Below are 533332 nucleotides of genomic sequence, written 5' to 3'. Positions count from 1 at the left end.
GTTCCGCGAGTACTTGAACCACTACCTTCCGACAGTTTCCCTACTCCTGCACCTCCAGCATCCTGGGGGTGGGGCTCTTGGTAGGAAGAAAAGAAGGTGCTAGACGGGGACTAACCACAGCAAAGAATAATAAGGACAAACACAAATGAAAAACAGAAGGAGGCTGCAAACAAGGAAGCCAGACCTAGGATACGACCCTGAACCCACCACAAGCTCTTACAATGGGCATGAAATTCTCATGACTTCGGGTAACTGAAACACCCTCTAGGAGTCGGAACAAAAAGAAGATATGCTAGCGGGAAACCAGATAGGCTAGCAACAAACCAGATAGTCTAGCATCAAACCAGATAGGCTAGCGCAGCAAACAAGATATTCTAACATCAAACCAGATAAGCTAGCAGCAAACAAGATATTCTAACATCAAACCAGATAAGCTAGCAGCAAACCAGATGGTCTAACAACAAACCAGATAGTCCAGCATGAAACCAGATAAGCTAGCATCACACCAGATAAGCTAGCATCAAACCAGATAAGCTAGCAGCAGACCACATAGGCTAGCAGCAAACCAGATAGGCTAGCAGCAAACCAGATAGGCTAGCATCAAACCAGATGGTCTAGCATAAAACCAGATAGGCTAGCATAATACCAGATAGGCTAGCAGCAAACTATGCCATGGGATTTAATGAAATAACCTTTACTAAAGACTGGTCAAGACCAACTCGATGAGGGAAATCAAGTGCGGGATGTTGAACAAACAGAGGAAACCAAAGACTACGAGGTTGGAATTTAAATACCCAAAGGAATGTCTGGTGGAGGTTCTTAGCTTAGCTGTAGAGTAACCAATAAATACTCCTTTCAATGAACTACATATTTTAATATTATTTTTGAAGTAGACATAAGTGGCTTCTTTATAAAAAGGTAATAGAAATGTTTTGTGGATTATCTAAGCATCGTCAACAGTTTTAAAATGTGTTTTACAGGTTATGACAAACTGTTAATATTGAATCATGACCATAATATACTGTTCCTAAAATAAATATCACTATGTAGTAATTATTATTGTTTATAATATCATCATTATCATTTTTGCTCCCCAAAGATGCTGTCTAGTAGAGAACAGTGTTTAAAATTGTTCTTGAAAGTGAAAGAACTTGTGTATTGACTGTTAAACAACTCATTCCCAAACACAGACTAATAGTCTACTTGGGAATCATTTTTGCTGTATAGGCTACACGCTTTTGTATTTACGTAAAAAATTATTCAGGAATAATGATATTTTGATTTCATTTGTACATATAACTGTGGACACTTTAGAGGACTCCATTCTCGGTATATTTACTCTACTATAGACTATTCTACTGATCGTCACTCGTACAAGAAAAAATAATTTAAAATTGAATATTGATAACATTTTGGAGAAATAGTTATTTACTATATTACGTTGGGAACTTTATATTATACAAACTCTTGTTACCCACGGTCTTCACCCAGTTTGACTTCATAATTGTTAATAAAACGATGGAATGCCATACCGGTTTGGTTAGAATTTCAAAAGGCTTTTCATGGTTACTTTGCAGAACAACATTGGACCGAATAAGCTGTCAGAGCAGAGTCCCAGTAGAGTATTATAATAAAAGATGACTATGTCCTTTAAGCCTGTGGTTATATTGACTCATGGACAAAAATCAGCTCAATTGGTCAAGTAGTTTTCACGTTATTGACATACTCAAAACATTCATATCTATAATATTAGTTCCTTCCAAGTCATTGACTCGATCAGTAATGCGCTAAAGTTATTAACACACGAATACGTTTCCCGGAATTTTCTTTGGGGGAAAACAAACACAATACTTTTTTATACAAATTTTGGACAAAAGAAAGCCAACAAGTTGATGAATTATGCACTTCAAAGGTAAAATCGCCCTATTCCCACAATACCACAAATTGTTTATTAAATTTAAAACATAATTATAACTTTGAACAATCCTAATTTGACAGTTCTCATTGTGTATCACAGGTCATTGCTGCTTCCTTCAAACACTGTCTGTGTATAGTCAATGCTTCAAATTAGCTGTTGTCATACATTCAAACAAAAAATATAATAGTGCTGCACCCTGTTACCTTGTAACTTTATAATGCTATTGAACATCATAGAACCAACTTGTTTAACTGAAACAGTTGTGATGATTAATTATTTCATTCCCTTTAAATATGAATACTTATAAGGTTAACATGGAAACTACAGAGCCCCTGGGGCGGAGCCCGACAGTCCAATCAGAATACAAACTTTTTAGTTTTCCTATTTAATCCCTAAAGAATCAGTGTACCAAATTTCAGCCTCCTAGATAAATGGAAAGTAGGAGAATTAGTGAAGAGTGAGTCAGTCAGTGAAGGCTTTGCATTTTATAGGTAAAGATAAAGTTATCGATACAAAAACACATGTTATAAGGTTCACATTTTCAATTCGTAAAGGGGGGAAATAATAGAAAGCAGCAAAGCGTATAACTGACCTATATCAAAGCGTCTGGAATTGACAAAGAACCGATGAAGAAAAAGAGAGAAGAGTCGGGCGAACGAGAAAGAGGCAAAGTTTTAATGGCTGTCTCTATCAACACACTAGTCAACCTAAGACAATTTCACTTAAAACTTTCAACCTGGCCTGAAAGTGGAGCAAGGATTTTTAACCGTCAACATGTTTGTCGTATATTAGGTGTTTTAGTATGTTATAACCCACTGGTCAAAATGTGTATGACAAGTGGTGTGTTTATTTATCTTATCGTTAGGTTAAACCGTTGAATCAGTGCATAGATTCAACATATCATAAGGAAGTATGTTTTATCTATGCTAATAATCAATCGATAAATAATTTCGATCGATACAATTGCCACAATCGAAATTTACAACTGTTTACATCAGCTGATTTTTACTCCCAAGAGACTAAAAATTATTTTTACTCCCCAGAGAATAAAAATGCTGCTTTAGACCCGCAACGCATGCATTAAAACGTATGTTTTTGCTGTAGTGTAACGAAACATATTTGTTATTACAGTCACCCGACAAGGTTAACTTCCTTGCACTAATTATAGTACACAAAGCTGCTTATTGCTGCATTTACTTACTTTGTCGCACGGTTTATACTTTGGCGCACACCAGTATGCCAATCAAAAAACACAAAACAGCGTGGTTTTATTATGCACGTAATCCATGTACACTTCGAAATAGGTTGGCAACACTTAAAGATACTTCTAATATGATCAGCTGATTGACTATTGATACTACGATTTAACCCAACTTGGATTTAACCTGTCATTTCGTGTTTATATTATATCTTCGTACTACGCTTAGTTTGAACATAACCTAAAGTGTAGTATTTGAAATTATAAGCGGGCCTAACATGTTTGTGAATAATAAACTCAGTGATTGTGAATATGTGTACACCAGAAGAAATATGCAGCAGAAACTGCAAAACATGTTTAATTAAACCTGTTTCCTGAAAAATCAAGTAAGAAGTATGAACGAGCATACGAACTGTTTTCTTCTTGGCACGTAAGTAAGAAAGTAACAAAATTAGTTCTGTTTATACTGATTATTACTGTTTATAAGTGTACTCTTGAAAATAAGTAACACCAAAAGATACTACGACTACAATCAAATGGTGATGGTGCAGTGTTTCCCAATCCGTTCAACGCTTGGGTTTATCCTAACCTAAAAGTGTTTGAAAGACTATGTAGGAAAAATATAATATGTAACACTAGCGCAAATGGCCTTTGCTGCACTCGAGAAACATTCCTCTAAACATCCATCTCGTGTGCAGCAAAGTGCCACTTTGCTCACTAGTTACACAAATAACTGTAGAATACACTATGTGACTTGGAGTTTTTATTTATTTTACGGGCAAGCCACTCATTATATATTGTTGTGTAAAACATGTACGAGTATATTTCTATAATCATACATTAGCTGTTTTCGCATCAGACACGAAATACTGTTTTATTATAGGCTCATTCATAATCTTGAGGCACGTTAGATAGGACGCAAGTATTAACAACAAATTAAACAATGAATATTTTCTACACCTAAGGTGAATGACCGAACTGAAACGCACCAATGATAAAACACGGCGGATAGCGGGCGACCAGCCAGACTTGGCTAACTTATTTGTCCGATACGAGGCTGGTGACACAATCCAACAATTTGTTGCCATCGATTTAGCGGCGAGAGTGAAAGTTTCGTAAATTCCGCCGAAGTTTAAATCCCCCAAAATATTTATCCAACTTCCGAAAACACTGAAAGTTTGTCTAGAGGCGAGGTAAGCCGTGTTGATGTATTTATTGGTGTAATCTAGTAATTACTACTATACAAAAGAATTCACGATAGATTTTTTACAATTTTACAAGATAACCAATTTTCATCGGCGTAGCTTTAATTGATTGCTGAATTTCATATTGGCTCAAATGTTTAGCCATTGTTTTTAATATTAGTTAGAAACAATTACGATTTGAGATTGAGTCCATTATTATTACGGCCTAGACAGTAGACAATTCTCTTATGTACCAAATTTTTGTGGAATCAGAGTGAATGTAGTTGATTGTGATATAATGCAAGATGTAATTTTCTCCAGATGCTATGCTTAATAACTAATTTAATATTTTACATGTTTTCCTTTTAGCTGGATAAGGTTCAGAATTGTGTAACATAGAAGTTTACATTGTCATTTGATATTAGCTATATAGACAATCATTATACATTAGGCCATTTTTATTGTAAAACTTTTTTTCAACGCTCTGTAGTGTAAGGTTAGCTGTGCAGTTCTAAATACATAAAAAACTTAACAAATAAATTTCTGAATGAACGTACATCAACAAGTTATTTCTGTAGCTTAAACCACTTTAAGGAATAAAAAAATAACCAGCACACCATCATTGCATCAATATAAGGTAGGCCTAAATCCACAGTAAGTTTAAAATATTAACTGAAGTACACTAACAGCAAATGGCAATGACAAATACAGATAGTTTGGGGAATTCAACATTTGCGAAAGGGAACACAGTTGAAATCACTTCGTCTAGAAAGAAATCATTTTCGCAATTTATTTTTGTATACAACACAAAAAGAGTGTGGCTAAATAGATTTGATTTTCGATGGTTTAAAAGTAATAACTTCCAACATCACACAATTTAAACTACTACTGAAACTACTACTAAAACATGAAGAAACCTTTCAGCACATTTGCGTCTGGTATATAAATCCTGGAGACATGTAATTGCTTTGAACAACGCAGTAACCAACCGTACAGCAAAGTGAATCATTAAGGCTATTCGTTATAAACTAAAACAGCTGATACACTTATTTGCAACCTAGAACATAAAGCTATCACCGAGGCAAACATCTCATTGCAGTCCTGCAGTCGCATCCGTGGTATTTCTGTGCGGGTCAACCACCGTTTCCCTCCAAAATACACCGAACACCCGCGGAAATGTCGCCTGCACTCACGGATGTTGATGGTTTAGTTTAGTTTAATCCTTCACTGAGGATTTAAGCTCGATAGACCTTGCCTATTCTGGTAAGTTTTGTTATTATGAGCCAAGTTTGCTCATAGAAGTATATTTAAGAAGTTAGTGTCGTTGAGAAATGAATGTCTGTTCCCAACCCATAGGAATGTATACGAGGATGGCAAAAAAATGCAAGATACGATTTTTTCTTGAAATATAATCCTGTTTTTTTAACATCATCAGAGAAAACTAACTATGAGAAGACATTGTATACGGGAAAACAATATTAGAAAACACAATATATGAGAAGTGTCTTAATTTTACTACAACAGAATGTAAGAGGTCATAGATGATTCACGCCCTTACGAGTGTGTGTGTGTGTGTGTGTGTGTGTGTGTGTGTGTGTGTGTGTGTGTGTGTGTCCTGCAGGATGAGATTACAAAGCAATCTGTCACTGTGGCACTGACGACGAGGACAAGGTTTCATTGGGAAAAACTTGCAATGCTTTTATTGCATTTAGCTCGTGTGAATTTACGAGAGAGCACAGAACCGAATTGTAAAGTTATGCAATGCAAATGACTGTATTTCGTTTGTGTTCATTCTAACACAAACATTTATTTTGCAACATTTTATTTTCATTTATACTTTGACTCCAAGACGGATTTTATTTCCAACCACATGGTTAACCAGAGGTTTTATGGTTAGCCAAATGTTTGGAGATTTAAATAACAATATATTACTCAGTGACCGGGGAGACGGTAGTTCTAGTGGTATAGTGTGGGGCTTCGGAACCTGAGGTCCTAGGCTAAATCCAGCCAATCACCAATGGATTTTTCCATGTGATAATGCCGTGACCCTCTAGGGACCTAGGATGTGAAGGTAAAAATTACACTGTGACGAAAAAGTGCACAAAAGACAGGATTTGAACAAAGCCTTCATATCCAAGTTCCTACTTTCCAATAAGTGTACTGTAAACCCATGTAAGGTCTTACAATCTTGATATATACTCCAAAGTGTAATAAATTGATCGATGTATCGATTGCCCAATTATTTGAGTGTGAAAGTATTATAAACGTACCCCCTTACCGTTCAACTATTATATACATTCAATGAATATAAGATAACACAGTATAAGTATCAACCGTGATATACTTTTACTAGAGCACAATTAATAGTAAACAATAGCAAGTGTTCTTTTGGGCCTTGCCCTCTTAAGCCGGGTTTACATGTAGCAAAACCTGCTATATAGATTTTGCTATAACATTGCTATATTGCTATAGAGATTTTCCACCTGTCCGTGTGATAAAAACTCAGTTGTGCAACTCATAGAGCAGAGAATTATAATGTTTTTCTCTGCTCTGCGGTGCTACTCCGCGCCGTGCATGCTGCGGTAGGCAAAGTATCGGCAGTATCAATATTGCCATGTGTAAAATGCAGGCGTTGCTCATTGTTTTCGGTCTTATTGTAGCCACAGCAAAACCGGGTGTTTTCAATACATGCCTTGCAGGGCTAAAGGAGTTACATTCATTTCCTATGGTTAAAAGTCAATCAGACGGGGTCGTTGACATAAGCTGTACATTTTTCTGAGTTTGAAGCTGGTACACTGATTTTGTGGAAGAAAATTGTCCAATTACATTTACATCGAAAATCTTTTGTGTTCAACACGTTGTTTACCATTGAATTCCGTTGACATTTTGCTTCATCAAATTTTGGACAAATTTGATGAATATGAATTAACTAGTGTACATGTTGCTCGAAATCGAGCAATTGCAAAGAAGTACAGGAGTTATTTACAAACAAATTACTTGGTTTAACACTTATAACAGTCATAATTTCCAATGATTTTAAAAGAGCAAAATAGCCAACTAAAAGATTATCAACCAACGGAAATAATTACAATTTACATAACAGTCCTTTTCCATTTTAAAGGGTGAATTTTTAACAATCAAACTACCCATGGACGTGAAAAGGTAAGCTTACAATTTAAGGTCAACGTAAAAAGGCTGTCAGCTTTTATTAAGTACCGTACCTAAGTTATTTAGCCAATTTGTAGACAATAAGGTGTATGCTACTCTACAGGACAGAGTTAGGCAAAAACTGGCAGAAATCTGAAATGCTGTTATTTATCATAGGCTTAGTCATATACCAAATCCTTAAAATAAAAATTTAATAACTAACTTATATCATTAAACACAAACCAACATCCAAAACTATACACATTTTTAATACAACTTTTCGATAATTTACACATTGACTGTTTACAACATATCTTTTTCTTCTCACTATTAATTTTTGCTTTGCAACGGGAACGATTTGTTTCATAATTATTGAAATAGATTTATAATAATCTATCATACAGTTTAAGATTAAATAAACCTACCACATAGTTCTTTTATTTTTTCTATCAGCTGTCTAAAATTGTGAAATAGGCATTTGACAGTTCTGGTTGTTTACATTTAAATGTCAAAGCAAATGTAAACATTGTGAATTTTCTCATGCTACCATGGAGACCAAATATTAATATTTAATTTCTGACAACAGCTGGAGTTTCAAAACAGTTTCTGTTTCCCATGTTAATCTTATGGAGAAATACGAAACTTTAAAGGACCCCAGGGCCTCACTCTCTAATTGTTTCCCTAAAAAGAAAGTTTCCTGCACAACTTCACGTTACGCTCTTTCCAATGACACCAAAAACATGTCAATCGGTTCAGTAGTTTCGGAGGAGTAATTGTCACAAAATTCCTGCTTGCGTATTAAATAAGTACTAGTGGTCGTCCAGTGGTCGAAACTCGACCAAAAATAATTAATGTACAGACTTTTCTATTTTCTCCCCACACTTTTTAAATAAAACATGTGATTGGAATTTCTTCCATTTGTTTTGATTTTCTGTTTACATTTTGTTGTTATTTCGTCACCATCATGGCAACCCATATGGTCCATGTTAATTTTTTGAAGTTTTCAAATTAATGTTTTGTGCTTATTTTTTAGCCTATTTTAGTTTATAAAGGGATTCTGCACACCTACAGGAAAATAGCTTTCTAACGGTATGCGTAGATTTTCCGTACGATACACACGAGCTGAGAAAAAAGGTTTTAAAGAAACATGCTTGCCTATTAATATATAGATAGATAGATTATCGTGTTGCAGAATAATAAGTTTTGGCTCTAAACATCGCTAACAGCTGTTCGTATGTCAATAGCTAAACAAGATGAAAATAATTTTGGGAGCCAACACAGGAAAAAAATAGTTCAAATTGTAAATTTTGTGTAGTTGTTAATTTAAAGAAATTGCAGGATGACAAAAAATATAGTTGAGGCAAAAGTTCCTTTTGGTTTTTAACCTTGGCGTCATCTCGATTGTTACACTTATAATCTCGTGTGGAAAGAGTCACTTAACACCCTAGTGACTCATTGTTTACATGAGTTAAATAACATTTACCAGCATTATGAAATACATGAATCGGTCTCTATTTTAAAATTTCATCTTTTAAAACATCAGATAATATTCTAATTATTCCCTGCTTGGTTTCATAACCTAAAATATATTGTGACTATTTATTTTACTTGATTTGTAGTGGATATAATAAATGAAATACCTTTGTAGAAATATATTTTATTGATCAAATTATAACATTTTTAGATTTTTCTAATTTTGGGTATGCATATTCGGTTAAAAAAAACTACGGCAATTCACAAAGTGATTAGTATCAGTCACAGTATTTAATGATTTAAAGTAACATTTAGTTTACGTAACTTTCGTGGATAGGGGTAAAACGGTTTATTTTTAAATTATTGCATTTAGGTTAAAACGAGAGGGATTAGTAACTTAATCTAAGTTTCTTGCCTGATTAACCTCGTAAAAGAAAAACTCGGTTAAGTTTTGAAGTTTACTCAAGTTTTCCCTTTCGTTTTCTTGTTCTCTGTGACCTAAATACTGCAGAAAGTCGTTCTAAGTCTTACAAACACACCGGAGAGAGTCAATTTACTAGATTTGTCAATGTATCAAAGCTAAGTACATCAATGATAGTTGTTTGTTAGTTTATGTAAATGGAAAAACTAACATTAATAGATATACATATTTGTAGAGTACATTTTCGGGTGTTTTAACTTTTATGACTTTCAAACTAACTTTATGTACCCTGTATTTAGGGTTTGAAAAAATAAACTTTCTTAGAAATATAATTGGCATTTTATACATTGTAAACAAATGTTTGAATAGTATTGTCTAACTAAATTACCAACGATGGTATTAAATGTTCTGTTATAATTTAGTGTTTTTTTTTTTAAATTAAGTAAATTTATGAATCGGTATAAACAAGAATATTTATAACCAAGAAACGAACTTGTGTACATTTTGTGTAAATTTTGATGACGTCATTTGAGGTTTGAACGAGAGGGAGACATACAACATTCCCCACTACTCTTCCCTACTCCTATATAATTAGATCAAACGCCAATTTTTGTAATGACTATAGAAAATAACAAAATCAATGTTTGTGGAGGTAGGGTTGTATAGCTTATGCACATTCTCCTAGTTACTCTAAATGATTGTATCATTGTATCTATCTCATGTATAACATTTTTTGTCAGATGAAAACGTGGTCCTAAAAAATATGTATTAACTTGACATATTTTTCAGGGCCATGTTTTGACCTGAGACAAATTTGTAAACATGAGATTTTTAATAATAATTTAAATACAATGTGTAAATACCAGTTTAAGTGCATGACGTGTATGAAGGATCCCCAAGGTGCCTGCTATGCTCCTAAACAGACGAGCTAATTTTATTGAATAAAATCATTCAAGACACATGTATAATAGTGCAAACTAAACTTGTGGGATGTGTACTCGTGGGTAAATTACTGTTGGTCTTTGATTACAGGGAGAAAATTATGTAAATTTTTGCGTGGTTAGCTTTCCCAGATATTAAATAAATTTCATACTCGCAATGTTTGAAATCAAATGAATCCTTCAAATAACGTGGGAAAGTTTTAAGGGGCTATGCTTCAATTACAACACCTCCTGTGGTTGATAAATCCTTAAAAGCAATTTTTTTACATTTGCTTATGGTAACTTAAGTCTCTTTTTTACACGAATTCATTTGTTATTGTAATTTATTGAAAGAATAATATGATAAAAAGTAAGAAGGCACACCCAAATGTGTACTTGTGTGCGATGTTAAACCCTTAAATAATATTACAAATACATATCGTGTTCGTTATTATATTATAAATATTTACGTGTATATTTTGGCAGTTTGAGAATTCTACAATTCATTCAACAATTCAGCTACCAGACACCAAAAATAATCATATTATACATTTATCATAAATGTTTCAAATTAAAGCCGTCTATTCTTAAAGAGTGTACCAAAGCAATTACATTAACAAAACAAAATTAGAACTACTAAATCGGACCAAACAAGTCACTTTCCAACAATAAAGTTACACACCGAACTTAGATTAAACCAACCAATTAGAGGGGAAAGAAAACAAATCAATTGAAACGAAAGCGAAACTGTCAATGACAAAGCTACCTTGATCGTTTAGGCTTGCTCGTCGCCCCTTGGAAGTGTCGTTGCCCCTGCGTTTGACCTCCTCCCCTCAAAAAACCCTCCACACTTCAACGGATTCTGTTATAAACCGTCCGATATTTCTGCGTTGTTTGCCAATCCATAATAGAAATGCCCCGGAATAAATGTCGGTAATACCTGGATCAGGTTTGTTTGGGTTTTGTGTGGGTTAGGTATTCGGATTTGAATTGCATTATCTTTAGTGTTTTAATGTCAAAGACGTTGTTATTTTTGGTTGGATTTAATTTAGTTTTGATGTATTTATTAGAATATATTTACGATATAGGTACTACACAGATAGATTATGTTTTAATTAAAATCCATGTAAGTACTAACAACAGTATGAAGAGTGTTGGATATTATGATGTGGCTGTAAATGGTTTTCTGTAAGTTAATAATTAGATTTATGAATTACATTATTATTTTTCAATTGAAAATTTTTATGGTTTAAAATCGTACAGGTGCTATACATTTTTTTGGGGGTACTGGATCCTCAAGTATTTGAATTCATTATAATATTTAACAGTAAATTTAACAGTAAATTCTATGGTACCCCGTATAAGACGAGGACAGCTCTGAAATACGTATTGTAATAGTTTCATTGATCAGCATGGATCAAATATGAAACTATATGTTACTAAAATTAAATCATGGTTTTGGCTTTAAGAAGTGTAATACTAATATAATTACCTGTGAAAATGAAATGACAATTTTTGTATATAAGTTCAATGTTTATAATTTTTATTTAATTTTAACTGAACAAAAAACATAGTGGTCTTTTACAAATATTAACTTATAAACGAGTACAGGTATGGGTTTCAAATCAACAAACGTAAAGACTTACTATAACCATTAGCAGTAAAACAAATTCACTTCAGTCACCTTACATTTCTCCATTTCTTCTTCAAACCATATTTAAATCCTGGTTTCGTACTACAGTACTATACAGTATGTATATCTTTTGCATGACAAACTTCCTATTTATTAAACCGTTTAATTGCTCAGCAAACGATAAACAATGGATCACGACAATCTACACGTGAACGTATAAACACGTGAGTAGACACGTCATTCACAGCTGATGTAAACACACACTCAAACCTACAACACATGCACACACCTACACTAACTCACATACAGTAGTTTGTTTATAAAATTATATGGAGTAAAGAGAACCTTTTATTTCACTGAGTTTACGTGTTTTGAAACAATAGTAAAATTTGACGGCTGCAATATTTTGTTGTGTGGTTTGATAACAGCTGGAGAACTGATTCCTCACATCTTTAAACATTTCCGTAAGAAAATACGTGTGAGAAAATATTGAATAATTTCTTCAAACCTGATCGGGGCCTGTTTAAATAACCAAATGTTATTACTACATTCAAACCTCGCTATTACAAACATCAGTAAAACACATTCCTCGATAAGATGAATTTTCTAAAATCCCCTTGAAACTAACTAAAGGTCAATGCAAAAGAAATCTCTGCACAACGTAGTAATTAAGTTAAAAACCTCGATAAGACGAATTTGTTTGTGACATGGGCTGGAACTGATTAACCTCTATGCAACAAATATTCTGTACACAAAACCTCTACAAGACGAGTTCGACCTCTATAAGACGAATTTCTCATTTTCTTTACCTCAATACTACGTAGTTTTCAAAACAAACAGTAGCTTGTCTCAACATGAGATTCCCACCCATCCCTCTTTCTTTCTCAATCGTCTCAGAGCGAGAAGAAACCTCTATAAGACGAATAACGGTAGTATTAAACCTCGATAAAACTAACCTTTTTTATTAAGAATACATCGATGTTAAAATTTTGTACCCTACCCCTTGAAATTCGTCTTATAGAGGTTCGTATTTAGAAATCTTCTTAAGAGTACAAACTATTCACTAGTAACTATTTATAGCTTCATGCTTTGGGTGAAGAATAAAAAGAGAAAGGTGTTTGTACAGTATTTGTACAGTAAGATGGGGCACGCAGCGTTCTCAAATGTAAATATTACAGCTTCGTCATCGTTGCCATGACAACCACAACACGTGGCATTGCAGGCAATCAACAAACTTGCAATGTGCAATCCCGGCCTTTGTGTGGATTATTTCCTATGGGCGATATAACCACAGGTCTACTGCTTTCTCCAGTTTGATTTAATGTGACATATGATGTGGATTTGAGTGAAAACTCTATTAGAACATCCATACAAAACACATTGAATAGCACTCGAGTTCTATTGGAGAATCCAACTATTCTTCTATCTAAAGGCGTAAAGATTCATGAGGTGTCCCTAATCAACACGATTGATTAATAGAAGTCGTAGAAAAGTACTTATCTAAACTAGCTGTTACCCACGGGCTTCACCCTTATTGACTTCATAAGTATTAATAAAACGATTGATCGGTTAAGTTAAGGAAATAAAAACAGAAATAAACCGAGCAGAATGCATTAATACAAAAAAATAATCACACCTGATTTTAATAAGGTAATAAATTAAAAGAATAACATACATACAAATAAGTACAGCTGAAGTATTTTTAACATTAGGTGTATGGAAAGTTCACTTTAGAAAGAAATTACGATCTTAAAGAATTAATGAAATAATGGATAGTTTTGAGCAAGGTAATGACGAACATTTTAAGTATTTTAATTCTTGGGGTGTGACTTGTAGTTTTCTCAAAAGTTCATGGGTACTTTGGATATATGGATGAACAACACCTTAGTCAAAACTCATTTAAATTATCAATTTATCTTTGTTACAAATTTTCTAAAATTTAATTTGTTTAGGATTTCTATTTTCTTTTTATTGATTAATTTATTATTTTTTTATTATTGTGTGTACAAAGAATATCCTTTATTTCTTCAAAAGGTTGATATTAATATAGATGTTTGGCATTTAATCTTCACACACATTTAACAGCTTGCCCAATGGTAATAATCTTTCAAATGGATGGACCTTTTGTAATTTTTTATGTAGCCTTTCTTTATGCATTGCACTTAGATGAAATGGTAGTTTTATCACTAGAAGCAAAAGTGGATCTTTTTGGTACGCAATTTATAAAAACGATTAAGTATCAAAAACACTTTCGCTCCGTGTGATGAACAATAATTTTCAAAGTAGGCTACTGTGAAAATACCTTTTTAATCGTTACAAAACTACACCAAATAATTTTAGTTTAGATGTTTAAATTTCTGTTGTTTACAAACATAACTTAATATCGTTTGGTTAGTAGCGTTTTCATAATCTGATGCAAGATCTATCACTGGAGAGATTATTGCTCAAGTCATTTATTTATAGTATGCATTTTACTAATTACAATTCTGAATAGATTTTAAAATAAAATAAAGTAATGTGCTGATACAATTTTGATGTTTGCTAACCGAAAGATTTACCGTATGTTACATGAAAACTATGATTTTTGCAGGCGATTTAGGGAACGAAAACGGCTATTTTGGAAAGTATGATTTTGGCTACTCGTAATAAACTTACGTTGTTATGTCCAGAACAGTTTTAAATAGGCTAAAATAAAACTAATAAATACATTTTTTATTTAGGTACTGGTATGGGAAACACTGATTACCACTGATTATTTCTTATTCTGTGTGATCAAAGTGCAAGACCGTTAAAAAATGTAAGAAAATTTATCCTGGAGTAGTTTTAGAACATGTATTATTGCTTTGTGAAATAATTTGTTATACATTCTACTAGATAAAAAGATTAAGTCAAATCAAGTGCATCGCAAAACTCAACTACGCCTGTCAATTATACTTTTTAGGGCTACCCTTATATAAAATCAACATTAAAAAAGCTCTCTTTTGTACAGACTTTCACCAACATTGTTACGTGCAAAAATCTTATTAGAAGCCGTCGTCGTTATTTTTACGTAAGCTAACTCAAAGAATGTGCCCGAGTGGTGCATAACGATTTCATTACTGAGTTCTTAAAAGGCAATTAAAAAGATTGTCTGCACAAAGAAAGTCTCTTATGAAACTGCATTGGATCAACGTGAAAGAGAAGCAGTTTGTCTTCAAAGGAACGTTACATAAACGAAGCTAAAATTGTGGTTTTAAACCAGTTCTATAAGTAGTTTGTAGTAAACCGAATTAAATAGTTTACAATGTTTTGTAGTATTCACCTATTTGGATGAGCTGGAGTTATTTTTAATCTAAAACTCATTTGACCTTGTTTTATGGAACAAGATTGTCTATGAAGTTGACAATGGAAAGGATTATAAATGAATGATAGTTATAGATTGATAATTTTACTAAACATTACACTAATGCTTTTAATATTTACCTTATGATTTTATTTTTTCTTAACTTATTTGTTGTAGCCTACTGTATTATATTATTCATACTCTTAGTTACACATCAAACCCATCCTATGAAATGGTCTATTTGGCCAATCCGAAACAGTTTCTAAATCTAAACCAACTTAAAAAAATACACAAAAATAACACCGCCATTTTAGTTTAATACAACACTGGCGAACCTTGGAAATTAACCGATGACCATATATACAGGGTGTAGAGAGACATACACATTAGATATACTTAGTAACTTGTTAAAACTATACTTACCTCATCAAAATTGTTTGAAACTCATAATCTTTTTTCTTTCTTCTGTGAACACGAATGCGTTGTATAAATATCAAGGTGAAAATCCTATACATCAATAGGCAAGCATGTTTCTTAAAACATTTTTTCTCAGCTCGTGTGCATCACAGCTCTACGCACAATTTTATAAATATATTTTCCTGTAGACGTGCAGGAATTTAAATAGGCTAAAAAATAAACACAAAAATTAATTTAAAATTCTAAAAAGTTTACATGGGTCTTATGCGTTGCCATGTTGGTGACGGAATAACAACGAAATATAAACAGAAAACAAAAAAAAAATGGAAGAAATTCCTATCACATCTTTTATTTACAGCCTGGGATGAAAATAGTGAAGTCTGTACATTTTTTGGTAGAGTTTTCGCCCACTGGATGACCTCTAGTAAGCATAATGTATTAGAGGAGAAAATGGTAGGTGGTAATTAAGAACTTTAGTTTATTTTCAATCTAACATTTTATTAATCTTAGTAAAATAGTTTATAATATATACATTAAAGAAGACTAACACGTACAGGTGCAGTACGATTTAACATGTAAGTATTAAAAGAAAATTAATTGATGCTGAGTAATTATAATACTACAGTATTGCATTCTATTTGCAAATAGTGTGTCCAGAGGATTCGATATATGACAATTATAACTTTAATTCTTTTAACATCTGTAACCTTAAGGGTACTTTAAAATATATAGTTTCCTTTTTTCCTCTCTGTACCATGTGCCATTGTAATTCAATGCACATTTGTATAAATTTTAATCAAATATTTGTCTGTACATACAATTTGCCAGTAATATGTGCTTTGCTTAAGGTGAATATGAATGTTCAAAAGTGACAAATTTTAGTTTATAAACAAATCAGACAAATTTAAAATGCTTTTAACGTTTGAGTATATAATTTCGTCCTATCCAAAAAAGATTGATAATATACCTACTTGACTTTAAAAGTAGCTTTCTAACAAAAATATTGAGTTGTATGCTAAATTACTAGACTAGTGGTCACAAACCCCCCGAAACCCCATAAAAACCCCTTATAAAAGGACAGCAAGCACGTGCCTTCTCATGGTTATGATTCAAAACCCAGTGGTTTACTTGTAGCTTTTAACGAGGGATGTAAAAACATGTAGTTAGCGTAAGTCACATGTTGCGACAGAGGTGGGTTTTTGTAGCGACCCTCTGTCACGGGGTATCCACCCTATAGCACGTGAATCTCTCCCACCCCTCCCCTCTAACCGGCATAATCACCCCCTGTTATGATTAACCAAAACGTGGTCCCTGATTATCACAATAACACGTGTTAACGGATGTAACCGTGGAAAGTTCCGCTAACGACGATTTTTAGCCCTTATTAGGTTGTTTATAATTGAAACAATTTAGAGGTTATAGCAATATTCATCAGCGTATAAATTCTTGGACGAATACGTAGTGTTTGTTAAAAATCTTCAAGGTTTAAATTTTCTTTAAACGAAATATTAAAATGAGCATTTTACTCAACAGTGCATTCTGTGACTAGCTCACACATCTAAATATATTCTTAAAAGATCCTATTATACTAATAGGCAAGCATGTTTCTTCAAGACCTTTTTCACAGCTCGTGTGCATCGCAGGGAAAATCCACACATACTGTTAGAAAGATATTTTCATGGAGATTTGCAGAATCTCTTTATAAATTAAAATAGGCTCAAAATAATAATAAAAACATTTGTTATTAAAAAATAACAAGGGGCCTCATGGGTTGCCATGATGGTGACGAAATAACGATGAAATATAAAGGGGAAATCAAACAAAACTGAAGAAATTTCAATCATATGTTTTATTTATAGCGTGGGGTAAAAATAGAAAAGTCTGTACATTACATGTTTTTGGTGGAGTTCTTTTTAACACTGGACGACCTCTAGTAATAATAAACTGTCGACAGCTGGTCCATAGATGGGATGTCTGCTTCAGTATCTAATAGTCAATGGTAATACAAAATTATTTGCGTTTCACAAAAAAAAAAAAAAAAAAAACACTTTGTTTACCTTCCTTAGAAAACCTATTTACTCGCTAAACTTAAGTTTTGTTAGGAATAAATTTGAAATTTAAGGAAACATTATAGTACAAATCCAATCAAGCAAATGAAAGGTTTGCTGAAGGTTTGCTACGACGGGTTCATTTATACTCTTGTATCAATTTGATTTATTTTAAAGGAATTTCCCTGCTTCGGGTTTACTAAATATTTCGAAATACGAACCAAAGATGTGTCCAGTATTTAATTTTGTACGAATCCCCAAAAAGTCATATATGAAAAACAAACCCAAGATGGACAAACAATAAACATGTATATGCACTATACAGGTATAACTTATTTTCACAAATAGTTCCCTAAATATCTACCACGGTTACAAAAGCAAACTAAGTTATATTTTTCCAAGGCAGTTACAATGCATTTACGTCCGGACAGTTGGTTACCTGTGGGCGGTGAGGTGGAGTCGGTTTGTGATTGGTTGGGTATAATTTAGTTACCTTGTCCACATTTAGCTTAGCAGTAAATTTAGCACCTACTTTTATTTTTGCGAACTTCCCTATAGGGAAGTAGCTCCCTAAGGAAACTAATAAAGTATGGTTAAAAAAAAATTAATAGCTTAGTATGAAATAAATAAATTTGCCAAGTTTGATCAAAATATATCCGTAAACAAGCGAACTACAACATTTTACAATATTCTTCATAAGAATAACTTGGGAATTTTTAATTTACTATTTTTCTTTAGAAATTTTTAAAGAGCTTAAAAATCAAACTATTTAGTATATCAAAATGTTTTTGTACGGTTAGTGGTAAGGGAGAAAGTTCAAAACATTGTAAATTAAAAATTCCCATGTTATTCTTATGAAGATTATTGTAAAATGTTGTAGTTTGCTCGTTTATGGGTATATTTTGATCAAACTTGGCAAATTTATTTATTTTATAGTAAACTATTAATATTTTATAAAAAACACACTTTATTAGTTTCCTTGTAGCAGCAAACCTAGGTACTCGTTAAACCTAATGTTATTTTAATAGTAAATGAAAATCAATTAAGACAAGTGAAAATTCGCTTAGTCGGTAAGTTTGCTGCCACGGGGGTATTTTTAGTCACTACATTAGTCTAATATTATATCATCGCTAAATAAATCAAATGGTTACGATCAGTAACAAAATATATTAGGTAAGTTTAAATTACTCTAACACATTATTTTTTATCTAAAAGGAGGAACAAACTTGATCCCACATTGTACATTGCAACCGATTATGATCATGTATCAGCGTTTCCCGCTATTATAAGGAACACATTTTATAATATTAGTAAGATTATCACAACTAATTTAAAAAGCTACGGCGCAAATGTCAATATAGCTACAACGAAGCGTTGCGGGAATTGCATATTGTTACGCCTGGAGCTCTGAAACCTTATAGTACAGTATTATTTAAAATCGAACCCCTATACGGTTGTTTTATTGTGTGTTTGTTTATCGTCACTTTAAAAAGAGTCAATGTCCTCGCTGTGGCCTCATGGGAGTTTCCATTTATTTAGTTACTTTTTCACGTTATCAGGTCATAAGGCGATTTCCACCCAGAATTCCTAACGAATACCTAGCCTACTTCTGGACAAGTATTTACTAAAACTACATAGCAACTCGTTACCATCCTTATTAAGACAATGGTATTAAAGAGAATAGTTGGAATTTATAATAGCTGTTAGCATAATTTACCTAAAGCCTAGTTTGTAATTAAAGCTAAATTTAGCTTATTGAGAAAGGAATAAATGAAATTTAAAATCAATTGTTGTGATCAGATGGGTCAACAAATACAGTTTTACAAAATGATTTTTTCTACAACCTCAAAAAACCTGAAAAATCGGCCTTCCTTGCACTGATTATAGCACAGAAAGTTGCTAATTACTGCATCTACTTACTTTTGCCGCACAATTTTTGTTTTTTTGCCGCACGCCAGTATTCCAACCAAACAACACAAAACAGCGGCTTTTATTACGCAATTTGAAAATAAGTTGGCAACACGTAAAGATTTTACGACAACGATCAGCTGGTGCAGCGCTTCCCATTTCGTTCAATGTTTGGATTTAACCTAAAAACGAGTTGTACAGTGTTTAAAAGACTAATTATTTATACGCTTTATAGTAACTGTAGGAAAATATAATGTGTAACGCGAGTGCAAACTGCCTTTGCTGCATTCGAGAAGTTAGACAATAACAAATAACTATTTCCTGCAGTCACCAGACAAGATCTTCCTCGCACTGATTAAAGTACGGTACAGAAAATTGCTAATTCCTGCATATACTTACTTTTGCCGCACGCTATTTTGCTGCACACCAGTATTACAACCAAACAACGTAATCCGTCTACGCTTGGAAATCGGCTGGCAACACTTAAAGATACTACGACTACGATCAGCTGGGACAGTTGTTTCCAATTTCGTTCAACGCTGGATTTAACCATGGATAAAACATACTCCCTTAGTAGATTTCTCATCCTTATGGAACATCTTAAACCAATTTTATTGTTAGTTTTGTCAGTGCACTGTAGAGTGTAGAGGTCGTGTTTTGTTTAAATTTGTTTCTTTTTATTTCATTCATTTAAAACCTCGTTTACCAAATAATACGATCTAGTCATAAACAATAACTCATCCCCTAGTTATATAACCAAACAGTAAAGCACAAATCATGAAACTAACTCTAAAATAAAACCAAAATTTCGTCGACACTAGCGATCAGTGTCACCGGACATGAGCTAGACACGAAAAAGGAACTTCAAAATGTACAATGGGATGAGAAGTCTACTTTTGTTGGTTAGTCTATGGTTTGATATACATCCGGGATCATATTTGTTCCAACATATGTAAGCCACTAACTAGAACATGTAGCTCTGCCAGTTAGACATCAGATGTCTAAGATGTGGGTCAAGTGATGACCTGGAAAGTTTAGGAGTTGTTGCCAATTGTGTAAATAAAACAACAGTCTGTCATTACATAGATGGTTTTATTGTTTGCACACTAACAGCAAGATAGTCTACGACCTTTGAGTGAAATGTAAATTACTTGGTCACACTGAATTTTCTGAAATTTGTCTTCGATTATTTTTTATTGACGTTTTGAAGTTTTTAACAGATTCAAAGTCCTACGATCTGTACTCCGTTCACAATATTTGGGCGATTGTAACCCCCTACACTGGCCCTTCTTTAAAATAATAGCTAAACAGCTGATAAATCAACATACCTAAAGCACACAAAAGTTGTAGGGAACTACCCCTTGAACCGCCTAAATTTTATGAACAGATTTCATATAATAATAGTGTATTCAAAGATGTGTCAGGACTTCCTAGCAAGGCATTTCAAAAAAGTAAATAAATTAATAAAAAAAATTAAAGTACATTATTTTGAAAATAAGGTTTCCTTCCTATCATTTGTGACTTTTAAAATTTAAATAGCAGCTGGTTTGTATTTTATTTCCTCTTTTAATCTAAAACATTTACAAATGTCAATACAAACACTTAGTAAAACGTTAAAACCTATTTTGAGTTTGGAAAATTTCATCTTTCACTCTATTCATTTTTGGACAGTTTTTAATCCCGAAGTGAAAAGTCATTGAACATGTCAATCGTTGATAAGTTTAGAATGTTGGGGACATTCCACCCATCACCGGTAGCAGGGGGAGAGGGAAAGAGAGTGAGAGAGAGATAGTGAGAGAGAGAGAGAGATTGGGGAGTATGGCAAAAGGGGTGAAGCTTGGGTGATTTATTTGAACGTATCAGGTCAAATGTATCAGATCTGTGACCTACTTGAACAAGCAGGTGAAAATAAATGTTTGTTGACCTGTTCCTAGTTAAACCCCACTTTCAACCAGTGTATGCATCAGATGAGAGGTCAGTGGATCAGCGTTTGATTCGGTCAACACGGAGAAGTAATCTATTTAATACAATGAGGTTTTCCCTATAAAATCCTTTTCCCACTTGTCCTACTTAACCAATTTTTACGAATTTGGTGCCATTTTAAAGCTTATGCAGGAGGGGTGAATGTCTAGTAAAAAGGTAACTTCCTTTAGGGTTTCTACTCCCCTAGCCTTTGATTTATGTCTTACAAAAGTGAACAACTATTTAACAGCTGATTGACTTTAGTTGCATTTATAACCATTGTTAAATTGTATATTGTGACTTCATTGAGGTAGGTAAATCTTTACCAAAACAATAATTTTTCCTGGTCAAGATGTATTCTTTGATTTAAAATTATCTTTTCATTTACGAAGTAATCTTTGAAAGGTAAAAGGATATTGCACTCACTATTCGTGTTACCTCCGAGCAAGTTTGAAACCTACAAATGCACAATTTGCACACGATTCTCCTAGTTTCAATATTTTATGGTTTATACAGAATCCACAATACAATACATCATAAAACTTTGACCTGATGTAAGTGTTGGAAATTTTAGTACAAGGAAAACATTTAAATAAATTACGCCGGAAAATACAGCTCAAGTTTGTATATGTATTTCCATACTACTTACAGTACATACATGCTATTAACAAAATACACAATCCAGTTTTCTCTGTGTATCTACTCCAAACCACATGTTTACGGTTCTTGACCAGCTTACGTCGATAGTATCGATTCATTCTTCACACCGAATCTCGACTTGGTTTCCAAAAACACGATGCTTAAAGAGTCAGCACTTTGTACAAGAACATCTACTGTAATTCATTGTTAACTCTTACACACCCGGCGTCTAAAAGCGTCTACAACGAGGAAAACTGCAAGTGTATACGAGATAAAACAAAAGCAAGAAGGAAACCGCAATTCGTCAGTTTATGTAGCGCGAATACAACAAACCGTTGACATTGGTAAACATAGAGCGGACTATTGCGGTGTAAACATTGCTAAACATTTATCAAGTTTCACAGTGGATACTTCCAGCTGAATGAGGCGTCGGTTTCTTCAGTTAGAACGCACTTGTGGTTGAAGTCTGTGAAGAATATTACAGAAACGTTAGTGTAATTTTTAAGGTTATCATTAGGTTTAAGGTTATTATTGTGTACTAAGATTTTCGTGTCGCGATTTTTGTACAAATATGATTTTTAGGTTGAGTTCACAGTGTAATGGCTTTAATTTTGTCTAACAAGCTTTAGATTTCCTACATCTTTATTTTACACAAATTGGAGAGCTGGTCTATTGGTAGAGAGTGGGACTTCAGTCCCTGGGGTCTCGAGTTCAAATCCCGCCAAACCACCAATGTATTTCATCTGAGTGAAAATGCCACGACCACAAAATATACCATTACCAAATCCTTGGTTGCAGCCCATTTCTGGATGATCGCTTCAATTGCATTTTCACATACATATTAAATATGTACATCATTTACATTGAAGTTAAACGAACGAAATCTTTGTTCGATTAAATTTAATTTGGAAGCGATTATTCAGTTTTGTCTTCTTACTAGTTTCCATCATCCAAAAAACAAGCAAGAGACTATTGATTTTTATTCTGAACTAGCTGTAACCCGCGGGCTTTGCCCCGTTTAACTTCTTAATTTTCAAAATTATCTCGTTCGCATGGCTCAATCACGTCCTGGTTGAAGTTTGTTCGCTACGCTCACTCACCTTTAGGTTGGAGCTCGTTCGCTGCGCTCACTTGCCTTCAGGTTAGCTCGTTCGCTACGCTAACTCGCCTCCAGGTTGAAGTTCGTTCGCTACGCTCACTCATCTTTTGATTGCGAATTAGCTGTTGTCATAAATGTAAAAGAAATAATAGTGCTGCACCCTGTTGGTAATCCTTGTAACTTTAATGCTATTGAACATCATAGAACGGAACCAACTTGTTTAATTGAAACAGCTGTTAAGAATCAATAATTCCATTTCTCATAAGGTTAACATGGGAAACTCCAGAGCCACTGGGGCGGAGCCCGAAAGGATTTTTGAAATAAGAATATGCCTATATGTTAATCGGGAATGTGAGCTAGCATCATGCCAAATTTCAGTCCAATCCGACCAGTATTTTTCGCGTTCACTTGTCACAAACATACATCCATACATCCATACATCCATACATCCAAACTTTCTCATTTATAATATTAGTAGGATATTACTTAGCAGCCTGTTTGTAATATACAAGTTACACTCTGCAATAACTGTTGTCAAAAAAAGCAATTCTGCTTTTCGGGTTACTACTCTGACTCAAAGAGTAATTTGCAAGTTATCTTCGGTACACCCTGTAGAGTACGTAACACTAGTCGTAACAGCGTGGTCCAAGGTCCTCACAGTCAAGGCCGATTATTCCAGTAGGCTTGGCAGGCATGTCGAAACATGTCATATTGCTCAGATAAACAACGATGAAAATAATTTAATCATCTCCAAAAATTACGCCGTTGTTATTACTCAGAGCAAAAAATTTGTCATAGTAATCTAATAGTGGCATATGAGTATATCAGTTCAACTTGAACTTTCTGACCTACGAGATCAGGAAAATTAGAAAAACGTATAGCATAATTTAGCAACGTCAGTTTAAAATTAAATAATAATTATTGGTTATATTTACCATTGAATCTAGAATGTTTTCTTGCATTCAGTTGTTCGGCACAGCCGTGGATGACGTTGAATAAAATGAATTAATAACTATAAAAATCATGTAATTATGTTCAATACTTACATAAAATCTTAAATTTATGTAAAAAAAATAAAACAGTAAGGGTGGTTTTATTCGGTTATTGGAATTCGAATACCCTCAAAAAACCCATGGTTGGTTAATTATTTGAATAGAAATGTTATACGAAATAAAAACTTTGGCTATCCTAGAAAATTTAGCTAATAAACTTTAAAGTAATAACAACGGTAATAGCTCTCTTCGTAATTTTCATGTACAAAACTTAAATATTTCAATAGTTTATTTTTTACTAAAAAAGACTTATCAATAATTGCAATTCGTTTCAATAATACTGAAATTTCTATGGGAATCCTAGGAAGTTGGTAGTAGAATCACTTAACGATCAACAACAATCGTCTGGTAGGCACATCTCGCATGAGTCGCACAATGTGTTGCGATATATTTAGTCTGTTGTCTGATGAAACGGTGCTGGACTGTTTCCCAAAAGTGGGACATTCCTTGTGTAAGGGCATGAAACAGGTCAAAGGGACCTTGCTCGGGATTGTCGGCCAAATTGTGAAACGGGCGCCGAAGAAGCTTTCATACCGGGACAGCAAATGGATGACAGTTTTGTGGCAAGATTTTAACATTAAGATTACATTTGAATGGTTACATTATAAGATGAATGGTAGATCAACGAATTGTGTGAAATTTGGATATAAAGAGTTTTTAAATAAGTGGATTCGTTTGTATAATCCAGGTTTATGGTAAACCCCCAATTTCTTTCCAAGTCCTGGCTTTGAATAAAAAACATACGCCTTATTAAATCAGGTAGTATAGTTAGATATAATATCCCAATGTTGATTTTCTGGGTGGCCGAATGATTATTAGGCTTGCCTTCAAACATGAGGGCCGCTGGTTCGATTACTATTGGGATCGTTACTAGACCCTGATGAAATTTGTTTGGGCTATCAATTAATTATGCTATCCAACCAGAAGATCGATGATAGCTATTAACAAGACCAGGATTTGGACACTCCCTTTCAAAACGTCAAACATTACTAATGGTGTAGATAGAAACATGCAAAAAAGTTTAAGCCAATAAAACATATTGTTAGGTAGCACCGACAGAGTGATCTTCAAAAACTATGTTTATTTCATACATCAATTTTTGATGATACCAAACAAAATTGTGACAATTTGTAGACTATAGAATTTTTATAGATTAACAGGACACAGATAAAACTTAAAGAGGATATAATTTTAGTTCAACCTAAGTTAGCTGCGAGTATATAACTGTGATCTCTTTGAATACATTCCTAGTTGTAGTGGCACATATTATGTCTACTTTTAAAGTGCTAAGACAATATCATTGTTAATCTAAACCGTTTACCTGGGTAAAGATGTACTTCTTTTGGCTTACTGCTAAGTTTTTAATGGTTAACTTGTTTGTACTGCGAACCACCTCGTCACTAAAGTAATCAAAGTAATGTTGGCGATGTATCAATCAAATCAGAAGTCCAAAACCACACTTATTTTCCAGCAATACTAATGTTGGTAAAACTATATACTCGATTATAATTTTAAACAAGTGGAAGAACACATAAAAGAAGACAGCGTAGTAACGATCGTCAGGAACGCATGTATCTGCACGTGCAGCATTGTTATACAACCGTGAACCTGTTAGACAATCAGCTGTGTTTAAAAGAAATAATTGGATATCTGATTGTTTTGTAGCAAGTGCGAATAAAAACACTCCTATAAATACTACGTGTTTCAGGAAACAAAACAGTTTCAGACTATAAATAAGTTAAAAACTGTATGCTAGAATTGTAATTTGGTGTATGTAATGTTTCGTTACATATGTTTAAGACTCTATGTCTATGTTTAAAAATTGCATAGTTAATTCCGTTTTTCATTTTACAACGTAGCCCTTGAACTGTATTGTGTGTTATCACTCATTTCATCTTATTATTCTTATGCAGTTTTTACTTTTACTGAAAAAAAGTTGTGAATAAAATATAAATATTCAACACCATTGATCACTTTTTATGAAACAAATTCCCTTTTACATCCGGGAAGATGAGAGATCAATAGTTTTTAAATTACATTCTACCACTAGTTTGCGTTTGGTCTCTTTCGGAGCGTTTTGCCATTGACTATACACAGCATAGACTTGCCATGTAATGTAAAAATTGAAGCCAAAAACATGGTGCAATCTGTTGAGATGGTCTACCAACTAAAAAAAATTTCTGTGTTGTGATAAATCAATCAGCTGTTTGCTATGATAATGCCGTGATTTTAATTTAATATTTAACGTAATAAACTAGTACCCTCTGCTAAGATGGTCTTGAACTTCATCTTTTTTCTTGGCTTCAAATGATTACGTTACATCGGAAGTCTAGTTTTTGTATCCAAATAATACTTTAGTTTATACATTCTGATAGTTATTTTCATTGTAGAGTTTTATTAGTTGCAAATTCAACAACCTAGCTCTGCCTATTTCTGTTTACATTCAGAGTGTTCAGTAAAAACAGATGGTTTTCAATCATAAAACTAGGAAAAGAAACATTGGTGCGTGAAGTGATCAAAGAACTGAAAGGTAGTAAATATTGAACAAGAGGAAATCAGCTGATCGTTGTTCCCGTGCTCTAAATCAGAGCTTGGAGAACATTAATTTTCGTTGATATCACCTGTTATCGAAAATAGCTACTTCGAGTTACAGGAGTAATGAAAAGAAACATCATTTGACAACAGCAAACTTCCCAAAGCTCTGCTCAGTTTTATTAATTTTATTTTAAACTAAGTTACAATTTGAACACAATAATAGCATCTCTAATTTGGGTGTAATTTCCACACGGTTGTATCTACACGAACTTCACGGTAGACTACATTATGTTGAACAGTGAAATCCTATCTAACAAATTTTAACAGCCTATAAACCGAAGTGTAAAACTGTACAAAGTGAACGCCCATGCTAGAATGTGTCGGCCGGAATGTTCCCATAAATCGACGTTATGGCGGCAGATTAGCCCGTGTGAGTGATGGGTCTCTACAGTTTTGTTGGGTAACCGTGTCTCTAACCGGGCCAGTCGCGGCTGGCCATAGGCCAACTATGCGTTGCTCAAGTCCAAGCCTTCGGCCGGCGCCTGTGTTTTGACTGTCTCCAAGAGATCTCTATTTTCTCGCAACTTCCATCTCACATTTGTAAAACCTGTTAGGTGATAGAGAGAAATTTGATTTTGGAAGTTTCCGTGGAGTTATAGTTTGTGGTAGAAGAGTGTTGGATTTAAACCGTGTGGTATCTTTACAGTTAGAATCTATATTGATGATACAGAATGTGCCTAATATAAACATTTAAACTTCTAATAGTACATTTTTAGATGAGCTATAATGTCGATATTGTTAATATCAAACGTAATTGTGTTTTAATTGCGTTCTTGTGTGGATAAAGACGAAAATGTGTGTGGATACATTTAAAAGTTTTTATCACTATGAGGTTGACTACAGGTAGTTTGAAGCCTTGAAGTGGTTAGAGCGTGGGACTCCAGTTCCTGGGGTCCCGGGTTCAAATCCCGCCAAATCACCCATGGATTTTATTTGATAAGGCCGTAACCCCTAGGTCTAGCCTGAAGTAATGTGAAAAACAATTACGGGCTCGTGCCTAGCGTCCTAGGACAAAAAAGTTTGAAGCCTAAATTTTGTTCAGATTTTGTAGTCTCTATCTGTATACATATTGTTGTATTAATTGTAGTATAAACCAGTTTTACTATAAACGATAGAGTATGTTCTGCAAACTTGTTATATGAAAGTAAAATACATACTAGTTTTCATTTTAATATATTTAAATTTTGGCTAAAGATTCGACTATGATGTTCCATCAATACTGAGCCGTGACTATTTCCACCGGGCGAATGTCACGACTCATATTCAATGGTTCAAGTGTTTTTTTATAGTAGGCTAGTTTAGTGTGTCGTTTTGTTACTTCCACGACCCCGAACAAGGCTGTGGGGTTTTGTTCTTTTTACTTTTTCCGCCAGCAACTCATAGGATCAGCGACGTCAGAGCCGTTTGCCTCGCAGAGGATTTTCTGAACAAAGTATTCTTTTACATCTGTCCCTATGCTTTACCTTTTGCAAAGCAGTTTTGTTCATTGTTCATTCCTCTTGTTCTGCTACGCAATGGAGTAAATTTTAGTACGCCCTGCGCGCCTTTTGGGTGAGTTTTTCACATTTTTCTAAAGTTAGGTTAGACACATGTTGCACTAGGTTTGGAACCTAGTCTTGGGGTCGTGGAACCCTTTTGTTAGTTAGTTTCCCTGTTATCTGTTGTTTTTATAGAATTCAGGGCTTTGTCCGAAATGCTAGGCCTAGAATTGACTGAGAAATGTTTGTTGGAAGCCCGCTATTTGAGAGAGACTGCCAAGTCAGTTTTTGTCCTTTTGACTGTTTGTGGTAGGCCTAGGCTTACTATTTTGCTCTTTAAATGTAAATGTCTTAGGCTACTACCTTTGGTAGCCCTTTGCTCTGTGTCCCGTAAAAATTTTAGTGTTGTTTTGTCTTGTAAAATGTTCAGTTTGTGTTACCCAGTCAAGTAAGGTTAAAGTCTTTTATTTTGCTTTGTTCTTGCCAAACTAGTTAAATTAAGTTATTTTAACTGCTCTTAAAGCTCCCCAGAAAGTTTGAGTCATTTTAATCAAGTTTTAAGAAAGTTACAGTAATTTTTAGTTTGGCAACTCTCCATTCAGGTTTGAACTGGGTAACCTGGAAGGCCACTGGTTCCTGCCTTTGAGTTAAGGTTTGGAATGGTCTGGAAAAGCTGCTGGAACATTTCCCCTAGCTTTTAAGACCATTCCGAACAAATTCGGATCACAACTTTTGGAGAAATTAGCAAAAATACATGAGTTGTAGCGTTAGGCCTAAATTTTTGTATGGAACGTTTTTTGTCAATTTTAAAGTATTTTTCTGTGTTTAAGTGTCAATTGTTCTCTGTTAACTTGTTCTTCTGGCCACTTTGGACCAGACAATTTAAATTTTTTCTCTCTATTGGTGAAATTTACCACTGTCACATACCCGTCTGGTCTGCTGACACTTTTACCGCAAATATTAATGTTACCGAGCTTGTACTGTTTCACCTGTTGATTGTTTGTTTAAATTTTTGTTACTGTTTAAAATGTTTTATATTGTTAAAGAGCTGTTAAAGAGAGATAAACCTTTTAAAAATTCATAATTTTTTTTTTAAATATTATGTTAGGCCTAATCTGTGGATTTTGGAAGTCAGTGAAAAACAAAACAAATGTGTGACAGTGAACCTTGCGGTAATGAACTTAGACTGTGACTACTGTGTTTTCTGGGTCTTGCCACTCAGGGCCCGTGAGGAGGACATCAGATGGACCCGAGCTATTTTGGCGGAGCTATATCGTTGGGATGCCTGACTACCTCGTGGATTATGGTCTCCCTCTCCGTCCTACTGGTTTTCCCCTCCGGTGCTGCTCGCCTGGGAGATGGACCTTCAACCGGTAGCAGAGAAACTTGTCCAACTTGGGGCCAATCCCTTGGACCCTGGGATGCCCCCTCTCTGCTCAGTGTCATAGCCCTTCCACCTAGTGACTGAGATGCCCTAGACAGTTACCGCAAGTTACCACTGTTATTTATTGTCATTTATTGTTAATTAATGTTTAGATTTTTATGTGACTGTTAAAGATTTAAAGCCTATTTATTGTTATTCCTTTTAAATTTTAAATTTCTTTAGCCTACTTGTTGATATTTTAAAATTTTATTACTTTTTTATTAAATTCAATTTTTGGGGCCCCTAATTTATACAAGATACCAAACACTAGATGAAAAGATTATATTTTTATTGTTACTATTTTATTACTCAATATTTATCCTATATTTTCCTGAAGGATGAAAATTAAATTAACTTTGACTGAAATTAGACTATTTAAATTTTTCTAAATTAATGTTTGTAAGTTGGTAGGTCAGAGTGGTATCTAAATTTATTTAAAGTTTAATTGAGAGTATTTAATTCATGTATTGTTGTTGATTTTGTTGTTGTGTTCATTTAAATGATTAATTACAGCTCGTTTCTCTCAAATGGCGTGTTGTTCTTGAACCTCCATCCATGGTTCTCATTTTGTTAAGTAAAGTTTTGTGGGCCGCTCCTCGGGCCTGCGCATGGATCACGCTTCCATTTCGTTAGTCTGGGTGCAGGCACGAGGGCATGGTTTATACAAATACATAATTGCACTGGCATTTGTTTATTTTAATTTACAATACTTAATAAACACGTAGCTCTATGGTAAAAATGCTACGAACAGTTCAAACGACTCTAGTAAAACCCATTGTTTTAGAAAGTAAAAGTGTGTGTTTTTCCAAAACTCTTTATTTACTAGTTCCACGAACTGTATCATCAAACAAGCAGACTATTACATCTAATGTTAATTGAATAGGTCATATGTGTTAATTGAGTCATATAAAAACTGTTGCCTTGTGGGTGCTATTGCAGTTATTCATTATGAAAACTCTGTCTGCCAACGCAGTGTCCTAATTATTTCACCATGTGTTCTCATTCACTTTGAACGCTTTAAGGTAAAAGTTCTGATACTACTTAATTAGCCCTGTTCCATTAAACCTAAACTAATTTTTCCTGTTGACTCATTTCATAGCTTAAAATAGTTGTTATTAGTTTAGTGAATAATCCAATATTCTAAAAATCTAATTTGATTTTATGCAGCTTTATCGTTATTGGAAAATACTATTTATTTCATGCCTGAAAATTAATGTGTTGATTTAAATACAGTAGCTTGTTCGAATCTTAGGAATAGCATCGATGCATTTTAAAGCCTTTAAAAATACGAAACTGGACATAAATAAAAAAAAAATAGTTCGTATTAAGTAAACCTTCTAGACGTTATTTTAGTTTAGTAATATTAGCATCCCTTACTACGGTTTATTTTTTATGAATATTTAGTTGGTAAAAAAGTTGTTTGAGAAAATATGATTTCTTAAAATCGCAGCATAAGTGAAAAGTTTTGGCTTTTGAGGTTATTTACTATAAAAAAAGACGAAACTTTAAAAATATCTAATCCATTTTGACTAAAAATTACGTTAAATTTTTACTTACTTGACTTATATAGTGTTATTTCAGATACAAAACTTCATGGAATTTTTCTAAACTACACGTAGTTAAAAAATTAAACTAACAAATAAATATTTTAGTCACAGGGTAGCTAATTCTGTTCAAAAAGTTAGATCGAAACATAATTTATACCAAAAATATATAAAACAAATTTCAATAATTTTATTATTGTCTTTAAAATGTATTTGTTGCACATCAATTAAAGACAAGGCGTTGGCGGCATTCTATGTACAGGCACTTTCAGTTTGTACCTATATTGCTGCTTGTAGATTGTAGGCGCAGTGTGAGTTTGAGGCAATTTAGGACTAAGTACAAGGTTATACCAATATTCTAACATAACTTCTTTAAAATAGTTTAAAATATGCAAATTTTTAAAACGATTTATTTATTTTATTGTACTGATAAACAACGATAAATTGACTTATTTGTAGAAAGTACAATACTTTCAATTAATTTGCCGTTTATATTAAGAGATATAATAATTCATCCCAAATAATGACAACCGGTTTCTTATTGTTTTCTTATGGTTTTCTTATGGATGGCAGTTTTGGAAAATTTGAAATTCCATGTCACATTTATTTATCTTTATTGCTAGCCTATATAAAAGTGTTCACTTTGACAGCCCATAATCAATAGGGTGGATAATAAATTGTCGAATTAAAGAAATTACCAAATTACTACCACGAATGTCAGGGGTAAAATTGAATTCTTCTTAGAGTTCAATACAGTTTACTTGGAAACAGACCACGCCAGTGAGTCGAAACCACCAATATCAGAACAGAAAGCGTTATGGGTCATAAACATTAACAAATTATGTGGCCCGAATACTATACTAATAACACTAACGTTTGTTTTAAACATTTCCATTTAAACAATGTAAAATAATGTTTACTTTTGGGCCAGTAACATTTGTTTATGTGTATGATCCATACCGTGTCTGCTCTAGTATTCGTGGTTGAAACCAGGTCTAGTTCTTGATTACACCCATCTAAATAAAAATAATTCTTTTAAAATAATTAGAACTTTTATTGTGTTTTATAATACTAGTTTTTAGAGCTGGTATATACCCATACTTTTACTTTCTCTGACAAATTTACCTTGAATGTTTGAATGTTTTACTGGTTTGAAAAAGCACGAAAGATACTTTGAAATTTCCTAAATTGTCACTTTAAAACTCATTCCCTGCTACCCTCTCTCTGTTACACGTCGGATTTCCGACGCATTTAGCAAGCGTTCACTTAAATGCTCACCGTTTGCATGATTTTAATAATTAATTTCGACATGATTTTTCACTATTTTAAAGTAGAAATCACAAGTTTTCTTATAGTACCACTTTGAATATTTGGCGACGAATGTTTTTATTATTTAGGTAGCTGTGGATATGCGATGTATTCAGCTGTCAGACCGGCAATGTAGGTTAGTAAGGTTAGTTGTGTGTTGTTGCCTGTGATAAACGTAAGTTTTTTGTACAATTTGTTAATATTTTAGAGTTAGACCATAAAGATTGTATGTTTTTGAAAACTATATTTTATTTCCTACAGTTTGGCTATATTAAAACTTTTTCTTGGTGAAGTGGGTTGATGTGGTGACAAATGAAAACTTCCATAAATGAAAATAATTTATAAACGACTTAGGATTTCTATGCTGAAAATTTTTTTAGTGCCAGGTTAGTGTTATTATTATTATATATTAGTATATCAATAAATTTGATGAACAAAATTATATACAATAGTTCATACTTATTCCTAATAATAAGCTGCACAATTGTAAGTAAATGAACCCTGCAAAATTGCTAAAATCCGTGTGACATTTTTAAGGAACTTTTAAGCGACAGAGAGAGAGAGGTGTAACCTAACAGCATATTTTTCATTATTAAACCATACAATGTACCGTAACTGGGTAAAATACCACTTACGCACAGACATAAGCCGCGATAATAAAACTGGAAGAACAAGACAGGAGTTAAGTGTTCGGTTGAAACTCGGGCTTCGAGCCAAACACAGTTGCTAGGTTTGATGACTAATATGACACGGGGAAGTGTTTCTTTGACACACACACACACACACACACAGCGTGGCCCAGTGAGGCGTCCTCTCGCCAAGGGTAAAAGTCACGACCTAACATTGTCTTCGAGGGCGAACTCGACAGTGTCAATAACTGATCTTTAACAGCTCGCAAACTGAGCTATTTCTACAATGGAGGTTTAGAACGGTCGTAAATGTGGATGTTATTTTTAAATATGAGTTTTTCAGCATTAGTGACAGTGATTATTGATCTACTTGGTGACAGTCACAAGGGTATTTGGGAAAGCGTAGGAAAAAAGGTTTGTGTGAAATTCACTATCACGAACTATTTTTTTTTATTAAATTTTTAGTTAGACAGTTTAAGTAGTATCATAAATCTTTATATTCTGTACCCTTTAAGTTAATTGTTTGTAATGATATCCACACAATAACTTCCTTATAAGCTATTTTACGTTTAATAATAGAACGATATACAACTAACAAAATCCAAATAAAATCAACAGTCAGCATAATAATTATTAATTATTACTTATTTTTTTAAATGGCTATAATAAGAGGGACGGACACTAAAATGTAGGACTACAGGAAAGTGAAGGATTAATTTGAAAATTTAAAGTATAACGAGCTGGTGGCCCGTCCTACGTACGGGAATCGAATCGTCAACTAAAACGGAATAATTCAGAACATCTAGTTTACACGCATAGACACAAATTCTGGCAGTTTTAATGGGGAAGATCACCTTATAATGTAACGTGACCACCTATTGATTCCATTCGAATATAGACCTAAAATATGGCGATATGTATTTTAAATCCGATAATTTTACCATAAAACAACATTTGTGTCGATTTGAAAAATCTTGAATTGAGATTGGCGACAGATTCACACTGGTTTTGAGTAGAGTAGCTATATGCCACCTCCAATTGCATACTGTACTACTTATGTACTTACCGTACCTTATCTTACCTCCGTGACCACTGAAACTTTTATGAGGATTCTCTTCTATCACCTGCCTCTTCAAAATTTAGATCCCAGTCTAAGGATGCATTTCATAACTTGATATTTCCCGTCTATCATGTGGTACTCCTTGGAATATACTTTTTTAAAGTTTATGCACAGCCTGTCCATCCAAGCTTTACCTACCTCTGGAAAGCATCCCTATATTTGGGTGTTAACACACCATCTCTCTTAGCTCTCTGTTCTTTTTTATTTCGACCTCCGGGCCGTTATCTTTGAACTGGTCTGTATATTTTCTCTGCACTTTATTATCTAACCCATCATTAAGGTTTTTCGGTTCTTTGGTCAGTGCCAAAGTTTCTGAATCATCAGTACTAAGGGGATAGTTGGTATGGTATGAGTCGACTTTGGTTTCTGCTGCACCCTGCAGTTTATTTGGCAGTTTTATAGAGACCTACCACACCGATTGACGCTTTCATTACTAACCAACATTTTAGTATGCCGACATACTCACATTCAAACATACAGAAAAAGAAGTATCAACACGTAAACCACTTATATCTTAAACGATTAAGCGATAAACTGCTGAAAAAATATTTCCAAAATTTGAGTTGAAATTTGCAATGCATAAACTAAATACTTACACAGACTGCATTTACGACAAAACTTGACTAAACGCAAGTGTTTGAGATGTTTAGTTCAAAATAACACATTTCCTGATAACGCAGATCCGTCACGGTGGGAAAACTACCTACATTTTAAAGTGAAATAGTATGCAAGCAAACACCAACGAACAATATTTTTGTAAACAAACAACTCGTAACATAAACATTTCAATGACAGTTGTAAACCAGCTGTTGGTTAAACCAGCTTTGAAAATACTTTAAATTGCTAGCGTCGGCTGCTAGACTTTTTAAAAATCTATATATTAATTTGAAACTGTTTTTCTTTGTCATAGCTATTTTGAGAGAACGGCTGGGCGTAGAAACTCGGTAGGGGTGTCTAAAGAAAGGTCTTGGTCTGTAGATGAGCCATCAAAAGAGAAACGTGGTAAATTCCCTCGGGGCTCTGCCCCAGTGGCCTTTAAAGTCCCATCCCATGTTATTCTTATGGAGGAAAACAGAGTTTTTGTCACAGCTAATTTGAGAGAACGGCTGGGTGTAGAAACTTGGTAGGGGTGTCTAAAGACAGGTATTGGTCTGTAGGTGAGCCCTCAAAATAGAAAAGAGGTAAATTTCCTTGGGGCTCTGCCCCAGAGGCCTTTAAAGTTCACTCTGCAATTTTGTTTACATTATGATCATATGGATAATTTTACACTACTTTTAATGAACCAGCTGTTAATATTAAAATTGTATTCAAAGGTCTACTGAAACTGTCAAAATTAAATGTTTACATTATTATTTATGATTTTAAAATGATTCTCCACTGCATGGTAAGTTTTTTATAGTTTCAACAAAATGATGAATTTATGATACGTTTTAAATGTTTTGTTCAAAAATCTATGCTTTATTGCTCTTAGAAAATGTTAAATTATGAAATAAGTGTGACATATCATTTTCAAAGGAACATATAACTATTCCTTATCGGGTTAGCTTATGTATTGTAAGGTTGGCACTTGCCTTTTTTTCCTACTTTCAATCACCATTTATTTTTCAATTCAAGAGAGAACACCACAAATTCATTTATTGGTATGAAAGTTTTCGATAATCGGGTGGAAAATTGTGTCATAGATGAGTAACTTGCATTGAGGATGAGAGCTGTGTTCAAGTTTTGGAATAGACTAACTACGGAGTATGTTTCATCTATGGTTTTGGTGAAGTAGGTGAACTAATGTCAACTCAGGTATTTTTAGAAAAATGTGCAGGCCTACAGGGTTTTTACTTTGATGTACACATGTAGCTAGGTCGAACAACGCATCTGAACCTCACTACATACAACACATTCGGAAACACAACAGTGTCATCACATCTCATCGCATTTGCATAATTTGTTACCAAGGCTGGACTAGGTTATGCATTTGGTTCCACAAATGTTCAAGATTTGTGATCAAATTTCCTACAATTATGGTTCATTCCATCCACGAAAAACATGCTTTATGTGGTCGATATGGCCAGGCAAAACTACCCCCTAAGTTAATGAATTATCAAGTAAGAACAGGATGATTAAATACATGGGTCGATGTGGCAAGAGAAGGAATTAAAATTGCTTGGATTGAAGTACATGGAGAATCAGATATTTTTATCAAATACAGAAAAAACTTATTTAAATGATGATAAAATTCTGTATTTTTATGACTAAAGATGAAGATTTACTTATAAATCTGGATACAATCTGAATGATTTTTCTAAAGCAGTTGGAATTAGTTGTTAGTAATAAATATTGACTCTTTCCGTAACATGATAGACTAATTATATGAACTCATTCTCCCAGATAGTGAAAGTGGCTTTGACATGAAACAAACTCATGAACAAACAATTATAACGACTCCTAAAAAACCTTTTGGGCAACATAAAGCCGATAAAAAGGTAGGAAATATTGTGTTAAACGAATTCAACAATCACGTTTTTTAGGGAACACAATCGTCATACTTATTATTATGCTTATCCTCCCTTCATTTTTACTAAGATTTTAATGACTTCACTCTATCTATCGCAGTTAGCTGAATTTACATAAAACCTCAAGATTAACCGTCGATTTCGACGGGGTTCCACTAGTAAAAACTTAATTTCTAAAAAACTGAAACCCTAAACTAAAATTATGGCTTCGACATTCCCTAGTTCTCAAAATGATCTTTCTTTCAACACAAAAATCATGAAAATCCGTCAAGTGGTTGATTCAGAATCGTGAAATAAAAAAAACCCTGTTTCGTTTTAATATTATAGATTTTAATAGTCTCTATCTCAGGGTAGGGTGTCGTGCTTACTTGAATGCAACGATTAAATGAGTACCTACAATTATGTCCAAATATGAAGGATGTAACAATATTCCAACAATGAAATCAAATTTTGATGTCAAAAAGGCAAGTCCAAAATGTGCACTGAATTTACTAATAAGTGAGTTCATAATAAAAGGGTTATACTTATATTTTAAAGGTGAAGTTGAAATTAAGTCCTCTAGTGGTTAACTTGAATCAATAATCAATTAGATTTTCTTTATGGAATTGGTTTAAGTTGGATTAAATATGCCTTCTTTTTGGGAAATTTCAGTTATGGCTTCCTCATCTCTTGAGAGTCACTATGTGAATGTTCGCAGGAAATAAGTTAAATCAATATTAGGCCTGTCCTCTAATTATAGATCAAGGATGACTTTCTGAGGAGTGATTAATGACAAAGAATTTATAAGTAAGTAGGAACAAAATTAACATATTTGAAGAAACTTAGCACTAAATAATGCACGTATTAAATGAAATATTACATGTTGATATAACTGTTCATTACGTTTTGTCAAGTCTACACAACATAAACCACTTGCTCAGTGACATTAAATTACCCTATAATGGGTTGAAACACATTTGGAGATTCTGATATCTCTTTAAAGATAATAGAGACAATATACTGTACACAGCACTCCTGTATGAATCATGAACTTTTTGTCATACTGCGAAAATAAAACAATATGTTTACAAAGTTAAGGTTATGAAAAACCAAATCCTGAAATATAATTTTGAAAACAATAGAAGGCAACAGTTTTCCTCATTCAATCTAGTATCAACAAAGAAAATCTTTGAATTCGGTTAATCTAGTTGATGTTTTTTTCTTGTTTGCTAACATAAGGCTGAAATTACATGATTCACTGGTTCGTGGAATTTCTGTTGATGCAAAATGCTTTGTTTTTCTGTTATTTTTTTCGTATACTTCACTTAATTTAAGTTAAATTTTACTGTCATTTGTATTGAATTTTAGCTATTCTAAAATAAGTACCTGGGGACCAATTGCTCAATTGTGGTTGATTGGGTTAACATCGATTTAAAATGTTTGATTTAATTCTAAAAAAACATAAAATAAATAGAATATTTTTAAATATTTATTTCTCTGCTAATCTTAGTTCTACTGGCTAACAATAAATTGCCTCAGTAGGCCTACTTCGGGGATTAAGTATTGGTGGGAAAAGGTTAAGTAAAATAACCAGTATTTTGATCTGAAAACCCTATCCTGTATCGAGTAATTTACAGTGTAGTCTTTGCTCAATAGTTACAACTAATGTTTTTTTCCCTTTGTACTGTATTCTGTAATTCTCTAGTATACTGTGGATGGCTTGTAATAAACGCATGTGACAAGTCCTTTGTTTACTTTTTCCTTGTTATTTTGTTCAACTAACATAGTTACTAGGCAATCCATAAGACCAATGTTAAATTTTCAATGAGTTGTGTAGCGAAATACGAATTTTCCTGAGGTAGTGGCTGTCACCAATCACGATTTTAGGGGTAAGTCCCTGACTAAAAAATTTAGTCAAAATGCTTACAATTGATTTCGAGATACATATTACAGACAGACAAAATACAATCACAGATCGTGTATAAGATAGGATAATGGGTTAAAGTAGGATTAAAGTAATGTTTTGCTGTTTTAACTTTTGTTTACAAGTTATCATCTACAAACGGAAATTCGACTAGGTCTTAGATTGAATTGAAAAAAAAAAAAAAAAATGGTTTTATTTAGTTAGGCTACCATTTTAATAATCCATTTAAATCATATGTTCGAAATGAACAAATGGGGGAATGATTTGTCTATGCTAAATCCAAGGTAGTTGTAGATTGCCATTCCATAAAAAAATCATAAATTTAAAATGAAGAATCACACTCAAAATTTAAGAATAAATAAAAGAACTTCTTTCCAAACTCCAACCATAACATTCAACAGGAACAAATTAGAACACAGGGTGCATTAACAGTATAGAGTTGCTAGTGTTTTGCCAAGGATCCACGGATCGCCGAAGTTACAGGCTAGGTGATGTGTCAAGTCTAGGCCTGTCAGCCTTAGGCCTAGCAGACTGGACCACCAAAACAAACACCCTTGGCCGACGGCCAGCTCTGCCACCAGGCCTGTGGAATGTCGGGTCGATGACATCTCCTCCCACTAACATATATGGAGATACAAAATATGATTGGAGACAACACTATGATTACACACTGGTAGTGTTGAGTTGTTTAGACGTTTGTATGTTTGGAGTTGCTCAATTACAAAATACTGGACTGAGCTGATAGAAATGTTGTTACAATAGGAATGTCATCGATTGGCCTCAATTGTTTTCAAAGGATAAGGCTTTAATGTGCGTTATTGATTTGTTCAAATGGCAAAGTAGTAAGAAAAGTAAAGTTTTTATTACATTATAAACTGTTGTACCAAAAATGGCTGTACAACTGACGAAATGAAATATTGTTTATACCTTGTCGCACAAATAAATAGTGAAATAGCCAAAACTAACATGCTTTACATGTTTTACTTCTTATTTGTATTAATATTGGTCTACCACTGAAAATAATCACAATGCAATTTGTTTACCAGAGGGTCAAGTAGTTCATGCTGAAATAAATACGTATCGATGGTTAGGAGAAGTGGTACTGTACTTTAATAACTGCGGTCAAAATCCCGTTACGTGTCCACAACTCGTTTTTTCCAATTACACTTCTATAACTTTTTGAAACATTTTATAGTTAATAAATAATTAAAAAAATATTTAGAAAAGGGTTTTTATCACATGCTACAGTATATGAATTTACAGAAACACACAAAATAGTAGGATAACTAGTGCAAGTTTAAAGTTGTTCGAGAAGTTTGGTTGGTTAGGTCAGGTTAGATGACATTTTTGTAACATAACCTAACCTAACCAAACTTATCGAACTCAAAAACCTTTTCTAAATATTGTATCACTATTTATTGTCTATAGAATGTTTCAATACTTTATACAAGTGTAATTGAAAAAAAGAGCTGTGGGCACGTAACGGATTTTGACCAAAACTTTACCAAGATACAAATACGTTTTGGGTTTGTACCCATTAACCACTTTTTCATAATATAAACATGCTCAATATTGCACAATAGAACTTAAGTGAAAGAAATTAGTACTTTGAAATAACCAATTACGTTTGTAACACAATGTTAGTCTATCAATAAATTATTTTGTAAACATGTGCATGTCCATAAGTTCAAATAATACTTCTTTAATTAATTATTACGGTTTCATTGATTTGTTTCTTGTTATTTGATCATAAAGGAGATCAAATATGTACCTTATCTAAGAACAGATACAATTGGAACACCATTTAACATTAAAGTGTTTGATTTGATGTAAATGAGACAAACGAAATGTTATCTGCGCCAACAGCTTGGCAGGACATCTAAAATAGACAAGGTTTGACTGACATTGGGTAGATTAGTCTACGAATACGATCGTTTAAAATGATTGGCAGATTCTTAGTTGACTGCAATGCAAAATTATCAACAACTGTAAATTATACATTAAATTCAATAAATAAACCAACAGCATAATATTATGTTAAAATGGTTAACTTTATTGGTCAACTTTTATTGGTTAATCACATTGGTAAACAGTTTATGATTTACTAGATTCATTTTAAGTTTTGACAAATTGTGATTTGTTTATCACCGTGTTATGGTCAAGATTATTACTGTGAAAATTATCTTTGCATCCTTTATTTTAAAATTTTACCAATATATGTTAATGCACATAATTTAAAAGATAGTATGAAGCAACAAAAAATACAAAATATTAGTCCTGCTTGAAATAAAGGTATCAAATTACAGGTAAGACCCATAACTGACTGTTTGTAAAACCCCTCTAATTGCCAACCACGCTATATAATAGGATTCACACCCTCTACTATTGGTGAAAGGGCACCTTTGATATGACGTTGCCTTTAGGTGGGGGTGTTTGTTTGCCCCCTTACACATATTATTTGTTTGATAAAATCCTTAACTACTGAAATATTTATCATACTATGATATTTAGAACCTAAAATTAACACTATTGAAGAGCATTTCCAAAAATGTTAGTTTCTTCACTTGCCTTTATTAGAATCAGCATTTTAAATAGTAATCAAAATAGTAGGCCATAAATTCTGACTTTTTCATACTTCTCCTACCAATAAAAATACATTTCGACTCAGTCTTTTGGCGGTATGACACGATATGATGTATGCAAATTTTTGTATTGTAAAATAATATTCTTTTAATTTAATAAATCTAGAAAAAAACTTAGAAGATTGTGAGAACATTTTTTACAGAACACATGATTAGGCAAAAAATCCTAGCAAATACAAATCAAGTAAATCTTTATACAGTAAGCCAAATGAGCAGTCGTAGCTTTTAAGTATTTGCACTGTTTCAGTTTATTTAGTTTGCGATGACAAAAGTATAGTGTTTTACCATGCACGTGTTAATAAAATAAAATACAGAAATTGACGTATTCTTTTTTACATAATTTTCAAATCATTGTTTAATGATAAAATGTAACAAAGTTTGTAGTTGGAATGGTTTATGCTTCAATGGCTTAGTTGTTGTAAAACACATTAAAAGTCAACCACGAAGGAAGATCGTATGACAGCTTCCTCTTCCGTGTGTTCCGAATAATATTTGGGGTCAAACTTGTAAGAAGCATCTCACCGTGAATTTTCTCTTTCTTGCTTGATTGATTTAACAAAAGTTGTCTTACATTATTTTGTTCATTCGTTTACACATTTTTAAATGGATTTATTGTGGCCACTTGGATTTTAAATATAAAATTTTTAAATACTTAAGTCATTCATGGTGGTAAAGGTTAACCATGAAAATAAACTAGACAATAGTATACCTTGTCATTGTAATTCGTTGGCGTTCTAATTCCCCCCCCCCCTACCAAAGTCTTAGTCAATGAGCTTTAGTTCTAAAATGAACACACAATTATTCGAGACAATAGGATACAACGAGAGCTCGCCCCGTGGTAGAAAACTCTACCAAAAGTATGTATTGTGCAAACTTTTTTATTTTCACCCCACGCTGAAAATAGAACATGTGATTGGAATTTCTTCCATTTGTTTTGATTTTCTGCTAATATTTTGTTGTTATTTCGTCACCAACATGGCAACCTATAAGACCCATGTTAATTTTTTAAAATTTTAAATCAATTTCTTGTGTTTAATTTTGAGCCTATTTCAATTATTTATAAAGGGATTCTGTACAACTACAGGGAAATATCTTTCATTTGGTACCAACCGTATGTAATTCGGTCCAGTAGTAACCAGGCAAGCTGTTACAAATATTGCAAAAGTTTTTTTAGTATATATTATATATTATATTATATATTCAATAAATAAACAGTATAACGTTTATTCATTCCATGATACTTTAAAAGGAACAATTTTGTATGTGATCTCCCAATTTTAAAGGTTTTTCGATTGCAATTCTTTGCTTGAAGATCACTTATCATTTCACAGGGACTTCAATAGTATTCCAACTTTTATTGTGAGCTGTAAACTGATACTCAATGTCTGGTTGGTTACGTGATCAGGTTCAATCCAAGGCCATGGCAAGGTTTTGCGTCATTCGTACAGAAAGTGTCAATGACAGGCTCACTGCGGGGTTCTGTGGTATGGTAAAAACTATTACACAATCGTTGTCCAATAACTTCAATAGCATAATTTTCTATTTTGACAAGAACTTTGCTAACATAACTCATTTGAACATTTAATTCCTTATACGTTTTTTTTCACTACGTATAAACAATCATAGCCAATGTTATATCATTTCATGTAACTTGGGTATTTAAGTGGTTAAACAATTTTTTTGGAAATAAAACATACATAATGTTGACTTACTATATTATATATTAGTTGCTGTACCCACGCCTCACCACGGGAAGATGTACTATACCACCTAATCCAAACACTTGCAAAGTAGTTCGAATGTATAAACAAAGCTACCAAATTTATACAAAAAAGTATAACCTACATTGCAATTGTCCTACTGTTTACATGAAAATATATCAATAACATATTTTCATAACTTTAACACTTAAATCGATAGAAGAACCTGGGTTGATACAGCAATGGTTATTGAATCTTTTTTATTTCTAGTATCAATGACAAATATTTTGAATAAATAGTTGTAGAATAGATAATCGATGGCAACGTTTTAGAATAAATAAACCTACCACATAGTTGTGTGAAACATTAGCCTATATTTAATTTGCTTAAATCAGCTGTCTGAAATTGTAAAATAAGCATTTAGCAGTTCTGATTGTTTACATTGATATGTCAACGTAAATGTAAACATTGTGAATTTTCTCATACTTCCATGGAGAACAATTAATATTTACTTTTGAAAACCTCACCTCAAAACTTTAGACATCCACGGGGCGTAGCCTGAGAGGAACTCAGGAAGGTGAGTAGGCCTAAGATATTCCTAGATTTAGACCATCTTTGTGCTTATTTTGGCTGTATTGGTTTAGTATTTTAGTCGCGACAGCTATCCAGACAGACAGACAATTATATCAACTAGCTGTTACACTCGGGCATGACGAACATTTTAAGTATATGGTTTATGGGGGTGTGACCTTTATTTTTCTCAAAAGTTCACGGGTACTTTGGGCTTTATATATGGATTTATTTAAGATGGGGACGCGACAGTCAGACACAACCCCTATTTCACAATAGTATAGATACTTCAAAAGTTCTAATCCAAAATGTTTTTTCAAGGTTCATTTTTAATTTTCAATGTATTAAAATGTTAATGTAAAGGATTTATGTTACTTATATAGCATAACAAAAAACGTCCAATGTTTTAATATTGGGTACGGTATATCAAAACTTAAATAAAACAAAAATATAGTAAAGATCAACACGTTAATACAATGGATCTAAATTTAATTATCGTATGTTTACAGTTCTCTAAATAATAAAATCACATCCAATCATTGTTAAAGTATCAAGTTGTTGGCAAATACCACTTGACCAATGTAATATTCATGATTAAAATCTGTCAGTCATTCTATTTTTTTTCATTGGCCATATTTTTATCCATTCCAAAGGTTTAACAGATACGAAACACTAACTGTAGACTTGGAAACTAGCCAACTCATGGAATCCAGCAATATTTCTGGAGACTATTTCTACTAACTAATGTGTTTATCATCCTCGCTCTAAAAGAAAAGGTGATAAAATTGATAAACAGATACATCATATGTAATTTATTGGACCATGTGTTGCAATTTGTTTGGGTTTTGTAATGAAATCGATGTAATTTCAACGCGTTCTCTTCCATAAATTTTTAACACCATTAAACCCTGTTAATATATTGTAGAACTAGAGTTTTTTTACAAAAGTTTTTTTCTTAGTATTACTATTGACTATTGGATACACCATCAATAGTCAAAGGTGTTACTAAGTTTAATGCCAACCGAATTGAAGTTTTAATGCACAGTTTACTCGCAAAAGATGTTATTTCATTACTGTTATTGGCTGTAATAGATCAGTGATTATAGTGCTAATCTGGAAATCAACAGGGAGCTAGTTCGTAAAAGTTTGTAGCTTTTTAATGGCTTGAAACTGGACCCAGCTGTCCTTTATCATTGGGCTTTTTATAAATGGTCATGACTAATGAATCAGCTGATCTTAGTCAGTAACAAAGCTACACAACCATCGATGTCTATTATTACTACAGCTCTATGCACACTACACAGGTCATCTCCCCGTTCTATTACCATCCTTCAATCTTATTTGGGTTTAAATACGCATCAGGGTGGTGCCCCCAATCTCAGTTGATAAACTTTAATTATATAAAAATAATATTTTAATAAATACTAACTAAGAAGGGTGTTTTAAAGGTATCAATTCAAGTGTATTTTGAAGTTGAGTAAACTCAACTCCTGCGATTTGAAATCAATTCAAAAAGACAAAGGCAAAGTGCGCAGTGATTTTTATTCCTTTGTATCTTACATCATTAAAATACCACCAAACATGCTGTAACGCTGCCAATTCTCAATGTTGTCTTTTAAAATTAAACTCAAGACATTATAGATGTAAAATATGCCAACTTTGTCAACTTCATTTCACCACAACTTTTCCACACGTCAGTCAGCATGTTGATTCATAAAAATACACGTCATCGGTTCTGATTGGACGACGTCAGGTGGAAAGAGTTGACCGTGGTGTCTTGGCCGACATCCACGTCAGATAACGTCACTGTGTGCAACAGTTTACTTGATATTTGTATTGAAATCTAAAAGAAACTGCTATGATGTTACAGAGTAGTTGAGAAAACATCATTTAAGTGTAGTAACTAAATCTGCGTGAACTCAACGTGCTATCTTACAATCATAATCCTTTTGTTTATTTCATACTAAGCTATCAACATTTCAATAAAAAAAAACACACCTCAATACCTTCCCTGTATAGTTTGGCCGCTTAGAAAACGACCTGCGCGCTAATGCTAAACCAATGTTGGAGGAGGTCGCTTTCTAAGCGGCCGAACTATAGCAGCAAACCTATGTACTCATAAAAATTAATGTTATTTATATAGGAAATAAATCTGACAATTTTCAGGGTATATTTTAGTAGAAATCCAGCCAGGTAAAGGAAATTCGCTTAGTATGCAGGGTTGCTGCGGCGGGGGTATTTTTATAACTATTGAGGGTTTGATTGAATTAAGAAATAGTGTAGATTTTAGTACCTATGCTTGTCTTACAATTTATAGGTAAAGTTTCACATGTTAATGTACTTTGTATATGGTTTATTACTGCTCTATAAATACTGCTATGTTCTTGTATTGTCTTCAATTCTTCAAGAAACAAAGGTATGTGATGGATATTTCGTATGAATATTAATTTGTGTGTGCTTAGTTTCGTGCAAGTTCAATTAGTTCAAGCTTCATGTTTTTAATTGATTATATCCCTCCGTCTTTTTTAAAATTTGTTTCGTCTAAATAAGTAACATTTAGGAGTAAACCTTTGCATGTGTGTACAATAAGTAAATTTAAAAATAAAAACCGGTTGGTATATAAGTAGACAGGTGCGATTAAAAATTCAGGATAGGATTTCATCAAACAACCTACGATCAAAGTACAACGTCGGTTGGATCAAAGTTGGATCAAAGTCAGTTGTTGGACTTTGATCGAAGGTTGTTTGATGAAAACATATCGAAAATTGTTAATCGTACCTGTCTACTTATATAACGACCAGTTTCTATGAAATTGTACTTATTGTGCACTATCTGACGACAGATTGGCCGAAACAGATCCAGCTATATTATACAGCAATATAGTACTGTAACGGATAATTTCAATCAAATAAAAAAATTTTATGAATCCTGATTATTTGTACACTTAAGATAAGTAGTCAATGGCAGAAATATTTTTCTGCCACTGGAGAAACAGACTGCAACTCAGAAAGGGGAAGTTTTATTTTTCCCATGGAGCTTACAGAATGTTTAAACAATTTGTGTCTAATTTTTTGAATACTGTATTTTCTTTTTAGAAGGAGCCATCGATGTGTCGATGATATACATAAATTGGTGGAGCAAATCAAACTATCCACAGCTACTTGATAACTTCTGAATATTTTACTCAAGACTAATATTCCTACATAAAAGTGGTTGTAAGTTAGAAATCGTTTACGTAAAGACAATAAGCAAATTGCAGACGTCCTACAAAACTGTCACTTGTCTCTGGCCATAACAGCTGTCTGATCTTGTCTCATTGGCTGTCACATTAAACTTGTAGAATTCTCTTTATATGAGTGAATTCTCGATCACGTAATACCATAGACCAACGAACACGAGGGCCTATGTTATATATATGGTAATACCCAGAGCTTAAAGTTTGATATTAGCTCCATTTTGATATTGCGGAAACGTATCTAATGTTTTGATGTATCGACATGTGTTGTGAGAGATGATCGTTGCGTATTATAGAGTGAATCAGGGAACAATTTACTAGTGTTTGTTACATACAGTTTTAAGCAGTTCTTTTTACAATATTTGGAAAATTACATGGTAACTTTACATCTATATATTTCGTATTATCTTAAACCAGTATCTGCTACAATGTTTAATACTTCAATGAATATGCAAACTAGATCTTATTTTGAAGTGACACTTGACCACATACTAAATTAAATGCTTGTAAACACTTCATAAAAATCTTTTGAAAAGGGTCAAAGTTCTCTAGATCCAAAATCCTCCCGGCAGCTATTACACCCCTTTCCCTCGTGCATTCACAAATCCCTTCCCTTCGTACATAATCGTACATCTCTTTTATCACAGAAATCTGCTTAGAACTTATTTTGTGACATTAAATATAGGAAAATGAAATATCAATATTACACAAACAAACCAACAAAAATAACCAAGTTTTCATTGACTCCTAATAACTCAATGTACGTTTTCTATATACTTTGGGCTATGTACTTGATATTCACGTAAGGAGCTTAACTTATTTTTAAATTAAATGGTTGTGTTTCTGGAAAACGTCTATAACATGATTGTAGACCTCGACTTGTTTTACAAAGATTTAGAAGAGATAAATGGTTACAAGATTACAACTAAAACGTCCCATGTTCAAAATTCCCATTGATGTTTAAAAATCCCTCAACATGACATTATGTGTATGGGAAATAACTTGTGAAAGAGGTAAATATTAATAAAATACGTACTTGCAACTAGATCAGAATTAGTATAATTTATTCTCGAACAACCAATTAGCTAACAATAAAAGATTGTGAATGTATTACACATGTGAGTTTTAGAACTGTAATTCAATATTTGCATGTCATATCACAACATCTTCAATATCACAGCATTGTTCAGCGTTGAAACCGTTTGTATTGAATCCTAAACAATTTTCTCGCACAAGAAGCAGCTCTCTCATGTTTGGTTTCGCTCAATTGTCAACAACGTTACGTTTTGATAAGGTGTAAATTGATTTGAAATAGATCCTGGAAGCGATGCATGGATATGGCAACTTTCCATTTAGTGTTTGCGTATGATATCTCCAATTTCCATAGTACATAGTAAGTCAGCCGTAAAATCAATATGTATATAGGCAGGAAATATATACATATGGTTTGGTGTTCTCACGCAAATTAGGACAAACGGTATGGATCATAAACATAAACATATAACGTCATTGGCCTAAATCTTATACTAATAAACGTAACTGCTGGTTTGGACGTGTTTTGCCAGTTCAGTTCAAATACAGTAAAAATAAATATATTTTTACTTTTAGACAAGCGACATAATTTCTTTATGTTACCTTTTGTCTCTTCTCGAGGATTTAAATCAGTAAATACTAAATAATTACCATTTATACAATCTAGTGTACTTGAATAACCACACAATTTTACTTTGTAAATATACTCATGACTAAGTATATACATTCTAATTATATTAACACCAAGATACTATGGGTTAAATGATTAAACATGAATCCTTAGTGGACACTAGTAAGTTCATGATGGAATTGCCTCTGGATCGTCTGATAATACTAGAGGTTTAAATTACCTGGTTTCATTCAAAACAACCACCAAAGTTTTGAGAGTTACAGGTAATTTAAACCTCTATTAGACCCTAGTAAGGTATAACAACCTTTTAGTGCGAAATTATTTTAGTATTATAAACATTTTCATACAATCGGAGCGACTATAATTGTCATAATTAGAAATATATTTAAAACCAAAGACTTTATTATGAAACTTTGTATGAAACTGATACAAAACCTAAAATTAACTTTAAAATCTCATCGGCAACTCTTTTAAAGGCTGTTAATAGCTTAAGGTATTTAGAACAATTTTAATATAGAAAAAGGCTCGACACTATGTCGCAAATCACTTTGACATGTTGCAGACCCAAGACCAACAAGTAACAGTTTGTAAACGTTGAGTCCCTCTTGATGTGAAGAGACAGTTTACAAATCGTTGGCAGAATTTATCGTCAAGTGCAAATCTGCTCGCCAATTTTTGCAAACTGGGTCGCGATATTCTGGGGATGTTAATGAGCTAGGAGCTGATTAAAGGTAGCAAATGTGACCCACTTAGCAGACCTCGCTCGTCGGAACAATGTTGTTAATTGTTCGGTAACAAGGTACAACAGAGCTGTCGTAGGTGGAGAGTGCTGTGACCTGAATATCTGCAGGTGGGCCGTCGATCTTACTCGAAATCGAGCAACATTTTGGAACTTATCTAGTGTTAAGTTAGCGTCTGTTAACTTTATCATACAATGCCAGTGATTAGACTACTATCCACTAAGTATGTTGGTGTTACAAATTGCATTTTTGGAAGGTGGGTATTTTGAAAGAACACTCTTTTTTAGATATTTTATTTTTAAGAAATTATTTAATTTACATTTTGACGAAATTAAATGCGTTCAGATTTGCAAGATGGTAGCTTAACAACCTTACTTGCTTTATACCGTTGACTATTGGATACAATTGTTGTTGTAATAATAATCAAAGTTTATACTTACTACTCGCGAGTATTTTCAAGTGAATGCCAAATTTACTGAATTTTGCCCACTAAGCTAGAAATACAACTTGAGGTATAGCACTGACAAGGCAACTCTGATAGAAATGAAGCGTAATTTTGTTAAGTTGGTACCAACAAGGGGAATCAGCCAAGGACCCACTAGAAAAACCGGCCATGCTGCAGGATCCATGACGTCACACTTGTGGATAGATTCACTGCCATATCCACAATAACCATAACCATAGGGTTGCGCTGCCCGCGCTGCAGCATGGCATGGTTTTATAGTGGGGCCTTGAATCACCTCATTGGCTCAGGGCTTTATGTTTGTAGAATCTCATAATCCCCTAGTTAAAATGAACTAAGTACTTTGTACTATATACCCTAGTACAAATGGTAGCCTATCGCAATCCTCTCATTCAGGGCTACCAACAGTTGTATCTCTAGCTCAGTGAATTTGCCCTATGCAATAATGAAGATAATGTAAAGCTAGGCTAGGTTAAGTTATATGTTACTTCAACTCCATTTGCATCGGTAAAATTTTAAGTATCGGCACTCTTATCAAAATACCATAATAATAAGTATACTATTTGCTATTTACTCCTATTGTAGGTTAAGTTAGCTTGGATTTGCGCCCAATCACCACGGTGCGTAATTTCAGACATACTCGTATATGAAGGAAGAATGTATGTTGAGCGTTGTTACTACAGTATTGCCTGTATGATGGAACCTGTCTCCTGACCGGGTCTACCTAGGACTCCCAATGTAGACGGAGGGAAGGAGATAGGTTTTACCGTACAGAGTATATAGCTAATCTCGAACGTTTTTAAGCTGATGAAATCCCTAGTCTATACTGCACCACCCAAATGGTATTATTTACCATTCCATATCACCAGGTGTCTTGTCTCCCGCGTATTGTGACAACTCCCGCCAAAACAGAACTGTTGTCTCTGGCAGCCGCGCCAACCCAATTAGACGGCGACCCCTCAATGGAGGTCCCTGTTTGGACCGATCCCTGTCAAAACCATGTGGTTGGCGGTCAAAACTTTATACACGGAAATGTGAACGACCATCAACTTAGAATGGAGGACGTTGTACGTCCTTCTGCTACATTTCAACACCCAGTGCCTTAAATAATTGAACAAATTTGAATTTATTTGTGATTATTCAATTCATCATTTATCTGAAGGTTGATCATTAGTAATAGTACTAAACGATCTTCGCGAGATTCGTTGATAGTATGATAGGTTTTTTAAACTCTCTACTGCCTGTCAACATAAACTACTTTTTCCTACTGTCACCTGAAAAAGTGTACAAAGTACAAATACAGACAAAGTACAGATAGTTGCTAATCGCTGCATTTACTTACTTTTACCGCACGCCAGTATTCCAACGAAACAACACAAAACCGCGTGATTTTATTATGCACGTAATCCACGCACGCTTGGAAATAGGTCGGCAACACTTTAGAACTATAACGAGGTGCGGCAACGATATTGTCCATAACACAATCCCTAACCTAAAATTGAGGTTTTTAAACCAGTATCTACAATCTGTTATTATTTCTAGAACAGCAAATTAGAACCAATTTACAATTTGAGAGAGAAAATTTGTACAATTTGACATGATTTAGATAGACTCCAACGAGTGCACTATAAAAATATACAAATTGAGGTTATGTTGACGTAAAAAGTAGTATCACGTCGACAAAAATAAACACCTTTAGAACAGCTGATTTTGTGAAACAGCCTAGAAGGAGGTAGGTAACAGCTGATTGTAGTAGCCCTATCAGCTGATCGCACAATGGTGTGGTTAACTTTTCATGCGTCCCTAGGGAACCGTTACAACCCCTAGTTCCAGGAAACGTTAGTCATTTGTAATTTCCTCATTGGTTCGTCACGTGATAGTTGTTTACAGTTCTGTTTCATAGAGTAAATGTAAGTATTGCGATTTGGATCAATATTGTTAAATAAGAGAATATTATTGTGGTTTATTAAAGTACAATGGAGTTAGTTACAGTTTTTAATCAGTTACGGTCAATTTATTAATACATGTTTTACAGCTGAAAAAGTAATGTATGAATATACTTGATAACCGAATAATCATTGTAATTAAAATTGTTCAAAACATAGCATAATAATTACACAAAATTAAATGGATTAAATGGTTGTTGTACCTCATGTGTAAAACAGTTGTAATTGTTCGTCAAATTGATCACGTATAGAAAACACTGGCGTAGTATTTGATACATTTCAACCTTCAAAAAACTATTTTATCGGATAGCATTATACACTTATTTCATTTCATAAATAATTTACTGGAAGCTATGTATTACGTTTTATGAACTACACAACAGATTGTAAATAGTTCGATTCAATCCTAACTCTCGATTTACGATTTTCGGTGCAAAAATGGGAGATTTTGTCATACAAAAAGACACGTGTTTTATATTCTTGTTTAATAACCTAATATTAAGCTTTAACTACCCTTATACGTTACGTAAATACCTTGCTCCGTCTGTTTCCATATTCATTTTCATTAGGGGTTACTTTCGTCTGCCACCCGATGTATCTTTTTTTCCAACCTGATTTTTATCTTCTCCCCCTATACATAATATATGGAGAGAGCATTGTTTTCGACAAAACTTTTGAATTTGAGCTTTGAGTGGAAATATTCGCTTTGGGCCACTAAACCCAAAAAAGAGGTCTTTTAAGTGATGTCTGTGTGTGTGTATATGTACAGTGCGTGCTAATCTGTAATATTGCGTGTTTTATTTTTTTATTTTTTTTTGTTTGGGGCTTTAATAATTTTTCCATAAAAAATAGAAAAACAAAATTGCCAAAAATCTAGTTGAGAAGCTAATGGGATAAGTATAAGTCAGTTTGCTCATACCTTCTATTAACTCATGTATGTAACTCATTGGTAAACCAGTAGTAAAAATAAATAACCAATATACATAATACATTGTTTTGGTTTAAGTTGTTCTACCAAAAGCTAAAAAGAGGGAAACGAGAGTTCAAGCACTGTTTTTGTACATTAAATGACGGCCATTTCTATCACAGATCGTAAAAACAATTTGTTGATACGCACCCCCCTTACATACAATGAATGCGCCCGTCCGCTCAGAATAGGCCTGAGGGAGCAGCGCCCGAATAATACTTCGGCCTAGCCAAGCCTCAGGCCAAGGCTGTCGTTTAAACGGCCATCGATGACGATGGCCGTTTAACAAACTGGTGAACACCCTCATGAGAGGGTGTTCACCAGTTTGTTTAACTATATTATATAAATTTTTTTTATGAACACATTAGGCTGAAAAACGTTAATTATCGAGTAAGTTTTGCATATTTTAAGTGGATACAATGTGTGGAGACTATAATCTTCCTAAGTGGTTGATTTAAAGTAAAAATCATACAAAACATCTGAATAGGAAATCCAAGCGGGTACTATTTTGAAATTGTAACAAAATATTTTTTTTTTTTACTTTCCAAAAATTAGACTAACATTTTTAGAAAAAGCTCTTATGTATTACAAAAAGATAAAGGCCAAACAAAAATAATCGAAATAAATAATGAAAAGAATAGAGAAATTAGCAAATCACAATATAATTTGTGTATTTTTTAAAGGGCACATTAGGCTGTATATATTTGATCCTAGTGAGATATGCTTATTTCCTGTGGTTACACAGTTTTTAGACTGCACCAAACTCTCTACCTATACAGTAGTAGAAAACTGGGATGAATTTCTTAATAATCTTTACAAATGTGCTGTATGACATTTCATATTGTACCCAAACAAAAAGTATATAGAGTAACGTACAAAGAGGTTTTTGTAAAAAATGTAAAGATATGGAAAATAATCACTGTCATTTAGGCAGTGATTATTTGTCATATTTTTACATAAAAAAAAACTGTTTATGTCTAAAGAAAGAAACAAATTTAATAAAATAAAAAACAATTAACTGGGAAATAATCGTCTATTCTATGTGAGTCCAGTTATTAAAAATATTCAAGTATTCTGTTACCACAAGATTAAACAACTTTAAACATAGTTCAAACCAAAGTTTACTGTTTGTTCGCATTTCGAACAAATTCAAATACAGTACAGGGTCGTCAAACTTTCAAGGATGGGGTTTCAATTTGGGTCGTTTAAAGCAAACTCTGACTTGTGTATCTTTGAATGTTGAGTTTATATGTGGAGTATTTGTGGTGGCAAGCCTTAATCGTATAGTTCTATTATATTATATGTCTCCTATATTAAATATTATGATCAAGTGTTTATGTGGAGTAGCTTGTATGTTGTTGTATTAATAGTCAAAGCTTGTATGTATGGCTTCATATCAGCCAAAGCTACAGAAATAAATATTTGGAGTTTGCTTAAAAATATATCCATACGCTTAAGAAAATCAAAACTACTTTCTTGTTCAAATATTGTAATATAAAAGGCATTAAAACCGAATAAAGAATTTTGTTAAATGGCTGTTCTACATGGTACTAATATGAAACTTCACAAGTTTTACAGTTAATGTATTACTTTCCTCAAATGAAATGTACCATCAACTGCTAATTGTAAGTAATTTGAGAGGATATTGTTTTAGCCAAGTTATACTTTTATTTTTCAACGGTGACGTCATTGGTTTATAAATTCCCATTGTTCTGTAATTGTTTGTGATACTTCGCGTTTTATAAGGGTTTCAAGGATTTTTACTTTTGGGTTCATGCCTGTTGCCAAGCTTGGGTAATCCACAATTGTAATACAATTAATTCATTTGATTTTTTGTTGAACGTGAATTGATCACTAAGCTTATAATGAATGAAGATTTTTATATACAAATAAGTTGTTTTTAGATTTTAGACATTTAATTGTGCTAAATATACGACTGCAATTTTTTGATCTGCAATCTTTTTTTAAATTCCTAGAGATGTTATTATGTGAAGACTGCACTGTTGGTAGCCTGTCAAGTGCAAGTGCAAGATGCGTTGTAACAGTTGGAGGTAGTCTCATAAGTCTATGGCTTCTGTAAGATAACAAACCTCGCAAAAATACCGTACTATTATTTTTACAATAAAAAATTGAAAGTTTTTTAAGATTACTCGCTTTAAAAGAAAGTCATTTGAATTAGAAATTTAACAATTTGTTAACTAAACGACTTGTTACCAACTGCAGGACTTAAAACTTAAAATAAGGACTTAATTAAAATAAAATATGTTGTAAAAATATAATTACGCTACTTAAGTAAACATGGATTTTCAAAAAATTACAAATTTAGTACTGTATTTTTTCATTCGTTGAGTATTCCCTTGGGTGAAATACTTATTTTTAGTGGTTAAGTGGAAGAAGATATTTTCTAGAATCACTGGTTATAATCCAGCTAATTACCATAGGGGTTAAGGTATGTGTAATGTTTGGTTATAACCCCACAATTTAGGTACTACGCCCAACGTAAATAAAATTTCTTAGGCAAAAATGCTCTGTATTAAAACCAACAAAACCCTCCTCGTATAAAGCTCAGAAACAACAAATTGCTTTAAAACATTCTAAATTTATAATAATTTGTTAATTGCTTGTTAGGCCAGTAATTTTACATCAAAACCTTGCAATAATGATTCTGGTTTTGTTTTAAATTCTCAGAAACGTTTTTGTATTCATCAATAACGGATTTTCTGTGGAAATAAGGATATACTGAATCTCTAAATATATATGCGATTTTCCAAGTAGAATCGATTAAAAACTGCTTCAATATTCGTACAAACCCAAAGATTTACCAAACTTACATAACTGATTTTCCACCTAAACTCTTATCAGATAATCGTTTTGAATTATTAATCCGATCTTCCGACAATCTGCTGACGACGAGATTAGATACAAGGTTTAAGTTTGGGTTTGAGTAATCATTAATCACTTTCTGGTACTAAGACCACCACTTCATGCTTTAAGTCGGAATAAGGTTTATAAATTTTATAATACTAGTGTACCTGTTGCTCGAATTCGAGCAATTGCAAAGCATTACAGGCGACTCAAAGATTATGGAAATACTCACGATCTACACAACAGTTAGATATAATCAAAATCTTTTGTAAATATCTTACCTTTTTTCAAAAAGCTGATCTGGTTTTTTTTGTGTTTTTAGTGTAAAAAAAAACATTATTTCTATTTCTTCTACTTGGTTGTGTTCTATGACTTTTTCTATGTTTCTATTGTTTGCAAATCGGTTATTTCAATGATTGCTCAAGAAATGTAGCACAGTGTTAATTCAGTTTTATTTTTGGCCTATATCAAATTGTCCAGGATTTCCATTGTAATAATTACACCAACCCAAGTTTCGTCTACAGATGCAATATGCCAAAGAATATCACCTACGTACAATCTCCAAGAAGTGGTAAAAACGGCAGAAACCAACCAATACAATAGATATAAGTTAACTCCATAAGAAATAATTTCAAAAGTTACTGTGATATTAGGATTTTCCACTGATTTGGTAATAGAACATTATATTGCAAAACATGATACGATGCAGAAGAAAATCTATTTTAAAATCTGAAAAATCCATTGCAAATACTGTACTTCATTTTGACAAATTCAATAAATCACAATTTAAATATTAACAGCTGTTGTTGCATTAGAAAGTAGTGTAGAATTATGCATATGGTCGTAATGTAAACAAATCTGAAGAGGCAATTTTAAAGGCTTCTGGGGCAGAGCCCCAAGGGTATTTACCTCTTTCCTCTTTTGATGGCTCATCTACAGACCAAGACCTTTCTTTAGAGACCCCTACCGAGTTTCTACGCCCAGCCGTTCTCTCAAAATAGCTGTGACAAAGAAAAACAGTTTCAAATTAATCTATATATATAAAAGGCAAAGCCCTCACTGACTGACTGACTGACTGACTGACTCACTCACTCATCACTAATTCTCCCACTTCCCATTTACCTAGGAGGCTGAAATTTGGTACACTGATTCTTTAGGCATTAAATAGGAAAACTAAGTTGTTTTTATTCTGATCGGACTCTCGGGCTCCGCCCCAGTGGCTCTGGAGTTTCCCATGTTAACCTTATGAGTACTCATATTTAAATGGAATTAATGAATCTTAACAGCTGTTTCAATTAAACAAAATGGTTCTGTTCTATGAAGTGCAATAGCATTGAAGTTACAAGGATTACCAACAGGGTGCAGCACTATTATTTTTTTTTATTTATGACAACAGCTAATTTGCAACCAAAAGGTGAGTGAGCGTAGCGAACGAACTTCAACCGTTAAGGTGAGTGAGCGTAGCGAACGAACTTCAACCAGGACGTGATTGAGCCATGCGAACGAGCTCACATATGAAGCTAAACGGGGCAAAGCCCGCGGGTACAGCTAGTATATAGATAAAAAGTGTTGCAGTTAGTTATTTAAAATAATAACTTGTTGTGTTTGATGGATAGTTTTAATCGACCTTTCCACGTTTGTTTTAGGCTACAGCATAGTTTAAAGAGTAGAACGCCTACTATGTAATCTGTGGTTACAGGTATGTAGCTCAAACTTTTAAATTTTTTCTAACGAACTGCACTATTATAAACGTTCAACTTTCACAATAGTATATTTCATCACTAGGACGTAAAGTGCCTCTTTTCGACCCGAGCTCAAGTTTTTCGAGAGAAAATGAGAGAAGGGTGAAAAACACTTTTGACCCGTGTGATGAGCCATATTTTTCGTCATAGACAACAATTTGTGTAACTAGTGGGCAAAGTGGCACTTTGCTGCACACGAGAGAAATGTTTACGCACGAGCCGTAGGTGAGTGTAGAAAGTTTTTTAAGTACAGCAAAGGCAGTTTGCACTCGTGTTACACATTATATTTTTCATAAGGTTACTATAAATCATAAAAATAATGAGTCTTTGAAACACCGTACAACACGTTTTTAGGTTAGGTTAAATCCAAACCTTGAACGAAATGGGAAACGCTGCACCAGCTGATCGTTGTTTTTACTCCCTAGGAAGAAAGCTACTTTAGACCCACGTAATAGCTATTTACCTTAGAAGTGTAGTAAGAGCTTTTTTACATCACGCAGGTAAATGTTGTGCAACGAGCGTAAGCGAGTTTAATTCATTTACCTAAGTGATGTAAAAACGCTCTTGCGTAACGTGTAACGTGCAAGATTTTACCTGACCCGATAATATACAGGAGGTTACGAACAATATTTTTCATTATCCATTTCACTCATCTTCTAATATAACAGTAACGTTCATTTACAAACAAAAGCTAGGTTAGGAAATTGCTAAAACATAACAATAAAATTCAAGCGCACAGCTGATTTCTAGCGTTGAACGTCGTTGGCTCCATAGAGGTATATATTTTTTTAAGTTAAGCACTCAATGTTATTTAAATGGGTTTCATTGCCTCACCGAGTGAGTTTTTTTCAACTTTACATCACTCGAGAAGTAAAGAAGTTGTATACATCACGCTTGGGATAGGGAAGTTTAACATGGCGGGTTAGGTAAAAGAAATTAATACGACTGTTTATGCCGCATAATGACGAAAAAAATTCCGACATTAGAAAAACAACAAATTCTGATCAAAAAGTTTCAAGTTCGTTCCTTAAGTGAAAATGCACATAAGACCTGAGATACATTCAGCCAGCTCTACAAACATTGTCATGGACCATTGGTAGTACGGAAGATCTGTTCCCACCGTCCAATCCGTGGATTTGTGAACAGTAATGTTGTGCTTGGCAAGGTTTACAGCATTGTACTGGGCCAGACTAAGTCAGGGTCAAGTCGTTAAACTCACAATCAAAGGAATGTTTCATCGGGTTCTGGGTCTGCCCCAAACTTACATTTATCAAGTTCATTGGTTCAAAACAGAATTGTGTTCAAAGCTATGCTGACCGCCATAAAACTATGAAATAGCGTGTGTGAAGCAATTTTTAGTAATTTCCAAGTTTTCAACTGTTCTAAAGATTAAGCCTGTGTGCTGTGGTAAATTTTGGTTTCAAATAAAATATGGGCTGCGTTTTGATGTATTAATGTTAGATGAAAGTCAGACCCTGTTAACATTTTATGCCTCTACCTATCAACAAATTTTATTTCCTGATATTTAATTTTTTTATGTTTTGCTGTAACTTACCCTAAAATAGAAAGCTATCATAACATATACAAATTCTAATAACATAATGGTTTTCTATGCATTTTAAGTTTAAAGTATACAGTTTAAGATCACACAGATTTCATTCTGTTTGTATAGCGTTATTTGTTTAGCTACATTAAGTTAGGTCGTAACATAATAATTAGGTTGAGCAAAACAATTTTGAACAATGTGATACACATTGTGTGACACATACACATGTGATATAAAACCACTGAATAATGGGTAAAGAATTGTTATGCATAGAACTTGGTTCAGGGGTTTGTAGGTCTATCCTTATTATTCTTTTAAATATTGAATTGTCCCGGAGCCTTTTTTGCCACCCGAATACCATTTTTTTACATATCTATATATTAGTAGGCAAGCATGTCTATTTTAAAACTTTTTTCTCAGCGCGTGTGCATCACAGGGAGATCTACGCATACAATATATTTACCTGTAGATGTGCAGAATCCCTTTATAAATGAAAATAGAATAAAAAATAAGCACAAAGAATTAAATTGAAATAAAAAAATAACATGGGCCTTAGGTCACCTTATCGATTACCTTATTGGTGACGAAATAACAACAAATATGAACAGAAAATGAAAATAAACTAGTGTACATGTTGCTCGAATTCGAGCAATTGAAAAGTATTACAGGAATTATTTCAAAACAAATAACAGTCATATTTACAATGAGTTTAAAAGAGTCAACTCAAAGATTACCGGTGTGTAACTCAGACCATGTTTATATTCGTTATTGATAAACCTAAAGCATTCCGGCCGAGTTTCTCCTTCTCAAAATGCCACGCTGTACAGGCAACACAGGTCATTGATAGAGGGCCAATTGAGAACGAAAAATCGTTTTGGGGAAGGTTAGGGCGCATTTGTAACCGAATAGTTGAGATTGTCCAGGGTCAGGTGCTGACTGTGATGAGTTAAGCCTATGATTATTACGCGCCTCTGTTCTGTAGCTGCGGTCGTTATCACGATTACGCCTCCTGTCTATGTTTCGTTGTCGTCGCGTCGGAGGCATTTAAAAGAAAAAACAACAAATAAACAAATTATAGCTACACAAAACAACGATAACGCACAAATTTAAGTTACAACCATGCTAACACGATCCGTCATAGCGACACAAAACAACGAAAATACACAAATTTAAGATACAACCAAACTAACACGATCCGTCTTAGGGGTTATGTTTACGCAAACTCAAATAGTAAATAAATGTACTCAATGCGTTTCATTGAATTGAAAAATAATATTTTTTTATCAGAATTTATTTTACAATCTGTTCAAATATGAGAACAATAAGTAAAACATACATCAAAACAATGTCAGGAAGCAAGCACTTGTTCATAAATAAATAAATAAATAAATAAAAATGCCTTTATTTAGCAAGCGTTCCTCAGTACATACTGCTTTACAGGATAACTCTTGTCAATTTAATTACTAATCTTACTAATATTATAAATGTGAAAGTTTGTGTGTTTGTTTGTTTGTTTGTTTGTTTGTTTGTTTGTTTGAAGTTCAATCACGCATAAACCACTGGACGGATTGGGCTGAAATTTGGCATGATGATAGCTTACATTCCCGATTAACATATAGGCATATTCTTATCTCAAAAATCCTTTCGGGCTCCGCCCCAGTGGCTCTGTAGTTCCCCATGTTAACCTTATGAGTATTCATATTTAAAGGGAATTAAAGAATTTAGTCAGCTGTTTCAACTAAAATAGTTGGTTCTATGATATGGAAAAGCATTAAAAAGTTATAAGATTTACCAACAGGGTGCAGCACTATATTTTTTTTGCATTTATGAAGCAGCTAATTTGGACTAAGCAGCAACAAAAAACTGTGATTCGCAATGAGAACTGTCAAAGTAGGATTGTTTACAGTTATGTATATGTTTTTCATTTCATGAATAATTTGTGATATTTTGCGAATTGATAATTTATTTTTCTCTATTGTTTAGGTAAAATGGTAGAACATTATGGCTATGGTAGATGTGTAATACTATAGAATACTGTAAATTTAAAAAAGCAAATTTTATCAAACTGTGTCCTCCACCCATTGCAATCGCAAAGCTTGAGTATAACTGCAATAAGCATTTTATACTTATATTCCAACCCCGTACGAAGGACGGGTACTCTGCTAGTACTAAATAAAACTAATAACAAAAAGTACATAATCTATTTACAAAATTTGAGGTCCTTTCTATACATTTCTTTTAGCTTATTTCTAAAAGCTGGAACACAAAGCAATTTAAGATCACAGGGGAGGTCATTATACAACTTTGGCCCAAAGTATGAAAAGCCTCTCCTGCCAATCTCCAGTCTCACTCTCGGGAAATGAAACAGCTTTTCCTGTCGGGTATTGCACCGAGACACCCGATCGCGGGAGACCAGTCTTTCCATCAGGTAAGCTGGTTCTTTTTTGACCAGTACCCGATGAACCAGAGTGCAGGTTTGCATCCTGCATACGGCTGCTGAGGGCAAAAGACCGGCAGTTTTTTCAAATTCAGATATATGATCGCGTTTCCGCAGACCATATATAAATCTTACTGCGGTGTTCTGAAGTTTTTGAATTTTGAATCCTTTCCATGCCCTCATTTGTGATGCTGTTGCCATATGCAGGAAAACAGTAGTAGAGCACTGACAAGACAATTGATTGAATCAGCTGAATCTTGGCTGACTCAGGTAGGATGGTTCGGCATTTGTACAGACCCCGCAATCTACCCAACGCCAGCTGGGAAACATGGGTGATATGATCAGAGAAGGTAAGAACACTGTCCAGTATTACGCCCAAAGTCCTGGCAGTGTGGCTCACCTTCATCAACAAGTCTTGCCAAAAATTGGATCAGTCATTTATATATTTACAGATATCTTTAGCTTAGGTCCAGCACATGCACAACACTTTTTAATCTGGTAATAGTACAGGTAAAATTATACTAAAATACCCCCACCGCAGCAAACCTGCCGTCTAAGCGAATTTCCATTTGGCCAAATTGATTTTCAATTGATCTATTTAAATAACATTAGGTTTAACGAGTACCTAGGTTTGCTGCTACAAGGAAACTAATAAAGTAGTGTGTTTTTAGTAAAATATTGATAGCTTACTATAAAATAAATAAATTTGCCAAGTTTGATCAAAATATATAAATAAACAAGCAAACTACAACATTTTACAATATTCTCCATAAGAATAACATGGGAATTTTAAATTTACCATTTTTTTTAGTTTTCTCCGTAACCAATAACCGTACAAAAACACTTTGATATACTGAATTGTTTGTTTTTTTAAGCTCTTTAAGAAGGTTTAGAGAAAGATTGGGAAATTTTGTGTTTTGAGGGTAAAAAGTGAGAAAAACCAATTTTTACCCCATAAAACCCTGTTCCCATGGTCCGATCATGCTGGATCGCGAACTCATTCAAGTTTATCCCGACTTACACCTTCAAACCAAATTTCATCAAAATCGGATAAAAATTACTCAAGTTATCGTGTTCACGGACACATATCTAATATATAAAATTCTCGTGTCACAGTGTTTGTCTGCAAACTCCTCCGGAACGACTTCACCGATCGTTATCCAATTTGGTGTGTAAATTCTGTAGGTATGCGAATCGGACGTAAACTATTTCCCGTTTCGAAATTCTTAAAAGGGCTCCGCCCCAGTGGCTCTGGAGTTTCCCATGTTAACCTTATGAGAAATGGAATTAATGAATCTTAACAGCTGTTTCAATTAAACAAGTTGGTTCTGTTCTATGATGTCCAATAGCATTAAAGTTACAAGGATTACCAACAGGGTGCAGCACTATTATTTCTTTTACATTTATGACAACAGCTAATTTGCAACCAAAAGGTGAGTGAGCGTAGCCAACGAACTTCAACCTGGAGGCGAGTGAGCGTAGCGAACGAGCTAACCTGAAGGCAAGTGAGCGCAGCGAACGAGCTCCAACCCAAAGGTGAGTGAGCGTAGCGAACGAGCTCCAACCCAAAGGTGAGTGAGCGTAGCGAACGTACTTCAACCAGGACGTGATTGAGCGATGCGAACGAGATCATCTTGAAAATTAAACGTAACGGTACTTTCTTTCCATCGGTCTGTCTTAGGGGAAACCTATAACTTAGGCGATACGAAGTTCGCCGGGTCAGCTAGTATATATATATAAATCTATATATATATATATATATATATATATTTATATATATATATACACATACATATATAAAACTTTAAACGAATGGTGTTTTTGGCCTCCTCTGGGGACATTAAAATGAAAAAGTAAATCGGTCCTGGGCCTTAGTCTTACCATGAGACCTACGGTAATAGCTACTTCCTTATAGGGAAATTCGCTAAAACCAGTAGAAAACATAAAAATTAGTCCATTCATGAAACTTTCAGGAAACGTAGTAATTACCATTAGGTATTGGAATCTGAAGAGTCCCTAGTGATTGTGGGGGTGGAAGTACCATTTTATGGGGTTTTAAGTTTATGGGGGTAGTGATTTTGAGAAAATTTTTATTTATGGGATCCAAGCAAGTGGGGTGTCGTTTTCTATGTTTCTTAGGATGCAGAATCGAAAAAGAACATAATAAAAGAAATAAAACCGACAGTTTATCAGAAAAAGACTAATTTATTATAGAAAAACTAAATATGACAAATTAGTTAAGGTAAAATAATCCAGTTAATTAATATCAATCACCTATTACAAAATTGATCATGAGTCTGTGTCACATGTTAAAGTTGAGAGGAAAATTAACCAAGAAACTGGTAGTTACGACCCTTTAACCACCACGTGTCATATTGTTCATCAGCTACTGATGTATCATCACCTTCCATGGAATCGTCAGGGTCTCTAACTCGTTTGTTCTCCATCATCGTTTTGACTTAACACTGACAGCTTAGTAGTGGGGATGGGTAGCAGAAACATATTTCAGTTCTGGCGATGATCCTGCAACTAAGAAGATAATATATAAGACCAAGTATGTAAAACCGCCCAGACCCGAATTTTTAAGGACCTTGGTTTAATGACGTCATCAATATGGTGCTCGTAAGAGGATGCTGGGTCGCTATGAATTGGTTACCATACCAAAATGCCTGAACCGATTTTAATGAAATTTGAAATACAAGTGCTTGAATACTATATCTAATCCCAGTTTGTCAATGGTCGAGTTTGGTTAGGTCATTTCAAAATGGCGGTCGTTAATAATTAAAATAATTAAACATTTTTTAATGTTTTGTTTTTTTAACTCTCTCCAGAAATCTTTCATTTTCCTTGCAATCACAGGTTGTGATGCCATCTCTGCATTTCATGGAATAGGCAAAATACCCCCACCGCAGCAAACCTGCAGATTAAGTGAGTTTCCGTTTGCCTGATTTGATTTTCAATTAAATCCATTTCAATAACATTATTGTTAGTGTTAACTAGATTTGCTGCTACGGGGAGGGTAATTAAGTGTGTTTTTTATTAAAATATGAATAAGTTAAATAAATTTTCCAAGTTTTATCAAAATATAACCATAAACTAGCAAAATAACTAATCAGGGTATTCAAAATAGTTTAGAGAGAAATTCGAAAATTTTACGTTTCTGCAAACATGAGAAAACCCAATTATTACCCCATAAATACCCCAGGACACCCCGTTCTCATGGTCCGAACATGCTGGTTCGCGAACTCGTTCGAGTAAACGTAGATTTACTCGTTTTTACCAAATTTCGTCAACATTGGGTAATTTTTGCTTGAGTTATTACTTGAGTTGTGAGTTGTGTGTTCTTTAAAAAATACACGTCTACAGTCATTAACGCCGTTAAAGTTTGATGTTATATCATATAGAAAAGTACAACAAATCTTTGGATTGATTCTAACGAGTTCGCAATCCAGCATTATCAGGCCATGGGAACGGGGTTTTAGGGGGGATTTATGTGGTCAAAATTGGGTTTTGTCATGTTTAACCCTCTATAACATTTTCCAATTTCTCTCTAAGCCATTTTGGATACCATGATGAATTTGAATACCTTAAAAACCAAATAATTTTGTTTATTGAAGTGTTTTTGTACGGATATTGGTTACCTACCGAGAAAATTCAAAAATTGTAAATTTATCATTCACATTTTATTCTTATGGAGAATAAGTAAACTGTTGTAGTTTACTCGTTTATGGATATATTTTGATAAAACTTGGCAAATTTATTTATTTTGACCTAAGCTATAATGTTTTAATATAAAAAAAACACACTTTATTATCCTCTCCGTAGCAGTAAACATAGGTACTAATTAAACTTAATGTTATTGAAATATATTTAATTGAAAATCAAATCAGGCAAATGGAAACTCACTTAATCTGCAGGTTTGCTGCGGTGGGGGTATTTTGCCTATTCCAAGAAATGCAGAGATGGCATCACAACCTGTGATTGCAATGAAAATGAAAGATCGCTGCAGATTTCTGGAGAGAGTTGAAAAAAAAACACTAAACAATTTTTAATTATTTTAATTATTAACGGCCGCCATTTTGAAATGACCTAACCAAACTCGACCATTGACAAACTGGGATTAGATATACAGTAGTATTCAAGCACTTGTATTTCAAATTTCATTAAAATCGGTTCAGGCATTTTGGTATAGTAACCAATTCATAGCGACCCAGCATCCTCTTCCGAGCACCATATTGATGACGTCATTACGGGCGACCAAGGTCCTTAAAAATTCGGGTCTGGGCGGTTTTACATACTTGGTCTTATATATTATCTTCTTAGCTGCAGGATCATCGCCAGAACTGAAATATGTTTCTGCTACCCATCCCCAATAGTAGCTGTCAGTGACAAGTCAAGACGATGATGGAAGTGGTGGTTAAAGAGCCGTAACTACCAGTTTCTTGGTTAATTTTCCTCACAACTTTAACATGTGACACAGACTCATGATCAATTTTGTAAATAGGTGATTGATATTAATTAACTGGATTATTTTACATTAATTAATTTGTTATATTTAGTTTGTCATTAATAAGTTAGTCTTTTTCTGATAAACTGTTGGTTTTATTGCTTTTATTATGTTCTTTTTCGATTCTGCATCCTAAGAAACATAGAAAACGACACCCCACTTGCTTGGATCCCATAAATAAAAATTTTCTCAAAATCACTACCCCCATAAACTTAAAACCCCATAAAATGGTACTTCCACCCCCACAATCACTAGGGACTCTTTGGATTCCAATACCTAATGGTAATTACTACGTTTCTTGAAAGTTTCATGAATGGACTAATTTTTATGTTTTATAAAGTGAGTTTTACCTGTACTATAATGCACTGACTATTGTCAACAGATTAACAGCAAGACTGTTCGGATGATATTCTAATTTTTCTTGATAATTTTTGCTAAGATCTGTAATTTCTTCTTTCACTGATTTAATTTTGAAGTCATTCCTAATTGTAGTGTTGGATACGAACTAGGGTGCGCCAATAATTCTTCTCAGTGCTTAGCCTGAAATCGTTCAAGAATTTCAATGTTGGATTTGCTCGAGGTCCCCCAAAGTTGAATTTCGTATGTCCAAATTGGTTTGATCATAACTTTATACAGTAACATTTTGTTAGCCAATGATAATTTTGAATTCGTACCTAGTAGCCAATTGAGTTTACAAAGTTTTAATTCCATTTGCTGTCTCTTGCACCAGATATGAGATTTCCAATTTAATTTTTTGTCAAGAGTTGGACCTAAATATTTTACACTGTCTGCCTCCGTTAAGGCTACATTATTAATGGTTACTGGAGGATTGTACCCTGTTCTCAGAGTAAAAACAATATGTTTGGGCTTGTTTTCGTTGACTTTTATCCTCCACTTTTTAAGCCAATATTTGAGCTCAGTCAAGGCAGCTTGTAGATTTATGTAAGCGACTTGAGGGTCCACATGACTCGACAACGGTGCGGTGTCATCAGCAAACGTAGCAACTGTGACGTTGGGGACCATAGGGATGTCTGACGTATATATCAAATATAGCAAGGGACCAAGAACACTCCCCTGAGGTACTCCAGACTCGTTATCAGATCAGATAACGAATTATCGAATTTTATTTGAAAATATCGATTGGTCAGATATGATTTCAGAAGATTATACAAAGAGTGAGGGAGAGAGGTTTTGAGTTTAAACAGAAGTCCGACATACCAAACCTTGTCAAACGCCTGTTGGACATCCAAAAATGCAGCAGAACAGTACTGTTTTTTCTCAAATGTGTTTTTTATAATATCCACTAATCGGTGAGTTTGTTGAATGGTGGAATGTTGTTTGCGGAAGCCGAACTGATGATCTGGTATTAAGTTTAACTAGCGTACATGTTGCTCGAATTCGAGCAATTGCAATGTATTTTACAGGAGTTATTTCAAAACGAATAACAGTCATATTTACAATGAGTTTAAAAGAGTCAACTCAAAGATTTTTATCTTCGTTAAAGAGTTAGACCATTTTTATCTTCGTTATTGATAAACCTAAAACATTCCGGCCGGTTTTCTCCTTCTCTAAATGCCTCGCTGTACAGACAACACAGGTCATTGATTGAGGGCCAATTGAGAACGAAAAGTCGTTTTGGGGTAGTAAAGTGTTATTATAGTGTTAGGGCTCATTTGTAACCTAATAGTTGAGATTGTCCAGGGTCAGGTGCTGACTAAGCCTGATACGCGCCACTGTTCTGTAGCTGCGGTGGTTTTCACAATTACGCCTCCTGTCTATGTTTCGTTTTCGTCGCGTCGGAGGCGTTTAAAAGGAAAAAAACAACGAATACACAAATTATAGGTACACAAAACAACGATAAATGCACAAATCTAAGTTAGAATCGTGCTAACACGATCCGTCATAGCGACACATAACAACGATAAATACACAAATTTAAGATACAACCATACTAACACGATCCGTCTTGGGGGTTATGTTTACACAAACTCAAATAGTAAACAAATGTACTCAATGCGTTTCATTGAATTGAAAAATAAATAACAGCAATTAAATTATACAGCTGATCAAAACGTAAACAATTATGTTCTTCACAAGGATAACATGGGAACTTTCAAAGCCACTGGGACAGAACCCAAGGGACTTTTTCAAAAATGTAAGGCCAGTTTGCAAATCTACGTGAGACGCTCTTTCCAATGAGACGTCAATGGATAAAATCGGTTAAGAAATGGCGGAGGAGTTCAACCGACAAAGTTTCATGTAGCGTATTAATTATATAGATGGAAGAAATTTCACATGTTTTATTTACAGGGTGGGGTGAAATTAAAAAAGCCTGTGACTGTACATTACATATTTTTGGTCGAGTTTTCGACCACTGGATGACAATAGGTTCAATTTAAATAGTAACATTACGTGTAAATAAATTTCACAGCGCGTATATCAATTACACAAATGATTATTGTATTTTTAATATTAATGCGACTTACGTTTTTTGCCACTCTGTATGGATAAAAAGGAATGTATTTTACAACCCATAATGAAGTAAAAAATTTACTAGCAAATTTAAGGTTTTCGGCAAAAACATAAAGCCCAATTACTTTACAAGCTAGTATTACAAGCTAGTAAAGTTACGAAGAACAATCCTCCTTACACTTCATCAGTTCAATTACAGTACAACGTCTTCTAACGAACCAGTTTATTGGATGCGTGGGAAATACTTGACGTAAACAATTATTATGAAAATAGGTCCAAACAATAAAGGGTGCAGAAAGGCTTACTGGAGTGGAAGATTGTTGCTGTTATTGGAAATGAACTACGTCTTAACCAACGATTGGAGAAAACTGTCAAGATAAATTACCATTCTCCGATATCGTGTCTGTAACAAAACATTATATCATCTGCATGTGTAAATGAATTATTAGCAAACTCGATTTCATTCTTACTTAGCATTTCTGACTATTTTTAGCTCTGATGGCTTGTTATCGGCTTTTGGCACTTATATCGTCGTGTTTGGCCTTAATGTTTGTATACCTATTATTATAATATTTTAGAATGTGGCTGAAAGATAGTACAGGAAAATATAAAATTATACATACTGTATTTACAGCATTGCTTTAAGTATGTGTTAGAGAAGAACGTTTAAAGGCAGTTCGATAATCACATACCATTGATTTATTTACATTTCAATTGGAAATAGTTCTTGTAGATGTTTTTATTCTAGTATAGCGCTATATTTCGCCACGGAGTATGGTATTCTTAGGGAAATTGGAATGATCTTTTAACACTTGAATAAGAAGCTTAGCAAGAAATAAGGATACTAAATACATAACTTAAAATATGTAAAGCTCTTACCATTAAGAAAATAAAATCAAATATTATTGAACATCATAGCAGTAATGGCATAGAACATCAACTAGATGATTATTATAATGCATAATGACGTAAGCTCACGTAATGCTGTAGGCCAACCCATCAATGAAACAGGTTCAAAACCATTTCTCTTTGGCAATAATCCATATAATAATTTTGGTTATTTAACTTATATTTCTACCTGTTATTCTAGTGCTTCTGATCCAATAATTTCGCCACAAAGAATAAACTCAAAAGGTAGTTGACAAGAATTATTATTGTCCATGGATGTATTATCAACTACAAAAAACTATTTAAACAGATAAAAATAACTTTTTAAACTAGTTTGGGGTTGAATTAACAATTTTAATGAAAGCCTAGGACTAGGTAATTGCATCTGAAGTGGCTTAGCTCTAATTTTGGGAATGTTGACATTGGTAAGAAGTAGGTCAGTAGATTTAATTAAGTTTGGCAAGGACGACTAAGCCCATCTTACTTGCTGACAATAACATGTGCTTATTGAAAGCCACTGAGTCCTTTGCCATGTTAATGCATATTAGCATTGTAATAACTGCATAGTTTCCTGTACTTAAAAATGTTTGATGACACTGAAATCTAAATTTGTTCGACTAAGTAGGAGAATATTCATTTAGACAAACATAGTTTTATTTGACTTAAATATCATTACAATTTAATTAATGAAATATTATAAAACGCTTACTGGAAATAAAAATTATATATTCCAGGAATCTAATAGTACAGTGTGGAAAATACGTTTTCATGCCTTAACACATTTTTATCAGGGCATTTTTACACTCAAACCATGTTTACAAACCAACGTTTACACTCAAGCCTTTTAAGTTCAACTAACTAAATCGTAAGCAGCCTTTTCCAATTGAGAGGTCAGAGGATAAAGTATAAAAGAGTAGGAACTACTTGTGAATGCAAGATGGGTAGCGAAGAGGATACGGCTGTCAATATCATCAGTTTATGAGAACTTTGACCCTTTCTACCATTTTCTGAAGAACGTATTATGTGTTATTACTGTATATCAAGATAGGGAAAACATTTTCTCACAATTTATTGTGTGGTTTTCAAGTATAGTATTGGTTAAGATTTTAGTTACATTTACATCCTTCATATAAAACAGTACTTACATTTAAGTTACCAATCATGATTTTTTATATACTTACACCGTGAAGTCCTTTCACATCTTTCATTATTTTTAGTTTCCTAATAAATTTTATCCAGCTTATCTTGATATGTTGATATTCAATTATTAAGCGGTAAAAAGATAACTGTTAAAAAATATCAAAGTATTGACATTTCAAAATTTCCACACCTATGGTATGGATTCAAAATAACTCTGGTTGTTTTCTCATCTCAAAAGCAGAATCATCATTTTGCCACTATTTTAAGAGGTTGGTAGCCTCTTTTAACCTCAATAAAACCGGCCATTTTAGACTCAAAAGCCCATGCATGGAACGTATCAAGCAGACAAATTATTAACCGGTTCAGAGCAAGATTTAACCTTAACTATACGTTTCAAGTGTCAGCGTTAGGACTTGAAGGACTTTAGGAGCTTGGTGTTACAGTCAAACTCACATTTAATGTAGTTGCAACCCCGTCATCACAGTTTTCTCGTGGTCTGAGAACCATAATAATCGTCTTTCAAGTCTAGACGCCAATACAAATATCAAGTAACTGCTGCACACAGTGACGTCATCTGACGTGGATGTCGGCCAAGACACCACGGTCAACGCTTTCCACCTGACGTCGTCCAATCAGAGCCGAGGATTTTATGTCATAAAAGTTTCATGGAAGCATTTCTTTATGAATGGAAAAGTTGTATCATAGATAAAACATACTCCCTTAGTAGATTTCTCATCCTTATGGAACAGCTGAAGACAATTTTATTGTTAGTTCATGTACGGTTTATGTAGAGGTCGTGTTTTGTTTACAATTTGTTTCCCGATATTACAGCCATTTAAAACCTCGTTTAACCAAATAATACGATCTAATCATAAAAAATAACTTGTACCCTAGTTATATAACCAAACAGTAAAGCACAAATCAAGAAATTAACCCTAAAATAATGGAAACAAAGTTTCTTCGACACTAGCGCCTTTGTGTCACGTACATGAACTAGACACGAAAAACGTGCTTCAAAATTTACAATGGGATGAGAAGTCTACTTGTGTTGGTTAGTCTATGGTTGTATCTAGCCTGCTATCAACTACAATCGGATGTTTAGGAGCTGTATCGTTCTTTAAATATAGTAAACATCTGTTAAATATAGTGCTACATCTTTCACCCAGTGTAATAAATGATTATTTGATATGGCTGTTTAAAATGCATACCAAATACTAACTTCACCTAGAGTGAAATGTAGGTTTAATGGAGTAGGTTGCAAAAATTAATACTTAAGAAAACTTTTTACGCACGAGCCGCAGGCGAGTGTGGTCAGGTTTCTAGAGCGCAGCAAAGGCAATTTGCGCTCGTGTTACATATTATATATATTTTACAGTTAATATAAAGCATAGAAATACTTAATTCCCAAACACTATACAACATGTTTTTAGGTTATGTTAAATCCAAGCTTTGAACGAAATGAGAAACACTGTATCAGCTGATCGTAGTCGTAGCATAGAATAAATAAACCCCATATTACTCCATCTATGGTCGTAGTATCTTATAGTGCTGCCATCTTATTTTCAAGCGTACACGTATTACGTGCCTGATACAAGTTAACTGTTTTCAGTTGTTTGGTATACTGGAGTGAAGCAAAAAAGAGTGTGGCAAAATATAGTGTGTAAAAGTAAGTAAATACAGCAATTAGCAAGTTTCTGTACTATAATCAGTACAAGGAAGCTCACTTTGTCGGGTTATTGTAGGAAAAAGTAATTCTTACTCTTTAAGAATAAACGAAGAGGTAGCTTTCAAAAATGGCGATCCTAGGGGGAACTGCCAAACTTTCAAGAGCAGAAATATTGGTATTAGATTATACAGCTAGTGTTTTTTGCGTAATCAGGTGGTCAAAAAACGGTTGGTTTGTCAGTTAAATCTTCTCACCGAGGAAGTAATTTTTTCTGCAGTTATTCGAACCAGTGAACTTCAGATTTGGAGGCGAGCACTATAACCACTCTCCTATCCAGACAATTAAGTGTCTGAAATTATTGGATATATAAAAACTAATATACAAAAAAAATACCAAAATTATTATGCTCTTTACACCTAAAATTTCATATAAAATGCTTTTATTTACTTACAACATTTACATCTACTGTCTGCATTTTTTATCAATATAGACCACTTCTCCTACATACTACAAGAAACCAGTTAGTATACAATAGTAAAATGCATTTTGTAGTTTATATGAAAACAACCCGTTGTCCAAAGTAGGACGGGGTTAAATCCTCTGAAAAGGTGGAGCAGTTCGTAAGAGTGTTATTGCCGTGTCCTAGATCCTTAAGGATTGTTTCGCAGTTTAATTAACTAGTTTGGACTGCGAATTAACACTCCTGCGAAGTCTTAGCGAGTTAGACAGCAAACATTTATTTGTAGGTCAAGAGGTGTTTAGCAAGAGTTCTTGCAAAGTACTCTCAAAATCATCCCAAACTAATTAATATCATAAGCGTTACATGATCGTAAAATGTTAACAATAAATATATTAAAAGTTTAAATCTACCGTTGTTTAGTATGCTACATTAATATTGTGATTTTATAATTTCGAAGATGCTCTAGCTAAGCCATTAATTATAAAACCAATCATGTTTCAAGAAGATCTTGAACAATTAATAAGCTTTTACGAGTAGGAATTTCCAGAGATGTTGAATTTTTTTGTTTTATTTCTTTAAACTAGGTTAGCCTATGAACTTCAACTAACAGCTCTCTGTAATCTTTTAACACCCATAACGATTCTTAGATCCATAACTCCAAGGGAATTAATTAGAGGTAAATTGTGTAAGTACTTAAAGTACTTAAGTAGTTATAGCCACACTGCAGTGGAATAATGAAAGCAGTATAATAATATGATTGAAATAAAAGTGTAATTCATAAATTTATTTTATAGCATTTCTTGTTTCTTGAGGTTGCCAAGGTCTGTGGACATGACTGTCTGCTTCTCTTGCAGGGAAATATGTAAAGTAAACATCTCGAAATCTTCTATTCAGTTTGGATCCGTAATCGTAATGATTCAGCATGGTTGGGAAAAATGCTCTCGCATTGTCCACCTTTTCCTGTTTGATTGTCGTGTGGTATTTGTTTGTTTCTTTCTTCACCTCAGATTCCAACCATTTTTTCCGATCCCATGTGAGTTTCCTCTCTTCTCGTTTTGAAATCTGGACTTTAGGACCTTTAGTCGATGAACTTAAGTCTACAGATTTCCACATCCCTCTACTAAGGTTCAGTAGCTCATCCTTGGTTTTTTGGGACAATATTCGGTTCTTTCCACGGCGAATCTCTAACCATCTTTGTATTGCTGGGAGTTTATCAATTTTGGGAAGTTGTGCTACAGGATCTCCCATTTCCGATAAGATCTCAATCGCTTTCTTCAGATGTTCCTTTTCATGCAGATCTTGAATGTCTTTCAAAACGCCTTGTAGTGTATCCAGTGACACGCGTGGCTCTTGGCTCATTTTGAGAGACGAGCCTTCAAAGCCTGTGCGAGAAGGTAGGGTTAACTTTGAATTGTTCGACGCTTCAGTGGCTACCGTTCTTCGTGATAAAGTCCTCTTCTCCTCTCTTCCACCATAGTAGTATTCTGGATAAATATTCTCGTAGTCTTCACTATAAATTGGTTCCGGTATAAGATAATCATTTCCCTGTCCTGGTACTTGCTTGGCAGCGTCTGGTGGCGTTTGGATTGTGTATGTAGACCCATCTTTTTTGGAGGGTGTTAGTGGCTTTGCACTATCTTTGTTCGCCATGGAAGTTTTGTTTTCTTCATCCGCCTTCGTCAATGTAGTCTCTGACAAAGTCTTGAATTGCTCTTGTTTATCAAACAAAGAAAAATTATCGAACATTTTTTTCTTGCTCTTCCTCTTTCCGATCATAGTCAAACGACGTCCAAATGTTCTTCCCCGAAGGGACTTTTTATCCACATTTACCTTTAAAGAATCCGTTAACCTCCTCTTTGATAAACAATAGCTTAGTAAAATCGGAATAGTTGAAGAATTGGCGGATACACGAGCGTTTTGATGTTCAAGAAGAGAAGATTTCAATTCTGACGTAACTTGTTCCGAAATTTCTGATTTCTTTTTACCCACCTTATTATCTAATAATATTATAGGGAGTAAAGCGCTACAAATCTTCCCGAAGGCCCAGTCGTCGAAATCCACTTTGTTGCGAAAAGGCAAAGGCTCCATGTAGGGTGAGGAATATCTTACGGTCTCGTCATCTAGGTCTCCAAAGAGTAGTTCTTGGAAATACTTGTCCACCGGGTAAGGCTTGGGAGGAGGAAGCACGTAGTGCAACATTGTGAAGAGCGTTGGTAGCTGAAGCACACAGACAGCGGACAATAAGAGGCGTTCGTCAACAGAGAAAGGTCTTTGCAGGTCTCCCTTCTTCTTAACAGTCGCTTGGGCTTTGACTAATTGTGTGTGTGTTTCAAGCAAAAAGTCAACCGGCTCCAGTAGAGACAGCTTCATACACCGCCGTACCTGCTGGGGAGACAGTCGTGTTGTAACTCCCAAATCCAGGAGCCACTGACGAGTTCTCCCAGTCACCTCTTCTTCAAAGTCTGCCACAATCACGTCCCTCAATGTTGTAGCCAAGACAATTTGCTTTGTAGAAGGTTCTTGCCACCACTCTGGCCCACTGCTTTTCAACAACGCACGTCTTTTATCCTTCAGAATCTCCTTCTGAAAGCTTTTCCACAACTTTCTCATTTTCAACGCCTGCTTCTTTTCCTTCTCATATTGTATATTTCGGAGTCTGCGGATTTCCTCTTCAAAATACGTGTTTCCTGACCATTTCTTTGTAGAAAGAGCGTTCATGTGGCGCGTATGAGACGCTCGAATGTCTGAACTGGACTTTCTTACCTCTTTAAACGATATTGAAGTTGCAGTTGGATATATTGAATGTGCTGGCTCAAGACTCTTAGGATATTCTTCATTCGCGTCATTGGGGGTTTCACTGTATTCTGTTGGTCTGGTTATATTGTCAATGGATACCTCTCGAACTATCAATGTTGTGTCATTCCCACAGAGGGAAAATTCTAGATAATCTTCCTTATTATCACTATTATCAACCATGATAATTTACACACCTAAATAACGATGTGTACAAATTAATTACACTACACAGTTATGACAATTTACTAGTGTTTATATGCAAGTTACTATTGATTTTAAAATATTTTAAAACTGGATTTGTTGTAAAAAAAAGTACCACAACAAAAACATAGATTTTATTAGTAAGCATGTATAAATTCAGCTGATCCAAACGAATAAGTACAACTGGTTCTAGTATTGGCCCTAATTACAGAACAACAGGATTTTGTAGCTAAAAAACTTATAATTAGATTCATATAGTATTATGAGTAAGCTAAGGCTCGCTTCACCGTGGATTAAATTCCCCTAACCTGGTAGACCCTAACCTAGTCTTATTTTTCATTAATCGTCTAGAGATTATTGTTGTATTTACTCGTCATTATTTTTCGTATCCGAACAAACAGATTCGCGAAATTCACACAGATTTTAAAAGAAGACTTAAAAATGTTATATTTTAAACATATTTAGTTTGGAAATAAAACCCCGGATATACCGACCAGTGTTCTATTTCGAGCAATTGAAAGCTTTAATAATACTGCAATAACATTGAACTATTTTTAGATACGCAATCTAAACTTTGTGTTTTTTGTAGGGCTTTTCTAATTAGAGCTGCAATCAAAGTAAATTCACTGAAGTTATGATCCAAGATTTTAATTCTCTACAATGGACCATAACTGAAGGGTTTCTTTTCACTGAAACTAATTTGTTTACTTTGTTAGCGACACAGCTTTATCAGTTGAAAGGTTCAGCTATTTATGTGGTTAATGTAATGAATCATGGTGGTTGTTTGGCGTTTCTACTCCAGCCACAGCCGCAGAGCCAGTATTGATTACATCTAGTTACAACTATAAAGTTAATCTGTGTGTTATGTTGAAGTCAGTTATGTTAGTAGGTAAAACATTGTGTGTTTTACGAGCACAAACAGTCATTGCCGCTCTCGAAATTTCTATTCTACATGTTGATGTATGATCATCAACTAAGAGCACAAAGTACCTTATTGTCACTCGAACACTGTAGAATCTACAGTTTTCGTGCGGCAATAAGGTACTTTGTCCTCTTAACACACAAATAGCTATTTCGGATACAAAAAAACCTTCCTAAGTTTGTAGTCAAGTTGGTAAGTGAACACTTTCAAATATTTAGTGGGCTTACTAAATTGTAACTACAATCGGAGGGTTCGGTGTTTTCATAAAAACTTCTGCAACAACTCTAAATTACCAATCACACCCCCACACTTCCCTACTTGATTCCATTGTTGATTTTTGTTCACTTCCCCATAACAAACAAGCTCTGACACACATACGCGTCGGCGTCCAAGCAGAATTAATAAATGAATGGTGCTGTTTGACTTGAATCTACGATCTGTAAGAATAAATTATTTCTAACTAGACAGATTTGACGTTTGTTCTACGCATCTGTCTTCTAGATCGTTGCCAAACGGTCCGGCGATTTCCTGCATTTCGAAACTATAGTGTTCTTTATCGAGCTAAGAATCTAAAAATGTATATGATTGTTGTGAGAATTTTGTGTGTCAAAATAAGTTGTTGATACACACAACAATGGGATTTAGACATACACCTAACAGTAAAAATTAAACTATTGTAGTTCTAGTTCTAGTATATTGGAAATCATAGATCTGGAAATTAATTATGGAGTAATTTCTCTACTAATAAATATTGATAAAATAGAGCATCCATATTGTTTTATTCATATGAAAGTCATGCTGCCAATGTGCTATACTGTATTACTGAAGGTATAAAACGTCGATGACTTAGATGCAAACTTGATATGAAACCGAATACCGTTACCTGACATTTTATTTAATAATCTATCCGTTTAAATACTTAACACAATAAGGAGTTCCTCCGTAACATCAGTTTTTCAGTTGTCTTATTTTGTCGAGCGGTTGAGGTGTCTTTTTAAAGCTTATGATTCAGCGCACCAACGATTGGTAAGGAAAAAGGTGCGATGAATCTATATATATAATTCCGTAAGTCAAATTTTTGTAAAGAAATTGTGAGTGACTGGATGGCCGTAGAAGGATGGGAGGGGTCTTATTTTAAAGGTCTTGACGTGAATTTTGAGGGAAAACTATTCATTTTTCTTATTTTTTTACCATAAATTCGCAACAGAATAAAACTTTTCCCATTAAAACAACATGGGGTTTAATTTGTTTACATCTTTTGAAATTAAAACAGCTGTGCCACAGATTTGAAAACAGTGATCAGTACACACATTTGGTTTACTTTTAGCCAGTCAAATACTATAATAAAACTGAAATATTGAAGATTAGTCGGAAAAACGTCTGCATTCTTTGTTTATATTTAAATCATATACTCAAGTTTCATTTTTTCATGCTTTTACGTTATTGTCGTTTTAAAGGAATAAACGACATAGAATAAATATTCTGTATAAATAATCAAAGAGTCGAAATTAAATCTAAATCCTGTTTTGTTTTTATTTTTAAATCATATGTTCAAGTTTATTTTAAATGATGTTGTTTTCTTTATATTTCTACACATTTGAAGGTTAAGGTTGTGTTAATATATACAACTAAAATAACCTACAAATGTTATTGGTTCTAAAATGGTGTATTTGCATTCCTTCGTAAGTAAATATTTTTTTAGTGCAGTGAATATACAACGTAGAGTAATCATATTCGATCATACTTTTATAAAATCACCAGGGATTCAAGATGTTTTGGTATGTAGGCTGCTGGATATATATTCTTTTCATAATAAGTACTGTAATTAATATGAACGCCAGGGGAAGACCACAAAGGCGGGGAGCTGTTCATAGGAATGACAGTGCGCGTAGAAGAGCAAGAGTAGATAATGACAAACTTAATCAAGATATGTTACAACCCCTTTTTAGGAGACCCATGGTCACAGACAATATAATACTTTAATGCAGACGGTCAGCTGGATCTGCGCTAGGCGCTGTTTCATGATGCGGCTGTATTGCCGCGCCACTGTAGCGGAAGACGCGAAGCGTTTCCTCCTCGAGTGGCGCCGTGGGATTCTATTTAAATTTGAATGAACGCGCTTTTAATGAGATATTTCTCGAAAACTATTTAAGATATCTTAATGAAACTTGGTGTACAGTTTTAATACGTCATAATGTATTTAAGGAAAAATAATCATTAAAAAATATGATCCTGTTTCAAAATTGCTGTGTTTTAGCGAATTTCCCATACATAGAATAAGCTATTACCGTAGTACTTATCGTAACACCTGGACCTGGGACCGATTTATTTTTCGTTTTGAGGTCCCTAGAGTCAAAAATCACCAACCGTTCAAATTCATATAAAGTGTGTAAATAAAGTCTTGAAATAGATCTGTATTTTTTAAACCGAAATAGATTAAAATATTATGTTTGTGGCATTGAATGTTAACAAAGGTTCCGTTTTTTTGCATCAAAAATATTGTTAACCCCCCTAACAGGGTAGGTGGGGGTAGGGGTGACTTATTGTTTTCAAATAGCAACCCCTATTGAGTGACCCCTCATTTTGAAGGATTTATCAAAAGAAACATAATGACGCAAACCCTTGGTGGATATCTCACCCCTAGCCAAAATGACAGGTATTTCAAAATGCGATTTAATGTATGTGAAAAAGCACCAATTTCAAAAATATAAAAACAAATCTGTATTTGTAAAACCGAAATGATAGAAATATACTGTTTGCCGATTTAATTGTTAACATAGGTTCCGCAATTTTTTTTACATCAACAATATTATTTAACCCCTTTAACAGGGTAGGGGTGGGGGATCGAAAACTATTTAAGATATAAATTTGAAATAAAAACTTCACCAATATTTCTGAATTTATTGGTGAAGTTTTTATTTCAAATTTATATTAATTCCAATATTACCAGTTCTTCTTGAAGATATTTAAATGTTTATGAAACTTGGTATACAGTTTTAATACGTTATAATGTATTTAAGAAAAAATAATCATTGAAAATATGTTTCTGTTTCAAAATACGGGTATTTTAAACTTTATATCTTGAATTACAAAAAAACCTGCTGATTTTATGAAAAAAAGCCATGGAAACTTTTATTTAGCATTTAAAATAGGTACCCTATCAAACGCCACCAAGTTTTAAACGATCCCATGACAAACAGCTGAGAAATTAGGATATTTAGTTGAACAGGTCAGGTACCTGTTTTATAATAAACACCACACTACAAGACTACAGGTTAAAAGTCGTGACTTGTAATTTCCATTATATTTGCAATTTTGAGGTGTGAAAAAGTGTCAACAAGTCTGGACTTTAAAAATTTTCTTGGTAACTGTTATTTGTACCGATATAAAATAAATTTATTTTTTTAATTTTTTGATTATTTTATGTTGTAATATTGTTCATAATCAAAAGTTGATACCCACGTAGTGTGCCAGAATTTAGACAGTGTTGCCATATCTCAAGCCGTTTTCGAAATATAAGTGTTTTTAAACAGTTTAATGGGCTCAGAAAATTTTGAGGTGTGGAAAATATATGTTATTGGAAAAATGTTATCTGTCTGTCTATAATACTCAAGATGGATTTTTACGCCATCTTATCCAGGAAAACGAGAGTACCTATCAAGATCCACGTCATTTTAATGTATTCACTGGATTGGCGAGAGTGTCTTTAGCCATTAAAATATGGCCTCACTACTTTGTAAATAAAATTACGGACGATCATATTTTAATCGCTAAAGACAATCTCGCCAATCCAGTGAACACATTAAAATGACTTGGATTTTGATAGGTACTCTCGTTTTCCTGGAGAATATTGCGTAAAATGCCATCCTGAGTGTTACAGACAGACAGGAGACAGGCAGACAGACAGAAATAGAGATAAGACTTGTTTCAGCTTCTTAAATGTATAAAACGTAAAAATAACCTAAAAATATATAATTCTGAGCAATGTACAGACAAAACTCTAATTTTATGTATATAGAAGATTAATCATCTATGAAATAACAAACAGCTGTTCAGAACAAGATTATTTTTTCTAGCTGTAAGTGATATGTTTAAAAATATGATGTTTACAAATACCGCAACCATTTTCGATCACGTTTTGAAAGCAAATCCCAACCAAGTGAGATTAAAAACGTTTTACTTACATAACGGATTTAATTAATCGCAAGTGCAATGTAAATGAAATTAAATAACTAGGCACCATCCAGGTGAGGAATCAGAGATTCTTTGTGTATAAAATTGTTCTTGAGTTTTGGTAACCAGAAAGAAGACCTTGAATCAGTGTTGTATACGGCTGGGAAACTTAAATTTATTAATGATCATCACCAATAGCTTAGAAACAAGGTTTCCAGTCATTGACGGCGCTTCAATGGCGGTTGTGTAAAGTGTTAAGTAAAAAATCACCACTGCAGTGTGTGATTGTAACAGATGTTTACGGATGATGCTAAACTCGCTTTTCCAATGTGTCACTTTCTGTTCCTACCATTGACTATATGTACAGGGTTAGTAAAACGTCTGGAGACCCCCTGTTAATTTTTTAACGGCCCATACTAGAAAAACCAAACTCGGCACGCCTTTATGGCATGTTATGAAGTACTTTTTGGGCATAACCACTACTTGGTGTACACCCTAAAAATGGGGGATTTTGGGGGAAACTCGGAAATTTCAAAAGGTAAGACCCATCAATTGACCAATTTTAAACATATGCTATAATTCTTTGTTTTGTTTACATATACGTCGTTATTTTATAACCATCATGGCAACCTATTAGGCCAATGTTAAAATTTAAAAACGTTGAGTTTCTTTAAAACTATACAGGCACTAGCTGTGTGCCCGTTCTACGTACGGGGATCTTTTAGTAAGTTGAAACCTTCAACCTTTACATTCAGAACAGGAGTTGGTTTGCATATTTAGTGTGCATTTTCCAGATATGCTGGCAAAACTATTACCACAGACAATATAATACTGTAATAGGTTTCCGTGGTCTGTGCTATTACTTTATAGGAATACATATAAACCTTCGCAAATACAATATCTGACGGTTTACAATGTTTACAAAACGAATGCTTCGCAATTAAATGTCACCCTATCGTGTTAGTCTATATTTTATATCCAATGATAAAAAATTGCCTCAAGGTAGGCCTATAATAATACATTCCACACTGTTTAAAATTAGTTAAAATACTACCCCAACCTCACCATACACACTTTATTCCGGTTGAAATTTTCATTAACAAAGGTGCTCTTGTCTTTTCCACGAAACACTGAGATATAAGGACATTAATGCGATACCAACAGACATACACACACACAAACACAGAATTGAATTAGGGGATTTGCTACGCTTTAACCAACCAAAGCAAAGTATTTACAAAATAATTATTTGAAATGTTTGATAGTGTCGTCAAATTTTATGATAATCGTATTTAGGCCTACTTATAGTGCAGTGAAAATGCCGTATGGAATGACAATTTATATTTGCTTTGCTTAGTCCGAAAATGACTTGAAATGTTCTTGAAATTACGGCATAAATTATGAAACGAAGTACAAAAGAAGATTTAGATGGGTAATAATGTACAATAATTATTCACTTCAAATATTTATCATTGCCATATTATTTTTGTTTTCACGAAAATATTCATCATGGTTATTGTTATCTTTATTATTTACTAGCTGTTATACCCGTGCTTTGCAACGGGAAGAGGACACAAAAGAAACATTTTAATCTTTACATCTGTTGCATATAATAGTTACACATCTGCCAACCCTTTTAGAAACAAAATTCAACTTTTATAGCCTTAATAGAAACGTTTAAGTTATGACTTTTAAATCTGGTAAGTAGTGAATACCACCATTTTGGTTTTGATTAATTTTAAATCTTGTCTAGGCTGATGTGAGAAAAAACTTACCAAATCTTCAAATAAAACTTTTACATACATGATTTACCTTCATCCCCCTTAATTACATATCTTTTAATTTATTATTGACATTTTAAATTTCAATTTTGAAGTTGCAAAAACACTAATTATTAAATTTAAATGAACATTTTTTTAAATTTCACTCTTCTTTAAAAAAAAAACACAAATCCTTCCATCTTCAGTTTCTTCACTCACAATAAATCATTAGCAAAACTAAGTCAGCTGTTATAAACCTTAGAAATATTGCTGTTCCTTATCAATACAGTCTTTTGAAATATTAAAGAAACTATATCTATAGGTACCTACTATAAAAAATTGTAAACAAATTATTTAGCATTAAAGACAGGAGACAAATCTAATATGGTTATCAAGGTATCAAGAACTAAAAAATGTAATAGCAAATACAGTATATGTTGCATTGCATCTCTGATTCTACTACAGTATACAAAAATATCAACAAACAACTTAATATACAAAACAGTTCTTTTAAGACCTTCTTCCATAGACCATATTGCCTTTACATTTTCACACTTACCATTAAGTAAACATACTAACAGATATTTCATTGATTTTAAAAACAAAAGAACACTGTGTACTGCCTTTGACTATTAATACAACAACTGTATCAACTTATGTATCTAATAGTCAATGGTACTGATTAGTTTTATGATATTTTCCTTGGTTTAATTTAATCAGTGGTGTGGCAAAACACAAATAATAAATGTATCAAATAAAGTAAATGTTAACCGAAAGCTATGTTAAGATAAAATAACAGTATTTTGTACTACCATTTGATAATTAAATATAGTTACACATATACAACATATTTTAGAAAACAAAAATCAACGTACAATTTAGTTATTGGTGATATTCTTTAGTTTAATTTAAGCGTGGGTTTAGCAAAACACAATAGCTTAATGTACCGCACCTAAATATTGTACATATAAAAAACAATGTGATGTGCAAGTTATGTTAAGTTAATCAAACACATGTTAAGCAGTAAGAATTTGTTTAAAGTAGCCTCCAAATTCACACAAAACATCTATACATTGTAATTTTCATACTGGTTCCATAAAAACATTTCAATGACATTATTTTCATAACTTAGACGCTTTAAAAAATCCAAAGCAGAGCCAGAGTTGATACAGCAACGGTTATAGAAAATTTTTTCCTATAATGATTGACATAGTTTTAGAATAAATAATCCATGATAAAAGGTTAAATTAAAATAAGCCTACCTCATTAGTTATGGAAAAATATATATTTAATTTCTTTGAATCAGCTTTCTGAAATTGTGAAATATGCAGTTTAGCAGTTCTTTTTGTTTACATTTAAATGTCAAAGCAAATGTAAACAAACATTGTTAGAGTTATCATCGCAGCCATTGAGACCAATCAATATTTACTTTTAAAATGTTCACCTCAGAACTTTTAAAGCCAAAGGGGCAAAGCCTACGGTCAGTATCGAAATGTGAATAGTCCTATAATGGTTCTTGGTATGATCTATATTTTTGTAAAATTTAAGCCCAGTTGGTTCAGTAGTTTTTGCACCTATTAGTAATACACATACAGACAGACACCATTAGATTTTTATATAATAGTATAGATTATTTCCTAGATTGGTCAATGTGACATTTATTGTATACATATTTTCATTATTATTGTTATTCAACCAACTTGTGTATTTACTTCTCGTTACTCTTAGTTCTTTCTTTGTCCAAGTATTAGCATGTACTGTATTCTTATTATTGTTACTTTTGATATTCGTTTTATTTATAGGCTATTTAGTCATATTGAGCAATTCACAACTTGTAATCCAACTGTAAAATTCGTGTGATTCCGTTGGCAAATATAAATAAATACAAAGGCCACAAAACATTGATACGTTAACAACGTAAAGCTTTAAAAATTCATGATGGCTTGTTAAAAAAAATCTTTCAATGTTTTATCTTATTCATAGTAAAAACTAACATTTTGGAGTCCATACAGAATGACACAATGACAGACAAACAGACAGACAGACAGAAATTGAGAAGACTCGTTTCGCTTTCTTAGGCTATGGAACGTAAAATTAACCAAACACTGCATGATTCTACGCAATGTACAGACAAAGCTGTAATTTTATTTATATAGATTATCAAAAATTTAAATTGTTTGGTCTTAAATCTTCCGAATTCCTATTTGTGGAAACAAAGCATCTTGGAAAGTTTGGCTAAAATAAGTTAAGCCATTTTGAGTGATTTGTGTTTTTGTTTTGTGTCTATGGAAGTTTGTATTGAAGCCGATCCCAACGAGCTTCGCTTCGCTCCACTCTATTACAGTACTACAGACTGAATAAAATTTATTGCTAAAACTTTTATTGCTGAAATGGGGTAGAATATATGCATAAGATAGTCAGGTTTGCCCCTTTTACAACTAAAAATTATAATATTTCAGCTATTTTTTATTTGATCTTTTTGAACTTGGTATCGTTTGATAGATAATTAAAAATGCTAAAGGATCATTTAAATAATAGTAATTAAAATAATAGATAATTAAAATTGTACTTGGAAGATTTTCAAAAAAACAGCCAGTTTTGACTAATTTAAGCTTAAATGTTTTAATGGCCATCATTTTGAAATTGTAGGTTGAATCTAGATGAACTTTTTTTCTAACACGGGTCTTTTCTACCTTAACATGCATACTAAGTTTCATAAAAATCAGTAAAAAACATTAAAATATAAAAAAGTGTATGTCAAAAATACAAAATGGCGGATATTTGGGTAACGAAGCAATTTTAGAAAAAATTATTCTTGATTTTCTCCTTATTTTTACCCAAGGAATCACTAGGTAAAATATGTCCCCCACCTTTTTTGTACACCATGTTTAATTTATTGCTAAACTTCGTCACAAATGTGATTAAAATAATCACACAATGAAAAATAAATGCTGTCCGCAGGCAGATGGATGCACGGGTAGTCGTAGGGAGTATGGTATCGGTGAACCGCGCGAGTTGTGGAGGAGGAATGATAGACGAGAATTTGGCGTTGAGTTGAACTGATAGTGCTGCAATTAATTGCAAGCCAGCGACCGCCGACCATGCCGGCGACTGGCGACTGGCGAGGCGAGCGCGAGACTGCGTGTTTCCTCGATTCTCCGCTAGAGGCAGGATGTGACGGGGCCCTACGCATCGCGCAGTGATACGTCTGGGTTTCCATTGTCTGTGCCCATGGTAGACGAAAGAAATGTAAATATCCATGATGCAGGATTACTGGACCAAGAGTGCATTCAATGTAGTGCTCTTCATTTTAGAGAAGAACTAACGAATAATCATTTTATGACATGTTGCCATAACGGACTTATTAACCTTCCTCAGCCAAAAACTAATGTAGAACTTAAAAATTTGTTTGAAGAGAGCCCACAACTGTATAAATTCATTCCTCAATACAACAGTGCGATGGCTTTTGCTTATTTTTCAGCCAGTAAGAAAGATATTCCAGGAAAAGGACCATACTGTTTCAAAATTCAAGGACAGATTTATCGTTCAATCTCAGATTTGCTGCCTCAACATGATGAAGACCCCGTGTATGGCCAATTGTACATTATTGACACATCAACAGCAACAGAAATTCGTCAAAGGCGTCGAGAAAATAGTGACTTAAAACCTGAAATATTGTCAAAACTAGCTTAATTCTATTAGAAAATCCATTTGCACAAATTTACAAAAGAGCTTCGGAAGAAATGGTTGTACAAGGTGACAGTGAATTAGAACTTAGGTTTGTAGACAGGATAAATATGGATCGTCGTAGGTATAATAAGCCTACTGCAGATGAAATTGCAGGCGTCTTCAATTCATCTGAATTCGAACCTCCAATGAATTTTTAAAATTCCAAACAGGGAAGCTTTTATTTATCCTCATTAACCACAAGACCAAAGCTACCTTAGTAAACCAGTACAGGCTCTTCGAGTAACCAATGATTTACGGATATTCACAAACAATGATATGTTTGCTGCCTTTTCATGTTAAACCACTGGAGTGATTCAAATTATTTATTGAAAATGACATCAACAAAAGCAAACAAAGAAGAACAACAAACTGGTTTTTACACAAAAGATATGGTGTAGGGATGCCTATTCTGACACATAGATAATGTTATTCTGAGTTTGTTTCAATACCGGTATTGCAAAAAGTTGTTTTACATTTGAGCTTTTTAGGGACTTATGTCCCTACAAGCCACTAGTTATTTCTAGAATTCAGTTTCAAAGATCCAGTGTTGCTGACAAACTTTCTTTATAACGGTTTGAATGAATTGTAATCTAACAGCTGATTCTTCAGTTGATTGTTTAGACACAGTCAGATTGTAAACAAGAGACAGACAAAATTTAAATATGCTACATTTATTTTCGATCATTGCAACCTGGTTGATGTAGGTAATTCACTCTACTGTCTTCATGGAGTAGATCCAGATATTTGAATATAAAGGGGTACTGTATTACATTATTATTTTTAACTAGGATCTACATTTTCGATCTTATTATGATGCGCAATTTTTGCATGGGTCCGATCGTATAGTGTTTTTTTATTCAGGTATTTGCTTGTACTTAAAGACGATAGCTAAAATCCCACACCAACAAAAACTAAAACGATAGCTTGATTAAGAATTTCCCAAATGTATGCTTGATTCACTAAATTAATCTCTAAAATACGTCTGACATCATTTTACTCGATGAATCATAAACACTCAACGAAAATATTGTGCTCAATACCCAAACACACAAACCTCAGCAACCAATAACAACCCGCACACAAACCACCCATTTAAGGCTGTCACATTCTAAAATCGGCCAGCAATCATACAGTAACAGTGGGCCGCTTCCTCGAACGCTGTTTGCGCGGCTAAGAATAACTGGATATGTGGCAAAATAGACACTTATTTTCGCAAATGATGAGTTTCCACCTAATTATATCTCGGACTGAAACCGACGCTCGGTAGACGACGTGACGTCACGGTGACGGGTTTACGGTGCGATCTAGCGGTGAACTCAAGTACTGCGTTTGAAGTCAACGCCGGAAGTGAGAACAACTACGCAATACTGGTAGTCGTGAAGAAAGCACAAGATGAAAGAAGTTTACTTCGCAGATGTTAGAGGGCCTTGGGAAATTTAAAATGTGCTAAAGAAGGGTGATGGTTGTCATTGAATACTTTTTTTTTTTATTTAAATAACCTTTTTGAAGATAAAGCTGCATTACGGTTATAGACGTGTTTTGTGTTATGTGTTTATTTATACTTATGAGCCCTTGACAAAACTAAAAAAAATTGGCAATTCTATCCACCATCAACTTCGGTTGAAAAAGTAGTTGCGACAATCGTGTTCAAGTGTGTCCTCTTCGGATTTACAAGAAATGATCGGCAAGATCCAATTGATACTCAGAAAATAGTCAATACAATTAAGACCCTAAAATGTGACCGTATGTGACAGGAGCACTTGTAAACGATATGATCAAACATTGCAATTATTTGATACCTCAAAATACAATAGACATGTTTGTATAAAAACGTAATTTCATAGACGATTCTTTGATAACAGTGTAAAAGAATTTATTAGGATCAAGGAAATAAAACAGTATTGTGGACATTATTAAAATAAATTACCAGATGAATTTAACTTAAGGGGTTTTAATTACATATTTTCTTGTATTATAAAACAAAATAAATTTTAAAAATTTCTAATTAGTCCCAAAATAATTTTAAATTGATGTCAGGTAGCTAAACTCTCAAATATCAGTTAACCCGTATTGTAACGTTAATGTTCATTATCAAAGCTAAAAATATATCTGTAATATATGTAAGATCGGCTTTGACATCAAAACTAAGGTTAATATTATGATTATGAACGTTAAATCTTCTTAGGTTTACTGAAAATGTATGTTATTTATTTCTTTTTGTTATTTTTTTAGATAAAAAATAGCTTTGTTTTAAGACACGTTTTTTCCTTGTTGAATGAGGTGGTAAGGTTTTGAGGTGTAAATACTAGTTTGTTCATCCTGAAAGTACTATCAAGGCGCGTTTTACTACTTTGGCAGTTATAAACAGAAACTGCACCACAGTAGGCGATGGTTACTTATTTACAACAGTTGGTCGTCGAACCTTGTTGACGGAACTTTGATATTCGCACAACACAATCAAACATCTTTATTGACGTGGAATTCCTCCAATGACGAGATACAGGCACCGGATGTCATACAAAGTCCTGACTGGAAGTGTTTACAGGAATACCAACTTTGACATAGTAAATCTCCGGGGTCTGCATCGGATAAGGAAACGAATTTCACACCAAACATGACGAGAAAATTTGGAGATTGAAAAATATCATGTCAATCAAAATTTTAAAGTACTTAGGTACCGATTTGTATTTATGAAATTGTGACGTAACCGTACAGGTAATTTGACATGTAATATGTACATGAAACTATACCTATCCTATGTTTCACCTTGAATTTACATACATACAATCGAAACTGAATTGGTGAAATCGACAAACTAATCTAGTCATGCGATGCAATTACTTCTCTTGGGACTACCGTGGCTTCGAACTCTATCTGTTTATGTTTACATATAAATGTAAATATAACCACGTGTCACACCATAGGGTCATTCACCTCAAATAATTTAATTTATGTAACAAATTATGTAACAAGTAATATTAGGCAAAATTGTATATTTGATATTGCTAGAGGTAATGTAATGTACATACTTCTCTTTTTACCCCACGCTGTAAATTAACATATGACCACAGATTGTCTGTGATATGACGATTGGGTAGCAGTCTTGATTTTCTGTTTACGTATTGTTTACATATGTTTACATATACGTTGTTAATTATTGTTAATTATTATTAATTATTTATTAATTAATTTTAATTAATTAATTATTATTAATTATTAATTACTATAACGTTGTTAATTATTATGGTTGTAATAATCACCAGTATGGCAGCCCATAAGGCCCGTGTGTTTTTTTAAGATTTTAAGTTCATTTTTGATTTGATTTTTGAGCCTATTTTAATTTATAATGGGATTCTGCCCATCTACAAGAAAATATCTTTCTAACAGTATGCGTAGATTTTACCTACGTTGTACACGAGATGAGAAAGAAGGGTTTAAAGAAATATGCTTGCCTATATAGATAGTCTTGTCTATATAGATACCCGCCAAAAGTCTCACTACTAACCTTGCCCGCCAATCGCCAATGGATTTTATCATAGCCACCTCTAATTCATTTTTAATGCCTCAAACCTCTAGGACAAGCTGGAAGTAATGTGTACAACAGTTTCAGCTAGAACTTAGAGTCCTAGGATGTGAGGGTGGGAAAAATAGAAATGTCATGGATAAAATAAAGATGGTAATTAGGTGACAAATTGACTATTCTATCAGGATTTACGACTGTAAACACAAAGAATTTGAAACAAATCTTTTTACAAGTGATGGTAGAAACGGCCGTGCATGAATATCGCCAAAGAGTTCCTTAATTGCGCCAAGCCCTCAAATGGTCCCAAAAAATGCTCCTTAGATGCGCTAAGCCAAAGCCAGGTATTGGTGAATTGCCGGCAGAAATAATGCCATTGTTTACATGTCGTCTTAGCCTAACCTAACCCATCCTAACTTAGTATAATCCAACCTAACCTTACCTAACCTACTCAATCCAAGAGGGCCGCCACTTGGTGCAGTTAAGGAACTTATCGGGTGGCTCCCTGGATTATTTGGCGCAGTTCAGGAATACTCGACTTCCTGACACAGGTCAGTTGGCGCAATTAATGCCCAACCTTCGAAATCTACAAAATAAGCCTAATGTACTAATTCCATGTAGTTAGTGAACACCGATAAGTCAGGGTAAATTGTGTATTGTAACGTCTGCATAAAACTAATAACAAAAGACATTGAGCGTTGAAAGTTTTTCAATTCCAATTAAACTCTGCTGACAAAGTATCAATATCATCACCTTCTACTGATAGAAGTTAAACTGAAGTGTGTTATTAATGCATTCTGCTCGAAATTGCATTTTATTACCTTTATCTTTACTGTTTATTAATCATATAAAATAATTAGTAACTTAAATGAAATCTAGTTTTTCCAACTACTTTCATTAAGATACAATAGTCGATTTCATTACACATTTATTTTGAATCCTTATAGTGATGAACACAACATTTTAGTTAGTTGATTAATGGATGTTATATAAATGTAACCAATGAAATATTACCTAGACTAATCAACTCATTGATTGGTTGGTTCGATTTTTGTTCATTGTGTTCTTCATCTTAAACCACTCTCATATTATTCCGAGCTGCAATGATAAACATAATATAATTCTAAACGAGTATGTTTGATGCGTTGAGAAAAATCTTTATGTTTTTATAACTACTGTATATAGTTCTGTTTAATAGGCTACAATAGGGGATTATTTTCTCTCTGGGTACTGTTGTATGTTTCTTTTTAGTCCTAAATTATTATTTACAGCTGATTCTGAATGTGGTATATTTCATAACAAGAGTAGAAAGTGAGTCATTACCATCGATCTATAATACTCTACGTCATTATACATCGAAGAATTCAGGAACACCAAAAACAGTTTCTCAAACTCTACTATAGCTTCTTCATCAAACTGATTTCATTTAATTGTTTGATACAATTTAAAAGTTCACAACCTTTCTAAAAGCTATTCCACCAAGTAAATAAGCTACACGAACTAATAAGGTGTCGTCCGGTTTCAAAATAAATAGAAAAACACTCCGGGCGGACAGTTCCACGGAATTTGATGAATATATTAGTAAAACACCGTAGTGCTTAAAAGGTCTTATTGAAGTATTTGCATTAACTTCTCTATGAGTTTCAGTAATGTAGGAATGTTGTTGTAACCTTTCTTCAGCACAAGTTACCAATTGTTTTATCATAGACTATTTTTATTGCTTGTTACTGCAAAAAGGTGAGTCTTGTGCTCTCTTTTAAAACGCTCTCTTTTATTGTGATGCAAACTTCAAGTTTAATAAAAATCTTGATTCAAAGGTTTTCTCAAGCGTTAATTTTTCTTAAATTATTGTTTTGTTAAAATTTTGTTAAATGTTAAATGAAGACTGGCTAGCTCTAGCTTCAGTTCAAGTAAAATGATTTTTGATTTAATTTTTAACCAAAACTTGATAAAAGAGGCCATATTTCGAAATTCTATTTAGAAAATTCACTAATAGAATTCCAAGCCATTTATATTATTGCACCAGATAGTCGCTTGGGAGTGTTTTGGCTTTTCTTCAAGGTTTTTTAAGCTTGAACCAATAAATTTTTGCAGTTTTGTAATTCTGGTCCGAAGCCAACGTTACTCATCTTTGTTTATTTGATTGTGCACGTAGCCACTATACGCTGGAACCATGTCTTTTGATTGTGTATGTATGTTTTTTATGAATTATTAATAAAAATGGTCGATTTGTTTATGTAGTTTTAGATCAAGTATGTAGAAATTTGAGAGGAAAATTGATAAACTGTGGTCTGTAGTTGAAAATTTACGAATAAGGATCGTGTCAATTCACTGGTTTGAAGCGGTTATTTGATGGCTTCCAGGAAACCAACAACCTTTCGACCATCAAGTCACGCGATCGAGCGATCAGCTGGCAAATGTTGGTAATATTTCAGGAAAACAATAATCCTTTGGCGGAAATTATAATCCAAATTGTTCCACTGTGTCTACCTCAAGGATCTTTAATCCTTTAGTTCAACAAGTTCAATGAACTTCTCGAACTCTAGTATAGTGACTCTACCTAATTTATATATTTTTTTTCAACAAAGAAATCTTCTGTGACTTATATGTTAATAGCTATTTGTGTATTGAGAGCGCAAAGTACGTCATTGCCTGACGGTGATGACTTTTTGTGCTCGTAATACACACAAGATTTTTCCTACAACCAAGGAAAAATCTTGGTTATTATAAGTTGTATGTTAACTTATAATAAAACACAATAAACTTTCTAGATGTACGTAAAATGTCATTTAGGTTATGTTTGCTTTTTTAGGTTATATTATTTTGCTATTTGTTAAGATACCGGATCCGCAGCTGTGGTTGGTGTAAAAATTATAACTGTGAAATCAGCTGATTTAGAGCAATGAGCTATTTTGCGTACCTACTGTTTAGATCTGTGACAATGTGATCATTTACATACAGTGGTAGGAAAAAGTTAATTTTTTTTTATTACAGTTAACAAGCGACAATAATTTGAAGTACTTGTTGTTAATATTAGTAACACTCTGAATGGAATTGCAAAAATCTCCAATAAACTTTGGAAAGTCTTATTCTTCTTTCTATATTTTTGAATTTACAAATCAGTACAAAGGAAGTAATTGAACATTTATGATTCACAGATTTTGTAGTTTTTATTATAGGCACCCAATCGTTAAGTGTGTACGTTCAAATTATAGATGTGTGGTTCCAAATTTCACCAATCTTAAAGTTACGGAAACCCAATATGGCGGGGTTTTACCTTGATAAACTGGTTGAGGAGTGCCACTGCCACTGCCACTGATATAGCAACTGTAACTGTAGTAGTCGCGAAAACGTGATCAAACAGGCTGTGGTAACTTTAGACGCTACTTCACTGGTCACCCAAGACGAGTGTCATTGAATCCAGGACATCTATAGTAAAAATATTATAGTCACAGATGAAGTAAGGAACAATTGTAAGTAGACCTCTTCATTGAACCAATTATATGCACCGTCGGAATTCACATAATATGTCATCGATTAATTCATCGGTTGTTCATTATCATTTTTACTTGATTATTCATTTTAACAGTAGTTAGTCTACAGTCAAACAAAGTACAATTTTATCCTAGAATTATTTTTCAATAAAACTGATTTCTTAAATCTTTACTTCGCCTACTATTTTGCTCAATACTTACCTCACTTCGAATGACAACTGAAAAAATACTACACACCAAGTGAGCAAAGTAACAAACAGGTTTACGAATTAGCTTTTTTTGAAAATTGAGTCTAGTAGAAAATTATACAATTTTGTTTATTTCTTGTCTTACCCAGTTTTATCACTGGATAATAAACTTGTGCTTAGACGTTTTCTCCGTTTTGTCATTTGTATTAAAAAATTATTTTCAATTTTGTTGTGATTTTACGTTTTGAGTTCAAATTTTAAAGAAATAGATCAGTGTGTAAGACATAAATTTAAAAAATATTCAAAAACTATATCAATAGGATTATAATATAGGATCAATGTACTATGAATTAGTTTACTCTATCATTTCGCAGAATTGTAAATTTCTTTAACATAGCTAAACAAGTTAGTTTTTAGACTAATACAAATGTGAGTAAGACTATTATGGTACAGTTATATTTGTATACCGCTGTGTATTTTATCTTACAAAATGAATCAATTTTCACTTTTGGTTATTGGTAGTCATAAGTTTTAAGTATTCACTTGGGAAAACCATCGAAACCCGTTGCAATATGCTTATATTTGTATTCTAAATATAGTTTATATCAAACGTTAGACACAAGCAATTTAAATTGTACAAAATATAATCAATCGATCAACTTAGTTTCATTAAACTGGAAATTTCCACTGATACAGTTGTTGTTTTGACCTTAATCGATACTGTTTGTCATTTTAGTGTAACATACTGCCATGTGCTATTGTAGGTCAGGGTGCCAAGTCTTCATAATCCATATTGCAAACAGGGATCAGATTGAAAAGGCCTTCAGAAAAATATAGTAACCAATTGTCTAAAAGATAGTTAATGTTGACGTATGTTTATTTAAATTATATCTTGAGAATGTTTTTACGTTTTTTGCAAGAGTCTTATATTGATATAGATGTCTTATATTATATTATATATTACGGTGTAGTAGAACAGGCTTGATTTTTGTAAGCAAATAATGGAGAACACGTAGAGGTTAGGTGAACCCATGGTAGTAAACACTTATATAAAGGCGAGAAAATATGTTATCTTTATTAATAAATTGTTTATGAAAGATTACTTTTGATCCATTCTCTTTGGGATACCCGGTATTTTAAGGTTTATGAGACGCATGTGGCAACCACAATTATAACACGATACATATTCGTGCTATTAAAATACCTATTTGTGCTATTTAAACTATGTTACTGTGATCAAAAGTAAATTGATATTACCTATAAGACAGGGCCAGTTTCTATTGTTTTGTATTTATTTAGCTGTGTGTCTTTGCAAGAGTGCATGCAAGAGTTTCCAAATCCTTAAAAGCTTTTAAATATTTTAAGCTATAAGTAATATAGTGAATGAAATAGTAAAGTAACAAAAATGAGCCTCGAGTAAAAAACGTTTAATGGTAACAATGAAAATAAATGCTTTTTGAAAATGTTTTAAAATCTATTTACGAAGACTTAACTAATGTTCATCACACAAATATGTCTTAGTAAAAAGGTAAAAAAAATACAAACATACCACAAATAAATATACTGAAAAGTTCAGCTTACAATATCAAGCGGTTAGGGTTTGTAGAAATTGTGTCATTTCGCTAAAATGCTTTGTGGAATACTGGGTAGAGGTCAGATGATCGATGGAATTCCATGAAGCTATAAAGAGTAGTTTGTAGGCTACATGTTGAAGTAAATTATATCTCACACTTCTCACACACGCAAACCCCAACACAAGTTTACCATGTGATCATTGGGCGTGGCACAGCCTTACCATGACAGCTTACCGTGAAACTTTGATCATAAGGGTAAAATTACGGTTTTAGTTTTCGCAGAGACTGCTTACATATCTGCCACGAAGTTCTTTTTTTAGTAAACATCGCAATTAAATTTCATCCAATCAATTATCAATTAACTGAGATGAAATCGCAAACTTGGAGCGTATTTTAACCCAAATATGAGTGAAGGTGAGTGTAGAATGGAAGATGATCTGTGTAGCTTTGTTACTTACTACGATCAGCTGTTTCATTAGCCAGGATCATTCATTTAAAGCCCAATGATCAGGGACAGCTGGGGACAGCTTCGAACCATAAAAAAGCGACATACCTTTCTCAGAATCGAACCGATGACCTTTAGATTGTCAGGCCAGCACTATAACAACTCAGCTACCTAGTCAGTTATTACCCAGCCAACCCTACTATCTACTTAGTACTGTAAACGGTTTTGAGGTTATTATGCACTACACATATCATATCACGCCATTCAACACATATTCACTTATATTTGGGTTAAAATTGTCAGTGGCATCCCCATCTCAATTCATAATGATAATGATATTTTTGTATTAATTTGCTCAACCGTTCTGAAATAATTAGTGTTCTATTTTAAACACCGTATGTATAATCCATACGGGAAGTGATTCATCTACGTATTAATTTAAATGTTTCTTATTTGTTAAATTTTAATAGGTAACACAATCTTATAATGAATGTATTCCATAGCAAAATTCCTGTAAGTAGGCCTAAAATCATGAAAACAATCCGTTTTCAAGAATAGAAGAAAATGTTATAGAGATGTCCTGTTGTTGAAATTAATTTTGGTTCTTTATTGAATCCCCTAGCACAACACAGAACAGAATATATATTTATGCTAAATGCCTTTTTTTTAATCAATTATTTCCTCAATTTTACTCATAAACAATAATAGATTGCACTTTTGAGAGTGGGTGATGTCATGCATTTGGTTATGTTTACTTTTATCAATGCGGATGGATTTAAAATGATACAGCACAAACAAATTGTCAGATATTACAGTTAAGTATTCTTTTTGTCAGGTCCATTAAGGTTGATTCATTTAGCTACTTTAAATAGTAAACAGATTAAGGGTTTAATGGTTATTTAGCACAAATATATTTTACAACATAATTGTTTGAGCACGTATTGGTTTAATCCCCTCTTAAACTAACTTAAAAAGCTTAATGTTTCCAATTGTATCCATAGTCTTATGGCTGAGTGACAAATAATAAGAACTTTGCAAAACTCGAAATAATTTATACGTTCAACCAAATTGTCTGTAGTATTTTTGTTTCCAAATTGTACGAGTTTAACTCAAAAACTTAATCAATTGTATCTTAATGCAAATATTTCTTGTTGCATAAAATGTTGTGAGACATTTGATGTGCAAAGAAAATTCATCGCATTTGTGTCATATATTATTTCTTCATGGATTCCAAACTGCAAAACTAAGACATTATCCCGTAAAAAATTTGCATTAGTGACTGGCAGGACTTGAACGTGAACCACCAGAGCAAGATGCCGCACTCTTTCAACTTCAGCGGGGCCTTCCAATTCACATCAAGGTATATGTGATAATTAACAAGGTTTACATTCCGTCCTACGGTTGTAATTTGCGTTATTGTATTTACTTTGCCTACGGTTTGTACCAATTATCAAAGGCTACAGCCAATTAGACCAATAACATTCATACTCCAACTATTCAGAACACGTGTTAGTACGTTAGGGGATTCCTTTTGGTTATTAAACATTATTAGTCCACCCACACTGAACCGTATAACATGCGCAGTTTCTTTCAGCCTATGATAGTTTATTCAATTCACAGCCAATTTAGTTAAACAAGTGTATCTTTTGCTCGAAATCGAGCAATCATCAAGAAACGGTATTATACAGGAATTAGTCATAATTATCGATGAGTGTTATAAATCGAGCAATTGCCAAGTTCCGGTATTATACATAAGCTATTTTAAAACAGTCTTAAATTTTGATGAGTTTAAAAGACTCAGCTAAAATTTTAAGTAACTAATGGAAATAATCACGCTGTTAATAACAGTTTGATATAACAAACTTCGTGTACTAAATATTTGTTATTTTTTCAGAAGCTGGTCTTTTTTAGTATTTTCTACAAATAAATGTTTCTCGACTTACCCATAGCTGTTACAAGTAAACATTTCTTCGGACTGGCAAATATTAATTCATCTCTCCAAGTCATGTCTATGTATGTGAATTCCCTTGTGTTAGACCAAACCACTCTTCTTTTCCACAACTCTTCTCATTCGCATAAGATTTCTGATTAAATGTCTTCTCCTCCTGTTTTCAATTTCTTCTTTGAACTCGTGGCATTTTCTGTTCTTCCATCAAAACTGAATAACTGTTTACAATATGGTCTATAACCTCATGAAAATTACAAACATCAATATTTACTCCCAAAAGATCTGCCGAGTTTCATTTTATAAACAGCTGATTTTTCTTAATTTTGTTCTATGTAATTGTAATTATTATCATGAGAAAAATCGATCTTTGAGAGCACCTCGCGCCTTTAAGCGTGAGAACTTTTAAATTCTAAAACCTTATTGCAAAACTAAAATTTGAGACGTTCTTTTTGACACCTCAGACCTTGAAATTTGTCCACAAATGTTCTTGCAAACCTTTTTTCTCAGCTCGTGTGCATCGCAGGGAAATTAAAACCCAACCCACTTTTTCGTCCCGTTTATAAATCTAAATCTGAACTAAATACAACTCTGTGGTATTACGTTTCCAGAAAGTACTATCACTATCACAGCCACATTTTCTATCGTTAGTGGAATGCACTATTGCATAAGCCAAGACCTGAGCTAAATTAAGCTGGGTTTTCCTAGACGCGGAGTCGGCCAGCGGAGAGCGGACAACGGAGAGCGGACTCAGCTTGTCTTAGGTAATTTAATGTTACTGTTTTCCTAGCAGCGGAGCGGAATGCCATGTTAATTTCAATTCCGCTCTCCGTTGTCCGCTCTCCGCTGGCCGACTCCGCTTCTAGGAAAACCCAGCTTTAGTCGTGACAGTGGTAAGATCAACCATGTAGTAGCGGATATTATCAATTAACGTTTACCTGCGCAGCTTCAATTGTTGTTGCATCACCCACCCCACGTGACCAGCACCACGTGATATCACTATAGGGGATGGAAATGTACCTACAGAATAATTGCAATTATCGAATATAGCTTTCATAGAACGGGTTCATATAGAGGACTATTTTTTGCGCGATCTGATACGTGATAGGTTTAAAGTCCTGGAGTAATTTCAGAGGTTGTTTGAGGGGCAACATTTCATCTAATCTATCTGGGCTAGGTCTACTGTTTTTAATAGAGGTAGCTTTGCATCATAATGGGTCGATACCCTATCAGAAATAATTTCTTCTCTGATTTTCTTCAATCATTGTTGAGGGGTTTGGAAGAGTCCGTTAAAGGATACAAGGAATTTATTAGTCATAACAATAAGCTAAGTCGTCCTTATTTTTTATGGAGGTGACAAATCTTAAAATCACAAATGCTAACACAATAATGTTACAACTTTACTGTTTGCTGCTTATTAAAGACCAATAGAACGATAGACTATTAAAGAACAACATAGTCTATATCCGCTATAGACCATAGACTGTGTGGGTTATATGTGGTTATATCCCACACTACCTTTTCCAGGCTTATCGATTGACGACCAAACTGATGACCGTTAAAGGTTAGCAACCCCGACAACAAACTTGCTTTAAGTGCAAAGCCAATTCTGATTCTGTACAACAGTTTCCCTGTTATTGAATTTAATTGATAAAACTCAAATTGGCTTCCTGTGGTCAGTGAACTTTGTTGACTGGATAGCTTCAATGTTCAATGATGCAGTTGTGATTCGAAGAATTTGTTTCATAACATCTTTATAACATAAAACCGTTAATTGCAAACAATACTGAAGCTGAAAAAATGTATACTTATATTCTGAAAATTAATACAGTTTTTATCCTCTAATATGTTTAAATTGGGAAAATAGTATACATCATGCTCAAACCATACACATTTTTGTCTTTAAATTATTTATCAATAAGACTGATAATCGTATGAAAAACTAAATGTTTTTAAATTCTATTTTTATTTACGGATCAATTGATGTGATATTAACAGATTTAATCTTTCACCATATCCTAACTCACCAAATTAATGGTACGGAATTACAGTAATTTAAAAACCAACAATTGAACAGTAACATTATTATAATTATACATCTCTTGGTTTATACATTATTATTGCACATAAAGTCTTTGATTGGTACAGTATGGTAGCTTAGGGTTATCATACATTCTCCAGATGCAACAATTGCCCATTAATGTAATAAAATTCCTTCTGTCTTATCCACAACGATCATAATATAACCGTTAAGCTAATACCTATCTCCGATCGTTTGCCATCGTTTCATGCCTAGAAATTAATACATACTGTATTCCATTAATTATTAATATACACCAGCTAACCATAAGCTATGTAAAATGTAACCATAAATTCTCCCAAAGTGTGTAGTTATTTAAAACTAGGTGGCGTTCGCAGATGCATCCACAAAATTGAGCGGAGTCATCAAGGGTTCATATTATATTGTTTTGTCATACTGCAGTAAAAACAGTCGTCATTGATGCATGCGTTGCGGGTCTAAAGTAGCATTTTAATCTTTAGGGAATAAAATTCGTTTTTAGCCTCTATGGAGTAAAAATCAGCTGTTGTCAACTCAGTTGTAAATTTCTATTGTAAACGATTGAATACGTATCGAAATATGTAACGATTCGTGCTTCACAATCATTTTAACCTACAGTCTACAGTCTCTATCCATAGCATTTTAGCATTGCAGTAATCCATTCCCACACTCAACACTGCCCACCTTTACTACTTCCTTCACCACCCCCTACGTCGTGGACCTGTTTCCCTCTCTTCCAGTAGCATTTAAGTATTAGATACATTTATCTAACTGCCCTAACGGTTCCCTCACTCTGCACTGCCAGCCTTTACTACTTCCTTCACCACTTCCTACGTCGTCCTACGTCGCCTGTTTCCTTCCCAACTTCTCATAGCATTTTAGGATTGAAGATACATTTATCTAACTGCCACAGACGGTTCTCGCACTATGCTCATACTCTACTACTTCCTAAGCCACTTCCTACATCGTGGACCTGTTTTCATCACTTTCCATAGAATTTTAGAATTTTAGATACGTTAATCTAACTGCCACAAACATTGCCCACACTCCGCACTGCTAGCCTTTACTACTTCTTTCGCCATTTTTTATGTCGTGGGCATGCTTCCATCACTTCTCATAGCATTTCAGCATTGCAGATACATTAATCCAACTGCTACAAACGGTTTCCAGTTCCCAAACTCCACACTGCTCACCTTACTACTTCCTTCACCTCTTCTTACGTCGCAGACCTGTTTCCCTCTCTTCCAATAGAATTTTAAGATTGTAGATACCAAGATACCTTAATCTAATCGTCATAAACAGTTCCAACATTCCAAAAAACTCGCCTTTACTACTTCCTTCATCTCTTCCTACGCCACGGACCTGTTTCCCTCCCTTCCCTTAGCATTATTGGAATGCAAATACGTTTATCTATTGGAAATAAACAGATCCCACTCTCCGGACAGCTCGCCTTGACTACTTCCTTCACCACCTCGTACATCGCGGACCTGTTTTCCTCCCGTCCCGTAGCTTTTTAGGATTGTAGATACCTTAATCTCATAGTCATAAATAGTTTCCACACTCCGGACAGCTCGCCTTGACTATTTCCTATACCACTTCCTACGTCGCGGACCTGTTTTCCTCCCTTCCCATAGCATTTTAGGATTGCAAATACCTTAATCTAATCGTCATGAACAGTTCCCACACTCCGAAAAACTCGCCTTTACTGCTTTCTTCATCACTTCCTACGTCACGGACCTGTTTATCTCCCTTCCCTTAGCATTATTGGAATGCAAATACCTTAATCTATTGGTCATAAACAGATCCCATACCCCGAAGCACTCGCCTTTACTACTTCCTTCACCACTTCCTACGTCGCGGACCTGTTTCCCTCTCTTTCCATAGCATTTTAGGAATGCAGAAACCTTAATCTAATCGTCATAAACAGTTCCCACACTCCGGACAGCTCGCCTTGACTACTTCCTTCACCACTTCCTACGTCACGGACCCGTTTTCATCCCTTCCCATAGAATTTTAGGAATGCAGATACCTACCTAAATCTAATCGATTTAAACAGTTTCCACACTCCGGACAGCTCACCTTGACTACTTCCTTCACCACTTCCTACGTCACGGACCTGATTCTCTCCCTCTCCATAGCATTTTAGGATTGCAGATACCTTAATGTAATCGTCATAAACAGTTCCCACACTCCGAAAAACCCGCCTTTACTGCTTCCTTCATCACTTCCTACGTCACGGACCTGTTTACCTCCCTTCCCATAGCATTATTGGAATGCAAATACCTTAATCTATTGGTCATAAACAGATCCCACACTCCGGACAGCTCGCCTTGACTACTTCCTTCACCACTTCGTACATCGCGGACCTGTTTTCCTCCCGTCCCGTAGCTTTTTAGGATTGTAGATACCTTAATCTCATAGTCATAAATAGTTTCCACACTCCGGACAGCTCGCCTTGACTATTTCCTATACCACTTCCTACGTCGCGGACCTGTTTTCCTCCCTTCCCATAGCATTTTAGGATTGCAAATACCTTAATCTAATCGTCATGAACAGTTCCCACACTCCGAAAAACTCGCCTTTACTGCTTCCTTCATCACTTCCTACGTCACGGACCTGTTTACCTCCCTTCCCTTAGCATTATTGGAATGCAAATACCTTAATCTATTGGTCATAAACAGATCCCATACCCCGAAGCACTCGCCTTTACTACTTCCTTCACCACTTCCTACGTCGCGGACCTGTTTCCCTCTCTTTCCATAGCATTTTAGGAATGCAGAAACCTTAATCTAATCGTCATAAACAGTTCCCACACTCCGGACAGCTCGCCTTGACTACTTCCTTCACCACTTCCTACGTCACGGACCCGTTTTCATCCCTTCCCATAGAATTTTAGGAATGCAGATACCTACCTAAATCTAATCGATTTAAACAGTTTCCACACTCCGGACAGCTCACCTTGACTACTTCCTTCACCACTTCCTACGTCACGGACCTGATTCTCTCCCTCTCCATAGCATTTTAGGATTGCAGATACCTTAATGTAATCGTCATAAACAGTTCCCACACTCCGAAAAACCCGCCTTTACTGCTTCCTTCATCACTTCCTACGTCACGGACCTGTTTACCTCCCTTCCCATAGCATTATTGGAATGCAAATACCTTAATCTATTGGTCATAAACAGATCCCACACTCCGGACAGCTCGCCTTGACTACTTCCTTCACCACTTCGTACATCGCGGACCTGTTTTCCTCCCGTCCCATAGCTTTTTAGGATTGTAGATACCTTAATCTCATAGTCATAAATAGTTTCCACACTCCGGACAGCTCGCCTTGACTATTTCCTTTGCCACTTCCTACGTCGCGGACCTGTTTTCCTCCCTTCCCATAGCATTTTATGATTGCAAATACCTTAATCTAATCATCATGAACAGTTCCCACACTCCGAAAAACTCGCCTTTACTGCTTCCTTTATCACTTCCTACGTCACGGACCTGTTTACCTCCCTTCCCCATCGAGCCTTCCCTTAGCATTATTGGAATGCAAATACCTTATCTATTGGTCATAAACAGATCCCACACTCCGGACAGCTCGCCTTGACTACTTCCTTCACCACATCGTACATCGTGGACCTGTTTCCTTCCCTTCCAATAGCATTTTAAGATTGCAGATACCTTAATCTAATTGTCATAAACAGTTCCCACACTCCGGACAGCTCGCCTTGACTACTTCCTTCACCACTTCCTACGTCGCGGACCCGTTTTCCTCCCTCCCATAGAATTTTAGGAATGCAGATACCTAAATCTAATCGTCATAAACAGTTTCCACACTCCGGACAGCTCACCTTGACTACTTCCTTCACCACTTCCTACGTCGCGGACCCGTTTTTCTCCCTTCCCATAGAATTTTAGGAATGCAGAAAACTTAATCTAATCGTCATAAACAGTTCCCACACTCCGGACAGCTCGCCTTGACTACTTCCTTCACCACTTCCTACGTCACGGACCCGTTTTCCTCCCTTCCCATAGAATTTTAGGAATGCAGATACCTACCTAAATCTAATCGTCTTAAACAGTTTCCACATTCCAGACTGCTCACCTTCACCACTTTCTACGTCACGGACCTCAAGCTAGTGTCGTCATTTGATTCTATTTATGATCCATACCACCGTTTATGTTCTAATATCTGTGGAATAATGCTATCAGCTATTTATTTATCTACTGCATTCATAAGTCAACAGCTGATCATATGTCTTTGTTTATGTGTCAAATACTGCTTCCATAAGGATTACATTGAAACTTTAAGACCCAGTGGGGCGGATTCCTGAGAGACTTTTTTAACGCCATATAGATGTTGGCACTCACCGATATGGTCTTTATCACCATACAAAATTTGAAAACGATTGATTCAGCCGTCTAGGAGGGGTTTGCGTATTACGAAATGCATAAAAGTCGACGTATAAGAGCTTCGCTCGCTCCGCTCAATAAGTTTTCATGGTAAGTTTCATTGTGAGAGAGAGTTTTTATTCATGAAATAACTAATGGATCGGGTTTGACATCAAGAAGAAGAAGAAGAAGAAATTGATTCTACGAAGAATGTATCTCAAGTTCAGTATTGTGCAGCTTATAAAACATCTTAATGTCTTTGTCAGATTATTCTTTAAAGCGGAACCTTTTATAATGCTTTTATGTTAGTCAAGTATAAATTTTGCGCCTTGATTTCATATTGTTTGTAAAATTCATCCTAAACCTTTGATATTTCTTGTACTTCTGAGAGTCTTAAAACTCTCTTCTGTTACATGTACCGTGTAATAGTATAAGAAATAGTTAAGACAGTTATGTTAGATTATTATGTAAAAAAACATTTACTCTTCTTGTTAAAAACCGCCAATATGATAATAAAAAATCGAACGTAACAAGTTTATCAAGTATTACTTTGTTTATTTTTTTGTCACACCCGCTCCTCCTTATATCCTATCAATATCCCATCAGCAAATTGAATATATATTTATTATAAGATTATTGCCAACCATAATCACAAGCTTTATCATATAAGACTAAAATTACTAGTAAATTTTTCTCGAACCCACCAACTTGACCATTGTGTTGTAGCTTGGGGGGAGGGAGTTGGAAATACAAATAATAAGTTTTAGCAAAATTTTTTTATTTTAAAATTTGCTTAAAAAAACTGACACATAATTTCTCCCATTGGCTTGTCGACAACCTTTACAATGGGTGAGCGGTGGGATAGTATTTTAAAATGGGGAATCACACAGGTTTCAATAACTTTTGAACTGCAATTTTTACAGCGTTGGGGGGTAATCAAATTTTTTTTAGTTAAAAAGACCACAACGTACTAAATATTATTCAAAATCATTTGATTAGTTTTTTTATCAAAATTTCAAATCAAGAAAAACCCTGGAGATACCATAGACTAGTACCGTACCTTGGCACCCTACACCAAAATTCACCACACATCACTTCGAACACTTTTGGGTCAGGTTGGCACTCAAAACGGATCTCTCCACCCAAACCTTATTGTGGACAATTTTTACGAAAACAATACTTTCTCCATATACAGCACAGTACTATGTATATGTGGAGAAAGTAATAGTTGGCAATATAGCCAGGTTACAGGCCTAGTGTCACAAGCTACCAACGCAATATGTTTTAATGATTTTTTTAGGAGCAATAAAATTAGGAAACAATAAAACGTGTTCCTCGAAGAGCAAACCTACGAAATAATTGAGGTAATAATTATGTAAACTTGCGTTAATCTACTTAAATATTTCCTATTGTAAACCTGTATAATTACAATTTTAAAATACCAACTGGAAATACGGTTCACAGGTTTGCTGTCACGGGAGTATAAATTTTACTTTTCTAGCAGTTATGTACCAGTAGGTCTACATGGATTCCTGAGCGTGTTAGATAACGCTTGCTGATTGAATCACTGATTGCATTCCTTTACTGGGCCATGACCTAGAAGATAAGACACGGAAAGCAGAAGATGAAGAGGTCAAGAAAACAGACAACTACCTTGAATTACGTGTGTAAGGTCATTTGTTATCTCAAGTCATGATTCATCTCAATGAAACTCCTAGAACAGTAAATGCTTACTGTAAACATTGATGAGTTTTGAAATTGTTTGGCAATTTGTTACTGTTGTAGATGTTTATGTAAAATTTTCATTAATTAAGAGTACCGGGGGACCGAGCCGTAGCTCGGTATGGTTTGTTTCGAATTAAAAGCAATATAAAGGAAACCCACGTTTTATGTACAACTAGTTTTGGCTTTTATTATTTACGTGGAATTTCAATTTATTATGATGGATATTTTGCTAAAAACAGCTTTCCAAATTATGTAAACTATAAAAAATAGTGCATACAAATTATAAACATTGAGTTGATGCCAGTGCAGTCAAACGTAATCAACACTGACTTACTCTATTTTCCCCTATATCGAGTAAATCGTCTGTGTAATCTTTGCTCAACTATCTTTTACAACTGATATTTTCCCCTTTGTACTGTATTATGTAGTTGGCTATGCTGTGGATGTCTTGTTATAAACACATGTTACCAAGTCTTTTGTTTACTTTTCCCTTGTTATTTTGTTCAACCATCATAGTAACTTAGCAGCCCATCAATGTTTAATTTTGAAATGAGTTGTGTAGTAAAATACGAATTTTTCCAAGGTAGTGCCTGTCGCCAATCACGTTTTTAGGAATAAAAGTCCCTAATTCCAAAATGTATCAAAACCCTTCCGCAGGACAAACAAACAGACATAGCTCGTATTAAAATATAGGATAGGATAACCATTAAGCTCTTTTTGGCTCTAAGGGAGCAAAATATTTGATGAATACTTTACTAATAAATAAATTTATTAATCATCTCCTGTAAAGAGAGTGAAACTACAATTGGCAATATTGCAAAAGAAAAGCATGAATGGGGAAGGATCAAGAGACTGCGTGTAAATGCAATAAACATGTTTTACACAAAAGAAGCAATAAGACCGATTTCATGTGACACATACTTAATTTAGATCGACTAAAATATTAAATTTGGTCATAACGTGAAATTTTAGGAATGGTTTTTTTTATTTGCTTTAACTACTTTGGAATATTTGGGAAACAATCCCTAATTTACTATTAAAAACACACATTTTTTTATTTTATGTGAAAATTATTCAGATGAGTACCGTAATAAATAAAACATTCAAAGGTCAAATAATGAGACTATCTCTAGCAAACAAGTCGACAAGCACTTTCCACATCGTGCTAAAACCAAAATACTTCCAGTAGGCTAAATACTTCCGTTCGTCCTACTGACGATTGTAAATCTATATTTTCCTCTAGATCTTTTGTACCCAATCAACTTCATAACTCTTTTGAACGCCTACGAAACATGGACCGGCAGAGTTGCCGAGTTTATAGATACTTAGCTTTGTTTATTTTAATGAACTAAGCTGCTATTTTCATGACTTTGACGTCGGCCCTAAGAAACTGCGTTGGTCACAATGTTCTTATTCGGGATGCAGCGGGAAATAACTAACAAGTTACGGAAACGATGTGTTTAATGCAGCATGCATGCTTCCCGCCCACCAACTCACTTCTCCTTGGATAGAAATATGAATATCCGTGATGTTGTAGGGGTACAGGTCAATTTGTATAAAGATGAAAATAAATATTAACTGTGAAATCCTATACTCTAAAACAAGCGCGTATATGGGCAAACTTTTTTTCGTCTGAGGATATTTGATTTTTTTATGGGGTGTTCGGCCACGTAAATCAATTGGAGTTGGTCACAAGGCTGGGAAAAATCCAATTTCCGTCCTACCATGAAAGTGCCCATGTTATTGGCAATACCTTTTTACCTGTAGCTTTAGTCAATGCATTTAGTTAACTCAAACAGCTGACACAGACTATTTTTATTGTTATAATTTTATTTGACGTGTAAACAAAAATAACTGTATTGGTTAGTTTGAACTAAAAGTTTTAAGAATGGTTATATTTAATTGGTTTTAGTATGTAATTATCAGTGTCCGAACATTAATTCGGAATATGCAAGTAAGAGAAGCTTAAATCGATCGTCAGGGAACAAATTTTACCACTTCGTCTACGACCACAACCAACCCAGTTCCACTTGGTTCCAACCAGCTCATACAGCTACACAAATGTCTCAGAACCTCGGCATAGTCGCGCATCGAAGAATGGAAGTAGAGAAATAATTTCAAATCTTATGACCGAGCAATATGATGGACAATAGGCCGATCATCTAGAGCAGGAGCGTCGACGAATCGCTGGCTTAACGTTTGACATTGACCAAAGACTGCTCTCAGAGTATACTTATGATTTTCTCCAAGCAAAGCTCGGTCCCCAGGTACTTTTACTTTAAAATACTAGTATATAAAAGTAAATATTTGAAGATATGGTGAAGACTTGAATGATCAAAACATAATTGCATTTTTTTTAACTCAGGATAGCATTAAGTTTATCTTAACTGTTTTGGGTTCCTCATCAAACTTTTCATCAGCGAATCCAGTTTTACTTTGGCTGCACTTTACTTTAGGTCCTACACTCATTCGAATGAAAATATCGATCGATATATCGATTAATCTATTGTTTCATTCGATATATAGTTTGGTTAGTTAGGTAAGGTTAACCTAACCTAACTAACCAAACGATATATGGAATGAAACAATCGAATAACCGATATTTTCATTTGAATGAGTGTAGGACCTAAAGTAAAGTGCAGCCCCTTTCTGCGATTAGCATAGTTTCTGGTGTCCACCGCTGGGAGTGCCGTGTAGTTACGTAGCTCGTACACCGTAACTACACGGCTCCCAGCGTTGGACGCCATCAGAACCTATGGTAACCATAGCACGGCTGACAGTCTATAGGTAATTCTTTTTGTCTATGGTAACATGTAATACCCTTAGGGTATGCAATCTTCTTTATTTTCTCCTTCTCAGGTATTTTAAGGTACCTAAGAGATTTTTGAAACGCGTTTGAGAAAGCCAATTCAAATCCTGCTAAGTTATCAAGTTCAACCGGGATTAAAACCGTCAGTCCTACCGAAGTCTAAGACGGTAACATAACCAGAATAGTAACACATTCAGGTTAGTAGTTACAATTTTCTGGCTATTTTCATAACCAGGTTAGTAAAAAACATTTACAGGCCAGCAATATACCCAGACTAGTAACATGTGTTTACAAATTTTGCCTTTCGCTACGGTGTGTATACATATAGTGAATCACGTGATCATCTGGAACATTCCACCATTGAGTGGAACACACTTGATCACGTGCCCCACTCATTGTATCACGTGATCATCTGGAACATTCCACCATTGAGTGGAACACACGTGATCACGTGCCCCATTCATTGTATCACGTGATCATCTGGAACATTCCACCATTGAGTGGAACACACTTGATCACGTGCCCCATTCATTGTATCACGTGATCATCTGGAACATTCCACCATTGAGTGGAACACACTTGATCACGTGCCCCATTCATTGTATCACGTGATCATCTGGAACATTCTACCATTGAGTGGAACACACTTGATCACGTGCCCCATTCATTGTATCACGTGATCATCTGGAACATTCCACCATTGAGTGGAACACACTTGATCACGTGCCCCATTCATTGTATCACGTGATCATCTGGAACATTCCACCATTGAGTGGAACACACTTGATCACGTGCCCCATTCATTGTATCACGTGATCATCTGGAACATTCCACCATTGAGTGGAACACACTTGATCACGTGCCCCATTCATTGTATCACGTGATCATCTGGAACATTCCACCATTGAGTGGAACACACTTGATCACGTGCCCCATTCATTGTATCACGTGATCATCTGGAACATTCCACCATTGAGTGGAACACACTTGATCACGTGCCCCATTCATTGTGTCACGTGATCATATAAGCTCACATAGTCCATCAGCTGACTGCTGTTTAACCTACTAACAAACATGTTAGATACTTCAATAATCTATATATATATAAAAGGCAAAGCCCTCACTGACTGACTCACTCACTCACTCACTCACTCATCACTAATTCTCCCACTTCCCATTTACCTAGGAGGCTGAAATTTGGTACACTGATTCTTTAGGCATTAAATAGGAAAACTAAATTGTTTTTATTCTGATCGGACTCTCGGGCTCCGCCCCAGTGGCTCTGGAGTTTCCCATGTTAAACTTATGAGTACTCATATTTAAATGGAATTAATGAATCTTAACAGCTGTTTCAATTAAGCAAGTTGGTTCTGTTCTATGATGTTCAATAGCATTAAAGTTACAAGGATTACCAACAGGGTGCAGCACTTTTTTTTTATTTATGACAACAGCTAATTTGCAACCAAAAGGTGAGTGAGCGTAGCGAACGAACTTCAACCTGGAGGCGAGTTAGCGTAGCGAACGAACTTCAACCAGGACGTGATTGAGCCATGCGAACGAGCTCACTTATGAAGTAAAACGGGGCAAAGCCCGCGGGTACAGCTAGTCTATATATATATATAAAAGGCAAAGCCCTCACTGACTGACTGACTCACTCAATCACTCATGTATTTGGTAAAACATTATTTAAAAAAAAGCTATTTATTGGGAGAAAAAAGCCATTTGGACGTTTTTGATATTTTATATTGTCTGTCCACATCCAAGGGTACATAATTTGTGCTTTTAAAAATGTTTTAACATTTGTTTAACTTCATACCAAACTGTTGAGATGGGAAATTTTAAAACTTTCCAAAACATTAAAAAATATTTAAAAAAATAAACAATTTTGTATATTGAAGAATTAGTTTTCAATCAAATGCTACGGAGAAAACTTTAATAAAAACTGTAACTACAAATATATACGCTATCAAACTAGTCAATTATGATAATGATGACGTTGTTGTTTTCACATTAGTTAAAACATTATTTCAAAACAGGAAGTTTTTCATCTTTGGTAAAACGTATCGTCCCTGACATGAAGTTGTGGTTTCCATGGCAACTCGATATAGGAAACTTTCCTGTAGCAAGTCAATCAGCTGATAGAGCGATCTATTGGTTTACATAATTACTGAAACCCCTGTAGTCAGCTTCTAGACATTTCTGCTGTAACTTATTATGTAACTTTAGATTCTGTCTTCTCTGGGATCGATGAAAATACACGATGAGTTGTTCGGATTAAATAGCAATGCTTTTTATAAGCAATTAAAATATGAATGATCAAAATTCTTTTGAATACGGTACACATTAAAGTCACAGACACCCACTAAGCAAATTTAATAATACAAATTATAATGTTTGTAGCATTTTAAATTTTAGTTCATAACGAATCAATATTTAAGTTACACTATGCGTAAAGTGATTAAAATCTAACCATTTAATAAGCAATACAAGTGTAAAAGTGTAACGAGAATTTTTTTTAATTTTCTTTCTATTCTTTTAGTTATCACCCTTCAAATAATATATATTTTTTAAGTCAATAACTGATAGACATACTAGCAATGTATATTTTATTAGAGTAAAGAACAGTAGAATTGATTTATTGATAGTTCAATTAGTACAATGATCTGCGGTGAGGGATTTTATAAAGTAAGTCAAACAATTGACCTCGTTCATCAAACTTGGCTCATAAGTAAGGTTGTGTTCAAAGAGTTGTTTATTAGGAATGTTCCATTCGTCGTCTGTCAGTTTGCCATCTTATCAGACAGTCGATTCAAAGTCAAGTGCTGAAAGCTGCTATGATACATGTCTGGCCACAGAAAACATACTACTATAACCTTAGTTATAGTAGGTTATAGTAGTATGTTTTCTGTGGTATGGCGGAGACCGTTTGGAATGTCAATCTTTTCCTGTATAAGACCGCAGAATATTCTATGACACAACTACCATTAAATAAGCATATGTAACCATAGATTTTAAAGAGTATACTTTTTTACTACTGTCTACTATTTATGATGTAAAACAAACATTTGAAGTTGTAGGTTATGCCTTGGTGTCAGCCTAACCTAACCTAACCTAAAAACCTACCCTAAACAGGATTTAAGATTTTATAACAATTCAACCTTGAGATAACATTGTTAAAGCTATACAACGGAATAAGTCCGTTTCAGTCTATCGGCTGAAATTAACAAATAAATTAATAAGGTGATGATCAAACAAACAAACAAAATCTTTCTAGTTTATACACACTGTAAACAATTCAAATTCTAAAATACCCCCCCTGAAGTATCTCAACAAATTATTGTCCACATATAGAACATTATGTTAAAAGTAATGACATTATGTGTTTTCGAAACAACTAAACAAAAGCAAGGAAAACAGGATTTTCCAGAAAGGCAAGTTGCTGAGCTCTAATTACCAAGGTACAACTACAAAGCGTGTTAAGCAGGGTCGGGCTTGTTTCAGCTGGGGTCAATGACCTGGGAGTTTCCCTGACAATCTCGCTGTCTCTGTTATCAGTTATCAACTTTATTTCATCGGACAAAATGCACTTCTGGTTTCCAACTTTAGTTTATGACCATTGTCCTATCGCGGAAATGTTTTAGTACCTCAAGTTTATACAGACAGCTTATTGTTCAGCTCAAAGTTGTATAATTATGGTTTTATGGAATTTTGGGTAATACCATAGATAAAATATACTCCCTTGTGTTGCTTAGTCTATGGTAATACTATGTTGATTTATTGATAGTATTGTGCTATGTTATATAAACTATGATCTGATTGGAGGTAATTTAACTGGTAATTTAAGTGGTCAAATTATAATCAAAATTTGAATTTACGTGTTCGTAAAAGTCATCATATAAAATTTATAAGTATATGTATACTTTTTTATGTATTTATCACATATCATCACAGGCGTTAATGTCAACAGTTAGCCAGGTTTGAAAAGGCTTAACAGTTCTGCACTGTATTAAGGAAATACTTACTTTCATACCGTTTCTTATCCCACAAAATAAGTGGTAAGACAAGTTTGAAGATAGGAATATTTGTTTCAGCACTGTTTCTAACCGTTAAGTTTAAAAGTACTTTTATAAAAACGCTGTTAACGATTTTAGGTGCAAGGTTAAATTTATACTGGTTTATTAATAAATGCTTCTCAACTAATAAAAAACTCAGCAAGAACAGAAATTTGTTTTAGCCTTTTTCAATGGTTTGTCACAAGCTACAAACTATATTTTTCACCATAATTTTTTTTCTGTTAAATTGGACTTAAAGGTTTTTTTTTCAAAAACTGTCGCATTGCCAACCCATTACTATGAATGTTTTGATTGAACTTTATAGCAGTTCAAAATAAATCCTTTCGAATTTGAATTTGATTTTCGTACCAGTAACCGCTAACGTTTCAATCAAACCCCAACACAAGAAATAACCCCGACGCTCACCTACAGAATTGATATCTTCATACGTGAGTCGAGCTTTGTGGAACGATTACACTTGTCGATACAACAGGTATATTGGCGCCATAAATATGTCACATCCATATAGAGCAATGAAGGTTTTAGCTGACGTCACGCGTGGAGTGGGAGAGGGTTGACACTTGGATTTTACACCTTCAATTTATATCAACGCGTGCTAAACGCCCTGTTTGACGTGTTTGGGTTTCCAATTAATACATACAGTATTTCAATAAGTCGAAACAATAGAATGTTTGTATTTAAATAAAATATAAATGTAGGTCAAATTTAGTGATGGGTCGGTACCACTTTTTCAATGTCGTTACCGGTACCGGTTCCTACCCTTAATCGATTTCCGGTTCTCGGTTCCGGTACCATCGGTACCTCATTTTAAATTAGGCCACTTAATTGTTTTTTTTTTAACAAAACAATGAGGCCTAAATGTTGGCTTTATGTGCAGTTTAAGACTACAACTTCACCCTTTAATAGTTTTCTTTATTGGTTCATCCATTACGGTAGTTAATTACTGTAAGAGAAAAGTAAAAAAATTGGAGTGTGTATAAAAACGTGTTACATTAAAATTCCACTTCATTCCAAATTTCCAGGAGCATTTTGATGCTATTTAGACTATCGTGTCAATAAATATATTATTAGATTTATGATGCCATTATTAAGTTCTTATCAGTTTAAAGTGTCGTTCAAATTAGAATACACATAACATGGTACTGCCTTCAGTGAATTACCCCTGTTTTGGACCTCAATATGTAAAATAAGATTTTTGTTGTCCAAGGTCGCACGAGCCCGGGATTGTTTTTCACATTACTTCAGGCTAGACCTAGGGATTGCGACATTATCACTTAGATAAAATCCATTGGTGATTTGGCGGGATTTGAACCAGGGACCTCGGGCACCCAAGTCCTGCGCTCTATCCACTAGACCAGCTCACTTCACCAATGTAAAATAATTAGCCTAGTTTTAACTGTTACGATAGTCTAGGATTTAGATTATTTTTACAACAGATAAGTTGAAGTAGTACTCAAAATTTAGAGTGTAACCAGATTCACGTAAAGTGTATTCACCTCTTAACTGCATTAATTTGATTTAACCTCGCAATAAACTGTTTTACAGTCCTGTAATGTCTTCGCCGTCCTACTTATGTAATGCAGATGCTTAAGAGGAAACGTAAATCTTGATCCAAAGGAGCGTAAGTATAATTTACTACCAACTGCTCTCTCCAATTAATACCAACTCTCACTATAAAATGCAATAAATCCTATTTAGAACCTTTACAATAATTGCGTTTCCGTCGAAACGTTGCTAAACGGTTGTATTAGAATGCGTTGCAATGTTTAATGACTTCTTCTAGTCCAAGGACCAAAGAATAGTTAGTTGGTGTCAAGCACAAAAACTGTTTAGCTATTTATTGAACATACATAAATTTTGGTCGAGCCTCTACCATTGACTATTGGATGCTGGAGTAGACATTCCATCAATATGGACTTACTGCCATTTTTTTACAAAAAAGTTACATAATGCGCTAGTGTGTAAAATTCTATAATCTGCATTAATTTTTGTTGCTAGTGGTAGTAGGATACTATATTTTCCCTAGACATTCAGGCAAAGCTGTTGCCTAATATTGTCTCTGGCCTTAAGAAACTAGGAAACTGGAATACGGTTGATGGTGAATGAGATAAATACAAATCTTGTCATCATCATCGGGACCTTTCACTGATTTTTGTGGATATCTTTTCCGACGTATGGATTGAGTTTCCTATTCGTAAAATAAATCTATTTTTTCTAAATCTGACTTTTGTGAGCCTTATACAATACACCCTGAACGCTTAATTCCATTGTCTCCTATTACTGTAATGAAAGTTTATTTTCGATTTCAAAAATGTTATTGCATTATATTGTGTTGAAGTTGTTGTATGTTGCCAAATATGCAGCAGAATAAAAAATAAGACCACTTTTCAAAAAATAAATACCAAATAGCCAATGAATTATGATTTTTTTATCTACATTTTGACTCTTTAACACTTACATAATGAAAACAATGAAACATGTGTAACAATGTTCAATCAGCATAATATGCTTATAATTATTCAATTATTGAGGTACAGTGTAATACATCTTGAATTGTGTGTAAACCTTTAATTTGCATGAAACTAAACATACCAAACTAATCAACTTAAGTGCAGTTTAATCATTGATAAGTCTCTAAAGAACAACATAAAAAGAACTACAAGACCTCTCATTAGTCTATTGAATGGTTGAGGCACGTGGATTCATTTTCCGTCTCAGGCTCTGTCATTTAAGAAGTTAATCATCAAACTCGATAAAACACAAAAGTAATTACGTAAATATTTTGTTCTACGTATACTCTGCAAGTACATGTTTACTGTGCGTATATCCTACGCATACTTTACGTACATCCTACGTATACTCTACACATATCTTACGTATACTCTACATATATCCTACATATACTTTACAAATATTCAACATATACTCTACGTATATCCTACGTATACTCTACTTATATCCTACGTATACTCTAAATATATCCTACATATACTTCACAAATATTCAACTTATACCCTACATATGTCATACATCCTACGTATACTCTACATACATCCTCCGTATACTCTACATATATCCTACGTATACTTTACACATATTCTACATATACTTTACATGTATCCTACGTATATACTACATATATCCTACATATATGTGGTTACGGTGTTTAGATTTAATTTAGAACTGTGTATACTGCTAAAGTAAGTCAACCTCAAAAGATTGATTATTTCGCTAAACACAGATTTTTTTTAAGTTTGAATAAAATTCAGTAAATATTCCGCAAATTTAAATATAGAAGATTCTATAAGACCACGTGCGGATTTTACCATTTTTCACCCGCGTTTGCTTTTACCTAATCAAATACTCACCATACTTTTCCTTATATCCTAAGTGTTGGAGGGAAAACATCTTGAAGGTTCGAGGAAAATAGCATTTTAAATGTTACGAGTGTTTTACAAACCATACTGTATAAGATGTCGACTCGTACTGTTGGGGTGAATGAATATGACTAAAAAAGGGATATTGTTCGGGTGATTAATGTATTGAATTTTGTATCGTGTTTATGGTTCGTTGTATGTTTTGAGAATTTAAAATAATAACAAATCTAGTGTTTAGGTTTGCTTTTCAAAATAGAATAGAATTAGTTTCACCATAGCCTACATTTGGCTACTACCATAGATTAAAGCAGTAGACACTCTAATCTAATAATGTCTAAACCTTTCTAAACTACAGTACTTATTTCTGACGAGCTCATTGAGAGAGAACCACAGTCATCAATAAATAAACCCAAATATGAGTGAAGGATAAGTGTAAAATGTCAGATGTAGCTTTAGCAGGGTGTAGCTTTGTTACTAACTAAGATCAGCTGTTTCATTAGTCAGGCTCATCTCAAACCTTCGATCAGGGTTTCAAACATGGTTCACATCATCAAAAAGTTACTTACTTTTCAGGGTCGATCCTGCAGCCTTTTGATTGTTAAGTGAGCACTGTAACCACTCAGTAACCTAGAGAACGAGTACTTATGTGCAAAGAACAAAAGATTATTAATTGTTTAGTTTTAAACCTGATCAATTTTACGGGATATGAAAGTAATATGGTTTCACCACCGTATTAATGAGATGTTTAATAATCAAGAAAATGCCTATTATAATCGTAAACAAACCCAACACATTGTAATCACCAATCGGATGCTCAGCTACATGAACATGATACCAGAGCTAAATCCGTCCCTAGTCTATTAGTCATGGCTGATTACAGCACAGTTTGTAATAATACGGTACATGAAACTTTATATTAACTGATATATGAAATTTGATTTCTTATGTGTCAATAATTGATATATTGTGTGTTAGAATTTTTACTACTAGGTTTATACAATATTAGTTCTTTTAAATCGTTTGAAATATTTGGATAGACATTTCACTAGGATTTATTATTGACTGATAAATTTCTAGTAATTTTATCTTTTTTAAGTTTAGAAAAAACTATAGGATCTTTCATAAAAATTGTTACTAAATAGAATAATTTTGTTTCTAGTCTATTTTATTAATGGTGAGTATTTAGGGTTTAAAGTATTGATGTTTTTGTGAGTGGGTGGCTCCAATAGCACCACGGACTTCGGGCCCAAGGCAGCCATGTTGTGGGTTCGGATACTGGTCACTGCGACTACCAGTACAGTTCAGTATCAGTACAGTTCACCCCTTGCTTTGCTGCATACGATACGTTCAACCGTTCACCGCACAGGTCTGTAGGCTATTTGGACGGGAAAATGCAAGGTTAAAATAGGCAACCAACCTTTAAAAAATGTGTATGCTCTTTGGAGAAATATCTACTTATTTTTAAATTTTATGTACACATCCACCTATGCTTACTATCTACATTTTCCACTTACTCCTCATGGGCCATCCCCCTTTAAGAGACCATAAAAATAATGGATTTTCATGAGCATAATCTGTATACCAATTTATACTGTTTTAAAAATATATCAAACTATGCAGGGATTTTTATAACACACCAAACAGTGGTATCATTTTATAATTTGAACATTTTCACATTATTTACCAGACTCGCATTATACAACTGCAGCTACTGAGACCGAAACTTTGAAACTTAGCCAATGTTTACATTCCATTAGTTGTCGACGCCGCCGCCGCGGCGCTAGCGACGCCACCCTCTATCGCGCCGCGCGCCGCGCCGACAATGATATACCCGCGCTACTACTCGCCACTACTACAACAGTGTGGCACGAGCTGTAGAGAGTGAGTGTTCGTGTTGTGCGTATACTGCCGTGTCGTGCGTCGTGCCGAGTGCTGAGTGCTACAGTGAGTAATGCAATTTCATTTTGTTGTAAAAGGTAATTTAGGTAGATTAATTTTGAAATCTTAAAAAAAATATTTTTAAATTGTGAATTTAATTTTAGTATGTTAGTCGGATGAAAAAATTTACAACTTTTTTTTATTAACTTTGAGTGAAAAAAAACCAAAAACGCATAATTGTTAAAATATTGCTTAAACAAACAATTACGTAAACTGTATTCTTAGTTAGTTTACATTATACTTTTTTCAGAGTAAGTTCACGTTACTGAATTAAACCCTTTTTTTAATAAAACTTAACTTTAACAAAACTTGTTTGAAGAATTGTTAGATAATATTTTTATAGTCCGAGTAGATAGACAGTGAGAGCTTAAATCTCTGGCTTATGTACTAAAAATAATGTATCAGCTATATATTTAAAGTTCGTTGAAATTTTAGGGCTTGGTGTTTTAAAATAATTTTAGTCCTAATAGAAAATTATAATGTCAATTCTAGTTATTTGGTAGATAGGATTAAAATAAGTTGCACCCTTTATGTAACGTATATTTAACCACACAAGCAATTTGAAACCAATAATTAGGATAATTTTGTCTTCACTAAGATTAAATCTATACACTAGTTAAAAATTAATTTGATTTGTCAAATTCATGTAGTCAAATTTAGGGTTGTTTCCACGATAGTAAGGTGTATACAAAATTAACAGAATAGAATAATATTGTTTAATATAAAATCCATGACACATAATATGTTTACCAATGTTTACTTTCTGTATTTTTAATTTTAATTTTATCATAAATATATTTAGCAAAAAATATTTTACTTAAGTAACTACAAACATTGTTTATTATTTTAGAATAAATTTTAAACTGGTTTACTTTGTTTTTGGTTAATTTTCAACTTACTCACCATTACTTAACACAGACACAAAAACTCGTCAATTTTTTTTTACTTTTAATACTTTTTATTGAAATGGTATAAGATCAATAAGTCTTAAATAATTACCACGCAGGTAATGATGATAGTAAATATTTATAATTAATACACCTCATGAATGTAAATAAACACCTAAACAGCAATAACAATGGATATATTGACTAGAGATTCCAAGCAAACTACTCAATCTATATGCTAATGATAACTTTGATGCTTCAATAGTGTCATTGTTTATTACATGCCCCATTGTTATTGAAGTCATAGGAATTGTTTACTAATAAATTGTCCTTGTTTGCTACCTATAATATTCAATCTATTGTAGATTATTTAATTTAGTCCAATATATTTGTAGGTGTTTCTAAATCACTCGAATCAATGGTTTTGCTTGTTTTTTTAGGGGCTAAAGGATGTTTTTGGTACATTTATCTTGTATGCAGCGTAGTTATATATATTTGATAGAAGTATTTACCTGTTCTTGTAAGTAGAATACTTTTCTGTCTGTAGTAGTTTTATCAACAGTCGTCAGACTGTGCCACTGTACAAGCACACTTCTTGAGGGGGTTGGGGTGGGTTAAGATTCGCTCGTGCAACTGTTGTTCAATTTTGACTTTACTGTTCATCACACAGCTTTGTTCAATTGAAACAATATTTCAGCCACTTAAAATATAAAATTTGTTCTATCATGAATTCTGAGAATATTTTATGTTTGCAAAATTAATTAATTTAACTTTAGTTAGTTATTAGTTGTCTGATTTATTGAGACTACTTAGAAAACTGCTAATATAAGAAACTTCTGTCACAATGTTTTGCAGCTTCATTTTACATGCCAGTTAGCACTCGAAATTTTTAAAAAAGTTGTATCAAAACATATTTGGTCAGCAACCATTGTACTGTATTTACAAATTCTTATCGTGGGTTTTATCGTAAGATGTGTGCTTTGTATTATCTTAAAATTTGACAAAACTTCCAGTACAAGAACTGTATTCTAGTATCCCTTTTTATGTCATTATTTACAGTGTTTTTCACTTTTACCATTTACAAGATGCAAACTTACACCAAGGTAGTTTCAGAATCTCCTAATATTCCAGCATGTTCGCGTCTTGACACACATATCACCCATACAGATGTTCTAGTTCTCATTCACGTTTATTTTGAGCTGTGAAGTTGTAAATACAGCAGGAAAGTGACAATATACGACAGTGTTTGTTTACTCGGTATAATTACAACGCACGTCATTGCTAGTGTCGCTTGACAATTTTGGCGGGGCGGCCAAAAACGCGGGAACCTCTATCAAGGTTCCCTGGCGTCGAGCTGAAACTCCCACAACACTAGTTGAGTTTCCGAAGTGTTTTCCTGTAAATAACCTAAATTGTGAGCTCACGTAAGATTGTGTTGGTGATTGGGGACCAAGTTACTTGTTTGTTTGTATATTGTTCATTCACACTTCTTTTCTGTCGTGTAATATTAAGAAAGAAAGTAGGGTAAAATGCCAAACTTGGTAAAGGGTATAACTTGGTATACCAAAAGTTGGTTAAGGTATTGAAAAATTTTGAAAATAGTTAAATTTGGTCACAGATTGTTGGATATAAACTTAAACGTGAGTTGTAAATTACAGACCAATCTCTCCAATAAAGTTTTTACTGGAGAACATAGCTCACGGAAAAATGTTCTGAGTTGATTAAATTATTTACCATCTAAATAAACGGTATCAGCATACTGACACATACTTTCTCCCATTAGCTAGTCAACAACGCTTATGGGTAACTAAGGTGGGAGTAACTAAGGGGGGAAATCACAAAAATTGCAATGATTTTTGAACTGTTATTTTTACAGCATTAAAGATTATACGATTTTGTTTGGAGTTGAAAATACTATATCATACTAAATGTTGTTCAAAATGTTTTGTGAAAATACGTTTTTCGTTTTTTATGGGTTTTATGGAAAAATTTTCATTAACAATAAAAATTTCAAAACAAATTTTAAAATCAAGATATGCCGTGGATCTCCACATACTAAACTTCATCAAAATCGGACCACAGGTGTAGTATGTAGCTCTGTACCCACACACACACATACAGACATCACTTAAAACACTTTTTGGCTCACGGGGCTAAACGGATATTTCCCAAAACTCAAAATAAAAAATTCAAGATTGACCAAAACAAAAGATAGACATATTAAACTCATCTTACTATCTCAGGGAACTTTTCAAACTATTAGGTCTACTATAATTTCTTAATGACTGTCAATTTAAGTAAACACAAAAGGCAAGTACGTAATGTTGTTTGACGTAATTTCCACACGAGTTGTTATAAATGAACAAACAGTGTCAACGTATCTTGTATCACGTTACCGAAACCTTACAATGTGCTACAGACACTGCCTCAATTTGGTAGATATTACCCTGTACTTCGATGAAACCCGATATTTTACGCGGCCCTGAAGCTATTGACGTATAATAACAGTTTATTGTTCACCAGTCTTGTTAAATGGAGCAATGGACCATTCTATTTTATTTACGATTTTCCTTAAAGCTGCTGTACTCGTGCTTCGGGAAGAAAAGTCAGTTTAATAATTATTGACATAGATTTAGAATAAATAATCTATGATAAAGTTTTACATTAAATAAAGCTACCACATAGTTGTGTAAAATCTAATTTATTTGGATCAGCTGTCTAAAATTCTGAAATGAGCATTTGCATAGACAAAAAGATGGCATTTGGCAGTTCTTCTTGTTTACATTGGAATGTGCAAAGATAAACATGATAAGTTTTCTCATTCTGGCATGGAGACCAATCAATATTTTCTTTTGAAAACCTCACCTCAAAACCTTGGACATCCACGGGGCGAATCGAAGTTAATAGATCTATGAAGTTCCTAGATATGTGAACCATCTTTGTTGATAGTTTTGGCTATATTGGTTTAGTATTTTAGTCGCGACAGCCGCCCAGACCAGACAGACACCACCTCAATTTTAGAAGTATGGATAGATGAATTGAATTGGTTTCTGCACTGAATGGGATAAACTAATTAATTAAAAGTGGGATTTAATCGTGAAACTCATAATTCAAATTCATAAGTCGCCTAAAAACCTAGATTCTGAAAAATGTTTACATTTACGGATTCACATGTTTCCATCTTCGATTAAGTTGCTTTAGGACTTAACTAAATAAATTATCTAGGTCAATTGATCTGATGGGTTTAAAATCGCATTTTCTAAGACACGGTCGCATTAAAGATCTTTATGAAAATGTCTATCTATAAGTAGTATAAAAGAGGAAGGATGTATGTATGTACCCTATGGACTCCGAAACCGCTCGACAGATTGTAATAAAACTTTCAGGCATTATTGAGCACTATTCAAGGATGGTTTGTGTGAAGTTTGGTTTTTCTTTGCCAATAGATACTCGATACTGTACTTTGTTGTTAACGAGAGTTTTTAATGTTACAGGTATGAAGACGGAAGACCGCAACTCCGCAAATTTACCCAAAGTCCGCATCGCTGTTCTAGGCAGGATCAACGTAGGAAAATCTGGTAAGTCAACTCCTGTATTGTTTAAATTGAAACTATTTATAGATTAGGATATTTGTACAAACGCAAAACAATCAGCAAGATTATTACAACCTTTCTGCGTCACACATCTTTAGCTAGGACTTGCAAAGCTGATAAAGATAATATGAATGCAAAGATATTGTATTAGGCCGTAGTTTTACTTAAAACATTTTGTCTCCCTTTTTCAATCTTTTATCAGAAAATGTTAACTGAAATGAAAATCCTTCTTTATTGAGGCAAACATAGGACTTCATGGTCATTTATAGTTAACCTCTAAAAAACTAATAATCACAACAAAACATGCAATAGGTACAATTTGTAACATAAAATACCATAAATTTCTTCATCTTCCCTTCTCATTTTCTTCGTGTGGACATACTATTTGAAGTTGTTCTTCCAAACTTCAAAGCACTGAAATTAAAAATTCCTCAACAAAAATATAAAATATCTCAGATACTTCGTTAATGAGTTAGATCGAGATAAGTGATAAAAAGTTTCAGTGTTTAACAGAAGATTGGAATTCCCAATGTGGGAGGAATGTTAAAAATAGAAGCACTTCAATGAGGATTACAGGCATGGACCCTTCCACTCAACTCTGTCTTGGGCTTTTTATACATTTTATCCACAAATGGAACAAATCTCTCCACCATCCTACACTGCGAGAACATTTTAAATGGGAAGTTTTAAATTATTTTGACTCGAGCTGAAGAACTTTTTCTCGGCGCGTTTTAGTATAAAGCCTTTTAAAGTGTTAAGTCTTCGCACGGTTCGCCAATTTTATCATTGAATAAGTTAAATGTATAAATAGATTTTCTGTTATCCCTGTAGGCCTATACGGACAACACATACAAAAATATTGTTTTTTTTAATACTGTAATTGGTTGCTAGTTCAAGTATTTTGAAAAGTAATTAATTTTTTGACTGATTACAATTACATTGATTTCGTACACAACGTATTTTTGTTTGTAAACAAATTCAATAGTAGACTGTTCAGTGTTTTGTCATAAGCAATTAAATTAGCAACTTTGAAATTAGTTTTTCTTGTCTTTCAAATCAAAGCAGAGGTTCAGGAGAGTCCGGCCAACGACCTTAACCTTTTATGTGTTTTTGTTAATTTAATTTAAGTTTATTCACAATTTAAATATAGTTTCAATATTGTCATTGCAAATGAACAAACAATATGAATGAAGTGATATTTATCAAAAGGTTTGTAGAGGTCATTACCGTCTAAAGAAAACGGCAAAACTTTGTTATGGATACAAAGAGTTTATTTTCGTCTACACAATGATGTCTATTGTTTTGTTCTTAATCAGTGCTATTTTTACTCCTCACATATTTTTATAGAATCTAGTTAAGTTACGTTTATGAGATTTATGGTGTATAAAAGAATGTGTGATACATAATATACTCATCTTCATTCTTGCTTGGCTTAAAATACCTACTTTGTATGGTCGCCGTTTCATTGAAGTGTATTCTTAGCTAAACAGTGAATTTAACCAATTTTTAAAGCTTCAGTATTAGCAATCTTACACTTACGAATCATAAAATAGCGACTAAGAAATAAATAATACGTGTGATCCATTTCTATTTCACCCTATCGTCAACAGACCCAATATTCAATTGGATATCACAAGTTAACACTTACTAACTAACAAGTGTAAAGTCAATAACATTTTACATGCTCAATTCACTTCAACGTGACCAACCATGGCAGCTTTCTATAACAGTTACCCACTTCACTGCCGGACGTGGCCTATCGCATTGTAGTTTAAACGTGTTTGCTTTATATATGAATGTCACTCGAATCTTATCGTCCATATTCGAGGTCTTTGATCATCAATGTTCATTGCTCTCGTCTCGGTCCCATTCCGTGCTGACGCCGTCGCTGAGGCGCCTAGGACGTGTCGGGTTCCGAGAAACACCGGATGTTGCTCAGCAGCTGAGGAAGTCTCAGAACACCGGATCAGCTGACCAGCTGACTTGTCGTTGACCTTTCCAGCGATTGTTGCTACTTTTGTGAATCGAAAGGGTCGCGGGAATTGTGCACGATTGAATGACAGGTTTCTTCTTATTGAATTCGCATATGCTTAGTTGGTACTGATGCAATACTTCTTGCGATTGTTAAAATTTTTGATGAGGGTACTTTTGGGTCTCAAAATTAATTGTTTGTTAATTGTGTATTGATTATTATATAAATAAATATTTTTTTTTAATGATTTAGAAAGTAAACCGTCAAGTACCTGGTTTAGTTTCCACCCAAAGGACACAGTGAATATTGGAAATACTCTTTAGCTTTAATCTGATTGATATTCATTAAATACAAACCTACATCAGCAACATACGCACGATGTCAATAATTGATCATGTAATAATCAGCTGTTTACATTGTTGATATTTTTAAAGATTCAACTAGTAACCTAGCTATAGTCCTAAAGATTAGTTTGTTTCCTAAATCACTCAATCATAAAAGAATATATTAGCAATATTTAAAAAATACTATAAATCTAGGATTTCTAATACCTATATCGGTTGGTTAAAGTTTCTAATCCAGGTTCAACTCTTTCTAAATGTGTTCATAACTAGGTGGCGTTTGCAGAGGCATCCACAAAATTGAGCGGAGTCATCAGGGGTTCATACTATATTGTTTTTGTCATACTGCAGTAAAAACAGTTGTTTTTAATGCATGCGTTGCGGGTCTAAGGTAGCATTTTTACTCTTTAGGGAGTAAAGATCGTTTTTAGCCTCTATGGAGTAAAAATCAGTTGTTGACAACTCAGTTGTAAATTTCTATTGTAAACGATTGCATGTTTCGAAATATGTATCGATTTGTGCTTTGTAATTATTTTAACCTACAGTCTACAGTCTCTTCCCATAGCATTTTAGCATTGCAGATACATTAATCCATTCCCACACTCAACACTGCTCACCTTTACTACTTCCTTCATCACCCCCTACGTCGTGGACCTGTTTCCCTCTCTTCCCATAGCATTTTAGGATTGCAGATACATTAATGTAATTGCCAAAGGCAGTTCCCACACTCTGAACTGCAAGCCTTACTACTCCCTTCACCATTTCCTAGACCTGTTTCCTTCCCTTCTCGTAGCATTTAAGTATTAGAATTGACTATATATTGGTATATTGACTATATAATGGTATTAGATACATTTATCTAACTGCCCAAACGGTTCCCCCACTCTCCACTGCCAGCCTTTAAAACTTCCTTCACCACTTCCTACGTCGTGGGGCCTGTTTCCTTATCTTCTCTTAGCATTTTAGGATTGAAGATACATTAATCTAACTGCCACAGACGGTTCTCACATTATGCTCATACTTTACTACTTCCTAAGCTACTTCCTACATCGTGGACCTGTTTTCATCACTTTCCATAGCATTTTTGTGTTTTAGATACGTTAATATAATTGCCACAAACATTGCCCACACTTCACACCGCTAGCCTTTACTACTTCTTTCGCCATTTTCTATGTCGTGGGCATGCTTCCATCCCTTCTTTATAGCGTTTCAGCATTGCAGATACATTAATCTAACTGCTACAAAGGGTTCCCAGTTCCCACACTCCACACTGCTCACCTTACTACTTCCTTCACCTCTTCTTACGTCGCGGGCCTGTTTCTCTTTATTCCCATAGAATTTTAAGATTGTAGATACCTTATTCTAATCGTCATAAACAGTTCCCACACTCCGAAAAGCTCGCCTTGACTACTTCCTTCACCACTTCCTACGTCTCGGACCTGTTTCCCTCCCTACCCTTAGCATTATTGGATTGCAAATACCTTAATCTATTGGTTATAAACATATCCCACACTCTGAGCAACATTTCCTTTACTACTTCCTTCGCAACTTCCTACGTCACCGACCTGATTCCCTCCCTTTCCATAGCATTTTAGGATTGCATATACCTTAATCTAATCGTCATAAATAGTTCCCTCACTCCGGACAGCTCGCATTTACTGCTTCCTTCACCACCTCCTACGTCACGGACCTGTTTCCCTCCCTTTCCATAGCATTTTAGGATTGCAGATACCTTAATCTAATCGTCATAAACAGTTGCCACACTCCAAAAAACTCGCCTTTACTACTTCCTTCGTCACTTCCTACGTCACAGACCTGTTTACCTCCCTTCCCATAGCATTTTAGGTTTGTAGATACCTTAATCTAATTGTCATAAAGAGTTTTCACACTCCGGACAGCTCGCCTTGAATACTTCCTTCACCACTTCATACGTCGCGGACCTGTTTTCCTCCCTTCCCATAGCATTCTAGGTTTTTAGATACCTTAATCTATTGGTCATAAACAGATCCATCACTCCGGACAACTCGCCTATACTACTTCCTTCACCACTTCCTTCGTCACGGACCTGTTTTCCTCCCTTCCCATAGCATTTTAGGTTTGTAGATACCTTAATCTAATCGTCATAAACAGTTTCCACACTCCGGACAGCTTGCCTTGACTACTTCATTCATCACTTCCTACGTCGCGGACCTGTTTTCCACCCTTCCCATAGCATTTTAGGATTGCAAATACCTTAATGTAATCGTCATAAACAGTTTCCACGCTCCGGACAGCTCGCCTTGATTACTTCATTCATCACTTCCTACGTCGCGGACCTGTTTCCACCCTTCCCATAGCATTTTAGGATTGCAGGTACCTTTATCTAAGGGTCATAAACAGATTCTATATCCCGAACAGCTCGCCTTTACTACTTCCTTCACCACTTCCTACGTCGCGGACCTGTTTCCTTCCCTTCCAATAGCATTTTAGGATTGCAGATACCTTAATATAATCGTCATAAACAGTTCCACACTCCCTACAGCTCGCCTTGACTATTTCCTTCACCAATTCCTACGTCGCGGACCCCTTTTCCTCCCTTCCCATAGAATTTTAGGAATGCCTTTAATATTACCTTTATCTAATCGTTATAAACAGTCCCCACACTCTGGACAGCTCGCCTTGACTACTTCCTTTAGCACTTCCTACGTCGCGGACCAGTTTTCCTCCCTTCCTATAAAGTTTTAGGAATGCAGATACCTAAATCTAATCGTCATAAACAGTTTCCACACTCCAGACTGCTCTCCTTTACTACTTCCTTCACCACTTCCTACGTCACGGACCTCAAGCTAGTGTCGTCATTTGATTATATTTATGATCCATACCGTTTCTGTTCTAATATCTGTGGATTAATGCTATCAGCTATTTCTTTATCTACTGCATTCAAAAGTCAACAGCTGATCATATGTTTTTGTTTATGTGACAAATTCTGCTTCCATAAGGATTACATTGAAACTTTGAGACCCAGTGGGGCGGATTCCTGAGAGACTTTTTTAACGCCATATAGATGTTGGCACTCACCGATATGGTCTCTATCACCATGCAAAATTTGAAAACGATTGATTCAGCCGTCTAGGAGGAGTTTGCGTATTACGAAATGCATAAGAGTCGACGTATAAGAGCTTCGCTCAATTATTGTTCAGTAAAGTAGTTCAAGTTCAGTAGATATTAGCAAGATTGTACGTAATAATGAGCTGGCCTAGTGGGGAAGCGCAAGACTTCAGTTCCTGAAGTCCCAGGTTCAAATCCCGCCAATCGCCAACGGATTTTATCCGGAAATGATAATGCCACAACACCTAAGAATATTCTGAAGTTATGTGAAAAAAATATCCCGGGCAAGAGTTAAGCGTCCAAGGGAAATAATTATGTAAATATTTTATTATCAACAATCAACAATGACCCTAATTTAGTGTGTTTGTTTCAGCTGTGACAGTCAGATACCTCACCAGAAGATACATTGGCGAATACCGCTCCAATACTGGTAAGTTTCCACCATAAGTTACCAGTTTGTTACCGTCACTATTCACTGTTTATACGACCTTTATAGCTACCGTTATACTTGGCAGTAGGTCAAGGCTAAAATATCAGTTCTGAGGCGTTTTATAGTTGTTTATGTAACTTGAAAGCTCTCACGATGTTCAGGGGTCTAAATAGCATCGCAATGTATATTCGTAGTTTGGTTGTTCTGAGACCGAAATTTTATCTAAAATACACCCGCAGCAAACCTGCCGAACAATTTCCGTTTGTCTGAATTGATTTTCAATTAAATCTATTTAAATAACATTAGGTTTAACAAGTATCTAGGTTTGCTACTACAAGGAAACAAAGTATGGTTTTTAGTAAAATATGAATAGCTTAGTATAAAATAAATAAATTTACCAAGTTTGATCAAAATACACCCATTAACAAGTAAATTACAAAATTTTACAATATTCTCTATAAGAATTAAATGGGAATTTTAAATGAACAATTTTTAATTTTCTCCGTAACCAATAACAGTACAAAAACACTTTAATATACATAAAATTATTTGTTTTTAAGCTCTTTAAAAAGGTCTGGAGATAAAGTGGGAAATGTTGTGTTTTTAGGGTCAAAAATGAGAAAAACCAATTTTTACCCCATAAAACCCCCCGTAAAACCCCGTTCCCATAGTCCGATCATGCTGGTTCGCGAACTCATTCAAGTTTATCCTACCTTACACCTTTAAACCAAATTTAATCAAAATCGGTATCGGTTTGTCACCTACGGTTATAGCTACTTACCCACTTACCCATAGGGAAATTCGGTAAAAAAAACTGCATTTGACACCTTCTCGTATTTAACACATATATGTTGTTAATCCAAACAAACATACTGTAACAAATTTAACAAACCAATAATGTACAATTTAAAAATTCCACTTCTATAATGTGTTTGCGTCCCACTTGTTACGATACATACAATCATTCCCTCCAATTAGTGGAACGTACTGAGTAGGCTGTACTTTGGTGGCGCATATTATGACCTGACTGACCTTTGCTTGGGCGTAAACCTCATAGAATGTGATTCAATATTCAATGCTATTGTTTCCAACATGAATAGCATTTTCGTCCACATCAAAACTTTTAGTTTTCGTGTCTCTTTATGGCATTTAAGGATCTAGGCTGTTACTTTTATTTCATTGGACCGTCGACTTTGAATTTCCATTCAGTCCCATTTCTATCACTTCAACCAGACCATGTACGGTGCAGAGCGCAAAGGAATGCGTAGTTGGTAGTTATTTAGTAATGAATGAGTAGTTAATTACGTCACAGCCAGCTGGTGATCTGTAAACACTCCTACCACAACACAAAACACATCCAGCACGAATACCAGCCTCGCAGATGAAAAAACAAACACCACCACCACGCGTGTTGAAATACATTTAGTATTATACTGTTGTAGTGGTACACTGGTACACGCCTTCTGTTACAGAAACACAAATTTTTTGTCATCTTTTAAAATAAACCTTGTCGTTTTAGTCAATGATTATGGGAGACTCTTTATTTTATTGAGGATTGAATTTGATTTGAAAAATATAGTATTTCGTATCTGTGGAACAACAATAAAATGTTCTGTAAGATTGTATAATATATTTTAAAAGGGTTAGTACTGCATTTACTTCCCACTGTTTGAGGAAAATAAATAGGCATACTTATTCAGTTTTCAGTACGATGGTGACGAGTTTAGAGAAAAAATTGACTTTTGACTCTTAAACACGTTTCGCCCTTTTTAAAATATTACTTACTTCACTCAAGCATATTAATAAAGGAAGCTGTCATATAAGAGGCTTACAACAAAACAATTCAAATCATATTATATAATTTCGAAATCCCACTTCAAAGAAAACAGCGCCACGTGTTTGCTTATGAACGGATGCATTCATTCATTCCCGCCAATTAGCGAAAAGTAAGACGTAGAGCTGTACTTTTGGCGGTTGTGTCTGACCTTTACTTGTGCGCAAATCTGTTAATTGACACCCGGGGCTGCCCGTTCGAAAACAGCGGAATGCGCACTGCTGCCAACGCTGCGGCGGTTATTTTCAGCCGCTCGTGCCTTTCGTTATTTTCAGTTTGCGACAAAAATGTTGGCAATCCGCTTCCAGGAACTGTATATTCAAAGTGGGGAAAACGTGGTGGACGAATCATAGGGAAATAAATAGTTTATAAATAATACCGTGTGAAATTGGTTTGAATTTGAATAGGAATGACAATAGGTTATGGAAGGCAGAGTAAATCGTGTTTTCCGGAAGCGAATTAATTCAAGATAGTAAATATTATTCATATTTTATTAATTAATGAGGTTGACTGTTCATTCATACCCACGCAGGATCGTTATTGAGATCAGTTACCAGTTAGTTTAATGAATATTGATATCGTCATTAGCAATGGGAATCGAATCCGTGGTGAGTTTGGTGTCGGGTTAACATATATTAAGCAAATGTGAATATCATGACGTCATATAAAACTGAAAGATAAAAATTGAAACTAAAACTCAATTATTCACAATGAACTAAACCTTCAATCTTTCATTCATTCCTCGTCAGGCATATTCGATCTAACGTACGCACGCCCATGTACCATACCATGACGGTCATCATTCCGGTGACCGTCATAGTTCTATGATCGAAATGAAAGCTTTAAAATCTCACTGTATTGTTGTACAGTTTTACGTAGAACAAAAACTTTAAACTCCCAGTACAGGTATTTTGCATAATCAATTTGATATTCTACTTAGTGGTTTTTATATTAATCGGTACACACGCATACATCCAAGAATAAATCTTCGTGTACTATACACAGCTGATTGCAGTGTATCAGGTGCACCAACTGCACGTGGGATACAAAAATATCCCTCTATCTAGGTGAAGGCCGGTGCAGAATGGCCAATCGATCAGGTGGGTGATTTATTGGCCTAGGTTGTCCCCTTGGTCCCTTGTCGATTGGTCAATGCCTTCACTTAACTGACCCGAAAAAAATAAATTTGTCATTGCATAAGGTACTTGAAACTATTCTCACATTCAATAAGTAGTAAACCCATGTGGAAAATGTATAGAAATGGAAATAAATTAATTTAAAATCTTCCCCCCGATATACATTTTTTTCACAAATGAACACTGTCACTTTTCTTTTTGATTTAGCGTTCTTTTAGGGTTTTTTGGCGAAAAAAACACACCTAATCATAGAGCGTGGTTTAAAATTCTGAAGATAAATTTACCTAGAAGTAAGTTAATGCCAAACCAAAGGTTCAAAACCCAGTCGATGTATAAAAAAATTAACACAAAATCAACAAAATGAAAAATTATATGCTTTTCAAGAATGAACGACTCTACAGAACATGAATCAGCAACCCCAACTAACTTACATTGCGAACAAAAATAACCCAAAATATAAAAATTCACAATTTTTCACCCATTTCACATCCTAAGTTTTAACGTACGGTGAGAAAATATATTTCTGTCACACAAACAAAAACACCCTTTGAAATACGTTTACACACGAAAACATGCCCACGCGCTTGTACAATTTTCCCTGTACATTCGGAGCTAGTCCACGTGTGTGATTGGGGTTGTAAGGGGGGGTAATTACCCCCGGGGGGCTGCTCTGCCCCAGGGGGTCCCACGGGTCTAAGCTACACATGCCCGGCTGAGGCCATCTATTTTCAGATAGGGATATGCAATTTTATCCACGCGTAGTGTATTGTCTATGAATATTCAGTTGTACATTTCGTTTGGAGGTTGTCTATGTGTGCTTTTAGTTCAATCAAGGTTTATTGTTTTTTTTAGGTATTTGCAGTTCCGAGATAATTTAATTATTCGAATACTCTATTTTTGGGGACTTCAGTTTTAATTAAATGTCTAAGCATGTGTTTAGGTAGTTTTGTGTAAAATATTAGGAAGCACCGGGTCAATTTACATTAATGCTAGTTATGGTAATTAATTTTGCAAAAAATTTTTTTTTAATAATAATCTTTTTTAATTGCACAAATGTTGGAAAACGTAAATTAATTGGGTAATGGATTTGTATAAGTAAATTTTATAGATCTTAAAAATACATACATAAAATACATAACATACACACATTTGAGTTAACAGAATAAAAGAATACTAGTGTCCCTGTTGCTCGAATTCGAGCAATTGCTAAGTGTTACAGACGTTATTTTAAACCGAATAACATCCATAATTCCTGATGACTTTAAAAGATTCGACTCAAAGATTATGGAAATACTCAAGATGTACATAACAGATCGATATAATCAACATTTCTTGTAAATATCTTATCATTTTTCCAAAGCTGATCTTGTTTTTTAGTGTTTTCTACAAATAGCCTTATTCATAGCCGCATTAGATTGTCCATAATAACGATTATAAATTCAAACAAATTTCTATTTCTTTTCCTTGGTGGTGTTCTATGACTTTTCTATGTTTCCATAGTTTGCAAATCGGCTCTTTCAATGATTAATACGAAATGCAGCACAGTGTTAATTCAGTTTTCTTTTTAGTATATCAATTTATCCAGGCTCTCTCGCTTTTTTCTATTGTAATATTTACGCCAACCCAAATGAAAAAGGGATTTCATTTAAACCAAGTCAGTTAATGTTTGTAGCAAACTGTTAAATTAGCAATCTTGTTGACTGTTTACAATTAACATATGTTCTTCTTCTCACTTTTAATTTCTGACAACAGCTGGAGTTTCATAACCATTTTTGTTTTCCATGTTAATCTTATGGAGAAATACGAAAATTAAAAGGGCCTCACTCTCTAATTATTTGCCTAAAAAGAAAGTTTCCTGCACAACTACACGTTACGCTCTTTCCAATGACACCAAAAACATGACAATCGGTTCAGTAGTTTCGGAGGAGTAATTGTCACAAAAAACCTGCTTGCGTATTAAATAAGTACTAGTGTCCCTGTTGCTCGAATTCGAGCGATTGCTAAGTATAACAGGCGTTATTTTAAAACGAATATCAACCAAGTCAGCAAATATTTGTAGCAAACTGTTAAATTAACAAACTTATTGACTGTTTACAATTAACATATGCTATTCTTCTCACTTTTGATTTCTGACAACAGCTGGAGTTTCATAACAATTTTTGTTTCCAATGTTAATCTTATGGAGAAATACGAAGCTTTAAAGGGCTCCAGGGCCTCACTCTCATTATTTCCCTAAAAAGAAAGTTTCCTGCACAACTTCACGTTACGCTCTTTCCAATGAGACCAAAAACATGTCAATCGGTTCAGTAGTTTCGGAGGAGTAATTGTCACAAAAAATCTGCTTGCGTATTAAATAAGTACTAGTATACATGTTGCTCGAAACCGAGCAATTGCAAAGAAGCACAGGAGTTATTTATAAACAAATAACTTGTTTAAAAACTAACAGTCATAATTTCCAATGATTTTAAAAAAGTCAACTAAAAGATTATTAACTAATGGAATTACTCACCCATTTACATAACAGTTCTATTCCAGTTTAAAGGGTTAATTTTTAACAATCAAACTGCCCATGGACGGGAAAAGGTAAGCTTACAATTTAAGTCAACGTAAAAAGGCTGCCAGCTTTTATAAAGTACCGTACCTAAGTTATGTAGCCAATTTGTAGACAATAAGGTGTAGGCTACTTTAAACTCTACAGGACAGAGTTAGGCAAAATCTGGCAGAACTCTGAAATGGTGTTATTTATCATAGGCTTACTCATATGCCAAATCCTTAAAATAAAAATTCAATAACTAATAACTTATAACATTAAACACAAACCAACATCCAAAACTATACACATTTTTAATACAACATAGATAATTTACACATTGACTGTTTACAATTATATGTTCTTCTCACTATTTATGTTTGCTTCGCAACGGCAAAAATCTGTTTCAGAAGCATTGAAATAGATTTATAATAAATAATCTATCATAAAGCTTAAGATTAAGTAAACCTACCACATAGTTGTTTGATTTTTTTTGGATCAGCTGTCTGAAATTGTGAAATAGGCATTTGACAGTTCTGGTTGTTTACATTTAAATGTCAAAGCAAATGTAAACATTGTGAATTTTCTCATGCTTCCATGGAGACCAACTATTAATATTAAATTTCTGACAACAGCTGAGTTTAAAAACAATGTTTGTTTCCCTTGTTAATCTTATGGAGAAATACGAAACTCTAAAGGGTCCCAGGGCCTCTCCCTCTAATTATTTCCCTAAAAAGAATGTTTCCTGCACAACTTCACGTTACGCTCTTTCCAATGACACCAAAAACATGTTAATCGGTTCAGTAGTTTCGGAGGAGTAATTGTCACAAAAATCCTGCTTGCGTATTAAATAAGTATATAGATAGATAAATAGATTTGTAAAAAATAATTGTTTTTCTTCTATGTTTCTCAATGATTGGTTCGATTTGTATTTAGCCTAGTAAAACTGCCAATTTTTAATTTTTTAATTTTTAATTTAAATTTTTTTAATGCTGTTTGCATAATATGGGACTCATACTCTCATGTTTTGTTCATAACAGTTTTTCTTATAGAATATAGTTTTTGACAACTTGTTGGAAACTTGCTGACGTCACTGTTTTGTTGCAGATTTGTTGTACCGCCAGACAGTCACCATCAACAACACACCTGTGGAAGTGGAGATCATAGACGTCTCTGGAGATTCGGTAAGTTTCTTTGTAGATTAACTACAACAGGGTTTACTAAAAGAAATACTAATGTATATAGTACTATGACATTCATATTCCTTGAACATAATTTATTCTAAACTCATATGCTAATCTAAGTGGTATGATAAATATAAGTTTAATTAAAAATTGGTTTAGAGATTTAATTTAATTTTCTTGCAACCTTACATATTCATTATGTTATCAGTGACTAAGACAATTTTATTAGGATTTCTGTTTTCATCCATACCAATCTAATGGGTAGGCTACTATACACAGAATAGACTTACCACGTAATTCAAAAATTTGAAGCAAAAAACGTGGTGCAATCTGTTGAGATGGTCTACCAACTAATGCCAATATTCTATCTCAAGCGATGAATCAATGAGCTGTTTGCTATGATACTGCATTGGTTTTAATTAATATCCAACCCAATACACTACCCATAGATGTATCTTCTTACAAAATATATTAAAATCAAACTGCCACCTCCTTGGACATCCATCAGATCATCACAATCATATATGCTTGAACAATCCAGCGTAGGTCAATATATTTTTCCCGCCACAATTTAACTGATACCTCATACATTTTCTTGCGGATTCACCACCATCCTGACGAGTATTTTCCTTGTTCACAGCGAGACGCTAGCTTCCCCACAGAGCAGGTGCAATGGGCTGATGGCTGCCTGATTGTATACTCCATCACAGACAAGAAGTCCTTCAACTACGCGATGGACACGCTGGACAACCTTCAGAAGCTGCGACCAAACAGTCTTCCAGTCACGCTGATGGCTAACAAGGCAGACCTGGAACATCTTAGAGAGGTCAGTGTCTTCTCGGAATAAGAAATCCACAACATGTGACATCGGTGCAATTTAGAATGTGTCGAATAGGTAGAGTGGTTTGTGCTCAAAGGTTCAATAGGATAGAAAGAGCAGATTTGGGAACTTTATGTAATCGAGAATTCAAATTTGAAATAAGAAATCTACATTATGTGACATCGCTGCAATTTAGAATTTTTGTGTCAAATAGGTAGAGTGGTTGGTGCTCAAAGATTCAATAGGATAGGAAGTGCAGATTTGGGAACTTTATATAATCACTTTATAGAATTCAAATCTGGATTAAGAAATTTTTTCGTGACAATCTTGCGTAGTTTGACCATTAAAACAAAACACCAAATACACGTTGATTCCCTAAGAAACTTAAACCAATTGTGGCAACTAGGTCAAACTCGCTACCCCAGAAACCGATATCTCACTGGTTTAAATTATCAAACCCTTCAAACGAACATTAAACAGACTCCCTAAGAATGTAACTTAACTGGGTCAAACATTAAGGAGGCATGCGGTTAAAATTAGTTCATCTGAAGTGCCCATTGAAGTGTTGCTGGAATAACTCTTCCTTTTACAAATTGTACTTTCTATAGGCTAAATGAATTTCTAATGTGAGTTTGAATCGTTTATTAAAATACTTAATTACAGTACTATAACTTTAATTACAGCCAAAAACTTAAATTTATTTTACGATGTTTGCAAAAAATATACAATGATTTGTGAAGGATTGAAAAATAAATACTGATTAAGTTTATAATTTGTTTAAGACTATTCCAGACTTTCCATTGTCCTACAAATACTTTCTTTTGTGGCAATTCAAATCTTTAAATTAACTTAAGTAATGATATGTGTATTATAATTAGGGCATTTGATGTAGAGAATAAACTAAAAATATGTCAATTTAATATTTTGTTGTAATAACTGTTCAATTGACAACAGTTCGTTAACAAAACATATTTGTCTGCAGGTAATGAAGGATGAAGGGAGATCTGCAGCTCTGCAAAATGGCTGTTCGTTCTTCGAAGTCTCCGTGGCTGAGAACAGTGAAGACTTGTACACCGCCTTCGAGATGCTGCTGAACGAGTCACGGTGTCAGCAAGGCAACAACAAGACCAGGAAGTTCTCTGTGTCCAAGATGTTCGGTACTCTGATCGGTGGAGGGAACAGCAAGGAGCAGAAGATGTCCCAGGGAGGAACTGTCGTTGTGTGCCACAAATCTGACCTCCACAAGACCCGGGTCCTCAAGAGGCGCCAGAACTTCACCGCCACGGCCTCCTTGTGACTTCCTGGGACCCTGGGGGGAGAGACGACAGCCACGTGAACTTGAAAGAGTCGTCCGGAAAACGACCTTGCTTTTAGTGCCTCAGGAATGAAATTCCCAGGGAGGTTTCGAGCGCCTTCTGAGTCCTTCAAAGACCTACTCTCTAAAAGGAACAGATCTTGAGAACAACTTGATTCAGCTCTTGGAATACCATTATCGGTAACTTTGAATTGAATCTGCGGGAGAACTCCCTAATGATTCGAAAAAAGGATGTTCTTTTGAAATATTTAACAGGAACGATGATGAGCGATTTAGATTGTTTCAGAGAACAACTTACGTTGGAGTTTGTGTCTAACTGTCTAAAATTGTGCCAATACTGCAGCCACCAACTAGAGTTCTGCGGCAAAGGCTAATACCGGGCTAAATAGTTGGCTGATGTGTTCTATGATCTCTATTACAGTACTATCGAGTATACATAGTAAATGTTTTTTAACAGTAGAGTCAATAGACCTGAACATATCACCGTTGACTATATATTTTATGGTATATTAAAAGTACCTTATACACTTGAAATCCATAAGCACATTCAGAAAAATACAGTTTTTAGATCACAAGTAACTAAACCAAATAATTCATTGTTTACAGAAAAATACTTTCGTTTCCTGAAAATTTAGCGTTGCCCATTCTGATACATAAAAATCATGACTGAATTGTAGACAATACAAGCCTTTATTGTGTTGAATGGTCATAATTTTAGATTGGTAATAAAGTTTAAGTCACTTAGTAATACGTACTACAGTACATACTTGTATAATGTGTAATATATTTTTTGAATAATAACTTAATACATAACCAAATGTAATTATTTGATTTGGATGGACATTATGTTCTCCACATGAATCGTGTTTTATATTGATGTTTGTGTGTAAGTATGTAATACAGAAATGCATTTAGGTTAGGGTTACCAATAGTCTCAAGATGAAATACCATACCTGGGGATTTACATTTGCAAAAAAAAACAGCTTTAACACCATAGTCGCTGTCAATTAATTATTTTGCCACTAAATACAATTCAAATAAACAGGAACACAAGATTCCATTTTAGTATGGGTCATGGCAGTCATGGACCTGAAATTTGTTAAAGTGTATTAGGGATTATTCAAAATGGTTATGTGTAAAATCTGTTTTTTAATAATTTAAAACTCTTAGTTGGATAAATATGAACAATGTTAGCCAGAAATGGTTAATATTTGAAATCAGGCTTCTAGTTTAAGAATACACTACCAAGTTGTACACTTATATAGTCCTGAACCCATCTTTGGCATCTGATACAATACAATTGGCGATTTTAACCATATACATAAACTTCTGTATTGGGACATTTTTAAACCTTGATGTAATACAAATCCTCTATTTAATCTGTAAGTTACCAAAACTTATTTTTTGTATCATTGTGGAGATGAAATGACGTCAATAAGGCTGTGAATAGATTTATCTTAGATGTAATACGATTTGTAAATTTTATATGGGTGTCAAAATATGACCATGTATGTTTTTATTATGTATAGAAATAAATATTTTATACAAAACACCTATTTCCTTTACTTTAGCCTTACCATCTCTATCAGTAACAGTAAGTAGAATTGTGGGCTTTACATGAAGTAAATCTGTAACTTATCAACTATTTATAAAAAGATAAGTGATAGTTATTTTCATAAAAAAATCCATCTCACAGAAAATCCAGTCATATATATTATTACCTAGTGATTTTTCTGTTTGGGAAGCTGAATCCAGAGTAAAAAGAAATTTTGAGAAACCTACTCTTGAGGCTATACCAATATTTTTTTTATTTCAACTTAAAGAAAAGAGGTGCATATAATCAAATTCAGCACAAGTTTCTGTGGATGGTTATTAATTTAGTTTTAATAAAACTTACAAAAATCCTTTAAACGAGTAAAAATAGATATTTGAATCGTCCATTGTAGCTGGTGCAGTTGGTGTGATTTGAGTAATAATTTAACAATTTCTTGAAACATGCAGAATTATTTTTATCAAATTTCAATTTACATAGTTTACAATCTGCTAAACTCTTCGAACACGTAAAATACATAACAACAAAATTTGCTGAGATCAAGCATTAATTAAAAGAAATTTGTATTTTGGGTCCAACACATGAAACAACTATTTGATCGTTTTTTACACACTCAAGTCCAGCAGGAACAGCCAGACTGTTTGGATGTTCTTCAAGATGGTTTTACTTGATGTTTGTAATTTCCTCTTTCACTGTAATTTTGAAATCTTTTCGAATTGCAACATGGACCAAGATGTCCCAAAAATACAAAATATGAATGAAAAGGGTTTGATATTGTAGAATGGTGTGGGTGAAATACATTGTAAAAGCTGAGCTGCTAGTTTAAACGGCTGATTCTTTTGCCAAGTTAGAAAGAAGACATAAGTAGGCGGGAGTGAGTGAGAGCCGATGAGGAGTCAAATGGCGGTCTTGAAACAGGTCTCCGGTGATGACTTTTCGCCACCAGGAGAGCAGAAGTTTGCAGCAAGCTTGAGCAAATCTACACACTTGAACAAATAACTTCCAGTGACATCTTCTTCATAAACAGTGTGGATAAATTATAAGTCTACATTTTGTTGATTTTTATAAAGTAATTGATAATGTTAAGAAATTTAAATGCCCTATAGATTGATTTTTAAATAATTTACAATCCAAACTGTTCAAGTGGAGTGATTAATATTGTTGAAAATCGTATATAGCTTCAGAAGAATGAATATTTTAATGTAGAAACAACTACTATAATTCTTGTTTTTGAGCAATTTTCCCTATAGAGAATAATCTATTACCACAGGTCTTATGGTTCGCCATGGACCTGGGACAGATTTCATTTTTCGTTTGTATGCCTAACGGCCAAAAAGACGACCCGTTGAAATGCATAAACATGTAAATTTAATTATTTTACCGTATGTGTATATATTTCTTTGTGAGCATGATAACTCGAGTAACTATCCAATTTTAAATAAACGTGTAAACCTACGATTATTCGCGAAACAGCATGATCATACTATGGGAACAGGGTTTTATAGGATGAAAATTGGTTTTCACATTCAACCGTCAAAACATAGAATCCTTCCAGTCATAGTGTAGGAAAAGACAAATAATTTGTTATCTGGGAGTGTTTTTGTGTGGTTATTGGTCACAAATAAAATTAAAAAGGTTGTAAGTTATAAGGAGTAAACCATTGTAGCTTATTTGTTAATGGATATTATTTGATCAAACTTGAAACTTGGGTCCTTGGGATATTTATTTATTTCATACTAAGCTATTATTATTTGACAAAAATACACTTAATTGACAAGATTTGGATTGTTTGATATGATCGATATATTTTTATTCCTTTTACGCCACACTATACACTGGTTAAACAAACTTCCCACGCAAGGATTTAGTCCAGAAAACAGCTGTTTGCCGCCAATTTAATCAAAAGGGGTTTCACGTATACTGTAATGAGTTTTTACCGGACACCAACCAGCTGATTATATTTAACAATGAGTGGTTATAAACAAACACATAACCTCTTCTAGAGGTTATGACTATTGATTGTTAGTTCTTTTGTCGGTGAAAATATATAAGGATTTGTACAGATTTTTTATTGTTAAGTTATCTTAGAGTAGTATGGCGTAAAATATCGTACGTCACTCGTCCAAAATGTGTTTACCGGACTCGTATGGTAATCCCGCACTCGACTTCGTCTCGCACGGGGAGTGTAGGGGCCCCGCCCCGGCCACCGTTCGTAGATTAAGGGGCCATATTTATTTAATCTAACCTAACCTAATCAAACTTGTATATGCAGATTAGGGTCATAGGTGGCCGGTTCTCTGTTTTCCTCCACGGGAACGACCATACTCGTCCGGTAAACACCTATTTTCGGGACTATTGAAGCATCGACTTTATATCTTAAAGTAATACTATTACAAATAAAAGCTAATGACTTATTACATTGGGCACTTATTTTACGTGTAGAGTAAAAATTACTCTGTTTTTAAAAATATAAGCAATAATCAGGGGACACTAAGAAATCAAATTCAAATATGCGTTAGGCCTACATTATGAAGAAAAAATATTATATTCTCAAAGCGAATGAATTTATTTCTCCCACAACAGATACTGATTCAAACAAGAAAAAAATCATAGTTAAAGTAAAAACTGTTGAAGATACCAAACAAAAGTTGATTTACCTATTGTTTTATTTATTGTAATAAATGCTAACATTAGACCGGGAATGTTGCTGGAAGTCAACAGTCCCGGAAGATCAAATAATTTATACCTGTGCCGCTAGGTCAAAAACTACAATGTTTGCAGTGTCTGTAGATCAAAAGTCCCAGTAAGTCAAATAATACAGTCCGAGCTAAAAACGTGGTCTACGTTAAAGCAATTGACTTATCGGGAATTTGACCTAATGCAACAGCAGTTTTAATATAACGAAATACGGTAAAATACAAGTTCAGTTTCGCTGAGTCAACAGTGCCGGAAGATCAAAAGCAATAAAAGTGAACGTCGATTCAGTGTAAAGTAGACCTCCTGCAACGCTTACTACACCAACAAAACTCGCTTTTAGTTACTTCGTGTTTTGTCATAATTAGAATTGAGCTAAAATTATCATATTTGGTACATAGCTTATCTATTAATGCTTCTTGCCAACTGTTTGGTCAACACTGTAAATAGGTATAGTTTATGTAATGAAAAACCTTTCGTCAAAATTTGTGGCATGAAATACACGCAAGGACGATCTGAAAATTTGTGGTTATTATATACGTTTGTAAAAGGAGACCCATTTAATTTTAGAACTACAGTATTTTATGAGATATAATGTAGTATACACATCAACTGTGTAAATGTATTACGCCTCGGAAGGGTTGAAACCTGTCCAAACTATCATATATATTATTAAAACGTAAATGGGGGTTTTTCACATTCTGAATCAACCAGTCGACGGATTTTCATTATTTTTGTGTTGAAAGAAAGATAATTTTGAGAACTAGGGAATGTCAAAGCCATAATTATAATTAAGGGTCCCAGTTTTTTTAGAAATTAAGTTTTAATTTTTAAAAAGTCTAGCAGACGACGCTAACCTTCTTAAGCTAGCTTTTAGTACAATATAATTTGCTTAACATAACAGCTGTAAACATTCAGCATTAGTGATACAAATTCAGCATTTGGAAACAAATTTAAAGGCATATTTAGAGTTGACCTATTTATACTATGTGTAATGCTGACCATTGATACATTCAATTCTTAGGTATGAGGATGGCAGATTAATTAAATATGCATAGTAAAATAGTAGGATGTTCAAATGATTTTTTAAAGGAATCTTTGTTCTCATTGATTTGTTTTAGTCCCATATAACTTTTTTTACTAACAGCTGGTTGAATGTAATATTGTTCTATATAACTATTAGGTTTTTGGCGAATTTCCCATATAGGGAATAAGCTATTACCGTAGTACTTATGGTAACACCTGGACCCGGGACCGATTAAATTTTTCGTTTTGAGGTCCCTAGAGGCCAAAAACACCATCCGTTCAAATTCATATATACAGGGTGATCAACTCAAGGAGGCCACCATTGGGAAATCGGAAACGGTAAGAATTAGAGAAAACTTTAAATGGGGGACATTCCTTTATTTTTTGTGGCAGTTAAAAATATGATTTTAGTTTTTTTTATCATGTTTTTGGATAGAATATGCAATTTAAAAACTTTTTTAGCCTTGACATTTTTTCGATAAACCCACTCGTTTAGGAGTACAGCCTATGGAAAAATTACTTCCGTTGTACATTTTACATCATGTAGCTCCTAAACGAGTAAGTTTAGAGCAAAATTGCAAAAAGTAAATTAGTCTTAGAATTGCATCTACATTCCTTAAAGACTAAAAAACAACAAGTTTTCCACTTTTCAAGTTTGCCGCCATTTGTTAAATAATATAATTCATATTTTTAATGAATTTTATGGTCTTTTTGGAATGTGGATGCAATTGTAAGACTTTTTTACTCTTCGCATTTTTGCTATAAACTTACTTGTTTAGGAGCTACATGATGTAAAATGTACACCGGAAGTCATTTTTCCATATGCTGTATCTCCTAAACGAGTGGGTTTATCGAAAAAATGTCAAGGATAAAAAAGTGTTTAAATTGCCTATTCTATCCGAAAACATTATAAAATATATGGTGTTAAAATCATATTTTTAACTACCACAAAAATAAAGGAATGTCCCCCATTTTAAGTTTTCTATAATTCTTAACGTTTCCGATATCCCAATGGTGGCCTCCTTGAGTTGATCACCCTTTAACCTATATTTATTTATTTATATATTTTTCCCGGGGGAAACCCCAGGACCCCCTCCTTTTTGGGGGGTATTCCATACCCCCAGGCCCCCGGTGACCCCCCCCCCAAAAATATATGTCTAGGACCGTCCTTGTCTTCTTAACCTATAAAACACGTGGGATACAGCCTTTCTTCACTGATCACGTAATGCGTGATTTTCTATAACGTCTTGGGAAAATAAAAGGTAAAATAGATAGAATACAGGTGTACTGTATGTGGTTTACAGTTTACACACAAATATTCATCAATCTGTGTGATATTTTGTTATTGCAAAGAACAATTTGGGAGTATCGTATTGTTTAAGTCGATGGAAAATCTCTGTTGATCCTGTTTTACAAGACAACCAAAAAGATACAGTAGTCACCACTCTATGCGACATATTCTAACCAGAAAATTGTAATCGTATGATTCTATAAGCATTGGTAGGATTGCAAAGTACTACACAAACATTATTTCAAGGGTAATAACAGTCACAATTTCCGCTGACTTTAAAAGAGTCAACTAAAATATTATACTAATGGACACACAACTAAATGGAACAACTAATGGAAATACACACGATGTACATATAACAGTTCGATATAAGCATTGAGTATACACGTCAGTAGATACGTGTATACCCAATGATATAAGCAACGGTTCTTGCAATTTATTGTTTATTGTTTTTTAGAGTTGTTTCGGACTTACTCACACTCGTATAAGGTTGTCCACGTTTGTCAATGATAATGTAGACATGTTACACCCGTTGTCACTAATATGTTTACAAGTTTTCCGTCTGTTTTTGAATAGCGATACATTTTTTCACATACTTAAGAACCACCTGATTTCGTGCATTACATGTTCGTCTCAATTTTATTTGCTTTAGTAGGCATTCTTTTGGTTGATGAGGACTTCAATAGGTCCTTTGCTCATGAAATATATTACTTAATTAATTTTTATTGTTTGGTAAAATGGATTAAATTATCCAGCAACCCCAAATAGAAATAGTAAATATAGTATTTCAAAAAAATCAGTAACATGTTAATAATGTAGCCTACATTATTTCCTTGAATTGCATAACAGCAATTAATTGAGCTGATCCTTATATAAATAAATCAATATGTTCTTCATAGGCATAACATGGGTTCTTTAAGAGCCACTGGGGCTGAGCCCAAGGGATTTTAAAACGTAAGGTTGGTTTGCAAATGTACGTGACACGCTCTTTCTAATGGGACATGAATGGTCAAAATCGCCTAAGAAATGCGGAAGAGTTCAACGGAAAAATTTCGTGTTGGCGTTACAGTATGGTTGAAAAGTCCTGGATTGGCTATATTTTTTTAACAATATAGATAAAGTAGTGAGACTTGGTATATCAATAATAGCCATAAATATCTACTGTCTTAAGCTATTATCACTTTTTTATCCTTTAAGGGGGGTGGACCACAAAGACTAAGACAAAATTTTTATATAATTTTAATACTATTTTACCTGTTTTTGAAATGGCGACCATACAAATGTATGCATTTTAAGCCAAGTATGAATGGAGATGAGTGTGGGATGAGTGGAGCGATCTTGTTGTCCTGTTTGTGACTAAGGCCGACATAATCCTTAGACACAGCTGTTAATTAATAGTGCATACAGTCAATTAATAGCAGCAGAGGTCAAGTTTGGTATCAAATTAAAGGTTTTATTCATAAAAATACATTGCCGCAAACCCAAACTCAAACGATGATGATGATAAGTCGCTAAAACGTATCGTTTGAAATTTAACCGCTGAAAATAAGTGAAATAAAAAAGGTTTTGGTTAAATCCATCAAATTGTAATTGGACACTAGTAAATACTAGTGAACTTGTTGCTACCTCCCCCCTTCGGTTTCATGTATTCCTCTCAATCAGTTCAAACCTAGGAGGATTAAACATTAATGTTAATTAATGTTAAATCCTCCTAGATTCAAACCTGAAACACCCAGATCGAAACTCGCCTGTTGTTATTTTACCATCGCCTTTTTTAAATATATTTTTCAAAAAAGAAATATTATATTGATTTACTTTGGATTTTAAAAATGTTAACGTTTTATTTTGTTAAAGATTTATGTTGATACGTAAATATTGTGGTGTAGTAAAGTATATTATAATGTAGTTAAGTGTTAAATTTTGAAATTTTAGTGTGAATCGAGATGAATCTTTGTTTATAACATGCGTCTCTCCTACCTTAACATACATACCAAGTTTCATAAACATCGGTTGGAAAAGTGCAAAGATAAATATTTGTATGTAAAAAATACAAAATGGTGGATATCTTGTTAACAAAATGATTTTGGAAAAAACGTTAGCCTTGATTTTCTGTTTATTTTGACCCAAGGAATTACTAGGTAAAGTATCTCCCGCTTATTTTAACACCCTGTTTATGATGTATTCTTATAAGTGAAAAATGTAAGCTGGTAATAAAGAAAGATGTTTTATAAATAATATGAATGTACTGGTGATCTGTATATTCATGTTTTTCTTGTCCTTAGAACTATAATTTAAAAGTCCACTCAGCAGTCGCATCGTACGATGTAGTTCTTTCCATGCGTTGCAAAATGCTAAATTTGCCGTCCTCTTCAACCCAAGTTATCTACTGAACCACTGATTGTAAAAAACTAAAAAAAATATATTTTACGCATCACACTTTTGGCTACAACTTTGCCACAGACAAAACCTCTCTAACCCAAAAACAAAAAAAAATCTCGCATGCTAACTTTTTCATGTTAGAAATCACGATTTAAAACTATTTCACCATACAAATCAATTTTTATTAATTAGATCGGTAAATAGTTTAAAGTTCCAACAAATTAGTCATCGAGTAGGACTAACCAAAAAGCTTTGTGCCAAATTTCAAAATTTTAGCACAACTTTAAGTACACCAAAACACGAAATTATTGAAGTCGTGCGTCGAGAGGACTATCGTTGTTTTTAACAGATTATACTTTTGACCTTCCGGCACTGTTGACTCAGCGAAACTGAACTTATATTTTATCTTATTTCGTTATATTAAAACTGCTGTTGCATTAGGTCAAATTCCCAATAAGTCAATTGCTTTAACATAGACTACGTTTTTAGCCCGGACTGTACTATTTGACTTACTGGGATTTTTGATCTACAGACACTGCAAACATTGTAGTTTTTGACCTAGCGGCACAGGTATAAATTATTTGAACTTCCGGGACTGTTGACTTTCTGCAACGCGTCCCATTAGACCTACCGATAAATAATTGCGCTAAATAAATTAGCACTAATAAATGTAGTGTTTTTTAACTAGTCCTAATTTAACTGCTGAACTCAAAAGCACCGCAGTAAAAAGGTTTTCACGTAAGGATTATTGTAATAAACTTGTACATCAAACCACAGACTTTACTATTAATGGTCAAGTCTGTGATACAACATAGAAAATAAGCTATTATTATTTTACAAAAATACACTTAATTGATCAGATTCTAAATATTTGATTTGATCTACATATTGAGCACGTCGGTCGGGTCGTTCGCAATGTGGCTCGCTAGGAATGTAGGAAAGCTTGCCACAGAGCTGCCGTCGACTTGTCGTGTATCAGGGGGTCAGAATATAACAGGCACTGGCGACGAGCATCACACAGAGGGCCATCTCGTCAATGGAACTGAAACTACAAGTAAACTTGACAAAATAAAAAACAATATATACGTATTTGTAGCCATTCACAATTTTCTAAATAATTCTAATGAGGTAAATATTTTTGTTAATACAAGATGTGGTTCGAATAAAAACTACTAGATTATGTCATATAAGGTTTAGTAAATTTATATTTTGTAATTTATTCATTTGTTCATCTTCAAAAACAATTATTATAATTTGAACCCATCTAAAACTTTTTAAGTACCTATGACATTGCTGTAATTTGGAATAATTACCAAATTAATTATAAAAGTAATAAATGACTGGAATTTAAGCTGTGGTAAGGAAATAAATGTATTTAAACATTAATTTGTCAAGTTAAGCTAAAATATATTGCGTTCATTTGTCGTGAAAACAGCGCAATAATTTCATTAGGAACAATCAAATCAGAGTTATCATTAAGTTATTGCATTGTTAAAATTAATGACTAATAGGCCTAAATTGACTTTTTTGAAAACTATCCACGATATTTGCCTATTTATATTGAAAGGAATAAGAGTTGATGAATACAAATTACACATCTAGTTTAATCATCATGCATCAGTGAGTGAAAATTTAAAAACGTACGTTTTCATGTCCCTGGCCTTTTACTTCGTAGATACTGGATTTGTAGTTTATTATTATGTGTTTTAATATTTTTTGGGACGGGGGCAACATGTTACACACATTTATTTGGTTTTAAATAGGTTCTAGGTATTTTTTTAGTATTTTAAAAGTCTCAAAATTCACGACCATGACGTGTCCCTAGGGTACATTTTCCAACTTTCACGCTGTTTGTAGACTAATTATTCATGCCGAAATATATAAAGCCATATTTTGATGTCATCAATGGTTATTAAACTTACAAAAAAGGAGCATATTATAATTTTATTGTAATTGCAAACTGACTACCATGACAAAATAAGTCTGTCCCTCGATTTGGCATCACGACCATTTGAGAAAAATTTTCAACTTTGGAGCATGACAGTGGCAAGCCTGGCGTCGATGGAGTCAGTTGGTTTTAGGGACTAGTTCGGGGTGTACGTCAGGATTGTAGTGCCAGTCGTTTCGAGTTGAAAGGAGGAATTACAAGATTAATAAAGGAAAGATTGTGTTTTTTGTAATTTTGGTGTGTCCATGACCGTACGTAGTCATTCGATGAAGTAGACATGGTGTTAATTTTTGTTTATAAGATATTTAAATTGCTAGATTAACCTAGAAGTCCACTTTGTATCCTCGAACATGAGGCGCAGGGCTACCGCCAGAACAGAGCCAAATAACACGTAATTTCACGACCAAAGATTCACGACCATCGCGGGTTTTTTCACGGCCAATCCAGCCTTATGGGTTGGTTATAGTGTGTTTGGTCGTGACAATAACTTTAATATAATTGTAAATTGAACAGTTTAGTTAAATTGAAACACATATTTTTATTATAACTAACAGTATAATTGAAGGATTGTTGTAGAAAGATTTAGATTATTTATGAAAATTCACGACCGTACCGCTTGTCCCTGACCATCACGTTTACGATTTCTATCATAAAAATTTCAAAAATTAAAATATCGTCATATTTCAATGTTTTATACACAAAAGAAGCACACCTCTATACAAACATAACAATTTTTCGGGTCTCAGGTAAGTTTTTTCGAAGTTATACAAACTTAAAAAGATTTTATTGGCTTTTTTTCAATTTTTTGAGTTTTTTTATTTTTTTATAGAAAGACCAAATATACAAAAGCTCAGTGACCTTTTTATTGTATAATGGTCATAAAAGTAAATTAGTTTATAGCAAAACATAGTTATAAAAATAATATTAACTATTTTTAATATTCATTTTAACGTCTGTTATCTTCGTGACAGGATTTTGTGTTTTTCCACTAAAGATGCTTTAAAAAAAAAATTACCAAAGATATTGCGTTACCATGGACATTTTATGAAACTTCAAAGGTTAATGAAAAAAAAAATAATAAAAGTTTTGAAAAAAGGGGGAAAAAATTTGCAAAGTGCTTTCCCTGAAAACGTACGTTTTTAAATTTTCACTCCAGTAATCAAAATATAATTATTTTGTTTTTGTACAAATGCCAACACAGTGTATTTTGTTAAAACATTGAAGTTGCTAAGTTAGTTTTTAATCGGAAAATAAAAACAAAATATTTTTAATATATAGACTTAATATTGAATGGAATACACGTTGAGGAATACAAATTTCATATTGTAGTTTAATCATCACGCATCATAATAACTAATTTATGATGATTAAATATTGGCCTAATGATGAATTTTTCGTTCAAATGCCAACACAGTGTATTTTGTAATGTTGAAACATTCAAGTAGATAAGTTATTTTTTTACTAAGTACTAATAAGTATTTTGACTATTTTTGGCTGTTATTTGAACAGGACTAACTCCTTATCAAGCATGATCCCACTTTCTTGGGGGCAAAAGCAAAAGGCAAAGTCAAAAGCCTTTCCCCCTTTCCGGAAACCGGGCTTTGTAGGAGCGGCAAAACAAAACTCAAGAATCAGAGAGAGAGTCCTTTAACTGCGGAGCATTAACATTAAACATTACCATTTCTATAATCAATGGGAAGACCGAGAGTCTCGATTCAATCTCAATTCTCAATCCAATCTCCTTTCTAGAAATAATTGTTCAAATGATTTCTCATTAGCCTACTTCGAGGATAATCATGCAAAATAATTGAAAACTCACTAATTTACATTCGATCCTGTTAATCAAATCAGTAATGATATGAATGTCTATATCGTTACGACTCCAACAATTTTCACTCTATTACTACAACCTACAACCAATACAACACAACGGTTGAGGGAGATATAGCCAGAAAGACAATGTAACTATTTAACCAGTAGATCAGCAAACGACACAGTTTGGTTGCTGTGGTTGATTTTCAAGCTTCTCATTCCAGGCGGGTCAGAGAACATAGAGAATGCCAGGAAGCGTTGACAGAACAGAAAAGAGACTACCTGTACCTCTGATGCAGTGTACACCCGTACACCCAAAGAAGTCCATCTTTGTCATGGACTTCAACAACATGCTGAAGGACAACGCTGTCACATTCACATGGCACTATGCGTGTATGATTTTACAAGTGAGTGTAGACACCTATTATGGGCTAGAACAGACTACCATGCTCACCTCTCTGGTACTAACATGGCTAACTAGGACCAGAATAAAAATTCACACAATCACAGCTTTAGGAGGAATATTACCACATAAGCTTACACAGAGAGTAGTTTCTATTTGATGTTTATCAGAAACGAAACTAGGGGTTAGTTTGGTCAGCCTTTATACTAATTTAGTTGTGCCTTTACAAAAGGAGTAGAGCTATAAGATTGGAAATAATAACTGGGCCAGGTTACTAAATAATGTGTTATTATAGCACCGTATAAATTCTGGCACATAGATAATTTTATTCTGAGTTTGTTTAAATATTACAATGATTTCTTTTACGTTATTTGAGCTTTTTACGGACTTATGTCCCTACAAGCTACTAGTTATGATAAATAAATACATTTTTTCTCGTGTCTACGCCAGTGGCATTTTTGTAAGGATGTCAAACACTTTTAAAGGAAAGCTGTCCAAACCCATTAAAGTTTTGTGGATGTGCCGGGGATTGAACCCGCCCTCCCGCACCGAAGCCCGAGACGCTAAACACTAGGTTAGCAACACACCCAATTGATCAACTAGTCATCAGATACTGACGTAGGTAGGTGTTTAATCAATACCTAATTGATAAAATATATAATAATAATAGATAATTAAATAATTATGTAATTTGAATAATCAATGCTAGCGGTTAAATGATGAAAAGGTGATCATACAAAATTTTACTCGCCATATCTCCTTGGAAGAAAGATTGGATTGGAGTCAGTCGGACAGTCGTAGTAGAATTGGATTAGAAGAGAAGATTAGAAGAAGAAGATATTGAAATGGAAATGATTGCCGAAAGCCGATTGGTTATGGTCGGACGGACTACGGACTACGGAGTCGGAGAAGGAGAAGATGTAATGTCAAGATTCTAGAATAGAGGCTTCGTTGATTCATTCTACAATAACATGTCATAAATTTAAACATTTCAAATATGTATCTAACACATTAACTTAGAGTTTCTGTGGACATAAGTTGCTGCAAAATTGTTCTAAAGGTTAGATAGAGTTGCCACAGAAAGTCGTGAAGATGGAGGCAGTACCTAGGCTACCCATGATAAGCTTCCTATTGAAAGTTAGCCCAGATCGGCAACCTACTGACTTTGGTAAACTTAAACAGGTTGGTTTTTAGTTTTCACCTTTATAATATTACCTTTAGAAATACAAAACCCATGCCAGGATAATTTAAGCACTTTTCTGTTGTGTAATATAAACCCATTGTAGGCCTAGCCTAGGCCTAAATCTGTTATTCCTGTAGCTTAAAGGTAACTTAAATGTGGACCCAGTTTCGGGACTTTGTATCTCGTAAAGTATAAACTGGAAACAAATAGGTTTTATGCCGTTAGAAAGACGAAATTTCAAAGTGTTGTTAGGCCTAAGTTAGTTATTTACACTGATTAAAAATGCTCAGTGTGAGCCTGCACGGGGGGGGGGGGGGCTGTACAGCAAACAACTGAGCAATAGCCTATCTGAATTCGTCCCACATAGGCTACAAGACAGCATCTCTTGTGACACTGATTTCTTGAAATCGCCAAAACCAATGCTGAGTGGTCGATATCAGCCTGTGCCTACTAGGGCCTACGCGGTCGTTATCGGGGCTGCACTTTACTTTAGGTCCTACTCATTCGAAATGCTCATTCGAATGAAAATATCGATTGATATATCAATTAATCAATTGTTTCGAATTCGATTTATTGTTTGGTTAGTTAGGTAAGGTTAAGTTAACCTAATCTAACCAACCAAACGATATATCGAATTAAACAATTGAATACCGGTAACCAATATTTTTATTCGATTGAGTGTAGGACCTAAAGTAAAGTGCAGCCGTAATCGGCCGTTCCCATGATTAAACTTTGAACAGTGCTGCTACCCTTGGGTGTTTCAGTGAACTACCTCCACTCTCAGGGTGAAGCAGCACAATCACCGCTGCTCTATTGTGATTTGTCAGACTGAAATATTTGAATGCCAATTGCGTTCGCTTATTCGATGGCGCGCTGGGGTTTCGCCTGGGCCTCACCGCCATTGGCGAGTGCCTTTTTTTAAGTTACTGTAGGCCTAGTGAACGTGTTAAGGAAAACGATAAAATAAAACATGCTTAGTAAGACTCTGGAAAACCTTATAGGCTACCGTACAGTAGCCTATTATTAAATGATGCTAAGTCATCACTCCAACTTAAGTAGGTAGGCCTACTGGATTAAATAAAAACAGAGTAAGATGGATCCCCATAGTTTTTTAAAGTAGGTACCGTAGGCCTACCTAACATTTTGATTGAGCCTAAATAAGTTACTTGACACAGTCATGTCAATATTTTAACATTGTAATTTACAAATGAAAAGGACAAAAGGCAATACGAGCCGGCAATGCCATGCCCAGGCAGATATATGCCACAGCTTTTGTTAACGTTTTTAAGAAAATTGTCTTGTCTAGCTTACCTTGGTTAGCGTTAGCCTTTGTGATTTTAATTTTATAGGTTACCGGTACTGCAGATCAGTTGTACGTTAATATACTAGGCTACCTATAATCATTAGGCCTAACTTATTAAAAGTTGTATTTTAAGAAATCACAAATTAATTGGCCTAGCCTACTTTCTGTTTTTACTTTACTTTTAACAGAAACATTCCTAAAACATAGGCTAATTAACTTATTGTTTCCGACTGGAAAAAAATATACTTAGGCCTAAAACAACCTCGGTTAATCTGAGGGCTCAGGTAAACGGTGCTCGGATACCGGTAAGTATTACTGTATTCTATAGCCTATGAGTTAAATGGGTTTATTTGTGTTTTTGTTTTTGCAATCTAAAGGCAGTTTAAACTTGTTCCAGTATATCCGTGACTTTTATCATGATGACCCTGAGACTTATTCAGCAGAGTTTCACAAGCTGGAAGCACTCCGAGCCACGGCTATGCGGCCAGCCAACGACGCCACTGGATGCGCAGTGCTCAAAAAGTATTACTGCCAGTTACATTTCCTCCAAAGCCGATTTCCTATGGGCAAGGATGGAGCTGCATCCGTAAACTTTACATGGTTAGTTTACTGTCTAGGTATATTCATTAGGTTTTGACATAGTTGATGGTGGAATTTGAATTCATTTGGGTTTGTTTGTTTGACTAACTTAGTTTTTTAAATGACTTATGCTAGTTACTGGGTTGGTTATAATCTTCTCGTAAAATATCTAAATTAGCCTATACATTAATCTTAAGTAGCCTAAGTTATAGGCCTATGTAGTCTACCTAAGTAGCCTGATTTTAATTTTCACACCCTACAGTAAAGGTTAGGTCACATTAAGTCAGAATAGACTAGGGAATTATGAAACTACAGCAAGCTCTGTTTATGAAATAATATGGGAACAGTTTGAAATATACAGAGCGGTTAAAGCTGACCATCAAAATGTTTTGAACGATAAACTCTCCTTCCAATCCAACTATATTTATAACACAGCTATAAGGATACTGGAGGGAAACAATGAATGAATGAACACGCACCGGTGATAAGAAGACAGAGACAACGTCATAGACCACTTTGACCACCAGTCTAGACTTTACCTCAGCCCGGTCACGATCAATTGTCAATGTCCCTTCGTGTAATGTGTGTCCGTTCCGTGTATCGTGTTTTGTATATGTTTTATTTATTGAACTCTGTTAACGACCTTCGAATGAAGTGATCACTTGACACCTTGAGGCCTGAAGATGGTTCAAAACAAGAACCGAAACTAGTTGCCTAAATCAGCAACAAAGGATTACTATATGCAGGTATTGTAAACCATTTTAAGAAAAATATCTTTTGTGAGAAAACAACTCAATTTCCAAAATAGCCTATTTGCCATAAAATGTGTTTAAATGCTTTTTTGCTTCTGTCTTTCATGTGACAATCTTCAATCTTGTTTCATCGATTTTAGAAATTGTGTTATATTTAAAGCCTACAGAGTTTTTCTTAATTATCTGGTGATGCGTCATTTGCAGGAGAGACACTTACGCTAGCATGGTCTGCACCTTGGCTGATATCAGGTATGAGATGGTCTCCGTGCTATACAACATTGGGGCCTTACACTCTCAGCTTGGCGCAACAGACCCCAGAGCCACCAACGAGGGACTCAAACTGGCCTGCACGCACTTCCAGTGCGCCGCTTATGCCTTCCAGGTACTGGGACTACTTAAACCACATAGGCTACCAGAAAGTTCCAATATTACTGAAAATGATTGAAAATGTAACCTTAGGGGAAACAAAACCACCTCACATTGTATCTATTTCCACACTTTTGAGTGCGTTTTTGAATCCTAAAACGAAATTAATAGGAATATCAAGCGAAACTTTTTGAAATTGATATCCCATGCATTTCTGATAAAAAATAATAGGTAGGTCTATCAATAGAGTGGTGCTAAACTAAGCTTCCTGTGCCGATGATCTGATTGACCACATTAACTGATGGTGTGACAAAATCAATCACCATTTTTTATAGGACTAGCAGTTGTGATTTCAAATATAATTTGTTTCTAGATCATTTTTTGAATGTAGTCCTATCCATTGCCATGTTGATCATAATCGCTTAACTAAATGGGTCAGGAGCGCAAAAGGTTTTGGGTTTGTTAGGGTGTAAGGAAGAGAAAAATGCTCTACAAAGAAGGGGGCACAAGTATCTCTTGTTTCCATTTCCAAATTAAACGGCTCAATGGTAATTTATTTGTTCTACAGACCTACAGTGAAGTTTTATTCAACTGCACAATCATTAGCTAGCCGCACATGAGATTGCCGAACCACAGTACATCTGATGATACTCTCATTAGGAACAATCAACATTCACAACAAATTAATGACACCATCAGCTACAAAAGCCTTTTAATAAATGGTTTTTTTCCATCCTTTGGGGAATAGAAGATTATAAATGTTGTGAAATTGATTTTAAAAATTTACTAAGCCGCTGTTATTTTTTTTAGCATCTGAAGGACACATATCCACAGCCCGCGGGGCTGGACCTGGCACCAGACTTGATGCAGTTCATGTACCAAATCTCTCTGGCGCAAGCTCAAGAGTGCATTCTGGAGAAGAGTATGACTGATAATAGAAAAGCCACCATTAATGGTAGTGATACTACTCAACCATTGTAACTTAATTAACTAGTAATATAGTTTTAAACTACTTTTTTACTTTCTCAGCCTTTCATTTAGGGGAAAACCCTCAGATAACTAGAAAACCTGGTAAATCCGAATCCAGTCAAAGAAATTATAATAATTACATGAAAAAATACCAGTCTTCTAAAGTAATTCTTTTTAATTAGGCTTTAATGGTTTTTGATAACATTATAGGAAATGTTTTATTAACAAAGCTTGTGATCCCTGTTCTAAATTGGTTAGGCATTATTTATTAGCTAATGGAGGCCAAGGGTTTTGCTAGTTTGGGTTGAGTATGCTCCCAATGATTGGGGGTTCTATTGGGTTATTTAATTATCTTAAATCTCTTTATCATTTGTCATCTTGAATCCTTCAGTCTGAATTGTTTAAATTCCCACTTTAATTCAGTAGGCCTACATGTTGCACCATAATTTGTTGTTTTTGAGTCCTTTTTGTTGGAACATGCTTTTTACCAATAACTCATGCTATATTCGTAGCCAAAGTAGCTGCACAGATTGTGGACTACTACAACATGGCTATGAATGCTCTAACTCGTGGAGGGTCAGATGGTAATTCCGTCTTGGAGACAGTCGGCAACAGCCAGTTTAAGGTAAACTATTGACTTAGCAAAGTATAGTGTAATCATTGTTTGTAAAATAATAATGTAAGATGAAATAGTCTCAGATTTACAAGGAATCTCAATAGATTAAGGTTCTCCTTTGAGTCCCCTTTGCGGCTAAGTTGGCTCAATCCAATCTGAGGCAAGCTCTGTATTCTTTACTCCATCTTGTAAAGCTAGCTGGATCCCAACATACAAGCTTTAGTCTTGTTATAGTAGTTGAAGAGTATGTAAAGAAAAATATATGCTTCTGCCAAGGAAAAATCATGTTCTCTATTTTGGTCTATCTTTTACAATGTTGACATTACTCGACACTCGACAGCAAGTTCCTTCACTCTATTGGTTTTTTAAACGTTAGCCGAGTGAAAATTTCATGATTTACAGAGCTGGAAACGATATGTTAAGTTCAAGTCTACGTTCTACGGCTGCATTGCCCTGCTGTACCAGGGACAACAGTCGGAGGAGCAGCAGAAGATGGGCGAGAGGGTGGCCTACTACCAGGCAGCACTTGATAAACTGGCAGAGGCCACTAAACTGACCAAGGGGCTGGACCATCCGGAGGTGAGTGAAACTAAAGAAAGGGAAACAGAGCAAATGATGGACACAGGTTTACAAATTGGCAGAAACACTAAGGCCTACAAAAAAATTGGTGCTATATTTCATATGAAAAAATCACATTTTTAAGGATATCCCAAATTACCTGTAGGCTAGCCTATAGTCTACTGTAAAACATTTAGCCTTTAGACATTCCATTTCCATGTTAGATTTGTAGCAGATTTTTTATCAAAATCGACGTAGTTGATGTGAGCCACATATAGATTGCGCTGATCTAATTTACTAAATTCTGTTGAATACACACACCTAGTCAAGCTGCTTAGGGAATGATTTGTGGTGAGCTATAGCAACTGTTATAACCCATCAACCTAGTCAGCAATAAAAAGTTATGTACCTATAAAATAGAATTTTAAACACTAGTGACACTGGCTCACACAACTACGTTCTTTTTTTTTTAAATTGTCGGCAGCTGGTCCATATAGATGGGATGTCTACTTCAGAGATTAAGGTTAGGCTAAGATAGGCCATAAAGTAATTTATTAGCACCACAACTTAAATAATGTGATTTTTCCAATTCTCATTTCAATAAATCTGCCAACATGTACACTGAAATTTGTTAGGGTAGCGGTTTTGGGAGATTGGTAGGAGTTTTTTCAAGAACGATTTTTGCAAACTGAACACTAAATCTGTGATTTTGGTTTTGAGGTTTTCACTTGTCCTTAGATAGTTAGATAGATGTGTTTTTTTAGGCATATTTGTCCTAATTTCTAGTATAGTTAAAATACAATTTTATACATAATCTTTAGTAGTTTTTATTTGTTTACTTTTGCTAGTTTGAAAAGCTTTTGTCATGAATAATAACAAAATTTATTTTTGCTAGTGTTCAATTAAGTAGGTCCTACCTATTTAAAAAATGTATATTATTGCCCCTGAGTTGGCACAACTTTAAATGAACTAAACATTATTCTGTTTATCAATAGTGACGCTTTCACTTATCAGTCTATGAATGCTTAAAGTAAACATCATTGGCGATAGTAAAGAATAAACATTAGATATTCTCAAGTGTTGAATAGCCAAGTTTTAAATCTCAGTGTATTTTCACATACTGCCCAAATTTAAACTACATTACACCCCTGCAATAGAAATAAGTTATGGTATTACAAAGGACTTAATTTACTCTGTAAGCTCATCTCATCATAATCCAAATGAAGGAATGAACATGCTTTTGATAAATACATTTAATTCAATTTAAAATTTCTTTTCCACTTCTACCGTGTAGGAAAATACCTATATTGTAGATAATCCTATTGGTTGTGGTGGCAACTAGCTTTGGCTTGCTTTGGTTTTCAACCATTATCAGGCATAACAACGTGAACATCGTTTCTCCTGAAGGTTGCCATATTCCACACACATTAAAAAACAAACACTCAACACGCATAACTAGAGTGTCTTATCAAAATTTACAGAAAACAATTATCAAAATGATACATAAAAATGTGATGAAATGTATCGTACTTTCTTTCAACCGGTGATGAGTAAAGGTTTGCCCATGATTCAAATTCCAGTGCCCTAATAAATTGATTAATATTTGCATCGCTGAATTTCCTCTTATACTCAAAATGGACCTTTGAACCAATATTTAATTTGGTGGCTTCACTATTATTGATAATTTCAATAATTTGACAATCATGGTCTGAGAGTGGAGTGTTGATTCCTATGACTCTGTAATAATTGCTTTCTAAATTTGTAAAATATTATCAATTGCGGTTTGAGTTGATTCAGTGATTCTGGTGGGAAAATCAATTAATGACTTAAATCCATTTGCTTTTACAATGCTGCAATAATCTATTTCTATTATTGTAACTTTTATCCAACATATCAATGTTTATATCACCAACAAAAATTATATGTATAAATTTTGAACTTGGAATTTCAAGCATGGTATTTAAATCTTTCAATAAATTCTGATTCGTTTTGTTTTATGGGATTTCTATAACAGCCAATTATAAGTAACTTTTTTTTAAACAAAACTTTTTGAATTTCTACTAAACAAATTTCAAAAATTGTTTCTGAAATAAGATTTTGAATTTCGGGTATTAATATCTCTTTACAGTTAAGGTACGGCTTTGTTAAAACAATTTTAAAATTTTTTTTTTTTGTTAACTTATAAAGCTTCCAGTAAACCTGTCAAATGATTTTTACCTCTAAAACAGTTGTCTGAGTTTTATCCAAATCCAATCCAATCCAATCGGCCGTGTTTACATCCGGTATCGAGCATTCAAAATGGTACCGCCAATTGAGACTGCCGCCGACTGTGAAGTGCGCGCTGTAATTAGATTTTTAAGTGCTAAAGGTGTGAAAGCCATTGAAATTCATCGACAGATTAGTGAGGTGTATGGTGAGAACATTTATGAGTGACGGAATGGTACGCGTCACTGTCCCCAGTACCCAGTGTGTTGCTCATCATGAACGTTGGTGGGGCCGTCTTTAGATGCCCTTACCGACTTGCGTACCATTCCGTCACTCATAATGTTCTCACCATACATTTCAGTAATCTGTCGATGAATTTCAATGGCTTTCACACCTTTAGCACTTAAAAATCTAATTACAGAGCGCACTTCACGGACGGCGGCAGTCTCAATTGGCAGCACCATTTTGATTGCTCAAAATCGGATGTAAACACGGTCAATTGTTGTCGAATTTCCGGCTAGGGCTTGCCAATACACATACACAGCGAAAGTGTCCAAAATGCCAATCGCAGCACTGGAACGGAGAAATTTAAATACGGTACTTACTTAAAAAACATGCCTCGTATGTTGTGTCATGAACTTTTTTGGTGGTGCCATCTGCCTGGAACTTTTTTCCTTAGTAACTTATGTATCTATTCCATCTTCCTTAAAATAGACTGAGAGAAGTAGCCTATTATAAAGCACCAATGGAAGTCATGAAGCCAGGAGGTAGACATATGCAAAATAACACTTATATTTTGTCCCACTGTTGGACTCTTTAGATGATAGTTTGATTGGAACTGCCATTTCATACCATTAATCAATTCACGGTTTTGCCTCAAAATCTAACAAGAAACATTTGTAATGTCCCAAGGTTATTGAAGACGCAATCACTTTCACCATGGATGTGGTGGAAGGGAAGCGAAAAGCGGCGAAAAATGAGAATGAGTTCATCTACCATGAAGAGGTCCCGGAAAAAGACGCACTGCCGGAAATTAAGAAGGCTTCACTCGTAAAAGGGATTCCCTTTGAAGTGACGGACCCTGAGATCTCTGGTCCAGACATCTTTGGACGACTTGTGCCGATGAAGGCTCATGAGGCTTCGTCCCTGTACAGGTAACAGAGGATTTGTAGTAGCTTTACGACGTATTTCCGGGGGAGGCGTTCGGAAAATACGCGAGTCCGGTTTTGACCCGGTTGCCGGATAGCTAGTCGCGCTGGGTTGCGGTTCCAGGGGTCGAAATGTCTAACGAATCGACAGTAAAGGGCGGACTAATATTTTGAAAAGAGAACGGATGGCTCAGACAAAGGGTATGAGATATAAAATCTCCAACAATCGAACCCACGTTATCATCATTGCCATATTTGTTCTCTATATGGAAAGAAAGGTGCGCTGCGGGCGAACCACAGTTCGGGACGGAGTGCTGTGGGCGAACCACAGTTCGGGACGGATTGCTGTGGGCGAACCACAGTTAGGACGGATCGCTGTGGGCTAACCACAGTTAGGGATCGGGGAGTGCTGTGGGCGGACCACAGTTAAGGATAGGTTATTATTGCTAAGAGCTGTGGGCGAACCACAGGGAACTATCGCTAACTAAAGCTAATTGCTGTGGGCGAACCACAGGGAATTATCACTAGCTAGAGCAAAGTGCTGTGGGCGAACCACAGGGAATTAACGCTAACTACGACTAAATGCTGTGGGCGAACCACAGGAATTATCGTTAACTACGACTAAATGCTGTGGGCGAACCACAGGAGATTATCGCTAATTACAGCTAAGTTCTGTGGGCGAACCACAGGGAATTATCGCTAGCTAAAGCTAAGTGCTGTGGGCGAACCACAGGGAACTAAAGCTAATTGCTGTGGGCGAACCACAGGTAGGATCGGAGGATGCTGCGGGCGAACCACAGTTAAGGATGGTTTACACAGATATTTACACAGATTACACAAATAGGCTAGTATCTCGATAATTCAATTAAATAACACGTCTTGATGTCGCACAGTATTTACCTGTCACACTACAGATAATTCGTCCCACAAAACGTTAGATATCTTCGATTAAAGCCGTTAAGATAATAATTTAAAACCACACAACACACAGTAAATAAGACTACAACAGCTAAATGGTTTCCTCGTATGTGTGAGGATGAGAGATACGGTAAATTCCTTTGAATGTAATTATTGTTCAATCGAGTTCAGTTACTAATTACATGTAAAAGTATCGAATTATGTGAGAGGCAAAATGTCAATGTATAGCTGCATTAGCTGCAATGAAGTTAACTCTTGATCAATGCTAAACATACTGAACAAGTTTTACGTTAAGCTGACTATCAGAATATTCAATGAAACTTGATCTTGTACTAGACTTGAACGAATGGTACGACAAATGTCTATTTCAAAGCAAGGTGATGACTACCTTATACAGATTCGTCGTACTTGGTCCTCGGAGACCCGTGCGTGGTTGACAGTCGTCTGTCTCGTGCCCTCGTAGTGGGTATGGTCGACTCCCTGACTCGACTATCAGGTAACGTGAAGTCTGCTCTCTCGTGTCCTGGCCTCGACTGTCTCGAAGAGCTGCGTGTGGTGCAACGGCCGGGGACGACGCTTGTGCGCAGGTCCAGTTGGGCATGCGCAGAGCGCCCGGCGCTGTGCGAATGGAAGCCGCCGACTCAAACGTTGGCGGGATTTACAAATTTACATTTGTGACATTGCATTGGAGCTAAATCGGCCCCTTTCACAAAAATATTTCATGGCAAAATTTAACATGTTACAGCTTGAAACTGTACTTTGTAATTAGGGTCTAGATTGATACGTGAAATCTTCTTCACTATAGTTTAAGATAAGATCAAGGTTATAACTTGAGTAATGTCCCACTGTTTGCCTTACAGCAAGTAATTGTTTGGCCAAATGAATGGTTAGAGCCTAAAAAGAATGCAGGCACGATATATTATTATTAAATCATTAGATAAATATTTAGCCTATTGGTCAGTAATGTATATTCGGAAATGCTTGGCTGCCTGGCTGGTATTTAATAACATGTAATTGCTAGTTGTCAGTTTATTTAACCTTTAGCTACATAAGTTAAAGTGACAGTTATGTATAAGGCCTAGGGTTTAGAATTTTTAGTGATCATAGCCAGCCAGGGTTACTTGAATGGGAAAGATTTGTTTAAGGAAAGGCTCTAGGCCAGGATTTTAAATTGTAGAAAAAGGAGGATAGCAGCTAGCTTACCTTGAAAGTGTGGGTAGGCCATAGAACAAGTAGAAAATACGCTGTGCACACAATATTTCGTCCCCTGAGGGACTTTGTCAAGTGTAGAGAAAGAGTTTATAAGTTTATAATCCATTTTGTAATTTATAAACTCTTTCTCTACACTTGACAAAGTCCCTCAGGGGACGAAATATTGTGTGCACGGTGTATTTTCTACTTGTTCTATGGCCTACCCACACTTTCAAGGTATCCTAGCTACCATTCTTTTTCTACAATTTTGAATGGGAAAGAGTCCAAACTGACACAAGCTTTTCAGTCACAGTTCTCAAAAAACCTTAGTCCATTCTCTTGTCTTTCTTAGTTGAGAATGCTGTCAGTGACAGTGAACTACTCTAATGTGTTGTGTATATAGTGTAAAGCTTTGTCTTTATTGTCCACAATGACTCTTACCCATTCAGAAAATCCAGGCTATCCTCTCTAAAAATCCTAATTTCTTTAAATTTTCTCCTAGTAAATTTTTTTATAGTTTGAATAGTTTCGGAACTAAACTCGAAGCAAAACCTAATTTTAATCTCCTCGCTCCTTTTCAATTCATCTTTAAATTTATTGGTACCACATTTTTGTTGAAAGTATATATATAAAAGCTGTAGGCTTTTAAATAAATATCAAAAAAATATCATCCTGCCAATAGGAGCAAACAATCAGAGACAAGAGTGGTTTCGGTAGAAGAAAGAAAACAACGGTCGGAAAGAATGAAGACGTATTGGGTGGACAAGAAGAAGAGACAGAATTTAAAAAAATCTAACCATTATATTGACTTAAGTGGTCCAATGCTGGCCATAAATTAGTAATAATAATAGTAATAATTAAGGCTGTAGGCTAGTTTTTTGTATGGACTTAGTTCTTCCTTGTACTGTATTGTAATGTTTGCAGTGAGGAGAAGGCCAAGTTGCTGCGCAGGATGGGAGCCATGATAGATGAGAAGGACGAGCAACTGGTGGCATTCACGTCATCCCTCCAGTTGGAGTGTGTCAATGCACACCTAGAGTCCAACCGACTACCACAGGTGGGTGTGAATGTGTCCTTCCCACACACACAATGATGTGATGCTTGAGTGTTAGTGTGTATTGAGTTTGTATTATGGTAGGCCTGCTACAGTCTACTTTTAATTCAAACATTTGATGAATCATAACTTTCGATAATTAAAAATAAAAGCTCAGCCCGTAGATAATCACTTAATATTTCAAAGTTTTTCCATGAATTTCTATACACTCGGTAGTTCAAGCGGAGGGTAAGCTGATTTGGAACACACATTAAATTGAATGTTCCGTCAGCAGAAATTTCTACAATTTTAAGGTAGGGATGTGATTTTATAGATTTTTTTCTGTCTTTAGTTTGCTGTGATCGTTTAAGCTGTTGTTTGAACTATCAAGAGTTGTATGTAACGGTGCGTGAAGAAGTATTTGTTGTATTGTCATGGCAACCAAACATAAATACAAGTCCCTTTAACTGTGGATAAAAGAAGTGATCACAGCAATTGAAAGTGGTAGAGTAAAGCCAGAATGTATCAAATCCCTTCTAAAAGAAAAATAAGTTTTTTACACAATCTTTGCCCTAAACAATGTTGTGATGAGCAAGAAAAAAAAAGTAAACAAAAATAACAGATTTTTTAAAACTAAAATGAGCTGTTTCAGTATAAATTTCTGTACCTTACGTCTTTCGGAAGTGAACTCTGTAATTAAAACGATTTCTTTGCCTGGCTCACCAATTTTGAGCTATCAAGAGTCCATTGTACAATGATTTTCTACACTACTTAACATGCCTTGCAAGTCAAAAATCAAAGGTTTGATCAATGCTGTATCTCGTAATGTTCCAGGACATAGTAGACCGCTGTGCCGCTCTCAGTGCCAAGCCTGATGCCATTCAGAACCTGATAGAGGCCATGGACAAGCTGTCGGACATCTATCATGATGTAGAAGCCATGCTGAAGGAGATAATGGAACTAATTCAGGTGAATCATTCTGAACTGGCCTGTAGTTTGTTCTTGGCCACTTGTAGCATACTGGTAATGTTTTGAATTGTGTTATACTTATCGATCACTAACAAACTCACATCGTTTTCTGCAGCAGTGTAGACATCATCGTCGTCTTCCGCAATGGTAGCAGAATAATGAATATCTCCAGTGGACATGTGGTTGGGTATCAGTATGATTCGGACTTTTGTCAAACTATTATCGACAAAATCCCTAATTTCAAAATATTAATTTTGTATACAAAAGAGAAAGTATCCATGACTTCATTCCATGGCCTAGGTATAAAAAACTGAAAACTAATATACCTTCCTAACTAATTTTTCAATTGTTACCAGAACGAAGAGGTGGAAGAGAAGGAGTATCAGCAGGTGATGGGTAGCCGGCCTCCGTCTATAGTGGCTACAGATCTGACAAGGGAGGCCAAGAAGTACGAGGAGGCTCACAACAAGGCTGCAATGAGTAACCAGACTCTACACAAGGCTATGACTCAACATATAGCAAACCTGAGACTGCTGGAACTGCCTCTTTCAGAGCTTGCTCAGCAAATACCATCCGTCTCAGCACTCAACTGTGAGTAACCATTGCTCTTGTACCCTCTGTGTCAGCTCAGCACTCAACTGTGAGTAACCATTGCTCTTGTACCCTCTGTGTCAGCTCAGCACTCAACTGTGAGTAACCATTGCTCTTGTACCCTCTGTGTCAGCTCAGCACTAAACTGTGAGTAAATTATTCTCACAGTTTTAACCATGTCAGTTAATCTCCTGACATGGTAGAAAATTTGTGATCAACCACATTTGCTGTAACTTAAATCAAAATATCCTACAATAATGGTGACGACTTGAATTTAAGCAATGTTTTTCCACCTGCTAAATATTCCAAAATTCCTTTCTTGAAAAATGTAAAAATCATTCCAATCCTTCTAAAAACCGGTAATATAAATTTTCTGAAACTAATAACTTTTGTCCACAGAGTTAAGTGCTGGCAACTTACCCCTAGCCAGCAATTTATGTTTCTGTAGTTATTGTTAAGAATCTTGATCTGTGTAATCTTAAGCTTTTGATAATGTGTAAAGAGCAACTGAAGATAATGTGACGATGTTGTGATTTGTAGTGGGAGAACAGCCTGTGGTGAAGGAGATGCAGATGTTGGTAGGAAAGGTGGAGGAGATGAGGAGACAGAGAGCCATGTTGTCATCACAGCTGAGAGAGAGTGTGTGTGCAGACGACATTACAACACAGCTGGTCACGAGACAACACGACAACCTGGAGGCTATTTTTCAGGAAGAACTGCAGAAGCATGTCAAATATGTTAGTATTAATGTTTCATTTTAAAATATTGCCACTAAACTGAACTATTGTGTTTGGTCAAGTGGTTAAATTTTGAGAAATTGTTGTGGGAACATGAAAGGTTCACAAAATGGTTGAAGTAAATGCTATTTCATATTAGATGTTCAATCTTTGTTTCACAAATAAAATTGCAAATAGTTTGTCAGATAATATATGTATAGGACAGCAATGTACTGTAGTACCATAGATAAATCATACTCCTTAGTAGATTTGCCATCCTTATGGAACAGCTGAAGCCAATTTTATTGTTTGTTCTGTACGTCCAACTGTAGAGGTTATGTTTTGTTTACAATTTGTTTCTTGTTATTTCAGTCATTTAAAACCTCATTTAATCATATAAAACGATTTAATCATAAAGAATAACTGGTCCCCTAGTTATATAACCAAATAGTAAAGCACAAATCATGAAAATAACCCTAAAATAATAGAAACAAAATGTGGTCTACCCCAGCGATCAGTGTGGACGTACATGAACTAGACATGAAAAACAAGCTTCAAAATTTACAATGGGATGAGGAGTCTACTTGTGTTGCTTAGTCTATGGTAGTACGTTCTGTACTTAATTAAATAAAGGAGACGAGAATGAGAGGACCCGTGTGAAAAATGTACATTTTTATAGGTTTGGTTCTTAGGCAAAAGGAATAATGCAATAGGATATTGCATAGGGAATAAAACTACTAATTTTCAATAAATTAAATTTGTTACTTTTAAATCTACTTGAAGTGTGATTTACGTGACCTCAATTGAAGTAACCAGACAATCGGGTGTAAAAATACTAGGCATATTTCAAATCCCTTTTACTGTTTTGTCTACAATCTATTGTTATTAAACTTTCCACTAACGGATTAGCTATTAGATTACAATTCACATTTAAACCGTGATAAAGGAAGTTGGTAAGCAAAACTGGATCTGTGAAAATCAACTCTAAAACTATTTTTGAACCGCAAGGGGTCGAAGCCCTATACGCTTACCGTGCTTTAGACAAATGCACTCGCCTTAATTCCCTTTGCTCAAAGCGCTATGGACGACTATACTTGCCTTATAATACAGAGTGCATTGGCTGGTCTATTAAGTCTGAATTTAGTCTCCTTAACTTTTTATAAGGTCTTAAAAATTTAAATTTTCCAATTTTTCAAAAGTTTGAAGTGCAATATTTTTGGTGGGGCAAACTATAAAAATCCAATTTTTACATATGTGATGTGCCTATTTTATGGTAGGAACATACAACAAAAATTTAAATGTTGGTATGTGAGTGAAAATTTAAAAACGTACGTTTTCATGTCCCTGGCCTTTTACTTCGTATATACTGGATTTGTAGTTTATTATTATGTGTTTTAATATTTTTTGGGACGGGGGCAACATGTTACACACATTTATTTGGTTTTAAATAGGTTCTAGGTATTTTTTTTTGTATTTTTAAAGTCTCGAAATTCACGACCATGACGTGTCCCTAGGGTACATTTTCCAACTTTCACGCTGTTTTTAAACTAATTATTCATGCCGAAATATGTAAAGCCATATTTTTATGTCATCAATGGTTATTAAACTTACAAAAAAGGAGCATATTATAATTTTGTTGTCATTACAAACTGACTACCATGACAAAATAAGTCTGTCCCTCGATTTGGCGTCACGGCCATTTGGGAAAAATTTTCAACTTTGGAGCACGACAGTGCCAAGCCTGGCGTCGATGGAGTCAGTTGGTTTTAGATACTAGTTCGGGGTGTACGTCAGGATTGTAGTGCCGGTCGTTTCGAGTTGAATGGAGGAATTACAAGATTAATAAAGGAAAGATGGTGTTTTTTGTAATTTTGGTGTGTCCATGACCGTATCTAGTCATTCGATGAAGTAGACATGGTGTTAATTTTTGTTTATAAGATATTTCAATTGCTAGATTAACCTAGAAGTCCACTTTGTATCCTCGAACATGAGGTGCAGGGCTACTGCCAGAACAGAGCCAAATAACACGTAATTTCACGACCAAAGTTTCACGACCATCGCGGGTTTTTTCACGACCAATCCAGCCTTATGGATTATAGTGTGTTTGGTCGTGACAATAACTTTAATATAATTGTAAATTGAACAGTTTAGTTCAATTGAAACACATATTTTTATTATAACTAACAGGATAATTGAAGGATTGTTTAGAAAGATTTAGATTATTCCAGAAAATTCACGACCGTACCGCTTGTCCCTGACCATCACATTTATGATTTCTTTCATAAAAATTTCAAAAATTAAAATATCGTCATATTTCAATGTTTTATACACAAAAGAAGCACACCTCTATACAAACATAACAATTTTTCGGGTCTCAGGTAAGTTTTTTCGAAGTTATACAAACTTAAAAAGATTTTATTGGCTTTTTTTCAATTTTTTGAGTTTTTTTATTTTTTTCTACAAAGACCAAATATACCAAAAGCTCAGTGACCTTTTTATTGTATAATGGTCATAAAAGTAAATTAGTTTATAGCAAAACATAGTTATAAAAATAATACTAACTATTTTTAATATTCATTTAAACGTCCGTTATGGTCGTGACAGGATTTTGTGTTTTTCCACTAAAGATACTCTTTTAAAAAGAAACTACCAAAGATATTTGCGTTACCATGGACATTTTATGAAACTTCAAATGTTAATGAAATAAAAAAAAAATAATAAAAGTTTTGAAAAAAGAGGAAAAAAATTTGCAAAGTGCTTTTTCTGAAAACGTACGTTTTTAAATTTTCACTCATTTGATCTCACAATCTAGTAACAATGCAATAGTAAACTTGTTACAAAATTAAGAGCGAGAATATGTCCAGGAAAAAAGATCAAGAACAAAAGTGGTTATCAATGGAAATAAAATATAAAAATAAAAGCGTGCGGTTCTATCTTAAGTCTTAAGGATTTACAGTCAACGGTTCTATGTAACTTAAATGGACTGGATTTTGCGTTTAAGAAAACTCATCCAGTGTGTCAGTGTTATACATATGTTACATTATTAAAACTGGTTTTATTGTTGTTATATTATTATAATTATAAAACAATCAGCTTTGGCTTATGGGAAACATATTTTTTTTAAGTATAAGTTGTGTTATGGTTAAGGCCACCCAACATATCTGTAGCGCGGTAAGGGTTAAATTACCTTTTTAAATACCATTTGCAGGTGCACTATATCACAAGGTTTGAAATGACACCTCAATCATGAAAACCTGTTAAGCAGGCCTGCTGTAAAAGGGAGGGATGTCACAGAGTAACCCTTGTTGTATTTAATATGCAAATAGATTCTAATATAGTAATTTTCTATTTTTCAGGTTTCATTAATTGAACAGAACCTAACTGCCCAAGATAACATCATAAAAGCTTTAACTGAGACGTATGCTCAGTACGCTCCCGTGCGCAAAGCCACGATGGAAGTGATGAGACAGCGAAACTTGACATTGTCAGCGCTCATATCGTCTTACGATGCGTACGAAGATCTCATAGCAAAGACCAACAAGGGGCAAGAGTTTTACAAGAAACTGGAAACAAACGTAACTAAACTTCACCAAAGGGTAAAGGGAACATGCAAAGTACAGCAGGAAGAGAGAGACACTATTCTGGCAAAGAACTGTAAGACACTTCCGTCAAAAGTGAAATCTTCTGTAGATGATGTCCATCCGTACATTCCTCCGGGGAAAGGACCCTCTGGTGGGCCAAAATTAAAGGATTACCTGGAGAACTATAAGAGAGACAAGTCGGGTGGAATCAGTCAAATTCCTGGAGGCCAAATGAATGAACCGTACTACAATCAGAGTATACCAGCCAAGCCTACTGGGTACCCTGACAATGTCACTGCGTATGACCCAACACCACTCTGGGTACCCAGTGTGAGGCCAGCTCCAGTAGGACAGGAAGGAACCACTCCCAGTACCACTTCACAGGACTTGAAACAAGAACTGAGCATGAGCTTGTACTCTTCAAAGAGCTTGTACTCTCCACGTATAAATACAGAAATCATTCATCCCCCTTATGAAAACATGTTTAAGAAATTAGAATATGATCATTCAAAATATGATTATGATGTCCTTCGTGAATATGACATTTCTGATGATGATCCCTCTACACCCAATCCTAAACTGCCCAACACTGGCTACCCTGCTCCAGCTCCCTCTTCCATTGGACAGTCTGTTACAACATATCCTGTCACACCGGCCTCACTGGCACAGAACTATCTAACTTCTTATGACATTTATAAACAGCCTGCTGAAAATGCCTCTCAATACAGCCATTCCACTTGGTATAGTTTACCAACAAGTACGCCTCAGAGTAATGTGAATTCCCAACAAGGATACACCCCGACCAATGTCCCGACTACATTGTCTCAAGAGTATTCAACTCAAACTTATCAGCCTAACCAGCCCCAGAATACAGGTCACGTGCAACAAATGACCCAGTATCCCAGTGGATTTCAAAACTATCCAACTCATAACTATCCTACAGCAACTACTGTCAATCTTCAGCATTATCCGACGACCATTGCAACCCCGCAAGCTACCAGCTATCAAGCAGGTTTCAACCAAAGTTCCTTGTACCCTTATCAAACTCCGTCTACGCAGCCTCAGACGTCTGTTATGCAATCTCAGCAGCCGATTGCTTCAGCATCACCAGCTTCTGGAGGTTACAATTTACAAAACAATCAAGTAGCCAATCCATACACTACTCAGAATTCTGCAGTTGCCCAGGGGACACAAGGGGGACAAGCGATGTATACACAATATTCAAATGCTGCTTACCCTGCTGCGTACTCTACTCTGACAAACCAAGGATCTCACGCATTGGCACAGTCCAGTGATCCGAGTAACCAACAGTATTCACCATACATTCCACAGATGTACTCTGCGTACACCAACGATAAAGTATCTCAAGCTAATACAACACCCTGGGCTAACTCTCAACCTGGTCAAATCCCCCAGAACTACTACAACCAGTACGCTAACTTCTCCCAGAGCACGGAAGCGAAGTACACTCCTGCTACGGCAGCTTCTTATTACTCTCGCGCCGGACAAAGCTCGAACTATCAGACAAGTGCATCCACACCGCAACAGACTAATCAGGTTGGCCAACCTACCTACACTCAGGGCAACTACTACTACCAACCTTACGGGTATCAGTACACATCAGGAACTTTGCAGAATTTGACCGTGGAGTCGCCCTCAAGAGTATACACCCCTAGCCAGACTCAACAAGGACAAATAACACCTCAAAGTCCAATGACGTACATGCAGGCCTCGAGTAACTTGACTCTCACTTCTGTCAACAGCGCCAAGAGCGTTACTGGGGATAAAGACTCTTCTAACGTAGATCTGTTGGCTGGTCTTGATTTTTCTGTCAGTCAAGATCCTCTTGTGCCTCAACAGCAGAAAGAAGTGTCTGTCAAACCTGTGTCAGTAAACTCCATTGTGGAAAAGTTTGCTGCTGTCACTTTGACAGAAACAAGTTCTTCAGAGACTACTGTGGAGTCAAATTCCTCTGTGGAATCAAAAGCATCGGTGGAATCATCAGAATCAGTCTACGTAACTGCCCAATCGGTAAGAATTAGTACTGTAACTAAACATTTCTTACGTTACACTCATTTTTAGGTGTGTTTTCCTTGTGTTTTGACTTTTAATTTTTAATTTCAGTAAGCTCTCAAATAACGAAATAAAATTGCTAATGACCACTTGTACAATCTCAGATAACCCAAAATCACAATTAACTGTCACAAAAATTGTTTATTTGACTTAGAAATATTTGTATTGGGTACAAACTCACTGACGTTAACTACCTACCAACTATACTCAGACCTCAGATACAGAGGAACGTGATGGCTGGTAGAGAACTTATTACATTTTTGTTCAAACATTCCACTGTTAAATATTTAACTCTTTTTTCTCTTAAATCTGATCGCTAAATCTGTGTGATCCACTTTAAAACACTTAAAATTGTCCATGTACCATAGTAAAAAAGTTTTAAAAATTTATTTGCTCTCTTGACACATATTTTTCAACTATGTATATTATTTTCTCCCTACCTCCCCAGTCCCCAGCTGCCTGTATACTTTGCTCGTAGAGAAGAGATTTTTTGCCCTACAATGTGTTAGTCTTCAAAATTTAATTTGTGTATAAATTCTCATTATTTAATTGTTTCTTCGGAATTTCAGAGCTCGGAAGACAAAGTAGGGAAGAAATTTCAATTAAAAGATCCATTTAACGACACCGAAGCCTTGAACCAGTTTGTCCAGGAAGTAGAGAAGTTTGAAAAATTTGTTGAGAGTTTAACGGTGAAAACTCTCAATGGACCTACACCACTGGATATCAAATGGAAGGAACTGCTAGATTTGAAGGTAATTTGTTTGTATATTTATTTTGTGTTATCGTTGTAAACATTCAGTAACAGATAAATATTTAATTTATTTTTATAAAAAAAAAAACATATAGTGAACAATATCTAAACTTCCCAAACCTCAACTAATTTTTTTCTGCTGTTTCCTTATAATCAGTGAAATTCTGTTTTTTTTTGTTTTATATATATATTTGATAATTGATAATTGATAATTGATTGATTTAAGTTATTGCAAGTGACTTTTTACACTTACCAAACATTGTAGCAAATTGAAAAAATGGGTTTAAAAAGGCGTGACAAAATATTTTTCCATTATTTAAATCTTTGTTTTAGATCAAAAGACAGATGTAAAGCTACTTTATGATTGTATTAAATACTAAATTGTTGAGATTTGTTCTCAGGAAAAGGACAGTGACAATCACAGTATTTCTGTCGCTCGCTGCTATCCAGTGAAGAACCGGTTCTCTGATATTCTTCCTTATGATAACTCCAGAGTAGAACTGCCGTCCACTAAAGATGATTACATAAACGCATCGTATGTCAAGGTATGAAATATCAATATCATTCATTTCCAAATTCAAGTTTAGCTCAAATATTGGTAACATTTAATATATGTATTTTTTTTCTGTTGAAAACTTCAAAAGGTACCTGCAAACAATAAATTGACTAAAAACATTTGTATAAAACTATCAACTAAAACAAAACTATTAATTGTAACTGTAAGATTACTTGATAATTTTATATTCTAGATATGGTAGATTAGTGGTTGTTTCTTGGATTGATACGTTCCCGGGTAAGCGGGACTGGACCCCCCCAGGGCTAAAAATATTTTAATTATTAATTCCCTAATATTTTTTGTATACTTTTAGATTGCCTAATTTAGCAATATTGAACACATATTTTTTTAAATTTTCCTGGGGGATGGCCCCCCCTTAGAAAGACCCTAGCCCTCTGTCTGAATCCCACCCCCAAGGCAAAGTCCTGGGGACGCCACTGCAACCTAATACTTTAGTTAACACACAACAAAACTTCTAGTTGCCTAGTGTATTATATGGTAATTTACAAATGTAACGATTAATTACTAGTTTCCTCTCAGTACACCTCTTTGTCAAAGTTGAGGCAATGATAGTGCCCCAATTTAGAGTTTTTACAAATTCAATGCTATTTAGCCTATAAAGTAAGAACCCAACCCCCCCCCCCCAAAAAAAAAAAGTAAAGAATCAACGTAAAGCTTCCAACAATGAAAGCTTCCTACCAAACCTCTTTGGACTTTGAGTTAATGCGACTCACACTCTTTGCTGGTGTACGGAGAGTTTTGCGGATTCTACCAATTATTTCCACGGTTTAAGCTGTTATCCTAAATAATTTTACCCAGTTTCCTATCATTTTCTAATCTGAAACAGCACCATGTCAACCAAGGATTGAGTGTAGTCTAAACAATCTCTCTTGAACAAGAATCATTATTTGTTTACATATCATGCGGCAGCTAAAGAAAATTGGGAAGAAACAAAACATTATCCCAACGTGTAGATAGTATGGTAAGAATCACCTTTGATGTTTGTTCAGGATGTAACACCCAACTTCCCAGACTTCATAGTTACACAGATGCCTCTACAAGCCACTTTTGGGGACTTTTGGACCATGGTGCTGGAGCAGCAGGTGGAGCTGATAGTCTGTCTACTGAACGACACAGAGGTAAATAAAAAGATAGTAAATTGTCTATAGGCTAAGTCCCCAGATATGTAGGTCTATATTAGTGAATTGAAATCACTAATTGTTCTTGATTGGTTATCTCTTTTGAGTTATAACTTTCTTTTTCCTTGTCATAGTTATAATTACAGTAAACCCCCACTAATCTGTTGCCTAATGGACTAGGACTTTAGTTAGAACAGTGAAAAGATTGGATTATCCGAGGAGCAGCATGTTATGGAAATGGCCGCGATCATGGGAGTTGATTATAATGTTTCCATTACTGCAGGAGATATTCAGGAGTTTGCTGGGATCGCAGATATCGACGATAAAGTTTCTATGACGGCAGGAGACAATGATGAGGTCCCCACGAATTTGGGGGATTTTTTATATTTTGCACGGTTGCAAAAGAGAATAAGTTGTTCTATGATCACAGTATTCAATATTTTGTCACAATTACAGTGGATGTTAATGTTTCTGTTACCGTAGGAGAAGTCGTTGATTTGGCCGCGATTGTGGAAAACGATGATATTTACATGACTGCACTGGATAAAAACATTTGTCGCAATTGCAGGAGACGATAATATCTACACGACCATGGAAAATAGTCACAATATTACTGCGATAACATTTTCACCAATAAGCAATGGTATGGTCGGATTAAGCAAGGGATTGGGGTTCTACTGCACTATAACTGGTAATCGGATTAATATAGTTTTGTGGCATCAAAAATTGTGCGTCCAACCAAAGTTTTAAAAGTATAATATGTCGTTTGGTTATTGCTATGAAATGCAATCTATCTGTCACTCTAAAATCTATACTGCTAGCAACTGCATCATCAGTGATGCAGGACTAAAAACTGAGAAGACACTCAGGGTTATAGGGATACAAAATCTCTCTAAAATTTCACTATATTGGAACTGGTGTACTGGATTCACAGTGTTGTTGGAGTAATACGGGGCTGTCAACAATTAGTTAAAAATTACAAAAAGGTATTTCGATTAAAGTAGCCTCTGGTCTAAGTGGTATTTTTCCATTTACTGTGGTTCTTAATATTTTTGTCTGCCACAATAATCTCACTCAATCTATTATGTATAAATTATGAAAGTACTTCACACTATATGTTTTTTTTTTTTTTGTAGGTAGAGGAGGCTGGGGGCAGATACTGGCCTACAGAGAAGGGAGTGGAGATGATAGTAGGTCGTGTCAAACTGACCCTGCAGACCTGTAACACCTGCAAACATTGGGTGGAGCGAATCATATACGTCACTGACACGAGACTGGCCAAAGTGGTTGTACACCTACAATTCACTGAGTGGCCCGGCAGGTTAGTAAGCATAGATTTATTGCAGAATTGATTAGCCGAATATTTTGAATTCAGAGAAAACTATAGAACATTTTCAATTTAATGGGTCTTTACGACAAAAATATTGTACACAGCATGATAGCTTGTCCGTTTACAAAATGATTTTGTGATCTCCCTTGATGTTAGCGATCGTGATCATCTTCTTGTTGTTATGACACCCATCTACATCGCTTACTGCTATAGTTTTATAGGACTTTAACTAAACTTTTCATGAACTATATATTATTTATCAGACATCTTACAATTTTGGGGGTTCTAGCAAAAAGATAGCTTCCTGTCCTGAAGATGTTTTGCAAAAACTTAAATCTTGTGTAATTAAAACATTTTTAAAAGTTGTTTATTGGAAAAACTCAAATTACTCAAACAATATTATACCTTGCAAATGGTAAATTTAGGGTGATTGTATCCAGCTCAATGATTTGTGGGGTCAAATAATGATTGATTTTATGAAAAAACTGTAAATGTGCAAACCAATTATAAGATGACACATCACTCCTTGGTGTTGCACTAGTCTGCCATGCACGTACGTTGTGTTGCAGTTCGTTCCCGTCGTCTCCTGGACCATTCCTGTCTCTGGTGTCTGAGTCCCTCAACAATGTTGCTCAACAGAGAGGTGGAGGCCCTGCTGTCGTCCACTGTCTCTCAGGTTAGTCCTCGCCATCTTTGCTAACTTTACGGCAGACAAACAATTAATAGAAAATAGAATTTTAAAAAAATTCTTCAAATGCATGAACCTATGTTTATTTAAGCTACTTCACAAACCAGCATGATTGGACTATGGATACAGGGTTTTATGTGGGTTTTTATTGGCTAAAATTTGGCTTTTCCTATTTTTTACTTTAAAAACATCGAATTTTTCAGTTTCTTTCCAAACCATTTTAAAGATTAAAAATACAAATAAATTTGAACATTGAAGCACTGTTCTACGTTTATAGGTTCCTAGAAAATAATCTGTGTTACATTGCCTGTACCAGCAAACCTAAGTAATTATTAGTCTTAATGTAATTTAAATTGTTTGGTTGTACTGATATTTTAAGGAAATGTTTGAGTGAAAATAAAATCAGGCGAATGGAAATGTGTTTATTCTGCAGGTTTGCTGCCGTGATATTCATTGATACAAAGTCATCTTGGCCAAGTGTTAAACTAGATTTTGGTGACATAAGTGTTACTCAAATAAGAGTAAGAATAAAAAATGTATTGACCATTAACAAATACATTGTTTACGATAAATCTCATTTACAATAGGTTAAATTGTAATACAATTACAACTGTTGGTTCTGCCGCAGGTGTGGGCAGGTCAGGTCTGTTTCTGCTCACGGCAGCCTCCATCTGTCACATCCTGAACTGTCGTACTCTCCCGGACCTGGTGATCCTGGCGGCCGTCATAGCCAGGTGGCGCAAGAACCCTCTCCGGGACAGAGAGCACTTCCGTTTCAGCTACCAGACATTGCTGTACTATGCGCAGGACCTACTCATGAAACGTACGTTGAGTGCCTACTTTGCTTTTTAACACTAAACTTTTCTCACCTGTTTTACTCAGTTTTTTTTATTTTAAGTTCCTTCCCTGGATTCAAAAACTCCCATCATAAAGATTGTTACTACCAGTTGACAGGAAAGCAAGCTTACATTTTAATAAGTCCATAGAGACACATAAACATCACATAAGTAGATTTCTCTAAGGTTGACAAGTGGTCAGTGACCACATATAACACAACACAGTAAAGCTTAATGTTTGGTCCCTGTTCATCAGAGGCTAAGAAAGAAGACTCAGTCCCTCTCTTCTGATAAAGTCCCTAACAGAGACAAAATATTTGTGTGTTACCAAAGCTAATCTGGACTCTTATCTACCAGGTAAGCTAGCTGATCCCTATCCTTTTCACAAAACACATAATAATCACATAATTTGTTACACATAATAATCCTTTCTTAATGGTTTCTTTGTTGTGTCTTCATCTTCTTCCCTATTATATGCCTAAGCCAAGTACTCTTAACTCTAGAAACTAGTCTTAAAGGTAAGTATCACATATCGGATCAACTGATTCCAGCTTGTCTGCCTGTATTGTTCCAATATTGTTAGGCCCAAGGAAATAAACCACAACATTTTTCACTGTTAGGTGGCATTTTAGCGAGCAGATCAAGTTTTGAGGAGAAGCGGACCAAATCTCACACTCGGCACCCTTCAGAGGACTTCTTGCTGGGTCCTCCCAAGGATGTCATGCCTCAGGAGAGTCCTGAGAAAAAACAGTCAGGTGTGTATTTCAGTTCAATTCCTTTTAGACAACCAAAACTGAACAGTACATTAGTCATTGTTGTACATACCAACAGTGCGTTCTTATTGGCCTCTTCTCCTTCTGTAGGCCTAATAGTGATGCTTTTTTCACAGTTGTGGACACCTGCTTACTGCAATCAATAGCTAAACTTAAGTAGTGCTTTTGCAGCTGGTCTAGAGCAAAAGCAGTGTTTCCTGATCTTGGGGTACAAGAAACCAAGAATGGTGCAGTGCACATGAACACCTAATCTTTTTGGCAGGATTGTTTGAGCTGGTAAACCAGCATTATTTCAGTGCTTAAAATTATTTTTTGATTTAACGTAATAAAAACCAAGTGACTTACGCAAAGTACCTAGTATGTGTGAAATAAATATTCTTGTGCACGGTGCTCAATACTTCATCTCTAGTAAAAAATCTTATTCTCGAACAAGGTTCACACTCATAGTTGAAAAATGGGATAGTTAGGTTGATGAATTAATCAAAACTTTCCTTCCATAGTTACATTCATGCGACTGAGTGGTAGAAAAAATATTTTGGTCTTGTAAACTGGTTTGCCAGAAAAGATTTTGGGGAAAATTGGGCTAGAGGATTAGATTGTCCTGCCGACCTGGAAACTGGGAATTTTTATGCAAATTTTGATCACTGGGAAAAATTTGGTGAACTATGTAGATAAATTTTGTAGAGAACCAGGAAATATAAATGTTTGAATAATAGCCGAAAAATCTGCGCAAAATCACCAATTATTCTCGTTTTGCTTTTGAATTTTAAACCTGGAAAACCTGGTGGTGTCCTTGAATTTTATTTTGATGGGATGATAGACAACCATGTGTTAAACAGTGGGTTAAACTATAGTAAATATTGTAAATCACAAGCCAAAATTAACTACGTAATATCATTGACTAATAGTCAAAGGTAATATTTTGACCTGTTTTGACCTCATTCAGGTGTCTCCATGGTAAATTAATTCTGTTTATGTTTATATGAATAAGATAATGTTAGATTTTCCTGCTGTCTTCCCTGGTAAGCAATCTATACTTTGTACAACACTAATTATACTTAAAGGAGAATATTGTTTTCACTGTTTGCTAAAACTTGTACGTAAATGAGAATAAGTTGTCAGGGTTTTTAATAATATTATATTACTAAACACATTTGCCTCCATCTAATCACTGTACTCGTTGGGTTTCTGTTACAGAAGGTATTTCCTCAGAAGCAGCTGCCTCCAACTCTTCAGATCCTCTCAGTCAACTTGACCCCCTTTGGTCTCTCAAGAGACCCAAGTAGTTATATTCCTACAACAGTGATTTTATATTGTTTATTAAATATTTCTATGACTATCGATTGCTTATTTGTGAGTTATAAGTATTGTTAAAAAGTATCTTTTAGTTTTATTAACTTATTCATATTTACAGTTTAATAAAGTTTAATCTTAATTCCAACTGTTTATTTACACCCTTAATTTGTTTTATGTGTTGTGTTTTATTTTTCAGTCTCAAAAACTAATGGAGATAAGTTAAAACCGAGAGGCTGGTATTTTTTAGGTAATATCAATAAATTGAATTTAAAACACTGAAGTTGATATCCAATGTATAAGGATTAGCTGTAGCCAAATTTGTACTACAGTCCTTGAGGTGGGTGAAGGGGGGATGCGGAATACTATCCCCCGGAAAACTACCCCCCCCAGGTGAAACGTGACGTCACAAAATCTGCTAACTAACCAATATGGAAGCCGTGTCCGTGACTGGAATACTACCCCCCCTAGACAAATCATGCTATGTAATTTTAATTTTAATTCGAGTAATTCCGTTGGATAATAGAAAAGGCATATGGTGAATATAAAACAGATTTTCGAAATGTTACAGCAAGTTTGGTTGGTTAGGTTAGGTTAGATTAGAACTGTTTGACAACTAAATTTGAGTGTCCGTGACTGGAAAACTGCCCCCCCGGTCTCTGACGTAAATATGACGTAGGAACCTGCTTGGGGGGGTAGTTTTCCGGGGGGCAGTCATCCGGCGACCCAGTGAAGGACTCTAAGGGATTACAGCCCCACTCGCACACCTAAACACACACATGGGTGAAGTGCCGTAGGGTAGGTAGGGCTGGCGAGTTTGCGTGCTTGGTGGAAGGGACGTTAATCCCTCTGAGTACTTCGCCTGCCTCACAGCCTATACAAAATTCCACCCATAGAATAGAGTCAAAATTCAATTTGCTCCCTTAGTTTTTGTATCTGTAATAATTCATGTAACACAAGAGGTGACATAATTTATGATACATTGTCTTTTCAGTTTTGCCGGGTTAAAAATATGATTAACCTAAATCTGTAATTTCCATCAGCACACTTTGCACTTTGTTGGCAGCTCAATTCAACGCCTACGTTAATTTTATTCTAAAATTGCCTACAGCATAAACATGGTGAAACCATTTTGAAAAGTATAAAGAAACATCTAAACATCTCAAAATCTAGTGTCTAAAGTCCTTCTTGGTTTTAGACTCCAATAAGGAGCAATGCTCCCAAACTGGCACAGTAACCAGTAGTGAGTGAAAATTTAAAAACGTACGTTTTCATGTCCCTGGCCTTTTACTTCGTAGATACTGGATTTGTAGTTTATTATTATGTGTTTTAATATTTTTTGGGACGGGGGCAACATGTTACACACATTTATTTAGTTTTAAATAGGTTCTGGGTATTTTTTTCGTATTTTTAAAGTCTCGAAATTCACGACCATGACGTGTCCCTAGGGTACATTTTCCAACTTTCACGCTGTTTTTGGACTAATTATTCATACCGAAATATATAAAGCCATATTTTTATGTCATCAATGGTTATTAAACTTACAAAAAAGGAGCATATTATAATTTTATTGTCATTGCAGACTGACTACCATGACAAAATAAGTCTGTCCCTCGATTTGGCGTCACGACCATTTGGGAAAAATTTTCAACTTTGGAGCACGGCAGTGGCAAGCCTGGCGTCGATGGAGTCAGTTGGTTTTAGAGACTAGTTCGGGGTGTACGTCAGGATTGTAGTGCCGGTCGTTTCGAGTTGAAACGAGGAATTACAAGATTAATAAAGGAAAGATTGTGTTTTTTGTAATTTTGGTGTGTCCATGACCGTACGTAGTCATTCGATGAAGTAGACATGGTGTTAATTTTTGTTTATAAGATATTTCAATTGCTAGATCAACCTAGAAGTCCACTTTGTATCCTCGAACATGAGGTGCAGGGCTACCACCAGAACAGAGCCAAATAACACGTAATTTCACGACCAAAGTTTCACGACCATCGCGGTTTTTTTCACGACCAATCCAGCCTTATGGATTATAGTGTGTTTGGTCGTGACAATAACTTTAATATAATTGTAAATTGAACAGTTTAGTTCAATTGAAACACATAGTTATATTATAACTAACAGTATAATTGAAGGATTGTTTGGAAAGATTTAGATTATTCCAGACAATTCACGACCGTACCACTTGTCCCTGACCATCACGTTTATGATTTCTATCATAAAAATTTCCAAAATTAAAATATCGTCATATTTCAATGTTTTATACACAAAAGAAGCACACCTCTATACAAACATAACGATTTTTCGGGTCTCAGGTAAGTTTTTTCGGAGTTATACAAACTTAAAAGGATTTTATTGACTTTTTTCTATTTTTTTGAGTTTTTTTAATTTTTTTCTAGAAAGACCAAATATACCAAAAGCTCAGTGACCTTTTTATTGTATAATGGTCATAAAAGTAAATTAGTTTATAGCAAAACATAGTTATAAAAATAATATTAACTATTTTTAATATTCATTTAAACGTCCGATATGGTCGTGACAGGATTTTGTGTTTTTCTACTAAAGATGCTCTTTAAAAAGAAAACTACCAAAGATATTGCGTTACCATGGACATTTTATGAAACTTAAAATGTTAATGAAATAAAAATAATAATAAAAGTTTTGAAAAAAGGGGAAAAAAATTTGCAAAGTGCTTTTCCTGAAAACGTACGTTTTTAAATTTTCACTCTAGTACCAGTAGGAGAGGTAGTCCAGTCAAGGAATGAGGTGTAGAGTGCGTGAGCAGGTAACTAAGATTTGTTCTGAAACTTGTTCAGGAGGCTTAGGGTGTAACATACCAAAATTCCTGACTCCTAGGTGTTGAGCCTGGGGGTGGAGGGGTGAAAGGGGGGCAAAGGTACGCATTTTGGTTTTTTTTATTATATCTCGAAAACTATCAACTTTTTGTGCACTATACTAAATTATAAAATTCAAGAAGATTAAATTTTCTACAAGAAAAGTATATAAGTGTTTATTTTGGTTAAACAGATTACGAGTTATTACTTATTTAATTAATATTTTCTAAACAAAATATCGTGATATTTAGTCCAGGAAGCCGAAACTCCCCGGACAGGGCTGCTATAGGATCAGATCCTCTTCAGCCTTTGAAAAAACCTCTCTGTTAAGTGTGCCGGGGATCAAACCCGTCCCTCCCACACCGGAGTCCGGAATGCTAACCTTTGGGCTAACAACACACCTTAATATCTTATTAAAATACTCCTTCCATAAGAAATACATGTAAATTAATCTGGAGATAAAAATATTGTTGTATAGCAAAAATTATGATGCTATGGTTCCTGGAGATGATTAAAAACTTTGCTGCTATTATAAATAAAAGGTTCAAGAGTTTCATTAAAATAAAGTAACTTAAATAATACTGCAAATTGATTTTAACAAAAGGTTTTCTATGGGCTACAAGATTTTACTTGGATTAAAGATTTGGTTTTGAAATTTCTAGAGTTAATCCTCTCTACTTCTTATATACTGCAACTAAAAATCGGAGATTTACGTTAAATCACTAATATACAGGGTGAATAAAACGTCAAGACCTCCTCTAATATTTTTCCAAGTAAATATACAGAGATATTCTTTTGGTGGTCGTGCAATCTTAGCAGGAAGTTTCATTTTATGATTTTGAAATTTTTGAGTGTCCCCCCAAAAGGAGGGATTTGGGGGGTAACTCAAATATTTTAAATGTAAACCCCCTCCAAGTGACACCTCATTTTGAAGTGTTTGCAAAAACTTAAAGAACGGTGAAAACTAGAGGTCGCTATCTCTTCCCTATCCAAAATGGTAGCCCGTCAAATGTTGTAGAAAATCAATGGTAAAATTGGTTCGTAATGGTAATATTGGCTACCATTTTGGATAGAGAAGAGATAGCGAACTCTGGTTTTCACCATTCTTTGAGTTTTTGTAAACACTTCAAAGTGAGGTGTCACTTGATGGGGATTACATTGAAACATTTTTAGTTGCCCTCCTTTTGGGGGGACACTCAAAATTTTTAAATGTAAACCCCCATTTTTTGATACTTTGTTTTGAAGTGTTTACAAAAACTTAAAGAATAGTTTATAGTTTATTACAGTTGGTTAGGTTTATACTCAATGGCAATACTGAGTACTATCGCAGTACTATCCTGATAATTAGACCAATTCGTTTATACCAAGGCAAAAATGTGGTTCGGATCCCACTATAAACTGTAGGTCCCTTAGTTGCCATTAGCTGTATGGGCAATTAATTAACAGCTAAGGAATATGTCGGCCTTAGCACAGAAAACGTAGCCTTAGTCACTAACAAGACTACAAGATGCGCCACTCATCTCCATTGATACTTGGCTTAATACCTACTTTTTATGGTCGCAATTTCAATGAAAAGTATTAAAGTAAAATAACTAAAACACGAATTTACCGATGATCTATTTTTCAAAAATTTTCCCGAACCCCCTTTTCCTGGGGGTTTGGTTCTCCAGACACCCCCCTTACGGTCATCCTATCCTAGTTACGCTTATAAAGTCAGCCTAGCCCGAGCAAAAATATAACCAAATTTTCAAGATCCAAATTAATTCTACTGGTCCAAACGTGTAACGCATTCTAGCGGCGAGCAGCGGAACTATTTGCTGCGCGCCGTGCCGCAGTACGTTGCATTGTTGTGTTTGTATCCCAGAGCCCAGTGCTTGCTCGGCGGCTGCGGCTGATAGGCCAGTAGTTCCTCTTTCCCCAGTTAGCCAGTGATGTTCGTTGATTTCCGAAGGTATGATGGCAGCCGACGTGGAAGTGCGGTCTAAATGCCGGCTTAGCGGGAAAGGTTGTGTGTCTTTGCTAGATATTTTAATTTCGTTCAACGCCCCAATAAACGAAGAACACGCTTGGGCGTTGTGTTTTCAGTGCGCGATTTGTTTTAAAAATGCCCTGCAAACCGAAAGGGCTAAGTGTCGTGTGGTGACGGAATTGGATCAAGTGTTGTTGCATCGGGATGGACATGTGCATTCGGAGAGTATATTATCTGAAGGAAAACATGATCAAGGTAGGCTAACTTCAAACCATAATCTTTAAGTTTATTAAAATTACGCTGTATCTTAAGCTTTGCACATTATATTAATGCGTTGTGTTAATTATGACTTTTTTTGTGACTTGTGAGCGATTGAAACGGAATTTGCCCCTTGAGTGATAACCAGCGTAATGTAGGTTACGTGGACTTGAAGTGAGCGTAAATCAATACTCAACTCAGCTGTTTCAGATTCTTCGTTGTGCGATCAACTCATTCCACTCGCCATTCATTATTTAATTCTTTTTGTCTATGATTTAATCCTTCATTCAATAAGTTACAGAATGATTTTCAGTTTAGCGAATAGAAACATAGTACTTTCCAAGCTTTAACCTAAAATTTAGTAAAAGTAAATAAACAAACAAATGTTTATCTGTCAGGTGTTGACTATTTCAGCTGGTCCCTAAATTAAAATGCCATTGTAATTGGTTGTCATTGACGCTATGCACTAGAAATAGGCTTTGAGTTCTTGTACTAAATTATGCTATAGATTATGTTTTATTGATTAATACAGTAAACAGCGCAATGGCAATCGGGCATTGTCAACAATGAATTTATTGTTAACAATTAAGAGCTACTGAGTGACTGAGTTACACATATTTAAACATAGATTGTCCAATTGAAATGTTAAAGGCAAAAACACATTGTAAATTCGGGACGGATAGCTGGGTTCTGGGTTAGTTTGAGTTTAAGACTTAAGCTCACGTGTATTTGGTTTTTAACTGGGTATACAACATTAATTTTTTATGGATTTAAAACTATTTACAGTACGCACAGCACGCAACAAACTCATTGACAAAACTACGAGCTCATGACGATACCCTCGCCGCAACAAACCTGCAGACTTAGCGAATTCCCATTTAGTCCTACTTGGCTGGATTTCAACTAAAATATTCCCATTGTCAGATTTATTTCCTAAATAAATAACATGAATTTTAATAAGTACTTAGGTTTAATGACACAGATAAGGTAATAAGGAGTGTTTTTTTGAATTTTGATAGCTTAAAGTATGAAATAAACAATCTCACCCAATTCGATCAAGATATATCCATCAACAACCAAACTTCATAAGAATTTTAAATTTAAATTTTTTTGATTTTTTTTTTAGAGTAAGCACTTATTGTATATGGCAAATTTGCTAAAATGCTTGCAAGTTAAATTGTTTCAAGCTAGTTCTATGTTATTCAAGCTGATTTTACCCATCTGATTAACAAAACTGTAAAATCTAGAAATTTAAAATTAACAAAACGATGTGACCTACCTTGTTTCCCTGAACACACATCATCCTTCTCGTTGAAATTGGGTTTTATCAAAGACATTCCACATCTAAATAAGGAATGCTCTAAGTGATTGAGCCTTTTCGCCTTCCACCCCCAACGGTTCCTTCCCTCTACTCCCCAGCACCACCTGTCCTAGGGTCCGCACCTGTTCCTTCGCCCCCAATTCTCCGAACCACCCTGACTGTTCACACCTCGCCGACCCCACATCTTCCCACGACCTAGGTTATAAATTAGGCCTACATCCGCTGTAGCTTCCATTCTTGACCATCGGGTGGCAAGTCATGTCTTTCAAGATTTTGGATGTTTTTTAAGCTCGTTTGTTGAAATTGTTTAGTGTTTGGCGGAGAACATTTGTCATTTCACAGTGGCTCTGAGTTCTAGATTGGGGTTCAGTAAACTTATAAATAATTGTTAGTTTTATTGTTCTTTGCATTCATTTGATAAACAGCAATCAGAATATCTTCCTACATTTTTAGTGATCTTTGACGAAATACCAAATACTATACGATATGCATTTGAAGAAGCTTTTAATAGGCTACATAAATACCGATGACAACTATGATGAAAAAGGTTTGATAGCTTCTTATAACACAGAAAACAATATGAAATATCATCATTGTAAATTAATTTCTGATCGTGTTCTAGTATGAAATCCTTATTGTACTGGACTGATAGCTTTACACATTCGTTTTAACAACAGTAGTTTATGCAATTTCGTTGGACAAATTCATAAACATATTGCGGTTAGGTTATTCTACAGTGTTATAAAAACTAGACTACCATGCTGCATTTGGCATTGTTTCCCAAACGATTTGCATTTCTACTCATGTTTTGACACTAATTTTAGGATGTTTAGAAAACACATTGAAAAATTAGCTGTAGGCCTACACTTGTTTCTCCACTGAACATTCCATAGTTTACACTACGATTAGCGTAAGTAAGCTGAAAGGCGTGTTTGAGTCTAGCGGTTTGAATTTGTTACGAAACATATTATTTTTAACAATTGTTTGTTTGTCCACTAAAATTATACACCATTTACGTTCAACAGGCCTATAAGTTCAAGGGTAACGTAGGGTTCAACATGAGGGTCAGGCGTGAGGTGCTAGCTTGGTTGCCATGGTAACGACTTCGATCTCTTCATCAAGGCCGTTCCTATCTGTTAACTTTGAGGAATTCCCAGTAGCTGATATCCTGAACTATGAAAATTGTACATTTTTTGTCATGTTGTTGATTCATTATATTATGTAAATTTAGCTGAGTTGCTGGGGGTTACTTTCATCCCCGTAACTTGTATTAAGGAAATAAGTAGGGTAATTACTTCATATTTTATTAATGTATCACAAGTTTTTATTTTATCTTCTTGGACGAATGTACTTTAAAGTTTTTAAAAGTACATACGCTAAAGAATGTTAAAAAGCAACATTATTATGAAGAAACAATTATTTTAAACAAAATGATAAAATGCCTTAATGTGGCTGGATTTATTAGAATCTTGGTAAGCTAATGTTAATCGTTTGCTGTGGCTGTAGAAATACGTTTAACACAATTAGGCCTAACACTTGTTTTTAAATCTTATGGAAAATCATTATTGCAGAACCAAATTATCTACAACTTTAGTTTTTATGGTTCTTTTCTATCTCAAACGCGTTTCGAGTAAAATCAGTTAAAAAGTCAAAACTTTGAAAATTGACTTTTCCCTCATGATTGTGCGTTAAAACAAGGCAGTTCACTTTAAATCACGTTTATTAAACATTTTATTTCATTAAAGAGAAGCACATTTTTTTAAATAAAAATACATACGTCATTAAATAAAAAGTGGTTAAAATATATTCTACAAGGTACGCACTTTTTACATTTTAGGAGTTATTGCTCATGCTATATCTTCCGAAACGTGCCAAATAAATCCGGTAACCCCTAAATAAAAATTAGAAATTTCCCATTCTAAATCTTTATTTCAGTGTTAAGTTACCATTAGCATGCCAAACCGTTGTTAAATTTGTTGTAACATAGTAATAATCTATACTTATAAAAGGCAAAGCCCTCACTGACTCACTGACACACTCAATCATCACTAATTCTCCCACTTCCCATTTACCTAGGAGGCTGAAATTTGGCACATTGATTCTTTAGGCATTGAATAGGAAAACTAAGTTATTTTTATTCTGATCGGACTCTCGGGCTCCGCCCCAGTGGCTCTGGAGTTTCCCATGTTAACCTTATGAGTACTTATATTTAAATGGAATTAATGAATCTTAACAGCTGTTTCAATTAAACAAGTTGGTTCTGTTCTATGATGTGCAATAGCAATAAAGTTACAAGGATTACCAACAGGGTGCAGCACTATTATTTTTATTTAATTTATGACAACATCTTATTTGCAACCAAAAGGTGAGTGAGCGTAGCGAACGAACTTCAACCTGTAGGCGAGTTAGCGTAGCGAACGAACTTCAACCTGTAGGCGAGTTAGCGTAGCGAACGAGCTAACTTGAAGGCAAGTGAGCGCAGCGAACGAGCTCCAACCTAAAGGTGAGTGAGCGTAGCGAACGAACTTCAACCTGGAGGCTAGTTAGCATAGCGAACGAGCTAACTTGAAGGCAAGTGAGCGCAGCGAACGAGCTCCAACCTAAAGGTGAGTGAGCGTAGCGAACGAACTTCAACCAGGACGTGATTGAGCCATGCGAACGAGCTCACTTATGAAGTAAAACGGGGCAAAGCCCGCGGGTACAGCTAGTCTATATATAAAGCCAAAAGTACCCATGAACTTTTGAGAAAACTACAAGTCACACCCCCATAAACCATATACTTAAAATGTTCGTCATGACGAGAAACCTTGCGCAAAATTATCCATTATTTCATAAATTGCCCTATAAGGTCGTAAATGCTTTCCAAAGGGAACTTTCCATTTATCTAATGTTAAAAATACCACAGCTGTTATTATTTGTTTGTATTACCATTACTGTATTCTGTTTTGTTTATTTCATCTTAACTTAACCAATCAATAGTTTTATTAATACTAATGTAGTAAAACGGGGTGGAGCCCGTGGGTAACAGCTAGTTTTCGTTAAAAATCAATACAGAGATGAGATATATTATAATAGCAAACCTGCGTTACTCAGCCAATTCTCAGCTGACCAAGATCATAACAGCTGATCAAATGTTTTGTTTACATTTTAATCCACGTCAAAACAAACGATTCTATTTATTTCATTTCGCAATGATGTGCAGTGTCCTTTTTCTACAGTCTTTTCAATATCAAATCAGGAGCATGTCGAGACAGTCACAGAGAACATTGTGTCACAAAATTAAGGTTTTTATGCTTTTCTACTTTGTGATAGTCTATCTAATACTTTTTAGTAAGGTTTAAAAAAAAACAACTGTACCATTGGCAAATTTGGTTTAAGATATGGTTCTAGACTATTTAAATGATAGGAGATAAAACAGGAATATACTACTATTTTTGTAAAAACATCAGGAAGGTTGTCCTTGAGAGAGTAGTTCGAAGCAATGCAAAAGGTCATTTTAGGTAATAGTGAAGTCGGTGAAGCCATAACTTAAGTGGGTTCATAGTAGCGTATAGTCAATGATAGTAGTAAAAACACCAAAAGTATGTCGGGCGAAGCCGACGGGCAACAACTACTTTTATTATAGGCCTAGTGTAGTGTTAAATTTTTGACAATTAATGGTTAAATTTAAGCGAAGTGTGTTTCAAACCAGCTGATGACATAGTTGTGGTTACCTGCTCGATGTTTTAGTATGGAGTTAGCATAGAGCAGTGCAACATTATTGGAGTCTATTATGAGACAAAACACACAGTTATCAGAGAAAATAATCAAGAACACTTGCAGAGAGTAGCATAATGCCAGGACGCGGTAGCTAGCTGGAATCTACAAAAAGTTAACAAACCGATAAAGTACTCGACATTGGAAACTAGTTCACCTTCGTCGAAGACTGGTTGTTAACTGCTGTGGTTATGATACGCCTATGTGGAGCCGCCAGCGCCGCAGCTCAGTGAGGTCAAGTTCTAGCTCCCAGCATCGTTTAGTAGTTTCCTATAGGGAAATAAACCGCACTTGCCATCGCCTCTTCGAAGGCTTTTTAGTTTGGCAACGTCGCACCAGCCTGTTGCCATGGCAATAGCATTAATAAAAACGTGTAAACATAAACAACGCGGAGAAACTCCATTATGTGATTGTAGTGAGCCTGTGCTGCGGTGTTGCCACTTTTCTTACTTTTCTCTCGCCGCGGCGTTCAATTTCCAACGGCGTAAGATAAGTTTTAGACAGTTATCTAACATATAAACTATTTGTCAAAGGTCAAATTCCAGCTTCTTTTAGGTTTCTTAGCGAGGTTCCCATAGGAAAATAGACCATTTTGCAAACAAAGACTAGTTAAGAAATGCAGCTGTTGTAAACAAACAGTATCCATATGTTTGCAGAACTGTTACGTACATTGTCTGTGGTCAGTCCCAGTGATCCAGTTGTATATCAAATATCAGTTGCATACTCTATGGTCACGTGCGTCGCTTCGTTTGCCCTGTGTCGTCTTACCAGGGTGTCTAGTAGTCGGGAAAATCGGGAAAGTCGGGAATTAGTATTGAATTTCAAAATGGTCTTGAAAGTCGGGATTTAGTCTTAAATTTGATTTCAAAGTCGGGAATTTTCATGATTTTGCCGCGATCGTCGTCTTGCGTTTACGTAACCGCAAAAGCCAATGATGATGTCTACACGGCCTCGGGAAATGTTCACGATTTTGCCGCGATAGTGGACGACGACGATGACGTTTCCGTGACCGCGGGAGATGACGATGACGTTTCCGTGACCGCGGGAGACGACGATGATGTCTACACGGCCGCGGGAAATGTTCATGATTTTGCCGTGATCGCGGACGATGACGATAAAATTTCCGTGACCGCGGGAAATGACGGTGATGTCTAAACAGCCGCGGGAAATGTTCATGATTTTTCCGCGATCGCGGACGACGACGATGACGTTTCCGAAACCACGAGAGACGACGATGACGTTTCTGTGACAGCGGGAGACTACGAGGACGTTTCCGTGACTGTGGGAGACGACGATGACGTTTCCGTGACAGCGGGAGACTACGATGACGTTTCCGTGACCGCGGGAGACGACGATGATATCTGCTCGGCCGCGGGAAATGTTCATGATTTTGTCACGATCGCGGACGACGACGATGACGTTTCCGTGACCGCGGGAGATGACGATGACGTTTCCGTGACCGCGGGAGACGACGATGATGTCTACACGGCCGCGGGAAATGTTCATGATTTTGCCGTGATCGCGGACGATGACGATAAAATTTCCGTGACCGCGGGAGATGACGGTGATGTCTAAACAGCCGCGGGAAATGTTCATGATTTTTCCGCGATCGCGGACGACGACGATGACGTTTCCGTGACCGCGGGAGATGACGATGACGTTTCCGTGACCGCGGGAGACGACGATGATGTCTACACGTCCGCGGGAAATGTTCATGATTTTGCCGTGATCGCGGACGATGACGATAACATTTCCGTGACCGTTGGAGATCACGGTGATGTCTAAACAGCCGCGGGAAATGTTAATGATTTTGTCGCGATCGCGGGAGATGACGATGACGTTTCCGTTACCGCGGGAGATAACGATGACGTTTACGTGACCGCGGGAGACGACGATGACGATTCCGTGACCGCGGGAGACGACGATGATATCTGCTCGGCCGCGAGAAATATTCATGATTTTGCCGCGATCGCGGACGACGACGATGACGTTTCCGTGACCGCGGGAGATAACGATGACGTTTCGGCCGCGGGAAATGTTAATGATTTTGTCGCGATCGCGGGAGATGACGATGACGTTTCCGTGACCGCGGGAGATAACGATGACGTTTACGTGACCGCGGGAGACGACGATGACGATTCCGTGACCGCGGGAGACGACGATGATATCTGCTCGGCCGCGAGAAATATTCATGATTTTGCCGCGATCGCGGACGACGACGATGACGTTTCCGTGACCGCGGGAGATGACGATGATGTTTCCGTGACCGCGGGAGACGACGATGATATCTGCTCGGCCGCGGGAAATGTTCATGAGTTTGACGCGATCGCGGACGACGACGATGACGTTTCCGTGACCGCGGGAGATGACGATGACGTTTCCGTGACCGCGGGAGATGACGATGACGTTTCCGTAATCGCGGTAGACGACGATGACGTTTCCATGACCGCGGGAGACGACGATGATGTCTACACGGCCGCGGGAAATGTTCATGATTTTGCCGCGATCGCGGACGATGACGATGACGTTTCCGTGATCGCGGTAGACGACGATGACGTTTCCATGACCGCGGGAGACGACGATGATGTCATTGATGTCTACAAGGCCGCGGGAAATGTTCATGATTTTGCCGTGATCGCGGACGACGACGATCACGTTTCTGTAACCGCTGCAGTCAATGATGATGTCTAAACGTACGGTACGTGGAAGATTTCATGATAAAAAAAAACCAATTTGCTAGTTAGAATTTTTTTATTGCTGCATTATTTCTTTTCTTGAAAACACCACATTATCATAATACTACTTTATGACAAAGACAGGGGTTGGTGTAGTATTATTCAGAAAATTTGGTTATAAGCTATAAAAATTGGTATCGTCATCAAGAATCGTGAATCGATACATTTTGGTATCAACACGCACTAATTGTTGATAAAACTAGTCTTGAAAAATCTGGAATTAGTCTTGAAAAGTCTGGAATTAGTCTTGAATTTTATAATGGAAATAAACTAGACACCCTGCTTACTCTATGTCACGTGAAGGTTTGCTCTATGTAATCACGTGATGTCTGCACGTGTGTGACTATTGTTTGTATCGATGCACAAGTGCATAGTTACATGTTCTAGTTACGTCTAGTTTTGGTGACATACGTGATAAAACTTTGTATATGAGACTTATAATATGTTATCCAGTTCTTTATTCATTGAATCAATTGTTTAATGATTTAAAGGTATACGTTATCCATAAGAACGAAAATTATCTCATTATCAAAAGAGTAAACATGTACAGAGTTAATATTTTCCCTCGGTAAAGTATTACTTAACTTAAGAATTTTTTATTTCTGTGTTCCCAAAATAAGTTTCGTCTTAGTTGATGTATTAGCACATGCCAATATAAATATAGTCAACAGACGAGCATATTGCCTCTATTGTCTTCTAACATTGCAAATAGTTCACCATACAAGTCCAAAAGTGCAGTAGGGCCTAGCAACGTACATATTACGCATCCAGTGACCGTAAAAAGATGTATAGCTATCATTTTTAGTCACCACAGACCAAAGGACATTTTATCCTGAATAGCTACTTCCATTAAGAAAGATTTTCTGCAGAAAAAGTTCATCCTGCAGGACCCGTTTTACGTGTCCATGCCCTAGTCTCTAGTCAATTTTGAAGTTTCAACACTATTAAATAATTCCATTAAAAGTATGTAAGATTTCGACCTTTTACCATGAATTTGAGCAAACTCCGTCCGTGGAAACGCATACGGGAGACGCAGCAGACAGCTGTGCGAATCACATTCTTGCACAGGTCGCCATTTCAATTACAAAACGGCGACGTGCGTTAGGTCACTTGGCTGCTGCAAGGTGTTTGGTCGGTTTTGGTGCCCCTGGGGGGGTGGTGGGGGGGGGGTGACCTGTAGGCCTACTTCCCACCCGCGGAATGCCAAAGAGATACTCAAGACCGCCGATGGAAGTTTCCCCATTGATTTCGAACTGGAGACGGTTTTAGCGAGAATTTTATTAATTCAATGACCCAACATGTGTCGTATTTATGTTAAGAGAAAATGGCACCTGATTGATTCCTTTTACAGATAACAAAAATAATAACACCTGATTAATCTCCAAACCAGACAGTTGCAATGGAAGTTTTGAGCTATATTCTAGTGCAGCCCTTGCTTGATCTTTGGCTAATCCGTCATATATTTTAATGTAAGAATGTAGGTGGCTAGTTCAGGTCCAATTTTCGTAAAATTATTATTTTTTGTTATATCTTAGATTTGATATTTATTTCTGTTTTGAGTATTCACATTTCCTCCATACGCGATGCTAGTTTTTACTAATATTTCTCCTTGTAGAAATATAACAAATACACAATATGAAACACTTTGCAACAACCATTTAAGTCTAGTTAATTTTGTACACTCAGTCTGGTAGATAAAAATAAATCAATTAGGTACTTGAATTTTAAGTTAGAAGCTTCCTTCCCACCATTACCGGGTGAACCGGAGCGTGTACGACGTATTTAGCAGACATTAATTGGCAGGTAGGTGGGGGTGGGAATTGCCTGTGCTACGGAAGGGGGAGTGGGAACAGTTCCTTCGGAAATCGGAACGGACATCACACATTCCGATACAGTAATGAAGAAAAGGATTCGTCCCTATTTGTTGCGTGTTCTCCCTAACTATACATTATTTTAGTAACCTAAGCATGAAGTTTATCTGGCAATGAATTAAGATAAAATTATAATATGACTGGAATAGAACTGCGTACCGTATCTGGCACGGCCTTCCTTAGAACGTCCATAAAAGGATTGCAGAAACAGTGCTCTTGACCTGAACCTTCTAGCTGCGAGGATAGGTACCTGTAGGAATGAGAATAGATCTGGACTAGTTTATTCTACTCGGCATACAGGGGTAGGTACTTGTAATGTACCAAGCCAAATTGTTTGACAATATACGCCTCTGAGCCAAAACACGCGTGGCAGCTTTAGAACGTGTCTCAGCAAACATTTCGGTACGGTAGCAACACTTGAAAGAATCATATTCTTCAACGTTTTAGTTCATAGTATTAGTTCATTCATCGTCATAACTAAACAGTACCGAGAAATAATCAGAATTGAGTCAGATCTTTGATGTGGAGTTGAACAGAAATCTCCTCGAGTCATTGTGGACTATTGCTTTTGTAATGACTCAAATGACAATTCTCGCGGGTGCGGCTCAGTTTGTATTATTCTCTAATGAAGACATTCAGTTACAAAGGAGATACGGATGAGTGGCTGCTGCAAGGATGAATGAACGAATGACTGCATGAATGAAGCTCTAGGGAAAATGGAACGTCTTGATTGTGACCATAGTGTGTCTTTTGCCTGTGCATTGTAACTTAAAACTGAAGTGCGTTGACAGCTATCGTTTGAAATATTTTACACGGCTGGTTTTTGAATGACAGATGGATAATTTGGAAATGGTTTGTGGTGGAAAGGTTGTAAAAAGCAGGTGTTAATCACGGTTACCAAAATTGAAACTTTTGCCATTGTGTATTAAATTTTCGTGTCTGTGAGATCTCTAAAAGAACAGGCTATAAATTTTGGATGAACATTTTTGTAAAGGGGACGTCATGATGGAATAGGAAAAGAAGAATTGACGCAAATGATTAATCTTCTACATGCTTAACAACATCGATAAACATACTTCCTCAGTATATTTGTCATCATTATGGACCAGCGGAAGACAACTTATTGTTAGTTCCGTCCGGTGTCGCTTTTGTAGGTTAGTCTATGGTAACGACCACTATGGTGAAATTCCTCTCAGAAATTCATTATTGTGTTCAACCTGAAAATTATTTGCAAATAAACCACGTCCCGGAACAGCGTGCTTTCACCGAGCAAGAGATAGACGCTAAAATATTTCTCATATCTGACATCTGAACAGCCGTAGGTGTATTCCGATCATGAGCGGCGAAATGTAAATCAAAATTATCAACCATCGTTGAAGCGAACGGGTGAAGCGGACAAAGGAGTGATTTACCGGTAAATAAGTAGAGTGAGAGAGAGGGCGATTGTGTAGCCCCGCGGTGCGCACGAAGCCTAGGCGCACGCGCGGTCGATCTGCGCCTAATTTGATCCCATCGCTGTCTAATGCAGTGCGCCTGCGCGGAAATGTCGCGACCAGCTGCGCAGCCGGTCTGCGCAACTAAGATCACGCGAAGTTTCAGCATTTAATTATGATTACATCTACATGCGCGTTTGCTTGCGCGATCTTTTCATGTAGGCAAATCCTGTACCATTCTTCTTGCGCGGTATAGTAAGACTGAGCGGGAAACCCCTTGCAAGATTTTTAGACTCTGAAATAGCCTGCATAAATATTTAATACATTAAGTATATACTTTGTTTTAGGCTATATACTTTTCCTTTATACACATAATTTAAGTATGCACATAATAGGTAAGAGGTAGTTTTAGTTTGGCTTTAACAGTACGATCACGATCAAACTTTTATTCCCCGATCAGTCCTCAAACCATTTATAATTTTTATGGAGGGACCCCACAGCAGTACTGTAATTTTTTTGCCGATGCATACTCTAGGTGGAAACATCTGTACGACGGATGAGTTAGACCTTAAGATTGGTTTATTAGAATGTTCTAAATACTTGATTATATTCAGGTGTGTGCATAAAATCTCAGCCTCTGGCCTCGGCTCTTTTGCAAGCAGTTCTAGCCACTAGCCAGAACAATGCACGAGTGATGAGCCCATGTTACGATGTGGTGTCCGAGTATGTGGACTTATACGGCCCGGGAACGAGCCTTTGTTCGCGGACCCCCTGTAGTTTATGGTGCGGCCTCCTTTGAATATGGTAGTCGATATGGTAGTCGTGATGGACGGCGCGAACTTGAGGTGGGTCATGGTCAAGAGAAGGACTAGGTGATGACGAAGACCACGGAAAACTACAGAGGAAACAGGAGCGACTATAGAAATGTGTTATTTTCATCCAAATCTCCAAAGCTAAATGTTTCCAATCTAAATCTAAATGTTTCTAAGATAATGTTTACATTTGAACTATACATGCTACGTAATCAATGGGAAATTTGAAATAACGATAAAAACTCCCCAAGTCAGAGGATGAAATACAATCTGCTGTATTGTGGTGTTGGGTGTAGTTTATATTCAAGGGAAGCAAAGTATGTTAACAGTATTAAGTTTCAAAAGTGGTTAAAATGCTGCAACTAATCACAATATCATACCGATAAATGTTTACAAGGATAAATTCTTCTCGTTCAATGATGAGATTGATTGCAAAGGACTTTGAGTTTTACGAAGATGGATGATAGATAAGTATATATTGATAAATATATGTTGCATGTGAAACAGATATGTTAATGGCATGGCAAAGTATTAGGTATTAAAGCCTGTAACGTTTATGTTGTTAATACCATCTAGCAATATGGGGTGCCCTAAATGTCCCTGGTGTTCAGGGACACCCCCATATTGCTAAGGTTATAACTAAACTATTTTATACCCAACTTTTAAGCCTTACACCTTTTTTCTTTGTAAGCGAGGTCATCTTAAATTCCATCCACCCTTTTACTTAACATGTATTTTCTGGTTTATGTAAGACTAGCTGTGTACCCGTTCTACGCACGGGGATCTTATAATATTCAGTTGAAACCTTCTTATATAAAGAACAGCAGTTGGTTTGCATATTTTAAGATATGCTGGCCAAACTATTATACATAGCTTCATTTTATGTTGTTTTTTGTTGTTCCGGATCGGTATGACAATCAATAAAAGGTTAAATTACCTCTGTGTCTGCCGGTCGATCCTATAACGGTAGGCTTACTTTTATTTTTACTATCTGATCTCGTTTGCATGGCTCAATCACGTCCTGGTTGAAGTTCGTTCGCTACGCTCACTCACCTGTATGTTGGAGCTCGTTCGCTGCGCTCACTTTCCTTCAGGTTAGCTCGTTCGCTACGCTCACTTGCCTTCAGGTTAGCTCGTTTGCTACGCTCACTCGCCTCCAGGTTGCAAATTAGCTGTTGTCATAAATGTAAAAGAAATAATAGTGCTAGTGCTGCACCCTGTTGGTAATCCTTGTAACTTTAATGCTATTGAACATCACAGAACAGAACCAACTTGTTTAATTGAAACAGCTGTTAAGATTCAATAATTTCATTTCTCATAAGGTTAACATGGGCTTCCAGAAATTCCACGTCAAAAATCGACAAAAACTTGATTTTCAAGGGTTTACTGTTAAATATCTAACTGTCTCATATTCGATGAAATACGTCTAAAACCATCTCATATATGTATAGTATTTGGAAAATAAGTTTCAGGCGGGACAGTGCTATAGTTATTGAGGAGTAGTTGTAATAAAGTGCGTATTTTAGCGTTACCAAGAGAATGACAGATAGACAGACAGACAGACAGACAGACAGACAGACAGAAATTGAGATAAGGTTTGATTCGGTTTCTCTGACCTATGAAATGTAAAAATAACCAAAAAGTTCATTATTCTAAGCAATGTACAGACAAAACTCTAATTTTATTTATATAGATTCTGCATTTCCAAGTAATTGCATAGTAGTGCAAAACATTCAGAACACACTAGTTTCACCTCATGAATTTGATCCATCTTCCGGCTTTAAGGACCTTACTTCGTCATCTTCCTGATAAGAATCTCAGTTGAATCAAAGTTACACGGAAACATTACACTAACACGGAAACATTAACGACGAATTTTACAAGGACACAGAGACAGTCCCGTATTTTACACAATTATCTTCTTCTCAACGCCAATCATACCTGCAGCTTCAGCAGAAGAAACCACAACAAAAACTTCGCATTCCCATAATCATTCCGAGATACCTCGTTGCAGGCAGTTAGCGAACGCAGTGCGTCTGCGTTGTGCGTTAACACGACGCGTTCATTACACAGAGTAATAGCCGATGAGGGAAACCTGCGATAATTAACTGCGATCCGTCGCTTACTCCGTGAGTCACATTCTGTGCCAACGAGCTACTTTCCGTTTCCAGGCTGCCATCTCGATCCTCGACGACGCTTTCGCCACTGAATGATAGACTGGTGTTGAAGCTAGTTTAGTATTTATGGAGTGCTGCAGAATGATTTAGTTGGCTGTGGCTCGTTGCAAGGATAGCTCTATTGTCCCAGATTGCTGTAGAGTTGTTTAGTTTTTGTGGATTTTACTGTAGCCGGGTTTCATAGCATGATTTTTTAAGCGATACTGTAATGATGGGTTAGGAAGTTGAGTGAATTTGAAAAAAGTTAGCCTACTTTTGTAACAGTTATAATGTGTATTTCTAGTTAATGTTCCTATAGGATTATCGTTGCAGTAATCATGCTAAGGCCTATGTCAGGGTCGTGAATTAATTGCGCCATAGAGTTCCTTAATTGCGCCATGCCCTCAAAGGGTCCCAAAATGTTCCTTAGTTACGCCAAGCCCAAGCCTACCTAATGTAGGTGTGAGTTGCCGACAGAAGGAATGTTCTTGTTCACGTGTCATCCTTACCTAACCTAACCCATTCTAACCTATCTTAACCTAACCTAATCTACTCATACATACAAAGTGGGCCGCCATCTGGCTTAGCTTAGGAACGTATCATGTGGCTCCCTGGAGTAGTTGGCGCAATTCAGGAATACCCGAATACCTGATGCAGGTCAGTTGGTGCAATTAATGCCCGCCCTAGATCAGAACCACTAACTTATCTTTTAAGATTCCCAGAAGCATGTACCAATGGGTGGCTTACATGAATACTATGCATAACTCTCGAGCAAGAAAATATTTGCATAATTTTTTTTTAAAACATAAAAAAATCAAACAACATTTGAAACACTTTATAGGACTTCATAGGAAAGTTCTTTATTGGCAAATTTCATTTTAGTTTTTGGTCCTTTCGTTAGTTGATTTTGATGTATTTTAAACTAACGAAGAAAATACTGTAAGAAAATCTTTTTTTATAAAATCTCGTCACTTGGTATTAAGCCAGATGGGTTTACACTACACTACATTATATTCTTTATTACTATTTCTTTATTGCATTCTTTCCCTACACTGCATTCTTTATACGCACTTTTTTATCAAAAGAAAATATTCCACTGTTTACTCCAAAACAAGTACGTACCGGGTATGAGCCAACATAAGCTTGTTAGCTAACATATTGGCGGATGTCTAATGTTACATAATATCATAACATAACATTCCAGCTTTACGTGTGATCTCACTAAGTCACCTTCATTATATAACAGGGATAAATATCAGGTTTTATGCGGTTAATTAATAGGTACTTTTCCGGACGGAAGAAACTGATTTGCAAGATAATTGTGGAATTTTGTATTTACTGGCCATAGTCAGTAATGATACGACAAAGACATTTTAAATTTCATTATTCACTCATATTAGTTTGAAATACACCGAATTACCTGTATGTTTTACTGTTACACTAAAATGAAATAACATGTAATGTATAGTCTATTTTTACGCTTTAAACCAGTTTTGGTCTTAATTTTGTTACATAATTAGTTAATTGATAATGTAGATTATAGATTTTAAATGCCGTATATTTAGAAATAAAAATACAGTTTGAGGTTATAATTATATGTACCGAAATTTTTATAACCACGAGTCAGGTAAAAATGCATTTTTCTTTACCTCAATTTATTCACCACCAATACGCCAACGACTCGGAGAGTTTTTGTTTTGAAATAATTAATAGTTTCGAATAATTAATTAGTTTAGTATTAGCTTTGACTATTAATAGAACTTAAAACAGAAAAAAATAGTTGAAAAATCACTATATTTTAGGTTGTAGAATTAGAAAGAATTAAAGCCTAGGCGGGTTGCACTTAATTTTGTGTATTACAACTAAACTTGTAATATTTAAACTATGTTTCATTTGTCATTTTTAAACTTGGTACAATCTGTTAACAAATATTAAGTGCTAAATAAAAGTGTTCTTGGTATTTTGTCATCAGCAATTTTTTTTATTTAAAAAATATTTAGTGTTCAGATAGCCGCATTGTTGAAAATGTAATTACTACACCAAGTTTTTTTACGTATGTTTCTTCTAATTTAACATGTTTACCGAGTTCCGTAAAGGATGATTGGAACAATTCAAAGATAGTAGTCTATTTAATTAAGTAGTATGGCTAGTATCTGTTTAACGAAGCGATTTTGGATTATTGGTTTTTACTCTACAGTATTTTGATCCATAGAGTTTGGCTGTTTATTAAGGGACACCCTGTATGGTCAATGTTTTTTTTTTCACATATATGTTCTTGCAGTGAAATACACTAGTTCCAACTGAGTAGTTTCATATTCAATCTGTGGTTGAACCACTCATGATTGAGTTTATTGGAATTTTCGGATGAACATGGAAGCAGATTCTGATTGCTAGGCGAGTCGCACCACAGAAATATGTGTCTGGGTCAACCACAGAAAGTAATTCTCTCTCTCACTACTGTATAACTATTGTGGTGGTTATATCTCAATCAATGCGTTCGTTTTGTTCCCAGCAGTTTTACATTTTATCGCACAATTTAAAATTTAAAATCAGATCCCCCAACAAGTTTTATCAAATTTCCCATAGGGAATATCCTGGAATGACCTAAGATATTACTGAAGGTTTCATGGTAAGACTCGTTACCGATTAACTTTTTCGTTTTGAGATCCCCAGAGGCCAAAAACACCATCCGTTCATATTCATATAATGTGTGTGTTCGTTAGCAAAAATGATCCGATTTTGATGAAACTTGGTACACACCTTTATTCGAACGAGTTCGGGAACCAGCATGATCGGACTATCATTGGAACGGGGAAGGGGTTTACGGGGGTAAAAATAAGGTTTTCCCATTCTGACTCTAAAAACAAAAAATGCGATTTCTTTCTTAACCATTTAACAAAACAAATAATTAGTATACTGGAGCGTTTCTATAATGGTTAAGAAGAAAATTCCAAAACGCTGTAAACCTAATTCCCATGTTATGGAGAGTGAGTCAACTGTTGTAGTTGGCTTGTTTATGAAGATATTTTGATAAAATTTGGGAAGTATATTTATTTCAATCTAAAATAATAACATTTCTCTAAATAAACTTTATTACCTTCCCTGTTGCAGCAAACCTAAGTATTCTTCAAACTAATGTTATTTGAATATGATATGAGTATTTTTGCTGAAGTCCTTATAACATATTTTTATGTACCGTTCTTTGAATAAATTGTCTTGCTCTTTTTCTTACTATTTTCTCTGTACGCCCCTAACATACTTGTTTACACAAATCTCAGCGGGTGTATTTAGATTGACTGGCATTTAGGTACAGGGACTACGGAATTGTCTGAACCTAATTTGACCGAAAGCTTTTTTCAAAGTCATACTTTCAATTGATAATTTCAAGGAGTGTGTCATCGTTCGTTAGTCTGTGATTGTGACTTGCAGTTGTTGTAATGTAATGAAGTGTGTCTGTTGTTGTCTTGTTGCCTGTTGAGGCAGGGCATGTCATGTTGAATGACATATGGAAAGCGTCGCTGCGATGTTGTGTTGTTGTGTTGTTGTGTTGTTGCGTTGTTTCGTTGTTGTGTTGTTGTGTTTCCCTGGCGTTATGAATGTAACTCAGTTGCTTTGTGTGAACATTAACACATTTTAAATCTATACTTAAACGATGTATTTCTGTAAAATGTAAATATTTGTTGGTGTTATCGTGCACTATATGGCAAGTGACGCAGTTAAATGTTCGTGTTTCGATGCTATTTAAACGCAATTGAATTTATTTTACTGAAAGGGAATGAGTGATAGTATAATTGTCCTTAGTATAACAACAATTAATTGTTTTGGAATTTTCAGGTTTTGAGTGTACTTTTGGTACGTTAATTCTGGATAGATGGTGTCTTGAATCTTTTCGAAAACGCAATATGAGCATCGTTAAGAATAATTATATTACTTTAATTTATATTTTTCACAAAGTTAATTCTACTAAACCAATAATTTCACAGATCAAGAACTATGATCAACTACCTTTACCATTCTAGACTACTTGCTATACACGTTTTTACTTGAGGTTCTTTTTATTTTATGTATTATTGCTGATTTGTATTGATCGTTTGATAATACTCAGTCAGTATTCAATATACGTTACTCCTGTAGAGTAATGCTAATGCAGTCTTCCATAAAACTATTATTTGTGAATTTTCTCAGAGCATATATTACACAATTTCTCATGAAGAAGAAGTCTTTTTTGAACTATATAGTTTCCTGCAGTTCCCTAGACCTGATCACAAATATTATATCATAGCACTAGGGTACTGTAGGAAACGGTATCTTTCAAAGGGTTCTTCTTTATCAGAAATTGTGTAATAGGCCTAGAGACACTGAGAAAATTCACAAATAATAGTTGTCAAGTAATCGTGATTTTTCAGTTTCTTTAATATTCAAACTTCTTCGTCCTCTGTGAAGAAGTGCTTCTCAAGTCTAGGACTGATTTTGTACTATAGTTTTATCCAAAAGCTGTTGTGAAGTAAGAAGCCCTTCACAATGTAATTCTCAACTGTCATATATGTTTATCATGCACGATCATCACTGTAGCGACTGCGCGTAACGCTGCTTGCACAGCCAGGGGGGCGAAGCCCCGACAGGTAATTGCAGGAAGCGCGAGCGCGGAGTCTGTACCATGTAGCATGTGACGGGTTGCTGAACTGGTCGGGGAAACTGGACCTATGATCATGTACTTGTCGAGCAAGAGCGTTTTGCTATCGAGTTTCCTGCGATATTTCTCGCCATTTTATGTTGTTGTAATTTATAGACTCCATACGTTACGGTGAGATGCCATTTTTGTAGGAAGAGCGAGAGAGTAAAAACTTGTCTTGAATTTTATGTTGTTACTTTTCTGGTCGCATGTTTTGTAACTGATCTGAGAACTTAAATTGTACTTGAGGATTATTCAATTACATTTTTTTGTGAATTCGCCAATCGAAAATTCGTCGAAATGATCACGATTTTTTATTAATATCTCCGGTCGGTGTTTATATTTTTTGACGATAAGTTAGTTGTCTTATAATCGTAAGATAAGTAAAGTACGTTTATATATTTTCTTAGTTGGTATAAGTTTATCATCATCTAAAAAAACTGTTTGCAACCGTGTTAATTTTTATCGTCTCATTGTTAATTGATATTTTTACTATGAATCAAACGATCAATCGAAGACAGCCTGGATATTCTTCAGTGAATATTATTCCAGAAAATTGTAGTGGTTAAAACTCAACGAAGGCCGAGTCCAATGGGTAATTAGGAAAAACAGAGATGTTTAATTACTGGAAGGGTGTTTGGTGGGATGAGAGGGGATGGGAGGGGAGGCTGCGGTTTAGGTTGCTAAGCGACTTCAACCACAACTTGTTTACTATTTCCTTCCTTTTAGTAGAGTTGGGTCAATTTGTTTATGATAAAACCTAAATATGTGTGAATCCGGGAGTAATATCGATTGTACAGTTTACGATTTTAAGCCAATTACTACATTATTTTAGATGAGATTACCCCACTAAAAATCAGTTTAATTTGATTTAGACTAAGCGGATATTCGCCTAGTCTACTGATATTATGTGACGAGGTTAATTTGTTCCTAGTAATGTGTGAAGGATTCATTTTTTTCGATAAATTTTTATTGATAAAATCCACCTACGCTTTACTAACATGGTTATTTGCTTGTTTCAGGTACGTTGTATTCACGTGGAATCAGTTGCTACGTTGTTAGTGAGTCTTTATTTTCTCAGGTTATGTTTATGTTATTGCAATTGCAATAGAATGTTGTGATTCCTGACCATGACTCATTGGTATCATAAAAAATATAAAATTACTATCAATAGTGATTAAGTCATATAATATTTGTAATAATTTTATTTACTTATAGATTTATTTTTAATAATGTGTTTAAAATCTTATAAATTGTAAACATGGTAAAGACACCTTGCATTAGCTATGCCAAGTACTTATTAACTTAGGAGCGAAAGGCGTAGGCGAGCGAAGTTTTCCAACTTTGATACCCTGTACAATATATTACATTTTGAGCACTTTACATGATATGCCTTCAACGCCCACCATTGTGGTGGTTGCCTTGAGTTTCCTTTAAAAAGTTATGTTGCTAGAACACCAAGAAGCCTGGTAGAATTCATTGCTTAAAGGGACATGTATACTCTTTATGCTGTGAAGAATTGAATAAAGTCAACAAATTCGTGTTAGACTACAATCTAAGACAACATGGTTATTAAAATTGTTAAAGAAACTCGTTTGAAATTGTAGTCCCGAACTATACTCTGTATGACGTAACCTGCCTCCTAACCCTTCGTCCACCTGGGGACTGGCCACTGGCTTAAGGCCCAGGACTGGAGGCAGGTTTGCTGGGGACTGGCCACTGGCTTAAGGCCCAGGTCTGGAGGCAGGTTTGCTGGGGACTGGCCACTGGCTTAAGGCCCAGGTCTGGAGGCAGGTTTGCTGGGGACTGGCCACTGGCTTAAGGCCCAGGTCTGGAGGAAGGTTCGATTATACAGACTACGTCTTGCTAATTTGAGCTCCGTGATTACTACATTAGGCAAATAGTCGGTCAAAAATGTATATTTGTGTCCTCTGTTTGGGTGTTTGGAACTTTATGAAGTTTTAATTTTTCCCGTCGTTGAGAACCATCCATTGTAAGCTGTACCTGTAAGAATGCTGCTGGTGATTATAAACCATCCCATTACCATTGCCGGGTTGCCGGCTGCAGGTCGTTCGTGCCGCGTACCGGGACCGGTCACCCGATCAGAACCGGAAGTAGGCCAGATGCACCGGCTGTAAGGTTAGGTTAGGTGCAGCGGCGGGTGTATTCCCGCCAACTGGGTCAGCCGTCGTCTGCAGCCAGACCGTGGGCGATCAGCTGATCGTTTGATTACATGCTCGACGCGTATATCGCGTGCTCTACGCCTTTCGCGTTTAGCGTACTCGCCGTAAACGACTTTTATGAACGATTAGTTTCAACTTGTTTATTACGAGGGTCTCCTCGCTAATTTACAGCTCTTTAACTCTTAAACTCTTTGCTGCCGTGAGAAAGCTAAGATTACTTGGTGTTTATGAGAGGGCGGCGTTCAACTCACGGTTTACTGGTCGGAGTAAACTATCCACTGGTTATTTTTAAATGGAGTATGATTGCTAAATTATACTCCAAGTAAAGTAAATTTAAACTCGTCTTTCGCTAGAGAGAGCCGTTCTACTTTCTCAATCAGATTTTTTGTGCTTTGAAAGATTTTCTAAAGTATTTACTAGTGCAGGGCCATGTAAAAAGCTTTACTACACTAGAAAAATTGCATTTTTACACTGTGTGAGTACAAACTCGTAGTGCAATCTTCCACAGTTTAATAAGTTTCCAAACATACTTCTCCAAACATACTTTACCCACAGGGTAGTTAAATGTATAGATAAGTATACAGTATCTTGCATATTATAGGATCTCCCATACCCTATAAATCTAGGGTTTAATTCAGTAATTTAAATTTATGTATTAACTATACAGTTAGCTGAAATTATTTTTCAACGCAAAAAGAAGATAAACACCTAATTCGCAGTTACATTTCATAACATAACCTCCCTGAGCAATACCTAACCAACAGCTGGTCCAAATCTCAATTTAAACAGCTGTCAACCAGAGATGAGACCTAATCAGCTGATGACAAGGTAACCACCATCTGGCGGTCCTTACCTCTGGTTTTGCAACCGAGTCATCCATTGAGGGCTTGAACCCATTACTGGACATCTGGGCAAATGCCAAACCCAAATTGCAGTAATCGCAGACTTTTTGTGTATAGGAAAAACGTTAAGTATCCCCCAAATTGTGGTTTAATTCAGATGAATTATGGTTTTTATTTGAATTACGGTCCTTGCCAGTATTCAACGGCGGCATGAGGGTTTGAATTGATACCTGCTGCTTGGCGAAATGTTGTTCTCCTTGATATACTACACGTGTTGATTCAATGTAGGTGGGAAAGATTGAGGTTAGGTAATAAATCTTGTTTATTACTCCACGTTGCATGCTCATTGCTTGTAAACATTTTTATTATTTTGTTATCCGTGTCATTAGATTTCTAAAGTTGCTTAATATTGATTTTATGATATTGTGAATTTTTGTAGGCCAACAATCGTCTTATATTAATATTAGGTCCATTTGGACTTAACAGATAACTCAGAGCGTTAGAATAACATTTTTCATTAATGTCGTGGAAGTTGATTTCTTCCTGAAGTATTTAGAGTAGGTTTGTGATTTGAAGTTCATGCAACGAGGGTAAGATTTCCTGCAGGGTTTTAATTTATACTAGATGTAGCCTCGTGGTCGAAAACTTGACAAAATATTTATTTAATGTGCAAATTTCTCTATTTTCATCCCATGCTGTAAATAAAACATGCGATTGGAATTTCTTCCAATTGTTTTGATTTTCTGTTTATATTTCGTTGTTCATTCGTCACCAGCATGGTAGCCCATAGGACCCATGTTAACTTTTAAAATTCATTTTTGTGCTTATTTTTTAGCCTATTTTAATTTATAAAGGGATTCTGCACATCTACTGGCAAATATCTTTCTAACAGTATGCGTATATTTTCCTTGCGATGCTCACGAGCTGAGAAAAAAGGTTTAGGCCTAAAGAAACATGCTTGTCTATTATAGATGGAAAACTAGAAACAGACATGGGGTGAAATACATAAAACATATATAATTAATCAAGCATTTGCAACTGTGTTTTTGATACTTCATTTAATTGATAAATATCTTATATCATAAGTAATCAAATACCCAATTCTACTTAAACAATTCGAAATTTCTTTTTTTTTTAAATAATTAACTACGAATGGACCAACGATGCAATTCTCTGACAATCTCATTATTTCATCACAACTTAATCTAACCTATAACCACTAGCTAATCAGCTGTTCTTAAACATGTCCCGCTTGTTGGTTTGGCGGCCGAATTATAACTTTAATTATTTTTCTGACCGCCGGCGCAATTGGATTATAACGGGAGGAGCTAATACTTCCCTCAGGTAGCCAACTTAACCAAACCATCCACCATCTACCAGATAGGTTGGTAGACGTGGTTTTACACGCACACACCGGGCAGTGGTACAAAGGTCAAGCTATTCATCGCTATACCGGATCTGTTGTAACCGTATGAATAATTGTTAGGTTTCCGTTAGTTCCACTACTTTGTGTGTACAATCACGCCGACTCCGGTTAAATTGTTATATGCTTTAATAGTTTAACTTATTCCAAAATATGTTAAGTGGTGATTTACAAACAGTGTATCTTGGATATGTTGAACGAATTACGTTGATATGAAGTGATCGGCTGTGATTGTTTTTCGTGTCTAGTTCATGTCCGGGGACACCGATCGCTAGTGTTAGTATAGACGAAATTTTGTTTCTATAATTGTTTCATGATTTGTGTTTACTATTTGGTTATATAACTAAGGAACGAGTTGTTCATGATCAGATATTTTTGTTTCGTTAAACGAGATTTTAAATGACTGAAATAACAAGAAACAAATTGTAAACTAAACACGACCTCTACAGTGCCCCGGACAAAACTAACAATAACATTTTTAGCTGATCCATAAGGTTGAGAAATTCACTAAGAGATGTTTTGTTTGATCTATTATATGAGACTCACGCGATTGACACACGAAGCCGTCAGCAGCAAGGATAGTTATAAAAGTATTTCCAAAAAACATGACGTTGTATGCAACTGTTTGTTTTCTCTCATGTCTAATGTTTTTAGCGCAGTCCTCAGTTGATACCCCATGAGTAGTTCAACGTAAACATTAACAAAGGTAAATTTAATGCAAATATACTCTTCCCATACCATAATTTGTTCAGTCGCAACATTGAAACTTATATGCTCATTTGTGAGTGAAAAATCGCTTGCTCAACCAGCGGGCATTAAAAGCGCCAACTGAGTCAGGTAGTCATGTATTCCTGAATTGCGCCAACTACTCCAGGGAACCGTCCGATACGTTCCTGTATCTAAGCATGGATGAATGAGTGTCTATACTCCTTTTATCTATGATCTAAGGCAAGGGCGGCTCTCTTTGACTGTATAATATTGAGTAGGTTAGGTTAGCTTAGGATAGGATAGGATAGGTTAGGTTAGAAGGACATTGTAAATAAGGACATTACTTCTGCCGACAACTCACACCCCTACCTAGCTTGGGCCTGGTGCAGCTAAGGGACATTTTTGGGACCCTTAGGGCTTGGCGCAATTAAGGAACTCTTTGGCGCAGTTAATGCACGACCGCACTACCAGTACCTTTAAAGCCCATCTAAGGGACTTTTTGGGACTCTTTTAGGGCTTGGCGCAATTAAGGAACTCTTTGGCGCAGTTAATTCACGACCGCAATACCAGTAGGCTCCAAACTCTCAAAGCCATGGTCGCTATTGGCCATGGTCGCTCCTGGCAAACCCTTCAACCCCCCTTTTTGAATCCAACAGACATATCCACATAGACGTAGAAAGACCAACGATACTCGAATCCTCTGTACAATCAACTAGAGTTCGCCGAAAAGAACCGTTGGAGGAGTAATGAGTGGGTCGGAACCCCAGTGACACGCATTCTGTGTATTTTTAGCCAACAAAGGAAGGTGTAATGGGTCCGAGTGTTGTAGACGATGAGTCGGAGTCATTGGGTCAAGTCGGTCACACGCAAACAATGCTGTACAAAGTGGAAACTTGCCCGCAGTGCTGCAAAATGAACAACGGATCAGGCTATTCAGTTGACACATTGAATTCGTGGTTTTGTTGAAAAGTAATAGTTTGTTACACGATCTTGCAAGATGTAAGGATTGAGATGGGAAATTCTGTATTACCTAAACGTGCCTCAAACCTAAACGTTATTTTATTTATACTTACAGTAAATGTATTTTGGATTACAGTAACTCGTAAAGTCAATAGGATTTTTAATTTCCTTGGTAAAAAAAGGATTTCAGATATTTAACATTTTTACATTATTCAGATAAACTTAAAAATACAAATAATTTCGCATATTACAACATTATTTTAATCATATTCCTTACTCCGCCAGTGTAGTATGGATCGTCCATGCTGTTTATGAAGATAAATTGTCTACTGTGGGTTGTTTTTTATGGATGCACTTCACAATATTTAATATTTTTTTCCATCATTGTATATGCTTATACAACTCAGCTATTAGATTGGTTTCCATATTTTCTGCACATGTATTGTTGCTGTACTACATCTATTGAATTAGCTAGTATACAAGTGTTATTTACATTTACATGAGTCGTACTCACAATACATATTCCCACTCAGTTTACAACAGTACGAAAACAATTCACGCATGAATTAATTGTTTTGATATTCGAAATAAAAATGTTAAGAGACTTAAATCGCTTGTAGGACAATTTCTTAACTACGAAGAAAAATTTAATTACAGTAATCAGTGATATAATGATATAGAGAGCGGCGGACGCTTTTCCGCACCTACCGGAAAAGACGATTCCGTTTTTACTTTCATTTAACCGTTCGCAAAACAGTTAATTGTTGCCCAGCTTTTCCGGTTTTGGTTGATTTTTTGCTAATTTTAACTAAATGTCCTCTAATTCTATTCTCATGCTCGATCAGTTTCTTCCTTTTTAAATAGGAAATATTTAGGGAATGATATTCTAATAACGGTACCTAAAGTATGTATTTATACAACAGCTGTAAAATTTGAAATTTTGGTCATTGAAATACTGGTAAAATTAGTTAACCGGTATATCATCAGCTGATTGGTGATGTACCATTGTTGATAGTCTATATCATTGACTGAAATTCTAAAAATCTATTACCTATAAAAGCAATTATTCAAAATGATTAGTGATTCTACGGTCATTATATTTAAGAAATGTCATTGTGAATAAAATAATAAAATATCTTAAATATTTACTTAATATATAAAGAAACCCCTTTGTTTTGATCGTAGTTACACAGATATTCCAAGTATGTTTTATAATTAAAGTATCGGTAAAAATAGTCGGTGACAATTCAATAAACAAATGTCAATTCACTGAATAGCAAGTCGTTACAATAAACCATAAGTTTATTTGTGTGAAAATACACTAAGAAATACGAATCAGCCTTAGGAATAAAATTAAAATCCAATTTCTCATTGATCCTGATAACCTACATGTTGCATATTACTTTTATCTCGATCGCTCTGGTTGAGGTGACGCGTCATACTGCGTTATATAACGCGCAACATTTCTTACGTAACGCACGACTTGTCATTCCACGATTGGCACGGTGATTGGCGTGTCCTGTGGTTAGTTTTGGCAGTAATGAGGTCCTTAGCTTGTTTTGTTTCCTGCATGTCGCACGACCGTATTTAACCTGATATGTTTTGGATGTTTGAAAGTTTCGTTTTGCCAAGATTTAGCTATACAGTACTGTATTTCCAAAATGTTTGTTGGTCTAAGTTTGGTTTATTACACAGAAACGTAATATTTAGTATCTTATGTCCTTCTTAAAAGTTATTTTATTGATATAGTTGAGATTCTTTGGTACAAAAGATGGATTTAGACTATTTCGCGGTTTTACAAGGCTTAAATGAGGTTAAGTAATGTACCAAATCAAACAAATATTGTTATCAAAATTTTCCTTAACAACTAATTCAATTAATCAGTTCTAGTACAGAAACGTCGTGTCTGCTACGTACTTGGATTGACATTGTAGTTTACCAATAATCTAATCGTCCGCTTTTCACCCTCATTGACTTCGCCAGTGTTCGACTTTGGCCCCAAGGTTCTCATAGGAAATGCCTCAATATACAATCTGCTGTTGCAGCTACCCAACGATCACATGCAGCTACCAGACAAGGCATTGTCCATATCTGACGGAAGAAAAACTAGTTCGTCGACGTTTCAGGAATGGAATCTGACGCCGTCATCAGGTTCGCGATTTTTGCTACATCAGTTTGTGGTTTACCTGTTAACATTGTTGTGAAGTATTTTATGAATTTCCTTTAAGGTTATTTTACTCTAACGCAACGGCGAAATCATTAAACGAGATTTTAACTGCAATCGTTGGCTATAGTCTGTAGTCTGTATGATGGAACTAGAAAAGGAACCTCTGTAACCTGTGTATGATGGGATTTGTGTAACTTTACAAAGTTAATATAGTACTACTAAGGAATGTAATACATTTCACCACCTTTAAGCTCCTTAATATTGAATTAGTGTCGAATGCGGACTTTTAAATGTATGCCATTTTCAAGATGGATATAATGCTTATTTGTATACGAAAAGAACACAATAATCAGTTACAGACTCCATGCAGTGTGTGTGCACACATATGCGACAGTTTTGTTTTCGCTAAACAATAGAAAATGTGTTAGTGATAAAAATCACACGTACTGTAAAAAACATACTTCTTCATTTTCATTTTCACCTCAGTATTATTGATGCTCACGCATAAAAAATTTAACATACTTGTTCATGTCTACTGCATCTCCAATATCTCTGTTTAATGCTCAATGTTGCCAGTTATTGTACAGAATAAAGAAAGATTGATAAAGAAGATTGATAAAGAAAGATAGATAACTGCCTTTTTCTGTATTCTCTATTGTTGTTGGTACAGTCAAATTGATAATGGGACAGAGGTCAAGAGTTGTTCATCATTAATAGTAGTTGTTACAGTGCTCGCCTTACAATCATGAGGATACCGGTTCAATCCTAAGAGAAGTCATTAGCTTTTTAAGATTTGCAATCGAAGCTGTCCTTAATCAATTTGTTCTTAATAAAACAAACAAACGATCTTTGACAGTAACAAAACTACACAAGTCATTACAAAATTTAAATTCTTCACTCAACTTGCATTCAAATTAGTTTTAATCCGTAAATTAGGTGAACGTCCTGCTTTAGTGTAGTGATTATGTGCAAAGTCATTGATTAGGCTTATTGTTGTGCTACATTATAGGCATATAGTAAAGTAGTAAAGTGCTCAGTACTGTATGTCATAGTGTCGCAGTACTTTGTCTGTTGCAGCCACTAGAACATATCGATCGCCCAGCTTAGCTATTTATACAGACACTGTTTTCCTCAACAATTCTCGCTTTCATAATAAAAAAAATTAGAATAACTAGGATTTGTGTGTAAAGTCCATGCATGTTGTTGTATATGTTTATTCCTTCATTTTTGTCGTATTGCTTTAACGTCGAGTTGTTCGTAAAAAAAAATAACGAACTAAAAATAACTGTATTCTACTGCCTTTCTAATTAAGTAGTATTTAATTAATAGTAGAGGATATTTTTTATTTTTTCGAATTATATTTTAACAGCGTAGTGCAGTAGACATAGTTTTTGCTAAATTTTGTATTTAAGTGAACGTAACACAACAATGTAAGGTCAATGTAAATTTTAAAGTACCAGTTATGTACGATATTATAAAAATATGTTTTGGACATAAATTAGAAATTATATTATAAGGTGGTAGCATTTTCTGGATAGCTTTGGCTGTAGTGTTCACCTTCAAATCTGAAGGTTGCTGGTTCGTTCCCATATGGGGTCCATTGACCATCCTATACTAAAAAAGGAAAAAATGCCAATGGTGCTTAAAAACTCAAAAAATAGAGCAGTTTTTCTTTATAGTGATGTTTTGAAACGCATACCACAGACCAAGCTCATACTATTAACAGTTAACATACTAATACTATTAACGGTTAGGGTAAAACGAACGCTTACCACTATAACGTCATTATGGAGCTCAACCAATTCCTGACAGTAAAAATCCTTCTTAGATAAAAGTTATCGAAATATTTCCACATTCCAGTGACAAAATCGTGCATCGGTTAATGCAGAGGAAAGGGTGTAACAGGCACCAACAAAATTGGACGGACATTGATTGCGCCAACTGACCTGAGTCAGGTAGTCGGGTATTCCTGAATCGCGCCTACTACTCCAGGGAGCCACCCGATACGTTCCGTAACCAAGCCAAGTGGCGGCCCTTTTTGACTGTATAATTGAGTAGGTTAGGTTAGGTTGGGTTGGGTTAGGTTAGGTTAGGTTAGGTTAGGTTAGGTTAGGATAGGTTAGGATAGGATAGGTTAGGTTAGGATGACACGTAAACAAGGACATCCCTTCTGTTGGCAACTCAACCGTACCTCGCTTGAGCTTGGTGCAAACTAAGGATACTTTTTCGGACTCTTTGCGGGCTTGGCGCAATTTAGGAATTCTTTGGCGCAATTAACCCACGACCACAAAATTGTGTAGTTTCCCTGAGCAAAGCTCGGCCACCCATTGCGCCCTCATTAGTGCGTAGCTCGGTGGCGGTTATGAGGTGCAAGAGTGGAAGTCGAGAGTAATTGGCGAGACATGGTGCCTTGTATGAGTCAACAATTATCTGATGATTATGCAAATGGTCAGTCAGGCTCTGGTTGATTCTAGGCATTGTTCCCTGTTGGCGTGCAAATCTCGATTTTACACTGTAAAATTTTGTTTGGAGCCCTAAATGTTGTATTCAGTGCCGCAATAGGAAAGCATGGTGAACCGGTTGGTTACAGTAGATTTGTCAGTTTGGGTTGTGCAATGATTTGTTTACATTTTTCATTCAGTAAGAAAAGTATGTGTTTGGTTTGTTATTCATGTATAAATTAAGGTCTGTCCTTGAGTTAGATATAATTTGTATATGCTACTGAGGGGTTATAAGCTCCACCCCCATTTCCCCCCGCTTGTTTAATTGCATTGTTGCTTGTGCAATTGTTGGCAAGCACGTCGTTTTGCCAATTATAGGATGTAAACATAAAACTGTTTTGAGTGAATACAAATCTCATATGGCTGTTGTAGAAGAGTTTTGAATGTCAAAGTAGACGTCCCACCTATAGAGAACAGCCTTAGCATAGCCTCCTCTAAACTCGGCCGCGGTGAGGTAGTTGGTGTGTGGCAACGTCGCACCAGCTGGCCTTTTCCCATGATGATATCAGTACTGTTACAAGCCAGGAGCCCCGCGCGACAATAGCCAGGCGTCGTCTCAAAAGGATTGTTTGTTTACACGGGTTCTCCGAAAGACAATAGACCCATGTCACTGGACTACGTCAATAGGGGTTTTGACATCTACCAGAAGCTTCCACAGCGATCTGTAAACACCTTTGTCTAGCCTACGAGTAGTCTCTAGAATGTTCCACGGCAAGCTTATATAAGGGACCGTCTTCCGGCACACGGGAGTTGAGTTGAGTTAAGCCTTCCGAGAATCTCGCAGCAAGCGCCCGTCGGTGACCAGTGCTAGTGCTAGTGAGAGTGACAGTGTAGTAACGGTGTAGGACAGTGTAGTGACACTAGTGACAGTGTTGTGACAGAAGTAGTGATAATTCCTGTAGAGGCTAGCTGTAAGTAGAAACATTGTAAATTAGAATAGGCTTTAGCTAGGTTTAGATAGGGTTAGTTAGGTGTTAGGCAATTGTAAAATTTGTAAATAGATAATATTTAGTGTAAATAAATAGTTATTATAAAATCGCCAAGTTTTATTTGTAAAGAACCTGCTAAGCCCGCAACAATTGGTGTCAGAAAGCGGCATTATTTTGGCGATTTTAAAAGTAAAATATTGAGTTTAATTTTAGTTGGATTAGATATTAGTAAAAATCAGAGTCTTGGTTATATATTAGCAATTTGTGTCTTAAATTTGTTTACAAAGGACAAAATAATTTATTGTAAAATTATTTTAATTGTTTGCATAAAAATGGCTTTCAAAGGTGTAAAACTTGATGAATTAAAAGTAGCTGATCTGAGGAGAGAATTAGAAGAACGAGATCTAGATACTAGTGGAACTAAATCAGCCCTTCAGGCACGCCTTAAACAAGCTTTAATTGATGCAGGTGAAGACCCAGATAATGTTTTATTTGAAACATCTGATTTCAATAAAATGCTTAAAAACTTAGAGGCAAAATGTCAGATAATAGCAAAACATTAGAGTCAATGTCAGAAAATAGCAAAGCATTAGAGTCAAAAATTTCAAACCTAGAAGCAAATATTGAGTCAAAAATGTTAGAAAATAACAAAAACTTAGAATCTAGCATTGAGTCAAAAATGTCAGAAACTAGTAAAGCGTTAGGAAACCTTGAAGCTAATATTGAGACAAAAATGTCAAATGTAGAATCAAAAATGCTGAACAAATTAGATGAATATTCGAGCAAAGTTGATAGTTTAGAAAGTAGAATGAATGAAATGGATGAGAAATTTAATTGTTTAGAAAAAAATCTAGAAGATAGGTTAGTTGATAAGCTCAGGCAGGAGATGGCTGCGTCGGGAAGCTTCACACCTGCGTCATCGGCTAGCACGGACGAACTTCGGCAGGATAACACCCCAGAAACGATCTCCAAGCCAGCGCCCACCACTGCTGCCGTTGCCCCACAGAACGTCGTTCCTCACTTCGATGGCAAAACCCCCTGGGAGGACTACATGCTTCTCTTCGAGACAGCGGCTATGGTCCATGGGTGGACTGAGGAGACAAAGGCTTCAGCACTGTGCCTTGCACTACGGGGTGATGCGTTAGCAGTTCTGCATGCTATGCCAATGGCGGAGCGGAAGAATTTCCCAGAACTAGTGAGGAGATTGGACATGCGCTTTGGGCATCGACACATGGACCAGCTTTACCGATCTCAACTGCGGAACCGGATCCAGAAACCCAGCGAGTCACTTCAGGAATTTGAAGCCGACATTGCTCGTCTGGTGAGAAACGCCTATCCATCGGTCCCGGATGATGTCTACGAGAGTTTGGCAGTGGATAAATTCCTAGACGGTCTACGTGAACCTGAGACTCAACAGGCAGTGAAGCTCGCCAGACCTAAGACCCTGAGTGACGCACTGACACAGGCACTGGAGTTCGAGGCTGTACGGCAGTCGGTGAGAGGTCAGGCCCGAGTCCGTGTAGCAGACGCAGAACCTACATCTCCACTCGACATCGAGGAGCTGGTGAAGAGAGTGCTGGAGGCACTAAAAACTCGTCGCCGACAGATACGCTGTTGGAGCTGCGGACAGATGGGACATCCCCGGAGTAAATGTCCTTCGACTACATCAGAACTGAAGCAGGAAAACTAAGGAGGGTTGATGGAAAGGGGCAACCGTCAGCCCGTGATTCGAAAGCCCCGAGGAAAAGTGTTAAAGTTGCTTCACTGGGAAGTCAGTCAAGCAGTTTCTACATCGACGGAAAGGTGAACGGGCGTCTCCAAAGCTGTCTTCTGGACACCGGAGCGACTATGACCATCCTGAATCCAAGCACTGTGTCGTCTGAATATATTTCACCAACATCATGGTCTCTACGTACAGCTACAGGTCAGCTAGCTCAGGTCTATGGGCAGACGGTTGCTACCTTCCATATCGGCGGCTGCGTATTTAAACATTGCGCACTAGTTGCCGACATAGACGAGGACGTGATTTTGGGAACTGATATAATGGTGAAGTACGGACTGAAGTTGGACATGTCAAGAGGACTAGTGACTCTCGGAGACGAAGATGTCATACTTCGGCGTGGAAAAGATATCTCTGCACGCGTACTTCTACTGGAAGACACAACGCTACCAGCGCGCAGCCAGGTCATCGTTCAAGCTACAGTCGAAGGAGATTGGACTAGTGGGCAAAGTGTTCTGCTGGAGCCAGCAAGTGACAGTGAATCCCAGCTTGGACGTGGTGTCTTTGTCGCCAGATCCTTATTTAACTTAGGACATGAAAATCCGGTGCAACTGATGAACTTGAATGGTTTTCCTGTTACGATAAAAAGAGGAGTAACGATCGGAACGTGCGTGGCTGTTAATTCGGTGGTACGTCAACTAAAATCATGCCCGCCATCTCCAAATGGATTACCGAAGGAGCTAGAAGATTTCGTGGAGAGCACCTGTCAGGAGCTGACGCATCAACAAAGTGCAAAAATAAAGGACTTTATTATTAGATGGCAAGATGTCTTTGAGTACGGAAGTGGCAATAGAGGAAGGACGAGTATAGTACAACACAAGATAGACACCGGAGATGCAAAACCCATACGTCAGGCCCCTAGACGACTCCCACTGGCAAACCGTGACGAAGCCGAGAGAATCATAAAGGAGATGGAAGCGGATGGTGTCATCGAGCCTTCTAGCAGCCCTTGGGTGTCACCTGTGGTACTAGTGAAAAAGAAAGACGGCTCAACAAGATTTTGCGTAGACTACCGCCTTCTCAACAATGTCACCAAGAAAGACAGCTACCCTCTACCCAGGATTGATGACACACTCGACACTCTGGGAGGATGTCAGATATTCTCAACCTTAGACCTCAGAAGTGGCTACTGGCAGGTCGGGCTCGCTCCTGAGGACAAGGAGAAGACAGCGTTCTCTATTGGGACAGGACTTTGGCATTTCACTGTGCTGCCTTTTGGACTTTGCAATGCCCCTGCTACCTTTGAAAGGCTTATGGAGAACGTCCTCAGGGGATTGTCATGGGAAACATGCCTGGTATACTTGGATGACATTATCGTCCTAGGCAAATCTTTCGAAGACCACCTGAAGAACCTGGAGAATGTCTTCATGCGACTGCGGATGGCTAATCTCAAGTTGAACCCCAAGAAGTGCAACTTGTTCCGCAAACAGGTTAATTACCTCGGCCATGTTGTATCAGACAAAGGAGTATCTGTGGACCCGGAGAAGATCAGAGCTATCACTGATTGGCCAATACCTCAGGATAAACACCAAGTTAGGAGCTTCCTTGGGCTGTGCGCTTACTACAGAAGATTTGTAAAAGGATTTGCTAATATTGCCAAACCACTAACTAAATTGACCGAAGACAAGAGAACCTTTGTTTGGGACAACGACTGCGAGAAATCTTTTGAAGAGCTGAAGGCCAAATTATGCAGCGCACCCATATTGAGCTATCCACGACCAGACGGAAAATTCGTACTAGACACGGATGCCAGCAATACCGCCATTGGAGGAGTCCTTTCTCAACTTCAGGATGGAGAAGAACATGTGATCGGATACTTCAGTAAGGTACTGTCAGCACCTGAGCGCAATTACTGTGTCACCAGGAGGGAGCTTTTGGCAGTGGTGAAGTCCATAGAACACTTTCACAAGTATTTGTATGGAAGAAGGTTTCTCTTGAGAACGGACCATGCCGCACTGATATGGCTTTTGAGATTCAAGTCTCCAGAAGGGCAGGTTGCTAGATGGTTGAAAAGGTTACAGGAGTATGACTTCGAATCAGTCCATCGTGCGGGACCGAGCCACAGGAATGCGGATGCACTTTCAAGAAGACCATGTGGAGACACCTGCATACACTGCACACGCAAGGAAAACAAAAGTGCATCGGTTCATCGTGTGACAGCCGTTGACGACGAATGGGACAGCAAGAAACTGTCAGAGGACCAGAAGGAAGACCCAGACCTAAGACACGTCATGCAGTGGAAGATGGATAATAAAGGAAGAACATCGTGGCAGGATGTTGCTCCATTCTTTCAGAACGTCAAGACCTACTGGGCGCAGTGGAACTCGATTTTAATGGAAGAAGGAGTTTTGAAACGAGTCATCGAATCGGAGGAAGGGGGACACCGAAAACTCCAAATAATAATTCCAAGGAAGAGGGTTCCTGAAGTGCTAAGGGAAGTGCACGATGGAATTTCTGGAGGCCATCTAGGGGTACATCGTACACTGGTGAAAGTAAGGGAGCGCTTCTACTGGGCTAATCAGAAAGATGACGTCATAGACTGGTGCAGAAGATGTGTGACCTGTGCAGCATCAAATGGCCCTGTCAACAAACGAAAAGCCCCAATGAGGAAATACAACGTAGGTGCCCCATTTGAGCGCATCGCCATTGACGTGGCAGGACCGTTCCCCATGTCTGATTCTGGAAATAGATTTATTTTGGTTGCAATGGATTACTTCAGCAAATGGGTAGAGGCCTATGCATTGCCTAACCAGGAAGCGGTAACAGTTGCAGATATATTAATCAAGGAAATGGTGAGCAGATTTGGCGTCCCGCTCGAACTTCATTCTGACCAAGGAAGAAATTTTGAGTCAGCAGTATTCTCCAGAATGTGTGAAGTTCTTGGTATCCGGAAGACTCGAACAACACCTCTGCACCCACAGTCAGATGGCATGGTAGAACGCATGAACAGGACGATGGGAAGATATCTGTCAAAAGTTGTCTCCGAACATCAGCGGGACTGGGACCAATACCTGCACCTGTTCCTACTTGCGTATAGGAGTTCTGTCAACGAAACCACCGGCCAGACTCCAGCCAACGTAGTTTTCGGCCGAGAGCTCCGTCTTCCATGCGACCTGCAGTATGGATTGAAGCCAGATGAATGTGTGGTTGGCGAGGACTACGTATCCAACCTGCGGAAGAGGATGGACGAGATACATGAGAAAGTTCGTCGCAACATATCTGGAGCATGTGACAGGATGAAGGAGAGGTACGACGTGAAGGCCGAGAAAGGAGGGTTCACACCTGGAGACCTCGTTTGGCTACACAATCCCCGAAGGCGTCGTGGATATTCACCAAAACTCCAGAACTCGTGAGAAGGACCTTATGAAGTTATTTCCCGTCTAAATGAAGTCATCTACCGGATTAAGAAGCAACCAAATGGCAAACCCAAAATAGTCTATTTCAACAGGCTTGCACCCTACAAAGGAGATCACGGCCAACAAGATGAACAACAAGTTCGCAACATCTCAACCGAACCAAGAGACGTCGTGCCCGAGAAACGTGGAAAGGCGGAATTGAAACTGTTATATAAGGACCTCTTCACCTTGCCAGTGGATCATGCCTTGGCCCACTGCGTAGCAGAAGACCTGAGAGCGTCACGAGGTATAGCTACAGTCTTCAGGAAAAAGTTTGGAGGGACTGAAGACCTTGAGCGTCAGAGACCCGCCATTGGCACCACCCTTCACCTGAAGCGCAATGGACAGCATTTGTTCTACCTCGTTACGAAGGAAGCGTCAAGCCAGAAGCCCTCCTACGAATCGTTGAAGAAAAGCCTGCAAGACCTGCGAGACAAGCTCCTTGGGATTGGAATAAAAAAAGCTTGCTATTCCAAGGCTGGGATGTGGTTACGACGGACTGGAATGGAAGACTGTAAGAAATATGGTGCAGGAGCTTTTTGAGGACACTGGCATCGACATTGTGGTGTGCGTATACAACCCATGGGGAACCGGAGACATTATTGGTCCAGAAGATCCCAAACTTCGAGAGAAATCTGTTCTGGGACAGAACAGTCTTAAGGAGGGGGCAGTGTTACAAGCCAGGAGCCCCGCGCGACAATAGCCAGGCGTCGTCTCAAAAGGATTGTTTGTTTACACGGGTTCTCCGAAAGACAATAGACCCATGTCACTGGACTACGTCAATAGGGGTTTTGACATCTACCAGAAGCTTCCACAGCGATCTGTAAACACCTTTGTCTAGCCTACGAGTAGTCTCTAGAATGTTCCACGGCAAGCTTATATAAGGGACCGTCTTCCGGCACACGGGAGTTGAGTTGAGTTAAGCCTTCCGAGAATCTCGCAGCAAGCGCCCGTCGGTGACCAGTGCTAGTGCTAGTGAGAGTGACAGTGTAGTAACGGTGTAGGACAGTGTAGTGACACTAGTGACAGTGTTGTGACAGTGTTGTGACAGAAGTAGTGATAATTCCTGTAGAGGCTAGCTGTAAGTAGAAACATTGTAAATTAGAATAGGCTTTAGCTAGGTTTAGATAGGGTTAGTTAGGTGTTAGGCAATTGTAAAATTTGTAAATAGATAATATTTAGTGTAAATAAATAGTTATTATAAAATCGCCAAGTTTTATTTGTAAAGAACCTGCTAAGCCCGCAACAGTACTGTAATATGAGTAACAGACCTATGTAAACATTTTGCGCAGACGCTCCATGATGAGTTAGTGCAGCAACTACTGTTTCATTAGGGTCTGCAATGTTGCCACTTTGTCTTTCCACGATCTTGTTATGGTATTGGTCTTGGCTATGTTAGCCTTGGCTGTAGTCATTTTCTTATTGAAAACAACCTATTTGACTGAGCCACTTACGGCGTGTGGTTCAGTCAAAACGTGAAAATGTTTAAGCGTTTTTAATCTTTGTGTTTAGGTTAATTAATTTGATTTGACTTTTCTCCCAACTTCGTTAAACTTCCTCGGCGGGTTTCAAAGGCGTTGTTCCTACAGTCCTGTGACGTGCGGAACCTGTCTGTTCTTATAAGGGCGGACACGGTCCTGTCGCGAGACTAGGATCCATTAGCCTCGCACGAGGCGACCGTTACACAATTTATACGCATAACGCGATAACAATTCGCAGGCGGACGACCACAAGTAAACATCAACATGGACCAGTTGTCTGCCCTGGGCTACGGTATAAGGAAATGGCGATAAGTGAGTGATCGAACTGGTTGCGACGTGTCCGCAACACACGCTGGTTGTCTTAACGGGACTTGATGGCTGAGATGATATTAGGAAAGTGTGCCTAACTTTACAAGGTGGATGGTAGCAACTGATAATGGATAATTGAATGTCAGAAGTAAGCAGTTTTAGCGATAGGTGTTATAGTCTGTGTGATGAAACCTGTCTCCTGACCCTTCGTCTACCTGGGATCTGGAAAATGGAGGACCGAGCCAATCCCAGGTAACCTGGCTAGGAGATATAGGTTCCATCATACAGACTGTAACGAGTCTTCTTAACGTGGAGAGGCTGAAACTTGGGTTAGAGAAGTGTGCATGGAGGTGTAGTAGAAACTGGAGTGGAGGGAAGACAGAACGAGGCTTCACCAACAGTAGTTCTTAACGTTTCGTCGATGATTTCATGAAGTGCTGTTAAGTTGTATTGTACAGTAAGAGATGGAAAGAACAAAGAGTTTTTCTTAGTGGATCTTAACAGCCTATACTTACAATACATTATTGTATATGGTGAGAATAACTACACTCAAGTCAGCAAGCTAGCATTCAGATTTTGATTATTGGACAAAGTCAGGGTTACCAACTCATTTCAAGCTAATGTCTAAGGAACACAATGCTTTCAGCGAGAGGTCAGCTCTACACTTTAAAGGAATGGCTTGCATGTCTCAACCTCAATAGTTCAACTTTGCACAAAATGGGACGGTTTCGAAAGAAATCATGTCGAACAATTCTTCTAGCGCACGACCGACTCTATGTTGTCTAGGTGTCTATAACGTGCTATTATGCAAATTCCGTACCCCTTGACACTGTTTCAGACGAGAAACGATTGTTATTGCGGTCCAGTGCAACATTTCCACTTTCGCCCTAATCCGACCTCCCACGAACGACTGCATTGTTCCTAGAGTTGCATTTGACGGTACTTTACGTTGGTATGTAAATTTGCACGTTTCTTAAGAAAAGAGAGTTGGACATAAAGGAAAATTGAAGGGGTTGTTCATGCCTTTTATGAGACCGTGTGCAATTGAATGGATCGGTCGGATTTGTCCTTTAAGCCAGTATAGTCAGATGAAGCGAGGAGTGGGTAACGGAAATCAGTTTTTAAATTTCCACATTCATAAACTGAATTGCGCACAAAGACTGGATTGGAAGATTAAATGATGTACGGTAGTCTAGTAATAAAGTGGGGTCAATAGGTAAATCCACGAAGTAAAACAGTACGCCACCAGTAACCGTTTCCTCAAATGTATTCTGACCGCAAGCGAAAATACGCGAAGGTCAATGTTGTGATATTTTACACTCGACGATGTAATCGCGCACAGTTGCCCGAGGAGTGCGCAACTGGTAATCATGTTGATCTTGCCTTGAACTTATTGTACAGGAAGGTCCGGTCCATTACGGGCTATCTGGGACACTAGTTGATGGCTTGTTTGATCTCCGATGGGCCATCTTCCCACCTCGCCGCCCATTGTTACCAACTTTCCAACACTTGACGTTTAGTGGCATCACCTGTAGGATCAGGTCGTTACCATCAAGTGAAACATTCATGGGACTGACAACGGTTGGAGAAGATTGGTTGTAAGAGATTTTTGAATGCACGTATAGGCCTATAGGCATGTATAGGCCTAGATACTTTAAAGTGGAATATCTCGTTGAATTAATGACGGAGACTACTTACAAGTGGCCAACTGATCAAATTAGCACCTAAGAAACGTTTTTTTCATGTGCGAGGCGAAATTATAAGAAATCAAAAGTGCATTAGGAGATAATTTCTGACTTTAGTTTTTGAAGCCATTGGAAGTATTTCCAAAAACGCACGTTCCAAAATATTCAGGAAAAAATCTTGTTTCAAATCATGTTGTAATAATGTTTTAAATCGTGAAGGAATGTTAGATCTTTAAGAAACATTATGATCGTACAGGTTGCTCTGTATAGGTTGCCTACGACCATTTTCTGAGACCATTTCCTCATCCCTTTAACGTCCTTCTTTTAGGAATATCCTTACTCGATCGTTCCTTGAGTGTTCTTGCATGAATTTTGACATTTGTACTGTTTTCCTTAACTTTTGGGAAACGTCACGATCGTACGTATTGGTATTAGTCCGCATTGACTACCGTTCGAGAACACACACATGGTCGGCTTTTACTTTTACATCCTTTTGTTTCTTCGTCGAATGTTTAATCCTAATGTCCATAGTGTTCTTGCACGAATTTGTTTTTAATTGTTGTAGACATGGTCAGTTGCTGAGGGTTAAAATCCCGGAAGGAAATCCTGCAAGGTATAAACAGTAACAGTGGATAGTTTTTTTTTTTTCATTTACTGTAGACCCTCTGGGATTTAGACCTTCAGCAACAAGTCTACTGCCCGTTTAGGCCCTCAGCAACAAGTCCAAAATGCAAATTGTATGCCGAAGATCCAATTAGACCTTCCGGGATTTAGACTTTCAGCAACACTCCCCTGCAGTAGACATCATTGTAACTATAGTTTTCACCGTGGAAGAATCGCAACATCTTCACCCCGCGTCTTGGACGTCGATTTGGCGCAAGATCACGTACTTGGCGCCAAATCGTCCAAACCAGTTGCTCAATGGAGTGCTGGATGATCTATTTGTACGCGGTGCTGACGCAACTCCATTGACAGCCGAGTCATGAGTCATGCCACAATCGTGACTCGAGACCGCAGGTGAACAGCCTCACTGGTCTGCGTAACCACGTTATCCGCACTTCAACATCTCAATCTGCAGAGCTAACCGCATCTGGTCCTTCTGTGGGAACTTTCCGTGACTGTGCGATATTGAGTCGATTGTGAATGGGAATGCTTCAAGTGATCCTGTGTCATCGGTCTTCCTCAACGAGTACCTGGACTCGTTTGGATGTTGCGTTTAAGATAATTTAAGGGTGAAATATGTTTTTGCAACATTCTATATTAGGTCTTTATCAGGTGAGAGATTCTACGAAGTGAAACACAATGTGTGTATCAAGTTGTATTAAATAATGGGAAACACGTAGGTGTCAGATAATCGTTGCTTGCGTGAGATTTTTCCTAAATATACACGTGACGGGAAATTCTAAGATTTGAGGTAGCAAGTCTATTGATGGCCCTGTTGTTTTCACACAAATCAAATGTATAGCAATTCATCCATGCTGCACACTAACCCTTAGTGCAGCTATACCTAGTCAAATTACTTTGAAATAAAACTCTGCACCTTTGTTTTAACGTTAAGTCAACAAATCAACAAAAACTTAAACGCTATCCTGATCCTGATTATATCCTTTGCTTGTTGAAAACTGTTTAAACAAATATTCCTGTAACTCACCAAATACTACTGACAATATTATTATAGTTTAAACCTTTTTTATCGTTATTTATATAGATTAATTGATGCAAACAGCAAATCCTTGAACATTAAACGTCCATTTCCGACTAAAAGATGATGGTCAACATATGATTTTCATTGTTTTAGACTGCACAGCACGCTGCACGGAGGCCTATTTGTAGCTCGTAGCGGAGTAGTTAGTCTCGGACATGGGCCAGTTTCACGGTTATCTGTCCAATGATCTGAAACAGCTGATCGGTACAAGCCCACCGACAAATCCGTGCACCGCCTTGCCGATAATGGAATCACCGCTATGTCTTCATTTCCACTTTTCAGAGCCATATTCTTCTGAAAGATTATTTTTTACCGTTTGTCTTTATGGGAATCCTCATAATTGTTAAAGTAGATATAGTTGAAAGATTTTATTAGTTTTAATCACAATTTTTCACGATTAATGATTGATCTATAGGATTTTTTCGTATTATAGAGAGTTTTTAATAAACTCCTACTTTTCAGAAAGATTATAAAAAGATCCCGAGAATGTAGTAGTAGTAGTAGTCGTGTTGGTTATGATTTGATTACAGTACAGTACAGTAGTTGTAAGCTGAAAGCCTCGTATATGCTTGCTTTTATTTCTTTAGATACCTAGGACGACAGAATGTACCAGTGAAGAGAAATTATCAGTACTACTTGCTGCATATTCTAAAGCTGCATCATTTAAAAGAAACTTTTGCAATGCATAGAGCTTTATTTATTTAACTTTTTAAAGAGTCAACTTAATATTTTACCATATAACGTTGGTTACAAGTGGCTAAGCCATAAAAAAAATCTTTTTCTCAATTGCAAAAGCACACAAAATATTTCCGCATTATAACACGCAATTGAACAGAAAAGATTTGTGTAGGCCTATAAACTTTTTCATATTACTTACTCTCCTCACAAACGTGGGCAAACACCACAGAGTCTATTTTCATAAATATTTCTACCCTATTTGGATTCAAAATACGAGCCGGGGACATAACCGCTACAACATTATCTGATGAAAGCAAAACATTTGTTGTGTTGGTACTTGGTGACCAGGTCGAGTATCGTGACCTTTAACCTTTAGATAACATCGGATATGATAAACGTAATATCCACGTCCATGCCGTGTGTTAGCAATGTTGACTTTGAACTAGACAAACGGTGACTGTAGAGTGTAGATCATTCGATAGTAGGCTATTTTTGCCGGCCCGGCGGGAGTGAGCGGCTTGAGCGGCAGTGAGCGGCTGACGTCACACGACGCCGCCCCCACCCCCGACGCCGCCCCACCCCCACCCCGACGCCACCCCCGACGCCGCCCCAACCCCGGCGCCACCCCCCGCCCCCGCCGCTAACCCCTACCACCATCGGGCAGGTTCAAGGTCATCCTTTGTTGTCTGGAACCACCCTACGCATCGTGGGAGGTCTCCAAGCCAACCCTCCCTACACCATCACTCACTGTCAGCCGCAGCTGCTCCCCAACACCTGCGCTCCAAGCGGCCCCCGCTCCTTCCTTGTATTCTTTGTTCTCCGCATAGTGCACGCTTATTTACCACCAATAGGATGTTAGCTTATTTTGACCAATCAGAGAGCAGTTTTGTTCTCCGCATAGCAACAAGTCGCTCGTCTCACGCTCCCCCGTCAATCTCTATCCAGTCTGCTCCCAGCTACCACAGTGATTAGACGTATTCGTGACTCTATTAAATCGAGTAATTTATCCATCACGAGTTCGCGCTTTGTGTCATCATTGGATCATCACAATAATAATTGTAAGTATTTTATTATTAAATAACAATTTTTCTTTTCATTATAAGTGTAAACCATTATTAGAAGTGAACTAAGATTATTAAATATCACATTTCAAACTACGTTTAGTAGTATTGATAAATGTAAGCATTTTATTATTATATTTATAAAAATAATCATTTTAGTTTGGTGAAGTAGTAGTGGGAAACAATAGTATTTCATACAACTAATTATTATCAAAGATAGTATTTAAAGTGATTACTACATTTAAATTTCATGCATTAGTAGTGGGGAAATGGGACATTCCCACCCGTCACATTAAATATTTAAAATATGTTATTGAAAGTGATTGTACATTTACATTTTGTACATTAGTAGTGTGGAATCACTACTACATTTTATCACGTATTATAATTATCAAAGATAGTACTCAAAGTGATTACTACATTTCAATGTTGTACATTAGTAGTGCGGAAACAGACACTTCATCACATATTATAATTAATTAAGAAATAAAATATTTAATGTAATTATTACATTTAAATTTTTGTGCATTAGTAGTAGGGTAACACACATCTCCAGCTATCATACTACGTATAAAATTTAGTATTTAAAGTGGTTGTCATATTTAAATGATTTTTATTTACATTCGGTGTATTAGTAGTGTACAAACAGATATTCCATCACATATTAAAATTATCTGTTGTACTAACAGAAAAATATTTGTGTGCAATAGTAGTGGGAAATAGATTATTTAGTCAGTACACTAATCACATTTCGATGATACAGATTATGGAGAATGTCCTAGAACGACCATACGTATGCGCCATTTGCGGCAGCAGCTTCAGGCTGAAAAAACATGCTGTTGAGCACGTCAGGACAGTTCATAGCAACGTCAACGATTTGCATAATTGTCCCGACTGCGGTCGTGCATTCAATCGGCGGAGAAACCTCTTACGTCACCAACGCACGGTTCACGCTCCAACACCGGCAGTAGCATGCCCACTACCTGCGCCTCGAGTAGAGCCATTGCCTGAACCCATACCAGGACCATCATCAGCCCCATATACAACACCACTACAACCAACAGTTCAACGTGAGGAGATCCGTCCAGCAGGTATGTATTGTGGACATTCCCACCCGTCACATTAAATATTTAAAATATGTTATTGAAAGTGATTGTACATTTGCATTTTGTACATTAGTAGTGTGGAAACGGACATTTTATCACGTATTATAATTATCAAAGATAGTACTCAAAGTGATTACTACATTTCAATGTTGTACATTAGTAGTGCGGAAACAGACACTTCATCACATATCATAATTAATTAAGAAATAAAATATTTAATGTAATTATTACATTTAAATTTTTGTGCATTAGTAGTAGGGTAACACACATCTCCAACTATCATACTACGTATAAAATTTAGTATTTAAAGTGGTTGTCATATTTAAATGATTTTTATTTACATTCGGTGTATTAGTAGTGTACAAACAGATATTCCATCACATATTAAAATTATCTGTTGTACTAACAGAAAAATATTTGTGTGCAATAGTAGTGGGAAATAGATTATTTAGTCAGTACACTAATCACATTTCGATGATACAGATTATGGAGAATGTCCTAGAACGACCATACGTATGCGCCATTTGCGGCAGCAGCTTCAGGCTGAAAAAACATGCTGTTGAGCACGTCAGGACAGTTCATAGCAACGTCAACGATTTGCATAATTGTCCCGACTGCGGTCGTGCATTCAATCGGCGGAGAAACCTCTTACGTCACCAACGCACGGTTCACGCTCCAACACCGGCAGTAGCATGCCCACTACCTGCGCCTCGAGTAGAGCCATTGCCTGAACCCATACCAGGACCATCATCAGCCCCATATACAACACCACTACAACCAACAGTTCAACGTGAGGAGATCCGTCCAGCAGGTATGTATTGTTCTTCTTTGGTTTACTATCCTTATCTTTGATATTTACTAACAGGTAATTACATTATTCAAAAAATAAACCAACAAACTACTTTTAGAAGTTGTTGTACTTATATATTTTGTTTCTTAAAACAATCTAAATTATATCCATTAAAAATATTTAAAAATCCTAGACTCTACTAACTATTTTTTTACACCTAAAAACCAAGTGAAATAAAGATTACTAATATATATCATTAATATAATATGATTCTGAAACCGTAAACGAAATTAGGCAAAAAAAACATGTAAAATAATCATTTATATTTATCCGTCTGTGTAATATGTGTACTAATGTTTTTTTCAGGTCTATTCGTGTGCGATACGTGTGGGAAGACGTTCTCGAGGAAAGATAATCTACAACGTCATACACGATATCGCCGCTGTCATCCAGTCAAGCTCACCTCAGCACTACCAGGCTTTGGTGGACAACAACCTCCACCTTCCCCAGCCACGTCAACGTCGTCATCCGGAGGAGAAGATGACGATGAAGCGCCAATCATTTCATCCGACCTGGCACCAGAGGGCTTCGCAGAAGTCGAGACTGCATTCCGCGGGCGGTTAAAGACATACCGTCTGATCGAACCTGTGGATGAAGCCATCACACTTCAAGAGTTCCTCAACAATGTGCGTGATCAGGTAATCACACTCATGCGCAATTTGTTAGCCATCATTCATGCCCTTAAGGTAAATCTCTGGATTGAATGTGAATTTGTTAATATTCACGGTGAAACGTGTAGGCGAGTATTTAAAACTTGCAACGTAGTCCTGCTCCAAACATCAGATGTTGATGAAATATGTAGGGAGTTTATTCTAAAACTTCTGTTGGAAAAGGAGACATGTGAGCTACGAGGCTCGGGATGGAGCTTTGTTAGGGTTATGACTATGGAAGTGAGAGTTAATGTTTATAATCCTCTCAGAGGTAGCTCCTACATCCCTCTGCCACAGGAAATAGCCGCGAAACAAGCTGTACTTAATGTGCTGAACGATGCGGATGAAAGGTGTTTTGAATATGCCATTTTATCCAAATTTATAGACAATCCTTCCCGCGAACAACTTCGTCCAAATATGTTCACTGCGGAGGTTCGTGCAACAGCAAATTTAAATTTTAATAATATTGAATTTCCAACAAAATTAGATCAGATCCGCACGTTTGAGCGCAACAACCCCGGCGTTAGCGTAAATGTGTACGGTTTGGACAGTAAGAAGAAGAAGAATAAGACCAATGGTAGGATTGAAGACAAAACATTTGTATATCCACTCCGTGTCGTCGACCAAGAATTGGTTAATCACTTTGATTTACTATTCCTGACAAATCAAAGCACAACGCATTTTGCATTTATAAAGGATTTTAAGCGGTTGATAACTAGTCAGTTGACTCGCCGTGAACATAGGATTTTTATATGTAAACGCTGTTTTGCATATTTTGACAACCAACCGACTAAATTAGGACTCAGAGGGGCGGAGCGATTAGAAGAACATAAACGCTACTGCTCAAAACACACACCACTGAGAACTGACATTGCAGAAGAAAAGGAAATTAAATTTAAAAATTATGAGCGAACTCAGCGTAGTCGTTTTACGATATACGCAGACTTTGAGTGCGCACTTGTACCACACGAAGCTGACCAACCTATCGAACCTACACCAACTATAGCACCGCCTGCTTGGGACCCAGCAGGTAATAGAATAGTAGGGGGAGGTCAGCAAAATGCAAATGCACCTAATAATGTCAGGAATATCCATACACCGTACGCATATGCTTATTACATTCATGACGACCAGAGGGATGTCAACGATGGTGACGCAGATGATGACGACCCAGCCTGCACTACGTTCTCCAAGCTGCGACTGTACCGAGGTGAAGATGCCGCTAATCACTTCATCAACTCTGTACGGGATGACGTGCGGAAGATTGGTGACATCCTCTATGGACATCGGATACCAAATGATCCCCCACAGTTAACACCACAAGAGCAGGTGATATATCAGCAGTCCACAGTATGTCATATCTGCAAAAAAGAGTTTGGCCCTGCTGATGAAGACAATAAGGTGAGGGATCATCAACATTCACCACCGTACAGGTTCCGAGGAGCGGCACATCGGTTTTGTAACCTCCGGTACAAGGAACAAGAACAAGTGAACATGTACCTGCATAACCTATCCAACTATGATGCACACTTTATTGTCAGAGAGCTCGCAGTGGATAAAGGTGATATTCATGTGCTCGCCAACACCGAGGAAAAATACATTACCTTTTCTAAGCGATTCAAACATCCGGGAGCAGGTCGGAGGAAAAGCATCAAACTACAGTTTGTCGATTCATACCGACTGATGTCAAAATCACTAGCAATATTGGCATCAATTCTTCCAGCTGATAAAATGAGCATAACAAGGGCTCGCTACCCGGATCAAGAAGAGTTTGACATGCTACGTAGGAAAGGCATTTTCCCTTATGAGCACATTACATCACAGGATGTGCTGAACGAAGAAGTCCTACCACCAAAGCAGGTTTTTGGGAATAATGTGACAGATGATGATTACGCGCACGCTCAGCGTGTCTGGTCCAAGTTCAACTGCACAACACTCGGACAATATGCTGACATCTACCTACAAACAGACGTACTACTGTTGGCAGATGTGTTTGAGGGGTTCAGGGAGATGTGTCTAACACACTACGGCTTGGACCCAGCACATTATTTAACATTACCTTCATATGCGTGGGACGTCATGTTATTCAAGACCGGCGTGATACTTGATACTCTTCAAGATGTAGATCAGTATTTATTTTTTGAAAAGGGTATTCGAGGTGGACTAACCCAATGCGTCACTAGACACGTCACCGCAAACAATAAGTTTACCAGAATGGAAAATAAAATAGGTGATCGAAACGGTCAGTGCGCATCAACAAGTGAAGTAGATATTGAAGAGAATGATGATGATACATTTTTAATGTACTATGACGCCAATAACTTGTATGGATGGGCAATGTCTCAGCCATTACCTTACGCCCAGTTTGAGTGGCTATCACGTGCGGAATGCGATGACTTGAACATTGCAGAAATTCCATCGGATGGTGAGTATGGTTATGTGCTGGAAGTGGATCTGGAGTACCCGAGGGATCATGCCATTCATGATAAGCACCGTGACTTACCATTCTGTCCCGAGGTGCGAAAGGCACCAATTTATCAATTACCATATTCATCGGATGACATCACCAACAGCGGTGCGGGAAGATCCAGTAAACTTATGGCCACACTAACGGATAAGGAAGAATATGTGATCCATTATCGTTACCTCCAACAAGCTATGGAAAATGGACTACGTCTTTATCATATCCACAGAGCACTCCGATTCAAACAGTCGCCGTGGTTAAAACCGTACGTGACACTGAATACTGAACTCAGACAGCGTGCCAGCAATAAATTTGAAGTTGAGATGTTTAAGCTGATGGTAAACGCTGTCTACGGCATGAGTCTCCAGAATGTGAGGAAACATCAAAATCTCAAACTGGTAGCCTCCCACAAAATTTACACAAAGTATGTGGCCAAGGCAAATTTCAATGACAGAGTTTGGTATAACGAGAGCCTAGCCCTGCTTCAAATGGGAAAAGTGCGAATTGTACTAAATAAGCCAGTATATGCAGGAATGTCTATTCTGGACCATAGTAAAAGATGGATGTACGGTTTTCACTACGACATGGTAGAACGATACGGATTGAATAGAATACGAATGACGTATATTGACACTGATGGGATTATTTATGCTATCCGTACCAGAAACGTCTACCGCGACATGATACAACACCTCGATGACTTTGACACTAGCAAATACCCCAACAATCACATCTGCTATGACGGAAGCAACGCAAGAGTCCTGGGAAAGTTTAAGGACGAAGCAGGAGGAGTCACTATCAATATGTTCATAGGGTTGATGGCTAAACTATATTGTTTTGTTTTCGGTAAGAGTTCTTGCTCTGTAGGTAACGGAGATGATATTGACGATATTGGTGCGCCACCACCTGTCAAGAGGGCAAAGGGCATTAATCGTGATGTTGTTAAAAATAAATTGACTGTTGATGACTACTTGGACTGTCTCTATAACAAAACTTGTAAGAGCACAGATAATCAGCGGTTCCAAAGTAGGCATCATATTATGTACACAGTCGTGGTGAGGAAACGATCTCTTGCACCATTTGACGATAAGCGATACGTCATGCCAGAGGATGGAATATCCACACTACCATGGGGGCATTATGCTATACCCCCCAGAGCACCTCCATTACCCGTAGCACCATTTTTACCAGCACCGATGGAGTTGGACGAAAGTAAAATTGTATAGGTAACAAGTCGCATGAGTGTGATGGTTATAGGGCGTTTATGTGTGTGATAAAACAATAAACAGTGAATAGACACTTTAAAGATTATTATATTATAATAATATAGTTAATAGCATTCAGATTTATGTTACAACTCAATGTAAAAGTGATATCATTTAAATTTTTGTTGTATAATATTTTCATTTAAAGTTTACGACTTGGTCCCTGAACTCAAACTATTCTTTGCAGAAACATAATCTCAGAATATTTGCTGTAAGTAATCTAATGTTTATATTTCTGAATAAAGTTGATTGATTAATTGATTGAATATTTTAGTTATGATTCTAGTCTTTGTTTTCTTTTGTTTGTTTCTGTTAATAAACCAGACACATTTTGTATGACTTGTGCGTTATATTTTTATCCCATCAACCTCTTTTGAATAAAACCAAATTTGTAATTTTTCACTTGTAAAAATAATAAGGTAACTTAAAAATATAGGTATAGGTAAGTATAAATTATGAAAGACTGATTTTATAATTGAAAGCTTTTATTTGAAATAAATCATACACTCTCAGTACAGAGGGATATATTCTTCATTATAAAAGAATATTGTTACTTTTGCAAATCATTTTTTGTTTAAGTACAATTGAGTAAAGACTTTTTTTATGATTGCATCATTTTGAGCAGTCGATGTGTTGTCAAAAAGGTGAACAAAGTCCACCATCTTCATATTGTGATGAGTGGTACGAAGATACAGGTACACCAGACAGTAGTGAGCACAGACAGAAGAGTCGTCACTTTGGAGGCGGTGATCATTGTAGATGTAGCGACATTTGGCGTTACGTTTCAGGAATCCCTGGTAGGTCGGTAAGTATGGTGGCTGGCCGTAGCTGTCAAAGTATTCAATTATTCCATTGCTATTCAAATAGAATGAAACCCAATGTGTACCCCCTTCGTTGTGCGGATCAGTGTTGACAATCATGGCGGTGGATGGAGAGATGTGTTGTGGGATTTGGTCAGCAGCGTAAACTCCCACATTGCTCACAGGTAGTTTGGATAGATGCCTTTCTATCTGCACTGTGTTCATTCTACAGTATCATAACCAATAGTAGCGGCAGAGGCAGCGGCAGCAGCAGTAGTAGTTGTACTAGTAGATGTGCTAAAACAAGAGCAGTAGTAGGATCTCGCATCTCCACTGGTATCCACACATTCATCCAAATTTGTTGTCAGATGTAACCACCCACGTATTGCGACACAGTTGGTGAGCGCACATCGACTGTTTATAGACTTGTGATTGCGACATCGCAAAACGTTTGTTGACATTAAATTATTGATTGAAGTGATTGATTCGCAACCAATTGCACCAATATCGATTACGTTGGTAGTAACAAAGTCCATCACATGATGACGCTTTAAATATTCTTTCTTCTCAAATCCCTTGACGTAAACCGCCGGTCTTCTTGATATACAATCAGTCAATTTGTTAAAAAGTTCATAGTAAGGAATATCACCGAACTCCCATCGTAGTCCGTGGCAGTGTTTTGTGAGCCAGTAGCTTTCCCGCAATTTTTCATCTGACAACTCTGATCGATCGTAAGGTGGTTTAGCAATATGATGCATAAGTAGAACGCCGGTGTCAGCTTCCAAGACGCAAACTTCCTTCAGTGTATATTCATTTTGGTTGTCCTTGAAACATTGAATGTCCACAATGATGGGTGATGATATATTCAATTTCTTGAATGCTCTGCGTAAACGGTCCATCTCAAACGAATGTTTATAGAAGACTGATCGATTAACCGCCAAAGTCCACAATTACATTGCGTTGTCGATCAATCTCGATGACATTGTCAAACTCGGCATAAACCAAACAGTTGACAGTTTCGGGAAGCGCGTCGTCGAATCCGAGTTCCATTCGAACACTACCGTTACGCACCAGATTCCAATGTGTTGTGTCACTTGCAGATAAGTCTGGAGTTAGGTCGAATGCCATCAGACAGTATCCTTGTCCAAAGTCTTCCCTACTGATAACGGTGCCGGCATCGCTAAAATGTACACCAGAACCGGAGAACATCGAATGATATGCCATAACATATTTATCCTTCGATTTTTCAAAGTGGGGCTGTAATGGTTTTGATGGAACTTGTTCTCCGTCAACACATAGACAAAAGAAGTTTGTTTTAAAATGTTCGAAGTTGTAGGGATTCTTTTTAAAATCTCCATTGTATGCGGCATTCGTAACCATTCCCACTATGATGCGTTTCGGCACTTGGCCGAGAAACATATTGTCCAAAGTCTTGTTACGTATTCCAGAGGGTAGTGTGAATGTTTTCAGCTCCACTCGTGTGATTGGATATTTTGCCGTACCAGTCTGGAGTGTTTTACTGTGCGCCAACAGTGCGGTGGGACTTATTTTGCATCTTCGAATCCAGAGACTAATATCGACAATATGTACCTTGAATTCACCAGCGCTGGCCATAATGGAGAACGCATCTTTTGATCGAATAAATTTAAATCTCAACTCTACGCCATTTAGCATGAACTTATTCTGATTGCAAATATCCACATGCAAATGTCCGAGCATATCAATCTCACGGCTTTTATTAGTTAGCTCCCGTCTCGCTTTGAGTCCTTCATTTTCTTCCGCGCAATCGTCCATGTCAATACCATCGTCCGTGTACCAAAGACTGCATGTTAGATGTGATTTTCTAGCATCGTATCCATAGTTCATTAGCGTTTCAACGTAAGCCCGATATGCATATGTGTTGTTTTGGGGCGTAACAAGTTTTTGATTCATAAACATATCCACTTGACTAAATAGTGAGTGTAACCAGTTGTTGACCGGCCCAACTGTTTTCGCCTCTTCGTCAGTAGTGACCGCAGTTCCATTAGATTTAACAATAGACGCGGTCAATTGTATCATTGTTTGTGAAAGGTCAGTATATTCATCACCATTGCCCGGAACTACAAACTCTATTGGCGCATCATCGGTCAATGTGGATATTGGTTTGTACTGGACCCATTTGCCGCTTTCAATACTAGTCTGCGTAGGTGGTAAGGAGAATAAATCCAGCTCGGTCTTGACACACTCACATGATTTTTGATGTAGAAACGACATTTTACTCCTTCTTCTTTAACTAACTAAAAATATCAATAGACTTTAAATTTTCACTGCGATAAGTACGCTTCTTCGGCGAAGTCACCTTCTTTATTGACTCTACTCCTCCTCGTCGTCGTTGTCGTTGTTGTCGTATCCCTACTAGTCTCTTGTGTTTCACTCCTCCTCTTCTTGATGCAGACGTCCGCACTCTAAGAAGTTTAGCCAACGACTGTGGTGTAACAGGCTTTCTGCCACGGCCGTGCATTGTGCGTTTCGCGGAAGCCTTTCGCGTTGCGCGTTTCGCGTTACTCTTACGCGTTACGCGTTGTCTTTTCGCGCTAATGCCACCGCCGCCACCAAGCATCATACGTTCCATCTGTTCGTCAGCTTTACGTTTCAATGATCCAGTAAACTCTCTAAGTCGTAAGTTGGCGGCTGTTTTTGGATCTGTAATTTTACCACCTGCCAGATCGGTTAGGAATCCAACACCGGATCTTAATGCTTCTTGTCCTATCGATTTTGCTCCGGACTTGATCAGCGGAGCGATGGTGCGAATCATACCGCCCAGAAAACTACCGATTCCATGTCCTCGCTGATATGGTGCACCGTGAAATACTCGATCAATAGCACCGCCAGTCTGTTGTAATTGTTGCCGTCGGTAGTATGCCAAATAGGGATCATTCAGATTGATTATCATTATTGCTGCTGTTGCTATTGCACTCTCCTAAAATGAAGTTTCACGTACGACGTTCCAAACATGAATGGCAGTTTTTTCCCTGTGTGATCCCTCAAGTCGATTTCCACTGTTTCAAATGTGGATTTCATAACAGGTACATAGTGTGGACTTGTGAATGACACTGAATTGTACGATCCGTACTTGTACGTGTCTATATTGACGTTGACAATATTCAATAATGGCGCTGTAGTATCGCCGATAAATTGTGGCTCTATTAAGTCGCAATACACATAAATGTGTGCTGGAATACCCAGTGCGAGGTTTGGCGCTTTAGAACCAATCAGTTCGGTTATATTTGGTTTTAATATATTTTTCTCATCATAATCAAAACCCAACTGCTGTGATAGTTTTTCACTCAGACTCACATTCGACACGTTTTCGTTCATGATCCTGAGTTTAACTCTGTTGATTCCCGTGTCATATGAAAATTCCATATAATCGTGGATGTCTTCATGTTTGTTGATTGTATTCAATAGATCATCAAGATTCCTATAGTATCCGCCTGTTATTTTAATAGCGAAAAGTTCTGTATCACGGATCGTTGATCTTGCTAATAAACTATCATACTGAAATCGTATTGTTTCGTCATCAACATTGTTTCCATTCACCACAAATGAACAAGGATAGTGAATGTCCACCAAAGCCAATTCCCACTTGCCGTCTAATTGGATGTGTTTGGACAAGTGTGTGGTATAACTGGTCACTGTATTTTGTGGGAAATATTTCATAGAACTATTGCTGGGCAATGTCATGAAAAATTGACTGATGTTAGACATGTTGTATATCGTGCGCAGCTACCCAAGAATTAAACTCGTCTCCGTAACCTTCCCACTTCACTAGGTATCGCTTACTGTGTCCTCGACCTTTGGTCTCTATTATTTTATCAATCTTAAACAAGTGATTGGCGGGTAATGTGACTTTTTGTATTTCCTCTTCATAAAACTGTCCATTCAACTCCTCACCATTGAGATCGGTAAGTGTGTACAAAGGTAGCGGCATAAACAAATTCACTCGATGTATCGAAAACACTTCTTTACTCCAGTTTGTCTCGTAGCCTTTGCTAAATCTCCCTTTCTCCCTGGCTATTCGAACTGTATCGCCTACTTTTAGTTTTGGTTTCACTCGTCGTGGTATCTTTTTAAACATATGTTTTAATACATTGTAGATGACATGTTTGTCCCCACCGTCTACATCTACAGGACGTAATCTATTGCCCAAACTCCTGTGCACACTGTTGTTGTACGCATTCACCAGTTTTTCCAACACATTGATATAACGATAAGTGTTTTTATGAGTCAAGTATCGCCACATACGAGTCTTCAAAGTCCGATTTACTCTTTCGATCACGCTGCCTTTGATGTCTGGATTTTGTGTGGTGACATATTTTATTTTATATTTTTCAAACAATCGTACGGTCTTTCTACCTGTGAATTCACTCCCTTTGTCGGTTTGTAAGCACGTTGGTGTTTTTATAGCTTCCTTGAAAATATCCTCAAAAGCGGTAGCCACATCAGCACCTTCCTTCTTCTTTAACGGCCTAACATAAAGACGCTTACTAAACACATCAATCACTGACAGCAAGTAGTTAAAACCATCATTGTATTTGCTCAATCCTCGCATATCGTTTAAATCCGCTTGCCACAGTTCATATGGTCGAAACACCATATACGGATTGCGTTTAAATCGTTTACGGACTGGTTTATGCAAAGTATAAGTGTCTTGTGTTTGTAACCAATCAACTATTTTACGTTTGGAAATATTTTTCTCTCTCGCTCCTCGTACTAACGGAGCTACGCCACCATATGAGGCAGGATCGTTTGGATTATAATACAACTGTTCCATTGTTTACGGTTCGTACGGTTCCCAATTGTTGAGTGACTGCACAATCGAATCTTCAAGCACCTCTCTTCTCACTGCACGGTGATCAGCCACTTGCCTCTGTGGATACGGAGCGTGACCCACTCGCCTCACATATGCCGACTGTAAACGATCTGGTAATAAATATCTTCTTCGTCCTGTAACTGATACCGTGGCTCCTCCTCCTCCTCTTGCCCCATCATCAGGTTCATCCATTGTTTCTTCTACCGAGTCATATACTGATTCGTCTGTTGCCTCATCAAACATTAAATAGTCCAACGCTTGTTTGTTATGTATATATTCTTTAGGGACATTCATCAGTTTCAATGCTCTCAACATTTCGTTCCATCCTGGTGGTAATGAATGTGCTGCTCGAACTCGTACTATTGCATGTGACACGTCCACTAAATTGGATCCTGGTATTTTGTTACCCTGTATAATCACTTCAAAATTATCATTCCAGCTAATCAAACTGTCGTCGCGTGTTATGAAGCGCAATAAGTTTCGTGCGCTATCCTTATAAGTCTTTGAAAAAGTTTCAACAATTTCCTCTATTTGACCGGGGTAAATACGTCGCTGGTTAGGTTCTTGTTGCCCATGCTGCCTGTCTCTTTCACCCACCTCGTTAATCTGATCGTCTAGTCTGGTTTTCACGATGGGGATACTAACTGGTTCACGATTACTTGACGCTACGTTTAAAAAACGTTGTAAAACTTGACTGTACAACTTCCATTTATCACTATCATTGAGTTTTTTATCATTCATTATCTCTTCCATTTCGTCATCCAAACTTTTGTATGCACGTTTAGTTGGAAGTTGCTGTTGATTAGCAGGCGATTTTAAACGTTCGATTAACTCTTGTGGAACAATGACCATTTTTCGTGCATGCTCCATTGTCGTGTGCTCTGTGTAACTTCACGCACGGTGTCTCAGAATAGAATGACAAATCTCTATATGGATGTAAACGTAGAAGTCACCTGGTTAATACAATTTTAGTTATTCAAAGCTGATTGTACAACTGCTTGTAACACAGTACTTAATAATAATGGGATAATAATTCCACCTCCTTTTTGTACTAAATATTTGCGTTTTTTATTCCAACATTCACCTCGTTTTACAATTCGACGAAGAGTAGTCTTATGTCTTCGCAATTTTTGTTTTGTCTTCTCTGATAGAGGAACGTTACCTCGTAACACATTGTAAATACATTCACAAACTGTACGAATAGTACTCAAGTCACACACTTTTAATAGCCCTTTGCGCTCTTTTGGAGTAGCATGTATTAACACTTTGAGTAGCGCTCTGTCCTTCCTCAAGCACGACATGATGACGACTAAATTACTTTGTTTTCCTATTGTGTTTCGGTACGTACACAAAATGGTTATCATCATCTGGAAATATATTACTCTGTATTCGCATATCGTCAGGTGTTGATTGTTTCAGATCTATCAATAGGTAGCCATGTGGTCTACTTGTTGCATCGGCATACGCTTACTCGATAAACTTTGAATTTTCTGGATGGATTTGTCTAGCTAAACACTTGATCTGCACCCTATCTCTAGGATTCTTAAAACAAACTAAGTAATGCGCATTTAGTGATATGTCTCTCTGGCCGCGTCCTTGGTGGAAAATATTTTGAGTTATAAAAAACACACTTATATTCCTATGATGACAACCTTTTGTAAATAGATCAACCACTATGTTGTTTGTTTCTCGCATCATATCATCTATTACCACAAGTATCGGTTGATTACCGTCAAAGTCTTCCATGTTTGGTAAACCTTCAATGTATTTTATTTTTGAGTTTGATGAATTACCAACTCCTCCTCCACCACTACCATAATGCCAGTATATGCTAGAGAATGATGTGTCACACATTTCTGAAATATTATCAATAAACCTTGAGACAAACACTGATTTACCACTACCTGAAGGCCCCGCCACAATGGCGGAGAATGGGTGTAACCACTTCAAAGTCATACTAACTACTGATACCAATCACTCATTACATTAACTATAGTATTACCTTCGGGTATAAGTCAATCATTTTAGTCAAGTATTTATGTTTGTCAAATAAATGAAATATTTATTACTTACGAAAACTATCAAAATCTACATTGGTTATTTTAAGAACATATACATTTTTTTATTTTTCTTTACGTCCTGATGTTTCTTGCTTTACAATATTTACACAAATTCCAACGGTGTGAAGGAGGTGCCGGGCCTGGCTGCGTGTTTTACCAAGCGAAGGCGGTCTCCGAAGCCGTTGTTGTAGCGATCGATGTCCGTATTGCTCACCACATTATTGAAGCGTCTCGGCAGATAAACTCGCAGGTAGTAGTCATCTCCCGCTTGACCCTCCAGGATGACGATGACCGTCTCGCCGAATGGTGTAACTACTCTCTCCATCATCGTTATTACGTATGGAATCTCAGCAATCAAGTCGGTAATTCTGGTGTAGGTCGGGGAGTTGTTCTTGCAGGTGTTGAGTGAGGTCTTCAGGTCCATCGGTGTAGCCTGTTCAGTGGTCATCACGTTGTATGTCTCAACAATGTCGCTCATAGTGTAGAAGCTAATAGTGCTGGTGCTAGTGGCGAGTCGTTGATGAACTGGAGCAGACTGATGTTTGTCTCAGACAGACTGGGGCTTTTTATTCTGATCAGCGGCCATTTTAGTTGGTGGGAGAGTGGGGGGAATAATAATGAGCGCAGCTGTTTTAACACACGTGTTTACAAATGTCTAGAAAAAGAGTCGGTTGTCACATAGTGGATAGTTTATGGGCACATGTGTTCATTAATTCATATAAACATGTCTATTGCTTTTTACGTACCACACGTTTCTTCGGTTTTACTTCTAGCTCGCCACTTTTGCATGGTGTAACAGTTTGAGTTAATCCCGTGAGTTTCGGAGCACCAGTTGTTTTATCAACCCACATGTTTTCGATTTTTTCAATTGTTTCATTAACACTATCTTGCATTGTTTTGTCTTTGTCCAAATATAAACCGCACATGAACTTCATGTCGACACCTTCATACACTTCAATTTTCAATAAAACACTTCCTTTGTTTGCTGGATTTTGCACTGCATACATATTACCTTTATCCATCCATGATACTATGGGACAATCCGCTGGCGGCTTCGGTACCCATCCTGACTTTTCCACCTTGGTCTTAGCCGGGGAACTCTTCCTTTTCTTCATACTACTACTACTACTACTACTACCACTAGTACTGTTTGTGATTGGAGTCTGTTGAACTGTGTTGTCCGCCATACCGTCTATCTCTTGCATAAATGATTGAATGTATTCGTCAATGCTGCAAGAGGGATTCATATTCACACTGTTCGGCTGCTCCACTGTGACTGACGTGATGTGCAATGAGTTAAGGTTGAGGTGAGCAAGCCACTGCAGGTGTGCCAACAAAATATTTCAATAATTTTTCAAAACATAACTCGTGGTTTACATTTTGACACTCTATTATATGTTGTAACCTTAGCAGAATAGGTTTACGTAATAATGTTTCAGTCTGTTCTATTCTCAGTTTAAAACGAATACTATCTAAATGTGAGTAGCATCTTCTGTCTTCATAGTCCGCAAAATAAAATACAGTAACTATTGGACTTGAAAAAAATACTATTTTCTTACAATTTTGTGTCATATGTACGCTACTTTCATAGTGTACGTCTATTACATCACTATTCCTACCACTTTTTCAGTTGGGTTGGCCGTTCAAACAGTCTGGCAGGTAGAACGGTTAAAATATTTGAAATATGTGAAATACTGTTCTCTGATTGGTCAAAATAAGCTAACATCCTATTGGTGGTAAATAAGTGTGCGCTATGCGGAGAACAAAGAATACAAGGGAGGAGCGGGGGGCCGCTTGGAGCGCAGGTGTTGGGGAGCAGCTGCGGCTGACAGTGAGTGATGGTGTAGGGAGGGTTGGCTTGGAGACCTCCCACGATGTTGGTCGTTCAAACAGTCTGGCAGGTAAAACGGTTAAAATATTTGAAATATGTGAAATACTGTTCTCTGATTGGTCAAAATAAGCTAACATCCTATTGGTGGTAAATAAGTGTGCGCTATGCGGAGAACAAAGAATACAAGGGAGGAGCGGGGGGCCGCTTGGAACGCAGGTGTTGGGGAGCAGCTGCGGCTGACAGTGAGTGATGGTGTAGGGAGGGTTGGCTTGGAGACCTCCCACGATGTTGGTCGTTCAAACAGTCTGGCAGGTAAAACGGTTAAAATATTTGAAATATGTGAAATACTGCTCTCTGATTGGTCAAAATAAGGTAACATCCTATTGGTGGTAAATAAGCGTGCACTATGCGGAGAACAAAGAATAGAAGGGAGGAGCGGGGGGCCGCTTGGAGTGCAGGTGTTGGGGAGCAGCTGCGGCTGACAGTGAGTGATGGTTTAGGTAAAGTTGGCTTGGAGACCTCCCACGATGCGTAGGGTGGTGCCAGACAATAAAGGATGACCTTGAACCTGCCCGATGGTGGTAGGGGTTAGCGACGGGGGTGGGGGGTGGGAGGGGTGGCGTTTGGGGTGGGGCTGGCGTCGGGGCTGGGGTGGCGTCGGGGGTGGCGCCCGGGGGTGGCGTCGGGGTGGGGGTGGGGCGGTGTTGGGGGCGGGGGCGGCGTCGTGTGACGTCAGCCGCTCACTGCCGCTCAAGCCGCTCACTCCCGCCGGGCCGGCAAAAATAGCCTACTTTCGATCGCCAACCTTCGTAGGAGCAACACCTCGGAGCGCAGCACAGATTGGACATCTCTAACTCGTGATGGAAGAAGAAGACGAAGGCGGGACTACAGGGACCCCTCCGGTGGAGCTTCTCACCGTGAGCTGCGACCTGCCGCAAAACGGCCTTTTACAAGGCCACCCCGATGCGCCCGCTGCTTTGCCTTCTGGCTCTGCAGCCCTGCCTCGCGCGTCGGGCCCGACTACGACCCTGCAATCGCCCACGGACTCGACTTCGGAGACGGACCGACCCCCAGCTTCTGTGTGGAGCTTCGCTTCACAACCACCCGCTGACCAGAAAAACGGCCTTAGTCAAGGCCACCAGATGTCTCTAGCCCCCGGCGGAGCTCACCCCGGCCTAGCCGCCGCCCGGCCATCTAACTCTGTCGCCGCCCGGCCCAGCAACTCCACCCCCCCGGGACTTCCCCTCACGGGGACGGAGACCAGTGCCTGGGGGAAGACCGCTGCTGCGGTGACCCGAGCGGGTGTCGACCAACGGTGCGCCACTGCCACCCCTGGCGGAGGCCCGTTCGTCTTCACTGGCGGCGAGGGGAACAGTTGCCAGGCGAACCCCTGCCCGTCGTCTGGAGAAAACGGCGTTTCTCAAGGCCACCAGACCACCAACAAGAGGCGAGCGTCCCCGACTCCTCCTGCCGAGCGGAAGGCCCGCAAAACCGGCCAAGACACCTTCCAGACCGCCGCTGACTCCGACATGGAGGATGATCCGGCCCCGACGCGGAACGAGCCGCGGCCTCCGCCTATCCTCCTGGACATGCCGCGGAGCTGGCCTGCCCACGCCGTCGCCATCGGACAACTGGTTGGTGGCCAATTCGATGCCTCATGCACGGGGAAGAATCTGCGGATCCGGGTGGACACTGTGCCCCACTTCCGCGCAGTCCAGCGGTATCTGCAGCAAGAGCGAGTACCTTTCCACACCTTCGCCCTACGCACCGAGCGGCTGCTCAAGGTGGTGGTAAAGGGCCTGCCGCCGACGCTAGCACCAGATGAGATTATGGCGGAATTTCATGATTTCGACATATCCGAAGTCAAAATGATGAAGACTCGCCGAGGAATGCCGACTGGCCTCTGGCTCCTCACCATTCGAAGGACGGAGGGATACTCTCTGCCGTCCACTGTTTATGAAATCAGACGAGCCTTTTATTGCAAGGTTGAGGTACGGCAATACAAGCGGCCCAATGGACCCATCCAGTGCCACCGCTGCCAGGGCTTCGGCCACGGATCGGGCCAGTGCCACCGCCAGGTCCGCTGTGTCCGCTGCGGGGAAACCCATCCAGCGACCGAGTGCCCCAAGGAGCCAGCAGCCCAGGCGAAGTGCTGCAACTGTGGTGAGGCCCACACTGCCAACTACAGGGGCTGCACTTGCTACAAGAATCTGCAACGGGCTTCGTACGCGGCTGCGGCGAAATCGTCCACGGCACCGTCGGGCCGTCAACCGCGCCGGGTCGACCCGCCTGCTCCGAGACCTGACCCAGTGGACGACGAGGCGCCTGGGGCTCCCGAGGTTGATGACGAGGGTTTCCGGACTCAGCGGAGAAGACGTCGTCGAGCTCCTCGGAACCCGGACAACCGCGGCAGAGCTTCCGGCCCGAGACCCCGAACACCGACCCCTCCTGTGGAGCGGTCCGCCGCCCCGGCTGAGACCCCGAACCCTCGAGTGAGGCGAACTCCCCGCCCTCGCCTGGAAGTCCCTCCTCGCCAGCCCAGCGGCCCTGCCCGGCAGCCCAGCAGCCCAGCCCCGCAGCCCAGCAGCCCAGCCCCGCAGCCCAGCAGCCCTGCCCCGCAGCCCAGCCGCCCTGCCCAGCCTATCGAGCCGGCCTCAACCCCGGCCAGGTCGTCCAAGAGCCCGTCGCAGCAGTCTGAGCTGGCTCAACTCATCTCCACGCTGAGGAGCATGTTGGTCGTCGTCGAGCGACTTGTTGACCAGTTGACCCAACATCATGCGTAGACTTCGCATCCTCACGTGGAACGCCGACGGGCTTGCCGACAGACGCCATGAGCTGACACAACTCCTCACTGACATGGACGTTGACGTTGCCCTCATCCAGGAGACGCATCTGCGCGGTGGGGACAGGTTCAACGTCCGAAACTACTACACTCACCGGACAGACAGGCCTCTGCAACAACGTGCCAGTGGTGGCTCGGCGATACTGGTTCATCGACGGGTCACCCACAGACCGATCGTCAGGAACCTCCCGCCTGGCATCGAGGTGACGACCATCGCCCTCCAGCACGACGGTGCAGAGCTGGAAATCTCCTCTGCCTACAACCCCCCAGGGAGACGCCTTGATCCCGGACTCCTGGACTTGCTGCTGCCCCCCGACACCCCGGCGCTTCTGGCAGGCGACCTCAATGCCAAACACCTGGACTGGGGTTGCAGGAGAGGAAACTTCACTGGAGCTGCTCTCAGGCGCTACCTCACCGCCCACCCTCACATCAACGTGGTTGCCCCGGCCGACCCAACACACTACTCCCGTGCTGGACACCCGCCCGACATCCTGGACATCGGACTGGCTGGCTCGTTCGATGGCCCGATTGAAGTCTTCGTCGTCTCCGACCTCTCTTCTGACCACGTCCCGGTGATCTTCGATCTGCCGCAGGGAGGAGTCCCCGACCGCCCTCCGGTCCGCAGGAAGAGGGTGAACTGGGCGAAGTTCGCCAACCTCCTGGCCAACGCCCCTCGACCGCCTCCTCCGCCACCTGAGACGGCAGAGGAGCTCGACCAGCAAGTCCTGGACCTGTCAACGCTGCTGCAGGACACTGTGGTTGCCGCCAGCTCTGACGTTGACCCGAGGGCCCCCCCACCACTTCCCCAGGGGCTGCGGGAGGAGATCGCCCTGCGACGTCGCCTGAGGAGGGCGTACCAACAGTCCCGCTGCCCTCGAGCGAAGGCGGACTTCAACCGGCAGGCCAGGAGGTGCTCCCGACTGCTGGCTGAGCATCGGTCCCAGGAGTGGGAGGACTTCGTCGAGGGACAGGCTGACACCAACGACGGGATCTGGAAGATCGCCAAGGCTCTGCGCGGCACGAAGACCCACAACAGGCCGCTGCATGGGGGACGCGGGCTCGTCTACTCGCCCGAAGACCGTGCAGAGACCTTCGCAGACTCGCTGGAAGACCAGTTTTCCCCACACCCGGACGTCTACGACGAGGACTTCTGCGAGGTTGTTGACGACTTCGTAGAGACCTACGAGCCGGACTCCGACGACGAGGACATCCCCCACGTGACCGTCAGCGAGGTGAAGGGCCACATCGCTCGACTCCGTCCGAAGAAGGCCCCTGGACCGGACTCCCTCGGGACTCCAGCACTGAAGAACCTGCCGGCTTGGGTGATTGTTGTGATCACCTGTCTCTTCAACTCCTGCGTGAGGCTGGCCCACTTCCCTGACACCTGGAAGTTGGCGAACGTCATCCTCATCCCCAAGCCCGGCAAGGACCACATCTTCCCCGAGAACCACAGGCCGATCTCCCTCCTGCCTGTGCTCTCCAAGATGCTGGAGCGGATCATCCTGGCGAGATTCCCCGAGGAGTTCTTCTCTTCGATCAGGACTGAGCAGTACGGGTTCAGGCGGGGCCACTCCACCACCCTCCAGCTGCGGCGGGTCCTCAACACCATCGCTGGAGCGATGGAACGGAAGCACCACTCGACCTCAGTCCTGATCGACGTGAGCAAAGCCTTCGACCGGGTCTGGCACGAGGGGCTTCTCTACAAGCTGGCGTCCTCCCCTCTACCCGGCTCGATCTACAGGCTCGTCAAGAGCTACCTGACCGCTCGCCGCTTCAAGGTCTCCGTTGGACGGGCGACTTCCACACCACGGCCAGTCTCTTCGGGTGTGCCACAGGGGTCGGTTCTCGGGCCGATACTCTACCTGTGGTACACCAACGACATGCCCCTGGCGCCGAGAGTGCAACTCTCGCTCTATGCAGATGATGCGCTCTTCACTGCCACCTCCGCCAACCTGAGGATGTCCAGGGTGTATGTCCAGCGACAGCTGGACCTGTTGCTGCCGTGGCTGACGAAGTGGCGAGTCAAAGTCAACGCTGACAAGAGTGAGGCCATCTCCTTCACGAGGTCGAGGAGGCAGGACGATGGTCAACACCTCCACCTAGACGGGGCCGACATCCCATGGAAGCGCCGGGTGAAGTACCTCAGCGTCCTGCTGGATCAGCGACTCACTCTGACTCCCCACGTCGAGAGGGTCTGCGACCTCGCCAGAAAAGGTCTTGGCGCCATCCGCCCGCTGCTCAGGTCACGGAAGTTGTCGACGGCTGCAAGAGTCCGACTCTACACGGCCCTGCTTCGGCCTGTCCTCACGTACGCAGCCCCTGCATGGTACCACCTCACCTGCAGAACCGCTAGACGGAGGCTGCTCGTCGTCCAGAGCAAGGCTCTTCGGCAGGCGACAGATTCACCCTGGTACGTGAGGAACTCCGTCATCAGGGACTCCACAGCAGTGACAACTCTCCGAGACTTCGTCGACGGCCTTCGAGCGAGACTTGAAGAGACGGCGGATGACTCTCCGTGGGAACACATCAGGGACCTGGTCGCTGAGGATGTTCCCCAGCTTCGCCCCCGGATCGACGACTAACTCCCAGAACGACGTTGACGTCTACAGGTAGCTGAGCTACCAGGGCTTGGACCCACAGCAGACCGGAAGTATATGCTCCCAGCGAGCAGGCACTTCCCCCAGACGTGGCGCTAGTCGCCACAATCATATACACTTGGACTTGGAGAGTGTAGAGGTCGGGGAATTACACTCCTCTAAAAATATGAAAGTTTATCCATTGACGTTTTAACGCTTTTCTTTAAGAAACGGTTTAAACCCTCGTCTTTTTATTTGACGTCGACCATTTGTTAAGTAGCAATTAAATAATGACCCAATGACAAAATGGCGTCCCGAAGTCATCGGTTGGATTCGAACCAGCGACTTTCAGATTTGAAGGCAAATACTATCATTTATTGAATCATGATGTGAAACTTTCCCGAAAAATGTCAGTTTTTCGATAAACCTCATAAGGGCACGAACCTAAATTAAAGAGTTGTATTTAGTCACATTAAAAAATATTTAATACAAGTCAGCTGTTACATTTGTTTTATTATTGTTTACCTTTCCCGTAACGAAAAAAACTATTTGATTCTGCCTCACTTATTGATAATATAAGATATTTTGTTAAAATAAGCAATAAGTACGATTGAGCTGTGCCAAGTATATATAATTTACCTTCTATATTTACTTGGTTTCACAATCCCTCCTTAAGCCTCGACTGTCATATAACTTTAAGTAATTTGCCACACCAACGTCATGAGTACAAATCACGTGAAATGTAAACAATCCAAAAGAAACAGAGAAACGCCTTTCTACAAACATAAATCGGATAAACAAGGAGTGGTAACCACGACCTACGCTCAGGGCAGTTGTACCAACCTACGATCACTACATATCCGCCTGCAAATCTTGTACTTCCAGGGTAATACTGTGTGTAATAGTGACTAATACACTGCATAACATATAGTATTATATTACGGGATGGTAAGAAAACTGTTTGGTATCGTTGTGCGAGAATTAATCGACATTGAAGCTTCAAACATTGTTTAAAAACTGGATGTGTTTATTTCGTTTTGCTCAAGCGTTCAGCTAATATTATTTCCTAAACTGTGATAATTACACAATAAAGGGGAAAATACATCACTTTGCCGCCAAAATATAATTTACATTTAATAATGACATTTGTGTACAGTTTTTCTTTATTCAGTTAAGATTGCTTTAAAATAACTTTTCATACACAGAGTATTTACGGTAGCTATAACTTTTTATTTACAGTATTTTTATTTAGTAGTATAACTTTTTATTTTACAGAGTATTTACAGAGTATTTACGGATGAAATAAATTCAATTATTTTAATAATGTCTTAATTTGTTTTATTACTTACATTAGTAGATCCTTCGAACTACCTACATGTTGTAATGAACGCATTAAAACTAAGATCTAGGCAAGACAAATGTTGTACATAACTTTATTTTGCTATAGATTATTTTACATTAGTGATGGTAAAATCGACTCATAGCTCGATTCATGCTTAATATTTTTATATTCTTCTTTGAGATAGTACAACTATCATCTTATGGCAGTAATTGCCTGACTCAAAATCTGCATTTCATTCAATACTTAGCTCCCCCTTCAAAGTGTCACATTTTACTCTACGTACTACATGTTTACTTCATAAATATTGCTGTACGACACTCACTTGAATTCTCCACTCACTTAAAACCTATAAACCGAGACAGCAAACTCATTCCTTGGCGCAATATCCTGGTCTCGCAGTGAGAACTATGGAAGGAAGCGATGAAGATATGGGGATCCTCGGACCAGAGAAGGCATGATTTTGCCCTCAGAAGGCATGATAATGCCTTCAGAAGGCATAGTCACAATGGAGCGAACTCATTATGAAACTAAGTTGCGCCACCTTCCGTCCTTTCTCTAGCGGTCGCTGGGCTGGGGCTCATTTGGATCACGGCAACTGCGATAGGCCTCTAATATCTAGTGATTAGGCCATGAGGGGATTAAGGGCGTAATGTGATTGGATTGGATGCCCTTGACCAAGTGGGACTGGGAAGACGGTTTATTGACATTATGTATGGTGAATTAAACATTTCCAACACATGTAAAAGCACTCTTTAATATTCTTGTAGTATTGTTCTTTCCGGCGTTGATCTACTGGCAAAACCTGGATGCCAGCCCAAAATGGAGTAACATTTGCTCATCGCAAACAATTATTTGTGCCTTTCACCGTCTTAGAATTAGCCTTGCATACCCGTTTTGTATGTTTGCAAAGACAGCCATTCAAAGAACCTCTCCGGTTAGTTTTACCACTAAACGCATTTTTTCATACTGTCCGGAAAACAGCAGTTTTTAGTTCCTTCGTCCGCAAAATCGTCGTTTTCGGTCAACTCCAAAAAGGAAACAGAAAAAAACATTGGTAAATCTTTCGGTTCGCGAACCTCGAAATTTGTTTATGGCACATTATAAGTGTTGTTTACTATTTTGACAAACGCATTATGAAAACGCCGCTAATCATACTACATTAGTGTTTGTAAACTACAAAAATGTGGAAATTTATGTCAAGTTTGTATATTCTCAAATTACGTGGTCTAATTTTGTAACGATTAGAAGTTTATTTCCACAGTGTGAGGAAAATAGGTGTTCATCACACGGAGCAGTAAGTGTCTTTTTGGTACTTAATCGTATTCCAGCTACTGCGTGCCAAAAAGAGCCACTTTCGCTCCTAGTGATGAAATATACAATTTTATAGGGGAGAACTCTGGTAAGTTGTCATCACAATAATTTATGTATGGAGAAAATATTAATGGGTGGAGATATATCGGAGGGACTTTGTTTGGAGCTTCTAGATTGTTGTTAGAATTGTTTTTCAGCAATCGTGTATCAACTCAGCAATAACTTTACTTATTACACTTTATAATTTGTAATGTCATTTCTAGTTGAGACAAGAGTATAATGAACAAAAATTTCGTCATTATATTGCAGAATGTCAAGCTTAGATTGACAAGTCACCTCAAGTGTAGTGAGTATCTGACACCTTGACCACTCACAATCTGTAACACTTTCACACACGCGCACACTCGCCGCACGTCCGCACGTCATCACGTCCGTGTCGCGTCTTCGGAATTTCTATGGGCTTGTGTCGATCATTGCTAACTGCCTACATGATACTGCAGATTTTGACTTTAATCAAAAGAGGCTATGGCTCGAGTTTTAATAAGGTATTAACCATAAGTTCTTAGTTCCTTAGATTTGTTATCCTTATATGTTTTCCGTTCGGTACATGTTTTAATTTCTGTTTATTTTATGATTCGTGTTATTTTAAAACATCCAGTTGATGTATTCGTATATGAAACACAACCAAATAATCAACATCTTCATAGTAGGATAATTGTTCGTTCAATATAAAGTGGATTATGTAGTTTTGCTTGAGTTCATTCACAAATTGAGCAGTTGATTGGTAATGAAAACACTTACACTAAAAAATAAGCCTCCCCCCACCCTTGTGGACGTCTATAACTTTAAAACTACGTTGTATCACAGATAAAGTAATATAATAACTACATTACTTCATCTATGGTTGTATTTTGCTAAAGACATATTCAACCCCTTCAATCTCACTTCACAAACTTTCGTGTTCAACTCGTGTTTTTCACTTGGTTAACTATAACTTAAACTGAGAAAATATTTATGTTAGCTACCCAAATTGAAAAATCGTAAGAATACCCACTGCAGTTACTACTGATATAAGGAGTACAAGCTTGCAAGCTTTAGCATTTTATTTCTGTACAAACATATACATTTCTCGAACGGTTAACATTTTACCTCTGTGTAATGGATGGATGATTGTGTATCAATTTGCGTCGTTATTGGTACATGAAATGGTTGCAAACAAGGAAACCGTGGCCAAATATCAGGTAATGCACCATTGAAGCAGAACCCTTACTGTTACGGGGTTCGCATAACTCGAACAGATTATAACATACGATGTATTGGTGTCAACGTGATATAATAACTGACGTGTAATATACAGGATGAAAGAAATTGAGCGGCCATTGGTATCCCAGAAATTATTATATGTAGAGAGAGCTTCAACAATTTCCTCATAACATAAAATATATGTTTTTACATTTTTTAAATTGGTTGCCATTTTCAAATGTGGTGACTAACATAAAATTTAGAATGGAACACCTTGTATTTCATGACTGTTTCAGAATGTACATGCAATCTAAATCGTTATTTTTCACATTTCTCCCCCTAAAAGTTAGTCGTTTGAGGAAAAAGTCTTAAAATTGCATCTACATTGTAAAAAGATCAAAAATAAAGGGCAGGTGATAATAAGTGAAGGATACGTTAATGAATGAAATTAACTCTTTGGTAGCACAATGATCGAGGACAGCTGAGTCCAGTGTTGATCCACACAAAAACTATTACTTTACTCGGGATCGAACCGGCAGACTTCTGATTACAATGCTAGCACTACGCTATTGTACAGGTGATGGGGAGAATACCCTAACTATAAGGTATTTTTCAGATCTACTCGGACTAAAATAGTTCATTGTGTGTAAAATATTGTAAAATGAAAGGACAAAAGTAATACAACATAAATCAAAGGTGTTATATGTCCTATTCGTGTGTAGTGCTTTCACGTAAAATATAACTATTGCTCGGTAATTTCTCGAAGTAACCACAATCGGGGTGAACGGCAACTGATATATTACCTTTGAAACTATCTTATCTCCCATCAATCTCTAACAACCTATTTAACACTGATGGATGAGTTTCGATCAAACGTTCGGTGATCCATTACTGAAGTGGTATTTTAGATTGTCTTAGTTGATTATATTTAATACATATTATTTATAAGATAAACTAACTTAGAATCTATCGAAACTCGAAGGTGTCAGGTTCCTAGGTAGTTTTTATTTGCCATACAAGTGATATTTGTTTTTCTACTAGTGTATTGAGAAAAAGGGTAAACATTTGTAGGAAGATCCACATGTATAACAAAGATACACATCCACCATCAGGTACATATAGGTTATGTATAACAAAGGACCAACCATTAAAATCCACCTTTAAATAGCACCCAGCCAAATTAGAGCCTATAAAAAGATTTTGAATTAATAAATTTGGTCCTTCGCACCGGATGAGGAGGACCAAGGTTCCTTGAACACAACCTTTTAGTTAAGTCGATTCTCTACTTGAATTTAATTTCCATTTAGAAAAATATTTGAATAATAATAAAGGTAAAAAAAGTTCATGTAGCATCGATCGATTAATTGATCATCTTATGCACATGTACACATCATGCACATGTGCTTAGAGCATTAATCGATTTTCTAAATGTCCGAGATGTTGCTGTGAAAGTATTGTAATCAACTCGAACCTAAATCATATTTCCTACTTCCACTTATAAAAGAAAAATACCCCCACCGCAGCAAACCTGCCGTCTAAGCGAATTTCCATTTGTCTGAATTAATTTTCAGTTAAATATATTTTAATAACATTAGGTTTAACAAGTACCTAGGTTTGCTGCTACAAGGAAACTAATAAAGTGTGTTTTTGAGTAAAATATTGATAGCTTAGTACAAAATAAATAAATTTGCCAAGTTTGATCATAATATATCCATAAACAAGCAAACTACAACATTTGACAATATTCTCCATAAGAATAACATGGGAATTTTAAATTTACAATTTTTTAATTTCCTCCGTTACTTACAATCGAACAAAAATACTTTTATATACTTAATTTTTTTTTTAAGTTCTTTAAAAAAGTCTAAAGAGAAATCGGAAAATTTTGTGTTTTGAGGGTCAAAAGTGAGAAAAACCAATTTTTACCCCATAAAACCCCCCGTAAAGCCCCGTTCCCATGGTCCGATCGTGCTGGTTCCCGAACTCATTCAAGTTTATCCCGCTTTACTCCTTTAAACCAAATTTCATCAAAATCGGACTAAAATTACTCAAGATATCGCGTTCACGGACGTATATATATATATATATATATATATATATATATATAAGTCTATATATATATATACATATATAAAAATTTGAACGAATGGTGTTTTTGGCCTCTGGGGACATCAAAATGAAAAAGTAAATCGGTCCCGGGTCTAGGTCTTACCGTGCCACCTACGGTAATAGCTACTTCCCTATAGAGAAATTCGCTAAAAACAACGGTTGCACTTCTCACCTTGGAAGTTCATGAACCAATAAGTGAGGTAACCAATCGGTCAATCCCAGGCTCTGCTAGGAGTCTCTAGTGTTACGGTAACCTAGAGACTCCAGTGAGTGAGCGCAGTCGATTGGGCGCAGATTTTCCCACGACTGCGCAGCTCAGGTCACCCTGTCCCTGTCACCCACTGTCTCACTGCGCCTGCGCCGTTACAGCGCCACCTGCGCAGTGCACGGTCATAACACTCACATGCTTCTAATTTGATTTTACTTAGGGTTCTCAATAATCTCTTGACCTTATTTTGCCAGAAGAATAAGACTGAGTATTTGTGCAAACCTTGAATGTGTCAATGAACAGTACTTAATTTCTTTTGATTTCGAGGGGGGTGTAGGGTTACAACAAATACTGTCTACTGTCCACTGCCCATGTTTTTTTGTGATCGGTTTTGCTTCTTCTTTTTTTTTTAAAGAGGTTGGCGGCCTCTTTTAACCTTGCATTTGCCCGTCCACATAAACTAAGCGCCCGTGCGTGGATCGTTTACAGCAAAGCAAGGAGTGAGCCGGTACAGTACAAAGGTGAACTGTACTGATAAAATGTTATCGGCAGTGACCAGGATCCGAACCCACGACATCGCTGCCATGGGCCCGAAGTCCGCGACGCTACCGACTGAGCCACCGACTCACTATCTCCCCAACCTTTTCACTCTTCGTGCAGTTCTTTCTTTACTAATATCTTACACGTCACGTTTTGCCCTTCCTATATCGTTACTTCCTTGCAGTCCAAGTCCTGAGCTTGGAAATTAACTTTGTTGCACTTGATGCCTATAACTTATTTCCTTTTCTTACAGTATTACGATTTAAACCGGATCCATACAGGATCTGGCGTTTGTAGGCCTTTCTTGCCATCGGACAAAGACAAGTTACTAATCAAATATTCATAAACCATAATTAATCATCGTGCGTATAAAGTCGTCATCCATTTTAATACAGAGTGATTAATCCGGAGCTGTAATCACGAGATAATATCTTGAATGACAAAGCTAACAAACAACATCCAAATTAGAGCCTAAATAACCGTGACGAGTGGAAATGCGAGTAACTTCCCTAAGATTTAACCGAATGAGTGTTCAATTTTGGACGGACAATATAGTATTGATCGTGAGAAATCATTTAACTCGATCCATCCAACTCTATTTCCGAGTAGCAATTTTTTACATTGTAAAATTAAATTAGGAATAGTTTTATAATAGTTTATAGGGACCAAAAAGACATATTCAGTTAATCCTATTTAGAATGGAAATTAACTAAACTAAAATAATTCGTTGAAAAAGTCAAATTTTCCTGTACATTTGCACCAACCTGTATCCACGCGAAACACTTCATTAGAAACGTTCGAGATTTCTATGAATTTGCAAGTGAAACCGACCACGTAAGTGTTATGAGAGGAGAGCAAGTCTGACACGAAATGAGAGAAAAGAGAGTAAAGAAACGTAAACAATCAGGGTCCACGCGAGCGCGAGAGACGATGGGAAAGGGAAAGCCTTGTGGGTGGGACAGGGTGCATCGCATACCAGAGTCTTCATCTGCATTCGGGAAATCGGTCCCTCCGGCACCAGAAGGACCAAATCCACGATCGTTTAAATCACTGACTTTTGTTTGCAATTCGTGAATTCGTCTGGGAACTCCCATGGAGAAAGTATAGTGGAAAGGTTAAAAACCGGCGGGAGTTGAATTTTAAAACACTAATTTGAAAATAATTGGTGAAAGTGATCAATAACAGTATGAATCAAATTTAAAATTAAATATTTTTTTGTTATTTTTTTGTGACACTTTAATCTCTTATTTGGTTTAGTGTTGGATGATGGTACTGCTAACACGATGTTTTATTGTAACGTTTACATTTATTGAATAATTAAATAGTTACCCCTACCATTTATAATGATATGCATTGAATCGCAGTCTAATAAGTGAGACAGTTTCTCACAATGACTTCTTATTTTTTTCTGCGATTAAAGGCACAAGATCGTAAATCTTCTTTTAAACTAAATAGAGCTCACCCCGTGGTCGAAAACTGGACCAAAAGTATGTATTGTGCAAACTTCTCTATTTCACCCCAAGCTGTATATATAACATGTGATTTTAATTTCTTTCACTTGTTTTGATTTTATGTTTATCGTCTGTTATTTCGTCACCAGCATGGCAACTCTTTTTTAATTTAAACTTAATTTGTTGTGCATATTTTTTGGCCTATTTTAATTTGTAAAGATATTCTGCACATCTACAGGAAAATATCTTACAGTATGCGTAGATTTTACCTTCGATGCACACGAGATAAGAAAAGAACTTTTTCAATAAACATGCTTACCTAATATATAGGATAACACAAAACTTGGGACCTTGACATTGGTCCGATTCCCTTCTCGAGATCATTTTAGCAGTGTTGCCTACACGACAATCTGTCTGAGCGGGAAAGCTTGGGAACCAGGGAATGCGAACAATGCTGTGACTGACATTGACATTGACGATGTAATCTTATGTTGCAGGATCTCCGAGGCACGGAGCGCCACCCGAACACAAGGTGAGTTCCATCGTTATTATTCAATCTTAAATATTTGACTATGAATAAAACTAGATATTTTATCTTCGTATTTTGACAGTTTTAAATAAAATTACGTATTTCGATTGAGCCACCGACAATGAGGTAAAGCAGATTACTGATTACTGGCAAATTGAATTAACAACATGCTTCAAACTATAATTTTTTTTGTCACATAGACACTAGACAGATCCTGTAACAAGAACTAAGGTAGATAATAATTATAGTCAGTACCACATTCTGTGAGTGGTTCTAATACAAAATAGCTTCCTTTACAGGGTGTCCCGTAAGTACAAACAATGTAGGAATAGGTTTCATTGGTGAAAATAGAACTAAAACCATGAATAAATTATATAAAAATGGTTTGTTAGCAAGATAGTCCATCTGTAATTTTTTTTAATGTATGAGTTAACATATTTTTATCAAACGACTAAAAGTTCAAAAAGATCGACTAACAAATAGCTGAAATAGCACGTTTAATTGTACAGGCCGTGCAAAATGAGGCGCTCCCTGATATCTTGGTCTTATTTTCACAACATAATATTGATCTATTTTATATTTGAATCTTTTAGAAATAATTATTGACATTATTTTATAAAATCTGCCTTTTTCAGTAATTTAAGTTATACAAATTTTACAACCTCCATGTTTAAACTAAAAACGTTTGTGTGCAAATAGTTCATTGCTATTTCAAATAGTAAACAAAATTTCATAAAGATATCTTAAATGGTTTGAAAGACATAAATTTTATATTTACATCTCACTAACAAGGTGTTTTGGAAAAATTGTATTCTTGATTTTCTTTTTATTTTGGCATAGAAAACATTTTCCAATTTTTTTTTTGTTTTTACTAACAGGACACCCTGTATAGATAGGATGTATGCTTCAGTATCCAAAAGTGATCTTGTTGAGGTATTAATTTTTTAAACATGGTTAATACAATTCAGAATTCCTTTTGGAATGTTTAGTCATTTTATGGTGTTGGTATCAAAAGCCTGGGTTTTGTTGAATTTAGCGAAAGGGATTTGCTGAACTCGTCAGTTTAGGGACTACGTGTGCATAACTCAAAAACTGCTACTTAAATTTTATATAATAATTCTTGAATTAAAATAGATCTTTGATAGTAGTTTTATTGTGAGAAACCCCATTGGGAACTTAAGCAACAGAGTAATGAACTTTTCTAATCATGAATATAAACCAAGCAATGAGATTATTAATTGTGTTTTGAATTGTAATTGGATCAGAAAAGTTTAATTTGTTCATAGATTGGTTGTTACTTAGTTTCAAAAGCTGATGTGTTATGTCATAACGGTCATAATATTCTAATATTCGTTTTCGCTTCTTGGATTACATAAATGCAATCGTATTACAAAACAAAGTTGAACGTTACGATCCAGAAATCTATGCATAATAAAACGCATTTGAATTGAATCCATAATATTTTTAGACTTTACAGCGTCAACACATAGATGAAAAAGTTATCTAAAATGATTCTGAAACTCGCTATAAGTTTGTTGTTAAAGTCAACCATTTTAGTGCAACCCTAAAAGCCTAAGGAAATAGCAAAAATGTTTTTGATCACATTATCTCAGGGGGGGGCGCGACCTAAGTGCGTTTTCTAACCCAAATATGAGTGAATGGTGTGAAATGATCTGTGTAGCTTTGATACTGTCTAAGATCAGCTGTTTCATCAGTCAGGATCATTTAAAACCCAATGATCAGGAACAGCTTTGATTTGAATGATTTTGGTGGTATGTTCTGTTTCGTCAAAACATTATTAGCATTATCTCAATCAATGTGTACGTAATCTGTTGGTTGTATAACAGAACAATAACTAGTCAAAATTGTATTATTTTCGGCCTTGTCCGTCAATCTTTTAGCAATAGCAAGCAAGGTTTTGATCATCAGCTGCTACACGGCCATCTATTGTGCTGCACCAACCTTACGGAAAACATCTTTTGTTGACTGTATGCTTAGTGTTATCCGAACATGAAAAGCGGTTTTGAATTATAACAGCGGTTGAGTTACGAAGCAAAATAAACATTGACCTTAATGTTCTTTTTATCTTGTCTGCGTTACTGAGATTTTCTGAATTATTGTAATTTAAAAAGAGTTTATGAAATTGACCTCGTATTTCCCATTTGGATTTCAAAAGTAAGTGATCGTGTTTGAAAATTGTTTATTTTGTATTTTCTTATTCGGCGCTGAGAGCCTTTTATTTTTTTTATGCTATTAGGGATGTTCGGCAAGAGCTTTAAATTTGTCAGATATGGCTTGGGGGAGTGTTGTATGTCCAATGTATGACTATTTGCAGTAATTAATGTTGAAGGTATGTCTTATTAGACATTGTAATTTTAGTCTTACGATGTGAGTTTCGTAGACATGCCTCATGTCATGGTTGTAGTTGAAGTTACGCCTAATTCCATTTATAGATTTTCGTAGCTACGCATTATCTATAAAATTTGTGTAATAGCTACGCCTTGCCTGAGATACGAGTTTCGTAGTTATGTCTTGTTTGAGTTGTGAATTTCGTATGTCAAAGTTACCCCTCGTCTCAGTTTTGATTGTCTTAGTTGTGACTTATCTGTTTAAGTGTCGTAGTTACTCCTTGTGTGTGTTGAGATTGTCGTAGTTACGCCCGTGAGTGAGCGACTGGTCGCCCATCCAGCAGCGTCACCCAGTGGGCGCAGTGGGCGATGGTCAAGGCGACTTCAACCATTGTTTCGTATTTATAGCAAACCATCAAAGGTCATCTAACACTTTCATGATTTCCGTTACCACATCACTTCCACTGATTGAATCATAGTGATGGAAAAATACGTAAACACAGAGGTTAACCTCTAGTAAAGGTCATTTTGACAAGTCGACGTTGGATTTTCTCTCTTCCCAGTGATTATAGTTATTTCTGCATGGAACTTAATTTTAGTTGTAGCGTAATCCTGTCACATATTGTTCTACTCTAAGGGTTAGCGTTTGTAAACACTTAAACCCGTAATTTGTAATTTATTACCACCCAAACATCATACTGTCATGTAAATACTCTTGCAATCTTAAATTTTATTTAACACTCAAAGTCTTGTGTTGCCAAAGACGAAAATCCAAATTTGCAACCAATATAAAGGACTTTATTTGGAATACTTAAATTATTCTTACCCTAAACGCGTATATCCAACCAACAGGTACATTCTTTATTAGCGTTTCCTTAGACGCTTAGACTACTCTCATTTCAGTACATAGTTCTGTGGTTGTTAACCAGACAGAAGTACCAGTTGTGCTCTGAAACAAATCTCACAGTTTATTTGAAACTGCTTTTTAAGTGAACAAGTTCTATCAATCTTCATCTTGTTATTTAAATGTAGTACTTGTTACTATTCACTGTGGTTGCAATAGGCAGCTCAACCTGTTCTACTGATTGCGTGATTATACCTGCTTCTGGGATCAGAACCTGAACATTGATCATTAATTACAATTCGAGAAGCATATTACGATGCTGTATGAAGAATTTGGTTTCTTAATAGTTTACCAAATACTATTGCTATAATCCTAAATATTTACGAAATTAATGCTTACAAGCTTAGATTTTCAGAGACTTCACCACTGACTTCAAATTCCATTTTTGTGTAAAATATTTTAGAAACTTCAACTAAAATACTTTCCCTGTTGTTATCAACATTCAGTGTCAAATTGCATCTATAGCGACTTGGACACTAGTTGACTATTGACGACTTATTCACAAGTTATTCTCTAGTTAGTCATGTCTAGTTGTTATCCTTTTAATATCGGCGATTCAACGTATACCTCAAATATGCATACCCAAAAGAATCCGACCCCCTCCTCCAACTGTGACCTCCCTTAATTACCATCATCGGGAATGCTGGTTTCCATTACATTTGCCGTAGTAAGATAATCTACAATGCATTATAATGATCTAACAGGGATGTATTTCCACCATCTTCAACGTTTATATGGAATGTTCCTTTACATTAAGGGATTTCACTACAACAAGGGATTTTATTCCTTCAAGAAGGGGTTTCGCCTCTCAAGAAGAGATTTTGCCCTCCCAAGCAGAAATTTAACTGTTCAAAATCGGACTTCACAATTAAAAAAAGAACTTACCTTCTCAAGGGGGATTCAATTTTAAAAGAAGAGATTTCACCCCTTCAAGAAATTGTGTTGCTCCCAAAGGTATTTCATGGCTGAAGAAGACATTTGGCAGAAGAAATAATTTTCGCCTCTCCAGAAGGTATTTCGTCCCAAGCCGGGGTTCGTGTGTGAGACACTTCGCCCCCGCGTGGGAATTATTCCCCCGTGTTCAGCAGGTGTGTAAGTGTGTAAGGTATGGAAGTATGGGACAGGTGGTTGCCGCAGGGCCCAGGACCGCTAGCCGGCTTCTTGCCCCCGATACCAACGAGGCCCACTCCCACCTCTGCGTGTTGACTTTTCATTTTTGCCCTTTGGCCTTCCATGGTGACGTCTGCGACGTTTTTTGTACAGAATAACGCAGTATGTACCTAGTGAGGAGGTCATTTTTGTACAAAGGTATTTCTCGCCGTTTTCACAAGGGAGCTGTTTTAACCCTAGTTTTGTTACTAATACCAACGTCGACATTGTGAAGTCTTTATAGGTAATTTTTCTTAATGTTGGATCGTGTTATGCTGGGAATATGTAATAGTAGGAGCTAGTGACAAAGTAAGATATTTTACCCTTGAAATTGGCGTTTTTTTATAATCGTTTCGAAATACCCTAAACTGAGTCTTTTGAGCTTTCATAGGGGGTTTGATAGGTAAGGACAAGATGCCCATGCAGGATGAAGTCTTTAAAGAGTATAAAGTTGGACATATTTATTTGCAGCTATATATATTTAGGACACATTCCAAATCCAAGGTAGCTAAGAATCGCGACCGTAAATTATGATTATGCCATGTCACCCGTGTGTGCAGCTTGTAGGAATTCGTGGTTCTTTTTGTTTTATCACTTACTCTTGATGTTTGTGTCATATTTCTGTAACTGTTAACCTTTCTTAACAGATAACGCAGTTCAAGGTCAAGGACCTCTAGGGGTTAACTATATTGGCGTCATTTTATCGCATATTCTAGTCGTAATTCATCAATTTAAATTCTGAATTGCCTCGAACGTTTCAAAATGTTTTGCCAAAAGGCTTCGATCATGACGATTAAGAAGTAAGTCTATCCATCTACAAAATATTAAGATGGCGGATATGTATGGATTCTTCATTCTTTAACAAAATCAGCTTAACATAACGTACTGAATGTTTTGAAAGAGTTCTTAAAGTGGACTAACAATGCATTGCATAAAAAAGAACCATAGTAATTTGTAAAGAAATTTTGTAATTGTGTTCAGTTTTTTAAACATTTCAACACATTGGTGGGAGTTTTTACAGATGGAACTTATTTGTACAATGATTAGAACATTTTACTCTGAAATTAAATTTGTTATTTTCATTGTTCGCTGGGATAGCTAAACAACTAAACATTTACATAACGTGTTTGATTTTACTACCACAATAAAGTTACCGTCTAGTTATGATTTCCTGTGTGACTTTAACGGTCGTCAAGACAGAAGACGTTAATGTCTCTGTACCAATGTCTCTGTTATGTCTGTCCATTGTCTCTCTCTCTCTCTCTCTCTCTCTCTCTCTCTCTCTCTCTCTCTCTCTCTCCCTCTCTCTCTCTCTCTCTCTCTCTCTCTCTCTCTCTCTCTCTCTCTCTCTCTTCTCTCTTCTCTCTTCCCCCCTTCTCCTCCTACGACATACTTACACTCATGAATAACTTGTCCGTGTTACGTTTTCCCCAGCATAATCAATTAGTGTTCATTCCCCGGCTATGTGGCTATATATAGCGTTTCACCTCACCCAAGGCACACACGATGTACCAATTACAAATGTTTGCCGGTAACTCTGGTGGTTCCGTTGGTAGTTCCTGTGGTAATTTATGTGGTAATTTTGTTGGTAGTTCCGAAGTTCGTGTGTGATGGCTCAATCCTTACTGATCTCCAAAATTATGCGTTCCTTTTGGAAAAGTGTGTATGTTTTCATGTGCTCCCTAGAGGGTAGTTTATTTTTTTACTGTTTTTTTTTTATATATCATAGGATTTGTACAGTTAGGTCCTATGAGTTTTTACACCTTTTTCTTCCTGAACCCTAAATATTTCTTGGGCATGTCATACCAATAGTTTTTATACATAAAAAGGAGGATACTATATGCTAGCTTTCTCAACATTATTGTGGTTCATTTTTTAAATACTTTACTTTTTAGGTTAGGGCTAAATATTTTCAACAGGTATTTTCAAGTTCTTCTTAAATGGACTTAAAAAAATGCCTGTGTCATTTAGCCCCCATTTTATGTAAGGTATATGGTACGTACTTATTGTTTAAATGTAACTATGTTTATGTGAAAATTAATTTTGGGTAAGAGGCATGATTTATAGAGTGAACAAGTATGAGCTGCAACGAGATTTAGTCTATGATTCACATATTTCCATGTAAAAATCCTAACTGAATAATCATTTCCTTTACCCCTTAAAAGTAAAGTAATGGGGAGCTAATAAGCTGGTGGATTGGGTGCTATTGTTCTGTAGTGTTGCACATTTCACAAGTGTAAAAGACTAGTAAATAAATAAATGTTACGTTTGCGAGTGCTTGTACAAGTTTTGCGAAAGTTGCTCCAAGTTGTCCCCATCCTAAGTAAAGATAGAGCCAAAAGCACGTAAGTGAATGTCGTGGTATCCCTAAAAGCTTTCTTGTCGGAAATGATCCGGGAATAAAAAACTTGTTTAGTTTTCCCAAACCTAATGGATAACGGAATGTCTTAATTTGAAAACTAGTTTCTTTCGTATCTTAATGCAGTTTGGCCATAAATGGGAACCAAGCGGGCGCATTTACAGATAAAGCTTTCCAAATTTCCTCATCATTTATTTTACGAACGGTGTTGCAACCTTTTTAGATTTTTGGACAAACAGAACCTCAATAACAAGTCACCCTTGATGACAAGTGTAATGTTCAAGTCCTCTAGAAATTAGTTTACCTTCAATCACATGTTTTTGAAACCTCGATAAGAAGTCAACCCTGATAAAAAGTATCTTTTAATTATCCCCGTTAGTTCTTGTTGGTTCGACTTGTTGTTTAAAAGCATAGAGTTGTTTTATTTGTTTACCTGCAGCATAGAAATCATGTTATTTAAATTGTTATCCTGTACGTAGAGATTTTATATCCAAAACCAAGATTTAAAGTTCTTTAAAGTTGCATAATGTGCAGACTAGTAATTTAATTTATACTTTACTACATTTCTGAAATGTATACTAGGTTTAATAGGTACCGTATCGTAGATGCGGTTCTAGTATGCAGACCTTGATATCATGATTTATTTGTCCCAGTTTAAAACTGCAATATGTACCTTTATGTTACATTTTCAAATTCGAATGGACTTGAGTACCTACTATGTAGGCCTATAGTTACCGTTACTTCTAAAGCAGAAACGTTCCTTATTTTAAGCTCAATATGAAAGCATGAAGTGTGCAAATTGGAGTGAAATGACCCGTGTTAGTTGCTTATTACTAATGTCTTAGTAACTTAATGTCTTAGTTACTTCAAAGATCAGCTGTTTCCAGCTGCACAATGGACCATTAGAAGCCCAATGATCAAGTACAGCTGGTTAAATAACAGAAATTGCCTTCCTGAGTTGATTTTATACATAGAACCTATAATGTATTCAGTTTGTATTAACACCTTTTTACGCCTGAAACTCTACTGCCGTGTTAACTACTACCACCTCACACAAACAGCATGCTTAGTATGTCGTCTGCAGGTAACGGTGGTACATAATTAGCAGGTTTGCTGTGTAATTGTGCCTAATGTCCGTCTCACGCGGTGCTGCGTCGTCGTATCGCGCATGCTCCATGCTGCCTGCGCTGTGCTCGGGCTTCTACACATGCGCAGCGTCCTGTTATATCCTGCTGTACTTCCTATTGAAGAATATTTGGGAAAGCTGTAATCATTTCTCACATATGGAATGGATTAATTTGTAAATGTATAGTCAACCGTTTCACTTTAGGCAATGCATCACACTAGAATAGTATTGCCTTGATAGATGTATTTAGCAAGTTTCGAGTCAGCCATACGTATTGAGATGGTTGTTTTCTGAAATATATATAGGTCACCATTGTTAATTCTCGTACCTGAGATTTGTGTAATGTTTCTTGTCGTATTTTCGGCGGTTTTTACTTCATACGTATGCCAAATTTCCAAACAAATTAATAAATGACAAAAAAAATGAAATGCAATGCAATAAATAAATAAAAATAAAAATAAATGATAAAAATAATATAAATGATAAATGCAATTCTGGAAGGGTTAAAGCTGGAAACAAATTTCCGGGTTTAAACTTATCAGTTGAAGCGAATAATATAAATGTCAGTTAAACTAGTGTTTCCGTTATTTCTTAAACCGTAGTGCACGTGTATGTTTTGTATAAGTTATTAGTTTAACTTTTTCTACTCAATCACTACTCATTATGCTAAATCACCTCTTGAAAATGTCACCTACTATTAAATAGTCAGTGTGAGCAAAATAATAACACTGAACTTTTTTAACTCTTGCCGAAGCCCTTCGCACCCACCACCACTCCTGGCTTAAGTCTGGGACTTGCCAGGCCGCTTTCCATGAAAAATCTTCTTGGGACTCGGCCACTCTAAATCCTCTTCCAGACACATTCTGTGTCCCAAGACCCTGACAGTGTGACTACACCACAGAGAAACTTCTCTGTGACTACACTCCTCCTACCGCCCTGAGCAGGGATAATTACGAGCTGAAAAACACTGAACTGGAGAAATTTAGATCAGTGTCTCTTCGCTGTGAGAAAACACTGATTACACCCTCTCAGAATATTAGTGCTTCCAGTCGAATGAGTACTTTACCGTTGGATGTTCCAAAATTTGGATTTTACGGCCCATAAAACGTGATCGACCCGTAAACCCTAAAGAGGCGTTATCAGTGAGAACATGAAGGTCAGGGCTGAGATACCGTAAATGTTCGCTTAATGAGGGAAGCTCTCAAGAGTCACGGGTTCGTGAGAGAAATCCGAAAACGTCTTGTGTGGACCAGCTGACTGCGGAGTGTCGTCTGCAATGAGGCAATGAGGCACGTAGCGCGGGGGTCGTGATCAACAGAATATAAATAGACTACAAAATAACGTGACGAAGTTCCGATCAAAGCGGCATCGATTCCGCAAGATTGGAAACTAGAAAATGTGTGGGGAATTATTAAAAAAATATTGGGGAGTATCAGTCGGCGTTGTATGGTAAAACAGTTAATGGTGCATGTAATTCATGTCATACATACGAGATATAACCAATGATATTTATTCTTTATAGTTCGAATTTTTTTGGAAATGGTTGAAAATACATACACACCTTTGCTGCTAGTTTATGTGATGACATCAACAAATATCAGGGAATTGCAATACAGTGTTAAGAATTTAGATCGATATGTACTATCATTTTTAATATTTTCGAGACAGCAACGATACCTGTACTATGATATGAAATCAAATCGTTTGATTATTGTTGGGTTAGCACTGTAACCACTTACCTACCCAGCTATTTCACGTTGTTAACTAAAGTAATATTTGGTTATATCAATACATATAGTCTGTTTGGGGCAATTTCTCTCCTAACTCTTCGTCCACGAGGGGACAGGCTATAAATTTGCATAGACAATACTTCTTGTTGGTTAGTTAATGTTTGAACTATAAAATTTTTCCATCGGTATGTCGGGGTCAAGTCGTACAATTAATTGATACACGTTGACACAACTCATATCAATAGAGCACAATATGGCGGGTGATATGAAGCCTTCGTAGTGTCCACCCAATGATAAATGATACTGTAGATCATAATATGACACAACCACAACATATTATACAGCACGAGGCGTAGTCGTGGGCCACCAAGGTCTGGGTCTAGGACTAGAATAGTGTAACAGCATTGCTTTGTTTATCTTCTGGAATACAATGCTGTAGACTTTGTATAAAGGGTAGCTAGTGAAGACAATCTGAGAAATGTCCTGACTCAAAGGGTAAGATGCAGAATATTCTCATACTTTGAATTAGTTGGATTAGTTATATTGCTCGCCTGAGAACGATGCGTTCACTGGTTCGATCCTGAGAATGGTCAGTAGATTTTTTATCCTTTAAAACTGGGCATTTAATTGGGCTCTTAATGAATGGTTTTGGCTCAAGAATCCGCTGGATCTTCGTCAGCAACAAAACTAGGATTATATTCCAATCCACACTATTGTTCTTAATTCATATTTAGGTGAAAGACTACGCCCAATAACAACCTTTTCTATGTTGGTCGAGATTATTCTTCATCTAGCAGAAATGTTGAAATTTCCGAAATTATGTTTTTTGGAAACACTCCTAGCCATAGCAGTCTGTACATGTAGCTTCTATATGATATCCGCGTTAGTATAGCGAAGGTCAGTAGACGGCCTTGACGACGTCCGACAGTTGACGTTCAATCGTTTGTCGGTTGACGGACGATAAATGGCGTGACTGATCGCGCCGACACTGGACAAACAAGTGGCACGTTGGGGCTTTGTACCATACGATACAGCGACGGGTGAACAGCTCACAACAGCTGTGGGATAGCATTCTTCTTTTTGATGTAAGAAAATGTGCTATGAGTGTAAAAAGAAACTAATATGATCATGAATGAAAATGCAAACTCTTCAGGTTGGAAAGTGAAGAAGGTCTTCGCCATCACAGTTTTCAGATACATCAGAGCATACTTTTGCACTTTAGGGGCATGCGCCTAATAACACAGAGATTCTTCCCCAAGGAGTATAGTGCATAAGAAAGGAGTATAGGGAATTAGGGAGACATCCAAAATGAGTCGAAAACAATTTAGAAGCTGCTTGGCTATACAGTGTTATCTAGTTTTCCTTTTTTTAGCCCAATGTTGGTTTATTTAGACAGTTTTTAGTATATTTAGGGTGAAATGCACAAGAAATATGTGTTATTGAAATGTCACTTATTAGATGCTAATTTCTTTAATGAAAAACAAATTTTAGTACAATAGAACTTTAATTGTCGGTGAAATTTCAAGATACATCTCTTCTATATTTTCTAATTAAGAGTTGAAATCACGTTCAAATTGGTAGTGCAACGGCTCATAAAAAATTATAAACCCATCACTAAGTCTTCATTTGGGAGTCGGCACTCAATAGTCCCTAGCTGTTGATTCAAACTGCACGAAGAGTCTTCTGAACTCAGCTATTTCAACTGGTTCCTCAAAAATGCCTTCCACGTAGAGGACTGTTGGCAAGTTTGATGGATTGCCGCGACAAGTGCCTCTCATACATCACAATGGAGAGGAGTGTTTGTCTTTTGACTTGCTAAACGGCGCGTTGTGTGAAATCTGAGACCGACTTCCACAGATGAGGGCCTCGTAGGTGGTCCACGGTGGCCGCTGGGGTCGCTGCATAAACATCGGTGGATGAAAAAATGTATTATTTATCGTGCGGCTTCTTCCTTCAGTCAGCTACGATATTAATTTGCTCATTCATGGGTCAAGACGTAAAAAATCCTTGAGTACAATTTACTTTGATCATTAGATCTGAAAAAGACCTTCTCAAAGTTAAATCCAAGGTAGCATAGCCAAACTATGAGGAAAATTGATCAAAGGACAATTAATTATTGACTATGTATGTCAATCATTGTCTGTGACCTCGCATCAATTACACGGCAGATCGTCTGTCATTTCCCATGTCAACCTCCAGTAGTACAACAGGGGAGCGAGCTGCCCTGCGTGGGACTTGAGTTCCTGAGTTCCCGAGTTCAAATCCAGCCAAATCACCAATGCATTGTATCCAAGCGATAATTCCGTAACCCCGCGATAATGCCGTAATGAAGTAAAGTAATGTGAAAACCCCCGACCTCTTGCATAGCGTCCTTGGGAAAAAGTACAAAAGATTAGACCATACCTCAGTGAAAATGTGAATAAGCAACGCTCACTAAGTGGAAGGTTTGTTCTGATTGGTAAGGAACACTCAAAAGACTCCTAGGAGGAAGACTGCAAATCTTTATAGAAAAATTGAGTTTTCTTGAGTTGGTAGGTCGTTTGCAATGTTTTCGTTTCTCTTTTCCTGAAAAAGATAATCATAAATGTGTAGTGTTTGAGTTATTGTGGACATTTTCAATCACGATCAGTAAGAAACAAGATTACATGTTTCGGGATATGGAATTTGATCCCGTTCTGAGGTGAAAAAGTGCTTAAAATGTATGAAGAATAGTAATTAGTAAGCTGGACAATCACATAGAATAATCATACAGAAAACTGTAAGCTAGTCAGAACAACATACAAAATATACAAATAAAGTTTTGAAAATGCCTGCAACAATACCTCAAAACCCATAAACACACCAAATGAACTTCAAAAAAGGATGAATGTATAGCTTAATCACAAATAAGAACCTTTTTCAATGTCAATGAACGTTATAGATTATAAAGAGATTCAAACAAACAACACAAGGTAATCCAGGTCAAAAATAAAGGAGTGAATTAAAACTAGAACCACGTATGGAATCGTGAGGAATGGGACCGATAAATGTATACAATTAGGTGCGACTGGCACCCGACTGTAATAACGCACCTGGTAGGCTTATGTGGGGCCTTGGCATTGTGTTCTGGACTAATGGAGGCATCTGGAGTACGTGAGGGTACTGGTAATGCTGGACACCCTGTGTGGTAGGTTAGGGATTGTGGTTTTTAGTACTGTGGTACTTCATGGTTAGGTTATAGGTTGAACATTATCAGCTGGATATTACCTTCCCCGTGTTTTCACATGGATAACTTCAGAAGTAAGAGAAGAGAAGGAGTAAAATTGTGAAAATTTGAACTTCAACTGATCAGCTGTTCAGGCCAATTTAATTGTTGAGTGGTGCAATTAGTGTTTGGTCCAATGTTTCGTTGCATCACTGTCAGTGGCAATGGTTGTAAACGAAAACATAACTTCTCTTAAAAGTTATGAGTAGTGATTTTTTGTATTTAAAACACTTTCGTAGGTAAAGTAGTGTACGCAACTCGCGTAAATAGTGTTAACGACACTCGTAGAAGTTTTTAAGGCACTTACCAAGGCTCGTACCTTAAATTTTCTTCTCGTGTTATTAACACTATCTTTACACAATCGTTGCGTAAACTACTATTAAAAAATCGCCTAACATTAAATATAATCCTAATGCCGAATATCTTTATGTTCTACCCAATCCAGAAGAAATAGACGACAAATTTTACCAGGCCGTGTAAGATCTACTCCGACTCAATGCTGAACTATTCTCGCAAGAGTTTCCTCCGCCATAAACTGGAGACAAAGGTCGTTGATATTAATGGCGGTATCGACCAGGCCAGAGATAACATCGGTTAGCGGTCGCGGCAACAGAGGCGAGGCAAGTGAGCTTATTTATGAGTTCCATTCTACAGGACACTCGTCATAAATATACGTATCTTGATCGCACATCGTGGAAACTGCAGCAAGTGGCGTTAGTGGCGTTAGCGTTCCGTTGAGAACACCTATTGTCGACATTACCGAAATATTAGGTATGGAGCGATATCTAGGTGATGTTTAAGTGGTTTTGCATGATCTGCTTATCATCCATACATTAATTTGGTAAAGTTACACCAAAACACCTGTTAACCTCATTCTCAGGAGGTTCAGGGAGCGAGCTTAGTGGTTAGAGCGGACTTTGTTGCCTGAGGTCCCGGGATCAAATCCCGCCAAATACCCAATGGATTTTAAGTGATAATGCAGCAACTAATGTGAAATACCCCCGCCGCAGCAAACCTGCAGACTAAGCGAATTTCCATTAACCTGATTGGATTTACACTAAAATGCCTCCATAAAAATAGCACATTTATTTCCTATTTAAATAGAATAAGCTTAACGAGTACTTAGGTTTGCTGCAACAGGGAGGATAAAAAGATTTTTTTTATAAATTGATAATAGTTTAGTAAGAAATAAAAGTATTTTCCAAAATCTATCAAAATATGTTCATAAACAAGCAAACTACAACGGTTGACTTATTCTCCATAAGAATAACATGGTAATTTCAAAATTACAATTTTTTTGAATTTTCTCCGTAGCAAATAGGCGCATAACAACGCTTCAATATACTAAATTATTTGTTTTTTTAAGCTCTACAAAATGGTTTAAAAAGAAATTGTGAAATTTCGTGTTTTTAGGGTCAAAAATGGGAAAAGCCTATTTTTACCCCATAAAACCCCCCATAAACCCCCGTTCCTATAGTCCGATCATGCTGGTTCGCGAACTCATTCAAGTTTATCCCGCCTTACACCTTCAAACCAAATTTTATCAAAATCGGACAAAAACTACTCAAGTTATCGTGCGGATGGACACACATATATATATATATATATCTCTATATATAGATATATAAAAATTTGAACGAATGGTGTTTTTGGCCTCTGGGGATATCAAAATGAAAAAGTAAATCGGTCCCGGGCTTAGGTCTTACCATGAGACCTACGGTAATAGCTACTTCCCTATAGGGAAATTCGCTAAAACAATCCCGGTCTCGTGTTAGCATCCTGGAACAAAAAAAAAGCTCAGGAGTTTCAGAAACAGTAAAGTTATAGAATACCTTAAGCACCTTATCATGAGCTCCTCGGTCAGAAAAACACCCTTTGCAAGAAAATTAAGAACTTTCTTTTACTGTGAAGTTAAGAAGTCTTGTCTGGTGTTGAATGTGTACATTGTGCGTTTAGGTTATTTAGGTAGCACTTGGTCTTTCATGTTGAACATTTTTATGTCTACATGAATTGCCTTTAATATTCCGTCTACAAAAATAAGATGTACTTAAAACCATTGTACGTACGCAAGACTTCAGATTGGTATTCCAAGCAAATGTTTTTTTATAATGTGTTCAAATGTGTGCAAATGTGTTCAGTATATATATTTTTGCATCAATAGTTCTAAGATATACATTTATACACAAACAAAACAAAATGACGAATATCTTGCTAACGACGCATTTTTGGAAGTTAATTCTTAATTTTCGTTATATTTTGACCTATTGAATCTATTCCAAAATTGTTGGTGCTCACTTACGGGACACCCTGTATGGATAATGCTTTTCTTAACGGTTAGACTGGCCAGTGTTGGGGTGAGAGTGAGAGATATAAAGTAATTGTGTCACAGTAACTGATACTTCTCGGTCTGCCGCGACTGCGCACTGACCTTAAATGAAACTTGCAAAGATAATGTTGCATACCAGAAGACTTAAATAAACTCAACTGTATCCTACCTTTCAATATTGGTTGAGTTGTTGGCCAAAAATAGTTTTGAAATTTGATACCACGATCATGGGACATCATAGTACTGAAGAGAATGTAAATTTTCTAGAAATGTGGTCTTAGAGAGGAGGAAACAAACTATACTATGTGATAGACAAAACACTCATATTCCTTCACTCTCAAAACGCTTATGGCTGATTGTAGGGTCATCTCTGTAAATTTTACTTAATTTGTTGCTTATTTAGAAATTTCCGTAGCAACAAATAATGAACCGAAACTGACAATGTTTGCATACCAATACAAGTTGATGTCTGCAATAATTTCAAAACCCAATACATTGCATGCACATTGGTTTCAATAACGTTTGTTGTGCAATATTGGAATATCGGTATTGACTTGATTGCACATGCTAGTGCATTAATATTTTATGACTTCCAGTTGTTACAAATGGGAAATGGAATGCATGCTTCTATAGAAATATTATAATACATGTTCGTTGAAGATTTTTGAAAAATGTACCAACCCATGTTAAGAGTTTCTAATACAATCAATACATGTACAATTACACCCTTCGTGAGGTAATGATAAAGAAATGGCAACTACTTAGCATCAATTAACTAGTGAAAAATAATTGAAACTGTTAACCCCTTCCTTATCCAGTTTACTAATTAATGAGCGGGTTGTTTCATGGAAAGCTTGTAATTGTTCTCATGTATTTTATTTTACTACCGTATTTTAAAGTGGTTTGAATGTTATTCCGAAATTAGCTCGTCTCACAGTTAATGTATTTCAAACTTCTTTTAACAAGATGACTCATAGTGGCAAATACGGTTTTGTAACCTTTCTTTGATGTAAATACATGGTTAAAATTGTCAAAAACTAACATACAAATATCATAAAGATAAAAATAAAAATCATATATAAAGATGAAATCTCTGTACTCGTGGAAGAATTTCGCTTTCAATCTAATCTGGAGTTTCGGTTTCGTCAAAGGTCAAAAGAATTCCAAATCACTCGGACCGCGAAATCGTTTCTGAGCGTCAGAAACTGTTCTCATAAACGTAGAACCTCCAATTGGCGATGAGTTATCTGAGGGGCGGTCACGACTCTGGGAACAGACCTTATCGCACTGATAACAGAACAGATGTAACCGAGGCACGACCGTTGTTGTTGCAACCCGATGTTGTGGTCCAGGGACTGTTGCTGTTGGTCATCTCTGCGAACCACGACGGTGGTCACTTGTGTAACTCGTGGGGTCCTCTACAGTTCCATTTATTATGTAGAACCTCGATAACAAGACTCTCACGGGAGTATTAAGTATTAAGTAAGACTTGTTATCAAGGGCGATTTCCTAAGAGTCTTTAGGCTTCCTTTAAATAGCCCTTGGGCTTCATTCTTAAGCGGCCATCTTGGTTAGTTTCAAATAGCTGCTGAAGAGTTATTTATCATCGGAAAGTATTTTTTTTATATCAAAGAATTATAATTTAAATATCTAGGACATTGTGAGATTAGTAATTGTCTTTGTACTTTTGAATTGTTTCCCAAGGGAGTCCATTGAATGAGGGTTTTAGGCTATCAACGATGGATTTCAATTTATGGAATAAAATGGGAATCACATGATGCAATTGGATTCGTAGGATTTGTGGGAATCGTAAGATCAAAATAGAATTGACGTGAAATCGGGAATCATTGGATGCAACAGTGATCAGGGGGTTAAATGTAAATAGTAAATATTTGTATTTGTAAACAGTTTTCCTGAGAATCGCACAAAGGGCACAGAATGTAAATAAGACTGGTTATATTCTGTGCCCTCTAATATCGTAATACGTTAGCAAATTGAATTGCCGTTGGGAGTCAAATGAATAAATGTCAACTCTAAAAAACATCATCAGTCTCTGGCAGGCTCCTAAATACCAGTGTTTTAGCTATAGTAAAGTCTTAAGAATGACTCCGACTGACCAACAGAATGCTTCTACAAATTTATCATTATGGTTAAAATATTGACAAAAAGATTTTAAATGTTCATTTCGTGATATTTCATTCACGCAGACAAAGAAACCTTTATTTTTTGTAATTGAAATACAACTACATCTAAGAATAAATAGAGGAGAGAGAAGAGAATAGAAATTAGAATAGAATAACGTTCCTCTACAATTTCAATAGATTAATATATTACTTTTTCCTACCACTGCAAGGAAATAATTACATTGCCACACCTATAAACACTACGCAAAATAGCTCTTTATGCTCTTGAGCAAGAATAGATCATTACCACTCGCTAATCAGCTGATTTCACTGTTAACGTTTAAACACCTATCACAACCGCGGATTAGGTACTTTAACAACCCGTAAACAAATAACATAACCTAAAAAGTTAATTTTTGTGTTACGATAAGTTAATAACTTGTTTACTTAAAAGGTGATATGTTAATCTTGTGTGTAAGCAGTCATTGCCGCTCTTAGCGTTCTTAATACACAAATAGTTGTAATATGTCTTTTTACCTATCTACAGGGTAATTTTGAACGCAGCTTTAAACAAACTATTAGCTCCCTGTCTGTCTACAGCGGTGAGTTCTGTTCAGTCCGCATGCTACACCACACAAACACACAACCACACAACCACACAGCCACACAACCACACGACCACGCAGTCACGGTTGGAGAACTGTTTTATGTTCTTTATCAGATATCCAACCAAGGTCAACGGAGTCAGTGGACGCTTCCCACATATCTCTACGTTATTGGCGAATCAACTCCTGGCTGGGGGTTTATGCGGTCACTCACTTCACTACTGTACTTAGTTCCCCAATTAGGCTGGGTGTTTGCTTGCAATTATCTTGATAGGCTTATCATTTTAGATCTTTTAAGTTGTTCATCCCATAATGATTTGTTGAAATATTTTTTATTGCTTTAATTTTGTGTATTAATTTCCACAATTATAATAGGATATAATATTACCTCTGAAGGAATCGCTCAACCGATTTCTGCTGCAATGAGATTATTGTTTTTAGTGAAGGAGATTTCTGTATCCCTTCCGAAATTAAAAGATCTAAATTCAATTTGTTTGTTTTGTTGATAGGTCGGTATACAGATTACATGTATTTTGAACTGTTGGGTGATGAGATCACCTGTTAGCAAATTTCGTAAGATTTGAACCCGACCCTTAACGAAAGACCCGCACTCTATATATAGTCACTAAAGTGTTTATTCCGCTTGTTGCTTAAGTTTCCTATAAGCAAATTTACGTTTAAGACAGTTTTTTTTCTAAGATTCGTTGACATTCTAGATAGGGGAAGCCACACCCCAGCTGATAATATAATCCTTATATATAATACGTGAAGGCGATTTCTACGAAACACTACTCCTCCGTTAAAATGGGCGGATTTTTACAAACGATGTGTCAAAATTAAGTATTTTTTTGTGTAGACGCCCCCTTTCACCAATTCCTGTAATAAATGTTCTCGGGCTTTGCCCCACAGGCCATCAAAATCCCAATATATTTCTTATGAAGAAAATATTTTGTCTATTTAGACGAATAATTTGTATTAATTACAGCTGTTCATAGTGAACACATGATACACACAAAATCGTCCGTTTTCAGAGTGAGTTTGTTTTCAGTTTCAATAACTGGAGTGGAGTGAGCGTTTGTTTTCAGAGTGAGTTCGTTTTCAGTTTTGATAACTATAGTGGAGTGATTTTATACATTATTTTTGAGTTGACTCTTTTAAGTAATCGGATATTATGACTGTTATTCGTTTTGAAATAACGCCTGGAATACTTTGCGATTGCTCGAATTCGAGCAACAGGTGCACTAATTTATCTTAATTCTTAACTGATTTACTTTTCAACTTGACCTACATAGTCAATATTACAGGTGGTGGCCGGCCTGGGCCTGGTGGTGTTCCGAGCCCTCGACTTCGGCCTGGAAGATGAGGAGGAGAGACATCTTCACCCTGACTTGGACCAGCTCATCAGCGACATGACGAGGACATGTAAGTTTCTGTAACTCATTGCTTTATTTTACTTCAAAATGTGAATTTTCAACGTCCTAAACAATCTTCTACCAGTTGGCCATGAATTCTACCATGGTTTTGTGCACTTTCCATAAAAAGTATCAAGTTCAATGGCTTATGAATGTTTTAACAGCTGATAGCACTCAATACTATGTTATTGATTACTTAGATTTAAAAGCGTAGCGTTCATTGGTTTAAAAAGGTGAAGACCAGTTGATCGAGTTGCCACTTGATCGACGATTCGACTGATGTCGACCAAGTTGCTTGTCGATCAAGTGGTATTTAAGTTTTTATGGATACTACAATCTTTAGGTGTATCTTTCTCTCTTTTACTACCTACTCGACTATCCATGCAAACGAGATAACTCCAGTAGCCTACATGATGTCTGGAGTCCCCAGCCTCCGTTATCACCCCTCGCTCAGTGACCTGGAGACTTGGGTTGTAGTCATAAACCACGTCGAGCAATGCCTGGGCAAACTTCCTGTGTTTAACACCGGTATATAACTGTTATCTTGGGTCGTTGTCCCGGCTAATCTTAGCGATAACGGCAAACTGCTGTCGTATATTGTCTCGACTCCAGACGAGAAATTTCTGGAGAGATATTTGTTGCAAAATAATTGGTTGCTTGTGCGTCAGCATCAGTCATGGAGGATGATGGTTATATTCAAGGGTCATGTCTAGTGAGATCTTGGATGTTTTCAAATACAGTTCCTAGGTCCGTATTTGCTTACAATTTGATATTCTTTTGAAGTTTTGAGTCGACTATGAGTAGGCCTACGTGAGCGTATGTGTGTACTGGAGTACTGGAGGCGGAAGTGGTGCGGCACTGGTAGTGCATAGTTCCGGTGTACCCAGGGGGCGGAGGCATGCATCAGTCCCTCCATCCATCCATACATCCATATTGTACAATGTACAGCATCCATATTGTACCCAGCCAGTCCCCACAATGGATCTCGAGACCATTATTCAGTTCTTCCTGGGAGAGTACGTTCTTGTGTATTACAGCTGTGTTTGTTAGTTAAAAACCCTCGAATTCGCTAGTTAAACTCGTATAAAATCTTACAAATGTCTAAAAATTGTATAGATTTTGCATTCGTTTTTGCAAAGCTCAATGTCACTATAGTCTGTGTGAAGGAACCTTTCTCCTGATACGTCTACTGGGACTGTACTCAGGCTAAACATTGGCCAGCACCCTGGTAGAAGGAGTGTCATGAGACAGGTTCCTTCATACAGACTATAGTGGCATTGTTTGAGCTTTTTCTATCATTTACAGTTTAGGCATTTTGAGGCAGTTTAGATTTTTGTAAGCATTCAACCCAACATATTTTTGAAGCTTATAAACTGACGTCATAACAATAAATTTCATCCCTTTAAACATTTGTCACTTAATTGAGTTTGCGAATAAAATGACACCATTGAAGTCAAGATTTAAACAAGAAATTTGTTTAACTTTTAAGCGTTGGTTCATACGCAATTGCATTGCTAGTCTTATAGTATTTTTTGTTTGTTTTCAAGTGATACACCTCTATATATGTTCCTTCGAAGTTTTACCAGGTCTATTATGGAATTGATTACGGTGTCAAAGTGCCAGAGCTTAAACTGGTCAGTAATAGACTTGTAGTATTTCAAAATAGCAAAACCGTACAATCATTCAGATGAAATCACATCTCCACTTAGTGTTCGTTGATTACGATACAAAACATAATAAATTTCTGACTTTACAAGACAAAAATTGTGGTTGCACGCAATCTAAAATGGAATACCTTCGCAATATCAAAAAGGTTTGCCTAAAATCTGCAATTTAACATTTTATTTTAAAAATTTGCAGCTTATTATTTATTACCTTGACTCCAGCCCCTCCAGACAGTTCTCTATTCCAGTCCTGTCCCGGAACTCCCGCCCCCATCTCTCATCTCAGTCCGGTCGGTTGGGTTATGAATAAAGATGTATTTAGGAAACAAAACATGCTTGACCTGGCCTAACCTAACCCGGCTCTTGACTATGACAGCATCAAGTTCTTGCGGGGAAAGTATTCTGGTATTGTCCTTTCCCTTCTTTCCCTTATGGCGATCGTTCCTTTCATCAGCAACAACAGCTGTTTAACTGTTGCAAAGGTTTACAAATTGCATAAATATAAGTGAAACTCATCAAGCAGTCTGATCTACTAGATAATTAAGTGGGTGTTAATAAACAAGATATAACAGAATTATTCATGTTTTCTGTTCTGCCACTTTACTTTTCCTTCTTTCGCTTCCAGCAAGTTTTACTTTTAACTGTGTAAAGTCCTTGTAATGCCTGATGATGCATCCAGTGTTAAACTGAAACTAGTTGCCACAGCAACCATTTGAATTTACTTACAAACAGCCATTTTTAGTCAAATTTGCGTTAAAGGCCAAGTCACACCGAGCTCGCTACCGCGGCTAGTGAATGTTAAGTATAATTTTACAAACTTCACATTAAAATGTTTGAGCAGTGCCAAAGTATATGAAGGATAATGAAAGCAAACACAGTGATTTAGCATTAATAGTGTAATCACAGAAGCTCAATTTCATGTCAACATAGTCCATAATCTTACATTTCTCATCTTCAGACCGGAATAGACGATCAAGTCAAAATATTAAGATAAACCCACGGGGAAGCATTGGACTTTGTTATTAAACTCTAATCTCCTCTTAAGATTTTCGTTTATAATTTACTTCGCAACTATAGAGATAGATTACACCGAAGTGTAATTGCTTCACTTCGTCGTCCTTGAATGTTAAGTAGCAATTTGCCAGTTTTTCATCTCTTCAGAATGGAAACGGGTGTGGAAGCGCCTACGGGGTATTTAAATTTTAAATCCATTTTGAGTTTGCAAACAAGACATACATGTTCCACGACAGTTTGAGGAGTGTAGGAAAATTGTTTGTTATTTAAATCAATGTGTGTAAATAGTATTGTGAGTGAAGGTTGTGTAAATTAGAAAAATAATAGTATGTCTTCTTCGAAAGAAATTGTTAGATGAATCCTGTTGGTACCGGTAAGTGGTTTCTTAAGGCATTTCTGCACGTTTCTTTTACCACAGGGCCATTCTTGTTGTATCTAACTTAATTTAATAGTGGGGTATGTATAGTTTTGTCCTAGTATCCAGAATATATGCTTTTAGCAACTATTATTAAACCCTATTATTTATATTAACTTTTGCTGTGGTTAATAGGTTTTACAACAGATCAAGTGGTTTACACTGAGCTAGAAATATAACTGGAGTTAGCACTGTCACAGCAACTCTGCTAGAAAACCAAAAGGCTGTAGTTTTGTTATGTTGGCACCAACTAGGGTAATCAACTCATTGACTAATTAAATATACATTGCTTTGTAGACAGTAACTATTTCTTTATGATACAGTCGAACCTCTTTAGTAAGAGCCTTGGTAAAACGAATTCCTCGATAAAACGATTTTAAATCCCCTAGAAACTTACATAAAGGTCAATGCTAAAAACACCTCTGTACAACGTAGTAATTAGGTTGAAAACCTCCATATGACGAATTTGGTTGTGACATGGGCTAGGACTGATTAACCTCTATACAACGAATATTCTCAACACAAAACCTCTACAAGACGAATGCGACTTCTATAAGACGAATTTCTCATTTTCTTAACCTCCATAGTACGTAGTTTTCAAAACAAAAATAGGCTCTTAACATGATATCCACACCCATCCCTCTTCCTTCCTTAGTCATTGTCTCAGAGCGAGAAGAAACCTCTATAACACGAATGACGGCAGTTTAAACCTCGATAAAACGAACGTTTTTACTAAGAATACCTCGATGGTACGAATTTCACCCCCTACCCTTTGAAATTTGTCTTATAGAGGTTCGAATTTTACACTAAATCGATTGTACGTTAAGCAAAATCTACTTTAAAGCAGTTTCACTACTTGTAATCATTATTTTCAATTACAACTTGTCCAACACAAGTGCGCTAGGGGCTATAAATTGAACAAGTGCAATGCGATACACTTTCTATGGCGGTGTGGTTAACTTGGGCAAAACTAATCGTACTTTCACAGCTGATCGCGCAAAGAGTAATAAAGAGTGGAATCTATTAAACATAGAGTTAACAGTGAAAGTGCACACGATATCGAGCCTTATTGGTAATGTGTAATCATGGGAATGCAGAACTAGCCGAAGCCGACTTGTTTATTTATCACTTTATGGCAGGTAGTTATCTGTATTTAATTGGTTGTAACCAATGTGAATATAATAAGTGTAAAGCAGTTTTATGGTTGATTGCGTCGTAAAGTACCCATTATTATCTTTATTGCACGGGGCTAATTATTAAGGAGTTACTGTGGTAATTCACATACTTTAATATTTTTATTTTCATATGTACGTCTTCGGTTTGTGGAATTTTTATACTTTGAGCGTTGTTTAGATTTGTTGTTTTTTGTTTTACTTTTATGTATATTTTGGTATTTAAACCTAAAAGACCTTATGTAAGTAATTGTTTTAAACTGGACCTTAAGATATAAATAAAAAATTCAATTTTTTTTAATTTGTCAGTATCTAGTCAAAGGCTTGGACTAATAATCCTCAGTGTTATGTTTCTTAGTTTACCTTTGAATTAAAATTAAAATCTGATCGAAGTGCAATCGGTTAACCATGTAAACCCTTTATTTTGTTATATTTAGTAAAGTTTTTAGCCATAACTAGCCAAGTTTTCTAAAGTCGTGGTGTGACACCGATATTATAATTTTGACATCATCCTGAATTTCAAAATGTATTCAAATGTATTTAAACGCATATCATCGCAATCTTTGGGATGAATTTTTTATGTTACGTAGCTGGCTAAAATAATTATGTTACAAAGAAAACTATCATGGTGCTAAATGTTTACAATATTAATAAATGCCTTTGTCAATTTTTTTTTATTTTTCAAGAGTATGCAAATGCAAAGAAATATTTCATTACTTTTAAGAGGGCTTCCCACTACACAAAACGTGGACCCGTCTGTTAGTTTAGGAGCGAAAGTATCACCTTATAGTACGCAATCGTGTTTTACGATTAATAAACACTTTCGCTACGTGTGATGAACAACTATTTTCATCATACTGTGGATATAACTATACATATGCAAAAAGAATTAAATATAGACCGTCAGCTGTGCTGTGGTTATCATAGGTTCTGGCGCACACCACTGGGAGCGCCATGTAGTTATGGCATACGCGCTACGTAACTATACGGCGCTCCCAGTGGTGTGTGTCAGAACCATGGTAACCACTGCATGGCTGGCAGTCTATATTTAATTCTTTTTGTCTATGATATAACATTCTAATCGTTGCAAAATTAGACCACATTGTTTGAGGTCAACCAAAGTCGTCATGAATGTTTACATTTCTGTTGTTTACAAACATTTACTTTAAATATCGTGTGATTAACAGCGTTTAATGCACTAATAAAATTTTGATGTTAGCGAACTGAAAAATTTACCTTAAGTTTTTTTCTGTTTCCTATTTGAATTTACCCGAAACGATGAATTCGTGGATGATTTAAGAGAACTAAAATCGGGATGGATTATACAATTTCACACCATACTCTCAATGACGTCATCAAGTACCTAACGTTAGGTTTGCGTGTAGTTCACTTTCATGTGTTGGCGCCGCTGTTCAGCGAAAGTGTTATAAGTCTCCGTCACCCAACATACATTCTAGGCAAGTACGGGAGAAACCGTGGAAGATAGCATCTGGCAACACCGCAAGTTCACAAATAATCACTTCCAAATGAGGCGAAGTACGTAGAATGTACAGCCAGGTTTGTCTTCGTGCCACAAACCTGCGAAGAAACTTACAAAAACATTCCCCATCACGTTGTGTCACTGGAATTTTAAATAGGCTCTCGTTTGTTCAATGATTGGTCGGATGCTTGGACAAGTGGAAATGGCTAATGTGCAAAAGTGCCTGATCCAACTGAATAGGTCAAAGACGGTATAGAAATTAGCGGTTATTGTAATTATTGTAAGGGGTGCGCCAACTATTTCAGGGAGCCACCCGATACGTTCATTATTACGTACGTATTTGCCGGATGATTGAGTAGGTTAGGTTTAGGTTAGGGATTGGTTAGGATAGGATAGGTTAAGTTAGGATAGGTTAGGATATATTAGGATCAGACTTCTGCCAGGAACTCACCCCTACCTGACTTGGGCTTGGCGCACCTGAGGAAAATCTTTTGGGACCCTTTTGAGTTCTTGGCGCAATTCAGGAACTCTTTGGTGCAATTAATGAACGGCCAAAAGGATTACTTCTCTGTGGTATACCCTAAGAGTAAAAATCCTGACCACACCATTTATCAAAGACAAGCCGTATGAAATAATATTAGCTCTATTTGGTCTGTCCACGTTGCCGCCAACTGACAGTTAGTGACAGAACAGTGTAGGGCAGAGGTCCATTGTCGGATTGTCAGCTACAAACTACACCCTGCACAAGACCTGACATGAGAGCAACTCCTAATGAGTTGGTAAGCACGACCGTGACGAGCGTGCACGTGTGTGTGTGTGTTTGTCGTATCCTTTGTGGTTGGAGTCAACATTGCAGTAATATAAACTGTGTTGCTATTCACTATTCAGCTTACGAATAAAACAGAACTTAGTAATAGTAGTATGTTCCTTACTGTTTAATAGCCAAACTAATGGTAAGACTTACTTTGCCCTTAGCAATGTAACCACCACTATGTATGTAGCTTGCATGGTTGGGGGTTTACTTAGCCCTAGCAATGTTTAGGTTTAATTTGCTCCTAGCAATATTAGGTTTGCTTTTTAGGTTTACTAGGCCCTTTGTTAAGGAGTAGTCGACCCCTCGCAATGTTTTCCTTTGTGGATGCGATACTCCCTGGTGTGGATTAACGTCCGCACGGGTGAGTACTTTTTTTTGTCCTAGGACGCTAGGCAATTAGACCAATTAGTATATACCAAAGGCAAAAATGTGGTTAGGATTCCACTATAAACTGTTTGTCCCTTAGTTGCCATTAGCTGTATGGGCTGTTAATTAACAGGTGTGTCTACGGAATATGTCGGCCATAGTCACTAACAAGACTACAAGATCGCGCCATATACACTCATCTCCATTCATACTTGGCTTAAAATGCAACAATGTGAGTTTTTCCGTCTGAAAAACGCGTGCAGAAGATTAAGCTGTCATGTGATCTGTTCTCTTTGAAGCAATCATTGTTTTATAATTAGTGTTCTACATACAAGTGGTGTAATAAACTTCATTCTCGTTTCACTTCCTCCCCGTTCATTCACAACCTAACCTAACCTTTACTAGATGTGGTCAATCACGGTTTATGTGCCACAACTCTGGTTCAGCTCATAATTGCAGTGTCATTTCTCACCGGCGAGTGAGTGGTTAACACTGAGTTATGTACTAGTTATGATATAGAGTTAACTACCGCAGTTAACTATAGAGATGGCATGTAATGAGTTTTAAGAGGTGAAAGTAAGTCAGTCTATAAAGAATTGTTATGAGATTGGTTTATTAGAGTTGTGTTAATAGTTTGGACTGGTTTTATTTTTTTAGTGTTAGCTCGTTCATTTTTTAGTTTAAAGAGTTATTATTTTTGTACACAATTGTTTACTTTGATCTATATGAAGTTCAAAATAATATAAAAATACACATTATAACATATTTAAATCATAATCCATTTCATTTGAGTATCGAAAACGTTAAATAAAACTTTTCAACACTATAAACAAGCGCCTTTGTATTCTTATTTCGTAAATAAATCAAAGGTAAATAAATAATAATAAATAAAGGTAATAAAATGTATATAAATGGATTATTTATTGGATTAAAAGGAACGATTCCCAAACAAGTCCAGCAACTTTGGAAGAAATTCAATTTGGAAAATCAAGTGTTTAATATCTTTGTGACAGTCATTTTCTATTGACATTATAAGAAACCATTTTTATAATAATAATCATAATAAATTAGGTTTGGACAAACTTGTACATTTTTTTTGTCATATTATTTTTTGTTACAGAAGAATACAATGTGACAGTCTACCTATAAGATGTAGATTTTCAAAATAAAGTTGAATTTATATACTAAATTTTTCTGTAGGACTAGACCCTATTTCTTTTCACTTATGTAAATGAGTTTCTACATCAAGCTAGTACAACCAAAAGTATTTTAATTCAGACTTTGTTGGTAATCTTACAGTTTTCCACTTTAAAAATGTTTTTGTAAATAAATACCGAAGATAAAAGACTGATTGTGGTTGCAAAAAATACCTTTCATCACTGAATTAACTTACTTTAACCTCAAAGGTTTTCTTTGTGAGTCTGAAAAGTTAAACATCCTTCTAGTTCAGTTCCCAGTTTTATTTTATGTCAAAATTTAGTGATGCTAAACCTAATGTCAGGTACGCATTCATAACATCACTCTACGATGAAGAGATATAATGTGGATATACGACCACGGATATAGAGTGTGGCCACGGCACCACCACTTGTACAATGCCAGTTGGACAATTGTAGCTACTGCATAACAATTCCTCTACGCATCGGCTGAACCCTTTGGACGCACTACAAAACTACATCAGTAATTACCATTCCCAAGGTCATATCTGTTTGCTTTCTACGAGGAGAAAGTCCACCCTGATGATCGGGTCTAGGGGGTAATTTGAGCATTACTTACTCTATGGATGCGCGGTCCTGTATCGTGTGTGCTCTGTGGTGAAATCTCCCGGCACGACATTTGTCGATAATTGGAGGGAAATGTTAACAAGGGAGTGATTGCGTTTGGGTTTACGTTAATCGGTTTGGTCTCTAAGAATAATATGGTTAAAGAGTCAAACAATTTTACAACCTATCTATTTGTCTATATATTTAGGCTGATACGTTAAGGGGTTTCCCTGTGACATCCCTTTGCCATCCTACTTAACCGATATCTGCGATTGTGATGTCTTTCTACAGCTTATAATCTCGCGGATTGACGATTGGCAACTAAAAAATTTATTTAAGGGCTTCGCCCACTATTGTTTAATTAATTGGAGTTCACTTTCAAAGATCCAGTGATGCTGAAAAACTTTCTTAATGACAGTTTTAAACATGTTAACTGTAATTAAACAGCTAATCCTTTATTTGTGACTAGCTGTAACCGTGGGCTTTGCCCCGTTTAACTTCATAAGCATTCGCATGGCTCAATCACGTCCTGGTTGAAGTTCGTTCGCTACGCTCACTCACCTTTAGGTTGGAGCTCGTTCGCTGCACTCACTTGCCTTCGGGTAAGCTCGTTCGCTACGCTAACTCGCCTCCAGGTTGAAGTTCGTTCGCTACGCTCACTCACCTTTTGGTTGCAGATTAGCTGTTGTCATAAATTTAAAAAAATAATAGTGCTGCACCCTGTTGGTAATCCTTGTAACTTTAATGCTATTGAACATCATAGAACAGAACCAACTTGTTTAATTGAAACAGCTGTTAAGATTCAGTAATTCAATTTAAATATGAGTACTCATAAGGTTAACATGGGAAACTCCAGAGCCACTGGGGCGGAGCCCGAGAGTCCGATCAGAATAAAAACAACTTAGTTTTCCTATTTAATGCCTAACGAATCAGTGTACCAAATTTCAGCCTCCTAGGAAAATGGGAAGAGGGAGAATTAGTGATGAGTGAGTGAGTGAGTGTGTCAGTGAGGGCTTTGCCTTTTATATATATTGTGATGCATAGTTATATTGCAAGCAAGAGTTGAAACAGTTTGTGGAAATAAATTAAAATAGACTACTCTTAACTTATGTTCAAAGTTCTATAAAAAAAAAACTTATAGTTAGTAGGTTCTATAGTAGGTGGTGGCATATGATCCTATCTGTTGCACCGCAGTATGATCGATACGACGGAAGTCATGAATATGATGAATGAATGCGGTGGAGGCCGCCGTAGGACGAGGCCTTCAATAGAAGTCAAACTGATTGTCAAAAGATGAATATATTATTTGGTTAAATAAAATCTTAACAATGTTGTATTTTGTTTAGCGTTAAAACTGAACGTTATCACACAATACAGTTTAAAACTCTGCTATCCCCTAAAATACTTACGTAGATGAACTACACCTAAAGTACAATTGTGTTTGATACATGTTTAACAAACCTTCAAAGTACGTTAAAATATCTAAAGCTCTCCATAAGTCTTTCTTCATCTTCGCGTTCCACTTCACGTCCATAAAAAACAAAATCCCTAATTTTCATATCGCATTTATTAACATGTATTATAGTCTGTATGACCGAACATGTCCCCTGCCCAGGTCTACCTGAGACTGCCTATACCATGGTCTAATGGTCAGGGGACAAGTTCCGTCATACAGACTATACACCACCCTTTCGGTTCATAACCGCTTAAACATTCAAAACCGTTTCTAATCCATATAAAACAGAGTGCAATATTTTAAACGTTTTCCGATGTCCACAACCATTACGTACGATGTGTACAACCTCTGCAGGAAACCACTCATTATGATGCACCATGCGGACGATTCCCTTCCATCAGATAAGAACAATTACAGCTTACGGTAATTGTAGGTGACATTGACCTTGGGTGTTTACATAACTCTATCACTTTCCCCGGTCAGTCCTCGAGTTTCACGGCTAATTATTGCTTCGTGACGGAGTCTTCAGACTTCACAGCGACGGGATCGTCTCTACACCCTCGGCCTCACCGGAGTTAACATGGGAATTAAACATCCTGACCTTTCCTGGAAGTTCACTTTCTGGTGGGTATAAACGGTCGTGCATTAATTGTGTTAAACAGTTCCTTAATTGCGCCAAGCCCTCAAATGGTCCCAAGTGTTCCTTAGTTGCGCCAATTCCAAGCCAGGTAAGGGTGAATTGCCGGCAGACGAAATGGCCTTGTTTACGTGTCATCCTAACCTAACCTAACCTATCCTAACTTAACCAAACCTAACCTAACCTACTCAATTATGCAGTCAAAAACGGCCACTTGGTGCAGTTAATGAGCGTATCGGGTGGCTCCCTGGAGTAGTTGGCGCAATTCAGGAATACCCGACTACCCGACTCAAGTCAATTGGCGCAGCCCGCCCCTGCAGCCAAATTACAAAGTTTGTACTCATTGGCCGCAGGTAGGCCCTATCCCAGACCACCATCGTCAAACTATATTTCCTTGAGTAGGTAAAAGTGATGTTCTCATCGTCGCACGGCGATGGTTGGCCGAGCAGTGAAGCGTGTAGGGACGCGTCTCTCCCGTGGTTCACAGCACTCCTCGGCACACTTTATCACTACATTTGCAAACAATGCGGCAATTGGACCGGTGAGAAGCACTGTGAACTGGTGTACACACCAAGGGCAAGGTTGTGTTCTCCACAAGTAGCGAACTCTTGCTGCATGCTTGGAAAGAAATCTGCTACTTGACGTTTTAGGTATAGTCTTGGAAACTCTGGAGGTCGTACACAAAAAGTAAGACCAGCACATTTACATGGACACCCCTAATTTCTAATAAATAATAATACATTTTTGCTTCGTCAATACTTATTTCTATGTGGTTTTACTGTATTTTAGAAGTGAAGTTTACATGCCCAGTTTACAGAAGTTTACATGTGAGGTTAGGTTAAGTTAGGTTGGGATAGGTTAGGTTAGGACACGTAAACAAGGACATTCCTTCTGCCGACAACTCACCCCTACCTAGCTTGGGCTTGGTACAACCTCGTACAACTAAGGAACATTTTGAGGACTTGGTGCAATTAATGCACGACCATCTAATTTACTTCATCTAATTCAATTTGCCCTTAGAATGCCAGGATATCTAGACCTCACTATCGCTCGGCAGGTCCATTGACCTCCACGGTTGTGTTTTTGCACACACTCGCGGTGTTGGTCTGTAATTGGCCGAGAAGGTTGTGTTGGTTGTGTGTTGACGTCGAGTCTGGTGGAAAAACGGACGGACGTGCATGAATGGGCACGGGGCTTGGTTTTGTACGTTTAGGAGTTTTATTTACTGGTTAAAACGTTCCCGAGTTCAGTTATTTGTGGTTATTAGGTGCTAACTGATTTTTTTCAGTTACTTTAAGTACGGGGTTTTCACGAAGGACTATATTGTGATTTTGATTATCTTGTCTTGCTCATCTGTTGGCTATGGAACACAATGTTCTTGAACAGCTCATCGCTCAATGTAAATGCTACACCACTGCACAAACCAATTTTTTGATTGGCCGTAATACAATTTTTATGTCAAGTGTAATTTGCATGTAACAGTTAGTACTGATAGGTAATTCATTATCTGTTCATGGTGCGAATGATAAATATTACCAACCAAACTATTCATTGTTATATTAATTTCATTTCACTCACAAGTTCAAATATTTGCTCTTTAATCTATACTCAAAAGGTCACTTAATGTTTGAGACCATTCATACAGAACTAACCAAAATCTATTTCAAAATGGCTTTAAAATCTATTTAAAATCAAATACCTCCGAATGAATGGTTTCGCATCTTACTTAAACCCTCTGAAAAGTTGCCTATAGTATTTAGCCTATTTTATTTGATATTTTTGTCTATCAAATCATGTTCGAATCAGACTTATCAACCTCACAAGTTATGCCTTTTTCTAAAATAAATTGTGATAAAAGTTACTGCACGGAAAGTATACTTGCCAGTAAGGTACGCAGGTCGTATACAAGTCTTACCTTGCTAATGAGGATTTATAATTCCCACCACTATCGGTTTCTCTCCCGCGCTAGTGACAAGGGCAAGGCTATGCGCGTGTGCAAGTGCAAATGCTAAGTAAACAGTCGGTAATGACAATAATCAAACGTAGGGTCAACTTTCCCGTGTGAGCTATGGACTGTAGGCCGCATTGCTGGGGTGAAACTGGAGAGACGCGGAAACGGTCCAAACTCTAGACTGGCGCCCATCCTCCCGCACCACCTTGGACTGTGTATGAAACTCTCATTAGCTTAGCTATTTTTTCAATACAAACAAATAAAGTCGAATCGATTATTAGACATAGTGAGTTTTATGGTATACACACCATCTGTTGTATTGGTGAACAATGTTTTAAACCAAGCTAAACTGAAAAATTACCATGTTGTCAACTATTTAATCCATCTATACTGTATAAAATATATGTTAGAAAAAATTAATTTTAACCCTCTCACTGTGGGTAAACATTTAAATGTTATATTTTATTTTTTTGCTACCTTAGGTCCATAGGTTACACAGCTATCTTGGTATTTGATGAAAAAGGTAAATTCTTAAGGTATTCGTCCCCCTTGCGTTTCAATTACGTATTTCTAGGGTTCCCTTTAAAAGATCCAGTGTTGCTGACAAACTTTCTTTATAACGGTTTAAATATGAATTGTAAGCAGACAGCTGATCCTTCAGTTGAATGTTTGTTTACCCACAGTCAGATAGTAAACAAGATACAGACGAAACAGTTTACGAAAATGGATTTTTAAATAGGTTGTTTTTCCATAATTTCAACCTGATTAAGGTAGGTAATCACTCGTCAATCTTTATGCTGTAAATCTAGAAGAAAAGTAAAACGGTATTGCATGTTTATTTTACTTAGGAATTAGTCACAGATAGCCTAATTTGTACGATAATGTTCGGGGCTACATCAAAATTCCATCAAAGGACAGTATGCTTTCACCATAACGGAGAGACACACCTAACTTAAGGTTAATAGTTTTAAAACTAAACAATACGATTATACTATGTATTACCGAGTTATTTTTGCAGCGAGTGCAACGAACTGTTGTACCTGGCTATGTTAACATTGCCAAGTTCCAAGTTCAGTTCCCACCCTGGGAGCGTTCACACTTACAACAATGCTTCACTTTCCCCACATCCTGATATCGCCGATTTAATGTTCCAGCCATTTAAACCCGTCTACGAGTAATTTGTTACTTTAATAGCGCGCCGAACAGTGTAATTCAATCTGCCACTATGGGCTCTACGAAAGTGTGTGGGATTTTACATTTTATTGTAGTTTAATTTGGTCGAGTCATGTTAATTTTCTCCCTCATTAAAAATTTGTTGCTGACAGACACAATTAGTTTAAATAACAAAAACTTTCCTAACCTAAGCTAAAACATAGTCTACCCTTAGGTTAAGTTATGTTATGTTAGGTAGGTGTTACGTTAGTTGTGGTCGGTAAAATACAAAAGTACCTAAAGTACATATGCTGAGGGCAAAACTTCTTGTGGGAAACACCACTAAACAATACTCCAAGGATGATTACAAATTTAACATTTAAACCTTTGTGTTTCGCATGTCAACCAACTGTGATTCTAACTAATATTTTGAAGGAATATTTAGCTATATTCATCAACATATCAGCTGTCAAATTAGGTATGAAGAACTCAGAGAGAAAACTATTGTCGACAGTAACACATGAATAAAGTGTTGAAATACGTTCATGATGGACCAAAACATAAATTCATCATTGACTGCGCCAAGTGGCAGCCCTCTTTGACTGTATATTTAAGTAGGTTAGGTTAGGTTTGGTTAGGTTAGGATAGGTTAGGTTAGGATGACACGTAAACAAGGGCATCCATCTGCCGGTAACTCACCCCTACCTGGCCTTGGGCTTGGCGCTACTAAGGAACTTTTTTGGGACCCTTTGAGGGCTTGGCGCAATTAGTGCACGACCAAACTGGCCACAGCTTGACCATAGATAAGAGTTCTTGAGCACTCAATGATGTGTTAACTATTTTCCAAATTTTCTTTTATTTGCCATTACTTTCACAGTCTGACATTGTGTTTTTGTTTCAGATGAACGTGCCAGTTCCCAACACGCGGAGACTGATGACGAAGGCATCGAGAGGGATTCGGGAGACTGCGATGACGACATCCCCCACATCTCTCTCGACCAAGTCATTCAGGTACCACATGAAGAGCCTATTTCAAAATTGTCTCAATTGCCTAAAATAATACAAAAGCATAAGATAAATGATCGTAGTCAACCAAACCTGTTATCAGCGTATCCAAACTGTGTGGATCTTGAATATAAAACTACTTGTCAATGAACTAACTGGAGAGATACGTTCACTCTATTGGGTTATTCAATGACTTTTTGGGTATAAAGCCCGTTAGGTTTTTTATTAGAGTTTTGAACTATTTTCATTAAAATTGTTCAATAGGCTAGTAGTCTCCAACTTACCGGTCGTATGTCATCTACTGCCCTCAAATTTGCCATGTTCTCTTCCTTTACCCATCACTATCTTGCACCAAGTTCCTTATTATTATCCCCCACTTCCAATTATATCCGCACTCTCCTCAAATTTGCCATGTCCTCTTCATTTACCCATCACTATCTTGCACCAAGTTCCTTATCATTATCCCTCACTTTCAATTATATCCTCTTCTGTCCCCAAACTTTGCCGTGTCTTCTTCCTTTACCCATCACTATCTTGCACCAAGTTCCTTATCATCATCCCTCACTTCCAATTATATCCCATACTCTTCTCAAATTTGCCATGTCCTCTTCCTTTACCCATCACTATCTTGCACCAAGTTCCTTATCATTATCCCCCACTTCCAATTATATCCCATACTCTTCTCAAATTTGCCATGTTCTCTTCCTTTACCCATCACTATCTTGCACCAAGTTCCTTATCATTATCCCTCACTTCCAATTATATCCCATACTCTTCTCAAATTTGCCATGTCCTCTTCATTTACCCATCACTATCTTGCACCAGGTTCCTTATCATTATCCCTCACTTCCAATTATATCCCATACTCTTCTCAAATTTGCCATGTTCTCTTCCTTTACCCATCACTATCTTGCACCAAGTTCCTTATCATTATCCCTCACTTCCAATTATATCCCATACTCTTCTCAAATTTGCCATGTTCTCTTCCTTTACCCATCACTATCTTGCACCAAGTTCCTTATCATTATCCCCCACTTCCAATTATATCCCATACTCTTCTCAAATTTGCCATGTCCTCTTCATTTACCCATCACTATCTTGCTCCAAGTTCCTTATCATTATCCCTCACTTCCAATTATATCCCATACTCTTCTCAAATTTGCCATGTCCTCTTCATTTACCCATCACTATCTTGCACCAAGTTCCTTATCATTATCCCCCACTTCCAATTATATCCCATACTCTTCTCAAATTTGCCATGTCCTCTTCATTTACCCATCACTATCTTGCTCCAAGTTCCTTACCATTATCCCTCACTTCCAATTATATCCCATACTCTTCTCGAATTTTGCCATGTCCTCTTCATTTACCCGTCACTATCTTGCTCCAAGTTCCTTATCATTATCCCTCACTTCCAATTATATCCCATACTCTTCTCAAATTTGCCATGTCCTCTTCATTTACCCATCACTATCTTGCACCAAGTTCCTTATCATTATCCCTCACTTTCAATTATTTCCTCTTCTGTCCCCAAACTTTGCCGTGTCTTCTTCCTTTACCCATCAATATCTTGCTCCAAGTTCCTTATCATTATCCCTCACTTCCAATTATATCCCATACTCTTCTAAAATTTGCCATGTCCTCTTCCTTTACCCATCACTATCTTGCACCAAGTTCCTTATCATTATCCCTCACTTTCAATTACATCCTCTACTGTCCCCAAACTTTGCCGTGTCTTCCTCCTTTACCTATCACTATCGTACCATGTTCCTTGTTGTTACCTCCCACTAGAATCCTCGGCTCCCTTAGCTATATCATCTTTTTGTCCTTTTTCTCTACTCTGCAATTTTCTTTACCCTTGTTGCACTCCCTTCATCGTCTTCCCCTTTAACCCAACCACACATCTTTGCCAACTCCGTGTCCTTTTCTTTTTCTTCATCCCCTCTCACCATCTACACGTGTTCTCTAGACTCCGCCCTCTAACTCGTCCAATGTGTTCCACAGAAGTGCAGATCCCACCTGGCCCAGCAGGCCGAGTCTCACTATCGGAATGTCTGTAGAGCTCTGGTCGCCGAGGCTCTGGAGCTCTCCTCCTTCCTGGACAAAGTCTCAGAGGGGAAGGTTCAGACGGACGCGGCACAGACTTCCACTGACTTACAAAACCTACACATATCCGACTGGGTAAGTTTTGAAGTAGAGTGTGGAAAAAGTTGATGTACAGAGCGGCAAGATCTTCTGAGGGATTATAAAATACAGTGCTTACAACGTTATTGGTACTTTCTTGGTACTACGGGAAAAAATGTAATGGTTCTATGTGAAGGTGCTGTTTAGTGAATTATATATAGATATTTTGCCAAAGAACAACCGGGTAGGGGTGCAACTTAGACATTATAAGTACAGCGTGCAGAAGTTGTTCATTGTTGAATATTGTCTCGGGACTGGGTTTACAAAACGACGTAATGTTGTGATTTTGATTCAAACTAAGTTAAGCTATTTGATCAGGAAAAAAGACAGTTCCTAGTATAAGTGTAAATTTTCTCCTGTGTGATTGTGTATTCGATTTGTATAATTGCCTCAAGCGATCGACGTACTATTAAATGCTCTTTGGAATCCACACCATTGGATAAAATAAAAATAGGCTAATTTGGTAAATCTTAGCTTTGTATGCAATCCGAATTGTTTGCTTCTTTCTCCTCATAAACTGGATTGGAATTATACCAAATCGTTGGAAAGCAAAATAAAATTAGTAAACAATGCTGAATTTTAAAGTAACCAAGTTTACGCAAAAGGTTGATGCCTACTTTAATATTATTGTTAGATGATATACTGTATATTCTTTGTTTGTCGATTGAAAATCTAAAAATTGATATTTGTGTTCCTTAAAGAACGGCAAATAATACAATATAGATTTTCATCAAGACAGATTTTCTTTTAAGTTTCTAATTTACAAAATAACCATCGCTGAGTTCATACTACACTCAATATTTTGAGTTTTTAAAATATAAATTCTAAACCTAGTGCGTCTTTCTCGTTCTGTTGTTTTTCAACGTACGTAGGAACGTTTGAACTGTGTAATTGTCACATTACCATCTCCTTTGTTGTACTGTCACACTGGACACTATGCAGATGTGTGCTACTCTAGTCTCTCCCTCGAATACGGGAGAAAAGAATAAGTAATTTGCTCCAGTATTCATGTTTTTGTCCCGATAATGGGATTTATTCGTTGTTTAGATTGTGGAGTTCGATTGAATCCGTACGAAACCTGAGAGACAACCTCATAATTTGGTGAAACCTATTTAATTTTTTTTTTAAACCTATTTTATTATTTTGATAGGTTCGTTAGATGTGTTGTAAAAATTTTCGTGGATCATCAAAATTATCGTGTTCTGTAGTACAGTCAAAGGAGTAAATTATACTTATTTCGTCGTTTTTAACTACACCTACCACAAAAAATTATTTATTGTGCCAATTGTGATGTGTCAAGTTTTATTTCGGTTTCTATTTTTAATTTTGTTAGTATATTATGTGGATTTTGTTTTGTCTGTATACAGTTCCTGTACGTTAAATACTTTTGCAGTAAACGTAGGTCCAGTTGAATTTTCTAAATCATTCTACGATTAATGTTGTTGTTTCATTGCGAAACATGATAAGTTTTTGTAAAAAATTTACTTTTTATTTGCCATAGATAAAAACGCTGCAACAGTTGGTAAACATGTACTCAATAGTGCGCAATGAGTTTAAATAGCTCATTATCTTTGTAATGTGCTTACTTAAATCTTTTGTTATCAAAGTTACAATAAATCATTTCTACTTATCACTAAAGCTTCGAATCAAAGTTTATTTACGTTGTTGTGTAAAATTCTCTCGTTTTTCAATGTTAATATAAAGATTTTAGGACCAACAAAAATATTATATTTTTTTAAATAAATAACATCAGGATCACTTACATTTTTTAAAGAGCGTTTATTTACTAGTTTGTTCTGTATTGCAATAGCAATGCAGTTTTTATTAATGGAATTGTGACCAAATATTCGCCATCGTACTTCTTTTTAATGCAAATTAATACTGATTTATGCACTTAAAAAACTTCTTGATTATTTATTTCACTTATATACAAATTAACCATTCATTTACCTGATTTGAAGAAAAAAACAATATCATCAGAAAATGTACACTTCTTAAATTGAGATCTAGCAATTCATGTTTTAATTGAGTATTTATCATCAGGAATATCATACATTACTGATAAAATAATATCTAATTACTACATGATACATGTTAATTTTTTATCAATCCCATAATTCCTGTCCTTGACATTTGAACATCAATAACTGCTACTACGCTAAGACCCGTTTGTGGGATCACGAGATATTTCGTGACCAAAGATATTCAGAACTTTTTGCCGGGTGAAACTTGAAAACGTCTCGTATAAAGGAGTCAGCTGATTGTTGTCAGCTGATCCAACAATCAGCTGATTGTAAGCGTGGAATGCAGCCGTGGGCGTGATCACGTGGTACAATGGACGTTTCGAAGTGTCGACAGCTCTAGTCGTACCTTCATCATGTTATCAGCTTCCGCTTTCTATAGGATATCTTCTCCGTACGGCGAAAGTGCCGCCTCCGCCCACTTGCATAATTAGTGGCTCCTAGTGGGCTGCTGTTTTGGAACAGTGTTTTGTGCTGAATTGTCGTGGGATAAAACTAAGTTGTAAGAAAATATAAGACTTTTAACTGAAAGTCTCTTCCGTACTTGTATAGTTTCTTTGCGGTTTTCACAGTATAGATTTTCTTAACGTACTTTGTAAGGAACGGTCCAAAACCTTGTCTTTTACCATCTAACATTGAAATTTTGTTAGAAATATAATTTAATTGGATATCCAATGACAAATATTACGGTTAACAATCGATCCCGTAATATATCGAACTGGTAAAGGTCATACATAGTCATCTAACCACACAATTATGTGTTAATATTGTCAATTTAAATGAAAAAATACCATAGCTTAATTATGTTTGGTACATTAAATTGTAAATGTGTTCTCAAATATTTGCTGCAAATTAATATTTTAAAATAGTATTTAATGACAGTTGCCTATTGGTTATTTTAATCAATTTTCTTATTTACTGACAAGAGTCTTGTACAATAGGTTCACGATGAAACACGTATACATTTTTTTTAAATATAAACACAAATCTGGAAATTAATTATGTCTTGTTGTATAAAACATTACCCAAAATACTTGATCGTAAATTGTAGTTTTGTAGTGTAAAACACCCCTCTTCGGGAAATTCAATTATAAAACCCGTACAAAACCGATATCATTTCAAATTATTTGTACACTTGATTAAATAACGATGTTTAGTTAAAATTAAATCAAGCCTAAATCGTGTCTGATATTAGTGTGTAATTAATTGTATTTCACTCATTCCAAATGCTATGGGAAAAGGGATTATTTGATTTTATTTGATTACCCTTGCACTATAAATAAAGAGTTCGTAATTTGGAAGTCCCATCGCTTACCCATGATACAGGTTGTTGACAAGCTAATAGGAAAAAGTATGTACCAGATTGCTGATACCTTTTATTTCCATACAGCATCATTAACACAAGTGTTCGATTGACTATCACAATAATGTAATGAATCCTATTCAGTTCCATGTATTTACAGAGGACAGATCAACAATGTTGGGAGTGATGTGCGATAGACAACGTTTTATCCCCCAAATGTTTACTGTCTGACACGTCGATTTAGTTGTTCACAAACATTCTCTTTGGCATCTCAAATATGTTTACGAATTCGTGTGTTTTATTGGATAACCGGAAATGAGAATTGATAGTCTAAACTTTTAAACGAATTCGTTAATGCTATAATTTGAGAGTATATGGCGTAAAATGTATTGCATATCCACCAAAAACATGGGGATTATTGTAATGCTAATAACAATAGCATCAAATAAGTCAACCGTCGACTACTCGAGCCACAGAGCAAAATAATTAACATCCACCTAGATGAATGAACCGAAACTAAACGTTTTCATTACATATAGTAATTTCACTCTATCGAATTGGACTGTGAATGCTCTCCGAAGCTCAACGTATTTAGGGTTTAGGATAGGGCAAAATGTTTGTGACTGCTATAATAAAATGGATATTTTGTGGTTGATTTCGATGATTGTCCAGCATCCTTTAACTGAACTAAAAAACAAAAAAAACAAAATTTCAAATTTTTATAAATCACTATTTTATCATAAAATTCCGCTCTTTTGAGTTAACTTAATCTCACCTCTTGCTCAGTGGGCGACTTCACTAAGGTTTTCAAAAACTATAACTACTTTAGTTCTGATAGAGTAAAACAATGATGGTATGTGTGTGGTTATGTACACAAAGCTAAATAACAAAACATGAATATGTAATAGTAGTAACAGTTTATGTGAATTGTATTTTCACTCAAAACCTCCTAATAAATGAAAAACAACATTTTACTGGTGGTAAAAGTATAATAACATAATATGATATACAGTATAATCTAAATTGTGAAAGACAAATACATGCTCCAGACTGGTTTCAACTTCAATTTTATCCGAACTGTCCATCATATGAGCCATTTTAATGTAGATGCAAAGGCTAGGAGGCTTTGCCAAAACCAGACGGACCCCTGTGGAGTATGAGATCAATGGCTGGTCTAATGGGTGTTCTTTATAGTCCCAAAACCTAAACCAACACATCCATCCCGAGTGGGCCCGTCGACTGGGGTCAAAAGCCCCATTTGGCTACGAAATTGCATCATTGCGTTTTTTAAACAATGAAAATAGGGCCACGTTGGTCCTCAAAGGAAGAAGGATTTCCAAAAGAATATTTAAGTTATATATTTTTATCCTTGTATATTTGTTGTAAATAGGTTATTAGAACCTACAGAAGGTAAAATAAATAAATAAATATTATTAGAGAATGCTAACGGTTTCTCAAACGTTTTAATTGTCATGTTTTTGGTTCTATTACTTCACAACAAATATTAATTCTTATTTATCTTTTTTTTGTGTTCTAACTCTTGTCTTCAATTTATTATATTAATTAATTTTCAATAGGTTATGCAAACAAAGGTTCAGTTCAGTGTCAAGAAGTATTTTTTAATCAGTTCCGATTCATTATGTCCTTGATGCTCGATTATTTTTACTCAAAACTTGTTTGTAGTGAAAATAAAATATTCAGAGAACATAAATCCAAACGAACACTTTTAATTAAATGTTTACGGTTTTTAAGAGGAGAGTGTTACAAAATACAGCAATATAAAAAACTATAATCTCAACGTTCTAAAAACAAACAAAACATTATCGTGATTTTGTCTTAAACTTTTCGATTTGTTTCTTATAAACCCCCAAATAAATATGCAGATTTTAAAAACAAGTACAAAACAACTTCTCCAACAACAAAAACCCTGACACATATACAAAAAGAAGCTCTGCAACAATAGATACATTCACGTGAAATCAGTGACGTGGTCAAGTAAACAGCTGATAGTGGCCATTGTTGATCAGCTGATTCGACTGTGCATACTCAATTAGAAAGCATCAGCTGGTCTTGTCAATCTGATACTTAAGACTGACTCTTCCTGAATGAGACAGCTGATAGATTTCATCACTAGCATTCGTCTTCTACGATTCACTGGGAAGACAATGGAAGAAATTTGCATTCCAGATAAAACTAACATTAGCTCTACTCCTACTCGAGTTTTCTGTGTTTGACATGGCGTACTTGCAAGATTGACAGATGTTGGTGATACTAAGTAGATGAAATTCAAGTGGGTTCGTTATCGAAGAATATTTTGTAGTATTCTTGTTGGACTAGTTCAGTATTTTGTTGAGCGTAATACATTTTTCGGAAAGTAAATAAAAATCTAATACTTGGAACATATATTTACACTTATCCCATTCAATGACACGGTAGTTATATATTTTTAAATATGGTTAGTGGTGGTCGATTTCGAATACGTAAGTTTTTCATATATTGTTGTACTAAATGGTTAGTGGGTAATTATAATTTTAGCATTTTGAAATCTACGATTTAATTAATTAATTAAATAAAATTAAAACCTATTTTTATAAATATAATGCCTTTGTTGAAAGTGATCTTCAGTAAAAACAGGTTTTCAAACACAACTCAAGTAATAAACAATTCAGTTACATATAATAATTACCCGTACAAGATGTAATAAAGTGAAACTAAACTAGCTTAAATTTGGCCTTAAACGAATCACATGATAGACTTGCCATGTTTCTTGGGATGGGTTAAATTGTTTTAATTGAAGATTATTTTAAATGTATTTTAAATTATAAGCACAAATTTAATTTCGTGGCTCTAAAAGTTTACAAAAGAACAACTAATCAACTAATGAACAACTAATTAAACAGCTGTGAAAATGTTCTGAGTATGTATTTACAGATAATCGCGAACTAAAATTGCTTTGCATCCATTTGTACAACATTCCTTTGATGTTATTCACTGTGTTATCTTAATTGGTATAACAACAATAATTCTAATTTGTGCTGATACGTGGACTAGTTATAGAAAACAGTTTTAACAGATAAACCTGACATATTTACCATATGTAGTGGTAGTTTATTTTCATCGATGTAATATATATTGGGGATATTTAAATATTTAAAGATCTTCTGTAACTAACTGAAACTGAATCTAATGTTTCCAATTGTATCCTGGGTAAAAATATTTTAAATAAACATACCAACTTCTCTCCTTTATCAGATTTTGTATATTCAGCTCAAGAAGTATTTTACATCAATAAAATACCTCCTACTCCAGATAACCTTTTTTGGAAAGACTCAATTAGAGCATTTTACTTCAGTGGGATTGGATTTCGGAGCTGTTTCACATCAATCGTCCCGGTCCACTTTCATTTGGCAACGTCTGACGGTCCATGTCTAGTCAGAGATGACTGATGCTGGGGCGGTAGTACGGTCGCGTGGCCCGACGAGCATGCGCAGCCATCTGAGATGACTGGCCATTAATTGACACCCACTTTCCCGCCGGATTTGAACAGCTGATTATCCTTGACAGTCAGCTGATAACTTAATCATTGTTGGAGTTTTCACTGTCACATGGTGATTTGTTATGAATGACGTTTTGTTAATTGTAAATAATTACATTCACTTTCGGATAAATCTTGTTGAAAGTTCAACATATTTGATTGAGTCATGGATTTGATTTTTCAAGGATTTTACCTGGAATTTGAACAAACTAGGTACTGCAAACTTTGAAGGCTTGGTTTGTTTAAATTTTTTGGAGAGTACTAAGGAAATAACTTTTTACATTTGTAAATCTTTAATATTTAATCCTGTTTTTATTGATATTATGTGTATTGATTTCAGAAGTGTTTTTAAGGGAATTGCTTCCTGGTAATTAGTTTTGGAAGTCCTATGTACCTTTTACCCAATCAATAGTCGAAAAAATGGTCAATGATAATTGTAATACCATACCATGTTAATTTATCTTGGGTGAAACAATGCCATTTTAAATGTTTAACTATACCGTTAAAATGATGTGTATACATAGGTATATCGCTATTAAATGTTGGAAATGTTAAGGTACGAAGGAAATAGTTTGGGACTCAAATATACACATCAATTATATACAAATATTTGTGCACAACTACATGACCTCCCAAGCAAAATATCAAACTAAAAGTTTTGTTACCGAATTTTTTAGGCCTACTTTGGTATTATACCGAACACACCGATAAATCGACTTCCAAATAATATTTTAATTAGTTTCCAATAACAAAATCTTCCTATCCTAACCTAAAACCTAGTCCACCCTTAGGGTAGGTGAGGTTAGGTTATAGTTATTAGGGGTGGACGGTATAATACTGAAGTACCCAGAATTTTTAGTTTAATTGTTTTGTTATTAAGAACTCTTCCTAGTCCCCTACTTATTATACAGCAGTAATATTAGCGCCACATAGGTAGGTTGCTAACAAGATGCTGCGTACACCCATGGCGGGGTGCTCCAGTAACGCCCTGCGCAGTTACCACGCAGATTATCCCCGGCGCGGCGCCTGCGCAGATTGCACACCGGCCACCATTGTTACGGCTAATGGCGATGCTAATGGGCGAGTTAATGGCGGAAGTGTCTTATTCGTGTAACACCTCTGTGGGTAATGGCCAACGGTTCTGTACGGGTCAAGCAGTCAAGTCATGTTTGGTGGGAAAATTCGTGTTGGATTGGAACAGTTTCTTTTGGTTTAGTGATTAAGATAGCTGATTTGATTACGATACATTGGTGATAATTGGGGTCGCTGTGGGTTTCAAACTAAGTATGTGCAAATTATCTATATTGTTAAAATAATTTGTTTGTCGATTTACGATCGGCCTCTTCACAAACCCACGTTTACCTCGGGCTCGCTGAAGCGACAAGACCAAAAGCCATTTAACACAAATCATTCTGATTGGTGTTCCTAGTTCAAATTGATTTTCGAAATTTATTTTCTCAAATAATCATAAAATACGTCGTGGCACTAAGCAACGTTCGGGGATAAATATATTGAAAAGTTATTGGAGACGTAAAATGGTCTCTTAATTGTTTGAAACGAATTTTCTAATGACCTAATACTATTTAACGTGTTCTAAAGTGGCCAAATGGGAATTGCTAGACCATAAATGTGAATAATTGATATTTTATCAAAATGTTAACTCAAAATTTCAACTTTGAGCTTCTAAATATTTAAATTGACTGTAAAAGATAAGAGAAAATTATTAACCTCCCATAGCTATAAAAATTACGCTTCAAAATTTATTGTAACTTATGTTATTTTCCCATAAAAACAAGTGAAAAAACGAAAAATTGATTTTTCGAAAAGAAACCCCAGTTCTGATAAAAATTTAACTAACTAACTAACTAACTTTAATTAAGTCTGCTATGGCCCTCAAAACTGTGCAACCCCCCTGTAAAAGTTCTAGTTCAAAAGTTAACGCAACTTTTGTGATTTTACCAATGAATATCATAGTTACTCTCATAGCTTACCCATGATAAAGGTTTTTGACAAGCTAATTTCAGAAAGTATGTGTCAGATTAATGATACCGTTTATTTTATATTGCAAGCAAAAATTTATAAATACACCTTCAAAATGTTAATTCATAAACTTTATTTATACTTTTACTAATATTTCCCTATTGAATGTAAATTACCGGGGTCAAAGAGCATTAATTCTAAATTACGTTGGCTTGTTAACTGTTACTTGACGTTTTATTACAATTATCAGATAGCACTAAAGGTAAGGCTAGTCGTGGTGTTTCGCCCACACTGATGGTATCCATCGATGTCCTTGTGGGGAAAGCGCAATCAGGCCTACGTGTTTATTGATCCTGGATAAAAGTTACGCAAGAAATACCTAGCAATAATACCTAGCGACTAGACTTTGGTATACCTAATGGTACTTTGACGCTGTTAATACCTTGATTTATATTGTGTATTGTGTAGGGTTAGTTAGAAAATTTGTTTTATTTGGTAGTTTTGTACATTTGCTTTTACTTTTTGATTTTGTACCTAAACAAGTGTAATTTATGTACCTTGAGTAGTGAGAGTACACCTTTTAACAAGCATATTTTTTTTATTTTTTTCAAGTTAGCAACGTTTTAAGTGCGCTGATGTGAATTTATTTTCCAGCGACCAGATTTGAACTCGATCACCGTAACTTTTCGGATACTTAAATTATAAGTTTCTATTCTATTTTAGGCCATATTTTACGAATTGTTACTTTATAATGTTGGAGGGCAAGCATTTTTTATTCAAAATTAAACAGTAGGTCTACTTAATTGGGATACTGTTAGAATGGGTCAGATAAAACGAAATATTAATCAAAAAAACGCTCTTCACACTCAACGAAACTATGTTAGAATAGGTGATTGTAGTTTAAGTGATCACCTTTGAATCTGAGGATCGCTGGTACAATTCCAAACCGACATGAGGTCGACATTATAGTCTGTGTAATCGAACCTGACTCCAGGCCCGGGCCATCGCAGAGTCAGGGGAGGAAGACAGGTTACACCATACAGACTATAGACAGAAAACAAAACCAGGATTTAGACCGTTCCCTAAAAATGGCCACACGTGTTAAAACACAAATATAAATAATGGATTTTCCAAAAATGTAAGAAATGTGCGAAGAATTTTGAATCAGTGGTAATAGCATAGATCCCCTTAGTATTTCTCATCCTTTTATGGAACAGTTGAAATCAATTTTATTGTTAGTTCTGTCCCGTTCAATGCAGAGGTCATGTTTTGTTTACAATTTGTTGTATACAGTAATTTAAAACCACGTTTAACCAAATAAAACGATCTAATCCAAAACAATAACTCGTTCCTTTGTAATTGAACCAAACAGTATAGCACAAATTATTAAATTAACCATAAAATAATAGAAACTAAATTTCGTCGACACTAGCGATAAGTGTCACCGGACATAAAATAGACACAAAAAACGAGCTTCAAAATGTACAATGGGATGAGAAGTCTACTAGGTTTGGTTTGGTTAACTGCTGTTTTTTACATGTTTTACTAATATTTGATCCAAAAATATTAAATCAATCATAAAGTCCTGCTACATTTTAGAGTTAAGTGTTCAAGCAACGTATAAACTGAAGGCCAATCAATGTGATTAGTTTGTAGAGCAATGCTAACACGATGTCTAGAAGGGGTGTCTATCGTTGCACAACTCTGGCACGATATCCGAATTATGATCCCTTTTGTTTGTTCTACTTGACCCGCTGTTTATCACGAATCAAGCTTTACCTTCTCATTTACTGTAATGGCCGAATCGATTCGGTTTCAAAAAGTATTTATATGTCGAAAGGGTGTAATTATTTACGCGTGTAGTTTTGAACTCGTGTTGGTTGATCTAAGATAATAAAAACTATATTTAAAAACATTTTTAATAGCTCCTTAAAAATGGCAACACTTGTTGGAAATAAGCTGATAATCGTTTAGTTTCGATTGCATTTGTACATTTCTTCTTTGTCCATTTTCTTCTTTGTTCATATTCTACGTTTTATAGATGTGCCTGTTGCAAATGGCAAATAGTACATAAAACTTATTCAGTACAACCTAAGTTTGAGGCTCAGTTACCATATATAAATCCCAAAGTACCCATGAACTTTTGAGAAAACTACAAGTCACACCCCCCTAAACCATATACTTAAAACGTTCGTCATGACGAGAAATCTTGCGCAAAACTATCCATTATTTCATAAATTGCCCTTTAAGGTCGTAATTCTTTCCTAAAGAGAACTTTCCACATACCTAATGTTAAAAATACCTCAGCTGTACTTATTTGTTTGTTATTCTTTCAATTTATTACCTTATTGAAATTAGGTGTGAATATTTGTTTGTATTACTGTATTCAGTTTTGTTTATTTCAGCTTAACTTAACCAATCAATAGTGTTATTAATACTTATGAAGTCATTTAGTGCAGTAGAACATTTATAACAAAACTATTGGGGATTATTGAATAAGACTTGTTATCAAGGTTAACTTCTTACCAAGGTTAGCAATAACACGTGATTAGGGGTAGAATAAGTTCTAGGGGATTTTAAAATGACACTCGTTTTCAAGGTTGACTTGTTATCGAGGGTCTTCTTAACGAGGTTCCACTTAATAAGTCATTCAATAAAAAAACTTTTTGATGTACGAACAAAGTATTTAAGTAAACACTTTCCTCACATAGGTTTGCCTGTTCTAACCTACTCGATTGTTAGCATAAAGGTGTAATACTGTATGCTGTGAACAGGTGCAAGATCCTTTGATAATATTACCAGTGTGTTTTGAGAGGTTCTCCCCCCGCCCCCTCCCCCTAACATCCCTTTAAAACTCTTAACCACTTACCATAGTTTGTGTAATGATGTTACCCAGTTACCCTTCTTTGTTCTCAGCTAATGTAAGTCTAATGGCAAACTCATTATGGTGTACATTATGTTATAAGAAATATTTATGAAGTTTAAACTTTTAAAGTTTAGAAGTTTTCCAAACAACTTCCATACATTTGTTTTTAGGTTCATAATTTTGCCTGGTTTTATGTTGTGTTACAGGAAATATTCTGTATAAAGGTACAAATTACTCTAATTAATTTGCTTTTCCAATTTATAATTGCTCTGTTAAAGTTTTATGAGGTTGAATGTTTAACTTGAATATTTTTCATCTTTTTACTTTTTCTGTATATACTTTTCCCATTATAAGTATCGTAGTAAGGTGATGAATAAAAACATTGGTATTCTAAAATTTATAACTAAATTTTGGATAAACCGTAGGATTTAATCAATAATATCTGTCAATAGTAAACAAAATCGAATAAATTGATATCACCCCTTATTGGAAACAAAATTGAAAAATTGAAACTACTTTATATTGCTTACGCCAGATATTGTCTTTCCTCTTGTATACAAAAACACCTAAAATTTGATATATCATTACTTTTGATGTTTTTATTGATTGAACCTACAAAATTTTTTTCAGATTTTTGTAGACTATTTGTTCAGTTGTATAAATTATCAAAGTTAAACCTATTCCATCCCCATGTTAAAGTTGTCAACAGTTTTTCCCCATCAAAATTGTCGTAGTTGATGTGAGCACCGACAGATTGTGCTGATCTAAATCACTTATTTCTATCAAATACAACTCTTTGCTAAGTCAAACTATAAACTATATAATGGGTTGACTTATTGTGAGCTATAGAAGCTGTTCATCAACTTAATCAGCAACAGAAAATAAGGTATAAAATATAATTTTAGACCCTAACGCATTCTGGACTCGCTCATATAACTATTTTCTTAAAAAAAATTTGACAGCTGGTCCATATAGATAGGGTGTCTACTTGAGTATCCAATAGTTTATGGTTCAACAAAACAGTATTAAAAACTGTACTACATTAGGCCTAATGATTTTAAACGTTCTACATTGTATAAGGATTAAACCGGATTTGACTGTGGATCACGTTCTCCTTCTGTGGTACATGTGAGTCCTGTGCGTGTGTGAGTCGTGTACAAACATTGGTGTGTGTGTGAGTGTACCATGTCCAATCCGTAATAGATGTTAGTTAGGTGAGAGTAAAGATCATGTGCAACTGATGTATTGCTAATGTTCACATTTGCCCCTAGCCTAACCTCCGGATATGGAGAACGTTGCAAGTAGGTATCGCACGCTTACTGTCTGCTGTAGTTGTGTAGTCTTAGTGCATGGTACTCTGTAGTTCGTCAGTACTTTGTGTATTCGGAAGGACAGTTTATAAGTTAATTGCTTTCCTCAGTACTTTGTGTATTCGGAAGGACAGTTTATAAGTTAATTGCTTTCCTCCAAGCAATTCTCCCTCGAAAGAAGCCCTTTTCGTCATCCAAAAGATTTTATGTGTTAATGTTTTCATTGCCGATAGTTCTTCCTTGATAAATATTCAAAATCCTCCAGCTACATTTTAGTACAATGTATATGATAGTAACGTAGTTATCCAAAAGACATGAGTATGTGCTAATGATTTCCAAAACCTACAGGTAGTTCTCCATTGATAGATTTTTTTAATCCTCTAGCTACACTTTTGAAATTACTGTCTCTTTGACTACCAAAAGACACGAATTCATGTTAATGATTCCAAAATCATCCAGGAACTTTTACGTTTAAGGTTTCAAGCAAAGTTAAAACTTTGGGTCCACAAAGCTTTAAACATTTTGAGGATCAAAAATATAAAAACAATATGTCACAAATGCCCTCCAAAAACCATTGTTTTATGTGAAAGCTCCTAAGCTCCTAGGTAAATTTTCCTCGCAGGTTTTCAACTTCAAACTTCAGATTTGAATAAATATACAAATTCTTTAGTATTGGAGAACAAAAAGGCTAAAACAATGTTTCTGCTTCGTGACACTTTCTTAATGATCATGTTGAAGATTTCCCCAGGGAAATTTTCCAAGTTGAATCCAACTTAAGTATCTTACAAAATGTTCTAACTTTTTTATTAGAAGGATTCCTCTTTTTAGAAGTACTATTATTTTACACTTCATTTAGTATCATATTGATGGCATGAAAGCATTTTTTACTAATACAAAATTGTTATGGCTTTCACTACATTCATTCAGGGATTTCAGACGTAGTTTTATGTAAATACACCCTGAATTCACGTGAAGCTCAGGGCTTCCTTAGTACAAGTACAGACTGAACACCAACCCTTCTTTGAGACCCTCCCTAACTCTTCTATGGCTTCTGTTCTCACAACTAATCAATCGAATCGTTTATCCTCAAACATAAAATAACTCCTTAGAGTAGTGAAATTGTGTGAGTTAGAGGTTGAAATCCAGCAATTTAGTAAATTAGAATGTGTATAATGAAACAGTTTTATTGAGTTGTGTCTTGAGGGAAGTGGACTCGAAAAATATTAACTGGTCTTTGGTGCTAAAGTGATGTGCGAAAACTATTAAGTTATCTCTGTATGAAAAAATCTTACATTTTTTCTAAACGTAGATGTAAATATTCTTACAACCTCATCACTATAGATAGTCATGTGATCGTAGACTATTGTATAACTTTGAAAATAGCTATACAGTACTATCTATCGTACGGCATACAATAAAGAACTGTCTTTTTAGTATGCAAGTGAATATGTACTTTGGGGTTTTATATTATTTTTTAAAAGAGTGTTGTTTTTGTTGTTGTATTCCATCAGACACACAGCATTGCAAAGTACTATTAAATAGGTTTATAATCTAATTCTACAAATGTACCTGAGTAAATTGTAGTTTCTATACCCCTCGCAATATGACACTCCCAAATAATAAGAATATTCCTAGGTTCAAAGTTTTAAACTATACACAGAAGATCACCATTAAATCCTTTTATTTCCCAGCAGATAGTCATATTTCTATCACACATGATCACGCTTATTGTATAAACATAATTTTGTAGACGTTAATTCAAACCAAACACAATGGTAGACTTCCTCTGACTGAGTTTCTTTATCATGTAGCCTGCAATCTACATCCACAAGCTGCCATGTAGCTTAACAAGTTGACTCGCAGCCAGAAGAAAGCGAGAGTAAATGTGTGGTGCTTGTAGTGGTCTGACCCCATTGTGTCACCAGTGCAAGTGTTGTTGCTTTCCTTCAACGTTTGTGTCAAGTTTTCTTACGATTGCAGTTGTAAATAGTAAACTTAAGTGGTGTTAGCTAACTGTAACTGTTATATATTAAAAAATATGGGAGGGGTTGTTAGCTAACTATAACTGTTGTAGTATATTTAATATTATGGGAGGAGTTTCGATGGAGGTAGGCAGGCTGAGAAAGACAAAATGGGTGAAAAAGTATAATTGGTAACAGCAATCACTTTATGTGTGGTTTACGTAATTATACAATTTTACTTCTTCTCTCTCAATCCTTGAACCTCATTGGTCATTTAAAAAACTTTACCTACGACCGTTGTATAAAGTAGCCGTTTCAGTACAGATCTTAGAATTGAAAAGTTTCTCATAAAAGCATTTGTACTTTCATAACAGCATAATTTTACTCATAACAACACGGGTAAATGACCAGTGAGGTTCAAGGATTGAGAGAGAAGAAGTAAAATTGTAATGATTCAAACTTCAACTAATCAGCTGTTCAGGCCAATTTAATTGTTGGGTGGTGCAATTTTTGGTACAATGTTTCGTTGCAACACTGTCAGTGGAAATGAGAGGTTATAAACGAAAACATAACCCCACTTAGAAGTTTTATGAGTAGTGATTTTAGTAATTAAAACACTGTCGTAGGTAAAGTAGTGTACGTAACTCGCGTAAATAGTGTTAACGTACTCGTTGCGTAATCTACTATTCAAGAAATTCGTGGAGCTGAAAAAGATAAGTTCGAAAACAATTATCAAGAAACGACCTGAATCGCTAACGTTTACTACTAAGTTAAATGCTTCAAGGGTCAAAATGGTTTGTGTACTGTACTACTGTATACCAGTAGTTTTCAAAATATGGTCCTAAATGGCAATACTAAATGAGAGTATTGCAGTATCTGTCGTGCATGTGAATGTTCAAAATAGCCCATTAGAAAACCTGATAATGGACCACAGACAAGGGAATAAATAATCATTCCATTGTCTGTAATATTACGTAAATAAATACGTCTGTCATAGCGATATATTTGTGGTATATTATCGTCCCAATGCCAATAGGCTACGGTGATATACTCAGAAATTGCATGTGCTCGCTGGATATACCTCAACTTACAGCATTGCTATGAGCTCCTCACCCCAACGCTGTGTAAAAACAGAAATTACTAATTTGAAGTTGCACAAAATTGTAGCGTCCTCTGAAAACATCAATATGCTAACAATCTTGTATTAAATCACTATTTGAAAGAAGTAATTAAAATCGTTGATGTGAAATCTAATTATTTTGTGACTATTTTACATTGTACTTTTGGTAACCTCCCTCATTAAAAAATATTTGCAACTGCCTTACCAACGTTATACAATAAGAGGTATGGCTTCAGTGTATGCCTATATCCTGGAACTGATGTCTTCAACAATGTCAGAAGGTGTGATGTGATAGGTGATTGTGTGCGTGCGTGTGTGTGAGTTATATACCCGTATACCCACGGTTGTGTGTGATGCCTGTTTGCTGGTAATCAACACTTAACCCGGTATTTTCGTGTTCCGTTCACACGCTTCGCTCCGCCTGATTACGTTTTGATAAACGTTGACCCGTGATTTGAGATTGGGTTTTCGGAATGTAATTCTCCGTGTTCCTCGGCAATCAGTTTGTCTAGACATATTCTCTCGTTTAGTCGCTGTTTAGGAAATCCTTAATATTTAGATACAATATTTTTGGTCTTGGATAATTAAGAGCTGGAAATCCTCTTGATTCCCATTACATAACATTTTAGTTAATAGGCCTATTAGTTTTCGAAAATTGCCATAGTTTTTAGAACAAGATGAATGCCTACTGTAGATAATGTTGTAGATTGAAACCTGCCCGATTTTTTCCACTTGCATTGTACTGTGTTCAGCTTGATCTCCATTTACCAATCAGCACACATGGGTATAACCTTCCCATGTGGTGATTCCGTAAGTGGTTCGGAGCCCACAGTTGTTGGTTCACAAACAATAATAAGACTCAGGCTACTACAACCTTGTATTGGAGATGTACTATGGTATATTAGCTCCACGCTGTCGCCATATGGAGGTATGCTGTGCTGTGGACGACCCACATGCAAATGCAAGTCCAGTCGTGCTGCGTGCTTCTCTGCTATCTGGAGATCTGCCCTGGCCTAGTTTATTGTAACTGCTGTCTTCTGTCCTACAATCGACACAAGGAGTTTTGGCGTGGCAAAATCCTCTTTTTAGTTAAAAATGTATTTCTCTATAAATATCAGGAGTCAGGAAGTTATTTTTTTAAGCATGTGAGCACTTCAAAGATGAAATAGAAGGTTAACTTTTACAATCAAGGTGGACTGTGGATTTCCTGTCTTCGGGAAGATGTGCGAGTCTTGTTAAATGGCGATTATAGTTGTGCATTACTTGCGCCAAAGAGTTCCTCAATTGCGCCAAGCCCTTAAAGGGTCCCAAAATTGTTCCTTAGTTGCGCCAAGACCAAGCCAGGTAGTGTGAATTGCCAGCAGAAGGTTCTTGTTTATTGAGCGGAGCGAGCGAAGCGAGCGTAGCTCTTTGGGATCAACTTCAATGCAACAAATAAAGCAACATCACTCAATAACGGCAGAACACATTTCAGCTAAACTTAACAAGATTACTTAGACTAATAGTGAGATGGTTAATAAACAAACAAATTTCAATTAGATAATGCTAATGCAATTTAAAACGAACTTAAAATTTCCAAATTTTAACATTAGGCTTATGGGACTAAAGTAGCCATATGACAGTTTTTTGTTTACAAGAAAAATGTAAACAAGAGAATCATAAGGTATTTCTGAACTTTTTAGACTTTTCTTTTAAACGTTTTTAAACCATTCCTATGATTTTAATAAACAAGAAAATGCCGTTAAAACATTTGTTTAAGGCGTGGAATTCACTGAAAATCGAGAAAATATACGGAACTACTTTCTCAATGCGCGGAGTATAAACAAGGAGCGGAGGGATACGGACCAGTGACTACTTTCTTGGGAACCTATTTGTGTTGCCAGCTGATTAGAAACAGCCAATGTTGAAATCAGGATTTATTAAGTGATATATCGAACCGCATCGAAATCGATATTTAACAATCCGATAATACATCACAGGTTATATTATGATCGACGGTGCAGTAAGTTATTACACTTATTCATAAAACGCAGATTGAACACTGATCTAATTTAGACATGTGTGGAGGTAGGTCGGGGTTTATGAGTATTCGTGACTACATTAAGTGTTTTGAAGTAAGGTTAGATTAGGGAGGTAGGTAGGTGATCAAGTTGTTTATTTGTGTTGCACCATATAATTTTTATCTTTTGGAATAGTTGGTTAAACGGGGAAAAGATTTCAAAAATGTTTGCATATGGTCTTAACTTTGTATATGATCTTAATCAAGTATAAACCATATACTGTATTCTAGCATTGACTTTATATAAAGTTAAGATTCTAGCAAATTACTACATAAAAACCAAATGAAAAGAACATTAGGATTTGGATCTTTGACCATAGCAAAACTAACATAATACATCTATTGACTTTTTTTACATTTAGTTACTTATACAAATATCAAATCACGTTTGTTCCGCTCAACTGGCTTTCACCTCTCTGAAAGCAACCCTAGTATGTCATACTAACCTAACATAACCTAACCAAACCTATAACCTATTCAATAATACGGTCATCGAAGGCCGCCACTTGGTGCAGTTAATGAACTGAAAGTATTGGGTGGCTCCATGGAGTAGTTGGCGCAATTCAGGAATACCCGACTACCTGGCGCAATTAATGCCCACCCGGCGAGTTCCGAATGCACTGATACAACCTTCGAGACAAGCTGTAGAACCTTGATAACAAGACTCATGGGAACTAAATAAGACTTGTAATCAAGGTCGACTTCTTATCGAAGTCTAAAATAACATGTGTTTAGGGGTAAAATAAATACTTGGAGAAAATGACTCTTATTATCTAGATTTGACTTATAATTGAGAGTTTTGTTAATGAGGTTCCACTGTACAATAATATAATGAATACACAACACATCCTTTGCTACAATTCCACTCAAGACCGAGGTTTGCCGATATAGATTGTTCCTCTCAGATCGAAGTAAATAGTAGTACAAACAAATCATGCGATAGTGTGAAAATAGAGTATTTTTAAACTCCGTTTTTATTGCAAATTTAGCATAAGAAAACAAAATATTGTAGTAGGAGCCTATACTGTTTCGAGGGAAGTTTAAAGTTGCCTGTAGATTGTTTTTTACATATACAAAAGTACTGGGTTACAATTACTGGGTAGTAATTACTTGTAATTATTATATAAACAGTCGGCATTAAAATTAAGGTTTAAGAACGGATCGACACTCCGAACACACACTAACAAATAATGGTTGTAGCTATTGATTATAATTTTACGAGATAATATTCATACATATCATTAACCTGTGACGTCATTATTTTTTCGTAGCAGGTGTCAGTTTCGAACATGTGGTTAGTTAGTAGGCAATGACCCCTTTCAAACAGCAATTTTGACACGTATAGAATAAATTTCCGGCAACTTCGTTCTCTTATTTCCTGTTTAAACAGTATAATAAAAATTTATAGTTTTAGATTGGCTGCTATATTTAATTGGAAGGACCACATCTGCACCCCGTCTAGGCTACACCATGTTTTTCTTCTTTCTCTATTTTTTCCTAGCCCACATTTTTCCTACAATTGTTCAGACAATGTCTAGAGGAGGTCATGGCATTATCACTGTGATAAAATCCATTGGTGATTGGCAGGATTTGAACTCGATACCTCCGGAACCGGCACCACTAGACCAGCTCATCCCCGAAACAGCAGTCTGGTTTCTCTTAAAAATGGATGAATCTTACGCCTTTGAGTTTAATATTTGATGCGAATATACGAAGATCAATGCTGTGAAGTATTTTAACACATTTTATTCATTTTCAGGCTCGCCTCTGGGTCCAGGTGATCCGCGAGTTGAGGCATGGAGTACAACTTAAGAAGGTGTGCTACAGCAGAACTCCCATAGAGTACGAACTGACGCCATACGAGATACTGATGGACGACATCCGCAGTAGGAGGTACAAGTTGAACAAAGTCATGGTGGACGGAACGATTCCTCATAGGGTGAAGAAGGACGCACATGCGGTCATACTGGAGTTCATCAGGTCCAGGCCACCACTGAGAAAGGTGAGAGATAGTGGAGGATATGGGAAGGGGTGAGGAAATGGGGAGTGTGATGGTTGAGGAATGTAAGGGTAAAGAGGAGAAGGCGGGTGATTGGTTGAGGGGGGGGGGGTGGAGGAAAGATGATAGGTCGGGGTAAGAGATTGAGTTAAAGGAAGATGTAAATTTAAAAAATAAGGTAAAGGAGAGGAAGGTGTAGAATGATACAAGGGTGAAAAATATAGAAAGGTAAGATGATAAGCAAAGGAATTTCGGGGTGAAGGTAAGAGAAGATAGGAACTAAGGTCGGAAATGTGTTCCTATTGCTGGTTTTCAAAATTGGTAGTTTTCAAAATTAAGACTAAATTATTTTATAAAGGTGAGATTGGTCAAGGTAAAGAGGAAAATAGGTCTGAAAGAAGATAGTAGGACATTAGGTAAGATAAATAACCTCAAAGAAATGTTGAAGGAAAAGTTTACAGTGGAAGTGGGTAAAGTAGTAGAAATGGATAAGGGCAAGTCTCAATGTCGGGGTGAAAGGTTATTGCAAGGGAGGGCAACTTAAAATGGCCAAACAAGATATTTGAGGAGATATAGAAGAGGGATGTGGTAAGGGTAAGACATAGGTCAGGCAGGGGTAAGATGATAGGCCAGTGAGAAGTATAAGTTTAAAGGACAAGAACTGAGAGGGAAAGGATATCGCCGAGTAAGAGAGACATAGGGAGAGAGATAGGATGGGGTACGAGGTAAAGTAAAGGGAAATTACGAGATATTTAAGGAAAATTGTAAAGGGCGAGGGGTGAGAAAATGGTGATAAGTAGATGAAAGGATTATAGAAGTAAGACGTTAAGGTAAGCGAGAAGGCAAAATAATAAAATTGAGGATAAGGGTGAAGGAGAGACATATGCAGCAGAAAGATGACGAGACTGTTATTAGGTGAATAAATCTACTAATTAACAATAAATTCACCGAATTCAGAGTAAACATTAAAATGCATAATTCTGCACTATCATTGTCAAATATTTACTATTGTTTTAATTCTTGTTGGCTATTGTAATCGTTTTATAGTATTTAATATTTTTTTGTTGGTTAAGTTCGACCAGGTGCAATGGTCTCGCTTAAAGTCTAACTTAAAATGCAATATGTTATAGTTAGTAAATTAATTCTCTTGTATCAATACCGTAAGCGAAAAAAGAAATATTACGTAATAATTATCAAAATCTTAAGCGTAATCACTACCACACCTTCTAACTCAACAACCATAAACAGGTCGTTAGTTTTTTAGAAATCACAGGTTCCATCGTATTATCGACATAAATAATACGTTTCCTCGGCATTTCCTCGGTTGCCCGCAGAAATTCGGCTCTTGAAAAATAGAAAGTAGTTGGGACTAGTTTTATAGCTTAACCACGGCCCACTACTAATTCGGGAACGCAGTTAAAACCGTTGTAAATTTGAGGGTGGACACTCACTTTCTAAGCTTTTTAAGCTAAATTATCCTCTTGGTCCTTTGTCGCAGAGTAGGAGGACGTTTTGCCACTACTTTAACGGCCTCTTTGTGTAAAAAGACTTTCGAAAACGTAAAATTATACAACTAACGTACCGTTTTTATAACCAAGTTTGGAACGTGTTTTTAGTTTCTAATGCTAATTTTGAATTTCTCATTTATTGTTTTAATTGTTTATTGTTGAATAATTTGTCTACTCGTGTTGTGGTTTTCAAATATTTCCATGTTAGTTGCGGTAATTTCCACGTCATTCTTGCTATTGTTAGCTTTAATTTTTCATGGATTTTTATTTTTCTTACAGTGTAGATGTTTTTGTTTAATGCATTTTATCCCATGTAAATTATATGTACTCATATTATTTTACTATATAAATATAGTAGAAGGATATTTATACTTATATAAAATATATATATTTACACAAAACGAAATTTTTATTTTATAACCCAACATATTATTTCAAGGACTTAACAAAGTGGGGTTTCACTAAAGTTAGTACAGTGAAGAAAAATTATAATATAATAAAAAAATAATTTTAACAATAGAAGTTTATTTGTGCATTTGAACTAGTAAACAAAAATAATTAGCAATGAACTTAATGACTAAAAGTTTATTTCCTATTGTAGAGAAATATTTTTCGTGACATTTAAAATTAAATATAAACAACACAGCGATAAAATCAACAATTGTTAGACAACTCTACTGACATCACGTTAAATTTTAAAAGACCAAAAGTTAAGATCATATTCTAAAAATATAGTTAAGATGAAGTTGGCTATGAAGTTGTGGTTAGGAGCTGTGGTTCTTAGATTATAGAACAAATTAACTTTTATTTTGTAAATTAATTCAGATCTAATTGCTATCTTCTTGGCAGGCGTCAGAGAGAAAACTGGCTCCAAAAGCTTACCAGACTGCAACGCCAAGAGAAAAACTCCTAGAATCAATAAAACAAGGCCAAGCCAAGCTGAGGCCTTCGGCCAGTCCGCTCAAGAAAAAAGGTAAGTTCAACAAGAACCATATAGTATAGAATTCATTGGTGTATTTCTGCATGTGTAGGACGTAGATACGTGCTTCTGATTGTGTAGGAAAGGTATACAGCACCACAGAAATAAAAAGGTGAACTTAACACTTAATGAAGAAAATAATTATGTTAAGACTTTAACAGACAATTAAATTGTATAAGGCTACGTGATTCACATTATGTAATAGTTTAAGAAAACTGTATTTTTACCAAGTTGGTCGCATCAGCCGTAAAAACGTTAAAAAAGTGTTCTAAAACGTTCTAGAAGGCTAGATACTGTAGTTACAAATTAATACTACGGAACTGTAATTAGCTTGGACTATTAATTACAGCTCTCTTGGCAGACAGAACTGTTAATTAATGTAATTAATGAAAGCTTAATCACTGTTCTATTGGCATTAAAAGCTGAAACCATCGGCAACTCTAATTTTGTTATTGCATCAATGCCAGGGATAATTTGTTACGTTTTTTGAAAGAATCGGTTCAAGCCATAGTCTTGTTACTATCTAACAAGCTGTTGTTAGAAAGCATAGTTAATTGATAGCTCAATAAAATGACATTATTTGGGACTATTAATGGTTTTGTTTGGCATCGAACCAAAGACCTTTAGATTTGAAGGTAAGCACCTAAACCACTCGGCTACCCAGACAATTTCAACTTATAATGAGCATTATGTTGGATATTTTAGTTACATTGATGAAGTCTCTTAATATATTTTGTACTGATATGTTGCATCGGGATCGGATGTTACTCAATTGATGAAGTAAAAGATTCTAATTGTACACGATTTTATTCATTCTCGTTAAAATTTTAGTTTCTAATTTTATCTGGCAATAGTTTCGTTTTATTAACATTAATGTAACGAAAGTTCACTTTTTGTAGATACAAATACGACTTGACACATTTCTAAAATAATTTATTGTCAAATCTACCAGTGAAGAACCCTTATAAACAAAGTTTACATAACTATACAGCTTAACTATCACATCTTACATCAGCAGAAGCTGATAGCGCCACTTAACCTTTCACCTTACATCCAGCGAGGTCATCAGGAAGTTAGGAAGTTCCGTTGGAAAGTTCTCAACAGAATGTGGAAGTTCAGTTGATTGTTGACAAATTAATGATGTCCTGGCGTGAAAGTGCAAGTGCATTCATAAGCTATGTCATGTAGCTGACAATTTTTTTTTCTCAGGTTTTATATACAGTACATGTTGATTAACACTGAAAAGGGCTTGGTATCTTAAAGATTATTTTTTCAACTATTATTTTTTTATCCGTCACAGTGGCATAGAATTTGTGTATAGGCTTATGCGTAAAAAATATTTACTCCCGGAAATTGCCGTATTTTTGTTTATGTTTGCTCATTGTTTGAAAATGTTATGGGATATTGTGGAGATGATAATAGGAATTAAGTTTATGTATGTAGTAATAAGAACACCAACTACTTATTAATCTTATTATCTTGTAATAATATTATTACCATTAAGTGAATTATTATCTTGTAATTTCGTTTTTATCAATTCCCCCTCAACACCCAATTAGGGTCATCATTATTCGGAGAAGTTTTCCTTTCTCCCAAAAATATTAAGATACCTAGTTTTTGGAAGTTGTATATATTTTAAATTGACCTCCTTATGCACTAGGCCTAACTCTAGCTCAAAATTGTATAGCTTTTTTGTAACAATAAATTTTAATACTTTATTATAGTTTTGTTGTTGTAAATATACATAACAGTTTACATTGTAACTTAACTAAAAAACAATCTTTTAGTCACTGTTGAAAGAGTTTATACATTGTGATGCTTCAAATTCAAATATTGAAAGTTTTAAATATTAGTTGTCAGTCCGTCGAATTAAAAGATTGATTGACATTCATGTTGTAGGACAGTTTACTATATAAGTTAAAAGATTCCGATTAACTTTTTCAAACATAAAAACATGGTACAGCAACTGTTGCATGCAGCTGTTTTAGCTTTATAAATTTATATCCTTAGTCTATTTTGACTTATTTTAACTAGAATAATTTATTGTAAATTTCAATAAATAATAATGTATAAATATAGTTAAATTAATTTTCTCCACGCGCTCTGTAAAAATATACACTAATGCCGATGAGATATGAAGCCTTCAACAGTTGGTGCGCAACTTGATAAGCAACTATGTCTTGCGGCGGGCCGTCATGGTTCGAAGGAACTACAAATGTTTACATAGTTAGTTGTCAAAATGAAATGCTGCTAAATTAAATTTCGTTTCACGTTTTAAAATCAAACAAGCTTTTTAATTAAAAGTAAAAATGCCCTTGAGGTATTTACTACTCTTATACTAGTGAATAAATTGTAGTTTAACTCCTATTTAAAAGTTTTTTAGACGAAACGTGTATTTTTTGTTTTAGTATACAGACTTGTAACGGCCAAGCGAGTACGGGACGCACTGGGAACATAGCAAACTATCCTGAATTGAAAGACGAAATTTTACGTTACCATTTTTTTGTCGACACAGAAACTACTAAATGATCAGTTGTAATTTGAATTAATAAAATTATAGTATAGTTATTTACTGGGTTATTATTTTAATTTATGAGGGGTGTTAAGTACGTAATAATTTTAATTCACAATTGCATTATATTTTCAAAGAAAAACATTAACCCTTAGGAATATCAAACATTAAACTTTGTCGGATTCAGATTAACAAATATTTTTATTTAAAGAATTTAGTTAAAACTTTTTTTACTAAGAATACATTTTTAATTGAACTAAAACTTAGGTTTCTGTCAAAATCAAACTGTACTCCAATTGCATTGAAACTATATTTTATTAGCAATTTTATTTATGAATCCGATTCTGATATTGGTAGTAAGATTTGCTTGTTTGGTTATTTTTTTTCTCAAAAATGTACCAACATTATCTTTTACATGTTTATAAATTATAATATATATTGGAGTTGGTCTTATACAGTTGAAATATGCAATCAAATTATAGCTGGCCTAAACCAAGATTGATCTGCATAATAATGCATATTTAATTTCGAGTTATTTGTAGACAAACAGAGTTCCGTCTGAATTGTATCTGAATCCATTGATCAACATACTGTACTGAGTATTGCATAGAGGAATAATAAGTTCGTCATAAAGATATAGGTTTTAGATCAAATTTGTGAAATCCTTAAACAAAATTGTTCTTGAAAAATCGTAAGTGTCTAAAAACAGGATTGGTAAAAAGATGTCAAAGTTGTTTTATTTCAAGTATTACACAAAATCGTACTTTTTAGTACCCAAAACTTGTCTACGATCGTGAATTACCAAAACGAAACGTTTTATTACAGAAAATACTTTTTTTTCCACTTTTGTCTTAACGTGTTTGAAAGTGTTCTGCACTATTGCTCGCTCTGTAATTTCTGTATAAAACATTCGGATCTTCAAATAACAATATAGTTTGGAAAAAGTATAAATAATATGATTATAGTTCGGCCGCTTAGAAAGCGACCTCCTCCAGCATTGGTTTAGCATTAGCGTGCAGGTCGTTTTCTAAGCGGCCGAACTATAGTACCTAACTATCTATTTTATGAATTTGCTTCTTCATGTAATCATTCAAAATTGTCAGTATTATTTCGATAAAAGTGATTAGGCTAAAATCTCTTATAACATTCGTACAAGCACTCAATTAATCATCATTTTATTGCTATTTAGAATTATTTTGTGAAACGATTTAATAGTCTTGCCTTCCTACAAAAGTAGACTAACAAAACGCCTTCAGTATGCCGCATGTGTGTCAAGCATGTCTGGGCAGCGGATTGTGGTTGCATTTTGAAGGCGCTATTAGATTGAATAATCTGGCTTTGCACAACGGGCAGCGCAAAAAAGTGTTGTTTTGGCATAGAATAAACAATCACAGTATTTTATATGATTATTAAGTCAACAATGTCATTAAATTAAATTTCAATTTTTCTTCCAACATTTTGGTTGAGGGTTTATTGTGTTAAATTGTTGTCGGTGTGAATTAATTATCTTCCAACCAAAACTGTGGTTTGAAATATAGTTATTTTCATTCAGACTAACTTTACTCATTTTCTCTGCTGTGCATTAATTTAATTAAATTAAATTACAAATTTAATTAAACTTTTTGAACTGTAATGTGTATACTGTTCATGTGTACGTGCCTTCGTTAAATAAAATTGTGAACGAGTAGATGTAAATAAGAATAACTTTGCAGTAGAAATAACAATGCAGTTAATGGCGTGCCTTGACCATATAAACACTGCAGCTTGCAGATAAATGTTTCTTGCAGTCAAACCCAAGATTGCGAACTTTTTATTGAGGAGATTATATGGGTTTAACTGGAAACTTGTGTAAAAGCTGAAGTTGGAGTAATTCGGAACTTCTGAAAGCTTGAGTCTCTTTCTAACGTCGTATCTCGGTATATTCCTGTTTCTATAGATTTTATAAAAGTCTTTATTGTAAATAAACAACGCTTAATTTGAAAATACTTATTATCTGGATAATGACATCAAAATGAGTTTAGAAGCTAGACAATTGTAAGTAACTTTTTGAAAAACTTTTTTGGGGAGAATAGGGTTAGTTTTGCTTTACCTTAAGAGTTGGTCAGATAAATTCTACGTCCAGCTACTCAAAATGTGTAGTCATAAAATAAAGCTAAATTACTGTAGACAAAATAATCGAAAACATATTTGCTCTTTGTTTGGTAAAATTTGACTTCCTTTGACAATTTAATTTTACAGCTGGCATGATGAAGAAAAACATCATGACGTCATATCATGCTCATCATTGATCATGCTGAAAATGAATTTTTAAGAAAATAATGAATTGTTTGTTGTGTTTTTTAAATACATAAAAAGCACTTACGAGTAAACTTATTTATTAATTTTACTGTAAAATATTCACTTAGCTAAATACAATTAAAGATTTAAGTTCAAATTTGCTTAGAACAAATCAATTAATACGTAATATGAACATATAATAAATAAACACCTTGGTATTATTATTTTGTAAATGCTACTAATGACATCTCCACTAACAGCGCCTGCTAATAGAAGTACGCTAGCCGCAGCACATTCTTGTATAGTACTACGCCTAATGCTAGAAGGCGCTCCTACAATATATGTTCAATGGAAGCGGTTCTTTAACTAAATGTTTGGAATTCTGTTATTATTAATAATTATTTATTATTACTGTATTACCTGGCTAATATATTTTTACGACGAACTAATCACAAACTTCTTTGTAAACTTACATTTAAAATACAAATTGACATTATAGTTCTTTCAATGTGGAGTATCATGACCGATTCTGTGTAAGTAATTGTCATTCAATTTAACCAATTAATTATTATTTATTAAAATGGAGACGCCACCTATGTGCGTATTTTAACTCAAATATGAGTAGAGGATGAATGCAGAATTGTGTTACATGATTGTAGCATTGTTGTTGAGATCAGTTGTTTTTTATCAGCCAGGATCATGATCAGGAACAGCTAGGTAAAGTTTCGAGCCATCAAATAGCTAATGACTTTCTCAAAATCGAACCGGCGACCTTTTGATTGTTAGGCGAGCACTATAACTGTATAACTATAATGTCTTGTTACATCAAGTTTTTAACGTGCTGCAACCGTTGTATAACAATGTTGCGACTCATTCGGTTTAACGACACTACAATATTTGACTTTGATTGTTGTCGTTGGATATTGGTAACAGTTTACTTAAGAAACATATTCATTAACTATCATCACAGATAACTGAAATATTCAGTACAATTATCTCTGGTAACATGTGATACAAAGAGAAGATTTTGAAGTCGTTCACAAATTATAGTAGATGACATGTAGCAGCATATTTTCGGATCACGCTCTTTTGATATTGTTTAGTCACAAAAATATCCACGTTTAATTTGTTTCATAAATGTATTTTGAACATAATTTATCCTTATACACGCCATGGATAAATACTTATACCCTTACCAAACTAAGATTTGATAGAATTTTGTTCTAAATATATTCCTGTTTAGCCTTGTTGTAAGGAAAGTGTTGGAAACGATAAAATAATGTCTTGCTGGTTTATAGCAGCTCTGTATAAGGTTTTGGGCTGATAAGTCAGAGGTTTACGGTTTGAGACGAGCTGATTTGTACTATCTTGCCGCTACAGTCACCATTGACTTTTCCATTTTATTTATACCTAAAAGGTACTTTACTGTTTACAATCACTTGATTCAAGTATTTGCATGGTGACGGGCGTTTGTAGATTTTATAACACAAAGAAAAGGTTCGACGTGGTCTCGAAAATATACAATTATTGTGCCCTAGCACAATGTACCATGAATTAAATGTTACAATGGTTCAAAATATTGTTTTTTTTATATTAAACGTTTCATTTGATTCAATCGAATTATAAGTCTTTGTGTTCTATTACTCTATCCATCGATAAGGTATTCATAACAGAAACACGTTTTGACATAAGCTACTGTTATCCCCACTAGCTTTACTGTACATCTTGCAGAACGTTCAGCAAGAAGCGCGTAGGCCTCTAATGTGTTTCTGTGGTGAGCTCACAATCTCACAATCACGACAAACCGACAGACACGTGAAGCAAGGCCTTGGTATAGTTCGTGCTGAAATAAGGCCACCCTCGTATCCTTCACCTATACCTTCACCGCTGTACACCTCTACACCATGACACGCCCTAGTTAGCTACTGTGTGATTTTGATAGCGTTTCAGTGTTCGAGTTTTTGTCAAATTGTCAGTAGATACTCAGTATATCAGTGTAGGGCGTTTAATATTACTCTAAATAAGTTCTCCCATAACACAATATCTTGTGTGAAGTGAATGTTAACTTGGGTTAAGATTGGACATTGTTCTGATAAAGGGGTGAAATTAAAGGAAGCATTTCCTTAGCACTTTTACAGATCTTTAACTGATATAACAAAAATCAGACAATTTACGTGGATGTTGTAGATACAATAACTTCGTGTTAAATATTTATAAGGCAATGTAATGAAATTGGTCTATACAAATTTTCCTAAATGTAAAAAATCTATAATGTGTTACACAAATTGAAAAATGTGTCAATATTATTTCTCTTTGTAATGTTTATTATGTTCTTATTTGGTTCCAATTTTGAACAAGATCAATATTGAAATAAAACATTAGAAACGTGGTCAGATTTTTTTATTTTTATTACGGATCAGATTCAAAGAAGATGTCTTCCAGGGTATTTCAGTCTGATCATAGGTCCATGTCAATATACCTTTCCATAATAAATACACTGAACATCTATTATTTACCTCGATTTGAACTGTTACTATGTAATAATAAAGAGTGAATTTAACATAGGATAAAACAGGAGCAAGACATACTACACGTAGTAGAAAAAACATAATAGAACAGACAAGTAGAACATAACTACTTATTGTTGGATCTTGGTTATCGGAATATGAACACGTCGTTAAACTTGTGCAACGGTCAATCTTACATCTTCTGAACGTGTGCTCCCGCTATCTCCGCGTTCCGCCACCTCCGAACCCAAATCTGTCCCACCATCTCCGAATTCTTGAGTGACCCTTATAATCCCGTCACTGCCTGCGTTGGTAGCTGTCATTGCGAAGCCCCGTGGATGGGAGATTTAATGAAAATTTAACCCGTGGGTTAGGTTAGGTTGGGTTGGGTTAGGTTAGGTTAGGTAAGGTTAGGACGGAAAGTCTTAACGCAGGTAGTAACCAAGGATTATAGGGGTTACTCTGAAATTCGGAGATGGCGGGACACGGAGGTGGCGGGACGCGGAGATAGCGGGAGGTAACCCTTCTGAATAACAAGATCGACAATCTAATTTGATCACGAAAGCATACGATTTTGTTTTATTAACTCGGTGTTTACAAAATCGACGTATGTGATGTGCCACCGTGTTAGCAAAGAAACACATGGCATCACTATGGAACTCCATACAAAAAGTAGGGGGATTTATATGGAAGTTATGCTGTTGTTTGAATCTCCCAATGTTTGCAATTATACACAACGGCCGCACACATCGGCCACTTATATGTGCACATATCTAAGAGAAAACCTGCATTGCAAAGTTTGTAAATGTGATTTAAAGTTGTACAATAACAAATGCTAGAATTTCAAACTTTTATAAAATTGATTTTCATCTATTACCTAAGAGATCTAAACATCCAAAACAAATGTACAATCAATTTTTTAACATGAATGAGTGGTTCTTTACCTTACAAATACCTAAGAGAGAAAATTAAAACAAATGTACAATAATCTTTCAACGTGAAGGAGTCCTTTACTATCCCTCTTGGCGTTTGCCCATTATTTACAACGAGTAGAAAGTTTAACGAAATTATCTAAATAGCCTCGGTTAACTCATTGTATTACCTTCACTCGGACCACAATAAGCTGGTAGTTGTAACCAGTTAACCAGCTCAACTGGTTGCTTTCTTTCCGGTATCCCGGACCCCATGAGGACGCACTTCCTCCAATCATATTGCGTCACCCGTGTGTCACACGTTGTCACATCATATTTGTCACGCTGGTCTTCATCTCGGTGACAATCCTGGATCATGTGCGGAAGTCAGATATTTTTGGGAGGAATTTCATGATACAAACGGTAACATGAATAAAATACCCCGCCGCTGCAAACCTGCAGACTAAGCGAATTTCAATTTGCCTGGCTAGATTTCAACTATATTCCTTAACACTGTCAGATTTATTTCCTATTTAAATAACAATAATTTTGATGAGTACTTAGGTTTTCTGCTACAGTGACGATTACCGTTATGTTTTATTTTTGAAATGTGGCCTGTAACTCTTTACACATTCATACATTCAGACATCACTTCGAATACCAGGGGTTCAGGGGTGCCGAATACTGATGTATCCACAGAAACCTGAAACTCGAAAATTTTGACGAAAACCATTATGATACAAATGCCAACATTATGGGAATTATGACACATTTTCACGTTGCGCTAAGTACCGTGATACGCGCCGCGCAGGGAAGTATGAGGGAATGTGGGATAATGAATTTATTTATTTATTTATTTGTTAACGGATGCACCATTTTTACATGTAAATACAATAATCTTTCATCAGAAGCAGAAAAAAATCACAGGTCAGTACAAAAGTAGTGAAAAAAAAACTGGAAAACAAAACTTCAATAACAAGACATAAAAAGATGAATAACAACTATAAATAACAAACTATAAATAACTAACTATGAATTATTTCGTTTATTAATTTAGTTTTTTTTATAATTTAGTTTATTATTTATTAATCGAATTATTTAAGGTGAAGTTCAACTAGCGACCGGTTAGAGGTCTTGGTGTGTGTGTGTTTGTGTGCGTGTGATATACGTATCTCATGATTATCTCCGTAACTGCAACTCTGACCTTCCGCAATACCAGCCAAGTCCGGGTAGTCTATACCTCTTGGCATTTCACACAGCTGTTGCCTTCCCATTTGCTGCCTCTGCGGTGGTATGTTTTATACAGGGTGATTTGTACTCAGTGTGACAAAAATTTTTTGGTGTAAGTACAAAGTAAATGAAGTGTGATGATGCATATCAAATGTTCCAAGTCTCAAAATTAGCTTCCAAAAAAATTATTTTATGTTTTTCAAAAATAACCATGTTTTTATACTTAATACAGCGATTTCTCAAATACCTGTATATGGATTTGAGTAGATAATGTAATTTTCGTGTTCTACATTAAATTTTGAACAAGAATAATATAAAATGACGGAGGATCAGTTGTAAAAACTCCATAGTAAATAGATTCAAAGATAAAAATTAAGATGTTTGATAAAAATTTAAAAAACAATGGTCTATTGCATTTTTCACACCCTGTATACAAGAAAGTGTCGGACTATGTTAAAAACTGCGCTATTTAATAAGCTTTCCAACCATATGCTACACTATTGAGGTTTAGATATGTTTTTGTTTGTTTTAGTGGTTTGAATACCAGAAAACAGGGAAATTGTTTACTGTTTTACTGTTCAAGCTGAAACAAAAATACAACATTTGCTTAATACATGCCGACTTTCTATGTTTTAAATGTTAAAGACACCATGCTTTGCAATCTTCAAACCATTAAAGCGTACATTAGCAGACATAAAACTCAATAGTGTAGCATATGGTTGGAAAGCTTATAAAATGGCGCAGTTTTTAACATAATCCGACACTTTCTTGTATACAGGGTGTGAAAAATGCATTAGACCATTGTTTTTTTTAATTTTTATCAAACATCTTAATTTTTATCTTTGAATCTATTTACTATGGAGTGTTTACAACTGATCCTCCGTCATTTTATATTATTCTTGTTCAAAATTTAATGTAGAACACGAAAATTACATTATCTACTCAAATCCATATACAGGTAATTGAGAAATCGCTGTGTTAAGTTTAAAAACATGGTTATTTTTTAAAAACATAAAATAATTTTTTTTAAGCTAATTTTGAGACTTGGAACATTTGATATGCATCATCACACTCCATTTACTTTGTACTTACACCAAAAAATTTTTGTCACACTGAGTACAAATCACCCTGTATTCTAGGCAGCAGTGAATTGAGTTTTTGACCTATTTTTGTGTTTAAAGTGATGCAATTGAAATCTCTGATAGCTTTTTATGTTTCAGTGAGAAATATTTGTTTTAAGAGTTTGGGCAAACACTTACTGTACATTGCTTGATTTGTAAAACAAGGCTCCATTTAATCCCAAAGTGGTGGGCTGATAGTTCTGTGAAGTGAACTAATTACAAGGCTAATACAAATGGCAATCAACTTGTTTGTTGACACTGTATAGCTAATCACAAAGTGAATCAGTAAGATTATAAGTACCAAATGATTTTATAATATTGCTCCATTCAAACATATCAATTGTTAGTAATTATAGAATAGCAAAGATACATACTTTGTCAATGATTGTAGTTTGCATGTGTCATAACTACCATAAATAATAATGTTATGCACTATGTTTGTACTACTGTTCGGATAGTCCGGTTGGCAGATTTGTAATTTTGATAATATTTGCATTATATGTATTATTATTTTCTACACGTATTAGACGACTTTTTCATATTTTAACAAGAATTTTAACGGGTTTCTACAACTATATGTGTTATTTTGGTACTTTGGTACTGTACCGACCACACTGATAAATTGTCTTCCAAATAAGATGTTAATAAGTTTAAATGACAAAATCTTCCTAACCTAACCTAACCTAAAACATAGTCTACCTGTCCACCCTTGGGTTAGATTAGGTTAGGTTAGTTTAGGTTATAATTATGAGGTGTGAGTTATGATGTGGTGTGGAATTATGAGGTGGTATAATACCATAGTATCATTTTGTTATTAAAATGTTTATATGCATATTACACGTTGTATTACATTATCTCATATCAGTTTTAGTTTCAACGCTATTAACTACAACCCTCGTGGATCGTAAACTATCTTCTAATGTTCTATCTTTTATTTTTTATTTCGAAATTTATGCAAAAAGTTTCTATCTTGAAACATTTTACAACAACAGTTCTAGGCTGCACTTTAGTATCTGTCCTACACTCATTCGAATGAAAAACATCGATATATAGATTGTTCGATATTTCGAATATTTCATTTGGTTAACCTAACCAAACTTGATATATCGAATGAAATAATCGATATATTGATCGATACATTCATTCGAGTGAGTGTAGTAGGACAGATACTTAAATGCAGCCCAGTTCTACTTCCCACTCTTTTAAATATAATTCTTTAACCCCCAAGATTACTTTTGTTACAATTTTCCTCATCCAAGTCAACCTCTCTTTACCTTTCTCCATAAAATCACATTCTTTAAACATTATGTACTATTCCTACTGTTCGTTCAAAGACTATCACAATCCCACACACTACAGACAGTATTAGGTTCCTCACATATTCATCAGATGATGCCATCACGTCCAGAGATGACACGTAAAATATTGTTGGCCACGTCGCAGAACGTGGAGGAACGTCACTGACTTGTGGAATAATAACCCCCCTTCTGAGCGCGTGCCCCCCCCTCGTACCCCCCCCCCCACGCCCTGTAAGACAGTTACAGTGTTAAGAGATTCATCGTGACACTGCAAAACCCTTTCACCTCGTGCAAATAGGGTAAATTAGCCGAATTCTTCGTTGGTGGTATTAATTCCGACTTCAATGCCAAGCTTTCATCACCGTAGGCGAGTTAGACGCACTATTTACGTTGGGATTTTTTAATACCAAATTCAAATTGAAAGTGTAAACTAATTGGAATTGTCTATTTCGTTCTTTAGGCGATGTTTCTTTACGAGTTGGTGATCAAACTCTTTGATGAAAAAAAATATATTAGCGGTTTTCACAAGACATATTTAATGTGAACGAACAAAGACTACACAATTTGTTTAGTTAACGACTGTAGACTATTGCTCGATAGTTCAAAAACATATTTTATGTCGTCAAGATTATTTTTTCATCTTTTGTTTATGTACATATACATTTACGAATACACATCTTTAGGGTATAAATAGCCAAACGAAATCCAAAATAATACTAAAATTATTTCCATCAATTTAACATTCAAAGGATTATCGATATAGGAAATCTTTATATTATATTCGTATACCAACACTCCATATAAAATGCATATCCTCACAAATTTGTCATTCTTATTTTTTTAAGCTTTTCGTTAGCCTTTATGTTCCCGTTAGATATAAAAACACCTCGGCATAGTATGAACACGACAATATAGTGGCCAACCATGCATAACTCCTTCCTAGGTCTTTGACAAAACCAACAGTGTGAAGGAAAATATACAGTTTCCTTTCAAAACTATTTCAAATACCGTGCAATTTCCCTTGTATTGAATGGAGCAATGCAGCTGACAATCAAGTACGAATAAACAACATTGCATTTGATTTTCCATGGTTTAAGTACAGAGAAATTATAACTAAACTATTGTTCGCACAACTTAAACTATTTTTTCATCTGTTTAGCACAAGTGTATCCACAGTACACTTAAACACGCGGTTTGTAAGCCACGACGTTATGCAAGGGTCTTGTTTTTATGTATGTGGTTGTACATTTTCGGTATTCTTATACCACGAAAGTGTCATACAAATCAAATTTGTGCTTTTTCACAATTCATATTTTAAGGACAGTTAACTGCAAATAATGGTAGTACATAATGTTTTGTGTTCTGTGGTCTAAATATACTACAAGATTTCACGTGTTCAAAAAATGTATCTCACCAATTTTCCACTTTAGATTTTGTTGATAACATTAGTTAAGCTAGATTGTAGAATAATCAAGTTACCGAGTTCTTAAAATCTAACAACTTTCTTTAAAAGATCGGAAACTTAAAAGTATGAAAATGTATGGAATACATTGGTTTAAATGGTTTACATACGGGACTCTGTACCCGTTCCTTTTGAATCGGGCCTTAGGAGCCAGTGAACTGCATTACGAAGATTTTGACACCGATATTAATCCAAATCCACTTTGGGTTTTAGGCTCTACCTACACTTTCGAAATGTTCGAACGCCGCGCCCAGAGCGATGCAACTCTTGATTGTATCCGAGGTTGCATCATTCAACCTCGTTCATAGTTTGTGGCGTTGTGGCATTGGAATAGTTTAGAATTACTGACATTTACACCTGGCCTGACATCTGTGGTTTGAAAATGTAAATCAAGCTTTTGTCAATGTACAGAGATAAAGAGAGTTTCTAAAATCAAAATGTATTGTGTAACCATCAGAAGTCTTAAAAATGTGTACCGATTGTCAAAGAATCGCATTCTTGATTCGTTGATTTTAGTCTGATTACATTGCAGATTTAACCGTGCATTAACTTTTTCTCAATAGTGTATTGTTTTTTTTTTAGTTCTATTCATCATATATTCGTTTTGAGGTTTTTAACTTTTTAAAATTTACTTCTTTATTATTCTAAGTTCTAGCTTTGACTATTAATCCAAAGTCAATGGTTCTAGCCAGGAATTTTTTTCCACATTACTTTGGGCTGGGTTTCGCTCGAAGGGGTCGCGGCATTACCACTTAGATAGAATCCATTGGCGATTGGTGGGATTTGAACCCAGGACCTCTGGGACTGAAGTCTCACGCTCTACCACTAGACTAGATCGGTCGTCCTTAATTTAATATTGGAGTTTTATTTTTTATTCTAAATTGAGATCAAATTGAATTTGCAAAATAGATATCGTTATTGGTTGGAACTTTTCCATGAGACCGAAACGTGTTCGGAAAACAACATTAGAGAATCTAGAATGGTGTACGATGGATCAAAGATAGAACAACAGTATAAATATTCTTTCAAAAAAAGTGTTTTCGAATACATAAGTTAAAGGCATGATTAGGTTTATAGGTTAGCAGAAAACAAAAGTGCCTACATTGGTATAGGTATTGGTGCCAAAAGAAAGTGTGTTGGGGGAAGGGCCACAGCACTACGGGCCGCGGGCCAAAATTCAAACCACGAAGATCCTGCTGAACCGATGAACCGAATAAAATATCCCAATATATGTTCTGACATTGGCAAATCCGGTAGGAGTTTTAGTTCATGGAAACGCTATGGTTGTGTGCAATCGAAAGAAATTTCGTATTTCATATGTAGAAATCCACGTTTTGTAAATCAACGACTTTGTTTGTGAGCATTTATACATATAATGATGTTAAATTATGTTTTTTAAGATTAAAGGTTTTCTTGTAGTCTACTTATGTTTTGGAAAATTAAATCAATAATTAAGCTTGACAATGGTAAATTGTGCGTTTAGACTTGTTTATTCCGAATGCACATAACAGATAATATTCCAAACATTTGACAGAAAATGTACAGAAAACATTTGTATATATTTTAGTGACATATATTTTAGTTTTAATTTCCTTGATACTATTTTCCCCTTGTATACAAAAGTGAGATGAATTACACTGACAGAGGAGAAACGAACAAGATTTGTTAACGTAATGAGGGCAAAAGTGTTCCTTGACACTCGCTTAATATGCGTTCTGATAGTGCTACAGTATTCTTACTGTGATTATAATAAAACAATGTTTAATGCACGTTGTGCTTTACTTAATTCACACTCTAACTCAGTATCTGGGGACCGAGCTTTGCTACGTGAAAACAGTCCAGTAGTCTGAGATTAGTGAGAGCAGTCTTCGTTTGATGTCATTGATCCAAATCTTCTTTTGTAGTCGATCTGTAATACTTTAAAATCGTAACATCGTAGTCAAAAGTCAAGTAAAAGGTTTAAATATTTAACCTTGATAAATCAAATTTTACCGTTTATGTTCGATCTATTCTTGAAAGTTTCTGACCCTCGATAACTCGAAGTTTAGTTTTCATGGTGTAAAGTTAACTCCAGCTGTAAGATGAAGCAACGTCACTTCGTGAGACAGCTGTTAAGCCGTCGATTGCTAAGGGAAGCCGCGCACAACGTGATGTAGGGATTATCTTGTGATTAGGGGGGCGGAGTCCCCCTGCCACGGCCCGCTAGAGTCGCCGTCAGTCGGAGTGCGGAGCGCGGCTCTAGCGGTTGTTGCCCAGTTGTTCGGAATCTACGTGTGCTTTACGCGATCTGTGTGTGGTGTGTGAGCTCATTTAGTGTGTAGTTGGTTCATTACGAGTGTGATTTCTGAGGATTTTAGTTGAGTGAGTAAATTATTGGGAACCTTGTAGGATTTGTGTTTTCAAAATTACGATTTTGTTTAAAATGGTGTATAGCTGCAAATTTATATTTCCTTTACTCATTTAAACATAGTGTTTGTTATTTGTTCCGTATTTTACCGGTCAGTAAACGTAATAGACAGACAAAAAGAAATTACCACCACTTTATAAAAGATAATTAATCTCTGAAGATGTATTATTTTGTTTAAATTTAGTAGATAGGACAGCAAAAAAGTGCAAAACCAACCACGTTCTTCGGTATTCGACTATATTTTAAACATTTGTCAGATTTATTACACTCCTATAAAATAATACCTTGAAATAAATTGTGGAGTTTACTTGGAATAAATTGATTTTGTGGTTTCTATTAAAATGTATGAATAAAAGATATTTCAAATTCGTCTTTGACTGTAAAATGAAATAAGCCTTGGTCTTGGTCATATCTTTGCAATTTAAAACAACTATTTCAGATTCTCAAGGTTATTTCTTTTAATCCAAATACATGCTAATTTAGTAAACAAAACTTCAGTAGCTCTTAGAATAATTTAGACCGATATAAATGTCAAGATTATCAATGTACGAAATTTATTGTTTTTGATCCTGTAGTAATTATAAGTTGTACTATGTAGGACTAGGTATTTATAAAAGACCACGAGTAATTTCAGTGTTGACAACATCGTGCCGAGTGATGCAAACAGTCACAGTTAGCTTATCAAAGCTTATCAGTTAGCTTAAGCTTGTGCTAAGGCGCCGTCCTTGTGTCTGCCCGCACGAATGTTGTGAATTTCAGATTGTTATGTACTTGAGATAAACGTTTCATTGTCATCGCCAACAATTGTTGTTTCAACACGGTAGTTGCAACTCGAATTGAGAAACTTTTGTTTGGAACGGTGGTAATTTGTTTTTTGTGTTGAAATTTACATATTGCGTTCTTCAAGCGATGTTTCCTGAAGGCAAAATTTGCAAAAATATCATTTTCCTTTTTGATGTTCTATTTATCGTCCTAATATAAAATCACTAACATTATTATTAGTTTTACTAGCATTCCTTTTGCTTCAGTTTGACACTAAAATAACTGATTATACAGTCAAAATACTTTCGACCTCTTCTCAATAAGATTTGATTACATGCCTTTTTAATGTAACATTATGGCTACTTGCATTTTCTTATGACAAAATTAATTTCAAAACTGATTTAAGCCATTTATTGTCCTAAAGTAGGCTACGTACAACAGCCAAATTTTAAAATAAATGCCAAAACATTTCTACTAAAATTTTACGGAAGTTTTTATTGAATAACAAAAGTGAAACTTGGCTCTTCTGACAATCGTAAATCTTTACTTTAAAGACAGTGACGCATACATTGACATATTTTTATCTGAATATAAATGAAGAGTAAATGTAGATTGTAGTGAAATGATCCTGTTATTCCGTTGTCACTAAGATCAGCTGTTTAGTTTTTTTTACACTTATAAAAGTTGTAGTTTCGAATCTCCAAAAAGCTACTGACATTTCTCATGATCGAACCGGCATCCATTTGTCAGGCGACCACTATAACCACTCAGCTACCCAGTTAAATCCTCTATTTGTACGAATTTATGTAAAAGTTGTATGAATGTTACCTTTTTAAATTTCTTCAGATTGTCTAAGGATAGTCCATTATCAGCTGATCAACCCCCCCCCTCATTGTTAGTTGAGCTCCCCCCCCCCCACCAGAGCGCTTGTTAGTATCTCGTGCACCGTCATTGTAGTGATAAGAACTTGACTGTACGCGGCAAGATTAATCCCGTGTGCTATTTTGTGTGTTACCCGGACTTAAAATGAAGATAACTACGGAACCAGGTATTTGTCACATTATTTATTTAGAATAGACCTTTGAAATGTTGCAGATTTTATAATTTTTGTCTGTTTAAAAGTTCTATAAGCCTAACGCAGTTATCTTTGTCATCTCAGAAATTTTGTCTTTTCATCTAGTATAGTTGATAAGGTTCTTGTTTTGTATTAATTCTTGTTTTAATTACGACCACTATGTTACCAAAAAGTTTGTACATTTAATTTAAACTAAGAATTTCGGTGTTTACCATATTGTACAAACATACAAGGCTTCGTTTCCATTTCAAGCAGTCAATGTTGGCATTCTAAAATGCATTTAAAGTTGTTCTGCAAAATGGAGGAAAATAAAAATGTCATATAATCATAGTATCCGCATATCATATTTTGCTATCAGCGTGACGACTTACAGTGCAAGTGGTATTTATAGCTTATATACTAATAATAACGTTTTCAATAGTCACACCATATGATTGACCTACTGTTATTGTAAGCTAGTGGCTAGTGTATTGATTTTGCTAAAGATTTGTCTTGTAATAATCACGCCACTTCATTAAAATTATTAGCTGTTGCTGTTTGCATTTAACTAACTACAACATAACGAACTCGTCATTCGAAAACAAGTCTAAAATATTTACCAATCATAATAACTTAGTTACATCGCGTATTACTAAATCGTGCAAAAGTACGTGCAAACAGCTGATTAAGTTTCGAATCAGGCGTTTCACGATCAGCTGATCAAAGGTCATATGATCAATGTCATTGACCGCTGATGTTGTGTTGGTCTAAATTACAGGTTGACTAACTGGTTTTAGCCTAGCACTTGACTTTTAGGGGTCAGTGGAGGACGTGCTAGAAAGAATACTCAAGTATTTTTATTTTAGCCTTACCATTGAATTAGTTATGATCAAGCAAGTAAAATGAAGCTTTTTTTTTAATTTGTTTTGTCATAAATATCTTATTCTAACACATATACTTAAGTTTTGGAAATCATTGTTATCGTCTTTAATTTTATTTACCGATTGTTAAAATATTACAGATGTAGATTTTTTTTAATATGGTTTCGAATCGCAAAGAAGCTCTAGGAAAAAAGTGTCCTGAATTAGGAGTAATCATCTTTATTTCTGTTAGTTAATCCTAAAATCTATCTTGCGTAGTTTCTTCAGGCTTATTAGCACTAATCTCAGAATTGAACTAAGACAGCTTTCTTAATATATTAGGCAAGCAAGTGTTTCCCTTACTTTCGTCTGTTCAAATCCTTGAAGTAAACATTCCATTTTATAAGTGAATCTTCTCTACTTGTCTTATAAAAAAAGAATGAAAGTGGGGTCTCTACATTTTCTTGACCATTTAAAGTGTTCGATAAATCTAGCACCACAAACATGGTCTCAAATATGTAATGACTCACTTTCTTCATTTCAAGTCCATCTTAGTTAACGAAATGTTCACACAATTTAAATCAGTTAAAGAAGTATCTCAGTAAATAATATTTCCTTACAATTCCAGTCAGCCAAGGGACCATCTCAGTGAACAATATCTCCTTACAATTACAGTCATCTAAGGGATTATCTCAGTGAACGATATTTCCATACAATTCCAGTCAGCTAAGGGACCATCTCAGTGAACGATATTTCCATCCAATTCCAGTCAGCCAACGGACCATCTCAGTGAACGATATTTCTACAATTCCAGTCAGCCAAGGGACCATCTCAGTGAACGATATTTCCATACAATTCAGTCAGCTAAGGGACCATCTCAGTGAACGATATTTCCATACAATTCCAGTCAGCTAAGGGACCTTCTCAGTGAACGATATTTCCTTACCATTCCAGTCACCTGTGATATTATCTCAGTGAACAATATTTCCTTACAATTCCAGTCAGCTAAGGGACCATCTCAGTGAACGACATTTCCTTACAATTCCAGTCAGCCAAGAAACCACTTCACTGAACGATATTTCCATACAATTCCAGTCAGCCAAGGGACCATCTCATTGAACGATACTTCCATACAATTCAGTCAGCTAAGGGACCTTCTCAGTGAACGATATTTCCATGCAATTCCAGTCAGCCAAGGGACCTTCCCAGTGAACGATATTTCCCTCCAATTCCAGTCAGCCAAGGAGCCTTCTCGGTGACAATTCCTCGGTACATACGGTACTCGGTTCCAGTGTTTGCATAGTGAGGAGAATCGTCCAGATTGCGTAGCGGTGCTGGACATCATATAATTGACTGATGGTGAGTCGCAGCGGCGTTTCGCTTGTCCTTGCTCGCCGCGTCATCAAGCCAGCCTCGGTCGTTGATCTGCGGGACATTCTTGTCACCATTCCGTGGAGAATAGTGCGTGTGATTGCCGAGGAAAACGATAGGCAACATCCTGACTGTTATGTTTCAAGTTGGATTTTATTGAGCGAGGGGAAAGCGCAAGTTCGAAACAGCAATCAGTGGCGGTAATTCTGCTGTAGTATCTCGATAGCTAAGCGGTTAAGTTAAAACAGTCCTTGCTATAGAAATTCCCAGATTGTATCGATAGACCAAGCGCATTCATCGATTCTCGGTCGAAAGTTAGTGGTAATGTATATACATTTGACGTATTATTGAAGGAACGTCCTCGTAATACGGACATGAAATGGGGTCGCTAAATTTATAAGATCAAATTTTAGATGTAGTCTTGTAAAATATTTCATACAGAGTGAAAACTCTGTATGATCAATTTAGTTTAAGAATTGTGTTTCAGTTTAATAAGACCTAACTTATTATTTTAAAGCAAAATATTGAAAAAAAGTGTGGAGACGAAAAATACTCTATTTAGAGGAAATTATTCTTCGGGATATGACTTCTTTGACTAACATAAAACTATTAGATACAATTTTGGTAGGGTAATAAGTTGTTTATAAGTTAAAGCGGTTAGTATAAAGGTAAATGAGGTGAAGGTATCAGCATGCATATACATTAGAGTTAAGAGCGTTGATCGTAAATATTGTTAGAGGTTTTATTGTGTTTATGTTGTCCTTGTAACAAAGATATACGGTTCTCTTGAGGACTTTGCCTTTCACTAGATGAAGACAACAAGCTTTCATTTGCAACTTATTGTCTACTTTGATTACTCAAGAAGGGGTTTGTCAATTTTAATGGTGGGTCAAGTTACATTAGGTAACATAAAGTTTTATAATCGAGGTTAAGACCGTTTATAAAAATGAGGGCGCTTTTAGTAATAATTATAATTTAAAATACCAGTTGTTGTTCTATCTACTGAGATAGCCTATTGTTCAGATATTGCATTAGATTGCAATTTTAATCAAGCCATGGGAGTGCAATTAAGCTTGGCAACCCCTTAAAGCTATGTCACTTGAAAATTGAGAATGGTAAGTAAACTGTTGCAATAAACGTGATGCTACGTGAAATACAGCGATTTTAAAAACTAATTTGAACATCATACTCTCATTTGTATGTCAGCAAGTCGGACAAGTAGTAATTGTTATGAAATCGTTACAATTAACCGTGCGATCTCGGTTAAATGAAGCTAGAGAGATCAAGAGAAAGAGAGAGGGCATAGAATGGATTGATGATGGATATAGTGAAAGGGCTGTGATTATGTAACTCTTGGACCTATAACGATCTGTATTGCAAGGGTCCAAGATTGACATTTTGCCTAAGGGTGTAATTGTTTTTGAAAATTGGGTGCATCAGCAGTAACTTGAATTCATATTTAAGTCACACTAGAAGAAATATTTAAACACACTATATCTTCTAACTTCAAACAAACATAAAACTTCTGTCACGCTGAACCTACGTACGCACACCGTTTAGTTTTCGCAATTTCCCACTCAAAAGAACTATTTGTAGTATGGCTTGGATACCACGAGTTTCTCCTTGGATGAAAGGATGTCCCATTATTTAGCTCTACATTCTTCGTCGACGTTGAGAAAGTAATTGTTGGTGTGTTTACCAGTCCATCAAGAATCATAAGATCACAATGTTTGGCTTGAGATGTTAAATTGTGAACACACACTAGGAACTAATAGATAACAATTACCAAACACGTCTTCAGTTGAGTGCTTCTTGACTTCAGAAATTTTCAATCATTCGCTGAAGACTTACATTAAGAGGAAGGGGGAACATTCCATCCTCAAGTGTGCTCAAGTCTACATCAGCTATACTTATACTGAACTGAACAGAAATAACTATTTATTACATAACTGTTTAAAGTTTTACTGGCATTGAAATGAATATCAGAAATATTTTAGAATTTCAAATATATTTACATCGTGTTTGATCTGAATCTAGATTTTGCTCATAGGTCAAGTCCTTGCAAATGGATCTCTTCGCCTGAGACAGAATCAAGCCTCAAATCCAAAATGTCATAAAAATGTGACCTGTATAAAATTTATACTGCACTTTCTTCAAATGTGCTTGAAAAAAAGATGAACGTGACACAAGACTTTTCCTCGGCACACCATTCTCTTTTTCTTCGTTCGTTGTTCCAACTATTTTCACCATTGTTTTAGTTATGTCTCGTCATCGGTGTAATGCTTGTTTGTACTTTGTTTCCTCTAGTTTCGTCTCTTCTTCTACCCTTGTGAACGGATACGGTACGTTACCTACACTCCAGTCTAGTTGCAGGATGACTTGGATGGGAAAGTGTAGTAATCCTTTGGACAATATCCTCAATACTCGGCTCTCAATGCGGGCGGAACAACCGGGTTGCTCGGTTTGCGGCTTTCTCTGCGTTTAATATCCATAAAACCCGCATTATTTGCTCAACAATTCTCAGAAGGAAGATTTCCCTACGCTTATTTAGTTTGAGAGTGTCCTGACATTTTCCCACTCCTAGGAAGTGCACTCATGGTTGTTCGAAAGGTATATTTGCCGGCACTTAAACAATGCTAGGTTGTTTGGGATGCTTAAATGTGAATTGAATAACGATTTTTATTGAAGGAAGCGTAAAAAATCACTAATGTGGAGATTCGTGACAAATGCTGCTCAAAACAACACCTCATGAAATTAAAACAAGCCAAAACAGCTAACAGCGAACGGTAATTGTAAGTATTACTCTAAATGATCAAGGTCTTTTTGGCATTTAGGTCGGTAGTGCATTTCTTGTAACGTATTTTTTATGTAGTTAATAAAGTGAATTGGCAGTATCGTCAAATATTAGCTTGCAATCGCTTACTGTCTGCACGATGTTTTGTCTCATGTGAACTAAAATTACCATCGCAGTTATTTGAAACTAAACAAAATTGCAAGATGAGTGTAGACTGTAGAATGGAATGAAAAATCTGTGAGCTTTGCTTCTCTCCAAGATCAGCTGTTTCATAGGCAGGCCCAATTGAAGCCAGGCCCATCGAGCCAGGCCCCATGATCAAGAACATTAGATCATTCTGAACCATCATCGAGCTAATGCCATTTCTCAGAATTAATTTCAAAGAATCGTTCTAAAACACTGAACACCACGTCGCCACTGTCAGCCACGCTACGTGCTCTTGTCAAACCACGTGATTCACGTTCAGCACGTTACTTGCTGGACGTGTCCTCGCTGTCAATTGTACCTCGCCAACGACCGTCTTTGTCACTTTGTCGCCGATTCACCGTTGTCGCTCTTGCTTTCTCGGTTCTTCGGTTCTCTCTCTCGGTTCTTCGGTTCTCTCTCTCGGTTCTTCTGAACCGAGGTCGGAGGAACGATAAAACCAAACGTGTTTTGCCCTGAGACTCGTTCAATGTTCACTTGTTCAGAGTTTACAAATCTGTTTTGAAGTTTTATTCTTGTTTGTGTGTTGAGGAGAAGATTTAGAAGAGGCATAAAGTACGGAAACGCTTCATTAAGTCGGCTTTACTCTGATCCAGCTTTACGGTGTAGTAAAATCCGCTCAAGAGATGAAGTCGCAAACTTTATTGATTTCTGGGAACTACTTCGGTAGTAAACACCTACTCGGTTGTGGATGGAATCTGAAAATTTTATTAACAGCTTGGTATACATTTTTGATACTCCTGTGTTAGTCTTTTCAATTAGTAGTGTACCATAGACAACATAATGAAAATACAATAGTGTACTGTATTTCGTTTTCTAATAATCAATGATGACAGATTATTTTAGTGTATAACTTTACTTTTAAATATTCAAGTACCTATTATCAATCGTAAAATGACATTCCTCAAGAAGTATTTAGAGTTTACTCCAATAATTTACGTAACGCAATACAGTATTTTGTTTCAAACCTTTAACAATGGTGTGTTTATGATTGTTTGTTTATTTAACACCAGTGTAATGTTTTAGATTTTTGGGAGTTCAAGTTCAAATTTAGTCTAGTCAACTTGATATGGAAAATAGTATAATTACAAATGGTAACTCAAATAAAATCAAATCAAAATCTGTTTTATTTCCAAAAATTTTTTACAATATATACATATAAAACATACGAACAATAGTCCCGCATAGGCCGTAAAAGACCTGTGCGCGGGACGAGCTCTATTACAAATCAAATTAGAAATATTCTTAAAAATTTAAAACTAAATTAATCAAAATACTATTTACAACTAAGCTATGACACAGCTACAAGAACAGTTAATGCTAAGTAAAAGGTAGTCGAGTGAATGGAGTTGCAGTTACTAATATCTGTACGCTAAATATTGTTTGGTGTACTTGTGTATTATTATGTTATGTCGGAACTCGATCCAAAATTGACAATTTTCCAGATTGAGCCTTTTACTTCGAAATAGCGAACTGTCTATTTACTCGGCTACCCAATATTTCGCAATATGAATGCATGACAACAACATTTCTCTTCTCAGTGGTTTTGTGAGGAACAATTCAACTTTGGCGATGAAAATCACTTGCTTGCCAACCACAGAGACGCCAGTCATGGTACAAAACATGTGGTAATAGTGTGGCTCATTGTAAACAAACACAACGGTGAAGCACAATGCTTTCTGTGTGTCATTTCTGTCGTACGGTTACAGCAAATACCTCCCCAGTGTCACTTTTACCAGTAATGATGATTTGATTTTCATTGCATCATTTGATGCGGGCCCTTTCACTCTTGTTGGTGTTGTTTCTGTTGAAGAAGGTGTGAGAAATGTTAAGAAGATGTTTAGAAAAGTAGAGTGTTGGGTTGAAGAAGAGGGTTTAAATTGAAATGTTTGCTTGGCTGGGAAATTTGAAAATAAACACGTAACTCAATTATTTTTCAATTAACTGCCGCAATCAAACCGCTATCGGCTTGATGTCTTAGAAACGCCAATCCAACAAAAAATTCAGGTTTTGACATTTTAACAAGTGTCTACATTTAAAAAGTAGATTTCGTTAAAAATTTTGTATATTCAAGGTAGTTTATGTTAATTTGTACAGTAGGCCTTAGGAATGAACTTTCATCTGAACCTTTTGCTTTTCCAATCATTCATTAATATGTTTTACCTCCGTTTCGTCTTACAACACTAATGTAATGATGCTATCTGACAAATGTTTGACGTAAATAGTAACAAGACCAGGGTTTGGACCGTTCCCATGCAATAAAATGCTATAGCTTTGAAACTTGAATAATAGTGGTGATCCTAAACGCATTCCTACTCTGTACTAAAAGCTCAAACGAAAGCTGAAATAGATATTGCGTTTTCAACATAGAAAGTGAATTTTTTTTTAATTAAAGAAATTACTTTACCCTGTTTTTGCTTAAACACACATGTAAAAAAATAAATCGTCAGGATAGCAATCATTGGAAACGATAGAGTTACATTGTCCAGAGTAAGTGATGATAATCAGCAATTCAGCAACAATTCTGCAGAACCCTTATTTGACGTTTTGAACAGCTGCATGACAACACAACAGCACAACCCATCCAACACATTCAGACCAGTTTCCTCTACAGCCATTTTAGTGTATACATTAGGTGAAAGTAAGATCAAAGCTGTTGATCTCAATAAACTTTCACACGCGACCAGACTGGAGTGAGTTGCGGATTCAACGATTCAACAATCGGTCCTGCTTTACATCTTTACATCCCAGCCGGCTTCTGATCTTGTAAACTAGAGTGTGTTGAATCGATTGGCGAGTCAGGGACAGTCTTGTGCTCTCTCCTACTTTCACTGAGGCCTCTGGTCCCTGGTCAATCTGCTATGGCTGCTACAGCGTCTGGAATGTGTGTTACAGAAATCAGATAACCGATGCCATGCGCTGACGTTTTGTTCAATCGAAATCAGCAAATTACATACATTTTGTTCTTGGAATATTTTTAAAGGGTTGGCAAATTGTTGGGTGGTAGAGTGGGTTTCTCGTTGGTAACCCACACATGATCGAATTTCAGAGGCTGGTCACACCAAAAGATACGGAATTTGATGAAACTTGTCATTGAACGCATTGAATGTATGTACTAACTGTTTTGACGAACTAAACTTGGGCAGCAGGAAAACGACCTATTCAAACAAAAAGCATGTGAATCATCATGGTTCAAAATTGCCCTAGAAGTTTTCTTCTCAAGTGTCATTATGTGGACAAATTTGTTCAACTCAACCAGCATTGAACATTCAAGACACAAAAGTGTTCTTTTTCCATTCGTGTTGCTGAAGTTTTTGTGTGTCAGTCAGTCTTGTTGTATTGATGTTGACAAAAATGTCTTCTTGGTCGTAAATTTTTTATCACATTTAAATGCCTGTACATTGTTTTTCAAACACATCTCTCCTCTACAAATTAGAAAACACGTTAAACACTCCTGAATTTGCACATTCTTGATCAGACCCTGGTTAGTAGTAGCTCCGTTAACACTCTGAACTAATACATTAATCAACATAATGACAAAATTATCCTTCACTTATAGTTTGACCGGGCAGGACGTAGTCACGGTTTACGAGAGAACTGGGGGTGATCTTATGAAGTATTCACAACTGTCGAAGGAAGCAGTCTCAAACCTTATCAATGATGCAAGTAGAGAGTAGAGTTTGGCACTGAAGCGATGACTCCTTCAGCAACAGGCTAGTCCAGTCATCAGTCAACGTTTTAGTACATTACTTTAAACATGTTTTACCTTTCGAAATGATTTACAAGAATAATTGTTTATCTCACTAAATAAAAATATAGAGTATGTGTTTGGAAACAAAGAATTATGATTGCAACACATTACGCTCCGGCCCAATATGCAATTGGTTGAAACGCTGTTTGGTTTAGGAGTAATGACACAAATATTTATTGTTAGATGGAGCTAAAATACTTTTGATAGGCAAATATTCCTACAAATATATGAGTGTCTTTGATTGTTTTGATGTACTTCTTTCTTTCTTCTAATCTGAGGTTGTTGGTTTTTTAAGGGAGGGTGGATTATTTGTATAGAAAATTTGTATTAACTAGTCAACTATAAAATACAGAGTCTTAATTTGTATGAGAAGAGAACGTCTTAAAAGGCTGCATTTGTTTCTAAGCGCTTCTTTCTCGCAATTGCAAATTCGACGCTTTCATCAAATTATGCTTATGAAAAAAATTTTTTATGAATTTTATAAGTTGAAACGTTAATTATTACAGATTAGTTAAACCTTCCATATAGCAAGTCCTCAGACAGGAGAACGCTCAGAAGCTCGAGAAAGTAGAGAACTACCGTAATTGGCGGAGAGTTGTGAAGTCACTTTCCTCTGGATGATTGGACGATTGGTAACATTGGCGGGAAGTGCAAATATTATGGCGGGAGTGTATGCATAACATTACAACATCTTACAGGTGTTACAACGATGTTATTGAAATAAAACCTCAACTACTGTTTCATTTCTGCAGCTTTAGTTTTTTGGTTTCATGGTTCGGTTAGGAATTATATCCTCGGAAGTGTTGAGATTTCCATCAGAATCTAACGGGGTTTTGCTTTTTAAATGGTAACTTTTTTCAACGTTTCAACTACAATTAACTTGCATTACGTCTAAAATGTTAAACCATTAACGAATTCAACACTTTACGCGATTACGTTCTGATCTATCGTTTTCTACGATTTTATTTTGAGACTTAAGTCCAAGCACATTCTGAGGAAGGTTCTTCCAAGATTATATTTTGCTTGAACATGCATACACACGTTATTCCCAACCGTTGGGGTTATCATATATTTTTCCCAAACCCTACTAATAAATAATAACCATCCAGATTTAATTTCTAGTTCACCTTGCCTTCTGATCGTTCTCATCATAACACTAACTGCTCCAAGTGATACAGCATATTTCACCATCCAACTACAGTGTCAATACCTGATTTTGCGAAGATAACTAAGCAATTTAAACATACACCTGACACCTGATTAAATAAATATGCATATAAATACTTTCTGAGTTACTACCCCAACCCAGTGGTACGGAATTCATCCCACATGAATGAGTGACGAAGATATTAGATTAAACCATTAAACCTACCTTTGCTGAAATACATGTATTTATATACTGCGTGGGTCACTGCCCCAACCCAGTTAGGCTTGTGTCACCCGGGCGGCTGAGCTCAGCTGTGACGTCACGTGTAGGTAGGCGCAGGTCACGTCAATGTAGCCGCGCAGGCGCTCCAACCACCCTTGTGTTGTCAGTCACATTCAACCCCGTGCGTGACTCGTGACTCATCCTGTGGTGTTATGTGACCAAGTGCGAGTCACAAGTTGTTTAGGCAGATATTGGGGTGATTTAGGTTGAGTTTGGAGTGTGGGACCTGTGGGGATCTAGGTTACAAATTTAGGGTAGTGAATGTGATAAGAGGGTGTTGTGTAAGCGTCAACAATGTTTGTTTTTGAAATTTGGAAGTGATTTGATTTATGTTGATTAAATTTCACATTTGCGTTTCTTTCTTGATGTGTCAGCAAAATAAGTAAACATTGTTTGATTGAAATGCGAATATTTAAGTTGTACAACGCAATATTAGTAAGACGTTCTTACACTTAAATTGTACAACTATAAGTCTAAAATCCTTATTAGTACTGTTGTCCTATTTTAATACTTGAGTTTAAAATTTTGCTGATTGCATTTTCTTCAAGGTTTTCTTCAAGATATATAAGATACAACAACTAAAACAAATATTGACTCAAATTTTGTATGTAGTACCTCAACATTGAGATAATTACTTAATTGTCAAACTATTGTACGAATGATGCAGTACAATCACTAGTATTTCGAAACTATTGATTTCAATTATTTACTATAGATTTTGATTTTAGTACGACAACGTAATTTATCCGTTTGTAAATAAAAGACTTCATCTTTGCCTTGTTTGTATATAGGTTATGACTATTGACTTAGCCAAAAGTTTTGACTAGGAAGTCGAAGGTTTTGGACAGTCAAAAGTTATAACCATAAATACGTAGGAACTTTAGGGTCATCAAAATTGTTCTCACATAGGACTGTCGCAATGCTCGGGGAATCTCCAATGTTTGATGCTTGTTCGCACTCTCTACCGTGTGTGTCAGTGTTCGTGTCCCGGGTTGTAAGGTAGACCTCCTCATGATCGTCAGTAGTGGATCTATCGTAGCAGGGGTCGTCCTCCCGGAGGAGTCGCCCGTGGACCAGGAAGAAGCACAGGACGCGGAGTCCTGGCACAGCAAGTTCACAGGTACTACAGTGTTCTAAGGAATCCTAATTGTTTTACTTCTAAGATGCCATTCCTAGCTAACGCTCCTAATATAGAAAGGTTCGTTCTTCCTTCTATGAAGGTAGATTACCTCAATCTCTTCCTTTTCAAATAACCTTGAACGTCTTTTTTAAGCGGTACACAAAAGATAAAAACACTCCTTAAACGCAGAATGTAACATGAGGATTCGTTTATAATTTTTAATCGAATGGTTTTCCAAACTTGAATTTCAACGTCCATTGATTTTTTAAGTTAATTCCTCCCTATAAATGGAGTTTCATCAAAATACCTTAAACACAAGTTACTGTTACTGTACATAGTAATGTTGTTCCTAAAGCTAAATTAAGTTAAATTAATTCAGTAGGTATTGCAACATTTGTGAATTTTTTGACTAAGTGTAATAGTTTGTTCAAAACGCCTGACAAACTGTGATAGGAAATTCATTATTCATTCCAACACAGCCAACTAAAGGCCCCGTTTATGCACCAAGTGCGGTAGCGGAAGCGACAGCGGGAGCGATTTATAACACCATTGAGTTAAATGGGGCTGTTTATGCACCAAGAGCGATAGCGATAGCGGTTGACCTCCCGCTGCGATTTCTAATTCGCCCGCTGTGTAGTTAGGAATCGCAGCGGTTGCTTGGGCTGAAGCCAGGGTTGCCAACTTGACCCACGCGCACGTGCACTTAGGACAAATAGTTTTGTTAATTATTTGGCAGAGTTTGAGTTGGCAAGACTGTGTCCCCCTTCCATTCTCCTTTAACCAACCGCTACCGCTATCGCTCTTCGTGCATAAACAGACTCATTTACAGCGGGAGCGGGCCCGCTATCGCCCCGCTCCCGCACTTGGTGCATAAACGGGGCCTAAGTACCTTAGCGCGCATGTATAGTGCTGAAGTAGTTTCCGGTGTTCTGTTACCCTTGCATCTTTAAACGTCACACAGCTAAATTATACATTTTATGCACCGTTAGATCAGTGTTTCTGCTTATGTCAACTGGGGTCACAGTAATATACCTGATGTGAATGCGACTTCGACCATTTGACCTCGTAAACAGCTGATTGAAGTTGTCTGCTACTTTGTGCAAGTTGTTCAGCAAAAATTGTGGAAATTGTTAGTAAAACAAGCAAAATCACTATAAGCTAAATTAGTTCTTACTCTATCGGGAGACAAACTAATTACTACGCAGTTTTAAAATTACCTATCAATTCCCAATAGAAAAGACCGTTTTATGTTAAAACACTTTACATACTTCATTGAGCTACTCGTACCACTAAAACTTCTTCTAAACATGTCACCTTCTTATAATTTTCTACCTAAAAGACCATTGGTGTTGAAAGACACAACGAACAACACGTAAATGCAGAAACGCATCTCGCAATTTCATGAGACCAGGAAACACTACAGGGTGTTCCGTGAGTACAGATCCATGTTGTAAGCTGATGAGAATGCCCCAGTTGCTAGACGCTGTACTGGGGCACTGGACAATACGAATGTGGGGCATGTCCAGATAACTCTTGGTACATAGTGAAAGTCGTTTGTTTAGTATGTTTGTCTGTCTGTGTCTATCATGAGATGTCGCCTGTTAATGGATACGTACTGCTGTTTTGTTCTCTGAGTTGTTAGCGAAAGTGGTTACGTGCCGAATGATGCGGGAGTAGTTGATTGCAGGCGTATATTTGTATTATAGTTCGGCCGCTTAGAAAGCGACCTCCTCCAGCATTGGTTTAGCATTAGCGCGCAGGTCGTTTTCTAAGCGGCCGAACTATAGTCGTCAAAAGAATATATTGCAACAGTTTGCTAGAAACTAAACAATGTTGCATTTTCCATCTTGCAAAGGGAGAACCATTTCGTATCAGACCCAAGAACGATGTACCTATTTTACGTATAATCAGTGTTTCACAGAGTTAAATTTAGTTTAAAGCATTACTGTTGTACTATGTTGTTTAATGTGTATAATCTTTCAAAATGGCAATGCAACTAAAATATATTTTAACATTTTACAGCTTAAGATAGAGTTTTTAAAGTTTTAAAAATAAAGGCGATTTCAATCAGTTATCAATAAACAATTACAATTCATTTGCCATGGTACAACGTTATTTATATATCGTTATCCGTATATACATAGTGTCTATAGTGCTGCTTATCATAAGTTATGACTATGGCCGGGGCGTTACTCAGGTGGTAAAGGTCACCTAATCTGTATGGATGTTTCCCTCAAGAAATGTTTCTCATTGAAGCTTTTAGGTGGTTATTCTCTTTACCGCCATATCTATACATCCCTTACATGAGTTACTTCTAAATTAAAAGAAGAGGCACAGACGCACAGCGCATACACATTTTAACTCTGTATTTTTAATTTCTTCCCCTATACATAGTATATAAAAAGGACTTTTTTCGTAAACATTTTCTAGTTTGAGCTTTGGGTGTAAATATCCGTTTTGGGTCCCTCTGAACCCAAAAAGGTAGTTTTCGAAGGGATGCCTTTGTGTTTGGATGTGTGTTAGCTACAGACTACACCTGTAGTCCAATTTTACTAAAATAATGTGTTACAAAACAAATTCAATTGTCATTTTAAATATTCATGGTTTGCATTTATCTCCCTACTTATGTCCAACTACATGGTATAGCTGAGTTCGACTACGAAATGTGGGCCAAAAGTTTGTCTTGTTGGTTATGTGTTGCCAGAATCAATACTGGTGTATTCTCCACTTGTCCAAACAGTGTCATAGAACGATCGATAACATCCTAGCAACGTTCTAGAATAAGACGTTTCAAGTTGTTGTTAGATTCAGCTTTTTTTATTCAGCATTTTCCAATTTATGAAACATTCGTTTTTTTAGATTCTCCCGAAATAATAATTTGTGTTTTATAAGTAACCTACTTCTATCCTAAAAGTAACTCAATTTTTGTTTTCAACTAGTATTCTTTTTGTAATATGTTTAGTGTATAGCTGCGTATTACGTGTTTTAGTTTACTTCGTCTTTTTGCAAAGAGTACCTATTTATTATTACGTTATAATTTCATATTCAAAATTCTTGATTTATACTTTTTCAAAAATCATATTTTCATATCATGTTTTCCAGGGAGATGATTTTTCACGCCCCGGACATCATTGTAACCTGAGGCATTCACCTGTCGTGTGAACAAATGTCTTTATCGATTCCAGATTTGTCTACTTCATCGTATAGCTCAACTCAAATGACATTGTTGTTAAAGATTCATGGTACAGAGTACAGAGAAAGACCGTGGTGTGTACACTACTGTATATTATTATCTGGAGTATCACTTATACACTACATAATACATATTCACAGGATGTAAAATGTATTTTTTAATGTTTCATAATGTTATAACCTTGACTAACCTTCCATAATATGTGAAAATCCAGTGAATCATCTTGACTAATCGCTGTAGGCGTAAATGTTTACTCTCCAAATAGTACTATCTTTATCTTTCATTATGTATAAGCGGCATGTTTACCACATTTGCTAAATCAACTTAATACATTTATTTTATTGGTCTACATTAAGAATTATAAGGGTTAAATAATGTGTTTTAAGCACATATACTTTAAGAATTCTTATGTAAGAAAAGTTAAAAACAAGAGAAATTACGATTTGTATCATAAGCTTAGCTCCTAAAGGCCACGGTGAGACATAATGGCAACAGCGCAGACCCGGCCTACTGCAACAGCTGTTTCACTTATTCATAATGGAGCTTCTCGCAATGTTTATGTGTACACCTTTGTAATTATGGTTATTACAGTGGCAATAGGCCACACACCAACGCCACGGCCTTAAAGTTGGCTATGGCTTATCTTTTCTGTAAGGTTGTTCATTATAACTTCACAATCAGCTGTTCAATCTTTCTTAGTGTCACGTAACAATAGGACGAATCAGCTGTTTAGTATATATTTTTTTCATTATTTTGACACTTTTGTTTGGCCCAAAAAAGAGTTTTAAACAGTTATATTCTTCATTAAATACTTATATCGACTATCCTACAGGCACAGGTACAATGATTGAGACTTCACAATCAGCTGTTGCCAGGTGGTGGGTATGACGTCACACACGACCTCGTGACTCCAGCTGTGGCAGTTCCGTTACTCCAGTAATCTGTTACTCTCTTCTCAGCCTCCGGGAGGACTTTCGCGGCGGAGTGTTTTGTGCATTTCACTTGATTGTATATTTTCGTCACTCTTGTTACGAAATCTCTGGTTTTTGGTGTTGTTTTTGTTTACTCGTCAGAAGCTTAAGATGAGCTTTGACGTTTTCCTTCAATTAAGAAACTTTAATCGATTCGCATTATCACTCTTTGAGATTTATTTTATATATAATTACTGTATATATAAAAAAAAAAATTAAAAAAATTAGAAATTTTGCAAAAATTAGTTCTACCAATCGTGTTGGAAAATGTCCGTAATTATGACATAGTCTGTATAAATGGGATGGGATTTCAGCATTCAAAAGTCGATGTTACACGCTTTGAAATGGTTGAACGTTGCAAAAAGTGCAATATGTGAGAGCAGATGTATTGGAAATATTACATCGGATATATTTTCCAAAGGGTTTATTACTATTTCCAATACAATAAAGGATATTCGGTTAAGCTTCTGTCGATCACACAGCTCTTCCTTTGATCTTTCCCTCACTCAATGTCGCTTGACCTCACATTGATCTACTTCTGGCATCGCTCAGTTTCCCTTTGATCAGTAGGAACCGTTTGCCTCTAATACTACAGTATTGGGTTTACTTAGTTCTGTGTTATGTGAGGTTTCAAACCATACAACTATGAGTGTAAAAGTTGTGAGTTTGGTTACAAATGAATCTCTACGTTTCCAACTTTCGAGTTTTGTATTGTTTAGTAAGTTGTAAATTATTTCCGTTGTGATCTAAGCTTTAGAATGCCTCCTTTTTGAAGGCAATATATAGTTGTATACTTGGTTTAAATGCTGTGTTAGCTAGGATAAACCTAAATAATAAACTAGAATTTAATATTTTACTATTTAACTTAATATCTTCAACGTATGATAAATTGCTTTCTAAAAGTACACACTTTGATTATTCGACCAAGTAAGTTAATCTAAGGCGGTCGCTCCTAAAACGCCATAAGACTAATGACTACACGTAGATCGATTTCCTTTGATAACCAGTAAATGTTGCAAATTGCGTTTTAGGTTAATTTTTCTCGGTACTTGTTGGCCTATCGTTATCACGTCAAATCCAAATTATATTCGAATTATCCAGGTATTAAAGATTTGGATTGAAAATATGAACCTAATTCCGGGAGCAAAGTTAGAAAGGTTATATTAGGTTTAAATTACTGCCATCATTATTCTGTCCTTGAACTTTGCTCTACCGAATAACTCAGTGACCGGACCCATTGCACAACGGAGGGCGTGGCTATGTGAATGTAATTATAACGTGCGCAAGATTGCGCCGTCGAGAGCAATAGCGCAATCCTTTGTTGCGCCGATTGCTAGCTACAAACGCAACAATTAACACAGTCGCTTCCTAGTTACCGTTAACAGCAATGGCACGCAATAACGGTTTGTCAATAATTGCGCGTTTTGCTGGATTTGACCGACTGGATTGTTATCGATAGGAATTGCCTAAAAGTATGTGTGCGTTTCTTATAACTACAGTAGTTGCAAGGATGACGAGAAGATTCAGTATATTACGGTTATAGTCGCCGATGTTTTGATGCATCTGCATAGCCTAGTTGAATTAAGTTGGCCATACATACAGTACTGCGGTGCTGTATTCATTCAAGCCCATTTCTTTGTCTGTAGTGTCTTTCTGTGGGTGCCATCATTATATTCCTTGAATAGTGTATTTTTTTATGTATGAGGCAAATTAAGTGTTTTATTCATACAAAATCAATTTCTAAATGATTTTTCGATTTTCTTAACGTACAAAAAATTTTGACGCTTAGCCTACTTGTATTGTGATATTTTTTTCTCCCAAATACAGAACTGAACATTAAAAGTTGTTGTGTCGAAAGATCCGAAATTACAAGGTAGGTACAATAAATCATATCCTTTTGGAATACAAAGGTTTTGGAACTAACTTTATCTTGGATGCTAATGGCTTAGTGATAAACCATTTACAAACAGTTATGTTAATGTAATGTGATGATAGAAGGTACCCGGAAGAGGAATTAAATGATGATAATAAGTGAAGACAAAGGTTATTTTCAGTTTAGGATTTCCATCTAATGGATCTTTAAGACAAAAGTCCTCCGAATTTTAAATTGTTATTTATATCGTAATTCTACGACTTATTCTTAGTACTTATGAAACCTAGACAATAGGTCTAGTAACACACTTGGCTAAGAATAGTGTAGCTTAACATTTCCTAGCTGGTACAATACGTTTAAATAGTACCTAGTCAAAAATCTAATCCTACAAGCTAATCAATGACTTTTAGTATTTTTTACATCAAATCCGACCCAATTTTGTTACGCGCAATCCTCTAGCCCTGACCAACGCTTGCTTTTTGCTTGATAATTGATTATTGGATTGAAATGCATTTCTCAGGCTTCTTGCGTGCCTTGTCGCATTACCTTACTTTAACGCCTCCATAGACAGTTTTATGTTGACCTTTTGTACCCAGTACGCCAGTTGATATATTCGTTTATAATGGGGAATATACACAACTTTAAATATTTTTTGTAATTTGTGAAACCTCGCTATTTTCTAACAAGTTGGTAAAACTGGTTCCTTCCTCTGCATGATATCACGTTTCAGTTGGCAAACGTGATATTGTATTTCGCGTGTGGCAGAACCCGTCTAACAACCTCGCAAAAACGTCTTTGCCGAATCTGATATGACTACAACGTGTACATGTTAGCATTAAATATACACAGACTATAATTCCCATGTAATGTAAACATTTGAAGCGAAGAAAATAGATGATGTTCAAGACCATCTCACTAGTTTACTAGTGTATTGGGTTAAATATTAATAAAAAAAAACTAAATAAAAAAGCTAAAAGATTAATTACTTAACACAGAATATTGTCATTAGTTGGTGACCATCTCAACAGATTGCACAACGGTTTTTGGCTTCAAATATTTACATTACATGGGAAGTCAGGTGTTAGTATAAATGAGTAATGCATTGGAATGTATTTTAAATTCCCAATCAGATTTGGTTGGTTCCTTCCCAGTTTTTCCTCAGCTAGGATTTTTTATAGTTTAACACACTGTAGTTGAAGGGTGTTTATTTATTGTTTAGGTTTGTAATGGTATTGTCAATTGAAACGCATAAAATAGCAAATTAATTGACTGTTCAATTGTATTAAAAAGCGCATATGCATTATTTAAGTTCAAGCTCCTAAACCTCTCAATACCTGTAATAATACACAGATCATGTGACCATTATCTGCCCCATCTCTGACACAAGTCGCCTTAACTGCCTTCACAAGATGGCAAAGTCATCGTCCTTGTTTTGTGACTTGACATTTCCAGACCGATTTACGACTACATTCGCTCGTTTGGCGACCTACTCCCGCACCACACTGGCCTTCTATATACCGATAGTGTGTCTTGTATAACAATACAGAAAAATGGAAATTTTGATATCCAAGTAACTACTTTATTAGAGGGGAGACTTATACGGCTACGCACCATATCACTGTCGTGATATTTAGGGAATTTCAGAGTCACATCAACATCGTACACAGTTTTTACGTTTCGGCCTAGTTGCTGATGCCATCTTCGGAGCTGCAGCTTCTCAGTCGTATTCCGTTACACGTATACGTCAGCTCATCTTGTCTGTGATTTGTTGTGGTTTTATCCCGAAGACTAATTTGTTGAAGCGTTTATCATTTATTGTTCCAAGCCTATTCAGTGTTATCTCGCATTAAAATGGGTTTTAGGACTCTTGGTCGTTCGTGGATATAAATATAAACGTTTTCTTGAAATACCAGGATGTTACATCCTGACATACATATACTTGACGGTTTTAAGATTTTCAAAAATTCCAATTTTCCAATTCTAAAATTGCACAGCTCGTCCAAATATTTTAGATCTCATCCATTTTCTTAAATACTACACAAATTTGTCTATAGTCACGATTAAACTACGAACTCAAATCTAGAACCTATTGTGGGAGGGGGGGGGATAGCTTGGGTATGTTGGTTTCCTGTGACGAATCATGTCATTTACAATTATTTATAGCACTGACGTATAAATGGAATAACTTTATCAGATAATTTAAAAGTGATCACCTCTGACAAACTGAATATAGACTGGGAGTGGATGGGGTTACACTCGGCTGGCTTCTATTAAGATTAACTACTTCCATTTCGCAAGATCTTGATTGAGTAGATGTTCAGAGGGAATCTACAATACTTTTACATCGATTCTTTCTTTGAGAAATAAATCACATACTCTGTAAGCAATCAAATTAAAAAACACCATACCCCTCTTTTAAAAATCACAAAACGAAAAGACATCTTTTTATGAAATAATTACATAGAAAAAAGAAATCCATCTAGATCAGCTGTTTAGCAAAAGAACGCAACAATGGAGGTATAATCCACCAGCTTTCGTTGAAACAATGAATAATCTCATTTATTAATTATCAGTTAATTAACTCTCTTGTCTATTTTCTGCTTTCAACTCTAGATAATTTACATCGTCAACAGCAGCGTTGTGTGAATATTTTTACACAGCAGAATTAAGTTGGTACAAAATCAATAATCAAGTTAGTATTAAACAAATTCTTTTGATACTCTTGAAAAAATGGTATAAACTTTATATCTCTTTGGATGCACAATGGATTTTATTGTGCTTTGTAACTTTGGTTTGTATAAAATTAACAGATGGTGCTATTTTGTCAAATCATCAGCTTCTACTTGATTACAAAAATTCAAACATAAATTTTTCAAATAATTTGTTTTATTATACATTACAATGTTAAAATAAGTTTTATTTTTTATTTTTTTTACGTTTGTGCACCAGGTTAGGTGTAAAAAGTGGGCTAGTAAATTCTAGTCGCATATCTCTACAATGACAGGTTCAGTTTTAATTAATTTCGCAAACCTAACCGTAACTAAAAAGTAGGATGGTTATTTAGTTTGTAAGGTTTAGTTATGTTCTCTGTGTACTATGCTAGGTATTAACTACTACTAGTGTATAGGAATTACTTGGTATTTAGCTATTTATTTAAATTAAACAACAAATGTATTTTTGATTCTCCTTCATATTGTCGTAGTCAGTTAGGTTAATTCGTTGCATTATTCCTACCCGATTAAATCCAGCAGTATTTCACAATAGTTGTCATATACATCACGTATTTGTTCTTCTAAGTTTTTAACGTCAAGTTTTTATTTCTGTAAAGGTCCTCAATTTTGAGGTCGTTTCTGGTATCGAGTATTTTCGTGAATTTAATTTATGTCGTGTTCGTTACAACATATACAAAGTGTTCAAAAAAGGTGGAGACATATTTTACGTAGTGATTCCTTGGTCAAAAAAGATAAAATCAAGAATAACATTTTTTCCTAAATCGCTTCGTTGTCCTGATATCCGCCATTGTGTATTTTTTACATAAACTTTTTTATCTTTGAGTTTTTTCAACCGATCTTGATGAATCTTGATATGTATGTTGAAGTAGAAGAGAAAAAAACTAATCTTGATTAGACCAAACATTTTTAAAATGGTGGCCATTTAAATTTTTAACCTTAAATTACAAAGAAAATGGCTGATTTTATGAAAAAAATGTCAAGAATACTTTTATTTAGCATTTTTAATTCCTTATCAAACGACACCAAATTCAAGGAGATCAAATAAGAAATAGCTTAAATATTACGATCTTTAGTTGTAAAATGGGGTAGAATAAGTCAGGTTTGCCAAAGTTTCACTAAGTTACCAAGTTTTATAAAGATCGGTTGAAAAAACTCAAAGATAAAAATGTTTATGTAAAAAATACAAAATGGCGGATAACTGGATAACAAAGCGATTTTGGAAAAAATGTTATTCTTGATTTTCTCTTTATTTTGACCGAAGGATTCACTACGTAAAATATGTCCCCACCTTTTTTTAACACCCTGTATATTACTAACTGGTTTCTCCAAGTTTAGTGTTATTTGTTGATCCTTTGCAATTTTTAAAGCTTTGTTTATATTGTATGTATTTACGTATTCCCATTGTTTCAGTTGTTCCGTTCGATGAGTCGATGCAGCCGGACTCGACGACTCCTCTCAAAGCGACAAGACGACTCATCAAAGTCGACTTCTCAGCCATCGAGGTAAATAAACAATTATCACGCTTATCTCAGTAATCTCCATAACAATTTTGGTAAACAAATCCTATCAGTAGTAAACTTCCTAAGCTTCCACAGACAATCAGTAAATGCATTAAGCATTGAATTCGAACAGTGGTAGTAAACTTTCGGTCTTAATATAGTTTACAAACACTGTTTGAATGTTTTATGTTGATAACGTTAAAATGCCCCAAATGAGACTAAATACGAATTACGATTAGGTCATTTTCACGGACCGTACGATCATCTTAGGTTATACAGGTAGTGGACAAGAAATCCAGCGATTATTACTAGATCGTTTCAATAGTTTTAAATAGGTAAAACAACGAACACAAATACTGAAACAGCAAAATTCCCCCTATATAATAAACTGAAATTCTCTCCTTAAAATTGTGTTCATCTGATCCTTAAGGATGATAATTCTATAAAAAAAGGATGTTAGATTAAAGGTTGTAGAAATATGTTTTCAAACATTACCAAAACAAAGGAAATGTACCCTGGTGTGTTGTTTTAACAGAACATTTAAAAAATACAGTAGTTTAGATTTTTAGTGGCCCCATAGATTACAACAACTTTGAACCTCTTATAACAACAATATCCCTTATACCACATGGGCGGGGTTGCACCAGAGGCTAGAACAATGCTTGGGTGGACACCTTGGTGTCCTTTATATACAGGATGTTCCAAAATTACACGCGATCCAAAAACATAAGACGTCATTGTATGAAAGTAACGGTATATTTGTTTCTAATTGAAATTAGTGTAATTGATCGTTAAAGATTGCTTTACCAATTTATCTGTAACGTAAATCTATGTATCAAAAGCCAAGCATGTGTCTTAAAAACCCACATGCCAGCTAGGCATGTGTAGGATGTGTTTAGGTTGAATGTTGAATCGAAAACTCCATTCGTACCTCAAAATATTGTTAGTTTTGTTGAACACTTGTTTTAGGGCGGAATAGTCCACTACGGTAGGTCTAACGTAATTAGTTACTGATTCAGTTAATTGTTTGCCCCCACTCAAGTGAAGTGGCTTCCATTGATACCAAAGCAAAGGCACTGTATCAAGAGTCCATGTACTACCAATTTAACTCGTGTTCTTATCATGTGCCAAAGGTATTGGAAGTTTGTTTATCACTAACAAGAAAGAAACACTTTGCGTTGCGAACAGAGTCAGAAATTATTTCTTGTTAAGTGTTTCTGGTTTGATTACCTTGGATGTAGAATATTTACCATGCTCAACTTAAAAGATCTATCAGTAAAAATCTGAATGATTACAATTTTTAATCGTAAATAATTTCCGATACTTAGTGTTTTAACTCAATCCACCATCTCTAACCTAGGCCAACACGAACGCATGATCAAATAAACGATTTAATCATTCTCACACATACTTTCTTCCATAACTGTAGCTCGTTAATAACCTTTATAATGAGTAGTAACTTCAATATTTTATAGGGAACACCACAAAAGTTGCAATAACTTTTGAACCATCATTTATTTACCAGCCATGGTGGCTGCATGTTTTTCTTCTAAATTTAAAGGACGATAAAGAACTATTTTTCAGCATCGTTCGAGTCATTTTTGAGAAAACTTTCCGTTATTTTATGGGTTTTATAGAATATCACCATTAAAAAATTAAAATTTCGAAAAATGAAAAATCTGGAAACGAAAGGTACCTACCTAGGCTACATACAAAATGTCATCAAAATCGGACTACATGTGTGGTAATGTAGCTCTGTGCATATCCACACACACTGACACAGACAGAGATCACTTTGAAAACCACTTTTTAGGTTCAGGGGGGCCAAAACAAATATAACCACTCAAAACTGAAACTCGAAAATGTCGACGAAAACAATACATTCTCCATATACTATGGTAATGGTAGAAATTAATAAACGTCAGTTTACGACCTTATCTTGTTAACAGAGTGTCTTCTGTCTTCGTAACACAACTTGTTATTTCAACATTGTCACCGTTGTAAAACCAACCCAGTTATTGTTCAGCATCTGGTTTTAGCTGTCATTTGTGCTACTCCCATAATAATGCAACTTAAGGCTATACAAAATTAATCATTCACGCATATTTTAAGTGACTTCCACCTTCCAAAACGTAATTTATGACGTATAAACATGAATACTCATTTCCAAACACACAAACTTGAAACTATTCGTTGTTTTGAACGTTGGCCGATGTGTTTGGAAAAACTTAAATCGGCGGATTTAAATCCGCTGACCACTCAGGTTCTTTTCACTGACCGTGACTAAAGACGTTTTGAATGCGTTTCCATTTATCGCGAAGCAGTGACGGACGACGGACGAGAACCATGTCAGGTGCTATGGATGGGTGGTTGAGGAAAGGAGTCCTTTGCTGGACAATACTTGATACTCCACTGGGGTGGAAATCCTCCTTCGACCATCCAGGAGAGTTACTTCCGGTGTAAACGTTTTATAATGATGAATTGGACGTTTATCCGAGATACTGTGGCAGGAACTACGTGTTTTCGGCCGCGGTATTTTTGTAATTAGAAATATATTACAAAGTTTACCCAACATTAGGATAGATTTGTCCTGTTTTTCATTGATTTGACTTGTTAAGCGTTACATGGATTCAACAACCTCCCTATTTTTTACAATAACCTGAAGAAAAGTAGTAAAATATAATGACGTTAAGTATTTTCAAAGATAACCTATTATTGAACTCATTTATCTCTTTTTTATTTTACGAAATAATGCGTAGATTTTATTTGACGACCCATTTGAATAGTTTAAACATAAGTTTGCGAAGGCCTTGGTGAAAATTTAATGTTCATACGAAACTAATTTCGTCTTAAGGATTTGTACAAATTATATAACATACCAGTTGTGAGAATAAACGTAGTTCATTATACCCTTATGTGCATTTTTGGGCAAATATTTAAATAGATTGTTCACAAAGTGATCAATATGCTACAAGACCATTTTAGGTTTATTTGATTAACCAGCACCTTTTCCTAGTGCACTGTTACACTTATGGACGAAAAATAATAACAGATGGTTTGAATGGAAATTTGATCAAACAACAGGCCTGGACTTCAGGGGCCCCGGGAAAATTTGCCTATGTTGTCAAACTTTATTTGCGGGGAAGGTAAAAAGTGTTTTTTACTGTCATTGAATGATTAACACATCGCAAGGCTTCACTTCGAATGTACAATGAAAACCTTTATAGACGTATATTAAGACACGTGTGGCATTAGTAGGTTCTCCTCAAGATGTGATAGACAGCCAACGTGATAACCAATTTCTGCGTCAAAGAATTTTTACAACGCTAATTTTTCCATTAGAGGTTTTTCCTGTTTATTGAAGTGTTTTTGTACACTCCAATCACCATCAGACCCAATAGGCGAATCATATATTTCAATCATTAACTGGTACTGCGATGATTTCTGTACCTGCTTTGCTGACAAAAACAATTGTGATGGTTTGTTAGATTTTTACATCTATGAGCATAAATTAAAATGCATCATGTCGAACGAAAAATAAGTAAAAGAGGTTTTTTACGAAATGCATTAATGTCTCGACCGGAATTAATGTCAAATATTAATCTGCATGCTTGAGATAAAAATGAATTTCTACGGAACTCAGTGAAAAGCGTGACATGCATGACATGCAACCTAGAATAGCAAATCAACCTGTCTACGTTTGTCATTTCTGCGAATAAAACAGTATATTTATATACTCGTAGTTTTAACGCCAGATTTCTCCATCAGTCTTTACATATATGCGGTGCAACTTAGTTTTTATACAGTTGTGTATTTTAAATATTTTGTTTTTCTCATCTCACGTTCTTTAAGTGGTAATACTCCTAAATGAATAGGACATGGTCCTAGCACATGGCCTCAGTCCAGTGGGCACGAAACAACACTACAATTTGGTTTGAGTTACTATATTGCTATTCTAATTGGCGGAGTTAACGTTATGTAGCCGCTGTAGCCTACTTCCTGCTAAACAAACCTACCAACTAAAAAAATGATACTATGTAACATAATATTTAAAACATCTGAAATGTGTAAATTCAATTTCGGTTTGTAACACTGTAAAAAAAAACATCAATGAGGTTAGTGCTTGTACAGCGATAAATCCTCAGTCGTTCCATTACACTCGGAAAAGTTAAGTGTATGAGGTGGAATGTAAATGCCTCCCCCAAAGTTAGGGGGGTTGCGCATGCCCTTCCCCCCTCCACCTATCCCCCCTTAAGGTGTTGCGTGAAGGTCAAAGGTGTTGAATGAAGGTAGGCAAAGGTCAGTCAGGATTCGGACATGCGCCGTTTCATAGATTTTGAACCCTGAGCCTCCACCCCCAAAACACCTATTGCATCTCCACCTCCCCCTGTTATAAAAAGCAATTGCGGTTATAGCTCGTAAATTCCCCCTCCCTCTCCCCTAGTGAGTCATCACACCTGGGTCGGTAAATAGCGACTTGAAGTTACGTGCGCAGTAATGTTGCAGTAGTGGAAGATTTGCATCTATTTATGTACTAGAGTGTTTTTTCTATTTCTGAACCCTTGCCCTAGTTTTTAAGGGTATCAATTAGATCTTTACTTGTTAGAGTAATTTTGTTTAGTGCAGAATATGAGGTAAACAATTTTGTCGATGAATAATTTTACAAATTTGTTGCAAACTAATTTCTTTGAGAAATGAAGTCGTAACACTTAGTAAATATATTCAATCGAGTATGAATTGGTCAGTAATAATTAGACATTTTCATCGACTTTCGGCTTGTTTTAGCATTGTGTCTAGAGTCAATGTATATACAGTATATGATTTTTTAATAGTCTTGTGACGTCTTTGTGAACAGTTGGTTCAAAGTAGGTGCCTATTTTCCTCGCAAACACTAGTGCCTTCCGTATTAGAACACTTTCCCGCAACACACAACTGTATCACATGACACACAGAAACTGAAGGAGTCGTCTTTTAAATGAAAATAATAAATAATCGGATTTGTAAATTTGAAGCTTGGACTTATTAAGTAAGGCTCTTTACGTTTCATTTTTGTATAATTGTAATTTTAAGACGAGTTTATATTTTAGTAGTATGGCTTTTAAAAGATAGATTTTAAAACTATTTTCTAAATTCTGGGGTTTTTTTTAAAGTAAATTACCTGGTAAATGCATTTTACAATTCATATACTAGGTCTTTTACTTTTAGAAATTAGTTTTGGTGACTAACCGTCATAAAGTTCACAAGTGGGTATAGGTATGGGGTCTTGGCTAAAATATTTTGCGTTCAATTTGCAAGTGTTAGTGAGTGTATACAATGATTATAGCTTGACCCCAAGCAGGGTTAGTGGGACAAGGAACAGGAACATGATTGATAGTGCTTTCCCTTTGTGGCTGCATAATGGAATGGTGCTTTACAAATTCTGGCTCATGCTATTGTACCACAGAGAAGTAAGGTACAGAACATTCAATGGTACACATAAGTGGTGTCTGGCACTAGTCACTGGTGTCTAGGGCAAATTTCAACACTGTCCCCTTTGCCATCATTTATTTATTTATTTTTTACGGCAAACACCATTTTTACAATCGTTTTACATTGTGAAACGTTCGACAAGATTTTGACATCATTTACTACAACGCTCACGGTGGATTAAAACCCTGTGTGATAGCAGTGGCGGTCCCAGGATTTCATTTCGGGGGGGGGGGGGGGGGGGATGTCCACCAGGGGTATGGAATATCACTTTGAAAAATGGGGTCTGGGGGACCCCCCTGGGAAAAAAGTGGAATTTAAAGCCTAAAAACGTTTTTTTATATACGAATTTGAGCTCTAAAATATGCTCAAGCTATTTATGAGCATACATAACTACATAAATAAAAATAGTAGTTATGTTAGCTAATAAAATATCAAATATTTCGGGGGGATATATCCCCCTGGGACCGCATGTTTTGTTTGATAGTAATTTCCGCACAGGGCTCGCCACTCAGATTCTTCCTTGCTCATCACAAGTATACTGGCAAAACATACTGTACTAGAGCTGAGAGCGCACGGTCCCATAAGCGAGTTTCCTTTATACTTACTTCTCTGTGCCTCGCCTAATACCAATAATTGAGATTAATTTTTTCTTCAATCTTATTTTCTTCCTCATTTCTTCTTTATCCACATTCTCAACTCCTTAGGCTACCCACTTAGGACTGATCTGAACACACCCTAATCTCTGTACTCTGATTGACAGGACGATGACGACGAGGAGCTCAGTGACGGGGACAGCCGAGAGCCAGACCATAGCGCCAGGACACCGTGGCGCCGTACAGGTAGAGGCAGCGCCGCGACGCTAACCCACGACCAGTACCATCACTACTGCGACTCCGCGTTAGAGTGTACGCTGCCCCCTCAGAATGCTTGCCGTGTCACGAATGGTTGTCAAATACTATAGCTTGCTCAATTCTTGACGGATTCACTTTTGTATGGGTTTCAAAATTAACAAAATTTTAAGTTTTGGAGTGATCTCACAGTTCTTTTCAGTTGAGACGGATTTAACACTTAGTTTCCGAGGAGGATGTTGAATATTGATTGATTCTTAAACTAAATGATTTTGCACAGTTAACCAAAACAGATGTAGACATACGGACTTAATAATCCTGCCTTATTGCCATAGAGCCACTATTTAAGACTTTGTACCTTTAAAAGGACATTTCTCTTTACTATCACATGGTTTCTTAAATCCATTTTGTAAATTTGGTCAATACAGATGATTTAATATAATCGCGCCTTTTTGACTTTAGCGACTATCACATACCAACTGCCTTTAAGGGGAAACTGTAATTGAATCTTAATAACTTTTTGACTGAACTGTGTTTGAGAGTGTGTAGATATTTTGATAAATTTCAATGAATCAAAAATTAAATTACCCTCTGATTCTGACAAAATACCATCAGTAAACATGGTATGCTGTAAAATGAAAAACAAGAAGAAAAATCTTGTTGGGAGATGTGTTTTGACATAAGGAGTTCAATATGTATGAAATGACAGAGATGCTTAAGGAAACCAAAAACTCCTAAATATTTTGTGGTTATAATGGAAATTGTTATATAGATTATAAAAGTGAATCCTATCTTGAATAGAGGCATGGAATATTAGTATTTTTGTTTTGCTTTTTTTATCGAACTAGTCCTTTCTTCCTAAAACTACTAAATAATAATACTTTTGTATCATAAATTAAAAATGAATATGATAATTTTGATTCTGATGAATGTTTTTCACAAATCTTTCTCATTCATTACATTATTATTAAAAACTTTAGTTTTATGCTCTTTGTCAGAAAATAGTTGTTTACAGAATTCTCTTATTCAAATCAAATATGCAACAACTATGCCCTTTTTAACCCATAGTAACAAAAGAAAACTTAAAATTAATTTTGGACTGCACCACTTTTAAATCTTAAGACTTCAGAGTTTGTTTTATAAAATACACAACTTTGAGCACAAATAACCTTTTTTACTTGACCGGCTTAAGCTAAAGTGGCCAGAATGCATGAATTTTAATTTGATTTTTATTTTAAGCTTGCCTGACTAAGATGTGTTAGTTTCTTGAAATGCTGTCTGCATGAATTACTCTAATTTTTTACCATATCCTTCTTTCCTATAAGAATTTGTTTGGTAAGTTTAGAAACTTTGAAATTCTATAATTGGTTCCCAAACCATAGAATGCCCAAATTCTGTTTTGTTGAAATTTTGCTACAACTATGGCATGTTGTTTAGTATTTTTATTAGATGTTTAATGCAAAATAAATATCACTTTATTCCTACCTTTTAAATAACTTTGAATTATGAATTTGTTAAAAGGAGATATCGTTCGTTTATCTAATTTTCAACTTCACTAACATGCATACTTTTTTCTGAAACTAATTTTTCCACAAACAAGTCAAACAATACGCATTCTGGTAACTTATGTTCTGAGGAGGAAAATGTACGTACTAGTGCCTTAACATGCCTTTATACTTAAAAAGTTATGTATGTGGTAGTTTTTAAGGGTTTGACCTGGTTAATATTCCTTTTAATAAAATCAAAAGGCTTACAATAACTACTATTTCTGTGTAGACAACAGTAATCTAATTCCCATAAGAGACTGATGTTGACATTACTAACTAGTATAGGTATAAGAAAGAAAACTGAATGAACTGGACCCAAGTTTTAATAGGGTTTTAGTTTGTCTTGTCAATATCCAACTAAATTACATTCTAATAGTTCATAGCTTTAGTCATTACGATAGATTTTTAATATATGTTATGTTCGGCTTACCTGCTTATAACTATTTAAGGACGATAACAAATCAAAACTGTTATAACAATTTCTTGTTTGTATATATTAACTTGTTAATGTAACTTCTACGTGTTTTATATTGTAAATAGCAATTTTAGAATCACAAGCACATGATGTAAAAGATTCAATAAACATGTAAACTGTTTATAGTTTTGTTATTAGCTTATAGTTCCCTTAAAAATTCATTTTAACGATAGTTTTGTGTTATGATACGTTTTTGGAAAATAAAACCAAAAGAAGTACAAAAGGTTCAAAAATATAGGTAATTGCACAAAAAAATTAACCAAAAGAAATATGACAAAATAAAAAATTAACATTCAAGTCAAGTGTATCCAGTGAAGTGTTTGAAGATTTCTTCGAGTCTGGCTGGCATCGGAAGGTGAGCCCAGTGCTTGAAGGGTGGTGGAACATCATTTAACAGAGACATAAAAACCTATAACAAATCCATAGATAGATTCACGCACTCAATTGTTAGACTAAGCTTCACTTTATTCATATTCTGTTATTTTTTTTGCTAGAAACCTTTTTGCATTTTGAGAGTGAACATCAAAGACTTTTCTGCATGGAAGTTTATTAATTTAAGTAAATTAGTGTTTGCTATTTTTCATGTGCTGTGTGATAGTGTGTTAGTGTAAGATGTATTTCATTGTAAAATGTAATTTAAATTGAATGTGATTTTGTCATTGTTCAAAAAATTATTAGTGTCACTTAAAGTTTTTAGTGGTTTGATTATTTGTGCATGGATTGAGTGTAGTTTCATTTAACTTTTAACCAGACATACCATTTAATATAAGATACTAATCAACATTAAATTAAATATTTTACTATATAAACTATAGCTCAACGGCTTTTGAACTGCTTGTGATTTTTTTGTAATTTTTTAATTGAGATTATACTGTACATACAGTAATTAACCTCATAAAAATACTATAGCCTTTAATGGATATCTCCTTGTGATGTACGGAGCCTTAACACAATGTGTCAAAAGAATTTTTTGACTAAACATAGATAATCAATGTAAAACTATTTTATTAGGAAACAAGACTTTAACTAAAAATAGTAATTTATTATTAATGTCTTTCAATTTCTCACAAAGATCTTAATGAGATTAGATCAAGTATGTACACTTATTTATGTGAAGATATCAATTTCATATCTTTATATCACGAGTGATTGAATATTATAGTTTACGGTAGTGAAAACTGGGTGCCCCTGATTCAGCAAAGTGTATGAGGTTTTATACAAGTATTTGACCTTTTAGCAATTTTACTGTTATTTTATTCCAAATATAAATTTTATAATGGTTCTAACAAGATTTAAAAATCTAAAAGGTGTTAAACTTATAATTCATTCCATATCACTGATGTTTACAGTATGAATCAGTATGAATTTTGAACGGCAAGTTAGAGCATGTAGAGAAATATTTGCTCCCCAAGTATTTTAGTTCGAAGTAAAGCCATTGTTTGTTAACTTCAGAATTATTTTACCTCACTAACATGAGTTTCAATAAATTTGTCTCAGTCTAATACCAAAATATGGAGATTTTGGGATTGTTCAGTGCTGTCCTATATTACTGCAGGTACTTTACAGAACATTACTAGTGATAAAACCAATCATATATACTGAATTCCACCTAAAGATATACAATTTGCTACAAAACAATCGTAGTTCACTCCAGCATGCGCTATTCCTAACCTAACCTAACCTCGTTTGTTCTACAGCCTATGACCTGGCTACTCAGTGTCCCAGCCGCAGAGCATCCATGCGCCGCCACACCATCGTCGTGTGTGATCCGAGTAACAGCGGCTCGGTCTCTGTACCTCAGTCTCGACCGGCCTCAAGGCAGACGGCCTCGACTCCGAGTGATGAGTCCATCGCTGGCACACTTCCGGAAATGTCCTGGTCCAGGAGCTCACTGCAGGACGATCTCCTTCACTCCGTAAGTTAATTATTTTAAACTTTTGTCTATCTTAAATTCATTCTAAATTTGTTTTAGTTTTTGTTCATAAAACCGGGAATGATTTACTTTGCTGGGGAGTGAGAATTGGATAAGAAGTCCACTGGTATACTCAATGTATATAGTCAATGATATGGGTAAGCGACCTGCATTTTCTGCAACAATGGTGAACATTCCCGCATTGGAAATTATTTTACCACACCATGGTCTAAAGATCAGCTGGATCACAACAGCTGATCAAATCAGCTGGCTCTTGATCTTTGTCAGTAATCTCATTCATTTAGTTCTCGTGTTTGCCTTAAAATATGCAACCTTATGTGTTGGCATCATAAAAATCTAATCAAATCTAAACTTTACACTTGGTTTGTGAATCCAAATAGTACAGGAATGCCACTAGTAGAGTTTAGACTCAGTCATTGTTTCAATTTTGGATGGTAGTTGGATGGTAGCTGCTAGATCAGTGCTTACAAGACTAAGTCAAACTATCACATCCGATCCCACCAGTACGTGAACAAATTACACAGAGAGGAAAGTTTCATAGAACAAGGAGAAAAGAAGTGTAGAGGTTGGTGCTGCTACCTGGTAGGCATTTTGAAAACTGTGAAATAAAGTAATACCTCATTCTCTGTAATCATATAGTTCTACCGACTCTACATAATGAGCCAAATAGAAAAATTCCCCCTTTCCCCTCACTAAATGAAGGATTTTGCCAAAACAAAATAAAATATTCACTAAGGTACAATAAAAAAAGGATTTTGCGAAATCGCTACAGTATGCCAGTAGGGTAACACATTTGAAAGTTCTGAGTGTTTCTATATTATAAAGTAGGTCATTGGATCCAGAACGAGTTCGCTTTAAATGGGGTAATTTTCTTTGATCTTTTAGATTCTCTATGTTTACTCAATAGTCATTAAGGCTAAGGTTCTAAGCAAAAACGTTTTCATAATGTAAAATCAGTTATGGGACAGACATACTAGTTTACCATGGAGGAGGTAATATAAAATAACCTTTCGTTGAAGTGCCAAAACTAGAGTCCATAAGGGGAAGTATGTTAAAATATTTTTCCTGTCATAAGCTTTGTATTATTTATCCACGATTTCAGATCGTCTTACGTCTTATACAATTCCTAGTTAAGTAAAACTCGTGTTATTCTTTACTCTTATGGGAACCTTACTTTGGCAGCAGAGCCAGTTGACAGGGAAATTAATTGAAATTGAAAGTCAAAGACAATTTCCCTTCATCAAAATCAATCAGTCAATTCCCATTGGGGAATGGCCAATTTGACATTTTGAAGCTCTCAAAAGTGTACATTCACAGAATTGATTTAGAGAAGCCCTCCACTGGTTGGTAGGCAGAACACTCCTTGCTCAGACTGTACTTCCCTTGTGACTCAGAATTGCCCTCCCACCACCCACTTTTCACTCCCTCCCCTTCAGTCTTTCTGCCACTACCATTGGTTCATTGATGCTTTCAGACAGTTTTTCTCGTATGAATTTATATTTAATCGGTTGCATTACCAATGCCTATAACAATTGCAAAGGTGAGTAGGTAGACCGCTTCTTTATCAATTTTTGTTTTTATTCTTGATTTATCAATTAAAATGTAAACTTAACCTTATACGTTTTAGGTTAGGTTTAACATTTAGAATTAGGGTTACAAATTATACTGTGAAAATTACCAACTAAATAAACGAGTTAATTTCTTGCTACTAAAAATGCTGTTATACTTGTTTCAACAAAATATTTGATCATTATCATTATTTAACTATAAGAAATTCTAGAAATCAATAATGATATCAACAGTTGTTCAGTTGAGGCATACTAGTTTTGTATTTTTTTTTTCAATCAAATATAAAACTGTTCGTCCCAGTCTTCTCCATTTAATCTTTGAGAAATCACACAAGTTTTAAAGACGGGAGAGGGCATACTTAGAGTATGCGGTCCAGAGCATTGTGCAGATTTTGTGATACACTTTATTTTAAGTTTCAGCCAGGCCCGTTTTTGACCCTGTCAGCGCCCTAGGCACATCTAATAGTAGCGCCCCTTTGCAATATATATATAACAGGGTGTCCACCGACCGGGAAATCCGGGAATCGTGCGGGAGATTTTTGAACCGTGTATTTTGTATTTCTACCTGGAATTTTCAATTTACCGTGATCACGCATGACAAAAGTGACGTTTCCGTGATCGCGGGAGACGACAACATGTCTACACACGGCTGCGAGGGATGATCAGAATTTTCCGCGATCGCAGAAGACGATGATGGTATCTACAGAGCCGCAACGGATAATCTTAGTATTGCCGCGATCACGGAAGACGATGTTAATGTCCACACGACCGCGGGAAACAGCAAGAATTCTGCCGCGATCGTAGAACGATGATCTCCACACCTGGAGGACATTATTAACATTTTACCTCAATCGCGGGAGACGATTACGATGTCTTCACAACTGCAGGAAACGATTACGATGTCTACAGAACCGCGGAATACAATAATGATTTCTACACGGCCACGAGGGATGATCACAATAATGCCGCGATCGCTCAAGACGATGATAATGTCCACATGACCGCGGGAAAAGATCAGAATTTTGCCTCATTCGCCAAAGACGATTATCTCCATATGTCCGCGGGAGATGATTAATATTTTGCCGCAATCGCGGGAGGCGATCACTACATGTCCAAACGACCAACGGGACGATTTATAATGATGTCTCCACGGCCGCGATGGGTGACAATCGCGCAAGACGATGATTATGGCCACACGATCACGGGAAAAGGTCAAAATGTTGCCTAATTTGCGTAAGAGGATGATGACCTCCACAAGACTGAGGGAGATGGTTACAGTTTTTCCACAATCGCGGGAGGTGATTACTATGTCCATACGACCGTGGGGGACGATATGATGTCTTCACGACCGCGAGGAGTGGTCAGAATTTGACCGCGATCGCGCAAGACGAGGATAATGTCCTCACGACCGGGGGAAAATATCAGAATTTTGCCTCATTTGCGGTAGACGATGATAATCTCCTCACGACCGCGGGATATGTTCATATATTGCCCCGATCATGGAAGACGATAATTTTATGTCCAAACGACCTGACTGCAGAAAATAGTAAGAATCTTGCCACAAACGTGGGAGACGATTACGATGCCTACACGGCCGCGAGGGGTTATCAGAATTTTACCACGATAGCATGCAAATACTACCACGATTTTTTTTTCAATTTCCAAATTTTTGGCGCCCCCAAAAAAAGCCAATTGTCTCGCGCCCTAGGCACGTGCCTACCGTGCCTATTTGGTAAATCGGCCCTGGTTTCAGCAACAAAGATGAGATTAATGATTAAAAGTAAACAAAATATAAAATCACTTACGGTACCTATAACCATTTTTAAACTAGTATTTTCAATTCAATTTTAAGAATCGAAAAGATTTACTCTACCCCATTGTTAACTTACTTTAGAGCACTTGTGTGGACAGCATTTGTATCGTTGCAGCTGGTAAATCATTTTGTTATGATCTGCGGATTTCTGCCGGAAACTTAGACTTTTTTAACCTAAGGTGAACTAAACAATTTGCTAACCAACAGTTGCAGGAAGGCTTATTGAAAAATTTTTAAGATGTCAGATAACTTAGTTCTAGAGAAATACAGTCGTAGGTAAAGTACATAGTGTGAGCAACTCGCGTAATTAGCCTTTACGACACTCGTAGAAGTTTTTAAGGCACTCGCCAAAGCTCGTGTTATAAAGACTACCTTTACACGATCGTTGCGTAAACCACCATTAATCAATACTGTTAAATAAATGTTACCATAGTTATTTACCTGTATCCCTTGTACTTGCAGAAGACATGGCAGGAGGAGTGTCTGTCTCTAACATTGGAGGAGATTGTTCACATTCTTTTGCCTTAGTTGTTTACCTGTATCTCTTGTACTTGCAGAAGACGTGGCAGGAGGAGTGTCTGTCTCTAACACTGGAGGAGATTGTTCACATTCTGTTGCCTTAGTTGTTTACCTGTATCTCTTGTACTTGCAGAAGACATGGCAGGAGGAGTGTCTGTCTCTAACACTGGAGGAGATTGTTCACATTCTGTTGCCTTAGTTATTTACCTGTATCTCTTGTAGGTACTTGCAGAAGACATGGCAGGAGGAGTGTCTGTCTCTAACACTGGAGGAGATTGTTCACATTCTGTTGCCTTAGTTGTTTACCTGTATCTCTTGTACTTGCAGAAGACATGGCAGGAGGAGTGTCTGTCTCTAACACTGGAGGAGATTGTTCACATTCTGTTGCCTTAGTTATTTACCTGTATCTCTTGTACTTGCAGAAGACGTGGCAGGAGGAGTGTCTGTCTCTAACACTTGAGGAGATTGTTCACATTCTGTTGCCTTAGTTGTTTACCTGTATCTCTTGTACTTGCAGAAGACGTGGCAGGAGGAGTGTCTGTCTCTAACATTGGAGGAGATTGTTCACATTCTTTTGCCTTAGTTGTTTACCTGTATCTCTTGTACTTGCAGAAGACATGGCAGGAGGAGTGTCTGTCTCTAACACTGGAGGAGATTGTTCACATTCTGTTGCCTTAGTTGTTTACCTGTATCTCTTGTACTTGCAGAAGACATGGCAGGAGGAGTGTCTGTCTCTAACACTGGAGGAGATTGTTCACATTCTGTTGCCTTAGTTGTTTACCTGTATCTCTTGTACTTGCAGAAGACATGGCAGGAGGAGTGTCTGTCTCTAACACTGGAGGAGATTGTTCACATTCTGTTGCCTTAGTTGTTTACCTGTATCTCTTGTACTTGCAGAAGACATGGCAGGAGGAGTGTCTGTCTCTAACACTGGAGGAGATTGTTCACATTCTGTTGCCTTAGTTGTTAACCTGTATCTCTTGTACTTGCAGAAGACATGGCAGGAGGAGTGTCTGTCTCTAACACTGGAGGAGATTGTTCACATTCGCAGCGTCTTGACTAAGGCAGAGCTGGAAAGTCTTCCAGTCGAGGGACATGTCAAGGAGGACGCAGAGAAACGGAAAGTAAGTTCACCTCAATTACCTACATGGATATATTTAATCAAACCTTAACTTTAAAAATTAATGTTTGGGTTTTTTGGTTTTTTTGTTCCTAGTAAGCTAAGCTCTAGCCCAGGGTCGTTTTTCACATTACTTCCAGCTTTCCCTAGGGGTTGTGGCATTCACTTATATGAAATAAGCTAACAATGAAATGAGCTTTCGCTTGGTGTTTGGAGGGATTTGTACCCGGGTCCTCAGGGACCAGCTCGCTACACGCAAATTATAGGGTTTGGCAACTTAGGTAGGTATCTATAAAGAGAGTTCAGTGGGCTTAGAGTGGAAAAAGATATAAAAAAATGACATGAGAAAACATATAAGGTATGTATATGTAAAACTTAGGAAGTGAGAATTTCCTTGAAACACTCTAGATGTTAAACAAAGAATTCCTTAATCGTTTATTTTTTGCTTAAGGACATATAAACCTAGGACTATATATGTTTGCTTCATTGATTCACCTGACTCAAAATTAGTCAAATAAAAAGTTAACTACTACATGTTTATGAGCAAATGGTTTGGACATTAACAAAAGTGATGATTTCTGTACAGCGTGCTGAAATCAATAAGAAGGTATCGATATCAATGATTTTTATTAATATTTTATTTGATTATATTACATATTACATATTATCTATCCTTACAGGTATGTTTCCTGTGTATGAAAACCAGATTCAGCATATTTGGACCTTGGGGCCAGATTTGCAAGCTGTGTAAACGAACTGTCTGCTGCAAATGTTATTCAAAGGTCAGTTGTAATTTAAACTATAATTTGAAGTGACATTTCTTCAGGTAATGTTTAAATTTGTCAGTTAAGATTTCATGATTATGAAGTAATTTAGGTTGTTCTGGCAGTTAAGGTCTATTATAATTATAATTAGGTACAACACACAAAATCGTGCGTTTTTCCCACAGTTTTCAGTCACTCTGTGCCTATTCTTATGATATCGTCTCTGTAAATCCTTTAAACTTATTCAACATGTTTTAGAAAGAGGGTCTTGCTTAATGTTTCAATTAGTTTTTGCATACTTGGCTCTACTTGGCTGTGCTAGTTTTAAATGGAATTTATTGACATATTGTAAGAGTGTGTTAATCAGCCACTTATTTTCTTATTCTCTAACAATTAGAATACAAGAGGAGAATGTAGTTGATAAAATTATAACCAGGTCCAGAAGACAAGTACTCCTCAAAACTGGCTTCAGATGAGTCAGAGCATGAATATTAGTTGGGTCAGATTCAGCCTCCACGGGACCAAGCCCCTGGCCGGATAACGATTTGGCCAGATAAACTCTGGCCAACTACTACCATATTAATTGGCTCTACTACTATAAAAACGACAATTCGTACCTGGTAATAAAGTGTAATCAACATATGTAGTCTTTTGTATTGTTCAAGTCTGTCCTGGGATTATTTTTAGAAGTACACAGGTTTTGTAGAAGAACAAAAAGAAGAAAAAAAATTATTTGCAGGTTAAAGTTGTTAAATAATAAACATAAAAAAATGATTCCAGATATCTAAAAACTATTCAATAATGATGAAAGTAAAAATAACAATAAATTGAGATGAAGTTCATTAAAGGACTGAAATGGGACACAAATTTCTTATCCATTTTGTTCTTACAAAATACAACAATTAATGTACTATACTAACCCCGTTTTGGAAATACTCAACCAACTGTTCAGAGGTTTGGCCTACAGTGAGATAGCTCAAGTCACAAAAACTAGTGCTTGCGTCTACATGTCTGTAAGCAATGAGAAAAAAATTTCTTGGAAGGGCCCGAATAAACCGAGGCCGGATATCATGGGTTCTACTACATTAGGACACACTAAATTTCCAAATTCATGCATTTGACTTAGTTACCCATTCATCCTGACTCCTGTCACAATGTTGCAGATGAGGATACCAACAGAGCACTTCTCTCATGTTCCGGTGGTGGCGTTGAGTCCCGGACTGCTATCTCCGGACTCAGACGACTCGTTCCCTCGTGCGCTCTACAACAGACTGGTGGTTCCGGACCGCAAGGCTGTAGGCAGCGCTCCCTCCAGTCCCAAGATGAACCGCTCGGCCCCGCCCAGCCAGATGTCTACCAGTATGATATCAGATTCCGGACACATGAGTCTTCCTCCCATCAGCACCATGTCTACACCCACCGGCACTCTCAGGTACCAATACGTAAACATCCCATCTACATAGAATCTACCGTTACTCTTCTATAGTAAGGAACGTTCCTTAGCTTTTTGGTAATAGGTGAAATAATAATCATTTTTGTCACCTATTACTCCCTCGTGAAGGACGTTTAAGGTCGATTGTGATAGCAAACAGGCAGTTTTACTTCACTCGCTCTTCCTAACAGTTCAGACGACGTTACAAAAATAATTGTACCAAGAGACTTACTATTTTGCAATGGTCGTCGTTTTATGAGGAGACATTTAGTTATTACGTTATTAAACACAGTTCAGATGACATTACTAAAATAATAGGGTAGGGTATCCTCAGTAATCTATTACCAAGGTAATAGATGACACTTTAGTAATGGTATTATTTATCCTATTACATTACTACAGTCGGGACCTTGTAAGTTTGTAGTTGAGGGAGGAGCCTATTTACCATGTGGTTTTGAATGAACCAATGAGAACCGTGCGGTGTTGCCAAATCTAATAATACCAGCTGATTTGAAAATATTGCTTAGTATATTTGAATTAGTGTTGTCAACGGGCAATGTGGCAATGTCGCACTAGCCTTGTCTTGTGATTGGCTGCCACCAACTGCAAACTTACGTGGTCCAGACTTTAGTGATCCTGTGCGGCTCAACACCCCACAAAATAACATAATGAATTTAAAAAACAAATTCATGTTGTTATATTGACTCTTAATATGTCAAAAATAAAATACATTAGTAAAACCTTTGCAAGGAAGCAGTCCAGCCATTTTCTTGTTCTTTTTTTTAAGATTTAAAACCAATTTAATAAAGAAAATTACTATATAAAACATCAAACCAAGACGTAGCATATTTGAAGGACATAAAAATGCTGCAAAAGAAGATAGCTGCTAGCTTACCTTAGAAGATATACAGAAGTATGATATAGAACGTGCAGAAGACACATAAAAAAAACATAATTTTTTGTATCCAGGGGGAAAAAGAGAATTCCTAAGCGTTGGAACTCTCTCTCTACACTTGACTTGGGGTTCCAAGAAGTTCCTTCATTTATTGTGTATTAGGTATAACGAGTGTGAAGTCCTAAAGATGACTCAATCATCTGATAATTATGATATAAAGTCACTGATCAATCATGAGCGATGTTTTTACACTTTATTCTTGTTCATAGACGATTCACCCGCTCAAAGACGCTAGGTCGACCCGAGGAGAAGGCTGAAAAGTTGAAGGGTCTAGAAATGATTGTCTGCCACGACTGTAAGACGATGGTCATTCAGATCATCAAGTCGTCGCGCACAAGTCGCAACAACGCGATCCGCAACCTAACCCTAGACCTTTCACCGGTCTATTGATCATTTTATCATTCCAACCCAGCCTACCATTGTGTTTAGTTCTACGATGCAACAATAGTTTTAATATTTTGTGTGATATTAATTTAAATTTTGTTTACAAACATGTATATATGTGTAATACGGTTATTGTAGATATCACGGATATTTTAGTATTTGTAAATTGATAATGTTATATAACGTGTAAATTTAGTTTTGATATGTTCGCTTTGTTAAGTTAGATTGCACAATATAAATTCCTAAGGAAAATACGTTTGATATTAGTGTTATCGTGGATTCCTGTATGTATGAAAACAGGTTCTTCCATCTGAAATCAAATTAAATTTAGGGCATTTAGCTTTAATTAGGACAATGTTAAATATTGGATGTATATTAAAAGTATGGAGTTAAATATTTAGCGAAATGTAGACATTGTATAGAGTCTGAAAGATTTGAATATTTTTAATAACCGTCTTGGTGCAAATTCTATGTAATATAATCTCATTACTAGTTATTGTAACGACAACAATAATTACTGTTGAAATACAATTTTATGAAGTGTTCTTATAGTCTTTTCTATTTGTAAATTATTATTAGTTAGTTTCTTATAAAAATATTTCAATAATACAGAATATAATGACGGAAACTGTTTCCATTTTACTATCCTAAAGAATTCCGTTACCATTTTATGCTTTTAAATTTTGTTGAATCTCTATATAAACTAGGCCTAATCCTTCTCTATGATGATGGTGCAGACTCAAAAAAAATTATTTGTTGTTCTTGGGCTTATTTTCCTTGTGAAATGAAATGAACTTGTGGAAAAATTAGTGATTTTATGTATTAACAACAAATATTGTTATTGTAATTTTTATACTTTGGGAAATCTAGTTTTGTCCGGATAGTATATTAAAATTGTGATGTTCAATAAATAAATATTTAATAGAAAACAGCTGTTTCTGTTATTTGTCTTACAAGAAACATTAATCTATGTTTCTTGGTAGACCAGTTGTGCTAATCCTTTCTATCTGTTCTCAGAATAAAATCCTATGAGGGAGCAAAAAAAAATGTATTGTAGCCTATAAAATGTGTTTTTAAAGTCAGTTTAATTTTGCCTTACCGATGATTAGTGAATACAATGATTCAGAATTAGACTTGTTGACATCAAATCGACAATCATGTGAGAAGGTATTATTACAAGCATCTGTTTCTAGAAATTCTTTTAATTATTTTATTCAGAAGTTTTAACAATAAATCACAGATTAAAAATTAATCATTTACTTGTAATATGTGAAATGGTTTATTCTGAATTGTAATACCTAAATATTTTTGAATGTAAGAAATTATATGTTGAGTTCTGTTGAAGATGAATAATATTTGCAAATATGCCTTTAAAAGTTTGTTTTTGCAGCTTTGAATATTTTTATTGACTTACACACAGTTTGAAATGTATTTTTTAGCTTATTTTTTTACAATTAATTGTCAAAGCTGTGTATCTTCAATATAATCTATTGTAGCATAATATATTTCTAATTTTTTGTAAGCGAAAGTCCCTAAATTTGATTTAGGTATGAAACTCTTTAAAAATACACTAAATCATATTACCAGCCCCAAACTTGTTTGATGATTGTTGTAATTGATTTTTATTTTTAAATATATAAAACTGTTCAAACCTTATAGAACTTAATTCTTTCTAATATTATCCTTGATAAAAATTTGTAAGAAATTACCCTTCCAACTTATCTGTAAATGTTTCAGTACAAAATATGAAATATTCACGAAGCAATAAGAAATTTTCCAAATATTAACTTTTGTCATTGAGTATTAACTCACTCGGACTATAAAGCAATTGCAACAATTAAGGTGCCTAGTAACTTTATAAATAATTTTAAAATTTTAAATTGTTAGTTTCAGAATGTGAAACCCTGAAGAGTTTTATGACATGTTTTTACTAAGAGTAAAACAATCCCAGATGAGATAAATAACAAATAAAATTACAAAAACGTATTATATATATTTTATAAATTCAAATTATTTTAATTTAAATCCAAATTTCATTGTCCTGGTTTATAAAAATTTTTTTTACATACCGGTAAGGTAGATCCTAACAGGTCTGGCAGTTAAATTTTATAAAATACTGCTGTAAAATTTGTTTTAAAAACTTTGTTGGCATTATAGCTTAAAAATATGTAAAAAAAATACTTCATAGAGTTTTAGTCACATAATAATTTTTGAAATCTATTTTTATTCCTAGATCCTAATGTCTCAACCTGAATGAAAAAGAAGTATGTATATCATTTTAACATAATTTTGGCAAAATTTGACCAAAAATGTCTACTTAAGGTAAAGAAAGGTTTTAAATGTTTTTTCCCATCATTACATAAGAAAAATCTATCCAAACTCAAATTAAAGCATACATTAGAAATTTAACCTTTTAATGTTCTCTTTTTCCAATAATTTCCTAATTTTTATTTGCATAAATCTATTTTTAATCTGCTTAAAGTCTATATTAGATGTTTATAGTGACTGTACATAATGGTAAATATAACCAACTTATGACCAAATGCATCTTTATTTCTCCATCCCCTTACTGGATTTGCAGAGATAGAATAAGTCGATGAGTGCAAGGTCTACGGGTTGGTTGACAAAAATAGTAGATGGGAGGGGTGTGTCTACAAGAGTAAAAAAAATCGAGAAAAGTATTAATTTATAGATACCGTAGTCAAGATTATACAGTGAAACTTTTCATTGTTTGAATGTATTAATTTCATTAATCTGGACAGCACTTGATCTTTTATCATGTAACTTCTCAAAATAGTCTAAACTGTTCAATCTAGTTGACTCCCGAAACCCTCCAAATAATGTTATATACATTTGTGTTGGAATGAGTCAGAAATATAAGTGGGTTACAATCAAAATGGACATAGAAAGCAGAAGTAAGCAAACTTTTGAATAGGATAAATGTTTGTGTATTATAATGAATATGTAAACAGCTTGGGCTCTTATAGACAATTTGACCACATTTTCAGTTATTTTCAAAAGATGATTACAAAAAGCAAAAATAAATATATATTTCATAACATAATTTTGATTATTTTCATTCTTTTAATAATTTTTACTAATATACATTAGAGACTACAACAAATAAATTGATATGTTACTTGAGCGATTGAGCTATTGAAGTTAGCAATTGAAATATAGATATGAATCTCTATTACCATCAATTTATAGTAGGAAAATCCAACAGAAATGTACTCTTGATATCAGCAAGCCTCAAGTGGTTGACTTAAATTCTGATTGGTCAACGTGTTGAAGCTTGGGGAAATCATTGACAAATGATTCAGTTATTATTGATTCTGCAGTGTGGTTACCATGTGTCTATTTATTTGTTTGAGTGACTAAATATGAAAACAACCACTAAAGAAATACTGAACTCTATAATTTTAGGAATCATATTTATGTTATTGTATTCAGCATTTTACACTTTATCGAATTTGGAGGTAAGTGTTTTTTATCATCGTAACTGATACTCTTTAACAATTTAATTTGTAAGTAAGTTTTACTTCAGTATTAATCAATTTTTACCATGGATTTTAGCTTTTAGGATTCTATCCATAGAATAGGTTACTGAACGCTGGACAAAATCAAGTTTAATAATGTTTTGTTTATATGTGAAAGTAATCAAGAAGACTAAACAACTATGAAATCTAGTACTTAATCAGACAACTCATTTTCACTTTACAAATACAGTAAACATTTAGCGAGTTTCATGAATATGGACCCAGCCGTCCCTTGAACATTTTATTAATAGTTGATTCTGGTCAAAAGAAACAACTGATTGTAGTCAGTAACAAAGCTACACAGGTCAATTCACTTAGTTTTACACTGAACGAACTATTTCATTTTCCAGCACATTCATTAATATTCAGCAAAAAATATGCACGTCAGAGTTTGTCACTGATTCAAGGAATTTAAGTAGCCTAGATGTTTCAGCGCCATCGAAAGATCTAAGTTACTCTTCTCTGTTTTTCCAACTACAAGGAATATAAATCTGTAAATAGAATAAAAAATACAGTAACATGACTCTGAAAACTGTATAATATCATACTTAATATTATAAATGTGAAAGCTAGTGTGTTTGTTTGAAGTTCAATCACGCATTAACTACTGGTTGGATTGTGCTGAAATTTGGTATGATGAACATTCCCAATTAACAAATATACATGTAAGGTGACCATGATAAGGTTATCATGGGAATCTACAGAGCCACTGGGGCTGAGCTCAAAAGGATCTTTGAGATAAGAGTATGTCAGAATTCTGCCATACTCTTATCTCAAACATCCTTTTGGGCTCAGTCCCAGTGGCTCTGTAGATTCCCATGATAACCTTATCAGTATTCACATTTAAAAAGAGTTAAAGAATTTTTCCAGCTGTTTCAACTAACTACACACTGTAACACAATCGTAATAGAAAAACGATTGAATCACTTACTAAACAGCTGATTGTTTCCATTTAGTTAGAAGTAGTTTAACATAGTTTGTCCAAATAATGGTGCAATATGACGAAAAATATAGTTCACCACACGGGCAAAAAGTTACTTTTAACCCTCGCTCATTTTCCAACCTCGGCTTCCTCTCGATCGTAAAACTTGACCTCTGGTCAAAAAGAGTCACTTTAGGCCCTTGTGATGTACTACTATATGATTTTATAAGATGAATCATTTATGATATATTATCTTGACAATTCTTTTTGTGAATTTCAGGAAATTCTAATACACAGTATACAGCAGGAAGTAATTGGATTCAAAGGGGATGGCTATACCAATTTGTTACTATTATACACATCTTTTGCTGTGTTTATTTGGTTTGTTCCACCGATTGTTAATGTAATTGGACCAAAATGGGCACTGGCGTTAGGATCTGTTGGATATTGGTAAATATTGTAACACTTCTTTGACTTTGGGATACTGAACTAGATATCCCATCTATATGGACCAGCTGTCACCAAATTGTTATTAAATAAACAGTATCACCAATCTGACATACACTTTCTCCCATTAGCTTGTCAACAACCTTTATCATGGGAATGCAATGGGAGTAACTATGTTTGATATTTTATTATTTTATAGGGAAAATAACATAAGTTGCAATAACTTTTGAACCGTAGTTTTTACAGCACTATTAGTAGTGGGGGTGCACTATTTCGTTTAGAATTGTAAGGACCATAAATGGTTGGTTTCAAAAATATCAAACTACACTTGAAAGAATGCAGCAGTTGCTCAGTCATCCCACAATTGCAACAGAAGATGATCTCAAAGTCTCTGGACTATTTTTTGAAAATATCCGTTTAAAGTATTCAATTTATTGATAATTCCTATAACACTTTGCACAAATTAATCAAATTTGTTATTGCAAGAAAATTTAAGATTTAAGAGCATTCACCTCTTCTACAAGGACTAAGGTGTGGTAAATTTTGTATTTCATTACAATGAGGTAAATGAGCCATGAGGCACATAAACACAATCCACAACCAGTATATGTGTTGTTTATCTCATCAGAAAAACGTGGAGAAAAAATAAGATCTACTGTAATTACGGGCAATCAGATGTTGTATTTGACCTAGAATATTTGTTAGGTCATGATGCTGCCTTCTTGATGTTGTCAACAAACCAGAGCCGGCCTTAGGCATGTGGGAAAGATGCGGTTGCACAGGCCCCGCGCTTTGGGGAAGAACACACAAAAAATAAATTATGTCTTGGTAAATTTTGTTTATCCTTTCTCGTGTCAAGTAAAATATCATGATCAAGATTGTTTCCTTACTGACGGGATTCGTTGTAATTGTAAAAGTCAACATGAATATGGTGATTGATATGGTGGTGGTTGTGATGTTGGCAGGATCGTGAGTAGCCTACTTACAATGGATGTTGCTGTGATCGCAGATATTATAATCCTACGAGCATGTGCAACAATATGGCGATTTAAGAGGGAAATATTTTTAGTATATATTGATAGCTTTTAAATCTTGACTTATTTTGTATCACCCTGTGAATGTTGTCCCAGCGTACCCCTTGTGGCACTCCTACAACAGCAGAGTTGGTTCGTCTACTTCAGTTCCGTGTGTAATGGAGTATCAGCAGCCGTGCTGTGGACCTCCCAGGCTGTCTACATCATGTACAACTCTACTTCAGCAACCATCGGCCGCAACACCGCTATATTCTCTGGGATCTGCCATTCCTCGTTTGTATTTAAGCCTAATTTGAATAAAATTGTAGAGTAAAAGATAGAGAACCAAACTAAGCTTAGATCAGTGACTATCAATAAACATTCAAAATTTTTTAGGTGTTGACTACCGGATTACCTAACATTTATAGGCTACGATTCGAGAGGTTAAATATCTTGTTGCCAATGCAATTCTTTGTTGTCTGAATGGCAACCGGTTTTGACACTCTTGAGGTGTCATTATCAAGTCTACCTACCACCTGAACCCGCAGCCGCACCGCGATTCTTAGTTGGGTGGCTATACAGTATTTTTAGTAACGTTTATTTATGTTTGTGTTTCACCTTTGTGTATGTGTTTTGAAGACTTTTTGACCTCCTATGAGCGACAACCATAATGATAATGACCATGGAGCTTGATAATGACACCTTAAGATTTTGGAAACCAGTTGCCATTCAGACCAAGGATTACATTGGGAACAAGGTATTTAACCTCTGGATTAGTATAATTATGAATATAATGCCTTAGAGTACAGAAAGGAGGATAACTATACAGGGTGTTTGTGAACTCTCTCGAAAAAATTCACAGGATTATTCCTTGGGTTAATACATGAATATTTTACATTATAAACATGGGTCGCCGGAGCCTCGTTTTCCGTCTGTCTGTCTGTATGTGTTTTTTATAAATAACCTTATAACTCGAGTTTAAATTGAGATACAAACTTTAAATTTGACACACTTGTGTATTTTAATGTGGTACACAAACATGCAAAATTTCATTTTGTTGACTATAGCCGTTTCAAAATGGCGGCCATCTAAAGTCTTTGACCTCAAATTACATAAAAACCACTAGAGTTACAAAAAAAACACAAGAATAACAAAATGTAGGAAATTTTATGCCAAATCAAATGACACCTAGATCTTAAAGATCAGACAACAAACAGTGAGTTATCAATTTTTTTAATAATTAATAATTTCTTTACTGGCTTTTAATTGTTATTGTTTATTCTTTAAAATCATCTGATCCTTCCTAAATTTTTACAACAATGTAAGACAGCTGGTTGGACAGATGATTTTGAGATGATGATCAGATGATTTTTTTGAGTTATTATTTTTTTAAATAATTAATAATTTCTTTACTGGCTTTTAATTGTTATTGTTTATTCTATAAAATCATCTGATCCTTTTCTAAATTGTTACAACAATGTAAGACAGCTGGTTTGCCCTAACAACATTTAGTTTTTTTATTAGATGGTAAATGTATTAAGTGTCCTATTTTTACCTTAACTATTGAGATCTGTTTAAGGTTACGTAATGTACTCTGTATCAGATGATTTTAAAGAATAAACAATAACAATTAAAAGCCAGTAAAGAAATTATTAATTACTAGTGGCCTGTAGGAGCCATAGCCCCTAATTTAGACTACATTAAAAAAACCATGTATAAAAAGACAAATATTCTAAATATGTTTTTAAAATTAATTATCAATTTTATGTTACTTAAAATTAACAGTGTTTCTTGTTTTATATCTTGGTTTTCCTTCCGTTTTGGAGTCGTATATTAGTTACTTCTGATGTGTCAATGAAATACAATAATAAAATAATGATTAAATCAATAACACAACATATTAACAAATGGAAACGTGCACACGGTTTGGCCTGAGCCCGGAGAACGACGAATCGGAGCTGAAATCATACAGCCAAACATTGCACATCTTTTCTAGTTAAAAAATTGAAGATTTGTTTTGTAATCTTACGAATTCTGTTATAGTTTCCATTTTGAGAACCAAATGTAAAGGTTAAAATTATTATTAATTATTATGAGGGCAACTCCCCATTTCGCGGTGGTAAGTCAGAAATATATCTATGAATTTGTCCCTGAATTTAAAGACAGTAAGGCCCATTTCCCGGAACTGTCTTTTTGTGTAGCGGAAAGCGACGCAAAAACCATTGCACTGTTGTATTGCCTTATAATGTTTTTTATGAAGTTCGAATCATGTAAAAACAGTTCTTTTAGTTAGTCATATACTTGTGGTTGTGGCATGTCCATTGTGGCAACATGCATTGAAATTTCCAATTGTGGCCTCCTCTGCAAAGTGAAATGCGCCACAATGCATGCAAGTGCTTTAAGAGGACCTAGATTGCGAGAAACAATTAACACTCAACTCATTTTCCAGCGTTCTTCTAAAGACAGGTTGTAAAACAGTTTCTGGATTTCTTTCACAGCTAGGCCCTACATGACGTTCTCTTTTGCATTTCTTAAGTCTGATGAATTATCTGATGAAGTTGGATATCAGAGATGAGCTGAGGAAGAGACTCCAACCTGACTGTACTCTTGGACGAATCCTAACTGATCCCACCTACTGGAGACTGGCCAACCTTGTATATGAGAGACACCTTGCGGTCGGCATTACCTGAAGCTGGATGCACGTACCAAGAAGTAAGAAGTAAGTAAGTCTGATGAATTCCTGGACACTCTTCCACGTCTTGCAGGTCTTCCCCTACCCTGTCTAGTTACTTCACTCATTATAAAAACGGAAAAACAAAAAAATTAAACACAATTCATTTTGAAACATTATTTACCAACATTGACTTTCAGAATAAATGTAAACATTGCAAATAAATAAGTAACAGCTGATAGAATGCAGACGTTTTTCAGTCCCCATGCATTTCTTATGGTGGATATTTTACGTTATATCTCGTTTTCTGGTAACTTTATGGGAATTCTGCTATTTTTCCCGAGTCCCTGGGGTCAAGACCTTTAATTTAAGACCCCTCCCACCTTTCTGCGACTTACCAGACGTCCACAATTTTCTGGTAAAAATTTGGTCTTACAGAATTATATATATAGATTTAAAAAATTGATAACTCAGCTGTTTGTTGTCCGATCTTTAAGATCTAGGTGTCATTTGATTTGGCATAAAATTTCCTACATTTTGTTATTCTTGTGTTTTTTTTGTAACTCTAGTGGTTTTCATGTAATTTGAGGTCAAAGATTTTAGATGGCCACCATTTTGAAACATCTATAGTCAACAAAATCAAATTTTGCATGTTTGTGTACCACATTAAAATACACAAGTGTGTCAAATTTAAAGTTTGTACCTCGATTCAAACTCGAGTTATAAGGTTATTTATAAAAAACACATACAGACAGACAGACGGAAAACGAGGCTCTGGCGACCCATGTTTATAATGTAAAATATTCATGTATTAACCCAAGGAATAATCCTGTGAATTTTTTCGAGAGAGTTCACAAACACCCTGTATAAGGTGTATTGTTAAGCATTGGTAAGGTTATACTCCTACCTAACTTTGGGTAATTACTGCAAATTTAAATTTGGCCATTCTTTAATTATAAGAAGATGTCAAATGAATGAGAAACTGCTCCAATATACTTGTTTATATAGTTATTGTGTATTTGTCACCGGCTTAACTTTAACTCTGGTCTCTTATATGGTGCTAAATATAGAACCACCCCTGTAACTGAAGATGACAATAATCATTCTTCTGTTATTGTAGTGTAATCAGAAAGATTTTAAATAACTCATTTGTAAAAAAAATTATAAAAATCACCTATCGAGTTTTCCAAATTCAACTAAAAATATGTTTAAATAGCTTATGTACACTACATTGAAAATGGTTTGTACAGTAATCACATCTCGAATGAGGGAAATTAAATCTACATTGGGTTTTTTACTGCAAAAAAAATGAACAGAGTATAATTATATAATTCAATCAAATAAATGTTTCAGAATGATTTACGGAAATGTGTTCGTGTACTTCTGCTTTGAGGGAAAGACTGTGATTGACGAAGAGACCCGAACATCTGTGTTGTTTGGTCTGTTAGGGCTGACTGTCTTTGCGGCAACAATGTCAACACTCTTGCCATCACCTGCCTACATCAAGGAGAACAGCGGATATCAAGGATCTGCTCTGGAAGTGATGAAGCAATCCTGGGCAGTGGCGAAGACCAAGGAAATGACCATGTTGATTCCTATGTTCCTGTATTGTGGTAAGTAGGTATTTTCTAATCTGGCACATTCTGGAATTCCAAATTTTTGAGAACCATTGCAATGATAGTGAAAATACAGGTAAGATATGGTCAAAAAGGTTATTTCTTTAAGTAATCAGACCACTTTTTCAGCATTCTAATGTAATTCAGTGATATGGATAAGTACACTTACCTATTAATTACACACAAACTCTGTTGAACGCACATATGTCTTTTATTAAAAAAAACCTTAGACCGTAGTCAGATCATTGAAAGAGCTGAACATGTTTTCATACAATCTACTGGCACCGTAATGCAAGGGAATATATTGGTATGAATCTTCCAACACGCTGCGCAGGATTGGCCGTACCAGCTGATATCAGCAAAGTAATCCAAAGTTGCGATGTTCTCCAGGTAACTCAGATTTTATTCCTTGTGCTGTCTATCTGAAGGATTATTTGAAAGTGTTTGCTATGCCTCTCCCTTCTTTGGCAGTTAAGAGAAAGGATTGTTGCTGCAACTGATAGTATATTGCTCGGCTAACTCTTTGAAGTAATTGGTCCGCACTCAAATATAAGACAGACTCATTACATCTACATGTGAACTTAGGTGATTATATTGAAAATTTTCCACCCATGAGAAAATTTGATACAGTATCTACTCTCTGAAAATTGAAGTTCCATAAATTCATCTTGTAATTAAAACATAGCTGTGCCTGTATTTGACCAACAAAGTGGTTTATTTTTTATAATCACCATGTATTCTAAACTGATTTAGGTATACAATTGTCCTACCTATCTGGAATATTTGGTGCAGCGGTAGGTTTCACATCCTACTGTGATGGGTTTCCAGCCAACCAACTGGTCACTATAACAGGACTTTGTTCTGGAATTGGAGAAATTCTAGGTAAATGAAAGAATTAAACTCTGTCCTAAATCCAAACCCTTACAACAACGCTTAAAACAACACTTTAACACTTTTTTTTTATTTTTATGTTTAGCGTAAACAACGCTTTTATTTTCTGACCTAAATAAATATGTAAACTGAACCTTTTAACTTACATCTTTATGTGGTCACATGGTTATTCAACTAACAAGGTTATGTGAAAATTAATCATAAGGTGATAAATACTTGATTTTTCCTAACATTTTTTCTGGCAACTATGACAGGAGTGAACTCCAAAAAAAAGAGAGGACCATCTAGAAAGTGGATAAAATACAGTGTTAGACTCGGATTCATAACTAGCTCATTTGAACACAAACCTAGCTTAACGGAGACTTCAATTTGTGGACAACCCTCTTATTAAATCTTTCAATCATGTGCATTGGTATGTGTTATACCCTTAAATGAATTGAAATATATTACCAGAGTTACTAAAGCACACCAGTCTTGAATTGAAAGACTAGCTTACAGATTTAAGTACCAATTTTAAACATGTAGCCAATCGCTGGAAGCTTTGAGAGATCTAAGACGATGGCAGTCTTAATGCCAAGTAAAGGTATTGCAGAAATCTTTCACCATATAGCCCCTATTAAAAGTGGGGGAGCGAGCTGGTCTAGTGGTTAGAGCAGCGGGTTCAAATCCCGCCAAATACCCAATGGATTAAAGATAAAGTGATAATGCCGCAACTCCTAGGTCTAGCCTGAAGTAATGTGAAAAACAATCCCAGGCTTGTGCCTAGCGTCCTAGGAAAAAAAATTAAAAGTGTGCTGGATGCTAATAACTACTTTCTACTCATTACTGTCAAGGATACTTTTTTTGTATAAAGGAGAGTTTCGAAGAATTAAAATTCCTTTTCGATAGAGTTGGTTTTTGAACAGTAGTCATTGTTATTAGCTAGGTTCGCTTTGTAATAAATTATTTAATTTCATTTTCCAGGAGGAGTGTTTCTATTTGTAGTGAACCCCTTGCTGAGAAGTAGAACTTGGTCTGTGATTGTTGCGATTGGAATATTTTCTGAATGCATTGCGTATCTTCTCTCATTTCTCAACTACTCAAATGATTCTGTATTCCATCCCACAAATGAACCTACAATTATTAGCAGCAGGTCAGTAAAACATTACTAGTTACTTATACTTACAATCACAATAAAGAGTGAGATAGTAGACAAATTTGCACAGATAACAGATTTTTTGCTTGACTACTGTGAAATGACCTGTTTCCGTTACATGTTTATCACCTGTAAAAATTCATCATTACATTGTTTACTTTGAAAAAAGAATGTTTACTATGCGAAACTAATGTTTACTATCTTTTTTGGATTTTGCTGAAGTAAACAAACAAAGATTTCAGATTTGTTATCGTTTTGTCAACTGCTTCAATTTTCAACAACAAAAACTGTACATACAACGTAAATATTAACATTTAAATGAATGCATAACCTAAAAATGCTATGAGTTTTGTAATGTTGCTAACCTGTAATAAAGAAATCCAATGTCTTAAAATTAAGATAATTTGTAGTGTAGCGAAAAATAACGTTCAAAACACGAATGAAAGTTGGTCTATACATATTCTCTACCATTTAATAAAGTGCTCCATTCCAGAATATGTAACGACCCACTTTCTTATCTTGTTATGAAATATACAATTACAATAGGAAAAGATGATTTTGCATGAATGCAGAAAAAATCACACTTTTCTTTTTATATCTATGTATTTCTAGGCATAAATTATAATCATCTGACTCCAAGTATTTTGACCTTATTATTGAGAGAAGGTGTTTGAAGTAACTGTTCACTTGCCTAAAATTACTGCTTTCATGCATATTTGTGAACGAAAACAACATGGGATTAGAAGAAGTATAAGCCCTAACAAGTGCAAACAATTACTCAGATTTGAAGATGCAAGTGTAAATTACATTTCAGATTATTTTTTTTATTTTTTATTATCGAAAAAGGGAAAAGATAGAAATTTTCTTAAGATATTTGAGTGGAAGGTATGGGGGTTTAGTGAGTCGGAGAAAACTTCGCGCCGTTCCGGCCAAACCTCGCATGCGGGGTTGGTTCGGCAGATTGGCCACAACCTAAACCCCAACTCTCACTTGTTAGCTGCGGAGAGCTACCTTCTGCCACTGGGTGTTGGTCCACCTACAGAACCAAGTGAGAGGGGCCCTAAAATAAGGTGAAATGTGATCCGTGCCAAGAGTCTTGTGGCACTGGGGGCCTAATATTCAGTGTCTTAACGGAGCCTTCTGGGAACCAGGGGTGACCCAGTCGTACACACCCCTTACCTCTCTAATCGGGTCACTGGGGAGGTGGACTTAAATACCCGGTATTCGTGAGAACAATGTAGACAATCTGACCCAAATGGAGGAGGAAGGTCTACTGAAATCTGACGATGACGACAAGCTTGCAGAAACCGGAAAGGAACGATAAACGACTTTCCAGGGGCGAGTTGCAAAGATGGAGGATAGCGGACGCTTTAGCCAAAGGCGAAAAGGTGCTATCCCAAAGGCGAAAAGGTGCTATCCAGAAGTGAGAGGAGGCTGGTGTGGGCTGCCAAGCACCCTAACTCTGCTGCCTGCAAAGCCAGTTCCTCCGGGAACTAGGATGCTGGGAAAAAGCAGGGCAAGGGTGGTACCCCCAAAGCTGACTCTAATGAATTCTCCAGGAAGAAAGGTGGAGGCTGTGCTGACGCAGCCACAAAGGATTGGCTGGTCAAGCAAGTTCAGGAGCTGAGTCCTTTCAGGGAAATCTCGCTACGGCTTGCCCCAGCCAGAGACCTTGTGAGAGCTGTGAAGGTATATTTATGTGCCCGCCCAGCCCTACGAGGTCCGCATATGAGATCCCTCGTACGAAAAACAACTTTCAATACTTAAAACATATTCTTTTGATAACAAACTATAAAAACGTCCTAATATCCTAAATCTGATTACTTTGGCCACAGAATTAAGCTGTGTTGCAAACATTTAAATTGCCCAAGTTAATAAATTGTTTGTTTTTATTATGAAAAAGGAGTGTTCTCTTTAAAAAAACAAGTGTTCTCTACAAGTGATCACTTGCCAGTGCAAGAGGGAACCCTCCGTACCACAAGACAACTCTCGCGAGTGATATCTTGTGTTTATTCACATGTTATTTAAGAGTAGACTAGACTTGCTTAGTGAACACTCTCAAGTTATCACTTGTTTTTATTCACCTCACTCATTGGTGTGGGTTGACCCTGACTTGTAAATATAAGAGTGTTCTCTTTCTAGACAAGTGTTTGTGTTTTCTTTATTCACATGTTTTTAAGAGTTATCTTGCATCAGAAAAGGGTTCCCTTGTAGTGGAAGTGAACTCTTCCTTTATTCACTTGCTGACAAGTGTTCACTCAAAATAATACAAGTGGGAGAGTTCTCTAGTTTTTATTCACCTCGCTGTGAGTAGAACTTAAAACTTAGTGAAAAAGTGCATAGTGGAACAAGTAATGTTAAGCACTTTAAATTTAACTAGTAAATTGTGAATATAGTCTAATTTAAAAAATGTAATAGATTGAATGTTCTCCAATCCGCTTTAATAATTCTTCATAAATCTTTTGACAGTGTGGTTATATCAATTCTAAAACACCATCTGAACGGTTCATCTTTATACTTTTAACTAGAATATAGTCTTAACTATCTATTATTAGGTGAAAGATTTTACCTTTTTTAAGTAATTAGTATTTATCAATGTGAAGTTGTCTCAAAAACATAAAAGTTATTTCTTCCAACCAATTAAATGCATTTACTACAACGATGTTCCCAGATGGTGGATAGCAGCTGTTTCAGCATTACTGCTGGGTTTTGGAGATGCAATCTTCATGCCAATGCTGATGTCGGTTATCAAGAAAATATACTCCAACGGAAATGCTTCTACATTGACTGTTTACACATTTTGTTTTGTGAGTTGTAACCTCTTTTAAACTTTGAAATATATCAAGCTATCTAGCCTGATAATTAGACTAATTCGTTAATTAATTACAAGACAAAATGTGGTTGGGATTCCACTAACTTATAAACTGTAGGTCCATTAATTGTCATTGGCTTAGGAACATATCGGCCTTAGTCACTAACAAGACTACAAGATCGTGCCACTCATCCCCATTCATACTTGGCTTAAAATACCTACATTCGTATGGTCGCCATTTCAGAATAAAGTATAATTTTTCTGGTTAACTTAGTTACCAAATATTACTTAATCAATGAAATTATCTTTTTAGGATGGTGTTGGACCTTAAAATTTATAGTGTTATATGGTTCCAACCTAAGGTGTTTCGTATTTTACTTGTAACAAATTATATTTATATTGATTTATTTTGAACTGTTAAAAAATCACTAACTGCTATTCTAAAACAGTTATTTACTGAAGTTATTTACAAACTGATACTGTATTACGTTAAAATAGCCAGACAGTAGCCAATCAAGAAGAATAAAAGGTTTGATAATGTTCAAAACTGGAAAGACCTGTAAATACAATACATTTAGATTATATTCTTATTATGACATTTATATCTTACAAATCCTTACACATTTCCAGAGCCTCGGCGCTGCTGTGAGTTTTTCCTACAGTGAACTTGTGGGTCTACATTGGCAACTTTTGATAAACACGGTTGCAGCAATGTTCGCTTTGATATCTTATTGTTATGTTAGTATTATAAGAGTACCTTAATAAAAATAAAAATTCTTTTGTAATTTTGACTTCAATGCTTCTTTAGAAAGCACAAATTTGCCTCTTGTTTTGAAACAGTCTGGATTGCCAAAGTTCAAACTATTGACACTTGCCGGCACATAAATATGCATGAGATTAAAACTCAAAAACCTGCAGGTAGAAAAGCATTAAAACACAAGTACACTTGTTAAAATAACTTTTTTATTAGAAACTTGATATATTTATGTTTTATGAAGACATACAATAGAAATGAGAAGATAACAAACGTAGATCCCCTGCGACTTGGCACTTGCGACGAGACGACCCACTTCGACCCAAACCAAAAATATAGACCAATCTCTCAATACGACTATTTACACTTCTAAAAAAATACACTCTTATTTCAAGACCGAAACTTAGTAGACAGTATATACCCTAGAACATTTACACTTATATACAAGCTTAAGACGCTATCCAGGCCTATTTATAAGTTAAAAGTCGGTAAGTACAGGGCCGAGCAAACCTAACAACTAACCAATAAACAAACAAATTCTGATAACAATTCCGCAAACAAATGGTCAAGAACAACACAGATTTAATTGCTGTATTATAAAACCCCAAAATAAACATATAAACAATCTTCTCAACTTTGAGTCGACTGTAGTAAAGTAAGAATTTAAGTAAATGATGGAGGTTATAATTATGAGTAAAGATGAAATTGACTTTTAGCACTTAATTGTAATTAAAATGTTATACTTTAAGGATATTTGGAAGCTGAGTTATGATTACTGAGAAAGTTTCTAGTATTCTAACATGTCTGAAGAAAACAATTAACTGACATATATCAAATCACATCGATTGGATTAAAGGTTTTTTTGTGTCTAAGACTCCTTAATTCCTAAAATACTTCAATTTGTTGATCAGAGTTTAACACGAAATAGATTTAGTCCCAAATCCAATTAAAAAAACTTCTACTTATACACATTAAAATATACACATTAAAATGTATTACACTTTAAAATGCTTGAAGTAATATTAGATAATGAATATAGAATAAATTATTTCAAGATGGTGTTGTAACGAGTCTTGTATTCAGAACAATGTTGATAATTACAATAGTAAAAATATCAGGAATAATAAATATTTAAATTAACATATGATTGTTGAGGAATTCTTAATCTTCTTAAGACCAGCTTGGAAGATTAATTAAGTTCAATTGTTCAGCAAAATCTGCTCACAATGAAGAAATAATCAATGATTTAGGGTTATGGAACTGATAATCAGACATAATATTTCTTGCGCATGTGGCTAAAATTATACTTCCCACAAAAAATAAATCCTTTAACATATTCAAAGTTTTATGTAGATAAGAACATTTAATTCAGAACTTTTCAACAGTGTTTTGAGAAGTTGCAAACACTCCAGCAACCGCAGATGTAAAAGAAAAATAGAATAAATATACAGTAAGCTATCAAAAAAACCACACCAGCAGCTAAAGGACATAAACCAAGTCCTAACTGAAAGCAATTTACAAAATGTGTTGTTCTTGGTATGCAGAGCTAAGGCTAACTAATATCACCTGTTTAAACTAAAGGGCCTTGGAGGCCGTAGAACTACAGAACTAACAGAACTAACCTGGTACTAATAGTTCTCAAATTCAAGTAAGGTTAAGTAGTCAGTGGTTAGTGCAGTAGAGTTGAATGATTCGAGTCTACAAAACCACTAACGACACAGCAGAATGCAGCAATCCTACGACTAAGTATTTGTTGTCTTAGTTTGTCATGAGACGTCTAGAAACGGCTAAAGTATGATTTCGATAATCTGACGGTTAAGCAAGAGAGAAATCTGAATATTCCTGGTTTTGAGGTTAAAGAAGTGAGTAGAGGTTAAAGATATGAGAACTGATTACAAAACAGGTAAAAGTAATTTTATGAATTTATCATCTCTAGCTAGACTAAATTTGCACTCTAAGATAAATTTTATGTTTTATCAAGGTACAGAATGATATTTTGACAATTAATGAGTGATCACTTAAACATAAACAACAGTATAAACAGAAAATTGTATATTTTCAAAACAATTACCAGAAAATTATAATCGCAACGCAAATGTAATCACTGATTTAATAACATTTTCATAAAACAAAACTATCTCGTTACTATATACTCTTCTTTATGTTGAAATAAAATCCGCTTAAATTATTACAACCTAATTAATTAACAACAATTCAACATCAAGCAATTTCAAAAATAAAAATAAAAATTATTGAACACAACAAAAAATAGGAAAGAGTGTGGTCAGAAAAAGAAAATAAATAAGTTAGATTTGTAAAAGGAAACAGGTAGAGGAATATGATTTCATAAAATAAAATACTGACTATAGAAATTTACCGTCGAAAAACAATATAGGTACCCTGTATACAACAATCATGGGTGGCACGCTTATACAACTATACATAAAATATATACAGCTATATGTAACAATATGTGTTTAGAATGTATAGTGTATAATCTCATCAATTTGTATACATTTGTACAAGAACGAACGTTTCCGTGTCAAGGCATGATCGGGCCTGTAGACGTGAGAAGGATGCTTTGTCTTGGCGGCTACCTACGATCCGTCCCTGCAACAGAGGGCAAGTAAAAATATAATGCAACATGTTGTAGCTAATGCTCGTAATACCTCATAATAATTTGCTGGTAATCCTTGTTAGAGTTGGTAACAAACTGAAATATCTAGATTAGTGGATTATGTACAGCAGCATCATAATATCAGTAACTATGTGGAAAAAAATTAAACCTTAGTTTAAATGCAGCAAAATATAGCTATATATAATCTAGAAATGTTTTTATGGTCAGTGATAACTTGTTATCTTAACCACAAAGAATAGAGGGAAGAGATTATTTATAAAAGGTACTTAGTATTTATTTCTTGTTTTTTTTTTCATCTACCTGGATTTTTCTTCACATGTACAAATGGATATGGATACTACTGCTATACAAAAAGTGACATATGCTAACAAAATTGATTGGAAAATGCATGTCATATTCAATCTTTATGGACTACCTTGAGTATGGAGTTGATTGAGGAAGTACAGTAGAACCTCTATAACAAGACTATCATGGAGATTATTTAATCATACTTGTTATAAAGGTTGATTTCTTATCGAGATGTGTATCAACATGTGATTTTGTTTGTCCTAGGACGCTAGGCATGAGCCCGGAATTGTTTTTCACAATGCTTTAGGCTAGACCTAGGGGTTACGGCATTATCACTTAGATAAAATCCATTGGTAATCTGGCGGGATTTGAACCCGGGACCCCAGGAACTGGAGTCCCACGCTCTAACCACTAGACCAGCTTGTGACGCAAAATTCTAGGGGGGGAATAAACTAGTATTCACCAAGTCAGGCTAGGCCTACCCCCAGAACCGGCCACACTCAAATTTCTTCCCCGGAGTGCTCAGAAGGAGCCGAGAAAAAATCCAGGGGTCGATACAAAGTTGTCACGGCTTTGACTGATCAATTTATTAAAATTTAATCGAAGGCTCAGAGCTCTAGAAGCGCTCAGGAAATCCTGCAGACGCTCAGTTGGAGTTATATCATCCCAGCCTTCGTAAAAGTGTTTTGGAGAATTTTGCCTAACTTTTAGAATGACTCTGTAGGGCCGACGAGTATCCAATCTTAAGTCAATGTGATATAAATACTCGTAATGAACTTTAAAATAATTAGTTGAAGACGTTGGTAATTGATCTAATATCGAATAAAAGGCTAAACAATTCCTACAGAGTCGTCGGGGCCTAATTAATATAATTGTACGGAGAATTTATCGTGATGTTGTTTAAAATAGACTTAATATTAACTTATGTAGCTGATTGTTCAAATCAGCCTGCTCCCAAGACTTGATTCTTTCACCCGCCAAAGACGGGGTTTAGAACTTAGACGACAAGTCTCGGGGTATTAAAACGGTGAAAACGAGATATAATTTGGACGTGATAATTATTTGTTAAGCGAACGGAGAAATCGTAATTTCGAAACTAATGAATTAAAATTAAATAAACGATAGCCACCGCTAGTCACTGGCAGGCAGGAACTGGCGGGTCAAGACTCAAGTTAAGATATTAAATTTAATAATTCGAAACGGAATATTAAGAAAACGAAAAGGTATAGTAAGTTAAGTAGGCGTAAGATAAAACAGAAAGAACGCAAAACGTAAAAATGGGCCTAACTAGTATGGTAGCTAACCTTCGTAATAATATCGTAGTGTCGTTTCGTTGTATTCGTAACCCGTGCGAGCTAGTCGGTGGTCAAACAGCGAATAATCTTGTCCGGCTCAAATCATGATTTCCTCGGTCGAGGCTTAATCGCTCTGGTGGTGAGTTCGAGAACTAGCCAACAGCTGATCGGAAATTCACCTGTTGAGCCGGTCTAGTTGTCGTCTGTCGTTGGTCAACAAACACCATTTCGAGGTTAAGTGATGTTGTCATCGGCGTTAAATATTCCTAAAATCGGTCGTTTTAACTTTATTTGGTGAAAAGGATTGCTATTATGAATAAATATGTAGTTGTGGGTGTGTTCGTGTACTTCACTGTTATCAAAAGTAGGCCTACGTTCTTTGGCCCATAGCCCAAGCTAGGGCCAACACATAGGCCTAGGATTAGGATGTTGTGGATAAAAATCGGGTAAGTTATGGTGTTTGTTGACTAGCAATACGTTTTTACCCCCCTTAAAATTTGGTACCTCACAAGCTTGCTCCCCCATCACTACAATCAACTGTGGTCATCAAGGTGGTGTTTGATTAGGGGTAAAATCAATTCTTAAGGATATAAAAATGACACTTATTATCAAGATTGTTATCGAGGTTCCACTGTATTGAGACTACTTTTAACTCATCTAACCCACTGACGACGGATAAAAAAAATTTTAATTAATAATTAAAATTTTTTTAAAATAATAATGTTATTTTTTAAATTAATAATTTGTTGAGATTATCCCTTTTTAAGTCTTTATCTTTTATCATACATGTATTTCAACAGAATTTCAATTTTTTACTAAAATGAAATGCAAAAAACTAAAATCTGTGTCTTCTCTATATCAATGCAAAAAGAAGCAAAACAGGTGTTGTTTTATGTACTAAACTTAATGCTGTCAACTTCCACTCATGTCGGACACCAATTATGTAACCACTCCACCACCACCAACCAAACTCTCTCACTTGTAACCATTCTAGCCAAGCCACAAATTAGTAAACTAAATATGGATTGCACATGAACGGGATTTGAACCCGCGCATGTAGAAAGACCTCAACGCTACACTTGTCAGTGCAACGCCTTAGCCAACTGATCTACAGTATCATGCCACCAACGGTCAAACGGGTCCATTACTAGTATAAGCACATGACGACACTAGATCTCCCATGTTAGATTTGACGAACTATTCGAAGGCCAGTGGGTTGGCAATAAGACTATCTCATGGCTAAATGCGGTGACATGCTACACTTGTAAGTTGTCGTCAATGGGTTAAAAAACTAAATTGATAAAAAAATCTTTTTAGATTGTTACAGATGTTAAGGTTCATAGATGAGAAGATATAATTATTTACGTCAGGCTCAGTGTTTGGGTGGTCTGGTAGGACACTCAATGTAAAGAGACGGCTCTGACCTGGTGATTCTATCCATGATATTCTTGAGCCTAGGTTCTGACGTAGCGGGTAGCAGTTTCTGCACCATCTCCTTGACAAACTGATCACTGATGCCAGGACTCGCTCTCTCTGCCAGTTCAAAAGCGTTCTTCAGTTCCTCGATGGCGTCTGTCTTGTGGCCTGAGTCCACTCGCGAAGTGTACTGATGCCTCCTTTGCAGCTGTTGAATAAATGTTATATTGTTAATTGTTAAACATGATAACTGAGGCAATGCCACAGTACTGATACATTATCATGATACACTTGTAGGACTATAAGTTATTTACAAGCATTGCACTGCCAGTAAAACCCCATACCAGTAGTTTAACGAGAAAAAAAGAATTAAACAACCATAAATCACATTAGACTATTGCTTCTACTTATAATATTTTTAAATGGTTATATTGTAAACTAAAATAATTTCTAGAAAATATCGTAAATTTTTTGCACATAGTTCGTCCATGTGTTTCTTTAGAATGATTTATAGCAAAGTCTATAATAATAAAAATTACTACCACCCCTATTACTGTAACTGTGAAATAACCCTCTAATCCAACATTTGTTCAAGTGACAAATTTAATAATCATCAGAAAAGTTGTTTTCTTAAGCCTGGCATGCATGATCGTAAAAGTATAGACGGTTTAGTAACGATTACAAAGGCTGAGCTGAGGTCAGATGTACTCAACAATCACAACAGCTGATAGCATAATAATCACCCTTTTAACTTTCTACTCAGTATTGGCTAGGCTCGATGATCAAGCCACCCACACACCTCTAATAAAATAATTAACTTGACTAAAGAGCTTGGCCTGAAAATTGTTCTGGTCTGATTATGATAATGATACCATGATAATAAGGTTCTCTTGGGTAGTTTTCTATACAGACACTGTCTTGTTAAAATAAATACCATATGAGAAATAATCAGGTTCAATAGTAATTTTATGCGTCACACAAGACCACAGTGGGTGTCGATAAAAAACCCTATATAGATGCAACACATTATGCATGAGTTGCTTCCACCAAATTAGCAGCAAATTTAGCTCTATTTATGTTTGAGTATATAACATAAACTCACCTCTGAGATGAGAGGGTAGATGAGTTGAGCGAGGCAGGGTGACCGAGGCGTAGAGGATATCTTGACCTCAGACCTGGGTCTAGGTTGTTTCTTCTCCAGCTGAGGTGTGTCAGAGTCCTTGCTTCTTTTCTCAGGTAGCTGAGTACTAGGAGGTGATGGTGCGGCTGACAACGGTCTCCCCTACACAATATGTCATCTTTATATTTACAACAAAACAGTATCAACCCTTCATGGGTGTCTTAGACTTTCAAACACGATCGGTGAAACAAGGACTTCTTCCAAGTATTGAAACATGTGCCCGAAGGAAAATTTCATCAAGACACCTATGAAGGACAAAAAAAAACTATGATGGCTGTCTAGAAAGTAACTGACGATTTCGTCCACCACCTAAGAATCAATGTCTTCACTCTCCATTTGAGATTCACACCGAATATCTTGTATTTGATTTGGAATGGGGTGTTTAAACAAATATCACCATGACAATTCCATCAGTTGTGTAGTGTTATGGAAGAACTGATCAAAAGTTACACAATACACACGTCTTATTACAGCAATAACTAAATTTTCACGTTAATTATAAACAATCAAGTTCTAAAATTGACTTAAATTAGTCAGGAACATGACAAAACCTGCGCGGCGCAAACACAATTTTTTTTACAATATAAGGGAATGTACCTATATCTCTAGATTCCTAAAAAATATCGGTAAAGTTAAACCAACCAATTTTAAAATTTACGTTGAATAAACATTGCTCTATTCTTCCTGGGCAGAGGAAGTTAACCTGAGTGGCAATCAATCCACATTTAAAAGGTCAACTGCAAAAGACCCCTTTACGTATTGACATCTACTCACGTACTATGTTGGTTGTTATGACTCACCGAGGGTGTTTTGTCAGGTTGGCGGTTGCGGAAGTGGTTCTCCTGTATGATGGTCTTGCTGGGAGTCTGAGGTCCCGAGCCGTTCTGAGACACTTTCTTGACCGGGACGACGTGGTTCTCTAACGGCTCCGACACTGGACTCTTGACTCCGTGAGGACCCTTCACCGTCATGATCCACGACGGCTCTTCCATGTCACTGTCTGGCTTGCCTGACTCCTCACTGTGCAAACAAACAGTGCTGACTTAACAAAGCATCTATAGTTACCTATTAGTCAAGTCATTTTAGGGCTTTAGGTGGAAATTTTTCCCTAAACGGGGAAACTTTGCATTTGTGTAGTACCAACAGCACCCAGTAACAACATGTAAAAAATAAACATTCATGCATGCTGTGCTACGGCCACCATCTTCGAAAATAACCTAATGTAGATTTAATTGGAAATCCAATCAGACAAATGGAAATTCGCTTAGTATGCAGGTTTGCTGCAGTGGTGGGGGTATTGTTTATACATTACAATACACTTTAAGCAGCATGTTAGTTACTAACAGTTATTGGGGACACAGTTTATTCTGTAGTTAACCTAATCGCAGTACATATAAAAAATTTTGTATTTCTAATTTTAATTTTGTATTTGTTTGTGAAAACTGGTAAAAAAAGTGAAAATCGGCTGCCATTTTCCAAGATGGTGGTCGTAGCACAGCATGAATGAATGTTTATTTGTTATATGTTGTTACTGGGTACTAGTACTACACATGTGCAAATTTTCACCGTTTAGGGAATTATTTTCAGGTAGACGGACGGGTATTTTTCCCTAAAATGACTGGACTGTATTTAACTTGACATGTAGCACAAAAATGCTATTGTTTATTAATATTGAAGATGTTATTTGAAAGTTAGAAGAAATCCATTAAGAACAGAAGACATACATTATCAATTAAAAATCCTTAAGATTCCTTTCAAAATCACAACCAGATTTTATAACATGTGCATCTAAAGCTTGCATTGTGAATTTTAACTTTTAAGACGAGGTTTCATATTCGAAATTTAATAAAATAAAGGAGATGCTTACGAATCTGAATTCTCGGATTCCGTTTCACTCTCTTCACTTCTTGACGACTTCCATTTCTTATACCTATCTATAAGGTCTATTAAATAAGAATTTTTCTTTGCTTTCCTAATGAAGGGAAACTTGAGCAATTCTTTTGCTGTGGGCCTCTGAAAACAAAGCAACAGGAAGATAAAGACCATGAAGGACACCCGTTACAGGTATTAGAAATTAACAAACATGCACCGGTACAACTTAAATTGATATAGGGCTATGTTATTGAAATCTTTAGGAAAAAACGTCGTTTTGATGAAGGAAAACTGAAAACACATTTTAATTGTTTTAAATATCAGTAACTAATTTTTATACAGTTATTAAGTTTTGTGTAGCATGAAATGAAAGTGCTCTGACTAAAACACTCACAAGTCTGAAGCACCTACCATTTTAAAGGAGAAACTTACAAAATATTGAACACATCAAGATAATATTCAAATTTTAGTGAACTGTGTCACTTCTGACTAGCTCCTAATAACCAACATGCACTTTTGGCATCCTAAGAATATTTTCATTGTTGTTACAGAGTTGATTTTGCACAGAATTGAATATATTCCTCCACTTACATGAAACAACTTGAAATGTAACTGAATCTCAGTAAAAAACTAAGAGCATTTTAGGTCATATAGCAGTAACTATTGATTTAAATAACAGATATCTTTTTTAAACAGACTGTACTTTAAGTTACCATACTATCAGTTGTTTGAGAGTGGTATCACATCTAAGAGACCTTACATTTTTGCTTGATAGGTGGGGTCTTACATTCAAACCAAAGGATCACAGAATTATCTACAGTAACCCCCCCCAGGTGCTAATCCGACCTCGGCCTTGGTGACAATGTTATTGCGGTAATATTGTGTTGTGACCATTTCCTATGGCAGACATCTTCACCATCTCACACAATCGCAGCTGAAATCTTGGTTATCCCCGAACTTCATCATTGTTTTCGGTGATTGTGGCAAAACCTGGAGCATGCTCAGCAGTAACGGAAACACAATCACGGAAAACTTATCACTATTTCCCAGAAATAACAACCAAATCTAGGGAATCTGCTGAAATAGAAACATTATCACAGTCTTCCGCAATCCTGGAAAAATCCTAGAAAGTTCTCACAGTCATGGAAAAAAATTATCATTACATATTTTTTTCTTTGGCGAACGTAAACTTTACCGTTGTTATCTGCAATCTCATCAAACTCTTTAATATCTTCAAAATCGTCAATTTCGTCTCCTGCGATTGCAGCAAAATCCTAAGCAACTGCTCCTAGATTTTCACTGATCCAGCCAAGGTACCAGTTCCGTAGACGACAGATTAGCAGGGTTAAACTGTAAGTGCTTAACGCTTAAAGGCCATCGGTAATTCACAATTTTGAATCTAAGCTCCACCAAGGCTGTAATCCCATGATCCAGACATTAGACCAGATGATTTCTTCCTACTTAGATTTAAGTGCATTCATACATAAATTTCTACATATAACAAACTAAAACAACTGCTTACATTCTCGGGATCCTTGTTTAGACAAGCTTCAACAAACTCTTTGAACTGTTTGGTATAGTTGCCAGTCAACTGAGGAGGGTTGTTTTTTGGTATGAGGAACAACACCCTCATAGGATGCAGCTCGGAGTTGGGAGGTTCTCCCTTAGCCAACTCTATAGCAGTGATTCCTAGTGACCAGATGTCAGCCTGTGAAACAAAACTGGATTAGTTAAACTATACAACTTGGATTTAATATTGCTGAAATAAACTTAAGTCCCACAACAGAGAAGTAAGGCACCAGAGGAAACATGCTCATGGGACGACCCCCAGCTCTAGTATGCTTGGATTCAGATTTATTATATTTTGATGACGTTTGTAATGCAATGTATATTGACTACAATAAACAAATTATTATTATTATTATATAGCACCAGAAATATACTTGTGATGAGGAAGGTAGACACCAAATGGCGAGCACTATGAGAAAATCCCGATCACCCAGGACACAGGGTCCTCCTCCACGTGACCATTGTTGTACATGAGGGCAGTGTTGGACTTTACCCTAGACACAACTTGAGTTCAAGATTAAATGTTTCCTCTGTACCTTACTTCTCTGTGGTCCCATTGAGTCGGCACTCGGCACCCATACCCCAGTCTGGCTTTCTTGGAGAAACCGAAAATAAAATGTACATAAGATGCACAGAACTCTTCACCAGTGTTATTTTATAACCTTGGTAGCCTAAATAGCTACATTGTCTTTTTCCTTAGGACCTAGTGCTATTTGTTGACAAAATTAAGACTGAAAAACGTGAGCCAGACATATCTGACGACCAGTTTACTAACCAGGCAGTCAGCGCTATAACAGTGTGAATTTAAAAAAAGTATGTCATGTTTTTCCTTTAAGTTAAATTTGTATATTTAAATGTTAATGCATACACATAACTAAAAAAAACTAAAAGGAAAAGGTATTATATCTGTGGTTTTAGTTTCTTGTCTTTTTTCCTGGATACCTGACATTTATAAAATCCTGCCCACTTTTGAGGCCGGAATCTTTTAATTTTGAACTTAACCCCACTAAACAGTGTAAAGGTCTTTGAATCACACTGTGAGAGTAAAGCATTTTTATTTTCACATAAACATAAAATAGAATTCTTAACATCTTTCATCAGTATATCCAACCCCTTCGGACCATCGGCCGTTCGTTTCCTGGCAAAAACTGTTTCAAGATACATCAATAACAATGCTATTGATTTTCCAGCTCTTGTTTTTGACTCTTTCAGCCTTTGGGATTGTTCTTAAGTATCTAACCAGACCATGGTCCTTTGTGCAATAGAAGCAACGAGTTCTACTGCCTATTCCTAGGCATAGCTACATGGAGTTTATAAAACCCCTAAAAATGATAAGGTCACAATAAATTCAACCAACAATTTAATATTCCTACCTTGGAGTCATAAGCGCTTTGCTTGATGACCTCTGGTGCCATCCAGAAAGGTGTTCCTACGAAGGTGTTCCGTTTGCTGGTGGTGTTTGTCAGCTGTCCGGCGACTCCAAAGTCCGCCAACTTCACATCTCCCATCTCGCTCAACAGAACGTTTGCCGCTGCAACAAATATCTTAAGTTACAAAAAATGTATGTAGCAAAGAAGGAAATTACAATTTGTAACTGTAAAATACTGTAGAGTCGAGCAATTACTGTATTAAAAAGCACAATCTTGTGGAAAAATACAATTATTTGTACATCTATGATTAATATAGGTTAAGTTGCCTCATTAATTCAATGTTCTTCACATGCAATATGAATGGGTGTATTTTTTTAGGCAATTATTTTTTACATAAATAATTTACTCGAAAATTCTTAAACAAATTTGTCCAAAATAGATAGTGATTGTATACGTAGCATTCTAAAACTACCCACAAGCTAACACAGCTGTTTAGGAGCACATTTACTGCCTCATAAATATTAACGATTCCAAGAAGCTATTGGCTGTGTCTGTAAATCTATATTTTACTTTAGGTATTACCTTCGACTTTGACTATTGATAGAAATAAACTCATTGAAACGTTAAAGTTATCCCAGTTTTAAAATCAAACTCGACGTAGTAGAAGTGAGCCACCAACAGATTGTCAATTACGGATTTCTATCCCATATGGGGAGTTTTTAACCAAGTTGAACAAATAGTGATTAAGTTACACATTTTTTTGTTACGACAAATATCTCCCTAACCGAATCAAGTTAGAAAATATAACTTTAGACACTAGCCCAATGTGACTAGCTCATTCAAATCCTTCTTTATCTTTAGTGAAAAATTGGTGACAGCTGGTCGATATAGATGGTCTTTCCATTTCAATATCTAAAAGTCAATGGTATTACCTATTTGTAATACCACTTAAAACACCTGTCACTTTACCACTTTATCACAAGTTTACAATGTGAGCAAGCTTAACAATATTTCTAAATACCAAAACTGGATACAAGTGGTCAACACTATGAAACTCAGTGTGATAATAATTAGTCTTTAAAAACTGCTTTGAAAATCTAAATGTAGGCCTATATTTTTAACATTTTTCCCCCAAAATACCATACAAGAAAGCACTGTGTAAAATTATTAACATTACAAATTTCTTGGGAAAAAATGCATTTATGAAAGAGTTTTAATTAAAATATAAACATCGGTATTTGTGTCAGATCAGCTTAAACAACGCTGTCCAGCAAACACTTTAGCTTGTAGCCTTTGTCAAAACCAATTTTGCCGGCAGTAATTTTGTGGTTTTTCACCCAAACCACCTGATTGCCGCCCCATGCTCCTACCACAGCATCGTGTTTGGTTGATATATCTGACCAGAATTGCTGTAATACTTCAACCTCCTTCCGAGTGATTTGGTAAATATACCTAGGTTGATGGGTTTGTTTGAAACAACAAAATACAAAATATGAAATCCATCTATTTACTTATAACGTATTGACAATTTTGTTCAATATCACAGAAATCAGTCCATCAAACATTTATAACAATAAAAAAAACTTAATAATCTAGCAACCTCTGAAAAAACAACTGAAATTGTATCTGTATTTATCTTTTGACCTACAAAGACACAAAATTAGATAAAGATTTAGTTTGATATTTTATCAATTGAAATTAGTTTTTAAAAGTCAGTTGACGTATTATTATCTTAACTAGCCTAGTTAGAAACACTTGACAATGGTTGTTACAGATTTTAAAGAGATTATTCTTTGAAGTTTCTTATATTTTCAAAGAACATTATTTCAGGTCCTTTTCCATTTCAAAGATCTATAATCTTTTGTCAATAAGCTAACTTTGTTCTTAACTTCAAATTATTCAGAGAACAATGTTTTTCAGTAGAATTCTTAGAGGTTTTCAAAATTAAGTTAATTGTTTTCCTGGGTAAATTAATAATGTCCCACATTAATTTTATCGTGTTCTTTCTTTAAATGTATAGTGTAAAGTAAAACATTTAGTTTTTAGAAGGTACTTCAAATTTCTTTATAGTATGTTTATAGTTAATGTCCATTATGCCTAAAATCACAAACAAAGTACGGGAATAGAGTATTACTAGACTATTAGATACTAAAATGGACCCGCTGTCACCAATTTTTATTTAATAATAACATTGTTTTTCAAGCTGTTCACAGAATGTGCTAGTACCTAAAATACTATTTTCTGCCTATTTTTTTGGTTGCTGACCAGGATAAAGGGACATAACAGTTGCTATAGCTCACAATAAGTCGTTTCATTAGTATAACTTGGTAACAAAGTTTGTGTATTTGACATAAATCAGTAATTTTCATTATTGATTCAACAAACTAATTGACTGAGTGGTTGTAAGGTTTACCATCATATCTAAAGGTTGCTGGTTCAATCCTAAACAATATGTGTTTTGGACACAATTACCATCTGTCAATAGTTAATTAACTTAATTATGCTTTCAAACAAAATATATGCTTAATTATACCTACAAATAAGAAAATGCAGTAGGCCCCCACCAAGATCAGGTTTTAGACTGTTTCTTACAAAAACTTTAAGAAACCCGTTTCTGAGATTTACTTTTGAAAACTTCACCACCATGAATCAAGACTGTAATATTTGGATTAGGTTCTATATTTGGGACTCCTAATTAAGTTGTGTTCCGTGCTGTTAGCTCCATTCGGTGCTCCACATACAGGCCGGCACCATTATTGTCCATAATGCAGTAATAATCACCACAATTGGTCATGGACTGGTAGACAGCCTTTCCAAAATGGTAAAACAATGTAACTAATCAGCTAATATTGTTTCTACTACTTCAACTGTGTTTATTGTTTCAATTATAATCAAACGAATCTTCATCAGATGTTAATTGATTAACAGGGCAGCAGAAATGTAACACCCCCTTAACTTATTAACCACATTTGAAATCGTTTTGAAGCAACCTTCTTAGATATGAGGGGCTACGTAGCTACAATGATGATACTGTAGTTAATTTTGAAAACTTTGCCCATCAGTGGAGCTGGGGGTTGGCTCCAAATTTTCAAATGGTAAGTATAGTCTAGTTTAATATCATTTAACATGTGTAGGTGAAACTAAAAGATTAACCTAAGGAAAATGAAAACTGGTCCATTAATAACAGCTAATGAGCTATAAGCAAGTTATCTCTGTACATTGCTTCTCTGTAGTTTTTATCATACCCTATTATTAGAGAGTCAATTTACTTAATGTTAAAACAATTTAATGCCTTCTGAAAAATGTTATCTTCTAACACTCTGTGGTAATCTCTGTGACGCCACTCGTAAACACAGTGACATCTTTAAGAACCCATTTGTATTTCGTGATGACAAGAATTGCAGAAGTTACAACGGAATCTCAGAGGTAACTGATTAAGAGTCCTAACAAGGGGTTCTAGATTGGGACAATGAATTTTTTGTTAATCTCAGGGTACTCTTTTGAATAGTAAACATATTTGGAGCCTTTGCTAAATGACACATATTCAACTTCCGAAGGTTAACCAGTGTATTCAATCACCTTTTATGTCCCTGTGGAGTTTCCGCTCGCTATGCAGGTAGTCCAACCCCTTGAGTACTTCTCTAAGGATGATGGCGATGTGCATCTCCTCAAAACTGCCGGCCTTCATCAGGTCCAGGGCCGAGCCGCCGCCCAGGTACTCCATGATGATCCATAGCTTCGTACCCTGTAACATCACGTTAGGTTAGATTTCTACAACCGACACATCAGCGTAAGGCGAAGATGAGTGAAGAACAATGAGAGTTGAATGAAAGACTGCTTTGTTACTAATAAAATCAGGTGTTCCTTTGACGAGGACCATTAAGTTGCTCAATGATCAGAGATAACTAGTTTTCAGTTTCGAATGATCAAAAACATTGTCTTTTCTCGGGATCAAACCTACAGATTATTAGCTAAGCAATATATCTTAAGCAACATATTGACTTAAAGACTGAGTTCTGTGAGGACAGGTTTTAATATCCTTCATGCTGAATATCCATTTACTCAAATAACAATTTAATCGTAAGTCTAGCTACAGTATAATAAGTTTAAATACATCATTAATGACAATGAAATTGAACTACAGGTGGCTGTAAAACTGCAGCCAAATAGATATGTTCAAATCATTAAGTAATAAGTGATGATGTTGTTCTACATTTGTAGACACATTACAGTACTTAATAACTTTTTGTTGAGAATCCTCTATACAGAACATCAACCATATAATTAAGAAAATATGGATAATAAGTTTAGTATTTTGGGAAGGAAGCAGAATATTTATGCAATCAGCAAGGCTCAGATGATCAATGATTCTGAATCCCATAATCTGAATGCCTTCAAGATAAATATTTCCACAAACAACATTTCCTGCAAGTAAACAATTGAACAGACCCTTTCAAAATTGCAATAATTACCAAATGGATGACATTTTTCAAACTGACATTATTAAATTCCATTTTGTCACCCCTGAACTGCGTAGTATAGACTAAACTATTACCTCGTAATTGAACTGCAAGATGAGGTACGTAATAGTTTAGTCTGACATTATTGATTTGTCAATCTTACAAAAGCGCTTCACCAAAAGAGTGATAAAAAGATTGCAATTAGCGAGAGTTACAGACACTAAGACAAAATGACAAGATTGAGATGTAGTGCCATTTAGCTAATGCAAGGTGTGGTCCGAGGGCTGATACACGGGCCAACTAAGTCATTCTTCGTCACAAGCTTGTCACACTTTAATGACTAGCCATTTGATAAGTGTCAGTATCTAATTCAGAGTCGATTAAAATGACTAAATTAAATCAATTCCTTCAATCCATGCATTAAACGACAGTCTTTTTGTTGCTTAACTTAGCTAGTTTTTGTTCAGTTACAATTTAAAAGCTATGATTCAGCAAAATAATTGCTTTGTAAGTAAGTTCTCTGAATTATAATTTCCTGTTCCTATTCTTATAATTTTGGTCACATAGTTAAGCAAAATGTCCCTTGAAATGTTTTTTTTTACTTTTTGAGAAAAAAATTGTGAACTCCTTAAGTATGTACTTCAGTGAATGTGAGCAATTTTAACTATACACTGAAATAGTATAAAATTTACCATGATAAACAGTGAAGTGGCTTATAAAAATACAAAACTTTGAGTTTACGGTGTACAAATAAAATATAACTATTCCGAAATAAAAGCTTTTCAAACTTTACATGTTTAGCAACGCAAAAGTATTTTAACGAGCTAATAATACAAAATGTTGCTCGTATAAACTCCTTCAGTCTTTGAGAATAAAATGATTGGGAACAAGGTTGTTTGTTACTCGAGACACAAGACAGCAAGGACATTAACAGTGGCGTGGCGCTGGACTATTGTATTGTCCTACGAGACAATTGTCTGAATGGAGGAAACAGCGAATTTTCTGGTCATTGTCCTCACTAGGATTACATTACATCTTAGCAATCCATCTATCATGGGGCAGTTTACCATCTACCATGGAGCGTTTAATCATCTCTACCATGGAATGGTCTACCACAAATCATGGAACAGTTTACCATCTACCATGGAGCGTTTAATCATCTCTAACATGGAATGGTCTACCACATATCATGGAACAGTTTACCATCCACCATGGAGCGTTTAATCATCTCTACCATGGAATGGTCTACCACATATCAAGGAGCAATTCACTATCTACAATGGAGCGTTTAATCATCTCTACCATGGAATGGTCTACCACATATCATGGAACAGTTTACCATCTACCATGGAGCGTTTAATCATCTCTACCATGGAATGGTCTAACACATATCATGGAGCAGTTTACCATCCACCATGGAGCGTTTAATCATCTCTACCATGGAATGGTCCACCACATATCATGGAACAGTTCACCATCTACCATGGAGCGTTTAATCATCTCTACCATGGAACGGTCTACTACCACATGGAGCAGTTTACCATCTACCGTTCGAGGATTCTACCATCACAATAGAGCGGTATATCATTGACGAGTACAAGATATACGCTGTCCATCATCTAAAATTTAATGAATATATTGGGTGTCTTCATAGAATATAACACGGCAGTTGTGTTGTCTATTTTAAACAAGAAAAATTATACTGAAACCCCACTTATTGCAAGGAGCTTAGGTAATGTGGTTTGTACAACAAGATAAACAGATTGGGGACAAATTGTTCAATAAAAACTAGATTTTTGGGTGAATGTGCATTATATGAAGTTCTTGAAAGTCACTCAGTTACTTGTGGTACATTTTATTATTTTATTTCAGTCTACCTTTCAGTCTTGAAAGGTACGAGTAAAAAATAATTTTAAGATTCTTCAACATATTTTTTCAACTAGGTTAAAATTTTTATAACTAGAGAAACATTTTAAAATTCAACCCAATAACACAAATAATAGGCAAGGTCTGAATAGACTTGGATAAAATATGGTAGTTAGTAACTGAGCACAAATCACCACTTGACAACATTGGCAAAACTATAGAAAAAGATGGGATGTGTGCCAGTACCAGGTGTTATCTAAGAGCAAAGATGATTCCACAACAGCCTTCTTGAAAGTTATCTTTGCTGTCATAAATTGAATAAATAACAATACATAATACAGCGGGTCTTTTATTAATAATTATTATTATCTATTCTAAAGCATTGGTTTCATCATACAAATGTAGCCTACAGTATTTTTCAAAACTGTTTGGTTAATACGTAATGAAGAAATAATTTTTACAGTTTTTCCATAGAATATAGAGTGAAAAAGTTCTATATCTCTATTTACTTTTGTTGTTTGGGATGTTTAATATCCTACATAGAGCTTTGAAGGTTGTTGAAAAAAGTTACACAATGTTGTTGAAAAATTTTATTTAAACCATGATACTAAAGGTAGTATATTTAAACTTTATGTGCGCGATGTGTATTTAATATTTTGTTTACAGTCAAGAATGTAGGCAAAAGGAATCTTAGTTGAAAACTAGAGCTCACCCTGTGGTCGAAAACTTGACCTGAAGTATGTACTGTGCAAACGTATATTTTCACTCAACGGTGTAAATAAAACATGTGATTGGAATTTCTTCAATTTGTTTTGATTTTCTGTAGGCCTATAAGTTATATTTTGTTGTTATTTCTTCACCAACATGGCAACCAATAAGGCCCATGTTAGTGTTTTTTTTTTTAATTTTAAATTCATTTTTTTGGGCTTAGATTTTAGTCTATTTTAATTTTTAAAGGGATTCTGCACATCAATATAACAAATAATATAACAATAATAAATAAATATCTTTCTAACAGTATGCGTAGATTATTCCTGCGATCCACACAAGCTGAGAAAAAAGGTTATCAATAAACATGCTTGTCTATTAATATATCAAATTAGACCCATGTAAAACCTCCATTAGGTCAGTTAAATTTCCATTTTTTACGCAAATATCATAAATACTCTCAAAATACAAATAAAACCTGTACATATAGGACCAATAACCTTTCTTTTGGTACAACCCGCGTGTAATTCGGTCCAGTAATATGGTCAGGCTAGCTGTCATAAGTTTTGCACAAGTTTTTTAATATATTTAAGATTGTGTTATGAAGGAAAAAATAATCTAGCAAAATATTTCAGGAAAACCCTCTTCAACCTTATGAGAAAACTGATACATAAAATATCTAACTCTTTAAACACAGACTTAGGGAGGAAAAAAAACTCTTCTCAGAGTGTATACATAAAAAGTAGCAAATCAAAATTAACTTATAGATCTATCAGAACAAATCAAAAGCCAAGTTTTTACGTAGGTAGCGCTGTTTGATAAATTTCATTCGACAAGATCTTACTTTGCGGAGATTGTCAGAGGTAGGCTTCTATCTCATTTTCATCAAATAAAGAAACCCCGCTGTGCGGCTCTTAAACAAAATCTCTCATAAACTGAGGCAGATCCAGACTTGATTATTCTGACTTATCTGCGCTTCTTTATCTTGGAGAATTGACATTTCATTGGAGTTTCAACTTATTTTCATACAAGTTAATTTTCCCAACAGTAAATTACATTTACCAATATTTTCACTAAGGTTTGTCTTCTCAGTTTGTCTTCTATGTTGATATTCAAACATAGAAAAGTAAATGTTTTTATTATAAAGTTATATTTGATTGCATTTCAAGTTGTGTTGTTCTCATTGGTATTATATATAGAACTTCTTATATTGCCACTCATTTCAACTACTACTTTAGTGCATTCTTTATAATAAATCTTGAAAAACAAATTACTGTATAATTAAAGCACTGGTCACTGGCTTTATTCCAAAAAAGATCTTCCAGACCCAGATGCAATTTGTCATTTGGCTACGAATTAATGATGCTACCTAAGAAAAGACCAAAATTAGTAACAAGACCAGGGTTTAGACAGTTCGTAATAAGATACTCTAAGCACAAATTAAAGCTTATTCTAATGTACTAGAAACAGTTGTTTTTTTTACTGCAACATTACATTTATTAAATTCAGTACACATATTTTAAAAGACAAATTTAAGACAGTCGTTGAAACCCAATCAGGTAAAAGATCATGATTACCGATGGTAAAAAACTTTAAAACTTCCAAAACTACATTTAAAGTTTTATTTCGTAACTTTTACAAAAGATTAAAAAGTGAAATCCCGATAAATTCGAGTGAACACTGAACTGTGGTGTGCACAAAGAATAACATTTTTAAGAAAGTTCTTGTTAAACAACTTATTATTTGTTATTCAGTTGTTATTTATTACACTTTTTTATTCTATGCTCTGTGGTGGTGTGGTAGGTGTCAACGTATGACGAGCGCCTCCACCGGAAGTAACAGGTAGCCGGTGACCGCCCGTCGCGCACTTCCGGTGGAGCTGGAGGTGTTGTTGCACCAGTGCAGCTGACCGACGGGTGACGTGACACTGACAGGCGCGCAGGTGTCACTTATAGCGAGGGAGGGAACAGCTGAAAGCTGGTCGAGTGTTGAAAAGGCTTTGTATTTTAATGAACAATCAGTTAAAATGGATTGTAAAATCGCGTCAGGACGATAAACCAAAAGTTCGTAATTAGTAGTAGCCTAATTAAATAGTTATAGAGGTACGACACCGGAAAAAAAGCGCTGGATGAATGGCACTCGAATGAGTCGAATGAATGAGCTTTACTGAACAAAAGTATGAGGGCAGCGGAGTCCATTTAACAGAGAACAAGCCCTTTAACACGTTGAGTGCTGACTACATCAATTGATGTAGTACGTAACAAGCACGAATGGCTGACTACATCAAAAGCTGTAGTCATGCCACTCCAACTATATTGGTTCTGTGTGAGCTCAGACATAGACGGGGAACGTTGTTTCGCGCGTCAGCCTGTTGTGCCAGTTCTCGAGTTTATTTTGGCGCGAACCGTTTTCAGCTCCGGTTTTTCACTTCGGCACGGGACCGTGGTATTCTCGTACTTTTGTGTGGTGTGTGTAAATGTGGTGGGTGGGGTTGTAAATAGCTTTTGAATAGTTTTTAAATTTTACTATAATCGTCTTCTCTGTAAGAACAGTGTTTTTATAAATAATAATAACTCTTTTTTGACATTGTGTGTGAACTATTTTTTTGCATTGACGATCGTTCTAAATGACACTTGGACGGATTGTATATAGTATTCTGTGGTTATTATTCCAATAATTACCAACTTTTGTGTCAAGAAACAAGTTTGTGGGTCGTTAGACACAAATATGACAGTAAACGGACTACTTCTTCCTCGCGGTGACTTAGCCAACCGGCCCCACCGGCGGACTACATCAATTGACGTACCGGAAGTGACGTCACCAATAGTGACCAAAATGGAGGCCTGGGGATCTTCTATTGACATTTTGGATGCATTCACATCATTTACTTGGGGAGTTATCAATAATCATATTTCAGCACTTTAAGCACGCAATACTAACCCATTTCAGCACTCAACGTGTTAAAACGATCCCAGCACGGAACCGGCTACCATTGTTATTAAAACATACAGTAGAGTAACCAATTAAATATTTTAAACAGTTGTAAACCAGATAAATACTCGTATGAAAAAGCACCACACTCTAATTTTTAACAAGCATTATTTGGGCAATAGGTTTCCAACTGATTAAACATACATTAATTGACACACAAGAAAATACTATTCATTGCTTCTCGAGAATCCACCCGTGACTTCAAAGTTTGAAGATTATTGTGAATATAATTATGGAGAAGTTTAGTACGGCTTAAACCAATAAGCAATGTATAATAGAGAATATACATAAAGGTAAGTGTGTTACACATATTGTATACGCAACATCTTTTCTCAACAAAAATTGTATGTATGGACTGTGGGGGCGGTAGTTTCCGTCGCAACTCGCGCAACACCAGCTGATTAGAAAGAAAGCAACAGCTGTCTAGCTGAGACAATCGCTGTGTTTCGATAGCCAAGTATCACGCGTTGATGACGTCACATTGGTTCACTTTATAGCGAAAACAATATCAGCAATCTGACTTATACTTTCCCCGATTTTGTCAACAACCCTTATGAGTATGTGGTGGGAGTAACCATGATATTATATGGGGAAAATCACAAAAGTTGCAATAACTGTTTAACCGCAGGTTTACAGCAATCAGGGTTCTACAATTTCGTTTAGAGTTATAAGGACTATAATCTGCTAAATTTTTATCAAATTCAGTTTAACTGGTTTTGTTAAAATCCAACTTTTTCTTTATTTTATGGGCTTTGTAGGAAAATTGCTATTAAAAATCAAGATAAAAAAATGAATAAGTAAAATTGAAATCGGGCGTTGTCCAAATAATACCAAATAAACATTATGAAAATTTGTTCTAGTATAAAAAAAAATGAATGGGAATCATACTAAAACTATCTTTATTCAAGAGCCCTGAGTGAACCGAAAAGGAAAAGTACAAAAAACTAATCGAAAAAAGTGTGGAAACACGTTTTGGTTCAAAGATGGCAAATTTATGGGTTTGAGCAAAATGTATGGTAACAATAACATTATATCCCTTGAAAAAAAAAACAACAACATTGAGTTACTTAAAACAATGAATGAGAATGCTGAACTGACCTCTATAAAAATTTTGCCAACTTTAAAAGTTAAGAAATACATAAATTATTCCTACAGTTCATATTTAATACATAGGCCTACCACTATCCAAGAACAATTTGTTTTGTGTGAATAAACGACTACAGGAAGTCGAATGACCATGGACCCATTGAAGACACTTTTTAAATTAATCAAAAACCAATATAAAACAGAGTATAAAACTAAAAATTACAATACTTTGTTAACACTCACTAATTATACATACACAGGCGACACAAATATAAAAGAACGATTGTACTACCGATAAATAGCATTCTAATTTTTTTTCTCCACTGAAAGTTATTTTTAGACTTTATAGAAAGGTAGAGTCATTGTGTTTGTCCATCACAACAATGGCCACAAGAAGAATGAACTTAGAAGATGGAGGTTTAGAGTGTAGAGGACTCTTAAACGTCTTTGTTGACATCTTCTGTCTTTGTCTCGCCTAGAGGACTCTTGAGGCGACCTACCGCCGTGGGTCACTCGAGATGGAGGACAGATAACTCGGAGATGTGGTAACACTTCGGTCAAAATAAAATTCATTAGAAAAACGGCAGCACTTCGCGCCTCACTCGCTTTACAGTTGATTAAGCTAATTCAGTAACATTTCGATTTCGGCCCGACGAAAAATTTACAAGGGTTGGGGAAAGCAGTTGAGGTAGTAAGAGGCCCCATTACCTGATACTTTGCACCCTAATGGTAACCTAACCTAACCTAACTTAACCTGACCTAACCTGACCAAACCTAACCAAAACTGACCTTACCTAACATAACGCAGTTTGTGGTGAGCCAATTTTAAATCTAATGCTCTTTGTTCATTTTTAAGTGTTGTTGAATTTTTTCCATTCTCCTAAAGACCTGTCAAATATATTTTGGGACGAAGTGTTACTAGTGAGCAGGATGAGAATTGAACCGTAGGCCATCTCTGAGCATTTCGGGCCGAAATATTACTGGGCCAAAGTGTTACTACACCTCAGAAAATCCCAACACAATCGTCTACGGGTTCAACTTATTCTTCACAGTCTCGAATAATTGTTGGGTATTTTCAAGAAGAGGTAGTCACTATTACATTTTTCCAACGCGGATAAAAGGTTATATATATAAATTAGGTTAGGCTAGGCTGGGAAGGAACAGAAGTTAAGTTAGGTTCCACCAAACTGTCGTTGTTTATTTTAGATTTATGTTTCTTTAATTTGTTTAGTTTTTTTACTACGATATTCTCTATAATTTTCCCCAATAAAAATCTGTACACCTTAAACTACAAATTAAATATTGTAAAAATCTACGCCAATGATTAACAGATGGCATAGCCAAACCAATAATGTATATTTAATCCATTCTTGGCTTTCAGTATGTCTACCAAATGTATGAATAAATTATGTAAATAAAATCGAAACCCAATTTTAATCAAGCATTCAAGTAGTAAAACTGTGATGAAAATCGGCAATATCTTCTAGTGAAATTCCAATTTGCGAATCTGATGAAATTTATGTTTTCATTACTGTTTCCTATCGACGCCGACGATTTGTGTTTCCTTCAAAATTCTTTTACTTGAATTGGAAAGTTGTAATGTATTCGTGCTTACAAAATCTATACCGATGTATTACAGTATGAAATTAGAGCAGGGGCTGTAGTTTTGGACAAATGTAGTTGTAATTCAGTTTTACGAATTAATTTCATTGAGCGGAGCGAGCGAAGCTCTTATACGTCGACTCTTATGCATTTCGTAATACGCATTCGTAATATGCAATTCGTATGCATTTCGTAATACGCAAACTCCTCCTAGACGGCTGAATCAATCGTTTTCAAATTTTGCATGGTGATAAAGGCCATATCGGTGAGTGCCAACATCTATATAGCGTTAAAAAATTCTATCAGGAATCCGCCCCACTGGGTCTCAAAGTTTCAATGTAATCCTTATGGAAGCAGTATTTGACACATAAACAAAAACATATGATCAGCTGTTGACTTTTGAATGCAGTAGATAAAGAAATAGCTGATAGCATTACTCCACAGATATTAAAACAGAAACGGTATGGATCATAAATATAACAAATGACGACACTAGATTAAGGTCCGTGACGTAGGAAGTGGTGAAGGAAGTAGTAAAGGTGAGCATTCTGGAGCGTGGAAACTGTTTATGACGATTAGATTTAGGTATCTGCATTCCTAAAATTCTATGGGAAGGCTGGAAAACGGGTCCGCGACGTAGGAAGTGGTGAAGGAAGTAGTCAAGGCGAGCTGTCCGGAGTGTGGGAACTGTTTATGACGATTAGATTAAGGTATCTGCATTCCTAAACTCCTATGGGAAGGGAGGAAAACGGGTCCGCGACGTAGGAAGTGGTGAAGGAAGTAGTCAAGGCGAGCTGTCCGGAGTGTGGAAACTGTTTATGACGATTAGATTAAGGTATCTACAATCCTAAAATGCTATCGGAAGGGAAGGAAACAGGTCCGTGACGTAGGAAGTGGTGAAGGAAGTAGTAAAGGCGAGCTGTTCGGGGTATGGGATCTGTTTATGACCATTAGATTAAGGTATTTGCAATCCTAAAATGCTATAGGAAGGGAGGAAAACAGGTCCGTGACGTAAGAAGTAGTGAAGGAAGTAGTAAATGCGAGCTGTCCGGAGTGTAGGGACTGTTTGTGGCAATTAGATTAACGTATCTAAAATACCAAAATGCTATGAAAAGTGGTGAAAACAGGTCCACGATGTAGGAAGTGGCTTAGGAAGTAGTAAAGTATGAGCATAGTGTGAGAACCGTCTGTGGCAGTTAGATTAATGTATCTTCAATCCTAAAATGCTATGAGAAGGGAAGGAAACAGGCCCCACGACGTAGGAAGTGGTGAAGGAAGTAGTAAAGGCTGGCAGTGCAGAGTGGGGGAACCATTTGGGCAGTTAGATAAATGTATCTAATACTTAAATGCTATGAGACGGGAAGGAAACAGGTCTATGACGTAGGAAATGGTGAAGGAAGTAGTAAGGCTTGCAGTGCAGAGTGTGGGAACTGTCTTTGGCAATTACATTAATGTATCTGCAATCCTAAAATGCTATGGGAAGAGAGGGAAACAGGTCCACGACGTAGGGGGTGGTGAAGGAAGTAGCTAGTAAAGGTGAGCAGTGTTGAGTGTGGGAATGGATTAATGTATCTGCAATGCTAAAATGCTGTGGGAAGAGACTGTAGACTGTAGGTTAAAATGATTACGAAGCACGAATCGATACATATTTCGATACATGTAATTGTTTACAATAGAAATTTACAACTGAGTTGACAACAGCAGATTTTTACTCCATAGAGGCTAAAAAAGATTTTTACTCCCTAAAGAGTAAAAATGCTACTTTAGACCCGCAACGCATGCATTAAAACGATTGTTTTTACTGCAATATGACAAAAACAATATAATATGAACCCTTGACGACTCCGCTCAATTTTGTGGATGCCTCTGCGAACGCCACCTAGTTATTAAACTGCATAAAACAACCCATTGGAAGTAAGTAACAGCTGTTGTTAATTTTTGGCGCCTGATTTGTATATAGTTGGGAAAAGAAAGTGGTACGATTAAAAGTGTGAAGAATTTATTCCAAGCATTTCCAAAACAATAGTTGGTGTTTTTCTCTAAACAGCCGGAGCCAACAATCGACATAAGTTGGTAATAGCTCTTTGACTAGTAGAGTTGGCAAGGGTGACTAAGTGGCCAGAAACTTGGTTATGGCACGGCATTGTCCGTAACTTGGCAAAACTTTACACTCAAACTTGGACACTTGGACTCTGTGCACGATATAGGGTAGTTTAGTTTGATATGTTAAAATTACGTGTAAGTGTGTTTGACTGCAGTGACTGCATTGTGGTGTCTCGATAAAGTTATAGTATGTGTTTTATTGCAAAAATTATTTTCTTTGTTCTGCAGTAATCGTTGCTGATGAAATAAATATTTCAATGATTTGTCCTGAAATACATTTTTGTTTAAGTTCAAACGTAGGCTTTTCTCCTAACCTTAAATGGGATTATTAAATGATCCGTAACAGAATCAACTGGATCTCTTTGTTTTACACTAATTTCATCCCTTAAAATACACACTATAGTCTGTGCGATGGAACCTGGATCATACCCTTGGTCTACCTGTGACTGGCCCGGGTCTACACAAACTTTTACGTCAGTATGTGCCCATGAAACCCTACATGAAGATTATATGAAAGAGTTACTTCTTACATGAGGGAGTAAGTCAATGAATAAATGGATTAACAAGCATTAACATTTCATTTAAGAAAGTTAACTTCATATACTAGAAAGTTGCTTTTAGAAAAAAAAGGTACTCTACTGATGCTCTATTCCGTGAAACGGGAATACTACCGGTCAGACATCTTTTCATCCAGTTACTTCTTAAATCACACATTCAAAAACTCAAACACGATTCTTACAGCAGTCACACATCAGCACTTCACAAGATACTCCCACAATGTTAGAATATCTGTTCCTCAGCTACATAAATCAGTTCTAACTACCAACTGGTTTTATGTTGCTCAGATCCTCTGTCGAAATTTAATTCAAAAATATGATATTCAACACGTTTTTAGTTTACCCTCATTACAGAAATTCAAGAGTTATATTTTGTTTTTGTTCATATTTTTGCACTCCATTACCAAAGAAGAGGCCGAGACTTTGATTAGACCAAACCATACTTGACTCTGACTAAAAATCCTTGACCCTTAGACCCCCCCCACCCTCCAATTGTCTTTTTTTGATTGAACTGGCTTTGGTTGTCGTCGCCGACATTCTCTACCGCATTTCAGTTTTCTTTTCAATAATTAAGGAAAAAAATCTCCCATTTTCAGTTTTTGCCCTTAAAATTTCGCAGACTGATAACAACCAGGCCTACGCGCAGGAACCTGCCCATGTAGGCCTATCCCATAAGTATGGCAGATTCATCTAACAATTATAGTTGTACTACTGTAGTTAATCTTGCTCTCTGTTTTCATTTATCTTTATCTTTCTGTAATAATATTGGGATAAATAAAACGTATTTCATTTTATTTAGCAGCAGCTAACCTTACAATTAGAAAAGTAGGTGCACAATGACAAACACGTCATTTTAATCAACTTAATGGCTGTTGTATTAATAATAAAATACCTTTTCTGTGCGATACACGCTCAGTTACATATCAGGAAAGGGTTTTTACACAGTTTTATCAGCAGCACTTAACATTATCTTACCAGTACCTTGAAACGTTGCGTAATTTCTTTTAATGCGACCACTAGTCTTGCGGAGAACAGTTAACGTCTAAGATAAAGCACGTATTGTACAATGCCTATTTGGGTGGTACCATTTACTGTTGCTATAAAAAGTTTGCTGAATCAGGTATTTTCTAGAATTATGAATCATTCTTGTAATTTATCAATTGGGTATGTTGCTAGCCAAGTGGTTAGGGTCTCGGTTTCAGTGTGGGGTGGACAGGTTCCATTCCCAGCATCCAGAAAACTTTATTTTCACGTGGACCTATTGTAAAATGCCACTGGCATAGAACAGAAAAATGTTAATGGTCAATAGTGTATGAATATTTCAAATTGAAGACCATCTATGTGTATGAAATACTAATATGCTAAAAATATTCAAGGTTCAAAAGGCGGACAATACCACAGTACTGTACTTAAAATGTGCGGGCATTAATTGCGCCAACTACTCCAGGTAGCCACCCGATACGTCACGTTCATTTACTGCGCCAAGTGGCGGCCCTATTTGGCTGGATAATTGAGTAGGTTAGGTTAGGTTAAGTTAGGATAGGATAAATTAGGATGAAACGTTAAAGGACATTCCGGCAACTCACCTCTGACTTGCCAATGCTCTGGCTTGGGCTTGGCGCAATTAAGAAACTCTTTGGCTCGATTAATGCACGATCCTTAAAATTTCTGATAAAATATCAAATTGCTTTTAAATTTTATCCATTAACTTCCTGTCTTTTGTAGGTGTTTCAAACTGAATAACCTATAAGTACATACATTCAGTATGAAGTAAACGGTTTTTTAACCTTAAAATGAAACTAATTACAAAACAGTTGCGGGTAAAACCACCTGGACGAGATCAATGCAATACACCAATCTCTGATATTACCGCATCAATTTAAACGCGGCGCACGGCACGGCGCTAACAGGTGATTAACAGCTGGTGTCCTCAGTGATTATGGCGCCAACCGGTTAAATATGGCGGCAAATTAGCAACCCCATCCCCACCCCTCGCAGGGTGTGAAATAGACTAATTACAGTCTCCCCACCACGTACCTTATGCACCAATCGATTGGACATTTTAAAATATCATTCGATATGTTGATTAGTACTGAGTATCGGATCGCATTTCGCCATTTTGTGTGGTAATGGTTACATTTAATGGCTGTATCTGTGATACCTGATATAATGAGTAATTCGCTTCTCGTGTTGCTTTTCGTTCCATACTTCAAGCAAAGGATTAATATATCTATAAATAAGTCAAACTAAACTCATACATTACTAAATACATTTTATCAACACATCTCATACGCATCTAGTAGAACACTTAGGTTTTGGATTGGTTTAAAAATACTCCTTTATTATCGTCCCTTAATGGATCAGCTGAATACGAGTTTGCGTAAGGGTCAGAACTAACCCTATAAAAATGTAATGGAAACTCGGTAAAAATGATATTTACAAATGGTATATAAAAGGCAAATTATGTAAATACTTTTTGCAGCCTTATTTTACTCCTTTATTGGACAACGATCACTATTTAACCATGAGGCAACTCTTTGATCAATTAAAGAAGATCTTTCTTGAAGTCTTGAATAAACGATTTCTTCTCATTTTATTATTAACAATGACCTACTAAATACAGTGGACATTCTATGTTATTCTACAGTTTGCAGCAAACAAAATTGAAGTTTGTCAAGTCAAAATCATACCTAAATTTAAACATTTTAAAATGCTTCTTATACTCCCTCTAACCTTTAGATCACGAGAATGTGTTTCTTTTTTATATTATTATTGTTTAGGTATTAATTTAATACTAGAGGTCGTCCAGTGGTCGAAATCTCGACCAAAACTATATAAAGAACAGACTTCTCTATTTTCACCCCACACTGTAAATAAAACATATTATGATTGGGATTTCTTCGATTTTTTATTTTCATTTTATATTTCTTTGTTATGTCGTACCAGCATGGCGACCCATAAAGCCCATGTTAAAATTTTAAAATCATTTTACGACCTCTTTTTTGAGCCTATTTTTATTTATAAAGGGATTCTGCACACCTACAGGAAATATCTTTCAAACAATATGCGCATTTCCCCTGCGATGCACACGAGCTGAGAAAAAAGGTTTTAAAGAAACATGCTTGCCAATTAATATATAGATACGACTTAACCAATCTATATTTGTTCATAAATAATACAGTAAAAAACACTTTAATTTTTATTTCAATTTAATTTTAACATCAGCACCCATAAACAAACAAAACGAAACAAAATGCAAATAAGGCAATAATGGATAGATTAATTCAATTAAATCTTGTAACATTTTTATCATCGTCCATACGTTTTAAAAATAAACTCAAATTTCAAACGAGCAAAAACACTCGCGTAATACCAATAAATTTAATTTTTAATAATTAGAATAGCTGCCACAATGGATATTTCAACATTTAATGAATGAGCGAGGAATGACCGTGTACAGATTTAATCAGTCTGTGATGCAATGGATGCAATATACAGTTAGAACAATACTCTACGCAGATACACCATATTGGTTACGTACTTGGGTTACATTACTGTGAAATACCGAGAAGCAAAAACACCATCTCTGTTATGTGAAACAACATTATGTTTATATTGGTTTGCGTCATATTGTCTTTATATTGCAATTTAAATTTTAATTTAAAAGAAAGGGTTGAATATCTTAAAATATATTAAGCCGTGAATTAGGAAAAACATTTTATAATTTAGTGAAACAAAATTTTGGAATTGATGCAGTAACTCATTGATGCATGTAACTCAGTAAGTCATGGCAGCACACAGTCGAAGCTCACGATAAGTTTAGACAGTTTAAATGTAGGTATTCCAACTTAAAGGGAAGAGCGAGCTGGTATAGTGGTATAGTACAATGGTAGATCGCGGTGCTTCGGAGTCAGTAGTCCTGGGTTCAAATCCCGCCAATCACCAATGGATTATATCAATGTGGTAATACCGCAACCCTCTAGGACTACTTGAAGTAATATGTGGCTAGAACATAGCGTACTAGGATGTGAAGGTGGGAGGGACTAAAAAATAGAACCTAAAAGACACTCCAACATGGCCGTACCGTACAATTTTCTACGGAAAATTAATTTTAATAACGAATCAATCTCAAATATTCAAAGTTTTAAGCGTTATAATCTCATTGCAGTTTTAGTTTAAGTGCCTGAAAGGTCGTGCATTGATTGCGCCAAAGAGTTCCTTAATTGCGCCAAGCCCTCAAACGGTCCCACAAAATGTTCCTTGGTTCCGACAAGCCCTAGCCAGGTGGTAGGCGTGAGTTGCCGGCAGAAGGAATGCCCTTGTTTACGTGTCATCCATCCTAACCTAGTCTAACCCAACCTACTCCCTGGGAGTATTTAGCGTAATTCAGGAACACCCGATTACAAAACGTCCCACATTCTCAAGTTCTGGTCGGACTTATTCGATTCAAAAGTAATATTTTCTTTGCCACTGTATCCAAGCTGAGACTGACCTTGAGGTATGATCCGAAGTACTTGGTGACGAAGGGACTGTCGCACTGGGACAGCACCATGATCTCCTGCTGAATATCCTCGATCTCATCTTCAGCCTCCTCTAGGTCTATGATCTTGATGGCCACCACCTGCTGCGTGCGGTTGTCGATGCCTTTGAACACCTCACCGAACGACCCCTTGCCAATCCTCTCCTGCTTCGTGAATATCAGCTCGGGGTCCACTTTCTGAAACAGACAAATACAATTATTACACAAGGTAGCTTGGGTGTACCGCGAAAATGACAGCTGGGGGTGAAACGTAGAGTCAAGTAGTCTCTTTTTCTGAAAGCTAATAAAGTTTGTGGTTTGAAACTTAAGGGACATAAGGGAGTTTAGATAATGGACTCCTTCCGCAATGGGCAGTAGGTTAAACACTAAGATTAGACCATACGATTAAATTGAAAGAACGAAGAACTGCACAAGAATAACAAATAATTAAGTCTTTTCATGTAGACTAGGGATAGTCATTTTGGCCTAAGAAACCTATAACTTTCCTCCAAAAGCGAAAATAAGTTAGGTGGATTCCAAACCACTAGGACATGGCATTGGCATTGTTGATTAGTGGGATTTGAACTCGTTCGTTCAGTATAAATGTTGCACGCTCTTATTCCTAGACAACAGGGAACATCCGTTTACATCATGATTAGGCAATCGTGATATTTTTATGTAATTGCGAATATTTACTATATATTATCATACAACTCCGGCCATCGAAGATTAACTACACTGTAATTTTGATCTAAGGGTTTAAAACAAATTGTTTGTCACAACAATGAAGAATATTGTTTCCGATATTTCATTATCATAAATATAACTGATAACAATAGTTATAAACAAAGTTGACAAAAGAGATGAACACTACTATAGCATCAACTCATCAACAAGAGTTTTCCTGAGGGTAGAAACTCATTAATTTCAACTCCAATAATCCAATCCCAACAAGAAGTGAAAGAGTATAATTTTACAAGACTGACAAATGTCCAATCAAGTACAGTAGCACTGTCCAACGAACCTTCCCTGGGAAAGAGCAACATGACTAGGGAAAAATGCAAGTTGTTTTAATCTTCCTCCGGTAGTGAATTACGTGGTAGAACATTCCACTAGTGATGTCTCTGAAACCGGTTGTTTAGGCGCGCCAATATCGCGAACCGGTTGTCGTGCCAGTGGGCTATCAGCACAAGGTCGATGTCCGCTGATAACCAAGTCCTCACTATCACTACGACAGTTTGGGGAAACCGGTTGTCGTACCAGTGGGCTATCAGCACAAGGTCGATGTCCGCTGATAACCAAGTCCTCACTATCACTACGACAGTTTGGGGAAACCGGTTGTCGTACCAGTGGGCTATCAGCACAAGGTCGATGTCCGCTGATAACCAAGTCCTCACTATCACTACGACAGTTTGGGGAAACCGGTTGTCGTACCAGTGGGCTATCAGCACAAGGTCGATGTCCGCTGATAACCAAGTCCTCACTATCACTACGACAGTTTGGGGAAACCGGTTGTCGTACCAGTGGGCTATCAGCACAAGGTCGATGTCCGCTGATAACCAAGTCCTCACTATCACTACGACAGTTTGGGGAAACCGGTTGTCGTACCAGTGGGCTATCAGCACAAGGTCGATGTCCGCTGATAACCAAGTCCTCACTATCACTACGACAGTTTGGGGAAACCGGTTGTCGTACCAGTGGGCTATCAGCACAAGGTCGATGTCCGCTGATAACCAAGTCCTCACTATCACTACGACAGTTTGGGGAAACCGGTTGTCGTACCAGTGGGCTATCAGCACAAGGTCGATGTCCGCTGATAACCAAGTCCTCACTATCACTACGACAGTTTGGGGAAACCGGTTGTCGTACCAGTGGGCTATCAGCACAAGGTCGATGTCCGCTGATAACCAAGTCCTCACTATCACTACGACAGTTTGGGGAAACCGGTTGTCGTACCAGTGGGCTATCAGCACAAGGTCGATGTCCGCTGATAACCAAGTCCTCACTATCACTACGACAGTTTGGGGAAACCGGTTGTCGTACCAGTGGGCTATCAGCACAAGGTCGATGTCCGCTGATAACCAAGTCCTCACTATCACTACGAATGTTCGGTGGAACCGGTTGTCGTGCCAGTGGGCTATCAGCACAAGGTCGATGTCCGCTGATAACCAAGTCCTCACTATCACTACGACAGTTTGGGGAAACCGGTTGTCGTACCAGTGGGCTATCAGCACAAGGTCGATGTCCGCTGATAACCAAGTCCTCACTATCACTACGACAGTTTGGGGAAACCGGTTGTAGTGTTAGCAAGCTATCAGCACAAGGTCGATGTCCACTGATAACCATGTCCTCGCTATCACTTCAACAGTTTGGAGTAACCGGTTGTAGTATTACATTAGTTAGTTATCAGCACAAGGTCGATGTCCAGTGATAGCCATGTCCTCGCTATCACTTTGAAATTTTGGAGTAACCGGTTGTAGTATTACATTTGTTAGTTATCAGCACAAGGTCGATGTCCGCTGATAACTATAGTTTGGTGGAACCGGTTATAGTGTTAGTTAGTTATCAGCACAAGGTCGATGTCCGCTGATAACCTCGCTATCATTACGACAGTTTGGTGGAACCGATTGTAGTGTTAGCAGGCTATCAGCACTTCCTAACAAGTTCCTAATAATCAAATTGATCAACAAACATCCAATATATCCATAAGACGCTGAGTGATACCGTCCACGTTCGTTTTGTACTAGTTTATTCTAGGGTAGGTTATCTAGGCCTAACTAATTGAAAAACAGTAAACTCACAAGTGTATCAACTTCCCTATACAAAAAAACCTTTACAAGACTAACAGCTTGTGAATATAGGGTACAAAGTATTCAGCCAAATGTGTGAAGGTGGCCACAGTACGTTGTCTCCTACAACACTGGTGTGAAAGCTGGCGTCACAGCAGCAACACTTGAGAAATGTATAAGGTCAAACCCGGACTGTGTTGAAACTGGCGGCGCCGATAATCGCCTTTCATGTCACTAAACATTGCGAGTTCCGCGACATTGCTAACCTACATGTTAAACGAGCGGTTGATGGATACCCAACAGTCATCACTCGTGCAAAAGGTTCAGCCAAAGACAAATTGTTGACTCCTTTTTCCTTCAATAGTGGAATTTCCTGTAAATAATACATTATTCCTCTTGACCTTTTACATAGGCTATCCCTCTAAATTCGCATTCCATTTAGAAGATGACAGAAATACTTAAGTTTAATTTCACCGATAAATAACGGAAAACCCCCTCATATTTCTTTAACTTGATCAAAACTAAACCAACTAAATTAAATCATTAGAACGAGAAATCCTTCAATATCAAATGCAGAAGATGAAGAACCAGATCGATTGCGCAAACATTATTAGCGCATGAAAAACATGTTTTTCTCGAGATTCATAACTAGAGCATGAGCAATAGTAGGGGGAGAAGAGGGTATCCTCTAGACTCAATTATGTCTGATACTTTATAAGGTCGAAACAGTGTTTTAGATCAGTTTCTACTTTATCTACAATTTAAATCCGTGTCATAACTTTGCAAAAATTGAAATAATGTGGCAATAGTGTGTATTGGGTAACAATTTCAAATTAAAGATTGCACTGAACAGTAGAATATAATAATACTATTGCCACAGAACTCGAGGGACAATCCGATAAAAAAAAACAGGCCGAGTGGTCTTAAAAACTAGAGTTCATTGATACAATCAGCACTGACGTTCTATTGAACTATCGAATTCTAGACGTTCAATGGTTCAATGCAGTTCAAAACTGAACAAATACAATTCTAAAACAGTTTCAACTAAATTAACCAGACTGTTGACGGCACGACAAGCTGCATATTGCAGTAAGATGACCTTGATATCGACCCACGTCCACTGAAGGTCACTGATATGACTTATCATGCAAACCCTTGCCTTCACAACTCTCCACTTTAAGTAATTGTTGGAAGTTATTCTAATTAAAAGCCTGTTCAATCCATTAACAATTTAAATACTGTACAAAGTATTATGTAAGTAAGCATCCTATTGATCAAGTAGGTAGTGCAATAAACAATAGTGGGAAATTAACAACGATTTATAATAACATACTGGCAAAAACTTTTGTGAAAGTTAGCAAATTTAAACCACAGGTAAAATTAAAATTAGTTGTGTAAAATTTTGACTAAATGCGTTTTAACCGACATATGACACTTCAGAGAATTCACAAAAGTCATATATACATTTTTAAGCCGGATAATACCTTTCTCGAATCATTAAAGCTATCAAAAACATTCAAATAAATACACTATGCCACAATTAGCATCCTAAACTCTTTGGAAAAAGGCGAATAAGTTGGAAAAGGTGTCCTAGATTTCTGAGATGCTTTTTATATATTTTCTGATTTTGTCTCAATTATTATAGTGGCACACAATTCTGGAAAAATGTGTAGTGTTAAACGTATTTTATCCAATTACAAAAGTATTGGGAGTCTACAGTTAAACGGTGAATCCTCAATTCCTTTTGTCAAAGCTCTCCACTAGCACCACAGGATTATAACCTCGAGTCGGGTTTTCACATGAGCTATGCGTGTATACATTGTTGTGCTGGTGATGCAACTTAGCACAGATGGCCAGGATAGTCTCCGAGTCCTTTGTCCTTCCACCCACACTGACGTGTCCTGCGTGGGGCTAGCGCGTGTCATAACCGTGTCATACACTAGCATGGCAGAGTAGCTCATTCAGACGGTAACATCACCAAACAGGGGCCGGAGAAGAGGAGTTATTGAAGTGGTATTTATTAAAGCGTACATGAAAAGTATTCTCCAACCATTGCATGGAAATGATCACTTTGCTATACCTCGACAGTACGCAAAATAGCTCATCTACGCTACAGAGTGGGATTAAAACATTCCCGCTAGCTAAATCAGCTGATTTCACAGTTTTCGTTTCTAGACCAACCACGGTCGCAGATCCGATACGTTAGTTAACAACCGGTAAGTAAATACCACAACCTTTACTATAACAACCTTAAAAAAGCAAACATAAATTAAATAAAGTTTTATATCCATCTAAAAATGTAATCTTTGTGTTATTACAATTTAATTTATGGTGGTAGGAAAAATCCTGTATGTATTACGAGCACAATCATTGCCACTCTCGAAATGTATGGCCGCACTCAGCTAAAGCAGCATATGTATTTGCGCTCTAAATAAACCAATAAAAACAGCTATTTCAACGACGAATATAGGTTATGTTTATGATCCATACAGTTTCTTATCTAATATTCGTGATATGAAGATAGTAACAATGAAGTAGACGAGTAGAAAGGAGAGAGACTGAGAAAACTAATGGTTGGCAATAGCTAACTATTCTACCCATTGACAATTAATTTTCAGTTAATTATTGTCAACCTACCGCCTTACCGAGCCTTCCGAATTTACAAAATCAAAACTCATAGATAAATGACGGCTAAAACAACTCAACGATGATTTCACATCTCCAGACCAAGCATTATTTGTCTGCAAAGTCTACAGAAGGATACGAGACAATGGTGCTGGCAGTTTGACGAATGAGAGCGATTCAAGTCCAACTCTTTCAGCTCCATTACATGCTCCAGATTATGAGATAGAGTTAACACAAAATCGTTATACATCCCTTTTACACAGGGTGTCCCGTAAGTAAACAGCCAAAATTCCACAACAAAGGGCCAAGAACATAACATACAAGACTAAAAACTCAGGTTTGCCTCATTTTAAAACTAAAAATCGTGAAATTCAGTTATACATTATTCGATCTTGTTGAACTTGGTGTCGTTTGATAGGGAATATTGAATGCTAAATAAAAGTGTTCGTGACAATGTTTCATAAAGTTACCCATTTTCTTGTCGTTTCAATTTTAAAAATAAAACCGGCAGCCATTTTTAAATTTTGAATTGGATCAAGATTTTTTCTAACTTGAGTCTCTTCTATTTTAGCACGCATACCAAGTTTTATACAGATCAGTTGGAACAATCTAAAGATAAAAAATATTTATGTGAAAAATACAAAATGGCGGATATCTGTTTAACAAAGCCATTGAAGAAAAATTATAATTCTTGATTTTCTCTTTATTTTGGCCCATAGAACCATTTCCCGGAGTTTGACTGTTTACCTACGGGACGCCCTCTATTTTTAATCAGAGTAGAATACAGAAACCGTCGTTGAATTACAACTAGATTTGTTTTTAACTAAAAACCCCTTATTTAGATCGCACTTGCAAATGCTTTGATTGGATATTGACGTAACCAAACTCAAGCTCAATCCAATATAAAAATCCTGGCACGTAGAATGTTAGCCTGTTCATTGTGATCAAGAATAATGCAAAAACTAAAATGATCTGAAGGCCACGACGTTTACTTATTGCGTTAGTCACATCTGCTTACATAAATGACATTACACACAGCCCACGTCACGTAGGCCTAATGTTACTACAAGTACAACCAGAATGTGAGGTTTCTTGTATTGCACAACGTTATTGGTGTTAGATAACAATAATCCTAATTCGATTTAGCTCAATCATACAATGAATTTAACGATAAGAATGTGACTTACATGGTCACTAGTGTTATTTTGGTTTGTTTATAGTTTAATTAGGTCAAGCACGTTATTACTTCTGTAAGAACTCCTATATTGAAATATACTTATTTGTATTTAAATGATAACTTACGAAAAGGTGAACAGCATGATTGTCATTGCAAAGCAAGATAAATCTGATTCATTTTTGCTCGTACTCTAACATAGCTAGCAATGTGTTTTATAGTTGTTTTTTTAATGTACAGTACCTATATTCGTATTGTCATGTATCTCGTTTGTAAAACTGGTGCTTACCGTGTGAATAAATTATTACCAAAATAAACCTTATTGTTTAAAACTTAAAAACGTCCATAGCATATGTCGATTACGACAGCCAATTTGTATTTATAGAAAGATGCAATTAAAATGTTGTACCAAGATAAACAATAAAATAGAAACAAAATTGAATGTTAAATAATAATTTATAAATAAAAAACTTTTTTTTTAAAACAAAACGTTTTTAAACGCACTAAAAAGTATTAGTTTATAATGTGTGTGGATGTTAAATCTATTTCAAGCATGTAAATCAGATTAAGACAGAGGCATGTGGGAAATCTAAGGTTTATTTGAGTTTCTTTTCATATAATTATTTATTAGATTGAATGAATGGCCTACCTACTAACTATAAATATATCAATTTATTTAATTTATTGTTTACTTTATAGAAGAATAAATAAATAACAATTGACATTATTAACTAACACCTTAATATCTGCAATCAGATTGTTTATCTTTATTTTGAAATGTTTGTTTGTATAAAGAATCTCTTGGGAGCATAACCTGTACCTCTTAACCTCTGCTCTTCGAACTGTCAAATTTAAGTATTTACAGCTGACTTAAATTCATTCATATATTTACATTCTTTCAAAATGTAAACATAGCAAATTTGGAAGCCCATGGGGCGTAGCCCAAGGGAAATATGAAAATTAAATTATATAATATTGCATTGTCATCCATTTGTGAGCTATGTTTCAAATTTCAAGTCTCTAGGTCATCGGGAACTTCGTTTAAAATTGATATCAAAATTTGTAGGAAAGCGGCCTAATAAAAACAAGCCCATGGGGCGTAGCCCAAGGGGAATATAAATATTAAATTATATAATATTGCATTGTCATCCATTTGTGAGCTATGTTTCAAATTTCAAGTCTCTAGCTCACCGGGAAGTATCAAAATTTGTAAGAAAGCTAGTTAATGAAAACAAGCCCATGGGGCGTAGCCCAAGGGAAATATGAAAACTAAATGATATAATATTGCATTGTCTTCCATTTGTGGGCTATGTTTCAAGTTTCAAGTCTCTAGCTCATCGGGAAGTTAGTCTAAAATTGATTGCAAAATTTGTACCGGACAAGAAAGCGAGCTAATAAAAACGTTTTAACAAGAATGATCTATTAGAACATAGGATCAAATAAGATGATCCAAGAGGAATAAAAACAAAAATAAGAACTAATTAAAAAGGGTGGTGGGGGAGGGGTAAAATAGTCAATCTTAACTTAACTACTGACTGACATCGTCTTGATAGCATTGGCATTACCATAGAGAAAGAAGTAATGTGTGCAATAGTTTACAATACTGTAGTAAGACATTAAGTTTCAATAGTACGAAGTGTATACCAAGGTGGTAACAGTCACAATATGCATCAAGTAAATATATAGAAAATAACTTTTGTATGAGGCGAAAGCTTATTTTTGAAAGTTGAAAACACTACCAAAAGTTGATACTTACATAATATGTTTTAGACAATCCCTTGCTAAACGCACAGCATAAGGAACTAAACAATACTGCCACATTGAGAACGTTCAAAACGTGCAAGAATGAACTCCATTGTAAGATAATGGGTTACCCTCCTGAACACAGTCCTAGTCCATCTGTCAACCGAGAGAAACACAGAGTACACAGTCATAGTTGAGAAAAAAAACACACACTTTGTATGTGAAAGCTTCGAGTTCTACATCACGGGAATTTGAAGAATGGAAAGTGTAAAAAGTAGGAATTTTATTTCGTTCAAAGTACATGTATCATCCTAGCTTGTTTGCCAACTCAGGTGTTTTTCATTTTGAAGTTTCATCACGAACAGCTGGGTAATGTAACACAAGTTTTATTTTTACCGTAGTTGAAGAGAATGCGAAATGCCATTATATCCAATATGTACTATATTCAACGACTTAACATAACAAAATTAAGTCAAACCGATGACACACATTTCCATGTAATCTAAAGTCAATATATATAAGTGAACATTTGAGAGTAAAGAATGTACAAATAGCATTACACAAATCGATTAGCAGTTTTGTCTTAGCCAAGATCATCAGACCAATCGTGAACGACTGCCAACGCCAACTCACACAGACCGGCTACATCCAGATTAGACTAATTGAATTCGGTTTGACGCGTTTAATAGCGGTTAGTCGGCTTAACAGATGTTTAGCCGATCAACAGGAGCAGTTAGGTTGTGATAATCAAGGAGAGTTAAGTTGTGAAAAAAAATAAAATAAATAGTACGTGTAAACGTGAAGCTATCAAATATTAATGGTGGATTAGGAAGTTCCCAGATCAACTTTCTGGTTATTGTCCCGAGATTGACAACCAACGTGTCAAAGATAATTAAGATTGACAAATACAGCACCATTCACCCCTACAACCCCTTTAAGCTTATGCTTTATCAATATACAGTATAAGGGTTGAAAAATATAGGTACAACTCTATACTGAACGAGTGTAGCGTGTAGCGTGTAGTGTTTAAAGTAAATAAACTGCATCAGTCAAATGACACTCTCTCTCCCGTTATACAGGGTGTCTCAGACCACCCGACCGGCTTGTATAGCTCCAATATGAAAGCAAATGGAAACCTAATTGCAACTGGAACCCCCTATTTTGACCCCAAGGAATTCAGCTAAATTATTTTCAACCCTAAAAAAGCACCCCAAAGGGCAGATTTTGGGGGGTGGGGGTGGTTTTTGGGAAAATTTCAAATGTAAAGGGGGGTCGTGTTATGCCTCTTTTTAAAGGTCCTTTAGTCCTGAGTATTTAAGTGGAAAAAGATTTAAATTATCTTCATCCCTATTTACAGGGTGTTCAAAAACTTACAAAAAATAGACTTTTGAACTACTTTTCACTGTAAAGAGGTGGAATTTTGTGGGGGGTTCAAATTTGCATAACACTTTAATTAATAAATGAGCTTTCAAAAAACTCTGGTTTTAACCCTTTTGCTATCTTTTTACTTATGTTACGCATTTCCAAACTTTTTGAAGTTTCAAAAGCTTTTATCTCAAATATTTCAAATGGCAACATGGGTTTCATTACAAACTACATTGTAGCCCTTGAAATTTGCTATAATTTTTGTATTTAATGTTTTTTGGTATCTTCATTGGTTAAAGAGATATAGCGAAATTAGTGTATTTTAATGTTTTATTAAATTGTATTCAAAGTGTTTGCTGTTGTAAATGTACACGTCTAGGTCTCAATTAAAACTAATTATGTTAAAATATTAAAATACTACCCAGATTGTTAAACTTGGATTATTAATAAAGGAAAAACACAACTGCAAATATTCTTAGTTATTTTACAATTAAAAAATTTCGAATAGTGCTTTGAATGAATACTGTCTAACTGGAAAATAAAAAAAAATCATCATGAAATCAATGAGCGTGTGCGTGAAACTGGTCACGTTTGATCAGATAAAACAAATTATAAGGAACTTACTGGATCTGTACAAGAGGTGAATGCACCTACGGTAGTAAAATAGCAATACAGTACCATAATAGTGGAGAAGAAGTACTACGTGCATAACAGAGTTGGGGTTTGCATGGAACAAAATGGAAGGCAATTTAAGCATTTGTAGAAGTCCATCGGTATTAATGCTCATTCAAACAAATTATTCATTCAAAGAACTATTAGAGCCATGGAATTGTAGAATAACTAAGAATATTTGCAGTTGTGTTCTTTCCTTTATAAATCTTCCAGGATCAACAATCTGAGTACTATTTTATTTTTTTAGACAAGATTTGTTTTAATTGAGACCTAGAGGTGTACATTTGCAACAGTAAACACTTTGAATACCATTTAATAAAACATTAAAATACACTAATTTCGTTATATCTCTTTAACCAATGAAGATACCAAAAAACATTAAATACAAAAATTATAGCAAATTTTAAGGGCTACAATGTGGTTTGTAATTAAACCCATGTCGCCATTTGAAATTTTTGAGATAAAAGCTTTTGAAACTTCAAAAAGTTTGAAAATGCGTAACATAAGTAAAAAGATAGCAAAAGGGTTGAAACCAGAGTTTTTTGAAAGCTCATTTAGCAATTAAAGTGTTATCAAAATTTGAACCCCCCACAAAATTCCACCTCTTTACAGTGAAAAGTAGTTCAAACGTCTATGTTTTGTAAGTGTTTGAACACCCTGTAAATAGGGATGAAGATAATTTAAATCTTTTTCCACTAAAATACTCAGGACTAAAGGACCTTTAAAAAGAGGTATAACACGACCCCCCTTTACATTTGAAATTTTCCCAAAAACCACCCCCACCCCCCAAAATCTGCCCTTTGGGATGCTTTTTTGGGGTTGAAAATAATTTAGCTGAATTCCTTGGGGTCAAAATAGGGGGTTCCAGTTGCAATTAGGTTTCCATTTGCTTTCATATTGGAGCTATACAAGCCGGCCGGGTGGTCTGAGACACCCTGTATTGTCAACAACGCTTATAATGTGTAAGCGATGAAAGTTATGATATTTTGTAGTTAAAAACATAAAATTGCAATTTCTGTTACTTGTGAACCGTAATTTTTACAGCATGGATGATTTATCGTTCTAGCAGTTTTTAGTTGTTGTAGTATCTATTTCCGTTATTTTATTGTTTTTTATGAAAAAATCAATTCAAATAATATATTGTCTAGAGATACCAAGGATTAGTACCCACATACCAAATTCTATCAAAATCAAACCACACATGTAACACTGTGCACTTTCTATTCTGTGCTCTCTGACATCCACACATACGCAGACATCACTTCAAAAACCAAACATCAATTCAAAAATCACATCGTGTTCAAGGAGACCCAAAATGGATATTCCACGCAAAAATTGAACTCGAAAACCTAGACGAAAACAATACTTTCTCCATATATCCTAGCAGGCAATACATGGAGAAATTTAAAAAGAGAATACATAGCCAGCAGTAAAAAATAAACCTAGGGTGGGGATAAAGATTGTAAGCAAAAGCAGCAAAAGTATACAAAGTTACCATTTTTAAGTGTGATCTCATAAGTACAAAAGGATTGTTTTTATGGGTTGCGCAACAAAACATTTAGACGCAACACTTACTGTGCATATTCTGAGATAGTCTTTACCAACGGAACTATCATTATTCCCACCCCGCCCATGCTATTGTACCAAAGCACCGAGCACACGTACACCGTTTGTCTTGACAGTTATTTCGCTAGAGCCCATTTGTTTTCACACAAAGATTTAAGACATAACGGTTTCACACCACTTGAGGTGGATCCAACATTCTACAGGAAACTTTATTAAAGCTGTTGCAACAAACTATACATTGAACCGCTTACAATTTAAATTTTAAAAATCCGTAACCTACATTGATAAATTATTATTACACGTAAAACCGTAGATTTCTGCATACTAGGTGACCATGAATGGATTACTAGCGGTTTACAGCTAAGTCAGAACTTGCAATTTTATATCTACATTCGCTTGTCAAGGGTCAGGTTATCAAAATGGATAACCCTTGTTTTGGTTGGTTTACTTTTTTATTCGAGTCAGTAAATTTATGGGAAATTATGAATGCAGTGTTATTCCTGTTGATAATGCGATTTGATGAGTATTGTTTTGATCATTTAGAGCATATATACGTTGTAAAACATTTGTATTGAACTGCAACTTTACTCAAGTAAAAGAGTAAAGGCGCAGATAGTGAATGATTTACACTGCGCATGCAGATCGCTGAATAACTTATACTGCTGCAAACCTGCAAACTTTGCATCTAACCCTACTTGACGGTTTAGCACTTCTAAGTACACTTGCACACATGTTGTGCATTTTACACACACCATAGTAGATATTTTCACACTTACACATGAAATATACTAGTATGAGGGGACCCGTGCGGAAAATCACGCATTTTCATAGAGTTCAAACTCTATTTGTGAAGCAAAACGAACAATGCAAATCCCTTTTACCTCTCAAAGACGATGTTTGTTTAAAACGGTTATTAGGTGAATAATGCTACTAATTATCAATAAATAATTAATATTTTTCATGTAGTCGTTATAAAGAGTGATTAAACTAACCTAAATTAAATTATAATTGTCACTAACAATAATTAGTCTATTTAAAATCCATTTTCTTCCAAATGGTTCGTCTCTTGTAAATTATGACTAATACAGTCCGTCAAAAAACATTCAACTGAAGGATCAGCTGTATTACAATTCACATAGTATCGCTAGCTTTAAAAGAAAAGCTTTACACTTATCCGATGGATTATAAGCTGTCAAAATGACACCTAAATCGTAAGAATCGGTAAAAAATGACGGGCAAAAAAAGGATATTACAGCAACCTTAATTTATATTAAGTAGGATTATATAATTTCGTAACTATTGAAGTACTGTAGGATATTTCCTTGCGAACTGAATAATGACTTACAAAACTTGATTTAATAATAACAATTTTCCCATCAACGAAGTACTTGGTCAAACATTTATAAAGAAGATTGGGTGACCGAGGGTCGTCGCCTCTGTGTTGACATTTCACGATCGAAGGTCGCTTATGAAAACACTGTCCTTTGCCTGCTGGATAACTTTGGCAAACGCAGGTTTAAAACCTGTACAGTTTAAAATACCAAAATTTTAAGAAGAAAAAAACAATTAATCAACCGTTTATATTCATACTAGTGGCATGTGTTCAAATGTAAAACAAAATATTATTATGTTAAACAAACTAAGAACCAAATGGTCTTTCAAGCAGCAGCTCTGACAACTAATTGAAAGTTAATCATTTTTATTTTGTGAAAGCAAAATTTATCTAAATTTGCAGATTAGTAATCAAAATCCACGCACTCTATCAACAGAATTAAAAGTAGAATAAAAATAATAATACTTTGTAATCACTTGTTTAAAATAGTCTACAAAAAAGCAGACTCGCAATGCAAACAATTACAATGCATTTGAAATGGAAGATATTTTTCGTAATTTCTCATTTTCTGGTAGATTTTGACATAATATGCTATTTTTTCCGACCCCTGGGACCTTTAATTTAAGCTCTCTCCCGTCATGCTGCGAGCGGTCACTCTCACAATTTTGTTTTTAAAAATCGCTTACAGAATTAATAATATAGAAGATAAATTACTGTACTGTAAAGGTGGGCTTTTTATTGCTACGGTCATACAACTCAATTTTAATCTTGTTGTAAGGCTATTAGCTTTGTTTGTAACATTTAATTCATCTTTCTTGTAAGCGATTTATAACATTAATACGTTTTGTGGGAGGAGTGTTATAACCTATTAATGTCAAGAATGACGATGTGTTTTAAGAATAAATTATCAACAAATTGTCTTGTGAAATATTGAAAATGGGACCAGAAATCATACTTCCAGGACTAGTAACCACACGTTGGAGGCGATTATTCTATCGAAAATAATCAGTGTTCCATTTCTTTACATGCAACATAACATAATGAAGGTTTTATAACTTCCCGTTGTGTTACTCTCAAGTATCCTACATCTAAAGTACACTATTACTACTTAACTCAATCCACATGACATATTTTTCCTGAAATCTAAAATATCCAATTACACAATCGCATACAGCAATTGAAATTGAAAATGGTACCTTGGATGAAAGCTTAATTATCTTACAATAATTCTTACATAGAACTAATTCCATTTTTTGGAGACGAAAAATTTCCTGTTTTCCCCTGTAGCAGAAATTTCTTGCTATCATCCAATATGACGTACTTTTGACGTCCAATGGCTACTTATTATGTCCTTGATGCTTGATTAGGCCTACCCATGTACCACACAAAAGCCGTTGTGACCCTCAACACCGTACTACAAAGGCAAGACTCGATAATGCCCTAGATACACGGACGAGGTGTAATGTACGTAGGCAATACATAGTCAGCAATACATTCCGACGACCTTTGTATCCAGCATTGCAACGACAGCTATACTGGCACATTATACTTGATATTAGACCATTGTTGCTTAGAAATACGAGTATGTATACCTACTGTAGTGTTGTGAATTCAATATAAATTTTATTCCAGAAATGGGACGTCTAAAAGGAGAGAATATTTCGATGATTCGTGTTCAGAAAATATACGTCACCTTAACAAACAAAATAGTTGATTTTCTTTTCTGGTAGAAAAACATCCTTGTGGTAAATTGTTATAAACAACCTTATATTTTATGGGTAAAATGAGTCAGGACAAAAAGAGAACTACAATATTTTTATAAACCATTGGAAATGCACGGTCAAACTCTAAATAAATCTGACTAAATGTAAATAACTTCCATATTAGTCACCTTCTGCTTTTTGCAGAACATTATCTAATGAACAAAAATAATGTTTTCATCACTTAGTATACCTAAGTAAATTGTTCTAAATTCTTAGATATTGTAACCTGACGAGGAAAATATAAATTTACGGAAAAGCGTACAACTCTCGCAGTTGAAACACGATCGCAAACTTCCTAAACTTCACTTCCCTTCCAGGAAAATATGGTATTCGAATCAGGAATTTCAGGGTGAACAGAAACTTTAACCAAAAAATTAAAGACGGAAGATATGAACTCCTACAACTATTCCCACCACAGTTTTCAGTTTATTTTCGATATACATCAACCACGATGCAAAATATTCACTTCAAGATGTACAGTTTAGTTTCACACAGTTAGTTTCACACAGCGACTGTGGCAGTAACAGGGACGAGATCGTAAGTCAGATGTGTAATAGCGACATTACTTTCTACATATAAATCGCAGCCAACTGAGCGTCGCACGTAGTACATCTCGTGGTAACCGGTTGACGATACAGCGAGACAGTGATTAGACGGGTAAATAGACAAGCAAGATAGACACAAAGTAGTAGTGCTGTGTAGCAAAGAGTGTATGGCACAGAAGTAAGAGAGGCCCGTACACAAATTGCGCATTTTGTATAGGTATAGAATTAAGAGACCTTTTGTACAATCTGTATAATATAGGATATAGAAGATAAAAATAATATAAATGGGGTTTAAGGGAATTGTTGGATTAATATTGCTACCTAAATTTCAACATTATAGACATTATTATTACCCGTAAATATATCAATTATAGATAAACATAATAAAGAGTGATTTACTCGCCTAAAACAGGCTAATATTATCAATAAAATACTTTTTTGAAACATATTTTTCCTACCACTTAAAAACTCAAGTGAATGATATATTGCTGTCAAATTAAAATTCAGGTTTTAAATCGTTGTAAAACAAGTTGGTCAGCAGCTCTGGACCGTTATAAGAGCCCTTAAATAAATCAAAGGCTTAGGGGGCAAAGCCCTAAATGAAGTTTAATCTTTTTTATCACGAGTCAACTCTCCGCTAGATAAGCTTTAAAACACACACCTCATTCGTAAAAATCGGTTAGGTAGGACTAACGTAATAAGGATGTTATAGAGGAAACCCTTAATAGGCAAGTAAATAGATTACATGCTTAGATTTACTAGTATCTACCAATAGTGTGGATAAAAATTGCTCTTGATCTAATTAAACGTCCTAAAATACACACAATATTTTAATACAATTGATGTTTTGGGCCGATCACGACCAACACTATATATTCTGGCGTTGGGCCAAGTTTCATTAACCCACATACAGACTACAGGGCGTCCCGTTAGTGATGGGCCATTTACTTGCAAACCTGCGGTTTTATATTCAAGAGTGTTATATATGGAGAGCATTACTTCACTGGTCGTAACCCAGCCAGATCACGTTTTAGGTGGTTCCCGAAATGGCGATTCGAAGGAGGAGCCGGTAGCGAGTCTCTTTAATAAATAATGTAGATTTCAACCACCACGATACGTCTTTACAGGTTGTACTAAGCCCACTTCCTTATCAAAGTAAAATTATTTTATCTACATAAACAGCACAAAATCATTCATTTAAAACTCAACCCCTTTATTAGTTCGTTCGACAATGTCTATGTTAGAAGTTCTTAGCATACATATACAGGGTGTTTTTGCATTGTTGTCTACATGGTTGCATGTTATTAGGAATTTATTGCAAATAAAATTCAACATTTTTTCGCAAGCTCAAAATGTAGGCCTATTGTAAAAAATTACATTAAAGAGGTAATCTTTCATTTTACCATATGTCAAGAATGGTCAAGAAAGGGTTAAATTTCCACGTAATATTAATAGTACCTATTAAATCAACCATAAGTAAAAAAATAAAGATGGATGATTCGAGACCTAATCTTTTCATAACTGTGCATTAATTAACCTTAAACATAGATTACGTTTTAGAGAAAAAAGTTGAGTCGTATTAACAATAAATTCCCAATAACACTTAAAACATGTCGAGAAAAATGCATACCAGCTGATCGGTTATGAAATAAGAAAGCAGGGCTACCAACCGTGAGCTTAATGACTTGAAATATGGGTTGCATGATTTAATAAAAAAATTAATAAAATACACCCTGTGCAAACGTTAAGATGATAGATGAATAAGTTATAAGTACCTAACCAATATCTATATTGAAACCCCTTGAACAGAATTTGGTAGGTTCCAAAAACTCGTACATTTTGTATAAACAAAAACCGCTCTTGAATAATTTGCTCAATGGTCATCAACAAAGAAGTATATTAGCTTTCAACTAAAACGACCACATAGATTCTGACTTACATACTGGTAGATACAGCAAAGCATTTACCTGAAACAAAAAAAGAGAACAATGAATTTAACGAATTTCAATTTGTAATTATAAATCACACATGTAGGAGAAATTCATGTTAATATCCAGCAAGAACCAAAGTGCAATAAAACTGTGTATTTTTACGTCAAGAAATGAATTTTTCGTTAACTACTTCAACTGGTTAAATAAGGGCGCAGAGCGGCAGAGGTTGACAGAGATGGGACGAGACGGCACCGTCTATCGACTGAGTCCAGACTACCCTTACAGTCTACAGTCTAGACAACCCGAGGATTGGCAACAAGCATACATAACCTTACAAGTAACTTAAGTTCGGCATCAATAACTGCATACACTACATCCTATTTAATTGACACAACTATGTATACCTATAGCAAATTATTAAACAGCTAATACCAATTTGACCTAACACAAGAAAACCAACAAATCGATATCAAAGAATTTAATCGATGTTCTTAGGAAGTTTAGCGATTTATCTTTTTAGCTAAGCACTTTTAACACATTTCAAAAACTTATCACATTCGGTTGTAAGACAAATATGTGCGAACTGTTGTTTATTGGTTCAAACATGTTCCATCATAATGATAGTGATAAACATGTCTACAACATTAACTCACCATCATCAACAATGAACTAAGAGCAAAAAATTAAGGAAATCATACAACGTCACTGAAAGACTGTACAGTATTTTAATGGGTCTGATCTTACTTAGTTTAGTTTTAGCATTGACTATTGGATGATAGTCAAAGGTTTTAGTGTCTTTTGTCCTGTACCTTTTTCCATTCATGGCAATAAACAAATTCTGATTCTGTATGAGTAATTTGGGTCCTATCCAATAAAACACTCCATCCCCATGTTAAAATGGTGAGTATTTTTTTAGTCAAAATCATCATAGTTGATGTGAGCCAACGACAGATTTTGCTGATAAAAATTACTAAATTCTGCCCAATACACGACGACCTTTTGTAACAAGTTAAACTTATGTTATGACCTCTGGTGTGCTCTATCACCTGTTATAACCCATCAAGTTTTTTTTTTATTTTTAGTAAAATTTAGCGACAGCTTGTCCCTATAGATAGGATGTCTACCTCAGTATCCAATAATCATAACACTCAATCTTCCTAAAATTAAGGATGGTAACATTTTCGACGAAAGCTACACCATTCTTGTAACTCTTCACTTAAATAACTTCAGTTGCCAAGGTAAGCGATTAAAGGATCCTTTAGGTTATTATTCATACACGTGTACACAGATGAGAACTCAGATATTATTCCTCAGTTTCACTCCCAGTTCCGCCTCCGCAACATATGCGGTCGTCCTTGCCATCAGCTGACTGCGGATCACAATTGCTAATGGCGCAATTAACCAATCAGCTGAAGGTAGACAACCGACCACTTCCTTCATACAACCTTTAGAAATGCCTTGCGTAACACCACATATAACACATACGCCCCTATTTCTCATCCTAATAGATCAGCTGACAATTTTATCGTCAGTTTCGTCCGCTGCACTGTAGAGGTCGTGTTTTGTTCACAATTTGTATCGTTATTTCAGTCATTTAAAACATCAGACAAATAAAACTATTTCATCAAAAACAATAACTTGTCCCCTAGTTATATAACCAAACTGATAAATAATGAAACCAACTCTAAGTCAATAGAAAAAAAATTTCGTCGACACTAACGACCAGTGTCACCGGAAATGAACTTTACACTAACAACGAGCTTCGAAATTTACAATGGGACGAGAAGTCTTTTTGTGTTGGTTAGTCTATGCTAACACCCTTTGTTGATATCGTGCATAACACTGAATTGGGTTATTTTAGATTTGGCAAACCACAATTGCTATTGCCGACTTGGCAAAGAGTGGACATTGCTTAACCATTTCGGGTTTGTGGAATTGTCGTTATGAATGTGGCAATAAATGTAATCGGTAATTGTATGTTTAGTTGTTTGAGTAGAACAGTTAACAATGGATTATTTTAGTAAGGAATTTCATGGATGATGTATTAAGTAGAGTTAAAAACTTATTATATTTTCCCTGTAAGCACACACAAACATAGATGACTTTTAAAAATATTTAGGGTCAAATACTGAAAAGTTGTAGTTTTAATATTATAACTATCTCACCACAATTATTTGACATGGTTGATAAATTTTAAGTAATGAACACACAATACTTTGATGCGATTTATAGCAATTTAAACTTTAAACATACTGCTTATTCTACTAAACAGTAGGAACACACGTGCAATAAAAAATATGCTATCAACTACAATAATGTATATTTAAGCAGTATTTGTTAAAAGATCACAAAATTCAGAGCCAGGAACTTTGCACCACTGTTGAATCTAGTTAATAACGAAAAATGGTCGGTAGACAGTCAATTAAATTGTATTATATGATTACTTTATTTAAACACTCAGCACAAACAAACATTGTATCGAAAAGCTTTGACTTTTAAAAGAAGGTGTCATTCCACATCACGTTGAGGACAGTTTTTGTATCCAGTTTTGGAGTAAAAACCCACGTAATTTAAATAAACCACCGAAAAGAGAGAGCTCGTGTAATTTCCTGATTAGTGTTAAATACAACAACTATTTCTATTTGGATAGAAACCTTTTTGTAAAATAGATCCGTTTTTTTATACCACAATGACTAAAAACTAGCGGTAAAATTAGTAGCAAAACGATCAGTGGCTTGCTTATGTTTTTTGAATAGCATATTGATTCCGGTTGGTCAATGTGTTTGTATTTAATCTAGAATCTAAAGTTAATGCTAAAAGTTTGATCAATATCTTTCCAACTATACAATACCTTGTAAAATTAAATCCACCAGCTCGTCTAAGATGTGCAATATTGGAAACGTCACCCCGCACCCTCTAGAAATCTCCAGAGAAGCTGACGGATTGGATTTTCTCCATTACTGACAACGAACGATATAAAAGAGCTCGAGATAGATTGTATTTTCACACTTCCATTAGGGTTTAGAAATTATATCCATCAGAATTAAATACTCCCGCCACAGCAAACCTGCATACTAAGCGAATTTTCAGCCTACCTGGCTAGATTTTCACTAAAATATTCCCTTAAAACTGGATTTAACTTAAGATTTATTTCATATTTAAATAACGCTACTGTAATTGTAATGCGTACATAGGTTTGCTGCTACTGGGAAGGTAATAAGGTGTGTTTTTATTGAAATGTTCATGTCTTAGTATGAAATACGCGAATTTGCCGAATCTATATATTAATAGGCAAGCATGTTTCTTTAAAACCTTTTTTCTCAGCTCGTGTGTATCGTAGGGAAAATCTACGCATACCGTTAGAAAGCTATTTTCCTGTAGGTGTGCAGAATCCCTTTATAAATTAAAATAGGCTCAAAAATAAGCACAAAAAATGAATTTGAAATTTTAAAAAATTAACATGGGTCATATGGGTTGCTATGGTGATGACAAAATAACAACAAAATATAAACAGAAAATCAAAACAAATGGAAGACATTTCAATCACATGTTTTATTTACAGTGTGGGGTGAAAATAGAGAAGTTTGCACAAAACATACTTTTGGTCGATTTTTCGACCACGGGGCGTACTCTCGTTCAATTAAAACCATGAACAACCAAATAAAATGTTACGATCAAAACAGCCTTCCTAAAAGCAATAAGCACAATTAAGTATCGTTTAAAGGAAACAAACCGGGTAGCTGTTAATGCAACGTTTGTATGCAAGGTAGATAAATATGGAAAATACACGAACCCTTTAAACGTTAAACACTCCGAATATCCTCCCTCTTTATACAATTGTCGACATTAGGGATATTTAATTTGTACCATATATTTAACAAAGAGGGTTATTTAATCAATTTCACGAAAATCACTACAACAACCTAATGATATACAAGTAATTATCTGATAAAGAATTGTTAACTTCAAACAATATAAGTTACATTGATGAGGTCTAGTCCATACATTTTACCAGCACCAGCGGTTAAATACATTTTCATGTCAAAACACACCAAGTGGCATTATAAGGCAGATATAAAAAACTAGGGCTTCATCTGGACTGAAACTATAAAGTTGTTATAACGGCATTCTAATTTATCAGAAAAATATTGTTTTTCTTACATGGAACCACAAACCTTTTAAGAAACAGTGGATATCCAAAATATGATATACAATTGTTTTTGATATGTAGATAATGTATATTGCTATATTTTAGCCTATCAGGCAAATAAGTTAGAACAAAAAACGAGTAAAAAAGTGACATGCATAATATTTCTGACGGAGAACTTACTTATATTTAATCTGTTTATTTATATAAAACAAAAATGTCTTTTTTAAGTAAAAGTGGCCTAAAGCCATCAAACCTAGCAGGTAAATACAGGAGCCTCTAGTAAAATAATCAAATTGTAACAAAAACTATAAAATTTATTTACAACTCTCAAACTTTTAGAACTACCCTTATGTTCTGTAACGGGAAAAATTAAAGTGATTGAAATCGAAGACCTAGTCTACGTCAATACAGACACTCACGTTATGGGAGGGCCCAGCAATAACTATCACAATCTACCGTCCATGTACTCCGGCGGACATGGGCTGTATTGCTGTATATGAAACTCATGTAGAATATACACCATCAGTTGCACACTTTGCATTGAACACGGTCACTGTAGCTAAACAATTAACATTAAAGTTTTAGCTATTGAGTTGAATAACTTCGATTATACGTTTTATTTTAATGTTTTTATTTTTTTTACAAATTTGGTTAAGTAAACCTGAACCACTGTAAACCTAGTGAATGTTGATGGGAAGTATAAGATAAATGTTATATTTTGAATTACATTTTTTATATACAAAAACTAAGATGTGTGTTGGTAATGTAAGATTAAATAAGCAAATATGAGGAGATAAATATACAGGGTGATTTGTACTCAGTGTGACAAAATTTTTTGGTGTAAGTACAAAGTAAATGAAGTGTGACGATGCATATCAAATGTTCCAAGTCTAAAAATTAGCTTCCCAAAATATTATTTTTTGTTTTTCAAAAATAACCATGTTTTTAAACTTAATACAGCGATTTCTCAATTACCTGTATATGGATTTGAGTAGATAATGTAATTTTCGTGTTCTACATTAAATTTTGAACAAGAATAATAGGACATGACGGAGGATCAGTTGTAAAAACTCCATTGTAAATAGATTCAAAGATAAAAATTAAGATGTTTGATACAAATTTTAAAAACAATGGTCTATTGCATTTTTCACACCCTGTATACAAGAAAGTGTCGGAATATGTTAAAAACTGCGCCATTTTATAAGCTTTTCAACCATATGCTACACTATTGAGGTTTAGATATTTTTTTGTTTGTTTTAGTGGTTTGAATACCAGAAAACAGGGAACTTTTTTACTGTTTTTACTGTTCAAGATGAATCAAAAATACAACTTTTGCTTAATACATGCCGACTTTCTATGTTTTAAATGTTAAAGACACCATGCTTTGTAGTCTTCAAACCATTAAAGCGTACATAAGCAGACATAAACCTTAATAGTGTAGCATATCGTTGGAAAGCTTATAAAATGGAGCAGTTTTTAACATACTCCGACACTTTCTTGTATACAGGGTGTGAAAAATGCAATAGACCATTGTTGTTGACAAAAAAAATTGTCACACTGAGTACAAATCACCCTGTATTTGTATTTATAAAAATATTTGTAACAAGTTTTGTCACAATTCTGCATATCTAGAAGAAATAAATCATACTGCACAAAGATAGCATTAGGGATGAAGCATAGTGTTGATTTTATTGAATTATGTACCGGAGATTAGTAAGCAGCATAAATGTTTTCCATTAATCTTATTTATAAAAAGGGTTCACCATCTAACATATCCATCCATATGGATGAATTTAGCTATAACATTTTCCGGATAATTGTTCATGCAATTTAATATGTTAACTCAAATACTAGATACGAAAATGTATTTCGCAAAATTCAATAACCAGTTTTGGAGTGATGTTGGTTATATCAGAATTACTTCAACAATTAAAAAATCTATGTTAGGACTTTCAAGACATCATTAGCTATTTTAAATGAATAAAGAGGCTTAGATGCACCAAGGGCCTACTAACATAATAAACGTTTTCCAGAGTGGTGATGAAGTCACTAACATTCATTCTTATCTTGCAGTAAAGTCACTAACGATGACAATGTCGCAACCCCGCAATATGTCTGAGCGTCCCTTGAGATGAGGACCCCCTTCCCTGCATCGTCCTTTTACAGTCCAAACTGCTCCGAGAGTGCCGTATAGTACTGTGTTTTTCTACAGAACATGACAAAGGAAGCATCCTTGCACTGATCATATGACGCAAATTAGCTGCAATTAATTACTTTGATCCCTCTCACTTTTTTGCCGCACTCCAGTATTCCAACCAAACAACACAAAACAGTGTGCTTTTATTAGGCACGTAATACGGGGACGCGGAAAGGTCGCCCCCGGAAACATCACCCCCCTACGTCATAATGACGTCAGAGACTGGGGGGTGATGTTTCCGGCCGCGGACACTCAATTTCAGTTGCAGCATGCACTCGTCGATAAGACGAGTTATTTTTGAGTTTGAGCATTAATTAGATAATTATATTCACTTATCATATACAATTACCAGATTTTCTAATTACAATAATTGATGTTAACCGGATACGTTAACCCCGATCGTTTTCAAAATGCACACCCCGGAAAGGTCCCCCCCTTCCATGATCACCCCCGGTATACCTGCTGTAGGGCTTGGGCTCGTGACTCGAGCCAGCTATTGTTCACAAGGGTAGAGACTGTCCCATATTACCACCGTTCGACTGAACTCGCAAGAATGGGAAGTATATGGCATTATTACGCAAATGTTGTGGATATTAAGATAAATACAAATTAACACTTTGATATTGTGCTTTCTCTAGACATTTCCCCTTAATTTTATACATCAAATGATGTGTAAATTACATATAGTTTTTTTTCCGTCAACGCATGAAATGTATTTGAAACACGTGGAAATGAAATAAAATGTTTATAGTAATAGTAAAAATTAAGTAAGGAATCAACTCATATTAATATGAGCCTGCTTCAACCACTCAACATCATAATACAGTACACACTTGACAAACATATTTTCACATTTCCTAATTCTAATTCTTAAATTGTAAACATTGAGCAATAAATGATGTATAAATAATTGTCTGGATTTTATACTAAAATAAATGCATCGAGAATATTCCTGACTTGATATTGGCGAAGGACTCTTTCCCGTAAAAAGAATTTAGAAAGTAAATATTGGTTAGTTTCTTCGGCAATAAACAGGAAAAAGCTCACAATGTTTACGTTTGCGTTGATAGAGAAGTAAGCAACCGTGTCACATTCCCTTTATTTCATGATTTCACACTGCTGATATTAAATAACTAAATTGACATTGAAGTAGTACAGTTATTCCATGAACGGTCGCCCATTGTTTTGAAAATTACACATTTAAATCTACCTGTAGTTCGCAGAATATTAATACGTATTTAACTTAAAAGTTTGCAAGAGAACATAATCCTAAGTATAGTATCCACTATTCTCAGAGTATTGATTTATGGAATTCGTCTGTAATTTGCATTGGGCTTTAAATAAATGATCCTAGCTAATGAAACAGCTGATCTTAGTCAGTAACAAAGCTACACAGATCATCTCACACCATTCTACACTCATATTTGGGTTAAAATACGCACCTAGGTGGCGTCCCCATATCAATTGATATTGATATTGATATATATTGAACTAATGTTATTTAAATAGGGAATAAATGTGATATTTTTACAGAGACATCTTAGCGTAAATCCAATCAGGTAAATGGAAATTCGCTTAGTCTGCAGATTTGCTGTGGCGGGGGTATTTTTGATTAAAATTGGCACTTTGTGATACATTAATTGGAATATATACGAATGTTACTATCGTTTAAGCGATGTAATACAAGTTTACAGCTCAACATTTACTCACGTATATTTTCCCCTTAGTAATTATGAAACATAATTTTGCAAACTTCAGTAGCAAAAAGGTTTTCTAAACATATACATCTTATAACAAAACTAATTTATTGGTATATCAACACTGATTGCAAGTCCTCTTCTCGATTTAAAGTGATTCTGATATTTTGATTATACTTTCATTATATTTTGACTCTATTCCAGTGATATGAATCTAGCCTAGGCTGTTTCTGAATTAAGGTACTTTTTGGCATAACCTTTAGAATAGTATCATTTACATATTTGTAATTACTAACAATTAATTATTTAGTTAAATTTAAGGGATTAATCCCCTAAAAGATATTATTATGTTTATTCTTATTTAATAATCTGTTTCTAATTTTCAAATTATGAATTAAATCGGGGCCAAACCTAAAGCAATGCGATTCATTTTTAATACATTTAGAAATTATTCTATTTTTAACAAATGTGTTGCTTAACAATTACCATAGGGTGTAAGGTAAGTTTACTGAAGTTGATAATTATAACTACTATTTAATGCAACAGAAAAAATGTATACTTTACGCATTATCGTTGGTTATGAATTAAGTATAAAAGAATCATTTTTAAAGCCAATCTTTGCTCGTATTATTTAGTTGTCTTAGAAGTTCATACACATCTAAATCTACTGATTGATATTCCACCACAGCGTCTGCAATTTACTTCTGTGGAAAAGCTGTTGTCCAAGCGACAATAATAATGAACGAGCGGCCGACACTCAGAACAATGGACTTGGGAGGACGGGCAGCAGGTAGGCTGCCGAGCAGCCCAGCCCTACTAGGGGTAGCGTTTCAGGGGGGGACGATTCCGGGGTGTACATAGGGGATGCCTTGCCGGGGGAGACCTTTCCGTTTCTACTTGTTTGAATTAAAATTAATAACATAATTAGTTCGTATCAACTAGACTTTGATAAATTACTTGTCAAGCCCTTGGGGGGGGGTGCGATTCCGGTCGCGGACATAGATTTTATACCAGCTGGTTGTCTGGTTTCGTGACGTCACGTTTAGCCTGGGGGGTGATGTTTCCGGGGGCGACCATTCCGGCGACCCGTACACGTATTACGGGGTGAAAATAAGTTGGCAACACTTAAACTACGAATACAATCAGCTAATGCAATGTTTCCCATTTTTTTCAACGCTTGAATTTAACATAACCTAAAAACGTGTTGTATAGTGTATTATGTTATCTTACTACACTTGAGAAACTTTTCTCTCATGTGCAGCAAAGTGCCACTTCACATAAAGAGAAAAGTACAAAAATAACTATTTTGTTACTTCTAATTGTTTTCGCAACATGCATTACGGAGCTTTGGCAGTTCTTTGTACCTTTAAAAGATTGAAGAGTGAGCTGAAATAAACAATCATAAGGTATTTAAAGGGTGCAAATTGATAGTAATATTTAGTGTTTCAGTAATTTGATTCTGCATTTCGTTGGCTGAGTAATAAACAGATGTAAATTTACTGTACATACACAACAGTAAAAGCTGTTCGAATGTACAGTAGTAGCAAAAGAAGAGGAAACCTTGTTGGAACATAGTTAGTTTATTATAAAGGTAAAAAATAACTCGACTCGTAGCTCTAGCGATGAAAATTACACTATTAGGCCTACTGAATACAGCTGGTCTAGTCAGTAACAAAGCTACAGAAGGCATCTCACTCCATTCTACACTCATCCTTTACTCAAAAGGTTGAAAACCGCACCTAGGTGACGTCCCTTCAGTTGATAATGATCTAGGATCAACATGCTGTATCGACTAACAGTTGGTTGAAGTTTAGAAGATTTTGGTAAATTTATAAAATCAATAGCGCCTCACCATAAACCATTAACCTATACATCGCACATCTTACTTCATGTACCTATATGATATTCTTCCTACCAAGTTTCTCTAGCACCATTGCCAGAGGTCACGCGTGATGTCCCGCGTTTACAGTTATCAATCGACAATCCTCCCACGTCACGCAGACACGCTGCACCACGTGACGACGCTCCCACAGTCTGGGGACTCCGCCACCTGCGCTGTCTAGTGCTGCTGGACTTGTACAACAATGATTTTATGTACGATACTTTAGTGATTGTATATGTCACAGGCAAAATATATGGGGTATTCTATACACTGTATAAAATGAACCAAAGTATTAAATATAGCTCAATATGCTTTGCACAGTCTTTCTATAGAATACCCGTTGGTATTGCAGGTACTGTAAATAATAAAATACGCAGCTTTAGGAGTTTTTACACTTTTTGTGAACTTGTTTGGCATTAACGTATCTAATATAATATAAACTAGCCTAAGCATAATATATTCTAGGGATTTTTACTTTTTGATTTCCTTTTTAGGCATAAGCCAATCCAACCAACCAACCTAACCTAACCATACAAAAAATCAATATTGATAAGTAAATGGCACTTTCACAAATACATTTATTATATACTTTGCCTACACATATGGGCATTTAAGGAAAGTCTAGGCATCATACACAATACCTAGGCAAACTGTATAGAATCCTATCGTTTACTCCAATTCATAATTTGTCCAATTCTTAGATTCATTCTTTAGAACGCCTCTACTGTATTATATACTTTGTTGACAATGCAGCTCAATAATTAGGGTGGCCACAATAGGCGACAATTCCAACCTTCAAGTTTACTTTTTTACCGTACCAGTAAATAGGGGTTCGAGATGTTGTATTGTATTTTCAAAATCGTGTCATTGATTATGGAAATAAATAAGGATCTATGACAGTTTTAGATTTTTTTGGACGATCTTAGAATACATCGACGTTTTCCCCTATTATTTGCAGTATCATATACAATTTAATCGAATATTTTACAAATTAAATCATATAGTTACAGTATTTTCATACGTGCACCGGTGCCTCTTAATATTTCGTACTAGGTCACGTAATAGTGTTTAACCATTTAGGCTGCAACAAAAGAAATACAATTTTTACTAAATAAAAGTGTTAAATTGTGTTTCTAAAACCAATGTGGACGTCTAAATAGTCAAATCACAGTTTAATGCTTGCTGTTGCTATTTATTGTATATCTAAATACCCCCGCCGCAAAAAAGACCTGCAGACTAAGCGAATTTTAATTTAATTTAATTTAATTTAATTTTAATGTGATTATGTATAGTATGGCCGGTGCCGTTAGATAACATGGAGAGCGTATTTGTCGCCGCGACCGAAAAACGCTCCCGGTCGCGTTTATTTTCTGTCGCCAGTGGTCGCTGGTCGCGAGTCGCTTAGTGTGGCCGCCTCCATTTAATTTAATGCTTCACACTTTCATTCATGACGCCGCGACAAAGTCGCCAAGTGTGGCCCTAGCCTAAGAGGGATAGGTGTTCCGTTGTATTTGAAGAAAGTCACAAATTCAGATTCCCAATGGTCAATGACAACTGGATCCAGTGTCGACCGATACGTAACTGACGAAAGCATTCTACTATCTGTACAGCCAGGAGCCAGTAGGTTAAAACACATCGGAGCTTCAACAGCGTCGTCGCCCAAAGCAACGATGTTATACGTTTGATTCCGAGATGTTATGTTTTAATCGTTTTAAAAATTGCATCACCGATACATTGCAACAACTGTGTACACTATACGGATACATTGTAAAACGTTAGTAAAGTTTGAGAAATTAGTTGCTTGTATCTTCTAAGTGTGTGGTTTCTAGAAATGTGAGGTTTCGTCATAACCACATGTGTAAATGCAAACGCCATTCATAAGTGATGGAAGTTGTAGGTATAAACCACTTGTGTTCCACAGGCTATTTATACCACATTGCAAATAAAATATTACGAACTATAGAACCTGACACTACAAAAATACACATACACTTAATCACAAGACATGGTGTTTCGCCTACTGGGTCTGATGATGATTGGAGTGTCTAATCGAAATCGATCACCGCCTTTTGTATTTACCGTCTTGTGAGTAAACAGTATTACAAGTGTAAATATATAACAAGTGTTATTTGACGTGTTTTGTAATTTCAGGTAATTTAATAACACGTACGATGCTGATCAGGAATTAAGGAAATGAACGCCCGTGGAACTTAGCAGTGAGTACGACACATTTGTAAGTATTGCGTTAATATTAACCAACAAAACAAAATTACTGGGACGGTGGCGTCGTCCTGTATTCCAGCTACTAGGAGGTCACGAATTGTGGATATTTACAGGGATGCACTGTGGATGAGATACTTCCTGGTGTGGATTAACGTCAGCACTGGTGAGTATTGCGACTATCCGCAGTACTATCCTAATAATTAGACCAATTCGTTAATACCAAGGCAAAAATGTGGTTCAGATTCCACTATAAACTGTAGGTCCCTTAGCCATTAGCTGTATGGACTATTATTTATTAACAGCTATGTCTAAGGAATATGTCGGCCTTAGTCACTAACAAGATCACAAGATCGCGACACTCATCCTACACTCTCCATTCATACTTGGCTTCAAATACCTACTTTGTATGGTCTCCATTTCAAATAAAAGTATAAAGTATAAAAGTATACTACATGAAACTTAATCACTTAAATGCCATAGGTAATCTACCAGTTTAGACTTTTCTATTAGCCTTATGAGGTACTCTGGTCGGTCAAGTTCGCACTAAAGTGTCTAAGAGAGCCGATGTTATTGGATTACGGAGCCCTCACATGGACGAGCGGTTCAAAACACTTTACGCCAAGTGCTTTTGGCGCTTCTCTGGGGAGTATTGGATGTCAAGATACTGCGTGAAAAAATAACTGACAAAACAACACTAGAGAAACTTAAAAACAGTACGCCTGATGCAAATTATTTCTTTAAAACTCATACATAAACCAAATATACATTCACAACAATTTTATCCGCTAAAATATTTTAGAGGTGACGTTAGAAATTACTATCACTATAGAACATAACAAACTACAAAAAAATAAAGCTCAGACTTTAATCAAATCATACGTGGTTGTAAATCGACTGCAGTGACGTGATAAACAAGGGTGTGGAATAGAGTCATAAAACTGAGGGAGAGATGGGGAAAACTCAGCCATATTGCGGTTATTCGCCACCCGTACCAGACTCAGTTGTAAGCATTATTGAACATGAATATTGTTATCATGTGGTTCGTGGGATAAAGCAAAAACACAAATGTCGACAAAACATAAACTGTAGTATTTTAACATTAAAACGATACAGTGATGTAATTTTATCAGTGAAAACAGGGGGGCTTGAAAGATCATTATAGAGCCCCCCTTTCATATATATCCCACGCCCACAAGCACGAATTAAGTGTATATGAACACCTATACTCTTTACTAAAAAAAACCTCAATAAAAACAAAGGTTTAAGGCTTAAAGTAAGTTACATTGATTTGAACTAAAGGTTAGTAAATAATCATGAGGTGTTCAGTTTAAATCATACTAATTTAACGTTGAAAGAAAAATATAAGCAGACACGTAGATCAAGAGTATCTATAAATCATTCACAGTTTTACATTCGATTATGAGGCTATTTATTCCATACTTTTTAGTTTTTACACAGCAAATTCAACAAAACTGACCCAACTACTTCAGTAACCATTTAATTAAAAAAATGAACTTGTTAGGCACAAAAACTTCCAAAATTTTAATAGTTTTTACTTATGATCAAACCTTACCGAAGGGCGGTGTCCGATTTTGACAAAATCACACGGTAAACTCCACCTTTGTGCCCAACTGCGCTGACACATGCCACTGACACCACAACCAGGCATGACACTGTGACACACAACACTATGACACTTGACACACGACTGGCCACTGTCAGCCAAGTCCAGACATCCGCTGACCTACAAGCCAATGCATATCGCACTGTCAGCGACAACCTGGGTGGACAAGGAACGCCTTACGTATGCCGAATTGACATTAAACTCACAAGTCAGCCATTTAACACCTAAAATTAATCTACAATAATATCTTTTTACCACTGCATGGAAATTATCACATTGCCACACCTGTAAATAGTGCGCAAAATATACCATTTACGCTCTAGAGCTGGAACTACAATTTTCCATCGCCAAATCACTTAGTTAGCAAATTTCATTGTTGGCGTTTCTATAAATCACTAACATTCTGTAAACAACATAGCCTCAAATAGCTTTAGGCCCTAGCGATGAAAAATATACTATTTACTAGTTCAAACCAGTGATAATACTAGACATCATAATATATTTAAAAAAACGCCTTCACTCAAAATGCAATAAACATAATGATAGGGTAGATCATTTTTTGACTTAAACATCAACAATGTGAACTTTGTACTACGGACCGATTTAAATTAGCGCATCTAATTATTGACAGCTACTACACCAGCTAAGCCATATCTCCTCGTACATGTTCTGCAGTATATTGACGGGCTGAAATATCGCTACTGCACCAACGGTTCAATTATGCGTCACCCTGTTAAACGAGTTATGTGTTAACTGACGTTGAATTCGTAAGTTAACTTACATTTCACAACGGGGCTGTGTGAGAAGAATACTCGTCTTACATTGAACTTTACAGTGGTCTTTATTACTGTAGATACTAATAAATGTAAATGAAAATTATTAATAAATAATTCCTTATAAGCAGAATGTGTTCAAAAAACTATTAGTGTAACTTATAGATACAATAGAAATTTAGCAACGGGATATTATACTCTTCGACTCAAGCAAATTAACAAAGCAAATCCAATAAAAAAATAAAACATAACATAAAATCTACGGTTACGTCAAAGTTTAAACACATACATACATTACTTGGTCGATTGGTTTTATTTCGCAGCATTTTGGAAGTTCAGAAATTATTTTTTGCAGTGCAGTTCAACGACTAACGGAAAACTGCAAATAAAGAACATATGGCACAACAAATCCAAGTAGGTACTCTACATGTAACAAGTTTACTTCTATTTAGTTGTGTAGTTATTAGTTAAAACATAAACAAGTGGTTTGAACAGATTTTTTTTAGGGAGTTGGATATTTTTAAAATGCATTATATGTCCTACTGTCGTTGACCTGGCGTGGTTGTCGAGCTCTAATGGGATACAATGGAGAGGCTTCACTGAGCAGTGTTAGCCATCAGCTGATGACACATCACACCTGCAGTGACAAGGCAACTTGGACACAAGAATAACACACGAAACATTCTGTGTACTGTATTTACCTCAAGTTACAATGTCAATGACAATGTTTCTGCTAAATTAAACTTACTTTTCCTACCACTGCATGGAAATTATAGCATTGCCACAGACGTTAACAGTATAAAAAATTGCTAATTTACGCTCTAGAGCGGGAATGGATCATTTCGGCTCTAGAACGGGAATGAATCATCCCCACTCGCTAATCAGCTGATTTAACTTTTGCCGTTTCTAAACCAATCACAGCCGTAGATCAGGTACGATAACAACCGGTTAATAAAGCAAATAACATAACCTAAATGACAATTAATTGATATAAAACTAAAAAAGTTAATGCTATGATAAATTAATTAACTATGGTAGTAGAAAAAATCTTGCCTGTATTACGTGCACAAACGGCCATTGCGCTCCTAATACACAAATCTATCAATTTCAATTGTAAGCGCATAAACAATTCCGCGTGTTGAGTGCATAAACTATACATGTGAAGATACTGTACAAGCTTTTCACTGAGCCGAATTATTTACTGAGACCCTAAAGAGTGAAGTAACAAACCAAACACGCTAAGACGCAATAAGTACATAAACTATCCATTTCCAACGTGATACTTAAAGTTCGCATGCTGTACTAAATAATATACGAGGCAGTTTTTGGCACAGGTACCACTCTGTATTACTAGTTTATTCTCAAGCTACAATGCCAATGATAATTAATTTCCCAAGTGAGGAGGTTTTGCACAAAACCCATTTCAAGTGTGTTTAAGAACTACTACGCATGCAGTCATGCGTTTCAAATGACGTATAAAATTAAAACGTGAACATTCTCACTAATTTTATGGTTAAATAACTTTCGAAACACATTAACAACGTGTATTTTGTGACTTCACATATTTAGCCCGAAACGTTGTACATGCAAGACAGAGCTTCAATTTAAATACCGTTTTCATTTTAAACTCTTTACACATTGCCACCAAATTTGATAACTCCTACAAAATTGTCCATCAAAACCCACAATGGCTATACAATATTTAACAGCAAACTAACCCAAATCGTACAACCACGATTGACAGACGAGTGCGACAGTGCGACTGAGTGAGAGAGTGAGATAGAGATTGTGTGTGAGAGAGACAGATATACGAGGAAGGGTAACGAACTGATCAAGAGGGGGCGACCAGAGACCGCCTGTATTAGTCATGCCACGGCCTTGGAGCACATCACCGCACTGTACTGTACTACAATACAATACAATACACTGACACTGTAGTGCTAAACTGTGGCCTGTCCTTGAAGGAACAAGAAGCGATACAGATGTACACCATCCATAGTGAAAAACACACACTAAAGTTCCATGCTGATTGTATGAAAAAAAAACTACTAAAAACTTGAAACATAGAGATCAACCAATGACTGAACAAATTGTTGAATGTATTTTTGTCTGTCAAGACACCAGTGCCCAGTTTATACATACATATAGCCAAGATTATACGTACAGTCTATCAAAAATCCAACATCATTTTCAAAAAGTTCTCAAAAACCCTCAGGAAACCGTAAAAAGAACATTCTTTCTAAGCGGAATAAGGGGGTTCCATTCTTCATCGATAAAATACTCAACAACCAGATACGTAAATTGATTTCATTTCTAGATATCTATTTATGAATGGAAATGTATCCATAAAGAATTTTGTCACAAATTAAACCATTTGTTCAACAATTAATTTAAGGCATTATGCGAATAAACCCGATTTTGATCATAGTACACCACCAAAAATGTAGTATGGTACTTTTTTACACTTGTGGGTAACTTTTACCATAGACTAAGCAACACAATACAGGTGTATGATTTATCTATGCTTTTACCCATCTCAGTACAACAATAAGATATTTGAGCGAGTACCAATATCCAAACAAAATATAACAACAATAAAGAGGGGAATGAGAATTTTTGTTCATTCCTGTAATGAGATGTCCCAGGGTACAACAAACTAATTTACGGGTTTCTCTAATGTTTAATTTCCAGGTAAGTCTCGTATCGGAAGGTCGGCAAGGTGTTGCGTCCCGCTTCTAATTAGAATCCCAAAGTTTACAACATTACTAGCTGCCAGCTGCTCCTGCTAACTTTCTTTGTTGAAACTTCATTTATGTAATTCATTAAATACAGCCATAAAATTGGTAAAGTAAACAGCTGTGTACCTGTATTGGATATAGAGTTAAATATTACTTAAAAACACAGAGTCAATTAAAAATTTTAAATGTTGAACCAGTAAAATTATATATGGGCCTGCATTAATCAAACTAGTAGGTAAATAATTTAACAACTTTTGAGAAACAAATACCCTAAGGGCCGATTGCTGAGCTCCGGATCTATAAGTTCTGGACTTATTGAGTCCAGGACTCAAATAAGCTCTCGGATCTAAATCGTCTTGCTGAGTGGTGGATCTATCTCTGAAACTCCAGGATCTATAAGTCCTGGACCTATTTGAGTCCAGAACTTAAAGCAATAAAAATTGAGGGAATCGTAGAGTATTTCGCGTTGTGATGTTGGCAGTGGGTGATAGCCGGCCGTGCTGTGCCGTCTGCTCACCACCTCGTAAACTAGAGATTAGTAAAATTTTAATGTTAACTGTTATTATAATCACTATCCTACATTATCATTCTTGTTTGGTTTAGGTGTATTTAAAAATATATGTATGATAAGGTCATGTTGAAAACTTCTGAGTTAAAAGAAAAACAACTTGTTTGTTGTTTTTGAATTGCTTTTATATTTAACATTTTTAAATGGCTCTTTATTTTTACATGCAGTATAGGCAAACATTTATTTCAAAATCATTCATTTGTAATTTTGGTTGTGAATAAAGTAAGTTGAAATACATTTTTATAAAAAATAAAATAAAAAAAATAGTGTTGTACAAACTGCGGATTAAAACAATAGTTAAACAAACTTAAATTCGTTCAAGGTCTTACAGAAATCCAAGTCAATTGAACAAAATAAAGAAAACTTTGTCAATATTTTTTTACATGATGCAAGTATAAGTTAAGTTTTGCACAGTAGCCAATAATAACCATATTCAAACGATCTACCACATCACAACATGTATCACAAGCAGCTTCTGTACCAACCGATGCTACAACATCCAGGCTTTGTAGACGAGGTCCGTTACTAAATCGTAATTCCTGTATCCAATGCAGTAGCCGCGTCCGCTCCTAGACAGTCCGTCTGACTATTACCAAGCACCACACTATAATAGGGGAACCAAATGTTTTTGCTGTTGATGATTTAAGGTCCTCACAGTATTTTCTATTTTTAAATTTATGGTGGATAGTTTTGAACAATTTGGTCGTAAATAAATATTTAATACAAAAAAAAATAAAAAAAATAATCTATCACCGTAGGTCTCATTGTAAGACCTGGACCCGGGACCGATTAACTTTTTCGTTTTGAGGTCCCCAGGATCCGATCTTGATAAAATTTGGTATAAACGTGTAAACCTATATTTATTCGAACGAATTCACGAACAAGCATGATCGGACTATGGGAACAGGGGTTTTATGGGGTAAAAATAGGGTTTCCCATTTTTCACCCTAAAAACACAAAATTTCACAATTTCTTTCCAAACCATTTTTAAAATGAAGCGTTATTATGCGCATAATGGTTATGGAGAAAATTCCAAAAAAATGGTAGCCTAAATTTAAAACTCCCATGATATTCTTATGGAACATATTTTGATCGAGTTTGGAAAATACATTCATTTCTTAACCTATTAACATTTTACAACAAAAAACACTTGTTTATCCTCCCTGTTGCAGCAAACCTAAGTACTCGTTAAACTAACTCTATTTAAATAAAGAATACATGTGATATTTATAAGGAGGCATTTTAGTGCAAGTTAAATCGAATCAGGCAAATGGAAATTCGCCTAGTCTGCAGGTTTGCTGCGGCGGGGTATTTTTATATGTGGCGGTGTAATGGTTTATTTGCTACCTAACCCAAACCTCAAAAATGTTGTCTGCCCCTTATACCTAGGACAAAGAAATAATTAAATTCTGGTACATAGTACTGCATTCGAACTTAAAAAATCTTCGCTTATTTAGCAAGAGATTATTGAGACTCGCCACTAGCAGTATGATATGCGAATTATTCTCTCAATCAAAGTACATCTAATATATAAAATTCTCGTGTCACAGTGTTTGTCTGCAAACTCCTCCGGAACGACTTCACCGATCGTTATGAAATTTGGTGTGTAAATTCTGTAGGTATGCGAATCGGACGTAAACTATTTCCCGTTTCGAAATTCTTAAAAGGGCTCCGCCCCAGTGGCTCTGGAGTTTCCCATGTAAACCTTATGAGAAATGGAATTAATGAATCTTAACAGCTGTTTCAATTAAACAAGTTGGTTCTGTTCTATGATGTTCAACAGCATTAAAGTTACAAGGATTACCAACAGGGTGCAGCACTATTATTTCTTTTACATTTATGACAACAGCTAATTTGCAACCAAAAGGTGAGTGAGCATAGCGAACGAACTTCAACCTGGAGGCGAGTGAGCGTAGCGAACGAGCTAACCTGAAGGCAAGTGAGCGCAGCGAACGAGCTCCAACCTGAACGAACTTCAACCTGGAGGCGAGTGAGCGTAGCGAACGAGCTAACCTGAAGGCAAGTGAGCGCAGCGAACGAGCTCCAACCTAAAGGTGAGTGAGCGTAGCGAACGAGCTCCAACCCAAAGGTGAGTGAGCGTAGCGAACGAACTTCAACCAGGACGTGATTGAGCGATGCGAACGAGATCATCTTGAAAATTAAACGTAACGGTACTTTCTTTCCATCGGTCTGTCTTAGGGGAAACCTATAACTTAGGCGATACGAAGTTCGCCGGGTCAGCTAGTGTTATAATAAAAATTACTATTTTATCGTAGGTTCTATATTATGTGGGTAAAATCTTTTGGTGACCATTTAACAATGTACCTCAATTAGCCCATGATGAAAGTTTATATTTTGTAGAAAGGTAGATAACTACGAATAAGTTGTATCTAAATTAAACATACACTCTCAGTGATATAACGATAGTACGGTTAAAAAACACCCTTTCTATTGTAATCGGAATTGTTTTTAACACCAAAGGCAAAGTGAAATTCCCGCGAATGTGTTTGTTTAGCTAATTACGCGGGCCTAATCAGTTTGTTTACATGTTTGTTTGCAAAAGTAATCAAGCAAACAAATTAAACCCCTTGATTCTAAATGCAGCGTAACTTTCGTGAAAATTTTAATTAAATAAGCTAGAATGTAAGAAACAGTTACAAAGTCAACATAAAACACCAGCTGAAGATTGGAGAGAATTTAACGTTTTAATCAAGCGGATATTTAAATGCGAGGACCAGTTTGAGGAGACGAGACTGTCCTCGGACTTACGACGTCGTAAATCCAGCGTCGTAAAAGTGACAATTGTCCGCCAGTCTCCTTACGACGCAGACACTCTGTTTGTCGTAAGGGTGGAAACACATTGCGACGTAGATATACCATCGATGTATAATAACTTCCGATAATCGATGTATAACAACTCGATGTAGAGTTATTATACATCGATGAGATATACGCGTCATTACGAGCGTCTAGCTTACACACAGGGGGTCGAGTGACTTGGATAATCTCACTATCGTCAAGTAATTTATGTTTGTTTAAAACCCGTAAAGTAAAATGGTAAAGTAAAATGGTAAAGTAAAATGAGGGCGACAAAGTGAAATGAGTGCGGGAAAGTAAGTAAATGCAGGAATCGGCTACTTTGCGTGTTAAAATCGGTTCAAGAAAGCCCGCTTTGTCAGGTAAATAGTTTCCTTAAATTTTTGTAACCTAGACAGGTTTAGGATAAACGATACCAAACACGTGATGTTTATGTTTTTCGGATATACATTTAGGATTAGGTAGGCTACTCAGTTTAGCAATGAATGCACTTTTTATCGTTCCAAACTTGAAGGCAAGAAAAAATGTAAAACAACTTGGGCTAACTATTTCTAACGAAGACCTCAGAGTTAAGCTCGATATGCCTATGTTTCACCGTTCAGCTTAAAGTTTATTTTTGAAACGTCATTTAGTTTCGTCCTTAATGTGTTCATAAGGCCTTAAGAGGTTTAAATACTTGCAACAAGTTAATGGTTTGTACAAAAAGATTAGAACATTTTGGTTTAGGACTTTGGGAGGCATTCAAATCTGACAATCGTCGTTTTCACTACGCAAGTTCTTCAATCTACTTACTGTTTAATACTACGAGCTGCTTCGACAATTTTTACGTCCTTTACGGCTATACATAATTTTTACATGTAAATGTAATTGCACATAATAGTACTCATCTCAATGCATACTTGGCTTAAAATACCTACTTTGTATGGTCAACATTTCAATGAAAGTATTAAAAGTACCTCACAACCTTTAAATCGCACTCATAATGCGATTCTTTTAATATTATTTTATTACTTTTAACAAGCACAAGCCATTCATAAACTAAATACTTAAATTACTATAAACATGTAAGTTATGTATTTAAAGAATGTAATGTTAATCTGTAAGTATGAATCACTTAGCGAAAAAAAAAATTTTAGGTTTCTAAAGTGAAGCCGTATTACCCCCAACATAATATGGATCCCAATTTGAAAGCCGAAATTAGTTGCTGTAAAATCTTGAATCCCCACTAAAAGTAGCCTATGTTTACACCATGGTAACCACGACGCTACAGAACTTCAACAATCTTCACAACCATTGAGGGTGATTACATTAGGGTCCACCATTTGGACAAATCTAACGTTTCGTACAATGAGACGTTTTGTACACAGACGTCATCGTTCAACATGTTGATGACAGCGCGTCATCAGTTGAGTACACACTATACTCACGCCACTGTCCAAGGTCATCAGTCATCACTATGTTAACACTGATAACAGTGTCGAGACTTGCGTAACCACAACTGTGACACTCGACAAATTAACAGCTTGTATTGTCAAAAATCTTATAGGCATTATTGAATTGGGACTCAAGGAAAAACAGCTCAGAGATTTGCACTGATTTCTTCTACTATTTGAGTATACAGGGGTTGTCTCTATGTTAGTACTTGAACTTATCCACCCTAAGTAGCCGAGTGGCGTGATTTCCTGCTGAATAGAGAGTGGCAAGGCATATTGTGATTATTATATGGATTTTTAGGGTAAAAACTAAAACTTTCAGGCTTTAAATTTATAATCCTGCCCTTAGTAAAAAAAACAGGGCTACAACATCTTCTTGACATTTATCTAGAGTAATTTAGTACATGTCCTATTTAATTACTAGTAGCGAAATTGGTATTTTCCAGTGCGCGCTCAAGTTTCATGTTTAAAGAAATCCGATAACAGAAACACCAATTAGAGAAATCCGATAACAGGAACACCAAATTTCAGGTGAAGCGAAGCCAAAGACCGGAATAATTGGAGCAAGTGCCAGAAAATGACGTTTGGTAAATTAGAAGTTGAGTGTTAATGTTATGTACTAAACACGCAATACAAGCTAAAACACGGCAAAACTAGCTAGCTTAATGCGTATTTCTCTTTATATTTGTAGGATTGTTGAACAAAAATCTTATTTCAATAGAAATAAATTGTAAACACATACTAGGTCATGTACTGGGAAAAACTGATTGAAAGCAGATGAAAGTTTAGAGCAAACAGAAAATCAGCTGATCGTTTTTCCCTTGCTCTAAATTAGAGCTTGGAAAACAATTACTTTCTTTGATATCAGCTGTGTGATTTCATACGGCGCGATGAAAAACGTCACTACAAACTCAATATTATATTTGGAGATAATACGAGTCAAATCTCTACATCAACCGATTCAGGTCTAAAAGTTTTCTTCCATTTCGTCCTTCTCCCACTTTGTCTTCCACTTTTCTTCCAATTAGTTTAAACGTTTTAATAATGAGTGAATAAGTTATCAAGGGACGACTTGTAAACTTTTAGAACTCATTGGACTCTTCATTATTTAAACGGGAAGCACGTTAAACTTTTTTTCTTAATATATGTATAATACCATAGACTAAGGAACCAATATAATACCAAATCCACATTCCCAGCGTTGCAGTATTGGACACGCGACATTATTCTCTCACAAATATCAGTATCAGTATTGATTTCACCAGAGCACAGTAGCACAGTAGCAACATGAAGGTCAGCTGTAAGGAAGGCAACGAAGCAATTCCTGAATAGCCTTACACGGTAATACATCTCCAACACCTGTACAAACCTCTTCTGCATATGCTGAACACGATCCACCTGTAATTCCCTTCGATCTCTGATACTTGATGTGAATTCAAGACAGGATCGTTTGTGACTATGAATAATAGAAGCTTATTGTTCCTCAGTAGTTCTTATCTTTTTATTTCTCCACCATTTCGTGTTCTTTGGTTGAAATACTAGAGTGCGGGAAAGTAAGTAATTGCAGGAATCAGCTACTTTGCGTGCTAAAATCAGTGAGAGAAATCCCTTGTCAGGTAAATAGGAATACATTATTATTATGTTATAAGTACTACGTGAGTCTGAAATGTTGCTCAAACTAGCAAAGCCAAAGTGTCCAGTAATGGTTGGTGACAGGCTGGAGGATCCACGAGCGAACGTTGCGCCTAATGATCCAGAATGTCTAACGGTAGACAAATGAGTACAGGAGGCTGTGTCGTGACGTAACAGACACGAGCGACTACCAGTTCAATCTCAGTGATACTTACGGTGGCAATTAGATAAAACCCAGTACACTCAACAATATATTGACGTCGAAGAACTTCGGTTTAAGAGATTATTATTGTATACAACAACTGGAAATAATCTACGTACGGTCATTCAAACTTCCAAAAGGACTTTATCTTATTGTGATCATTGACTAATGAAAAAAGCGAACACCCCATTTTCATTTGAAATCTCTAGCTGGCTTTTAAATGAATGTGGTTGAATAGATCCACCACGGATAATATGAAATTATGTCAACTACTTATTACCGCACAATATGTGAATAGTTGTTAACTAATCCAGAAATTAAAAGAATTACCGTAAACGATTATCTTTGTTCACGTCACATCATTACCATAACATCAACAATTATAGGGAGAAAATCGGAATCCTTCATAATTCTTTGGTCCTAGGATGCTAGGCACGAGCCTAGGATTGTTTGTTACCATATTCATGCTAGACCTTTGGGTTGCGGAATTATCACTAAGGATTTGGCAGGATTTGAACCCCGGACCCTAGTGACTTAAGTACCGCGAACTACTACTAGACCAACTCACTCCCCTTCGGAATACTATAAGAAGCAATCAACTAGGACAGGTGTGTTATTCAAACCCCATGGAGCCTACATACTACTGTTCCTTCGAAGGTATAGTTTTTACAGCAACAGAGAGATCTGTCGATAGCCTGGCGGTTGTACGTAACTCAATAATGAACCAATTCCAACAGCGGTGGGGGCTACGTCACGCAGCGTGGACGGAGATCACGAAACATCGCCGAACGTCACGACTGTCTGCAGACGTCAGACGTCACAAGACCGCGATCGCTCATTCTCTACATGCGGGCACAACACACGATATCGTAAGGGTACATTCAAACGTCTACGCGAGGTGTCTAGCGAGATTATAGACGTCCACGGCTACAGTCTCCATTATCGCAATGTGGAAAAAGCGTCTTATCAGTAAAAACTCTTTGTATTCCCTTCTTTTCTGATCGATGGATGGAAATGGGTGGACTCTAGCTGCAGGCACGTACAATGATATACTACCCAACGATAGTATACATGTTTGGTCACGTCAACCATAGCTTATTGTGTATTAACTCCTTAGGGCGCGGCGCGTCTTTTGTGTGCGATTGATCAAACGATTCGAATTCAAACAAAATTGAAATCGTGATCTGTCGCATGCAAACGTTTTCTCTGGATATTCTTCCTCTGAGTAGCATTCCTTGAATGACCTGATGATGGTTAAGTGTCGTTTCTAAATTATAGTTCTGATGTTAAGTTAACATTATAAGATCGGGATGTCAAACTGGTCGTTTGCGCCAAGTCCTCAAAGGGTCCCATAAGTGTTTCTAAGTTCCGCCAATCCCAAAGCCAGGAAGAAGTGTTTTTCCGGCAGAAGGTATGTCCTTGTTAACTTATCCTAACCTAACCTGACCTAACCTAACCAACTCAATAGTACAGTCAAAGACGGCCGCCACTTGGCTTAGGAACGTATCGGCGGCGCAATTCAGAAATACCTGACAACCTGACTCAGGCCAGTTGGCGCAATTAATGCCCGCCCGCTAAACTAGTGTCGTAAAAATATTAGTCACATCACATTTTGATGACGCCAGATCTGATAATCAGACCACAACTATTGTAATACACAATGACCAAGCTAAGCTAAGCTAGCGCATACCGTGCTTTTTCGTTATCCAACGTAGTAGAAGATGGCTATCACGATAGCCCATGGAAATGTGTCCCGCGCAACACTCATGTTACGCGGTTTCAAACTCTAAATTAAAGTTTTGCCAATAGTTCACAATTATCATTACGTCCCCACGTTGTACTCAACATCGATACATATGACTTTATATACATCCATGGTACCGCCATACATCTTTCTCAACCCCACAACGTCGCGGTCTCGCTCCATTGGTCAAACCGCTTCACCGATACGCATCTCAGACTACGGAGCGTGACGGGTTCTTTCACCGTCGGATCAATGTTTCCAGCAGTTTAGTGTGTCTCAAGGTTAATAACGCTAAAAAACGATGTATTCCACAGTATCAGAGATGTATAAGAGTTTAAGCTGAAATTCGTCAACAATTTGAAGCAATCGCAACACAACCAGTTAGGTACACTGTATGTTTATCGCACCCACACTACTCGACCGATGTATCAAACCAACGAGCTATTGCAATATTGTTCGATGTACGTTTCCCGATTAATCCGAAGGATTATAATACACCTGCATGTTTAAGGAACCAAAACAATTGCTGTGGGGATTTCTGAGGGTGAAAGATCATAGTAAACTTGAATCACGTTTAGAATAATATTCCTTCTAGCATCCTGATCAATACGGTTGTAGCAAAAACCACATAACACATAAAAAGTGAGAAATAAAATTTCAAGTCTCCTAACGGCAAGATATATTTAAAATCTAATCAAAGACACCACCCCTTAACAGGACCTTTTGGGACTCAATCGAAATGAAACCCCACAATGCCCTAGATATAATTTAATTTTAGACACCGGTATAAAACTACTCATTTGCTGATTTTTTTTTCGACATATCGTAGTGTAATCAAATTTCATTCTATTAGGGATACATTTTTATTCTAAGAGTTTCTTCCAACCAAAATCCACCAAATAATTTGGTATTGTCGTAGCTTAAACTAGGTCGCAACTCGCAACACAACCAGTGTGAACTTATCCGGCTTTCCTGTGTTGATCCGTTTTCTGTTTTTCGATATTTTCGAATGCATTCTATATTCAAAGGACCGAACCAATTTTACCGTGGATGTGTCTATGAGTACGAAGATCAATAGTTTACTTGAGTTACCTTCAAAACCCTCACCACCTCGTTGACGACCACAAACCACATAAAAGTCACAAATAAAATTTAGTTACCTCCTAACCAAAATATCATTAGAGTCCAAAATGTCAATTAAAGCCACCGTAACTAAACACAAGTTTGTGTAACTAATTCGAGAAGAAAACTCATACTGCAGTACCGCACTCAGTAAATAGTTCAGACACTATAGGAATAAAACTGTGCCAAGTGTTTAATATTAATTGTAACTCCATTGTTGATTTTTTTCGAAAGATCGTGGTAAACAAAAATTTCTCACCCTAATTTCTAGGCGAAGTGAGGTTACTCTTGAAGACGTCGTCTCCAAAGCGGATTACTCAGCGAAGAGGCGAAGAGGTGCGGAGTGCGGAGTGGAGACAATTTCCCGACGGAAGCGTCGTTTCCTCCGTCGATGTAGCGGGAACGCGACCAACCCGCCACAATCCCCACAATCCTCGCTGATTGAAACATTCGCACGCTCTCCTCTCTCTAACTACTCGTTTGTTTATCTTTCCGAATCAAAGTGGAGTGGTAAAAAGGTCTGTGTCCGCTCCCCTGTTAGTGAGAGATCTAACATTTTGGACAACTATAGGTCTCGGTCTAAAACAACCCAGAAAATTTCCAAAAGTGACATTTTCAAATTCAAACCCCACAAAAAATTCAAAATGGCGGACTTTAAAAAAAAAAACCTTTCTTAAAACGGCTATAACTCAAAAACGGTAAGAGTAGCAGTATGGATTCAAATTTGTTTCAACGATTTGAAACAATTTTGATGGTTATGAATTAAAAATTGTCTAAAAAATCCTCTTGGACCTTTTGCGAAAATCGCAGCCCTTCACCCCCCAAAAAAACGCCATATTTCTTAAACTTGAAATTTCAACGTGTTTTTAGTTCATAATATTACTTTTTGGACAAATATTTACACTTTTAATGCTCCGACTTTTGTAGAAAAATCCCAAAAGTAACTCTTCTCTTAAGGGAGAATAAGCATACATGCGGTAAGCATAACCATAGTCACCCTACACTCCTAACAATGGCGTGCTAGAGGAGTTTTTTTTTTAATTATTTTTTAGTGTATTAGACAAAAAATGATTGCCTACGGCAAATTTTTGTTAGCTGTCAGGACCGACTCAATGAAAAAATGTTTACCGCCCAGAAAAATGTTTACCAAGAATTAAGAAGAAATAATTCATTTACTTACTATGTTTAAACATCAAACAAAATTAGCACACACTAGGAAATTAACTGACTGCGTTTCCAGAATTCTGGTTAATGTACACAAAAATTTATCCTTTCCAGCATAAACATATTTAATTAAACAGCTATTTTCGATTCCATAGTGTTAATAATTTAAAAATACATGTTTAGCATTACAACAATAAATTTTGATCCTATATCAAGCAGTTTCATTCCAGAAGGAATAAAAAAGATGAACATCGTACGTCTTATATAGGAGAAAAAACAAGTTTGTTTAAAAAGTGCAAAGCACCAAGAGTGAACTAATTCACATCACCATTTCATACCCAAACTACAGAAAAAGAGAAGTGCCTAAATCTTGTTTACACAGAAGTGCCCAAACACAATACTTACAACACAACACATTAGTTGCTAACTCGATTTATTTCTTCAGTTGCACTTATAAACCGCTTGCCTTGCATATTAAACTTAAGGCGCATCAAGTATTAAGCATACTAAAAATTCAATAACCCTTATCGTGCACTCAGCAAAGTTTTAATTAAAAAACTTGTTGAACCAACTTAAATTACACTGTTTAAAAGTGCCTAATGCAATATGCAAGCTGAACACTTTTATCGGCACTGCAAGAGGTGAAGCGTTGATCACTGCAATGATCACTACGCAATTTTATTCTTTCCGTAGTATACCAACTCACTTAGGTTTTAAACCAAATAAAGTTAATACTAAAATATTATTAAGAGTTAGGGATTTTCGATTAAGGTATGCAGCCTTTAACTATTTGGCACCTAAGTAAAGAAAAACAATTTAATTCGTAAGCAATATTAAAAACACGAATAAAAAAATGCCAAAAATAACTGCACTAATTGCATTGGCTACACTAATCTACCATACTAAAATCCGTCGTAATTCACAATAAAACATCAGTGATAGTACACCAAAAGAAATCAAAAGTGAGGACGAATAAAACCCGCAAACCTACCATTGATCCCGCCGACGCGGAGTCGCAATGGTCGGAGAAACCCTTCATGTGGGAATATGTACAAGGGTTACACAACCCCCTTGCTGACGTCATCATACAACCCCTTGCGTAACACTCCTACACACTCTGCCGTGTTTGACGCTAGGGATCATCAGAAACTGGTGGAAAATGACGGTAACACAATCTGTCAAACGTTTCTCCCCACAACAAAGATATGCATGATACTGGTTTGAAATGTTAATTTTATGTTTTGGGGAAAAAATTGTACTTACGTGGCTAAGTAAACAACACCAACATACCTGTAACATAAATACAATTAATTCACATTGGAGTAAAAAACACAAAAGTGGACCAGAAATATAATGTTTAAGAGCTATCATGATTGTCTAGTGTAGAAGTTCACATATTGTATCACAGCACTATGTAGTGATCCTAACTAGAGCTTGTCCAGTAGTCTAAAACTTGACCAAAAATGTGTAATGTAACAGACTTAAATCTATTTTCAACCCACGCTGTAAATAATTAACCATGCGATTGGAATTCCTTCCATTTGTTTTGATTATCAGTTTGTATTTCGTGTTCAACATGACTTTATTTTTCACACATTTTTGTGCTTATTTCTTAGCTTTAAACGTTTTAAAAAAGTAATGATTTATTCATTGCAACTCAGCGGCATTTCCATGCGTTCTTTAAATTAAATCGACATGGAGAGGTTCCGTCATAAGAATATACGAAAAATTTCAACAGAATAAAATTACAATATACATTTGTTTTTTTCATTGTACAACCGCGGGCCGAAATATCTTCTTCCAAACCCAAGCCTCACTTTAGGAAAGTGAAGCCTGAGGTCGCAGCGAGTACTACGCAGACAGATCTCCCCCTATACTTCAGCCTCTCGCTGAGGTAATGAGGCTCTCCCAGCGTGAGCACTTTGTGGACCAGGCAGCAGGTCAGCTTTCTGCACATGTCATCCATTGGGATGAGCTTTGCAGCATCTCAGAAGGAGGACACGTGGTCAACGCGACAAAGGCCAAAAATGAACCTTATGGCAGAATTGTGAATTCTCTGAACTTTTGCCATATCCTCCTTAGAGATACTGTTTCCATATGCAGCAAAGCAATATGTGAAGGCTGGAAGGACCAAGGACCGCATGAGCTGCGTTTTGGCATATTCTGGCAGGAGAGTTTTAAATCTGCAATACCATTGTGACAATATTGATCGTGTAAGGTCTGCAAAAGGGGGTGTACTGGTATACTGAGAGACAATCAATTTCCTTGTGACTTATCTAGTACAGTACATAGTATTGCAGACAACTACGGTACTGAACCGTGTACTGCCGCCTCCATGGTGACTCATGGACCGGTGCCTCCGCCCTCCAAGGTCGCCTCCCTCGCCCGACCTTCGCCTCCGCCCCCGACGTAACGGCAGTGCCGGGTACACGCCCCGAGACATGTCTCAGACATAGCGTGCAGCGATATAGCGTGTGGGACCTTTTAGAGTAAACAATAAAAGACAATAAAGAATGGGACGGTAGCGTCGTCCTGTAATCCAGCTACTCGGAGATCACGAATTGTGGATATTTATAGGCATGCACTGTGGATGCGATACTCCCTGGTGTGGATTATCTTCCGCACTGGTGAGTACTACGACTATCCGCAGTACTATCCTGATAATTAGACCAATTCGTTAATACCAAGGCAAGAATGTGGTTCTGATTCCACTATAAACTGTAGGTCCTTTGTTGTGATTAGCTGTATGGGCTATTGATTAAAAGCTGTGTCTAAGGAATATGTCGGCCTTAGTCACTAACAAGACTACAAGATCACGCCACTCATCCTACACTTATCTCCATTCATACTTGGCTTAAAATACCTGCTTTGTATGGTCGCCATTTCAGTGAAAAGTATGAAAGTATTACTGTAATAGGCTTGGGTTGTGTTCTTACATTTGCAAAAGCAACCAAAGCCGATTTTATAAAAAAACTAATTGGTTTATGTACTATAGCTGCTGCATTTATGCAATGTAAAATGTTGCTAAAGTGCAACCAAATCTATTACAAGTCAATCAAAGGTTGTTGACACAAATAATAAATAAACAAATAATAAACACACATTCGGACATTAATACCTACACTATTTAAATACAGAAGATAATAATGTAGGTAAACGGTACGATTTGATGGAAGTAGTTGCCTATGATTGCCATATAGACACATTTTTGATGCCGTACATACGGTTTAATGTTGTAAAATACATTTTATGTAAATGCATATAACGTAGGCTTAAAATTAAAAACTAAATTACGTATTATCATTGTATTGACTATTCGTCTGTCATTCAGTTCATCACTCAAGCATTAAGGTAACATTTTGGTAGTCATAGAAAAAAATGTTTACTTCAAAGACCCATATAAGGCCTCCAAAGGTCATAAATAAGCTGGAATTGGATGTTGCCCAGTATGTCTTTGCAAGTACTGTAGCAAGTGGAAGCCAAAAAGGAACGGATATGCCAAGCTACAGATGCATAGAATCATTTTCCATACACAGAATAGACTTCCCAAGTAATGTAAAAATTATAAGCCAAGAAAATGGATTAAGTTCAGGAGCATCTCACCAGAGGGTACTGGTGTATAGGGTTACATTAGGTTAAATATGAATTCAAACCAATGCAGTCATATCAAACAGCTGATTGATTCATCACTTGGCACAGAATATTGTCATTAGTGGTAGACCATCTCACCAGAGGGTACTAGTGTATTGGGTTAAATATTAATTGAAATCAATGCAGTATCATAGCAAACAGCTGATTGATTCATCACTTGGCACAGAATATTGTCATTAGTTGGTAGACCATCTCAACAGGTTGCACCACGTTTTTGGCTTCAAATTTTTACTTTAACGGGAAGTCTAAATTTACTGTTTGTACTCTCCATATTTCGTTAATTTATTGTCATGTATAAGCTATTGATATACTCGTATATTCATTTTCTTATTGATGAGTTTTCTGTGATTTTAAGTATAAAAATTATACCACCACCACATTGAAAAACAGCCTTTATTTAGATAAAGGTTTGATCAATTCCATGCCTCAACAGTCGACTCTCTTGCGACTAATATCACGCAAGCAAGGTGTGACGCAAGCAGAATTCTTTCTCCGATCTGAGAAAATATTTCTACTAGACAAGAACGCCTTATATTGGTCTGGCCGATCAAAACTATATTTCTCACTCAATACTTCGTTTTCCTGGATATAAGAATGACTGATGATTAAGAAAATAACTTATTGACAAAATACAAAGTTAGTATGATACAAAAATTAACATTGAAATTTTACAAAGATTTCTATCAACCTCCAAATAAATCTAGTACCTATAACTTTTAACCATAAAAATATCGCATTTTTGTGATAAATAATTAGTTATATCTAATTGATACTTAGGTACTGTATTTTAAAGTAAAAAATCGATTAAATTGTGTTTTTCACCAATCAAGAGCTTTTAAAGATGACGTTATAAGGAAATGGCCAAAATAAGTCTTCAATTAGAGCATGAAACACTCTAAATGTAGGTCACAAAGACTATCCGTGTGTCGGAAAAGGACACACATCCTTAAGCGAAAAGTTGTTAGAAAACTGTCCAGTACTGGCAGTTTAAAGTAAACAGCTGAACCAGCTTACTTTGGAATAGGTTCAATCTTGTCTTAAGGGCAGTAAATGTTGTTTATGGAACCAACTGTAGTCTGAAAGATTTAACAACTTTTATGTGTAATGCGGCAATGCAATTGACTCGTTTATACTATATTCACGATTTGGTCCAAGATAGTTTTAGGTGAAGACGAGTGTATGAAGAACGAAAAAATAACTTTGATCTCTACAAGGATGAGAGGATTTTCTAACAAAATAATTATTCCCGTACGACCAAGCACAACAAAATTCAGAACAAATTATCGAAACTACTGTGCTCTCAATTTCAGTTATTAAAAAAGTTATTACACATACAGGACTCTAGTGACTATCATCCCTAGTCTTGTTCTATTGCACGATTGCACGGTTCCTGCATCACATAATTGCGTGCAAGGAATGAGGAAGACCGGTGTAGCCAACGTCAGTAGTAAACTCTGTTATTGCAACGGTGGAGCTCACACGTCATGTAAAACCCATCTCATAATGTAAGGAATATAGGCATAGGGTTGTGGGTTGTTAGAGTATCTCTGACAAAGGGAATCAATAAACAATTTCCATGAGATTAACATGACAGCTTTGAAGACTCGTAGCCCACAGTCTTAGGCCAAGATTATGACAGCATGTTATGCGCTTAAGCAATTTTCAACTCAATTTACGGTAAAAATACTGTAAATAATTAATTGCAAACCTTAAAACCCCCAACTGACAACAAACGTGTGTTTTGGTCCTTCGAGCCGGATTGGACAAATGTTTCCGGAAATAGTTTGTATAAAAAGACGTGTAATCCACTTTTATACAAAAATTCTCAGTCTGATAAATCCTATATTTCATACGTGTTCGAGTTACGAAAATCCAAATAATATTGAGAAGACCGGCGAAAATGTACAGCCGTGCCCGACAACAATAGACTAGTGTAGACCATCTGGACCAGACTGTACCGCGGACGTCGTGGGTGGTGCAGAGAATACGCTTGGAACACCAAAGCTGTCTCTTCCCTAGACGATGATCCGTGACGACGACAAAGAGAAACATTTACGCACAATACTTGAATAGAAATAGCATTACATAACAAAAAATAATGAAAAAAACATCGGCCTTATTGTAAAAGTAGTAAGAGGAAATCGGCCATAATCGCCAGCTTTAACCAAGCCACTAACGACACTTTTACTACTCCGTGTTATTACTTGTTCGTGGTATCGCATTTCCAATCACGAGTGTAATATTCTTCTCGAGCCCCTAGACCTGTACCAATATTCTCCTGTACAGCAAACATGTAATCCAATTAAAAAGTGTACTGTCGAAAATAGAATGGTCATTAGAATTTTGTAAAATGTTCAAATTTCAAAGATTTCTGTATTTTGTACTTAGCGACAATATAATTTAATAGTTGCTGTTGACGGTGGACCATGCACACACACACTACACTCAAAATGCATTTAACACTATTCGTGCGGTCGACATGTTTGAACATAAAAGTTGCATTTATTTCAATGTTAAGCAATTGCGGGAATTCCCGTCATCAGCACCCAACGTGTTAAGAGGATAAAAGCATATGTTGGCGAACACTGACAACATAATACATGTTTATTTGACAAACAAAATGTGAAACACACAGTACAGCTGTTGACCACGACCTTGTCAAACCCACGATGACGTCACTAGTGGTCCTCAGTACCGGGGTCTCTGGCCGTGTCGGAATTCTCGCTGAATTTTGATGAACTTGTCTAGTGAAGATCGCCAAGTAATTTCCATGTGATTCGGTTACAACCGGTTAAGCGTTCGGTCTTGAGCAAATTTTTGGTAGTTAAAAATATTAATAACTTCTTGATTAGCATCGTACATGTTATTAAATACCTGAAAAATACAGAAATATATTACGTCTAATAACACTTGCAATAATATATTTACACTTATACTGTTGACTTACAAGACGGTAAATACATGTAAAAGTTGGTAAGTGGTGATCGATTTCGATTGGACACTCCAATCATCATCAGACCCAATAGGCGAATTATGAAATTCGCCTATTGGGTCTGATGATGATTGGAGTGTCCAATCGAAATCGATCACCACTTACCAACTTTTACATGTATTTACCGTCTTGTAAGTCAACAGTATAAGTGTAAATATATTATTGCAAGTGTTATTAGACGTAATATATTTCTGTATTTTTCAATTAAAAATATTGCATGAAAACCCTAATATGTTTAGAAAAACAACTGTTAACTATTTGTACTTGCAATATACAACTAATTTATCACGATTGTAAAGTGTCTAGAAATCAATGATATGCAAAATAAATGAGAAATTGAAACTTAAATAAAGGAACAATATATAAACGCAAAAAAAGGTTTCACTTGAAATAGTAATTTAATAATATATTACATGTTAACTGTCTCGAAATAAATAATACCATTCTTACTCTATTTCTAAAATCGGAAGCGTCTTTAACAAAATACAAGATACAAGTAAAATGATAGCGAAAGCTATGTGCTCACCCAAACATGTAGATTTCTATACCGAAATTTTTTCCCCTACAGTCACCTGACAAAATGGGCTTCCTTGCATTGATTACAGTACAGCAAGTTGCTAATTGCTGCATTTACTTACTTTTGCCGCACTCCAGTATTTCAACCAAACAACACAAAACAGCGTGCTTTTATTAGGCACTTAAACCGTGTACGCTTGAAAATAAATTGGCAACACTTTAAGATACTACGATCAGTTGTTGAAGTGTACCCCGTTTCGTTCAACGCTTGGATTAAACCATTGACTATATATACCTATAGGTATTTACCTGTAGGTATATTGTATAGTGAATGATTAAACCTAACCTAAAACGTGTTGTATAGTATTCGAAAGACTAATTATTTCTATGCCCTGTAATAACTGTAGGAAAAATATAATGCGTAACTCGGGTGCAAACTGCCTTTGCTGTACTAAAGAAATTTTCAACGCTCTTTGTAACTAGCCACTTCACACACTAGTTACACAGATAACTATTATAGTTCAAATTTCAATTACTTATTAACCTTTGATATTGGACTTTTAGCACAACGTTTTGTCTGTTTAAAATCCAAACCACCGAATTTACTTCCATTGCCGCGTTTACAGTGTCAATACCGTCAATACACGGAAATGTACATAAAAACTAGATAGCGGCTCGAGGCTCGATTTTCTGAGCAAACAAATCTGTCCGTGTGTTGCGGTGAGTCAACATACAACACTCACACAGATGGTAAACACACACCATGACACGAGCAGATGGAGATAATCGGGTTTAAACATTCGGAACCCCATTTCTACATTTCAATCAGATGGTATGGTTACTACACGGCCGTTTTGTGTCCAGGGAGAAAATTATTTATTCGTATAGACACCCAACAACGAGTATTCGAGCACAATGTTGTGCGTATTCGAGAGCACAACGACAATTAATTCAAATAGGCCTACAGTAGAACTAGAACCTTGATAACTCGAATAGGACTCATCAAGGTTGACTCTTAATCGAGGTTTGCAATAACATGTAATTGAGGGTAAAATAAAATCGAGAACATTATATTGTATTCACATTGATCAAAAATGTTTGATCTTACACTTATTATTTTAAGAAAATTACTACACTTGTTTTTCGATTATCTTTTTAACCACTGTATACTCGTATGCTTTTAAATGTAACTAAAATATGTCACCGTAATGCAATCTGATCTGCATTTGATAATAATCTACTCAACTCAAAGCAAAGGATAAGAAAAAAAACTGAACACAGTAATAGCATTGTGGATGAGCATTCAGAAAGTAATTTCAAACTTGAAATGAAAGGAGATTATATGGGTCTGATTTTATGCATAGGGGTGTCAATATGATTTATTTTACACCACCAAGTTAGACAGTTTTAAATATTTAGTGTATGTTTTCGGAAATAGATTTGTGTTTACATAATTGTCAGTACATTAGCAGAGCTCATAAAAAACTGTATGAATACTACATTTACTTAGTCGCTTTCTAACACTATCCCTTAAAAACTATTAACATCATTATCATGGCTACAGTTCAGTTCTTCAGATGGCAAAACAAGCTTAAAACAATCGCATCATCTCAATACGATATCAAGTTGAGGATTTCGTAGAAATAGTTCCAAGAATTGAGGGGTGGCAAGTAACAAAACTCATAATGCTCGTAACAGTCTTATCGTTATCGTGTCTACAATTACTAGTTCTTCACGAGGTAAAGCATACTTATAACAATCGTACCATAGGAACTTTCAACACACTGTGTGCAAGTAAGTAAATGATTGGTTTAGTTCCGAGAATTGTGGGGTGGCAAGTGGCAAAACTCGTAATAAGTGTTGTACACAGTTGGTAATTTAGTTGGAAGCCGGCAGTCGCGTGACGTCTAAGATAAGCAGGCCCTCCTAGTATGTAGATGAGGTCGGTCTTTGCTCGGCAACCGTACACCCTACACACCTTGGTCACTTTACCTGCCTAGAGTCTACTGTTATACAGCTGGGATTGAATATTCGAGTAATAAAGTCTTGTTTTAGGGACGAAATGGTATATTTCATCACGAGAGCGCAAAGTGATTATTTTCGACCACAGCACAAGTTGAACATTTTAGGAAAATGTGTGAGGGTTGAAAAGATGTTTGCCCGTGTGATGAACTATACTTATCGTCATATTGTACCCTTATTTATTGCAAACTAAGTTAAAAAAATACTTTTCATGCAAAGATAACCTCTAAAAAGACTTTCACCTTGATTCCAATTTTCCTAATGCAAACAAGCAGCTGTTTAGGAAGCATAATCTTGTGTAGTATATCGTACTATTGACAAGGATGCAACAATACGCTACAAACTACTAAAACAATCGATACATTCTTTCGATACAGGAGAATTCTTATTGCAATCGTAATTTACAACCAAGTTAACAGCAGAATTCTATTCACTAGGGACTAAAAAGCGTTTTACTCCCTAGGGCGAAAAGAGCTACTTCAGACTCGCAACACATATATTTCTAAAAGCTGTTTTTGTTGCAGCATGACAAAAAGCTTACAAGCTCTTAAAGTTACCGACATAACCCTAATAAAACTCTCTGGTACACATTTCAAAGGATAAAATACGTCACTGCGCTTAAAATCTAAGTACAATATCGAATTGATGAAGTATAAAAGTGAAGCCTCACAATTTTAATATTAGCAGTTTAAGACTACTTCTATCAATGATGATCATGAATGAAAGAATGAATGAGACAATCGAGTTAAACTGAGGACAAATCAACATTTATCAATCAAATAATGGAAAAGATAACACATTTAAATGCAGAGTCGTAAAACAGATAAGATCAGCTGTTTAACACCGTAACCACAAGGTCATTGCCACGTTAGCGTACCCAGCTGTTCTCAAGGCCGCGTCAGGAAATGTCAAAATACTGCCTGATTAAGTGTTCGGGCTATATATTTTTTAAATATATATAGCCTTTGATTATGTTAACTTGTATCTGATGTTACATCGGATTAGTAGTGAAGAAGGGAGAATGCGTTAACAGTTCCCCTACTTGTGGTGTTTCAAAGTTTGTTTTCGTTCAGCGTTAGACCTGAGAAAAATAACAACAGTCACAACGTAGAATGTGTGCTGCCATGAAATTTAATAATCTGTTAAAGTAACCACCATTACGAAATTGGAATACAGTACAATACTTGAATGGCCAATTTCAACTTATTTTTCAAACAATCAAAATATCCAAAGAACCATTTATAATACACTACGTGTACTAAACCGTCATTTTTTTAACAGTTGTTTTACAAACAATACAAACCAGTGTTTTGGCCAATTTCAGAATTCTATTGACAAACTTAGTCACCCCTCCATGATGAATCTATTTGTATAGAATAAATAAGTAAATATTGTCTCTTTTACAGCGTTGGCTCTTTCAATGAAGGATTAAAATAATTTATTGTGTCAATAAACTCAGAAAATCATGCCTCTTTTCCATAGTTTGTTCTTGCTTTCAGGAACAATAGAATTAATTTTATGTAAGAGTAAAATTTTGTTGTCCACCACAAAGGCAACGTGAAGGGTCGCAGGAAAGCTGGAGGGTTTAATTTGGGCGAAGAACGCGGGTGTAAGAGCGGCTCCGTGGGCAGAAAATACGTGACTACTGTCTAATTACACTCACTTGGGGGGACAAGCTCGCCTTTAATGGTCATCTCGTCACAATATAAGCAAAACCCAACTATATTAAGTATTTTTACATTTTTATCTAGTATCCTAGTTAGAAATGATAACCACAAAGCACTAATTCGAAAACGGGGTTAAGCAATAGGGTATTATTAAAATAATCGCTATGGTAAATAAACCCACACTTTTATGTGGACGTTAGAGACTGTTTTTGAAAACGAACCTAACTAACATACTAAATGTTATTATAGCTATCAACCATAGCTTAGTTTTCATAAAATGACATCTTTTTTGCTTTCTCTTTTAACAGACCAATGATAGGAACTTTATGACGATTGTCTCTTGCAGAGTTGCATCAGAACTCGATTGAAGTAGTGACCGGGTGCTTGAAATCGTTAGTTAATTTAGTATAGTAGAAATCTGAGGTAAATACACATTAACTGTAACTAGGCAAATAGTTTTAACTGGGGCATATCCTAAAGGTGTCACCGCTTTGAAATATTAACTCGGTCAATTCTTCGAAAACAATATCAGCAATAACCCCCCTTTATAACAACGTGCCAACACTAAGCCTTGACATTATAGTCTGTATGATTGAATCTGTCTCCTGGCCCTTCGTCTACTTTGGAATGGCTCAGACATTAAACCATTGGCCAGTCCCATGTAGAAGGAGGGGCATGATACAAATTTCATCATACTGAGTATAATACTACGAATTCTCAACAACAATATGCTTACCCAAGTAGTAGTAGTCAATTGGGGCGCGGGGGCGGGGGGGACGGCCACTCGGTTTTGTCGGGAACGGCTGTTGTGGCATTTCGTCAGCACCATGGCTAGCTTCGAGTCGTCCCCGCACCCGCAGATGTAGTAGAGCACCCTCGTGATGGGGCTCCAGCCGTCACCACCGAGTCACTGGTCGGCGTCGTAGCGGTTACGATACACAAACTGTTCCCCACTTTGTCACTGGTTACCGGAGTCACAGTTGTAGTGCTGTTTCATTAGAATGGTCGGGGCAGGAACTGTTCCGCGGTATAGGTTACTTCTGTGTCACTGGTTGGCTTTGTAGCAGTTACGAAAAAGTAACAGTTCCACTTGTAGTGTTCCACCACTGGACGCGGTTAAATCCAAGAAACGTTTTAAAGAACATGTTACAACTAGATGTATCAAATCGAAAGGGTATTTAAATTATTTTAGGTAATTTAGTGTAGGCTACGAGTACTTATATAGTATATCACTATAGGTATTCGTTCAGATGGTTGCAAAATACAAAATTTAGCTCGGTTCTATATTATTTTTCACTCTATAATCGGCTCTTATTTTTAGAAGCAAAATCATATAGTTGTGGGTGTTATGGTATGTAAATTGGAACCTGTCTCCATCCGTCAGTCCCCAGATAGACGGAGGGGGCAGGTTTTACCACGCAGACTATAGTTAAGACCCAATTACTAATTTTTTATGAGTATCCGTGTTGATGTAGCTCTTGTAAAATATTTAGAACGAGTACTTCTCCTTATTACTATACGAATACGGTTTTCAATTTATAAAGGCTGTTCTACACAATCGATTCAAAATAAAATGTCTACAGTTTAAAAATTGTCCTGAAAAATCCGAATTGCGTGTGACATTCCTCAGAGTCTTCAATAACTATATTAACGATCGCGTTGAGAGCACGCTACCTAGTTTCAAATGAGATGGCGAGGAGCCAAAATGTTGGCAAAACCTGACCTCAGCATGCTAATGTAGCATCTGTACCACGGTCAAGGACGGTCGAAAGTGAGCAATTCTTTGCTTTGCCTTGCATTCCGACCAGCCCCACTGATTCATGAGTGTTAAAAGACTTCGGAATAGGCGGAATTGTAATCAGGGTATGAGGGTTCGAATTACCATAAGAAGAACTTACATTAGCAGAAAACACTACTCGTGGTGTCAAATGAATATCACCGACAACGAAAGGAACCTATATCCAAATTAATTTGTTGATGAATATATGGTAATATAACAATTTCCATGCCAAAAGTACCTACTGTATACGTATTTTCCTGGTAATATTTCCCTTGTCATTCATTGTGCAATTATATTTTAAAGTAAAGACATTCATTCCCTAACCAATTTCACGTTAAACATCCGTTGCAGTACCAAACTTATCAGATACGCCATACCGTATATTATCTGCAATCAATTTTCTGGCATTTTGGGAGTAAAATAACTTTTCCTCATACATTTAGTCAACTTCCAACATCACACGACGATGTATGATTTGCTGCATCTAAAATTGAAGCTACTCGATATAGCAATATCGACTAATCAAAATCAATAAAAAAAAGAAAAAATGTAAACATTTCACTTATTTAATTACTTCCAAATACAAAACTTGTTTCAAACTACTGTATCTACATATCGATTCCTCCCCCGTACCGATGACTAACTATCGATATAAAAATGTGCACCAACCCTAACAACAAACATTTTTAGAGCAAAATGTAGCATATCTGTAAAGGGTAAAAGGTGGTCTTTCAGGAGAAATTCTAGAATTTTTTCATAATTCCCTGACTTTTCCAGGTTTTTCCTGACTGTAACAACCCTTGATAATCAAACCACCCAAGACCGTAATTGTCTGCGTATTATCTCACCATTCTACACATTAACTCTATGAAAGGTTATACAAATCGTAAATAAAATACGATGAAAAAACTTCATCGCAGCTCAAAATTACAAATCTATTTCATCAGAATAGAATGCTATTCCGTCTCAGACGGTATTTAGATGAGACTGCATGCGGGGGAGGTACAGATTACAGCTGAGAAAGCTTTTCTCACTTGACAAAAAGCCATCCATTCTCTGCAGAGAATATTGCTTCTAATGTCCGTCTCTCGGAACTGTCGAACACATTCATTGTTGTGTTTTAGAATAATCTTTACATCTAATCACGGAGATCAACCCTCAAAGTTTGACATCAACCGCATCAAATCTGTTCAACTAATTGAAACATTTTTCTTTTTAGCCTATATTTATCGCTTACATTTTTCAAATTGAAACAAAATCACAATAGGCTCAGGAAATATTTATTATCAAAACCCGTTAATAACTGATTTACACGATTTCCAACCGATCTCACTATTAATTTCCAATGCATATGATGCAAATACGAGAAATTTAGTGAAATAAATTATTATGTATGGTAACACTTTCTAAAGTACCAAAGATAACCCCCATGAGAAACACAACCAAATGAACAGTAATCAATAATTTTTTTTGATGTGTCAGTAAAGGTGTATAATATCGCCAAGTTATAAGTAGGCTAACTGCATATCCGTGTTTAAACAATTAAATAGGCCTACAACCACAACAAAAGCATAAAATGTGGATATAAAATAATCACAATTTCAGTGGAATCAAAAACTAGCACCTAACTTCAAATCCAATGACTAAAATAACTATTCATTTAAAAAAATCCCAATCACGAGATGACAAGTTTCCACTACATCCAAAACTTGTAAAACAATATTTCACACTCCAAAAAATCACTATAAATTATTTTTGACTGGACAAATACAAACTTTTACACCCAATATAGCTTAAGTTCAAATTCACATCAACGTAAAGCCGGTAACATCGGCGAACCCAGGAGCGGATCCCACAGCGCGGTGGCGGCGTCGCGGCGCGTAGCGGCGAACTGACTGTAAGGGTAGACTGTCTATCGACCCCTACACCCCCTTACACCCTACACCTTTACACCTTACACTCAATAAAGGTGAGGTGATAAAGGTGTTCACCTGGTACCCGCATAATCATTTATGTACACATATACGCCAGAGGTTCCACGTTTGTAAAGGTACAAACCCTAAAATCACTCATTGGTCTAGCACGTGGGGTTGAGAATTGCGTCGGGATGTAAAATATAAATAGCCCTGCCACAGCAAACCTGCATACTAAGCTGATTTCCATTTGCTTAATTGGATTTACACTACAATGTCTCCTTAAAAATATTATATTCAAATAGCATTAAATTAACGAGGCTTTGCTGCAATAGTGAGGGTAAATGTGTTTTTTTTTTCATGTTAAAAGTTAGTAAGAATTAAAAATATTCCAAATTTGATCAAAATATGTTCATAAACAAACAAACTACAGCAGTTTACTTATTCTCCATAAGAATAACGTGGAAATTTTAAATTTACAATTTTTTGGAATTTTCTCCGTAACCATTAAGCGCATGATAACGCTTCAATATACTAAATTACTTATTTTTAAGCTCTAGAAAATGGTTTGAAAAAAATTGATGAATGTTATTTTTTTTTGTCAAAAATGGGAAAATCCAATTTTTACCCCATAAACCCCCCCCCCCAAGTCCGATCGTGGTGGTTTCTAAAATGCACGTTTACACGTTTGTACCAAATTTCGTCAAAATCGGATCATTTTCGAGTTATCGTGCTAACGGACACATAATATATAGGTATGAATTTGAACGGATGGTGTTTTTGGCCTCTAGGGACCTCAAAACGAAAAAGTAAATCGGTCCCGGGTCCAGGTCTTACCATGAGTACTACGGTAATAGCTTATTCCCTATATGGGAAATTCGCTAATAGTAGTAAATGGTTTTGAAATGTTACAGGTTTTGACATAGATTGATTTGAAAAGTAATACACGTTTAAAATAATCATTAAACACACAATATTGCAATGGATATTGACACAATTAACTCCGTGGCTTGGTTCTACAATTCCCTATTTCCATAATATAACCAGTATGCATATAATTGTCATCAGAATACGAGTAGAGGCTTCGTGTATATGTCGGCACGTAATAATATGGTCAAGTTGTAGTAGTATGTATATTCTGATTATGCATCTGTGTCCATAATTTAGTCTACTGAATGTAATACTACCCTTATTATACTGAATGAAACAGTGGACGAAATCATCTGTAAAGTAAATGCGAGACGAAGTAATAAAAATGTTTTAAATTGCGAAATAAATTGTTGTAAATAATTAAAGAAATATATCAACGCACTTAAAAGCCCCAATATTTACGGTTATGCAATTTATAATCATTAAATGAGAAAAGGAGGAAATATATTTTGGTTAAACCTTAACCGTTCATCATTAACTCTAATTGTTATTTTCACTACGTATTACATGGAAACAGACCAACTCGATGTAGTGTTTAGATTGTCAAGAAGGAGGATCATTTTAATTCAACTAAAGTAAACTTAAATTAAAAGCGGTTAATTTTCCAAAAACAGTACCATGCAAATTTATTTACTGCAACGGATATGTGCTCTAAAAACAAAACAACACTCATCAAATCGCATCAAAAGGAAAAACACTGCATTCATACTTTTCCATAAATTTACTGACTCAAATAAAAAAGTAAACGAACCAAAACAAGGGTTATCCACTTTGATAACCTGACCCTTGACAAGCGAATAAAGATATAAAATTGCTTTGCACGGGTCGTTGCGGAATGGACTATTCACTTCAATATTATGCAGCAGTTACTGACAGATATGTAATCTTTGCTGACAGTAAGACCATTACCTACCTCAGCAGGCAAGAATATGGTGTTTGACACCATTTTTACCATAAGGGTCATATTTTACCGCAACGGATGTACACAGAGTGTCCCGTAAGTATGATACATTTAGGGATACTTTAAATGGGTCGAAATCCTAAAAAAACGACTCATTAGTGAGATATCCGCCAGTATTGTGATTTAATTTTATATCTTAAAACATTTTACAAATTGTTTATACAGTTATTAACTCATACATTATTTAATAAAAATTATCATCATATATATGTTTTGTTAACAATAAAAAATTGCTTATTTTACGAAACAAGCAAAGAACACTGGTATTTATCATTTTAAATTTGTTATCAAAAAACAGCAATTTTAAATAGATCTAAGAATAATAGCAGAAAATAATGATTTTTCTTTGTCGTTTAGATCACGCAAAATAAGGCCAAGCAGTAAGGACTCTCCTCATTCAGGGTCTAAAATTTGTGATTTCTCAGCTTTTTAATAGTCCATCATTTTAAACTTGTTGTTCGGTAGGAAATTTTAATACAAGGTATAAAAATTGCAATAGCTGCCATTTTTACAAAAATTATTTGTCATGATTATGTTAAATTTATTTAAGTAATTTACGACTCTTTAAAATCGTATCCAAATAGCATACGCAATTGATTATAATTGAATTTAATACTCAAAAAGACAAGACGGCGGATATAAAAGGTATTCTTGACTTTTGTTTTATTTTTACCCATTAATACAGCTATTTCAAATTTTCTTTGTACTTAAGGCCGTCTGTATTTTTTACAAATTTATTAAATTTTTTTTATAAACATCCCTGGAAAAATAAGAAGTTTTCAACATACAAAAAATACGTTTTCCACCAACAACAATACGATGAAGTAGGGTGTATAGGTATGACAATATCGTGGAAAATATTTTACTTAACTTTCAAAAATATCTTCAAACATAAAAAAACAAAACTAAAAAAAAACTCAAAAAAGTCTCAAAAAACTCGTCCCTTCTGTGATGGAGATAGAAACGAAATGCGACTACAATTTTGATGTTTAAAAAGCTAGGCCTAACTGAAATTATCAAATTGTAAATCATAAACAATTTCAAACTAACATATAATCTTATTTTGGAACCAGACATAATTTAAAACTATACTTACAGAATATAGTACTTCTAGATAGGATTATTTGCATACCTGTAAAATAAAATATTGATTCAGTACAAACGACAATTATTAAGTCACAAAAATAACTATGAACACCCCCCTTGTGTCACATTGTCCTGTGTATACTTCCAACACTCTTGGAGATAACAGGGAGTGTTAAAAATATGCAGCTCTGACTAGATAGAACTAAACCACTTAATAATCTAAAAGAAGAAAACTATACTTAGATAGCGCCTCCGTATTTATCCTGTAGTATTACATACCCTACATGCGATTACATAGCGCATACAGGGTCAGCTTAATTGTGAAGAATAAACAAACAGATCAAAAGAGGTTTGAGCACTTTACTTTAATTGAGATCTAAAGTGTCCTTTGATCAAACTGAGCGGCTCCGAAGATCAAAAGACGTACCATCAGACCCGAGCATTTGTTTAGATATCGTTTCAAGAGCATTACAAAATAAGCCCTCGAATCGACAACAGGGTTATAGAAGATCACAAAGACTTTCTCTGTGCGTTGGTTTAAAAAAGTCTACGAAAATCTGGAGACAGTCAAATATGTTTGAGAACTCAAACTAACGATTCCTTAAAGCTTCATTTAGTAGATAGAAACTTCGAGGACATTACCATGGCTTTTGAAACAAGTATAGTCGAAGAACAGTTAAACCAAAAATATACTCTATTAAAGACAAATTGTATTGAAAATTAAACTGCTAGGGGGTTGTGTGTTTTTTACCTTATTTTTAAAAATATTTCTTCATGCTGAGTTACAATTAAAGATGACAAGACAACAGAACAATAATAAACAACAACAATAACAACAAAAATTAGATTAGATTTTAGAGTTAATTAGATGGTGGTTAGACAATAAAAATCGTACTCGATAAACGACCCTTTATGTTTAAATATTCAAAAAACATTGCATATACTTCTCCAACGGGAATACAGAAGAAACATTTAAAGTTATAAAAAATAATGATAAACCCAATTTGAAACACGACCTCCTCTTACAAACTGAAAAATCACATTTAAAGATTATATACTAATCACAAACTAAATTTCTCCACAGATCTTTCACGTGTATTCTTTCTACAAGTTTTTGTACATTATAATTTGTTCTACATTATAATTGTAATACCTACGTAATTTGACACAATTATTAGTATCCCGCACAAATAAATACGACAAAGAAATCTATTGAAAATGGATTTGCTTTGTTGGAAAAAACAAAAGAATTTTAAGGCGCAGTCTGTTTAAAGCGAGTTTTAAGAATCACTTTGACTTAAGTTATTTTCTTTGGCGGAGTTTATTAAATTAATTACTGGCGTTCCTAACAGGCTTTGAGTTTTGACGGACTTTTATTCTTCATTCTTTAACTTTGACCTCGGTTGAAGAATTAAATACTTTGTGTCCCCTCTAGTTGATTCTTTACATTTTCAAGATGCCAATTAAAATATTTTACAATTGATTGTAAATGGTATTCATGCATTTTTAGGATAAAGTAAACACTAAAATCTTGTCAAAATATACATACTAAAAATTACATGAAAAATACTGCATTGGCATTAAATACTTCATAACCTTCTTCAATGTAGTTAGGTACTGAATGCAAAAAAAAAACATTTTATTTAAACCACTTGTCCGAGAAACTGTCAACGTTGCGTTAACCTTACGTGACGTAACGTTCAACGTCGTGCGTTGAAATCAATATTTTTTTACAAACATAAGTTTTCATTTTTAAATAAGCGTAAGTTTTACAAAAACTTATCAAAAACAGCAAATTAACAAAATTTAAAAATATTTAGCTGATTAAAATTATCTTATTATTTACTTTAAAAATCAACTACAATTCTGAAATCGGCAATCAGTTGGTGTTTATTTCAACACACCCCAATACACTTTGCACACGTTTACATCTAAACCTCACACACCACGTTGCATCCCACGAGACAGACATAACATGGTAGAAAGTGCAAGTGTAATGTGTACGGCCAACGCTGCGGTACAGATGTAGTTTGTTGTACATGGCCCACTGCCAGGGACCCCATATTGGTTTTTGTCCCGATGACACAAACTTGGCCGTTTTGTCCCATATTGTGACCCAACTTTGCTCATCGTCGTACTTTAAAAACAATAACGAAAGCCGTTTAACCTCATCAACTGGTGTAACATCACACCATATGGAGTAATTTTGGTAATACCAAAGTAATACATTTGACAATGAATAGATGTAGATATTTAATTTACATGTTTAGGTTATAGCACAGACTTAAACACAAGTTTAGTGGACTTCTTATCTCATTGTTAGGTACGTATTACACTGTATAGTTATTTGTGTAACTAGTGGCACTTTACTGTACACGAAAGAAATGTTTACTCGAGTTTCTCGAGTGCAGCAAAGACAGTTTGCACTCGTGTTGCACATTATTATTTTCCTACAGTTACTACAAAGCCTATAAATGATTAGTCTTTACACTGTACAACACGTTTTTAGGTTAGGTTAAATCCAAACATTTAACGAAATGGGAAACGCTGCTGCAGCTGATCGTAGTCATAATATCTTTAATTGTTGTCAACTTATTTTCAAGCCTACACGGATTACGTGCATGATAAAAGCACGCTGTTTTGTGTTGTTTGGTTGGAATACTGGTGTGAGGCAAAAAAAGCGTGCGGTAAATGTAAATAAATGCAGCAATAAGCAACATTCTGTACTATAATCATCGATGTATAATAACTCTACATATAATCAGTGCAAGGAATTCCACTTAAACGGGTGACAGTAGGAAAAAGTATTTTTCTCGAATATACACCAAAAATCTGAAACTTATTTACATTTACTGTATGTATGTTGTTGCCACTAAGCCCTATTGTAAGAGGAAATTTTCCCCTATTAATTTAGGGCTAATTTGATGATTTGTGCTGACTTTTATGGTATGACTAGGGGACGAGCTATTGTTAATAATTGGATAGTTTTATTCGGTTACACAATGAAGAAACCCCTGATAATACAGCTTAAAACGCACGTCGACTTAGGTGATAATAATCTTTATAAAAGATATAATTAAACACAAAGTTATAATGTTAGAATAATAAATTATAAATACAATCTTTTGAGCGCAAAAACGTTTATACCTCCAGATAAATAACCAATGTGTCGTTAGGAGTTTTGGTTGCTAGGCAACTACAACAATACAATTTAAAAGTTACCACTAACCTGTGCTTTTGAACGTAATGAACATGGTTGCAACTTTATTTACCAGTGCTTTTAGACCTGCCTGAAATAGTATATTACGTTACTAGTCCTGAAAATAAAGACGGTGACACACTATCGATCTTTTCCCCGAACAAGACCCCGAACCGAGCAGGGAGAAGGGAGAAGGGAGGTCGAAGGGAGGATGTTCGATAGTGTGTCACGGGTCCGTACACCGATCAAGACGCCGAACAAGACATCAGGCCGAGCAGGGAGACGAGCGCTCTGGAGGCGGTTTTTTGGCGAAAGATCAAAGAAAAGATCGGTCCGATGTACGGTCCGATGTACGATAGTGTGTCACGGTACATTTTTGCCCCGTACATCGTCGCGAGCGCCGCACCGAGCGGCCGCCTGCGCTAGCATTGATAGTTCCGCGCTCTCACTCGCACACACTCTCTATCTCTCTCCAAACTTCCTTTTGCCGCGCTCGGTAGAATTCGTCTGGTCTTGGTCATGTTCGGGGAAATGTTCGGAGTAAAATTTTGCTGATATTTATCTCCCTTCTCCCTTCTCCCTGCTCGGTTCGGGGTCTTGATCGGGGAAAAGATCGATAGTGTGTCACCGCCTTAAGTGTTTACAGGACGAGTGTGGTCGTTCCCGTGCGAGACGAAGTCGAGTACGGGATTACCATACGAGTCCGGTACACACATTTTGGACGAGTTACGTACGATAGTTTACGCCATACTAATAAATCTGTACAAATCTTTATATATTTCCACCAACTAAAGGATTAAGAATCACTAGTCATAACCTCTCTTAGAGGTTATGTTTTTGTTTATAACCATTCATTGCCACCTAAATACAGTTTAATCAGCTGATTGGTGTCCGGTAAAACTCATTACAGTACAGTAGTAAGCAATGAACCCCCATTTGAATAAGCTGGCGGCAAACAGCTGTTTTCTGGACTAAATCCTTGCGTGGGAAGTTCGTCAATATAGTGTAGTGTGGCGTAAAATTTATTTTAACACATTTTAAGTGTGATAAGTTTTTTTCTTCCCTTTCGTTTTCTCTTAGTGCTTTTGGTGCATTACTAGGTCTATTGTTGTATAATGAATATTTGAATTAAATTACAGTATGTATTTTACTTGCTCTCTCACATAAACTGACTTCCACTATTATGTTAATTAAGTATGCAGACGTTCGTATTACAGGCTATTTCAAATGTATTTAAAATGTAAGCGAAGCAGATATTTATTAGCTACAATAAAATTACAGCAATCGTAAATGTCTTAGCTAAATGCAAAACAAGCTTCGTAAAAGGGTTAAGCGATACAAACAAATCGTCAATAGCAAACGGTGTTGACCTATTTAGTTCTTGAATGAGCTTACTTAACGCAAACTGAGCACTAATAAAGTTTTACTGCAATGGCTAAATAACCAACTTTTACGTTTTTCTCCTTCGTTTAACCTCCACAATAACATGACAGTAAAGTTGACACAAATTCATAAAAAGTATACTATAACTAATAATCAAAGAATTTCTAGAATGTTTTGTTCTTTAAGTAGAAGAATATTTTAATTAAAAGTGTGATTATTTTACCTAGGGTTTAAACGTGTTAATGGGGAACATTTTTAGAAATTTTAATATTCGTTAAACAATTGAAAATTGTCCATAACAAGTCCCTGCAGAATCATAAAATCGCTTTAAAAGCTACAACCCCTACCACTTAAGCGTTCATTTACGTTATTGTTTTCCAATTTGGACAAAACTATTTGAAATTCTAATTTGTACGTGAAGTGTTTATAGTTTTAAAGGACAGGAATATTTAGCCTTAGAACCTTTTAAAACACATTCAAGTATATTGACGAATACTAACATTTAACTGTAAAACGTCACATTTGAAACACAAAATCACAAAGCTATAAATATAAAAACGTTAATTAAATGAAAACAGAGAAATTATAAAAGTTTCTAAAATACAATAGTAATTCACTGTAGAATGTTTCTAAAAATAATTTAGGTAAAGAAAGAAAATATTAAACTAATCAAAACGTCATCACACTTCGGAAGAGAAAAGTAGTTTCATCGGAAATCACTTTGAGCTTACTTTGTTGTGTTAGCTGGAGATAAAAAAAGTCGAGTTTCTCAAGGAAAGGGGGTTTTCTACATTTTATAATAAATATAATATATATGTATAATAGTCATTTAGGAGTGATGGATGTTATACTACCTCATTTTGTGTGTTGCCTTCCACATTACTTCACGAATTGTATACATGAGTAACCTTTATTCCCTCCAAGAAATCCTTTAAGTCGTCATTAATACTTCTGATTGGTTTTTGCAAAGGCATAACAAAACGCAGTAAATGTGTTAAAAAATATTATGTTGAAAACACTTGTTACAACTCTATAAATATCTTTCCAAAGACTCATAACTGTTAGGGTTGCGTAAAACACTTGTTATTATAGTGCAAACCCCCTTTTGCAATGAAATAAGAAAGTTTTTTTGACAAGTAATAACTGGATATTATTTTTCACTTTTTTGTTTCCTTAGAAGTGACATTTTAAAATATCAATATAAAACAACGATTTGCATCCATATGTTACCCATAACATATGGGTCATATGGTCATGTTTATACATGACTTATAAATAAGTACTAGGTACCTTAAAAGAAAATGTAAAAATTCGAATTCCAATAAGTTTTCAAACCCGATAAACTGATAAAATTAACTTATAGGTAATAGTTACGAAACCCAAGCACAAAATATGTGTTAAAACAAGTTTTTAATCTCAAATGTTAACTAAAAGGTAAGCAGCAGAAACTGTTTATATTTAGAATTTCCCGCCAATTTCGCAGCGTAAAGGCAGTAAAGGCGGTAAACACGCCATCACATGCATTGGTTATGAACATTAAGAGCTTACTGCTTTCAGTGCACGGTTGGCTTACAAAAAGAGGATTTTACTTTACACGGAATTACTTTTGCTAAAAGTGTGGATATGAAATCATGTGAAGTGTTGATATTTTAGTTTAGGCCTACACATTGAAGTATATATAGACAAAAATTGAGAATACTGAAAAATGGAGAACTCAGGAATCTGTACAGGCTAGATATTGTATTGTGGTGAGGATAAGTAATAGGTGACTTGGTTATGTAAAAGGCAGAGGGGAGGATGCAGCAATTAGAAGGGTGTGGAGAGGTCTACCAGAAGGTAGGTGCCTATTGGGAATACCACTTGATTATAATGGACGATTTTTACATGATGGCTAGATGTAAGATATAAGCAGATGTCAGAAGAATTCGGAAAGAAGTGGACCTGACGGAAACAGAGGAGGTTAGATACATCTACTTGTTGGCGAGGCCAAAATTTCACTACTTGGATTTGAATGGAGGAGTAAGTAAGTAGGTAAGTTTAGGTGTTAATGGTCTAAGTTCTCTTATTCGTGTAAAAAGTATTTTAATTCTATAATTATTAAATATGTATTTACTACTAAGCCGATTTTTTATTGCTAACATAATAAATTGAAAGTGTAAATTATATAAGTACTAACATGACTTCCCAACATTGTACATCACTTCAAACGTTAAAAGGATCAAGAATAGATAACATCAACAACCTTCAAAGATAACCGTAGTGGTTACTTATTTAATCAATATTATCTTAAAAGTGTTAACTGATAAGTTATATTTATAACACACTCCAGATACTCATCTACACCATACATTTAAGTGCAAAAACTGTAAAGTAAAAGCACATTCGATGTTTAAGAAAATGGCTCTGGCTGTCAAGATAAATTAGTACTAGTTGAAAAACTATAATACAATGTCAAAACCCAAAAATATTGCACACTTACACTAAGTATCAGATAATGTAGTACGCATAGATTATTTTATTCATTTGATTCAATGTGATCTTTGTATACCGAAAACGCCCATCATTCATTTAAATTCCATTTTGTAGCCCCTGAACTGCTTAGTATAAACTAAATTAAAACATACCTCGTCTTGCAGTTCAAATAAATAGTGTCTTTTTCAAACCACTACATGTTTCGCCATGTTGGCATTTTCAAGTGGGTAAACAGAAACATTCTGTCTCAGTCAGTGCCGTGATCGGGTTACAATAAGTGTTGTAGGCCTACATGATAATGTTTCGTTCGTACGTGTCAAATGTATGTACAGTTTTGTGTTTCAATGTAAATTTCTACAATTTGACGAGTCCAATTCGGATATTATAATGTTTCAAGTCTCAATGTTTCTGTTTACCCACTTGAAAATGCCAACATGGCGAAACATGTAGTGGTTTGAAAAAGACACTATTTATTTGAACTGCAAGACGAGGTATGTTTTAATTTAATTCATTTAAAAGCGATTTTTTTACACGAGACCGAAACAAATTGTTATAGGTACATGAAACGTCAACTCCTTTGTAGCGAGAAGTAGAAAAGTGTGAATTGTTTTGCACAAGCTGTCGCAGAAGACGCAATTTGTCACAGAGAATAATTAAAACACTCCAACAGTACAAACTTTTTATATGTTTTACATGCGTTATCAATCATAAGTAAGACAATATTTGCTGATTCAATCCGTGCACGAATATATTATAACTTTATAAGAGCATGAATGCTGGCTCAAACCATTGACTAAGGAAACACCCCTTGTCTGTGCTCAAACGCAGAAAACTCCGAACACTGCATGTATGTAATATTTCTATAGGGACTCGTCAGTTTGAAGTAATGTGAAAAACAATTCAGACTCGTGCCTAGCGTCCTAGGACAAAAAAATAGGGACTCGCTGTGGCCTCTTGGATGGTCGTGCATTAATTGCGCCAAAGAGTTCCTTAATTTCGCCAAACCCTTAAAGGGTTCAAAAAATTCTCCCTAGTTGCAATTAATCCCAAGCCAGGTAGGGGTGACTGGGGTAAGTTTCCGGCAGTAGAAATATCCTTGTTTACGTGTCATCCTAACCTAACCTATATCCTAACCTAATCTAATCTATTCTTACCTATCTAACCTAACATAATCTAACCTATCCTAACCTAACATATTCAATTATACAGACAAAGACGGACAAAGTTGACGCAATTTAGGAATACCCGACTCAGGTCAGTTGGCGTAATTAATACCCGCCCTCTTGGATACCCTAAGTTAAAAGTAACACCTTGTCCGATATACAAAATGTCTGATTATTATATAGTTGTTTTAATACATTTCTAGATGTTTCAATGTCTTACAACACGCTAAAAATAACCCTTTTCTTTCATTGTCCGAATGTTATAAATGTTTTTTATTATTTTAAGTTGCACGCTGAATACAAAAACAGTTAAAATAAATTTCCTTCGACCGTTAGCAGTTATTGCTCTCTCCGAACGAGCTTCCAACAATGTGGATCTAATGAACAACAGACATCTTGCTTGTCGATTATGTAAAATATATCCGCGCATTCCAGACGCATTAATAAACGGATTGTCTTGACAAACAATTCGATTCTACCAAACTCGAATATTATACTGAAGTGCCCTGCTACTCTGTAAATGACATTGAGATGAATGACATATTTTTTCTTGTCCTAAGAAGCTAGACACGAGTCCGAAATTGTTTTTCACATTAATTCAAGCTAGACGCAGGGGTTTTGGCATTATCTTCTACCATTGACTATACAGGGTGAGTTTTTTAAAGTGATCCCATAGCTAACTTTTTAATTACACGACTTAGCACCACACTTTAAATTTGAAACTTGCTCAATTTTAAGTTTCACTCAAGAATACGATTTCAGATTTTTTCATTGTGGCCGCCATTTTCCAATATGGCTGCCAACTTTAAAATTTCTTATGGAACACCCTGTATATTATTTTGTTTTTAGATTTTACTCTAAAAAATAAAACATTTTTGTTCCTGGGGTTTTTTTCAATATCTCTAACGGTTAAGGAGCTACGAGGACTTAAAGTTTTCTTACAAAGTTGCATGAATTCTAAAGCATGTTTTAAAACAATGTTAGTTTTAAGTGTTGTTACTGTTAATACTTAACAATTTGTCCTCCTCGTAGCTCCTTAACTATTAGAGATATTGAAAAAATGTCAAGAACAAAAATGTTTTATTTTTTAGAGTAAAATCTAAAAACAAAATAAAATACAGGGTGTTCCATAAGAAATTTTAAAGTTGGCAGCCATATTGGAAAATGGCAGTCACAATGAAAAAATCTGAAATCGTATTCTTGAGTGAAACTTAAAACTGAGCAAGTTTCAAATTTAAAGTGAGGTGCTAAGTCCTGTAATTAAAAAGTTAGCTATTGGATCACTTTAAAAAACTCACCCTGTATATACCTATAGGTGTATAGGTATATACAGGGTTATGTAGAAGTCAATGCTTCTACATAACACCCAATGGTGATTTGGCGGGGTTTGAACACAGGACCCCACGAACCGAAGTCCCGCACTCTACCACTAGACCAGCTCGCTCCCCCTAACCTAATAACCCTACCTAATAACATTACATAAAGCAAACTCACAACATTTTAATCAAGCAACAAAAATGTTATAGAACATACATTTTTATTCTACTAAAACCCCTTGTAACACCAAAATCGCACATCATAAAACAAAACAATAAAAATATTTGCACCGAGCCATTTGTCCCGCAGCAAACGACGCATTCTTGGCAAGGCACGCCCGTGTGACGTACGGCAGCCCTTTGGCCGTAGAGGGGTGAGGGTTACTCGTCGCTGCCAAATTTACAACCACAAAACAACGTATGTGTTGTTTGCGTGTTAGCTTTTCAGGCGATTTCTCTTATGATTTACAATAGCGTGGTTTTGCATAGCTTGTGTTGCAGGAACAATTTCATAAAACTGAAGTATTGCGTTCGTTGATCGAAACTGTGAAATATTTCACACATGATTGTTTTACAATGTAGTTTTTACTGGATGAGATGTTTTACTGGTCATATGGTAAGGAAACAGCAAGAAAAAAAATTAAAACCAATGCAATAGAATCATATTTAATACTCTTTGGAGGTGGACTTTTGAATTTAGCTTAGTCAATTAAAGTTGATACTCTAAAATTATAATAATATTCGCGGACAATTTAGTCATCACCATCTCTGCTGATAATATTTATATTCTTGCAAACAAATTTAAAGCCATCTACTTGAACGGACACACCATTGACATACCATTCTTATAGACGGTTAATTTTAATTAACGTAGTACTTACAATGAAAACTGTAAGGAACCGAAAGAGAACAAACCCATGACATCTACAAAACCGTTTATTGTAAAAGACGTTGAAATCTTTTCATATCTATTAAGGTAAGCAATACCTTTAGATTTAATTTGAATTGAATCTAGCATTTATAGCATCCAATCGTTGATGAAATAGTGCTGATTTACTAGGCACATATCTGGATCAAACCATTTAGGAGCCATTCACATAGACGGTAGCGTTAGGATGAAAGTGGAAAGTATACAAGTCGTGTGGAAACATTCAGCTCATTTGCATAGTAACCAGTAGCCAGTAGTAGAGAAGTGAATGTGTGATAGTTGTGGGAAAACGACGCCATCTGCTGGATTAGGACTTTGACAACAAATTCAGATTGTGTATGTCAGGGAAACCATACTCATACTATATACCATGTACCAAGGATATTTTAAGTCAATTTATATTTTTAAAATACCTACTTAACATTTGAAATTTAATTTTATTTCGTGAAAGTATTTAAACGCTTTAATATTCCAGAATAGTCATGTAAACTAATAATACATACGTAATCTAACACATACGTTCTACCAGCTTGTCAAACACCATTTATCATGAAAAGCGGTGGGGGAAACTATGATGTTTTATGGGGGAAATCACAAAAGTTGCAAAAAATGTTGAATCATTTTTTGTACAGCAATGGGGGTTGTCTAGTTTTGCTAAGTGTTAAAAGGAATATATCATACACAATTTTAATCTAAATTATTCAAGGAGTTTCTTTGAATAGTAGATTCCTCCGCTATTTTATTGGTTTTATGGAAAATCACAATTAAAAATCGAAATTTAAAAAACAATAATAAACTCTTGGATATACGCATAGATTATTACCCATATAAGCCACGGACCCGGTGTGGTCCGTGGCTTTATAGCCTACATATACAACGCACATAAGAGACAGACAGACATCACCTCGAAAACAACTTTTTCTTGTTTAGAGGGAGCCATAACGGAATATTATAATATACAAAAAAACTCAAAGTCGAAAATTTTGTCAAAACAATACTTTTTGAGAGAAAGAAAATATGAGGCAAAATAGAATATATCCAACATCAAAACGTAATCAATTGCGTTCACGAGAAATCGGCAAACCGAGAAAAATTGTTAATCCACTGTTTGAAATAGAAACACTGTGAACTATATTGAATTGGTTGAAAATTAACTAATTAATTTGAAACTTTTTTCTTTGTGACGGCTATTTTGAGAGAACGGGTGGGTGTAGAAACTCTGTAGAGGTGTCCAAAGAAAGGTCTTGGTCTGCAGATGAGCCATCAAAAGAGAAACATGGAGAATTCCCTCCAGTGGCCTTTAAATTCCCATCCCATGTTATTCTTATGGAGGAAAACGAGGTTTTTGTCACAGCTAATTTGAGAGAACGGCTGGGCGTAGAAACTTGGTAGGGGTGTCTAAAGAAAGGTATTGGTCTGTAGGTGAACCCTCAAAAGAGGAACGAGGTAAATTTCCTTGGGGCTCTGCCCCAGAGGCCTTTAAAGTTCACTCTGCAATTTTGTTTACATTTCGACCATATGGATAATTGTACCCTACTTTTAATGAACCAGCTGTTAATATTAAAATTGTATTCAAAGGTCTACTAAAACTGTCAAGATTAAATGTTTACATTATTATTTGTGATTTTAAATGGATTCTCCACTGCATGGCAAGTTTTTTTTATAGTTTCAACAAAATGATGAATTTATGATACGTTTTAAATGTTTTGTTCAAAAATCTATGCTTTATTGCTCTTAGAAAATTTTTAATTATGAAATAAGTGTGACATATCAATTTCAAAGGAACATATAACTATTCCTTATCGGGTTAGCTTATATATATCGTAAGGTTGGCACTTGCCTTTTTTTCTACTTTCAATCACCATTTATTTTTAAATTCAAGAAAGAACACCTGAGATTCATTTATTGGTGTAAAAGTTTTGGATAATCGGGTTGAAAATTGTGTCATAGATGAGTACGTTGAGGATGAGAGCTGTGTTCAAGTTTTGGAATAGACTAACTACGGAGTATGTTTCATCTATGGTTTTGGTAAAGTAGGTGAACTAATGTCAATTCAGGTATTTAAAATAATGTGTACACAGTTTTTACTTTGATGTACACATGTAGCTAGGTCGAACAACGCATCTAAACTTACAAAACATTCGGAAACACAACAGTGTCATCACATCTCATCGCATTTGCATAATTTGTTACAAAGGCTGGACTAGGTTATGGATTTGGTTCCGCAAATGTTCAAGATTTGTGATAAAATTTTCTACAATTATGGTTCATTCCAATCCACGAAATACATGCACAGCTTTATGTGATCTATATGGCCAAGGCAAAACTACCCCATAAGTTAATGAATTATCAAGTAAGAACAGGATGATTAAATACATGGGTCGATGTGGCAAGAGAAGGGTTTAAAATTGCTGAGATCGAAGTAAGAATGTTACTGCTTTCTGGAGAATCAGATTTTTTTATCATAAAAAAGATGAAGATTTATACTTATAAATCCGGATACAATCTGAATGATTTTCCTAAAGCAGATGGAATTAGTGGTTAGTAATAAATATTGACTTTTTCCGTAACATGATAGACTAATTATATGAACTCATCCTCCCATATAGTGAAAGTGGCTTTGGTATGAAACAAACTCATGAACAAACAATTATAAGACTCCTAAAAAACCTTTTGGGCAACCTTAAGCCGATAAAAAGGTAGGAAATATTGTGTTAAACGAATTCATCAATCACGTTTTTTAGGGAACACAAACGTCATACTTATTATTGCTTATCCTCCCTTCATTTAACTAAGATTTTAACGACTTCACTCTATCCATCGCAGTTAGCTGAATTTACATAAAACCTCAAGATTTACCGTCGATTTCGACGGGGTTCTACTAGTGACAGATAATTATCAAACTCGTGCTAAACGAATATTTATAACACATTTAAAGATACAAAGACTCCTAAAACAATATTATTCATCCCACGAAAAGTGCGCAACAAATTTACCTTAAAACATGTTAAAAGACTCTGATGTACCTCTACCTACTGGTATTTAGAAATAGAAAAAAACACTTTGTGTCATGTTTGATCAAATTTAAATCGTTTCCAGGAGTTACTAAACATTACAAATGTGCTTTACACTATTAAAATCTCCAATACAAAAATTAAAACTCACAATAGACTGGCAAGGTTAATTTTATTAAGAAACTAGATAAATGTTAGGGTGGAAAGATGCAAGTTACAATGCATCGTTAGCCCAGAGCGCTCACAGCTGATCATTCATCATTGTTGTAACGGATTACTTTGTTTGTCACGTAACTGGGAGGAAAAGTCCTGTTACTGACTCAACCTTGTTAATACGTTGATCCATGTCGTGTACGGTGTCAGCATTACAAGGTTTAAAGATGCAAGTTACAATGCATCGTTAGCCCAGAGCGCTCACAGCTGTCCATTCATCATTGTTGTAACGGATTACTTTGTTTGTCACGTAACTGGGAGGAAAAGTCCTGTTACTGACTCAACCTTGTTAATACGTTGATCCATGTCGTGTACGATGTCAGCATTACAAGGTTTAAAGATGCAAGTTACAATGCATCGTTAGCCCAGAGCGCTCACAGCTGATCATTCATCATTGTTGTAACGGATTACTTTGTTTGTCACGTAACTGGGAGGAAAAGTCCTGTTACTGACTCAACCTTGTTAATACGTTGATCCATGTCGTGTACGATGTCAGCATTACAAGGTTTAAAGATGCAAGTTACAATGCATCGTTAGCCCAGAGCGCTCACAGCTGTCCATTCATCATTGTTGTAACGGATTACTTTGTTTGTCACGTAACTGGGAGGAAAAGTCCTGTTACTGACTCAACCTTGTTAATACGTTGATCCATGTCGTGTACGGTGTCAGCATTACAAGGATTTAACATCGTGTCGTAATGTTTCTTTACATACGACCGTTTTTTAAAGTAGCCATTTCAGTTCAGTTCTTAGAATTTAAAAGTTTCTCATAACAGCATTGTTTACTTTCATAACAGCATAGTTTTATTCAAACAACACGGGTAACGAACGGGTCGCCGGAATTTTATCCCCCTGGAATTTTACCCCCTGGGCAAAGCTGACGTCACTATGACGTAGGAACCTGAATGGCCAAAAGTTTGTTCGCGGCCGGAATTTTACCCCCGCGGATTTGGAAGTCTAATGAAAATAGCCAGAGCGTGATTAATTAGATTAGCGACAAAAACCGGAATTTTACCCCCTGCCCATATAACTAGCGTTTAGACAACTAAAGATGTACGGGCCGGATTTTTACCCCCCGGAATTTAACCCCCTGGCCGATTTTAGAAATTAAATGATTTATTTTCTTATTTCTGTTTTTAATTAATTGTAAACATTTCATTATTTAGTAGAATATCTTTATTTATTTATTTTGTAATGAAATGTTCGAAACAATTATCATTAAGTTGATTGTTTATACGTAGTATTAACCAACTGTTGGCTTCAAAAATCGAATCATAATACTAGAATCTCAAAATTAAAATTAAAAACTTGTTCGATTAGTTAATGTTACAAATAAATTAATATACAGTAGGCTACTTAATAATAAAATGTTAACTATAAAATTAAAACAGAATGAAGATAATTAATCATTCTCACTAATTTATATATCTGGCCAGGGGGTAAAATTCCGAGAGTAAAAATCTGGGGGTAAAATTCCGGGGGGTAAAAATCCGGGGGTAAAATTCCGGGGGTAAAAATCCGAGTCGTACACTCTAGGTTTTTATAATTTGATGTGTTCTGATTAAATTCACAACTGTGAAAATATATGTTTAATTCAGCGTTTAATCCATCGAGCTGATGTCGCGAAACTCAAGTTCGCGGCCGGAATTTTACCCCCTGGTTTGTGACGTCACGTTTGCCCAGGGGGTAAAATTCCAGGGGGATAAAAATCCGCTACCCCTAACGAACCAATGAGGTTCAAGGATTGAGGGAGAAGTAAAATAGTAATGATTCGAACTTCTAATCAGCTGTTCAGGCCAATTTAATTATTGAGCGGTGCAATACCACTTTTATTCGTATACAAACAATTGTCTTGGACAGAATTCTATTGAATTCCAAATCAACAAACACAATTGCGTTTTGGACTATCGATCACAAATGATGACAAATGAAGTAACGATGCATTTACCTTGCATGATTGACGATGTGGCGAATAATAAACACAGTTGTGGCAGTAATGAATGGTAACAGTTGCTCCATATTAATGTCATACCGAGTAGTAGAACACTAAAGTATTATGTTTTACTGTGCGAACTGAAAACGCATCAATATTTATCAAAAAGAATAAATATTGAAATTTTATGGTTTTTTTAAAATCGTTCCGCTTTAAAGCAAACATTTTTTAAACACTTAATTCAAGGAGAATACTTTTTGACTTTGTGTGGGCGGAACTATTGAACTGACCTTAATATTTTCTTCGTACAATACGGATAATCAATCTATATGGGATCAAATTAAATTGATGGCTATTTATTTTTAACACACACACAAATCTAAATTCAAACATGTAATTCTTCAAGAATGCACAGAATACTTTTGTTAAGTCTCAAAGGAGCAATAAATTCTTCGCAGCCGTACAGTTCGGAAGGATTTAAAGTGAGCTTCAGTTACTTCGCGTTTAGACAGCTGATATGTTACCCAGACAGCTGTCAAAGTGAGCCCATATTCAAAACACCATCAATCTTGTATCAATTGAGTCGTGAACGGTTCAATATCTCATTTACGTTAGAAGATCACATTACTGTGTATTTTTGTAGCAAGTGTTAACTTTCATATACATTCGAACACAAAATTGGCAAAAAATTTGAGTAAAACCCACGTAAAAGATACACGTAAAATCCTTAATTTTTATAACGAGAAAAATCCTTATAAATCTTTATAAATCTTTTCCTTAAGTTACAAAGATAAATATTTTATCATTTCGTAATACTGAAAAAAGCCGTTTTAATACATGCGTTGCGGGTTTAAAGTAGCTCCTTTACTCCCTAAGGAGTGAAACGCCTTTTTAGTCCCTAGGGAGTAAAAGTCAGCTGATGTAAACTCAGTTGTAAACTCCCGATTGAACAGAGAAATTATGTGATTTCATCGGTTTTAGCCTATTGTTGCTTTCTTTTCAGTTGTTCGACATATCGATATTATAATGGACACTTACACAATCGTAATAAACTACTGTAAATCATCTAATCACTTACTAAACACCTTCTTGTTAATCAGCAAAAATAAAAACATTTTGGTAGTCGTTTTAAGAGGTTATCTTAACATGAAAGAATTTCCTATTTGTAACTTAGTTTGCCAAATCATGTTACAACGTGACGAAAATCATAGTTCATTACACGGGTCGAAAAGAATCACTTTCCGCCCTAGTGATGAATACTATAACATACGTTGTTTACGAAATTGCTAAGCACGCATTTTTTACATGTAGCCTATCAGAACATATTTGTTACATTGTATTCAAAATGTCCATAGACAAACTAAACACACGTAAACTTCCAAAATCGTTACAATTGTGTAGAAAACAAAGACACCGACTCATCCTACTCAATCTCTGACAATACAACGCCTTGACATTTTCACGTGAGTCGCTTCATACAGTTGTTTGCTTTGTGAGACTGACCTTTACAAACAATGACTCCTCCGTCACACAATGTTACAAAGGCATTTCACACTTCAAAGGATAAACACTACTTTTACACTGATAGCACACCAGTCAACAATTAGGGTATGAATGATTATGGGCCAAGGAATTCCTCAATGTTTGACTATGACTAAAAAAAGTCCTTGATTATTTCGCGCTAATTTTAACTTTTTAAACTTTTGTTGGGATTTTTCACCTAAAGAAAAGATACTCAGATCATTAACGGTATGGACTGAAAACACAAAATTAAAGGGAGAGACACATTGTACGTAAATTTTCTTAATCTTTTCTTATTATTCTGTGCTAAAAGGTATCACTAGTAAAAAAGTATCTGTAATACATTTACTCCGTATTCAATAAGTTTTGGCATTTAAAACCATTTACAATATTGGTGTACAGATGGCGATGAACGTCTCTAATTTGAAATGTCTTTAAAATGGAAACCCCTAGTAAAAACTGTTATTTGTTTTAACGGGGTGCTTTCACTGCCTAAACTAATGGTGAACGTCATTAAATTCTGTTAAAAAATACCAATCCTTAATATTCTTAAAGATAGTGGCTAATGAAACATTGTATATGAGAAATCTTACTGTTCAAAATAGTTGAAAACTCCAAATCCTGTCTCACCTGAAAGAAATTTAAAAAATTAGTCGTTATAAAATTTCTATGATAGAAAACAAATACAAAATAAAAAAAACAAGTTAATATTGCAACAATAACAGGCTAAAATCTATCACTACGTCTTATATTGAATATAGTATAAAATAATCTGATCAAGAGCTATTGATATATAACCACTGATTTTCTTGTACGGCTGTAAAGACACTTCTGAACCTTATTCGTTTACCAGAGAAAAAAGACCGAGACGACACTCTCTCTTTACTCTCTTTGTTGCCTTTCTCTATTATTTTGTGGTTTTACGTAACTGGTCAGTATACGAGGAAGGAGTCTGGGTGTCTTTATTTTATTTTGAATGTAAATTTGTCATAGGAAAATATGATCAATACCGTACAACAACTTTCGGTTAGGCCTAAATGCACCAAGAAAACTTCACATAACACTACCCCATGTTAACGACGATGACGTTTAACATGCAGACTCAGATAGAAGATTTAAGGGTGCATTACTGTTGTACAACCCTCGCTGTACCTCTGTAGACTTGTAATGTGTTGGGGCTTGTATTCTGTGTTAGACGTCATTTACTATCATAACATACAGCAGCGAAATCATTTGTCCACCACACTACGAGTATTTTAAATCCAATTGTGATATTACACAATTTTTTGTCGATATACTATATACTATTTGACATTATGAAAAATTAAACCGTGCATTTTGGTGGTATCCTTAAATCAATAGTAATTTAATTTAGTTTAGTTTTTTTAGTATGGTTTAATGTATAACAGGATCAAGTTCGCAACTATACATCCTTTGACGTTGGGCAATGAATAATTGATGCTATCTTAACAAAAGGTATAAGTCTACGTTAAGATAGTAAGAATATCAAGGCCTAGTAGACTGTTTCCGAAAAAAAAACCAAAATGAACACAAAAATATTCCAATGAAGTAGACAAATTCAAATAGTAACTTGTCACAAGAGAAACACCGAGAAATGCCCATAAAAAATTTCAAAATTTTGAAGACTATTCAATTATGTGTGTGTTCATGGTAATGTTCATAAGTACATAACCTTGATACAAAAAAAATTAAGTTTGTCATGAAGGTGCGATAAAGGTAGGCCTAAATATGCAAAACTATCAAATTTATTACTTTTTATTGAAAGTGAGTAAATTATTTAAGTATTTTAAGCATGTGCACAGCGACTGGTATGATTTCCCACAAAGCCCTGATCTAAGTAGCGCACGCGTGTATATGCGGGTGTAGCGGCGAGCTGATAACGTTATCACCTACAGTAAACAGGTCTACTTCCGGTCTCGACACCACTACTTACCTTTACTGATAAACGAACATAGGCTACTTACTTTGTAGCAGGCAGTACACCAAGTGTACATACATAATACAATCGCAAACACCTAAATTAATGCTGAAATATTGTATAATAAATGTGAAAGAGTTTCTCGAAACTCCGCTTGCACATCATGATTCCCGACAAACTATAACCATAGATTAAAAGAAGTAGACAAGTAGTAGTAGTAGTAGGGCCAAAAATTGTTAACACATATTAGGATTGCGTGGGGTATCTGTGTCTATACTCCTTTTATCTATGCTATAACTTACTGCATAACAAGCTTTTGGCAACAATCGTTTTAAAATCAGTCTGTGCTGGAAGCAGGCACGTCAATGGAAAGCTAATTCATATATTTGTTCATGTACACGCCAACCTCATAAACTAGCGATTTTCGCTAACATTCGCGTACAAATAATCTGCTGTTTAATATTTACCACAAAAACCAACTTAGAAACAACGATTTTAGCACATTTTTAAAGATACAAATCAACGGACGTTATCGCAAACCCGATTCTAACAGACCCATAATATATCTAGAGCCCAAAAACATCGTTCACACCGAATGTTACCTTTTAATGCTGCATACTAAATTCTATGCTTAGTTCTTCCTTTATAGTTTTCCCTAAGGATTTAATACACTGAGCTAGAACTGGAGGTAGCACTGACAAGGCAAAGTTGCCTTCTAGTTCTGCTAAATAATCGAGACGATGAAATTTTGCTAGGTTTGTACCAACTAGGGGATCAGCTCATTCAATGGCTCATGACTTGTATGTACAATCTTCGTCCCATAGTCAACATACCATTTTCCAACTAGCTTGAATCTTTTTCAACTTTCTCCAGGTCAACAGCGGGAGACAATTACGGTAATGTGTAATGTGAGAAAACCCACGACAACAGTAAAACCCGGTGAAACCGGCACGGACTTCCGGCTCTTAGGATCAGCTGATGGGAGGATCCGCGCACTTCCGGTCGCCATATTGTTTCAGCTGACTGGTCGCTGTGGCTGTACCGACCACCGACCATCCGACCGATACCGACGCCGTCACGGTACCGATAGTGATACCGATAAGGTAGCCTATATGCATTGATTAAAGTTTCACTTAAGACAACCAGAAATTCTCAAGGAAATCAATTATCATGAAAGGTACCACAAAAAATGTCAATTCCTTAATCTTCATTTGCAATTATGTATATCTGAAACTTTCTTACAAAAATGTCGAAATATGCGTGACCTATTAAAATCAAAGTTCTATGCGGTTATTTCAGACAAACGTTTGTATTGTTATACATTGGAGTGGTGCCGCAATCTCTGTTTGTATTGAATGTTAAAAGTCCGAAAATCAAAACTAAACCAACTTAGATTGGTTAAAATATTAATTGTCTATGGGTTCTATCACTGGGGGGAGCGAGCTGGTGTAGTGGTTAGAGCGTTGGACTTCAGTCCCTGGAGGTCCCGGGTTCAAATCCCGCTAATTCACCTAATGGATTTTAACTAAATGATAATGCCGCAACCCCTAGGTCTAGCCTGAAATAATATGAAAAACAATTCCGGGCTCGTGCCTAGCGTCCTAGGGGGAAAATGGGTTTTATCACTATTATCTCAGAATAAATACACACACTCCATTCTGCACTAGTATTAAACAATGTTTATGTAGACCTTTTATCACATGTAATAAACACCATGTAGGCTTCAGACCAGCCTCTGAGCACAGGAAATTTCCAATCCAATGTCACTAACCTTTGAGGATTCAATATGACTAAACGTCCAGAAAATTAGAAACCGCCAAGCAGAGTAAAAACCCGCACGAAGACACGCGGCCCCCATTACTTTTTGTGGTCCGCACTTAGTTGACTTTTTCACCACACCACGACAGAGGAACGTGATGTGTTCAACATACAACATTCACTTGACCGACCCCACTTGACACCGCTGCAAGAAACTAGCAGCGAACTTGTACACAACTTTCTGTTGCATACAATATCGTAAGAGCAAAATTATAATTAGGGGGTTTGTGTGGATATACAAGTTGTTTTGTCCGGTGTTTACCGGCGATCACAATTTAAATTATGCGATTTTAATAGCTTTGCTGCATTTCAGTACGAAGTGCAGCATTTTCCCCGCTACATATGGATTTATAATTGATCATAAATAATAACGATGACGTAATTTTCAACATGGTAATAGTATAAATTAGAGAGCATGATGTTATGTTAATTGATAACGTAAGCTAAAAACTTGACGTTGTGAATTCCATCTTTTCAAACACTCCAAAGTATAGACTAAACTATACAAAATAAACACAAAAGAAGAAACAAAGAAACATGCGCATTACAAGTTTCCACGACAGTGTTTCATTTACTTACTACAGGGATTACATAAAATTACAGAAACGTTCAACTATGAATAAGTAATTCTGAAGTATTTTGAAATCTGCTGTCAGCAAGAAAAGGCAAACGTCTATTATTTCGGTATACCGTGCCCCATACCTGTCTATCGCTGTCTATAATGACCAAATATGTATCTTAATGTCACTGTCACGTTTTTAATGAAACGTTAAGGTATGTCTTAATATTGTCACTTACCATCGTCTAACTGTTTTATCTCTGTACGAATCTTCTCCCCACAATGGGTCAATGCGACATTAGGTGTTTAAATGAATTAAATATCGTTTCCAATGAGTTTTTCAACTTTTATTTGCCACAAAAATTTGATTGAATAAAAATTATAAATTTCACTTTAGACATTTTAATAGTCTTAATTCACAAGGGACGAACTAAACGATCTCTCCAACAACCACCTGCTAGACAATCCTTAAACGATTTTCCTGTTGACCACACTGGTGATAGCGGTCGGCGAACTCTTCGGTTTGTTTACAAACACATTTAGCGGCCAAGGGCCTTCACCTTGGACCACATAAACATCCAGAAGTGTTTACACCCCACTTACATCTGCTCGCGACCAATCGTAACCATCCGGATCTCCAAGTAAGTATAATTTTAATTGGTAGGTCACAATTATTTCACTCATTATGAGAAAAAGAGGCTCTATACGTGATTTCGGTACCATACCATATTTCCTACACAACGTAAATCACGTGTTACGCGTGTAAACTATCATCAATTAGCTATTTTGTAACCGTTTGATGTTTCTCTTACATCTTGTTTCACTTACTTTTTTTGTTCTAATTATAATAAATAAACATTTCTATTGCTCGTACGGATGTCCTTGGGGGTTATGTTGGGTGTTTTTCAGTTCTTAAATGCTTATCTTAAATTTTTTATTCTTAAGTTTAAAATTGAGATTAGTTAATGCTACACCAGTTAGAATCACAATTAAAATTTCTATGGGTGCATTTTTTGGTAAAACTGTATTTTAAATGGCTAATAAACCCAATGTAAATAATAAAATAACCAATAATGTTTCGATTAACGTTTGTTCAATCTAAAAAGGTATGTATATTTATAAAATAAAACTTTGTGGTTTATAATGAGAATCAACGTTGGCAATTCACAGAACTAATCGGATGTCTATTCACGGAGTCATTTCTGGCAAAATTCGCAGTGAAATTACTCAATCTCATTTTTAAATACGATACAATTTCAGAGATGCATACAGAATTTAAATTAACAAAGTTGCATGGTTAGGTCAGGTAGTTCATTTACCATTTTTACTAAATCAATTTAGAATCGGTGTGAACAAGTTTTTGTTCGTACTCACCTTTGTTAACTTTGTCCTAACCTGTTGTATTATCTCAGGTTTCATTTGGGTTTATACATGCTGTTCTGACTATCTACTATAATATGCTACAGTCGTTTTCTGTGTGATATCCCATGTGATTTTACAGCTGTAGCTGAATTTGTTTACTAATAGTGTTATGTTTAGGTACTGCCTTACCTGAAGACGGCATCAGATTCAAGATCACGAAACGTCGTAAATACGTTTACTTATCGTGATGGAAGATTTCCGCAATCATCCATCAAACGCTATAAGCCTCAGCTTTTATGTGTTATTAAATTTACTGAATGTAAATAAAATACGTCTTATAACGAATGCCTATTTGGTCTGATAATAAACCGTCACCAATAAACTTCAAAAGTAATTATTTAGATCCACCAGGTACAAAAGAAACTAGGTTCGCTTCCTTGTCAAACAATGACTCTTCACTATATTTCCAGACATTCCAGAGCATTGCTTCTAAGAGGTTATTATTCCTGTCGTTAGAACGGTAGGTGATGTGTCAAGAGCTATATCCACCTCATACCTCAACAAAGCCTACTTGGTCGTGGTGACTCAGCAAATGCCGGGAACCTCACGTTAAACAACGTACTGTTGCGACATACGCAAAGAAATCACCGTGTTGCCAGCAACTACACATGCATTAATGGCCAACACAAAATCTCATTTTCAGCTGTTAGACACAAGAATAAAATACACTAAGTCAATTATAGTCTACACTGGGGTACCGGTATATTTTAAAACGTTTTTATTAGCTCGCTTTCTTGTCCGGTACAAATTTTGAAATCAATTTTATACTAACTTCCCGACGAGCTAGAGACTTGAAACTTGAAACATAGCTAACAAATGGAAGACAATGCAATATTATATCATTTAATTTTCATATTTCCCTTGGGCTACGCCCCATGGGCTTTTTTTTATTAAATCGCTTTCTTGCAAATTGTTATACTTCCCGATGAGCTAGAGACTTGAAATTTGAAACATAGCTCATAAATGGGTGTTTCCAATTTGGTAGTAACTATCTAAAATACACAGATAGATACTGTACAGAACGCACACCAGTTTGTCAGAGTATGTTAATACGTTCCTACTACTTAAATAATGATAAAAACATAAATCGTAGGCCTATTTTCAAAAAGTTTCCTTTAAATGTTAACTAAATACCAGCACTGCCACTTGGCAACTATATTGACCTTCTACAAGCCGCCCGTATATCTGCAGCAATCGACTCAAGTTGGTAATCGTTCTCCAACTAGTTAACTTGGCAAAGGTGGCAAGTGCTCTCAAACTTATGCGACGATCCAGTTAATAACTTGGCAAAACTTTGCAGTATAGACTAACTTAAACGTACTCACTGTATTTACAACGGTGTATTGTGTGGTAACCGCAGAGCAACCTTTTGCTCAATTGACAAATAATGTTTTCATTACATTTTGGAAACCGGTATAGTCTGGGTAGCTTATACTCCTTGTTTTTAAATCTAAAGGTGCTGATTTTATGCCAACCTTTTGACGTAATCGATTATGATAAAAAGGGCATTTGGTTATAAACAAATACTTAACGATGCGTTCTAACAAAACATAGACGTTAGTTAGTTAGTTAAACTACACTTCGAATTTCAATGTGTCTAATGTTCAAAATTCTAACTAAAAAAAAACATTATTGTTGTTTAACTGGGAGAATCCGACAACCTTCGTACATTCATTGGTGTAAAACATAGAAAACGTTGCCTATACCACAGTATACCGGTACTTGAGATGTGTACTACTAAGTATTTGTTTTGACTAATACAACTAGACATTCCTTCTCCATGTTAAATTTGTAACCAGTTTTTTACTTCTTCAAAATTGTCGTAGTTCATGTGAACCACCTGCAGGTTGCGCTGATCTAAACTACTAAATTCTGTCAAATACGCACTAACCTTTTTACCAAGTCAAACCTAGGGAATGACTTATGATGCGTAATATCATAGACAAAAAGAATTATGTCTATGGTAATAGCAACTGTTATTAACCATCAACCTGGTCAGAAGCAAAAAATAAGGCATAAAATATAATTTTAAACACTAGCACATTTTGTGACTGGCTCAAACAACTTACTTTTTAATACAAAATTTGCTACAGCTGGTCCATATATATGTTAAGTATATTGGTCACAAGCTTTGTAAAGCGGATGTATGTAGTGACTACGCTTAAAACAATTCAGCTTGTGTTTTCCTGTACCACCTTCACAGGCCACCTTTCATATTTGATTGTTTGCTTTGGGTCGTTATACCATACCGGTCTACACATACAAAATAGTATTCCCATAATTTCCTGACCACGAACATGGCCCAATCACAGCTATTTGCTCGGGATTGTGTTTACAGTTCTAAACCTATGTCGTGTATCGTTTATGTAATGGCCGATGCTGTCTCAGCTAATCGTGAGAACAGACAACGATCTCACGATACTTGTGCAACTAAAGGTATCTTACGTCTTCCTCACTCCACGAGAGGACAACACGAATTACGTTCATTTTGGTTCAACAAACTTTATACTTTTAGGTACTTTAGGCAGACTTTCAGAGACTGTGACGTTAGTTTAGATACAATAAAGATGGAGATTATTAGTGTGGCAAACATAGATGCGATACGAAACACAAAATGTAAATGTATGTACTTTTTAAACCATCTAGGAATGCTCATTCTCCGAGTCTCCACTTTCATTATGCCTCAGCCATACGCTCTAGAAAGCAGGCCGGTAGACAATAGGGTTTAACATTGTCTACAGGTTATTGTTTGTAAATGACCGTCTCGCCAATGGGAGCCCAACACCACAGAGTCATAGTGCCTTGAACCACGGACAAGAAGTTATGTTACTCGCTTTGTGCTTGAACGTTGCTCAGGCTCACTGTAGCAATTTGTCACGCCCATCGACGCAGTTCAGAACTGAGACCACCGAACATAATCCCCAGCAAATAGTGATAGCACAAGCAGTAAGTGGTAGGTCAGCAGTAGAGATACAGCAGTGACACAGTGACAGTGGTGCAATGCGTTGGATCGATGTGCCAACCCAAGGTCACGTGTGATACTGCCTTCACCCTTACTGCTGTGTCACCAGAGTAATGTCTACACTGACGTGATATCACAAGCAGTAAGTGGTAGGTCAGCAGTAGAGATACAGCAGTGACACAGTGACAGTGGTGTAATGCGTTGGATCGATGCACCAACCCAAGGTCACGTGTGATACTGCCTTCACCCTTACTGCTGTGTCACCAGAGTAATGTCTACACTGACGTGATATCACAAGCAGTAATTGGTAGGTCAGCAGTAGAGATACAGCAGTGACAGAGTGACAGTGGTGCAATGCGTTGGATCGATGCACCAACCCAAGGTCACGTGTGATACTGCCTTCACCCTTACTGCTGTGTCGCCAGGGTAATGTCTGTACACTGACGTGATATCACAAGCAGTAAGTGGTAGGTCAGCAGTAGAGATACAGCAGTGGCACAGTGACAGTGGTGCAATGCGTTGTATCGATGTACCAACCCAAGGTCACATGTGATACTGCCTTCACCCTTACTGCTGTGTCACCAGGGTAACGTCTGTACACTGACGTGATATCACAAGCAGTAAGTGGTAGGTCAGCAGTAGAGATACAGCAGTGGCACAGTGACAGTGGTGCAATGCGTTGTATCGATGTACCAACCCAAGGTCACATGTGATACTGCCTTCACCCTTACTGCTGTGTCACCAGGGTAATGTCTGTACACTGACGTGATATCACAAGCAGTAAGTGGTAGGTCAGCAGTAGAGATACAGCAGTGACACAGTGACAGTGGTATAATGCGGTGGATCGATGCACCAACCCAAGGTCACGTGTGATACTGCCTTCACCCTTACTGCTGTGTCACCAGAGTAATGTCTACACTGACGTGATATCACAAGCAGTAAGTGGTAGGTCAGCAGTAGAGATACAGCAGTGACAGAGTGACAGTGGTGCAATGCGTTGGATCGATGCACCAACCCAAGGTCACGTGTGATACTGCCTTCACCCTTACTGCAGTTACCAGGGTAATGTCTACACTGACGTGATATCACAAGCAGTAAGTGGTAGGTCAGCAGTAGAGATACAGCAGTGACACAGTGACAGTGGTGCAATGCGTTGGATCGATGTACCAACCCAAGGTCACGTGTGATACTGCCTTCACCCTTACTGCAGTTACCAGGGTAATGTCTACACTGACGTGATATCACAAGCAGTAAGTGGTAGGTCAGCAGTAGAGATACAGCACTGACACAGTGACAGTGGTGCAATGCGTTGGATCGATGTACCAACCCAAGGTCACATGTGATACTGCCTTCACCCTTACTGCTGTGTCACCAGGGTAACGTCTGTACACTGACGTGATATCACAAGCAGTAAGTGGTAGGTCAGCAGTAGGGATACAGCAGTGACACAGTGACAGTGGTGTAATGCGTTGGATCGATGTACCTACCCAAGGTCACGTGTGATACTGCCTTCACCCTTACTGCTCGGTCACCAGGGTAATGTCTACAGTGACGTGATATCACAAGCAGTAAGTGGTAGGTCAGCAGTAGAGATACAGCAGTGACACAGTGACAGTGGTGCAATGCGTTGGATTGATGTACCAACCCAAGGTCACGTGTGATACTGCCTTCACCCTTACTGCTGTGTCACCAGGGTAATGTTTACACTGACGTGATATCACAAGCAGTAAGTGGTAGGTCAGCAGTAGAGATACAGCAGTGACACAGTGACAGTGGTGCAATGCGTTGGATTGATGTACCAACCCAAGGTCACGTGTGATACTGCCTTCACCCTTACTGCTGTGTCACCAGGGTAATGTTTACACTGACGTGATATCACAAGCAGTAAGTGGTAGGTCAGCAGTAGAGATACAGCAGTGACACAGTGACAGTGGTGCAATGCGTTGGATTGATGTACCAACCCAAGGTCACGTGTGATACTGCCTTCACCCTTACTGCTGTGTCACCAGGGTAATGTCTACACTGACGTGATATCACAAGCAGTAAGTGGTAGGTCAGCAGTAGGGATACAGCAGTGACACAGTGACAGTGGTGTAATGCGTTGGATCGATGTACCTACCCAAGGTCACGTGTGATACTGCCTTCACCCTTACTGCTCGGTCACCAGGGTAATGTCTACAGTGACGTGATATCACAAGCAGTAAGTGGTAGGTCAGCAGTAGGGATACAACAGTGACACAGTGACAGTGGTGCAATGCGTTGGATCGATGTACCAACCCAAGGTCACGTGTGATACTGCCCTCACCCTTACTGCTGTGTCACCCGGGTAATGTCTACACTGACGTGATATCACAAGCAGTAAGTGGTAGGTCAGCAGTAGAGATACAGCAGTGACACAGTGACAGTGGTGCAATGCGTTGGATCGATGTACCAACCCAAGGTCACGGTCACATGTGATACTGCCTTCACCCTTACTGCTGTGTCACCCGGGTAATGTCTACACTGACGTGATATCACAAGCAGTAAGTGGTAGGTCAGCAGTAGAGATACAGCAGTGACACAGTGACAGTGGTGCAATGCGTTGGATCGATGTACCAACCCAAGGTCACGGTCACATGTGATACTGCCTTCACCCTTACTGCTGTGTCACCCGGGTAATGTCTACACTGACGTGATATCACAAGCAGTAAGTGGTAGGTCAGCAGTAGAGATACAGCAGTGACACAGTGACAGTGGTGCAATGCGTTGGATCGATGTACCAACCCAAGGTCAAATGTGATACCGCCTTCGCCCTTACTGCTGTGTCACCAGGGTAATGTCTACACTGACGTGATATCACAAGCAGTAAGTGGTAGGTCAGCAGTAGAGATACAGCAGTGACAGTGGTGCAATGCGTTGGATCGATGTACCAACCCAAGGTCACGTGTGATACTGCCTTCACCCTTACTGCTGTGTCACCAGGGTAATGTCTACACTGACGTGATATCACAAGCAGTAAGGTGTAGGTCAGCAGTAGATATACAGCAGTGACAGTGGTGCAATGCGTTGGATCGATGTACCAGCCCAAGGTCACGTGTGATACTGCCTTCACCCTTACTGCTGTGTCACCAGGGTAATGTCTACACTGACGTGATATCACAAGCAGTAAGTGGTAGGTCAGCAGTAGAGATACAGCAGTGACACAGTGACAGTGGTGCAATGCGTTGGATCGATCTCGATGTAGGCCTACCAACCCAAGGTCACGTGTGATACTGCCTTCACCCTTACTGCTGTGTCACCAGGGTAATGTCTACACTGACGTGATATCACAAGCAGTGAGGTGTAGGTCAGCAGTAGATATACAGCAGTGACAGTGGTGCAATGCGTTGGATCGATGTACCAACCCAAGGTCACGTGTGATACTGCCTTCACCCTTACTGCTGTGTCACCAGGGTAATGTCTACACTGACGTGATATCACAAGCAGTAAGTGGTAGGTCAGCAGTAGAGATACAGCAGTGACACAGTGACAGTGGTGCAATGCGTTGGATCGATCTCGATGTAGGCCTACCAACCCAAGGTCACGTGTGATACTGCCTTCACCCTTACTGCTGTGTCACCAGGGTAATGTCTACACTGACGTGATATCACAAGCAGTAAGGTGTAGGTCAGCAGTAGATATACAGCAGTGACAGTGGTGCAATGCGTTGGATCGATGTACCAACCCAAGGTCACGTGTGATACTGCCTTCACCCTTACTGCTGTGTCACCAGGGTAATGTCTACACTGACGTGATATCACAAGCAGTAAGTGGTAGGTCAGCAGTAGAGATACAGCAGTGACACAGTGACAGTGGTGCAATGCGTTGGATCGATCTCGATGTAGGCCTACCAACCCAAGGTCACATGTGATACTGCCTTCACCCTTACTGCTGTGTCACCAGGGTAATGTCTACACTGACGTGATATCACAAGCAGTAAGTGGTAGGTCAGCAGTAGAGATACAGCAGTGACACAGTGACAGTGGTGCAATGCGTTGGATCGATCTCGATGTAGGCCTACCAACCCAAGGTCACGTGTGGTACTGCCTTCACCCTTACTGCTGTGTCACCAGGGTAATGTCTACACTGACATGATATCACAAGCAGTAAGTGGTAGGTCAGCAGTAGAGATACAGCAGTGACACAGTGACAGTGGTATAATGCGGTGGATCGATGCACCAACCCAAGGTCACGTGTGATACTGCCTTCACCCTTACTGCTGTGTCACCAGAGTAATGTCTACACTGACGTGATATCACAAGCAGTAAGTGGTAGGTCAGCAGTAGAGATACAGCAGTGACAGAGTGACAGTGGTGCAATGCGTTGGATCGATGCACCAACCCAAGGTCACGTGTGATACTGCCTTCACCCTTACTGCAGTTACCAGGGTAATGTCTACACTGACGTGATATCACAAGCAGTAAGTGGTAGGTCAGCAGTAGAGATACAGCAGTGACACAGTGACAGTGGTGCATTGCGTTGGATCGATGTACCAACCCAAGGTCACGTGTGATACTGCCTTCACCCTTACTGCAGTTACCAGGGTAATGTCTACACTGACGTGATATCACAAGCAGTAAGTGGTAGGTCAGCAGTAGAGATACAGCACTGACACAGTGACAGTGGTGCAATGCGTTGGATCGATGTACCAACCCAAGGTCACATGTGATACTGCCTTCACCCTTACTGCTGTGTCACCAGGGTAACGTCTGTACACTGACGTGATATCACAAGCAGTAAGTGGTAGGTCAGCAGTAGGGATACAGCAGTGACACAGTGACAGTGGTGTAATGCGTTGGATCGATGTACCTACCCAAGGTCACGTGTGATACTGCCTTCACCCTTACTGCTCGGTCACCAGGGTAATGTCTACAGTGACGTGATATCACAAGCAGTAAGTGGTAGGTCAGCAGTAGAGATACAGCAGTGACACAGTGACAGTGGTGCAATGCGTTGGATTGATGTACCAACCCAAGGTCACGTGTGATACTGCCTTCACCCTTACTGCTGTGTCACCAGGGTAATGTTTACACTGACGTGATATCACAAGCAGTAAGTGGTAGGTCAGCAGTAGAGATACAGCAGTGACACAGTGACAGTGGTGCAATGCGTTGGATTGATGTACCAACCCAAGGTCACGTGTGATACTGCCTTCACCCTTACTGCTGTGTCACCAGGGTAATGTTTACACTGACGTGATATCACAAGCAGTAAGTGGTAGGTCAGCAGTAGAGATACAGCAGTGACACAGTGACAGTGGTGCAATGCGTTGGATTGATGTACCAACCCAAGGTCACGTGTGATACTGCCTTCACCCTTACTGCTGTGTCACCAGGGTAATGTCTACACTGACGTGATATCACAAGCAGTAAGTGGTAGGTCAGCAGTAGGGATACAGCAGTGACACAGTGACAGTGGTGTAATGCGTTGGATCGATGTACCTACCCAAGGTCACGTGTGATACTGCCTTCACCCTTACTGCTCGGTCACCAGGGTAATGTCTACAGTGACGTGATATCACAAGCAGTAAGTGGTAGGTCAGCAGTAGGGATACAACAGTGACACAGTGACAGTGGTGCAATGCGTTGGATCGATGTACCAACCCAAGGTCACGTGTGATACTGCCCTCACCCTTACTGCTGTGTCACCCGGGTAATGTCTACACTGACGTGATATCACAAGCAGTAAGTGGTAGGTCAGCAGTAGAGATACAGCAGTGACACAGTGACAGTGGTGCAATGCGTTGGATCGATGTACCAACCCAAGGTCACGGTCACATGTGATACTGCCTTCACCCTTACTGCTGTGTCACCCGGGTAATGTCTACACTGACGTGATATCACAAGCAGTAAGTGGTAGGTCAGCAGTAGAGATACAGCAGTGACACAGTGACAGTGGTGCAATGCGTTGGATCGATGTACCAACCCAAGGTCACGGTCACATGTGATACTGCCTTCACCCTTACTGCTGTGTCACCCGGGTAATGTCTACACTGACGTGATATCACAAGCAGTAAGTGGTAGGTCAGCAGTAGAGATACAGCAGTGACACAGTGACAGTGGTGCAATGCGTTGGATCGATGTACCAACCCAAGGTCAAATGTGATACCGCCTTCGCCCTTACTGCTGTGTCACCAGGGTAATGTCTACACTGACGTGATATCACAAGCAGTAAGTGGTAGGTCAGCAGTAGAGATACAGCAGTGACAGTGGTGCAATGCGTTGGATCGATGTACCAACCCAAGGTCACGTGTGATACTGCCTTCACCCTTACTGCTGTGTCACCAGGGTAATGTCTACACTGACGTGATATCACAAGCAGTAAGGTGTAGGTCAGCAGTAGATATACAGCAGTGACAGTGGTGCAATGCGTTGGATCGATGTACCAGCCCAAGGTCACGTGTGATACTGCCTTCACCCTTACTGCTGTGTCACCAGGGTAATGTCTACACTGACGTGATATCACAAGCAGTAAGTGGTAGGTCAGCAGTAGAGATACAGCAGTGACACAGTGACAGTGGTGCAATGCGTTGGATCGATCTCGATGTAGGCCTACCAACCCAAGGTCACGTGTGATACTGCCTTCACCCTTACTGCTGTGTCACCAGGGTAATGTCTACACTGACGTGATATCACAAGCAGTGAGGTGTAGGTCAGCAGTAGATATACAGCAGTGACAGTGGTGCAATGCGTTGGATCGACGTACCAACCCAAGGTCACGTGTGATACTGCCTTCACCCTTACTGCTGTGTCACCAGGGTAATGTCTACACTGACGTGATATCACAAGCAGTAAGTGGTAGGTCAGCAGTAGAGATACAGCAGTGACACAGTGACAGTGGTGCAATGCGTTGGATCGATCTCGATGTAGGCCTACCAACCCAAGGTCACGTGTGATACTGCCTTCACCCTTACTGCTGTGTCACCAGGGTAATGTCTACACTGACGTGATATCACAAGCAGTAAGGTGTAGGTCAGCAGTAGATATACAGCAGTGACAGTGGTGCAATGCGTTGGATCGATGTACCAACCCAAGGTCACGTGTGATACTGCCTTCACCCTTACTGCTGTGTCACCAGGGTAATGTCTACACTGACGTGATATCACAAGCAGTAAGTGGTAGGTCAGCAGTAGAGATACAGCAGTGACACAGTGACAGTGGTGCAATGCGTTGGATCGATCTCGATGTAGGCCTACCAACCCAAGGTCACGTGTGGTACTGCCTTCACCCTTACTGCTGTGTCACCAGGGTAATGTCTACACTGACATGATATCACAAGCAGTAAGTGGTAGGTCAGCAGTAGAGATACAGCAGTGACAGTGGTGCAATGCGTTGGATCGATGTACCAACCCAAGGTCACATGTGATACTGCCCTCACCCTTACTGCTGTGTCACCCGGGTAATGTCTACACTGACGTGATATCACAAGCAGTAAGTGGTAGTTCAGCAGTAGAGATACAGCAGTGACAGTGGTGCAATGCGTTGGATCGATGTACCAACCCAAGGTCACGTGTGATACTGCCTTCACCCTTACTGCTGTGTCACCAGGGTAATGTCTACACTGACGTGATATCACAAGCAGTAAGTGGTAGTTCAGCAGTAGAGATACAGCAGTGACAGTGGTGCAATGCGTTGGATCGATGTACCAACCCAAGGTCACGTGTGATACTGCCTTCACCCTTACTGCTGTGTCACCAGGGTAATGTCTACACTGACGTGATATCACAAGCAGTAAGTGGTAGTTCAGCAGTAGAGATACAGCAGTGACAGTGGTGCAATGCGTTGGATCGATGTACCAACCCAAGGTCACATGTGACTCTGCCTTCACCCTTACTGCTGTGTCACCAGGGTAATGTCTACACTGACGTGATATCACAAGCAGTAAGTGGTAGTTCAGCAGTAGAGATACAGCAGTGACAGTGGTGCAATGCGTTGGATCGATGTACCAACCCAAGGTCACATGTGACTCTGCCTTCACCCTTACTGCTGTGTCACCAGGGTAATGTCTACACTGACGTGATATCACAAGCAGTAAGTGGTAGTTCAGCAGTAGAGATACAGCAGTGACACAGTGACAGTGGTGCAATGCGTTGGATCGATGTACCAACCCAAGGTCACATGTGATACTGCCTTCACCCTTACTGCTGTGTCACCAGGGTAATGTCTACACTGACGTGATATCACAAGCAGTAAGTGGTAGTTCAGCAGTAGAGATACAGCAGTGACAGTGGTGCAATGCGTTGGATCGATGTACCAACCCAAGGTCACGTGTGATACTGCCTTCACCCTTACTGCTGTGTCACCAGGGTAATGTCTACACTGACGTGATATCACAAGCAGTAAGTGGTAGTTCAGCAGTAGAGATACAGCCGTGACAGTGGTGCAATGCGTTGGATCGATGTACCAACCCAAGGTCACGTTTGATACTGCCTTCACCCTTACTGCTGTGTCACCAGGGTAATGTCTACACTGACGTGATATCACAAGCAGTAAGTGGTAGGTCAGCAGTAGAGATACAGCAGTGACACAGTAACAGTGGTGCAATGCGTTGGATCGATGTACCAACCCAAGGTCACATGTGATACTACCTTCACCCTTACTGCTCGGTCACCCGGGTAATGTCTACACTGACGTGATATCACAAGCAGCAAGTGGTAGGTCAGCAGTAGAGATACAGCAGTGACACAGTGACAGTGGTGCAATGCGTTGGATCGACCAGTATTTTGGTCATCGTACCGATACATCATACTCGATGTACCGACCCAAGGTCACGTGTGATACTGCCTTCACCCTTACTGCTGTGTCACCAGGGTAATGTCTACACTGACGTGATATCACAAGCAGTAAGTGGTAGGTCAGCAGTAGAGATACAGCAGTGACACAGTGACAGTGGTGCAATGCGTTGGATCGATCTCGATGTAGGCCTACCAACCCAAGGTCACGTTTGATACTGCCTTCACCCTTACTGCTGTGTCACCAGGGTAATGTCTACACTGACGTGATATCACAAGCAGTAAGGTGTAGGTCAGCAGTAGATATACAGCCGTGACAGTGGTGCAATGCGTTGGATCGATGTACCAACCCAAGGTCACGTGTGATACCGCCTTCACCCTTAACTGCTGTGTCACCAGGGTAATGTCTATACACACTAAAATAGCTAGGTCATCAATATCGTGGAACCAACTCAAAAAAGATTTTCATTAAATTGAATTCAACACATTTAACCATTCAAAAAACCTTCTTTGTATGTAGGGCTACATTCAAATAATGTAAGGAGGTTTTTATTCCGCGGTATTACCAAGATAAAAGTATACAAAGAGGTTAAATAAACCTCCTTGACCTCGTAGTGAACTACAATCAACATTTTGTTTGAGAAACAAATGTAGGCTCTAATTAATTTTTTTGTCCAAAAACCTTAAAAATTACCGACAATGAAATACAGACATGATATTTATTTGGGTAAAGCACATACCGCTTGTTCAGCGTAGCATTGCGCTACCACAACATGGTGTGTTGGAATATTGCCGCATTCTTTATTTCGTTGTATCCCACCGCCACCGCTGCGGACTACATGAAAATACATTCCTAGAGTTTTTATCTTAACTCGGTTACACATTTGAATTCTTTACATATTCTATTTTTAGGTAAAATACTGATTGATAGATTCACAATAATTCTTATAGGCCTAATTTAAAACGAGAAAACCTTTCATAAAATTGGTAAATTCTGAAACATCTCTAATAGGATTCATGATAGGCCTACATCAAGAACGTATAGGCCTAAACCAAAGTTGTTTTGTTTTTTTTTTTTGTTTTTTTTGAAACCAATAACTGACTTTAGCAACTTAAAATTTAATTAGGCTATAGGGCCTACCTTATTTTATACACTCTTCCCCATACGTTCTGCTGAATAAATTTTAAATTAATCCCCCATATGTTGCTGTTATTTTAATTTATCAGAAAATTTGGTAGGTTGCTACACGTGACAAGAGGGTAAGTACGATTCTGATTTGGCAACAAGTTTACAGTAGGCTTACTTGCAATTTGCATAACCAACATTGAAGATAAATAAAATAAAAAACTATTTGATTATGCCTTTCTTCTGCGTACATTTCTATAACCTGAAAAATCTTATAGAAATTATGCAAAATCCAACTGTAGACTATGCTAATGAAACGTAATTCTCTCGTCTCTAAAAACCAACATTGAATACTGTTAATACTGTTCGATGAAATGGCAACCATACATAGTAGGTATTTTAAGCCAAGTATGAATGGAGATGAGTGTAGTATGAGTGGCGCGATCTTGTAGTCTATTAAAGCTTGTGATTCTAAAACGAAAGAGGGTTTTTACATCGTCAAACCACTCCAAAGTCTTGAGTCATAATTTTTACAATATAAATCTCTCACTAGCCGTCGTTTATGACTCAAACACACCCATTGTCACAGATAAGAAAACACAGCAAATAAAAGTACGGTAATCCCAAAAGCAAACACAATGTCGAAACAGAAACAACTTAATCGTCGCGGCTGTGGCGTTATCATTGTGATATCAGCTGTTAGTTGTTATCAATGAGTCACATAATTGTTGCAGACTAGCGTTTGACGTCTGATGAAACGCAGAACGTGACACACAGTACGAGCTACGAGTTTATTTATCAAATCATATCGTTGAACCGAGTCTCCGTTTTAAGTACATGCCCAACACAATAACTAAGTTACTGTAACAAATTGTTCATCATACAGTCCGCAAAGCAGCCATTTTGAGTTGAAGTAAATCGTGCACAAAATCATCGTTATACTTCAAATAGGGAAACGGAAAAACATAACCTCAAAATTTTATCATTGCATCATGAAAATGCTGACTATTCTCACGATATTTAAGTTTATATTTTTGCTAACAACAGAAATGAAAACATTGACTGACGTCATTGTGTAAGGCCTAACCTCAAACAGGGTTGGTACTGATTTTGGAAAATGAAATTCCCTGACTTTTCCAGGTTTTCCAGACTGATATTATACTTTTTCCAGGTATACCGTAAGACGATATCGAATAGTCAGAATCAAGAATTATTAGAAAAAATGTAGGCCTAAATAGTTTACTCATAAAACCAATAAGAAAAGAATTAAACATCTGGAATCTGGAAAATTAAGAGTACCAACTAACTTAACCTCACACTTTTTATGTTCTACTTGGCCTTGACTTGACACTAGCAGATAAGACGATACGGTGCTTCTGATACTGATATATATTGATATTTTGCTTGCGATATCATCGGCTTATATCGGAAGAAACATGTGATATAGGAAAAATAACTACCATGCTTGTACCGGAGACAAAAAGTAGTACCAAACTAAACTATTAAATGTTTCAACTAACAGGATAACATTTTTTTTATAAACTCCTACAAGTACAGTTTTTTTTAGTTTATTAAAGGTTGAATCAGTATTGAAAGGTTGTTGAAAGGGTAAAGGTGTTGAACTTTTCAAAGACTATACTCCGGGAAATAAAAGTATTATTAATAAAGAAGGAGCCTTGTCCGAATCTGAGTGGAAAGACAGTATAAAAATGATTGCAAATGTGGTGCCAGTGCGTGTTCTCCACAGCAGAAGTCAGGGCAATAACCGCTGCAGGCATGCCTGTGGTGAGATTGAAACCCTTGCACATGCCCTTGGCTTCTGTCCGTTTGGTGAACTTCTAAGAAACACTAGGCACCACAAAATAAGAAGTATCATAGCAAATGCCTTCCGAAAAAGGTATAATACATGGGAAGTGCAAGAAGAAGTACACTGTCTTTCTTCTAACGGAAGCACCAGAAGAGTAGATATTTTATTGATCGAAAGAGAAACTAACAAAGGCATAATCCTCGATCCATCAATTTGATTTGAAATAAACATAAATCAACCTAACGAAGTAAATGAAGAATAGAAAAAAATTATGATTCTACCTTTGAATATTTCAAGCAAAATTTTAAAATTTGGAAAATTGAGGTGATTGGATTGTTTATTGGTTCTAGAGGAACATTATCAAAATTTTTTGTGAACTTTTGGAAACAATATGATTTGGACAGATCCTTTTTGAAAATTATTATTCATGAAACATTAAGAGGTTCATTGACCATAATGAGAAATCATCTATATGGCAAACATCAAAATTAATCAGTCTTATACAATTTTATCTTGTATAATTTTTTCTGTGTCATTGGCATCCTTATTTTTTAAGGCAGATGTATTTATTTTTATAAATAAATTCTTTTCTCTTTTTATAAATTCAATGAGGAATTGTATTCAGTATCGTATTGAAATTGAAACGACGAATGTAGGCCTATCCTTCCGCGCATCGCGGTACTAGCAGTGTTTCCATACGTGGGATTATTAACTTATCCCGAAAACAGGATTTTTAGAGCATGAGCGGGATTTGAAGGGGATGTGGGATAAAACAGGAGTTTTGGCTATGACGTCCGTTTTTATTTACTATGCTTTTATTTTAGTGAAAAACTAACCCCAATCGAAAAATTACCTTAAAAAAATATAATAGCAATGTTTAAACAACTATTTAAACGAAATATGTCCAATTTAACACTCAGAATTTAACATCAAAAATCTTAAGGGATTAAACGGGATTTCTTAATCAAGTGACCGGGATTATATTCTTTTGGTCGTGTAGAATCACTGGGACCTCGGTGCGTTCAATTAAGCCAGTAATCAGAGGGTGATGATAGAATTTCTGTCGATGTTCGATGTTTTTTATATCGATGGTAGGTTCCCGATGTTTTTGTTACATCGATGTTTTTGACCAAGTATTGAGACGTAGATGCAAAATGTAGCATATCTGTAAAAAATGTAGTCTTTCAAGAGAAATTCCAGATTTTTTCTCAAATTCCCTGACTTTTCCCTGACTTTTCCAGACCAACAAAATTCCCTGACATTTCCAGGTTTTCCAGGTTTTCCCTGACCGTACCAACCCTGTCAAATTATATTAGTCTCATATTGAAACGAATAGAAGGTTATTTTCACAGTATGATGATTAGTTGTTCATCACACGGAGCGAATGTGCTTTTTGGTACTAAATCGTAAAACACGATTGCATACCGGTACCAAAAAGAGACTCTTTCGCTCCTAGGGAGGAAAACTACTATTTAAAAAAAATTATAGTTTAAAATTTGTTGTAAATTAATGTTTAATACTTTATTAATACTTTTCGATGAAATGGCGACCATACAAAGTAGGTAAGCCAAGTATGAATGGAGATAATTAATTGTAGGATGAGTGGCGCGATCTTGTAGTCTTGTTAGTGACTAAGGCCGACATATTCCTTAGACACAGCTGTTAATTAATATCCCATACAGCTAATGGCAACTAAGGGACCTACAGTTTATAGTGGAATCCGAACCACATTTTTGCCTTGGTATATACAAATTGGTCTAATTATCAGGATAGTACTGCGGATAGTCGTAGTACTCACTCGTGCGGACGTTAATCTACACCAGAGAGTATCGCATTCACAGTGCATGCCTATAAATATCCACAATTCGTGACCTTCTAGTAGCTGGATTACAGGACGAAACCACCCGTCCCAGACAATAGTTTTTCAACTATCTTAAACAAAAATGCTCCGCTCATTAAAACATTGTTAGAAATTGTACCACAACACAAACGCCCTCCGAATACTTTATTACATATCACAGGATTCCTACCGAAGTAACAGCATACATCGCATCTCCGGAAAAGCAGTGTAATGAAAGGATGAAAAAATAAAATTTGCCTTTGATTTTGGAGCCACAAAACCAACCAAGTACTAGTAGACCAACAGTAAAGTTGGGTACCGGTATTGGTAAGATACAGCACTAAATAGGCCCTAGTGAAAGCATATTACATTAGACTAACATCTCTGTTTTCTAAATAATTGTGTGCAAAAGAACCACCAGTGATGAATGGGGTAACGATTCTACCAACTAGGGACTTTAGAGGGTAAAAGCAGCTCTAAACGCTCATAACCAATGTATGGGATTGTCTGTTTATTGCTCTCACTGCACTGCGAAACCAGTGAGAAAACTCAGCTAACAGTTCACGGTTTATTTGGCTCTTTTATTTATTCTCTGCATTACTAGTAAAAGCACTAAACTGAAATTTTTATTATATTTATGAAGCAAAATGAACAAAGGAGTAAGCTAGTATGATGAATATAACAGTCAGAGCTTTTAATATGTAGCATTGTGGGTGGGGTAACCTAGTAACCTCTGTCTGATGTTGCATAACCCAGCTGGCCTCTGTCACAAATTGAAAATGTTGTAGCATTGACTATTAGATGCTGAAATAAACATCCCATCTATAGACCAGCTGTTGCCAATTTTTATTTAAGAAGAACATAGTTGTGTGAGCCAGGCACAGAATGTACTGGACATTAGTGATGTGTCAAAACCATCAAAACTTTGGAAAAGTTTCGGTTTCGAGATTTAATAGGCAAATTTCGAGATTCAAAAGTTTCGAGATTGAAAATTTTGACAATTTTATTATTGAAACTGCTGTCATTTTTTGTGTCATTGTAAGCTGGTAGCTGGTAGCAATGGAGCAAACAGATACTAATGAAACAAGTAAATTGTATTCTGAACTGCAAAAGGCATCTTATTCAGTTTCATATCAATGTTTATTAAACACAAAGAAATATTGACCACTAAATGTTCTAATTAGTGTAATATTCATGTTTGTTTATATTAATGTCAGGAGATTCATTTATTTTAATGATTGTTTGGGTTTTAAGTTTATCCGTCACATTTATGTTATTATGTTCGGATCAGGAGTCAATCTCGTTCAGTTTTGATCGCATAATCATAATGAAAATGTTATCATTAGCTACCTGTATTTTTAGCAACCTTGTTCAGGTAACGGTAACTAAAAAGTTCCGCGTTTAGGTTTTCAGATTCGGGTAAGACTTTTTTAGTTTCAGTTTGGTTTTGAGATTCAAAATTTCTGGTTTTGACCTTCACTACTGGACATTGTGTCTACAATTCTATTGTCTACCTTATTTTTTGTTGCTGCCAGTGTTTATGGGTCATAACAGTTGCTACATGGCTCACAATAAGTTATTTCATCAGTTTGACTCGGTAAAAGAAATACATTTGACAGATATTGGTAATTTAGATCAGAACTTAACTATCTCTCGGTGGCTCTACGACAATTTTAACAAAGAAACTGGCAACAACTTTAACATGGGGATAGAATGTTTAGTTGCATCAATAGTCAAAGGTTGTAGTCTATGTTGAAGGATAGAACTGAAGGAATATTAAACAACCTTATTTTGGGATAACGTAGGAGGAGATAACTTGATCGGCCTCGAGCAGAGAAGAGTCACCTATCCGTCAAATCATTAGAACCACCCCCAAATCCCACGTTTATCAACAAAAAACGTACCTACACCAATATACTAACCTCCATCTATGTTTTTCAGTAATGAAAAATGTAAATTTAAATGAAATTATTTATCTCTTCAAAGAACATGTTTTTTTTTTGTTAATGGAGAACCGGGTGAATATCTTGTCTCATGGGTAAAAATTCCCAGACCGTCGCATAGGAAATTAGAAAACAAGAAGAAAAACCTGAAGATAATTTAACCTTTTGTTTTATCAACTATTTACCTTTACCGGTTCTTCATCATTGCCCGGCCATAACTGGATAGATTGCATTATAAAAAATTAAAACTTTGACTAAGCTATGGGTAAAAATTCCCAGACCGTCACATAGGTAATTAGAAAACAAGAAGAAAAACCTGAAGGAATTTTTATTCATCCCCAATCCTAGTTTTAATTGTAATCAGGATATATTGTGTGCACATTGAGACATACTACATGACAAGTTCTATGATAGCCAACTTCTGTTACTGAATGAATCAAAGTGGCGGAAAATGAGTCGGACCAACATATACAGGATCTCTAGACTAGTGTATGACTACAGAGAAGTGAGAAAGGGCCAACAGAAGAAACTTGCTTATGGGACGACTTATTGTGCGCTTGCATCTCTACTAGTATAGTAGTATGTTGTGAAATACTTCACTTGTGACGAGCAAGGAAGAGCCTGAGCAGCGAGGACTGTGCAGTAATTCCTATCGCACTGGACACAGGGTCTTACTCCACCGTGAGTGTTGTAGTAGGCTTTATGAGGAGAGCGTTTGCCCTATACCTAAACACAAGCGACTATAGTCCGTTCACAAAATTTAGGCGGTTTAAGGGGAAGTTCTCCTACCGTAACGGTAGCCTACCACTTTTTTCTGCTTAGAGTAGGCCTATGTTGCAGCTGGCGTTTTCACAAATCTCAGCTGTTGAGCTAACTAATGCTTTAATGGAAGGATCAAGACCAAGGGGATAGGCCTACTAGATTTCTTTTCGTAAAAACGCCTTAATTTTGTGAATAGTGCTGGACACCACTAAAGTGTACCTTCCAATGAAATTTTCTCTGTGGTAGGCCAAACTTAGACCTAGGGTATCTTAAATTTGAACGAATGGTGTCTTTGGCCTCTGAGGACCTCAAAACAAAAAGTAAATGGGTCTCAGGTCCAGGTCTTAAACCATGGGACATAGGCTACAGTGAGTTAATAGTTTATTCACTACAAGGTAAATTGGTTCAAACTTACTAGGCCTAGATTCCATTAGTTAGAGTAAAAAAATTACATAACTTGAAAGTAGGCCTCCTGTCAAGTCTTATAATTTATTCGTTTATTTTGTTTAGAGGCTAATTTGTGTATAAGCCTATGATGATTCTGATAATTATTTCAGGATTACCCTAAGCCATGTATTAATTTCTTCTTCGTTGTTGTAAAATTGTATTTAGCCTAAATCTATTCTCTATTAAGTTGTAGATTCTTAAGAACGGATTTTAAATAGGCTAGCCTACATTCAGGGTGGGGAAATTATTTTGAGACACTCTTTAACGTAGGCTAACAATTGGTGTAAAAGCCCGCTACACACGGTCAGTTTGGTGTGTCAGTTTGGTGTGTTCATTTCTAACTGTCACTTCTAACTGAACGCAGCATTTGCATCCACACGGTCAGTTCGGTGTGTCAGTCCAACGTGCTACCTGGGGGTGAAATCCTCCCAGGTACGCTTCCCTTCCTGAGAAGTCGTACTCGTTCGTATGTATTTTCATAAAAAAATGTTTATTTTCCTACACACGACAGATCTGTTGGTGATGAGATGGATCTCTTTCACCTTTCCCACAATATCTAAAAGAATTATATGATGATTAAAGTTATTATTTGTTGTGAATTGTATATGACTTAAATGACAATAAACAAACTGTAAACAAAAAATGACATCTGCAGTACACCGGACAGAACTAACAAATAGGCTAAATTTTCTTCAGCTTATTCTTAAGTATGAGAATTCTACTAAGGAAGTGTGTTTTATCTATGGTATAGGTTAGGTTTACTACCCCCTGCCCGTCGGGGGTCAGAAGAAAATCTTTAATGACAGCCTATGTTGAGTTGTACATTATTTTAAAGGTCTACTTCAACTGAAAACAATGCCGCGAACTGCACTTCAAAAGGTTGATCCTGCGCAAAATGGCAGATGTTCAAAGATTTTCAAAATTAGCCAATTTATTTAAATTAAAACATTTTTTTTATCTTTAAACAACTGTAATTTTTTAATGGATGGTCCTTTTGAAGTACGGTTTGCCGCATTGTATTCTACTAATAAATCCCTTTAATTTGATGTGCATATCAACCTATGCTTCCATTCAAGATTTACTTCCGACTCCTTGTGGGCCGTCGCCCTGAAGAGTTATTTGGATCACTGAATGTGAAGTTATGGGGATCATTTTAAAGGGAATTTTAAGCAAAGAAGAATGCCGCAAACCGTACTTCAAAAGGACCATCCATTAAAAAATGACAATTGTTAAAGGATTTTAAAAATGATGTACAACTCAACATAGGCTGTCATTAAAGATTTTCTTCTGACCCCCGACGGGCCGTCCCCCAAAGGTGATATCTGACCACCATGTACACAGAAAAGTAGCTTACAATTTCCAGTAACAGTATACCAAATGTGGTTGTGATATCGTTTGTCGTTTAAAAGTTATAAAGTCGTCCTAAGACTTAACGGTCACCCTGTATAATGACGCTGTGTATGCTCAAATACCAAAATTTTACTAACTGAACTAACGCGGCGGTACACACGCTCACTTCGGACTGACATCAGTTCGGTGTGTCACACCGAAATGATGAATTTTCATCAGTCCATCAGTTCAGTTTTTTGATGTGAGCTCACATCAATTTGGCGTACACACAATCAGTTCGGTGTGTCAGTTCGATGTGAACACACCAAACTGACACACCGAACTGACCGTGTGTAGCGGGCTTAAAGAAGGTAGTTTGTGAGACGGAAAACATCTTCCACTACTCTTCCCCTGAGACCCACAACGTAGACCATTAAATTAAATCTAACAGTGATTTTTTAGATGGACTGTGTTGCATACATGACAAGAGCAATGACGAACCGCTCGCCAACTGTAAAAATGCAATCTATAAACCCGGTTACATTTCAAATTTCAACCCATGAGACTCTGAGTTGCATTACTGGTAGGCCTACATTTTCTTTTGTTTAGAAATTAATGAGTTAAAATGCATCCAAGCAATTAAGCTAAATTCTTACTGTAGCCTAGGTAACTTAGGTACCGTAGGTAGGTAGTGATGATGAAAATTTGTTTCCTTTCCTAGTTAGGCTAAATATTGAAAAAAGATGATTTTACAACACAAGCCACATTTAAACTAAGTAGGCCTAATCTTAATATGGATAGGACAAATAGGAATCGGAATAACAGAGGTATAATGACCTCAGAGTCATACTCATACTTAGTGCAACGTCAACCAGTGTATGGGTTCAGTCGGGTTTAAGGAGGATGCATTTAAAAGATCATTGCACAGCCTAGTGTTGGTGTACGGGATGCTCACGCATTTTTGATATTGTTACATTCATTGTGTTTTGCCCACTACCGTACCTATGTAATTGTGCAAAAAAAGTCTGGAAGTAGCATAAATTAATGAGTCGGTTCATTATAACCTAACCTTTACCTTCCTAATCTAAACTCACTTCAAAACAAAACAAAGTCACGAATCCGCAAAACCTACCCGACATACCTTCCCCACATGCCTAAATAAGAGCTGATTATTTGGTTTCAAAACTAATCGATTTCATTCCGCATTAAGTCGAGTATAAGCAGCTGTTTGCTTTCCTCACTCAGTCCTCAGTCCACATACGGACCCGTCCAGACCACGCTATAGCCTACCATCAGTAACTTACCGCTCAATGAACCTTAGATTCGTAATTTTAACCTTCGTTTTACAGCCACTTTTCTCTCCAAAAAAACTGATTGCATTTTTGCGTAGTAGTAGTAGTAGGTAGTAGTAGTAGTAGGTAGTAGTAGTAGTAGTAGTAGCGTCTACGGAATATCGTTTTGGAACGGGTTCCTGTCGGTATATGCAAGTGGATGCCGCAGAGTAGATCCGGACAGTCTAGGAGGCCGTTAACCAACTTAAAAAGTGTAGTAGGTCTGAGTGTTGCCGCCTCACATGTAGAGGGGTGAGGCCAAAAAGAGATTCAACCTCACTCACAGGAGTACGCAGGTAGTCAAACCCAAGCCTGCATCCAAGAAGTCTGACGAAGCGGCGCTGGATGCTTTCCAACTGGTTAATGTTCAGTTGATGAGGGGACCAAATTGTGGATCCATACTCAAGTATTGGACGCACAAGAGCTTTATATATGGTCACGATAGTAAGGGGAGAGTTGAAACCCTTTGTTGATCTGAGGATGAATCCAATCAGAGAGTTTGCTCTTGCAGTGATGTGCGTAATGTGCTCCATTGGATTTAGTGATGGTGTCATAATAACTCCCAGATCTTTAACTTTGGAAACCCTCTTTAGAACTGATTCATTGATTGTGTAGTCATGAATTAAGAAGTCCGAACCCCGTTTGAATGAGATAACTAGGCTACACATTTGTCGACATTCAACTGCGTAGCGTTATTTTTGCACCAGTCTTCAATGTTGCTGAGGGAGTTTTGGAGATTAATTTTGTCACAGTCACTTGATATCCTGCTAAAACTTACTTAACCCATAGCTCATTCCACTTGTAAATGTCATCCATCCTACCTTGTTTATTGTAATTTTGTGCATTATTACCTATGGCGATATCATGAGAAATATTCATCAGCGGTGAAAACTAATGGAATATTTGGATTCAGGAGGTAAAAAACAATAAAGTAAGATATCAAAATTAAAAATTTGTTTGGAGGCACCTAGCCTATACGGAATAATTAGGCCTACCCTAGATACAAAATAATTGCCCCTTACATATCCACCCTTTAATTAACAGTAGCCTAAGTTAAGTAAGGCTAAGTTTGAATATTTTCTTAGCCATTAATTTTGTGGCCCAATTGAGCATCGAATCAGGTGACCCTTCCGCTGCGTTTCTATGTTCGCTCAAGTTATTTGTCCGTCCCTATCAAAGTTCACTTTGTCATTAATCCGCTGTATGCTAGGCCAAGGTTAGGTTTTAAGAGCTGCTTCATCACCCTCTAAATAATTCACCAAGATTTGAGAAAGTTTGTAGCCTACTTAGGCCTATCCAAATTATCGAGGTTTGCCATGCAACTTAAATAGGCCTACTAATTAACTCAGGCCTTCCCAATCATGCAAACCCCGATTAAAACTTAATCTAGGCCTAGGTCTAGGTAAGTTAGCCTACCGTAAACTTACACTTAGGTTAGCCTAATTCAAAAGGAAATTAATCTTACCTCATTAAAAGCCATCCTTCTCTATTATGATTGTAGTTTCAGAAGATGATTGACATAACACAACTTATCACTTAACACAACCAAGAACACAAGCCTAGCCAATTTTAAGATACAATAACCTGTACCCTTTTTTTAACTGCGGTATTAACTTAATTATAACAAATCAGGCCTTGACTTGCATATCAATTTGAAACCGAATTCATTTTCACTTAGGCTATTTGACGTGCAAACGTAAACTTCCTATATTATTACGATAAATTCACTTTTCCATCACTAAAACTGTTTAACACTCAATATTATATTCCTCAGGTGGGATGTTGGAGACTGAACGGTAATCACAGGTGAGCTGACTTCCACTTATCGATAACCCAGAATAACGATAGGGTAATCCACACACGATAACACCTTTCGTTAAAGTTAACTAAAGAAACAAATGATTTAAACTAAATATTTCTGGGAAATATTCAAAATAAACACAAACCAATGAAAACAAATAAAGAGACACTAGATACGCACTCACGGCAAGGCGCCATTTTGGCACTACACCTGTTTCAAGTTTCATTCAGTGATGCAGTATGTATCCTATGGTAAGAAAAAAACTAAAGACGTGGCTTGACTAACAAATTGAATTTATTGGATTACTACAAAATATTATTTAGACTTTAAGAATATAGAGCTACAGGTCTTCAAGGAAACAAGTAATTTGTTAATAATTTCTTATTATATCAATAGTAGAAATTATCTAATGAAATGAGTTCAGTGTATTCAGCCTTTTTTTAATTCATGTTTTTTTTTTATTTGATGTGAAGGTTGGTAGCATTGGTAGTGGCACATACATTCTATTGGTTGATGTGCAAGGCCATTACATTTGAAATATTAATATGATATATATGAAAATTAAAAACATTCTTAAGAAAAAAGAACAATTGATTATTCATATTTTTCGAACCTAGATCAGATAGACTTCTCATCCCATTGTAAATTTTGAAGCACGTTTTTCGTGTCTAGTTCATGTACGTGACACATGGGCGCTAGTGTCGACGAAACTTTGTTTCTATTATTTTAGGGTTAATTTCTTGATTTGTGCTTTACTGTTTGGTTATATAACTAGGGGACAAGTTATTGTTTATGATTAGATCGTATTATTTGGCTAAACGAGGTTTTAAATGGCTGTAATAACGGGAAACAAATTGTAAACAAAACACGACCTCTACAGAAAACCGTACAGAGCTAACAATAAAATTGTCTTCAGCTGTTCCATAAGGATGAGAAATCTACTAAGGGAGTATGTTTTATCTATGATCAGATGATCAGATAATCCATACATTTACGTTTTATCTCCTAATTGAGCGGAGCGAAGCGAAGCTCTTTGGGATCAACTTCAATACAATCTTTATAACCACTGAGCTATAATAATAACTCAATGTTTATAACACGTTATTGGAAGTGGTGAAGGAAGTAGAGACTACAGTGCTGGCAGGGTGTGGGCACGCGTTGGGGCAGTTATATTAATGTATCTAAAATATTAAAATGCTATATGGGAAGGGAGGGGACAGGTCCAAGACGTAGGAAAGTGGTGAATGAAGTAGTAAAAGCCAGCAGTGCGGTGTGTGGGAACCGCCTGTGGCAGTTAGATTAATGTATCTGCAATCTTAAAATGCTCTATGAAGGGAAGGAAACAGGTCCACGTAGGAAGTGGTGAAGGAAGTAGCAAAGGCTCTAGGAGGTGTTGAGTGTAAGGGAACCGTTTGTGTCAGAGGGGGGGGGGGGTTTAATTCACAAAAACGCTTAAGTGTCGAGTGGAGGTCCCTTACTTGATATTTCTTGGTAATAATATTACAATAATATCTATTGTTACTCCAGTTTCCAGTTGCAAAGGTGGGCTCTTTTTGCTGGCCACAGTAGAGTTTATTTCGTATATTGTGAATTGTGATGAACTATTTAAGTCAGAACATCTTCTTTATGAAATCTTTTCTATGAAAATCAGCCAAAATATACAGTAACTATTCTTTTGGAGGATTTCCTTCAAGACTAGCTTCTGTAGCTAGCCTACATCAGATAAATAACATTATTTGTTATTTATAATTACAACTAATGTGACTGTCCCACTTAAGATATGTGGAGCCCTTCTTGATGACCCATTCATAAATCAGGAATGATATCAATTGAAAAGAATCAATAAATCAAAATCTACATTAAAGGTTGGGATTCCATAGTTAGATACTGTAGTAACAATGTTCGGTACCTACATATATAAGGGTTCCAATAGACATCTCTACATCAATCTCTTTGTTAACCATACCCTTGTATTTGATATACACCTACTAAACTGCAGCTTTTATCTTTCACCAAATTGTATAGATTCACCCAGTACCAATCACTTTCTGACTCTTTTTATCTCCAAGAAGAAAGTTATCAGAAGAACATGGCCAGTAGTGTAGTCGTATTCTAGCATGTTTCGAAAATATACTTGTGAAGAGCAAGGAAGAGCCAGAGCCGCAAGCACATCATGGAAATTCCTATCACACAGAGGGCACAGGGTCTTCCTCCACCATGAACACAGTACATGAAGGCGAGGAGAGTGGTATTGGACTTTGCCCTAGACACTTACCTACATTACTTACTTGATACTTGGTGATCTCCCCCAAACGCAGCTGCGCCGTGGCCGTCAATTTATGGCCTATTTTTCCCACAGATATTCTTCAAAAGAATAAAATGGCCTCTTTAGTAAATGCCACACTAAGAGGATCTTTGAATTTTCTCTTGAATTAATTTTTATCTTCAATGTTTTTTTTATATTTAAGGGGACCAGGGACCGAGTTGTAGATTTTGCTTGATAAAAACTTTGACCCATCTTTTACTAAACTTGAATTGATTTGATCTAGATATATGTTGTTTTTTTTCCTTGATGAGTAGTTGTGTATTTGTATTGTTTTGAGGAAACGTGTTCGGGTTCTTCTTAACTATGAGGGCAGATTCCAAAATAAATATTGGTGGCACTGTAAGGACTTTTTCTTCAACAAAAATGGTTTTACAATGGGCAAGGTATAGTATATCATTATAAATGGTTCTTATTATTCTTTTGAAGACACCTATGACTATGTAGAGCTAGAGACTCCAGTTAAACTAGGTATACTGTGTTACCTTACTTCTCATTGGAATAAATAGAACTAGTAGGTTAAATTTCTCACTAATTCATTTATTTGTCACAAAGCTTAGTTTAATCTTTTTAGTTTGCAATTCAAAGGCTTATGTTTTTGTCATTTCAACACTTTACATTTGTAAAGTGTTGAAATGACAAAAACATTGGTTGGTATTTACCAACTAAACTACAAGAAAATTTTAGAACTGATGAATCACAATTTAGGTTGCGAATCATGAATTATGGCAAAATATTAGTCTAGTTTTAGGACAATGTAGTTTTTCCACACGCTATTGTTGTATATGAGTTTATTTCAGTTTTCATAAGCTTGTTGTGACCTTCTGTGTACATAGGTTTATAACAAATTTATTTAACTACTAGCAGAGTACCCGTCCTTCGTACGGGGTTGGAATATAAGTATAAA

The 533332-nt window shown here is 36.1% G+C and overlaps 5 protein-coding genes across 9 annotated transcripts; 4 read left to right on the top strand and 1 right to left on the bottom strand.

The window, feature by feature from the left end:
* Positions 1–117540: 117540 nt before the first annotated feature.
* LOC129000747 (ras-like protein family member 11B) lies at positions 117541–138273 on the top strand. 2 transcript variants are annotated; one of them, XM_054427730.1, is made up of 6 exons: positions 117541–117617; positions 121993–122076; positions 127865–127921; positions 134529–134605; positions 135246–135431; positions 136408–138273. In XM_054427730.1, the coding sequence occupies exons 2-6, from the start codon at positions 121995–121997 to the stop codon at positions 136720–136722; spliced, it is 717 nt and encodes a 238-aa protein (XP_054283705.1). In that variant the 5' UTR covers positions 117541–117617; positions 121993–121994; the 3' UTR covers positions 136723–138273. The 2 variants fall into 2 exon arrangements, with proteins under 2 accessions (XP_054283705.1, XP_054283704.1); XM_054427729.1 differs by having other exon boundaries at positions 117545–117649.
* Positions 138274–150742: 12469 nt separating this feature from the next.
* Positions 150743–178104, top strand: LOC128999898 (tyrosine-protein phosphatase non-receptor type 23-like). Its single transcript, XM_054426655.1, has 20 exons — positions 150743–151027; positions 152729–152931; positions 153867–154044; positions 154839–154983; positions 155510–155622; positions 156016–156192; positions 159289–159530; positions 162558–162690; positions 163501–163635; positions 163992–164226; positions 164767–164963; positions 168299–170554; positions 171166–171348; positions 171749–171892; positions 172914–173042; positions 174179–174363; positions 174942–175048; positions 175689–175883; positions 176517–176651; positions 177867–178104. Exons 1-20 carry the CDS (start codon positions 150938–150940, stop codon positions 177953–177955), a joined length of 5271 nt encoding a protein of 1756 aa, XP_054282630.1. The 5' UTR covers positions 150743–150937; the 3' UTR covers positions 177956–178104.
* Positions 178105–182680: 4576 nt separating this feature from the next.
* On the top strand, positions 182681–373989 carry LOC128999383 (protein spire-like). Of its 3 annotated transcripts, none has more exons than XM_054425864.1 (15): positions 182681–183017; positions 255580–255614; positions 274830–274947; positions 289723–289832; positions 291831–292007; positions 304987–305016; positions 311925–312167; positions 314522–314645; positions 353901–353992; positions 360219–360297; positions 364026–364243; positions 369154–369285; positions 369962–370063; positions 371209–371477; positions 372642–373989. In XM_054425864.1, the coding sequence occupies exons 1-15, from the start codon at positions 182747–182749 to the stop codon at positions 372820–372822; spliced, it is 2181 nt and encodes a 726-aa protein (XP_054281839.1). In that variant the 5' UTR covers positions 182681–182746; the 3' UTR covers positions 372823–373989. The 3 variants fall into 3 exon arrangements, with proteins under 3 accessions (XP_054281839.1, XP_054281837.1, XP_054281838.1); XM_054425862.1 differs by having other exon boundaries at positions 360219–360363; XM_054425863.1 differs by lacking the exon at positions 304987–305016 and having other exon boundaries at positions 360219–360363.
* A 2179-nt stretch (positions 373990–376168) lies between these two features.
* On the top strand, positions 376169–387878 carry LOC129000519 (UNC93-like protein MFSD11). The gene is made up of 7 exons (XM_054427482.1): positions 376169–376295; positions 377558–377727; positions 378855–379031; positions 382762–383021; positions 383778–383906; positions 384879–385047; positions 387722–387878. The coding sequence occupies exons 1-7, from the start codon at positions 376200–376202 to the stop codon at positions 387876–387878; spliced, it is 1158 nt and encodes a 385-aa protein (XP_054283457.1). The 5' UTR covers positions 376169–376199.
* A 1896-nt stretch (positions 387879–389774) lies between these two features.
* Positions 389775–530299, bottom strand: LOC128999731 (serine/threonine-protein kinase 26-like). 2 transcript variants are annotated; one of them, XM_054426383.1, is made up of 10 exons: positions 529767–530299; positions 420110–420334; positions 403824–403989; positions 400248–400405; positions 398828–399013; positions 397301–397446; positions 396234–396453; positions 395356–395535; positions 394262–394461; positions 389775–391226 (listed from the first exon to the last, which is right to left on the bottom strand). In XM_054426383.1, the coding sequence occupies exons 1-10, from the start codon at positions 529779–529781 to the stop codon at positions 391214–391216; spliced, it is 1509 nt and encodes a 502-aa protein (XP_054282358.1). In that variant the 5' UTR covers positions 529782–530299; the 3' UTR covers positions 389775–391213. The 2 variants fall into 2 exon arrangements, with proteins under 2 accessions (XP_054282358.1, XP_054282357.1); XM_054426382.1 differs by lacking the exon at positions 529767–530299 and adding an exon at positions 477193–477487.
* Positions 530300–533332: the final 3033 nt, after the last annotated feature.

This window comes from Macrosteles quadrilineatus, unplaced genomic scaffold (genome assembly GCF_028750875.1).
Source record: "Macrosteles quadrilineatus isolate MER2022 unplaced genomic scaffold, UCM_ALF_1.0 Scaffold_8__2_contigs__length_117827958, whole genome shotgun sequence".
Classification (NCBI taxonomy): domain Eukaryota; kingdom Metazoa; phylum Arthropoda; class Insecta; order Hemiptera; family Cicadellidae; genus Macrosteles; species Macrosteles quadrilineatus.
Note: the sequence above shows the minus strand (reverse complement) of the source record. Positions and strands in the feature narration are given on the sequence as shown.

What these genes read in the sequence shown, in the direction of transcription:
- LOC129000747 (XM_054427729.1), top strand. Translation starts at nt 117,625, where the DNA reads ATGCAATTTCATTTTGTTGTAAAAG. An exon ending in GATCAACGTAGGAAAATCTG is followed by an intron (nt 122,077 to 127,864) that starts GTAAGTCAACTC and finishes TGTTTGTTTCAG; the next exon opens with CTGTGACAGTCAGATACCTC. An exon ending in CGAATACCGCTCCAATACTG is followed by an intron (nt 127,922 to 134,528) that starts GTAAGTTTCCAC and finishes GTTTTGTTGCAG; the next exon opens with ATTTGTTGTACCGCCAGACA.
- LOC128999898 (XM_054426655.1), top strand. Translation starts at nt 150,938, where the DNA reads ATGGAGGCAGTACCTAGGCTACCCATGATAAGCTTCCTATTGAAAGTT. An exon ending in GCATCCGTAAACTTTACATG is followed by an intron (nt 152,932 to 153,866) that starts GTTAGTTTACTG and finishes CGTCATTTGCAG; the next exon opens with GAGAGACACTTACGCTAGCA. An exon ending in AGATAATGGAACTAATTCAG is followed by an intron (nt 163,636 to 163,991) that starts GTGAATCATTCT and finishes AATTGTTACCAG; the next exon opens with AACGAAGAGGTGGAAGAGAA.
- LOC128999383 (XM_054425862.1), top strand. Translation starts at nt 182,747, where the DNA reads ATGATGGCAGCCGACGTGGAAGTGCGGTCTAAATGCCGGCTTAGCGGG. An exon ending in GAGCGCCACCCGAACACAAG is followed by an intron (nt 255,615 to 274,829) that starts GTGAGTTCCATC and finishes TCAATATTACAG; the next exon opens with GTGGTGGCCGGCCTGGGCCT. An exon ending in AGGACGCAGAGAAACGGAAA is followed by an intron (nt 369,286 to 369,961) that starts GTAAGTTCACCT and finishes CTATCCTTACAG; the next exon opens with GTATGTTTCCTGTGTATGAA.
- LOC129000519 (XM_054427482.1), top strand. Translation starts at nt 376,200, where the DNA reads ATGAAAACAACCACTAAAGAAATACTGAACTCTATAATTTTAGGAATC. An exon ending in TCTGGGATCTGCCATTCCTC is followed by an intron (nt 379,032 to 382,761) that starts GTTTGTATTTAA and finishes TAAATGTTTCAG; the next exon opens with AATGATTTACGGAAATGTGT. An exon ending in TCCTATGTTCCTGTATTGTG is followed by an intron (nt 383,022 to 383,777) that starts GTAAGTAGGTAT and finishes AAACTGATTTAG; the next exon opens with GTATACAATTGTCCTACCTA.
- LOC128999731 (XM_054426382.1), bottom strand. Translation starts at nt 477,285, where the DNA reads ATGGTGCTGACGAAATGCCACAACAGCCGTTCCCGACAAAACCGAGTG. An exon ending in TAAACAAGGATCCCGAGAAT is followed by an intron (nt 397,447 to 398,827) that starts GTAAGCAGTTGT and finishes CTTTGTTTTCAG; the next exon opens with AGGCCCACAGCAAAAGAATT. An exon ending in GAATCCGAGAATTCAGATTC is followed by an intron (nt 396,454 to 397,300) that starts GTAAGCATCTCC and finishes TTGTTTGCACAG; the next exon opens with TGAGGAGTCAGGCAAGCCAG.